Raw genomic sequence first — 576,716 nt, 5'->3', positions numbered from 1 at the left:
GCACTATTTATAATATCCCATTTTGGAAACAACCTGAATGTTCAACAATAGGCACAATGGAAATTTGCACATCTGTAAGGAATGGCAAAAGTCTCTTTTTACACCAAGTAGATGGAACTGGAGAGATTCCTACTAAGTGAAATAAGTTAGAAGGAGAACAAACACCAGATGATCTCACTCATAAGTGAGACCTAAGAAACAAAGGATGGGAAAACACAGGGTAAAGCTTAGAATAGCTACGGTCTGCCATAGATCCAAGAACAGTAATGGGAAGATAAGGAGTGGGAGGGATCACAATGGGATAGAGGCCTGGTGCACTATATTAAAGGAAGATATCAACTGACGATAGGTATCACTAGGAGATAAGGAACTACACACATGTGGCAATAACTGTCTTATAAATCAGTGTTTCCACACAATAAAATGGAGGGAAAAGAGAATCTTTTTTAAATAGTCATTTCATTGTGGTAGCCATCAATGAAAATAAAATCAGGAGGGAAAATACAGGTTTTCACATTAAATAAATAACTCAAATGGCAACTGAAATCAAAACAGCCAATTCTCCCTGAGGAAATATCATTTGCTTATTTGTTTTCATTACTCGGTGTCAATACTATGCTTCACTCATTAGTCAGCCTTCAATACACATTCAACAAATGCTGTGTGTATGGACAAGATAGAATTCTTTGGTCATATTTCTTGTGAAATTATAATATATTTCTCCTGAGGAATCTATTCTAAGTTAGTTGTTCACTCTGTGATTTCTATATAAAAGTAACTAGAGCCGAAAGATTAGATTCCACTGAATTTGTTTCAAGAATGATATAACATTTTAAAAAAAAAGTCTCAGGGAATATTTGTTACGCTTCAGTCTTTAGAGATATTTAATTCCAGTTTCAAACACACATCTGCAAAGTTTGCACCTTGGACAGAAATTGCTGCTTCAGCACTTCTATTCTTCCTTATTCTAGAGTCAACTACTAGGGAAAGAGGCTGGGAGTAAGGATTGACCTGCCAACACCCATTGCTCAGAGGGCAAGCAATTACAGAAGCCAGACCTTCCACCATCTGCACCTCACAATGATCCTGGGCCCATACTCCCAGAGGGATAAAGAATAGGAAAGCTATCAGGGGAGGGGAGGGGATACGAAGTTCTGGTGGTAGGAATTGTTTGGAGTTGTATCCCTCTTATCCTATGGTTCTTGTCAGTGTTTCCTTTTTATAAATAAAAATTATATGTATAAAAAAGAGGTGCCACAGTGAGACAGCTCCAGTGTTATGGCGTCCCTCTCCTTTCTGCCTTTCTCTCTGTATCTATCTAAATGACAAATTAATCTGGAGCAGTAAAATTCCACGTGCACAAGTCTCATCACCACAGTAAGAAAACCTCACACACTGAAAGGGAAAAAGAATATTCTGTTCTGGAAAGTTTAGACCTGGAAAGAGGTATAAAACTATTATTTTCTTTGTTTACATGTTTAGGAAGCAATAATTTCAAAGAATATCTATACAGAAACATATTACTCTTCACCATCAATCAGGAACTTTCATTTCTAGCCAAGATGGTGTAATAGGAACAGAATCATAACTCCACTTGAAGCAACTAGAAGATCAAAAGAAATATATTAAATGGTGCAGACGTAGAAGGAATAGTTTTCAAACATTAACAGCAGGAAGTATGAGACCTGATTTCCAGGAAAAAAAATGAATAAATGCTACTTGCTACTCAAGTCTAGCATCCCATCAAAAAATACAAGTAAGTGGTCCAGGAGGTGGCGCAGTGGCTAAGGCACTAGAGTCTCAAGAATGAGGTCCTGAGCTCAATCCCCGGCAGCACATGTACCAGAATGATGTCTGCTTCTTTCTCTCTCTCTCTCTCTCTCTCTCTCTCTCTCTCTCCTATCTTTCTCATTAATAAATAAATAGATAATCTTTTTTAAAAAATACAAGTAATATATGATACACACACTGAAGAAAAATTCAACAATAGAAACAAATTAAAGGCATATAGAATTTTTTAAAAACATCATAAAATGACATTTTAATTATTATGATATGGTCCTTATGTTTAAGGAAATGAAAATATGAACATGAAGAGGAGAAATCTGTGCTTTTCAAGGCAAAAATGAATCTTTTGAAGATGAAAATGCCACACTTGCAGGAAAACCTGCATGTTAAAGAAATTTGCTGAGGGGCCAGGCAGTAAGTAGCACACCTGATTAAGTGCACACACTGCAATGTTCAATGACACAGGTTCAAGCCCCTGGTCTCACCTGTAGGGGGAAAGACTCACTAATGGTGAAGCAGGGCTGCAGGTGTCTCTCTGTCTCTCTCGCTCACTCTCTCTCTCCCTCCTCTCTCAATTTCTCTGTCTCTACCCAATAATATATAATAAAAATATTAATTAAAAAAGAAAGAAATTTGCTGTGGGGTAATATTCACAAAAGAAGCAACCCATGGAAATATCTCAGCTGGTAAAGTGCAGGGTACCTGGTTCAATCCTCAGCCCCATATGTACAGGAGTGGTACTGAACAGTGCTATCATATGCTAACAAGTGGAACTGTTTAATACAAATAATTGCTAAGAGCATTCTCTAATCAAACACTACAAGGATCATCTTTGTACCAGTTATTTCCCAAAATTTCTGAGGATATATTTTCAGAATTCGTGAAGCTTCTTTCTTCCTAAGGCATCTTATCATTTTTGGCAGCAAACAGCACCACCACCACCATTCCCCATTCCTGTAAGTTTTAGAAGTCATTCTAGAGGACCAAGAGAAGAAAAGCAAATAAACTATTGGCCCATGCACAGTGGATTCAGCAGTGACTGTGTATCTACCATAATGCTTCCCAGTCCTTAACACACTTAAGTTTTCTATAGAATGTGGAAAGGACAGCTTTCTCTTGCTGCTGATGAGAAGAGGATGTCCCTTGCACCAGGAGATCATAAACATGATCCCCACAGAGCTGATTAGAAGCTGGCCCCAGCCTGCCTGTGAGCAACTCCTTCACTGCCTGTTCAAGTCTAGTGGCAAGGTGAATAAGGATAACTACGTGAAAGTAAATACAACCTGCTGGTAATTACTTCTAGGTTCTGCCCTTTCATAAAAATCTAATAAAATTGGACTTTAAATGTCTATTCTCATAAAAAAGAAAGAATATACCCCTGATAGCACTTTCTTTTTTTTTTTTTCTCCCTCCAGGGTTATTGCTGGGCTCGGTGCCTGCACCATGAATCCACCGCTCCTGGAGGCCATTTCTCCCCCTTTTTGTTGCCCTAGTTGTTGCAGCCTCCTTGCGGTTATTATTGCCATTGTTGACGTTGCTTTGTTGTTGGATAGGACAGAGAGAAATGGAGAGAGGAGGGGAAGACAGAGAGAGAGGGGGAGAGAGAGATAGACACCTGCAGACCTGCTTCACCGCCCGTGAAGCGACTCCACTGCAGGTGGGGAGCCGGGGGCTCGAACCGGGATCCTTACACCTGTCCCTGCGCTTCGCGCCACGTGCGCTTAACCCACTGCGCCACCGCACGACCCCCTTGATAGCACTTTCTTTCTTTGATACACTTTTCATCCATCTTTAGCAATTCAGCACCATTGCTACTACTCAGCTGCCTTCTTTTCCAACCACTCTGTCTCACTCTCCCTTGATGAGGGCCACGGAAATTATTTAATCCAATAAAGCTTGAACTGCAAGGCCTCTACAAGGCCAGAAGTCAGACATTTTTATAACATATATAAAAATAAAATAATTTCCCTCCATTCTGGAATCCAGGGAGCACTGGGTTGACTCTCTGTTCAGTGGAGATTTAAAGAGACGTGCTTCTGTGGTTCACAGTAACTTTCATGCATCATAAATTATTGCCCATCATCACAGAGCAGGTGCACTGCTACTGCCCAGTGTGAGAGCATAGCAACACTAAAATGCAAGAGCAGAGGTCAGGTGGTTTTGTGCACATAAATTATTGTATAACTCTCTGACCCTGGAGTAAGTGAGGATAGTGAAAACATGAGGACTGAAATATACAAAATCAAAAGCTAGTTAGTAGCGAACACTTCTAATCACCAGTAAAGTTATCATTGGAGGCTTCAATTCTCAGCAACACCTTATCTAGAAGAAAATTTTCTCATTAAAAATGTCTTCAATAAAACAGCTTACATAATTGTACCCATACAACTAAAAGAAACTGCTTTAGAATTCTTTGTAATGCATAAATCTATTAGTTACAAACAGCAGATTCTAATGTTTCATGTTTGATACATCTCAAAGGTGAGACCACATCTGAGCATAATAGATGAATCTTGTCCTGATCAAGTAAAAACCAACTAAACTCAAGCTTTGCCACATGGGTTTCAACATGGTCAGTGGAACCAGGACAGGAATTCAACTGATTATGGTTAGCTTGGTAGAGGTAGTGTTGGGACATGAACATAATTAACATATGGCTGACAAGCATACCACAGACTCACACAAACTTATAAGGGATTGTGGGTAGAAGAGATTATGCATGCAAGGGCCTGGAGCAACTTGGGTCCTTTTTGGATCTTCTCCAACTGGCGTTTTCCTGCTATACATTGCTCCTGCTCTCAGTTCCTGAACCAGGCTTCTGTGCGCACGGTTTCTACTCACTCTCTTCCTCAAACCTGCCATGCTGCTCTCCTCGGGATCAAACATACAACCAAGATCTGGCAAACTTAGTTTAAAAGATTCATAGCTTTCCAGCCATCAGGACTAGCTAATCTTTGCCCTACTGCCTATTTTGCTATACCTAAATAACTGCAATGTAATAAACTCCTCATTTTTTTAAAGCCATGTAATTTTTTTTATTTTTTAATTACTGTAAGGTATGTCTATAATCAATGATCAAACCAGTATGACTTTCAATATCAAAGTAGTCTATATGACTAGAGGCTCTTTGGCCAGTGTGGTTGGCAGAATAGCTGCTAGTGAGGTCAACACAGCAGCTATTTTCAGCAGGACTGAGAGTAGGAATTCAATCAATGCCGTTAGCAAGTTCAATAGGTTAGGACCAGGACTGGTGCTTTCCACAGAACAAAAATTTGACAAGATTCAAAGGAAAGCTAACTCTGTAATCATTTCTCCTTGAAATAGTGATCATCTTTTACCTACTCAGAATTTTTGAATATTTATTTATTTTCAGGAGAGAGGAAGGAAGAGAGAAATACTAAAGCACTGCTCAACATTAGCATACAGTAGTGCCAGGTGTTGAGCATAGGCTATCTGGGGTCTCAAGTATGCAAGTCTGCTGCAATAACCCCTTCACTATCTCCTAGACTATCAACTATTCAGCACTGTACTGTGAACTAGAAATAAATTTTTACTACATTTCTAAGAAACAAGGGACAATAGCAAAGGGAGAAATATTAATGGACTATAGTCTCTTTCAGCAGATCTGAGGACTAACAAGGGATAATGGAGGAGTATTAAGAGAAGGCTGGGAACCTAAGACCTATGGTGGAACAGGATGATGACTTGGTAGAAAATGAGATATACTGACAACTCTCTTGGGAAAATGTGAAACATACCATTGTGAGCATAGTCCTATAAATCAACATTTCTTCAGTAAAGTGAATCTGAAGTTGAAAAAAAGAAAGAAAATTAACTTCTGTTGTTTGAACTATTATATATTCTCAGTCTGTTTGTTAGAACAGTTGACCTATTCTAGGCCACACACATAAATGCAACACACTCATGTCAACTCCTGTGTAATCTTCAGGGTCAGAAAACTATTGTATTCTATCTGGGCAGTCAAGGAGAGGCAATATGCCTAAAATAAAGGCAGGTTTCTGTTCAAGTAAGAAACCAAGATATGATTATATAGCAATATTCAAAACAAAACTGAGATTTGATCAAAGAGAAAACACTTCTGAAAAAAATACAGTGGAAAAAAGTTGTCACAAAGGGAAGCATGGTAGGTATGAGTTGGGAGCAGAAAGTCAAAAACAGTGTTGGCATGGATATTGAAGCTTTTCATTACTAGATGGGATTAGATTTCAGACTTAGCCCCAGACAGAGATGACAGCATAGCCATATTAGCTTCAAGATTCTGGTTTGAACTTGTCCAAGTCCAGTGGAGAAGCAATTACAGAAGCAAAAACTACTACCTTCTGCACCCTAAAGCCATCTTGATCCATACTCCCAGTGGGGAGAAGTGATAGGAGGAAGAGGGTAAGAGGGCTCTGAACTCCAGTTCCATCAGCACCTGAAGAGAGAGAGGAGGAAAAAAGGAGAGGTACATTTGAATGTAGTAATGGTGTCATGAGTAACTTGGAGGGGAAGAGAGGACTGGACCTGGAAGAAAAGGGGGAGGCAAGTATGTACAAATGTAGACAGATAGTGGTAGAGATGATGATTGGCCCATGTCTACAATCTTAGGGGAACTGTGGTGGCTTGCAGTGTTGAGACTGGGGATACAGAACTCTGGTGGTGGGAACAGTGTGGAATTATACCCGTTAACATGTAATTCTGAAAAATTGCACCGGGCTAAGAGCACGTTACAATGCACAAGGACCCCAGTTTGAGCCTCCAGTATCTACCTGCAGGAGGAAAACTTAGTGAGTGGTAAAGCAGTGCTGCAGGTGTCTCTCTGTCTCTCTTCCTCTCTATCCTCCCCAGACCCCCTCAATTTTTTACTGTCTCTATCTAATAAATAAATAAAGATAATAAAAATATTTTAAAAGAACAAAATAAAACTACCAACAATAACAACAACAAAAAAGAATATAGCAGATGAGATTTGGGGTCTCCATTTTGGAAAAAACTAGAAAGTCTACTTTAAGTATATTCCAATGGGTATATTCCAAGGGGCCCATGACTTTACTAATTTTTGCCTGAGTCTGACAGATAACATGCAGATGGGCTAAAGGTATTGTCTAGGGAGATAGTATCAGAGATGGGAATAGGACTAGAAAGCTGGATGAGGGCAAAGAGTAGCTTCCAAATATGGGGAAAGTAGATAAATACTGTTAAATGTAGACCCCATCAATCTGATCTAGGGCCCATGTCTATTCATATTCAGTACAGGAGCCTGTGTAATCTCTACATCCCTATCAGTCTGAGCTTACATTCCATGGTCATGACTAAGAACATTCTAGGTTGCACTCATTTCTGGACCCGTCTTCCTTGAGTGGCAGAGTATAGAGTATGTTGACCAGCCTCCTTGTGGAGAGTGGGGCAGTCACTACCACTGTTGTTCTTCATCGAGGACAAGGTCCTATAGAGATCCACAAGAGGGTTTAAAATGTTGTTCCTGATGAAAATGACCAGTGACAATAGATAAGATAGATCTGTTAGAGGTCTAGGCCCATCATATCTATGTGAGAATCCCAGGATTCTCTAACTAGGACCCCAGATGATGGGGTAGCCTGATAATGATCAAAAAGGCCATCATTAAAATGTCCTGGTCTCTTGCCCTTATCCATCTTGTGTAGTCCTGACAAGTTAGACATATTCTGACATTGTTATACTTAGAGTGATTGCCGGAAATGAAATAAGATGTAGATGAGGATATTATCTACATCTAAGTAGAAAATATTTGATTAAGGACCTTATGGTGTCTTTTTTGGGTCTTTCTACTTGCTTGCTGCACTTACTGAGTCACTGTAAACTGTTGTGCACTTTTACTTTAAAGTATATATTTTTCCCTGTCTTATGGATACATGTATATATGTGCCCTACCTCATGGGGCCCTGTTCTATGTCTAGGTTCTGTAGCTTTGTTAGGAAGTGCACCTTCCTAAATGGATTTAAGGAATCTTATGAGCTAGGAAAGGTCTCACCAGAATATTGGAGCTGGAGGGTTGACATCCTAGGCCTGGTGACTCTAGACACAGTCCGAAGTGAAACATGTCAAGGTGGCACTGGTTTCATTGATTCGGTTGAGATCAACAGATGCAGTTAACAAATAGTATGGGTCAAAAGAAGCATGAAAGAAAATGAGCCAATGCCAGGGAGAACCCAAATTTATATGAATGGTATATAAATCTGAAATGATGAAAACTGTCATACAAGACATTGCCAGGTGTTGTTGTTGTTGTTGTTGTTGTTGTTGTTTGCCTCTAGGGTTATTGCTGGGGCTTGGTGCCTACACTATGAATCCACTGCTCCTGGAGGCCATTCTTTCCCATTTTGTTGCCCTTGTGTTGCCCTGGTTGTTTTTATTATTGCCATTGATATTGTTGTTGTTATTGGACAGGACAAAGAGAAATTGAGAGAGGAGGAGAAAAGATAGGCACCTGTAGACCTGCTTCATGGCTTTTGAAGAGACCCCCCCCCCAAAGGTGAGGAGCCAGGGACTCAAACCGGGTCCTTATGCCAGGATTTGCGCTTCATGCCATGTGCGCTTAACCTGTTGCACTACTACTGCCTGACCCCCCATTGCCAGGTTTTTATGAATAACTGTTACCCTTTTTGACTCAGTAACCCATCTGAAGATAAAGAAAGTTACTGAATCTCAACCCTAGGGAGGAAATATATATATGTATATATATCCAAAATTATATATAGTTTTAAGGGATTCCAGGTACACCTAAAGTTTAAAATCCTGTGAGGCAAATGACCAATTCCCTTCTCAAATGAGAAAACTAGAGTTAACTTACTTTCTTAAGATAACTGATTAGAAGAAAGGTCCTATTAACTTGTAGTCATATAAATCACTATTTAATTAATGTGAGAGGGGAAAGTGATTGAGTGTCTCAAACTGTTTAATGCACAAACCATAGGCTGAGTTTTTGAAATGTTGACTCTTTTAAAAGCTTAGACCATGGAGAACAGAAGCAACCGGAGGCATTACTCTATAAGACACAGCTATATACAAATAATGTCAAAAGACATAAACTATGGTGAAGCTGTGTATGATACAGCAAATCCTAACAAAGGGATTTTCAAAGTTAACCCAATTTCCAAGTAATTTGATTACAGCAATAACTATCTATTGCCTTCTTAAACCCTAAGACAGCAGGAAACTCCGGCTTCCTCTATAGAGCCTATATTTCCCCCAGTCCTGAGCCTCTAGGGTCGGGCTCACTTTCCAGCATGCTTCTCTCAATTCATACCAAATGATATTGCATCTGCTGATTCCAACCTAATCAACACAACAAGTACCACCTCAGCATGCTTCACTTCAGACTGTGTCCAGAGACGTAAGGCATGGAATATCAACACTTCAGCCTCAGTGCTGAGGCTGAGACCTTTCCTTTCAGAGGATTCTATAATTCCATTTCAGGTGGTTCATTTCCTAACAAAGTTCCAAAACCTAGATATAGACCAGATCCCATGAGATAGGGCATATGTTCATACGTATCCATAAATTAGGGCAAAATACATACCGGAAAGCAAAAGGGCACAATAGTCTGCAGAGAGTCAACAATGACTAAAGAGTCACCATCAGGCCACCCCATGAGCTGCAGCCCTAGTCAGGGAGTCTTGAGATTCCCAAACAGACATGATGGGCCTAGACCTCCAATAAATCCCTCTCTCCACTGTTACTGGTCATCTCTATCAGGAACAATACAATAGACCCTGTGGTGGGCCCCCATAGGGCCTAGCCCTCAACGTGGATCAACAACAGTATAGAATGTTCCACCCTCGGAAGGGAGGCTGGACAACATACTCTATCTTCCACCTGAGTAAGATGGGTCCTGAAATTGGGACAACTTGGAATGTTCCTACTGACGGCCACAGAAGGTGAGCTCAGACCTACAGGGATGCAGAGGTCACATAGGTTCCTAAGCTGAATATGGGCCCCAGATCAGATCAAATCGATGGAGTTTAGAGTCAACAATATTTATACCCCTTTCCCATATTTGGGAGCTAGCTACTCTCTTCCCTGATGCAGCTTCTGATTCTTTTTGCAGCCATGACTTTATCTCCTCAGACAATAACTTGGATCCACCTGCATATCAGATGTCAAGCTCAGAAATTAAAAAAAACTAGTATAGTCATGGGCCCTCCGGAATATAAGTAAAATAAGCCTAGCAACTATCTACAAAACAGAGAACCCCAACTCTTTATCTGAACTATTCCAGCCTTTGGGTTCATGATTAGTCAACTATTTGTTTGGCTTTATATGTTAACTCTTCTTTCAGAGAATGGGAAAGCTATCAGGGGAGGGGATGGGATATGGAGACTAGGTAAGCAGGAATTGTATGGAGTTGTAGCTCTCCTATTCTACAGTTTTGTTACTGTCTCCTTTCTTAAATAAATAAATTTTAAAAAAATAAAATAAAAATAAATAATGTTGTAAAAAAATTATGGTCCATACTCCCAGAGAGGGAGAAATGTCATGGGGAGATGACCAGAGGGCTCTGAACTCCAATTCCATCAGTACCCAGAGAGAGAAGAGGAATAAAGGAAGGACATTCAGAAGTAGTAATAGATGTAATTATGACTTAGAAAGGAATAGAAGTCAAGACCATAGGAAAACAATGCACAAGTATATGTAATTATATATAGTTATAGAAATAATGATCAACCCATATCTGTGACCTTGGGAGAATTAAAGCAGTTTCCAATAGAGGGAATGGGGACACAGAACTCTGGTAGTGGGAACAGTGTGGAATTATACCTCTGTTATCTCATAGTTTTGTAAATCAACATTGAGTCACCAATTTAAAAAAAAAAAACCAACAAACCTATTAATTGAGAAAAAAGAAAGAAAGAGGGAAAACAGATTTTGACAACCAATGGTGAGATGTGATTGGCAGATTAGACTATTTTTTTCTTAACACTCAGAAAGTAAATGGCTTGGCACCTTATTGAAAAATTATTTTAATATTTTTTATTTTATTTGATAGGATAGAGAGAAATTGAGAGGGGAGGAGAGATAGATATGGATGGGAGAAAAGAAAGGAAGAAAGGAAGAAAGAAAGAAAGAAAGAAAGAAAGGAAGGAAGAAAGAAAGAAAGAAGGAAAGAAAGCTGCAGTGCTGTTTCACCACTCAAAGCTTCCCCCCAGCAGGTAGGAACTGGGGACTTGAATTCTAGTCCTTGGTCTCAACAGGGTATGCCACCACCTGACCTCTGAAAAAGTAATTTAAAAGACATTTTTTTAATTTTTTATTGATTATTGGATAGACACAGAGAGAAACGGAGAGGGGAGAGAAAGATAGAGAAGGGAAGAGATAGACACCTGCAGCAGTTTCACTCAGGAACACTTCCCCCTGTACGTGGGAACCAGAGACCTTGAGCCAGAGTCCTTGCACAGTGCAATGTGAGTGCTTAACCAGGTGCACCACCGCCTGGTCCCTTAAAAGACATTTTGAACCACTTATCCTTTTTAACACTCTACAAATTTATTATTCAGTAACTCTAACACTTGATCACACATATTATGCACAAATATTGACTTTGAGAGAGGAAAAACAGTTTGTCTAGAGTAATACTACCCCATGGCCCAATAGGAACCTCTTGGACATTTATTTTAAACCTGTCAGATCAACATATTCAGCTTTTAAATTGATGAGGAGAGTCAATACTTCAGTACTTAAAACAACAAAAGTTTGTTTCTTGTTGAGACAAAACCTACTGCTAGTCCAGGGTGCTCTGCACACAGCTGTCCTCCATATGCTGGCTGGGCATGTCTGGCTACTTCATCCTAATGGCATCCCTGTGTCGTCATGAGCCTCCAAGATTTCCAAAGTAAAAGGAAGGGAACACGGAGACACACATCCACTCAAATGTTTCCACCCAGCTCTCCCCTCTCCTTGTGCTTCATTGGAACAATGGGTCATATGACTGCACCCAGTTTCACAGGGACAGAGAACTACCCTTCTGAGCTGACCGGAGAGAAAACTTAAGAATCAGATGTCAATTGTACCCCTTTTATCCTATGGTCTTGTCAATATTTTCATTTTATAAATAAATTTTTTAAAAAAGAAACATTTCCTAGTTTTCCACATAGCAATTCAACTCCCACTAGGTCCTCCTCTGCGATCATGTTCCAGGACTTGAACCCTCCTCCCTACCTTAGAGCAATACCTCTTACTTTGGTGCAATACACCAACTCCGATGACATTCTGTCTCTTAAGGATGATATGATAGGCAAATTAAATAACAAAGATGAAAGTTCTATTACATCTCTGAGTCAGAATGAAATATATTTAAAAAATGAACAAACGGAGGCCAGGCGGTAGCACAGTGGGTTAATCACACATGGTGGGAGGCGCAAGGCCCTGCTTAAGGAACCCAGTTCAAGCCCCGGCTCCCCACCTGCAGGAGGTGAAGAAGGTCTGCAGGTGTATTTCTCTCCCCCTCTCTGTCTCCCTTTCTCTCTCTATTTCTTTCTGTCCTCTCCAACAACAATAACAACAATAACAACTACAACAAGGGCAACAAAATGGAAAAGAATGGCCACCAGGAGCAGTGGATTCGTAGTGCAGGCACTGAGCCCCAGCAATAAGCCTGGAGGCAAAAAAACAAACAAAAAAAAAAAAAAACACAGATCTTGAAAGGTCAGCGTTGAGCCCCCAAAATAATTTATTACATAAATTTAAATTCTAGAAAACACACTAATCAAAATAATGAATTCAACTAATATATAGTACATACAAGTATAGGGAACAGGTTTGTAGGAATGCTTAATTATTGTTTATTTTCTAATTTTATTACCAACTGGAGACATCCACTCAAGTTCTTAACCCTAATGAGTATCATTTGTACGGCTCCTTTTATGAGCTCACTCTCATTTTTGGCTCCCCAGGAATAGCGCGAGGTGGTCCAAAGTGAAAAATTACTGAAATTGAATCCATCTGCTGATACTAACGTAACAGAGCTAAACTGGATGTAGAAAGGAAAAACAAACAGAATTTTATGTAATACATCTTGTTCTAGAAATAAGAAGAATGTGTTCATGTTAACTGAGAAAGCTGGCTATGCATTTAGAATTTACAAAATGTGGATTACCTGGCTATATAAAGTTTCTCTTGAAAACTAAATATTGAGTCTGGGTAGTGGCACACCTGATTGAGTGCACACACACACATTCAAGTTCCCGGTCCCCACGTGCAGGGGGAAAGCTTCGCAAGTGGTGAAGCAGTGCTGCAGATGTCTCTCTGCCTTTCTCCCTCTATATCTCCCTCTTCCTTCTTGGTTTTAGCTGTCTCTATCCAATAAATAAAGACAATAAAAAATAACAATAAAATAAAATTACTTAAAAAACTAAATATTTGTCTCATCTTTTTACTTTTAATAGAATCAAACAAAAAGAACAAGGTAAAAGAAGAGAGGAAAAGAGAAGGTAATAAGTGGATGGGGAGTTGCATGATAGTGGAGGAGGACCTGGGTTGGGGGTAAAAATGTTTTGCAGAAAATTGAGAAAGTTTACCCATATATTAACAACTGACTTTAAACCATTAATCCCCCTAGTAAAATAAAAATAAAAAACATTAAATCATTAAGAAACATATAAAATATTTTTTAAAAGAGAAGAGAAGGAAGTAAAAACAATTTGAGATGTGATAAGGTAGAGAGTGATAAATTCCTGCTTCAAGTATATATATATATATATATATATATATATATATATAATTTTTCCAGGCAGTGGTACACCTGATTAAGCACACACATTACAGTGGTCAAGAAATCAGGGCTGCAGGTGTTTCTCTGTCTCTCTCCCTCTCTGTCTTCCCATTACTGACAATTTCTGACTGTCTTTATCCAAAAAATAAATAAAGATCATTTTTAATTACAAATACATATATACATTTATAATCAAATAAAAATATACACATATATGTATATATACATTTATAATCAAATAAACATATACATATATATATATATATATATATATATATATATATATATATATATCACTCCCAGGCAATGAAACTGAAAGAATTTTTCTCATAGTCATAAACTAAGACAAGAAATAAAATTTTAAAAGCCCAGACCAACAAATCACCTTATAACTCTTTGGAATACTTTACTGATTTTATTTAAGCTAAGAAGCAGTTTTTCCATAAACTATCTTCACCATCTTTCTCCATGATCCCTCAGGTAGGAAAGGTTAATGTTTCAAAGTAAATTTCCCTTTCTGATTCAACTTCTAATCTCTATGTTTCTTACCAAATGTGGGTTTTTGAATGTGTTTTTACTCAAGCCTATGATAAGAAAATTCATTATGTATTAAACCAAAAAGACCAAAGTTCTACAATGAAATTACATTACTGTTTAAAGTTTCATGAAGAAACATCATCTTAATAGTTGATGATGACTCAAGAAGTATAAACACTAAAATTTTTTTAAATAGTAGCACATACTATACACTGAACTTGAAATCCTAAGAAAGTAATAAGATATTTCCTAAACATGTTTTTAATTTTGGATACCAGGAATCAACAGTATCTTAACAGGTGAGGTTTATTTTATCTTAACATATATGTGGAAACTTAGTTTTGTGAAATAGTTTGACTCATCAGCTCTTTTAACCTTTAATATATTTTGTAAAAGAAATACTACATATACACACACATCAAGTAACCAAAATTTTATTCTTACCTTATCAGATATCAGTGCATTTCAAATTAAGAGGTGTCATAAGAGTCTAAACATACAAAACATACTGACTTGGCTCTAATCTAACTCTTAAATACAAATTCTCCTATAGTTACAAAGGTGTGAGGGCAGTCTACAGGTCTACAGACAAAAAAAATCATCCATCTAGATACACAATGGAATACTCAGCTATTAAAAATGGTGATTTCACCTTCTTCACCCCATCTTGGATGGAACCTTAAAAAATCATGTTAAGTGAGATAAGTCAGAAACAAAAGGATGAATATGGAATGATCTCACTCATAGACAGAAGGTGAAAAACAAGATCAGAAAGGAAAACATGAAGCAGAACGTGGACTGGAGTTGGTGTATTGCACCAAAGTAAAAGACTGGGGTGAGGGGAAGGGTTCAGGTCCTGGAACATGATGGCAGAAGAGGACCTTGTTGGGGCTGAACTGTTATGTGGAAAAATGGGAAATGTCACGCATGTACAGACTACTGTGTTTTGCCATTAATCCCCCAATAAAGAAATTTAAAAAAAAACATCAAAAAAATCACCCATGTTATCAAACATGTTTACCAAAGACAACTTTTGCAGGCATAGTAAATCATAAAAGAATAAATAAATAAACCATAAGATAGTGTGGGCCTTGAACCTAAGACACAGTTGCCCACTACCAGATTGTTTACCCAGACTGAGATTTAAAGGTATACTTCCTAGGGCCTAACTAACAATCCTGACACGGTAAATCCTTTAACTACCAGAAGGCGTAGAGGCTCATCTGTAAATTAATTAAAAGCTGACCATGAAAGAAAGGTTACCTTTCCACATCATTTTGTCCTAGTGGAAATTAGAGTGCCTTAGTTACTGTTCCAGTCATTTTGTGTTTTCAATCCCTCTAGATGGATTATTCTCTTATTGAAGAACAGAGTAAGCCTTAGTCAGGCATAATAAATCATTTGAAGTTGACTGGGAAAGTTCCCTATCCCCTGCCCCCACCAAATGATCTTCCCACTGACATTTTGCTGATTCCTCGAGTTCCACTAATAGTATCTGGTTTTTGCTAAATGAAATCTTCTCTGGATCCCCTAAAATGTCAATTACTATAAAGAAAAAAAAGGTAGTACACTGTTTTCTAATAAATTTAGGATTAATTTGTGAAAGAGCTTTTATTATTTCCAGCAGCAGTTAACAATCTATGGGCCAAAATCTTACTAGAACACAATCATGCTAATCCCTTACCTATTGCTTATGTGCTGCAGAAATCCGGTTGAGTAATTGAGAGACAGACTGGTTCACAAAACCAAAAATATTTACCATCTGGCTTCTTACATAAAAAGTTCACCAGCATTTATATACTTTTCCCATATTTGGGAGCTATTCTCTGCTCTGATCTAGCTTTCTAGTCCTACTCCCAATTCTGACACCATTTTCCCAGACAATACTTTCAGCCTGCATGTTATCTGTCAGGCTCAGACAAAAAATAATAAAGTCTTGGATCCATCGGAATATACCTATAATAGACTTCTTAGCTTCTTCCGGCACAGAGACCTCAAATGCCATCTGCTATATTCTTATCTTTATGTTCCTGATTCTTTTTTGTTTTCATTTTCTTTATTTATTTATTGAATAGAGACAGCCAGAAATCAAGAGGGAATGGAGAGAGAGAGAGACTTGCAACACTGCTTCACCATTCGCAAAGCTTTCCCCTGCAGGTGGGGACCAGGGACTCAAACCCAAGCCCTTGTGCACTGTAATGTGTATGTTCAATCAGGTGTGCCACTACTAATGTATTCACAGTGTAAATTACTACGGAAGCAACCCCATGGCAACAACAGGAACAAAATCTTCCACAAATTAGACTCTTTCTCTTTTAGGAGCCTGCCTAACACATGTGTTTGGTAAAAATAAGTCCGCCCATCATGTGAAAGTGAGATAAGCCAAAAAGAGAAGTACAGGCAGTGTATGATCTTACTTACAGGAAGAACTTAAGAAACAAGGACAGAGAGACCAGGTGAGTACATTCTGGAGAGTGCTCATGTTGTCATTTGCAAAGACCTGGGTTCAAACCCTTGGTGCCCACCGATAGCAGAAAAGCTTCACAAGCAGTGAAATAGGGCAGTTGGTATCTCTCTATCTCTCTCTCTCCCTCTCTCTCCCTTTATCTCCCTGTCGGTGTTTCTTCCCCTTCCTTCTCAATTTCTCTTTCTCTATCCAAAAGGAAAAAAGGAAGGAAGGAAGGAAGGAAAGAGGGAATGAGTGAAGAAAAAGACAGAAAGAAAGAAAGAGCAGAGGGTAGATAGCATAATGGTTATGCAAAGAGACTCTCCTGCCTGAGGCTCCAAAGTCCCAGGTTCAATCCCCCACACCACCATAAGCCAGAGCTGAGCAGTGCTCTGGTTAAAAAATAATAATAACCAACAACAAAAGCCCTGGACCAGATGGCTTCACAAACGAATTCTACAAAACTTTCAGGAAACAGTTAGTACCCATACTTCTTAAGCTTTTCTATAAGATTGAAGAAACAGGAATACTCCCTTCCACCTTCTATGAACCCAACATCACCCTGATACCAAAAGCTGATAGGGACAGAACAAAAAAAGGAAAACTACAGACCAATATCTCTGATGAACATAGATGCCAAAATATTAAACAAGATCTTGGCCAACCAGATACAGCAACATAACAAAAAGATTGTTCATCACGACCAAGTGGGATTCATCCCAGGAATGCAAGGCTGGTTCAACATCTGTAAGTCAATCAATGTCATTCACCACATCAATAAAAGCAAAGCCAAAAACCACATGATTATCTCAATAGATGCAGAGAAAGCCTTTGACAAAATCCAACACCCATTCATGCTCAAAACTTTACAAAAAATGGGAATAGATGGGAAATTCCTCAAGATAGTGGAGTCTATATATAGCAAACCTACAGTCAACATCATACTCAATGGACAGAAGCTGAAAGCATTCCCCCTCAGATCAGGGACTAGACAGGGCTGTCCACTGTCACCATTACTTTTCAACATAGCATTGGACGTTCTTGCCATAGCAATCAGGCAAGAGAAAGAAATCAAAGGAATACAGATTGGAAGGGAAGAAGTCAAGCTCTCACTATTTGCAGATGATATGATAGTATACATAGAAAAACCTAAAGAATCCAGTAGAAAATTACTGGAAGTTATTAGGCAATACAGCAAGGTATCAGGCTACAAAATCAATGTACAAAAATCAGTGGCATTTCTTTATGCAAACACTAAATCTGAAGAAGAAGACATCCAGAAATCACTCCCATTTACTGTTTCAGCAAAATCAATCAAATACCTAGGAATAAAGTTGACCAAAGAAGTGAAAGACTTGTATGCTGAAAACTATGAGTCACTACTCAAGGAAATAGAAACTGATACCAAGAAATGGAAAGATATCCCATGCTCATGGATTGGAAGAATAAATATCATCAAAATGAATATTCTCCCCAGAGCCATATACAAATTTAATGCAATACCCATCAAAGTTCCACCAAGCTTCTTTAAGAGAATAGAACAAACACAACAATCATTTATCTGGAACCTGAAAACACCTAGAATTGCCAAAACCATCTTGAGGGAAAGAAACAGAAATGGAGGCATCACACTCCCAGACCTTAAACTATATTATAAAGCCATCATCATCAAAACAGCATGGTACTGGAACAAAAATAGGCACACAGACCAGTAGAACATAATTGAAAGCCCAGAAATAAATCCCCACACCTATGGACATCTAATCTTTGATAAGGGGGCCCAAAGGATTAAATGGAAAAAGGAGGCTCTCTTCAATAAATGGTGCTGGGAAAACTGGGTTGTAACATGCAGAAGAATGAAATTGAACCACTTTATCTCACCAGAAACAAAAATCAACTCCAAATGGATCAAAGACCTAGATGTCAGACCAGAAACAATCAAATACTTAGAGGAAAACATTGGTAAAACAGTTTCCCACCTACACCTCAAGGACATCTTTGATGAATCAAACCCAATTGCAAGGAAGACTAAAGCAGAAACAAACCAATGGGACTACATCAAATTGAAATGCTTCTGCACATCCAAAGAAACTATTAAACAAACAAAGAGACCCCTCACAGAATGGGAGAAGATCTTCATATGCCATACATCAGACAAGAAACTTATCACCAAAATATATAAAGATCTCAGCAAACTTAGCACCAAAAAAGCAAATGACCCCATCCAAAAATGGGCAGAGGAAATGAACAAAACATTCACTACAGAGGAGATCCAAAAGACTAACAAACATATGAAAAACTGCTCTAGGTCACTGATTGTCAGAGAAATGCAAATTAAGACAACACTAAGATACCACCTCACTCCTGTAAGAATGGCATACATCAAAAAGGACAGCAGCAACAAATGCTGGAGAGGTTGTGGGGACAGAGGAACCCTTTTACATTTCTGATGGGAATGTAAATTGGTACAGCCTCTGTGGAGAGCAGTCTGGAAAACTCTCAGAACGCTAGACATGGATCTTCCATATGATCCAGTAATTCCTCTCCTGGGGTTATACCCCAAGGACTCCATAACACCCAACCAAAAAGAGGTGTGTACTCCTATGTTCATAGCAGCACAATTCATAATAGCTAAAACCTGGAAGCAACCCAGGTGCCCAACAACAGATGAGTGGCTGAGAAAGCTGTGGTATATATACACAATAGAATACTATGCAGCTATCAAGAACAATGAACCCACCTTCTCTGACACATCTTGGACATAGATAGAAGGAATTATGTTAAGTGAGCTAAGTCAGAAAGATAAAGATGAGTATAGGATGATCCCACTCATCAACAGAAGTTGACTAAGAAGATCTGAAAGGGAAAATAAAGCAGGACCTGACCAAATTCTAATTAGGGCACCAAAGTAAAAACCCTGTGGTGAAGGGTAGACATGCAGCTTCCTGGGACAGTGGCGGGTGGGAGTGGGTGGGAGGGATGGGTCACAGTCTTTTGGTGGTGGGAATGGTGTTTATGTACACTCCTAGTAAAATGTAGTCATATAAATCACTAGTTAATTAATATGAGGGGGGGAAATTAATTGTATGTCTTGAAGTTTTTCAAAACACAAACTGAATCTTTTCAATATATAGGCTGTGTAATCGATATGCAGACTCTCTCAAAAGCCTAGACCAAGTAGATCAGAAGCATCCAATAGCATAGCTATATACAAGATACTGGGTACTGTACAGCAAACCCTAAGAAAAGGACTTTTCAAAGTTAACCCAATCACCAAATAATGTGATGATAACATTAACTATCGATTGTCTCTTTGAACCCTAAGACAGCAGGAACCTCACATTTCCACTATAGAGCCTCTACTTCCCCCAGTCCTGGAAACATTGGATAGGGCCCACTTTCCCGTATGCCTCTCCCAGTCCGTATCAAATAATACTGCATCCGCCGATCACAACCTAACCAACACAACGATTGCCACCTCAACATGCTTCACCTCAGACTGTGTCCAGAGACTTCACATGTGGAATGACAACCCTTCAACTTCATTACTCGGGTGAGACCTTTCCTTTCATAGTATACTCTAATTCCATCTCAGGTGGTTCACTTTCTAACAAAGTCCCAAAACCTAGATATACACCAGGTTCTGTGAGAGAGAGCATATGTTCACACGTATCCATAAACTACTGCAAAATATATACCTGAAAGCAGAAGTACACTAGAGTTTGCAGTGAGTACCCCCCCAACACTTCCTCTCCACTATTCCAAGCTTTGGGTCCATGATTGCTCAACAATTTGTCTGGCTTTGTATGTTGACTCTCTTTTCAGTCACCAGGTTCCAGATGTCATCAGGATGCCGGCCAGGCTTACCTGGACTGAAGACACCACCAATGTGTCCTGGAGCTCAGCTTCCCCAAAGACCCACCCTACTAGAGAAAGAGAGAGGCAGACTGGGAGTTTGGACCGACCAGTCAACATCCATGTTCAGCGGGGAAGCAATTACAGAAGCCAGACCTTCTACCTTCTACATCCCACAAGGACCCTGGGTCCATACCCCCAGAGGGATAGAGAATGGGAAAGCTATCAGGAGAGGGGATGGGATATGGAGATTGGGTGGTGGGAATTGTGTGGAGTTGTACCCCTCCTACCCTATGGTTTTGTTAATTAATCCTTTCTTAAATAAAATAAAAATAAAAAATAATAATAAAATAAATTTTAAAAATATCATAAAAGAAAGAAGGAAGGAAAAAAGAGAGGAAGGTGTCTAGGCCTAAGTGATAAGTATTTGATTAGATAATTTATGGTGACTTCTTTTTTTAAAATTTTAAAAATTTATTTATTTTCCCTTCTGTTGCCATTTTTTATTGTTGTAGTTATTGTTGTTATTGATGTCATAGTTGTTGAATAGGACAGAGAGAAATGGAGAGAGGAGGGGAAGACAAAGAGGGGAAGAGAAAGATAGACATCTGCAGACCTGCTTCACCACCTGTGAAGCGACTCTCCTGCAGGTGGGGAGCCAGGGGCTCTAACAGGGATCCTTATGCCAGTCCTTGCGCTTTGTGCCACATGCGCTTAACCCGCTGTGCCACTGCCCGACTCCCTTTATGATGACTTCTTGAGGCGTTTCCACTTGCTTGCCAAGATTATTAGGTTTGGAATCATACCCCTGTTATCTTGCAATTTTGTAAATCAATGTTAAATCACTAATAAAAAAAAAATTTTAAGAGAGGGAAAATAGAAAGTAGAACTCCAGTTGGGTGGGGTTTATTCCAAGGAAGCAAAGGATTTTAGGGAAGAAGGGGGACAGGGGGATAAAAAAAAAAAAAAGGTGTTGAGTCTTGGTGCAGGATGGTGGGAAATTGCCCAAGCGGGGAATGAGAGTATTCTGCAGACACTTGTCATGGGGAGATGAGGAACTGTACTCATACGTCAACACAGTACTGAAGACCATTAAGTTCCCTATCTTTTTTTTTTATGAGCCCACCACCTTCACCTGGGATAAAATCTATAGGAGCTAAAGTTAAACATAAAGGAGTTAAGCTGACCTTTATAAACTAAAGGAAATTTTCTATTATTTCTCTACAAAATGGGTTAGACACAGATTTGGACTCCTCTGGTGTGGAATGAGAGAGGAGAGACTGGGTGACCAGTGTAGAATTCCTGGTAGCACTCTAACAGGCCAGTGAGTGGAGGCAGGTAGAAAATCTGCACAGAATGATGACTAGTCCTCTTTTCAATTGCTTATTTCTTTATGTATGATGTAATATTCCCACACAATTCCTCCATGACCCCAAACATTCCTAAAAAAATTTATCTGCTGTCTGCTACACACCCCTATTTGATGTGGTTTACAGAACTGTTTTAAAGAGGAGTAGGAAAGTAGCGGACTTCACTGGAACCTGCATCAGAAAAACTAAGCTCTCTACTTCTCTCCCCTAAAAAGTAGAATTACAAACTAGCAATAGCACACTCATATTATATGTATCAGGAATAAAGATAGTTTAAGAAGATATTTTTGTTTTACCAAAGTACTTCTCAGTTCTGGTTTATGGTGGTATTGGGGGATTGAAGCTAGGACCTTGGAACCTCAGGCATAACAGTCTTTTTGCATAACCATTATGCTGTCTCTCCCATCTGAAGATGTTTTTTAAGAGTGCTAGTGAATTTCATCTTATAAGAAGCTGAATCTTGGATTACATACAATTCATATTAAGGAAATTAAGCCACCAAGTAGCTTACTTGGATAGTGTGATGCTTTGACATGTATATGACCCAGGTTTGATCCTAGCCCTCACTACAATGGAAGAACTTTCAGTACTGTGGTGTCTCTCTCTCTCTTCTCCCCACCTCTCTCTCTCTCTCACTATCTCTTACTCTCCCTCTCCCTCCCCCTCTCCCTTTCTCTGCTTCTAGCTGAAAATACTAGTAACAAAATTAAGGAAATCAAGGAATTTATAAGCTATGTGAATTTACCAGTTATATGGTTGGTTCCCCAATCAAGCTGGGACCTGGCCCCTGTCTTCTAACTCCAGCCAAGAGCACTACACCACAGTTGCCTTGCCAACACTATTCTAAGCCCAGCTGTGCAGATGGTGTATTGAGCCAGATGTTCCCAAAGAATCATCACTTCCTGAAAGAAATTACTCACATAGGAAATCAGGCTAAAAGTTACTGCAAGAAAATCTAAGACAGTCATTTAAAGAACCAAAACATGTCCAAATAGATGTTATCTAAGGATAATAAAGCTTTTGAGGGGTGATAAAACAGCTCACCAGGGAGGGCCTCTACATTGCCATGAACACAACCTAGTTTCAAACCTCTTGTCCCCATAATACTGGAGACATAATATTTCTCTCTCTCTCTCTCTCTCTCTCTCTCTGTCTCTCTCTCTCTTCTCTCTCTCTCTCTCTCTCTCTCTCTCTCTCTCTCTATATATATATATATATATATATATATATATATATATATATTCACTCTCTCTCGCTCTCTCCCTCTTTCTCCCTCTATTCCCCATTCCCTCTATTGGAACCTGCTGTAGTTCTCCCAAGGTCACAGATATGGGTTGACTATAACTATCTTTTTTTTAATTTATTTTCCTTTTTGTTGCGCTTGTTTAACATTGTTGTGGTTATTGATGTCATTGTTGTTGGATAGGACAGTGAGAAATGGAGAGAGGAGGGGAAGACTGAGAGGGGGAGAGAAAGACACCTGCAGACCTGCTTCACCGCTTGTGAAGTGACTCTCCTGCAGGTGGGGAGCCGAGGGCTCGAACCGGGTTCCTTACACCAGTCCTTGCACTTTGTGCCACATACACTTAACCCGCTGCATCACTGCCCGACTCCCTTTTCTATAACTATCTATCTATATTCATCTCTCTTTTAGAAAATCGATCTATATTCATCTCTCTTTTAGAAAGTTGAACCAAAGCAATGATAAAAGGGAGGGAAGAAGGAAGGAAGGAAGGAAGGAAGGAAGGAAGGAAGGAAGGAAGGAAGGAAATATTCTTTGAGTCAGAATCACCTTGTAGTAGAAATATGAGCTCTTTCAATTCACTTATCCAGAATGAAAGATGAAAAGTTCAAGCAATGTGAGACAAAACAAATGTGTCTCTCATTCTCCTTGTGAGTCTCTGTCCCTCTTTGTCAATCTATCATATCTGAAATAACAAGAAGAAAAGGTTAGTCTAGGAGTGGTGGAGTTGCACATGCATGACACCCCAGCTGCAAAGAAAAAAAAGAGTGGTGCACTCAAAGGTACCGTTAGAGTGATTAAAAACTGTCCTTCTTGTCCCCACTGAAGACCTGGCCCCAGGTAGTAGTAGTGGCAAACACATGCCTGCTTCTGTGCAGCAGGAGGCCTGAACACTGGCTTTACACGATCTGGTACCTGCTCTAGGAAAAGTCTCCAATTTATCAACCACATTATGTAAGAAGCTTCTTTTGAAAACCTTATTGAGAATCATTCATTATTTACAATTCAGATACAAGGCCAAATTTGAACTGACTTAATTTTAACCTCTATGTGCTATTTCACCTCTCTAATTCTACAACCAATGAGATGCAGGTGGCAATGCATGTGTGTGTGTGTGTGTGTGTGTGTGTGTGTGTGTGTACACATATATGAGGGCATTCAGAATTACAGATAAAATATTTTTGATTCCTAGCATAATAACTGGTACAGAGATGTGCACAAAAGTGGAATCTATTATTAAAAGAGCATAAAATTGATGCAAGCAGAGATTGTTTTATTAATGATTTAATATTGAGTTACAAAGTTATGAGATAGTAGGAGCATTCCACACCATTCCCAACACCAGAGTTCTGTGTCCCCATCCTCTCTATTGGAAACTGCTGTAGTTCTCCCAAGGTCACAGATATGGGTTGACTATTATTTCTATAACTATCTATCTGTATTCATATATACTTGCCCTTTTTTCTTTCTATGGTCCTGCCTTCTCTTCCTTTCTAAGTCACACCTACACCTATTACTACTTCTGCATGTCCTTCTTTTTTTTCCTCCTCCCTCTCTAAGTCCTGATGGAATTGGAGTTCAGAGTCCTCGGGTTATCTTCCCTAACATTTGTCCCCCTATGGGAATATGGACCAAAATTCTTTATGGGATACAGAAGATGGGAGTTCTGGATTCTATAATAGATTCTCTGCTGGATATGGATGTTGGCAGGTTGATCTATACCCCCAGCCTGCTTCTCTTTTCCCCAAGTGGGGTTAAGAAGCAGAGATAATCTTATATTGAGGCAGTACTGAGGACCACCCAGATGATTTGTGGGGTGCTCTAGAGTGCCTGCCGGCAGCTGTCACATTTTAGTCTAAAGATACAATATTCTTCCTGATTCAGTGACTACACAGTGATGTAACCGGTAGAACACACACATTGCCATGTACTGGGATCTGGTTTCAAATCCCAGGTCCCCATCTGCAGGAGGGAAGCTTCACAAGAGGTGAAGCAATGTTGCAAATGTCTCTCTTTCTCTCCTCCCTCTATTTCCCCCTTCCCTCTCAATGTCTCTAAACTATCAACCACACCAAACCACTGTAAATAACCTTACCTACAGTCAGAAAAATCTTAGGAAACTACCAGAGCTGAAGGAATCATGTTAAGTGAGATAAGCCAGAAAGATAAACATACTTCCCAACTCTTTTAAAATAGGTATGTCTATATGAATTGCTTTATCTAATGAAATATGAATGTTAGGGACACTTGTCACTCCAAGCTGAGACTTTAAAAGTCATGGCCTGTGTTCCCACATTACCTTTTCTGTGGAAAAGCCATCATGGAGCCTCTTCAATGACCATGGTAAGCAGCTCCCCTAGTCAGTTCATAAAGGCAAAATAACCTTTCTGTATTAAGCCAAAAATATTTGAGATGATTTGTTGCCATGTAATATCCTGCCCTGTCCCAGCCTGCATAGGTGTTTCATCAAATACCCAAATACCAGTACAATGTCCATCCACTGAAAAATAAACTTAGGAAACTGACTTCATGTGAACGGTGTGAAGGAAGAATACAAGTAACTTAAGTGGAGTTAGGTAAGAGGTGGAATGTGGGGTAGGTAGGTTGGATGGGGGCACAAGGACAAAAAGCAAGAAAGTCCTGAGGAGAGAGGGTGCGCCAGGCATCATTTCAAGAACCGAGTAGAAACAAACAAACGTGACTGGAAGGGCGATGAACGGAAGAGGGTCAAGATCATGTAGCAGAAAAAAGAAACGCTGGGCTTCAAAGACCTTGTGAATGTGTTTAGTTGCTACCCTAAGAGCAACTGGCAGTCACAAAGAGTTGCTAACAGACTAACGACATAATTAGATTTGTGGTTTTGAATATAACTGTAGATGTAGCACAGAAAATGGGCAGGATATTAAAAAAAATAAGAATTAAGGGCAGGGAGACAGCAGGCGAGGACTGCAATAGCCGTGCAAACATGAGAGCTAGATGACATAGACTTGATGAGAGCAGGAAAGATGGAGAGCTCTGTAGGAAATGTTTAGGGAGTGGTCCTGGAGGTGGTGCAGTGGATAAGGCATTGGATTCTCAAGCATGAGGTCCCAAGTTCAGTCCCTGGCAGTACACGTACCAGAGTGATGCCTGGCTCTTTCTCTCTCTCCTTCTATCTTTCTAATTAATGAACAAATAAGTAAAATATTAAAAAAGAAAGAAAGAAAGAAAAAAAGAAATGTTTTGGGAGACAGGCAATTAATCACTGATTGCAACCAGAGGTGAGAATGTTCCCATATCCTGGTGGATAGTGATGCCAGTCTCTGAAAAATAAACACTAAAAAGGAAATACTTTGGGGGTAGGGAGATCATAAATTTTTATTTGGACTGCTAGTGTTCCAGTGGCATGACAAACTTCAACAAATTTCTAAACTACTGAGATTAAAATGAACTTTAATTCATTTGCATTTCAGATAAATGAGTCAGTTGTGGGGGAGGGGTTTGTTTTGTATCAGACCTAAAGAACTTTCACATTTAAAGGTCAAGAGGATGGAACTGACAAGATAATTCACCTGGGAAGGCACCTGCTTAAAAATGTGAACTGCTTGAGAATCCAGATAAGAGCCCATGAATTGATCTAGCCTTTAATTTTAATCATACTTCTTGGTAAGAATAGCTATTCAATAAGTTACCATTTGTAATTGCTTCACCACTGAACATAGGCATTGGCAGGTCGATCCCTACTCCCAGACTGTTTCTGTCTTTCCCTAGTAGAGCAGGGCTCTGGAGAGGTGGGGTTCCAGGACTCACTGGTGAGGTTGACTGATCAGGGAAGTCAGGTTGGCGTCATGGTAGCATCTGCAACTTAATGGCTGAAAAAGCATTAATATATAAAAGAGAGCAAATTGTTTAGTAGTCAGGAAAACTAAAGGTAAGAATATAGCAGATGAGATTTGGAGTCTCCATCTTGGAAAAAGCTGGTAGGTCTATTTTAGGTATATTCCAAGGGATCCATGACTTACTAATTCTTTTTATATCTTCTTTTAAATATTTTATTTATTTTCTCTTTTGTTGTCCTTGTTGTTTTTCATTGTTGTTATAATTATTGCTATTGATGTTGTCGTTGTTAGATAGGACAGAGAGAAATGGAGAGAGGAGGGGAAGACAGAGAGGGGGAGAGAAAGACACCTGCAGACCTGCTTCACTGCCTGTGAAGCAACCCCCCTGCAGGTGGGGAGCCGGGGGCTTGAACCGGGATCCTTGCCAGTCCTTTCACTTTGCGCCACGTGTGCTTAACCCGCTGCGCTACCACCCAACTCCTGACTTTACTAATTCTTGCCTGAGCCCAATATGCAGTTGGACCAAAGGTATTATCTGGGAGGATGGTGATGTCAGAGTTGGGAATAGGACTAGAAAGTTGGATCAGGAAAGACAGTAGCTCCCAAATATGGGGAAAGCATATAAAATATTGTTAATTATACACCCCATCAATTTGATCTGGGGCCCATATTCATCGAAAGAGCCTGTGTGATCTCTGCATCCCTGTAGGTCTGAGCTTGCATTCTGTGGTCATAGCTAAAACATTCTGGGCTGCACTAACGCTATCTTCCAGGAATGGTAGAGTATGTTGGCCCAACCTCCCTTCAGAGAATGGGGTTGTCCCTACCACTGTTGCTCCACATTGAGGGCAAGGTATTATAAGGTTCCACAAAAGGGTCCATTATATTGTTCCTTATGGGGATGACCAGTGACAGTGGAGACAGGGATCTTTTAGATATCTAGGCCCATCATGTCTGTGTGGAAACCGCAGGACTCCCTGACTCTGGCCCCAGATGGTAGGGTGGCCTGGTAGGAGACAAAATGACCATCAATAAAGTGTGCCAGTCTCGTGCCCTTATCCAGCTTTTGTAGTCCTTATTTTGTCTAACAAGGAGTGATTGAAGGAAGTAAAATAGGAGGTAGGTGAGGAGGGTATCTAGGTCTAAGTAGAAACTCTTTGATTAAGTACTTTATTAATGTCTTTTTCAGATCTTTCTACTTGCTTGCTGCACTTACTGAGTCCCTGCAAACTATTGTGCACTTTTACTTTAAGGGGTCTATTTTCCCGTAACTTATGGATCCATGTGCACATGTGCCCTATGTCATGGTCCCTGGTCCATATGTAGGTGCTGTGGCTTTGTTAGGAAGTGCAACACCCAAAGTAGAATTAAGGAGTCCTATGATCTAGGAATGGTCTCACCAGAGTAATGAAGCTGAAGGGTTGCCATCCTACGACAAACATCTCTGGACACAATCTGAAGTGAAAAACATGGCATGTTGGCACCAGTTGCACTGATTAGGTTGAGATCAGTGGATGCGGTATCAATTGGCATTAATCAAGAAAAGTATGTAGGAAAGCTACCCCTACCCCCAGAGGTTCCAGGACTAGGAGAAATATGGTTTTATAGAGAATGGGGAAGGTTCCTGCTGTCCTAGGGTTTAACAAGGCATAGATACTATTTTTCCTTCTCTTGGAGTACCATAGTTGTCTTTTTGTTTAAGTTTTTATTTATAAAATGGAAAAATTACACAACTACACAACACACAACAACACAACTACACAAAACAACAAAACAACTACACAACACACAACTATACAACTACACAACTACATAACAACACAACACACAACAACACAACTACATAACACAACTACAAAACACACAACACAACTATACAATAAAACAACAAAACAACACAACTACACAACACAACTACACAACTAAACAACTACACAACACACAACTAGAAACTAGACAACTACATTACACAACTACACAACTAAACAGCAACACAAATACACAACTACACAAAAACACAAAACAACTACACAACACACTACACAAATATACAACACACAACTACACAAATATACAACACACAACTACACAACAGACAACAACACAACTACACAACTAGACAACTACATAACACAACACTATACAACACACATCAACACAACTATACAACACACAACTACACAGCAACACAACTAGACAACTAGACAACTTCACAACTATACAACACAACTAGACAACTACACAACACACAACTACACAGAAACACAACTACACAACAAAAACACACCTACACAACAAAACAACTACACAACACTACACAACTACAACACACAGCAGCACAACTACACAACTATACAACTACACAACACAACTACACATATAGCTACACCATAACACAACACACACTACACAACAAAAAACACAACTATACAACACACAACTACACACTACAACTACACAGCAACACAACTACACAACACACAACTACACAATACAACTACACAACTACACAGCAACACAACTACACAACTACATAACTACACAACAAAACAACATGCAACCACACAACTACATAACTACACAAAACAACACACAACTATACACAACACAACTACACAACAAAACAACACACAACTACACAACACAAATACACAATACAACTACACAGCAACACAACTACATAACTACACAACAAAAACACACACAACTGCACAACACACAACAACACAACTATAAAACACAATTACACATACAACACAACTAGACAACTTCACAACTACACAACTATACAACACACAACAGTACAACACACAACTACACAACTATACAACTATACAACACACAAAAATACAACACAACTACACAACAGACAACAGCACAGCTACACAACACACAGCTACACAACACAACACAACTACACAACACACAACTATACAGCTACACAACACAACACAACTACACAACACACAACTATACAACTACACAACACAACACAACTACACAACACACAACTACACAACACACCAAGTACACAACACAAAACTACACAACAACACAACACACAACTACACAACAACACAACATTCTTAAAAGAACCTTGAGGTCATATTGGATCCACCTATATAATCCAAGATGATTCCAAAGAACTTGGTGGAATTACTACAAATCTAGAGTCAGAAAGAAGTGCCTCTTCTATATATAAATGGTAATGTTTACTATACAATAAAATATAATAAAAGAACCTCAAAGTGAGAATATATTCCTTTATTCCAACCATATTGCCTACCCTATGCAGCCAGTGTATGTGGTGCTTCAAAAGGATTATCAAATGTTACAACACTAAAGTGCAAAGTACAAAAGTGAAAACAAGAAGTGCTTGTTTGGCTGGGGAAAAAATATAGTGGCTATGCAAAAAAAAAAAAAAACATTCATGCACCACCTTACACCAGAGCTGAGCAGTGCTCTGGGAGGGAAGGGGAGGAGAGGGAAGGGGAAGGGAGGGGAGGGGAGGGGAAGAGAGGAGAGGAGGGGAAAGGAGGGGAGGGGAGGAAGAGAGGGGGAGGGGAGGGGAGGGGAGGAGAGAGAGGGGAGAGGGGAGTGGAGGGGGGAGGGGAGAGGAGAGGAAGAAGGAGGAGGAGGAAGAGGAGGACAAAAAGGTGAAGAAATTATTCTCAAAATAGATATTGAAGACGGATTATAGAAAAGAAATTCAATAACATGAAAATTTTCACTTTATTTTATAGCTTTTTGAAGTGCATTCTGCAAACTTGAATATTTGCAGAAGTTTCTCTCATAATCCACAAAAAAAAAAGGATCTCTCCTCAGATAGAAAGGTTCTTGAATACTTTGACTAGAACATGTGTCACATTATTACGGAAAAATTCACACTTGAGAAAGAAGAAAAATAAGGTATTTGTTCTCCATGAAACTGTGAGCCAACTACACATTCTCAATACCCCCACGACATAAGTAAGAATCTCAAGCTATTACTGTTGGGAAATGATACCAGCAAGTTGAATAGAGTTGCTTCCCAAACTCTCTGGGTGTTGTATGAAACACAAAGGTCAGAACTTGGCAACAGTGCTCATCTCTGTAAGGAAATGATAGAGGGATGTGCTCTGCCTTTGGATCATCTCAGTAATTTAGGAAACTCCAAAGTATAGAAATAAACTATTGAATATGCAAATTGTATTCACTCTGATATTTATTAGTTTTGCTTCAACATTTTCTATTCAAAAGCAGCCAGATTTTCCCCCATGGGAATATGACTTACACTGAATTCAAGAGAAAGCATGCCAATCTGAGAAGAAAACAATGGATCCTTCAGAACTAAGGAGTATAACTAACATCTTAATGGTGAAAATAAACATGAACATCCCAAAATTCTTTCCTCTAGAAACATATTGTACCTGGCAGCTAAATTCCCGTATCAACCCACAAGTGTTTGTTTAATCCAGTGTCTCTAACTTCCCTATAAACTGTACTCTGGAATGTACCAACATGGAAACTTTGTTCCAGTTCATTTGATTATTCTTTTTCTTTTGCTTTTTTAATTTATTTTTCTATTTTGCTAGTGACTTAATATTGATTTACAAAATTATAAGGTGACAGGGATATGATTCTGCGCTATTCTCACCACTAGAGTTCTGTGTCCCCATTCCCTCCATTGGAAGCTATAGTAGTTTTACCAAAGTCACAGATATGGACTGACTATTATTTCTATTATTATTATTATTATTTCTAAAAAGGAAACACTGGACATCTACACCTCGGCGAGCAAATGGAGGAGAAAAAGAAGACCTTGCCTTTTCCGGTTTCAGGAAGATACCTGAAGTTAATAACATCCTATCTCCATTTCAGCTGTTTTGCAAGGAACTTGGTAACATGGCCACGCAGCTAGAAACAGGGTTCGAGACTGTGCCCTTTGAGACAGCAGGAACCTCACATTTCCACTACAGAGCCTATATTTCCCCCAGTCCTGGAACCATTGGGTGGGGCACACTTTCCTGCATGCTTCTCTCTTCTTCTTCTAGCGTTTGCCCTTCTTCCGTAACCAGTCAACAGCATCAGGTTGAGCCTGATGTAAAGTTTCGAGACCTCCTTTGAATCTGGAGAGGTGGCAGTCGTTGACTATGTGGGTCATAGTCTGTCTGTAGCTGCAGGGGCAGTTCGGGTCGTCTCTGGCTCCCCAGCGATGGAACATAGCAGCGCACCGGCCATGGGCTGTTCGATAGCGATTGAGGAGGGCCCAATCATAACGTGCTAGGTCAAAGCCGGGTTGACGCTCGCAGGGGTCTGTGATGAGGTGTTTGTTCTTTACCTCAGCTGACTGCCAGCTCTGTTTCCAAGAGACTGGAACAGAGAAGTTCAGTGTAGGCGTAGGGGACCAGATTGGGTGACGAGACGTCAAGCGTTGGACAGGGTGGGCGAAGATATCCGCGTATATTGGCAGGTCCGGTCGAGCGTAGACGTGGGAAATAAACTTAGATGATGCCGCATCCCGACAAATATCTGGCGGGGCGATGTTGCTAAGAACTGGCAGCCATGGAACCGGGGTGGAACGGATGGTTCCAGAAATTATCCTCATGGAGGAATATAATTTGGAATCGACCAAGTGGACATGGGCCTACGGAACCATACTGGGGCACAGTATTCTGCAGTGGAATAGCATAATGCTTCTCTCAATTCATACCAACTAATATTGCATCTGCTGATCCCAACCTAATCAACGCAACAAGTACCACCCCAGCATGCTTCACTTCAGACTGTGTCCACAGACATCAGGTGTGGAATGACAACCCTTCAGCTTCATTACTCAGCCACCAGGTTCCAGATGTTAGCAGGATGCCAACCAGACTTCCCTGAACAGACAACCCCACCAATGTGTCCTGGAGCCCCACTTCCTCAGAGCCCTGCTCCACTAGGGAAAGAGAGAGACAGGCTGGGAGTATGGATCCACCTGTCAATGCCCATGTTCAGCAGGGAAGCAATTACAGAAGCCAGACCTTCCACCTTCTGCATCCCACAATGACCCTGGGTACATGCTCCTAGAGGGATAGAGAATGGGAAGGCTATCATGGGATATGGAGTTCTGATGGTGGAAATTGTGTGGAGTTGTACTCCTCTTATCCTATGGTTTTGTTAATGTCTCCTTTTTTAAAATAAATAAATAATAATAATTGTTAGAAAACTGAAGATGATAAAAAAAAAAAAGGTAACACTGACAAAACCATAGGATAAGAGGGATACAACTCCAAACAATTCCCACCACCAGAACTTCGTATCCCATCCCCTCCCCTGATAGCTTTTCTATCCTTTATCCCTCTGGGAGTATGGACCCAGGGTCATTATGGGGTGCAGAAGGAGGAAAGTCTGGCTTCTAGGATGCACTCATTTCGGGACCAACCTGCTTTGAGTAGCAGAGTATGTTGACCCAGCTTACCTACCTTTGGAGAGTGGGGCAGTTTCTACCATTGTTGTTCTACATTAAGAGCAAGGTCCCATAGAAGACCACAAGAAGGTTTATGATGTTGTTCCTGATAGAAATGACCAGTGATGATGGAGAGAGGGATCTGTTAGAAGTCTAGGCCCATCATATCTATGTGGGAATTCCATGATTCCCTAACTAGGGCCCCTGATGAATTTATTAGGACATAAAAATCATTTCCCCTCATTTCCTCCTCTCTACATCTGGCTCATCTGGAGTTTAAGACAATAAAGGAATCTCTGGGTAAAGTGATGTATCAGCCAAGTCAGAATGTTCTTTTAATACTTTTGAAGTGAAAGGAAGTGATATTAGTAATTAACTCAGGATGTTCAATATATATATATTTTAAAAACCTATCAAAAGCTAGCTGGAAAAGAAAGGTTCTCTTATATGGAGATGAATACTACTGTTTCCAGAATGAACTGGTAAAATAATAAAGTTCTCCAGAATTTACCCGCTTTAGTCTCTTCTGACTTTGGACTGACATCTGAACTAGTCTAATGAGGCGAATATTGAAGAAGTAAAAATTTGGAAGAGTGAGACAACCATACTTCAAGACTTAGCATGAAGGTACAGTAATCAGCAGATTTTTTTATAAAGAATAGACTAATAGGAAGTCAGGCGGTAGCGCAGCGGGTTAAGCGCAGGTGGTGCAAAGTGCAAGGACCTGCATAAGGATACCGGTTTGAACCCCTGGCTCCCCACCTGCAGGGGAGTCGCTTCACAGGCGGTGAAGCGGGTCTGCAGGTGTCTATCTTTCTCTCCCCTTCTCTGTCTTCCCCTCCTCTCTCCATTTCTCTCTGTCTTATCCAACAACGACGACATCAATAACAACAACAATAATGACTACAACCACAATAAAAACCAACAAGGGCAACAAAAGAAAAATAAATAAATATGAAAAAAATTTTAAAAAGAATAGACTAATAATTGAGCAGGAGAACATAACAGAACGCTCAGAAACAGACTCACCCAAATGTAAGTAACTGAACTTTCACAAAGGAGTAATGGTAATACAATGAAGAAAAGATAATCTCTTCAACAAATGACACTGAACAACTGGGTGTCTGCACATAAACAAATCTCAAGTAAATCTGAATTCAAGCTTTATACCCTTCACAAATATTAACTCAGAATAAACCATGGGCCTAATGAAAATGCAAAACTGTTAAAGACTCCTAGATGATAGGAGTAAAACTCAGTGACCTTGTATATGGTGATGAATTTATAGATAAAACAACAAAAGCTATAAATAATAATGTGAACTTCAATAAATCCAAAACATAAACTGTGCAAAAAAATCCAGAAAATTAAAAAAAAAACATAAGGTAAAAGAAAACACAGGCAAATAATGTATTTACTGAAGAAAATCTTTTTAAAATATACAAAGAACTAGTTAAAACTAAATAATAAGAAAACAAAAAAATCCAGTCACAAACTAGAAGCAAAGAAGACAGCAGCATGGTAAATAAGAACATTAAAACAGGCTCCAGTAGACCTAGTCCTAGACCTGGCACATCTGGGAGAGCACTGAACTTGTGTGTGCAAGGGTCCAAGGTTAATGCTTGTCATTGTCTATGTTATAGTGATGGTCTGGTTCTCTCTCACATTAATAAATAAACAAACAAATCTCTTTAAAAAAAATAAAAAAGATTCAACATCAAATGCCATCAGGAACATGCAAATTACAAGATACCACCACACATCCATTAGATTGTCCAAAATCCAAAACACTGACACCAAATGTCAAAGATGTAGAACAACAAGAACTCTCATTAATTAAGTGCTGGATGGAATACAAAATGTTAAAGCCACTTTGGAAAGTGATGCTGCAATCTCTTACAAAACTAAGCACACCCTTACATTTGACCCAACAATTATTCTCATTAGTATTTACCCAAAGTAGATACAAACTTAAGTCTAAGCAAAAGCCTACATACAGATATTTATAGCACTTCTATTCATAATTTCTGAAATTTGGTAGTAATTAAGATACCCTTCAGTTAATGGATAAGTAAACTGCGCTACATCTGGATAGTAGTATATTAATCAGCAATATAAATAGAGGAGCTGTCAAGAACTACAAGACATAGAAGGGCCTTAAGTACATAGTACTATGTGAACGAATGCACTTTAAATAGAGTATCTCTCAAGGTCACACAGGCTCCTGTGCTAAGTATGAACAGACATGGACCCTAGGTCAGATGGATAGTGTTTACAATGAATGGCATTGTATATACTTTTTCCATATTTGGGAGATACTCTCTGCCCTGATCCAGTTTTCTAGTCCTAGTCCCAACTCTGGCACCAGCTTCCCAGACAATACTTTCAGCCCACCTGCATGTTACTGTCAGGCTCAGGCAAAAATTAGTAAAGTCATAGGCCCCTTGGAATGTACCTAAAATAGACATCCTAGCTTCTTCCAACATGAAGACCCCAAATCTCATCTGCTATATTCTTACCTTTAGGTTCCTGAAATTTGGTAGTAATTAAGATACCCTTCAGTTAGTTAATGGATAAGTAAATATACAACAATTTGTTCTGCTTTGTATCTTAATGCTTTTCAGTCAGCAAGTTGCAGATGCTACCATGATGCCAACCTGACTTTCCTGGGCAGACGACCTCACCAGTGTGTCCTGGAACCTCACATCCCCAGAGTCCTACCCCACTAGGGAAAGATAGAAACAGGCTGGGGGTTATGGATCGACCTGTCAACACCCATGTCCAGTGGAGAAGCAATTACAGAAGCCAGACTTCCAACCTTCTGCATCCCATAAAGATCTTTGGTCCATACTCCCAAAGGGATAAAGAATATCTTCCAATAGAGAGAATGGGATACAGAACTCTGGTGGTGGGAATTATATGAAACCTCTTTTATCACAATCTTGTTGATCATTATTAGATCACTAATAAAAAACTGTGATTGATTCACTAATTTGAAGAATTACACACATATCTGTATTATTCATAATAACCTAAATGTCCACCTACAGGTGACTTGATAAAGAAATTACAGATATAGGCATGATCTTAAAAAGTAAAATAGATAAACTATCTCTAAGAGTTTATAAGAAATATGATAGTTATTTTGGGGGACAGTAGGGGCATAGAACTTTGCTGGTGGGGCAGTATAGTAGAGGGGAGCAGATACCCTGTAATCTTATAATCTTATAAATAATTATGAATCATGAATTTTTTAAGTGACTTGAAAAGAAATTGTTGTTGATTATATGCAGTCAATATATATGACTGTCTGGTACTGAAAACTATATTCATTTGTCAAAAGTCTCCTGTGAAATAATATACTATTATTTTAATTTTAGTATGCTTTTTACCATGACAAGTTATCTGTGTCAGTTGTGTTACTTACTTTATTTATTCATTCTGTATTCTACCTTTTAACTCATAAGAGTTTACTAGTTTCCCTTTGAAGAGATTCAAACATTAAAACAGAATTACTTTATTTCAACCCTGTAGAAATTTTGATTTTTTTTTTTTTAATTTAAAGAATTTTCCCAAGGACTAGCAAATAGCTCACTTGGATTGTGTGCAACTTTACCATGTACATAGCCAGGTTCAAGCCCGGATGCCACTGCACTGAAGGGAGCGCTAGTGCTGTGGTCTCTTTTTCTCTCTCTCTTCTCAATCTTAATTTTTTTCCAAAAAATGTCAGAGACCAGCAGCTTCTCTGTTTCATAATACAATGCTCATGAAAAAATAAAAACTTTGGTAAAAGTCCAAAAAGAATTTAGAGTGTCTTTCTGAAGTAAACATCTATGTTCATAGGAAGTTAAGACATACAAACACATCTGCATTCTGAATTCAAATACAATTCCCAAATGAAGCATTAGAATTCCATTGGATTTTAATGGAAAAGAGAGAGAGAGGGGAAGGAAGATCTCCTAAGCTTTGTAAAACTTTGTATAAAAACAATGAAATTCATCTAAACAAAATGATTTATCTTTTATTTGTGTGTTCTGGAAAGTAGTAAGGAAAATGGAAGGCAAATTTTTGCTTTTTTTTTTTTTTTAATAATCTGGATACCTTCAATAGCCCCTACATCAAGTCTAAGACCTCTCTGAGCCACTGGTACCAGCCATGATATTCATCCACAATGACGATTTCTTTCCTAATCTAGTCATTGTTTTTTTTCCATTCTATAAAACATTTAGTCATGAATGCTGTGTTTACATGCTGAGTTGCCGAAATACTTCTGTACAAATTAAGCAGTGGGGGCTATTGTTCATATGCCATGAACTTGAAAAAAAAAATTACATACACTTCATTACCATCCCACTCCTCCTCCCAAGGAGAACTCACTGTGGAAAGATTTCTTCACTGGTCTTATGAAAATGCACTAAAAGAATTCCACATCCTAACCTAGCCACACCCTTGTTGTGGAGAGAGAAAGGGAATACAACACAAAAATTTAAAAATGCTATGTGTAAACCCATTCCATCTCCTTTTGAATGTCATCCTTTTGAAGGCAAGAAAACATTTCCTCTTGGTGTTCCTTATATAGTACCCTAGATAGGCAAACAAATTTATAAAAGAAACTAATGATGAAACCCTAAAGGCTCCTCTTACTGTTTTATTCCTTTTGTTTCTTTTCAGGGCCTTTCTTTAAAAAACATATTTTAAAAAATAGAGACATACCCCGGCTCCCCACCTACAGGGGAGTCGCTTCACGGGCGGTGAAGCAGGTCTGCAGGTGTCTATCTTTCTCTCCCCTCTCTCTCTCTCTGTCTTCCCCTCCTCTCTCCATTTCTCTCTGTCCTATCCAACAACAAAGCAACGTCAAGAATGGCAATAATAACCGCAACGAGGCTGCAACAACTAGGGCAACAAAAAGGGGGAAAAATGGCCTCCAGGAGTGGTGGATTCATGGTGCAGGCACCGAGCCCAGCAATAACCCTGGAGGAAAAAAAAAAAAATAGAGACATAAAGGACATAGATAAATGAAGGAGAGAGATACAAATAGAATAGCACTTTATGTATCCACCTCCAAACCCCAGCAATAATTTAAAAAGTAGGCGGGGGGGGATTGTTGATATCATAATGGTTATGCAAAGAGACTCTCATGCCTGAGTGAGGCTTCAAAGTCTTAGGCTCAATCTCTGGCACACCTAAAATTCTAGTTTTGAGCAGTATAACTTCCAGATGAATCCTCAGTAATAAACTAATTATAAAATGTCTACATAGTGAGACAACTTGTTCTATAGGAATACTGCCTGCAAATTAAGGAGGGTTGGAAATATATTGCCTTTCTATCACTAACAGATTACCACACATTCAACAGCTTTTTAAAATGTTGCCTGTTAGTACACAGTTTTGTGTCATAAGTCTAACATGGCATGACTGAGCTCTCTGTTGCCAGTGACTAAAATCAAGATGTCAGTTATCTTTACCAGGTCTCTGTGGAAAAACCCACTCCCACACTCATTTCTGTTAGTGGTAAAAATTAAGTTCTTTGAAGGTTCTCATTTTTCTAAGTGACTAATGCATATATGTAATACAGCACCAATGCTAACATATATATGCATACATACATATAATAAACTAATCATACATACTCTACATCTTGAGGGTTACATAGAATAAATATATCAGAAGACTAGTAGGAAATCCTGGGACCATCCTAGAATTCTGGTGGAAATGACATTAGTTCAAAATAGCATATATGATACATTGAAGAAAGAAAGCCAAACATCAGTGTGTATTGATTCCAATTATGTGAAACTCATAATAAGTAAATCACCATAAATTAAAACCTTAGGGTTAGAGTTACATAGCCATCAAAATTAAACACATACAGAAAAAATGACATTTTTTCATTCAACAAGTACGCATTGGGGGCTGGGCACTAGTGTACCTTGTTGAGTGCACATGTAACAACTCACAAGGACCTAGGTTCAAAGCCCCAGTCCCCACCTGCAAGGAAAAAGCTTCACAAGTGGTAAAGCAGTTCTGTAGGTATCTCTCTATCCCTCTACTCCTTCTCTTTCAATTTCTGCCTTAATCTGTCAAATAGATAAATAATTTTTTAAAAGTACACATTGAACACCTAGCATATGGAAAGCACAGGGCAATCAAGTTAAGCCCTATGAAGTCATAGAACTTAAAAACCTCTAGACACTATTAAATAACAAATACCATAAATTGTGGTAAGTACTAACCTTGGGTCTATAGTTACATCTATATATTTTCATGTGTACAGAATTACAGCTCAGTATCCATGTAGACTCCATTATGATCTCCATCAAAAGTCTACATTCTATCTGCCACCACACAACTGAATTGCTTTACCAAATTATGAAATTTTAACAAGATACATGGAACTTTTTTTTTGTCACCAGGGTTATCACTGGGGCTTTGTGCTAGCACCACAAGTTTATTGCTCCCAATAGCCTTTTTTCCCATTTTTTCTCATTATTTTATAGGACAGATAGAAATTGGAAAGAGAGGGGGAGATAGAGACATAGAGAGACAGAGACACCTGCAGTACTTGCTTCACTACTTGTAAAGCCTCCTTCCTACAGGTGAAGAGTAGGGGCTTGAACCCAGGTACTTGCACATGATACCTACCATGTGCACTCAACCAGACCCACTACCACATGCCCCCCACCAAAGCATTTTTAGTTGGTTTTGATTGTGTGAAGTTTCCTGAAATAAAAAGAGCAGTAACTTTAGGTTCTTGGCTAGATCCCAATAAGCTGTGCGACAAGGCCTCTTTTGACTGAGATTTGCTTCTTTTCTCCATGGTTTCATTAGAAGCTTATCAGTAGGGAGTCGTGCGGTAGCGCAGCGGGTTAAGCACAGATGGCGCAAAGCGCAAGGACCTGAGTTAAGGATCCCAGTTCAATCCCCCAGCTCCCCACCTGCAGGGAAGTCGATTCACAAGTGGTAAAGCAGGTCTGCAGGTGTTTATCTTTCTCTCCCCCTCTCTGTCTTCCCATCCTCTCTCCATTTGTCTCTAATGACATCAATAACAACAACAATAATAACTATAACAATAAAAACAAGGGCAATAAAAGAGAATGAATAAATAAATTTTTTTTAAATCTTAGCAGTACTAAAAGAATCATTTACAGCATAGTGTACTTGAGAACATGGACAGCCTATGATGATGTCTCTCAATAAACCCCTTATCAGATTTTCATAAAGCAAGCACAGAAGGAACAACTGAGAAAGAGAAAGACAAATAACAAAAACTTAGAAGTGCTTCTCATCCTTGTTACATTACTACATCTCATCCACAACTTAATCAATAAAATCTAATAACTTTGAAGATTAAAAATGTTGTAAAGCATTAATACAATGAATGAATGAGTGAGTATGTATATGTCCTGAAGCATCCTCTTTCCATGATTAGAAGTCACATTCAAGTTCATTCATCCAACAAATGAAGCACTTCACTATTATGTCTACTACTAAGAACAGCAAGGACATAGGTCAATAAATTCTTGAGCTGTTTCTAGAGTTAGGACTGTGATAGAGACAGAATCTCCTCCGTGGAAAAGCATATCAGTTGAAAGTTAAAGTGACAACAACCCACTTGAAAACCACATGATTCCCTAAAACAGTCAACAATACTATGTGGATTCAACAATTCATTCTGCTGACAAATTCAACACACAATTATTTTTCTTGCAACAATTTTGTTTTTGTTTTCTGACATCTGTCAGAAAACCACTTTAGACAGAGAAAACACTTTCTTTAATTCCCATGATACTTGTGCCCAGATCTGTTTCCCATACTAAGAAGTACATGAATTACTCACGTCATTGTTCTGATGCAATCTAAATCTCTATTATTTCACTGCATTATTTCCTCAAAAAGACACACTACCGCTGACTTCCCAGCGGATCTCATTGTAAAAATGGAAATTACAGACCAGGAAGGCTAACAGATGACACTGTCCTTCGCATGTATGACTAAGAGGACTAGCAGAAGCACGTGAATTTGTACTTCTCTGAAGTCATTTGGGCAGTTGCTCCTTCTCTTATCTTCTCAAGGGTGTTTTTTTGACTTCTGGCTTCACTTACAGAAAGCACTTCACTTTCCAAGCCTTGTGCATAAGTTTCTGATACTTTCATTTTGTCACAAGGGTTATCTCTGGATGGAGCTCAGTGCTGGCTCTATGAATCCACCTCTCTTGGCAGCAAACACCTCTCTCTCTCTCTCTCTCTCTCTCTCTCTTATAGAATGAAGAGAAATTGAGAGGAAAAAGTAATAAAGGGGGAGAGAGAGAGAGACACCAGCAGCACTGCTTCACTGCCTATGAAGCTTTCCTCTTGCAAGTGGGGACTGGGGACTTGAACCCGAGTCCTGGCTCATAGTAATATATGCAGTTAATCAAATGAACCATCACTCCCTCCGCTCCCCCACCCCTACCTTTTCTTTTTTCCACTTGGGTTATCACCAAATTCTCAGTGCTAGTACTACAATCCACTGTACCCTGCAACTATTTTTCCCTTTTTTTTTTTCTCTCTCTCTCTATTTGATAGGACAGAGATAAATTGAAAGGAGGTGGGAAAGAAAGAGAGAAAGAGAAAGAGAGACACCTGAAGACTTGCTTTACTGCTCAACTGGATGTGCCACTACCTGGTCCCCAGCTTCTACTTTTGTCTTTTACAAAACAGAAAAGAATCGATACTAGAAATAACTCTGAAAATTGGTGAACAAGTAAAAAGCCTTACTTTTTATTTTTCCCCAATAGGATATGTGTTCTTCAATGATGGAAATCAGAACTGCAGGTGGGTCACTGTTAACTCACAATGTACTAAAAAGCTAGTCAGAAGAACACTAGGCTGCTTTCCAAGCGATACCTTGGCTGAACTAAAAAGTAGAGGATGAAGGTATGAACTTGTTTGATTCCTCAGCAAAATATTTTTTGTTTGTTTGTTTACTTGTTTTCCAAGAGACAGTTTCTTGGTTGAGAGCACATGTTATAATGCACAAGGACCAAGGTTTGAGCCCCCAGTCCCCACCTGCAAGGGGAAAGCTTTGCAAGTGATAAAACAGGGATGCATGTGTCTCTGTCTCTCTCCCTCTTTATCTCCCCCAACCTCTTGATGTCTAGCTGTCTTTATGCAATAAATAAAGATAATTTTTTTAAAAAAATTAAACTATTTGCCAACCCACATTAAGCAGTTCAGTTTATTTCACAAGCAGTCCTGGCTTTTGTCATTAGGATGAGTCATTCGAGTGTACAACAGTCAAAGACAATGTCTTCAAATCATAACAAGCAAATTTTTTTTCATTCTTCATTAAGTTAACTATGTCTTGAATAATTTCACAGGTCTAGTATGGGCAGTGAAATTCTCTTACAGTCATTTTCCAAATAAAGTCTGTAGAAATCCCTTCCTTTTACCCAACCAATTAATAACATGTGCTTAAGAAACAGCTAGCCAAGGTCTCCCCAACATGCATGGTCTGCACATCTGGAGCAGAAAAATCAATTGGCTTTAAGGTAGTGAAAGAAACTATATATAGCACACTGACTTCAAAGTCAGCCTAGCTTCACCCTACCTCTGCCATTCACTAGGTCAACTAGGATAAATAATTTAACCTCAGAGGAAAAAATACAAAAGACTTAGATAAGTACTGTGCTATTATATTAGGACCCTCAATAGTAATGAAGACTCTTAGAACAGGTCTCTAATCCACCACCAAGAGGAACAACTCAGGTCTATGATGTAGTCAACTCATTCCCTGCTTTACTCACTAATCCCTACTGATGCTGCCTGGCTTGCCGGCAATGCCACCACAATAACAGGAATGCCTTCCCCCTCTGCTCTCTCTGCCCTCTTAATCCTGCCTCATCCTCGTTGGTCTCCTAGGTTGATCTTTTTGCTATTACAAACATAAGGAAGGATTTGCAGGTCATTGTTATTGTGCCTCTTTGTCAGACTGCCAAGACAGACCTTGCTCTCTCCATTTCTGAATAAATCTCCCAAGACAAGTTACTTGACCTTTTCAAGTTCCTACAGGGCTATCTTCTTCTTCTTCTAGCGTTTGCCAGGGCTATCTTCTAAATAATTTGACAAAAGCTACCTCACAGGCTAAGTCAGAAAACACTTGTGTGGTAGTTCAAATAATCTGCTCAAATAATCCCCTCTGCTGATTATAAATTAGCAATCAAGGAAATAGTTAAGGCAGCCTGCTTACTCCCTATTTATAATTATGCTTTACACATGCCCTCCCACACCACCCCATAAACACAGCACCTTACTGGAGAATTCTAGTCCCCTTATCATGAGAACTGATCAGCAATTCTAAATTCTCTTTGCCAGTTCCCAGACACCTAACCAGTTCTCATACAAGTAGAGTTCTAAAGACTGTTTGGAATGCAAAGACTCCTTGAGTATTTCTTTTTTTTTTTTTTCATAGCAGCAAATTTTTATTTTATTTTATTTTTACTGATTTAATGAGCAACAAGACTGTAGGATAAGAGGATTACAATTCCACACAAATTCCCACCAACAGAAGTCCGTATCCCATCCCCACCAATGGAAGCTTTCCTGTTCTTAATCCCTCCGGGAACATGGACCCAGGATCATTATGGGGTACAAAAGGTGAAAGGTCTAGCTTCTCTAATTGCTTCTCCACTGGACATGGACGTTGGCAGTTTGATCCATTCTCCTAGCCTGTTTCTTTTTTTTTTTTAATTTTTATTTATAAAATGAAAACACTGACAAGACCATAGGATAAGAAGGGTATAATTCCACACAATTCCCACCACCAGATCTCTGTATCCCATCCCCTCCCTTGATAGCCTTCCTATTCTTTAACCCTCTGGGAGTATGGACTCAAGGTCATTATGGGATGCAGAAGGTAGAAAGTCTGGTTTCTGTACTTGCTTCCCAGCTAAACATGGGCGTTGACTGGTTGACACATACTCCCAGCCTGTCTCTCTCTTTCCCTAGTGGGGCAGAGCTCCAGGACACATTATTGGAGTCGTCACCCAGGGAAGTCCGGTTGGCATCATAGTAGCATCTAGAACCTGGTGGCTGAAAAAAGAGTTAACATATAAAGCCAAACTAATTGTTGAATATTCATGAACCTAAAGGCAAGAATATTGCAGATGAAGACTTGGGGTCTCCATTTCGGAAACAGCTAGCAGGTCTATTTTAGGTATATGCCAAGGGGCCCATGACTTTACTAGTTTTTTGCCTGAGACTGTCACCTGATATGCAAGTAGACCCAAGTTATTGTCTGGAGAGATGGTATCATGGCTGGAAAAAGGGCTAGAAAGCTGGACCAGGGAAGAGAGTAGCTCCCAAAGATGGGGAAAGTGTATAAATATTATTGACTATTTATGTATTAATGAGAAAGATTGGAGGGAAGAGAGGAAAAACAGGGGCACCTGGTTAAGCACTCACATTATAGTGCACAAGGACCCAGGTTCAAACCCCTGGCCCCTACCTGCAGGGGGAAAGTTTCACAAGTGGTGAAACAGGGCTGTAAGTCTCTCTCTCTCTCTCTCTCTCTCTCTCTCTCTCTCTCTCTCTCCTATCTCCCCTGCTCTTCTCAATTTCTTTCTGTCTCTATCCAATAAATAAATAAATAAATAATTCATTTTAAAAAAAGATGAAAAGAACCAGATATCACTCTGTTACATGTGCTGCCAGGGATTGAACTCCAGATCTCCTGCCTAGGAGTCCAATGTTTTATCCACTGTGCCATCTCCCAGACCATGACTTCTTAAGTATTTCCTGAAAGAATGATTTGCCTCTAACAGAAATGAAAATCTCAGGAAAAAACTGGATAAAATTAGTATCTGGCACATTTTAACATTCAAAAAAGTGAGTGTTAAAAATCAATAGCTCTTGGTGTATTGCACTGTAGTTAATGACTCTGGGGTAGGGCTGTGGGGGAAGGATTCAGGTCCTGGAACATAACAGAGAACCCAGTGAAGGTTATATTGTTATGTGGAAAACTGGGAAATGTTATGCATGTACAAGCTATTGTATTTACTATCAAGTGTAAAACATTAGTCCCCCAATTTAAAAAAAAATGGAATGGAAAAAAATCAATGGCTCAGTATAGAAGTGAAAAGATTACAGCCTTGGTGAAGAAAAGCATGGCTGCGCCCACTGAGTCACACATCTTCTGTATTGACTGCAACCTCTCTAACAATAAGAGTACTAACACCTCAGGTCTGATTGCTGCAACTTACTGGTATTCTTTAGACTACGTCATCTGGATGACTAACATGAATTGTTTAGTGAAGCATCTCTAGATGTCTTCTCTGTTAAGTAGCCTGCTTTCTTCTTGAAAAGTCTCTTCTTACCAGTCAACAAGTTTGGCCTGAGCAGATTTCAGAACAGGGAGACTAATCACCAGTTAAGTGCTGTTCGAACTATCAAACTCAGCAGCCCAGGAGGTGGCACAGTAGATAAAGCAATGGACTCTCAAGCATGAGGTCCTGGGTTTGTATCCTGTCATCACATGCACCAGAATAATATCCTAATTCTCTCTCCTCACACTCATAAATAAATCTTTTATAAAAATCGTCAAACACAGATGTCCATGTATTTCCATACAACTGTTAAGCTCTTCTCAGCAAAACACTATTTCTGATAGTCCTCCAATCCAGATGTAAGCAGTTCTCAGAAAACGAGCAAACCTTAGACGCTCTGTCTATTTCTCCCACGATCTCTCCTTCTCCCTTTTGGCCCTTGTCTTATCTGATGCTGATGGCGAAGAATGTTCTCATGCATTGTGTTTTGCTTAGCTAGGAGCCAGTCATGGATGGATGGGGACGAACAAAACACTAAGCTCCACTGGAGAGATTTTTGGAGGCTTTCCTACAGAAAGTGCTTAGCAACATATTTTTAAAAAATGCAAAGAATAGACTGCCCTGGCCTAATGATTCTGCAGATTGCTGAAGCCAGATGGACAACATGTGACCCAACCCACCCCCTTTCTTTCACTCATGGATCCACTATTCATTTTTCCCTATAGAAATACCAAATCCTAAAGGGCCAGCTGGTGGCCCACGCAGTTAAGTGCTCACATTATAGTGTGCAAGGACCCAGCTTCAAGTCCCTGGTCCCCACCTGCAGGGGGGAAGCTTTACGAGTGGCAAAGCAGGGCTGCAGGTGTCTCTCTGTGTCTCTCCTTCTCTATCTCCTTCCCTTTCAATTTCTCTCTGTCTCTGTTCAATAATAAATAAGTTTAAAAAATAGAAATACCAAATATTGGGCTGACAGATGATTTTTTTTAATTTATAACCTTCTTAGGCTTGAAAATGAATTCATTTTCCTTGTACCAACTCTTACCTCTTGAATTAATTGGCCTCTCAAGTGAGCACTGAACCTTGCCATTCGCTAATAAAGACTCAGAAAACGTTATTATCTTCTATCTTTCCAGCATTCTGCAAGTGTTATCCAGTACTCTCTGTGTCCTCGTCTCTAGATATACAAAGAGTCCCAAATGTACAAAGAGATCCTGTTCCCCAGGAGTTTACAATCAGACCCAGAAAGAAGGTTAAACCCTATAGAGGTTTATAGAACAAACCAAGCAAAGATTTGTACTTGCCATGAAATGCAAGCAACAGGTGAATAAAGGGGTTGGTTAACTTTTGGAGTCTGACTCTGCATTCTAGTGCAGAGAACCACTAGAAGAGATAAAAATAGATACCTATAAGATCAGAATGGGCATGGATGAAAAAAAAGAACTGGGTGGAACTGTTTTCTGAATGCACAAAAGAAGGCCCCTGCCCTTCCCCTAGCCAAAAGTAAAAAGAAAAAAAAAGAGGGGGGGAGAAGCCTACAGCATGAATTAAAACTATAACCGCTTGCCAAAGGAAACCAGACATAGGCAAGACCTGAAGAGCACATGCCTGCCCTGCTGGATCCCATTTTGAGTATTTAAAAGCTGAAAATCAGTGCTGTTTTACCAAAATCCAGAAGCACAAAAAAGAAAAAAATGAGAAAAAAACCAACCCATAATTAACAGAAGATTAGATTTACCAGGAAAAACAAATTGCTTACAAAGGAAGTACTATGATCCAGTCCAGGAACAAACAGTGCCCATTTCATTCTTTTTTTTTCCAGTATTTTAAAAGGAAAAAAGCAGAGAAGAATTTGAACAACAAATCAGATTCACACAGAAAGGGGCCTTCATAGTTCTGTGCCAGACGTGGCTCAAGCTGATGCCTGTCTGACTCCTCCAACCCCCCACAGGAGACCATTCTTATTATGGAAAGATGGAAAGAAAAGAGAAATCACATATATTAAATAATTGTTCTACAGACACTAGATTCTGGGCATGGTCTCACAGAAACTCTTAGAGTGATATTAAATTACTTCTTTTTTTCTTGTTGTTTAGCAATTATTTACTAAAAATTGCTATAGGCAACAGTCTCTAAAGCAGCAGTAAGGAAACCAGGTCTCAATCAGATGAAGCATTCCTATGTAAACAGTCTGTCATCTGATTCATTTTTTTAACTGTTTAATTTCTTTTTTTTTCTTTTCTTTTAATTTTTATTTAAGAAAGGATTAATTAACAAAAGGGTAGGAGGGGTACAACTCCACACAATTCCCACCACCCAATCTCCATATCCCACCCCCTCCCCCTGATAGCTTTCCCATTCTCCATCCCTCTGAGAGCATGGACCCAGGGTCATTGTGGGTTGCAGAAGGTAGGTCTGGCATCTGTAATTGCTTCCCCGCTGAACATGGGCGTTGACTGGTCGGTCCATACTCCCAGTCTGCCCCTCTCTTTCCCTAGTAGGGTGGGTCTCTGGGGAAGCTGAGCTCCAGGACACATTGGTGGGGTCTTCAACCCAGGGAAGCCTGGCCAGCATCCTGATGGCATCTGGAACCTGGTGACTGAAAAGAGAGTTAACATACGAAGCCAAACAAATTGTTGAGCACTCATGGACCCAAAGCTTGGAATAGTGGAGAGGAAGTGTTAGGGAGGTACTCACTGCAAACTCTAGTGTACTTCTGCTTTCAGGTATATATTTTGCAGTAGTTTATAGATACGTGTGAAGATATGCTCTTTCTCACAGAAACTGGTGTATATCTAGGTTTTGGGACTTTGTTAGAAAGGTGGTGGGAATGGTGTTTATGTACACTCCTAGCAAAATGTAGATATATAAATCACTAGTTAATTAATATGAGAGGGGGGAAAATCAATTGTATGTCTCAAAGTTTTTCAAAACACAAACTGAATCTTTTTAATCTATAGGCTGTGTATTTGATATGCAGACTCTCTCAAAAGCCTAGACCAAGTAGATCAGAAGTATCCAATAGCACAGCTATATACAAGATACTGGGTACTGTACAGCAAACCATAACAAAAGGACTTTTCAAAGTTAACCCAATTACCAAATAATGTGATGATAACATTAACTATCGATTGTCTTTTTGAACCCTAAAACAGCAGGAACCTCACATCTCCACTATAGAGCCTCTACTTCCCCCAGTCCTGGAACCCTTGGATAGGGCCCACTTTCCTGTATGCCTCTCCCAATCCATATCAAATAATATTGCATCCGCCGATCACAACCTAACCAACGCAACGATTGCCACCTCAACATGCTTCACTTCAGACTGTGTCCAGAGACTTCACATGTGGAATGACAACCCTTCAGCTTCATTACTCGGGTGAGACCTTTCCTTTCATAGTACACTGTCATCTAATTCTATCATTTCAAATACACCACTCTCAACAACCACAGGAGCAGCTTGCTTCTCTGCTTAAAAGCTATGATGACCTTCTATTATCTTTTAAATATAATTCACACTCCTTCGCCTGGCCCACAGAGACTTGAAAAATCTGGTTCTCTGCTTGACTTGATCTCACCATCACCTCTTTGCTTCATCCAAGCTGAACAGCTCTCAGATGCTCAGAGCTGTTCTGATTCCTATACCCTGTGGGTCATTCATTGATGGAACGCACTTTCCTGCCCCATCTTCATCTGATTAGCACCTGCCTCACTCTTCGGATGATAGCTTCAATACTATCTGCCCAGTGGACCCTTTCCCCACTCTAGCCTAAGTTATGTACCCTTGCTCTGTACTTTCAACTCTTTTTTTTTTCCTGTCTCTCAAAGTACTCATCAACTTTGTATTTAAAATTGATGTGCCTATCAGGGTTTCCCACTGAGTGGTAAATGTCATGAGGGGAAAAAAAAAACAATTCAACAGGTACTGATGAAACATGTTAAATTAATTGGCTAGGCAGCTGGGACAGTGGCACACCTGCTTGAGAGCACATGCTTCCATGCTCAAGGGTCAGGGTTCAAGCCCTAAGTACCCACTTGCAGGGGGCAAGCTTCACAAGCAATGATGCAGGGCTGCAGGTGTCTCTTTTTCTCTCTTCCTCTCTATCTCCTCTCTCAATTTCTATCTATCCTATCTCATAAAGAAAAATTTTAAATAATAAAAATATAGATTAATCAATTAAATGGGAACAAAAAGTTACTTTGTGACTATCTTTCTCATTAAATCTAATTAGGTAACACCTCAAGGAAGAAGAGAAAGAGCCACTCTTGCCTGTGGTGTTCCAGCAGTGTGGGCTGTATGATAATCCCATAACACCCCTAATTAATATTTATCACCTCAAAATAACTCTATATAGTGACTCTACTCCCTTCCTCCCCTGAACATCCAGGAAACATTGGTAGTATCTTTCTTCCTTTTAATTTAGTATCACTTTTTTCCTTCAACATTTATAGAGCAACTTCTATGTGTTAGATACTGACTCTTTTAAATCGCTGCTTTCAACATTTTGAAATTCATGGTTTAGAAGCTAGTGGTAAATAAAAGTGCAGAAATAATCAAGTTTTTATTTTCAGGGACTGGAAGGATGGGGAGTCAACACTGTATTTAATGAAGCCTCAAAAACTAAGCTGGAAGGGTCAAGGAGACAGCGCAATTACTTAGCAAAAGATTTTCATGCCTTGGGAAATGAAAACAAGAGTAAATAAATAGGATTACAAGGAACTAAAAAGCTTCTACACACTGGGGGCCGGGCAGTGATGCACTGGGTTAAGCACACATAGGGACCATCACAAGGATCCCAATTTGAGCCTCCAGCTCCCCACCTGCAGGAGAGTCACTTCGCAAGCAGTGGAGCAGGTCTGCAGGTGTCTATCTTTCTCCCCATCTCTCTATCTTCCCCTCCTCTCTATTTCTTTCTGTTCTATCCAACAACAACAAAAAATGGAAAAAATGGCCACCAGGGGCAGTGGATTCACAGTGCAAGCACTGAGCCTCAGCAATGAAACTGTAGGCAAAAAAAAAACTTCTATACACCAAAGCAAACTATACAAGGATAAAAGGATAAACAGGCAACCCAGTAAATGGGAAAAGACATTGGCATATCAGACATCTAACAAGCAACTGATATCAAACATCTATACAGAATTGGTGCAGATGTACAAAAGAAGAAAAAAATAACCTAATAAAAAATGGGCCAGGGCCAGATGGTGGCGCATCTGGTTAAGCGCACACATTAAAAAATGGGCCAATTGTAATTAAAACTGCCCGGTACTGGAACAAAAATAGACACACTGAACAGATGAATAGAGCTGAGATCCCATAAATGAGCCCCCACACCTATGGACACCAAATCTTTGACAAAGGTGCCCAGACTATTAAATGAGAAATGGGGAGTTTCTTCAACAAATAGTGTTGGAGAAATTGGATTGAAACATGCAGAAGAATGAAATTGAAAAACTATCAAATACTTAGAGGGAAATATTGACAGAACTCTTTTCCATCTAAATTTCATAGGCATCTTCAATAATACAAATTCAGTAGCATGGAAGACTAAAACAAAAATAAATCAATGGGGTTATATCAAATTAAAAATCTCTGCACAGCAAAAGAAACCACCACCCAAACAAGTAGACCTCTTATAGAATGGGAGAAGATCTTTACATGCTATACATGAGACAAGAGGCTAATAACCAAAATAGAGAGAGAATTCACCAATATCAGCAACAACGACAAAAAGACCCCATCCAAAAATGGAAAGAGGATATGAACAGAATATTCACCAAAGAAGAAATACAGAAGGCCAACAAACATGAAAAAATGCTCCAACTCATTGTCAGGGAAATGCAAATAAGGACAACAATGAGATACCATTTCACTCCTGTGAGAATGTCATACATCAGAAAAGGTAGCAGCAAATGCTGGAGAGGTGATGGGGGACAAAGGAACCCTCCTGTACTGCTGGTGGGAATGTGAATTGGTCCAACCCCTGTAGAGAGCAGTCTGGAGAACTCTCAGAAGTCCAGAAGTGGACCTACCCCATGACCCTGCAATTTCTCTTCTAAGGATATATCCTAAGGAGCCACGCATACCCATTCAAAGATTTGTGTATATGTATTTTCATAACAGCAAAATTTGTAATAAACAAAACCTGGAAGCAACCCACATGTCCAACAACAGATGAATGTCTGAGAAAGCTGTGGTATATATACACAAAGGAATACTACTCAACTATTAAAAATGGAAATTTACCTTATTCACTTCATCTTGATTGGAGCTTGAAGGAAATATGTTAAATGAGATAAGCCAGAAAGAGAAAGATGAATATAGCATGATCCCTCTCATAGACAGAAGTTGAAAAATAAGAACAGGGAGTCGGGCTGTAGCGCAGCAGATTAAGCGCAGGTGGCGCAAAGCACAATGACCGGCATAAGGATCCCGGTTCAAACCCCGGCTCCCCACCTGCAGGGGAGTCGCTTCACAGGCGGTGAAGCAGGTCTGCAGGTGTCTATCTTTCTCTCCTCCTCTCTGTCTTCCCCTCCTCTCTCCATTTCTCTCTGTCTTATCCAACAATGACAACAACAATAATAACTACAACAATAAAACAACAAGGGCAACAAAAGGGAATAAATAAATAAAATAAATATTTTTAAAAAAAATAAGAACAGAAGGGAAAGCATAAAGCAGAACTTGGACTGGATTTGATGTATTACACCAAGAAATGACCCTGGAGAGTGTTCAGGTCCTGTAACATGATGGCGGAGGAAGACCTAGGTGTGGGATTAGAATGTTATATGGAAAACTGAGAAATGTTATACATGTACCAACTACTATATTATACTGTTGACTGTAAACCATTTAATCCCCCCAGTAAAGAAAAAAAAATGAACCAAAGAACCAAGCAGAGAATTTTCTTTTTCTTTTTAAAGATTTCATTTATTTATGAGAAAGGTAGGAGGAGAGAGAAGGAACCAGACATCATTCTGGCACATGTGCTGCCGGGCATCAAACTTGGGACCTCATGCTTGAGAGTCCAAAGCTTTATCACTGCGCCGCCACCTCCCGGACCACCAAGCAGAAAGTTTTCTAAAGAAGAGATACACATGACCCACAGACATAAAAAGAAAAGCTCTACTTAACTTATCATTAGATAAATACAAATTAAAACTACACTGAGATACCATCTCACACCTGAGCGAATGGCTTATATCAATAAATCGGGAAATGACTAACAAGAGGGTATCTTCTCAGACCTCCATCCAAGGATGGGGGGAGTTCTCCCCAAGCTCTATCAAGCTTACACAGAGCCCCAACAATAGCCCTAAAGGGAAAACATAAAGCAGTACTCAAGTTTTTCCATCTCACATTAAAGAAAAAAAATTTTTTTCATTACACCTGCATAGCTTATAGAATCCCCAGTTATTAGAGTTTATAGTTAGAGCCGAGTCCACTTGTCTTATGTTACAGCACCTAAGGCTAGGAAAAGTGAAGTCATTTGCCTCAAGCTATACTATCTAGCTAAATACCATCGAAAAGAGCATAACTCAGGTCTCTTCCTTTTTGGTGTAACATTCTTTCTTCCTTTTTTTTTTTAATTGTTTTATTTATTGGATAGAGACAGAGAGAAATCCAGAGGGAAAAGGTGATAGAGACGAAGAGAGAGACCCCTGAAGCCCTGCTTCACCACTTGTGAAGATTTCCCCTGCAGGTGGAGGCCAGGGGTTTGAACCTGAATCCTTATGCACTGTAACATGTGCGCCCAGCCAGGTGTGTCACCAACTGGCCCCTCTAACATTCTTTCTAATGTGTCATTATGGCACAACCAAGGAAAAACCAAACTATGTGACTCATCATTTCTGTTACTGTACAGACATAAAATGTATTGGAAGAGAGAATGTTTGCTGGATTTGTGAGGAAAGAGATAGAAAAGAATAGTAAGAGACCACTTTAAATACCTTTTTGATTTTAGGTCAATTCACATAACTTTTTTAAATTTCTTTATTGGGGAATTAATGTTTTACATTTGACAGTAAATACAATAGTTTGTACATGCATAACAGTTCCCAGTTTTCCATATAACAATACAACCCCCACAAAGTCCTCTGTCATCCTTTTTGGACCTGTATTCTCCCACCACCACCCCCTACCACCCCCCACTCACCCCAGAGTCTTTTACTTTGGTGCAATATGCCAGTTCCAGTTCAGGTTCTACTTGTGTTTTCTCTTCTGATCTTGTTTTTCAACTTCTCCCTGAGAGTAAGATCACCTCATATTCATCCTTCTGTTTCTGACTTATTTCACTCAACATGAATTTTTCAAGGTCTATCCATGATTGGCTGAAAATGGTGAAGTCACCATTTTCAATAGCTAAGTAGTATTCCATTGTGTATATATACCACAACTTGCTCAGTCACTCATCTATTGTTGGACACCTGGGTTGCTTCCAGGTTTTTTCCTGAGCCTGAAATCTGATATACAGGTGGGTCCACGTTATTGTCTGGGGAGATGATGTCATGGCTGGAAAAGGAACAGAAAGTTGGATCAGGGAAGAGAGTAGCTCCCTAATATGGGAAAGGGGTATGAATATTGTTGATGGTAAACCCCATCTATTTGATTTGGTCTGGGACCCATATTCAGCTTAGGAGCCTATGTGACTTCTGCATCCCTGTATATCTGAGCTCACATTCTGTGGTCATGAGTAGGAACATTCCAAGCTGCCCCAACATCAGGACCCATCTTCCTCAGGTGTAGCATAGAGTATGTTGTCCAGCCTCCCTTAGGAGGATGGAATACTACCGCTATTGATTCAAGTTGAGGGCAAGGTCCTATGAGGAGCCCACAAAGGGGTCTATTTTGTTGTTCCTGATTACTATCTTATCTCCCCCAAGAAAATTGTGAATGATATTTCTCAGTGAATGGGAATTAAATAATACCTCAGGCCCTAACTTTAGGAGGTACAAAACAAGAAACTTATAATAAAGGTAAAAGCAGGAGGAACTGGCATTTCTAGAAAGATGGTGCTTAGAAGAAATATTAAATATTAAATATTAAAGTTCCAGGGAGTTGGGGGATTAGAGGGGAGATATCAATCATAATGGCGAATTCTCATTTGTTGAGAACCTCCTATGTGCCAGGAATTATGCTAGCTATATTATCTGCCTTTCCACAAACCCTCACCACCAGACATTGGAGAAACTATGACTCAGGGAAGTACTATAAGCATTCCCAAGTTGGCATAGGTAGAAAGTGAAAGAGTTAACAATTTAGGTAGACTCCAAAGCCCATGGTCTTTCTATTACAACACAAACAGGAAAAAAATGAGTTTTTTCTGGAATAAGCAGGGAAGGGCATGTGGTTGAGTGTACAGAGCAATAAAGGAAAATGTCCTACCCAGCAGCAGTGTTCATTCCTCTGTTCAACTTAATGGTACTAAAATGAAAGCAAATGAACTCTGGGCATGCTAAGGTTTTCACTTGGGAGATTCTTACTTTTATTTAAAAGAACAGGAAAACATACCACTAAGCAGACTGCTGCATGGTGGCTCATCCTAATAAGGCTTTAAGACTACAGCTTCTGCAGTTACTGTGTCAGCCTGAAAGCCTCCCTGGCCCCTTTCCTAATTGGAGGGACTGCTCCCTGCATGAGCACAAATTACCAGCCCTGGTTAAAGAATGCTGAGGATCATGTGGCCAGAGCACACATAAAGCTTCCAACCAGTGGCAGAAAATGCCAAGAATTAATTAATTGATGCCAAAAGAAGTTGTAACACTTGGGGTAAGGGCACTGCAGGGCTGGAAGCCAGCACGGTAGTCACAGATCTCACACTCTCTGGTGTTCCAGCTGCTACTGCATTGAGTAGTGATGAGGCCACTGGGCTGGAGGTCACAAAGCCTAGGTCTGCATCTATAAAAACTTGTAGCTTGCTAATCTCTCTGACTCTAACTTCTCATCTGGAAATGAGAAGAAGAAGCTCTGCACGGCCCATGACAGCGGGCTTTGTGAAGTATGTGTGTGTGAAAGTTCCACAAAGACTGTAGCTAGGCTAAGCATCCCTGTTTAGCATGGTCATGGCTACCTGCCCTTCTCTATAAAGTAGTCATCTGGCCAAGTGATGGCACACCTAGTTAAGTGCACAAGTTATAGTGCACAAGGTCCTGGGTTCAAACCCCTGGTCCCCACTTGCAGGTGAGGAGTTTCACGAGTGGTGAAACAGGACTGCAGGTGTCTCTCTTGTTCTCTATATCCCCTTCCCTCTCAATTTCTAGCTGTCTCTATCCAATAAACAAATATAATTTTTAATATTTAATAAATAAAATAAATAAATATTTGTTTGTTTATTCCCTTTTGTTGCCCTTGTTGTTTTATTGTTGTAGTTATTATTGTTGTTGTTGGACAGGACAGAGAAAAATGGAGAAAGGAGGGGAAGACAGAGAGGGGGAGAGAAAGATAGACACCACCTGTGAAGCGACTCCCCTACAGGTGGGGAGCCAGGGCTCAAACCGGGATCCTCACCCAGGTCCTTGCGCTTTGCACCACATGCACTTAACCCGCTGTGCTACTGCCAGACTCTCAATAAATATAATTTTTAAAAAATTTTAAAAGGAAAGTAGTCATCATAGTTTAAAGTTATTATTTCTTTGCTTTCTTTTCTAGATTGTAGGTTCCACAAGGATAATGTCAATAATGGTTACCACTGTTTCCCAGCACTTGGCCACTTGGATGATACTCAATAAATTTCAGTAAGATGAATGGAAGGGTGATAAATGCAACCTATATAATGGCCACTTATGAAAATTGTGTGCCATGAAAAAAATTAATTCACAGAATCATCCTTGTCTTAATTTATATCAGCTATTGTCAACTTTTCAGAGGATGTTTATGAATATGTTTCAGATATAGTCATGTATTCAAAGAGGGTAGTTGTCAAAAAAAATAAATAAGAACTCAAAAGTGCTAGTTCAAGATGACTTGGAGCCTATATCTCAACTAGATTTCAAAAATTATAAAAATGATCCAAGATATCAACCATAGCATTCTAATGCAAATTAAGGAATCCAGAAATTTCTTTACCAAAGAGCTAAGGAATTCACAAAGAGATCTTCAAAAATAAATTCTGGAATTAAGAGGCCAGATGATAGCATACCTGCTTGACTGCACATGTTATAATGTGCTAGCTAGGACTGGGGTTTGAGCCCCAAATTCACATCTGTAGGGGGAAGCTTCATGAGCAATGGATCAGGGCTACAGCTGTCTCTCTTTCTCCTTTTCTATCTCCCCTTCCCTCTCAATTTCTGGCTGTCTCTATCAAATAAATAAATAAATAAATAAATATAGTCTAAGAAATAAAAAAGAAATCCTGGAATTAAAGGAGACAATGGCTAGCACTAAGGGCTTTATAAGAGGCCTAGTATCCAGAACAATCCAGCTTGAGGATGGAATAGCAGGTCTAGAAAATAAAACCACCACACTCTCAAATCCCAAAGCTGCTGAGGAAAACTTGACCAAAAATATGAAGCACTTCTTTGTGAAACAAACTCCATCAGAAGAAAAAACATGACTTATTGGGGTGTCTGAGCATGAAGAGAAAGAGGAGCAGAGAGCATATTCAAAGAAAACTTTCACATCCGGGCAATTATCAAAATCTAGACATAAAGAACTCTGAAAGGAAATTAAACCTTCCAAACCACAAACAGCCAACCCCAATAAACATATTGGTAACACTTTCCAAAAGTAAAAACATGGAAAAAGTATTGTAAGCTGAAGGGAAAAGAAAAAATTGACATACAAAGGCAAAAATCATCAGGCTCTCACTAGATCTTTCAACACTAATCCAAGAAGCAGGAAGAGAATGGAATGGCATTTTTACAGTATTATCTTGTCAAACTAGCCTTCAAATATGAAGAAGAAATCAAAAGTTTCTCAAATATGGATAAACTAAAGGAATTCAACAAAAAACAACCCTAACTTGCAAGAATTACTGAAAGGATTCCTACAGGAGAAGAAGAAAATGAACTCTAACTCCAAGTGAAGTAATTTGTGGTAGGATAGAAATGGGAACTCAAATTGTGTAGAGTTGTACTCCTCTTATCGTATGGTTTCTGTCAGTGTTTCCTTTATATAAACAAAAATTTTTTAAAAAGAAAAGAAATGGGAACTCAAATAACAGCAACAAAAGGAGTAAACGTATAGGAAATGGGAGGGCAGAAAGGACTGAGCAATATGACCAATGTTGGAGAACCAAGGCCAAGTCACCAGACATCAGAACAGAAATGCTAAAATCTCTAGTTTAGACTCACCTTTGCTGGAAGCAGAAGGAAAAGTGTTGAGTGGGATAGGTCAGGAAGAGAGCAATGAATACAAGATGACTCCACTTATGGGCAGAACTTGAGAGGCAGAGTTTTAGAAAGAGAGAACATGGGATGAAACTTGCACTGAGGATGGTATACTGCATGAAAGCGCAGTTCCTGGGAAGGAACTGGATTAGGGAGTCGAGGGGGACTAGAGGATAAGAGTATATAGCAGACACCTGTTATGCAAAACTGAAAATCTTACAAGTATATAGACAAATGTACTATAATTCTTTAATCCCCAGATAAAATAAAACAAAAATATTTTTTTAAAACTTTACAAGTATAGACTGTAGCATTTTTAATCATTTCTAGTACTCCCTTTAAAGACAATAAATAGATTATGATAATGGAAATTTCCTTCATTATCATTATTCATTATCCAACAAATCATTCTGAGTACTACCTGCTAAAAAATTATTTTAGGTCTTCACCTGGAATTGCAGACTATATGTTGTTCCCTCATATCTACTGTCCTGAGCACAATCAAAAATTAAAGTCTAGGAGCCAGGTGGTGGTGTACTTGGTTAAGCGCACACATTACAGTGCACAAGGATGCAGGTTCAAGCCCTGCTGGGAAATTGTGCAGATGCAGTCACATCTGCCATGTTGTCCCCTCAGGCTACTGCTAGTTCCCTGGAGAGTTGGGACATTCTCGGAGTGCCTGTTCAGCCATGTTGTGCCCTCAGGACATTGTCTATATCCCCGTGATATCTGGAGTGCTCTGGTTACTCCTCCCCCCTCCCATTCTCACGAGAGTTATCATCCTATCCTGGAGTGCTATGGTTACTCCTCCCCCTTCCCATTCTCGCGAAAGCTACTCCTATAAAAACCCTTCGTTTTCCGCACCTCGCTCTCTTGCCGGCGCTCCACTCTGGTGTTCAGATGCAGGAAAGGTTACTGCGTGAGGCTGCCATTTTCTCTACCTCCACGTGGCCCAACCTGCTTCTCTAACACCTAACTCTGAGGTGCCAGCGCGAATAAAGATTTGTGTTTCCTCTTCGCTCCGGACCCTCTCTCTCTCTTCTCTGCGGCCCGCGCACTACAACATCTGGCTCTACAACAAAGCCCCTGGTCCCCACCTGCAGGGGGAAAACTTCATGAGTGGTGAAGCAGGGATGCTGGTGTCTCTGTCTCTCTCCCTCTCTATCACCCTCGCCCCTCTCAATTTCTGTTTCTATCCAATAATAAATAAAATTTTTTAAAAATAAATAAAGTCTATTATATGTCATCTTCCATTGCACCCAGGTTAAATCACAGGCTATAAAATACAAGAGTCATGTTAGTATCTCCTAGAACCCTACCTTAAAAGATGCCTGGGGCATGATTCCATACCCACACAAGTTGTGTGCAAGTCACCATAGTGCATCACTATGGCACATATGATACTGGGGATTGAACTCAAGACATCATGCTCCAGTGTCCAGTGCCGTATCCATTGCAGCACTTCCCCCTCTGTCAAATCACTAATAAAGACAGGGTGTTTTTTTTTTTAATAAAATGTTCTTTAAAAGTGGGGGGAAAAAAACGGTATTTCTGGTGTATGTTGTCTTCTCCTTCTATCTTTCTCTTGAGACAAAGGTTCCATCATCTGAATTTCAAGGACTAATCTCTCAGGATGAACACGCAGAGGTAACTTACTACCCGGAGGACAGTCCCTTTTGTAAGCCTATTCTGTCTACCATCTGTGTTGAGTGAGAAATGGCACACTTCTGTCCTGATGAAAACACTTGGAGATGCTCTGTCACTGCCAAACCTCAGATTCATTGATACAAAGAAGGTTTGTTTTCAAGGCAAATTGAATAAAAAAGGGTTCCCAGGGGAGGTAATATGGCGACGGCCTGAGAAGTCGCTAACAGCGAGTGCTCTGATAGCATCGTCGGCAAAGGTAGGATTTTCTGCCTTTAGCAGGCCAGTCAATAAGGGGGGGGGGCACCAAAGAAGTTATTACAGTTTAATTTGGGTTAACAATTAGAGCAAAGGTGACACAGACTAGCGGGGCGCCAGAATTCCCAGGCGGCGCCAGGCAAGGCGAGTGCGCCGGGCATTGTCCTCCGCCCGCCCGGGAAGGCGGCTCCTCCGCCGGTTGCAGAGCGCGGCGGGCAGAGGACCCGGAGAGAGCACTTTAGCTCGGGGGCTGCCTCTTGGGAGTTGCCAGGGTCCACCGCGACCCTGAGGGTGGATCCAAAGACTTCTTGAGTATAGCTCTCATTGGATCAAAGGACTTGGAGCTAGTTTTCATTTTTGAGAAATCCTTTAAAAAAGTCTGGAGGGCGGGGTTTCCCGGAAAATGGCGCCCGGAGAAGCAGAAGCGGCCAGCCTTTGAGCTCCGGACACATCTCGTGTAAACAATAGGATTTTCTGCCTTTAGCAGGCCATCCAATAAGGGGCCATAACGGTCATACCAAGGATGTTTCTATAACTTAATTTGGGTTAAGAATTAGAGTTGGGGGAAAAAATTCTTTTTTCTTCCTTTTAATTTTCAAGCATACATCCTTCCCGCCGCCCCCCCTCCCCCCATAAGCAGTGCCTGGGACCAGCTACTAGCAGGATACCCCATACCACCAAACAGGGTTTTTTTTTTTTTTTTTTTTTTTTTTTTTGTTAATTCACTGATACACATTTGGGAAGTTCCTCGCACTGCTCTTTAATTACAACTCTTCTTCCTATCTTCTCCCTTTTCTCTCTCTTATCTCTCTCAATCTCTCTCTCTTTTTTTTTTTTAATCTTGTCATACACTTCTTTCTTCTTTGCCTTTCTGAATTTGTGAACTACTTTGGGGAAGAAATCTGACCCAGAGTGGACTCTCTATGTGTGTATCTCTGCTCTAGTTCCCTTTACACTCTTGTTACCCTTAGAATATACACTGGATAGTAAATTTGCATAACTGTCTATTCTTGCTATCCTCTCTTCCTTTTCTCTTTCTTCACTGGGATTTGGTTACTATTTTTTCACGGACTGGAGAAATTGTTTGGCTAACTGGTAACGATTAAACTCCTTCAATACTTACTTCAGTTGCTACGGTTATTCCGGAGGTTGGTGAGTGCAATTGTCATAAAGGTATTTAGTACAGTGTTACTTGTGCTCAAAACACAACAACTGAGGAACAACAGAACATTAAAAAAAAAAAAAGAGAGAAACACATAAATTAAAAAAAAAATGGGTAGATTAAAAACAAATAAAACTGCTACCCCAATGAATGAAGACAAGAGCCCAGAAGAAACCACAAATCAGTCAGAAGTAACCATAGATAAGAAAAGTATGCAAGCAATAATAAACTTATTAATCACAGAAATGAAAACAACATTGGAGGAAAGAAATGGCAGTATTAGGGAAACAACAGTTGAGACCCCCAAGGAAAATACTGATTATCTTGAGACAATTAGAGAACTGAAAGCTGAAATAGCTGTAATGAAGAAAGAAGCTGAGGCAAGGGAAAGCAGACTAACAGAAGCAGAAAACAGAATTAGTCAGACAGAGGATGAGTTAGAGAAAACTAAGAAAGAGGTGAAAGAGCTTAAAAAGAGATTGAGAGACACTGAAAACAACAACAGAGACATATGGGATGATCTCAAAAGAAGTAACATTCGTATAATTGGCCTGCCAGAGGAAGAAAGAGAGGAAGGGGAAGCAAACATCCTAGAGGAAATAATACAAGAAAATTTCCCAGACCTGAATAACAGAAAGGATATCAAGGTGCAAGAGGCCCAGAGAGTACCAAACAGAATCAACCCAGACCTGAAAACACCAAGACACATCATAGTCACAATGAGAAGAAGTAAGGATAAAGAAAGGATCCTAAAGGCTGCAAGAGAGAAACAAAAAGTCACATACAGGGGAAAACCCATAAGACTTTCTGCAGATTTTTCAACTCAAACTCTAAAAGCCAGAAGGGAGTGGCAAGATATCTATCGAGCCCTGAATGAAAAAGGGTTTCAACCAAGGATTATATATCCTGCTAGACTTTCATTCAAGCTAGATGGAGGGATCAAAACCTTCTTAGACAAACAACAGTTAAAGGAGGCAACTATCACCAAGCCGGCCCTGAAAGAGGTATTAAAAGACCTCTTATAAACAATAACATCACTATAATACTTGTAATATATCAGAGCAAACAAATTGTTTTTTACTACAATGGCACTACAATACATTAAATCCATAATATCAATAAATGTCAATGGCTTAAACTCACCCATCAAAAGGCACAGGGTGGGGGGATGGATCAGAAAACATAACCCAACCATATGCTGCTTGCAAGAATCCCATCTGTCACAACAAGATAAACACAGACTTAAAGTGAAAGGATGGAAAACTATCATACAGGCTAACGGTCCACAAAAAAGGGCAGGAACAGCCATTCTCATCTCAGACACGATAGATTTTAAATTAAATAAAGTAATAAAAGATAGGCAAGGACATTACATAATGATAAGAGGATCAATCAGCCAAGAAGACTTAACAATTATTAACATCTATGCACCCAACGAGGGACCATCTAAATACATTAAACACCTATTGAAAGAATTTCAAAAATACATCAATAGTAATACAATAATAGTGGGAGACTTCAATACCCCACTCTCACACTTAGACAGATCAACAAAGAAGAGAACCAATAAAGATATAAGAGAATTGAATGAAGAGATTGACAGACTAGACCTCTTGGACATTTTCAGACTCCTCCACCCCAAAAAACTGGAATACACCTTCTTTTCAAATCCACACAACACATACTCAAGGATAGACCACATGTTAGGTCACAAAGACAGCATCAATAAATTCAAGAGCATTGAAATCATCCCAAGTATCTTCTCAGACCACAGTGGAGTAAAACTAACTTTTAACAACAAACAGAAAATTATTAAAAGACATAGAATTTGGAAACTAAACAACATGCTCCTTAAGAACCACTGGGTCAGACACTCACTCAAACAGGAAATTCAAATGTTCCTGGAAACTAATGAAAATGAAGACACAACCTATCAAAATATTTGGGACACGGCTAAAGCAGTACTGAGAGGGAAACTTATAGCTATACAATCACATATTAAACACCAAGAAGAAGCCCAAATGAACGAACTTACTACACACCTCAAGGACTTAGAGGAAGAGGAACAAAGGAACCCTAAAGCAACCAGAAGGACAGAAATCACTAAAGTTAGAGCAGAAATAAACAACATCGAAAATAAAAGAACCATACAAAAGATCAATGAAGCCAAATGTTGGTTCTTTGAAAGATTAAACAAAATTGACAAACCCCTAGCCAGACTCACCAAACAAAAAAGAGAGAAGACTCAAATTAATAGAATTGTCAACGATACAGGAGATATCACAACTGACACCACAGAAATCCAGAGAATTCTGCGAAACTTCTATAAAGAACTATATGCCACCAAGCTAGAGAATCTGGAAGAAATGGAACAATTCCTAGAAACCTATGCACTTCCAAAACTGAACCAAGAAGAACTACAAAATCTAAATGCACCAATCACAGACAAAGAAATTGAAACCGTTATTAAGAATCTCCCCAACAACAAAAGTCCTGGACCAGATGGCTTCACAAACGAATTCTACAAAACTTTCAGGAAACAGTTAATACCCATACTTCTTAAGCTATTCCATAAGATTGAAGAAACAGGAATACTCCCTTCCACCTTTTATGAAGCCAACATCACCCTGATACCAAAAGCTGATAGGGACAGAACAAAAAAGGAAAACTACAGACCAATATCTCTGATGAACATAGATGCCAAAATATTAAACAAGATCTTGGCCAACCGGATACAGCAACACATCAAAAAGATTGTTCATCATGACCAAGTGGGATTCATCCCAGGAATGCAAGGCTGGTTCAACATCCGTAAATCAATCAATGTCATTCATCACATCAATAAAAGCAAAGCCAAAAACCACATGATTATCTCAATAGATGCAGAGAAAGCCTTTGACAAAATCCAACACCCATTCATGCTCAAAACTCTACAAAAAATGGGAATAGATGGGAAATTCCTCAAGATAGTGGAGTCTATATATAGCAAACCTACAGCCAACATCATACTCAATGGAGAGAAGCTGAAAGCATTCCCCCTCAGATCAGGGACTAGACAGGGCTGCCCACTGTCACCGTTACTCTTCAACATAGTATTGGAAGTTCTTGCCATAGCAATCAGGCAAGAGAAAGAAATCAAAGGGATACAGATTGGAAGGGAAGAAGTCAAGCTCTCACTATTTGCAGATGATATGATAGTATACATAGAAAGACCTAAAGAATCCAGTAGAAAATTACTGGAAGTTGTTAGGCAATATAGCAAGGTATCAGGCTACAAAATCAATGTACAAAAATCAGTGGCATTTCTTTATGCAAACACTAAATCTGAAGAAGAAGACATCCAGAAATCACTCCCATTCACTGTTTCAGCAAAATCAATCAAATACCTAGGAATAAAGTTGACCAAAGAAGTGAAAGACTTGTATGCTGAAAACTATGAGTCGCTACTCAAGGAGATAGAAACTGATACCAAGAAATGGAAAGATATCCCATGCTCATGGATTGGAAGAATAAATATCATCAAAATGAACATTCTCCCCAGATCCATATACAAATTTAATGCAATACCCATCAAAGTTCCACCAAGCTTCTTTAAGAGAATAGAACAAACACTACAATCATTTATCTGGAACCTGAAAACACCTAGAATTGCCAAAACCATCTTGAGGAAAAGAAACAGAAATGGAGGCATCACACTCCCAGACCTTAAACTATATTATAAAGCCATCATCATCAAAACAGCATGGTACTGGAACAAAAATAGGCACACAGACCAGTGGAACAGAATTGAAAGCCCAGAAGTAAATCCCAACACCTATGGGCATCTAATCTTTGATAAGGGGGCCCAAAGGATTAAATGGAAGAAGGAGGCTCTCTTCAATAAATGGTGCTGGGAAAACTGGGTTGAAACATGCAGAAGAATGAAATTGAACCACTTTATCTCACCAGAAACAAAAATCAACTCCAAATGGATCAAAGACCTAGATGTCAGACCAGAAACAATCAAATACTTAGAGGAAAACATTGGTAAAACACTTTCCCATCTACACCTCAAGGATATCTTTGATGAATCAAACCCAATTGCAAGGAAGACCAAAGTAGAAACAAACCAATGGGACTACATCAAATTGAAAAGCTTCTGCACACCCAAAGAAACAATTAAACAAACAGAGAGACCCCTCACAGAATGGGAGAAGATCTTCACATGCCAGACATCAGACAAGAAACTAATCACCAAAATATATAAAGAGCTCAGCAAACTTAGCCGCAAAAAAGCAAATGACCCCATCCAAAAATGGGCAGAGGAAATGAACAAAACACTCACCACAGAGGAGATCCAAAAGGCTAACAAACATATGAAAAACTGCTCTAGGTCACTGATTGTCAGAGAAATGCAAATTAAGACAACACTAAGATACCACCTCACTCCTGTAAGAATGGCATACATCAAAAAGGACAGCAGCAACAAATGCTGGAGAGGATGTGGGGACAGAGGAACCCTTTTACATTGCTGGTGGGAATGTAAATTGGTACAGCCTCTGTGGAGAGCAGTCTGGAAAACCCTCAGAAGGCTAGACATGGACCTTCCATATGACCCAATAATTCCTCTCCTGGGGTTATACCCCAAGGACTCCATAACACCCAACCAAAAAGAGGTGTGTACTCCTATGTTCATAGCAGCACAATTCATAATAGCTAAAACCTGGAAGCAACCCAGGTGCCCAACAACAGATGAATGGCTGAGAAAGCTGTGGTATATATACACAATGGAATACTATGCAGCTATCAAGAACAATGAACCCACCTTCTCTGACCCATCTTGGACAGAGCTAGAAGGAATTATGTTAAGTGAACTGAGTCAGAAAGTTAAAGATGAGTATGGGATGATCCCACTCATCAACAGAAGCTGACTTAGAAGATCTGAAAGGGAAACTAAAAGCAGGACCTGATCAAATTGTAAGTAGGGCACCAAAGAAAAAACCCAGTGGTGAGGGGTAGACATGTAGCTTTCTGGGCCAGTGGGGGGTGGGAATGGGCGGGAGGGATGGGTCACGGTCCTTTGGTGATGGGAATGGTGTTTATGTACACTCCTAGCAAAATGTAGACATATAAATCAGTAGTTAATTAATATGAGAGGGGGAAATCAATTGTATGTCTCAAAGGTTCTCAGGAGACAAACTGAATCTTTTTAATAGATAGGCTACGTATTTGATATGCGGACTCTCTCAAAAGCCTAGACCAAGTAGATTGGAGGCTTCCAATAGCACAGCTATATACAAGATACTGGGTACTGTACAGCAAACCATAACAAAGGGACTTTTCAAAGTTAACCCAATTAACAAATAATGTGATGATAATATTAACTATTGATTGTCTTTTTGAACCCTAAGACAGCAGGAACCTCACATCTTCACTATAGAGCCCCTACTTCCCCCAGTCCTGGCACCCATGGATAGGGCTCACTTTCCCGTATGCTTCTCCCAATCCATACCAAATAATATTGCATCCGCCGATCACAACCTAACCAAAGCAACGATTGCCATCACAACATGCTTCACCTCAGAGTGTATCCAGAGACTTCACGTGTGGAATGACAACCCTTCAGCTTCATTACTCGGGTGAGACCTTTCCTTTTTATAGTACACTCTAATTTCATCTCAGGTAGTTCACTTTCTAACAAAGTCCCATAACCTAGACATACACCAGTTTCTGTGAGAGAGAGCGTATGCGCACACGTATCCATAAACTACTGCAAAATATATACCTGAAAGCAGGATTACACTAGAGTTTGCAGTGAGTACCTCCCCAACACTTCCTCTCCACTATTCCAATCTTGGGATCCATGTTTGCTCAACAAATTGTTTGGCTTTGTATGTTAACTCTCTTTTCAATCACCAGGTTCCAGATGCCACCAGGATGCTGGCTAGGCTTCCCTGGATTGAAGACCCCACCAATGTGTCCTGGAGCTCAGCTTCCCCAGAGACACACCTTACTAGGGAAAGAGAGAGGCAGACTGGGAGTATGGACCGACCAGTCAACGCCCATGTTCAGCGGGGAAGCAATTACAGAAGCCAGACCCTCTACCTTCTGCAACCCTCAACGACCCTGGGTCCATGCTCCCAGAGGGCTAGAGAATGGGAAGGCTATCATGGGAGAGGGTGGGTTATGGGGATTGGGTGGTGGGAATTGTGTGGAGTTGTACCCCTCCTACCTTATGCTTTTGTTCACTAATCCTTTCTTAAATTAAAAATTTAAATAAAAAAAAAAAAAAGGAAAAAAAAAAAAAAAAGGGTTCCCAACTTTAAATGGTTTTATAAATTTGAGAATATGAGTAATATTTCATCACTGTAATTCATACAAACTAGAAAAGTTCAGTGTCATATAAGCAAAATAGTATTGTTGGAGATAGAGGCAACCATTGAAAAATAAATTCTATCCATTAAAAGAGAATAAGGGGGTTCAAGCCTCTGTACAGTTTACAAGTGGTAAAGCAGGGCTGCAAGTGTCATTATTAAATCACTAATAAAGTTTTTAAAAATAAAAAAATGCTTCTTGTATGGTATACATATCAGCTCCACCATTCAGGGGTTCACTAAAGTCAAGGGCATCTCTGTTTTCCCTACTGTAGGGCATTTTTTACAACTGACAACCTTTACTCTTATTTTTATTATTTATTTCTTGTGGCCATCAGAGTTGTCACTGGGGTTCATTGACTACACGATGAATCTACTGCTCCAAGTGGCTTTTTTTTCCTTTTTCTTTCTTTTACTTGTCCCACATTTTCAATCAGTAAATACTAAGAAACAGACCCCAATTCTAATGGGACTCAAAACATTTGTTACCAGGACTCTGTTTTTACCACCAGTGAAAGGTAAAAACACCAGAAGTCAGGCACTGTTGCCCTTATCTAAGAGAGATGAAGAAAAAAGAAACACTCCAAAGTAGTAACAGATATAGGTGTGACTTTGAAAGGAAGTGAAGGCAGGACCATAGAAGTGAATAAAAATGGAAAAAAAATAGATAGATGATAGGTAAGTAGATAGATAGATAGATAGACAGACAGACAGACAGACAGACAGATAGACAGACAGATAGATAGTCAGTCATCCAATGCCTGTGACCTTAGAAGAACTAGTACAGTTTCCACTGGAAGGGGTTGGGGACACAGAACCAGTGCATCACTATGGCACATATGATACTGGGGATTGAACTCAAGACATCATACTCCAAAGTCCAGTGCCCTATGCATTGCAGCACTTCCTGGCTCACTATCAATTTGAAATTATGGCTTGCCAAGAAGAAAAATAAAGCACATGTGGATTCAAACTAATAGTCAATCTAAAAGTATTAGAGAACAGTGGGCACTATAAGGTTACTGAGGCAGAGAAAACAACTATCCAGAAACTGTAAATGCATAAAGATTGGCAAGGGTGCCAGAGAGTAAAGCACTTGAAAAGGTTTGAGGAAAATGGGGGAGGGGGACAAAAAAAAAACCTTCACACTGTCTATTTTTCAAACATGTGCACACCGCTCAGAAAGAAATAGATTCTGTTCTTCATCAGCTCCTTGTTCACTTTTGGCTGAAGTAAATTAAGGTCACACTCTAGGGGAATAAATGAGATGTGCTCTGAGCTAGTTACCAGATCAGCAGTGGCACAAGCAATACTGCTTATGAAAATTATTCCAGCTGTCTGACTCAGACAGAGCTCAGATTTCAATTCCCCATGGCCATTTGGATGATGATTTGATTTCATAACGATTTTGAAGAAGGCAATTAAAGTTTGTGCTTCATCTCAAAGAAAGAGAGGGGGGCATTTGTTCCTTGCATTAAATCAGAAATATGTGTGGCTTTGTGAAGACAGCACAGAGAATCTTCACCGACAATCTCTTAAAAGTGATTCTTCAAAGGGGATGTGCCTGCTGATTTTCAATTATGCACAGCTGAAGTCTATATAACGCTATAATGTAATATTTCAATTAACAGTTGGCATTCACAAGAAACCAGCATTAAAGAAAAAAATGTATTCTCCACCGCACCTGCTTCTGACTAACTTCCCAGTAATTATTTGCAGACCTATTTGGCAATTTCTCTTGCCTACTCCTTTGGTAATATACTCTGAAATTAAAACTCAGAGCCTAGTCTTTTGAAGGACGAGGAGATACATTAGCAAACCCCTAATTATTATTCATTTCCTTAGTAAACTTTGCTTGAGAAGCTACTACATGCTAGGCAGTGTGTTGGGCACAAGAGACTAAGTGAATAAAACATGGTCTTGCCTCCTTAGTGGCCATTGTCTAGTGGGGAGATAGTCAGTTAAAAAGATAAATAGTTCACTGATGGATTCATATAATTAAGAAACAATTGAGCAGCTACTATGTTTCCTGAGTTCATATAAGATACCAGGAATATAAAGACGAAAATCTATTCCTCACTGAAAAGATAATATTCTTCCCGTAGGGGGCCAGGCAGTAGCTCAGCAGGTTAAGGGCACATGGCATGAAGTACAAGGACTGGCATAAGGATCCTGTTTAGAGCCCCCAGCTCCCCATCTGCAGGGCAGTGAAGCAGGTCTGCAGGTATCTATCTTTCTACCCCCCTTTGTGTCTCCCCCTCCTCTCTCTATTTCTCTCTGTCCTATGTAACAACGACGACAGCAATGACACTAACAGCAACAAGGGAAGCAACAAGGGCAACAAAATGAGGAAAAAAAATGTCCTCCAAAAGCAGTGGGTTTGTAGTGCAGGCACCGAGCCCCAGCAATAACACTGGAGGCAAATAAATAAATACATAAATAAAATAATAAATAAATAATACTCTTTGGATAAAGCAAAGATAAGTTTAAATATATATATATAGTTAAAAAACTTAAGAGAAGGAGCCTGGGTGGTGGTGACACACCAGTAGAACAGATTCAAACCCCCATCTGCACTAGGGAAGCTTCACAAGGGGCAGAACAAGGCTATAGCTGTTGGGTTTTTTCCTCTTTCTATCTACCTCTTTATCTATCTACCTACCTACCTACCTATCATCTCTGTCTCTCACTCTCTATCAAAAAAAAAAAAAAAAAGCCCTTACCTGCATGGCAGAACTTCACAAATAAGAAAATAGTGCTCTGTATGTTTCTTTTTATCTCTCCCTCCTCCCCCTCCTCCTCCCCCTCCCCTCCTCTTCCTCCTCCTCTTCCTCCTTCTCCTCCTCCTCCTTCTTCTCTCTCTCTCTCTTTCTCTCTCTCTCTCTCTGCCTCTCACTCAAAAAAATAAAAAAGGAAAGAAAAAAGAAAGAAAAGCCACTGGGAGTGGTGAAGTTGTAGAGCAGGCACTGAGTCCCAATAGTAGATCTGGTGGCAAAATAATAATAACCTGGAAAGTGAGCATTCTGAGATGCACTATGCAGAGAAGGGACAGACTTGACCTGAGATAAACCCCATACCTTTAGAAATGGGATGAAAGGGCATTGGGTGGTAGCACACTGGCGCACATAGTGCAAAGTCCAAGGACCCACTCAAGGATCCCGGTTTGAGCCGTCGGCTCCCCACCTACAGGTGAGTGGTTTAGCAAATGGTGAAGTAGGTCTGCAGTTCTCTTTCTCTCCTACCTATCCCCCCTCCTCTCTCAATTTCTCTCTGTCCTATCCAACAACAGCAGCAACAACAACAGAAAAAGATGGCCTCTGGGAGCAGTGGATTTGTGGTGCAGACACGGAGCGCAGCGATAACCCTGGAGGCAAAAAAAAAAAAAAAAAGGGAAGAAAGAAGGAAGGAAAGAAAAGAAAGAGGAGAAAGAACATGAATAAGGCAGCAAGAAGACAGAAAAATGGAAAGAGAAGAAGAGCAACACCTGAAAAACTGGGAAATTAGCAGACTGACAATCCCCATCAGGCTCTGAAAGCACTCCAATCAGTCCCTGTGTTCTCTTTCGAGATTTTCCACGATTTGCAATAATGCCACAACATTAACAAGTTGTTTACATTACAATAGAGTCTGATTATTGAGGGTTGAGTATGGGGAGAAATAGTGATTAGTGGATAACTATAAAATTATTCTAACATAACAATTCTGGTGAGAAATACTAACTGCTTTTTGGAGACTTCATTTTGCCCACTTACTTTTAGTCCAACCAAAGACCACTTTCTCTATTTACTAAGCTTTGGGGGTTTGTATTGATTTCCAATTATTTCATTTGAGTAACACTCTTAATTAGTACAAGCACAAGTCCTTGACTGTCACTGAAACACTTGGCAGTGCTCCGCTTTCTCCTCAGCAAGAGGAAATTTAATTAACATTTTGTTAATTTCTAGAACTATTTCAATTTGTCCTTCTTTGGGATTTCCACCTGCCTAGAGGAGTAAAAATGATCCAAGATAAAGAATACAGTAGATGAGGCATAAAAATGAACATAGAAATAATTCAATTCTCAGGATGATTCAGAAACCCTAGACTGTTTTGTAAACTATTGTGAGAGGTTGTAGGTTGCATATGAAGTGTTTACTCCACATAAGGGTTGAGGGGGGTCATAAAATAGGTTTGCAATCTCTTCACTTGCCCTGCAACTCCCACCCCTGGCTTTAAACTAATCCTGGTCTCTGCTACCCCTAGGAAAATAAATAGATGGTAGTTGGAATGCAAAGAAGAGAACAAGTTAATTTTTAGCTCTTAAGCTTATAGGACTCAGGTTCTACTATAGCCAATAATTTGGAAAGCTGTTCAACTAGCTTCTCTTCCCCATCTCCCCCCTCACCCTCCACACCCAATTCCTAATGAAGAGAGCAAATAAACATTTTATCAATTGGAGCAGATGGCAAGAATTTGAAGGAAAAGCAAAAGAATTATAAATTATTAGAGTCCTGACCTTTGTCCACCTAACTGGAACAATATATATATTGCCTCCAGGGTTATTGCTGGGACTCAGTGACTGCACCATGAATCCACTGCTTCTGGAGGCCATTTTTCCCCCCTTTGTTGCCCTTGTTGTTGTAGCCTTGGATAGGACAGAGAGAAACCAAGAGAAGAGGGGAAGCCAGAGACGGGGAGATAATAAAGATAGACACCTGCAGACCCGCTTCACTACCTGTGAAGCAACTCCCCTACAGGTGGGGAACCCCGGGGGGGCTCAAACTGGGATCCTTACCCAGGTCCTTGCGCTTTGCGCCATGTGTGCTTAACCTGCTGCGCTACTGCCCGACCCCCGGAACAATAAATTTTTAAACATAAACATGAGGTAGTTCCGTCAGATCTCTAAGCCAGAGAGGAACACTGGGCTGCCTGAAAGGCCTGTACAGAACCTTGAGTTTCCTTCTTCTTCTTCTTCTAGCATTTGCCCTTCTTCTGTAGCCAGTCAACAGCGTCAGGTTGAAAGCTGTCAGGAGCTGCTTGTTGCTGGCTTTGAAAGTGACTGGGATCCATGTGGATTCAGTCGGCTAGGAAGGATCGTCAGTTTCCCCAATGAATGGGTACTCATGGGATGCACCACGAGAAGGTCGATCCAATGCATCCCAGTTTCCTCCTAATCTCTCAGAAAAATAGCAAGTGCATTCTCATGTCCCTAATTCCAAGAGAAGCACAGAATTTAGCAGATAAAAAGAACTCCAACATGTCCTCAAATAATAAATTTCATTCAAGATTGTTTCATTTTAATGTCATTGAGAGAAAAAAAAAAAACTACCAGGTGGGGTAGATAACATTACACAAAGAGGCTCTCATGCCAGAGGCTCCAAAGTCCTAAATTCAATCCCCTGAATCATTATATGCTCTGGCGAAAAATAAATAAATAATAAAAAGGACCTAAAGGACCTGCTTTTCTTTGAGTTTTTTGTTTGTTTGTTAATTTCTTTTTTTAATTTTTATTTATTATGGTTATGATTTTGTTTGATGAGATATGCAAAAGAAAGAGACCAGAGCTGTGCTCAGTTCTGGCTTATGGTGGTGGTGTAGATTAAACATGGGACTTCAGAGCCTCGTAACTATCATGTGTCTCCCCAGACACTAGACCTAGACCTGCATTTGCTATACCTTGCTTCACATAAAGTCCCAATTCCCAAGAACCTACTCATGATATTAAATGAGGATTTACTACATAGCCCTGGGGAACCCACAGTGCACTAAGGGAAATTCTGACATATTCCCAAGATTCCCAACCCCTGTGTCTGTCCTGAAGACTCCCTTCTCCTTGACTGTGATGCCACAAAATATGAGGTTTTACCACAATTTATTGGTTGTCTTATATGGCAGAGGTGAAGGGAATCTAAATCTAAATCACCTAGTCAGCTGAAGCTGAATTAAGAGATTTTCCTGGGGAAGCTGCCTGAATCTGATCAGTCCTGAAATGATCCTTTAAGACTGAGTCCCAACATTTACAGTTAATGGTATTTATATACTTTTCCCATATTTGGGAGCTACTCTCTGCCCTGATCCAGCTTTCTAGTCCACCACTCCCCAACTCTGACACCACCTCCCCAGACAATACTTTCAGTCCATCTGCATGTTATTGTTGAGCTCAGAGAAAAATTAGTGAAGTCATAGGCCCCTTAGAATATACCTAAAATAGACTTTCTAGCTTTTCCCAACATGAAGACCGCAAATCTTGTCTGCTATGTATGTAGTGGAAATATTGACAAGACCATAGGATAAGAGGGGTACAATTCCACACAATTCCCATTACCAGAGTTCTATATCCCATCCCCTCCCTTGAAGCTTTCCTATTCTTTGTCCCTCTGGGAGCATGGACCCAGGATCATTATGGGGTGCAGAAGGTGGAAGGTCTGGCTTCTGTAATCACTTCTCCTCTGATCATGGGTAGTGGCAGGTCAATCCATGCCCCCATTCTGTTTCTATCATTCCCTAGTGGGGTAGGGATCTGGGGAGGTGGGGTTCCAGGACACATTGGTGAGGTCATCTGCCCAGGGAATTCAGGTTGACAACCTGCTGGCTGAAAAAAGCAATCAAGATATAAAATAATACATATCGTTTAATAATCAGGAACCTAAAGGTTAGAATACAGCAGATGAGATTTGAGGTCTCCATTTTGGTAAAAGCTAATAGGTCTATTTTAGGTATATTCCAAGGGTACCCATGGCTTTACTAATTTTTGCCTGAGTCCAACAGCTAACATGCAGTTGGACCAAAAGTATTATCTGGGGAGATGGTGTCAGAGTTGGGTACAGAACTAGAAAGCTGAATCAGGGCAAACACCCAAATATGGGAAAAGTATGTAAATGTTGCTAACTATAATCCTCACTGATTTGATCTGAGGCCCTTACTCATCACAGGAGCCTATATACCCTCTACGTCCCTGTAGGTTCGAGTTCGCATTTTGTAGTCACGGCTAGGAACATTCTAGGCTGCACTGATTTCAGGGCCTATCTTCTTAGAGTGGTAGAGTGTGTTGGCCCAACCTCCCTTTGGAGAATGGAGCTGTCCTTACTATTGTCAACCCTCATAGAGGGCAAGGTCCTATAGGAACCCACAAAGGGGTACACTGTGTTCTTCCTAATGGGGGTGACTTGGATAAAGAGATCTGTTAGAGGTCTGGACCCATCATGTCTGTGTGGGGATCCCAGGATTCCCCAACTAGGGCCTCTTCTGCCATATTCTTACCTTTAGTTTCCTGATTATTAAACAATTTGTTCTGCTTTATATCTTAATGCATTTCAGCCACCAAATTGCAGATGCTACCATGACACCAACCTGACTTCCCTCGGCAGATGACCTCACCAATGAGTCCTGGAACCCTACCTCCCCAGAGCCCTGCCCCACTAGGGAAAGATATAAACTGGCTAGAAGTATGGAATGACCTGTCAACATCCATGTCCAGCAGAAAAGCAATTACAGAAAACAGGCATTGCACCTTCTGCTCCCCATAAAGATCTTTGGTACATACTCCCTTAAGGAGAAAAAACAGGAAATCTTCCAATGAAGGGGATGGGATACAGAATTTTGGGGGGTGGGATTGTATGGAATTGTACTCCTCATATCCCACAATCTTATCAATCATTATTAAACCACTAACTAAAAAGAAACAAAAAAAAATACTGAACCCTAACAATAATCTGATGACAAAAAAAACACTAAATTTAGAAAAAGAAACTAAGTTTCTTTAAAAGCTAACTACAAATTTATCATATATCATAACAACTCCATCCCTATTAATTTATGCCAGAGAAATGACAACATATTTCTACACAAGAACTTGAACACTCACATTTATAGAAGCTATTTTCATAACTATAAGATAGAAACATATAGAGTTCTAAGAGAAAAATGGGTAAATATATTCATTCGATGAAATCCTACTCAATGGAAAAAAATGCATGGATTTTACAAAAATAATGTGCTGACTAATGGATCTATATATATTGAACCATGCAGGATACTCATTTATATGAAGTTCTCAAATGAACATATCTCATCTAAACAAAAAAGCAAATCAGTTGTTACCTGCACTCAGGAGTGGTAGTATTTATTTATGTATTTTAATTAATTTATTTTTGTTCTTTATTGGGGGAATTAATGGTTTACAGTCAACAGTAAAAATATAGTAGTTTATACATATGTAACTTGTCTCAGTTTTCCACATAACAATTCAACCCCCTCTAGGTCCTCATCTGCCATCATGTTCCAAGACCTGAACCCTTCCCTCCACCCAAGTCCATTACTTTGATGTAACACACCAAAGCCAGTTCAAGTTCTCCTTTGTTTTTTCTTATTTTTCAACTTATTTTTATTTTTATTTTTACTAATTTAATGGTGATCAACAAGACTGTGGGATAAGAGGGTTATAATTCATACAGTTCCTTCCACCAGAGTGCCATATCCCATCCTCTCCACTGGAAGCTTCCCTCTTCTTTATCCCTGTGGCAGAATACACCAAAGATCTCTGTGGGCTGCAAAGGTGGGAGGTAGGAGTGGTGGTATTTATTTAAAGAAACATTAGACAATAATTTTAGAAACAGAAACTACTCCAAATCTAAAGATACAGATTTATCTAAACCCAGTGCATTTCAATATTGACTATTCAAGTTGTGGTAGGTAAATTGCACTTGAAAAAGACAGTACTGTGTCCTTCAGGACAAAAATGGATGGAACTGGAGATGATTATGCCTAAAAAAAAAGTAAATTAAGTTTGTGAAAGGTAACTATTAGATGGTTTCACTATGGGGAGGGGGGACAAACTCCTAGGACTTTCTGATAAGTCTGGTCATTATTGTGAAGGAGACTGGGGCAGGACCACAGAACTTTTTTTTTCCCCAGGAATTTTAAAGTTTATTCATGAAAATTGAGAACACCCACAAGTTGGGCTAAGAGAGAGAGAGAAAGGTAGAAAGAAAGAAAGAAAGAGAGAGAGAGAGAGAGAGAGAGAGAGAGAGAGAGAGAAAGAAAGAAAGAAAGAAAGAAAGAAAGAAAGAAAGAAAGAAAGAAAGAAAGGAAGAGAGAAAGAAAGAGAGAAAGGAGGGAAGGAAGGGAGAGAGGGTCTGAGAGCCCTTACTCACATGAACATTGATGGTGGGTACATAGAACTATTATCCTGTAACTTTATAATCTTGTGAATCATTACTAAATCACTAACAAATAAATAATTAAGCAAGACCTTTTAAACAACCTTCCCTGTCAGGAGAAATTGGAAGGAAGATTTTCCTATTGGTCTCAAGAAGCAAACAGCCGTGTGGTGAGGAGCGCCCATGAAAAACACGTACCAAAGACCTGGGGGCAGAACTAGCAACTCAGAGTGGCTGCTTGTGGACAGCTAAGCAAGAAAACAAGGGTTTCAATCATATAAACAAGGAAATGAATTCCGTCAACAGTCTGTATGCATGGTCTTAGAGGCAGATGGTTTCCCAGCACCTCCAGATGAGAAAACAGTGTGACCAACCCCTGAATTCAGCCAGTGGCTAGTGAGTGATCCCTAACATCTGTCTATGTAAGACACTTCTGTCCCATAAAAATTGTGAGATAACATATAGGTGTTACTTTACACCGCTGGATCTGTGCTCATCTGTTGTGCAACAATACAAAAATCATTTTACACAGCAAGGAGTGAGAGGCTGCTCCATGAGACCATGAGGCTAAGGACTAGGTAATATCCCTGAGGGTAATCAGGAAGACAAGCATCTTCTCAGGGGACACATTTATATGAGATGCCAAAATCTCCTGCCTAGTCAGCATGATATTTCTACTTCTCCCCACACCAAGCTTACCAGCAAATCCAAGGTCAAGAAAATTTTGGAGGGGGTGCATTGCAAATCCTAGATTTGGTAATATTAATAAGTATGGCAATAGCAAGTGTGGGTAAGGATGTGACAAGATGGGTATTCTCATAAATTTCAGTGGAGGGCATAAATTATAGACTTAGATTCAGCATTGTTTGAGGGTAGAGGAACAGATATTATACTGGGACGTGCAACTATAAGCCTTTTACCAAATAATCCTGAGGTTCGATAGTGTAAGTGGAGCCCAAAACTAAGAGTATTCCAATTTTGCTTGTATATGGATGAAAAATGATTAGGCTGATGGATTTGTTAAAATAAAAAATGGCAATCAGTGGGGGGGGGTGGTTAGATAGCATAGCAGTTATGCAAAGATATTGTCCTGCCTGAGGCTCTAAAGTCCCAGGTTCAATCCCCTGCACCACCATAATTCAAAACTGAGCAGCACTCTGATTTAAAAAAAAAAAAAAAAAAGTAAAATAAAATAAAATCAGGAAAATTGTAATCAAACTGTCTCTCAGATTCTGTGAAAATTATAGTGACTGAGGGTTAGGAAGACACAGGACCTTGCTGTAGGGCAGACTTGCGCACATCATTATAGGTATATAACTATACTCCTATAGTCTTTTAATACTGTGAAACTGTATCAAGTAGCTAATAAAGAACATTTAAAATAAAATTTAAAAGATCTGGGGGCCAGGCAGTGGTGCACCTGCCTAAGCACTCACATTACAGTGCAAGGACCCAGGTTCAAGCCACGGGCCCCCGCATTCAGGGGGGAATCTTCATGAGCAGTGGAGCAGGTCTACAGGTATCCCTCTCTCTTTCTCTCTCTCCCTCTCTATCTCCTCCTCCCCTCTCAATTGCTCTCTCTCTATTCAAAGTAAATAAATAAAAATGTTTTTTTTTTTTTTCAAAAGCGGCCATGTGGTAGTTCACCTACTTGAGCGCACACGTTACAATGTGCAAGGACCCAAGTTCAAGCCCCTGGTCCCCAGCCACAGGGGGAAAGCTTCACAAGTAGTGAAGCAGGACTGCAGGTGTCTTTCTCTCTCTCTCCTTCTCTATCTCTCCCTCTTTTTCTATTTCTGGCTGTCTCTACTCAATAAAAAAAAAAAAATTAAGATCTTACCAGGTAGTCAAAAAAGTGCTGCTGTAGCAGTCACTGTAGAAAAATTACCTCAAAAAGTATCCACACTGCCATATTTATTGAGATATTATTTACAACAACTAAAATATGGGAATCAGTCTAAGCATCCATTAATAGATAAATAGACAAAAATGATTGTGGTATGTGTGTGTTTATCCCATTGTGAAATATTCTTCAGAATAAAACCCTTCTATTTGGGACAATATGGGTAGACACTGATGGTATTTATGTTACAGGTAGTAAACTAGTCATAGAAAGACAGATAACTTATGATCTCAGTTATGTGTGTAATAACGCTCATAGATATGGAGAACAGATTAGTGATAGCCAGGGGCTTGAGGGTGGGGAAAACCAACAAAGGAAGTCAAAACTGCAAATTTCCAGTTCTAAGATAAATTAGTTCTGGAAATGTAATTGTACGGTGTGGGTAAGAATGTAGAGGAATGAGGGTTCCCATAAATTTCAGGGAGCGGGCCTGTAGTTAAATGTTTTAAGAGTAGTCTCTGCAGGAGGCTCAAGCTTGGATGCATTCCAACCTCCCACTCACTAACCAGTAAATCCAGGAAAACTGCAAATATCTACGGTAGGTAAAGACCTGGCATGAAATCTCTGACAAGTCATAATAAAAGTATCACAACAAACTCCACTCTAATTCAACTCTACTAACAACGATCCAGGCGTTTTGGTTTGTTTTTTTTTTTTTAGTTTTTTTAAATGGTTTTTATTTATTTATTATTGGATAGAAACAGAGAGGAATTGAGAGGGAAGTGGGAGGTAGTGAGGGAGAGAGACAGAGAGACAACAGCAGCCCTGCTCCACCACTTGGGAAACTTTCCCCCTAAATGTGGGGCAGGGGTTTGAGCCTGCAACCCTGAACACTGCACTGTGTGCAGTTAACCAGTTGTGGCACTGCCTGACCCCTGTACTACTCAGTTTTTAAGAAGCAACTTGCTACTGAGCCTTATTGATGCTAAAAATTTGAACAAGAGCTCAGTTTCCCATCATCAGCTAGGTGCTATTGATCCAGTATCTATTACTACCTAGAAAATCACTCCCAAAACACAGGAGGTTAAAACAAAAATCTAGAAAGTGAGGTTCTTCATCTAGAAATAAGAACTATACTCAAAATGGTTATTTTTCAAGTCTCCTGATGACTTTTAAATTACATTTGCAGATCTTAATAATTCAACTCCTGAGCACCTTCCTCATGCTGTTAAGCATTTCAAGAGTTAACTGATTTCTTTTTATTTTTATTCATTTATTATTGGATAGAGGAAGAGAGAGAAATTGAAAGGAGAGGGGGAAATGTAGAGGCAAAGATTCAGAGACTCCTGCTTCACTGTTTTTGAAGCTTTCCCCCTGCAGGTGGGGACCAGGGCATTGAACCTGGATCATTATGCACTGTAATGTGTGCACTTAACCAAGTGTGCCACTGCCTGGTCCCTGATTTTACTGACTTAAACAGTTGTGTCTATGTGTTGTAGGAAGGAGGAGCTGGAGAAGCTATAGGAGGCAGAAGTATAAACTGTGGTAACAAGTAGAAAACATATCTCATCTATACAGAAACGCTCACTTTTTTAGAATTATAATAGTTGAGACATTTTTTAAAATCAGATATTCTGAAATCAACACAGGTCGGTGGTGCTTCTTTCCTCAAGTGAAGCCTTACAAGAAAATCAAACGAAAAAACCTTTCACAGGAAATGGTGTTTAGCAGCACTCTCTTTGCTGCACACCCCCTACCATACACACACACACACACACACACACACACACACACATGCACGCACACACATGCACACGCGCGCGCGCGCACACACACACACATCTCAGACAGTCACAGAGATATGTTTCCCTAGGGTAATTTCTTGTTCAAGGAGATAACTAAAATAACAATAACCTGGACTGAGTTAGTGACTGGCCTCCAGGTCCCACAGATATGCTTTTGTATAATATCTGGAAACACATTGATGCTATATCTGTGCAGCCAAACACTGCCAGGCAGGGTGAAGAGTATTAACCAATTTCTACCCCCTTCCACCTGCCTATCTCTACCACAAAAATACTCTTTGGTGAGGAGATTTCCCATTATGATTTTTTAGAATACTCGACTTAAGTTTCAAAAAGTTCTCAAATATAGCAGTTAACTTGGATTTCCAGGGTAAGAAGTGAGTAATTGACTATGATTTCTTCCAGTCCATAAAAATCAGAATTTTTTTCTCACTCTCACTCTATAGATAAATCATCCTGCTCTAAGCTATATGAGCAGAAATTACATATGAATTATTTCAAGTCACTAGAACTATATGCATCATTTCAGATTCAAAACAATGCAAGAAAGATCAGGGTTTCAGTGCCCCAGTAGATCGGGCAGTTTCTCCAGCAGTCAGTGTTTCTGTCTTCGCTGATGTCTGAAAATAATGAGACTTATTAATAAATGATATAACTTCTTTACTTGTGACCTTAGCTCCCAATCAAGTTTCTCCCCCAAGGCTGCAACAGCCAATCCAAACCCTGGTCTGGGCTTCTCTTAACAGACAACCCAGGTTTCACAGCCATCTGGTTGAAGTACTATGACATTACTCTGCTCCCTCCCGGCTAGAGTTACCTCAAGATAGCCAAAAATCCTTCCCTCCACTTCAAATTAGAAAGGTGTCATTGAATACAAAAGGACTAGGTTGAAGAACCAGTGCAAATCTACCACTATGGTTTGAACGGTAATTCTAAATATTATCTGATCTGCCATAGACCATGCACACCGCTGAGCACCTATGATTTGATGTGTACTGTGCTTATTCACAACTTCCCCTTTAATCCTATCAGATATTATCTCCATTCTACAGATGAGAAAAGTAAGACTCAAAAATGTGTATACAGATGGTATAGTGCTTGGGATTCATACCCAGATCTGCCCAAGTTTAATACCAACTCCAAGACCATTCAAACCCAGTAGTCTCTTTAAAATGGGACTCTACCACTATGATTTACATGAACTTGCCAAAAAATAATACAAACAAAACAGAAGCAAGCAAACTGTTTGTACAACTTGTGAGAAGTATGATGTTATCTTTGGCAAGTTGGTGGTGGGTATGGTGTGTAACTATACATTGTAATCTTATAATCTTGTAACAAACTATTAATAACAAATAAAATTAATTACTTTAATAAATAGGACTCTACCAAGTATTCTTAATTAAACACTCTTGAAAGAATAAAATGATGTCTTTCAAATTAAAGATATCAAAATAGAAAAGGGGGGATGGGTAAGACTTGGTAAGTAAGAAAAAGGAAAGCTTCAGTCAAGGAATTTTATAATAGTTAAGATAGACATAGTAATGAAATATGTTATAATTCTAGATGAATTGGATTAATGGTATAATGCATAAATGAATACTATAGCAAGACTCAAAAATTAAGAAGATCAAATTGGTCATCACAAATTTAAAAAGTTCTGATAAAAAAAAGAGAAACCATAATCTGAACAAAGAGAATACTGCACAAGAACCAAAAGTTAATTATAACATTGTAATAGCTTCTCCTACTCTGCTTTTTCAAGCACACAAATTGTCTCATTAGCTTTGAATATTAAATAACTCTAGCCAGAAGTGACTAGCGTGCAAATAACTGCAACACAAAATGTTCTCCTACAATGAGATGACTGAGCAAGATTAATTTTGAGAAAGTATTTTCAATTCCAAATAACTTCAAATACTTACGTAGAGAAAGTACTTAACTATTTCCTGGATCAAGTGACAGATCGTGTACATACCAAGTCTGCATAAAGGAAGGAATGATGTTTAAGAGAGAAGTTTAAATCTGGATGCCTTAACTTGTTTCAAGTATGAGTCTCTTCATAAATTGAAGTTACCTCTGATCCACTTCCTCACAGTAATTACCCTCCCCAATGAGCTGACTGCCTTATTTCAATAATTTTTTTAAATCCATTCATTCAAACATTGACCTTCTTTTGGTCCCTCAAATAAGGTGGCTTTTACTGTCAAAGGTTTCACTCAGTTTGCTTCTGTCTTTCCACTTGGGTATTTCTTCATACTCTGCATCCAAATTAAGAATGTTACCTTTTCAGCCAGGTCTTCCATGATCACTACATCTAAAATTATAGTTCATGCCATTCTCTCATTTCACAGCCCACCCTTTAGCACCTTTCTCATTTCCATCAAAGCTTCTAACTCTTCTACTGACTCCCCCCTAGGTCCCTCAATTCACTCTATGCAGTCAGAAAACTCATCCCAGGCTCTGTCCCATCTGGCCCCATTCAGTTATGTCCACTTTTCACACATGCTCTCCCTATTATATAATCACTTAGACCACAGAGCCACCCAGACACGGAACACTTCCTTTCCACATTCTTTTTTTTTTTGCAATTTTATTTATATATTTTAATGAGAGAGAAAGATACAAAGAATGATCAGAGCACTGCTCAGCTCTGGCTTACAGTGTTGCTGGGGCTTGAACTAGGACCTCAAAGCCTTAGGCATGAAAGTTTTTTGTATGACATTTATGCTGTATCCCTCTCCCCCTTAACATAGTCTCTTTCCTAGATTGCCATAGTCTCCCCTATGTCATAGCTTAGCTCTTTTTATTAAATATCTTTTTGTTGGATAGTATGCCAGCTCCCCCCCCCCCCCGGCTTAAACACCAGTATGTCTGTATGAGATTAGTTTGATCCCACTCAAAGCTGCGGTCTATTTACACAAATCACTTTTACATTTACATAAAGCACCACCTTCCCTCCAGGGCATTGGTGGTTCAGTGGTAGAATTCTCACCTGCTCAGCCCCCTCTCCTTGTCACACCCTGTCCACCAGTCACTTTTCGCTCCACCCTCTCTATGTCACATCTGTTTCCACCCTACTTGGAGAGTATAAATACAGCTGCTCTTCTGCTTAAAGACACTTGGAAATTGCTTTCCAGCTCCAAGAGTTCCAGAGTGTATCTCCTGCGAAGTTAGTGCAGCATGAGTTCCTGATCCCTCTCCCATGCAGCAGCCTAGATCAGCTCTAGATGAGTTCTCTCAAACTCAGAGAGCACTAGCTCGGGAAGAAGCACCCTCAAGCTATCCCGGCATCTGGCGCCCGAACAGGGACACGTAAGCAGCAGATTTACAAGAAGACATCCTAGATAAGTACACACCTTTTGGGTATCTGCAATATTGTGTTAAGGCACTGTGATTTTTTTTCTTTCTTATTGTTTTCCTGAGATCTCTCCACCATGGAAAATCTTTTCCAAATTCTGCATTCTTTTTTCTGTATACAATTTTTATATATCTGGGACATTTTTCTCGGGGCTGCACCTTATATCCTGTTGATCATCATAGCAGGTTTTAAGGGATATATAGGGCAACCTCTCAAAAGGCTTAGGGACCTAGAGGCTGAGGTCCAAGAGATAAAGGAAGTGATCATAGAACTTAACCAGCACCTTAAAAACAAGAAGAAGCAAAGGCCTGTCGTGATCCTGACCCACCCTAATTCCTCTGCATCTTGCCCTGAGGCCCCTATTTTGGCAGACACATGTCCGAATTATCCTTTGGACTCCACAGCCACTTCTTTGGCCACCCCTATTTTGACAGACACGTGTCCAGAACCTCCTGCTGCCTCTACAGCTGCTTCTTTGCCCACCCCCGTTTTGACAGACACATGTCCGAATTCTCCTGTAGCCTCCAAAACCATTTCTTCGGCCACTTGTCCAGAAGCTTCCACTTTGGTGACTCCTCCTACCGCTACACACTTATCAGAGCAAGTCCACACATTTCCAGTCAATGTCGCCCCCAATAGACAAAAACCTCAGGCCTGATATCTGTATTCTGCCACAGACCTGAAGGAACTATGCCAGGCTATCAAGGATGACGGTATTCATGCCCCATGAACCAGGTCCATTATACAAGGCCTGCTTCAGAACCTTAATAACCCCCAAGATTGGAGTGATATAACTCACGCTACGCTCCCAGGCCCCCTCTTCCTGCAATGGGAGGCATTTTTTCGCGACGAATGTTTACAGCAATCGTGGAAAAATATTCAAAATCAGCCAGAGGGGAATTTTGATGCATTGTTTGGAACAGACCAATTAGAAACAGGGACTCAACAGGCGGAAGCCAAGTTTCCACTTGGGTATTTTGATCAGGTACACCTGTGCGCATTAAGAGCATGGGAGCGATTAACACCACCCATGGGAGCAGCCTCAGCCGCCATTCTCTACCTTCAACAAGAACCTGATGAATCCCTTGCTAAATTCATTGCCAGGGTCCAGTCGAGTTTGGAAAGGAAGATTTATAATCCTGACACTCGTTTTCTCCTCCTGCGATCCATAGTCTGGGATGGAATGCTTCCGCATTTTCGACAGGCCTGTATCACTCTTAAAAACGAACACCCAGATACTTGGATTATAGCTACACAGGATCTCAGATCAAGCTCTTTTCAAGGACCTATGTTACAGGCCTATGCAGCTACCTTACATAAGCAAAAAGGGGCTTGCTTTCAGTGCGGTCGCCAAGGGCATTGGCGTAACCAATGTCCAGAAAATAGACCGCGACCCCACCTCCAGTCAGGGCAACCCCGCCTCCAGACAGGGAACCAGAGACCATGAATGCCTTGTCCCAGATGCCAGGAAGGATTTCACTGGAGGAGAGATTATTGGTCAAGGTTCCATAGGAACGGCACGCCTCTGCCAAATGTAAACAAGGATTTAAACTAGGTGTGGGGCTTCCCTTAGCCCCGCCCCCAAGAGGGAAGGAAGCAGGTCGCTGGCTTGGTGCTGTGCCCTACTTCCACAAACAGAAGCCCAGCTTGGGACCCAACCCGTCGCTACACCCACCACGCCAAGTAACAATAACAGAGGGTGAGCAGAAGGAGGAACCCACAGTATGTGGGAACTTCCAGCATAGAAATAACTGGCTGGAGCAAGAGAACAGCTCGGATTCGGAGCCTGAGATTTTATGGACCACCCCTGTTTTAGAAAGGGGTCACCCAACTATGACAGTAAAGATTGGTAATATTCCTTTTAAGTGTTTGATTGACACGGGAGCAGATAAGACAATCTTAAGACAAGCAGAGGTTCCCCAGAGTTGGGAACTCCTCCCAGGACCATGCTTACATGGTGTTGGAGGATTGACTCAGGCATTCCTCACACGAGATTCCCTTGTGTGGGAAGATCCAGAAGGAACTACCAGATGCTTTCAGCCTTTAATAGCTGATATAAGTACCAATTTATTGGGAAGAGACTTGCTGGAATCTTTAGATGTAGTGATATCCTCAGACACCTCTGCAGGACACCACACTCACTCCTGTGAGACTGCTAGACCCAACCAGCACCCCCAGTACTAACTGCCACTGTTCGTAACAGAACTCCCCACTTAGATTGGCTTTCTAATGAGCCTGTCTGGGTGGAACAGTGGCCTTTGCCTAGGGAGAAGCTAGAAATTTTAAAAGAACTCGTCCAAGAGCAGTTATCTTTGGGACACATAGGTCATTCTCGGAGCCCATGGAATACTCCAGTCTTTGTAATTAAAAAGCGCTCAGGAAAATGGCGCCTCCTCCAAGATCTTCGTGCAGTTAATAAAACCATGCAGGTTTGGGGCTCCCCCCAAAGGGGTTTGCCTCTTGCTTCCACGATTCCCACGGGAATTCCAATCATAGCTACTGATATACAGGATTGTTTTTTCTCTATTACCTTACACCCACAAGATTGTAAACGTTTTGCTTTCTCTGTTCCTTCTATTAATAATGCCAGCCCTGCCGATAGATTTGAATGGGTGGTGCTGCCCCAGGGCATGGCTAATAGTCCTACTATTTGTCAAGAGGCTGTTAAATCTGCCCTTTTCCCATATATTCATAAGGGCCTTAAGGTTTTTCATTATATGTATGACGTGTTAATACAGGGAGAATTAGATACAGATCTCTCCGCCCTACGTGATTTTCTAATCCCTGCCTTGAAGAGAAGTGGACTTAATGTAGCTCCTGAGAAGATACAGCTAATTCCTCCAATATCTTTCTTAGGCTCAGAGATTTCCCTAATGCAGATTCGTCCTTTAAAACCTTGTGTTACTTTTCCCTCTAATCTCACTCTTGCTTCTTTACAAAGTTTTCTTGGAAATTTGAATTGGCTTAGGCAGTATCTTTATCTGCCTACAAGCTGCCTGCAACCACTGTTCGATCTGTTAAAAGGAAACAAACAGCCCTCCTCAAAGCGTATGTTAACCTCCGAAGCCTCCTTGGCACTGGAAAAAGTTAACCAGGCTCTCCAGGACATGCACCTTGTTCGGTTCTCCCCCTTCTCTCTGGTAAATCTTCTAATCTTTAACTCCACCCCCACGGTAGTGGGGGCATTGTGGCAGAAACATGGCATCCTCGAATGGCTTCATATGCCAGTAGGCGGAGCTCCAAGACTCCTTACCGAGATTGATGCCTTAGCATTTATGGTTCGCCAAGGAAGAAACAGATGGTTCAGGTCTTAGGAAGGGAACCAGATTCAATCATACTTCCCTTTTCTCTCACAGATACAGAATGGCTCATATGCCACCATTCTCGTTTTGCCATAAGTTTAATGGGTTTTCCAGGACAATTAGATAATCATTTTCCCTCTAATAATTTGATAACTTCTTTACCTCTGTTGCCTCTACTAGTACCTAAACTTTTCTCTCGAGATCCCATCCCCTCTGCTCCTACAGTATTCACTGATGGTGGAAAAAAGAGAGCTGCTGCCCTTATATATTATCCAGACCAGCAATACCCCAAACCTCTCTTTACTGAGCTTCCTGATAATTCCCCTCAGTACAAAGAACTTTATGCTGTTTTCCTTGCATTAAAAGCTGTACCAGAATCCTTCAACCTTTTTTCTGACAGTGTGTATACTGTTAACTTACTTCCATGGCTTGCTCAATCTTATGTAAGAATTGGTGACAACCCACTTTCTCCTCTTTTAATTCAAAATGCCTCTATGCTCTGTTCTCGAACCCAACCACTGTATGTTCAGCACCTATGTTCCCACAGCCCTCTTCCTGGCCCCCTGTCTGAAGGGAATGCTGCAGCCGACCACCTCACCTCCACAGCAATTCTCCTAGCCTCTGTCTCTAATCCTGCTGACTTTCATTCCCTAACCCATGTTAATCTTAAAGGTCTTCGAGCTCAATTTCCTGATATTCCTCTGCCACAGTTAAAACATATTCTTGCTACATGTTCCTCCTGTGCAGGTCTTATCAAAACACCTGCTGTTCAAACTCTGGGGGTTAATCCTCAAGGTTTAAAAGCCAACGCTCTTTGGCAAATTGATGTTACCCACATACCCAACTTTGGCAAACAAAAATATGTGTTTGTCTCAATTGATACCTTCTCTAAGTTTATGTGGGCTACAACTCAGACAGGAGAAAACTCAAAAAAGCTTATAAGCCATATGCTCTCCTGTTTTGTTGTAATGGGCTTATCTCTTCAACTTAAAACTGATAATGGGGATGCTTTTACCAGCAAACAATTTAAAGATTTTTGTTCCCTCTGGAACATTACTCATACTACAGGCATTCCGTATAATCCACAGGGACAAGGCATTGTTGAGAGGGCCCATCAAACGCTTAAGGCTCAATTAAATAAAGAAAAAGGGGAAATGTACCCTCCCAATATCCAGCTGGCAAAAGCCTTAACTACATTAAATCTCTTTAGTATTTACAAAAACTCAGACCAACCTCCTATTATTCTTCATTGGCAAACACCACCCACCCTCCCAGCTATTAAAGTCAAATGGAAAGACCCACTTGATGAAATTTGGAAAGGACCTGACCCCCTGTTGACTATGGGGAGGGGTTTCGCATGCATTTTTCCACAAAATTACTCCAAGCCTGTTTGGGTTCCTGCCCGCCATGTCCGGCAATACCCAAATGATGGCACTGATATCCCTGAAGAACAAGAAACACTGCAAGAAGACTGGCTGCAAGAGGACTGGCTGCAGGATGCACCCCAGGATCCATAATACAACATGGCAGAATCTAAAAAAATCTGATTCACAGAACTCTCCCTCCCCCACCCACCCCCAATGTCTTATGCTATGACTGGCCAGTTGTGTTTTGTGAGTGAGTGAGTGAGTTTAAAAAAAAAAAATGAGTGAGTTGAGTGACCAAAATTTTTTGTACAACCCATTGTGCTCAGAGTACTCTGAAAGTTAACTGACTTTATATAAAACGGCTGGACGCAGCCATGATTTCTGGAAATGTCCAGAAACAGTCCAAAAATTGTTTATTCCTCTTTTTGATTTCTTTTTTAAGTCTTGATATAAATGTGAAATGTTTAGTCTTAAACTGTGTGAGTAAAGATGGTTCAACTATGACAGTAGATCTAAATTCGCATGTGAAATGATATATCTTAGTTACAAGTTTTTCTCCTCCTGTGTGTTATAAACTATATGTTTAATATGCATGTTTCAAGTTTGGTAAACATTAACTTAACGGTTAAAGTGTAACTTTGAAGCTACATTCTTACCAGGAGAGGTAAAATCAATTCATTAAAGTAACTGAGTGTTTAAAGTAAAACTCTAAATATTCAATGTGACAATTCATCATCTCCTAAGTTAAAATACAAATCCTCTATACAGGACATTTTTGGAGGGCCCCAAAAATGTCCTGTAAGCTATATTGTGGAAATTAATCCACAACAAATTTGGCATCAATCTGACATTGTAAATGTACAAAAAAAAATTGTCACTAAAATGTGTTAACTCTCTAGTAACCTGAGTTTGCTTAAAAACCCAATGTAAAAATACTTAAGAATCAATATATGTAACTTAAATTCGGTATGAAAATTTTGCTATATAGAGACTGCTACATGAGGTCACATAAGATAACCTTTACACAAAATTATAAAGATACCTAAACCAATTATAATCATTGAGTTATCAACTGTAGTAAACTTCTAATTTGTTACAAAGTTTTTTCATAAATAATTGACTACAGCTATGACAAGCCTTCGCATAAAGAAGCATCTGCTCATATAGAATCCCCAGAAATCCATCTTGGACCCCTGACCTCTGACATCACCCACAATTACAGCCATCCCCCGAAACCCATGATGTGACCTGACATGATCTGGAGAACCTGATTCACAGACTCCAAAGGACAAGACTTTCCTACTGCCTTTCTCTCACCCATCGGTGTCTGCTCTTCCTGCTTCTGTTTCGCCCATCATGTTTTGGCGGTTCCAGGTCACTCTCTACAGAGAAGAAAAGTTCCAGTGGCTGTCCTCCTCCATCAAGATAGACGTGTGACATTTATTTCCTGGCCGTCGACATTGGACTGATGCTTCTATAGAACTTGCTGGACACCCCCTTTATACTGCTGGACTTCTTGAAGAATGACTGTAGCAGTTCATAGAACTTTCCGCCAGCTGACTCGGGATTTTGCAATGCCATATCACCCCTCTAGCCCCTCGGCTTATCAGGCCCCCACTCCTCCACCCATCAGGCTCACTCTGTCCCTTGCTACTCTTATCCCTCCCTGTCTTGTGCTAGTTCTTTTTGAAGACACTTACACACTATCATTCTGCTTTCTTCCCAGCAGGTTTCTGTTCACCCCTACACTGCTATTCCCCTGACAGAGATGAAGCCTTTTACAGACATTGACCCAGTTATATATGGCCATTAAGTAAGAGGGAGATGTTGGGGAATTGTGAGTATATGGTTGATCTTGAAAGGGCTTGAGCCTGAGGGGTGTGTCAATCCTGTTAGTCTCTCTCTCTACGGAGAGGTTGAGCAAGGAGGGACAGTAGAACCCCAAAAGGTGTGCCTCTTATCAGTCTCCCTGCCTCACAAAGTGCCCCACATTCCTGATACTATGGCATATAGTTAAAAAGAAAGGGGGAGATGTTGGATAGTATGCCAGCTCCCCCTGGCTTAAACACCAGTATGTCTGTATGAGATTAGTTTGATCCCACTCAAAGCTGCGGTCTATTTACACAAATCACTTTTACATTTACATAAAGCACCACCTTCCCTCCAGGGCATTGGTGGTTCAGTGGTAGAATTCTCACCTGCTCAGCCACCGCTCCTTGTCACACCGTGATCTTCCACCAGTCACTTTTCGCTCCACCCTCTCTATGTCACATCTGTTTCCACCCTACTTGGAGAGTATAAATACAACTGTACTTCTGCTTAAAGACACTTGGAAATTGCTTTCTGGCTCCAAGAGTTCCAGAGTGTATCTCCTGCGAAGTTAGTGCAGCACGAGTTGCTGATCCCTCTCCCACGCAGCAGCCTAGATCGGCTCCAGTTGAGTTCTCTACAACCCAGAGAGCACTAGCTCAGGACGAAGCACCCTCAGGCTATCCCAGCTTCTTTTATTTGTTTTATTTTAATGAGAGAGAAAGAGAAAAGAAGGATCAGAAATATTACATAATTTGTCCAGAGCCATGCTGCTCTTAACTAATAAAACTGGACAGCTGAGCCCAGGTCATATCATAAAAACGTAAAGTGATAGAAACTATACTATTACATCTTTATTGGGAATTATGAAAACTTATTTTTATAATTTTGCACCACTTCTTTCCAGAATAAAACTGGCATAAACTTTCTTTTTTTTAAGTTCCTTTATTCAATATTTTATTTATTTATTATTGGACAGAGACAGGAAAAAATCAAGAGGGAAGGGGAAGATAAATAGAAAGGAAGAGAAAGAGAGACACCTACAGCGCTGCTTCACCCCTTCTAAAGCTCCCGCATGGGCTTGAAACTGTCCTTGGACGTTGTAATATGTGCACTCAACCAAGTGAGCTGCCACTTAGCCCCAAACTGACATGAACTCTCTGGAGTTAAGAAATTTTTAAAAATGGCATGAGGCTTATAATTAGGAGGGTATGACAGTCCTTTCCTGGAGTAGTGAACCAAGTCAGAATACCTCTTTTTAATTTTTACTTTATTTTATTTATAAAAAGGAAACACTGACAAAACCATAGAATAAGAGGGGTACAACTCCACACAATCCCCACCACCAGAACTCCATATCCCATCCCCTCCCTTGATAGCTTTCCTATTCTTTAACCCTCTGGGAGTATGGACCCAAGGTCACTGTGGGAAGCAGAAGGTGGATGGTCTGACTTCTGTAATTGCTTCCCTGCTGAACATGGGCATTGACAGGTCGATCTATACTCCCAGCCTGCCTCTCTCTTTCCCTAGTGGGGCGGGGTTCTGGGGAATTGGAGCTCCTTGGGGCAGCTTGGAATTCTACTCATGACCACAGAATGTGAGCTCAGATCTACAGGGATGCAGAGGTCACACAGGACCCTAAGCTAATTATGGGCCCCAGATCACATCAAACTGATGAGGTTTACAGTCAACAATATTTATATCCCTTTCCCATATTTGGGAGCTACTCTCTTCCCTGATCCAGCTTTCTGGTCCTTTTCTAGCCATAATACCATCTCCCCAGACAATAACTTAGATCCACCTGCATATCAGATTTCAGGCTCAGGGGGAAAAAAAAAAACTAGTATAGCCACAGGCCCTTTGGAATATAACTAAAATATACCTACTAGCTATCTACAAAATGGAGACCCCCCCCCCCAACTCTTCATCTGCACTACTCCAACCTTTAGGTCCATGATTAGTCAACACTTGTTTGGCTTTATATGTTAACTCTCTTTTCAGCCACCAGGTTCCAGATGCTAGCATGATGCCAATCAGACTTCCCAGGACAGACAACCCCACCAATAATGAAATAGTGACTACTTAGATTTAGATACCCTCCTCACCTATTCATATTATACTTCCCTCACTCACTTCCAAGCTATCCTTATCAAAGCAAGGACTGCAAAAGCAGAATAAAGGCAAGAGACTGGCATACTTTTACCATGACTCTTCAGTCACTATGAGGCCACCCCATCAGCTGGGGCCCTATTCGGGTTGTCCTGAGACTAAACAGACATGATGGGCCTAAACCTCTAATAAATCCCTCTCTCCATTGTTACCAGTCATCTATATCAGGAACAACAAAACAGACCCCTTTGTGGGTCCCCATAGGACCTCAGCTTGGATCAACAACAATAGAAAATGTTCCATTCTCTGAAGGGAGGCTGGACAACATACTCTATGCTACACCTGTGGAAGATGGGTTCTGAACACTTCCTTTTTTATTTTTTTTAAAGTTTATTAGTGATTTAATTGATGTACATAATTACAAGATAGCAGGGGTATAATTCCACACCTCTCCCACACCAGAGTTCTTTATCCACATTCCCATTGGAAACTGCATTAGTTCTCTGAAAATAATAGATATAGGTTGACTACTATTTCTACAACTATTTATACTTTTATATGTTTGCCATTTTTTCATTTTTTTTATTTTTTAATTTATTTTATTTTAAAAAATTACATGTCAACAGGAGTTTAAATCCACACCATTCCCACCACCAGAGTTCTGAATCCTCACTCTCCCCACTGCAATCCACCACAGTTCCCCTAAGGTTGTAGGCATTAAGGTTGTAGACATGGGCTAACCATCATCTCTACAACTATGTGTTCACATTTATACATAAATGTTCCCCTTTTTCTCCTGATTCAATCCTCTCTTCTCCCCCAAGCCATTCATGATAACATAGCTACCTCCATATGTCCCTCTCTTTTTCCTTCTCTTCTCTCTTTTGTTGCTGATGGAGCTGGAATTCAGGGCCCTCTTATTTTCATCCTATCAATTCTCCCCTGCTGGGAGTATGGATCAAGGTTGTTTTAGGGGAGTAGAAGGTAGGAGTTCTGGCTTCTGTAATTGCTCCGCTGAACATGGGCAATGGCAGGCTGATCCATACCCCCAACCTGTTTCTATCTTTCCCTAATGGACCAGAGCTCTGGAGGTGTGAGGATTCAAGACAAATTGGTGAGGTTATCTGCCCAGAGAAGTAAGGATTGAGTCATGGTAGCCTGTGTAACTTGGTGTCTGGAAAGTGGCATGACCCAAATTGAGACAAAATGGTTAATAAACAGGAACCAAAAAGTAGGATTAGAGCAGATGAGATTAGTGATTTTAGGGTAGAATAAAGCTAGGAAATCCATTTTAAGTATCTTCCTGGGGACACACAACTGTAGTAGTTTTTGCTTGCGTTTGATAGTTAGCCTGAAGTTGGATAAGAATATTGTCTGACCTGAACTGGAGTTGGCGTATTGCACCAAAGTAAAAGACGCTGGGGGGTGGGGGGGGGGGTGGGAGGGAGAATACACATCCTTCAGAGGATCTAGAGGATCTAGTATATATATATTATTTCTTTATTGGGGAATTAATGTTTTACATTTGACAGTAAATACAATAGTTTGTACATGCATAACATTTCTCAGTTTCAGTTTTCCAGAAAACTGAAACTTGAAAGCCAGAAGCTTGTCTTGATAGCATAGGCTACAAAGCAAACTTCAAAGAGCAAGAAGCAATTTGGTTTTATACTAAATGCAACTAGGGGGACTGGGCATTGGTACAACGTGCTGAGCACACACATTACTGTGTGCAAAGACCCAGGCTCAAGCCCTTGGTCTCCCTCTGCAGGGGGAAAACTTCACAAGGGATGAAGCATTGCTATAGGTGCCTCTCTTTCTCTCCTCTCCTTCCTCCTTCTCTCTCAACTTATGTCTCTATTTAAAGTAAATACATAAATAAAAAATTTAAAATTTTATAGGGTGATATAATAGTCTATACATATTGAGGACTTTTCCAGGAACAATCATGCATATTTGTAAGGGAGGAGATGCTACATGATGCAAGCCTGACTTTCCCGGACAGAGGACCTCACCAGTGTACCCTGGACCCCCACTTCTCCAGAGCCCTGCCCCACTAGGGAAAGATAGCAACAGGTTGGGAGTATGGATCGACCCATCAACGCCCATATTCAGTGTAGAAGCAATTACGGAAGCCAGACCTCCTACTTTCTGCACCCCATAATGATCCTGGGTCCATGCTCTCAGAGGGATAAAGAACAGGAAAGCTTTCAAGGGAAGGGATGGTATACAGAACTCTGGTAGTGGAAATTGTGTGGAATTGTACCCCTCTTATCCTATGGCCTTGTTGATATATTTTTTATTTTATAAATAAATTACTAACAATTTAAAATAAAGACTAAATAGTGACATCTGGGGAGGTATGGCCATGAAATAGCTGGGACCAAATCACCTCCCCTCCCAAAACAAGAAATAAATACAGGAGACCCAACTGAAGTCATAATCTACAGCTGAAAGTTCTGCCGCCTCAGGTGGGTGTTCGCATGTGGTTGGAGCGGAAAGGAGTGCAGGCACGGGCTGAAGAACAGCAAAGTCAAATCAGAGCTCTGGGCTGCATGGGCGCTGAGCTGCACCATTTTGGCGATTTCACTTTAAGCACAGCAAGCAAGTAACATTGTTCCTAGTGCCGGAAGAAAAGAGACAGGGCCTTAAAACTTCTCAGTCTTTTACTCAGAGGAGCTTTAGTCTTCTGAATTCAAGGCTAGGACACAACATGAAACTGGGCATTTTTTAACCTCAAGACAGCTCAAAACAACCAGCCCCTCCCACCCTCGTCCCACACACCACAGTTCATACAAGCAAGGAAAACCTAAAGATCACAATAGCACCACCTGCTGGCCATCAATAACCAGCACAAAAAAAATGCAGAAGCAGAGAAACAGAACAGCCCACTATGCCATATCAGCCAGACAGAAATGAAACAGAGGAAATCCAAGGAATTACAGATTTAGAGAGACTCTCAGAGACAGACTATACAGAGCTCATTATGAGGACCCTCCAAGAAATTAAGCAAGAATTAAAAGAGCATGTTACTATAAAATTAAAACACATGAGAGAGGAACTTATAACAGACATCACTGTGTTCTTAAAAGAAGAAATTCAGTCAGAACTCCAGGGAGCAAAAGACACCCTAACTGCAACCCATGCCCAGGTAGAAGGTTTAGCAAATAGATCCACACATTCAGAGGAAATCATCTCCAGTCCAGAAGACACAGCCAGGCCACTCTTTCAATTCAAAGATGAAGGAGCAGAATGATTTTAAAAGACTGAAGCAACTCTCTGTGAAATTGCAGACTCCATCAAAAGATCAAATATAAGAGTGATAGGTATATCTGAAGAGGACAAGGTCAAAGACCCAGAGTCCATTTTCAGAGAAATTTTAGCTGAGAACTTCCCTCACTTAGGAAACCCTCAGAACCTTCTCATCCAAGAGGCAGAACGATCACTCAGGTTTATAAATACAAAAAGACCAACACCAAGGCACATTACTGTAAAACTATCAAAAGTCAACAACAAGGAAAAAAAATTGCTGGCTGCTAGGGAAAGGAAAGAAGTTATATATGAAGGTAGAGCTATAAGACTTTGATCAGATTTCTCTTTACAAACCCTAGAGGCCAGGAGAGAGTGGAATGACTTATTCAGAGTTCTAAAGGAGAGGGAATTCCAGCCACGAATATTGTATCCTGCAAAATTATCCTTCAAATATGTGGGAGAAATAAGGATTTTCTCAAATATTAAAGAACTAAAGGAATTTTCCACAGTCAACGCCACCTTACAAGAACTTCTGAATCAAGTCCCACAAGAAAGGAGAAAGCAAAGGAATACATGTTCCAAACACCAAGTTGCAGATGCCACCATGATGTCAACCTGACTCGCCTGGACAAACAACTTCACCAATGTATCTGGAACCCCACCTCTCCAGAGCCCTGCCCCAGTAAGGAATGATAAAGACAGGCTGGGAGTATGGATCAATCTGTCAATGCCCGTGTCCATAAGAAAAGCAATTACAGAAGCCAGACCTCCCACCTTCTGCGCTCCATAATGACCTTGGGTCCATGCTCCCAGAGAGATAAAGAATAGGAAAGCTTCCCATGGAAGGAGTGGGATATGGAATTCTGGTGGTGGGAAATGTGTGGTGGAGAAATTTCGCCCCTCTTATTCTATGGTTTTGTCTATACTTTCTATTTTACAAATAAAAGAAAAATAAAGGAAAAAAAGAAGAAAATAGTGACATCTCACAAAGGGAGTCAGCCTCTGGATATAACTTCCTTTATTGTTTCTCTTTTGCTCAAGCATAAACACCAATAAACTCTGGGAAAATATTGACCTATTATTGTCAACTTTCATTGCATAAGAGACCAAAAACCTGGAATCAGTAACATTTATTGAACACTCCATCTAGGTCAGATTGTACACTAAGTGCTTTAAAATAAATAACATGCATTAGCCAAAAATAAATTTAAGAGAACACTTAAATAGCTAACATTCCTCAATTCTCATATATCTTATTTGTCAAAATATTATTTTTAACTCTCTTTTAGGCAATGCCTTAAGAGTATAAAATCAAAAGCTACTCAGGTTTACAAAGAAAAAATCTTATTCTAGGGTTTAGCCTACAGGTTGTTTCCCCAATTTAATCAAGATTGGAATCCATAAGCCTAACAGTGTTACTTAAAAACTACAAATCAGCATATAACAACTCTATTTGTCATAACTATTTGACAAGTTCCATAAAGACAAAGTCTAACACACTTTTGTTAAGTGCATTAGGGCTAATAGCTTCTCAAAAATCTCCCTCTAAATGCCCTGTCCCTTAACTTCTTGTAGGTGGTGGAGCAGTCCCAAAATAAGCAACTCCTAAAGTAAAATTTACAGTATCAACAGTCATGGAAAAACCTAGAATGGTATATAATTAGAAAACTAAAAGCAGTCTGTGAGGTGGCATAGTGGTGAAAGCACTGGACTCTCAAGCATAAAGTCCTGAGTTTGAATATGAACCCTGACATTACATGTTCTAGAGTAATTCTCTCTCTCTCTCTCTCTCTCTCTCTCTCACTCTCTCTCTCTCTCTCATCCCTCGTTATCCTCAAGTCTCTGTCAGGAAAAGAGAAGGATCTAGACAGAGCTTTATTCCCACCTTTGTTTAATGTCCTCAATAAAATGATAAAAGCACAAAGTAATCTTTTTTAATTATCTTTATTTTTTGATAAAACAGCTTGAAATCAAGAGGGAGAGAGAGATGGAGAGAGATAGGGAGACACCTACAGTGCTACTTCACCACTCTTAAAGCTGTCCTCCTGCAGATGGAGACTGGGGGCTTGAACCCAGGTCCCTACGCATTGCAATTTGTGCGCTCAACCATGTGCAACAGCACCCGACCCCCACAAAACAATATTTAAAAAAATAACTGATCTATGTAATTGTGAAGTTTTAGTAATCCAGAATCTACAATATTTGCTTTTAGGTTGGATATACTTTAGGAAAGAGAAAAATTACAGCTGGTTCTAAAGTCTTTAGCAAGATCAACTAGAAGAATGAAGAAGTCATCAACTGCAAAGGTTGAGGGTAAAACAAATGCATGAAGTAATGCCAAGTCTTCATTCATACTCTGGGTGAGAGATATCAATGTGGTATGTAAATGGAGTGTCATCATGCATATGTCTGATACAGATGTGACCTCCAAAGTTAATGATGGAAACAAGATCAAGGGCCAGGAGAGTGTGGCCACATAAAAATGTCAGTGAAAAGATAAGTTACAGGGCCAGAAGGTGGCGTACCTAGTTGAGTGCTCATGTTACAAAGCACAAAGATCCAGGTTGAAGAACCTGCAGGAGGAAAGCTTTGTGAGTGGTGAAGCAGGGCTACAGGTGTCCCTCTGTTTCTCTCCCTCTCTATCTCCCCCTTCCTCTCAATTCCTGCTTATCTTTACCCAATAAACAAATACAGATAATTTTTTTAAAAATTTAAGATGTGACCACCAAGGGAGACTGAAAAGAAAGTAGTAGAGTGAAAGCCTGACTAGATCTTTCTCTCTTCCTGACAGAGATTTGAGGAGAATGAGGGATCTTGGGGTTAACACAAGTCCCTCTCTAAAAAAAAAAAATCTTCCAAAAGAGATATTTAATTTTTACTTGAGTGAAATTGAAAACTCATCAAGATTTGTGTGGTCCAGTTAAAAACAGTACTTAGAAGGACATTTTAAACATTCAATGTTCCTGCTAGAAAATAAAATTCGCAAATGATAATTTAAACCTCTATCTTAAGAAATGAGGTGGGGGGACGAGCAAAATGAAGCCAAAGCAAACAGATAGAAAGTGAGAATCAGAATAACAAAGAGGCCGAAAGGCATGGCTATGGAGTAACAGTGGACAGCACAGACTCCCCCAAAACAACAAAAATTGATAACTATCCAACTTAGCAAACCTCATTAAACTACAGCTGAGACATCCACAGAAGCACTGCAGCCTCAGGCAGATGCTCACATGAGGGTGGGGTGACAAGAGGTGTGGGACTGAAGTCAGACATGTAGAAGTTGACAGCACCAGCAAGGGATGACACCATTTTATCTCAGTGCAGCAGAAGGCACAACACACATGCTGGCTATGAGAGAGGGGAAACTCTGAGCTTTTTTATTATTATTATTATTACTGATTTCATATTGATTTTAAAAGATAATAATTTGATTTAAAAGATAACAATCTGATTTTAAAAAGATAACAAGGGTATAATTCCACACCACAACCACCACAGAGTTCTGTGTCCTCATTCCCTCCACTGCAAACTGCAGCAGTTTTCCAAGGTCACAGATATAGTTTGAATGTTATTTCTATAACTATCCATGTAAATTTTTTTTTTTTTGCCATTTTTTCCATGGTCCTCTGTTGGGCAGTACGCCAGCTCCCCCCTGCTTAATGCTGTGGTCTATTTACATAATCACTGTTTTACCTGAGACCCACCCTGCCTGCAGGGCACTGGTTTAACCCCACTGGTTCTCTCTTTTCAGCCCCCTCTCCTAGTCACACCCTGTTTTCCACCATTTAATCCCCACTGGTTTGCACTCTCTTATTGCTCCACCTTCTTTTCGTCACATCCTGTTTTCCACCTACTATTTTCTTCTTGGCGAGTATAAATACAGATTCTTTTCTGATTAAACACACATTGGATTGCCTTCTGGCTCCACGAGTCCCAGAGTCTTTCTCCTTTGACGCTAGCCCGACATGAGTTCCTGATCCCTCTCCCACACAGCAGCCTAGGTTGGCTCCAGTCGAGTATTCTCCAACCCAGAGAGCACATGCTCGGGAAGAAGCACCCTCAGGCTATCCCAAAAGTCCTCTTTCTCTTCCTTTCTAAGTCACACCTACACCTATTACTACTTCCAAGTGTCCTTCCTTTTCTTCCTCTTCTCTTTCCAGGTTCAGAGTCCTCTGGCCATCTCCCCCTAGTACCCCCCCCCAAGCATGAATCAAAAATTTTTTTAGGGGTGCTGAAGATAGTAGTTCTGGCTTCTTTAACTGCTTCTCTACTGGACATGGACATCAGCAGATCGATTTATAACCCCAGCCTGTTTCTATCTTTCCCTAGTGAGATAGAGCCCTGGAGGGGTAAGGTTCCAGGACACGTTGATAAGGTTGTCTGCCTAAGGAGTTTGGGATTGAACCATACTTGGTGACTGAAAGGTGGTAAGATATAAAGCAAAATGTTTAGTAAACACAAACCAAAAATGAAGAATGTAACAAATAAGAGTAGGTATTTTAGGGTGAAAGTTAGAAGTCTACTTTAGGTATGTTCCTAAGGGCCTATGACTTTGGTAATTTTTACTGAAGCTTAATAGCTCACATGAGATGGACTAAAAATATTGTTTGGGAAGATGGTATCAGAGTTTAGGAAAGAACGAGAGAGCTGAATTAGAGCAAAAAGAAGCTCCCAAACTTGAAGAAAATATATAAATGCAATTAACTGCTTACTACATCAGTCTGATCACGGTCCATATATATTCACATTTATCACAGAAGCCTATATAACCTCTGAGTGCCTGTCAGTCTGAGCTTGCAGTTTATGATCACAGCTGGAAATATTCTAGGTTGTAATCATTTCAGGACCAGTTTTTCTTGAGTGACAGAGTAGAGTGACCCAGCCTTTCTTCAGGAACCATTGCCACTTTATAGTGAGGACAAGGTTCTGTAGAGACCCATCAAATGGGCTTATACTGATGTGCCTGATGCAAGTGACCCATTATGGTGGAGATAGGGATCTATAAGAGGTCTAGACCCATCATATTTATGGGGAAATCCAAAAAGTCCCTGTTAGAATATCCTTCATCAACAAAACAGGAGAGGATAAGTGTTGGAAAGGATGTGGAGAGAGAGAGAGAAAGGCTCTATAGTACTGCTGGTGGGAATGCAACCATTATAGAGACTCTTTAAACAAATACAAATGGAAGTATCTTATGAACCAGCAATTCCACTCCTAGGCATCTATCCAAAAGATATAATAACCCTAAATTGAAGGAGTATATGCACATCCATGTTCATAGCCACGTTATTCGAAATGCCTAAAATATTAAAGTAACCAAAATGCCCTTTAACAGATGACTGGATAAAAAAAGTTATGGGACATATACTCGATAGAGTACTACTCATCAATAAAAAAGATGATGTTGTATCCTTTGGGATAAAATGACTGGAATTAGAGAAAATTATGCTTATCAAAGTATAAGGAAAAAAGAACAACTACAGAATGGTTTTACTCATATATGGAATATAGGGAATTGAGCACATGAATGTGGAAAAAAAAATCAACCCATATCTAAGACTGTGGGAGAATGATGGTGGCTATCATGGGGGGGTGGGATGTAGAGACAAAGACATTTGGTGACAGGTGTGGACATATAGTCCTATTAACTTAAAATCTTATAAATCACTATTCACTTAATATTTCAAGAGAAAATAGATTTAGTATTTCAAGTTCTTTAACTGCCTATATTTTAGTTCTTTATATATATATATGTATATATATATATATATATATATATATGTATATATATTACTCTAAATATTCAGTGTTTCAAATTTGTAAGTTGATTGAATGCTGATACTGGGCTTAAATTGTTTAAGCTGTTCTAAAAATAATTAAAAATACCAGTTACCTACACCTTAGGCCAGATAGATAGATCGCAATGTTTTGATCTTGTCAATGTCTAAAATATTAGTAGTAGTAAATATTGTTAAATGGCATAAAGCATGATAAGTTTAGGCATATTACAATAAATTCTTTTTTTTCATGTCTTTCTTTTCTTTTTTTTATTTAAGAAAGGTACAATAAATTCTAACGCTTGTGTTTTCAAAGAAAAATAAGCTCCCAATTAATTGGTTACAATAATAATTAACTGCTGCTTTGTTTTAAACTCTAAGATTATAAGGGACCTTTCTCATTCTCTTTAAAATCCATTTTTCTCCTAGCCCTGAAACCTCTGGGACTTTGCTTGTATTTTTTAATGTCTCTTCTCCTAACCCTTTACCCTGTTATATATACCACCTCTGTTGATCTGAACTGAGTCAATGCTACCAGTGCCACCCTGCCAAGTTCTACTGCTACTGTTTTTCCATGGAAGACCAAGCCTGAGATGCCAGCTTCCCAACTCCTTTAATCTTATGAGTTGCCAAGCCTGAGATGCCAGCTTCCCAACTCCTTTAATCTGATGAGTTCTTTCCTAATACATGGCACTACCTAGTATAATTTCAGATGGAGTGTTTTCTAACAAAGTTACAGATCCTAAATATAAGCTAGAGACTAATGAACTGGGTACATGTGTGTACATGTATCCATAAGTTAAGGGCAATTATATACCTCAAAGGAAAAGTGCTTAATAGACTTCTATGATTAGACTTCGACCTAATAAACTTGAAAATCTCATAGAATGGCCTTAAAAAGTCACCATAAATTCTCTAATCTAATATTTATTACTTAAACACCCTCCTCTCCTATCACTTACTTCACTTCCCTCAACCACTTCACCTACTAAACTAACTATCCAAAAGTAAGTAAGATTTACTATTTTATCTTTTAAGCTCTTCTGACAGAGTGTCAGCGTCATCATCATCCCCTGACAATCTTTAGGAGAAACGCTGTATATAATTGGCCAAGAGATATACTGGCAAAATATATATATCAAGTAAAGGATAATTTATGTCCCTAAGATATTTATTACAATCATCAAACAAGTAAATACAAAAAAAAAAGCTTGAGGTGAAGCGTCGTACAATTGACTAGCAAAAGTAATATTGCAGTCTTAAACCCTAAAGCATCCTCTGCAAAAAGCCCAGAGTTCGGGGTGTTAATATGCATGAGACCCCTTCTGTTTCATTTGGTTTAAATTCCCCCTGTTTAACACTATTCTATTTACATAACCACTTCATTCTATTTACATAACTGCTGTTAACAAGCACCACCCTCCCTTCAGGGCATTAGTGGTTCAGTGAATTCTCGCCTGCTCCACCCCCTCTCCTTGTCACACCCTGATCCTCTCCTTGTCACACTCTGATTTTCACCAGTCACTTTTCTCTCCACCCTCTCTATGTCACATCCTGTTTCCACCCTACTTGGCAAGTATATATAAAGACAGCATTGTGAGTTTTAGGGTACCTTGAGTTTAGCTTAGCTCAGTTTAGATTGTGCTGCATCCTGCATGAATAAAGAGATACTGCCTACAGCTCAACCATTAATCCCTGGTCGTCTGTTACCCGCCCGTGAAGCCAGCCCGGCGAAAACAACATCTGGGATTACATAAGAAATGTGGTCTTGCAGGTAATTCAGTAGAGCTGGACTTTTAGCCCAAAGCCATACTAATTCCAGCCTCCTCTTAACAATTAGTAACAAGGAGCCTTTTGAGTTACAATGTGAATGTCTCATACAGTTATTTTAACTTCCAATGGATGTTTTTCCCAAGAGGGAAAAAATAAGCCTAATTCAGAAGAGGTTTTCTTTTTAAACCATGCAAAAAAATCCACACATAGTTTAGTTGGTTTCTGCACTCAAAATAAGTTTGCCTAGCAGAGTTATTAGAGACAGTCAAAATGTATACAGTATAGTAAAAATAATAATAATAATAACTTGTGTGGGGGTTAACAAACAACAGGTTGAGGGCAGGCAGTGACAAAACAGGTTAAGCACACAGAGTACAAAGCTCAGGGACCAGTCAAGGATCCTGGTTTAAAGCCCAGGTTCCCCACTTGCAGAGGGGTCACTTCACAAGCAGTGAAATAGGTCTGTGGGTGTCTATCTCTCTCTCCCCCTCTCTACTTCCCCCTCCCCTCTCAATTTCTCTCTGTCCTATCCAATCAAAAAAAGGGGGGGCGGAAATTGGCCTCCAAAAGCAGTGGATTCATAGTGCCAGCACCAAGCCCCAGTGATAACCCTGGAAGCAAAAAAATAAAATAAAGAAATAAATAATTAAATTAAATTAAAAGAACAGCAGGTTTATTTAGGTACATAAAAATCATAGCAGCAAATTAAACAAAGAGGAAAAGATGAGATAACTATATGGCATGCATGGGCTACAGTCCTTAAGATTCCTTTACCTACATTCAGCTTCAGCATGTGCAGGTCCCAAGGGAAATGATATCAGCAAGTCTGGGGAGAGGAAATGACCAGGCAAACTTCCACCAGACACTTGTTTAAGTAACTCCCTATACCCATAATCCCTTGTAAGTTTATATATGTGTGTCATATGCTCTTGACATCAGCTATATGCTAATTATGTTTATGTCCCATAATCCATAAGAGTTCACCATAAGTATAAACAATGTTCCCAACAATGAAAAATTCTGGACAACTCTTCTTTATGTAGGACTGTACATAAAATGAAATTTCCCTATCATCCCACAATTTTTCCACAGAATGCCTACTATATCCCTTTAGGCTACAAAACACATGTCCCTTCCCCGCAGTTTTGCAAAATGTCGTCTAGGGTAAGTGTCATTCCTATTAATGATAGAGTATGCTTTAATCTGTGTGCTTATAAAGAAATCGCAATTTAGGGGGTCGGGCGGTGGCGCAGTGGGTTAAGCGCACGTGGTGCAAAGCGCAAGGACCAGCATAAGGATCCTGGTTGGAGCCCCTGGCTCCCCACCTGCAGGAGAGTCTCTTCACAGGCGGTGAAGCAGGTCTGCAGGTGTCTATCTTTCTCTCCACCTCTTTGTCTTCCCCTCCTCTCTCCATTTCTCTCTGTCCTATCCAACAACAATGGCAACAATATTAACCACAACGAGGCTACAACAACAAGGGCAACAAAAGGGGGGAAAAACGGCCTCCAGGAGCGGTGGATTCATGGTGCAGGCACCAAGCCCAGCAATAACCCTGGAGGAAAAAAAAAAAAAAAGAAAGAAAGAAATCGCAATTTAAAAGAAATCTTACTTTAAAAATCAATTTTTCAGACTTAGTTTAGACTTTAGTATCACTTGCATCTGAAGAACAGAAGTGAGCCTGAGTTTTAAAGCAGGAACCAAGTTTAAACCCCAAATCCACAACTAGCTAGGTGACCTTGAACAATCCCTTAACCTCTCTAATCACCAATTCTTGTCCTTATTAAGGGCAGAAAACAATGTCTGGTACAGCAGGACCACAAATTTAACTCGCTGTCTTCATTGCCCTTAAATTAATCTGGCATTTCTCCCAGATCCATCCACTGGTACTTAATGAAGAAAGAATTAACTAGAAAAGTAATTCTGTTTAAGTTAATCCATGTTATAATGTAAAAAAAAAAAATCCATTGGAAAAAAATTTGAGACTCTCTAAGGAGAAAAAAGTTATAGTTTTCAGCAGGGTTAATTTCACAGAACCAAGAGCCAGACAGATTCCACAAACAGAAAGGCCTGCTTCTGGTTTGATACTAAGCTACCTTAGTTTTAATTTTTGAATAAGAGACTTGGCTTTTCACTTTATACTGGACTCAGCAAATCATGTAGCCAAAATTGGCCTTCAGACAACTAACTAGGTCCTTCCTTTGTTTCTCTCCCAAATATATTTATCTTAATATCTGAGGATAGACGTGCTGGTGGATTCTTATGACACAAGGAAAGGCCCTCGGGTCTCACAGAGAGGTCACTGGTGCTTTGAGAGGTTGGTACTGGTCCCATAACAGTACCCATTATTCATTGAGGTTTCTTGTCTGGTCAAGGCCTCATAACACCTCTACCTGATTCCATCTCACCTCCAATATGTAGACTGTAAACTATGCTGTGACTACACCACTCCTCACCCAATGCTCCACCTTGGAAGTCAGCCTTGGAGCAAAGTGAGGAGAAGGTATCTTGGGGGTAGGAGGGGCATTCTGGTTTTTGTCACTATGTCCCTAAAGTATGGGACTTAGAACAGCGCAGAAAGATGCAACCACAACATCCTCTTCTATTCACGCATATGGGGCCAAGTTGCAGTGGTCACACACCTTAGTCGGTATAGGTAAACAGGATATGAGGGAGGCTGTGGGGTGGCACACCTGGTTGAGTGCACACATTACAGTGCACTGGACCCAGTTCAAGCCCCTAGTCCCCACCTGCAGAAGGAAAGCTTCACAAATAGTGAAGCAGGTCTGCAGGTGTCTCTCTTACTCCCTATCTCCCCTCCCCCTCTCTATTTCTCTCTGCCTCTATCCAATAACAAATAAATAAATAAACATGTATTTTTAAGCCTCTGATACTGTCACATTTATTAATTTCCCATCAGTCAATAAAAGTCACATAACTCGAGCACTTTGGTGAACTCACAGGAAGTCATATGAAATATTTTAAAATCTCAAGGGAAAGATATTTTTGCTAGCAGAGCAAACTAGCCCACCTCCTTCGTCCTTCATCTGATACAGACTTGATTTTACGCCTCACATTAGTTAGAAACAAAACCAAAACAAAACAAAAAAACTGTTGCAAACAAACCTGGGGCTTGGTTCTGTGACCAGGTGTTTACAAGGTAATTACACTGTTGCCTGTGAAGAAGTTAACCCTCATTTTCTTACAAGGTCCCTGCTGAGGTCAGTAAGAAACGTTTTTTTCTCCAGCAGGTGTTGCAAAGCACTCTCCACTCAAGTCTCACCTCCCTTTTCTTTTTTTTTCCTTTTTTTTTTTTTTGCCTCCAGGGTTATTGCTGGGGTTCCGTGCCTGCTCTATGAATCCACCGCTCCTGGAGGCCATCTTTCCCATTTTATTGCCCTTGTTGTTATTGTTACTGCTATTGTTGGTATTGTTGTTGTTGTTGGATAGGACAGAGCAAAATCAAGAGAGGAGGGGGAAGACAGAGAGGGGAAGAGAAAGACACCTACAGACCTGTTTCACCGCTTATAAAGCGACGCCACTCCCTGCAAGTGGGGTGCGGGGGCTCCAACCGGGATCCTTATGCTGGTCCCTGTGCTTCGCGCTATGTGCGCTTGACCCGCTGCGCTAACACCCAGCCCCCTCCCCTCCCTTTCATGGCTATTTCTTGATTGACAAACTACAAAGCTAGTTGAGGGGCCAGGGGCTAATGACTAACTGAGAGGGAGGCAGCCAATGAGAAACAAGAGAAGCAGCTGGGGGATAAGGGTGGAGCTAAGCATCTGCAGTCTATATAAAAGCTCTGCTCTGAGGCCCAAAAGTTGTGCTGATCTGTCTGGGAAGTTGGATGTAGTTACTGTGGAGCAGAGTGGGGGAGAGGGTAGGAGCTTTGGGATGGGTGCATTACCTTTAGGATGGGCTGGCATGAAAAAGGGGGTGGAAACTGAATAGACAAGGTATAAAATTCTGCTTTCCCAAGAGTTCTAGGATTGGGATGTGAAGACTACCTTAAAGTCTGTCTCTTTTCTCTATTTTTTTTTTCTTCACCTTCTTCTGATTTCATAGCTCATTGAGGCTGTAAAAATAAGGTGTTTCACCATCTTCTAGGCTGCTCCATATTCACCTCTCTACCCGGAAGATTCTCCTTACTTGCATTCTCAAGTCAAATTAAAAAAATTTTTTTTTTCCCTCCAGGGTTATTGCTGGGCTCGGTGCCTGCACCATGAATCCACCACTCCTGGAGGCCATTTTTCCCCCCTTTTGTTTCCCTTGTTGTTGTAGCCTCGTTGAGGTTATTATTATTGCCACTGTTGATGTTGTTCGTTGTTGGATAGGACAGAGAGAAATGGGGAGAGGAGGGGAAGACGCAGAGAGAAAGGTAGACACCTGCAGACCTGCTTCACCGCCTGTGAAGCGACTCCCCTGCAGGTGGGGAGCCCGGGACTCGAACTGGGATCCTTACGCCGGTCCCTGCGCTTTGCGCCACATGCGCTTAACCCACTGCGCCACCGCCGACCCCCTAAAAAATAAAATTTAAAAAAACCTTTTATCGGCTTGACTTCTTTCAACTGGAGAAATTCTTGAAAAGCTGTAATGGCAGTGAAAACAAAGCCTCGAGTCTCTTCCTTGGCTAGGAAAGTGTTTCTTTTTCCTAGAAACAAACTTCCTACCCTCAGCCATCAGGGCTCCACTTCCAGAGAAAGTCGTATGTGCTAATCTCCACAGTTGTAAAGTCTTAATCTGACATAAAGAGTTCATATAATTGAGATCCTAAATTTGAAGTATATAGACTTGCTGTTTACATTTCCCCAGGTCAGAAAATTCAAATGTTTCTGCAGCGCAAACCAGGTCACCTCATTAGTTCTTCATCTGCTACAGGCTTAATTTTATTGCTCACATTAATTGAAAAAAATTTCCAAACAGACCTGTGGCTTAGATTCTGTTGGAGTAAGCAGTTCAACTTGCATGCTTTATCTTTTCTGGTCCTCAAACTGTCTAAAAGGGTCTTCAATGCAAGCTTCTACAAACAGTGCTATTAAGTCTGGACAGAAACACAAACATAGGTCTTGCAAAACCTAAAATGATCTATTTATAGACCTAATTCTCTCCAGCTGAAAGTAAGTATCAATTGTGGGTCACAATCAGCTCTTGATCGTGAGTTTCTATGGTCCATGTGGTATTGTCTCCTTATGACATATTCTAGGGCAGTGTCCAAATAGGAATTGAACTGACCACATTCTCTGATGGAATGGTAGTCAGACAGCTTCTGGGAGTTCTCAGACAATACAACACTCTGCCTCACCACAAAGGAGAATTGTCTGTAGGTGCCACATCACAGTTGAGATGACCACACCTGAAGTCATGAGCCTGATTTGCTGTTCTGTATCATTTCCACTTGAATGAACCACCTTCAGTTGAGAGGAGAGTTAACCCTCCTGGTGGTTCATAGGCGTTTCCATTGTCCTGTTAGAGAGAAACTCAGGTCCAGTGGAAGTGAAAGATCTGGAAGAGCTCAGTACTCTACAACTCAAACTCTAGGGAATAAAGTCACTTCCAGAGAACCAGTGGGGAATCTTTTTTTTTTAAGGGTGTTGAATTATCTTAATGTTTTTAATTTTGTAATTGTAATTGTTTTTATTTAAGAAAGGAGACATTAACAAAACTGTAGGATAGGAGGGGTACAACTCCACACAATTCCCACCACCCAGTCTCCATATCCCATCCCCTCCCCTGATAGCTTTCCCATTCTCTATCACTCTGGGAGCATGGACCCCCAGGGTCTTTGTGGGTTGCAGAAGGTGGAAGGTCTGGCTTCTGTTAACTGCTTCCCCGTGAACATGGGTTGACTGGTCGATCCGTACTCCCAGTCTGCCTCTCTCTTTTTCTAGTAGGATGGGTCTCTGGGGAAGCTGAGCTCCAGGATGCATTGGTGGGGTCATCTGTCCAAGGAAGCCTGGCCAGCATCCTGATGGCATCTGGAACCTGGTGGCTAAAAAGAGAATTACAAAGCCAAACAAATTGTTGAAGAATCATGGACCCAAAGGTTGGAATAGTGGAGATGAAGTGTTGGGGGATACTCACTGCAAACTCTAGTGTACTACTGCTTTCAGGTATATATTTGCCCTAGTTCATGGATATGTGTGAACATATATGCTCTATCTCCTGGAACCTGGTCTATATCTAGGTTTTGGGACTTTGCTAGCAAGTGAACCACCTGGGATGGAATTAGCGAATACTGTGAAAGGAAAGGTCTCACCCAAGTGATGAAGCTGAAGGGTTGTCGTTCCACACCTGAAGTCTCTGGACACAGTCTGAAGTGAAGCATGCTGGGGTGGCAATCGTTGCATTGATTAGGTTGCGATCAGCGAATGCAATATTATTTGATAAGAATTGGGAGAAGCATGTGGGAAAGTGGGCCCTACCCTAGGGTCCCAGAACTGGGGGAAGTTTAGGCTCTATAGTGGAAATGTGAGGTTCCTGCTGTCTTAGGGTTCAAGAAGACAATGGATAGTTATTGTTATCATCACATTATTTGGTAATTGGGTTAACTTTGAAAAGTCCCTTTGTTAGACATACAATCAATTTTTCCCCTCTCATATTAATTAGTGATTTATATGACTACAATTTAATAGGTGTGCCCTTCACTAATCTTAATCAAAGGCTCAGAGAAAGTTGGGTTGAACTCCCTATCAGGACAATGGAATTGGAATTCCTTAATCATAACACATTACTAAATACATTGCAAAACTTGATTCTGCATGCGATGTATTTTTATGCCTTGCACAATACACAAGTACTTTTGGAAGAAATTTCCCCTTTAAGCTCACTGTATTTGAATTTTACAAGGAAGTTATCTTTCAAACCATTCTTATCCCAATTACTATAGAAAACGTTTGAAAAGTTTCAACACTGAGGGTGCAGGGTAGATAGCATAATGGTTATGCAAACAGACTCTCATTCCTGAGGCTTTGAAATTCCAGGTTCAACCTCCCCCCAACCCCCCACCCCCGCCACCATAAGCCAGAGCTAAGCAGTGCTCTGGTAAAAAAGAAAAAAAAAAAAAATTCAACACTGATATGAAAAGGCTTACAGTGGATTTGATTTCAAATATACATAGTGTGGTTATTGTTGTATAAATTGAGATAGTGAACTTTTACAAACACATCTGCTAAAAACACTAATATTATTAAAAAACTACCTTCCTTTGCATGGATTCAATCCTCAGTCTTGCCAATTAAGATCACTATCACTGATTGACACCACTGAGCTATCACTCAGGCTCTGCTAACAAGTGCTTCTCTTCCCCTAATGTTTTTTAACAAATGAGAGGATGCTGTGTAGGTACTGATTCCCTCCACTGACCTTAAAGAGAGAATCTTAAGCCTAAGAAGAGCTTTTTCACATGCATCTCTCAAGAACAGATTTTGCAGGGTCAAGTAGTTAGAAATGGGAACTGGAGGTCCATAGTAAAAACTGCTTAGTCAGAATTGTCACCTGCATGTTCAACAATGTAGTTTAGACTAAACTGTCAAGATGATCCCTTTGTTGTCACAATGCAACCATTCATGCAGAATTTAGAAGCTCATCCACCATAAAATAATTGACAATGAAGGTTTAGAATTTGCACACTCTTCAATATAATTTGGTTTCAAAAATATGCGCTGTAATTTATATATCTGATGAAAGAATCGACAACAATTAAGTTTCTCTCCACTCCATGGATTCTGTCTTGGAACCTCGGTCTTGCCAACCAAGATCTCTACCCCTGAGCTAACACCCTGGCTCCACTAGCAAGTGCTCTTTTCTTCTCCTAGTGCTTCCTGACAGATGAGAAAAACCTGTGTAGGTGGTACTTGCCTTCACGGACCTTAATCAGAGATTGAGAATGCTAGGCCCAAGAGAACCGTTCTTATATCACTTTTCAAAAGCATGTTCTGGATACCAAGAAATGGAAAGATATCCTATGCTCATGGATTGGAAGAATAAATATCATCAAAATGAACATTCTCCCCAGAGCCATATACAAATTTAATGCAATACCCATCAAAGTTCCACCAAGCTTCTTTAAGAGAATAGAACAAACACTACAATCATTTATCTGGAACCTGAAAACACCTAGAATTGCCAAAACCATCCTAAGGAAAAGAAACAGAAATGGCGGCATCACACTCCCAGACCTTAAACTATATTATAAAGCCATCATCATCAAAACAGCATGGTACTGGAACAAAAATAGGCACACAGACCAGTGGAACAGAATTGAAAGCCCAGAAGTAAATCCCAACACCTATGGGCATCTAATCTTTGATAAGGAGGCCCAAAGGATTAAATGGAAGAAGGAGGCTCTCTTCAATAAATGGTGCTGGGAAAACTGGGTTGAAACATGCAGAAGAATGAAATTGAACCACTTTATCTCACCAGAAACAAAAATCAACTCCAAATGGATCAAAGACCTAGATGTCAGACCAGAAACAATCAAATACTTAGAGGAAAACATTGGTAAAACACTTTCCCATCTACACCTCAAGGACATCTTTGATGAATCAAACCCAATTGCAAGGAAGACCAAAGCAGAAATAAACCAATGGGACTACATCAAATTGAAAAGCTTCTGCACATCCAAAGAAACTATTAAACAAACAGAGAGACCCCTCACAGAATGGGAGAAGATCTTCACATGCCAGACATCAGACAAGAAACTAATCACCAAAATATATAAAGATCTCAGCAAACTTAGCCGCAAAAAAGCAAATGACCCCATCCAAAAATGGGCAGAGGAAATGAACAAAACATTCACCACAGAGGAGATCCAAAAGGCTAACAAACATATGAAAAACTGCTCTAGGTCACTGATTGTCAGAGAAATGCAAATTAAGACAACACTAAGATACCACCTCACTCCTGTAAGAATGGCATACATCAAAAAGGACAGCAGCAACAAATGCTGGAGAGGATGTGGGGACAGAGGAACCCTTTTACATTGCTGGTGGGAATGTAAATTGGTACAGCCTCTGTGGAGAGCAGTCTGGAAAACTCTCAGAAGGCTAGACATGGACCTTCCATATGACCCAATAATTCCTCTCCTGGGGTTATACCCCAAGGACTCCATAACACCCAACCAAAAAGAGGTGTGTACTCCTATGTTCATAGCAGCACAATTCATAATAGCTAAAACCTGGAAGCAACCCAGGTGCCCAACAACAGATGAATGGCTGAGAAAGCTGTGGTATATATACACAATGGAATACTATGCAGCTATCAAGAACAATGAACCCACCTTCTCTGACCCATCTTGGACAGAGCTAGAAGGAATTATGTTAAGTGAACTAAGTCAGAAAGTTAAAGATGAGTATGGGATGATCCCACTCATCAACAGAAGCTGACTTAGAAGATCTGAAAGGGAAACTAAAAGCAGGACCTGATCAAATTGTAAGTAGGGCACCAAAGTAAAAACCCAGTGGTGAGGGGTAGGCATGTAGCTTCCTGGGCCAGTGGGGGGTGGGAGTGGGCGGGAGGGATGGGTCACGGTCCTTTGGTGGTGGGAATGGTGTTTATGTACACTCCTAGCAAAATGTAGACATATAAATCAGTAGTTAATTAATATGAGAGGGGGAAATCAATTGTATGTCTCAAAGGTTCTCAAAAGACAAACTGAATCTTTTTAATAGATAGGCTACGTATTTGATATGCGGACTCTCTCAAAAGCCTAGACCAAGTAGATTAGAAGCTTCCAATAGCACAGCTATATACAAGATACTGGGTACTGTACAGCAAACCATAACAAAGGGACTTTTCAAAGTTAACCCAATTAACAAATAATGTGATGATAATATTAACTATTGATTGTCTTTTTGAACCCTAAGACAGCAGGAACCTCACATCTTCACTATAGAGCCCCTACTTCCCCCAGTCCTGGCACCCTTGGATAGGGCTCACTTTCCCGTATGCATCTCCCAATCCATACCAAATAATATTGCATCCGCCGATCACAACCTAACCAAAGCAACGATTGCCATCTCAACATGCTTCACCTCAGAGTGTATCCAGAGTCTTCACGTGTGGAATGACAACCCTTCAGCTTCATTACTCGGGTGAGACCTTTCCTTTTATAGTACACTCTAATTTCATCTCAGGTATTTCACTTTCTAACAAAGTCCCATAACCTAGACATACACCAGTTTCTGTGAGAGAGAGCGTATGTGCACACGTATCCATAAACTACTGCAAAATATATACCTGAAAGCAGGATTACACTAGAGTTTGCAGTGAGTACCTCCCTAACACTTCCTCTCCACTATTCCAAACTTGGGATCCATGATTGCTCAACAAATTGTTTGGCTTTGTATGTTAACTCTCTTTTCAATCACCAGGTTCCAGATGCCACCAGGATGCTGGCTAGGCTTCCCTGGATTGAAGACCCCACCAATGTGTCCTGGAGCTCAGCTTCCCCAGAGACACACCCTACTAGGGAAAGAGAGAGGCAGACTGGGAGTATGGACCGACCAGTCAACGCCCATGTTCAGCGGGGAAGCAACTACAGAAGCCAGACCCTCTACCTTCTGCAACCCTCAACGACCCTGGGTCCATGCTCCCAGAGGGCTAGAGAATGGGAAGGCTATCATGGGAGAGGGTGGGTTATGGGGATTGGGTGGTGGGAATTGTGTGGAGTTGTACCCCTCCTACCTTATGCTTTTGTTCACTAATCCTTTCTTAAATAAAAAATTAAAAAAAAAAAAAAAAAAGCATGTTCTGTAAACAAAACTGGCAGACTAGGGAGAAGAGCACATATAGAAGGGGGAGAAAGAAAGAAAGAAAGAAAGAAGGAAAGAAAGAAAGAAAGAAAGAAAGAAAGAAAGAAAGAAAGGAGGAAAGGAGGAAAGAAAGGAGGAAAGGAGGAAAGAAAGGAGGAAAGGAGGAAAGAAAGGAGGAAAGGAGGGAAGAAAGAAAGGAGGAAAGAAAGAAAGAAAGAAAGGAGGAAAGAAAGAAAGGAGGAAAGGAAGAAAGAAAGGAGGAAAGAAGGAAAGAAGGAAAGAAGGAAAGGAGGAAAGAAGGAAAGGAGGAAAGAAGGAAAGGAGGAAAGAAAGGAGGAAAGGAGGAAAGAAGGGAAGGAGGAAAGGAGGAAAGAAAGGAGGAAAGAAAGGAGGAAAGGAGGAAAGAAAGGAGGAAAGGAGGAAAGAAAGGAGGAAAGGAAGAAAGAAAGGAGGAAAGGAAGAGCATTCCAGGAGGTGGTAAGGTGGACAAGGCAATGGACTCTCAAGAGTAAGGTACCGAGTTCAGTCCCCAACAGCACATGTACTAGAGTGATGTCAGATTCTTTCTCTCTCCACCTATCTTCTTGACAAATGAATTAATAAAATCTTAATAAAAATTTTAAAAATCACCTAATTAAAGTGGCCTAAGTGAAGCTTTAAAATTTAAATTCATGGTACCAGCAATTCCTCAGAAAAACTTTAAAACTATTACCTAAATGAGTCAGTGATTCCACTTCTGAGTATATACAAAAGAGTAAAATAAAACCGGAATCTTGAGATAGTTGTACAGCCATGCTAAACAATATTATTCACACTAGATAACGTGTGGAAGCAAAGCAAAAGTTCATATACAAATGAATGGATATTAAGCATGTAATATACATATACACATATATGTCAATGAACTATTACACAGATTTAGAAATGGAAGAAAATCTTACATGTGCTGTAACTTCAGTGAGTCTTTAGCACATCATAGTAAGAGAAATAAGCCCTCATAAAAAGAAAAGTATATGATCTCACTTTCTGCAGTACTGAGCACAGTCACAATAATGGAAACAAACATTGTTGATACTAAGAACTGAGAATGTGGGGCAGAGGAGGAAATAACGTTATTGCCTGTTTGGATATAAATTTCAGCTATTCAAGGTTTAAAATTCTGGAACAGGAAGATGCTTAAGGTGTGTAACAACCTGAACATACTTCAGAATATGTAATGGTTCACTAGATAATAGTTAACATGGCAAATTTTATGCATGTGAGAATAGTTTACACAGTAGAATACACATTTTATGGTGGATAAAGACCTGGGTTCAAGTCCCTGGTCACCACATGGGAAGCGCCACACAAGAGTGTCATAAGTGGTGGAGCAGTGTTGTGGTGTCTCTCCTTCTAGGTCTCCCACCCTCTGGGGGGGGAAAGGAGATTCCATCAAGATTGATGGAATATACAGATACAAAGTCCTAGCAAAGGCCTGGTACAAAAAAAATTAAAAAGGTTTTTTATTTCTTTAATTTAAAACTGCTGTACTTATTAGTAGTGGTCTGCCTTTTCTGAGGAAATTGAGAATGCAAATTTTTCACTTACTGTTGTCCCCTCAAAATTCAAGAATATCAAATGTAATCACCAGCTTTCACAGTGTTAATGTTTCAACTAATTTCTAAATGCATCCTACCAAATTCAGTAATAAAATTGAAAGTCAATAACTCTCTGAGGAAAAAAATAATAAACTTCTAAAATCTGTGTTTCTGGCTAGGGAGAAAGTGAAACATTATTGCACAGAGCCAGCACTTGGGAGGACTCAGGTTTGATCTCCGCCACCACCACAGATGGCCAAAGATGAGCAGTGCTCAGTGCAAAAAATTAAACAGAATAAAATAAAATCTGCATCTATGAAACATGGTGTGTGTGTGTGTGTGTGTGTGTGTGTGTGTGTGTGTGTTGGGTGAAAGGGGGAGAGAGAGGGAGAGGTATTTTCAGGTAATGAATGATATTCATGAAAAAACCAGCTTGAGATGGGCTTCAGTTAGTATCACATTTACCAGGCTCTTTCCATAGGACAGATGTCCTGCTAAATACCTGTGATAAGGAGATAAGTGGCTTAGCTTTACAAGCTTTTACTATTGGTGGATATGTAAGCAGGTTAATCAGGATACATGTTAATACATGTATCAGTAGAATTACAGGAGTTGAGGAGAGTCCAGAGTAACTGAATTTCCTTAGCCTGATGTTGAAGATCCTTACTGATCCGTCCCAACCTACGTTTGCTTTTCTTCACACAATTATTTTATCTCTAACCTATATTTCACTTTTTTTTTTATTTATTATTTTTTATTTAAGAAAGGAATAATTAACAAAACCATAGGGTAGGAGGGGTACAACTCCACACAATTCCCACCACCCAATCTCCATATCCCACCCCCTCCCCCGATAGCTTTCCCATTCTCTATCCCTCTGGGAGCATGGACCCAGGGTCATTGTGGGTTGCAGAAGGTAGAAGGTCTGGCTTCTGTAATTGCTTCCCTGCTGAACATGGGCGTTGACTGGTCGGTCCATACTCCCAGTCTGCCTCTCTCTTTCCCTAGTAGGGTGGGGCTCTGGGGAAGCTGAGCTCTAGGACACATTGGTGGGGTCTTCAATCCAGGGAAGTCTGGCTGGCATCCTGATGACACCTGGAACCTGGTGACTGAAAAGAGAGTTAACATACAAAGCCAAACAAATTGTTGAGCAATCATGGACCCAAAGCTTGGAAAAATGGAGAGGAAGTATTAGGGAGGTACTCACTGCAAACTCTAGTGTACTTCTGCTTTCTTACTTTGGTGCCATACTCCAAACTCAGTCAATTTCTGCTTTGCGTTTCTACTTCTTCTTTTTTTTTTTTTACATTCCCCAGATTCCCATTTAACAATACAACCCCCACTATTTCATTCATCATTTTTCATGGACCTGTATTCTCCCCACCCACCCACCCACCCCAGAGTCTTTTACTTTGGTGTAATACTCCAATTCCATTTGAGGTTTGACTTGTCTTTTCTTTTCTAATCTTGTTTTTCAACTTCGACCTGAGAGTGAGATCATCCTGTATTCATCCTTCTGTTTCTGACTTATTTCACTCAACATGATTTTTTCAAGGTCCATCCAAGATCGGCTGAAAACGGTGAAGTCACCATTTTTTACAGCTGAGTAGTATTCCATTGTGTATATATACCACAACTTGCTCAGCCACTCATCTGTTGTTGGACACCTGGGTTGCTTCCAGGTTTTGGCTATTACAAATTGTGCTGCCAAGAACATATGTGTACACAGATCTTTTTGGATGGATGTGTTGGGTTCCTTAGGATATATCCCCAGGAGGGGAATTGCAGGGTCATAGGGTAGGTCCATTTCTAGCCTTCTGAGAGTTCTCCAGACTGTTCTCCACAGAGGTTGGACCAATTGACATTCCCACCAGCAGTGCAGGAGGGTTCCTTTGACCTCACACCCTCTCCAGCATTTGCTGCTGTTACCTTTTCTGATGTGTGACATTCTCACAGGAGTGAAGTGATATCTCATTGTTGTCTTGATTTGCATTTCTCTGACAATCAGAGACTTGGAGCATTTTTTCATGTGTTTCTCGGCCTTTTGGATCTCTTCTGTGGTGAATATTCTGTCCAAGTCCTCCCCCCATTTTTGGATGGCGTTATTTGTTGTCTTGTTGTTGAGTCTGGCAAGCTCTTTATATATGTTGGTTATTAAACTCTTATCTGATGTATGGCATATAAAGATCTTCTCCCATTCTGTGAGGGGTCTCTTGATTTGGATAGTGGTTTCTTTTGCTGTGAAGAAGCTTTTTAATTTGATGTAGTCCCATAGGTTTATACTTGCCTTAGTCTTCCTTGTAATTGGATTCGTTTCATTGAAAATGTCTTTAAAATTTATGCGGAAAAAAGTTCTGCCAATATTTTCCTCTAAGTATCTGATAGTTTCTGGTCTAACATCCAAGTCCTTGATCCACTTGGAATTTACTTTTGTATTTGGTGAAATACAATGATTCAGTTTCATTCTTCTGCATGTTTCAACCCATTGTTTCCAACACCATTTGTTGAAGAGACTCTGCTTCCCCCATATAATAGTCTGGGCCCCTTTGTCAAAGATTAGATGTCCATACGTGTGGGGCCTCATTTCTGGGCTCTCAGTTCTATTCCACTGGTCAGTGTGTCTGTTCATGTTCCAGTACCAAGCAGTTTTGATGACAATGGCCCTATAATACAGTTTGAGATCTGGCAGTGTGATGCCTCCGTTTCTGTTCTTTTTTCTCAAGATTGTTTTGGCAATTCTAGGTCTTTTCTGGTTCCAGATAAACATTTGTAGCATTTGATCTATTCTCCTAAAAAATGTGCTTGGGATCTTGATGGGGATAGCATTAAATTTGTATATGGCTCTGGGTAATATATTCATTTTGATGATGTTAATTCTTCCAACCCATGAACATGGAATATCGTTCCACTTCTTTGTATCTTTTTCAATTTCTTTGAGTAGTGACTCATAATTTTCAGTATACAAGTCTTTCACTTCTTTGGTTAGGTTTATTCCTAGATATTTTATTGTTTTTGTTGCTATAGAAAAAGGAACTGATTTCTGGATTTCAATTTCTTGTAACTTAGTGTTTGCATAGAGGAATGCCACTGACTTTTGAATGTTAATTTTATAGCCTGACACCTTACTGTATTGCCTGATGATTTCCAAAAGCTTCTTGCTGGATTCCTTAGGTTTTTCCATGTATACTATCATGTCATCTGCAAATAAGGAGAGTTTGACTTCTTCTCTTCCAATCTGTATGCCTTTAATTCCTTGCTCCTGCCTGATTGCTATGGCAAGAACTTCCAACACTATGTTGAATAGTAATGGTGATAGTGGGCAGCCCTGTCTAGTACCTGATCTGAGGGGAAATGCTTCCAGTTTTTCACCATTGAGTATGATGTTGGCTGTAGGTTTGCTATATATAGACTCCACTATCTTCAGGAATTTTCCATCTATTCCTATTTTTTGTAGTGTTTTGATCATAAAGGGATGTTGTATTTTGTCAAAGGCTTTCTCTGCATTTATTGATATGACCATGTGGTTTTTGGTTTTGCTTTTGCTGATGTGGTGGATCACATTGATTGATTTACGTATATTAAACCAACCTTGCATGCCTGGGATAAACCCCACTTGGTCATGATGAACAATTTTTTTGATATACTGCTGTATCCGGTTGGCTAGAATTTTGTTCAATATTTTCGCATCTATGTTCATCAGAGATATTGGTCTGTAGTTTTCTTTTTTGGTTGTGTCCCTGTCTGCTTTTGGTATCAGGGTGATGTTGGCTTCATAGAAGCTGGCAGGGAGTATTCCAGTGTCTTCAATCTTCGGGAAGACTTTTAAAAGTAGAGGTATTAGTTCTTCTTTGAAAGTTTTGTAGAATTCATTTGTAAAACCATCTGGTCCAGGACTTTTATTTTTGGGAAGATTTTTGATAACTGTTTCAATTTCATTAGCTGTGATGGGCCTGTTCATGTTATCCACTTCCTCTTTACTTAGTTTTGGAAGTTGGTAGGTATCTAGGAAATCATTCATTTCTTCCAGGTTCTCTAGCTTGGTGGCATATAGTTGTTCATAGAAGCCTCGCATGATATGTTGAATTTCTGCAGTGTCTGTTGTGATTTCTCCTCTTTCATTTACTATCCGATTTATTTGGGTCTTCTCCCTTTTTTGTTTTGTGAGTCTGGCTAAAGGTTTGTCGATTTTGTTTACTCTTTCGAAGAACCAACATTTACTTTCATTGATCTTTTGTATGGTTTTCCTATTCTCAATGTTATTTATTTCTGCCCTAACTTTAGTAATTTCTGTCCTTCTGGTTGCTTTAGGATTCCTTTGTTGTTCTTCTTCTAGGTCTTTAAGATGTGCAATCAGGCTGTTTATTTGTGCCTTTTCTTGTTTCCTAATGTGTGCTTGTATAGCTATGAACTTCCCTCTTAGGACTGCTTTAGCTGTGTCCCAAATATTTTGATAGCTTGTGTCTTCATTTTCATTGAACTCTCGAAACATTTTGATTTCTTCCTTGATTTCCTCTTTGACCCAGAAGTTGTTAAGAAGTGTACTGTTGAGCTTCCACATTTTGGCACTGTTACTAATCTTTTGTTGATTGTTAAGTGTTAGTTTAATTCCACTGTGGTCTGAGAAGATGCTTGGGATGATTTCAGTGCTCTTGAATAGGCTGATGCTGTCTTTGTGGCCTAACATATGGTCTATCCTTGAGAATGATCCATGTGGATTTGAGTAAAATGTGTATTCCAGTTTCTTGGGATGAATGACTCTGAAAATGTCCAATAGTTCTAGTTTATCTATCTCTTCATTTAGCTCCCTTATGTCTTTACTGATTTTCTTCCTGGATGATCTGTCAAGTTGAGAGAGTGGGGTGTTGAAGTCCCCTACTATGATTGTGTTACTGTTAATATATTGCTGTAGCTCTTTCAGTAGAAGTTTGATGTATTTAGATGGTTTCTCATTGGGTGCATAGATATTAATAATTGTTAAGTCCTCTTGATTGACTGATCCTCTGAGCATTAAGTAGTCTCCATTCCTATCTTTTTTAATCTTATCTATTTTAAAGTCTATCATGTCAGATATGAGAATAGCTGTTCCTGCCCTTTTTTGTGGGCCATTGGCTTGAATGATAGTTTTCCATCCTTTCACTTTAAGTCTGTGTTTGTCTTGTTGCGTTAGGTGAGTTTCCTGTAAACAACATATTGTTGGGTTGTGTTTTCTGATCCATCTTCCTACTCTGTGTCTTTTAATAGGTGAATTCAGGCCATTGACATTTATTGATATCAAAGATTGAAGATATTTTAACGCCATTCTTGTAGAGTTTTAGAGTGTTTTGAGATATGTCCTATTTGTGGTGGTCTGGTTGTTCATAGGAGACCTTTCAGAACTTCTTTCAGGGCAGGTTTGGTGATGGTTGCTTCCTTCAACTGTTGCTTGTCTGAGAAGGTTTTGATGCTTCCATCTAGTCTGAATGACAATCTAGCAGGATATAGTATTCTTGGCTGAAAGCCTTTCTCATTGAGCACTCGATAGATATCTTGCCATTCTCTTCTGGCCTGTAGTGTTTGTATGGAGAAGTCTGCTGCTAATCTTATGGGTTTTCCTTTGTAGGTGACTCTTTGTTTTTCTCTTGCAGCCTTGAGGATCCTTTCTTTATCCTTATTCCTTTCCAATCTAAGTATGACAAGTCTTGGTGTCTTTAGGTCTGGGTTAATTCTGTTTGGGACCCTCTGAGCTTCTTGAATCTTTATGTCTTTGGTGTTGTCTAGACTAGAGAAATTTTCAGCTATTATGGCCTGGAGAACGCTTTCTTCCTCCCCTTCTCTTTCTTCCTCTGGTAAGCCAATAATGCGTATATTGTTTCTTTTGAAGTCATCCCATAGGACTCTGTTGTTGTTTTCAGCATCTCTTAATCTCTTTTTGAGATCTCTTACTTCTTTTTTAGTTGTCTCTAATTCATCCTCAATCTTGCTAATTCTGTCTTCAGCCTCATAGATTCTATTCTCTCTGCCCTCTACTGCTTTCTGGAGTTCATCTATTTTGTTGCCCTGCTCTGATACTGTTTTAGCTTGTTCAGCTAGTTGCCTTCTTAGCTCAGCGATTTCAGCTTTCAGCTCTCTGATAACCATGAGATAATTAGAATTTTCTTCCATATTCTCATTTGTTGTTCCTGCATTTCTGATTACAATTTTTTCAAATTCTTTACTCACTCCTGTTATTATTTCCTTAGCTAATGTTTGGATGTTGAACTCGTTGTTTTGTGCTTCACCCTCTGGAGGACTTTTAGCTGGACTCTTGTCCTGGTTCGAGTCTCCAATATTTTTTCTTGTTGTTTTAACCATTTTATGTAATTTAACAGTTTTTTCAATCCCTGAGTTGGAGTTCAGTGGTGTAAAAGCCTTTTTTTTTCCCCTGTAGGCTATGGGAGCCTGAGGGCTTTTAAACTATCAATAGGCTTCTTAGCTTAATCAGTGACTCCTGACCAAGAGATAAAGCAGGGTGTGGCAGAGATAATCCAGTGGTTATGCAAAGAGACTTTCACAGCCCTTCAGCTATGCCACCGAGGTATAGGTCTTCTGAGTTCCCAGTTAGATCTCTGTACCCTGGTGTCCCTCCCTGTTGCTGCTCCAGATTCTGAGGGTAGTAGCAATGGAGACTCAGAGTTGCACTTGGTGAGTCTCTGGGGAGTCCTTTCCTCCCTTCAGCTGTCCCCTTGTTGGTGGAGCAGACTGGAGGTGGTGTCTCCACTGACAAACTGTCGAACTGTTAGCAGTCACTTAATCTCTCCTTAGGCCCCTCTCTCCTCTCTGTCACCAGCCACGTGTGTTTGTACTCACGGGTGATTTACTGGGTTTCTGTGGTCATTCTAGTCCTGTCTTGTTTCGGTCCGGGTGGTCTCCTTTGGTATTCCTAGTTGATCCAGAGAGGCGAGGAGAGGAGAGAACGTGATCTGCTGCTCGTAGCTCCGCCTCCGGAAGTCGAATCCAAATCTATTTCACTTTTTTTTTTAATTTTTTATTTAAGAAAGGATTAACGAACAAAACCATAAGGTAGGAGAGGTACAACTCCACACAATTCCCACCGCCCAATCTCCTTAACCCACCCCCTCCCATGATAGCTTTCCCATTCTCTAGCCCTCTGGGAGCATGGACCCAGGGTCATTGAGGGTTGCAGAAGGTAGAAGGTCTGGCTTCTGTAATTGCTTCCCTGCTGAACATGGGCGTTGACTGGTCGGTCCATACTCCCAGTCTGCCTCTCTCCTTCCCTAGTAAGGTGTGTCTCTGGGGAAGCTAAGCTCCAGGACATATTGGTGGGGTCTTCAATCCAGGGAAGCCTAGCCAGCATCCTGGTGGCATCTGGAACCTGGTGATTGAAAAGAGAGTTAACATACGAAGCCAAACAAATTGTTGAGCAATCATGGATCCCAAGCTTGGAATAGTGAAGAGGAAGTGTTAGGGAGATACTCACTGCAAACTCTAGTGTACTTCTGCTTTCAGGTATATATTTTGCAGTAGTTTATGGATACGTGTGAACATAAGCTCTCTCTCACAGAAACTGGTGTATATCTTGGTTATGGGACTTTGTTAGAATATATTTCACCCAGGATTGCTCAACAATTTGTTTGGCTTTGTATGTTAACTCTCTTTTCAGTCACCAGGTTCCAGATGCCATCAGGATGCCGGCCAGACTTCCCTGGATTGAAGACCCCACCAATGTGTCCTGGAGCTCAGCTTCCCCAGAGCCCCACCCTACTAGGGAAAGAGAGAGGCAGACTGGGAGTATGGACCGACCAGTCAATGCCCATGTTCAGCGGGGAAGCAATTACAGAAGCCAGACCTTCTACCTTCTGCAACCCTCAATGACCCTGGGTCCATGCTCCCAGAGGGATAGAGAATAGGAAAGCTATCAGGGGAGGGGGTGGGATATGGAGATTGGGCAGTGGGAATTGTGTGGAGTTGTACCCCTCCTACCCTATGATTTTGTTAATTAATCCTTTCTTAAATAAATTTTTAAAAAGTGCTCTTAAAAAAAAAAAAAAAAAGAATATATTTCACTTCTTCCCATTCCTTATTCTCTTCCTCAAAATCTCTCCCTAATGCATTGCTGGTCACTGTTTAAGATGGCTGCTGTAATTCCGCCATGGAATTTCACCTGGCTCCAATAGGATGGATGAATCCCCTCCTTGGAAATCCCAGTGATACTCCATCTACAGGGAAGATCCTACTTCCTGTTTTACATCAGAGCTATTATCTAACTTGCTGATCTTAAATGCCCCCAACCATAAACCAGAAGCCCCTTAATTGCCAGGATCGTTTCTATTCCTTTTCTACATTCTATGACAAGGGAAAACACCATGTTTATGCACAATGGATAATCAGTAAGTGATGTCTGCATGTCACTATTTTAACACAAAGCCACTCTCTGGAGATAACAGCCCTCCACACTTCTGTCATCTGTATGGGAACATAACCCCTATTGATATGTGATGATGTCTTGTGGGAGGAAGACAACTTACAGAAGAATTCAGTGATAATGAACTAGGAAAATAAAAATTCTGCTACATTCTGTTTCCAGATAGCAGTGTCAGCAAATTTAAAAATTACTGATTAAAGAGAATGAACTCTCCAAGTTTTCTATACTAGTAAACAGTGCTTTATGGGGGTGGGGGGGGGGGGAATCTCATGTTTAGTCAGTATTTTCTCTTAAACAGCCCAGCAAGAGGGAAATGATTTGTTGCCTCTCTTTTAATGCCAATATCATTAGCATGTATTGCATGTGAGCAAGTGAGAGAAGCAGAAGTATTGACAACCTTTGATGTTCCTACAATCAAGCCATAATAGAACAGTAAGCTAAGACATGGGGAAAGAGAGCAGCATTATTCACTGTGGACCAATCAAAATCTAAAGCAGAAAAAGATCAATGTCCATAAAATGTTGAAGAATACTGAATTTGAGTAATATCTGGCTGAAATGTAATTAAGGGAATATGTGCTTCAACTTTAAATAGGGACTAATTTAGGAGAAATGGAAATGTGGAAAATTTTTATAAAACATAGCTGGAGAGAGACTAGAGCTTATGTGGTGCCACGATCAAACCTGGGACTTGGGACCTTATATATGCATGGCCTGTGTTCAAGTATGATCTATTGCCTGGTAGCAATTACAAAAGAAAGAAAAGAAAAAAAAATGTGACCTGCAATTCCTCTCCTATGGTTAGATCCTAAGGAACCAAACACACTCATCCAAAAAGATTTGTGATACCTATGTTCATAGCAGCACAATTTATAATAGCCAAAACCTGGAAGCAACTCAGGTGTCCAACAACAGATGAGTGGCTGAGTAAGCTGTAATATTGTAATATATATATATACACAATGGAATACTACTCAGCTATTAAGAATGGTGACTTCACCGTTTTCAGCCCATCTTGAAGGAATCATGTTAAGTCAGAAACAGAAGGATAAATATGGGATGATCTCACTGATAGACTTTGAAAACAAGACCAGGAGGGAAAACACTAAGCAGAACTTGGACTGGAGTTGATGTATTGCACAAAGTAAGGTTCTGGGTTGGTGGGAGGAGGAGGCAGAGGAGGACCTAGTGGGGGTTGAATTGTTATGTGGAAAAGCAGAAATTTATATGCATGTACAAACTATTATAGTTTACTGTCGACTATAAACCACTAATCCCCCCAAAAAGAATTTTTTAATGAAAAAATAAAAGAGTAGGGATATAATTATGCCTACAAACTCATTGGGATTCTGAATTAGCATAGACATGGTTAATAAAAAAAAACACTAATCATTCAGAAAATAATGTAAAGGAAGTAAAGGCAAATTTTGTTGAGAAGAAATAAATTACTCTGGGGCCAGGAGGTAGTGCAGCGTGTTAAGTGCACATGGCACGAAGTGAATGTACCCTTGTAAGGATCCTGGTTCGAGCTCCTGGCTTCCCACCTGCAGGGGGGTTAGGGGGGTCACTTCACAAGTGGTGAAACAGATCTGTAGGTGTCTATCTTTCTCTCCCCCTCTGTCTTCCCCTTTATTTCTTTCTGTCCTATACACAAAGGCAACAACAAGGGCAACAAAAAAAAAAAGGGAAAGATGGCCTCCAGGAGCAGTGGATTTGTAGTGCAGGCACCGAGCCCCAGTGATAACCCTGAAGGCAATAAATAAATAAATAAATAAACAAACAAACAAACAACTCTTAGGTTCAACTGCAAATTTTGTGAAGGCACTGCATTCTAGCTTACCTAAGCCCAAATATGATACAACACTTGCACCACAGACTCCATAAAACACCCCAACACAAATCAAACATACAGATACTGTTGATTCCACTTCTGCTCATTTAGCTCTGAAACTTTACCACTTTGTGAGACAAAGCAGAGCTGAAACAAAGCACATGTAGTATCTACATAATCTTGATTTTTTTGGGAAAAAGCCCATATATTACACATCTAAATACAATCTTAAGGGTCTAATAAGAGTTTGGTTAAATAAACTGAAACAAAGTTGCTGCATCAAAAGATGTGCAGAATAGAAAATATATGAAATAAAACACCATTAGAGTATAATCTGATTTTTTAGAGACAGAAATTAAATTTAAAAATTACACCAAATGTTGGGAGTCGGGCTGTAGCGCAGTGGGTTAAGTGCAGGTGGCGCAAAGCACAAGGACCGGCATAAAGATCCTGGTTCGAACCCCGGCTCCCCACCTGCAGGGGAGTCGCTTCACAGGCGGTGAAGCAGGTCTGCAGGTGTCTATATTTCTCTCCTCCCCTCTGTCTTCCCCTCCTCTCTCCATTTCTCTCTGTCCTATCCAACAACGACAACAACAATAATAACTAAGACAATAAACAAGGGCAACAAAAGGGAATAAATAAATAAAATAAATATTAAAAAAAATTACACCAAATGACAATTATAATTTGGAGGGGAAAGTTATGTATGACTTCTATTTTTCTCTCTGAACATTTCCATAATTTATTTCTTTTAAAATGTGTTATCTTAAGTACATTAAAATGACAAAAGAAAAAAAGATGCATCTATTCAGATGTGTCTTTTTTAGAAGTGGAAGTTGCAATATTTCCTTTAACCTTCAATATAACTCTTCTTCTTGGTTTCGTTCTTTCTATCAGAAGACCTCAACCCATTGTGAAATCCTGAGAACAACAAAAATAAGTAAATAAAACCATGTGGGAGAGCATACCTACAGCACCAGAAAAATATTCTATACTATGAAATTTTAAATATCAAGTTCTAAAGCAATATATTCACTGTAACACACAACTAAACAAATGGTGAGGGTGAGAGCATAATGATTATACAAAGAGACTCCCATGCCTAAGGCTCCAAAGTCCTAAGTTCAATATCCTGCACCAGCAAAAGCCAGAGCTAAACAGTGCTCGGGTTTAAAAAAAAAAAAATGGAACTACTAGAAATATAAATACCAAAGTATTATCAGTATTGATCATTAACTATTAAAATTTCAGTGATTATTTTCTCCTTCACAACACAATATTTTCATAATGCTTTATTAACAAAGTAGCAAATCAGATTTCTTAAATATCATGTTTATAATTTATATTTTCTTTATTATTTACAGCAAAGTAATACTTAAAATTAGAATATATATTAGCAAATTTTTAATACAAGTGATGGAATTAGTCACTCAAGTCTGTATGACCCTAACCTATTCCCTTAACCATTATGTAATACTTTTGATACAGTTTGAGATCTGGGAGTGTGATGCCTCCGGTTCTGTTCTTTTTTCTCAAGATTGTTTTGGCAATTCTAGGTCTTTTCTGGTTCCAGAAAAACATTTGTAACATTTTTTCTATTCTCCTAAAAAATGTACTTGGGATCCTGATGGGGATAGCATTAAATTTGTAGATGGCTCTGGGTAATATATTCATTTTGATGATGTTAATTCTTCCAACCCATGAACATGGAATATCGTTCCAGTTCTTTGTGTCTTTTTCAATTTCTTTGAGTAGTGACTCATAATTTTCAGTATACAAGTCTTTCACTTCTTTGGTTAGGTTTATTCCTAGATATTTTATTGTTTTTGTTGCTATAGAAAAAGGAACTGATTTCTGGATTTCAATTTCTTCTAACTTAGTGTTTGCATAGAGGAATGCCACTGACTTTTGAATGTTAATTTTATAGCCTGACACATTACTGTATTGCCTGATGATTTCCAAAAGCTTCTTGCTGGATTCCTTAGGTTTTTCCATGTATACTATCATGTCATCTGCAAATAAGGAGAGTTTGACTTCTTCTCTTCCAATCTGTATGCCTTTAATTCCTTGCTCCTGCCTGATTGCTATGGCAAGAACTTCCAACACTATGTTGAATAGTAATGGTGATAGTGGGCAGCCCTGTCTAGTACCTGATCTGAGGGGAAATGCTTCCAGTTTTTCACCATTGAGTATGATGTTGGCTGTAGGTTTGCTATATATAGACTCCACTATCTTCAGGAATTTTCCATCTATTCCTATTTTTTGTAGTGTTTTGATCATAAAGGGATGTTGTATTTTGTCAAAGGCTTTCTCTGCATTTATTGATATGACCATGTGGTTTTTGGTCTTGCTATTGTTGATGTGGTGGATCACATTGATTGATTTACGTATATTAAACCAACCTTGCATGCCTGGGATAAACCCCACTTGGTCATGATGAACAATCTTTTTGATACACTGCTGTATCCGGTTGGCTAGAATTTTGTTCAATATTTTCGCATCTATGTTCATCAGAGATATTGGTCTGTAGTTTCCTTTTTTGGTTGTGTCCCTGTCTGCTTTTGGTATCAGGGTGATGTTGGCTTCATAGAAGCTGGCAGGGAGTATTCCAGTGTCTTCAATCTTCGGGAAGACTTTTAAAAGTAGAGGTATTAGTTCTTCTTTGAAAGTTTTGTAGAATTCATTTGTAAAACCATCTGGTCCAGGACTTTTATTTTTGGGAAGATTTTTGATAACTGTTTCAATTTCATTAGCTGTGATGGGCCTGTTCATGTTATCCACTTCCTCTTTACTTAGTTTTGGAAGTTGGTAGGTATCTAGGAAATCATTCATTTCTTCCAGGTTCTCTAGCTTGGTGGCATATAGTTGTTCATAGAAGCCTCGCATGATATGTTGAATTTCTGCAGTGTCTGTTGTGATTTCTCCTCTTTCATTTACTATCCGATTTATTTGGGTCTTCTCCCTTTTTTGTTTTGTGAGTCTGGCTAAAGGTTTGTCGATTTTGTTTACTCTTTCGAAGAACCAACATTTACTTTCATTGATCTTTTGTATGGTTTTCCTATTCTCAATGTTATTTATTTCTGCCCTAACTTTAGTAATTTCTGTCCTTCTGGTTGCTTTAGGATTCCTTTGTTGTTCTTCTTCTAGGTCTTTAAGATGTGCAATCAGGCTGTTTATTTGTGCCTTTTCTTGTTTCCTAATGTGTGCTTGTATAGCTATGAACTTCCCTCTTAGGACTGCTTTAGCTGTGTCCCAAATATTTTGATAGCTTGTGTCTTCATTTTCATTGAACTCTCGAAACATTTTGATTTCTTCCTTGATTTCCTCTTTGACCCAGAAGTTGTTAAGAAGTGTACTGTTGAGCTTCCACATTTTGGCACTGTTACTAATCTTTTGTTGATTGTTAAGTGTTAGTTTAATTCCACTGTGGTCTGAGAAGATGCTTGGGATGATTTCAGTGCTCTTGAATAGGCTGATGCTGTCTTTGTGGCCTAACATATGGTCTATCCTTGAGAATGATCCATGTGGATTTGAGTAAAATGTGTATTCCAGTTTCTTGGGATGAATGACTCTGAAAATGTCCAATAGTTCTAGTTTATCTATCTCTTCATTTAGCTCCCTTATGTCTTTACTGATTTTCTTCCTGGATGATCTGTCAAGTTGAGAGAGTGGGGTGTTGAAGTCCCCTACTATGACTGTGTTACTGTTAATATATTGCTGTAGCTCTTTCAGTAGAAGTTTGATGTATTTAGATGGCTTCTCATTGGGTGCATAGATATTAATAATTGTTAAGTCCTCTTGATTGACTGATCCTCTGAGCATTAAGTAGTCTCCATTCCTATCTTTTTTAATCTTATCTATTTTAAAGTCTGTCATGTCAGATATGAGAATAGCTGTTCCTGCCCTTTTTTGTGGGCCATTGGCTTGAATGATAGTTTTCCATCCTTTCACTTTAAGTCTGTGTTTGTCTTGTTGCGTTAGGTGAGTTTCCTGTAGACAACATATTGTTGGGTTGTGTTTTCTGATCCATCTTCCTACTCTGTGTCTTTTAATAGGTGAATTCAGGCCATTCACATTTATTGATATCAAAGATTGAAGATATTTTAACGCCATTCTTGTAGAGTTTTAGAGTGTTTTGAGATATGTCCTATTTGTGGTGGTCTGGTTGTTTATAGGAGACCTTTCAGAACTTTTTTCAGGGCAGGCTTGGTGATGGTTGCTTCCTTCAACTGTTGCTTGTCTGAGAAGGTTTTGATGCTTCCATCTAGTCTGAATGACAATCTAGCAGGATATAGTATTCTTGGCTGAAAGCCTTTCTCATTGAGCACTCGATAGATATCTTGCCATTCTCTTCTGGCCTGTAGTGTTTGTATGGAGAAGTCTGCTGCTAATCTTATGGGTTTTCCTTTGTAGGTGACTCTTTGTTTTTCTCTTGCAGCCTTGAGGATCCTTTCTTTATCCTTATTCCTTTCCAATCTAAGTATGACAAGTCTTGGTGTCTTTAGGTCTGGGTTAATTCTGTTTGGGACCCTCTGAGCTTCTTGAATCTTTATGTCTTTGGTGTTGTCTAGACTAGAGAAATTTTCAGCTATTATGGCCTGGAGAACGCTTTCTTCCTCCCCTTCTCTTTCTTCCTCTGGTAAGCCAATAATGCGTATATTGTTTCTTTTGAAGTCATCCCATAGGACTCTGTTGTTGTTTTCAGCATCTCTTAATCTCTTTTTGAGATCTCTTACTTCTTTTTTAGTTGTCTCTAATTCATCCTCAATCTTGCTAATTCTGTCTTCAGCCTCATAGATTCTATTCTCTCTGCCCTCTACTGCTTTCTGGAGTTCATCTATTTTGTTGCCCTGCTCTGATACTGTTTTAGCTTGTTCAGCTAGTTGCCTTCTTAGCTCAGCGATTTCAGCTTTCAGCTCTCTAATAACCATGAGATAATTAGAATTTTCTTCCATATTCTCATTTGTTGTTCCTGCATTTCTGATTACAATTTTTTCAAATTCTTTACTCACTCCTGTTATTATTTCCTTAGCTAATGTTTGGATGTTGAACTCGTTGTTTTGTGCTTCACCCTCTGGAGGACTTTTAGCTGGACTCTTGTCCTGGTTCGAGTCTCCAATATTTTTTCTTGTTGTTTTAACCATTTTATATAAGGTAATAGTTTTTTTCAATCCCTGAGTTGGAGTTCAGTGGTGTAAAAGCCTTTTTTTTTTCCCCTGTAGACTATGGGAGCCTGAGGGCTTTTAAACTATCAATAGGCTTCTTAGCTTAATCAGTGACTCCTGACCAAGAGATAAAGCAGGGTGTGGCAGAGATAATCCAGTGGTTATGCAAAGAGACTTTCACAGCCCCTCAGCTATGCCACCGAGGTATAGGTCTTCTCCTGAGTTTCCCGGTTAGATCTCTGTACCCTGGTGTCCCTCCCTGTTGCTGCTCCAGATTCTGAGGGTAGTAGCAATGGAGACTCAGAGTTGCACTTGGTGAGTCTCTGGGGAGTCCTTTCCTCCCTTCAGCTGTCCCCTTGTTGGTGGAGCAGACTGGAGGTGGTGTCTCCACTGACAAACTGTTGAACTGTTAGCAGTCACTTAATCTCTCCTTAGGCCCCTCTCTCCTCTCTGTCACCAGCCACATGTGTTTGTACTCACGGGTGATTTACTGGGTTTCTGTGGTCATTCTAGTCCTGTCTTGTTTCGGTCCGGGTGGTCTCCTTTGGTATTCCTAGTTGATCCGGGAGAGGAGAGGAGAGGAGAGAAAGCGATCTGCTGCTCGTAGCTCCGCCTCCCGGCTTTTTTTTTTTTGGTCATTTTTTGTATGTGATTAACAGTGGGTGTGGGTTACAAGATCATAAGACTACAGGTGTAGCTCCACATCACACCAAACAAAGTTCTGTGTCTCTACCCTCCCAAAGATAACCACCATAGTTCTCACAACATCTTAGAAGCAGTCTGGTTTGCTTTTGGGTTTTTTAGTTTTGCTTTTGTTTGTTTGCTTGTTTTTGCATGTTCGTGTGTATAAGTCTCTAGATTCTTCATATAAGGGAAACCATCAGTAGTTGTCTTTCACCTCTTTATAAATTTTGATCAACATAATCACCCACAGTAGCATCTATTTTGTACCAAAACACACAATATCATATTTTTTTAATTGCAGAGTAGTATTCTATGGAATATGTACCCCATAACTTCTTTAGCCAATCATTTGTTGATGGACATTTAGGCTGCTTCCACACTTGGCTACTGGGAATAATGCAACTATGAACATAAGGGTGCTTATATCCCTTCAAGAGTCTTTAAATCCTTTGGATAAATGTCAAAGAGTAGTATTGCTGGATCATACAATAATTTCATTTTCCTATTTCATTATTGGGGAAATAATGGTTTATAGTAGACAGTAAAATACAATAGTTTATACATGCATAACATTACCTAGTTTTCCACATAACAGTTGAAATCCCACTAGGTCCTCCTCTGCCATCATGTTCCAGGACGTGAACCCTAGAGTTTTTACTTTGGTGTAATATACCAAGATAATTCCATTTTTGTTTAGGAACTCTCCATACAGTTTTCCAAAAGGGGTGAACCAGTTTACCTTCCCACCAGAACTCTTAACAGAGCCCCTTTTTCTCAACAACTTGTCATTTCCTGTTTTGTTGGTATAGACCATTCTCACAGGTGTGAGGCAGAATCTCAGTACAGTTTGAATTTACATTTCTCTAGTGGTAAGTGGAATGAAGCATTTCTTCATATTTCTTCAGTTCTTTGGACTATGGCAATTTTTATCTACTTTTTTGTAATATGTTAGTTAATTTGATATGTTTACACACATTAACCATCTCACTTGTCGCATATAATGAAAAGATTATGAGTTAAGTAAACTAATCTGAACCTAATAGACACAAAATAGTATATGACCATTCAACAAGAGGAGCAAGCCTTCACTTTTTGCCAAAATGAAATTCTGAGCACAATTATCACTGTAACATTAAGTGATAATTGCAATGGTATTTTTCTCCCACATCATTGCCTTTATATCTTAAAGTCAAGAGATTTCTTGAAGCATGAATTTTTTCAGTGTATGAAACTTTTAAGACATTAATTATCTATAATTTTAAAATCAAACATGAAAACTTCCATTATGAAAATGACTGAACTAGTGGCACAAATAGTCAGGGATGGTATAATGCTAATTAACAGTCAGTGACTCACAAAATTAAAGAATAAACATTCATTTAGAGCAATTCTTACCACAATGAAGGAAAATATCACTATCAATTACCATTGCTTATAAAATCCAATTTGGAAAGCAAATATACAGCATTCTAAATAAAGGGACAAGAGGGCAGTAAAAGCAACCATTAGGGGTGGGAGTAGATATCATAATGGTTATGCAGAGAGACTCTCATGCCTGAGGCTTTGAAGTCCCAGGTTCAATGCCCCATACCACCACCATAAGCCAGAGCTGAGCAGTGCTCTGGTTAAAAAAAAAAAAAAGACACCTTAAAGTACCTAATGAAATAGTTTCTACTTAGACCTAGATACCCTCCTCACCTACTTCCTATTACACTTCCCTCAGTCACTCCAAAGCTAACCTTATCAAAGTAAGTAATACAAAAGCTGAATAAGGGCAAGAGACAGCTATACTTTAAAGATGACTTTTTACTCACTATCAGGCCATCCCATCAGCTGGAGCCCTAGTTGGGGAGTCCTGGGATTCCCACACAGACATGATGAGCCTAGAACTCAAATAGATCCCTTTCTCCATTATCACAGGTCATCTCCATCAAGAACAATATAATGGACCCCTTTGGGGGCCCCCAAAGGACTTTACTCTCAATGTAGATCAAAAATGGTAGAGAATGTTCCATCCTCCAAGGGGGGTTGGATAACATACTCTGTCTACCACCTGAAGAAGACGGGTTCTGAAGTTGGTACAACTCAGACTGTTCCCACCCATGAGCACTCAGGAAAGACATATCTCTGATATCTGATTACTGTAAAAAATGGCGACTAATCCCTAGCACTGCAAAAACAGTATCATCTATTTTCCATCTACACCATGCCTTGGCCTCGCGTGAGCTTAATGTGCAACTTGGCGATACGAGAATCTGGCATGAAGCCCAGCCAGTCTACCTTGGCGTTACTCTCGATCACACCCTGTCATTTCACGAACATCTCATAAAAACTGCAGCAAAGGTGGGCGCGAGGAATAACATCATTGCAAGACTGGCCAGCTCCTCATGGGGCATGAGCGCTTCCACACTACGATCATCATCTCTGGCATTATGCTATTCCACTGCAGAATACTGTGCCCCAGTATGGTTCCGCAGCCCCCATGTCCACTTGGTCGATTCCAAATTATATTCCTCCATGAGGATAATTTCTGGAACCATCGGTTCCACCCCGGTTCCATGGCTGCCAGTTCTTAGCAACATCGCCCCGCCAGATATTCGTCGGGATGCGGCATCATCTAAGTTCATTTCCCACGTCTACGCTCGACCGGACCTGCCAATATACGCGGTTATCTTCACCCACCCTGTCCAACGCTTGATGTCTCGTCATCCAATCTGGTCCCCTACGCCTACACTGAACTTCTCTGTTCCAGACTCTTGGAAACAGAGTTGGCAGTCACCTGAGGTAAAGAACAAACACCTCATCACAGACCCCTGCAAGCGTCAACCTGGCTTTGACCTAGCACGTTATGATTGGGTCCTCCTCAATCGCTATCGAACAGGCCATGGCCGGTGCGCCGCTATGTTCCATCGCTGGGGAGCCAGAGACGACCCGAACTGCCCCTGAGGCTACAGACAGACTATGACCCACATAGTCAACGACTGCCACCTCTCCAGATTCAAAGGAGGGCTCAACCTGACGATGTTGACTGGTTACGGAAGAAGGGCAAACGCTAGAAGAAGAAGAAGAAAGCACAGAATGAGAGTTCGGACCTATAGGGATATAGAGGTTATATAGGCTCCTATGCTGAATGTGGGCCCCAGATCAAATTGATGGGGTTTACAGTCAACAATATTTATATACTTTTCCCATATTTGGGAGTTATTCTCTTTTCTGATCCAGCTTTCAAGCCCTTTTTCCAGCCATGACATCATCTCCCAGACAATAACTGGAGTCCACCTGCATATCAGATGTCAGGCTCAGGTAAAAACTAATAAAGTCATGGGCCATTTGGAATATACCTGAAATAGACCTACTAGCTATTTCCAAAACAGAGACCCCAAATCTTCATCTGCAATATTCCAGCCTTTAGGTTCATGATTAGTCAACAACTTGTTTGGCTTTATATGTTAAATCTTTTATCAGCCACCAAGTTCCAGATGCTACCATGATACCAACAGGACTTCCCTGGGAAGATGACCCCACCAATGTGTCCTGGAGCCCCACTTCCCCAGATCCCTGCTCCACTAGGGAAAGAGAGAGGCTGGGAGTATGGATTGACCTGCCAATGGCCATGTTCAGTGGGGAAGCAATTACAGAAGCCAGACCTTCCACCTTCTGCACCCCATAGTGACCCTGGGTGCATACTCCTAAAGGGTTAAAGAATAGGAAAGCTATCAGGGGAGAGGATGAGTTATGGAGTTCTGGTGGTGGGAACTGTATGTACCCCTTTTTTCGTATGGTCTTGTCAGTGTTTCCATTTTATAAATGGAATTGTATGGAGTTGTACCCCTCTTATCCTATAGTTTTGTCAATGTTTCCTTTTTATAGATAAAATTTTTTTAATTGTTCACTTAGATCAATTAATAATCTACTAGTTTCTTAATTTGATTTGTCCATCTTTTGCACTGAGATAAATATGTAACAAAAAGTGGATGGTTGTATACTAACTCATCCCCAAAATAAATGTAGCCCTAATGTGTGCTATCTCACTAAAGAGACGTAAAGAAAGGAATGTACCAACAAAATGCTCAGACCACACAACCTGATAATCTATAAAGTTAATTTTTACTTTATCTTCCAGAATCACCACTATTGTCAATTATTTCATTTTGATGCAATGGATGTGTTAGTAGTGTTATTTTAGTCAATAGCCACTAGCCATTATATCACATACTGGCACATAAATCTCAACACAATGTTATTTCTTCTTGATTAAAGTACAATTTTTTAAAGATAGAATCATGGAGGACAGGAGATAATGCATCAAATAGAACTCACGATTTACCATGCAGGAGACTTTTTAGATTTGAACCCTAGCACTATAAAAACATAAATGATGGAGCACTGCTAAGATATCTCTCCCTCTGTCCTTTTCCTCTTTTTCCTTCCTAACCTTCCTCCTTCTCTCTAAAACAGAATAAAAACATTAACAAGAACTGATGAAGAATAGCATTGTGCGGGACCGGACGGTAGCACACCAGGTTAAGTGCAGACTCAGGTTCAAGCCTTCCAGTCCCCACCTACAAAGGGGAAGCTTTACAAGTGGAGAAGCAGGGCTTCAGGTGTCTCCCTCACCTCTCTTCCTTTCTATCTCCCCCTTCCCTGATGTGAAGCAGATAGCTAGAATGTATTTGTATAAATTTGTAAACTATTTTTTCCTTTTTACTTTACTGCCCATGCTCTTCTCTTCCCTACACATGCACAATGCCATTGTTTTCATTTTTATTATTTTTATTTAGTGATTTTTGGATAGAGATAAAAAATTGAGAGGGATAGTGTACTGCACCAAAGTCAGAGACTAGGTGTTGTGACCCGAACAGGGGTTTGGGACTATTAGCATATGAATGATGTCAGCCTGAGGCAGGACACACAGAGAAGGGAAGGTATAAAGTATGGGACTTAAAGCAGGTCACTCTTGGCTGCTGCTGCTTCTCCTGGTCAGAAGCATCTTGATGAAGGTATCCGCCCCAGGTATCCGCCATGGTTACTTTTCCTGGGAACTGAACATGTGTGACTCTGCTAGCCAGTAAACTTTTAGACCCCTCTACAGCCATGAACAACCTTTACCAGAGCTGATAATTGTTTATCTTATGGGACTAAACTTTTGATAACTCTACTCAGACTTTATGGACCTAGTTACTCTTAACCCTTGATGATAACTGCTTATTTTGCCTATTATCTGTTTCATCCTAATAAACCTTGTATTATTTAAACCAGTTCCCAGCTCCCCATTGTGAATCCTTTTACGGGGTGCAGCAGCCACCACAAACCCCTTTTTAACTTAAGTTTCAAAAACTAGGGTGGATGGAGGAGGGTTCAGGTCCTGGAACAGGGTGGCAGAAGAGGACCTAGTGGGAGTTGAATTGTTATGTAGAAAACTGGGAAATGTTACACATATACAAACTATTGAATTTTTTTGTCCACTGTAAATTATTAATCCCCCTCCATAGTAACAGAAAGTGATGATCTAAGTGGAGCTTGTTCGCACCCTCAATGAAATGAGTTATAATTCTCCATATCTGCGGAAAATAAGACATAAAGACTCCTGTGACTAACAGTCAAGAGAGATGGTCCCTCATAAGCTACTGAAATCCAAGTTTGGTTAGGGTGTTTGGTCCAATTAGAAGAAACATGCCATAGGTAGTAAGACACCATGGAAAGAGAAAACAAATAGCAGGCAAAGATGAGCTACAAATCAGCTTTGTTAAGGAACCTAATAATAGAGTACATTTGACATTCACCACCTAATTGTTCATGCTATTCCTGGAACCAGTTACTAAACCCCAGAGATTATGAAATAAGTATTATCAAAGCAACATGAAGAATTTGGACATTTAACATAAAATCAATGTTTACAACAAAACTTTTTTAGTAAGTCAAGTAAAAGAAAATTCTTTCAAATTCCCTTTGCTTTTATATGTCTGCTAATCCCTGTGAGCCTCTATTGTATCATGAAAAAAAGTCCAGAGACAGAGATGACATAGGCTCCTAAGCTGAATATGGGCCCCAGATCACATCAAATCAATGGGGTTTACAGTCAACAATATTTATACATCTTTCCCATATTTAGGAGCTATTCTCTTCCCTGATCCAGCTTTCTGGTCCTTTTTCCAGCCATGACATCATTTCCCCAGATAATAACTTGGGTCCACCTGCATATCAGATTCCAGGATCAGGGGAAAAAAAAAAAAACTAGTATAGTCATGGGCCCTTTGAGATATAATTAAAATAGGCCTACTAACTATCTACAAAATGGAGACTCCCCAACTCTTCATCTGCACTACTCCAGCCTTTTAGGTTCATGATTAGTCAACAACTTGTTTGGCTTTATATGTTAACTCTCTTTTTAGCCACCAGGTTCCAGATGCTACCATGATGCCAGCCAGACTTCCCTGGACAGATGAACCCACCAATGTATCCTGGAGCCCCGCTTCCCCAGAACCCCGCCCCACTAGGAAAAGAGAGAGACAGGCTGGGGGTATAGATTGACCTGTTGACATCCAAGTTCAGCTGGGAAGCAATTACAGAAGCCAGACCTTCCACTTTCTGCATCCCACAATGCCCTTGGGTCCATACTCCAAGGGGATTAAAGAATAGGAAAGCTATCAAGGGAGGGGATGGGATATGGAGATCTGGTGGTGGGAATTGTGTGGAGTTGTACCCCTCTTATCCTATGGTTTTGTCAGTGTTTCCTTTTCATAAATTAAAGAGAGAGAGAGAGAAAAACAGTCCAGAGAAAATAGGGGACTGACGGGGTAGTGGAGTACCTGGTTGAGCACACATGTTAACAATGTACAAGGACCCAGGTTCGAGACTGTCCCTACCTGTAGGGGAAATCTTTGCGAGTGGTGAAACAGTACTGCACGTATCTCACTCCCTCTCTCCCTCTTTATCTTCCCCTTCCCTCTAGATTTTTGACTGTCTCTATCAAGTAAAAAAAAAAAAAAAAAAAAAGTTAAAAATTTAAAGGCCAGAGAAAACATCTTGAATACAAAGTGTTAATTTGTGATTCAACTCATTCTCTTTACAGGCAAAAAAACACTCTCACAGACTCTGGAACTGGACTGACAAAAATGGTATATTTGGAAGCAGTTCTGTATTGTAATTACTAAAATTCCAACTTTGCAAACTTTTATTTCTAACAGATGTCATTTAACTACAGCTATGGTGTCTCTCAAGTAACATCAAATAATAATAAAACTGATATACAAAAAAATTAAAATTAATGAGGGGGAAATATCTATGATAAGTACAAAGTATTATGCCTTAAAAGTAATGGCAAATTACTTAAACACGAATGACATTATGAAGAAGAAAAAGTTGAAACAGTAATGTTTAAATCAATGTCTAGGTCAAATTGTATCTCAATAGAGAAACTTTTTGTGCTGAGTCATCCACATTTTGTTACATTTTTATTAAATGTAAAAAAAAAACACAACTTGTTTCATTTACCCATGCAAAGAACAAATTCACAATTAACTGTTAACTTGAAATGTATTTTAAAGCTTTGGAGTCATGAATAAGGTTTTAAACTTTTCAATGTACCTGTTTAATTTTATGCTTGGTATGAAGTCATCCATTATAACTTTCACAGGATATTAACCATAATCACTTCTGAAGCACTTCAGTGCTCAGTCATTTCTTCGCCTCTTAGGTCTACAGGGACGTTGGGTGGTTTTATAGAATTAGCTATTTCCTTTGAATACTATCAAGACCCCATGACATTATTCCCAAATGTTTTGGGAAGTCACCAGGTATCAGACATTTCAGATGTCAAGAGAATATCTTTAGTGGAATCACAGAATTGACTCAAAAATCAGATTTCACAAATCAGAATCCATACAAGATAGCAAGTACCTCCTGACTTGCTGAAATTCAAATTCACAAATATGGAAGATAGACTTAAGGTAGGGCAGACAATGCCACCTACTGGCCACTCAAGGTGGGTCTTTAAAACTGCCGAATGAAAGCACTCGTGGGGTTTCACTCAGAAACTTGTAATGGCGAGCTGACAATCTGGGGTTTCACTCAGAAACTTGTAATGGCGAGCTGACAATCTCCATCTGATATGCAAAGTACGTATTAGATAGACTCCGAGAATCTTTCTGGAAGCTAATTAACTCGTTTTTAAATATACTTTTTTAATGTACATATTTTATTTATTAGATACAGACAAAGAAAAAGCAAGAGGAGGAGGGGAAGACAGGGGAGATACACAAAGCACTGTTTCATTTCTCATGAAGCTTCCCCCCCGCGCGCGTGAAGACAGAGGGCTAAAACCCAGGTCCTAGTGCAATGTAATGTGTGCACTCAACTAGGTGTGCCAGCGCCTGTTCCCTAATGAATTCATTTTAAAAGATGAAGCCAGGCTAGCAAAATAGCTCACTTCGTTAGGGTGCTGCTTTACCATGTGCAAAACTCAGGTTCGAATTTAGTCATCAATGCATTAAAGGAAGCTTTTAGTGTTGTGGTTTCTTTCACACTGCTTGTATCTAGCTAGCTAAAAAAGAAAAAAATTAAACCATTTATGCAGAAAACTGAGTAATGTTACACATATACCAACTATTCACAGTCAAGTATAAACCATTAATACCCCAATAAGAAAAATACATATATTAAGTTAAATTAAACCAAGGTGATTGGCAATATTTTTATTTTTTATTAATGGTTTAATAGTGATTAACAAAACCGTAAGATAACAGGGGTATAATTCCATACAGTTCCCACCACCAGAGTTTCATGTCCCATCCCTCCCATTGAAAACTTCCCTATTCTTAATCCCTCTGGGATTTATGGACCAAAATTCTTTATGGAGTGCAGGAGGTAGAAGGTCTGGCTTCTGTAATTCTTTCTCCAGTGGCTATGGGCTTTGGCAGGTCAATCCTTACCTCCAGCCTGTGTCTATCTTTCCCTAGTAGGGTAGAGTTCTGGGGAGGTGAGACTTTAGAAAACATTGGCAAGGTTGTCTGCCCAGTGAAGTCAGGATGGAATCATAACAACAACTGACGATCCTTTGTCTAGAAAAGAGAACTAGGGGCCCAGGTGGTGATGCACCTGGTTGAGTGCACATGTTACAATGCATAACGACCTGACTTCGAGAGCCCCTGTCCCCACCTGAAAGGAGAAAGTTTTAAAAGTGGTAAAGCAGGGCTGGCGGTGTCTCTTGTCTCTCTCTCTCTGTCTCTCTCTCCCTCTTCCCTCTTGATTTCTGGCTGTCTCTGTCCAATTAATACAGATAATAAAAAACTTAAAAAAAAAAAAAAGGGGAGGAGAACTACATGGTCCACAGAATTTTAGAACAGTCACTACTGTAAATGCTATCTGTTTTGATTTTCAATCATTATAACTTCCTGTTTGAACATTATTTAAATGAGAATTTAATAAACATGTCCTGATTAAAATTAATATTTTATTCTCTGAGAGGGATTGATTGATTTCAGTTTTCAAATCACCATAGTTACAAATAGTTTTATTTCACACTTAATATTGAGGGAGGCTTCACAGATACTCCCTACACATCAGTTCGTAAGTTAATGCATCTAAAATGGCCACACTTAAGATGCTTAAAAAATGGTTGAGTATTTAAGATCTCCAGAACTTTATAATTATCTCAATGAGCTTACCCCTTTAACATACAAAGTAGAACTTTGGTCCAGAAATGGGCGATCTTATGCAACGTACTGTCAATTCATTTCTCAGAACTCAGGCATCATAGTTTTCCTTTTCAATTATTTGTAACTAAACTTATAGTTGTGAGGTTAGAGTATAGTTCTTCAGAGCCTTAAAACATTCCTAGGCCCATGAAACTTGAAATGTTAATGACACTTACAAACAGTAAATGGTATACAAGGTACTTGGTAACAGAATACTATTTTCTTAAATTTGGTTCATACATACTTTTTTCTTCAAAGTCTAAATAATACAATGACCCTTTGTTTCCTGAAGCATAAAATGACTCTACAGCCCAGGTCTAAACAATTAAACCATGAAATCACTTTAAACAGAAACATCCTAGAATTTTTTTTAAATTTTTTTTCATAGAGATAGAAAGACAGAAACAAAATGAAATAAATCATAGTACTGAAGCTTCCTTCAATGCTGTTGGAGGCCAGGATCAAACCAGTTATTCAAGAAAGTTATTTCCTGGGTCCTGAGGTATTTCCAAGACCTGCCCTTATTTTCCAATGAATGATCAGGACCATTCTTTCCTTACCTTTTTCCTTTTTTTTTTTTTTTTTTTTTTGGCTAATCAGATAAGAACTATTGGGTGGGGTAGATAGCATAATAGTTATGCAAAGAGACTCTCATGCCTGAGGCTCCAATGTCCCAGCTTCAATCCCCCTGCGCCATCATAAACCAGAGCTAAGCAGTAGTCTAGTGTATAAAAAAAAAAGTCCAGATAAGACCTTTTTCAAGTAGAACCTGAAATGGAATTGGCATATTGCACCCAAGTAAAAGACTCTGGGGTGGGAGTGGGTGGGTGGGGAGAATACAGGTCCATGAAGGATGATAAATGACATAGTGGGGGGTGTATTGTTAAATGGGAAACTGGGGAATGTTATGCATGTACAAACTATTGTATTTACTGTTGAATATAAAACATTAATTCCCCAATAAAGAAATAAATTTTTTTTAAAAAGGACCTTTTTATGCCAGGGGCTAGGTGGTGGTGCACCTGGTTAAGCACACACATTACAATGAGCAAAGACCCTGGTCCCCAGCCTAAAGGCTGAAGCTTTATAAGTGGTGAAGCAAAGCTGTAGGTGTCTATCTCTTTCCCTCTCTACTTCCCCCTCCTTTCTCAATTCTCTCCATCCAATAATAAATATATATTTTTTATTTTGGGGGTCAGGCAGTAGCACAGAGGGTTAAGCAGTAGGATTGGCGGAAGGATCCCGTTTCAAGCCCCCGGGGGGCGTCGCTTCACAGATGGTGAAGCAGGTCTGCAGGTGTCTTTCTCTCCCCCTTTCTTCTGTCTTCCCATCCTCTCTCCATTTCTCTCTGTCCTATCTAACAATGACAACATCAATAACAACAACAATAATAACTACAACAACAATAAAAAAGGGCAACAAAAGGTAAAATAAATAAATAAATATTTTTTAAAAGACTTTAAAAATTTTTTACTTGGGGGGTCGGCAGTACCGCAGTGGGTTAAGCGCTCATGGCACGAAGTGCAAGGACCCACTTAAGGATCGGTGAAGCAGGTCTGCAGGTGTCTCTCTTTCTCTCCCCCTCTCTCTCCATTTCTCTCATCGTATCCAACAACAACGACAGCAGTGACTGTTGTTTTCGCCAGGCTATGTTGTTTTCAATGGGCTGGCTTCACGGGTGGGTAACAGATGACCAGGGACTCATGGTTGAGCTGTAGGCAGTATCTCTTTATTCATGCAGGACACAGCACAATCTAAGCCGAGCTAAGCTAAAGGTACTGTAAAACTCACAATGCTGTCTTTATATATACTTGCGAAGTAGGGTGGAAACAGGATGTGACATAGAGAGGGTGGAGAGAAAAGTGACTGGTGAAAATCAGAGTGTGACAAAGAGGGGGCAGAGCAGGCGAGAATCCTATCACTGAACCACAAATGCCCTGGAGGGAGGGTGGAACTTGTTAACAGTGGTTATGTAAATAGAATGAAGTGGTTATGTAAATAGAATAGTGTTAAGCAGGGGGGATTTAAACCAAATGAAACAGAAGGGGTCTCATGCATACCAACAAGTGACAACAATAATAATAACAACGATGAACAACAAGGCAACAAAAGGGGGGAAAATAGCCTCCAGGAGCAGTGTATTCGTATATATTTTTTTAAAAACTTTCTATACCAATAATTACAATTTATTGATTCAAAACTTACACACCCTTCTGTCACATGAAGATTGGCCTACCAGCCTCTAGAAGAACAAAATATAAATTTTTGAGTTTTTTTTTAATCCAGACATAGCTATCACATATTATAATCTTTTACCTAAAGAACCACTAAAATCGTTCAGAATCTGATTTCTAGCCTAAAATCTATAACTTAGTCTATTATTATTTTTACCTACCAGCTTGATCACTGGAGCTTGGTATTTGTATGGCAGCTCCACCTTTCCCAGAGGCCTTTTCTTTTTTCCCTCATCTTTGTTTTTAATAAGAGAAATTGGGAGAAGAGTGATTGACTGCACTGCAGCACTGTTTCACCACTTGAAGTTTCCCCCGGTACGTGGGGAAGCGGGGATTGAGCCTGGGTCCTTGTGCATGGTAACATGTGCACTTTATTGTATGTGCCACTGCCCAACTTCCATCACTTAGTGATTTCAGTCTACTCCTGGACGTATTCTGTGTGGCCAAGAACAGTGAACTAGCTCTATAATCTTGTTCTCTGAGCTTTAATCCCCTTTTAAACTTTCCTTGGTTGGGTGACTCAGAACATTGCCCTAGTAAAGTATTAGCTGAATTAGTTTTGAAGAGAACTCAGTATTTAAACTCAAAATGGGGTCTAAATCTTTTCTGAAACACCAACCAAACATGTGCCCTAAAGCAAGAAATTTATTTTCTGAAACTGTCTGTTCATCTTTAAAATGCAAGTAATCATTACCTACTTCAAGAAGTTAAGTTTTAGGTGCAGGGATCCCTCCTCTGTGACTTGACACACACAGTACAGACACACAACAGACATTGAAGTTCTTCATCGGTAATGTTTTTAGTACTAAATACATTATATCTGAGGCTTCTTGCTAAGTGTTTGGAATGCAATGGTGGGAGAAGCATAAAATATCTTAATCCCAGGTAGTGCAGCGGGTTAAGCGCACATGGCACAAATCAAAAGGACCCAAGCAAGGATCCTGGTTCCAGCCCCTGGCTCCCACCTGCAAGGGTCACTTCACAAGTGGTGAAGCAGGTCTACAGGTGTCTTTCTCTCCCCTTCTCTGTCTTCCCCTCCTCTCTCAATTTCTGTCCTATCCAACAACAGCAATAAATACAACAAGGCCAACAAAAATGGAAAAAAAAACAGCACATGAGTGGCTGAGCAATTTGTGGTATATATATATATATACACAATGGAATACTACTCAGGTATTATAAATGATGATTTCACCTTTTTCAGTCCATCTTGGATGGAGCTTAAAGAAATCATGTTAAGTGAAACAAGTCAGAAACAGAAAGATGAAAATGGCATGACCTTACTCACAGGCAGAAGTTGAAAAACAAGATCAGAAGAGAAAACACTAAACAGAACTTAGACTGGAGTTGATGTATTGCACCAAAGTGAAAGACTAGGGTGGATGGAGGGGGAGAGTTCAGGTCCTGGAACATGATGGCAGAGGACCTAGTAGGGGTTGTACTGTTGTGTGGAAAACTGAGAAATTTTATGCATATACAAACTTTATTTACTATCAACTGTAAAACATTAATCCCCAATAAAGAAACATTTTAAAAAATGGCCTCCAGAAGCAGTGGATTCATAGTGCAGCACCGAACTCCAGTGATAACCCTGGAGGCCATATATATATATATCTTATCCCCAGGAAGTTGATTAAATGTTTTTTTCTTGCCACCTTCTTCCTCTTAATTCTTCTACAGTAGATTCATTGGGCACAGTAGACTTGATGGTCTCAATCATCCAAAATCTAATGTCCAGCTCCTTCAAGGCAGAATTTAATGTCAAACCCTTCCAGTGAAGAAAAGAGGCATTTACATATTTATTTGCCAGAGCACTATTCAGCTCCAGTTTAAGCTGGTGCTGAGGACTGAACCTGAAACTTTCATGTCCAAAACCAATGTAACGCATACAACAGGTAGATAGCATAATGGTTATGCAAAGAGACTCTCATGCCTGAGGCTCCAAAGTCCCAGGTTCTATCCCCTCACCCCACCCCACCCCCAAGAGTCAGAGCTGATCAGTGCTCTATTAAAAAAAAAAATGAATGAATGAAAAGGACTTACTAAAAGAACTATCTATGCAAAAATTTAAGTAGCATTTTTGTTTTAATTTTTTATCTTATTATAGGATAGAGACAGGGAGAAATTGAGAGGGGAGGGATAGAAGAGGCAGGGACACCTGCAGCTCTACTTCACCACTAGTGAAGCTTTCCATCCTGCAGGTGAGGACCAGGGGTTTGAACCTGCATCCTTGCACACTGTAGTATGTGTACTTAACCAGGTGCACCACCACCACCACCTGGCCCCTTCAGTTAGCATTTTTATAGGGTTAACTTTTCCTTAACCAAAACCACAGTAGCCAGCACAAGTTACTTCCACACTAGTTACTCCTAATTGAGAGGTTTATCTTATTACATATGTCAATTCATTTCTGTTAAAAGCAATAAAAATAACACCCAGTTCTCAGAAACCACTGTTTCAGAAGATCTTCATTTAGAAGCAGATAAAATATCTAGAGTAAACTAAATAGGACTCAGAAGATAGCACACTGGTGATGTAAAAAGACTTTCATACCTGAGGCTCTGAGGTCCCAATCTCAGTCAACATCACCACTATTAACCAGAGCTGAGCAATGCTCTGGTCTTTCTCTCCCCCTGTCCCCACCACCATCCTCAGAATAAATAAATAAATAAATAAATAAATAAATAAATAAATAAATCGCAGCATTTTAAGAAAGAATAAATGAACCAACATTGATTTGTATTCTTCTTCTAGCGTTTGCCCTTTTTCCGTAGCCAGTCAACAGCGTCAGGTTGAGCCTAATGTCTGCTTGTTGCTGGCTTTGAAAGTGACTGGGATCCATGTGGAGGAAGGATCGTCAGTTTCCCCAATAAATGGGTACTCATGGGATGCACCACGAGAAGGTCGATCCAATGCATCCCCTTGATTTGTATTAATAGTAAACAACAAACATAGGATATAAACTGAGACAAAATTATAATATGGGTTATAATTCATAATGTGCCAATTGAAATGGTTGTTTTCTTTTTTTTTAATTTTTTACTTATAAAAAAGAAACATTGGCAAATCCATAGGATAAGAGAGAAGGTACAGCTTCACACAATTCCAACCACCAGAACTCTGTATCCCATCCCTGATAGCTTTCTTATTCTTTATCCCTCTGGGAGTATGGACCCAAGGGCATTGTGGGATGCAGAAGGTAGAAGGTCTGGCTTCTGTAATTGCTTCCTGGCTGAACATGGACATTGACAGGTCAATCCATACTCTTAGCCTGTCTATTTCTTTCCCTAGTGGGGAAGGGATCTGTGGAAGCAGAGCTCCAGGACATATTGGTGGGGTTGTCTGTCCAGGAAAGTCTGGTTGGCATCATGCTAGCATCTGGAACCTGGTGGCTGGAAAGAGTTAACATACAAAGCCAAGCAAATTGTTGACCAATCATGGACCTAAAGGCTGGAATAGTGCAGATGAAGAGTTGGGGGCCCCTCCACAGTAGGCATATTTTAGTTACATTCCAAAGGGCCTATGGGTATACTAGCTTTTTTTTTTTTCCCTGAGCCTGAAATTTGATATGCAGGTGGATCCAAGTTATTGTCTGGGGAGATGATGTCATGGCTGGAAAAAGGACCAGAAAGCTGGATCAGGGAAGAGAGTAGCTCCCAAATATGGGAAGGACCCTAGTTCTAATCTCTGCTCTCTACCTGCAGGGAGGAAGCTTCACAAGTGGTGAAGCAGGTCTGCAGGTATCTCTTTCTCTTTCTCACTCTACATCTCCTCTCAATTTCTCTCTATCTAATTAAATAAAAATAGAAAAAATAGACAAGTTGAAAAACAAGATCAGAAGGAAAAGCACTAAGAACCTGGACTGGAGTTGGGGTATTGCACGAATGTAAAAGACTCTGGGGTGTGTGGGGGGAGGGTTCAGGTCCTGGAATATGAAGGCAGAGGAGGATCTAGTAGAGATTGTTGTATTGTTATGTAGAAAACTTGGAAATGTTATTCATGTACAAACTACTGTATTTTACTGCTGACTGTAAACCATTAATCCCCCAATAAAGAAATTTTTAAAAAATAGGAAAAGGAAAAAAAAACTAAAAAATGGCCACCAGGAGCAGTAGATTTGTAGTGCAGGCACTGAGCCCCACCTACAATCCTGGTAGCAATAAAAAAAAATTAAAGTTAAAATTTAAAGCCTAACTATTTAAAAAACCAAATCATTTTTAATAATAAAAACATAACATTAGTTTTTTAATAAAAATATTTTTACTGTGGGGGGTTATATTTTAACTATAACAAACATTATAAAAGTACTATAATTTTATAAATCACTTTTGATCAATATAAAACAATGTGTACTTCTACAGGTACAGATACAGTAAGCAGGTGTCCAACAATACCAAAACAAACTTTATAATTTTATATCTTAACCATCTCTGTCAGAAATATGAAACACCTTCTGCAACCCTCAATGACCCTGGGTCCATGCTCCCAGAGGGATAGAGAATGGGAAAGCTATCAGGGGAGGGGGTGGGTTATGGAGACTGGGTGGTGGGAATTGTGTGGAGTTGTACCCCTCCTACCTTATGGTTTTGTTCATTAATCCTTTCTTAAATAAAAAATTTTTTTTAAAAATATGAAACACACACACAAAAAGAAAAGAAATATAAACCACAAGTGAGGCAAGCAGAGTCAGGTGTGTAGACACTGGAAAGTTTCAGTGCAGTCGCTGGGAGGAGAGCTGGGGAGCCCAGCTAGAGTAGCTGGGGGAGTTTTAGGAGCCCTGGCCAGGGAAAGGGAGAGAGGCCAGCCAGGAGGACCTGAGGTACCTGCCCTGGGATAGCCTGGTGGGCTGTATAGAGGGTCTTGGCTCAGGGGATACTTCTGGTGTGAGAAGAGTTGGTGGTCTTGATTTATGATTTATTCAGGGATATTTCTGGTCGGATGGGCCCAGTGCAAGCAGGAATAAGATGAGTTCTTCCTGTATGGGTGTGGGGTTTGCATGATGCCAGCATAACCCTTTCAGTCTGTTTCTGCATGGGTAACAGGTCAGGCCTCAGCATAGTTCCTTCAATCTGTTAATAGGTATCTTCTAAAATTCGATTTAAAAGAAAATTTCAAATATATGCTATGATTTTTATTTTTCCCCAAAACAGCTGAATTTCTTCTCTGTATATCATCAGTACTACTGAATAGTACAAACTGTTCAAACTGTAAAATATTTATGTAAAACTATCAAATTTTTTAATTTCTCCCTCCTCGTTATTGTTTGGAAAAGATCTGTGGCTATATTTTTGTCATAGAGACTGAATGTCCCCATTTGAAATAAAGATCTCATGCTCATCTCTCATAGTAGATAACAACCACGAGTCATTTCTTAGAACTCAAGTTTTCCAGGTAATGAGTAGAAACAAACTGTGCCATTTGTACACTTCACAAGCTTAGATGCATTTCATAACCATGATATGTGACTTGTAATTAGTATCTTTCAGTCTGCCTCAAGAAGATAATAAACGTGCATTTTATACAGAGCTTTTGGGACTAAGGTAGTTTTTGATTTTTGTTTTGGTTTTGTTTGCTTATTTGTTTTTGTTTCTTTGTATCTCCCATCTCTTTATTCACTTAGAAAACCAGTTAACTATCCTTCAAATCCAGTACTTATATTTTATAAAAACAGCAATGCTGTTGATATCTATATGTTTTGTATGTATCAAAGTGAAAGAATCATTGTATCTTATTCATCTTTGGTGAATAACCATGATCTTTTTAAAAGAACAGTTTTTTTCAAACATCTTTATTTATTTATTTTCCCTTTTGTTGCCCTTGTTTTTATTGTTGTTGTAGTTATTATTGTTGTTATTGATGTTGTCATTGTTAGGACAGAAAGAAATGAGAGAGGAGGGGAAGACAGAAGAAGGGGGAGAGAAAGACAGACACCTGCAGACCTGCTTCACCACTTATGAAGCAACTCCTCTTCAGGTGGGGAGCCAGGGGCTCGAACTGGGATCCTTGCACCAATCCTTGTGCTTGGCTAGAAGAACAATTATTTTGAGCATTTTCTTTGCAGGTGAAGTTCATCTTACCATTATAGTAGGAAAGCAGTAACAATGGGAAGATACTAGGAAGGCTTTCTAGACCTGGTGAAGATCTAACAATAACATGGAAATAGATTAAGTGTGTGTTACTTGGAAATTGTCTATTTTTAAAGTTATGGAGTGAAGGGTAATTTCAAATTAAATGTCATTTGGAAAAATTCTTCCTATGTAGCTAAGTACCTGTCACATTATAACACTGGATGGAGCAGCCCCAAACAGAGGTTAACTGATTACTGTTTTTGTAATTGAATTATTGTTTCATATAATTGTATTTTTAAAACCACAGAAACCCAAAATGTACCTATTTGTAATAATCAGAATATGTCCGTGTAATCAGAACTGAGCTGTGTCCAAGGATCCATTAAACCCAATGTTTAATCATCTACATTCTCTACAATCTCACACACACACACACACACACACACACACACACACATCTTGTGTGTTCTTGTTGTCACTGAAAAAATACTACTTTTGTACAGAAGAAAATCAAGAATAAAATCATCTCCTTCCACTGGGGGAAAAAAGCTCAGAACAAGAGAAAACAACACTAAAATGTTTTGTGGTGCTGCATAAAACACAGTATTTAAAAAACAATGGGATTTGTCTCATTGAAGCAGCAGGACAGTTGTAGACAGAGACGACTAGAAACAGACTACTCCCTTGGGGACACTGAGAGCTGCAAGAAAATACAAAATTCACAAGCAGATTATATGTCATATGGGAAAACAAAATGGCATAAAGAAACTGATGTTGAGCTGGGGCCCTATTCGGGGAGTCCTGAGATTCCCAAACAGACATGATGGGCCTAGACCTCGAATAGATCCCTCTCTCCATTGTTACCGGTCATTTCTATCAGGAACAACACAATAGACCCCTTTGTTTGCCCTTCATAGGACCTTGCCTTCAACTTGGATCAACAACGGTAGAGAATGTTCCATCCTCTGAAGGGAGGCTGGACAACATACTCTATGCTCCACCTGAGGAAGATGGGTCCTGATATTGGGGTAGCTTGGAACGTTCCTACTCATGACCACAGAATGTGAGCTCAGATCTACAGGGATGCAGAGGTCACATAGGCTCCGAAGCTGAATATGGGCCCCAGATTGCATCAAATCAATGGGGTTTACAGTCAACAATATTTATATACCTAGCTCATATTTGGGAGCTACTCTCTTCCCTGATCCAGCTTTCTGGTCCTTTTTCCAGCCATGACATCATCTCCCCAGACAGTAACTTGGATCCACTGGCATATCAAATTTCAGGCTCAGGAGAAAAAAAAATAGTATAGCCACAGGTCCTTTGGAATATAACTAAAATATGACTACTAGCTATCTGCAAAACAGAGCCCCCCCCCAACTCTTCATCTGCACTATTCCAGCCTTTAAGTTCATGATTAATCAACAATCTGTTTGACTTTATATGTTAACTCTCTTTTCAGCCACCAGGTTCCAGATGCTACCATGATGCCGACCAGAGTTCCCTGGACAGACAACCCCACCAATATGTCCTGGAGCTCCGCTTCCACAGAGCCCCACCCAACTAGGGAAAGAGACAGGCTGGGAGTATGGATCGACCTGTCAATGTCCATGTTCAGCCAGGAAGCAATTACAGAAGCCAGACCTTCCACCTTCTGCATCCCACAATGACCTTGGTTGGATCCATACTCCCAGAGGGTTAAAGAATAGGAAAACTATCAAGGGAGGGGATGAGATACAGTGTTCAGGTGGTAGGAATTGTGTGGAGTTGTACCCCTCTTATCCTATGGTTTTGTCAGTTTTTCCTTTTTATAAATAAAAGAAAAAAAAAACTGATGTTGCTGTTATCAGGTTAGCAAGAGAGGTGAGAGGGAAAGATATTTCAAGGAACAGCATATTGGGATTATTGCACCCAGGCCCAGCTAAAGCCCTTAGTAAGAATAACTAAGCTGATGGGGTAAACTGTTAATGGTGTTTATATATTTTCCTCAAGTTTGGGAGCTACTCTCTGTCCTAATCCATCTTTTTAGCCCTATTCTAATCTCTGACACCACCTTCCCAGACAATATTTTTAATCCACTTACATGTTAGCTGTCAAGCTCAGGCAAAAACTATTAAAGTCATGGGCCCCTTGGAACATACCTAAAATAGACTTCCTAGCGTCTTCCCATATGTAGACCCTAATTTCAACTGCCCTCTCCCTACCTTTGGGTTCCTGTTTATTAAGCCACTTGTCCAGCTTTATATCTTACTGCCTTTCAGCTACCAAGTCGCAGACACTACTAGGATTCCATCCTGACTTCCTGGGCAGATGACCTCACCAATGTTTCCTGACGTTTCACCTCTCTAGAGCCCTACCCCACTATGGAAAAACAAAAACAGACTGTCAGTGCCCATGTCTAGTGCAGCAGCAATAACAGAAGCCAGATCTTCTACCTTCTGCACACCATGAAGAATTTTGGTCCCTACTTCCAGAGGGATAAAGTATAGGAAGTTTCCAATGGAGGGGATGGGACATGGAACTGCTGTGGTGGGAACTATATGGGATTTGTACTCCTGTCATCTTACAATCTTGCTAATTATTAAATCACTAATTTTAAAAAAATAACTAACCCATACAATGCTAATAAACAAGTATAGTTACAGATGTGTATTGGTATCAGAACCTTACAATCAAAAACTCCAGAAAGACCACAGTGAACTCACTAATGTGAATGAGATTCAATAAGCCAGAGGGAAGCCACACCAAAGATCAGTTTCCATGGTTGTCCAAGGAAGGATAAATATAACCTCCACCAATAATCAACAACAATTCACCAGTTCAGATCTAATATCCAGTGCCAACAATTTTTTTTTTGTGCTTGCACTAAAATGTCTCTAGGGCCTCTAAATCATTGAATAACCTTCCCATCTCCATAAATAACAGGGTGTGTGTGTATAAGAAAAGTAGTTTGAAAAATTAGTAGGTATTTGGAGACGCCAAAAGAAATTCACTAAGCAAAGACCAACAAATCAGACTGAAATGAACTCCATCTTCAGATGATGGGTAAGAGCAATAAGATAGCTCACATTCTATAAATTATATCCAAAATACATCTATAACAAAAAAAAACCCTCCTGTGCAGACTTCAGATTAATGAGGCAAAGAATATCAATTTCATAGTGTTAAAGTTATGCAAAAGGGCAGTGGATGGAAGTGAAACTAAAGTTGCACCAGAAAACAAGAGTTATCAAGCATTAACGCAGCGTGAAAAGAGACTACTTCTGATTTCCTAGAATACATCCCTCACAGGTTATTATTTCAGATTACCATGGAGGCACACAGCATTTTTCACCTAACACTTTAGAAGGATACTTGGTCACACCATGCTCTGCCTTATTAAATGATCTATGTTGAAACCATTTATTTCCATTTCTCTTATATCTGTAAAATGTCAAATAAGAGTGATAAGACTGTCATTTGCCCTCAATTTTCTCAATAATGTATGGTTTTGGAGAAAGTGTGTTAGAACTCTAAAATAATAGGATAATATATTTTCTCAAGTCTCCATCTCTCCTTTATTTCCACCAGGGAGTAGGGGGAAGGGAATCTATTTCTGCTCATATCTCTGCTAAAAGTTTAAGGAGCTTAAAAGCATTGCTCTTTAACCCAAAAATGTTCTCAAACACCATTATTTTCTTGGTAAATATCTTTCAAGAGAAAAGATCTACAAAGACTATAAAAATCCTCCCTGGAGTGCTTATAAAGGAAAAAAAAAATAAAAGTTTGAACGGAAAAATAATGTCTTAAAAACTGCTTTAAGAAATCAAACCGAAGTGATTTTTACCCTATTTCCGCTTTTTCTTTCTTTGTCTTTTTTCTTTTTCTCCTTGTCAATGCCAGTGCTTCACTGGAGTAGCGACTCCAGGTCAGCTTCTTTAGAGAAAGAGAGAAGGGAGGGAGCACAACACCAAGCTCAGTGGAAGGCAAATGAGGGTCACATGCAGAAGGCAGGCACCCTCCCCTCCGTAAGCTTTCCTGTCGCACCATCTCACATGCAAACTCAGACAACACAAGAAAGATGAACAGGTTTGAAGTAGTCGAGAAGCAATTACATTAATCAAAACAAACAATCTTTTATCAGGCCATAAACATTAACAAGCCATTATAATCGTCTTCCCCTTACTGGTGGGTAAACAGTGCTTTTAGACCTACTACACTAGACATACTCTTTTTTTTGCCCCCAGGGTTATTGGTGCCAGCACTACGAATCCACTGCTCCTAGCGGCCATTTTTTTTCCCATTGTATTGGATAGGACAGAGAGGAATTAAGAAGATGGGATAAAGAGGGAGAGAAAAAGATACCTACAGACCTGCTTCACCACTTGTGAAGTGTCCGCCCTGCAGGCGGGGAGCTTGGGACTCTTGAACCCAGGTCCTTGTGCTTAGTACTATGTGTACTTAACCCAGTGCATGCCACTTACGGGCCCCCGTAGTAGACATAATTTATATCTCATTTCCTGAACATAACTTTTTCAAAATGAAGACTGAGCCATATCACATTCCAATCCTAACTTTTACTGCAGTGAAATGATGCAAAAAAAAAAAAAAAAAAAGCACCACAAAGCTATTGCAATCAACCGCTTGTGGAAAAATAGCACATGACTGTGAATGAGGAGCAAAACTGTCTATCTAGAAATCCTCCCGGAAACTTATTCTAAAGAGACTTTTGAATGAATACTTAAAAGTGATTATATTTTTGGTAGCTATCTTCAGCATATTACACATATGCCACTGCATTAAAATAATCCATAAATTATATCTCAGAGAATGTCAAATAAAACCAGAGTCCACAATAGTGTCTAAAAACAGATTTTATGGAGTTGTTTTTTTTTTTTTAATGGAACAAAGATTCATGTCTCCAGAGATGGATCATCGACATCATAGTCGTCCTCGCTTGGCATCACCGATGGCTCCCCAAACATCGAAGACAAATTCATCTGGAAATGCAAAGTCTCCGAGTGTTTCATCAAGTGCCACAGCAAATTCATCTGGATTACTTTTGTCCTTTCCAGCTTCAAACATTGTGGTAGCTATCAAAGATAAATATTTTAAAACGAAGGACACATGAGACAGAATCAGAGAAATGAGGGGAGAAAAATTCTACCAGGACATTTTCTACAAATTGCATGTTACATATATAGCATATATTGCTATTATAAATTAAAAACAATAAGATACCCTTTAATATATACTGAGAGTAAATTTTTTTTAAACAATCTGTTTATTAAATCCTGCCTTGAAATTGGTCCCCATCCCTTCTCCAACTTGGAACCCTTCAGTCAGAAACCTCTAGTATTCCCAGTGGTAGAATAAATAAAAAAAAAAATAGAGCCCTGTCGCTAACCCTAGTAGAAAACTCAGAGTTCCGTCATCCCTCAGTCACTAGCTGTCACTCCATCAGGGTCCCCACTCCCCACTACAATGAAGCTAATCCTCCCTTACTATAGGGGAAAATAAGACAAAACATAAGTTTGCAGTGGGCGACAAAGCTAGGGAGAAGGATAGAGAGATCTGTTGACACAGAATCAAAGCATTTTTTTTTTTTAGTCCTTGACATAGAAAAGTGAAAACTGTCCTTGTTTGTTTTTCTAGTAAATTGCCCAGGCTCGAAGCCCATGTTAGGAAAAACAGGCATCTTCAGGAGTTCACATGCTCCTGGTTCCTGCCCCCAACTGGCTGGAAGGTCCCAAAGACTATCTGATTTTCTCTCTGTACTCTATAAGCACTAGCAAACAGAAAAAGACATGCATTGGAACAGTATTACTTGAAATTTTAGCAAAGAACCTCCAGATAGGGACAGGGAGATGATTCAGATAGTTATATTTGAATCCCTGTGTTCAGTCCTTGGCACCACATGGGAGTACCAAGGACAGGACCAGAAGAATTCCATAGATGAAGACATCTATATAAAGATGTTACTAAATATATAGAATCTCACTTTTTTTTTTTAATTGGGCAGGGGAGGCTACTCAAAAGTGCTATGTATATACATGAGACTGTTGGTATATTTCCTGGTGCCAGACAAAGTGATCAGAATCAGTATTAGAATAAATTGAAATCCTATGCCTCCTGATAGGCTATAAAGAAAGAATACAGCATGGGGCTGGACGGTGGCACAACCAGTTAAGTGCACATATTTCTAAGGGCAAGGACCCGCTAAAGGAACAGGTTCGAGCCCCCACTCTCCATCTGCAGGGGGGATGTTTCACAAGCAGTGAAGCAGGTCTATAAGTGTCTATCTCTCTCCCTCTATATCTCCTCCTTCCCCTCCTCTTAATTTTTTCTCTGTCCTATCTAATAAAATTTAAAAAAAAAAAAAGGAAAATTAAAAAAAAAAGGAAAAATATTCTTCTTTTATTCAAAAGAAGAATAAATAGGATATGAATATTGTAAGATAGTATCAGTAGCAATTTCATGATACTGTGATTAAATAAAAGTATGTATTTGAATTGGGGATGGGGTATTTTTTTTATTCCATTTTGTTCCCCTTGTTGGGTTTTTTTTTATTGTTGTAGTTATTATTGTCATTGTTGCTGGGTAGGACAGAGAGAAATGGAGAGAGGAGGGGAAGACAGAGAGGGGAAGAGAAAGACAGACACCTGCAGACCTGCTTCACCACTTGTGAAGTGACTCCCCTGCAGGTGGGGAGCCGGGAGCTCGAACCGGGATCCTTATGTCGGTCCCTGCGCTTTGCGCCAGGTGGGCTTAACCGGCTGCACTAACGCCCGACTCCCCGGGGGGTATTTGTTTTTAGCAGAGCACTGCTCAGCTCTGGTTTATGGTAGTGCTGGGGATTGAACCTGGGATCTTGGAACCTCAAGCAAGAAAGTCATTTGCATAAACCGTTATGCTATATGCCTGACCCAAAATGATATATTTAATAGGAAATAGATACAAAAGTATTTCTGTGAAATGGAATATCACTAATTTTCTCTCAAACAGTTCACAAGAAAAAAGCCTTTGCATTGGATTTGTAACTTTTCTATAAATTTGAGATTGCATCCAAAAATCTTTAAAGCAGTAAAGGTTAAGGGAAATTTTAATCTCTCTGCTCCCTCTCTCCCACCCTGCGCAAGGCTTCAGCCCTGACCTGAAAGTTTCTCCATTTACCATCAACCTGGCAGCAAACACTTCAGAAAGGAAGGAGGTCAATCTTTAGCTGCAGCTACAACTAGCACTCCAGCACCAGGGCTCTCCAAGCTGACCAGGCTCTTCTGAAGTCCACAAGTTGATTAAACTTTTGTTTTTAGAAACATACAGCAAGGCTGGCTGGCTGGGGTACGTGGAGCTACCTGCTTTATACACTGGTTTGAATTTGTGAAGCTGGGTTTCTGAAAAACTAATTTTGTTTTGTTTTGTTTTTTGTTTGTTGGTTGGTGTTTGGTTTTAACCAGAGCACTGCTCAGCTCTGGCTTATAGTGGTGTGGCAGATTGAACCTGGGATTTTGGAGCCTTAGGCATGAGAGCCCCTTTGCATAACCATTACACTAGCTACGCACCCCCCAAAAAAAACAATTAAACAACAAGTATCAGAATCCTATTTTCTCACCTGCTAGAGATTAAACTCCCAACAGATGCTGAACAGTTTAGTCTTTTCTGCCTAAACTAGTTTCATGTCTTATATATAGTAAAAGATGGTAGCTGAGTAGGCACTAAAAGTGGCCTGAAAATTGCCCTGGCAATTACAAATTACAAATAGTTTTTGCACTGGTACAGCTAGCATGCATTAACAATAATAATAATAATAGTAAAAGAAACGTTGATCATGTTGCTAGGTTATAAAAGAGTCCAGGAGGTGGCTTAGTGGACTAAGCACTGGACTCTCAAGCATGAGGTCCTGAGTTCGATCTCCAGCAGCACATGTACCAGAGTGATATCTAGTTCCTTCTCTCTCTCCTCATAACTTTCCCATTAATAAATTTTTTAAAAGTTCCCAAAGTTAAAGATAAGTATTGCAAAAATTAAGATCCAACTTCAGATTTGTTTGTCTTTTGCTTAGTCTACTTTTTCCCACAGAGTTGAGTCTTGCTTGCATGCATGATTTCATCACTCTGAGTGCTTTTTTCATTCAGATAAGAATCAGAGAGAGGAAGTCAGGCGGTAGTGCAGCGGGTTAAGTGCAGGTGGAGCAAAGTGCAAGGACCACCGTAAGGATCCCAGTTCAAGCCCCCGGCTCCCTACCTGCAGGGGAGTCGCTTCACAGGTGGTGAAGCAGGTCTGCAGGTGTCTATCTTTCTCTCCCCCTCTCTATCTTTCCTTCCTCTCTCCATTTCTCTCTGTCCTATCTAAAAACAACAACAATATCAATAATAGCTACAACAATAAAACAACAAGGGCAACAGAAGGAAGAAAGGAAGAAAGAAAGATCCAAAAAAAAGAAAAGATTAGAGAGAGACATCGCAGCACCAGAGCTGCCTCCAGGACCATAGCACCTTCCAATATGGCTCTGACCTGATAGAGGGAGAAAGGCAGAAAGAAATAGGGGGGAGGGGCAGAGAGGAGAAAGGTTAGCATCGCCTCTGCACAAAGTTTATATACAAACTTATGAAGGGTTCCATTCTTTAAGAAAAAAATTAAATTAAAATAAAATGTTAAAAAGCGACGTCACATTAACATAATGGATACTAATATTTTTCATGCTAAGAGATACTCAGTATACTGAGTAACATTTAACACTTGGTTACAATCTGGCAAAAAAAAAAAAAATACTCCACTAGAATTGTTATACTCCATAAAGTAGATAAGTGCTGACCTCTTGTGGCCATTTCAAGAATCTTTTGTATTACCACTATTAAACTGTATTATTAATTTATTTTTTGTGGGTGTAGGTCAATTTACATTTTCCACTAATCTTTAAGTACTTAAATAAAACTTTTAGACATAAAATATTTCTGCAGAGAACTTGGACTGGAGTTGGTATATTGCACCAAAGTAAGAGACTCTGGGGTGGTGGGGAGGACTCAGGTCCTGGATCATGATAGCAGAGGAGGACCTAGTGGGAGTTAAATTGTTATGTGAAAAACTGAAAAATGTTACACATGTACAAACTACTGTATTTTACTGTCAACTACAAACCATTAATCCCCCAATAGAGAAATTTAAAAATATACTTCTGCAGGTGAAAAATAATACTATTAAAATCCCAGAATTGGGGACCAGGTGGTGGTGCACCTAGTTGAGCGCACATGTGACAATGCTCAAGAACCTGGGTTCAAGCCCCCAGTCCTCACCTTTAGGGGGAAAGCTTTGCGAGTGGTGAAGCAGTGCTACAAATGTCTCTGTCTCTCTACCTCTCTGTCTCCCCCTTCATCTCCATTTCTGGCTGCCTCTATCCGATAAATAAAGATTTTTTTTTAAAAATCCCAGAATTGAACCTCAGCTCTTGTTAACTGATTTTGGACAAGTTCCCAAATTATCTGAACCTATTTCTAAGTGGTACATTTGAAAGCAGAAAATAATTTAGATAAAGATCAATTATTACCATTTCTAATTTATCCATTAAAACTGTGCTATATTTCTTTCAAAATCTCAGCAATTCCTTTCATTAAACTTTTCACAAATATCAGTCTTCAGGTACCTGCCAAAGGGATCAAACATTAAACTCAGGAAAAAAGGGGGATCTAGGTTGGAGATTTGGAAGAGGATATGACTAGGTAGAGGTGAGGTATGGCAATATCTATTTTGGGTCCACATAGACTTATATCCCTGTGACAACAACCATGTAAGCCAACATTTCCTCAATGAAGTGGTTAAAAACAAATTAACATGGGCCAGGTTAAGTGCACACATTATAGTGCACAAGGACTCAGGTTCAAGCCCCTGGTCCCCACCTGCAAGATGAAAGCTTCGAGTGGTGAGGCAGGTCTGCAGATGTCTTTCTGACTCTTTCCCTCTCTATCTCCCCCTCTCCTCTTAGTTTCTCTCTCTCTATCCAGTAATAAATAAAAAAAATATTTTTAAAGTAACAGTAATAAAATTAAAAGGCCATAAGTGGCTTGGAGAAATATCTCACAAGGTAAGGTGTCTGCAATGTGCTATACACAAGCCAGGTTCAAGTCCCTGAACTACATGGGAAGTGCTACGGAAACAAGAAACTCCAATACCCCAGACCCAAACCCTCTATCTGAATGAAAAAAGTGCAGCCAAGCAATGAAGTCAAACATGTGCAAGGCACCACTTTAAAAAAAAAATGGCGGATCAGGCAGTGGTGCACCTGGTTAAGTATACACTGCAGTGTGCAAGGACTCAGGTTCAAGTCTCTGGTCCCCACCTGCAAGGAGAAAGTTTCAGAGTGGTGATACAGGACTGCAGGTGTCTCTCTGTCTGTCTCTCTCTCTCCAGCTCCCCCATTCCTCTCAATTTCTCTTTGTCTCTGTCCAGTAATAAATAATTTTTTAAAAATAATAATAATAAATGCTAGCAAGCATGTGGAGAAAAGGGGATCTTGTCTAGCCTCTACGGAAAACAGTATGGAAATTTTCTTCCCCCTAAATTTAAAAGTTCTGACGCTGAATCCAACAAATCCCCTAAGAAATGCAAAAACACTCCTCCAAAAAGATACGTACATCCATGTTCACTGGTGGGAACGGAGTTGGAATCCTGTGCATTCTACCAAGAGTGCTATCTCCCAGATCCCTAGAATGTTTTTCTTGTCCTTAATGAGTGGTTCATGGATTACAGAACCTCTGCTGACACATGAATAAAATCTCTCATCTCCCTGTGACACCTGTCTGCAAAACACTCTCACCCCGGATTTAGGCTCTTTGCCACCACCGTGCACCAGGATACCATGTTCTTTGTTGGCGATGGTTTTCTAAACATCTGTTTAGGAGAGAGAGAATGAGAATCAGAGCATCACTCTGGCACATGTGGCCTGAGGGATTGAACTCAGGATTTATGCTTGAGCATTCAACGCTCCGTAGGGATGCCACCTCCCAGACCACAAGGATGCCATGTTTTTAATGCAAATCTATTTCATAAAGTCTTATCAGAGAATAAATTTCTATAGCGCTCCAAATGCACTAGGAAAATGAAAACAGTTAGAGAAAGAAATGTTATTCTCCTATGGACCTCACAAAAGGGGGTCAAATGGGGTTTTGTTTGTTTGTTTGTTTGTTTGTCTTTTCAAATACTTCCAGAGCAGGTCTTTTTCCAATAGTTGTCTCTTTGATGTGTAGAACCAGTGTCAAAGTCCTGGAGGTAAGAAATTCTGACCTCTGCCTTAACCCCTTCTCCTGGCCTAGAACAGTTTGGGGAGTATGTTTTAGCTAATAGGTTTCAGTGAGTCCTCTTTAGCGAGAAAATCAACTTCTTAAAGTAAGAATAAAGTCATCTCTTTGTCATCAATGCATAAACACCCTCTTTTTCCCAACATCCTGGTCTCTCAGTACAAGATGTAACTCTGGTTCACTCCATATCAAGTTCAGAGGTTACAACCATGTAAATTCTCTATAAATACACGATTAAATTTTGGCTTTTTCAGGGGCTGGGCAGTAATGCACCTGGTGAAGCACACAAGTACAAGGATTCAGTTTGAGATTCTGCTCCCCACCTGCAGGGGGGGGAGTTTCACAAGTGGTGAAACAAGTACTTCAGTTATCTCTCCCCACCCCCAACTCAATTTCTCTCTGTCCTATCAAATAAAGAAGAAAAAAGGGGGGGAAATGTCTACCAGTAACAGTGGATTCATCATGCAGGCACTGAGCCCCAGCAATAACCCTGGTGGCAATAAACAATAGTGGAAAATCTTTTGGCTTTTTCTCCTACTAATCTATCTGATATTGATGTTTTCATTTATATTGCTTCAAAAGAACATGGGGACTGGGGGAATTTCATCCTCTGCCTCAACATGAGTATCTCAGTTAAAATTCCACTACTGCATATTCTTTTAAAGAATTATAAAAGATTTTGTGAGGGGAGTCTAGCAGTAGCCCAGTGGGTTAAGCACTGGTGGCACGAAGTGCAAGGACCGGCATAAGGATCCCGGTTCGAGCCCCCAGCTCCCCACCTGTAGGGAGGTCGCTTCACAAGCGGTGAAGCAGGTCTGCAGGTATCTATCTTTCTCTCCCCTCTCTATCTTCTCCTCCTCTCTCCATCCTATCCAACAATGATAACCACAACAATAAAACAATAAAGGGAATAAATAAATAAATATTTTTAAAAAGATTTTGTGAGAAGAAATAACTTTAAAATTTTTAATCTAATTTCCTTTCCACAATTTTTTGCATCTCTTAATGAATTCAAATTCCTTAAATTCTTTAATTGAGGTTTTATTTGTATTTATTTGTTATTAGAGAGAGAGAGAAATTGAGAAGGGAGGGGAAGATAGAGAGGGGGTAAGAGAAACATCTGCAGCACTACTTTATCACTCATGGAGCTTTCCCCTTGCAGGTGGAGACCAGGGGCTTGAACCTGGGTCCTTGTGCACTGTAATGTGTGTGCTTAACCAGGTAGGGCATGCCTGGCCCCTCCTTAAACTCTTAAGTTGCTAGAATGATCTCCAAATTCCTAATGAGCATCTATAGAAAGTATTAACAATAAAAAATGCATAGTATTGGGGGTTTTTGTTTTGCTTGTTTTGGTTTGGGGGTTTTGTTTGTTTTTTTGTTTGTTTACCAAGGGTATGCTCAGCTCTGGCTTACTGTGGTGCAGGGAGATTGAACCTGGGACTTTGAAGCCTCAGGCAGGAGAGTCTGCTTGCATAACCATTATGCTATCCATCTCCCCCAAACTGCATGGTATTTGTAACTATATTTTCTGTACACAGATGAAGTAGTGTAGTTCTAAAATACAACTGCCCAAAATATCCCAGAAGAAACGTGTACAATACAGCCTCCCATTAAGTTAGGCTAGCATCATAAAATTTTACAGGACCTTTTGTTCCCTGCAGATAACATTCCAACACAATCTGTATTCATAGCGGAGGGCTGAAAAATATCAAAAGTGTTGTCATCTTCAGGTCTACTTCTTACTTAAGAACATTTGAATTATTTTCTGTTTGCAAATGGTATGCGCACCTTAGTGCATTTTTGAAAGTGTTTTACTTTTAATCATCTTACTGCTATACTTTCACATTTTCAACAAGTTTAAAATAACAACTACAGAATAAGATAATATCAGTGTAATTTGCATTAGTAATTAAAACTGTGAAAGCTAAGAAACACTGGGAATATAAACAAGGAAATATGTTCACTTGTCTGTTGAATCAATGTCACATTTGTGACTTGTTTTTCATGCTAGTCAGATCTGAATAATGAGAGAAGTTCCTAATTTAACAATGGTTGGCATTTCTCAAATAATCATTTTCCTTAAACTTTACCTCCCTAAGTAGTTGATCACATTGCTTATCATGTATAATGATAATGACTTTTCTTGTCATGGGGGGGACTTTCTAAAGATGATTAATTAATTTTACAAAGGGATGGCTTGTTAATTTACAAGGACTCTGTAAGGAACATTTAGTGTTTTGAATTTATCAGAGTGAAAGAAAATTGATTCTTAAAGAACTGTTTCTTAATTTATTCATAACTGACTTGTATTACTAATGCTCTTCCTTTGTATTTGGGTATTTTAATAACAAAAGAGTAAAACTAGTGTACTTAACTATTTCCAATCTCTACTTGAGTAACTACAAGACCAATACCACAAATTAAACCCTAAGACTAATGTCTTAAACTTTCACCTTTTTTAATTTTTTTATTTTTATGTATTTATTGAATACAGACAACCAGAAACAGAGAGGGAGGTGGGGTGTGGTGACAGAAAGAGAAAAAGATAGACACTTGCAACACGGCTTTACCACTCACAAAGCTTTCCTCTACAGGTGGGGACCTGGGGCTCAAACCCGGGCCCTTAAGCTTTGTAACATGTGCACTCAACCAGGTGCACCACTACCTAGCCCTTAAACTTCCACCTTTTAAAAGTGGTTCTCCGAAATGGGAGTTCATCTAGAAAGTAATTGATCACTTGCAAAATCTTACTGTCACATAGTTGCACTATCTGAAAACTTCTCAACTCAATAAAAACACATCACAATTTTCCCAACAACTATACACTAACATTTCCAAACCCTTTGATATTCTTTGCATATGTATTTGCATAACACCAGCAGCATAAAGCATTTATGCAAATCTCTAGTCTTCCAAAGTGTGTGTGCGTGGGCATGTGCGACAGTGTGTGCATACGCGTGTGCGTGCCTGAGCGCGCGTGCGCGTGCGCGTGCGCGTGCGCGTGCGCGTGCGCGTGTGTGTGTGTGTGTAGCCCAGGAAATGGTACAGAGCATTATACTCTCAAGCAATAGGTCCTGAGCTCAATGTGGCATTAGGTCCTGGCATTACGTGTGCTACCTACAGTGATGCTCTGGTTAATTTTCCTGCTTTCTCTTTCTCTTTCTCTCTCTTTCTCTTTCTCTCTTTCTCTCCCTCCCTCCCTCCTTTCCTCCCTTTTTCCCTCCTTTTCTCCCTCTTTCCCTCCCTCCCTTAGCTATCACTAATAAATAAATAAATAAAAACTACTGATTTTTCTATAGGATCATCTCAGAACAGATCAAGATTTATTATATACATTTTTTTCTATTTCTCTTTAATGAGCAAGAAACAAGTACACCATTTTTTTTCCAATTACAGGCAACTAAAAAAATGAGTGAATTCAATAAGAAAAAGTGAAGATGAGTAAAAGTAAAAAAAAAAAAAAGAGCTTTAAATAGTCAACCTGAGGTAGAGTAAAACACTAATAGCAGGTAAACACAATAGTTTTGACTTAAAAAAAAATTACAATGAGGGAGCTGACAAAATAGCGTAATGGTTATTCCAAGGACTTTCAAGCCACGCCTGCCTCTAACCCTGTTTTTTGTTTTTTGTTTTTTAAAGATTGTATTTATTGAGAAAGATAGTAGGAGAAAGAACTAGACATCACTCTGGTACATGTGCTTCTGGGGATTGAATTCAGGACCTCATGCTTAAAAGTCCAGTGCTTTATCTGCTGCACCACCTCCTAGACCACCTGTTTTTTGTTTGTTTTGTTTTTCCTTTACAAATTTTTTTCTTCTTACTTTCACTTTATTCTGCTGTTTTGTTTTTCTCTCTTTCAGAGCCATGGTCCACCACATGTGTGATTTCACTGTTTCTGAATCAAATCTTTTCCATTCAGAGAAAGACAGACAGACTCTGTAGTACCAGAACTTCCCATAGTGCCCTGGCCTTCTCTTGTGGTGCCATGACTCAAATTTATAACTAATAAAGTCTTAAATAATAAGCCACACCCCTGATCCCCTAGTCATGATATCAGAGAAACAGAAATTCAACTGTTTAATTATTCTGATTGCTCGTGTACTTTTCCCTTCACATTTCTGATTCACTATTTCTGGGGCCTCAATAATTTTATTAAATACTGTATAGCTTTAATAAGTATACCATGTAAATTTGATATCTCAAATAATACCCTTCATATGTGCCATCCACAAAATCCTTTTTATGTATTTTAATCCACAAAACAAGTATGTAAAGGAAATACTAGTGGAAATTTCTAGATGAAATACTGAAGTCTAGAAAAGTTGACATGATTTTAAGACCTCATGCTAATAAAGGTCAGGTTTTCTTACTTATTTATGTATTTTTTTTTTTATAGAGACAGAGAGAAATTGAGAGTGAAGGGGGAGAGAGAAAGAGATCTGTATGAAGCTTCCCTCTCCCCACCCCCGCCACCGCATTGGGGACCAGGGGCTTGAACCTGGATCCTTGTGCACTGTAATGTGTACACTTAACCAAGTGTGCCACCACTTGGGCCTCAGTCAGGTTTTCTTTTCACTATGTTTTGTCATCATTATCTTCATTCTGTTTTTTCATCACTCCACAAACATTTTTATCTGGAAAAGCACATTTTGGCTATAAGTGCAAAGAAAGCATAAATAAGCATTAAGTTCCATCAAATTAAAAATGTAGGGCTTTTAAAAGTAGAATAATCTTACCTAAGTCAATATCTCGAATTCCCATGTACAATTCAAGAAGATCATCAACCCTTTCAATCGCTTTCGCTGTGACTTCAGAGGGCTTTATCAAGAAAAAGAAATAAAGATTAAGAGTTAAAAAGTCCTTACATGAAATCTCTTGAATATGAAAGCAAGCATTGAGGGTGGAGGCAAGAAAAGTCTGATGTGGAGTGTACTTCAGCGTAGTATGCACTTCAGCAGATCTGAATGGAAATGTGCCTAGAATGTGCTCTGTAATTAAATACAAATCAACACAGTAAATATTTGGTTTTAGTGCTGGTGCTAAGTGTCATAAATTCAAAGAAGTCAGAAACAGTCTCCTAGGGCAATTTTGAAAGGAATTAAAAAGGTAGAGAGCCATGGAAGTGAGGGAAAAGGTAGGCAGAAGGTGACTAGAAAAAAATTTAAATGTCTGAGTCAAAGAAGACTTTAAAAAAGTGACTTAATAAAGTTTGTCTGTTTTGTTTCTTTAAATCTTATATTCATTTACTATTGGATAGACAGAGATTAAGAGGTGAGAGGGAGATAGACTGATGGATAGAGAAAGACACCTTCAGCCCTGCTACACCACTCACGAAGTTTTCACCCTGCAGGTGGGGACCAGGGGCTTGAACCTGCATCTTTGCACACTGTAATGAGCATGCTTAATCAGGTGTGCCACCACCTGGCCCCTATGTTTGTTTGTTTTCAAAGACAAGTTTGTGTGAGATTAGCAAGAGAAAAACAGACCCTTAAGTAGAGGGTGATAATCAAAGTCTATGTGAGGTTCAGAGTCTGACAAAAGATCAAAAAGCGTGGTATAGAGACTGCAAGAAGACAGGACCAGGTATAACAAGTCTTAAGGAGTCTGTGTGCCATGAAAAAGGTTTCCATCTTTACTGAGCTGATCAGCCTATCCTAACCTTTTTTTTTTTTTCTTTCTTTTACAATAATGAGCCAAGGCATTGCTCAGTGATATCAGGGATTAAACCCAGACCTCTGAGCCTGAGACATGAAAATCTGATGCATAAGCCACTGTGCTATCTCCTCAGTTTCTCCATGCCATTTCATGGCTCACTCAAACAGTAAAATGTTCACAAAACATTCCCTTATTATATTTTAATGTGTTTTTAATAATTGGTGTTATATTAATATATCATCTACATAGCAAAGGTAGAAATTTTCTAAGAGTGATATTCTGATAAATATATATATGTATTTTTAAGTGATTCAGTAATGGTTAACAAGACTGTAAGGTAACAAGGGTACAATTCCACACAGTTCCCACCTCCAGAGTTCTGTGTCCCATCCCCTCCACTGGAAGCTTCTTTATCCCTCTGTAAGTATGGACAAAAATTCTGATGAAAATTTTTTTAAATAATTTCTGTGGTGTGTTTTACTGGTAGCAAGACATAGTTGTCCTTACCAAGACTATATATAAAACTTTCACCAGAAAGCATGATTGGATAATTATAGCAATCTTTTAAAAGTCTTGGTTTAATATTTGGTAAACTCTGGTTCTACATTCAGTTTATTTCAATACCTATTTTTAAATGGTTTCATAGCTGAAAAATAAACTTTCTAAAGATGTTACTCAACCATGAATACAAATGTACAATTCAAAATTAAATTGAAGAAAAGTACAGTAACTTCAAGACTTTTATAAATGCATCTTGCTTTGCTTCCTCTAAATTTATTTGAATTAGCATTTCATTGCAAATAAAATTTTATTTTTATTCCTCGAGGATATGATTTTTCTCATATTTTTATTTATATGAACTAAGCTTTAAAAATGGTAACAGACATGATATATCATTCTTATTTTCTTTACAGTATATTACTTTAAATAACCTGGATAAAGTCATGGGCTGTGCAAGGTCATTGGTGTTCACTTCTATTTTTCCCAGATACACTACAGTGTAGTCCACACATTTCAGTACACAATTCAACATCAAGTTTTATCTTTCTGCCTCCTAACTGGCTTTTGTTTTACCACCTCCCTTCCACCCACCTATTAATTGCCTCCGTCCAGCCCTCCTCTCTGCTCATCTGAAAGGCTTCCCAATTTGTCTTTCTGCCTGCCTACGGTATTCACACTCCCAAACCTAACCTACTCAACAACCTTCCCACAGAAGCAACAGATTTTTCTAAAGTCCAAAACTGATTATGTTGCTCCCCCCACAATTCTTCCACAGTTTCCCATGATCCTTTGGTCCTTGATATTCTGAACCTGGCCTGTACCTCTGGCACTCCACACTTAAATCTCAAGGATGCTTACAAAATCTCTCAACCCATAAGTGGGTCGTGCTTAGAACACTCTTCTCCTCTTCGTTAAGCCAGCTCAGTCATTCCTCCTGGTGAAACAATCTCCCTTCTTTCCCCATTCCTGACAGAGCTAATGAGCCCTCCTTTCTGCCTCCTGCTTCCTAATAGTTTCCTTTCATGCCTCTCTCTCACCCTTTGAAGGGAAAACAAAATACATGTTCATCTTTGAATCACCAGCACCTACCTAGACAGTTCAGTGTCACAACAAATGCACATTTAACAAAACTTGAGTTCAGAGAGGTAGTTATTTGCACAATTTTTTAAAAAACTGTGCTAGCTTATACTGGAGTGTTTTGTCTCAAAACTAAATCCCTTACTGTTTGAAACCACATTGCCAGTCATTGGTGTCAAATGTAATATTCTCCCCAAACCAGCTTTCCCTCTTATGAACTTTTTTTTTATTATGAGCTATTTTTAACTGCCCTATTTAATGAAGCAGGTTATGTTAATAGGAACAAAATTTCAGATGTTTATCTTTGAATCTTTCTCACCTCCCCAAACACATCTTCAGCTACTCTTTTTCAGCCCAGCACCATATACACAACAAATATTTACAAACCATGTTCATTATTAGAAAACAACCTGTCTCCTGAAGTGACAGGCTTTCCTGCTAACCCTGCTTTTTCTGCACAGTTTTTTTTAATATTTAGTTATTTATTCCCTTTTGTTGTCCTAGTTGTTTTATTACTGTAGTTATTATTGTTGTCATTGTTGGATAGGACAGAGAGAAATGGAGGTAGGAGGGGAAGACAGAGGGGGAGAGAAAGATAGACACCTGCAGACCTGCTTCACTGCCTGTGAAGCGACTCCCTGGCATAAGGAGATTCCTAAGACAACGTGCACTGTGTGCACTAGGTGGCCTCATGTCAGTGCTCCACACTGAAGGTGCCTGCCTGACCTCATTCTGTCAATACCACCTGCCCTCCAGCTTACCGCCTCGCTGCATTTTTGATGTTGTGAGGGAAACCTGCTTCTTTTAATATTTCTATTTATTATTGGATAGAGGCAGAGAAATTGAGAGGGGAAGGGGGAAGAGAGAGAGAGAGAGAAAAAGAGAGACCTACAACCCAGCTCACCACTCCTGAAGCTTTCCCCCTGCAGGTGGGGATCAAGGGCTTGAACTTATGTCCTTGTGCACTGTAATGTGAGCATTTAACCAGGCGCACCGTTGCCTGGCCTGAAACCTGCTTCTTTTATAACTTTAAATCTATACCACATTGCCCCTAATCCCTACTGTCTTCTCCCTTCACACTTTGATCCCCCATTGAACTGTGTTTCTCACTCCAGTTACAATCCAATCAGCAAAATCCTTACTTTAGTCAAGCATAAATTAGTCATTTAATAACTCACTAACTTAGCAAAGATTTGGACTCTGGATGTGCCCTGCTCTACTGCAGTTGCTGGGGATTCAGCAGCAGACAAGCCAGGTAAGTGAAGGGCCCAGATAACAGATAAAAAGAAAACAAAGGCGTGAGTTCCACTGTGTGTTGTGCTTGGAGGAAAATTAAAAAGAAAGAAGACTAAGCAGTGAGAGAGATAAGAGGAATTACTGTTCAAATGAGATATTCAGAAAAGGTGTTTTTATTAAGAATTATTATTTCGTGACAGAGAGAACACTGTCACATATAGTGATAGGAATTGAAACTGGGCTCTACCCACTAAACCACCTTCCCAGCCATGAAATGAACTCCAAAAGAACAAAAAGATGTTTTGTGGATGGAAAACTAAAGAAAATAAGAGACTATGACAAGGGATCATGGCATTGTGACAAATGGACAAAGCTTTCAGGTAGAGGTGACAGCAGTACAAAGACACAGAAGGGGTCTGGAGTGTTTGGGGACCAAACTCATATAGCTGAAGAAGTAAAGGGATCCAAGGGAAAGTAGCTGGAGGTGAGATCAGGGGGGGAAAAAAACAGTCACTGACCTTGAAGGTTGTACTGCAGATAAAGCAATGAACTCACAAGCATGAAGAAGTCCTGAGTTCAATCCCTGACATCACACATGCCAGAATGATTCTCTCTCTGTCTCTCTCTCTCTCTCTCACACACACACACACACACACACACACAAACTAATAAATGCACATGCTATCATATGCAAAGACCTGGGTTCAAGACCCCCCTCCCTACCTGTAGGGGGCGATATTTCACAGGTTGTGAAACAGGTCTGCAGGTGTCTTATCTTTCGCTCTCCCTCTCTTCCCTACACTCCCTTCTCAATTTCTCTGTCCTAGCCAATTAAAAAGAAAAGAAACTGTTGGTCTGGCTTCTAAATTCTGCTTCTAAGACCCCTTCTGTTTCATTGGTTTAATCCCCCCCTGCTTAACATTGTATTCTATTTACATAACCACTGTTAACTAAGCACCGCCCTGCCTCCAGGGCATTGGTTTAATCCTCACTGTTCTGCATGCTTTTTCCTTCTCTCCACCCCCTATCCTACGTACATCCTCTTCAGACCTGACTCTTCCGCCTCAGGATATATAAGGACAAGATTGTGATTAGAGATAGCTTAGATTGCGCTGCGTTCCACATGAATAAAGACTGAACTCCATACCACTCAGCCATGAGTCGATGGTCATCTCTCTCTCCTGCCCATGAAGCTAACCTGGCAAGAAACTTTTTAAAAAAGAAAAAAAATGCCATTAGGAGTGGTGGATTTATAGTGCTGGCACCAAGCCTTAGCAACAACACTGGTGGCAGGGGGAAAAAAAAAAAAAAAAGAAAAAAAGCAGGAGGAGGAGGAAGAAGGATAGGGGAAGAGGGGGAAGGGAGGAGGAGGAGCGAAAGAAGAAAACTGCAGGGTCATGTTATATTGCTGTCTGAGGACTTGAACGGTTATTCTGAGTGACACAGGGAGTCTCCAGAAGAATGCATTATTACTAAAACAGCAATCTCCTTTGTGTTTTTAAAGGCAATCTGGCTGTTCTACTAAGCAAAGATGGGAAGAAGGCAAGGATGAGCACAAGAACACGAAACAGAAGATGACTGCAAGGTTCAGGATAAAATACTGGTGTCCGTTAAAGTGGCTGGGATAGAGATGATGGAGAAGATGTGTGAAATTCTGATAATGTTTTTATCTATTTTATTATTATTATTATTATTATTATTATGCACAGAAGAGTGAAGGACAGCTGATGTTGGGGGTTGAAGGTGACTTTCTGGAGAAAATACTAAGAGATAAAGAATTTACTCTAATAGTAACTATCTTTCATGCCTTTAGCACAAGGGTTGTTCTTTATTTCAAAACCTCCAGAAAGATTCAGAAATTGGGGGCTAGTCATCTGCTTCCTAAGACACAGGTAACCTTATTTGAAATTCTGGTAATGTTGTGATTGTGGGGCAAGGGGGCATAAAAGGGGAGAAACAATAGGGATTACAGAAACTTTTACCTAAGAAAACTGGCAATGAATGTAACGTGGGGGGGGGGATGTTAAACACATACGTTACCTTTTGTGGGTCAGTTAAGCATACACATTGCCATGTGTGAAGGTCCGGGTTCAAGCCCTGGCTCCCAACATGCAGGGGAGGAGGCTTCACTAGTGGTGAAGCAGGTCTGCAGGTGTTTCTCTGTCTCTCTTCCTCTCTATCTAGCCCCTCCCCCTCAATTTCTCCTTGTCCTATCCAAAAGAAAAAAATGGTCACCAGTAACAATTAAAATAAATAAGCAAGAGGCTCTGAGTCATTTCCTTGGATCTCAGAGAGGTTTCATTTGGTTTCTTCTACATTTCTAAGCCACTTCAGATATCTATAGACACTAGAAAAGGTTTTCTCAAAGGCGACAAGAATGTCTGTAGATAGCAGTCACTTCTCACATATTAAGCATCTCTAAGTCCTACAGTAACTAGCATATTGTGTAAATAGACAACGAATAAAGGGGCCAGGCAGTGGGACATCTGGTTAAGCACACTCATTATAATGCACAACAACCCGGGTTTAAGCCCCTAGTCCCCACCTGCAGGGGGAAAGCTTCATGAGCAGTGAAGCAGGTCTGTAGGTGCGTCTCTCTGTCTCTCTCCCTCTCTGTGTCCCCCTTCCCTCTCAATTTCTCTCTGCCTCTATCCAATAATAAACAAACTTTTAAAAATTTAAAGTAAATAAATTCAGCTGCTTGACAATGAATAAAGTCCATTTTTCGAAGCAAAACGTATAGCGTTTCCTTTAATTTCCTGATCCTCTTTCGATTTCTAGCTCACGCATCAGTGGTAATGCGCACATATTTCCTAGTAGAATGGGAAATGAATACACTTACCACTTCTTCCACGGTGGCTGGGCCTTTTGATCTCAGGCGAAGAGTTCCCCTTCCAGTGCCAACTTTTCCTCCTGACAATGTCTTTGCTACTGACCTTGGCCCTATTTCTATAAAAATATAGTGAAAAGGGATATGTGCTTATGTTCAGAAAGAATTCCAAGACATTGCTGCAAAAAAGAAAAACACCTAATCTAGTTTTCAACACAAAAGTACATACAGTTAAGATTTGATAGAAGATGTGCTTTCTTACAGAATTTTCCAGTATGGAATAAATTCACCTGCCACCCATTATTCTTACTTCGGATTATCATTGAGAGTTCTGACCTCAAAATATAAAGGGAATATATGAAATTTACAGATAAGAAACATCTGAAGTTGTAAGGCATCCAAAATAAAACAGTGGCTGTTTCGCTTATCTGAGAGAAGAGGGAAGAGAAAAACTTGGAAGTAGGAAGTGTAGGGGTGACTTAGAAAGGAAGTGAAGGCAAGGCTGGGTAGTGGTGAAGTTAGTTGAGTGCACATGTTACAGTGCACAAGGACCTAGGTTCGAGCCCCTGGTCCCCACCTGCAGAGGGGAAAGCTTTGCAAGTGAGTGGTGAAGTAGTGTTACAGGTATCTCTGTCTCTCTCCCTCTCTATCACCCCTTTCCCTCTCAATTTCTGGCTGTCTCTACCCAATAAATAAAGATAATTTTTAAGAGGAAGTAATTTAAATAATTTTAAAAAGGAAGTAAAGGCAAGACTCTTGAATAAGTTATAGCAACAAAGAAGGCAAATTATAGCCCTCATTTTAGAAAAAAGGAAAGTGAACTTCAGAAGTAGGGTTATGCGCACATAGTATGAAATGCAAGGACCTGTGAAAGGATACTGGTTCGAGCCCCTCAGCCCCCCACCTGCAGGGGGGTCACTTTGCAAGCAGTGAAGCAGGTCTGCAGGTGTCTATCTTTATCTCTCCCCCCTTCCTCTCTCAATTTCTCTCTTCCCTATACAATAAAATGGAAAAAAAAATGGCCTCCAGGAGCAGTGGATTCATACATGGTGCTGGCATGAAGCCCCAGTGATAACCCTGGAGGCAAAAAAAAAAAAAAAAGTTTTTTTAAAAGTTCTTGAGACACAGACATCAAATGGCCTAAAAATCCTATTTTGAATGACAGAATTTAGGATAATTTCTATCTGCAGCAAGTACTGCCTTGCTATTAAGAATTTGTTCCAAAGTGATCTAGAAATTATACATATTAATTTAAATCTGTGCTGGGGGTGGGGGTGGGGGTGGGGTGGGAGAGAGCTCACCCAGTAGTGCTCACACGTTAGCATTCAGGAAGACCTGGGATCCAGCCCCTAGGCTCACCATAAGCTTCGTGAACAGTGGAACAGTGCTACAGTGTCTAGCCTTCTCTTTGTGCCTCTCTCTCCCTCTCTGCCTCTCACCCTCTGCTTTAAAGAGAGCAAGAGGGGGAGTCGGGGGGTAGCATAGCGGGTTAAGCGCACGTGGCACAAAGCGCAAGGACCAGTGTAAGGATCCCGGTTTGAGCCCCTGGCTCCCCACCTGCAGGGGAGTCGCTTCACAAACAGTGAAGTAGGTCTGCAGGTGTCTATCTTTCTCTCCCCCTCTCTGCGTTCCCCTCCTCTCTCCATTTCTCTCTGTCCTATCCAATAACGACGACAGCAACAACAACAAAAAGGCAACAAAAGGGAAAATAAATAAATATAAAAAAATTTTAAAGAGAGAGAGACAGCAAGAGGCAGTCAGGAAATAGCATACCAGGTTAAGTGCACACATTACAGTGTGCAAGGACACAGGGTCAAGCCCCTAGTCCCCACCTGCAGGGGGGAAAGCTTCATGAGTGGTGAAGCAGTGCTGCAGATGTCTCTCTGTCTCTCTCCCCACCTACCTCCCTCCCCTCTCAAGTTCTTTCTGTCTCTATCCAATAATAAATAAATAAAGTTTTTTTAAAAATAGGAGAGTAGGAAAGCTTACAGGAATAGTGGAATCATGCCCCAATGAAAACACTGGAAGAGGAAGAAAGGGAACAAACTTGGGACATAGATTTCCCAAAATGTAAAACATCTTTTCTTCTGGCAGTGAAATTATGAAACAAGATCGTGTAACAAGGAAACTAGACCCCCTGCAAGCAAAAAAAAAAAAAAAAAAAAACCTATAAATGGTGCCTATTATGTTGATGCTTAGAAAGGAAACCAGCTATTAAAGAAATGAGAGCTACATCAGCAAATCTGCAGTGTTGCCTTGCCAAGTACAGTGAACCCTGTCTGAGGGAACAATGGAATCACAGAAGCAAATACTCAACACAGTTTCCAAGAGTGCCCAAGGGAGAGATGAGGTCATCCTGTTACCAGCACTGTTCAGAATCCTGTACTGCCTAAGCAATGCAACTGAAATCATGTAGTCATGGTCTTTCATCTCTTTCTTTTGCTAAGCATAATCACCTCCAGTTCTATCCATTTTGTCCCAAAGGACACAGTATCATCTTTTTGGATTGTAGAGTAGTATTCCATGGAATACATATCCCATAGCTTCTTCAGCCAGGCTCCTGTTGATGGGCATTTAGGATGCTTTCACTGTTTGGCTATTGTGAATAATGCACTGGGGGCTGGGTGGTGGCGCACCTGCGTGAGCACACATGTCACAATGCGCAAGGACTCAGGTTTGAGCCCCTAGTCCCCACCTACAGGGGGAAAGCTTCACAAGTGGTTAAGCAGTACTGCAGGTGTCTCTCTGTCTCTCACCCTCTCTATCCCTCCCTTCCCTCTCAATTTCTGACTGTCTCTATCCAATAAATAAAGATAATAAAAAACAATTTTTAAAGAAAAAATCTGATTCCTTTTAAAAACTAATAATAATACAGTTGTTAATAACCTCTTCTAATTAGTGTTTGAGCATCCCACTGGATAAATGCCTGAGTGGTATTGCTGGATTATAATAAGGTAAGTCCATTTTTTTATTTGTTCAAGGATGCTCAATACAGTCTTCCAAAGGGGCTGTACCAGTTTGCATTCCCACCAGCAGTGTAGAAGAATTCCTTTTTCTCCACAACCTCTCCAACATTGTCATTTCCTGGTGTGCTGATGTAAGCCATTCTCTCAGGAGTGAGATAGTATCTCAACCTAGTTTTAATTTGAATTTCTCTAATGATAAGTGAAATGGAGCATTTCTTCATGTATCTGTGTCCCGTGTGTATTTTTTTTTTCTCATTCTTAGATAGAAATAGAGAGAAACTGAGAGAAGGGGAGATAGAGAGGGAAGAACTTGAACTTAGGGCCTTGTGCACTGTAACGTGTATTCTTAAGCAGGTGTACCACTGCCTGGCCCATGTGTATCTCTTCTTTAGAAAACTGCTTAGTTCTTTGGCTCTTTTTTATTGGGTTGTTTTTGCTTCTTTTTTTTTTTTTTCTTTTTGTAGATCTGTACCAATTCTGGGTAGATGTTTGGTATTAGTCACTTGTCTGGTGTGTGATGTGCAAATATCTTTTCCCATTTACTTGGTTGGTTATCCTTGTGTAGTTTGCTTTTAATGTATGGAAGTTTTTTAGTTTCATGTGGTCCCATTGATTTATTCTTGATTTCATCTCCCATAACCAGCATCCCCAAATACATCTTTGATGTGAAGGTCCTACAAAAATTCACCAACATTTTCTTCCATAAATTTTAGATTTCTGATTAAAGATCTACCTAGGTCTTTAATCCATTTTGATTTGACCTTGGTATATGGTGTTAAGTGGGGCTCTATTTTCACTTTTCTGCATGTGGCTGTCCAATTTTCCCAGTGCCACCTGTTGAAGAGACCTTCTTTACCCCCATTGAGTGGTTTTGGCACCTTTGTCATAGATTAGATGGTTGTATATGCTTGGGCTCACTTCTGTACTTTTGATTCTGCTCTATTGAGCCAAGTGTTCATTTGAATTCCAGTACCATGCAGTTTTGATTACTATCGCTTTGTAGTATAAACTGAAGTTGGGGGGAGTGACACCTCCATATTTTTCCTTTTTTCTCAGAAGTGCTTTGGCAATTCATGGCCTTTTGTGGTTTCACATAAATTTTTGGACAAGTTATTCAATTTGCTTGAAAAAAAATGCCATCATAATTTTAATAGATATTGCATTGAAATCGTAGATTGCTTTTGGTAGAATGGCCATTTTAATAATATTTATTCTTCCAATCCAGGAACAGAGAATGTTCTTCCACTTCTGTGTGTCCTTCTCTACTTCTTTTTTTATTTATTTAAGAAAGGAGACATTAACAAAACTGTAGGATAGGAGGGATACAACTCCACATAATTCCCACCACCCGGTCTCCATATCCCATCCCCTCCCCAATAGCTCTCCCATTCTCTATCCCTCTGGGAGCATGGACCCAGGGTCATTGTGGGTTGCAGAAGGTGGAAGGTCTGGCTTCTGTAATTGCTTCCCTGCTGATGCCCTATAGTTTTCATTATAAATGTCCTTCACCTCCTTTGTGAGATTCACCTCTTTGGGGTTCCACTGTAAATGGGGTTGAGTCTTTTATTTCCCTTTCCTCTGACTCCATAGTACAGAGATGCCACAGACTTATGTGTATTGATTTTGAATCCTGCTACTATACTGAATTTATTATTTCCAGTAGTTTTGGGGGGAAGCCTTTGGGGTCCTCTATGTATATCATTATGTCATCAGGAAATAGTGATTGTTTTATTTCTTTTCCAATCTGTATGCTTTTGATACCTTTCTTGTCTGAATGTGGTGGCAAGGACCTTGAGAACTATGCTGAATAGTCTGGTTCCTGATTTTAGGGAGAAAGCTTTCAGTTTCTCCCCATCGAGAAGACATTAGCTGTGGGTTTGTCTTACTTGGAATACTACTCAGCTATTAAAAATGGTGATTTCACTGGTTTTTTTGCCCATCTTGGATGGAGCATATTAAGTGAGATAAGTCAGAAACAGAAGGATAAATATGGGATGATCTCACTCATAGGCAGAAGTCAAAAAACAAGAACAGAAGTGAAAGCACTAAGCAGAACTTGGACTGGAGTTGGTACTACACCAAAGTAAAAGACTGGGGTAGGTGGGGTTGAGGATTCAGATCCTGGAACATGATGACAGAGGGCCTAGTGGGGGTTGTATTGTTCTGTGGAAAACTGAGAAATGTTATGCATGTACAAACTATTATATTTACTGTCAACTATAAAACTTTAATCCCCCTGACAGAGGACCTAATATAACCTAGTGGGGCTTATATTATGTGGAAAACTGGAAAATATTATGCATGTAAAAACTATTGCATTTACTGTCGAATGTAAAACATTAATTTCCCAATAAAGAAAAAAATTAATTCCCCAATAAATTTTTTAAATTATTTTTTTAAATAAATTAAATAAATAAATGGGTTTTGGGTCTTGTCAAATGCCTTTCTGACATCAATTAATATAACTATGTGACCATTTCCTTTGCTAAGCTGTGCTTTTCTCCTTCAGTGTCAGACAATAAACTCGGGGCCTCACACATACTTGATACCACTGCCAACAGCCTCCCCAGGGCAACCTGTTATTACTTGATTTGACAGAGAGGAGAGAGAGAGAGAGAGAGCCCACAGTACTGCTCCATGACCCACAAAGCTCCTCTAGTGCTCTGCGTGGTGCTCCTATTCGATGCCACAGCTTAAACCCAAGGTCTCATTCAGTATAAGGCCTGTGCTATGGGAGGGAACTATGTCCCAGCCCAAAGCTATAACTTTCAAAGCAGTTTTAATATCCTAGCAAAATTTAGTACGAATACTGATATTTTCCAGACACTTCCTGCCACTGCACACGCCCACCCTAACTACTACCAACTCATCACTTATTAACAATGAACCTACATTGACACATCATTACTCAGTGTCCATAGTCTACGGTTGGGCTCGTTCTTGGCTTTGTACAGTCTGGGTTTAGAAAACTGCATGTCTCTGCAAGTATAGCACCATACAGAGTAGTTTCAGTGCCTCAATAATCCTCTGTGCTCTGCCTATACACCGTAATTTTATTCCTAATTTCAAGTCATCTCCTCAAAAATGGTTATTTCAAAACTAACCACTTGGTGGCACCAAAGCAAAAGTTAACATTTCAGTTTGGAGACATCCGCATCTACAGGAAGGTAGAGGAAAACAGAAGCCATGTTTCTTCTTGATCCTATCACTGGTGGAGAGAAAACAACCATTTTATACATAAAAATAGGCAGAGAGGTGGTGTTCACTCACGGGGGGGGGGGGGGAATAAATAAAATGCAAGTTCCAGGAGTCGGGCGGTAGCGCAGCGGGTTAAGCGCATGTGGCGCAAAGCACAAGGACCAGAGTAAGCATCCCGTTCGCCCCCAGGCTCTCCACCTGCAGGGCAGTCGCTTCACAGGCGGTGAAACAGGTCTGCAGGTGTCTATTTTTCTCTCCCCCTCTCTGTCTTCCCCTCCTTTCTCCATTTTTCTCTGTCCTATCCAACAGCAATAACTATAACAATGAAACAAGGGCAACAAAAGGGAATAAATAAATATTTTTTTTAAATGCAAGTTCCATGATTTTTCTTAAATACTTTTAGTCTGGCCTATGCATGCCTCATCAGGCATAAACCTAAATCAGTTACTTCATTTTCCATCATGAAGTGGATCTTCATGAAGCCTTTATTGAGACTAAAAGAGAAGAGAACACCAGAAATCAGCCTGCAAAATACAGTATTCACTAAATTCAGGCCTCCCCACTGCTGAAAGCAAAGAACCTGCCGGTTGCAAGGTCACTTAGGTCACAAAACACACAACTTGTGGGGGTACAGTGCTCCCATGGTTGAGTTTGACATGCCAAGAAGCAATCAAGTTTGTTCCCAACCTCTTCTGTAGCAATTTCCTGTTACTCTCGATCATGGAATTTAATTTAAAAGCTGATTGACAGAAGGATCTAGGACATGAGCATCTGTACAGAGCCATTTTACAATGATCTTCTTAAGTATTTGTTCAACAGGAAAAGTGCATAAGATACATGTATCTGAAAAATAAAATATTCTTGTCTTGTTCATACTAGTCAAATAAATGATTAAAATGTCAGAGAATGAGATGAGTTGATGATGTAAGTGTGGAATAAGAAGTTATTATTGCTATGAAAATTAGGTTAGCTGCTTTGGGAGGATGCCATTAAAGTTTTTTTTTTTTTTTTTTTTTTTAAAGTATAAGTGTATGTGTGTGTGCATGCAGGCAAAACAAAGATGCTAGAATATTAGGAAAAAATAACTTGTTCATTGAGATTGAGTACTGCACATCTCTAATTTTTTAATGAAACAAAACCAGTAGGTCTACACTAAAGTTTGATGTTACAGAAAGCTTCAGAGAATACCAGTCTGTGTCCACGGCTCAAAGAAAAGAACCTCCATATTAAAAGAATGTCAAAACAATGCATATTTGCATTTGCTACACTGAAATGACACATTTAGGAGTCAGGAAAGTGACTCAGGAGTAATGTGACTACCTTGCGCACGTGACTTTCCAGGTTAGTTAGACTCCTGTACTGTATGGGAGCGACTAAGATGGATGGGTGGAACTCCAAGGATGGTGGAACAGTGTTTTGTTTGTTTTTTATTCGTGATTTAATAATGATTGACAAGACTGTGGGATAAGAGGGGTACAATTCTATGCAATTCCCACCACCAGAATCCCATATACTCTCCCCTCCACTGGAAGGGTCCCTAGTCATTATCCCTCTGGGAGTATGGACCAAAGGTTTTTATGGGGTGCAGAAGATGAGAGGTCTGGTTTCTGTAATTGTTTCTCTGCTGGACATGGGCGTTGATGGGTCAATCCATACCCATCAATCTTTCCCAGGAATCAGTCATCTATCTTTCCCAGTTGGGGTTGGGCTCTGGTGTGTGTGTGGGGGGGGTTACCACCTTCTCATCTGTATGTCTGTCTCTCTCTTGCTTTCCTCTCACTCATAAATCATATATATACGTACACATATATGCATGCCAAAGAGGTAGCTCAGTGACAGAGGACATGCATAAGAACCTGGGGTCCAATCACCAGCACAGTACAAAAAAAAAACAAAAAAAAGTTGTATAATTCTTCATGACATCCCATAATTAACTTGTATTTTTTTTTAATATTTACTCCCTTTTGCTGCCTTTGTTGTTTTATTGTTGTAGTTATTATTGTTGTTGTTACTGATGTCGTCGTTGCTGGATAGGACAGAGAGAAATGGAGAGAGGAGGGGGAGACAGAGGGGGAGAGAAAGACAGACACCTGCAGACCTGCTTCACCACTTGTGAAGCGACTCCCCTGCAGTTGGAGAGCCGGGGACTTGAACCTTACATTGGTCCTTGCGCTTTACGCCACCTGCGCTTAACTTGTATTTGTTAAGGAATGACCAACGCCCTAGTCTTCAGTGGATCATGAAGATCAGGTAAGAGGAGAAATGGAGAAGAGAGAAGACATGTCTCTAATCCCATTCTGAACCCCAAAGAAACAAGAGTGGCTGGCAGGAGATGGAGCCCTGATTTCAGGAGAAGCACATGTAACACGACTTAGATCCCCAGCTGACACAGAGTAACACAGTGGGAAGGCTGGGCTTCTTCTCCCTCTATGCACAGAATTGACTTATTCTGATCCCAACAGACTCCTAGTTGGCCTGGGGTATGGACCATCACATTACTAACAGGGGCAGGTTCATGATATTAATGAATTAGGTTCAGATAAACATGACTAAGTCCTATGGTTGCTCAGATGATCTAGAAATGCCCAGAGAAAATATTATGATGGCTAAGAAATGGGGGCCAGGTGCGGTGCGTCTGTTTAACTGCACATATTACCATGCACAAGGACCATGGTTCTGTCTCTGGCTCTCCCAATGCAAGGAGGAAGCTTCAAGAGTGATGAAGCAGGTCTGCAGGTATCTTTAGCTCTCCTTCTGTGTCTCCCCTCCTCTCTCAATTTCTCTCTGTCCTGCCTAGTATAATAAAAAGGGGAAAAAAATGTCCATTGGGAGTGGTGGATTCATAATACTAGCACTGAGCCTTAGCAATAACCCTGGTGGCAATTAAAAAACAAAAGATGAAAGAAATGTCATTCATAAACCCACCATTAATATTTCAATATTTAATGTGTTTTTTCTCACAAAAATAGAATATCACTGTATACTATAGTCTTTTTTATTTTATACCATTTTTTCATAGGTAAACAAATTACTTAATCTTCTTTTGAAAAATACAATGACTATAATTTTGAATATAGCCTGTTAGATCTGTTTTTCTCCTATTATTATATGACAACACCTAGTCTACAAATACTGTCTGGTAAAATATGTTATCTATAATTGCTATTTTTCTAATAAACTATATTGATTGTATCCTCATTTGAACATATTAAAGAAACCAATTATATTTTAGCACCATTTTTAGTTACTAAGCTTACAAAAGCTTAAAAATGGATATCTAGCTCCTACTCATTGTTCTTACTAACCAAAAACACTTCGTTTAAAAAAACATGAAGTAGATCACTCGGGTAAATATCTTGAGTAATACAGATTACAAGATTTTTGGATTAGAAGTTATGATAATTCACTTTGTTTAAGAAAAGTTGAACATTTACTTTTGTTTACTTTTCTTATGAGAATTTACAAGTGGGATGGGGGAATAGTACCTATTAAACCTAGGTCTTCATCCAGCTAAGTGTTTACATTGAAAATATAAATCCGTGATACTCCATATTCATCTACCCCTAACCCACAGAAGAGGACTTGACTCTTTGTTTAACGTGTTCGATAGCAATTTTTGTAGTAAATGCCAAACTAACATCTAGCTAGATAGAAGAGAGGCAAAACTAACCCTAGAGCATGAAAAAAATTATTAATGTCCATGTCTTACCACCCAAAATATTATTGTAAGTGATTTCAACCTTTACCAAAGAAAAAGTACATGAAAGAGAGCCACATTCTGATAAAATACAGGACATCAAAAACTGAACTTCTGGGAGTTGGGCAGTAGTACAGCGGGTTAAGCGCAGGTAGCGCCAAGCGCAAGGACCTGAGTAAGGATCCCAGTTCGACCCCCCAGCTCCCCACCTGCAGGGGAGTCGCTTCACAGGCAGTGAAGCAGGTCTGCAGGTGTCTATCTTTCTCTCCCCCTCTCTATCTTCCCTTCCTCTCTCCATTTCTCTCTGTCCTATCCAACGATGACGACAACAATAATAACAATAAAACAAGGACAACAAAAGGGAATAAATATTTTTAAAAAAGAAAACTGAACTTCTCTCCCTGACTTTTTATCCAAACTATGTCTCCATTCCAAAATAACTTTGATCATAGGTCCCAAGGGCAAAAATCTTAGAAGTGACATTTACGGGAGTCAGGTGGTAGGGCAGCGGGTTAAGCGCACGTGGCACGAAGCACAAGCATGGGGGTAAGGATCCCTGTTCGATCCCCCAGCTCCCCACCTGCAGGGGAGTCGCTTCACAGATGATGAAGCAGGTCTGCAGGTGTCTGTCTTTCTCTCCCCCTCTCTGTCTTCCCCTCCCTCTCTATTTCTCTCTGTCCTATCTAACAATGATGACATCAATAACAACAATAATAACTACAACAACAATTTTAAAAAGGGCAACAAAAGGGAAAATAAATAAGTAAAAATTAACAAAAAGAAAAAAACTTTTTAAAAAAAGTGACATTTACTTCTGAGTCTTCTCTCTAGTGGTTTAACGTCTTAAATTCAACTCTTGCCCCAATTTCTGTGTTTGCAATATTGTCTTTTTCTACCCTTTGAATTCCACCCCACCGCCATTATCCTAGGCTTTATATATTCCAAAGAGTCTTTAAACTTTTTTTCTTTACTGGGGAATTAATAGTTTATAGTCTACAGTAAAATACAGTAGTTTATACATGCATAACATTTCTCAGCTTTCCACATAACAATTCAACCCCCACTAGGCCCTCCTCTGCCATCATGTTCCAGGACCTGAGCCCCAAGAATCTTGAAACAACCTACCTCCTGGTTTCTACACTTATTATTCATCAAAAAGAGCTACGCTGTGCTTTCAGGCTTAATTCCCAAAAATCTACATCATGCTGGTATTCAGTTCTAATAGCTAAATGAGTCTCTAGTATCCTTTAAAACAAGTTCAGACTTTCCCACGGGGTTTTCAGAGTTCTTCCTGATATGGTTCTATGCTGCTTTTGCAGCCTGATTTGCCCCACACGATTAAACTATACATTGTCCTGAACTCCCACAGAAAATTCTCCTTTCCTCACCTAATACTTTCCCACCCTCCAAAGCCAAGTCCGTGTGATCTTCTCTAGGAACCTTGCTCATCTAGTCCAGTCTACTCTTACCTTTCCAGTCTCTCAATAATCATTTCAGTTTCTGCAGTGAGTTTACATTTGAACTCTTTAATTCTGAAAAAAATAAGAAATGTTAAACCGAGTCAGATTTTAGACCCACCCCGACCCCACTCCCTGGGATTGGTGAGAAATTTAGCCTTGATTTTGCTTTGGATATCTGTCTCCCCTTCTCAGGACCCAGAGGTCTGATGCTGGGCTCAGTCCATCACAGATCCTTCTGTAAAGCTCCGCATTCATGTCAGGATGTGCACACTTAGAGACCAAGCCTGGGCACAGATGATATTTTGTCTTAGCTTACGAAGCCACAGTTCTTAAAGCTCTAGTATCCCTAAAGCATGTTAACATGTATCAGCTGTCCTGCTGAAAATGGGATGCTGGTTCCTGAAACAAGTTGGACCTGAGGGGGCGGTGGCGGTGGCGGTGTGTCCTAACAAAAAAAAAAAAAAAAAGGAAGGGGGAACCAGGAGGTAGCACAACAGGTCATGCATAGTTGATGTGGAGTGCAAGGAACCATGCCAGAATCTGGGTTTGAGCCTCCAGCTCCCCACCTGCAAGGGAGTTGTTTCACAAGCAGTGAAGCAGGTCTGCAGGTGCCTATCTTTCTCTCTCCCTATCTGTCTTCCCCTCCTCTCTCAATTTCTCTCTCTATCCTATCCAGCAACAACAGCAGCAACAACAACAACAATGAATATACATACATACATACGTGTGTGTGTATGTGTGTGTGTGTGTAGTGTGTAGTGTGTATAGCTGCCAGGAGTAGTGGATTCAGAGTGCAGGCACTGAGCCCCAGCTATAACCCTGGAGGCAAGAGAGAGAGAGAGAAATAGAGAAGCAAGAGTGAGGGAGAGAGAACGAGGGTGCTTCACCACTCATGAAGCTTCCCCCCTGTACTTGGAGAGCAGGGGCTTGAACTCAGGGCCTTGTGCATAGTAATGTATAAGCTCTTCCAGCTGCACTTCTACCTGGCCCCTCCTTCCCAGTCTTACCACTTCTCCTGACATCCATCACTTTCTCTAAGCCTCCAAAACATGCATATGTCAGGTCTCAGCCTGACTGCATTTTTGCTTACTTAGGTATTACAGTGGCCCGGGCAGTGGCACAATGGTTATAGAATTCGAATTGGAAGCATGAGGTATTAAGCTCAACCTTGACATTGCATGTACCAGTGTGAATCTCTGGTGTTCTCTCTCTCTCTCTCTCTCTCCCCCTCTCCCTCTCTCTCTCCCTCTTTCCCTCTCTTCCTCTCTCCTTTCTCTTGTGTCACTTTACAAAGAAAATATTTTCTGGAGCAGCAGATCGCTTTCTCTCCTCTCCTCTCCTCTCCTCTCCTCTCCCGGATCAACTAGGAATACCAGAGGAGACCACCCGGACCAAAACAGGACAGGACTAGAATGACCACAGGAACCCAGTAAATCACCCGTGAGTACAAACACGCGTGGCTGGTGACAGAGAGGAGAGAGGGGCCTAAGGAGAGATTAAGTGGCTGCTTAGTTCGACAGTTTGTCAGTGGAGACACCACCTCCAGTCTGCTCCACAACAAGGGGACAGCTGAAGGGAGGAGGAGGCTCCCCAGAGACTCACCAAGTACAACTCTGAGTCTCCATTGCTACTGCCCTCAGAGTCTGGAGCAGAAACAGGGAGGGACACCAGGGTACAGAGATCTGACCGGGAAACTCAGGAGAAGACCTATGCCTCTCGGTGGCATAGCTGAGGGGCTGTGAAAGTCTCTTTGCATAACCACTGGAGTATCTCTGCCACACCCTGCTTTATCTCTTGGTCAGGAGTCAGTGATTAAGCCAAGAAGCCTATTGATAGTTTAAAAGCCCTCAGGCTCCCATAGCCTACAGGGGGAAAAAAAAAAAGGCTTTTACACCACTGAACTCCAACTCAGGGATTGAAAAAACTGTTAACTTATATAAAATGGTTAAAACAACAAGAAAAAATATTGGAGACTCGAACCAGGACAAGAGTCCAGCTAAAAGTCCTCCAGAGGGTGAAGCACAAAACAACGAGTTCAACATCCAAACATTAGCTAAGGAAATAATAACAGGAGTGAGTAAAGAATTTGAAAAAATTGTAATCAGAAATGCAGGAACAACAAATGAGAATATGGAAGAAAATTCTAATAATCTCATGGTTATTAGAGAGCTGAAAGCTGAAATCGCTGAGCTAAGAAGGCAGCTAACTGAACAAGCTAAAACAGTATCAGAGCAGGGCAACAAAATAGATGAACTCCAGAAAGCAGTAGAGGGCAGAGAGAATAGAATCAATGAGGCTGAAGACAGAATTAGCAAGATTGAGGATGAATTAGAGACAACTAAAAAAGAAGTAAGAGATCTCAAAAAGAGATTAAGAGATGCTGAAAACAACAACAGAGTCCTATGGGATGACTTCAAAAGAAACAATATACGCATTATTGGCTTACCAGAGGAAGAAAGAGAAGGGGAGGAAGAAAGCATTCTCCAGGCCATAATAGCTGAAAATTTCTCTAGTCTAGACAACACCAAAGACATAAAGATTCAAGAAGCCCAGAGGGTCCCAAACAGAATTAACCCAGACCTAAAGACACCAAGACATGTCATACTTAGATTGGAAAGGAATAAGGATAAAGAAAGGATCCTCAAGGCTGCAAGAGAAAAACAAAGAGTCACCTACAAAGGAAAACCCATAAGATTAGCAGCAGACTTCTCCATACAAACACTACAGGCCAGAAGAGAATGGCAAGATATCTATCGAGTGCTCAATGAGAAAGGCTTTCAGCCAAGAATACTATATCCTGCTAGATTGTCATTCAGACTAGATGGAAGCATCAAAACCTTCTCAGACAAGCAACAGTTGAAGGAAGCAACCATCACCAAGCCTGCCTTGAAAGAATTTCTGAAAGGTCTCCTATAAACAACCAGACCACCACAAATAGAACATATATCAAAACACTCTAAAACTCTACAAGAATGGCGTTAAAATATCTTCAATCTTTGATATCAATAAATGTCAATGGACTGAATTCACCTATTAAAAGACACAGAGTAGGAAGATGGATCAGAAAACACAACCCAACAATATGTTGTCTACAGGAAACTCACCTAACGCAACAAGACAAACACAGACTTAAAGTGAAAGGATGGAAAACTATCATTCAAGCCAATGGCCCACAAAAAAGGGCAGGAACAGCTATTCTCATATCTGACATTATAGACTTTAAAATAGATAAGATTAAAAAAGATAGGAATGGACACTACTTACTGCTCAGAGGATCAGTCAATCAAGAGGACTTAACAATTATTAATATCTATGCACCCAATGAGAAGCCATCTAAATACATCAAACTTCTACTGAAAGAGCTACAGCAATATATCAACAGTAACACAATCATAGTAGGGGACTTCAACACCCCTCTATCTCAACTTGACAGATCATCCAGGCAGAAAATCAATAAAGACATAAGGGAGCTAAATGAAGAGATAGATAAACTAGAACTATTGGACATTTTCAGAGTCATTCATCCCAAGAAACTGGAATACACATTTTACTCAAATCCACATGGATCATTCTCAAGGATAGACCATATGTTAGGCCACAAAGACAGCATCAGCCTATTCAAGAGCACTGAAATCATCCCAAGCATCTTCTCAGACCACAGTGGAATTAAACTAACACTTAACAATCAACAAAAGATTAGAAACAGTGCGAAAATGTGGAAGCTCAACAGTACACTTCTTAACAACTTCTGGGTCAAAGAGGAAATCAAGGAAGAAATCAAAATGTTTCGAGAGTTCAATGAAAATGAAGACACAAGCTATCAAAATATTTGGGACACAGCTAAAGCAGTCCTAAGAGGGAAGTTCATAGCTATACAAGCACACATTAGGAAACAAGAAAAGGCACAAATAAACAGCCTGATTGCACATCTTAAAGACCTAGAAGAAGAACAACAAAGGAATCCTAAAGCAACCAGAAGGACAGAAATTACTAAAGTTAGGGCAGAAATAAATAACATTGAGAATAGGAAAACCATACAAAAGATCAATGAAAGTAAATGTTGGTTCTTCGAAAGAGTAAACAAAATCGACAAACCTTTAGCCAGACTCACAAAACAAAAAAAGGAGAAGACCCAAATAAATCGGATAGTAAATAAAAGAGGAGAAATCACAACAGACACTGCAGAAATTCAACATATCATGCGAGGCTTCTATGAACAACTATATGCCACCAAGCTAGAGAACCTGCAAGAAATGAATGATTTCCTAGATACCTACCAACTTCCAAAACTAAGTAAAGAGGAAGTGGATAACATGAACAGGCCCATCACAGCTAATGAAATTGAAACAGTTATCAAAAATCTTCCCAAAAATAAAAGTCCTGGACCAGATGGTTTTACAAATGAATTCTACAAAACCTTCAAAGAAGAACTAATACCTCTACTTTTAAAAGTCTTCCAGAAGATTGAAGACACTGGAATACTCCCTGCCAGCTTCTATGAAGCCAACATCACCCTGATACCAAAAGCAGACAGGGACACAACCAAAAAAGAAAACTACAGACCAATATCTCTAATGAACATAGATGCGAAAATATTGAACAAAATTCTAGCCAACCGGATACAGCAGTATATCAAAAAGATTGTTCATCATGACCAAGTGGGGTTTATCCCAGGCATGCAAGGTTGGTTTAATATACGTAAATCAATCAATGTGATCCACCACATCAACAAAAGCAAGACCAAAAACCACATGGTCATATCAATAGATGCAGAGAAAGCCTTTGACAAAATACAACATCCCTTTATGATCAAAACACTACAAAAAATAGGAATAGATGGAAAATTCCTGAAGATAGTGGAGTCTATATATAGCAAACCTACAGCCAACATCATACTCAATGGTGAAAAACTGGAAGCATTTCCACTCAGATCAGGTACTAGACAGGGATGCCCACTATCACCATTACTATTCAACATAGTGTTGGAAGTTCTTGCCATAGCAATCAGGCAGGAGCAAGGAATTAAAGGCATACAGATTGGAAGAGAAGAAGTCAAACTCTCCTTATTTGCTGATGACATGTTAGTATACATGGAAAAACCTAAGGAATCCAGCAAGAAGCTTTTGGAAATCATCAGGCAATACAGTAATGTGTCAGGCTATAAAATTAACATTCAAAAGTCAGTGGCATTCCTGTATGCAAACACTAAGTTAGAAGAAATTGAAATCCAGAAATCAGTTCCTTTTTCTATAGCAACAAAAACAATAAAATATCTAGGAATAAACCTAACCAAAGAAGTGAAAGACTTGTATACTGAAAATTATGAGTCACTACTCAAAGAAATTGAAAAAGACACAAAGAAGTGGAAAGATATTCCATGCTCATGGGTTGGAAGAATTAACATCATCAAAATGAATATATTACCCAGAGCCATCTACAAATTTAATGCTATCCCCATCAAGATCCCAAGCACATTTTTTAGGAGAATAGAACAAATGCTACAAATGTTTATCTGGAACCAGAAAAGACCTAGAATTGCCAAAACAATCTTGAGAAAAAAGAACAGAACCGGAGGCATCACACTGCCAGATCTCAAACTATACTATAGGGCCATTGTCATCAAAACTGTTTGGTACTGGAACATGAACAGACACACTGACCAGTGGAATAGAATTGAGAGCCCAGAAATGAGGCCCCACACCTATGGACATCTAATCTTTGACAAAGGGGCCCAGACTATTACATGGGGAAAGCAGAGTCTCTTCAACAAATGGTGTTGGAAACAATGGGTTGAAACATGCAGAAGAATGAAGCTGAATCACTGTATTTCACCAAATACAAAAGTAAATTCCAAGTGGATCAAGGACTTGGATGTTAGACCAGAAACTATCAGATACTTAGAGGAAAATATTGGAAGAACTTTTTTCCGCATAAATTTTAAAGACATTTTCAATGAAACGAATCCAATTACAAGGAAGACTAAGGCAAGTATAAACCTATGGGACTACATCAAATTAAAAAGCTTCTTCACAGCAAAAGAAACCACTACCCAAATCAAGAGACCCCTCACAGAATGGGAGAAGATCTTTACATGCCATACATCAGATAAGAGTTTAATAACCAACATATATAAAGAGCTTACCAGACTCAACAACAAGACAACAAATAACCCCATCCAAAAATGGGGGGAGGAATTGGACAGAATATTCACCACAGAAGAGATCCAAAAGGCCAAGAAACACATGAAAAAATGCTCCAAGTCTCTGATTGTCAGAGAAATGCAAATCAAGACAACAATGAGATATCACTTCACTCCTGTGAGAATGTCACACATCAGAAAAGGTAACAGCAGCAAATGCTGGAGAGGGTGTGGGGTCAAAGGAACCCTCCTGCACTGCTGGTGGGAATGTCAATTGGTCCAACCTCTGTGGAGAACAGTCTGGAGAACTCTCAGAAGGCTAGAAATGGACCTACCCTATGACCCTGCAATTCCCCTCCTGGGGATATATCCTAAGGAACCCAACACATCCATCCAAAAAGATCTGTGTACACATATGTTCTTGGCAGCACAATTTGTAATAGCCAAAACCTGGAAGCAACCCAGGTGTCCAACAACAGATGAGTGGCTGAGCAAGTTGTGGTATATATACACAATGGAATACTACTCAGCTGTAAAAAATGGTGACTTCACCGTTTTCAGCCGATCTTGGATGGACCTTGAAAAAATCATGTTGAGTGAAATAAGTCAAAAACAGAAGGATGAATATGGGATGATCTCACTCTCAGGCCGAAGTTGAAAAACAAGATTAGAAAAGAAAACACAAGTCGAACCTAAAATGGAATTGGAGTATTACACCAAAGTAAAAGACTCTGGGGTGGGTGGGTGGGTGGGGAGAATACAGGTCCATGAAAAATGACGAATGAAATAGTGGGGGTTGTATTGCTAAATGGGAATCTGGGGAATGTTATGCATGTAAAAAAAACAAAAAAAGGAAGAAGAAGTAGAAACGCAAAGCAGAAATTGACTGAGTTTGGAGTATGGCACCAAAGTAAGAAAGCAGAAGTATACTAGAGTTTGCAGTGAGTACCTCCCTAATACTTCCTCTCCACTTTTCCAAGCTTTGGGTCCATGATTGCTCAACAATTTGTTTGGCTTTGTATGTTAACTCTCTTTTCAGTCACCAGGTTCCAGGTGTCATCAAGATGCCAGCCAGACTTCCCTGGATTGAAGACACCACCAATGTGTCCTGGAGCTCAGCTTCCCCAGAGACCCATCCTACTAGGGAAAGAGAGAGGCAGACTGGGAGTGTGGACCGACCAGTCAACGCCCATGTTCAGCGAGGAAGCAATTACAGAAGCCAGACCTTCTACCTTCTGCAACCCTCAATGACCCTGGGTCCATGCTCCCAGAGGGATAGAGAATGGGAAAGCTATCGGGGGAGGGGGTGGGATATGGAGATTGGGCGGTGGGAATTGTGTGGAGTTGTACCCCTCCTACCCTATGGTTTTGTTAATTAATAAAAAAAAAAAAAAAAAAAAAAAAAAAAAAAAAAAAGAAAATATTTTCTTTTAAATATGCATTACAACATATGTCATAGTCTTAATTATATTCTGAAGAAGCAGTAACACACAATTTTAAAAGCATAAGACTTTAGGGATAATAGGACTAAGATACTATACTTAACACTTGCTGCCCACCACTGAGTGACCTCAGTGAGTTGCTTAATTGACCAAAGCCTCAGTCAACTTATCTGGAAAGTCCTCATAGGAATGGTATGAGGATTAAACTAAGCCACAAGAGTAGGTAGCCTGGTAGCAATGACTGTATGTAGTACTCTTCTAAGTGCTTTACATTTACTTATTTAACACTCACAGAAATACAGGGCTAAGAAAAAAATAGATATGTCTAATATATAACTAGTCCTAAATTACAGTGTTATAAGCAGCAGGAATAGGAATTAAATCCAAGCAGTTTGGCTCAGTGTCTATGCTCCTTTCTTTTTTTAATTTATAAAATAAAAATAACAATACCGTAGGAAAAGAGGGTTACAATTCCACACAGTTTCCACCACCAGAGTTTCATATCCCATCCCTTCCACTGGAAACTTTCCTGTTCTTTATCCATCTGGGAGTATGTTCTTTATCCCAGAATCATCATGGGGTATAAAAGGTGGAAAGTCTGGCTTCTGTAATTGCCTCTCCACTGGACATGGGCGTTGGCAGGTCGATCCATACTCCCAGCCTGTCTTTCTTTCCCTAGTGTTTATGCTCATAACCACTATAGTATACTTCTAATAAGCATTCAATAAATGGTGCCATTATTGCTACTAGTAGAATCACTGGGTTCTGACTGTATCTACAGTTTTATATAAATTATAAGCTCCCTGAAGACAGTGAGTACACTTACTCATTCATACAGTTGTTGGTGAGTTAGCTCTAAGGGCCCTTAGGTTTGAAGCCTGCATGTGCTACTCACTAGAACTAGCTCTAAAACCTTGGTCAGGCAGCTTGACCTTTTAGGGTAATTGTAAGGATTAATTAGATTTTCCTTTTTTCCACCTTTTTTTTTTTTTTTTTAGATAGGCAAGAGAGAAATTGAGGAGGGCGATAGAAAGGTAGAGAAAAAGATAGACATCTGCAGACCTGTTTCACCACTCCTGAAGCTTCCCCTCTCAGATGGGAAGTAGTGGTTCAAACCCAGGTCCTTGCACGTGAAGAACTGGGTGCATCACAGCTTAACCTGTTTCCTATTTAGAAGTACATAAAGGGAACAGTAGATGGTTCAGTGGATAGAATGTGTCACTTGCTATGTGTGGGGCCCTGGGTTCAATCCCCAGCACTACAGAGGAGCGGCAGCACCAGGGAACTCCATGGCTAGTAGAGCAGTGCTTGCGTTTCTTCATCTCTCCCTCTCCCTCTCTCTTTTCCTCTCTCTCCCCACTCTAAGTAGACCTGGAAGACCACTCAGCGGTATCATTAGATACTCATTTCATTTCCTGACATCACATTTTTAAAAAAAAAGAACAGGAGAGTCGGGCAGTAGCGCAGTGGGTTAAGCGCACATGGCGCAAAGCACACCGACAGGAGTAAGGATCTCGGTTCGAGCCCTGGCTCCCCACCTGCAGGGGAGTCACTTCACAAGCAGTGAAGCAGGTCTACAGGTGTTTATCTTTCTCTCCCTCTCTCTGTCTTCCCCCCTCTCCATTTTCTCTGTCCTATCCAACAGTGACAACATCAATAACAATAACTACAACAATAAAACAACAAGGGCAACAAAAGGGAATAAATAAAATATTTTTTAAAATAAAATTTACAAAAAGAAAGAACAGTATTTATAAAAGTAAGTAGTACCAGATAGTGACACACCTGGTTGTGTGCACATGTTATAATGCACTAGGACCCGAGTTCAAGTCCCCAGTCCCCAACTGCAGGAGAAAAGCTTCACAAGTGGTGAAGCAGTGCTGCAGGTGTCTCTCTGTCTCTCTCCCCCTCTCTAATCCCCCTTCCTCTTAATTTCTGGTTTTCTATCAAATAAAGACAATTTTTAAAATATGTCAATAATCATTTCCCTTTTTAAAAAGAGAAAAGCAAACGACAGTTACTATAATATATAATGATGTGTTGCATTTTTTAATATGAGATGTGTTATTATCATATTCTGATGTCATCTCTCAATGCCTGGAAGAGTGCCTGCTTCATCAAATACTTTGTAACCACCAGCTTACCCTCATTCATCAAATACTTTGTAACCACCAACTCATCCTCCCAGCTCTTTCGGATTCACTTGGGCTCATCTTGTTCCTAAAATGAATCCTTAATGAAAAAGCTGCACCTTCATTATCATAGTGGCTAATTTTCAGTAAGGACTTAGTGTATAGCAGGAACAGTTCTAAGGTTTCTCTCATGTGTCTAGTCATGTAACTCTCAGAATGGTCTCACCTACACTTTATGAGGAAACCAAGGCACAGTAAGGTTAAGTAATTCACCTTATACCACATCATCACACGAGCCCTACATAACTTGGTTGACTGAGACTTCACTTAGTTGTCTCTTTTAACTCTTCTTCACATGTCCCATTATACTTTGTAGGAAATCAGTACACATGAAAAGGTATGAAAAGGATCTGTTGGTCGAACGGTTTTCACTAGCAATACTGCAAATAGAAAGAATTGTTTTAGTGTTTGGGATGTTTACCTCAAAAGTCAAAGTCTCTCTTAACATCAAATAGACTTGGTCTTTGAAAATGAGTGCAGAAGTTAGGATGAATCACAGAGACGAAGTCTGAGTTTTCCAGCTGTGAATGACTCAAAGGGCTTGGACGTACTTCACATACTGAACATCCTATTCTCATGGACACATGACACAGAAATGAAGTCTCTAAAAGAAGACACGGCTCAAAGACCTATTATGAAATCTATCCCCAGACCAAAGACTGTCAGTCCTCTATAGAAGCAAACTCTTTCAATTTCTTTTCTGACATCAAACACACTTAAAAAAATTTTTTTCAGAGACCTACCACAAACTTTCATCCATGAAGAATAGCAATCACAAATTAAATTCTCCATAGTAAATGAAGCAGAGACAGTTAAATAAAAGTAAACTGAAGTCTCATAAATTTAGTAGTTATGTTTGTATAATTAAAAGGTTAGAAAACAAACCAACTGAACTTGGCTATCCCTTGAGCCATTTAAATTAAAGCATAGATTTTTCATAGCCTCGGGAAACTCTAGGTTTACTGGGCAAACTTTGCAGGGCTGAGCTCATTGTGGAGACATGTTCTTTCTCATTGCCAAAGACAAGAGGAAGTGAGCCATGCCCTGAAAAAAATACCACTAGAAACATTCCAGTGGATACTTGATAAGGAGTGGGAAGGCTGCCATCAGCTCATGGCTAGAAGAAGGAAAATCTGTATCAGAGAGCAACTAACCAAGAGAAACCATGTTAGGTACAAGAAATAATTCCCATTAAGGGGTCTGGGTGGTAGCACACTGGGTTGAGCGCATGTGGTGCGAAGTGCAAAGACTGGTGCAAGGTTCCAGGTTCAATCTCCCGGCTCCTCACCTGCCAAGGGGTGGGGCGGTTCATTTTGCAAGCAGTGAAACAGGTCTGCAAGTATCTATCCTTCTCTGTCTTCCTCTCCTCTTTCAATTTTTTCACTCTGTCTTATCCAACAACAATGACATGATGGCCACCAGGAGCAGTGGATTCATAGTGCATGCAGGGAGTCCCAGAGATAATCATGGAGGCAAAAAAAAAAAAAAAAAAGCATTCCCATTAAATGACAAATTTTCAACAAGAGACTCAAACTAGTGATGTTCAGAGTTTTGTTTTGTTTTTTTTTCTGTGATTGATCCCAGGACACCATCCATACAAGGCATGTGCTATATCACTGAGTCACCTCCTCACCCCTTAAAACTTTCTTTGCCACTTTTATATACATATAAAAAAAAAAGCACTGCTCCATTTCCTCATTTAAGCCATACACCTGTAAATTGGATTATCCTGTCCCTTCTCCTTTACCTTTCTACATCCAACTGGTTACCAATTCTGCCTTCTCTTCATTTCTTTGTTTTGTTTATTTATTTGCTGCAGAGTTGGGGGCCTCCTCTACATGCAACTTCACCACTCCAAGTCACTTCATTTCATCCAGGGACAGAGGGAGGAAGAACTACCACAGCAAGAGACTTTCCTCTGGTACCATAGCAACACTGCATATAGTACTTGGGTTCAAACCTTGCCCATGTGCGCAGCAAGGCGTATGCCCTACCTAGTGAGCTATTTCTCTGGAATTAACTTTTTAATTAATTATTTAATAGTCTCTCACAAGACTGTAAACTTATAGGTATAACCTTTTTTTTTTTAAATGCAGAACCAGGAACACACATAGGACCTCAAACATGAATTCTCTTTCTGAGTAGTCTCCCTATCCCAGATTTCACTTTACATTTTTATGACAAAGGAGAGACAGACAGACACCAAATAACCACTCTACCACTCTGGAGTTCTACCTGTCTCTGTCCTTGGTTCTCTTATGTCACAGCAGGGATAGGACTCAGGACCTCAAGCATGGAAGACACGAAGTCCTACACACTGAACCATCTCCCTCACCCCACCTCTACCTTAATGCTCGGCAGCAAACAGCTAAATATATAACAGTAAACTGTCGTGAGTTGTTGTTTTTTTAAGTGCACATGGCACAAGGATTCTAGTTCAAGCCCCCAGCTCCCCACCTGTAGGAGGGTTGCTTCACAAGGGGTGAGGCACGTGTGCAGGTGTCTGTCTTTCTCTCCCCATCTCTGTCTTCCCCTCCTATCTTGATTTCTCTCTGTCCTATCCAATGACAGCAACCAATATGATGTCAATAAGCAAGGAGTTGGGGAGAGATATGGGCTAGTGACTTCAGCAAACCACTGTTTATTTCTCCAAACCATTTCTTAGCTCCACGCATACTGGCATTGTCTTAAGATGCATTGCATCTTCCTTCTCAATTAGCACGATAGAATCTGTGTGGGTATTCTGCTTTCTGTTTCTTTCTCTCTTTGTTTTTATTTTGTCCCTCTAGGACTTCATGCCTAGGATACCACAGCTTCAAGTGGATTTTTATTTTTTCCTTTAATCTCATGAAAAAACTGAGAGAAAGAGAAATTACACAATATTACTCTATCACTCATAAAGCTTTTCCTTTGAATGTTGCCCCCATGTGGTGGTCAGAAGACTTTAAGTTAGTTAGTGTGGGTCTAATGTGTGTTTGAGCATGGATGGTTGACCCCAGGAAGCTCGTCTGTCAGTCTCCCCTTGGCATGCCAGCCTTGTGGTTGAGTGAGATGGGCTGGAGTACTCGGGGAATTCCAACCAGCCTATCAGCCTCGCCGCATCACCCCACCACCCCTCCTCCCTCTGGAGGGCTTCCTCTTCTTTAAATTTCTGTCTCCCTGTTCCTGCATCACCATCCATACCTTCTCATCGCCTTGCTCTCTTTTTCCTTATAAGGAGATACTGGTCTCACTGGCCTGCTTGGCTACTTCCCCTGCACAGCTACCCCTTTATAAACTTGTAGCTGAAACAATAAAGTGTTCTGTCCATTGCCACGGTGCCCTGAGGTGGTTTGTTGTACCGTCTGCTGTCACAGTACGCTGGAAGACCACTCAGCCAGCTCACCCCTGCCGCTGCTAGCCCAAGGTCCCCTGTCTCTGGTGGCCAACAGACCGGGCAGTGATGTGAGAGCCAGGCTGGCCCATTCCCCTGAGGAACCTGACAAGTTAGGTCCTAACACACAGTAAAATGTGTGCTATGCCAGCTATGTGACCTCTATCTCTTACCCCACAACTCCAACTGAGAGTTTCTATAGGTATCTTTAAAAAACCCTAGTCTAGGGGGTTGGGCGATAGTGCAGCAGGTTAAACACACATTGTGCAAAGTGCAAGGATGGGAACAAGGATCCTGGTTCGAGCCCCTGGCTCCCCACCTGCAGGGGAGTCACTTCATGAGTGATGAAGCAGGTCTGCAGGCATCTATCTTTCTCTCCACCTCTGTCTTCTCTCCTCTCTCGATTTCTCTCTGTCTTATTCAACAACAATGACTGCAATAACAGCAATAATAACCACAAAAGCAGGGAAAAAATAGCCTCTAGGACCACCAAGCCCCAGTAATAACCCTGGAGGAAAAAAAGAAACAAAAAACCTAGTCTCTTGTTATTGTCCTTTATAAGCACATTACTAGCTCTTCACAACCCATTCCTATACAAGGCCCTTGATAATCAGTCTGGTCCCTCCAGAACCTAAAGATTCATCACCTGCTACATCACTACCTGCAACCTCTACTCCAATCATGTGGACAAACATCATATTCCCAGACATATGACAATGCTTCATACCTCTGTTTGCTTCTACTCCTTAAGACAATGCTCCCCAAGTTATCCTCTCTCTCTCCCCCCATTTCATTTTGCAGATTTTTGTTGTTGTGGTGGTGGTGATGGTTGTTTGTCTTGGGCAGCACTGGAGCCTGAGTGACATGAAATGAAGGAAACAACTGGAGGGAGTCAAACCAGGGCCTTAAAGGGCTCACACCCACAGAAACAGCTTTTGTTCTTGACCTTTCCAAGGCTTGATCAACACTGTCTTTGTTTCTGAGATTTATCTGACAGGCAAGGGAGGAAGGGATGGAGGGAGAGACTTAGGAAGGGAGGAAGAGAGGTAGGGAGGAAGACAGTCTTCCTTAAATTAAGGCAGCGATTATGTACTTATCCTATCACTTTTTTTTTCAAGATTGGACAAAGAAATTGAGAGAGGACAGAGAGAAAGATAGACACTTACTGACCTGCTTTACCACTTGCCCATGAAGTGGACTCCCTGTAGGTGGGGAACAGGGTCTCAAATCAAGGTCCCTGAGCCTAGTAATATGTGAACTTTACCAGGTGCACCACCACCCAGCCCCTTATCCTATCACTCCCATATATTATCACTTTTACATATAATGCCCCCGCACTGTGATGTGGTTGGTGGTGAAGGAGCTATAGAAATGGGAGCAAACAGAGCAGCTGTGTTTCTCTCCTCTCCTCTCCTGGGTCAACTAGGAATACCAAAGGAGACATCTGGGAACAAAACAAGACAGGACTAGAACGACTTCAGGAACCCACCAAATCACTGGTGAGTGCAAACACATATGGCTCATCAACAGAGAGGAGCCTAGGGAGAGATTAAGTGGCTGATAATTAAGTCCAGCAGTTTACCAGTTGAGACACCACCTCCAGTCTGTTTCACCAACAAAAAGACAGCTGAAGGGAGGAGAGGACTCCCCTAAGACTCACCAAATGCAACAGTGAGTCTCCATTGTTACTGCCCTCAGAATCTGGAGCAATGGGGGAAGGCCCTGTGCTGACACCAGGAGAAAGAGAACTAAAGAGGAAACTCAGAAGATCTACACCTCTGTGGCCTAGCAGTGGGGCTGTGAGAGTATCTTCGCATAACCACTGAATTATCTCTGCCCCACCCTGCTTTATCTCTTGGCCAGGAGTCAGTGATTAAGCTAAGAAGCCTACTTATAGTTTAAAAGCCCTCAGGCTCCCATAGCCTACAGGGAAGACAAAGAACAGAAGAGGCTTTTAAGCCACTGAGCTCCAACTCAGGGATTAAAATAATATTGAAACAACTGTCAATTTTCACAATGGTTAAACCTTTAAGTACCTTACTTAGACACAAGTCAATCCAGGCAATAGTGATCAGTAATTTGAAAAGTACTGAGAGAGGGAACTCATAACATAATACATAAAATGGTTAAAACAACAAGAAGAAATATTGGAGAAATGAACTAGGATAAGACTCCAGCTAAAAGCCCCCCAAAGGTTGAAGCACAAAATAATGAGGTCAACATCCAAATGCTAGTTAAGGAAATAATCACAGGAGTGAGTAAAGAGTTTGAAAGAATTGTCATCAGAAATGCAGAAACAACCAATGAGACTCTGGAAGAAAACACTAATTATCTCAAGGTTATTAGAGAGCTGAAAGCTAAAATAGCTGAGCTAAGAACACAACTAGCTGAACAAGCTAAAACAGTATCAGAACAGGGCAACAAAATAGATGAACTCCAGAAAACAGTAGAGGGGAGAGAGAATAGAATCAGTGAGACTGAAGACAGAATTAGCAAGATCAAGGACGAATTAGAGACAACTAAAAAAAAGTAAGAGATCTCAAAAAGAGATTAAGAGATACTGAAAACAACAGAGGTCTATGGGATGACTTCAAAAGAAATAATATACACATTATTGGCTTACCAGAGGAAGACAGAAAGGGAGGGGGGGGAAGCATTCTTCAGGACATAATAGCTGAGAACTTCTCTAGTCTGGACAACATCAAAGACATAAAGGTTTAAGAAGACAGAATTAACCAGACTTAAAGACACCAAGACAAATCCTATTTAGAGTGGAAAGGAATAAATATAAAGAAAGGATTCTGAAGGCTGAAAGAAAGAGAAAAACAAAGAGTCATCTACAGTGGAAAACCCATAAGATTAGCAGCAGACTTCTCCACATAAACACTACAGGCCAGAAGAAAATGGCAAGATATCTATCAAGTGCTCAGTGAGAAAGGTTTTCAACCAAGACTACTGTATCCTGCTAGACTATCATTCAGACTAGATGGAGGCATAAAAACCTTCTCAGACAAGCAACAGTTGAAGGAATCAACTATTGCCAAGCATGCCCTGAAAGAAGTTCTTAAAGGTCTTCTATAAACAGTCAGACCACCATAAATATGCCATATATCAGAACACTCTAAGAATCTACAATAATGGCATTAATATATCTTCAATTGATGATATCAATAAATGTAATGGCCTGAATTCACCTACTAAAAGACACAGAGTAGGAAGATGGATCAGAAAACACAACCCAATAATATGCTGTCCACAAGAAACACACCTAACTCAACAAGACAAACACAGACTCAAAGTGAAAGGATGGAAAACTATCATACAAGACAATGGCCCACAAAAAGGGGCAAGAACAGCTATTCTCATATCTGACATGATAGACTTTAAAATCAATAAAATGAAAAAAGATAGGGATGGACACTACCTAATGCTCAAAGGATCAGCAAATCGAGAGGACTTAACAATTATTAACATCTATGCACCCAATGAGAATCCATCTAAATACATCAAACATCTACTAAATGAGCTACAGCAATATATGAACAGCAACACAGTCATAGTAGGGGAATTCAACACCCCACTCTCTCAAGTTGACAGATCATCCAGGCAGAAAATCAATAACGACATGAGGAAGCTAAATAAGAAGACAGATAAACTAGAACTACTGGACATTTTCAGAGTCACTCATCCCAAGAAACTGGAATTCACATTCTACTCAAGTCCACTTGGGCAGACAGCATCAGCAAATTCAAGAGCATTGAAATCAACCCTAAGACCACAGTGGCATGAAACTAACACTTAACAATCAACAAAAGATTAGTAATAGTCCCAAAACATGGAAGCTCAACAGTACACAACTTAACAACTACTGGATCAAAGAGGAAATGAAGGAAGAAACAGAAATGTTTCAAGAGTTCAATGAAAATGAAGACACAAACTATCAAAATATTTGGGACACGGCTAAGACAGTTCTGAGAGGAAAGTTCATAGCCACACAAGCACACATTAGAAAACAAGAAAAAGCACAAATAAACAGCCTGATTGCACACCTTAAAGACCTAGAAGAAGAACAACAAAGGAACCCTAAAGCAACCAGAAGGACAGAAATCACTCAAGTTAGGGCAGAAATCAATAACACTGAAAATAAGAAAACCATACAAAAGATCAACGAAAGTAGATGTTGGTTCTTCAAAAGAGTGAACAAAATCGACAAACCTTTAGCCAGACCCACAAAACAAAAAAGGGAGAAGACCCAAATAAATAGGATACTAAGTTAAAGAGGAAATATCACAACAGACACTTCAGAAATTCAACATATCATGCGAGCCTTCTATGAACAACTCTATCCCACCAATCCAGAGAACCTGGAAAAGGACGATTACCTAGATACCTATGAACTTCCAAAATTAAGTAAAGAGGAACTAGATAACATGAACAGGTCCATCACAGCTAATAAAATTGAAACAGTTATCAAAAATCTTCCCAAAAATAAAAGTCCTGGACCAGATGGTTTTACAAATGAATTCTACAAAATCTTCAAAGAAGAACTAATACCTCGGCTTTTAAAAGTCTCCCAGAAGATTGAAGACACTGAAATACTCCCTTCCAGCTTCTATAAAACCAACATCACTTTGATACCAAAAGCAGACAGGAACACAATCAAAAAAGAAAACTACAGACCAATATCTCTGATGAACATAGATGCTAAAATACTGAACAAAATTCTAGCCGACCAGATACAGCAGTGTATTAAAAAGATTGTTCATCATGACCAAGTGGGGTTTATCCCAGGGATGCAAGGCTGGTTTAATATATGTAAATCAATCAACATGATCCACCACATCAATAAAAGCAAAACCAAAAACCATATGGTCATATCAATAGATGCAGAGAAAGCCTTTGACAAAATACAACATCCCTTTATGATCAAAACACTACAAAAAATGGAACAGATGAAAATTCCTGAAGATAGTGGAGTCTATATATAGCAAACCTACAGCCAACATCATACTCAATGGTGAAAAACTGAAAGGATTTCTACTCAGATCAGGTACTACATAGGGCTGCCCACTATCACCATTACTATTCAACATAGTGTTGAAAGTTCTTGCCATAGCAATCAGGCAGGAGCAAGGAATTAAAGGGATACAGACAGGAAGAGAAGAAGTCTCCCTATTTGCAGATGACATGATAGAAAAACCTAAGGAATCCAGCAAGAAGCTTTTGGATATCATCAGGCAATACAGTAAGGTATCAGGCTACAAAATTAGCATTCAAAAATCAGTGGCATTCCTCTATGCAAACACTAAGTTAGAAGAAGTTGAAATCCAGAAATCAATTCCTTTTACTATAGCAACAAAAACAATAAAATATCTAGGAGTAAACCTAACCAAAGAAGTGAAAGACTTGTATGCTGAAAATTATGAGTCACTACTCAAGGAAATTGAAAAAGACACAAAGAAGTAGAAAGATATTCCATGTTCATGGGTTGGAAGAATTAACATCATCAAAATGCATATACTACCCAGAGCCATCTACAAATTTAATGCTATCCCCATCAAGATCCCAATCACATTTCTTAGGAGAATAGAACAAAAACTGCAAATGTTTATCTGAAAACAGAAAAGACCTAGAATTGCCAAAACAATCTTGAGGTAAAAGAACAGAACTGGAGGCATCACACTCCCAGGTCTCAAATTGTATTATAGGGCCATTGTCATCAAAACTGCTTGGTACTGGAACATGAATAGACACACTGACCAGTGGAATAGAATTGAGAGCCTAGAAGTAAGCCCCCATACCTATGGACATCTAATCTTTGACAAAGGCACCCAGACTATTAAATGGGGAAAGCAGAGTCTCTTCAACAAATAGTGTTGGAAACAATGGGTTGAAACATGCAGAAGAGTGAAACTGAACCACTATATTTCACCAAATACAAAATTAAATTCCAAGTGGATCAAGGACTTGGATGTTAGACCAGAAACTATCAGATACTTAGAGGAAAATATTGGCAGAACTCTTTTCCGCATAAATTTTAAAGAAATCTGCAATGAAATGAATTCAATTACAAAGAAGACTAAGACAAGCATAAACATATGGGAATACATCAAATTAAATAGCTTCTGCACAGCAAAAGAAAACACTACCCAAACCAAGAGACCCCTCACAGAATGGGAGAAGATCTTTACATGCCATACATCAGACAAAAGGCTAATAACCAAAATATATAAACAGCTTGCCAAACTCAACAACAAGAAAACAAATAACCCCATCCAAAAAAGGGGGAAGGACTTGGACAGAATATTCACCACAGAAGAGATCCACAAGACTGAGAAACACATGAAAAACTGCTCCAAGTCTCTGATTATCAGAGAAATGCAAATAAAGACAACAATGAGATACCACTTCACTCCTGTGAGAATGTCATACATCAGAAAAAGTAACAGCAGCAAATGCTAGAGAGGTTGTGGGGTCAAAGGAACCCTCCTACACTGCTGGTGGAAATGTCAATTGGTCCAACCTCTGTGGAAAACAGTCTGGAGAACTCTCTGAAGGCTAGAAATGGACCTACCCAATGATCCTGCAATTCCTCTCCTGGGGATATATCCCAAGGAACCCAACACTCATCCAAAAAGATCTGTGTACACATATGTTCTTGGCAGCACAATTTGTAATAGCCAAAACCTGGAAGCAACCCAGGTGTCTAACAACAGATGAGTGGCTGAGCAAGTTGTGGTATATATACACAGTGGAATACTCTCAACTGTAAAAAATGGTAACTTTACCGTTTTCAGCTGATCTTGGATGGACCTTGAAAAAATCAGGTTAAGTGAAATAAGTCAGAAACAGAAGGATGAATATGGGATGATCTCACTCTCAGGCAGAAGTTGAAAAACAAGAGCTGAAGAGAAAACACAAGTAGAACCTGAACTGGAATTGGTGTATTGCACCAAAGTAAAAGACTCTGAGGTAGGTGGCGGGGTGAATACAGGCCCAAAAAGGATGACAGAGGACCTGGTGGGGGTTGTATTGTTATATGGAAAACTGGGAAATCTTATGCATGGGAAAACTATTGTATTTACTGTCAAATATAAAACACTGATTCCCCAATAATTAAAAAAAAAGAGAGGAAAAAAAAAAAAAGAATGAAATGGGAGCAAACTGAGGATTCCCCTTCCCACTGATGAGAAGTTGTGCTCATAAACTTCAGCATTCCATTGCAAAGTAGTAACTACACTCCTCCCTCTTTTATTTTAGGACACAGTCCAGATGCCTCCTGAGGCTAAACCTTTAGGTAAGTTGGTATGGCCATTCTTAACAGCTTTTGATAAAAGCATAGCTTCAGGGGAAAAAATGGGTTAAGTGAATACAAAGAAGAGAAAAATTCTGCCTCACCTTCTCTGGCCTTTTTTCTTGATTGAAATGCAAGATGATAGAGTCAGATAGCCAGAAGGACTATGAAGTTTGAATCAATTCATCAGTGATAATGCAAGAAAACATAGAAAGGAAGACAACACAGCAATAGATAAGACTGGGGTATGAGAAATGAAGGAAACCTGGTTCCCTACTGTCCCTTCCCCAGAAAAAAAAAAAAAAAAAAAAAACTAAGAATTGGGATGAAGCCAGAGGATGAGAAACAGTCTAGCACCGTAACAGACATAAATGCAGCAGGTTAAGACTTTCATGCCTGAAATTCCAAGGTCCCAGGTTTAGTCCCTGGCACCACCATAAGCCAGAGTTGAACAGTTCCCTGGTAGAAAGATATTAATTAATTAATTAATTAATTAATTAATTAATTAATTAGTTAACTCAATGTGGAAAATTAAAAATCAATCAAATTCAGCAGATTTTTTATTATTTTTTTTATTTAAGAAAGGGTAAATTAACAAAACCATAGGGTAGGAGGGGTACAACTCCACACAATTCAGCAGATTTAGTTCAGCTTAGCTACACTACCAAAGAGACTTCCAGAAATCAAAACTTAATCATCAGCCAACATCAATTTCCATATATCCCATATATCCCTACCTTTAGCAGAACCAGATCCTAGAATTTCTAACAGAAATAATATGACACCATGAGGAAAATCCAAACAATGTCTTTCTCAAATGTGTTCATAGTACTCATATGAGACAAAAAAGCAGGTTCAAATAGAGTCAGGCACAGAAGGCAGTGAAGAATACCAACCATCTAAACATAGGTCTCGGATATTATGGGCCCAGCACACTTCCCCTTCACAACTGTACTATACAAGTCTCAGATAGTAAAGGAAAATAATCTAATCAAGGAGTAATAATAATTAAAACAGTAACCACCAGCCATAGTTCCAAGACTACTGCCAAAGTAGTATACAAGTGAAAATAAACCAACAATTATCTACACAGAGCCTGTGATATGTAGAAGCCAACGGAGTGGGGCAGGGGGGATTAGCTCTGGGACCTTCTATCTCTGTGGTAGAGATAAATGTAGAGAGAAATTATATTCCTTTAGTCTTACTAATAGAATGACTTGAATTTACAAAGAATATCAATCAAATGAAGATATTTGTTTCAGAGGCCGGAAGACAGCTCAGTGAGTAGGGCACATCTGCCATGAGCTTTGCCAGGCACTTGGCCCAGGCTCAATTTCATGCACCATGAGGGCAGGTATGGTGTTGTGATCTCTCTCCTGCTCTCCCTGTCTTTCTAGAAACATTAAATAGAAGCCTGGGAGTAGAGAAACAGTGCACCATATGGCCCCAGAAATGCACATACACATACACAAGCATAGAATATTTATTTCCAACCTATACCCTATCAGTTCATATGTTAAGATGCCTAAGAAGTTAGAGGGGACCAGAAGGTAGGGCAGTGGGTTAAGCGCACATGGTGTGAAGCACAAGGACTGGAGTAAGGATCTCGGTTCAAGCCCCCAGCTCCCCACCTGCAGGAGGGTCGCTTCATAAGTGGTGAAGCAGATCTGAAGGTGTCTATCTTTCTCTGCCCCTCTCTGTCTTCCCTTCCTCTCACCATTTCTCTCTGTCCTATACAACAACAGCAATAACAATAACTATAACCAACAAGGGCAACAAAAAGGGAAAAATAGCCTCCAGGAGCAGTAGATTCGTAGTGCAGGCACGGAGCCCCAGCAATAACCCTGGAGGCAGAAAAAAAAAAAAAGCAAATTCATTTCAAAAGGATCGTTTTTAAAAAATATATTTATTTATTTATTCTCTTTTGTTGCCCTTGTTGTTTTATTGTTGTAATTATTATTGTTGTTGTTATTGATGTCATTGTTATTGGATAGGACAGAGAGGAGGGGAAGACAGAAAGGGGGAGAGAAAGATAGACACCTGCAGACCTGCTTCACTGCTTGTGAAGTGACTTCCCTGCAGGTGGGGAGCCAAGGGTTTGAACTGGGATCCTTACTCCAGTCCTTGCACTTTGCACCATAATCCGCTATGCTACCGACCAACTCCCTCAAAAGGATCTTCAGGGGGAAAAAAATCTTAGCGCTCACTGCCCACCTTCTTGTGTAAAGTGTGGGCTCAGATGCCACAATGTACCGTGCGACAGGATCTGTGATTCTGGCTCCTAGAATAGTACCTCCAGAGCAGCACTGGCATGAGGCACCTTTTTTACATCTTCTTGGAGCTCTTTCTCCCACGAGTCATACAATCTACATTGTATTTCACGTATATGATAGAGAATCACTTGCGAGCTAAGAACAATATCTAATTCCATACGGCTAAAGTTTGCTCCTTGCTTGCTAATGGAAGAGAATAAAATGTAATTCCCCACTCTGTTTTCCCATTATTTTCATTACCCTGAGAAAATAACCACTGGAGACACTCTAAGGATTTATAATTTGTGAGCAAATTAAAGAACTTAGGTGGATGGAGTCCTGGATGAGAAAGAGCAGGCCTAGAATGATTCTTCTGAAGATATTTTAACGCTAATGAACACTGGGCCATCATCTGACTTATTAAAATAGTGCTTGGTAGTAAGACAGATGCTGGTGCATTTTCCAGTAGATGAGATGGCCCTGGAGGTTTGAACAACAGTTGGGATACAGCTGCCAGGCCTAAAACCAAGCAAGTACAGATGTCACACCAAAGTGCAAGTAACTTCATGCCATCCCATGCTGCCAGATTCAAAATGCCAGACGAGGAAAAGCATTGAAAGAAGTCTTTATAATAGACTAGATAACTCTACTAAATACCAATTCTGTGTGTAACTTGGGTTTTTCTGTTGCAGTCCATGAATGACAGTTACTGCCATTTTAAAGAGTTCAATAAAAAATCATCAGGCTCTGCAAAAGGAATGTGATACAATGTGCCATTACTAAAATGTAAAACAGACACATCAAAATCACTAGACGCGAAATGCTATTGTTCCAAAGTCTTTCATAGAAAATGCACTGCTAGGTTGTGTTTTTCTCTTCAGCAGCTTTTTTCCTTATAAGCAGTGCTGACTATCATTTTCTGTGGGTTTTTAAATATTTATTTATTTATTCCCTTTTGTTGCCCTTGTTGTTTTATTGTTATAGTTACCATTGTTGTTGTTGTTGTTGTTGATGTCATCATTGTTGGATAGGACAGAGAGAGGTGGAGAGAGGAGGGGAAGACAGAGAGGGGGAGAGAAAGATAGACACCTGCAGACCTGCTTCACCGCTTGTGAAGCAACTCCCCTGCAGGTGGGAAGCCGGGGGCTCGAACTGGGATCCTTGAGCCGGTCCTTGCACTTTGCACCACCTGCGCTTAACCCGTGGCACTACCGCCCGACTCCCCATTTTCTGTGTTCTTAAATGATGTGCTTGAAACATATGGCATCACAACACAGTCCTTGTTTCCCTGAGAAAGATAAGGCGGTGGGGCGGGGGGAGGGGTCAACATTTCACACATACACAAACCAACTTACCAAATGCCTTCTTTGGTTCTACTAACTTCAAGGTGAAGAGTTCCTCTCTTTTTAATTCCTTTAGCTTCTGAGCAACTTCATAGTGCCGCAACCCCACAATATTTTCTCCATTGATGGATTCAATGTGATCCCCCACACAGATTGTCTTAACTGAGTCAATGATGCTCCCTTCCTTGATTCTCTGAAAAATAAAGGATAACACATAATGTAAAACAGAGCTCTGAAACACTACCTTTTAGATCTTGAGACACATGCCTATGGACATGTCAACCATGCAGTTTAATGCTTAGAGATGAAAACTGAACAACCAAAGACAGCCCTCTTTCCTCATCCAGAATTCAGTCAGTTACCACCTCCTCAGAGAAACACCCCCCAACCTAATCTCCCAAAATTGAATCAAATGTTATTCTCATGCTTCTATAGCACTTGATATCCATCGTCATCTCCTTTAATTATTTTTTTAAGTTTTTATTTATAAATGGGAATACTGACAAGACCATAGAATAAGAGGAGTACAGTTCCACTGAATTCCCACCACTGGAACCCCATATCCCATCCCCTCCCCTGATAGCTTTCCTATTCTTTAACCCTCTGGGAGTATGGACCCAGGGTCATTATGGGGTGCAGAAGGTGGAAGGTCTGGCTTCTATAATTGCCTCTCCACTGAGCACGGGCGTTGATAGGTCAATCCATACTCTTAGCCTGCCTCTCTCTTTCCCTAGTGGGGCAGGGATTTGGGGAGGTGGAGCTCCAGGACACATTGCCAGGCTAGTGTGGGAGTGCCTCTTCCCAGGCGCTTACTCTCTGGAGAGAACTCCAGAGTTGGAGAGAACTCGACGGGAGCCAGCCTGGGCTGCTACTCACTCAGCGAAACAGGAGATAGATGACATTTTCTGAATCAGCAAGGTGATTAGTCACTGTGACCACTTTCACTCCCGTATTTCAAGAACATTGCAACATTCATTATGGTAATAACTGTTAATGCTTTATGCAGATGAAACAATAATACCAACTCAGACAGAGCTCTTTATCATTATATTGAATTTTAATGCAAAGAAATAAGAATTTTCATAATCAGAATGTTTTACTATAAGCTTATAATGGCATTATAAACTAGCAGAAACAGTGGCCAGAAAAATAGCTCAACTGATAAAGCATAGGACTTGCACGCCAAAGGTTCCCAGTTCAATACCTAGCACCACATGGAGCAGAGTGACTTGTTCCTCCCTCTCTCACGAAGGTCTCTCATATGTAAAAATTAAAAATGAATCTTAAAAAAATTAAAAAGGGGCTGAGAGGTGGCACACCTGGTTGAGCACACATGTTAAAGTATACAAGAGCCCAGGTTTGAGCCCCCAGCCCCCCCCACCCCCCGCAAGGGGAAAGCTTTACGAGTGGTGAAGCAGTACTGCAGGTGTCTCTCTGTCTCTCTTCCTCTCTATCTTCCCCTTCCTTCTCAAGTTCTGGCTATCTCTATTCGATAAATAAATATAATAAAAAATAAATAGTTTAAAATTTTTTTAATTAAAAACTAATTTCAAAAAATCATGGGTAATATAACATAGCAATACAACGGTAATTTCTTTTTTTAATATTTACTTATTTTTTTATTCCCTTTTGTTGCCCTTGTTGTTTTTTATTGTTATAGTTATTATTGTTGTTGTTGTTAATGTCATTGTTGTTGGATAGAACAGAGGAAAATGGAGAGAGGAGGGAAAGACAGAGAAGGGGAGAGAAAGACAGACACCTGCAGACCTGCTTCACCGTTTGTGAAGCAACCCCCCTGCAGGTAGAGAGCCAAGGGCTCAAACTGGGATCCTTACCCTGGTCCTTGTACTTTGCACCACCTGGACTTAACCCGCTGCGCTACCGCCCGACTCCCTACAATAGGAATTTCTAAACTATCAGAAGAAAAGGCCAGATTAAACAAAAGACTAGGTCTAAAGAAAAATCCAAAAATCTACTAAGTATTCTTTCACCTAATGATTTTGTTGTTGTTGTTCTTTATTTCTGTTTTTTATCTTTATTTATTGGGTGAAGACAGCCAGAAATCAAGAGGGAAGGGGGTGAGAAAGAGAGACAGAGAGAGAGAGACCTGTAACACTGAAGCTTCCCTCCCCACCATAGGTAGGGACGAAGGGCTCAAACCTGGGTCCTTGCACATTGTAAATTGTGCACCCAGCCAGGCACACCACTACCCAGCCCCTTTGTTTTTTTTTTTTTATTTCCAAAGCAGTTCTCAGTTCTGGCTTACGGCAGTGCTAAGAATTGAACCTAGGGTTTCAGAGTCTCAGGTTATGAAAGTTATTTGCATAACCACTGTACTGTCTCCCCCGTCCTCATGGAAAGATACAAGTCATTAGACAATGTGAAAATTCATTTTTTATTTCATCTTTTAATATCTTCTTTATTTTAATATCTTTTAATATTTAATATCTTTTAATATCTTCTTTATTTTAATTCATTTTTTAATTCATCTTTTAATATCTTCATAATCATTATTTTCTTTTAAAAACTATACTACACAAACTGTAGTGACCCACCATATATTTTCAGTCACAAGACTTAGGACTAGGGCTAAGAATATATAACTCAGCTTACCTGCCTGAAACAGCTGAGCCCCACGGGGCCCCAGGTTCAATCTCCAAGCACCACCGCATGCCAGAGCTGGAACAGAGCTCTGTTGGGACTATGTGTAAGCTTGATAGAGCTTAGGAAGAACTCCTCCATCCTTGGATGGAGGTCTGAGAAGATACCCTCTTGGTTAGTCTCTCTCAACCAAGGTGAGCAAAAGCGGGGAAACTCAGACTTAGTTCTTTCCTTCTTGACTCTCAGGCCCACAGAAACCCCAATACTTCTCCCCATTAACTGCAGGCCACATGGCCGCCTACTTTAAGATTCACTTACTCAAAGTTCACAGAGGAGAACACAGCTTATCACACTCTCCTAGCAGTGCCCTTTGATGTCCTCAATTTGCATCAAACCTTGCTTATCATCTCTCTATCTTGCCTTAACTGGTTCAACCCCTCTCCTCCCCTCAAATGCCTTTGGGTAATTAAATGCCTGCATCAGGAGACTAATTATCTTGACCTTCATGTATCTGCATCAACTCTTGTCATACCAGCCCCCTACCATAGGGGCAAGCCGACCATTAAGAAACCTATAATTTCTGACAAGTTTCAATAACGTTCTTTGTTTGGTTTTCTACTTAAACCTTGCCCACCTGCTAATAAACGAGACCTGAGACTTGAGATCTGACGTCTGAGCACACTGCAGGTCTCCCTGGTGTCTTTAATTCGTGTCATCCCTTGTGCGAACGAGAAAAGAACCGATCCGTTACCTTTCCCCTGGAGATAACCCCGCCAGAGACCCTGACAGAGCTCTGTTCTCCCATTGTTCTTTACTATGTGTGTTTAACTTGGTGTGCTGCCGCCAGGCCCCCTTCTCCCATTGTTCTTTTTTTATTTATCAGTCTTTCTCTCCTTTTCTCCCACATAAAAATAAATGAATCTTCTTTTTTTCTTCTTTTTTCCTACTTATTATTAATGATTTACAAAGTTACAAAATAACAGGAATACAATTTCACACTGTTCCCAACACCAGAATTCTGTGTCCCCATTCCCTCCATTAGAAACTGCAGTGTTTTTCTCAAGGTCACAGATGTGAACTGACTATTATTTCTACAACTGCATATATATAGTCATTTTCTTCCTATGGTTCTGTCTTCTCTTTATTTCTAAGTCATACCTACACTTATCACTACATCTGAATGTCTTTCCTTTTTCCTCTTCTCTTTGAGTCCTTATAGTTCAGAGCCCTCTAGTCACCTTCCCCTAATATTTCTCCTCCTCTGGGAGTATAGACCAAAATTCTTTATGGTGTGAATAAGGTGGGAGTTCTGAAAGCTTCTATAATTGCTTCTCTGCTGGACATGGGTATTGGAAAGTCAACCCATATCCCCAGCCTGTTTCTGTCTTTTCCTAGTTGGGTAGGGCTCCATAAAGGTGAGGTTCCAGACACATTGGTGAAGTCATCTGTCCAGAGAGTTCAGGATGGAATCAAAGTAGCATCTACAACCTGGTGTGTGAAAGGCTGTAATTTATGAGGGAGGACAAAATGTTTAATAAATAGAAACCAGAAAGTAGGACTAGAGCAGGTGATAATAGGGACTTTAGGGTGGTAAGAAGCTAGGAAGTCTGTTTTAGGTATGTTCCTAGGGAACCATGGATTTACTGATTTTTCTGCCTGAGCAACATAGAGGTGGGCCAGATGGTTATGGAAAGAGATTCTCATGCCTGAGCCTCCAAAGTCCCAGGTTTCAATCTGCCATAGCACCATAAACCAGAGCTGATTAGTGCTCTAGTAAAAAAATAAAAGGAAAAATGTCTGAGAAAGGGGCTGGGCGGTAGCGCTGCGGGTTAAGCACACATGGTGCAATGTGCAAGGACCAGGGTAAGGATCCCGGTTTGAGACCCCAGCTCCCCACCTGTGGTGGGGGGAGGCTTGCTTCACCGGTGGTGAAGCAGGTCTGCAGGTGTGTATCTTTCTCTCCTCCTTTTCCCCTCTCTATCTTCCCCTCCTCTCTCCACTTCTCTCTTTCCTATCCAACAACAGCAATATCAACAACAATAACAACAACAACAACAATAAGCAACAAGGGCAACAAAAGGGAAAAAAATGGCCTCCAGAAGCAGTGGATTCATAGTGCAGGCACCAAGCCCCAGCAATAACCCTGGAGACAAAAAAAAAAATGTCTGAGAAGATGGTGTCCGAGTTAAGAATAGGGCCAGAAATTTGGATTAGGGCAGAGAGTAGCTCTCAAACTTGGGGAAAAAAACTATATATATATATATATATATATATATATATATATATATATATATATATATATATATATATATATGAAATTAGCTGTTTACCCCATCAATCTGACCCAGGGCCATGTATAAGTGAATCTCTTCTTAAAAGATTTATTGTTGGGAGTCGGGCAGTGGCACAACGGGTTAAGCGCACGTGGCCCAAAGTGCAAGGACTAGCTTAAGGATCCCAGTTCAAGCCCCCAGCTCCCCACCTGTAGGGGAGTCGCTTCACAAGTGGTGAAGCAGGTCTGCAGGTGTCTGTCTTTCTCTGCCCCTCTCTGTCTTCCCCTGCTCTCTCCATTTCTCTCTGTCCTATCCAACAACAACATCAATAACCACAACAATGTTAAACAACAAGGGCAAAAAAAGGGAAAATAAAAATTAAAAACTACTATAAGTAATTTTTATAGTAATAAAAATTTAAAAAAGATTTATTGTTGGAATACTACTCAGCTATCAAAAATGGTGAGTTTGAACAGCTGCATTTCTCTCCTCTCCACAGTCAACTAGGAAAAGCAAAGAAAATCACCTGAGAATGTAGCAAGTCAAGACTAGGACTACTCTGGGAACCCACCAAGTCACAGGGGAGTGCAAACACATGTGGCTTGTGGACAGAGAGGGGCCTAAGCAGAGATTCCTCAGGAGCAACTGGTAACAGTCCGGCAGTTTACCAGTTGAGGCGTCACCTCCAATTTGAGTTTTATCAACCAAAAGACTGCTAAAGGGCGGAGAGGATCCTCTAAATATCACCAAGGAACTGTGAATCTCCATTGCTACTGTCCCCTGGAGGCTAGAGCAGCAGTGGGGAGGCCCTGTGCTGACATGGGAAGAGAACTGATCAGGCCACTCAGGAGAAGACATACACTCCCGGTGGTCTGGAAGTGGGCCTGTATAGTAGGAGCCTTTCCACATTGTTCTCCTGATAAATTGAGAGATGCCTTGAATAGGTGCCTTAGAACCCGAACCCACAGTTAGAAACTCACAGGGCCAAGGAGTGCTGCCTGGCTCAGTTCTGGCTGTTGTCAGGGCAGCCAAACTGGGCCCGGGGCTTTGGACCCTCGGGGCATGGGAGTCTCTTTGCATAGCCACTGTACTATCTCTCCCCCACCCTGTTTTATCTCTTGGTCAGGGGTGAGTGATTAAGCTAAAAAAAAAGCCTACTTAATTGTTAAAAATGGTGAATTTACCTTCTTCACCCCATCTTGGATGGAGCTTGAAGGAATCATGTGCAGTCAGATAAGCCAGAAAGAGAAAGATGAATATGGGATGATCCCACTCGTAGACAGAAGTTGAAATAAGAGCAGAAGGGAAAACATAAAGCAGAACTTGGACTGGGTTTGGTGTATTGCACCAAAGTAAAGGACTCTGTGGTAAGGGATAGTTTTCAGGTCCTGGAACATGACAGTGAAGGAGGACCTGGGCGGGGGGGGGGGGGGGACGGGACAAGGTGGGCTAAAGTGTTATGTGGAAAACTGATAAATGTTATGCGTACCAACTACTGTATTTTACTGTTGACTATAAGCCATTAATCCCCCAATAAAGAAATGATTCATTGTTATAATGTTATATATGCTCTATAGAAAATTAGTTAAATAAAATATTCTAAAAAGACATATGAATCTTACCAGTGAGCTTCAGTCAGAGTAAAAGTAAGCTTGCCTGGCCAGTGAGTAATCACAGATGTCTCCAGAAGACTGCTCAGCCAGAAGGAAAGGCAGAAGAAGCAGCAAGTGAGAATCCAGAAGGTGGGGAAAGGACAACAGAAAAGTCAAAGCATATGTAATTATCAAGGGCAGCAGCAGACAAGTATCTAGAATGGAAAAAAAAAAAAAAGGCGGGGGGAGGACATCAATACAAGAAATTTATAGTGCTATTGGTGAACCAGATAAAAAGCTGAGTGGATGATATTTATTATGTATCTTGTGGGTTACCTGAGCCCTAGCCTCCTAAGTGGGTAGGATAGAGAGTGAGATGGCAATTCAGACTAATTTCTGAAATCTAACACACTTTGATCATAATACCATAACTTGATAAAGACTAGTAATATTTCTAAGAAATATAACTCAGACACAAGAAACTGTACATAAAAAAACAAGAGGCAAGAATTCTACATATATAGTCATTGAGTCAGTAGCAGACTTAGAACTTTTTTTTTCTTTTTTTATTATTTTTACTTATTTATTGGATACAGTCAGAAATTAAGAGGGGAGGGGTGATAGAGAGGGAGAAAGGGGCCAGGTGATGGAGCCTGGAATATTTATCATCTGGATTTTTGTAAAGTGTTTGCAAAATCCAATCTCAAACTGTTCTAGGGACTTACAGGTTTTATTATGAGTATACTCTGGATTTTTTTTTGGGGGGGTTAAGTTATTTATGTAATCTTATTCTGGGAAATGTTGAAACTTGGGCGGTAAAATGATGAATGCTTAAGTCTGTTGTTGATTTTTTTTTTTCCTCTGAAAAGTTTCATCTGTAAGAACTATGCACTATTATTCAATATATTTTTTGCCATTGTTCTCACCTTTTTATCGTGTGATGATTTGCTTATTATTGCTGTTAATATTAAATTGTGAATACTGTCAAACATCTTTCTCTGTTATTACTTCATACTGAAATAGCCTTTAAAGTGGGTGCAAGCATCCCCATTTGAGAGAACCCTCAGAGAAGTTTAGAGAATTGTCCATTAAAGTAAATAACCTTTGGGGCCCAGAGTGAAAGTCTATCTGGTTTGAAAACACATGCATCTAAATAAGCATCAGCTTGCACTGCCTCCCTGATCATGGAATCTCTTCTCTTCACCCCTGTTTGAATCCCTATCACACTGCCCTACTCTTACTTCAGTCTACTATTGACTTCCAACCTCTGCTTAAAGCCTATCAGTCCTCTCACATCAATTACACATCCATTAAAATAGGAGCCTTACAGAGAAGATTAGCTATCATACAATGAAGATTCTGCACAAGTATAGCCAACAAATTACAAAAACACCTTTTCCCCCCCTACTTAGTGAAAAGAACTAGTTGAAGGGTAAGCTAGAAGTTGGTGAAATGTTAATTTTGTAGCCTGACACATTACTGTATTGCCTGATGATTTCCAAAAGCTTCTTGCTGGATTCCTTAGGTTTTTCCATGTATACTATCATGTCATCTGCAAATAAGGAGAGTTTGACTTCTTCTCTTCCAATCTGTATGCCTTTAATTCCTTGCTCCTGTGTCAGGCTATAAAATTAACATTCAAAAGTCAGTGGCATTCCTCTATGCAAACACTAAGTTAGAAGAAATTGAAATCCAGAAATCAGTTCCTTTTTCGATAGCAACAAAAACTATAAAATATCTAGGAGTAAACCTAACCAAAGAAGTAAAAGACTTGTATACTGAAAATTATGAGTCACTACTCAAAGAAATTGAAAAAGACACAAAGAAGTGGAAAGATATTCCATGTTCATGGGTTGGAAGAATTAACATCATCAAAATGAATATATCACCCAGAGCCATCTACAAATTTAATGCTATCCCCATCAAGATCCCAACCACATTTTTTAGGAGAATAGAACAAATGCTACAAATGTTTATCTGGATCCAGAAAAGACCTAGAATTGCCAAAACAATCTTGAGAAAAAAGAACAGAACCGGAGGCATCACAATGCCAGATCTCAAACTGTATTATAGAGCCATTGTCATCAAAACTGCTTGGTACTGGAACATGAACAGACACACTGACCAGTGGAATAGAATTGAGAGCCCAGAAATGAGGCCCCACACCTATGGACATCAAATCTTTGACAAAGGGGCCCAGACTATTATATGGGGAAAGCAGAGTCTCTTCAACAAATGGTGTTGGAAAAAATGGGTTGAAACATGCAGAAGAATGAAACTGAATCACTGTATTTCACCAAATACAAAAGTAAATTCCAAGTGGATCAAGGACTTGGATGTTAGACCAGAAACTATCAGATACTTAGAGGAAAATATTGGAAGAACTTTTTTCCACATAAATTTTAGACATTTTCAATGAAACGAATCCAATTACAAGGAAGACTAAGGCAAGTATAAACCTATGGGACTACATCAAATTAAAAAGCTTCTTCACAGAAAAAGAAACCACTACCCAAACCAAGAGACCCCTCACAGAATAGGAGAAGATCTTTACATGCCATACATCAGATAAGAGTTTAATAACCAACATATATAAAGAGCTTGCCAGACTCAACAACAAGACAACAAATAACCCCATCCAAAAATGGGGGGAGGACTTGGACAGAATATTCACCACAGAAGAGATCCAAAAGGCCGAGAAACACATGAAAAAATGCTCCAAGTCTCTAATTGTCAGAGAAATGCAAATCAAGACAACAATGAGATATCACTTCACTCCTGTGAGAATGTCACACATCAGAAAAGGTAACAGCAGCAAATGCTGGAGAGGGTGTGGGGTCAAAGGAACCCTCCTGCACTGCTGGTGGGAATGTCAATTGGTCCAACCTCTGTGGAGAACAGTCTGGAGAACTCTCAGAAGGCTAGAAATGGACCTACCCTATGACCCTGCAATTCCCCTCCTGGGGATATATCCTAAGGAACCCAACACATCCATCCAAAAAGATCTGTGGACACATATGTTCTTGGCAGCACAATTTGTAATAGCCAAAACCTGGAAGCAACCCAGGTGTCCAACAACAGATGAGTGGCTGAGCAAGTTGTGGCATATATATACAATGGAATACTACTCAGCTGTAAAAAATGGTGACTTCACCATTTTCAGCCGATCTTGGATGGACCTTGAAAAAATCACGTTGAGTGAAATAAGTCAGAAACAGAAGGATGAATATGGGATGATCTCACTCTCAGGCCAAAGTTGAAAAACAAGATTAGAAAAGAAAACACAAGTCGAACCTGAAATGGAATTGTAGTATTACACCAAAGTAAAAGACTCTGGGGTGGGTGGGTGGGTGGGGAGAATACAGGTCCATGAAAAATGATGAATGAAATAGTGGGGATTGTATTGTTAAATGGGAATCTGGGGAATGTTATGCATGTAAAAAAAAAAAAAAAAAAGAAGTAGAAACGCAAAGCAGAAATTGACTGAGTTTGGAGTATGGCACCAAAGTAAGAAAGCAGAAGTATACTAGAGTTTGCAGTGAGTACCCTCCCTAACACTTCCTCTCCACTATTCCAAGCTTTGGGTCCATGATTGCTCAACAATTTGTTTGGCTTTGTATGTTAACTCTCTTTTCAGTCACCAGGTTCTAGATGCCATCAGGATGCTAGCCAGGCTTCCCTGGACTGATGACCCCACCAATGTGTCCTGGAGCTCAGCTTCCCCAGAGACACACCCTACTAGGGAAAGAGAGAGGCAGACTGGGAGTATGGACCGACCAGTCAACGCCCATGTTCAGCGAGGAAGCAATTACAGAAGCCAGACCTTCTACCTTCTGCAACCCTCAATGACCCTGGGTCCATGCTCCCAGAGGGCTAGAGAATGGGAAAGCTACTGGGGAGGGGGTGGGATATGGAGATTGGGCGGTGGGAATTGTGTGGAGTTGTACCCCTCCTACCCTATGGTTTTGTTAATTAATCCTTTCAATAAAAAAAAAAGAAGTTGGTGAAATGGATTACTTCAGAGAAACAGAAGCAATGGCAAACGCTAGAAGAAGAAGAATGGGTAACAGAATAAAGGGGTAAGTCCACAGGACCATTCTGAACATATCTTTTAAACTAGCTTTAACTATTGACTCATGGTAATATTTTACACATTCAGAAAATAAACTAATTCAATGAAAATGAGGTTGTAAAGTCAAACACAATCCAAAGAAAAGCAACAGTATTTCAAAGTAATAGTATAATCACCCAGAAAGGGAAAGACAGGACAAAACTTGTCCCAAGTAACTTGAAATATTTTATTACATTCATAAATTTAGTTCAAAGACAAAAAATTACATGTCGATTTTGAATTTCTATTTTTTTAATATTTATTTATTACCTTTTGTTGCCCTTGTTTTATTGCTGAAGTTTTTACTGATGTCATCGTCGTTGTTGGATAGGACAGAGAGAAATGGGGAGGGGAGGTGAAGACAGGGGGAGAGAAAGACAGACACCTGTAGACCTGTTTCACCGCTTGTGAAGCAACCCCCGGGCAGGTGGGGAGCCGGGGGCTCAAACTGGGATCCTTACGCCGGTCGTTGGGCTTTGTGACACGTGCGATTAACCTGCTGCACTACCGCCTAACTCCCTAGATTTTGAATTCTTAACAGACTCATTTTTCACAGTAGTATAGATGTAGCAGTTCTGCAACTTTGCATATATTATGGGTTTTATATAATAAATTTGTAGGATAACAAATATTATATATTTATATTATAGGAATAAGCAGGATAGTAAATATTTAAATAATTTTGAAAGTAGATATTTTAATGAGGATACCAATTTAAAGGAATCCCTTTAAGAACAAATTTAGGGAAAAAAATAGACTTCAGAATAAATTAGATTATAACTCATTAGATAAAATAAGAACATGTATGTCCATGAACATAAACAATAGAGAAATAGAATATTTTACAATAGAATATTTTAAATGAATGAGGAATTATGCAAATAGAAGACTGTGGGAAGCAGAGAGAGATAGTGTAATTGTTATGCAAGAAGACTTGTCATGCCTGAGATAGAAAAGGAGAGAAAACAGAAGAAAAGGAAAGAACTAAAGCCACCAGAAGGACAGAAATCACTCAAGTTAGGGCAGAAATCAATAACATTGAAAATAAGAAAACCATACAAAAGATCAACGAAAGTAGATGTTGGTTCTTCAAAAGAGTGAACAAAATCGACAAACCTTTAGCCAGACTCACAAAACAAAAAAGGGAGAAGACCCAAATAAATCGGATAGTAAATGTAAATGAAAGAAGAGAGATACTTCAGAAATTCAAAATATCATGCGAGATTTCTATGAACAACTCTATGCCACCAATCTAGAGAACCTGGAAAAGGACAATTACCTAGATACCTATGAACTTCCAAAATTAAGTAAAGAGGAACTAGATAACATGAACAGGCCCATCACAGCTAATGAAATTGAAACAGTTTTCAAAAATCTTCCCAAAAATAAAAGTCCTGGACCAGACGGTTTTACAAATGAATTCTACAAAATCTTCAAAGAAGAACTAATACCTCTAGTTTTAAAAGTCTCCCAGAAGATTGAAGACACTGGAGTACTCCCTGCCAGCTTCTATGAAGGCAACATCACTCTGATACCAAGAGCAGACAGGGACACAACCAAAAAAGAAAACTACAGACCATTATCTCTGATGAACATAGATGCGAAAATACTGAACAAAATTCTAGCCGGTTACAGCAGTATATTACAAAGGTTGTTCATCATGACCAAGTGGGGTTTATCCCAGGCATGCAAGGTTGGTTTAATATATGTAAATCAATCAACATGATCCACCACATCAATAAAAGCAAACCCAAAAACCACATGGTCATATCAATAGATGCAGAGAAAGCCTTTGACAAAATACAACATCCCTTTATGATCAAAACACTACAAAAATGGGAACAGATGGAAAATTCCTGAAGATAGTGGAGTCTATATATAGTAAACCTACAGCCAACATCATATTCAATGGTGAAAAACTGGAAGCATTTCTACTCAGATCAGGTACTGCCCTGACAGGGCTGCCCACTATCACCATTACTATTCAACATAGTGTTGGAAGTTCTTGCCATAGCAATCAGTCAGGAGCAAGGAATTAAAGGGATACAGACAGGAAGAGAAGAAGTCTCCCTATTTGCAGATGACATGATAGAAAAACCTAAGGAATCCAGCAAGAAGCTTTTGGATATCATCAGGCAATACAGTAAGGTGTCAGGCTACAAAATTAGCATTCAAAAGTCAGTGGCATTCCTCTATGCAAATACTAAGTTAGAAGAAATTGAAATCCAGAAATCAATTCCTTTTACTATAGCAACAAAAACAATAAAATATCTAGGAGTAAACCTAACCAAAGAAGTAAAAGACTTGTATACTGAAAATTATGAATCACTACTCAAGAAAATTGAAAAAGACACAAAGAAGTGGAAAGATATTCCATGTTCATGGGTTGGAAGAATTAACATCATCAAAATGAATATACTACCTAGAGCCATCTACAAATTTAATGCTATCCCCATCAAGATCCCAACCACATTTTTTATGAGAATAGAACAAATGCTACAAATGTTTACCTGGATCTAGAAAAGACCTAGAATTGCCAAAACAATCTTGAGAAATAGGAACAGAACCAGAGGCATCACACTCCCAGATCTCAAATTGTATTATAGGGCCACTGTCATCAAAACTGCTTGGTACTGGAACATGAATAGACACACTGACCAATGGAATAGAATTGAGAGCCATAAGTAAGCCCCCACACCTATGGACATCTAATCTTTGACAAAGGCACCCAGACTATTAAATGGGGAAAGCAGAGTCTCTTCAACAAATGGTGTTGGAAACAATGGGTTGAAACATGAAGAAGAAAGAAAGTGAACCACTATATTTCACCAAATACAAAATCAAATTCCAAGTGGATCAAGGACTTGGATGTTAGACCAGAAACTATCAGATACTTAGAGGAAAATATTGGCAGAACTCTTTTCCGCATAAAGTTTAAAGAAATCTGCAATGAGCTGGTGGGAATGTAAATTGGTACAGCCTCTGTGGAGAGTAGTCTGGAAAACTCTCAGAAGGCTAGACATGGACCTTCCATATGATCCAGTAATTCCTCTCCTGGGGTTATACCCCAAGCACCCCATAACACCCAACCAAAAAGAGGTGTGTACTCCTATGTTCATAGCAGCACAATTCATAATAGCTAAAACCTGGAAGAAACCCAGGTGCCCAACAACAGATGAGTGGCTGAGAAAGCTGTGGTATATATACACAATGGAATACTATGCAGCTATCAAGAACAATGAACCCACCTTCTCTGACCCATCTTAGACAGAGCTAGAAGGAATTATGTTAAGTGAGCTAAGTCAGAAAGATAAAGATGAGTATGGGATGATCTCACTCATCAACAGAAGTTGACTAGGAAGATCTGAAAGGGAAACTAAAAGCAGGACCTGACCAAATTATAAGTAGGGCACCAAAGTAAATACCCAGTGGTGAGGGGTAGACATGCAGCTTCCTGGGCCAGTGGGGGGGTGGGAGTGGGTGGGAGGGATAGGTCACAGTCTTTTGGTGGTGGGAATGGTGTTTATGTACACTCCTAGCAAAATGTAGACATATAAATCACTAGTTAATTAATATGAGAGGGGGAAAATCAATTGTATGTCTCAAAGTTTTTCAAAACACAAACTGAATCTTTTTAATATATAGGCTGTGTATTTGATATGCAGACTCTCTCAAAAGCCTAGACCAAGTAGATCAGAAGCATCCAATAGCACAGCTATATACGAGATACTGTGTACTGTACAGCAAACCATAACAAAAGGACTTTTCAAAGTTAACCCAATTACCAAATAATGTGATGATAACAATAACTATCCATTGTTTTTTTGAACCCTAAGACAGCAGGAACCTCACATCTCTACTATAGAGCCCCTACTTCCCCCAGTCCTGGAAGCCTTGGATAGGGCCCACTTTCCCGTATGCCTCTCCCAATCCATATCAAATAATATTGCATCCGCCAATCACAACCTAACCAACGCAACGATTGCCACCTCAACATGCTTAACTTCAGACTGTGTCCAGAGACTTCACATGTGGAATGACAACCCTTCAGCTTCATTACTCGGGTGAGACCTTTCCTTTCATAGTATACTCTAATTTCATCTCAGGTGGTTCACTTTCTAACAAAGTCCCAAAACCTAGATATACACCAGTTTCTGTGAGAGAGAGCATATCTTCACACGTATTCATAAACTACTGCAAAATATATACCTGAAAGCAGAAGTACACTAGAGTTTGCAGTGAGTACCTCCCTAACACTTCCTCTCCACTATTCCAAGCTTTGGGTCCATGAGTGCTCAACAATTTATTTGGCTTCGTATGTTAACTCTCTTTTCAGTCACCAGGTTCCAGATGCCATCAGGATGCTGGCCAGGCTTCCCTGGATTGAAGACCCCACCAATGTGTCCTGGAGCTCAGCTTCCCCAGAGACCCTCCCTACTAGGGAAAGAGAGAGGCAGACTGGGAGTATGGACCGACCAGTCAACGCCCATGTTCAGCGGGGAAGCAATTACAGAAGCCAGACCTTCTACCTTCTGCAACCCTCAATGACCCTGGGTCCATGCTCCCAGAGGGATAGAGAATGGGAAAGCTATCAGGGGAGGGGGTGGGATATGGAGATTGGGCGGTGGGAATTGTGTGGAGTTGTACCCCTCCTACCCTATGGTTTTGTTAATTAATCCTTTCTTAAATAAAAATTAAAAAAAAGAAATTTAAAACTAAAAAAAAAAAAGAAATCTGCAATGAAACGAATTCAATTACAAAGAAGACTAAGACAAGCATAAACATATGGGAATACATCAAATTAAAAAGCTTCTTCACAGCAAAAGAAACCACTACCCAAACCAAGAGACTCCTCACAGAATGGGAGAAGATCTTTACATGCCATACATCAGACAAGAGGCTAATAACCAGAATATATAAAGAACTTGCAAATCTCAACAAGACAACAAATAACCCCATCCAAAAATGGGGAGGGAGGACATGGACAGAATATTCACCACAGAAGAGATTCAAAAGGCCGAGAAACACATGAAAAAATGCTCCAAGTCTCTGATTGTCAGAGAAATGCAAATAAAAACAACAATGAGATATATCTTTTATATCAGAAAATGTAACAGCAGCAAATACTGGAGAGGTTGTGGGGTCAAAGGAACCCTCCTACACTGCTGGTGGAATGTAAATTGGCCCAACCTCTGTGGAGAACAGTCTGGAGAACTCTCAGAAGGCTAGAAATAGACCTACCCAATGATCCTGCAATTCCTCTCCTGGGGATATATCCTAAGGAACCCAACATATCCATCCAAAAAGATCTGTGTACACATATGTTCTTGGCAGCACAATTTGTAATAGCCAAAACCTGGAAGCAACCCAGGTGTCCAACGACAGATGAGTGGCTGACCAAGTTTTGATATATATATATATATATATATATATATATATATATATATATATATATATATATATGTATATTACTCAGCTATAAAAAATGGTGACTTCACTGTTTTCAGCCCATCTTGGATGGACCTTGAAAAATTCGTGTTAAGTGAAATAAGTCAGAAACAGAAGGATGAATATGGGATGATCTCACTCTCAGGCAGAAGTTGAAAAACAAGATCAGAAAAGAAAACACAAGTAGAACCTGAACTGGAATAGGCATATTGCACCAAAGTAAAAGACTCTGGGGTGGGTGGGGAGAATACAGATCCAAGAAGGATGACAGAGGACCTGGTGGGGGTTGTATTGTGATATGGGAAACTGGGAAATGTTATGCATGTACAAACTAGTGTATTTACTGCCAAATTTAAAACATCAATTCCCCAATAAAGAAATTTAAAAAAAAAGGAAAAGAAAAAAAGGAGAGAGAGGAAGAAAGAAAGGGAGAAAAAGAGAAAGGAAGGAAGAAAGAAAAGAAAGGGGGGGAAAATCACCATTTTAAGCCACTATAGTAAAAATAGCATTCGTCAACAGATGCTAAACCCGAGGAATGCAAAAGAACAGAACATTTTCTTGATCTCAAATTATCTACCCACATACTACTACAAAGAAAATAAAATCTGCAGTTATAATGTAATGACTGTCAGATACTACCTTGGGAAAACAATAAAAATTAACAACATAACTAATGAGACAAATTAATGTAATGCACCTACTGATGTGTTACACTGGGAAAAACACACTGCTTTTTTTTCTTTTTTTTTTTTAATTTATTTATTTATTGGATAGAGACAGCCAGAAATCAAGAAGAAGGGGGGATGATAGAGAGGGAGAGAGACACCTGCAGCCCTGCTCCACAACTTGTAAAGCTTTCCCCCTGCAAGTGGGACTGGCACTTGAGCCTAGGTCCTTGCGCATTGTAACACGTGTGCTCAGCCAGGTGCGCCACCACCCGGTCCCTCTTTTTTTTTTTTAATTTCTTTATAGACAGATAGCTTTTTAAATGTTCCTCAACAAAAAAGTACATAACCTATTTCTCAATGTGAGGAAATAGAAAAACCTATCCTAGGATATCCTAAAGACTGAGAAGTTATTCTAGAATAAAGATAATCAACTGAGCCCCAGCAATAATGCTGGTGGTAATAAAGAAAATAAATAAATAGATAAGAGCCATGCCAGAAAATATAAATACTGTAGGACATTATTAGGACAGCTACTAAAACTACACCATGGAGGGCCAGAAAGCTCGCTCAAGGTGTTGGAACACAGAATTTGTGTGGCAGAGGCCCTAGAAGTTGCAGATTCAATCCCTGCCACCTCATAACCCAGAGGTAAGCAGTGTTTTTATCTGCCTACCTCCTTTCTCTCACTACCTCTGTGTCTGTTTCTTTCATAAAATAAATGAATCTTTAAAAAAAAAAAAAAAAAAAACAGCAGCATGGTGGGGCCATGTGGTGGCGCACCCATTTAAACACACATATTACCAAGCACAAGGACCCAGGTTTGAACCCCCACTCCCCACCTCAGGGCATCTGGTTCATGAGTGGCGAAGCAGGACTGCAGGTCTCTTTCTCTCTCTCTTTCTCTCTTTCTCCCTCTCTCTCTCTCTCTCTCTCTCTCTCTCCCTGTTTTTAAAGTTGCAGTATGAACCTTAGAAGTATTGTATCAATGTTAAAACATTCTGAATCGCATAGCTGTAATGTAGTTACTCATAAATGGCTATTCATGCCCTTTGCAAGTAACTATATTCTGAAGCATTAAGTGACTAGAGAGACATACTATAAGCACCTTTTCAAATGGTTCAGGAAAAACTACATATATGCATGTATAAAAGAATAAAAAAATGAAATGTGAAAACCAGAAATTTGGTTTTAAAAAAAGGTATTTGGGATTTCTTTCTATTATTGTTACTATTTTTCAGTAAGATTTGAATTATCTTTATCTCTAGTCATTAATAGTTATATTAAAGGTGCACACAATCTGACGTTTATTTCTCTTTAACTTGAGCTATGTGCCAGCAGCTTGACTTACGTTCCACTTTCTCTCTTTGTCCCAATGCTCTCTGCCTCAGAGAGCTAATGACTAGTACTCTGAGGCAGGCATGAGTTCAGTGAGGTATTAAAAAAAAAAAAATAGGACGACACGCTCTGAATATCAGTGGCTAAGATTTTAAAAATCCATGCATGTTTGCAACACTTCCAAGTCCTTCCTTGCTGACATTAGAAAAGCACTGCTACATGTGTCTCATGTCCTGAGCTTCCCCCAGATAATCCCACATGACTTTCCCAACTCACGGATTTTCCACTTGGTCACTCACTCAACCTTCAGTACAGTCCTATCTTTTGCAAAGCTAAAAATAACCATTCTATCAAGTGGGAAGTTAAATTAAAATTTACAGTGAAGAAGATAACTTCCCTAAAACTATTTTTCTAAGCATGACAATGCATTGGCAAGTCAAGGACAAAATAAAGGCATGAAATGTGCTCTGTTGCATGAAATTTATCCCTGACTTTTAGCTCAGTGGGTAGGAATGCTAATCCTGAAGTCAGACCTCTTGGATTCAGATTCTAAACTTGTCTGGCCACCAAATTTTGAGCAAGTTACTGACTTCCGGGTGTTGTTTCTACATCTGTAAAACGTCGATAACAGTACCTACCCACAGATTAATCTCACACACATTATGTTGAACAAAAGAAGTCAGAAATTGTATAGTAAATAGCATATGATTCCATTTCTTTGAGTGTCAAGAACAAGCAACATTTGGGCCAGGGATAAATTCGGTGTTAGAGCACAAAATCAGCGTAACTGAGATCCCAGAGATTCAGTCCCACCTTGTGCCAGAACTGAGGGATGTTCTGGGGACTCTCTCTCTCTCTTTCTCATAAAATTAATTTTTAATTTTAAATACACACACACACACACACACACACACACACACACATATATATTAAGAACAAGCAAAAACATATGATAAAAGTCAGGTCACAACAGTGGTTACCTTTGATCCTTTGATGGAGAACAGACCATGAAGGGGCACTGGTAAGCAGTTTCCCTTGATCTCAGTGAAGGCTACACAGAGCTAAGCCTGTAGACATTCATTAAGTTGCACATTAAAACTTGTTACACTTCAGTTAAAAGAAAAATTGTGTCAACCAAATGAAATTGTTGCGAGGAACAAATGAGAAATGTAAGCAAAGTGCCTAGTACATGAGAAGTATTCAATATAAACCAGCTGTGTTACAATTACTTTCACAAAAAAAAGGAATTAATAAATTAATTAGGACTGGAGAGATAGTATACACAAAGCCTTCTATGTTTGAGGAATCAAAGGTCCCAGATTCAGTCTCCAGCACCACTGTAAATGAAAGCTGAACAGTGTTCTGGTTTAAAAAAGCAAAAAAAAATCAACTGTTTTATGATCCCACTCTCAGGCAGAAGTTGAAAAGCAAGATCAGAAGAGGAAACACAAGTAGAACCTGAACGGGAGTTGAGTATTGCACCAAAGTGAAAGACTCTGGGGTGAGTGGGGGGGAGATTACAGGTTCAAAAAGGATGACAGAGGACCTAGTGAGTGTTGTATTGTTATGTGGAAAACTGAGAAATGTTATGCATGTACAAACTACTGTATTTACTGTCAAATGTAAAACATTAATCCCCCAATAAAGAATTTTTTTTTTAAATCAACTGTTTTACCTACCATCCTCAGTTCTGAATTTTTTTCTTTTTCTTTAAAGATTTTATTTATTTATTCATGAGAAATAATAGGACAGAGAGAAAGAACCAGACATCACTCTGGTATATGTGCTGCCGGGGAATGAACTCAGGACCTCATGCCTGAGAGTCCAAAACTTCATCCACTGCGCCACCTCCCGGACCACCTTTTTTTTTTTTTTTTTTACCAGCGCACTGCTCAGCTCTGGCTTATGGTGGACAGGAGACTGTGTTCTGAAATTTTTCACACCATTTCAAATGTCCTTGTCTGCATCTTACGGTTGCTCTCTCTGTACTTAATTAATGGAATTATATAGTTTATAAATGTTTTAAAGATAGACTTATTGATTTATTGACACAAAAGAAAGAGAAGATGAGAAATTAAGAACCAGAGTATCATTTTGGTACATGAGTGCCAGGGATCAGACTTGGTATCTCATGCTTTGAAATCCAGCATTCAAGCCACTACACTCCTGGACCACAGTTTGGAAAAAATCTCAAAAAAAAAATTTTTTTTTTTAAATAAGGTGAGTGGTTCATGAGATGCAGTGGATAAAGCATTAGACTCTCAAGCATGACGCCCCGAGTTCAATCCCCAGCAGCACATGTACCAAAGTGATGTCTTTCTTTCTCCTCTTTCTCATTAATAAATAAATAAAATCTTAAAAAACAAAAAAAGTAGATATCAGGGCCAGTGGCACACCCAGTTCAGTGCATGTGTTACAATACACAAGGACTCAGGCTAAGGCCCTGCTCCCCACCTGCAGGGGGATGCTTCGCCAGCAATGAAGCAAGTCTGTAGGTGTCTCGCTTTCTCTCTCCCTCTCTGTCTCCTTCTCCCTTCTCAATTTCTCTCTATCCAATCTAATTAAAAGGAAAGGGAGGGGAGAAAGAAAAAAAAATGGTTGCTACCAGTGGTAGTTCATTGTGTAGCACCAAGCCCCAGTGGTAACCCTGGTGGCAATTAAAAAATAATAATAAGAGGAGGAGAAAGAGTAGGTGAAAGAAGAGAAAGAGAAGAGGAGGAGTCTACTAGGGAACAATAAACAGACTGGGGATATAGATCAATGGCCCAACACCCATTTCCACCAGAAAAGCATTTATAAAAGCCAGAATTCCTTTCTTCTATATCCAAAAAGAATTTTGGTCCTTACTCCTAGAAAGGGAAATGCTAAGGGAAGATGACCAGATCTCTGAACCCTAATTCTACTAGGGTCCAGAAATTCTGTGACATGAAACCTTTGATTTTGCACCATCACTGAAAGGGAAGAGATTCTGGAGAACACCTGAGGAAGTCAGGGGCTGTTTCTCTTATCTGAAATGGAAGAGACAAAAAGGAAGGACAACTATGAGATGATTTCATTCACAAGTGGAATATAGAAAATTAAAACATGATCTTGGGGTGGGGGGTAGATAGCTTAATGGTTATGAAAATAGACTTTCATGCCTGAGGCTCCAAAGTCCCAGGTTCAGTCCCCCATACCACTATAAGCCAGAGCTGTGCAGTGCTCTGGTGAGAAAGAAAGAAAGAGAGAGAAAGAGAGGGAGGGAGGGAGGAAGGAAGGAAGGAAGGAAGGAAGGAAGGAAGGAAGGAAGGAAGGAAGGAAGGAAGGGGGAAGTTGGGCAGTAGAGCAGCTGATTAAGCGCATGTGGCATAGAGCGCAAGGACTGGCATAAGGATCCAGTTCCACCCCCCAGATCCCCACCTGCAGGGGAGTCGCTTCACAGGTGGTGAAGCAGGTCTGAAGGTGTCTATCTTTCTCTCCCCCTCTTTGTCTTCCCTTCCTCTCTCCATTTCTCTCTGCCCTATCTAACAACAACGACATCAATAACAACGATAATAAATAACTACAACAACAATGAAAAACAACAAGGGCAACAAAAGGTAAAATAAATAAATAAATAAATATAAAAAAAGAAATAAAGAGACAGGAAATAAAGAGAGATGAGGAAGGAAGGAAGGAAGGAAGGAAGGAAGGAAGGAAGGAAGGAAGGGATCTTGAAGAAAGGAAAAATATCTGACACACACACACAATACAACCTACAACCTAGTAGAGGTTGTACTGTTATGTGGAAAACTGAGAATGTGTGTGTGTGTGTGTGTGTGTGTGTAGATATAGAAATATAAAGAGATATATTCAATCCATAACTATGATCTTAGAAGAGCTCTGATGGTTACCACTATGAGGGACACAAAATTTTAGTGGTGAGAGTGGTATGGAATTATGCCCCTAATGTTTTATAATCTTGTACATTACTATTAAACACACACACACACACACAAAACAAGGTGACCAAGACTATGCAGCTAGAAATAACATTAAATCACTAGAAATCAGGATGAAGTCATCAGATGTTAATGAGTTACAGACCTGCATGAGCATGTGTAGATAATGACAGGCTAGGCTCTCCTTTTCAGTAAATTCTAAATTCTACAGGAAGCTTATACTTAAGAAAAGAAATTCAAGGAAAATATAAACAAAAAAATCACTTCAAAACATGTTTCTATGAAAAATTACCAAGCCATCAATCCCTATGGGGCCTGCTGCTATTCTGAAGATAATCTCCAACTTTGTTTGACCTAGCAGAGCCTTTTAAATGTCACCCTCAGCTAGGTCACACAGTTATTATTTAACACTTACCTTTATAAAAGCACAGCCAACACCATTATCTGTAATGGTGAGACCAAGTGAATCCTCTGATTTATACACATTCACTTCTTTTTTAAGCCCTTTCACATGGGCAAATATGAAATCTTCAAGACCTATTTGTGCTCCTAAAAGATTTTCCATGTCGACTTTAGGTGTGTTTAAAGTACAATATAAGATCTGCAAAGAGAAAGAAATATTCTGCATCAGTTTCTATCAGGAAAATATCCCAGTCATTCTTGAATAAATATTTATCCAGTGAAATAGTCCTCAATTTATGATGTAAAAGGGCATATGTGTTTGTAGGTTAGTTGGTTAGAATCAGAAACCTATTTACATACAATAACATTAAGTAACATGTTTGAGTGTTTCCCATACCCCAAGCACTGTGCTAATTTATATCCACTATCACAGTTAGTCCAATACTAACTATATAACTGTTTGTTACGGCTTTTGGTCCATACTCCCAGAGGGATAAAGAATAGGGAAGCTTCTGGGGGGTAGGGGGCAGGGAGAATTTGAAACTCTGGTGGTGGGAACTGTATGGAATTGTACCCCTCTTATTCCAAAATCTTGTCAATCATTAAATCACTAATAATAATAATAAATAAAAGAATGCAGAGTTGAAAAAAAGTGCAAGTCCAGCACTCTAACCAGTTAAACTATTTCCCTGGTAGCAAAACTGGTATATATTTTTGAATAAGGATATTTTTATCTTACATGATACAGTTTGAGAAAAGCAACTAGGAACAGCATACCAAAACAAAAATGCATTAAAAAAATGGACCTTAATGACTAATTCAATTCCTTCGTTTGTAAAAAGGGAGAACAGAGGATTGGCTAGAGTAAAGCAACTTGGTCAGATTCACACGACAATAGAAACAGAACAAAAAAGAAATTGGAACAGTGGTAAATTGTGAAGATTTTACAAGGTAAGTCTTGTAAGAGTGAGCGACATCCCCACCACCACCTATGTTTACCGAGTGTTTATTTGACCTCAATTTCCTTCAAGAAGTATAATTTTACAAAATCTGAAGAGCTACTTCTAACCTTGGCAACCATAATCTGGACCATTTGTATTGCTCAAATACAAAATTAAGCAAGAGAAGAAGAGCTGAGTATGTACTGTTGGTTTAGAAATTTGAGATCAACAATTATTGAGTATCTTCTATGTACCAGGTCAAAGGCGAACGTTATAAAATAGATGTCTTACAATGAGATATCACTTCACTCCTGTGAGAATGTCATACATCAAAAAAGGTAACAGCAGCAAATGCTGGAAAGGGTGTGGGGTCAAAGGAACCCTCCTGCACTGCTGGTGGGAATGTCAATTGGTCCAACCTCTGTGGAGAACAGTCTGGAGAACTCTCAGAAGGCTAGAAATGGACCTACCCTATGACCCTGCAATTCCCCTCCTGGGGATATATCCTAAGGAACCCAACACATCCATCCAAAAAGATCTGTGTACACATATGTTCTTGGCAGCACAATTTGTAATAGCCAAAACCTGGAAGCAACCCAGGTGTCCAACAACAGATGAGTGGCTGAGCAAGTTGTGGTATATATACACAATGGAATACTACTCAGCTGTAAAAAATGGTGACTTCACCGTTTTCAGCCGATCTTGGATGGACCTTGAAAAAAATCATGTTGAGTGAAATAAGTCAGAAACTGAAGGATGAATATGGGATGATCTCACTCTCAGGCCGAAGTTGAAAAACAAGATTAGAAAAGAAAACACAAGTTGAACCTGAAATGGAATTGGAGTATTACACCAAAGTAAAAGACTCTGGGGTGGGTGGGGAGAATACAGGTCCATGAAAGATGATGAATGACATAGTGGGGGTTGTATTGTTAAATGGGAATCTGAGGAATGTTATGCATGTACAAACTATTGTATTTACTGTTGAATGTAAAACATTAATTCCCCAATAAATAAATAAATTATTTAAAATAAATAAATAAAATAGATGTCTTATAGCAAAAAGGCAAATTAAAAAATTTAGCTCATTTTAATTATCAAGTAACATTGGCCACCATTATCTCCAAGCTTTGCTTCAGCCCACTTTTCCTCTTCCTATATATATATTTTTTTTTGCCTCCAGGGTTGTTGTTGGAGCTCACTCACTCTGTGCCTGCACTACAAATTCACTGCTTCTGGAGGCTATTTCTTTCCCTTTTGTTGCCCTTGTTGCTTATCATTGTTGTAGTTATTATTATTGTTGTTATTGCTCATTGTTGTTGGATAGGACAGAGAGAAATGGAGAGAGGAGAGGATGACAGAGAGGGGGAGAGAAAGACAGACAGCTGCAGACCTGCTTCCCCACCTGTGAAGTGACCCCCCCTTCAGGTAGGAACCAGGGGCTCGAACTGGATTCCTTACCCCTGTCCCTGTGCTTCGTGCCATGTGTGCTTAACCCACTGAGCTACCACCCAGCCCCCTCTTTCTGTATTTTAAGTTGTTTTTTTTCCTCCAGGGTTATCGCTGGGGCTTGGTGCCTGAACTATGAATCCACTGCTCCTGGAAGCCATTTTTTCCCATTTTATCCCATTTTTGTTGTCCTTGTTGTTACTAATGTTGTTGTTGGATAGGACAGAGAGAAATCGAGAGGGGGGAAGACAGAGAGGGGGAGAGAAAGACACCTGCAGACCAGTTTCACCGCTTGTGAAGCGATCCCCTGCAGGTGGGGAGCCGGGGTTCAAACCAGGATCCTTACTCTGGTCCGTGTGCTTTGCTTCTTGTGTGCTTAACCCACTGTGCTACCTCCTGGCCCCCTTTTAAGGTTTATTTTTTTAATAAATATATTTTTTTAAGATTTCTTACATTTTTACTTATTTAATCTGATAGGACAGAGAGAAATTGACAGGGAAGGAGGAGGGGGAGAGAGACAGACACATCTGCAGCACTGCTTCAACATTTGTGAAGCTTTCCCCCTTTAGAAAGAGACCAGAGGCTTGAACATAGGTCCTTGCAGATAGTACCGTGTGCACTTAACCAGGTGCACCACCACCTGGCCCCATATATTCCAAGTTTTACATCATTCCTGATTCCCACTGGAACTTTAAACCTTCAGATATTCACATGCCATAGCTTTTGATGGCATGTCAGTTTGTGTCTGAATTCTAGAGCCATTATCCAAAGGTCTAATATGGTTAGCAAAGCTCAGGCTAGTAATGAAAGCAAGAGTCCACAGAATGAAAGAAAGAAATGCTTAAAAAAAATTTAAAAAAAAAAACACTGTACCTGCTCTTTCCACTTTGTATATAGGTCTGTGGTGAGTGATGGATACATGAAGGCATAGTACATATTTGTTATAAAGTTTTTACAAATATTTTCTAGTGTAAAAATTATATTATTCACAGGGGGAAAAATCATTTATGCCCAAGATGGTTCCTATTTCTTATTTTAGTTGTGAAATTGATAGTATATTTCATCTACTATCTAAAATAAATAGAGACTAGAGAAAGAAGGGAATATACGTAGAAAATTGCTTTGCACAGGACCTGACCAAATTCTAAGTAGGGCACCAAAGTAAAAAATCTGGGGTGAGGGGTAGACATGCAGCTTCCTGGGCCAGTGAAGGGTGGGAGTGGGTGGGAGGGATGGGTCACAGTCTTTTGGTGGTGGGAATGGTGTTTATGTACACTCCTAGTAAAATGTAGTCCTATAAATCACTAGTTAATTAATACGGGAGGGGGAAAATCAATTGTATGTCTCGAAGTTTTTCAAAACACAAACTGAACCTTTTCAATATATAGTCTGTGTAATTGATATGCAGACTCTCTCAAAAGCCTAGACCAAGTAGATCAGAAGCAACCAATAGCACAGCTATATACAAGATACTGGGTACTGTACAGCAAACCCTAACAAAAGGACTTTTCAAAGTTAACCCAATTACCAAATAATGTGATGATAACATTAGCTATCGATTGTCTCTTTGAACCCTAAGACAGCAGGAACCTCACATCTCCACTATAGAGCCTCTACTTCCCCCAGTCCTGGAACCATTGGATAGGGCCCACTTTCCCGTATGCCTCTCCCAATCCATATCAAATAATATTGCATCCGCCGATCACAACCTAACCAACACAATGATTGCCACCTCAACATGCTTCACTTCAGACTGTGTCCAGAGACTTCACGTGTGGAATGACAACCCTTCAGCTTCATTACTCGGGTGAGACCTTTCCTTTCATAGTATACTCTAATTTCATCTCAGGTGGTTCACTTTCTAACAAAGTCCCAAAACCTAGATATACACCAGTTTCTGTGAGAGAGAGCATATCTTCACACGTATCTGTAAACTACTACAAAATATATACCTGAAAGCAGAAGTACACTAGAGTTTACAGTGAGCACCCCCCCCCCCAACACTTCCTCTCCACTATTCCAAGCTTTGGGTCCATGAGTGCTCAACAATTTGTTTGGCTTCGTATGTTAACTCTCTTTTCAGTCACCAGGTTCCAGATGCCATCAGGATGCTGGCCAGGCTTCCCTGGATTGAAGACCCCACCAATATGTCCTGGAACTCCGCTTCCCCAGAGACCCACCCTACTAGGGAAAGAGAGAGGCAGACTGGGAGTATGGACCGACCAGTCAACGCCCATGTTCAGCAGGGAAGCAATTACAGAAGCCAGACCTTCTACCTTCTGCAACCCACAATGACCCTGGGTCCATGCTCCCAGAGGGATAGAGAATGGGAAAGCTATCAGGGGAGGGGGTGGGATATGGAGATTGGGTGGTGGGAATTGTGTGGAGTTGTACCCCTCCTACCCTATGGTTTTGTTAATTAATCCTTTCTTAAATAAAAAAGTAAAAAAAAAGAAAATTGCTTTGCTTTTCTTTTTTGTTTCTATTTCAAAATTGTGGGAAGTGAAAGAAATAAATCAATAGTGTCTGCTTTTCCCTGAGTGAATCTGTTGACAGTATCAGAGCAGATCCCAAAGACTACTAATGTAGTATGGGGTCAGGTGGTGGTGGCATACTCAGTTGGGCGTGTATGTCACAATACACAAGGACCCAGGTTCAAGCACCTGGTCCCCACCCGCAAGTGGTGAAGCAGGACTGCAGGTGTCTCTTGTCTCTCTCCTCTATCTTCCCCTTCCTTCTCAATTTCTGGCTGTCTCTATCCAATAGTAAATAAAGATAATAAAATTTTAAAAAAACAACAACAACAAAGGCTACTAATGTAAGGCAACTTAGCAGTTACATAGAAAAAATATTAAAATACAATGATACAGAAGCAGAGTTGGTGAGACAGTATGATGAATATAAAAAAAAAGACTCTTTCATGCCTGAGGAACCAGGGGGCCAAGATTCAATCTCCAAGACCACTGTAAGCCAGAGATAAGCAGTGTTCAGATTAAAAAAAAAAAAAAAAAAAAAGGAGAGGAAGAGTTCCACAAAAGGAAATTACACACAAAGTAAACTAGTTATTAAGCCACTTCCTTTCTTTCAATTTTTCACACACTGTACTACAGAGCAAATATTAAGTTTCCTGTAGATATGCCTTTTTGCATCTTGTTCCCTCCTCTGAAAAATACTGTTCAATCCCAGACAACCAAAAATTGGCAGTCTATGTATTTTTTTCTTCTAGGAGGAGTGGAACCAGCTACAGCTTGATCTGAATGGAGCTCCATGGGAAGTGGTGTTGAAACCTGAAGCAATGTAATGGTGGCTGAGTGATAGAGTGAAAGCCCTCTGTGACAACAGATTGCTAAAGTTCCAGGATTTCGGGCAACTTCAAGGAAAAATGAAAAAAAACTTGACACAAAATAACAAGACACAGCTACCAGCAAATACATCTGTAATTAAAGGTCTAAAAATTCAAGCACCTATTTCATCAGTATTGTATTCTGTTCTGCAAAGTAAAAAATATACCACTTTCTGAAAGCTAAAAAGTTATTGGTCAATCACTAATTCACCAACTGCATTTTAGATATCTTCTACTACTACAGTGAAATGTTATTTAATGGATATTAATTAACTGAAATATTCAGAATCCATTTTGGCTAGCAGCTACTACAGTAGGCTGCTCTAGAATCTCACAATTCGGGGGAGTCAGGTGGTGGTGGCCCCAGTTAAGCACATAGTATGAAGTGCAAAGACCTACGCAAGGATCTGGGTTCAAGCTCCCCGCTCCCCACCTGCAGAGGGGTCGCTTCACAAGAGGTGAAGCAGATCTGCAGGTGTCTACCTCTCCTTACTCTTTCTATTTGTCTCTGACTCACCAATAAAATGGGGAAAAAATGGCCACCAGGAGAAGTGGATTCATATTGCTGACACCGAGCTCCAGCAATAACCCTGAAGGCAGAAAAAAAAAAAACTCATATCTTCATCAGTTTTACACTTGGCATTTTTCCTCCACCTTCATATATCTGTACATGTCATTCTCTTGGCCAAAAATGCCATAGCTAAAAACCCAACTACTAAACTTAGTCTATGTCAAAATGTTCCACATTCAATAAATTCTAATTAAATTACTATATTTCTATTATACAATTACTCTAGGCTAACAGTTCTTATCTTATATATGTCTACTATACTTGATGCATCTTTTGTAGAATTCCTAGATGCTGTTTCATAAACTGTTAGTAACTAGGCGCTTATTTTTATTGTCTTACTTGCCTTGTCTGCCTCTCCCTGTGACTTTATCTGCAAGACAAGACAAATTAATTAAAGAAAAAAAAAAAAGCTACTTCTCTTTGGGGCCATGTAATGTTGACTTGGATTGTGCTGTATCCCAGTTTCTATAGTATACACAGCCAGGAGGTAGCAGAGAATTAGATCCTGGGGGTACGGCAGTAGCAGAGGGTCTTGCACATGGTGCAAAGCGTAAGGACCGGCCTAAGGATCCCGGTTCGAGCCCCCAGCTCCAGGTCTGCAAGTATCTATCTTTCTCTCCCCCTCTGTCTTCCCCTCCTTTCTCCATTTCTCTGTCCTATCCAGCAACGACAACATCAGTAATGATAAAACAACCAGGGCAACAAAAGGGAAAAAATGGCCTCCAGTAGCCGTGGATTCATGGTGCAGGCACCAAGCCCCAGCAATAACCCTAGAGGCAAAAAAAAAAAAATTAGATCCTGAGTCCAATCCCCAGAATCATATGTGCCAGAGTGATGATCTGGCGGTGGTGGTGATGGTGATGGTAGTGGTGGTGGTCATGGTGGTGGTAGTGATGGTGGTGGTACTGATTGTTGTTCTTCTCCCACTCCCTCTCCCTCTCCTTCTTCCTCTTCTCTCTCTCATTAATAAAGAAGTATTTTTTTAAAAAATATCTACAGTATTCATTTCCCTTCCCCCTGATTTTCCTTTAGAGACTTTCTTAAATAAAAAATAAATTAAAAAAAAAAAAAGAAATTCTCAATCCCCATTTATAGCAATGTGGCAACTTAAGTCGAAGTGGTCCCTCTCCTCAGTTCCCTGGGAATGAGTCATGATTAGGCTTGAGTCAGTTAATGACTAATTCATAGTTCAATTTAGGTCAACAAGACCCAGGAAATAAATTTGTTGGAATTTCTGGGGGAAATATTGTCTTTTCCATATAAAACTACAAAAGAACATGTCTCCCTTCCTCCCTGTCCTAGCATAAAACTGCTGTATATATCACTATCACTGTTGGAGCTATGAGCCAGAGAGGAAAGCTGACACGTGGCGAAAAATAGAACCTTGAGGCCCATTTTTACCAAAAACATTAGTGTGTGCTGGAAGCTGTCCACTCTTCTCTCTTAAGATAATCTTCAGCTATCGGGTATCCACACTTTAAATACGATTTGGCTTTGTGTTGTTGCTGTTACCAGAGAACTTCTTAGCTCTGGCTTATGGTGGTTTGGGGGACTGAACCTGGAACTTGAGAGCCTATTGCATAACCAGTAAGCTATCTACTCCCGTTCAATATGTTTGGAAGAAAATGATTCACATCCTTTGTTCTGTCATAAGACTTAAACAAATCAAGTGGTGATTTATGAGAAGGCATGTAGCCCAATTCTAGCCAATGAGATAGGGAAGCTGTCAGAGAAATTTTGGGGAAATACTTTTTACAACTAAAAAAAAAAAACACAGCAAAAGATAACTTCATTCTCTTCTGGAATATTGCCTTATCTGAATGTATTCTAGAAAAAAATCCATTGATCATCTTTTTTTTTTTATCTTTAACCACTTTTTTGAGGAAATGTTTATTTGCAGGATTGTTGTCACAAGGGTCCATCACCAACTGAGAGACTAATGTCCACAAAGGCATGGAAGTCCTTGGCATTGTTAAGTTGCTCTGCTAAGAAACTATACCACTCTACCTCTTTTATTTTTTTAATGATCAATATAAGATTTATTTAAGCAATAATACATACAGTGATCATTGTTAGACTTAATACGAGATGCTAAAGTTTCAATCCAATTTTCCTTCCTGGATAAGCTTGTCTCTCCTATCTCTTTCAGTTTTAAAAACATAATACCAGAAGAAGAGGGGTCCAATTCCAATCAGAGCGCCTAACAGTGAGCGCTATGGAGTGGGTTGACAGTTGGGATAGATATCTGCTGAATTGGCATAGGTCCAATGTAACAATGAAGGATCTCCAATGAGCCCTCAGCGGCTGCAGTCGTTGTACTGCAGCAGATACTTCAGCCTGGACCTTATTGCTAACGGCTGGGCTTGCACTTGTTGGGCTTCCAGAGTTACATAGTATACCGCCAGGGTCAAAAGTCGTGAGGAGAGTGGCCAGCTTCGACGGCTTATACTTGGGGATCGACATCTTGACAGCCCGACAAGAAACTGCCCCACTCTACCTCTTTTATGTAAAATACTAAATTATGGTATTTCATCCAGTGTGCAGCTGAGTACACCCTGTCTGATGCAGTCCTGCCCCCAGAATATTTAGCAACATGATACAATAAATAAATAAATAAAATAAAAACCCTAGGTTGGGTTTTCTGTTGTTTTCAACTAAAATTTCCTAGTGATATAATCATTGTACTTGGTAGCTTCATAATTCTCCACAGCTTAAAAATTATTTAAATCTAGCATATCATACTAAGAAAACGATCTCATGCAGGTACACTGTAAGTTGTTTCTTTCTTTTTTCTTTTTTTTTTTTTTTTGCCTCCAGGGTTATTTTGCTGGGGCTCAGTGCCTGCACCACAAATCCACTGCTCCTTGAGGCCATTTTGTTCCCCTTTTGTTGCCCTTATTGTTTTATCATTGTTGTGGTTATTATTGTTGTTGTTATTGATGTTGTTGCTGGTTAGGACAGAGAGAAATGGAGAGGAGGGGAAGACAGAGAGGGGGAGAGAAAGACAGACACCTGTAGCCCTGCTTCACCTGTCATGAGGCGACACCCTGCAAATGGGGAGCCAGGGTCTCGAACCAGGATCCTTCTGCTGGTCTTTGTGCTTTGCTCCATGTGAACTTAACCCACTGCGCTACCACTACCGCCCGCCGGCCTCTGTAAGTTGTTTCTTAAAACATACTGAGGTGTTATGTATCCTTTTCCCAATTTCAGGAAAAAGTACCTCTCCTACAATTCTGTAAAATTAACAATTATAAATATTAATGGCTCTCCAAGAGACACTATCTCATCCTTATAATAATTCTTAAGAAAGAAAACAATGTATAAAGAGGCTTTAAAAAAACTTGGATCTAGTTCCCAATTTTGTGCATTTTCTGTGCGTTTAGTCAAATCATTTAATCTCCTTAGTCCTAATGCACATTATGGCATTATTAAAATTTGTTCTGGAAAAAAAATTGTGCTGTATCTGTTACAAAAAGATCTGAAAGAGGCTCTAAATTTATGTGTGTACTTTTAAACTAAAAAGCTCAGTGTAATGGTTATTATTATCTCTGGAACACAGGTGATTCTTAAACAATAATATTTACACCTAAACTTGACAGCTTAAGTCACATAATTTGCCCTAAAGAGACTAGGTTGTGTTTCTTTTTAATGTGGTAACCAGAATCATTTCATTTTTCTCCCACAAATTATATTACCATTCATTTTTTATGGTTAGAAGATAACCTATGAAGCGTTCTCTACTGTGTATTTGTATTTCAATTACTACCTTCTTTTTTATCACATGATTATCATTATTCACATGTGAAACTCAATATTGCTAGATAATAAAGCTCTGCAATAGAAATTAATTTTGTTGTTTTTTTGTTCATTTTTTGGTAGCACCATTTATTTGTATACTACAAATGTGATTTGTGAGTAGGATTAATATTGGGCATTAGTATTTGAAAAGATACTGGGTCCACCTGCATATTAGGCTCAGACAAAAACTAGTAAAGTCATGGATGGGCCCCTTAGAATATTCCTAAAGGGAGTCGGGTGGTAGCATAGCAGGTTAAGCACATGTGGCACAAAGCACAAGGACCAGCGTAAAGATCCCAGTTCGAGCCCCTGGCTCCCCACCTGCAGGGGAGTCGCTTCACAGGCGGTGAAGCAGGTCTGCAGGTGTCTTATCTTTCTCCCCCCCCCCCCCCGTCTCCCCCTCTTCTCTCCATTTCTATCTGTCCTATCCAACAACAATGACAATAATAACTACAACAATAAAACAACAAGGGCAACAAAAGGGAATAAATTAATTAATTAATAAAATATATATATATACCTAAAATAGACCCACTAGCTTTTTCCAAAACGGAGACTCCAAATCTTCATCTGTAATATTCTTGCCTTTAGGATCATGATTAGTCAACAACTTTTGCTGCTTTATATGTTAACTCTTTTTCAGCCACCAGGTTCCAGATGATGCCATGAGGCCAACCACCAATGTGTCCTGAAGCTCCACTTCCACAGAGCCCTGCCCCACTAGGGAAAGAGAGAGACAGGCTGGGAGTATGGATCGACCTGTCAACAGCCATGTTCAGCAAAGATGCAATTACAGAAGCCAGACCTTCCACCTTCTGCACCCCATGATGATCCTGGGCCCATATTCACAGAGGTTTAAAGAACAGGAAAGCTGGATGACAGAGGACCGAGTGGGGGTTGTATTGTTCTATGGGAAACTGGGGAATGTTATGTATGTACAAACTATTGTATTTACTGTTGAATGTAAAACATTAATTCCCCAATAAAGAAATAAAAAATAAAATAAAAAGAATAGGAAAACTATCAAGGGAGGGGATATGGAGTTCTGATGTTGGGCATTGTGTGGAATTGTACCCTCTTCTACTATCGTCTTGTCAATATTTCCATTTTATAAATTAAAAAAATTTTTAAACAGAAAATAAAGACTTGCCATTTATAACACGAATGAACCTGGAGGACATTATGCTAAGTAGAATTAAATCTTAACAGAGAAAGACACATACCATAACACCTCACATGTGAAATTTTAAAGAAGAAAAATGAAGAGGAAAGAAGGAAGGAGAGAGAAGGAAGGGAGAAAAAAATGAAAAAGAAAGAAAATGAGAAAAACAACAGTAATAACATCAAAAATAATAAAAAATGAGTCACAAGCAGTGAAGCAGGTCTGCAGGTGTCTATTTTTCTCTCCTCCTCTCTACCTTCCCCTCCTCTCTCAATTTCTCTCTGTCATAGCCAACAACAACAGCTATAACAACAATAACAACCTAACAACCACAACAAGGGCAACAAAATGGGAAAAATGGCCTCCAGGAGCAGTAGATTCGGAGTTCTGGCACCGAGTCCCAGTGACAACCCTGGAGGCAAAAAAAAAAAACCAGGGAGTCGGGCTGTAGCGCAGCGGGTTAAGCGCAGGTGGCACAAAGCACAAAGACCAGCATAAGGATCCCGGTTCGAACCCCGGCTCCCCACCTGCAGGGGAGTCGCTTCACAGGCGGTGAAGCAGGTCTGCAGGTGTCTATCTTTCTCTCCTCCTCTCTGTCTTCCTCTCCTCTCTCCATTTCTCTCTGTCCTATCCAACAACAACGACAACAACAATAATAACTACAACAATAAAACAAGGGCAACAAAAGGGAATAAATAAATAAAACAAAAATTTAAAAAATCATTTTTAAATATATATATATAAAGAGAGGGGCCCCAGAGCACCACCACTCCAGCACATGTAGTTCCAAGAGTTTAACCTAGGACATCATTTGCTCAAGTCCTGCTGTACCACATTAAAAAACATTTTTGATTCATTAATGTGAGAGAAAGCCGGGGGGGGGGGGGATGAGAACCAGAGCACCACTCTGGCACATGTGATGCCAGGGATCAAACTCAAGACCTCATGCTTGTGAGTCCCTGGTATAAAGAACAAACAAACATACCTACAAAGATTCTTCTCCTAGCAACTTAACTGTGTAAAATTTAGTATTAGTAACTGTAGTCATCATGATGTACATTAGAGCCCAGACTTTGTTTTAATTTTATTTTAATATATATTTAATTTTTATTCCTTTCCATTTATTTTTTAATTTTATTTATTTTTAATGAGTTAGGGATACACAGAATAAGATACAGAGAGAGGGGGCCAGGTGGCGATGCACCTGGTTAAGCACACACATTACAGGGTGCAAGCACCCAGGTTCAAGCTCCTGGTCCCCACCTCCAGGGGGGAAGTTTCATGAGTGGTGGAGCAGAGCACCTGTAGGTGTCTTTCTGTCTCCCTCCCTATCTCCCCTTCCCCTCTCAGTTTCTCTCTTTTTTCTACCCAGTGATAAATAAATAAATAAATATTAGATAGATAGATAGATATAGACAGATAGATAGACAGACAGACAGACAGACAGACAGACAGACAGAGAAAGGGAGCCCAGAGTACTGCTTTGCTTTGCTCTGGCTTGTGATGGAGTTTGGAGCCTAAGAGATGAAAATCTTTCTCTGTGCCCATTACGCTGTCTCCTCTGTCCCCAGATTTCTTTTAATAACTGAGAGTTTTTGACCGTTTTGGCTGCTCTCTCATCTATGGTCTCAGGTGATCACCGGTCTATTCTCTATGACTTCAGTTTTTTTAAAATGCATAATTAAAAATATCTTGTTCGGGCGGTATTGCAGTGAGTTCAGCACATGTGGCACGAAGCACACGGACCAATGTAAGGATCACAGTTCGAGTCCCCAGCTCTGTTGGTATGCTTCTAATTCTGCTTCTAAAAACCCCTTCTGGGCGGAGGAGACAGCGTAATGGTTATGCAAACAGACTCTCATGCCTGAGGCTCCTAAGTCCCAGGTTCAATCCCCCCCCACCACCATAAGCCTGAGCTGAGCAGTGCTCTGGTGTTTCTCTCACTCTCTTTCTCTCTCTCTCTCTCTCTCTCTCTGCATCTCTCTCAAAAATAAAATTAAAAAAAAAAAAAAAAAACCCTTCTGTTTCATTTGGTTTAATCCCCCCTGCTTAACACTGTATTCTATTTACATAACCACTGTTAACTAAGCACCACCCTCCCTCCAGGGCATTGGTGGTTCGGTGGTAGAATTCTCACCTGCTCTGCCCCCTCTCCTTGTCATACCCTGATTTTCACCAGTCAATTTTCTCTCCACCCTCTCTACATCACATCCTGTTTTACACCCTACTTGGCAAGTATATTAGTTTTAGTTTAGCTTACCTTGGCTTAGATTGTGCTGCGTTCCGCATGAATAAAGAGATACTGCGTACAACCCAGCCATGAGTCCCTGGTCGTCTGTCTCTGCACACGAAGCTAGTCCGACACAGCTCCCCACCTGCAGGGGAGTCGCTTCACAGGCGATGAAGCATATCTACAGGTGTCTGTCTTTCCCCTTCTCTGTCTTCCCCTCCTCTCTCCATTTCTCTCTGTCCTGACAACGATGACATCAAAACAACAACAATAATAACTACAACAACAATGAAAATAAAAGGGCAATAAAAGGGAAAATAAATGAAAATGATAAATATTAAAAATTAAAATATATATCTTGTTTATTTATTTTATTTTTGATAGGGACCGAGAGAAGCTGAGAGGGAAGGGGGAAACAGGGAGAGACACATGCAACACTGCTTCAGTGCTCATGAATCTTCTCTGTCTCCCCCTCCCCACTTGATTTCTATTTGTCTCTAGCAAATAAATAAAATATTTTTAAATAAAGTCTTTTAAAAATAATAATAAAATGGGGCAGTGGGTAGATGGCATAATGGTTATGCAAAGAGACTCTCATGCCTGATGCTCCAAAGTCTCAGGCTCTATCCCCCACATCACCATCAGCTAGAGCTGAGCAGTGCTCTGGTATAAATAAATAAATAAATAAATAAATAAATAAGGGGCTGAGTGGTGGTACATCTGGTCAAGCGCACATGTTACAATGAGCAAAGACCCAGGTTCAAGCCCCGGTCCCCACCTGCAAGTAGTGCAGCAGTGCTAAAGGTGTCTCTCTCCCTCCCTCTCTATTTTCTATACCCTCTCAATTTCTGGCTGTCTCTATCCAATAAATAAAGACGATAAAAATTATAAAGGGGGCCGGATGGTGGCACACCTGGCTGAGCGCATGTGTTACCGTGCACAAAGACGCAGGTTCGAGCCCGCAGTCCCCACCTGCAGGGGGAATGCCTTGCAAGTGGTGAAGCAATGTTGCAGGTGTCTCTCTGTCTCTCTTTCTCTATCACCCCCTTCCCTCTTGATTTATGGCTGTCTCTATCCAGTAAATAAAATAAAGATAATTTTTAAAAATTAAAAAAAATAAAATTAATCAACAGTGGTCTAGGAAGTGGTTCAGTGGATCATTAGACTCTCAAGCATGAGGTCCTGAGTTCAATCCCTGGCAGTACATATACCAGAGTGGTGTCCGGTTCTTTCTCTCGCTCCTCCTGTCTTTCTCATTAGTAAATTAATTAATTAATTAATTAAGTTTTAAAAGAATATTATTTTTAAAAAAATTAAAGTAAATGGTTTGTTTGATTCTATGTAAACAGAACTCCAGTGTTGGCTGTCCAACTCCAAGTTTTGCTTCCTGTCTTGTTACCTCTCTGATAACTAATATCTGCATAAAGATTTGTAAATTACTGATTACTTCCTGTAGGATTAGCTAAACTAATTCCTGAAAGTCGAATCATGAGGGAAGGCACCACTATGCCCTGTGCAGAAAAGGAAACCAGCTCAGTTCCATTAAGTAACTTGTTTAAGGTCACATAGCTAGTAAATGACAGTTGAAACTAGAATTCACACTCCTTAGACTTTTTCTAGCCCATAATACTGTAGCCAGAATGCAAATACAAACTCCAGCTTTAAATAAAAGACTACAAGACAGAGATTTTTGCTCCATATAAGACTACAAGGAGATTTTTTGCTACATATGGACCTAAGTATACTTTATTTAATAAGTCACCCACTACCTAAAAGGAATCAAGACAGTTAGTAGAAAGGGGTTATTTGTAATTGAACTTTAAAAGTCAAAAGTATTAGGTGGTTCATAAATATCAGAAGAAATTAGCACATTTATTATTATGATTTACCGTAATTTTAAAAATATTTCTTTCAGTTAATTTTAAAAGAGATTGAATTTAAAACGCAAATTTATTTTATTATAAACAAACAATCATTTAAAATCTTAAGGCTATTATTTTTCCAACATAACACCTGTATTAAATTCTAAGACTTTTAATATAGATTATTAAAACAATAATACAAGTGTAAAATAAATGCTACCTTTGTTTCTTCCTTCTCTATGACTACAATCATCTAGAAACAACTTTCACAGTTCAGAAAAAGCTAGAAAATTGGCAGCAAGACAGATACAGAAACCCGATACTGTATGCTTTATTTAGACCTCCACGAAGATATTGTACAAAGCACTGCCTCGAACTGAGTAGAACTTTCTATAAATGATTCACTGCTAAATTAGCTGCCCTGGGTAAGTCCTAGCAAGTCTTAACTAAAAGGTGAATCATCTGTTGTGCTCTTCCTTCTCTGGCACAACTTATGTTTCAGTGTTTAAAGAACAAAGTAAATTGACAAAAATGATTTTATCCATAACAGGGAAGGAAATCAAATTCATATTTTTAATGTACAAAATGACTTCCCACAGCAACTGAAAGAACTTTCTTTTGTTAATGAAAGTTAAAGTAACTACATATCAAGGAAAGTCAAAATCTCCAAGTAATTCCTAAAACACAACAGAAAGTTAAAAAGGATAAGGGAAGATTTTTATCTTGTCTTTGTGAACATTACACAGACACTAAACCGACAAGTAAGATATTTCAACTGTAGAGATCTATATATAGCAGCCTCTTCCCCAATACGTAGTCAGCCAGGAGAGATCTGAGCTTCCTCCCAGTCCAGTAATGCTGCAAGGTGACATGCCAATTTTGAGGTCATCATAAATCACTGCTGTTCCCCTTGTGAGGTGCTGTCTCAAATTTTTCCAGCTTTCTAAACCACTTATCTTCTTTAAAGTCTCTTGTTGATACTTAAGATAGAAAACTTAACAGTGCATGGAGAGATAATAATAAGGAGACATTTTATAACCGAGAATAATGCAGTAGAGTGATTTGTGAAACATTATAAATTATAATTATTAGTAAAGAACTTTGTGATTAAACTCTCCAGTTTACCAAATAAAAAGTATGAATATAACTTATTAGGATGAACATTATACCCATCCCAAAAATGTCCGCAGTCAATTTTTTTTTTTAATTTGTGATTGGGCAGCTAGCTCAGCAGGTAGAGTACAGGGCTTGCACACCTGAGGGTTCCAGTTCAAGTCAGATTGGCTACAGTGGTAGTCTGGCTTCTCTCTCATATGACACTTATCATATAATTTAGATTTAAAAATATTTTAAAATATCTAATATTCAGGGAGCGTGGGGTCACAAAACTTTGGTGGTGGTGTGTGTGGTGTGGAACTATACACTTACCCTTCCAATCTTATAACCCATTATTAATCACAAATAAAAGAAATGGAAAGAAAAAAATACCTATTTCCCTCCAATTATATAGCCTCAGAAACTGAGATAATAAATACTTTCTGCTAAAAATTTGCTAATTGGGGCAGATTGTAGCACAACAGGTTAAGAGCACATGGTGCCAAGTGCAAGGATTAGGGTAAATGACGCCACCTGCGGGGCGGGGGGGGGGGGGGGGGGGAGGGAGGCGCTTCACAACAGGTGAAGCAGGTCTTCAGGTGTCCTTCTTTCTCTCCCTCTCTCTGTCTTCCCCTCCTCAACTCGATTTCTCTCTGTCCTGTCCAACAACAACATTGGGGAAAAGATGTCCTCCAGGAGCAGTGGATTCATAGTGCAGGCACCGAGCCCCAGAGATAACCCTGGAGGTAAAAAAAAAAAAGTTAATTGTGTTTGGCAGGGTCAGAGGAATGGCTCACTGCCTTACCATTCATGCAGCACAGATTTAAGTCTGATAGCACCACACAGTGTTCTATCACCACAAGTAGCTTTGGTGCTTAATATGCATCCCTTCCCCCATAGATAGATAGGTAGATAGATAACTAGACAGATAAAAGATGGAGATATATATATAAAATGAGACAGAAAATTTGGGATGCATTGGATCGACCTTCTCGTGGTGCATCCCGTGAGTACCCATTCATTGGGGAAACTGACGATCCTTCCTAGCCGACTGAATCCACATGGATCCCAGTCACTTTCAAAGCCAGCAACAAGCAGCTCCTGACAGCTTTCAACCTGATGCTGTTGACTGGCTACGGAAGAAGGGCAAACGAAGAAGACAGAAGATAAAATATATAGAGATGTATAGACATGTTGATACATGAAAAAAGCAGCTAGGGACTAATGAAATGGTGCATGCTCAAAATCCCAGTATATATATCAAAAAGTTCATATAACACCATGTTCATATTAACCCAGGAAGTAAGATCTACAAGCCTCATTATGAAATGCCTAGGAAACACATAACCAGTGTCACCATACCATGTTATACTGCCACTGATTTTTTGCTTTGGGTAGTATTCCAGAGATGCCAAGTCTGAGAGATCAACTTTCCAACTCCAATAATCTGGCAAAACCTCTCCTAACACGTGGGACTACCCAGAATCATTTCAGATGGTGCATTCTCCAACAAAGTTACAGACCTAGATATGTAGGGCCTAGGGGTCTTGGGTACAAGTATAAACATATCCAAAAGTTATGGGCAACTATATACCTCAAAGTAAAAGTGCTTTGCGGGGCTAGCGTCGCAGGCGAGAGACCAGGAACTTGTGGCGCGTGGTAATACAATTCTTTATTCAGGCGGACACCCCAGAGTGGGTGTGAGCACAGCGTGTTAAGCCACGTGGTGCCAAACCACAATGGCCTCCTCCTGTTCTGCATGCCAGCCCTTCTCCAGGTCGGAATTCGGGAGAGAAAGAGAGCAAAACCAGGAACAGAAGTGGGTTTTGTGGGATAAAACCGGAAGTGGCAAGTTGGGAATGGAGATGGCTAGAAAAAGGGGTGGAGAAAAGAAAAAGGCATGCTGGGAACTTCCTTAGCTACCATTGCTATGGTTTCAGCTGGCTGAAATAATGTGCCCTGCAGGCAGGGCAGGTCTTGAGGAAAGAAGATAGATCAGGCTAAACAATGATTATGTAAATAGGCCATAGTGTCAGCAATGAAGGATGGAGCAGGCAGGCTGCCCAACAATGCTTAATAGTCCTCTATGATTAGATTTAGACCTAACAAATTCAGCAGTCCAGTAGAATGGCCTAGAGGAGGTGCCATAAATTGTCTAAGCAAATGCTTATTACTTAGGCCTAGACAACCTCCTCTCCAAACCCCTGCTTCACTTCCCTCAATCACTCTATCTACTCAACTAACTACACAAAAGAAAGTCAGATATATTTCCAAATATCTTCTTACAGCATCAACATTATTGTCACTCCTTGATAATCCTTAGAATAAACACTGTATATAATAGGCCAAGAGATATACTGGCAAGTAGGTATATAAACTAAAGGACAATTATTGTCCCTATGACAACCTTTATTAGAATCACCAAACACTTACGTGCGATAAAACTCGAGGTCAATTTAGACTCCACTCAAATCCTAGATGTATTTCTTCTCCCAACTTGAGGCCAGACCCCAAAGACCTAATACCAGTTTGGATACAATAAATGGCACTCAACACTTCAACAGCTGGGAGAAAGTCCAAGCTCAGTAGATAAAAAAGGGTCTACAAAAGCTGGATAAGGACAAGATAGTGGCTCACTTAATGATAGTCTTGTTGGTCACTACCAGGCCACCCCCATCACCTGAGGCCCTATTCAAGAAATATTTGGATTCAACCATAGATATGATGGGCCTAGACCTCTAAGAGACCCCTCTCTCCACCATCACTAGTCACTTCAATCAGGAACATTATCATAAGCACTTTGGAGGGCTTCTCCAAGACCTCGCCATCACTATAAAGTAACAATGGTAGGGATTGCCCCACTTTCCAATGGGATACTGGGTCAGCCTACTCTGCCACTTGAAGAAGACTGATCCTAAAAAGACTGCAGTTTAGAATGTTCCCAGCTGTGACCACAGAATGTGAGCTCAGACTGACAGGGACTCGGAAGTTATACACACTTCTGTGCTACATACGAATATACATGGGCCCTGGGTCAGGCTGATGTGATAAACAGTTAACTGTTTGTATTTTCTCTTCAAGTTCCAAAGTTACTCTCTGCCCTAATCCAGTTTTCTAACCCTATATCCACTCTGATCCCATCTTCTCGGACAATATTTTTAGCCCATCTGCAGGTTAGTTACCAAGCTCTAACAAAACTTACTAAAGTCATGGACCCCTAGGAAAATACCTAAAATAGACTTCTAGTTTCTTCTCACCCTAAGATCTCATCTACTCTATTCCTGCTTTTTGGTTCCTGTTAATTAATCATTTTGTCCTGCTTTCTATCTTCTATCTTTCAGTCACTAAGTTGCAGAAGCTACTATAATTCCATCCTGACTTCCTTGGACAGGAGACCTCACCAATGTGTCCTGTGATCTCACCTCTCCGGAGACTTACCCCCACCAGGGAAAGATAAAAATAGGATGGAAGTATATATAGATCAAACTGCCAATACCCATGTCCAGCAGAGAAGCAATTACAAAAACCAGAACTCTCACCTTCTGCACCCCATAAGGAATTTTGGTCCATACTGCCAGAGGGGACACAAATGTTAGGGGAAGATGACCAGAGGTCTCTGAACTCCAATTCCATCAGGACCCAGAGAGAAAAGAAGAAAAAGGGAAGGACATTTGGAAGTAGCAAAAGGTGGAAGTGTGACTTAGAAAGGAAGAGAAGGCAGGACCATAGGGGAAAAAAAATGGGCAAATATATAAAAATATAATCATAGAAATAATAGTCAGAGAGTCGGGCTGTAGCGCAGCGGGTTAAGCGCAGGTGGTGCAAAGCACAAGGACCGGCATAAGGATCCCGGTTCAAACCCCGGCTCCCCACCTGTAGGGGAGTCGCTTCACAGGCGGTGAAGCAGGTCTGCAGATGTCTATCTTTCTCTCCTCCTCTCTGTCTTCCCCTCCTCTCTCCATTTCTCTCTGTCCTATCCAACAATGACAACAACAATAATAACTACAACAATAAAACAACAAGGGCAACAAAAAGGGAATAAATAAATTAAATAAATATTTTTTTAAAAAAAGAAATAATAGTCAATCCACGTCTGTGACCTGGGGAGAACTACTGCAGTTTCCAATGGGAATGGGGACACAGAGCTCTAGTAGTGGGACTGGTATGGAACTATACCCCTGTTATCTCATAATATTGTAAATCAGTATTAAATCACTAATAAAATATTTTAAACCCCAAAACAAACAAACAAAAGGAAATAAAATTCAGCCCATATCTGTGACCTTGGGAAAGCTACTGCACTTTCCAGTGGAAGGAATGGGGACACAGAACTGTGGTGATGGGAACAGTGTGGAATTGTTACCCTGTTACCTTGTAATTTTTAAACCAATATGAAATCACTAACAAAAGAAAGGAAAAATGTCTAGAAAGCATGTCATGTTTATAACCCACTCAAATTGCGGTGCATGCATAGTGAGCCATTCAGATGTCAAGGTAGAAAAAAAGGAGAGTCATCTAGTCTTTTCCCCAGAACAAAAAATTCTGACAGAAATTAGCAACTTTATGAAAGTTGCTTAATTTTTTTTTTATTTCTTTACGAAAGAAACTAACAACTTCATGAAAATGAAAAGTGGGCCACTTGAGAAACTATGAACATCTGAAGAGGGAAAGACTGAAACTGATTTTTATTCTAAACTAGGACACACACAAAACATTTGGAAAATGTGCTGCAGAGTGGCAGGATGAGAGATGACAAAGAAAAGTGTCCTACAGAGCTCCCTAGATAAACAATGGAAGGAATAGAGAGCTAGAGAAAGAGAGGAAGCAAGCCTGCTAACCACCTTAAACACTTAAAAGAGAACTTGGGATGTATTTAAAACCTTCCCCTTGAGGGCAGAGTCACAGAACTTTGGAAGTGAGTGCGGTCTGGAACAATGCACTGTAATCTTACAATCTTGTAACCCACTACTAATCACAGATGAAAGAATGGAGCGGAGGGACCCTCCCCTGTAGATATGGTCAGCATGACAAGATACCTAAGTGAAATTAGCTCTAAATCTGGAGAGCAAGCGTGATGATTATTCTAGAAGTTGCTCAAAAATAAAAAAGCAGTAAGAACAAAGACCAGCGTTCATGCCTGAGATTCTCAGGTCCCAGGTTCATTCCCCGGGACCACCATATGCCAGAGCTGAACAATGTAGTGCTCTGGTAAAAATTAAACACACACACACCACAGGTGGATCAGACACACACAAGCATAGCCCAAGCTAACTCTCGCCTTTGCTTGGTGTCTAAAGTTACCTCCAGCATGGAGCAGCCTCTTCTCACCCCGTTTGCCAACACTCCTGTCATTCCTGCCTGCAGAGTCTGGGTCTGGGGCAGACAGAGCAGTTAGAGAAGAGGGGAAGAAAGCTCAGTACAGTCAGGAGATTTCCTAAAGCAGCTGGCAGGGCACCAAAGGCTACATCCTCAACTCCCAAGAATGGATCACGCCAAGCCATACACAGGACCAGAATTTCCTGGCTCTAGACTGTATGCTGACATTGCATCCTCACTACCTGCTTCTATTTTTATTGCCACAACTCCTCCCTCTACCTCCTCCCCAAATGCCTATAAAGCAAAACCTTCCCAACTGTCAAGGAAACCGGCTTATGTAGTACATATATTCATTTATTTATTTATTTGCCTCCAGGGTTATCTCTGGGACTCAGTGCCAGCACTATGCTTCCACGGGTCCTGGCAGCCATTTTTTTCCCCGTTTTTATTGGGTTGGACAAAAAGAAATTGAGGAGGGGAGAGAGAAAGGCAGACACCTGCAGACCTGCTTCACCACTTGTGAAGCGACCCCCTGCAGGTGGAGAGCCGTGGGTTCGAACCAGGATCCTTGCGCCGGTCCTTGCGCCGGTCCTTGCGCTTTATACTCTGTGCGCTGAATCCAGTGCGCTACCACCCGGCCCCCTATAGTACACAGAATTAAATAGGGCCTCAGTTTTCCGGATCTCAGTTTACCCCTACTGTCCCAAAGTAATTATCAACATCATCCCCTTCACTCAGAAACCAACACCTGGTTTAATAGTCACATATTAATCATTCAGTCAGTAAAAAAAAAAAAAAAAAAAAAAAATTCTCAATATTGTGTCACCAGAAGAAAAATCAAATTTAATATAAGCATGCTTTCGGATGCAATTATCAGTTTTTAAGAACTACAATGACAGGCCCCACATCTACAAGCAACCAATTTTTGACAAAGGAGACCCAGAACATTAAATGAAGAAAGGAATATCTTTTCATCAGTGCTGAGAAAACTGAGTTGAAACATATAGACAAAAGTAACTGAGCCACCACATATAACCATGCAGAAAAGTCAGTTTGATCCATTCCAAATGGATCAAATACATGGACATTAGACCAGCAACCACCAAATACATAGAAGAAAACACTGGCAGAACACTTCATGGCCTACGTTTCAGAAATGTCTCCAAAGGGGTTGGGTGATGGCACACCCAGTTGAATGTACATGTTAACATGCCCAAGGGCTCAGGTTCAAGCACCCAGGCCCCACCTGCAAGGGGGAACTTCACAAGTGGTGAAGCAGTGCTGCAGTTGTCTCTCTCTCTCTCTCTCTCTCTCCCTGTCTAGTTCCCCTCCCCCTCTTAATTCCTCTCTATTTCATCAAAATAAATAAATAAATGTTTTTTAAAAAGAAATGTCTTCAAAGACTTGAGTCCATCAGCAAGGAAAACAAAAATAAAAATAAACCAATAGGACAACGTCAAATTGAAAAGCTTCTGGACAGCAAAGGGTCTCATCACCAAACAGAAAGACACCCTACAGAATAGAAGTTCTTCATGAGCTATATATTGGACAGAGGGCTAATAACCAAAATACATAAAGAGATTATAAAACTTATCAACAACAGCAACCAAAAAAAAAAAAAACTAAAAAATGGGGAGAGGGCATGAACTGGATCTTCACCACAGAAGAGATTCAGAGGATCAACATACATACATATACATATACATATACATATACATATACATATACATATACATATACATATACATATACATATACATATACATATAGATGTTCAAAGTCACTGATTATCAAAGAATTTCAGATAAAGGTACCAATGAGCAGGGCTGCATGGTAGCACACCTGGTTGAGTGCACATGTTACAATGCACAAGGACACAGGTTCAATCCCCCAATCCCCACCTGCAGAGGGAAAGCTTCACAAGTGGTGAAGCAGTGCTGCAGGTGTCTCTCTTTCTCTCACCCTCTCTATCTCCTCCTGCCCTCATGATTTCTGGCTGTCTCTATCCAATAAATAGTTTTTTAGTACCAATGAGATACCCCTTTACACCCATGAGAATGTCATACCTTAGAAAGGATAGATACGGGAGCAGGGTGGTAGCACAGCGGGTTAAGCACATGTGGCACAAAGCGCAAGGACTGGCATGAGGATCCCGTTCGAGCCCCTGGCTCCCCACCTGCAGGGGAGTGGCTTCACAGCCGGTGAAGCAGGTCTGCAGGTCTCTATCTTTCTCTCCCCCTTTCTGTCTTTCCCTCTTCTCTCCATTTCTCTCTTTCCTATCCAACAACAATGACATCAATAGCAATAATAACTACAAAAATAATTTTTAAAAGGGCAACAAAAAGGAAATAAATAATTTTTTTTAAAAGGATAGATACAAATGGCAAGGAATGTGGGAGAAAAGGAACCTTTCTACACTGCTGGTAGGGATGTAAACTGGTCCACTGACACTTGTGAAAAACAATATGGAGTTTCTTCAGAACACTACAAATGGACATATACCTTATGGCCCAGGAATTTTTCTCCTGAGGAATTATCCAAAGGAAAGAAATACCTATCCAAAGAGATCTATGTACACTTTGTTCATAGAAACACAACTGGTAATAGTCCAAATATGGAAGCAACCTAAATGCCAGACAGATGAGTGGCTAAGAAAGTTGTAGTATATATACATGATGGAATTATTACTCAGCAGTTAAAAATGATGATGCCATCTTCTATCTCATCTAGGATGGAACTTGAGTCATGTTAAGTTAGACAAACCAAAAAGAAAGGGACAAATACCATATGATTTTACTCATATGCAGGACTTAAAAAACAAGGACAGAAATAAATGGAAAACACAACGTGAAATTTGGATTAGGTGTGGTGTACTGTACCAAAGTAAAGGACTCTGGGGAAGAAAGGGTAGGAGGTTAAGATGGCATTGATTCCTGGCACATGTTGGTGTAAAAATACCCTAAGTTAGGGGGGCAGGCAGTAGTACATCAGGTTAAGAACACATAGTACAAAGTGCAAGCACCTTGCAAGGATTCTGGTTCCCCACCAGCAGGGGACCATTTCACAAGAGGTGAAGCAGGTCTGCAGGTGTCTATATTTCTCCGCCCCCCCATCTTCCCTGCCCCTCTCAATTTCTCTCTGTCCTATCCAAAATAATAATAATAATAATAATAATAATAATAATAATAATAATAATAATAATAAATGGAAAAAACAGCCACCAGGAGCAGTGGGTTTGTAGTGCAGACACTGAGCCCCAGCAATAACCCTGGGGGCAAAAAAAAGGAAGGAAAAGGAAAGGAAAATACCTAAATTAGGCATGAGAGAGTTTTGCAGACACATATCACAGGGAGATATGTGGCGACTAATCCCTAGCACTGCAAAAACGGTATCATCTGTTTTCCATCTACACCATGCCTCGGCCTCGCGTGAGCTTAATGTGCAGCTTGGCGATACGAGAATCCGGCATGAAGCCCAGCCAGTCTATCTTGGCGTTACTCTCGATCGCACTCTGTCATTTCACGAACATCTCATAAAAACTGCAGCAAAGGTGGGCGCGAGGAATCACATCATTGCAAGACTGGCCAGCTCCTCATGGGGCGCGAGCGCTTCCACACTGCGATCATCATCTCTGGCATTATGCTATTCCACTGCAGAATACTGTGCCCCAGTATGGTTCCGTAGCCCCCATGTCCACTTGGTCAATTCCAAATTATATTCCTCCATGAGGATAATTTCTGGAACCATCCGTTCCACCCCGGTTCCATGGCTGCCAGTTCTTAGCAACATCGCCCCGCCAGATATTCGTCGGGACGCGGCATCATCTAAGTTCATTTCCCACGTCTTCGCTCAACCGGACCTGCCAATATACGCGGATATCTTCGCCCACCCTGTCCAACGCTTGACGTCTCGTCACCCAATCTGGTCCCCTACGCCTACACTGAACTTCTCTGTTCCAGTCTCTTGGAAACAGAGCTGGCAGTCAGCTGAGGTAAAGAACAAACACCTCATCAAAGACCCCTGCAAGCGTCAACCCGGCTTTGACCTAGCACGTTATGACTGGGCCCTCCTCAATCGCTATCAAACAGGCCATGGCCGGTGCGCCGCTATGTTCCATCGCTGGGGAGCCAGAGACGACCCGAACTGCCCCTGTGGCTACAGACAGACTATGACCCACATAGTCAACGACTGCCACCTCTCCAGATTCAAAGGAGGTCTCGAAACTTGACATCAGGCTCAACCTGACGCTGTTGACTGGCTACGGAAGAAGGGCAAACGCTAGAAGAACAGGGAGATGAGAAATTACACCCATGTGTCAACAACTACTATAAATTATTAACCATTCCCCCAACAATGTGATTTGGAGAAAAAAATCAGAAAATAATTTTAAATTGTTATGTAACTTTTCTAAGTTTTACTAGTTAATAGCAGCACTGTGGTTTAATTTCCTTGACAAGACCATGTTTAAAAAAAATTTTTTTTTAAGTGATGAAGTCATCTCCTTTGCCTCATCTTAGATGGAGCTGGAAGGAATCTTGTTAAGTGAGATAAATCAAATACAGGAGGACAAATACCAAGTGATCTCACACACAGGTGGAATTTAAGAACCAGGAATGAAAAGTGAACATACAGAGTGAAATTTGTAGTGGGTGGAGTGTAACACAAAAGCAAAGGATTCTGGGTAGAAAAGCTGGGTGGAGAGGGTGTTGGGTCCTGGTGTATAATGGTAGAAAAGGACTTCAATTGGGCATGAGAGTATGTTTTTGTTCTGTTTGTCTGTTCCTTTTTTCTTTTTTTTTTAGTTGCCACCAGGATTATTGCTGGGACTTGGTGACTGCATGATGAATCCATAGCACCCGGTCACTATTTGACCAGTTTTTCCTTTTTTTATTTTTATTTTTTCTTTATTTGATAGAACAGAGAGAATTGAGAGGGAAGGGGGAGGGAGAGTGGGAGAGGAACAGAGACATCTCCACTACTTGCTTCACTACTCATGAAGCTTCTCCCCTGCTAGTGGTAAACAGAGAACCAAGTGCACCGCCACCACTACCTCCAGAGGTGTTTAACAGACACATATGACAGGAGATAAGAAATTGCACCCATATGTTAGCAACTGCTGTAATCCATCAGCCCCCCCCCCAATAAAGTGATTAAAGACCTACCATGGCAGAGGATGCTAGACTACATTACAGGAAGGCAACCAGCAAAACATAAAATTGAAAAGTTTCAGGATAAATATTTGCCTTCTTCAACAAATATACTGGAAAGGGGGGGGATGAAATAGGGGCATAAAGATGACCGGAGATTCAAAGGATATATTTAATAGGAGTGAAAAATTAAACTGTGGTGTTGAGGAAAGCACAATTAAGTGATAAAATGATAAAGTAAAGCACGAATTACCATAAAAGTCAAGCTAGTAATTATTCTTAGTAAGTAAGTGGAAGAGGGAATGTGGAAGATCCCAGGAGGACTGACAAGAACTATCTTCTGATGTAGGTGTGGTTAAAGGTGTCTACTTACTGACTAAATCCTACCATTTCTAAAAGTTCTCTACCTGAGTTATTTTTAATCAAGCTTTTTCATAGAGTATGAAAAAGAAAATCTGGGAAATGTTGATATGTTTATAATTGTGAAATTGGGACACATGGGAGTTAATTACAGTGTTTCTTTGTGTGTGTGTGTGTGTTTTTGCCTTGCATGCATTCAAAATTTCCCTAATTTAAAAAAGATAGCATAAAATAAAATTTCCCTAATAAAAAGTGTAGAACGAAAATATCTGTCATACTAATACTAGCCCCTGCCTGTCAGAGCAATTCTCCGTTTTATGGAGAATTTTATGGAAGAGACAAGGCACTAAGTCAACTACTTCATTCTAATTAAGAATCATGGAAGCTCAGAGAATAGGCAAAGAATTCAGTCTTGAGACAGGAAGAAGACCTTAGATAGTAACTCCTCAATCCTATAGTATAAGAACTATTAAAAGATGGGCAGGGGGAGTCAGGTGGCAGCGCAGCGGGTTAAGACTACTTGGCACGAAGCACAGGACCGGCATTAAGATCAGGGTTCAAGCCCCCGGCTCCCCATCTACAGGGGCATGGCTTCACAGGCGGTAAAGCAGGTCTGCAGGTGTCTGTCTTTCTCTCCCCCTCTCTGTCTTTCCCTCCTCTCTCCATTTCTCTCTGTCCTAACAACGACAACATCAATAACAACGATAGTAACTACAACAATAAAAAGGGCAACAAAAAGGAAAATAAATATTTTTTTTAAAAAAAGATGGGCAGGGTGGGGGTAGATGACGTAATGGTTATGCAAAGAGACTCATGCATGAGGCCCCAAAACCCAGATTCAATGCCCCATACACCACCATAAACCAAAGCTGAGCAGTGCTCTGGTAAAAAAAAAAAAAAAAAAAAAAAGGCATAAGGAACCAAAGACATCCATTCAAAAAGATCTGTGTATGTATACCTATGTTCATAGCAGCACAGGTTGTAATAGCCAAAACCTGTAAACAACCCAGGTTGATGAGTGGCTGAGAAAGTTGTAGTATATATACACACACAATGGAATACTACTCAGCTATTAAGAATAATGAGTTCAGGGTCAGCGGTGTCGCAGCGGGTTAAGCGCAAGTGGCGGCAAAGCGCAAGAATCCTCAAAAGGATCCCGGTTTGAGCCCCCGGCTCCCCACCTGCAGGGGAGTCGCTTCACAGGCGGTGAAGCAGGTCTGCAGGTGTCTCTCTTTCTCTCCCCCTCTCTGTCTTCCCCTCCTCTCTCCATTTCTCTCTGTCCTATCCAACAATGACAACATCAACAGTAACAATAATAACCACAACAAGGCTACAATAACAAGGGCAAAGAAAAGGGGAAAAAATGACCTCCAGGAGCAGTCAATTCATGGTGTAGGAACTAAGCCCCAGCAATAACTCTGGAGGCAAAAAAAAAAAAAAAAAAAAGAATGAGTTCACCTTCTTCACCTCATAATGAATGGACCTTGAATGAATCATGTTCAGTGAGATAAGCCAGAAAGATGACTATGGGATGATCCCACTCACAGACAGAAGTTGAGAAATAAGAACAGAAGGGAAAACACAAAGCTGAACTTGGACTGGAGTTGATGTACTGCACCAAAGTAAAAGACTCCGGGGTGGGGTGGGGGAGTTGTTTCAAGTCCTGGGACATGATGGCAGAGGAGGACCTAGAGGGAGATGAATTGCTATGTGGAAAGCTGAGAAATTTTACACATGTACAAACTATTGTACTTTACTGTACACTGTAAATCATTAATCCTCCCAATAAAGAAATAAATAAAAAGATGGGCAGACAGCATAATAGTTAAGCAAAATATTTTCATGTGTGAGACTCAGAGGTCCCAGATTAGGGCTAGGTTAGGGTTAGGGTTAGGTTAGGGTTAGGGTTAAGCCAAAACTGAGCTATGCTCTGGTCTCTCTCTTGTATCTTTCATATTAAAGATAAATAAACAAATTATTAAAAAAAATAACAACTATTAAATTAGTGGCTCGGGTGACTGCTCAGAGGGTACAGCTCATGTTTTGCAAACTTGAGGTTCTGGGTTTGATCCCTAATACCACATGTGCCAGAAGTATGCAATGATCTCTTCACTTTCTTTTAAATAAATATTTTTAGAGGGTTATTAAATTTAACAAAAGAGGAATCCATCAAACTAAGATGGTTCTAATGTCTTGGCAGCCAATCTAAGCAAACCAAAATTTATAGGCCTCTAAATGCCTCAAGGTTAAGAAAATCAAACCCAAAGACAACTAACACAAACAGCCTATAAGGTGTTCCTAAATATAGTCAGCCCCTTAAGCTATAGCCAATAAAATAACCTCCTTTCTTTGCTTCCATGGCTTCTCTGTAAAAACTCGGGCACTAGCTCCTGTCAGCACTAACAATTTTTGGTTTGGCACAGCCTAATATGAATCAATTTTTTGCTCAAATAAGCTTTATTTTTATTACTCCTCAGTTTATCTTTTCAACAGTTAATAAGGAAAGAGTAGGGGAAAGATGTGAGCAATGCATAAGGTCATAGAGTTAGAATGAATTTCAAATTCTGAAATAGTTTATCTGTCATTTCCCTGGTACAAGAAGTCTCAGAATACTTGTCATGTTCCCTGTCCCCTCCAATAGGCCTCCTTTTGCAATGTTCATCTGCCACTTAATATTACAGATGGACAGATTTGAATCTCCTAACACACAGGTCCAGGGGGTCCTGTCCTACTAGTTCTATGCCTGCACTCAACACAATAGTGACTCTCTTATAGAAATTGAATTGATGGGGGTCTGGCGGTAGCACAGCGGGTTAAGCACACATGGCACAAAGCACAAGGACCGGCTTAAGGAAGCCAGTTCAAGCCCCTGGTCCCCCCCACCTGCAGGGGGAAAGCTTTACAAGTAATGGAACAGTGCTGCAGGTATCTCTTTTTCTCGATTTCTCTTCCCCTCTCCCCGACTTCTCTGTCAGAAAAGAAAATCAACAAAGTCAAAGGGATAGAAGAAAATAATCTCTCAAAAGCAGAATAAGAAGTAGACGGAGGGGAGTCAGGCGGTAGCGCAGCAGGTTAAGCGCACTTGGCGCAAAGCGCAAGGACCCGCTTGAGGATCCTAGTTGGAGCCCCCGGCTCCCCACCTGCAGGGTAGTCGCTTCACAAGCGGTGAAGCAGGTCTGCAGGTGTCTATCTTTCTCTCCCCCTCTCTGTCTTCCCCTCCTCTCTCCATTTCTCTCTGTCCTATCCAACTACAACGACATCAATAACAACAATAATAACTACAACAATAAAACAACAAGGGCAACAAAAGGGAAAATAAATAAATATTTTTTAAAAATTAAAAAATAAAAAGCAGAGGGAGGACCTGAGCAGTACTCTAGTTCTCTCTATCTCTCCCTCTCATTAGAATATAATGAATAAGACTTTTAAAAGGAGAGGGTTTGAGATGGAAGGTGGAAAACTAGACTATCCAGAGCTCTTGCTTTCACGTACACAGCCTGAATAATATTCCATGGAATCTGCCTGCTACAGCAAAAGCTCTCCTGAACTTCCCTGCCTCCCTATAAAGCCAAATAAAACAAATAGCCCAAAGCAACCTGAAGTGTCTCTGCCTCTCACAACCTGCAAGAGCTTTCTATGTCCATCTGGAATGATTGAGATGATGGAAAACAGGAAGAAATCGAAGGGATGAGTGAATGGATCTATGAAGTAGCAGAAGCCTCAGCCAACGGGTTTGGACAGGACATAAACTAGAATTGTTCACAGTGCAATGGCAAGGTATTTCTGGCACTGAAAAAAAATGCAAAGTCATCCATTTCTTATCTGATAGCAGTTAAGTCTATAAGACAGCTGCTTGAATTATCCTCCCACATTTCAAAATGAGTCATGGGTTGTTTCTATATTTTTTTTCTTCTGCTTGAGTTTTTCATATAAAAATGAGGTTGATGGTCATGAGGACTAGTGATATGATTGCAGTATATTTAGATCTTCTCAGCAATGCTGTGCAATTGCAGAGAGTGCCATTACATTCCCCTGAAACCGAATACTATCTGCAAAGGAAATGGATGTTTGACCACGTTTCTACTTGATAACACAAAGTAGCAAACTTGGATAGTGCACTGCTTGGTCACTCACACAACCCTGATCCCCCACCTCACTGAAGGAAGCATCAGTAGGGAAGTTTCTGTCTTCTCCCCTCTCCTCCCTCGTTTTCTTTTTTTTTTTTTTTTTTTTTTTTTGCCTCCAGGGTTATCACTGGGGCTCGGTGCCTGCAGTACGAATCCACTGCTCCTGGAAGCCATTTTTTTCCCTCTTGTTGCCCTTGTTGTTTATCGTTGTTGTTGTTGTTATTGCTGCTGCTGTTGGATAGGACAGAGAGAAATGGAGAGAGGAGGGGAAGACAGAGGAGGGGGGGGAGAAAGACAGACACTTGCAGACCTGCTTCACTACTTGTGAAGCGACCCCCTGCAAGTGGGAAGCCAGGGTCTCGAACTGGGATCTTTGCCCCGTCCTTGCACTTTACACCATGTCAACCCGGATCCTCCTCCTCCTGTTCCTCCTCTTCTCTTCCTCCTCCCCCTCCTCTTCTTTTTCCTCCTCTTCCTCTTCTTCTCTCTTCTCTCTCTCCCTCCCTCCCTGCTTCTGCCTCTGCCTTTTTTTGTCTGAAAAAATTAAATTAAGTTCTCTGTGTTAAAGATATCTTAGAGCCCGGCCACAGTGTCTAGGATATATTAAATCATGGATAGATTAACCCTAATTAACAGACTGGTAGATTCACAAGGAAGGTTTCTGGGAGGAAGTGACAGTTGAGACAAGAAAGGTGAAAGAGCTAACAAGGAAGTAAACTGAGAAGAGGAGGCATTGTTTGGCTTCTTGGATTATTTGTAAATGCTATGGACTGAGTGTCCCCCCCATCACTATCCTCTAATATTTAAACGATGAAATTCTAATATCCAAAGATGGGATATTAGATCCAAAAAGTCTTTAGGAGTTCTTAAATCACAAGGGTGGAGCCTTCACAAGGGGCATTGGAACTTTGCCAAGAGAGACCACTAAGCCCTTCCACCATCTGAGAAAACAACGAGACAAAACCAACTATGAACCAGGAAGTGGACCTTCATCAGATGATAACCATACTTGTGCCTTGGTCTTGGACTTCTTCTCAGCCTCCAGAACTGGGAGCAATAAAATTGTGTTTATAAGCTGCACAGCAGATGGTATTTTGTTACAGCAAACGAATAAAACAGTAAGTATCTAGGAGTCCTTCATGTTTTTTTTTTTAAGATTTTATTTATTTATTCATGAGAAGACAGGAGGAGAGAGAAAGAACCAGACATCACTCTGGCACATGTGCTGTGGGATCAAACTCAGGACATCATGCTTGAGAGTCCAATGCCTTATCACTGCGCCACCTCCCGGACCACCCTTCGTGTTTTTAATACTGTTAGCCAGTAGATCACGTGTCAGCATGCACAAGGACCCAGGTTCAAGCCTCCAGCTGGTCTCCACCTACAGAGGGGGAGCTTCAGGATCAGAAAGGCAGTGTTGTAGCTGTCTCTCTTTCTCTCTCCCTCTCAGCATCCCCCTTCCTCTCAAATTCTGTCTCTATCAAAATTAAAAAAATAATAATAAGGCAGTCGCGCAGTAGTGTAGCGGGTTAAGCGCACATGGCACAAAGCTCAAGGGCCGGCAAGGATCCCAGTTCGATCCCCTGGCTCCCCACCTGCAGGGGAGCCACTTCACAAGCAGTGAAGCAGGCCTGCAGGTGTCTTTCTCTCCCCCCTCTGTCTTCCCCTCCTCTCCCCATTTCTCCCTGTCCTATCCAACAACAATGACATCAATAACAACAATAATAATAACTACAACAATAAAAACAGCAAGGGCAACAAAGGGGAATAAATAAACAAACAAATAAAATACAGGGACAGGAGGTGGCACACCTAGTTAAGCACACACATTACAATGTACAAGGAGCTGGGTTCAAGCTCCTGGTCCCCATCTGTAGGGGGAAAGCTTCATAAGTGATGAAGTAGAGGTGCAGGTATCTCTCTGTCTCTTTTCCTCTCTATCTCCCCCTCCCTTCTTGATTTCTGGCTGTCTGTATCCAATAAGCAAATAAATAAGAAATTGTTTTAAAAATAAGTAAAGTGCAAAGGGGGATGAGGAATGGTCACCAGGGCCTGTGGATTTGTCATGCAGGCACCAAACCTCAGAGATAACCTGGGTGGCAATGAAAAAATTAAATAAGACTCGTGTGACCAAAACATCAAAATATTGATACAGATGGCCAGAGTCAGGAAAACCGCATCACAGTCAAAGAAGCCTCTTTGGAAACTACATTGAAATATTCCGCAGTGACAATTCCAGTGGCTTCCAACCAAAGACAACCAGGAATTCTCCTTACAACAAGTGGAGTCTGTGGACAGCTCAGTAAGAGGGTATTAGAAAACATTAGGCTAGAGTAGGACACCAAAGTAAAAACCTAACCAATGCAACGATTGCCACCTTGGCATTCTTCACTTCAGACTGTGTCCAGAGACTTCACGTGTGGAATGACAACCCTTCAGCTTCATTGCTCGGGTAAGACCTTTCCTTTCATAGTATACTCTAATTTCATCTCAGGTGGTTCACTTTCTAACCAGGTCCCAGGACCTAGATATACAACAGTTTCTGTGAGAGAGAGCATATGTTCACACGTATCCATAAACTACTGCAAAATATATACCTGAAAGCAGAAGTACACTAGAGTGTAGTGAGTACCTCCCTAATACTTCCTCTCCACTATTCCAAGCCTTGGGTCCATGATTGCTCAACAATTTGTTTGGCTTCGTATGTTAACTCTCTTTTCAGTCACCAGGTTCCAGATGCCATCAGGATGCTGGCCAGGCTTCCCTGGATTGAAGACCCCACCAATATGTCCTGGAGCTCAGCTTCCCCAGAGACACACCCTACTAGGGAAAGAGAGAGGCAGACTGGGAGTATGGACCGACCAGTCAACGCCCATGTTCAGCGGGGAAGCAATTACAGAAGCCAGACCTTCCACCTTCTGCAACCCTCAATGACCCTGGGTCCATGCTCCCAGAGGGATAGAGAATGGGAAAGCTATGAGGGGAGGGGGTGGGATATGGAGATTGGGTGGTGGGAATTGTGTGGAGTTGTACCCCTCCTACCCTATGGTTTTGTTAATTAATCCTTTCTTAAATAAAAAAATTTTTTTTTTTTTTATAAAGAAAAGATTAGGCTAGAGTAGGACACCAAAGTAAAAACCCTGTGGGGAGGGAGAGGGTGGACATTCAGCTTCCAGGCGGGGGGGGGGGGGGGGGGGGGCGCAGGCGGGATGGAATGGGACACAGTCTTTTGGTGATAGGAATGTTGTTTATGTACACTCCTATTAAAGTGTAGCCATATAAATCACTATTTAATTAATATGAGAGGGGAAAAATTGATTGTATGTCTCGAAAACACAGACTGAGTCTCTTTAATACATAGGCTGAGTCTATGATATGTGGACTCTCTCAAAAGCCTAGACCAGTACAAATCCAAGAAGGATGACAGAGGACCTAGTGGGGGTTGTATTCTTATATGGAAAACTGGGAAATGTTATGCATGTTCAAACTATTGTATTTACTGTTGAATGTAAAATATGAATTCCCCAATAAAGAAATTAAAAAAATAAAAGCCTAGACCAGGTAGAACAGAAGCAACCAATGGCACAGCTATATACAAGATGCTGCGTATTATACAACAAACCCTAACAAAGGGACTTTGCAAAGTTAACCCAATTACCAAATAATGTGATGATAACAATAACTATCCATTGTCTTCTTGAACCCTAAGACAGCAGGAACCTCACATTTCCACTATAAAGCCTATATTTCCCCCAGTCCTGGAACCTTAGGGTGGGGCCCACTTTCCCGCATGCTTCTCTCAATTCATATCAAATAATATTGCATCCGCCGATCCCAACCTAATCAACACGAGTACCACCCCAACATGCTTCACTTCAGACTGTGTCCAGAGACTTCAGGTGTGGAATGACAACCCTTCAGCTTCATTACTCAGGTGAGACCTTTCCTTTCATAGTATTCTCTAATTCCATTCGAGGTGGTTCACTTCCTAACAAAGTCCCAAAACCTAGATATAGAACAGGTACCCTGAGAGAGAGCATATGTTCACACATATCCATAAACTAGTACAAAATATATACCTGAAAGCAGAAGTACACAAGATTCTGCAGTGAGTAGCCCCCAACACTTCATCTACACTATTCCAGCCTTTAGGTCCATAATTGTTCAACAATTTGTTTGGCTTTGTATGTTAACTCTCTTTTCAGCCACCAGGTTCCAGATGCCAGCATGATGCCAACCAGACTTCCCTCTTCAGATGACCTCACCAATGTGTCCTGGAGATCCACTTCCCCAGAAATTCACCCTACTAGGGAAAGAGAGAGGCAGACTGAGAGAATGGATCGACCAGTCAATGCCCATGTTCAGCAAGGAAGCAATTACAGAAGCCAGACCTCCCACCTTCTGCAACCCACAATGACCCTGGGTCCATACTCCCAGAGGGGCAGAGAATGGGAAAGCTATGAGGGGAGAGGGTGGGATATGGAGATTGGGTGGTGGCACTTGTGTAGAGTTGTACCCCTCCTATCCTACAGTTTTGTTAATGTCTCCTTTCTTAAATAAAAAAGAAGAAAAGATTAGGGTCTGCTTTGGGAGATTGGAGGTAGGTGCAAGGAGGCATGCATTCACTCTGGATATGGTACTGGCAGGAAATAAAGGTAGGATAGGAGAGATAGCATAATGGCTATGCAAAAAGGCTCTCATACCAGAGTCTCTGAAGTCCCAGGTTCAATCCCCTACACCACTATAAACCAGAGTTAAACAGTACTCTAGTAAAAAAATAAAAATAATTTATAAAAATTTAAGGATATAAAGGGCTGGGGAGATAGCATAGTGGTTATGCAAAAAAAAAAAAAAAGGAAGTAGAGGCAATTCTATGGCTATCTTAGTAATTCTATCTAAAGTGAAAGAAATGTTCAAAACGAATGCTGTGATTGCTTAAGGAGCTGTCCGTTCTTTGTTTTTGTTTTCTCGTATTATATAGATAGAGAGGCAGAGAGACAGGGAACAAGACCACAGCACCAAAAACTATCCAGCTGTGCTATTTTGCCAGCCCTGAATGGTCATTTCTTATTTCTTTAGTTATTTTTAAATATTTATTTATGTATTGTTGGATAGAGACAGAGAGAAATTGGGAGGAGAGGGGTCTAGCTCTAGCTCTGCCTGTTAGTGCCAGGTCAACTCCCAGACTTGAGGCTGCTTTTCTCTCTCACATTGCTACAACTTGACGTTGTTGGACCTGACTCACAGAAGTCCGAGTTCTGTATCTGACAGTATATCCCAATTTCTTCATATTTGGTGGGATGTTGGCATTGGTCCTGGGAATCATGGTGTTAAATGAAGTCACTGAATCTCATTTTGCTCTCTTCTTCCAATATTTCAACTTTGTGAACACATAGTTCAAAATGCTAACTGCACTGCCAGAAAGTAATAAAGTCTTGGCTAGGGAGACAGCACAGTCATTTGTGCACCAGACTTTCATGCTTGTGAGTTTCCAGGTTTAACCCCAATACCACCATAAACCAGAACTGGGCTGTCTCTGTGTGCTCTATCTCTCTTTCTCTCTCCTTAAAATACTTTTAAAAAATAAGGAAGAAACAATAAATGCCACATCACACTTCATGTCCTCCGGAAGTGCCACACAAAAAATAGAGAGTCTGAAAGGGGCTCAGTACAAAGTAATAAATCAAAGGAAATCATTACCAGGCTGGCCAAATAGCTCCCTTGGATGGTATGCTGCTTTGCCAAGTGTGTGAGCCAGGTTTGAGCCCAGCCACTTCTATATTGAAGGAAACTGTGTTGTTTTGGTCTCTTTCACTCTCTTGACCTCTCTGCCTTCTCTGTCTCTATGTATGTGTATGGGGGGGGAAATAATTTATTACATCTATAAATAAACTAAATTTTGGGGTCAGGCAGTGGCACAACTGGCTAAGCGCTCACATTATAATGTGCAAGGACCCAAGTTCAAGCCCCCAGTCCCTACCTGCAGGGGGAAAGCTTCACAAGTGGTGAAGCAGGGCTACAGATCTCTCTCTCTGTGTGTCTCTCTCTCTCTATTTTCCCACCCCTATCAATTTCTCTCTGTCTCTATCCAATAATAAATAAATAAATAATACTTGAAAAAAAGAAACTGGATTTCCAGTTGTTGTTTTTGTTTGTTTGTTTCTAATAAACTACAAAATTAATTTCTTTTTTTAATATTTATTTTATTTATTTATTCCCTTTTGTTGCCCTCAAAATTAATTTCTTAAAAGCTCTTTCAACTTTATTGTATTTTCTTATAATCCTTCTATATAATAGAGAATTAAGAAAGCATGAATGGCAGAAAATACTAGTGAAAAAAATTACAATGGTCTAATATTCAAAATGCCCATCCAACAAATGCAAGGACTGCAGTTCAAGAATTGAATCATCAGTTCATTCCAGCCTGAATATTCTAAAAGGCACTTTTTTTTTTTTGTAAAAGTGTCCCTACATTTATTATGATTCAACTGTTCTTTTAGACAGAATTAATTTACTTTCTTTTCACTAAGTTGCTCGTTTAGTTGCTTAGAAAAAAAAGCATATCAGCTATAAGGAGTTTCTGCATAATTGGCCATCTGTCTCAAGGTAATGATCACAGACTGCACCAGGAATTGATAACGAATCTTAAGTGATTCATACATTTCATTAGTGTCCTCTCCTCCTTTAGGAATCATAAAGTTAAAAGCACAACTACCAGCTTCATAACAGTACATTTTTCGAAGCAATATTTTTGTGTTTGGGTCAGGCTTTAAATTAAAAGGTTACCAAAATTAAAAAAAAATTATTTAGAAGGCTAGGAAGATAGCATAATGGTTATGCAAAAAGACTTTCATGCCTAAGACACAAAAAGTGCCAGGTTCAATCAGCAGCACCAAAATAAATAAATAAATATGAATTTGAAGGCAGTTAGTAAGATTAACATAGTTGCTTAGTTTTTGCTTCATTGATTGATTTTTCTTTTCAAGAACACTTCTCAGCTCTGGCTTATGGTGGTGCTGGTGGCTGAATCTGAGATTTAGAAGAGCCACAGACATTTTACACAACCAGAATGCTGTCTCCCCAACCACAACATCAGTACAATTGTTTCGTTATGAATTTGGAATCAGGAAGCCTAGTTCAAATCCTGACCCTACCACATAGTAGCCCAGTGACTCTAGGCAAGCTGTTTAATTTCCCAGAGGCTCATTTAGTTCAACTGAAAAGTGGAAAGAATTTTTGCTTTGTGCTTCCCTAAAGAAGGAATCATCACACTGTAGACTTCATGCCTAGCACAGTCCTGAGCAATTTATGAGCTCCCAATAAAACACTACTAATCCTCTTAGATGAGGGAACAGAATGGGAAATGGGATCTCATAGGCGTGAATTATATTTTAATAAATTGTTTTTGATTCATAATTAACTATGGAGATACTTATGGCCTACTATACTATGATTTTCATTACCTTATCCTGGATACATTTAAGCTTGTGTAATCCAAATGAGAAGTTCACATAAATGTTAATTGTATTCATAATTTGCACATATAGTACATAATTTCATAAGTATATATATGTTGTAGACTTGTAGGACCTCAGACACCTAGAATTAGTTATCTAGAAATTTATCTTGCAATTCAGAACATTGGAAAATTTAAATGTTGGATCTGGGTGGTGACATACACAGTTAAGCACACACATTACAGTGGGCAAGGACCTGGGTTCAAGCCCCTGGTCCCCACTTGAAGGGGGAGTCACTTCATAAGTGGTGAAGCAGGTCTGCAGGTGTCTCTCTTTCTCTCTCCCTCCCCCTCCCCTCTCAATTTCTGTCTCCCTCCAATAAAATAAATTTTAAAAAATATTAATTTAAAAAAAGAACATTAAAATGTAGCCTGGGAGGTGGTACAACAGCCTTTCAAGTATGTGCCACAATGCTGCTCTAGTTCTTTCTCCCCTCCTTTCCCCACCTTTTCTTTATCAAATAAATATTTAAAAAGAAAAAAAGAGAGAGAAACTTTAAATATTGAATATGGCTATCAAGTCACTGTTCAAACACCCTGGAAATTTTGGGAAACAATGTAACTTCACAGAATATGTAGTCAAGAAAGAAAAGAGGGGGTGCTGACAAAATACTTGCGGAGTTCATTGCTTTTCATGTTCGTGACCTAAGTTTGAGCCCAGCCCCCCATCTTATTAAAGGAAGCTTTGGTGCTGTACATTCTGCCTGGACCTTAAAACATGTAAAATAAAAACTTAGATTTAAACCTAGAAGCCAGAATTTTAGAAAGGTTCTGAACCTCAAAGTCTGTTTCCTATCTGAAGCCAGGATATTAAATCTACTAATTCTCAGGAATTAAGTGGATGGAATAAAATTATGCATCTTGAGCTCAGGAAAAATGTTGTATGAGGAGTAAGACTATTAATACAAAGTAACTAAAAGAAAAAGAACTAGATATTCACTCTGCACATATGCTGCTAGGGATTGAACCCAGGACCTCTTGCCACTCAAATGTAGCTCTCAGGAATCCAGGGCAGCAGAAGCATGTGCTTTTCTTACATACGGAGACGAAATTCTTCCATAAGCTGATTTCTCACACCAACATTTGCAGTTTGCTTGGGCAAGCTTTATAAAGATGTCATGTATATTAGTGTCCTTTTTATTTATTTTTTTTAAGAGAGAGACAGCTGAGCAAGCACAGCACTGAAGCTTTCTTCAATGCATTGAGGGCCAGACTCAAACCATAGTGCACATGGCAAAGCAGCACACCACCTCAGTGAGCTATTTCACCATCCATACAACAATCATTTTGAGATCACATCAGCCCTAGGCAACCGCGCTGACAAGCGGCTACACATACACACATATAAAGTCAATCTAATTAAGACAAATTTCATCCCTTCTCAGGGATACGGTATAAATTTTAGGTCCGACTTTTTCCCCTCTGAATTTTTTTAAAACATTTTTTTATTTGCTAGGACAGAGAGAAATTGAGAGGGAAAAGGAAGAGAGAGGGGGAGAGAGACACCTGCAGCGCTGCTTCACCATTTGAGAGGCTTCTCCCGCCTCCTGCAAGTGGGGACTGGTGGCTTATACCCACGTTTTTGTGCATGATTACATGCGCACTCAGCCAAATGTGCCACCGCCCAGCACTGCATCACCACCAAAATTTTTAGTTCCATGTGATATTATTATTCCTTGGAATAAGAAGCTTCTTGATAATACTACCGAAGAGCTTCTGTTGTTAAAGCTGGGCATAACGAATGAAAAGCTAGGTGGATCTTGGTTTACGACCAGTTCCTCCCTCTCCTACTTTCCATTCCCACTCCTCCCTTAGCCTGCTCCCCGCCACCCCTCCCCCAACCCCCCCACCACCACCACCAATCTGGGCACTACTCTGGCGTCTGTCCTTCTCACTTATGCGGAAGAAGCTGGGGATTAAAGTCCAAATAAGGTGTGAGTGTACACTTGCCCTGTCAGGTCTCTGGGATGCCGCACGAACCCCCAGTACAGGTGTGAGCTCACTAGAACAAAATCATTTGCATTAAGAAGAAAGATCGGTCCTAGCTTCCCAGAAGCCAGATCTCAAATTGGTGGGAGATGGGTGGGGGGAGGTACTGTGACTTCCTCAGGTCCTAGAATTTCTTCTCCCTTCCCAGTGGGGCCTGATCAGCTTCCTGGGAGCTCCTGGAGAGAACCCCCTCTCCTAGGCTGGCCTCTGATTGACACCTATAATGCGCATAGGAGAGGCTAAGCACCAGGCTCCTTTCTTTTTTCTTTCTTTTTTTTTTTTTTTCTGCCCTCTAGGATTATCACTGGGACTCAGTGCCAAGACTACAAATCCCCTGCTTCTGTGGCTTTTTTTTTTCCAATCTTTTTTTAATAGGACAGAAAGAAATTGAGAGGGGGAGAAGGAGAAAGACACCTACAGACCCGCTTCATCGCTTGTGAAATGAGCCCCGCCCCACCTCCCACCCCCACCCCTACCCTCGCGCGCGAAGGTGGGGAGACTGGGGCTCGAACCAGGATCCTTTCGCGGGTCCTTATCTTGAGCTTCGTACTATGTGCGCTTAACCCGGTGCACCACCGCCCGACCCCTCTTTTCTTTTCCTTAACGACAAAGACAGAGAAGGCACAGAAAGAGACCACAGCCCTGAAGCTTCCTTCAGTGCGGTGAGGGTCAAGCTCGAACCTGGGTCGTGCACGGAGCGAAGCAGCACACCATGCAAATGAACTCTTTCTCCGCCGGGGCTCTTACCTCCGACGGCGAGATCTCGAACACGCCCGCGATCCGGGCGTAGAGCTCGCGGTTGCTGGAGAAGCCCTCCACCCTGCCGGTGGCGCTGCCGTGCGCCAGCTGCGTGTGAAAAACCAGGCGGCGGGCGGGAACCGCGGGGCCGGGGGCGCCATCGCCACCCGCGCCCTCCTGTTCGCCCTCCACCAGCGGCGCGGTCTCCTTGAAGGCGCATTTCTTCTTGCTCCGCAGCCCCAGCGGCATCTTGCTTGACCCTGGGCCGGGCCCCTCTGCTCTGCGGTGAGCGCTGCGGACTTTGCGCCCGGCGCAGGTAAAGCCTCCCCCCGCCCCCGGGCCAATGACCGAGGCGCTTCCGCCTGGTGGCGCCGGGAGAAGCAGTCACCTTTCTTTGCTAGGGACCAACTAGGGAGGGGAAAAAAAGTTATGCCCATCCGGACTTCGCATCTCCAGGCTTCTTTCAGTACCTTATAAAGCATGGCTCGATTGAATATGCCCTGATCCAGCTTTCTCGCCCTATTCCCAATTCTGACACCATTTCCCCAGATAATATTGCATGTTAGCTATCAAGCTTATGCAAAAATTACTAAAGTCGCGGGCCCCTTGGAACATACCTAAAATAGACTTCCTAGCTTATCCTCACATGAAGACCCCTGACTGAGTTCATCTGCTCCATTCCTACCTTTGGGCTCCTGTTTATTAAACATTTTGTCCAGCTTTATACCTCATAATCTTTCTGCCACCAAGTTGCCGATGCTACTATGATGTCATCCTGATATCCCTAAGCAGGAAACCTCACCAATGTGTCCTGGAACCCCACCTCTCCAGAGCCCTACCCCACTAGGGAAAGATAGAAACAGACTGCGGGTGTGGATCAACCTGACAACTTCCATGTCCAGCCGAGAAGCAATTACAGAAGCCAGACCTTCTACCTGTTGTATCCCATAAAGAATTTTGGTCCATACTCCCAGAGGGGTAAAGAATAGGAAAGTTCCAGGGGGTAGGTAGTGGTGTACCTGGTTATGGGCATATATTACAGGGGTTCAAGCCCCCGGTCTGCACCTGTAAAGGAAAAGCTTTTCAAGTGGTGAAGTTGTACTGCAGGTGTCTTTTTGTCTCCAGCTCCCCCCTTCCTCTGGATTTCTGGCTGTCTCTATTCAATAAACAGATAATAAACAAGCATACAGAGGGTGGTGGCATAAGGAAGTTTCCAATGGAGAGGATGGGACACAGAACTCTGGTAGTGGGAACTGTGTGGAATTATAACCCTTTTATCTTACATTATTATTAGATCACTAATATTTTTTTAAATTTTGTAAAATATTTATTTTCCCTTTTGTTGCCCTTGTTTTTTATTGTTGTTGTAATTATTGTTGTTGTTATTGGTGTCGTCATTGTTAGATAGGACAGAGACAAATGGAGAGAGGAGGGGAAGACAGAGGGGGAGAGAAAAAGAGACACCTGCACACCTGCTTCACCACTTGTGAAGCAACTCCCCAGTAGGTAGGGAGCCCGGGCTCCAGCAGGGATCCTTACGCCGGTCCTTGCGTTTTGAGCCACATGCGCTTAACCCAATGTGCTACTACCCGACTCCCTAATAATTTTTTTAATGGCTCAGTGTCTGATGCCACCTTAGGATGCTGAACTTCCGCATCGCACTTCTTGGGAAACCAAGGCACTGACCCTTATGTTGCTTTTCATAAAGGTGCCATAATTGGGTGGCTGGTCTTGGCCTCCACAAGCCTAAGCCATTATCCAGATGAGATTGAAGTAAAAGCCTACCTTCATCTGCCTTCTCTACTACTTATGCATCACAAGGAAGGCTTAAAGGGATTTTTTTCCTATTTTATTAGGTTTAAAAGTAAAGCACAAACAAAATCAGTAGGAACTAGGAGGAAAGATGGGAAAGAAAAGTAGAGATATTATGATCAAAACACTACAAAAAATGGGAATAGATGGAAAATTCCTGAAGATAGTGGAGTCTATATATAGTAAACCTATAGCCAACATCATACTCAATGGTGAAAAACTGGAAGCATTTCCCCTCAGATCAGGTACGAGACAGGGCTGCCCACTATCACCATTACTATTCAACATAGTGTTGGAAGTTCTTGCCATAGCAATCAGGCAGGAGCAAGGAATTAAAGGCATACAGATTGGAAGAGAAGAAGTCAAACTCTCCTTATTTGCAGATGACATGATAGTATACATGGAAAAACCTAAGGAATCCAGCAAGAAGCTTTTGGAAATCATCAGGCAATACAGTAAGGTGTCAGGCTATAAAATTAACATTCAAAAGTCAGTGGCATTCCTCTATGCAAACACTAAGTTAGAAGAAATTGAAATCCAGAAATCAGTTCCTTTTTCTATAGCAACAAAAACAATAAAATATCTAGGAGTAAACATAACCAAAGAAGTGAAAGACTTGTATACTGAAAATTATGAGTCACTACTCAAAGAAATTGAAAAAGACACAAAGAAGTGGAAAGATATTCCATGTTCATGGGTTGGAAGAATTAACATCATCAAAATGAATATATTACCCAGAGCCATCTACAAATTTAATGCTATCCCCATCAAGATCCCAACCACATTTTTAGGAGAATAGAACAAATGCTACAAATGTTTATCTGGAACCAGAAAAGACCTAGAATTGCCGAAACAATCTTGAGAAAAAAGAACAGAACCGGAGGCATCACATTGCCAGATCTCAAACTGTATTATAGGGCCATTGTCATCAAAACTGCTTGGTAGTGGAACATGAATAGACACACTGACCAGTGGAATAGAATTGAGAGCCCAGAAATGAGGCCCCACACCTATGGACATCTAATCTTTGACAAAGGGGCCCAGACTATTATATGGGGAAAGCAGAGTCTCTTCAACAAATGGTGTTGGAAACAATGGGTTGAAACATGCAGAAGAATGAAACTGAATCACTGTATTTCACTGAATACAAAAGTAAATTCCAAGTGGATCAAGGACTTGGATGTTAGACCAGAAACTATCAGATACTTAGAGGAAAATATTGGAAGAACTCTTTTCCGCATAAATTTTAAAGACATTTTCAATGAAACGAATCCAATTACAAGGAAGACTAAGGCAAGTATAAACCTATGGGACTACATCAAATTAAAAAGCTTCTTCACAGCAAAAGAAACCACTACCCAAATCAAGAGACCCCTCACAGAATGGGAGAAGATCTTTACATGCCATACATCAGATAAGAGTTTAATAACCAACATACATAAAGAGCTTGCCAGACTCAACAACAAGACAACAAATAACCCCATCCAAAAATGGGGGGAGGACTTGGACAGAATATTCACCACAGAAGAGATCCAAAAGGCCGAGAAACACATGAAAAAATGCTCCAAGTCTGATTGTCAGAGAAATGCAAATCAAGACAACAATGAGATATCACTTCACTCCTGTGAGAATGTCACACATCAGAAAAGGTAACAGCAGCAAATGCTGGAGAGGGTGTGGGGTCAAAGGAACCCTCCTGCACTGCTGGTGGGAATGTCAATCGGTTCAACCTCTGTGGAGAACAGTCTGGAGAACTCTCAGAAGGCTAGAAATGGACCTACCCTATGACCCTGCAATTCCCCTCCTGGGGATATATCCTAAGGAACCCAACACATCCATCCAAAAAGATCTGTGGACACATATGTTCTTGGCAGCACAATTTGTAATAGCCAAAACCTGGAAGCAACCCAGGTGTCCAACAACAGATGAGTGGCTGAGCAAGTTGTGGTATATATACACAGTGGAATACTACTCAGCTGTAAAAAATGGTGACTTCACCGTTTTCAGCCGATCTTGGATGGACCTTGAAAAAATCATGTTGAGTGAAATAAATCAGAAACAGAAGGATGAATATGGGATGATCTCACTCTCAGGCCCAAGTTGAAAAACAAGATTAGAAAAGAAAACACAAGTCGAACCTGAAATGGAATTGGAGTATTACACCAAAGTAAAAGACTCTGGGGTGGGTGGGTGGTTGGGGAGAATACAGGTCCATGAAAAATGATGAATGAAATAGTGGGGGTTGTATTGTTAAAAGGGAATCTGGGGAATGTTATGCATGTAAAAAAAAAAAAAAAAAAAGAAGTAGAAACGCAAAGCAGAAATTGACTGAGTTTGGAGTATGGCACCAAAGTAAGAAAGCAGAAGTATACTAGAGTTTGCAGTGAGTACCCTCCCTAACACTTCCTCTCCACTATTCCAAGCTTTGGGTCCATGAGTGCTCAACAATTTGTTTGGCTTTGTATGTTAACTCTCTTTTCAGTCACCAGGTTCCAGATGCCATCAGGATACTAGCCAGGCTTCCCTGGATTGAAGACCCCACCAATGTGTCCTGGAGCTCAGCCTCCCCAGAGACCCACCCTACTAGGGAAAGAGAGAGGCAGACTGGGAGTATGGACCGACCAGTCAACGCCCATGTTCAGTGAGGAAGCAATTACAGAAGCCAGACCTTCTACCTTCTGCAACCCTCAATGACCCTGGGTCCATGCTCCCAGAGGGATAGAGAATGGGAAAGCTACTGGGGAGGGGGTGGGATATGGAGATTGGGTGGTGGGAATTGTGTGGAATTGTACCCCTCCTACCCTATGGTTTTGTTAATTAATCCTTTCTTAAATAAAAATAAATAAATAAAACAACAAGGGCAACAAAAAAAAGTGGAGATAAACAGAAATGGGCTGGGCAGCGATCAAAGGTAACAATAGATAGGGCTGAAAAAGAAATTTTTGACATTATTGTCACATTTTAAAGTCAAATGTTCCCCTTCAGTATCTCTCAGTCAGCCTTTTTAAAAAACTTTTTCTTTGGCACTTTTCCCAACCAAACGTTCTATTCCTTGCTCCCATTCTCACCTTTGGTCTTTACAAAGTATTCTGCCTGTTTCTTCCTTCCTTTATCTCATTCTTTCTTTCTATCTTTATTTATTTATTAGGTAGAAACCATCAGAAATTGAGAGGAAGTGGGAGATAGAGAGGAAAAGAGACAGAAAGACACCTACAGCACTGACTCACCACTCAACAAAGCTTTCTTCCTGAAGGGAGGGGCCAGGGGCTCAAACCTACGTCCTTGGTGCATTGTAACATGTATACTCAATCAGGTGCATCACCACCCAGCCCTCTGCCTGTTTCTGTAAAGGAAATTGGGTCCATTCGGCATGACCCTGACCTTCAATTTCCCTCTCCAGACACTAAGAAACCTTGCATTTGTCTTGGTGTAATCACTTTTCCTCTCCTCAAAAAATTTTCACACTTTTTTCCCCACCAATTACTATTCACTGATCACTTACATTATTTTCACCCATTTACTTCTAGCTATGTTTTCATAAAGCAAAACCCCCTTGGATTATTAGCTGCATTTCTTCACTTCCTCCTTTGTTCTTAGACTAAGAGTGATCCGACTTGTATGATCAGACTTTGACCTCCACACTCCACTGCAACTGTTCTTAGTATAGTCAGCAGTTCTTAGTCAGTGGGTGTGATTAACCCTTCTCAATCTTTATCCTGCTTCACCTTTAAGTATATTTGACTGCACTGGCTTTTTTTTTTTTTTTTGCCTCCAGGGTTATTGTTGGAAAATTGTGAGGATGTGGTAGAGCCTGGCAGAGCTTGACCTGAGGAGTGTGTCTATCCTATCAGTCTCTCTCTACGGAGAGGTTGAACAAGGAGGGACAGGAGTAACCCCAAAGGTTTACCCCATCTTATCAGACTCTCTGCCTCACAAAGCATCCCACATTCCTGATACTTTGGCCATTAGATAAAAAGAAAGGGAGAGATGTCGGGAAATTGTGAGGAGCCTCACAAAGCACCCTGCATTTTTTTGTCTCCAGGAGCCTGGAATTCCTTAAAACATTAAGCCAGCTCCCCCTGCTCCACCCTGCATTCCTGATACTATGGCCTATCTACATAATCATTGTTTTGCCTGAAAGATCCCCACCCATTCCATTCCTTTGATCTACCTTCTTTCTACCCTCAAGACCCTCCCTGCCACCAGGTTATTATTAATCCTACCAGTTAATACTCTCACAACAGTTGCTAAGGAAGTTCCTACCTTCCCAGCCCCTTTTGCCTTTTGCCGCCCCTTTCCTAGCCATTTCCATTTCTGGCTTGCCACTTCCTGGTCTGCCCTTTAAAAGCTTTGGCTCTCTGATCAATAAAGGAATTGCATTGCCTCGCCGCCATGTGTTTGGTTCCTGAGTCATTTCCCTACCATCTCTGACTCAGGCTGGCTCTGGTCGTGTTCTCTCCAACCCAGAGAGTATGCAGCAAGTATGCACCTGGGAAGAGGCACCCCCACTTTAGCCCAGCAGGTTATTGCTGGGGCTCAGTGCCTGTACTACAAATCCACTGCTCCTGGAGGCTATTTTTACCATTTTGTTGCCCTTGTTGGCTTTTTCATTTTTTAAATCACAACCTCTTGCTTTACTTCCTTAGATATTCACTTCTTTGCTAGCTACCACTTGTCTGGGAACTGTGTTCTCCAAGGCTTGCACTACGAACCCACAATTCCTGGAACTTTTTTTTTTTCAGATAGGACAGATAGTAATTGAGATGGGCTTAGAAGACAGAAAGGTAACTGCTGCAGACTTGCTTCACCACTTGTGGAGGTGGCCCCCTTGCTGGTGGGGAGCTGGGGCTAGAACCTATGATCCTTGTGTGGGTCCTTGTGCTTTGTGCTGTGTGTGTTTAGCCTGGGGCACTTTCTCCTTAGCCATCTTACACTGCACGCTCTCCCTGTTTACTATCTCCCTGTTGATTTGTTTTCTTTTCTTGACTTCAGTAAATGTTGCTTGCCTGCAAAATTATGTCTGAACTCAATCTGATAGAGAGGGAATATACTGCAGGAAATTCATAGGAATTATAAAAAATGAACTCATTTATCTTTAAAAAGCACCTTTTAAAAATGATGCAATCCCATTACATGAAAGCCTAAGGACTTCAAGATGTAGCATATAAATCAAAAACTCACTAAACTTAGAAGTAGGAAGTGAGTTATTATAGGTTATATGGCATATATGTTATCAACATCTCAATGGTATGAGGAAACTCAAAAGTACATGAAATTAAAATTAAGAACTTTAAAGTAAATAATGCTTTTGAACTCTGTAGAAACAACTGTGGTTACTTCAAAGAGAAAGGAGGCAGATAGGAAGAATAGGTAGTGGGATTTATTATTATTATTACTATCATTATTATTATTATATTTGTTCATTGGATAAAGATAGCCAGAAAGCAAGATGTTACGGGAAGATAGAGAAACACTTGCAGCACTGTTTCACCACTTGCAAAGCTTTCCTCCTGCAGGTGGAGACTGGGGGCTCGAACCCAGGTCCTTGCACATTGTAAGGAACACACTGCCAGCTTCATGGAATAGTTTTCTGTGTGTGTTTACTTATTTTTTTAATTTAATCATTATTGACGGGAGGTGAAGATACGAGCAGCAGCAGATCTCTTTCTCTCATCTCCTCTCTTCTCCCGGATCAACTAGGAATACCAAAGGAGACCACCCGGGCTCAAAACAAGGCAGGACTAGAATGACCACAGGAACCCACTAAATCACCGGTGAGTACAAACACGTGTGACTGGTGACAGAGGAGCCTAGGGAGAGTTTAAGTGACTGCTAACAGTCCAGCAGTTTATCAGTTGAGACACCACCTCCAGTCTGCTCCACCAACAAGGGGACGGCTTAAGGGAGGAGAGGACTCCCCAGAGACTCACCAAGTGCAACTGTGAATCTTCATTGCTACTACACTCAGAATCTGGAGCAGCGACAGGGAGGGACACGAGGGGACAGAGATCTAACCAGGAAACTCAGGAGAAGACCTATATACCTCGGTGGAATAGCTGAGGGGCTGTGAAAGTCTCTTTGCATAACCACTGGATTAACTTTGCCACACCCTGTTTTATCTCTTGGTCAGGAGTCACTGATTCAGCTAAGAAGGCTATTTATAGTTTAAAAGCCCTCAGGCTCCCATAGACTACAGGGAAGAAAAAAAAAAGAGGCTTTTAAACCACTGAGCTCCAACTCAGGGATTAAAATACTATTGAAACAACTGTTAACTTCCACCACTGTGAACCCTTTAATTAACTTACTTAGACACAAGTCAATCCAGGCAATAGTTATCAGTAATTTGAAAAGTACTGAGAGAGGGAACTCATAACATAATATATAAAATGGTTAAAACAACAAGAAGAAATATTGGAGAAATGAACCAGGACAAGAGTCCAGCTAAAAGTCCCCCAGAGGGTGAAGGACAAAATAACGAGTTCAACATCCAAACATTAGCTAAGGAAATAATCACAGGAGTGAGTAAAGAATTTGAAAAAATTATAATCAGAAATGCAGGAACAACAAATGAGAATATGGAAGAAAATACTAATTATCTCATGGTTATTAGAGAGCTGAAAACTGAAATTGCTGAGCTAAGAAGGCAACTAGCTGAACAAGCTAAAACAGTATCAGAGCAAGGCAACAAAATAGATGAACTCCAGAAAACAGTAGAGGGCAGAGAGAATAGAATCAACGAGGCTGAAGACAGAATTAGCAAGATCGAGGACGAATTAGAGACAACTAAAAAAGAAGTAAGAGATCTCAAAAAGAGATTAAGAGATTCTGAAAACAACAACAGAGTCCTATGGGATGACTTCAAAAGAAACAGTATACGCATTATTGGCATACTAGAGGAAGAAAGAGAAGGAGAGGAAGAAAGCATTTTCCAGGCCGTAGCTGAAAACTTCTCTAGTCTAAACAGCGTCAAACACATAAAGATTCAAGAAGGCCAAGGGTCCCAAGCAGAATTAACCCAGACCTAAAGACACCAAGACATATTATACTTAGAATGGAAAGGAATAAGGTTAAAGAAAGGATCCTCAAGGCTGCAAGAGAAAAACAAAGAGTCACCTACAAAGGAAAACCCATAAGATTAGCAGCAGACTTCTCCATACAAACACTATAGGCCAGAAGAGAATGGCAAGATATCTATCAAGTGCTCAATGAGAAAGGCTTTCGACCAAGAACACTATATCCTGCTAAACTGTCACTCAGACTACATGGAGGCATCAAAACCTTCTGAGACAAGCAACAGTTGAAGGAATCAACTATCACCAAGACTGCCCTGAAAGAAGTTCTGAAAGGTCTCCTATAAACAATCAGACCACCATAAATAGGACATATATCAGAACATTCTAAAACTCTACAAGAATGGTGTTAAAATATCTTCAATCTTTGATATCAATAAATGTCAGTGGCCTGAATTCACCTATTAAAAGACACAGAGTAGGAAGATGGATCAGAAATTACAACCCAACAATATGCTGTCTACAGGAAACCCACCTAACTCAACAAGACAAACACAGACTTAAAGTGAAAGGATGGAAAACTATCATACAAGCCAATGGCCCACAAAAAAGGGCAGGAACAGCTATTCTCATATATGATACGATAGACTTTGAAATAAATAAGATTTAAAAAGATAGGGATGGACACTACCTAATGCTCAAAGGATCTGCAAATTGAGAGGACTTAACAATTATTAACATCTGTGCACCCAATGAGAAGCCATCTAAATACATCAAACATCTACTGAATGAGCTAGAGCAATATATAAACAGAAGCACAGTCATAGTAGGGGACTTCAACACACCACTCTCTCAACTTGACAGATCATCCAGGCAGAAAATCAATAAAGACATAAGGGAGCTAAATGAAGAGATAGATAAACTAGAACTATTGGACATTTTCAGTCATTCATCCCAAGAAAATGGAATACACATTTTACTCAAATCCACATGGGTCATTCTCAAGGATAGACCATATGTTAGGCCACAAAGACAGCATCAGAAAATTCAAGAGCATTGAAATCATCCCAAGCATCTTCTCAGACCACAGTGGAATGAAACTAACACTTAACAATCAACAAAAGATTAGTAACAGTGCCAAAATGTGGAAGCTCAAGAGTACACTTCTTAACAACTTCTGGGTCAAAGAGGAAATCAAGGAAGAAATCAAATGTTTCGAGAGTTCAATGAAAATGAAGACACAAGCTATCAAAATATTTGGGACACAGCTAAAGCAGTCCTAAGAGGGAAGTTCATAGCTATACAAGCACACATTAGGAAACAAGAAAAAACACAAATAAACAGCCTGATTGCACATCTTAGAGACCTAGAAGAAGAACAACAAAGGAATCCTAAAGCAACCAGAAGGACAGAAATCACTAAAGTTAGGGCAAAAATAAATAACACTGAGTATAGGAAAACCATACAAAAGATCAACAAAAGTAAATGTTGGTTCTTTGAAAGAGTAAACAAAATCGACAAACCTTTAGCCAGACTCACAAAACAAAAAAGGGAGAAGACCCAAATAAATCGGATAGTAAATGAAAGAGGAGATATCACAGCAGACACCGTAGAAATTCAACATATCATGCGAGGCTTCTATATGCCACCAAGCTTGAGAACCAGAAGAAGTGGACAATTTCCTAGATACCTACCAACTTCCAAAACTAAGTAAAGAGGAAGTGGATAACATGAACAGGCCCATCACAGCTAATGAAATTGAAACAGTTATCAAAAATCTCCCCCAAAAATAAAAGTCCTGGACCAGATGGTTTTACAAATGAATTCTACAAAACCTTCAAAGAAGAACTAATACCTCTACTTTTAAAAGTCATCCAGAAGATTGAAGACACTGAAATACTCCCTGCCAGCTTCTATGAAGCCAACATCATCCTGATACCAAAAGCAGACAGGGACACAACCAAAAAAGAAAACTACAGACCAATATCTCTGATGAACATAGATGCAAAAATACTGAACAAAATTCTAGCCAACCGGAAACAGCAATGTATCAAAAAGATTGTTCATCATGACCAAGTGGGGTTTATCCCAGGCATGCAAGGTTGATTTAATGTACATAAATCAATCAATGTGATCCACCACATCAACAAAAGCAAGACCAAAAACCACATGGTCATATCAATAGATGCAGAGAAAGCCTTTGACAAAATACAACATCCCTTTATGATCAAAACACTACAAAAAATGGGAACAGATGGAAAATTCCTGAAGATAGTGGAATCTATATATAGCAAACCTACAGCCAAAATCATACTCAATGGTGAAAAACTGGAAGCATTTCCATTCAGATCAGGTACTAGACAGGGCTGCCCACTATCACCATTACTATTCAACATAGTGTTGGAAGTTCTTGTCATAGCATTCAGGCAGGAGCAAGGAATTAAAGGGATACAGATTGGAAGAGAAGAAGTCAAACTCTCCTTATTTGCAGATGACATGATAGTATACATGGAAAAACCTCAGGAATCCAGCAAGAAGCTTTTGGAAATCATCAGGCAATACAGTAAGGTGTCAGGCTACAAAATTAACATTCAAAAGTCAGTGGCATTCCTCTATGCAAACACTAAGTTAGAAGAAGTTGAAATCCAGAAATCAATTCCTTTTACTACAGCAACAAAAACAGTAAAATATCTAGGAATAAATCTAACCGAAGAAGTGAAAGACTCGTATACTGAAAATTATGAGTCACTACTCAAAGAAATTGAAAAAGACACAAAGAAGTGGAAAGATATTCCATGTTCATGGGTTGGAAGAATTAGCATCATCAAAATGAATATATTACCCAGAGCCATCTACAAATTTAATGCTATCCCCATCAAGATCCCAACCACATTTTTAGGAGAATAGAACAAATGCTACAAATGTTTATCTGGAACCAGAAAAGACCTAGAATTGCCAAAACAATCTTGAGAAAAAAGAACAGAACTGGAGGCATCACACTCCCAGATATCAAACTATCTTATAGGGCCATTGTCATCAAAACTGCTTGGTACTGGAACATGAATAGACAGACACACTGACAAGTGGAATAGAATTGAGAGCCCAGAGGGTTCCGGAGGCGGAGCTACGAGCAGCAGATCGCTTTCTCTCCTCTCCTCTCCTCTCCCGGATCAACTAGGAATACCAAAGGAGACCACCCGGACCGAAACAAGACAGGACTAGAATGACCACAGAAACCCAGTAAATCACCCGTGAGTACAAACATGCGTGGCTGGTGACAGAGAGGAGAGAGGGGCCTAAGAAGAGATTAAGTGACTGCTAACAGTTCGACAGTTTGTCAGTGGAGACACCACCTCCAGTCTGCTCCACCAACAAGGGGACAGCTGAAGGGAGGAAAGGACTCCCCAGAGACTCACCAAGTACAACTCTGAGTCTCCATTGCTACTACCCTCAGAATCTGGAGCAGCAACAGGGAGGGACACCAGGGCACAGAGACCTAACCGGGAAACTCAGGAGAAGACCTATACCTCGGTGGCATAGCTGAAGGGCTGTGAAAGTCTCTTTGCATAACCACTGGATTATCTCTGCCACACCCTGCTTTATCTCTTGGTCAGGAGTCATTGATTAAGCCAAGAAGCCTATTGATAGTTTAAAAGCCCTCAGGCTACCATAGCCTACAGGGGGAAAAAAAAAAAGGCTTTTACACCACTGAACTCCAACTCAGGGATTGAAAAAACTGTTAACTTATATAAAATGGTTAAAACAACAAGAAAAAATAATGGAGACTCGAACCAGAACAAGAGTCCAACTAAAAGTCCTCCAGAGGGCGAAGCACAAAACAACGAGTTCAACATCCAAACATTAGCTAAGGAAATAATCACAGGAGTGAGTAAAGAATTTGAAAAAATTGTAATCAGAACTGCAGGAACAACAAATGAGAATATGGAAGAAAATTCTAATAATCTCATGGTTATTAGAGAGCTGAAAACTGAAATTGCTGAGCTAAGAAGGCAACTAGCTGAACAAGCTAAAACAGTATCAGAGCAGGGCAACAAAATAGATGAACTCCAGAAAGCAGTAGAGGGCAGAGAGAATAGAATCAATGAGGCTGAAGACAGAATTAGCAAGATTGAGGATGAATTAGAGACAACTAAAAAAGAAGTAAGAGATCTCAAAAAGAGATTAAGAGATGCTGAAAACAACAACAGAGTCCTATGGGATGACTTCAAAAGAAACAATATACGCATTATTGGCTTACCAGAGGAAGAAAGAGAAGGGGAGGAAGAAAGCGTTCTCCAGGCCATAATAGCTCAAAATTTCTCTAGTCTAGACAACACCAAAGACATAAAGATTCAAGAAGCCCAGAGAGTCCCAAACAGAATTAACCCAGACCTAAAGACACCAAGACATGTCATACTTAGATTGGAAAGGAATAAGGATAAAGAAAGGATCCTCAAGGCTGCAAGAGAAAAACAAAGAGTCACCTACAAAGGAAAACCCATAAGATTAGCAGCAGACTTCTCCATACAAACACTACAGGCCAGAAGAGAATGGCAAGATATCTATCGAGTGCTCAATGAGAAAGGCTTTCAGCCAAGAATACTATATCCCGCTAGATTGTCATTCAGACTAGATGGAAGCATCAAAACCTTCTCAGACAAGCAACAGTTGAAGGAAGCAACCATCACCAAGCCTGCCTTGAAAGAAGTTCTGAAAGGTTTCCTATAAACAACCAGACCACCACAAATAGAACATATATCAAAACACTCTAAAACTCTACTAGAATGGCGTTAAAATATCTTCAATCTTTGATATCAATAAATGTGAATGGCCTGAATTCACCTATTAAAAGACACAGAGTAGGAAGATGGATCAGAAAACACAACCCAACAATATGTTGTCTACAGGAAACTCACCTAACGCAACAAGACAAACACAGACTTAAAGTGAAAGGATGGAAAACTATCATTCAAGCCAATGGCCCACAAAAAAGGGCAGGAACAGCTATTCTCATATCTGACATGATAGACTTTAAAATAGATAAGATTAAAAAAGATAGGAATGGACACTACTTAATGCTCAGAGGATCAGTCAATCAAGAGGACTTAACAATTATTAATATCTATGCACCCAATGAGAAACCATCTAAATACATCAAACTTCTACTGAAAGAGCTACAGCAATATATTAACAGTAACACAATCATAGTAGGAGACTTCAACACCCCACTCTCTCAACTTGACAGATCATCCAGGCAGAAAATCAGTAAAGACATAAGGGAGCTAAATGAAGAGATAGATAAACTAGAACTATTGGACATTTTCAGAGTCATTCATCCCAAGAAACTGGAATACACATTTTACTCAAATACACATGGATCATTCTCAAGGATAGACCATATGTTAGGCCACAAAGACAGCATCAGCCTATTTAAGAGCACTGAAATCATCCCAAGCATCTTCTCAGACCACAGTGGAATTAAACTAACACTTAACAATCAACAAAAGATTAGTAACAATGCCAAAATGTGGAAGCTCAACAGTACACTTCTTAACAACTTCTGGGTCAAAGAGGAAATCAAGGAAGAAATCAAAATGTTTCGAGAGTTCAATGAAAATGAAGACACAAGCTATCAAAATATTTGGGACACAGCTAAAGCAGTCCTAAGAGGGAAGTTCATAGCTATACAAGCACACATTAGGAAACAAGAAAAGGCACAAATAAACAGCCTGATTGCACATCTTAAAGACCTAGAAGAAGAACAACAAAGGAACCCTAAAGCAACCAGAAGGACAGAAATTACTAAAGTTAGGGCAGAAATAAATAACATTGAGAATAGGAAAACCATACAAAAGATCAATGAAAGTAAATGTTGGTTCTTCGAAAGAGTAAACAAAATCGACAAACCTTTAGCCAGACTCACAAAACAAAAAAGGGAGAAGACCCAAATAAATCAGATAGTAAACGAAAGAGGAGATATCACAACAGACACTGCAGAAATTCAACATATCATGCGAGGCTTCTATGAACAACTATATGCCACCAAGTTAGAGAACCTGGAAGAAATGAATGATTTCCTAGATACCTACCAACTTCCAAAACTAAGTAAAGAGGAAGTGGATAACATGAACAGGCCCATCACAGCTAATGAAATTGAAACAGTTATCAAAAATCTTCCCAAAAATAAAAGTCCTGGACCAGATGGTTTTACAAATGAATTCTACAAAACTTTCAAAGAAGAACTAATACCTCTACTTTTAAAAGTCTTCCCGAAGATTGAAGACACTGGAATACTCCCTTCCAGCTTCTATGAAGCCAACATCACCCTGATACCAAAAGCAGACAGGGACACAACCAAAAAAGAAAACTACAGACCAATATCTCTGATGAACATAGATGCGAAAATATTGAACAAAATTCTAGCCAACCGGATACAGCAGTATATCAAAAAAATTGTTCATCATGACCAAGTGGGGTTTATCCCAGGCATGCAAGGTTGGTTTAATATACGTAAATCAATCAATGTGATCCACCACATCAACAAAAGCAAGACCAAAAACCACATGGTCATATCAATAGATGCAGAGAAAGCCTTTGACAAAATACAACATCCCTTTATGATCAAAACACTACAAAAAATAGGAATAGATGGAAAATTCCTGAAGATAGTGGAGTCTATATATAGCAAACCTACAGCCAACATCATACTCAATGGTGAAAAACTGGAAGCATTTCCCCTCAGATCAGGTACTAGACAGGGATGCCCACTATCACCATTACTATTCAACATAGTGTTGGAAGTTCTTGCCATAGCAATCAGGTAGGTGCAAGGAATTAAAGGCATACAGATTGGAAGAGAAGAAGTCAAACTCTCCTTATTTGCAGATGACATGATAGTATACATGGAAAAACCTAAGGAATCTAGCAAGAAGCTTTTGGAAATCATCAGGCAATACAGTAAGGTGTCAGGCTATAAAATTAACATTCAAAAGTCAGTGGCATTCCTCTATGCAAACACTAAGTTAGAAGAAATTGAAATCCAGAAATCAGTTCCTTTTTCTATAGCAACAAAAACAATAAAATATCTAGGAGTAAACATAACCAAAGAAGTGAAAGACTTGTATACTGAAAATTATGAGTCACTACTCAAAGAAATTGAAAAAGACACAAAGAAGTGGAAAGATATTCCATGCTCATGGGTTGGAAGAATTAACATCATCAAAATGAATATATTACCCAGAGCCATCTACAAATTTAATGCTATCCCCATCAAGATCCCAACCACATTTTTTAGGAGAATAGAACAAATGCTACAAATGTTTATCTGGAACCAGAAAAGACCTAGAATTGCCAAAACAATCTTGAGAAAAAAGAACAGAACCGGAGGCATCACACTGCCAGATCTCAAATATAGGGCCATTGTCATCAAAACTGCTTGGTACTGGAACATGAACAGACACACTGACCAGTGGAATAGAATTGAGAGCCCAGAAATGAGGCCCCACACCTATGGACATCTAATCTTTGACAAAGGGGCCCTGACTATTATATGGGGGAAGCAGAGTCTCTTCAACAAATGGTGTTGGAAACAATGGGTTGAAACATGCAGAAGAATGAAGCTGAATCACTGTATTTCACCAAATACAAAAGTAAATTCCAAGTGGATCAAGGACTTGGATGTTAGACCAGAAACTATCAGATACTTAGAGGAAAATATTGGAAGAACTCTTTTCCGCATAAATTTTAAAGACATTTTCAATGAAACGAATCCAATTACAAGGAAGACTAAGGCAAGTATAAACCTATGAGACTACATCAAATTAAAAAGCTTATTCACAGCAAAAGAAACCACTACCCAAATCAAGAGACCCCTCACAGAATGGGAGAAGATCTTTACATGCCATACATCAGATAAGAGTTTAGTAACCAACATATATAAAGAGCTTACCAGACTCAAAAACAAGACAACAAATAACCCCATCCAAAAATGGGGGGAGGACTTGGACAGAATATTCACCACAGAAGAGATCCAAAAGGCCGAGAAACACATGAAAAAATGCTCCAAGTCTCTGATTTTCAGAGAAATGCAAATCAAGACAACAATGAGATATCACTTCACTCCTGTGAGAATGTCACACATCAGAAAAGGTAACAGCAGCAAATGCTGGAGAGGGTGTGGGGTCAAAGGAACCCTCCTGCACTGCTGGTGGGAATGTCAATTGGTCCAACCTCTGTGGAGAACAGTCTGGAGAACTCTCAGAAGGCTAGAAATGGACCTACCCTATGACCCTGCAATTCCCCTCCTGGGGATATATCCTAAGGAACCCAACACATCCATCCAAAAAGATCTGTGGACACATATGTTCTTGGCAGCACAATTTGTAATAGCCAAAACCTGGAAGCAACCCAGGTGTCCCACAACAGATGAGTGGCTGAGCAAGTTGTGGTATATATACACAATGGAATACTACTCAGCTGTAAAAAATGGTGACTTCACCGTTTTCAGCCGATCTTGGATGGACCTTGAAAAAATCATGTTGAGTGAAATAAGTCAGAAACAGAAGGATGAATATGGGATGATCTCACTCTCAGGCAGAAGTTGAAAAACAAGATCAGAAAAGAAAACACAAGTAGAACCTTAAATGGAATTGGCGTATTGCACCAAAGTAAAAGACTCTGGGGTGGGAGTGGGTGGGTGGGGAGAATACAGGTCCATGAAGGGTAAATAATAAGTAAATGTTTTTAATTTCTTTATTTTGGGGGGGCTTGGTGTCCCTTTTTCCCATTTGATAGGACAAAGAGAAATTGAGAGGGGTGGGGGAATACAGAGAGGGAGAGACACCTGAAACACTGCTTTACCACTCATGAAGCTCACCATTCAAGCCCACCCCCGCAGATGGGAAGAAAGAGCATGAATCCAGGTCCTTGCTTACGGTAATGTGTGTACTCAGCTGGGTGCACCACTCCCAAGGTGACCTCCTCTCCCTATTCTTTTTTTCTTTTTAATTTCCTTATTGGAGAATTAATTTTTTACATTTGACAGTAAATACAATAGTTTGTACATGCATAACATTTCCCAGTTTTCCATATAATAATACAACCCCCACTAAGTTCTCTGCCATCCTTCTTGGATCTATATTCTCCCCACCCACTCACCCCAGAGTCTTTTACTTTGGTGCAATATACCAGTTCCAGCTCAGGTTTTACTTGTATTTTCTTTTCTGATCTTGTTTTTCAACTTCTGCCTGAGAGTGAGATCATCCCATATTCATCTTTCTGTTTCTGACTTATATCACTTAACATGAATGTTTCAAGGTCCATCCAAGATTGGCTGAAAACGGTGAAGTCACCATTTCTTATAGCTGAGTAGTTGTCCCTTGTGTATATATACCACAACTTGCTCAGCCACTCATCTGTTGTTGGACACCTGGGTTACTTCCGGGTTTTGACTCTTACAAATTGTGCTGCCAAGAACATATGTGGACACAGATCTTTTTGGATGGGTGTGTTGGGTTTCTTAGGATATATCCCCAGGAGAGGAATTGCAGTGTAATAGGGTAGGTCCATTTCTAGCCTTCTGAGAGTTCTCCAGACTGTTCTCCACAGAGGTTGGACCAATTGAGATTCCCACCAGCAGTGTAGGAGGGTTCCTTTGACCCCACAACCTCTCCAGCATTTGTTTCTGCTACCTTTTCTGATGTATGACTTTCTCACAGGAGTGAAGTGGTATCTCATTGTTGTCTTGATTTGCATTTCTCTGACAATCAGAGACTTGGAGCATTTTTTCATGTGTTTCTCGACCTTTTGGATCTCTTCTGTGGTGAATATCCTGTCCATGACCTCCCCCCATTTTTGGATTGAGTTATTTATTGTCTTGTTGTTGAGTTTGGCAAGTTCATTATATATTTTGGTTATTAACCTTTTGTCTGATGTATGGCATGTAAAGATCTTCTCCCATTTTGGAGGGGTCCCTTGGTTTGGGTAGTGGTTTCTTTAGCTGTGCAGAAGCTTTTTAATTTGATGTAGTCCCATAGGTTTATGCTTGTATTAGTCTTCTTTGTAATTGGACTCATTTCATTGAAGATGTCTTTAAAATTTTTGCAGAGCGCAAGTAGTGCAAAGAACAATGACCGGCATAAGGATTCCAGTTTGAGTCCCAGCTCCCCACCTGCAGAGGAGTCGCTTCACAGGTGTTGAAGCAGGTCTGCAGGTGTCTATCTTCTCTCCCCCTCTCTGTCTTCCCCTCCTCCATTTCTCTCTGTCCTATCCAACAACAATAACTACAACAATAAAGCAGCAAGGGCAACAAAAGGGAATAAATAAATATTTTTAAAAATAAATAAAATTTATGCAGAAAAGAGTTCTGCCAATATTTTTCTCTAAGTATCTGATAGTTTGTGGTCTAACATCCAAGTCTTTGATCCACTTGGAATTTACTTTTGTATTTGGTGAAATATAGTGGTTCACTTTCATTCTTCTGCATGTTTCAACCTATTGTTTCCAACACCATTAATTGAAGAGACTCTGCTTTCCCCATTTAATAATCTGGGCACCTTTGTCAAAGATTAGATGTCCATACTTCTGGGCTCTCAATTCTATTCCATTGGTCAGTGTGTCTATTCATGTTCCAGTACCATGCAGTTTTGATGACAATGGCCCTGTAATACAATTTGAGATCTGGGAGTGTGATGTCCCTGTTTCTGTTCCTTTTTCTCAAGATTGTTTTGGCAATTCTAGGTCTTTTCTGGATCCAGATAAACATTTGTAGCATTTGTTCTATTCTCATAAAAAATGTGGTTGGGATCTTGATGGGGATAGCATTTAATTTGTAGATGGCTCTGGGTAGTATATTCATTTTGATGATGTTAATTCTTCCAACTCATGAACATGGAATATCTTTCCACTTCTTTGTATCTTTTTCAATTTCCTTGAGTAGTAAATCATAATTTTCAGTATATAAGTCTTTCACTTCTTTGATTAGCTTTATCCCTAGAAATTTTATTGTTTTTGTTGCTATAGTAAAGGAATTGATTTTTGGATTTAAACTTGTTTTTAGTTATATTTATTTATTGGATAGAAGCAGGCAAAAATTGAGAGGGAAGGGGGAGATAGAGGAGAGAGACAGCTGCAGTCCTTCTTCACCATTCGTGAAGATTTCCCCCTGCAGGTGGGGACCAGGGGCTCACACCTTGGTCCTATGCACTGTAACATGTGCGCCCAACCAGGTGTGCCACCAGCTGGACCCCGGATTTCAACTTCTTCTAACTTAGTGTTTGCATAGAGGAATGCCACTGACTTTTAAATGTTATTTTGTAGCCTGACACCTTACTGTATTACCTGATGATTTCCAACCCTTCTTGCTGTATTCCATAGGTTTTTCTCTTTTTTCTTTTTTTTTTTTTTTTTTTTGCTCAGGTTTTTCTATGTATACTATCATGTCATCTGCAAATAGGGGAGTTTCACTTCTTCTCTTCCAATCTATATCCCTTTAATTTCTTGCTCCTGCCTGATTGCTATGGCAAGAACTTCCAACACCATGTTAAATAATAATGGTGATAGTGGGCAGCCCTGTCTAGTACCTGATCTGAGTGGAAATGCTTCCAGTTTTTCACCATTGAGTATGATGTTGGCTGTAGGTTTGCTATATATAGACTCCACTGTCTTCAGGAATTTTCCATCTATTTCAATTTTTTGTAGTGTTTTGATCATAAAAGGATGTTATGTTTTGTCAAAGGTTTCTCTGCATCTATTGATATGACCATGTGGTTTTTTGTCTTGCTTTTATTGATGTGGAAAATCACGTTGCAATCAACATTTACGTATATTAAACCAACCTTCCATCCCTGGGATAAACCCCACTTGGTCATGATGAACAATCTTTTTAATATACTGCTGTTTCCGGTTGGCTAGAATTTTGTTCAGTATTTTCGCATCTATGTTCATCAGAGATATTGGTCTGTAGTTTTCTTTTTTGGTTGTGTCCCTGTCTGCTTTTGGTATCAGGGTGATGTTTGCTTCATAGAAGCTGGCAGGGAGTATTCCAGTGTCTTCAATCTTCTGGAAGACTTTTAAAAGTAGAGGTATTAGTTCTTCTTTGAAGGTTTTGTAGAATTCATTTGTAAAACCATCCGGTCCAGGACTTTTATTTTTGGGAAGATTTTTGATAGCTGTTTCAATTTCACTAGCTGTGATGGGCCTGTTCCTGTTATCTAGTTCCTCTTTACTTAATTTTGGAGGTTTATATGTATCTAGGAAATTGTCCATTTCTTCCAGGTTCTCTAGCTTGGTGGCATATAGTTGTTCATAGAAGTCTCGCATGATATGTTGAATTTATGTGGTGTCTGTTGTGATATCTCCTCTTTCATTTACTATCCGATTTATTTGGGTCTTCTCCATTTTTTGTTTTGTGAGTCTGGCTAAAGGTTTGTCGATTTTCTTCACTCTTTCAAAGAACCAACATTTACTTTCGTTGATCTATTGTATGGTTTTCTTATTCTCAATGTTATTGATTTCTGCCCTAACTTTAGAGATTTCTGTCCTTCTGGTTGCTTTAGCGTTCCTTTGTTCTTCTTCTTGGTCTTTAAGGTGTGCATTCAGGCTGTTTGTGCTTTTTTTTTCTTGTTCCCTAGTCTGTGCTTGTATGGCTATGAACTTTCATCTCAGAACTGCCTTAGCCGTGTCCCAAATATTTTGATAGTTTGTTTCTTCATTTTGATAGATAGTTTCTTCATTTTCTTTTTGTGTGTGTGTGTGTGTTCATTTTCATTGAATTCTCGACACATTTTGATTTCTTCCTTTATTTCCTCTTTGACCCAGAAGTTGTTAAGTAGTGCACTACTGAGCTTCCACATTTTGGGACTATTACTAATCTTTTCTTGATTGTTAAGTGCCAGTTTCATGCCACTGTGATCTGAGAAGATGCTTGGGTTGATTTCAATGCTCTTGAATTTGCTGATACTGTCTTTGTGGCCTAACATATGGTCTGTCCTTGAGAATGACCCAAGTAGACTTGAGTAGAATTTGTATTCCAGTTTCTTGGGATGAATGATTCTGAAAATGTCCAATAGTTCTAGTTTATCTATCTCCTTGTTTAGCTCCCTCATTTCTTTATTGATTTTCTGCCTGGATGATCTGTTAAGTTGAGAGAGTGGGGTGTTTAAATCCCCTATTATGACTGTGTTGCTGTTCATATATTGCTTTAGCTCATTCAGTAGATGTTTGATGTATTTAGATGGCTTCTCATTGGGTGCATAGATGTTAATAATTGTTAAGTCCTCTTGATTGACTGATCCTCTGAGCATTAAGTAGTGTCCATTCCTATCTTATTAAATTTTATTTATTTTAAAGTCTATCATATATGAGAATAGCTGTTCCTGCCCTTTTTTTGTGGTACACTGGCTTGTATGATAGTTTTCCATCCTTTCACTTTGAGTCTGTATTTGTCTTGTTGAGTTAGGTGGGTTTCCTGTAGACAGCATATTGTTGGGTTGTGTTTTCTGATCCATCTCCCTACTCTGTGCCTTTTAATAGGTGAATTCAGGCCATTGACATTTATTCATATCAAAGATTGAAGATATTTTAATGTCATTATTGTAGATTTTTAGAGTGTTCTGATATATGACCTATTTATGGTTCTTTCAGAACTTCTTTCAGGGTAGGCTTTGTGATAGTTGATTCTTTCAACTGTTGCTTGTCTGAGATGGTTTTTATACTTCCAGCTAGTCTGAATGACAGTCTAGCAGGATATAGTAGTCTTGGTTGAAAGCCTTTCTCATTGAGCACACAATAAATATCTTGCCATTCTCTTCTGGCCTGTAGTGTTTATGTGGAGAAGTCTGCTGCTAATCTTATGGGTTTTCACTGTAGGTGACTCTTTGTTTTTCTCTTGCAGCCTTCAGGATCCTTTCTTTATCCTTATTCCTTTTCATTCTAAATATGATGTGTCTTGGTGTCTTTAAGTCTGGGTTAATTCTGTTTGGCACTCTTTGGGATTCTTGGACCTTTATGTCTCTTATGTTATCTAGACTCGAGAAGATCTCAGCTATTATGTCCTGAAGAATGCTTTCTTCCATACCTCTCTTTCTTCCCCTGGTAAGCCAATAATGCATATATTATTTCTTTTGAAGTCATCCCATAGGTCTCTGTTGTTTTCAGTATCTCTCAATCTCTTTTTGAGATCTTTTACTTCTTTTTTAGTTGTCTCTAATTTATCCTCAGTCTTGCTAATTTTGTCTTCAGCCTCATTGATTCTATTCTCTCTCTCCTCTACTGATTTCTGGAATTCATCTATTTTGTTTCCCTGTTCTGATACTGTTTTAGCTTGTTCAGCTAGTTGTGTTCTTAGCTCGGCTATTTCAGCTTTCAGCTCTCTAATAACCTTGAGATAATTAGTGTTTTCTTCCAGGGCCTCATTCATTGTTTCTGATGACAATTCTTTCAAACTCTTTACTCACCCCTGTGATTATTTCCTTAACTAGTGTTTGGATGTTGATATCATTATTTTGTGCTTCAACCTTTAGGGGGCTTTTAGCTGGACTCTTGTCCCTGTTCATTTCTCCAATATTTCTTCTTGTTGGTTTAACCATTTTATATAGTATGTTATGAGGTCCCTCTCTCAGTACTTTTCAAATTACTGATCTCTCCTGTCTGGATTGACTTGTGTCTAAGTAAGGTAATTAAAGGTTTAACCATTGTGAAAATTGACGGTTGTTTCAATATTATTTTAATCCCTGAGTTGGAGCTCAGTGGCTTAAAAGCCTCTTTTGTTCTTTTTCTCCCCTGTAGGCTATGGGAGCCTGAGGACTTTTAAACTATAAGTAGGCTTCTTAGCTTAATCACTGACTCCTGACCAAGAGATAAAGCAGGATGGAGCAGAGATAATCCAGTGGTTATGCAAAGAGACTTTCACAGCCCCACTGCTAGGCCACTGAGGTATAGCTCTTCTGAGTTTCCTTGTTAGTTCTCTTTCTCCTGGTGTCAGCACAGGGCCTCCCCCACTTGCTCCAGATTCTGAGGGCAGTAGCAATGAAGATTCACAGTTGCATTTGCTGAGTCTTAGGGGAGTCCTCTCCTCCCTCCAGCTGTCTTTTCATTGGTGAAACAAACTGGAGGTGGTGTCTCAACTGGTAAACTGCCAGACTGTTACCTGCCACTTAATCTCTCCTTAGGCCCCTCTCTGTCCACGAGCCACATGTGTTTGCTCTCACCGGTGATTTGAAGTCATTCTAGTTCTGTCTTGTTTCAGTCCCAGGTGGTCTCCTTTGGTATTCCTAGTTGACCTGGGAGAGGAGAGGAGAGAGACACAACTGCTGCTGCTCCGTAAACCCGCCTCTGGAAGTCCTCTAAATAATTTTTTTTTTTTAAAAAGTGCTAGTTTTATTTGCTTGAAAGTGTATTTTCCTTCAAAGCCCACATCAAGTTCACCTTTTCTATAAAAATCTCATTTAGGGAGTTGTGCTGTATGCAACAGGTTAAGCTGTATGCAACAGGTTAAGTTCACATGGTGCAAAACGCAAGATCCAGAGTAAGGATCCCAGTTCAAGGCCCTGGCTCCCCACCTGCAGAGGAGTTGCTTCACAGGTGGTGAAGCAGGTCTGCAGGTGTCCGTCTTTCTCTCCCCTTCTCTGTCTTCCCCATCTCTTTCCATTTCTCTCTGTCCTATCCAACAAGAATGACATCAATAATAACAATAATAATAACTACAACAACAATAAAAAACAAGAGCAACAAAAGGGAATAAATATTTTTTAAAATCTCATTTAAAGGAACCAGCTGTACCAGCCATAGTCACATTAAGAAACAGATGGTACACTCAAAAAAAATATTTCATTATGGGCTTCAGACAGTAGCACAGCGGGTTTAGCAAACATCTTGTGAAGTGCAAGGACCTGTGCAAGGATCCTGGTTGGAGCACCTGGCTCCCTACATTCAGTGGGGTCGCTTCAGGTGTCTCCCCCTGTCAGTCTTCCCCTTCCTTCGTGATTTCTCTCTGTCCTTTCTAATGATGACAATAACAGTAACAACAACAAGGGCAACAAAAATGGTGGGAGGGGAAAATGGCCTCCAGGAGCAGTGAATTCATAGTGCAGGCACTGAGCCCCAGAGATCAACCTGGAGGGAAAAAAATAGATTCATTGGGGCCAGGCGGTGGTGCACTTGGTTAAGTGCTCACATTACAGTGCACAAGGATCCAGGCTCAAGCCCATGGTCCCCACCTGCAGGGGGAAAGCTTCACGAGTGATGAAGCAGGGCTGCAGGTGTCTCTCTGTCTCTCTCCCTATCTTCCTCTCTCAATTTTTCTCTGTCTCTATACAGTAATAAATAAATAAAATAGTAAAAAAAATTATAAAAAATAAATTCATTATGATTTAATAAAGATATGGGCAGGTGATAATCAAAGTATACTAACATCATATTGTACCCCAGGTCTTTTTCTTCCCAAGACCAAAGAGAGTTCTATAGAAGAAATCACCTTAACAAGAACTGTGACATTTGCCTGAAGGAACTATGTAGACAGAGGCAATCAAGAAGGAAAGTAGCTGGGAAAATGAATAGTCTGACTCAATATTACCCTCAGAGCTTGGCAAAAAGAACCTTTTCTGGCCCTCCTTTAGCTGTAAGGGAAGGAGTGCACAGGGACAAAGAGATATTGCCACACAGAACTCATGCCTTCCCTTCTCGAACATGCTCCACATATCCAGAATCACGGACCTTTCTGCCTCTTCTAAGTCTGCTTTCAGAAGCTACATGGGTCATCTATGAATCCAGCACCATTGTGTACACGTATCCCTGCACCTGATGAGTCAACAGGGAGTAGCTCTTTGCATGCTAAGTGAGTCAGAGGGAGGGTGCAGAACAGAACTAGGTAGGAAAAGAAGGGGGTAGACTGCAGGCAGAGACCTGTTTCTCCCCATGTCCTAACATTCCCATGGGGAACTCTAATGACTGGAAACTTTAAAATTTAAACTTGGCCTTTCAGATATTAAGAAGAAATGGATAGAGTTTTGGTTCTAAACCTATGGTAGTTGGGCCTCCATTTATACTATAGTCCTAACCACCACCACCCCCCAAAAGTGACTTCCTGAACTCATTCTCCCTCCCTGCCTCATATTACCTAACCAGACTCAATTTTGAGTTAAACTAGATGCCAGTCTTTTATTTTTATTATTGGATAGAGACAGAGAGAAATTGAGAGGTGAGGGGAGATGGAAAGGGAAATAGACAGAGAGATACCTACACCCCTTGCTTCACCACTTGTGAAGCTTTCCCCCTGCAGGTGGGGACCAGGGTCTTGAACCTGGGTCCTTGTGCACTGTAATGTGTTTAACCAGGTGCACCACCACCTGGCCCCACCAGAGTCTTTTAATATGAGTCGGGTTTCCAATGGAGGGGATGTGATATGGAACTCTGGTGGTGGGAATTGTGTGGAATTGTACACTTCTTATCCTATGGTCTTGTCAATCATTATTAAATCAACAATAAACTTTTTTTTAATGAGTCAGGCTTGCAGATGCCTCCAGGAAAAGCTCAAATAGGTAGAATTTGGGTCTAAAGAGGTAAACAGTAACTAGCCACCTAACCTTTCATCTTTCTAAACTCTTAATATGGGTGGGGGTAGACAGCATAATGGTTATGCAAAGAGACTCTCATGCCCGAGGCTCCAAAGTCCCAGGTTCGATCCCCCACACCACCATCAGCCAGAGATTAAAAAAATAAAAGAAAAACCACTAATTTTTTTTTTTTTTTTTTTTTTTTTTGGTCTCCAGGGTTATCGCTGGGGCTCAGTGCCTGCACCACGAATCCACTGTCCTGGATGCCATTTTTTTTCTTTTTTATTTTTTTTGTTACCCTTCTTATTGTTGTTGTTGTTATAGCTGTTGTTGTTGTTGGATAGGACAGAGAAAAATCGAGAGAGGACGGGAAGACAGAGAGGAGGAAAGAAAAACAGACACCTGCAGACCTGCTTCACCGCTTGTGAAGTGACCCCCCCCCAACAGGTGGGGAGCCGGGGGTTCAAACCGGGATCCTTACTCGGGTCCCTGCACATTGCACCATGTGCTCTTAATCCACTGTGCTACTGCCCAGTCCCCCCACTAAAATCTTAATATATGTCTGTTGTATAGAAGAGTATTCTTTTTTTTAAAATATTTATTTTATTTATGAGAGTGAGAACTAGAACATCATTCTGGCATATGCAATACCAGGGATCAAACTCACAACTTCGTGCTTGCAAGTCGGGCGTTCTCCATACACCATCTCTCAAGCCACAATATAAGGAGGGGTGTCTTTACAGCAAACTTGTGTTTTTTCCTGCTTGTTGGTATTTGTCATTTTGTTAAAGTGTCTATCTTGATTCTAGAAATCATGTATATCCGTTCCAGAATCTCACATGGCATCATGTGTGTGATAAATCAGTAAATGTGATTGATTGCTAAGATAAATTACATACAATTAAACAAAAGTATTGCGTTTCCAGTTTGCATCTAAGCTCACAGTTCAACTAGGATACTAATCGACAGATATACAATTGATATTTCTTGTATATATATATTTATTTATTTATTTATTTATTTATTTATTTATTTATTATTGGAGAGAGACAGAGAGAAATTGAGAGGTTGGGGGGATAGAGATAGGGAAGGAAACAAAGAGACACCTGTAGACCTGCTTTACCACTCACAAAACTTCCCCCACCCTCTACAGGTAGGGACCAGAGGCTCGAACCTAGGTCCTTGTGCACTTAACCAGGTGTAGCCTACAGTTGATAATTCTAACGGCTTAGAAGTATCAACTATAAAATCAAGTAATGGGAGATACTTTAAAAAGATCTAGGATTATATTAATATAACTTCCTATGTCTACCAAAACAACACTATTACCTTGTTAATTATTCTATTTTAATTTTTAGTGATTTAATGATGACTGACAAGACTGTGGCATAAGAGGGTAACAGTTCCATACAGTTCCCACCACCAGAGTTCCATTACCCTCCATTCTTCCCCTCCAGAAGTCTCCCTATTCTTTATCTCTCTGGGAGTATGGACCAAAAATACTTTATGAGGAGCAGAAGGTGGAAGGTCTGGCTTCTGTAATGGCTTCTCTGCTGGACAAAGTTTATTTTCTAACATCCCTAGTTTATAGAATGATATCGTACACAAGATGTGCTTATAAATGCCTGATTTCTGTAACTTGAAAACCCAATTACTTGAGGTCAGATAACTCTTATATTTTTCTGATCACATAATCAACTGACATTCTCAATAACTTATATAGTACTCTATCTTCTTACTTCATTAACCTTATTTTTTAAAAAATAGTTACTGAATGAATCATAAATTTATTTTATTTTATTTTATTTTTTACCTGAGTACTGCTCAGCTCCAGCTTATGATGTGCAAGGGGATTGAACCTGGGAATTTGGAGCCTCAGGCATGAGAGTCTCTTTGCATAACCATTGTGTTATATACCCCCTCATAAAATTATTATTTTTATTTTTTTTTTAACATTTATTTGTTTCCTTTTGTTGCCCTTGTTTCTTTTTATTGTTGTAGTTACTATTGTTGGATAGGTCAGAGAGAAATGGAGAGAGGAGGGGAAGACAGAGAGAGGGAGAGAAAGATAGACACCTGCAGACCTGCTTCACCTCCTATGAAGGGTCTCCCCTGCAGGTGGGGAGCCAGGGGTTCGAACTGGGATCCTTACTCCAGTCCTTGCGCTTTGCACCGCATGCGCTTAACTCGCTGCGCTACTGCCCGACTCCCCATAAAATAAAATTTACTGACTTGTATTTCCCAGAAAATATAGCCTGTAATCACAACATGTAACATTAGGAGTGCTGAAGAGACACACAGAGGCCTTCTTCAGCAACATACCCCACCCCCAGTTATGTCTCCAGTACACAAATGAAATAAACACAGGATTTGTTAAACCATACACAGTTCTTCCTGGAACTGAAAATAGCATGTTTTATAGTTGCATGGCAACAATGAACAACTAACGATGACAAGTCAAAGAATTTTCAGCTTATTTAGATGAAGTTCAAATAAATTGTGTGGGAATAATTGGAAAGAGAACAAGAAAGTAGAAAGAGGAAACGGAGATAAGGTGATGAGAATAAATCTGGCTTAGTATTTCATATACATTATCTTACCCATGAATACTTGTAGGTAATCCTCTGGCACTGAGTCTAAATTGTTCTCTATGTACAATGTTATGTTGAATGAAACAAGTGAAGAAGAAAGAATATAAACAGTAAGCTAATTTAAGTTATTTTGATATAACGATACATAGAAGACCGCTTGGAAGTTAGAAAGTAGCTAAAAGAAGGCGCCAGGCTGTGCGGCACCTGGTGAAGCTCACACATTACAGTGAACATGGTCCCAGGTTCAAGCTCCTGGCCTCCACTTGCAGGGGGGAAGCTTCACGAGTGGTGAAGCAGGGCTGCCAGAGTCTCTCTCCCTCTCTATCTCCCCCCCTCTCAATTTCTCTGTCTCTATCCAATAATGAATAAGTAAAAATATTTTTAAAAAGAAAGTAGCTACAAGCAGAAGTCATGTATATTAATCACTTAAGAATAGTATACAGAGATCTCACTCTCAGGTCAAAGTTGAAAAACAAGATTAGAAAAGAAAACACAAGTCGAACCTGAAATGGAATTGGAGTATTGCACCAAAGTAAAAGACTCTGGGGTGGGTGGGTGGGTGGGGAGAATACAGGTCCATGAAAGATGATGACATAGTGGGGGTTGTATTGTTATATGGGAATCTGGGGAATGTTATGTATGTACAAACTATTGTATTTACTGTTGAATGTAAAACATTAATTCCCCAATAAAGAAATAAATTTAAAAAAAAAAAAGAATAGTATACAGGACCAGGGAACTAGCACAAGGTGTTAAAATACAGGATTTGTATGAGCGATGTTCCCAGATCATCAGTCCCTGATATCACAAAAACCAGAGTTGAGTAGTGCTCTGATGTCTTTATATTTCATCATCTTAATGGTTTAGAGTACAGTTGTTGAAACATGGGTACAATTTCACACCTCTCTCTCTAATAAAAAATGTACAAACTGAAAATAGTAGCCTGGAAAGTGGCTCAGTCTTAGAGCCCAGGACTTTACTTGCATGTGTGAAACCCAGGTGCAATCCCTGGCATCACATATGCCAGAGCTGTACTCTAGTCATTCATTCTCCCGTCCTCCCTACCCACACCACACACACACACACACACACACACAGAGTAATTTTTTTTTTGCCTCCAGGGTTATTGCTGGGGCTTGGTACCTGCACCACGAATCCACTGCTCCTGGAGGCTTTCCACCCCCCTTTTTTGTTTTACCATTGTTGAGGTTATTATTGTTGTTATTGATGTCATTGTTGTTGGATAGGGCTGAGAGAAATGGAGAGAGGAGGGGAAGACAGAGAGAGGGAGAGAAAGATAGACACCGGCAGACCTGCTTCACCACTTGTGAAGCAACTCCCCTGCAGGTGGGGAACCAGGGGCTCAAGCCAGGATCCTTACGCCGGTCCTTGTGCTTTATGCCATGTATGCTTAACCTGCTGTGCTGTGCTACCCCCAAAGTAAAATTTTTTAACTGAGAGTCTTAGCTCAAGAGATGGCACAGTGGTTAAAGCATTGAACCCTCAAGCATGAGGTCCCAAGACTGATCCCGTGCACTGCAAGTGCCGGAGCAATGTTCTGGTTCTGTCTCCTCTCTCTTTCAATAAATCTAGAAAGAAAGAAAGAAAGAAAGAAAGAAAGAAAGAAAGAAAGAAAGAAAGAAAGAAAGAAAGAAAAAAGAAAAGAAAAGAAAAGAAGCCACAGGATTGGAGAGATAACATAGACAGCAGTTGGGGACAATTTTCATACCCACAGCTCAGAAGTCATAGATTCAGTGCCTGGCACAACCAGAACCATTACTCTGGTTTAGAAAGGGTGGGGGGCAGGAGTAGATACCATAATGCAAAGAGACTGTCATGCCTGAGGCTCCGAAGTCCCAGGTTCAATCTGCTGCACTACCATCAATCATAAATAAAAAATAAGGGGGCTGGGCAGTGGAGCACCCGGTTGAGTGCACAGGTTACCATGCTCAAGAACCCAGGTTCATGGTCCCCATTCTCCTGTGTAGGGTGGGGAGGGGGGCAAGGATGGGGTGGCAATTCATAAACAATAGAAAGAATGGCAAAGGGGGGGAAAATGGCCACCAGGAGCAATGGACTCATCACGCAGGTACTGAGCCCCAGTGATAACCATTGAGGAAATCTTAAAAAAAAAAAAAAAAAAAAAAAAAAGGAGGAGGAGGAGGAGAAGGAGAAGGAGAAGGAGAAGAAGGAGGAGGAGAAGAAGGAGGAGAAGAAGAAGAAGGAGAAGAAAGAAGAAGAAGAAGAAGAAGAAGAAGAAGAAGAAGAAGAAGAAGAAGAAGAAGAAGGAGAAGGAGAAGAAGAAGAAGAAGAAGAAGAAGAAGAAGAAGAAGAAGAAGAAGAAGAAGAAGAAGAAGAAGAAGAAGAAGAAGAAGAAGAAGAAGAAGAAGAAGAAAGAAGAAGAAGAAGAAGAAGAAGAAGAAAGAAGAAGAGGAAGATGAGGAGGAGGAGGGGGAGGGGTGGGGAGGGGGAGGAGGAGAAAGGAGTCAGGCGGTAGCACAGCAGGTTAAGCACACGTGGTGCAAAGCGCAAGGACCAGCATTCCGGTTCGTCCCAGCTCCCCACCTGCAGGGGAGTCGCTTCACAGGGAAGCAGGTCTGCAAGCGTCTTTCGCTCCCCCTCTCTGTCTTCCCCCTCCTCTCTCCATTTCTCTCTGTCCTGTCCAACAACGATGACAATAATAACTACAATAATAAAAAAAGGGCAACAAAAGGGAATAAATAAATATTAAAGAAACTTAAAAAAAGAAGAAGAATCGGGCATATAGCATAATGATTATGAAAAGAGACTCTCATGACTGAGGCTCCAAAGTCCCAGGTTTAATCCTCCGCATCACTATAAGCCAGAGTTGATCAGTTCTCTGGTAAAAAATAAAATAAAATAAAATAAAATGGAAAGCCTGATGACAACAATAACAATCCTGAAAACAGGCATTAAGGAGACATCACAGAAGTGGTATGCCATACTTCTATGACTAGATCCCAAAGGTCATAGGTTCCCAGCACAACCATATGCCAAAGGTGAGCAGTGCTCTCTAGCATATCTCCCTCTCTCTCTCCCTCATAAGCATAAGTACTTGGAAAAAACCTGAAAATAGCAGTAATTAGTATGTCTTTGATGACTCAGAAATGGACACATATAATTATTTAAACACAAAATTGTAGGTAGAGTAGAACAAATGTTATCAATGGAAAGAGTTATCTAAATAAATGTGTGTGGTTTGGGAAGTGGCGCTGGACTCTCAAGTATGAGGTCCCAAGTTCAGTCCCTGGCAGCACATGTACCAGAGTAATGTCTGGTTCTTTCTCTCTCGTATCTTTCTCACCAATAAATAAAATCTTAAAAATAAATGTGTTAATATAGAATACCGGACCATATTCTTTTTAAATTTTTTTAATATTTATTTTCCCTTTTTTGTTGCCCTGGTTATTATTTTTTTTATTGTTGTTGTAGTTATTGTTGATGACGTCGTTGTTAGATAGGACAGAGAGAAATGGAGAGAGGATGGGAAGACAGAGAGGGGGAGAAAAAGATAGACACTTGCAGACTTGCTTCACCACCTGTGAAGCGACTCCCCTGCAGGTGGGGAGCCAGAGGGCTGGGGATCCTTATTATGGTCCTTGAGCTTTGCGCCACCTGCGCTTAACCCGCTGCACTACCGCCTGACTCCCAACAGACCATTTTCTTAAATTTGAACCTATTATATATCGTGAGTGATTTTTAAATTATTTATTTATTTTCCCTTTTGTTGCCCTTGTTTTTTATTGTTGTAGTTATTATTGTTGTTATTATTGTTGTCGTTGTTGGATAGGACAGAGAGAAATGGAGAGAGGAGGGGGAGACAGAGAGAAGGAGAGAAAGATAGAAACCTGCAGACCTGCTTCACCGCCTGTGAAGCGACTCCCCTACAGGTGGGAAGCCGGGGGCTGGAACCAGAATCCTTATGCCGGTCCTTGTGCTTTGCGCCACGTGCGCTTAACCTGCTGCGCTACCGCCCAACTCCCGCATTAGTGATTAAAAAAAAAAAAAAAAATTGTCACTGACAAATGGAAATAGCTTCTCTAAGAAAAATAAATCCTATATATAAGAAAATCTAGAGTAATTGTTATTGCAAATTAAAAATACTATGTGGAGGGGTGGGTGGTGACACCCCTAGTTGAACGCATATGTTATAATGAGCAAGGACCAAGGTTCAAGCCCCAAGTCTCCACCTGCAGGGGGAAAGCTTAGCAAATGGTAAAGCAGGGCTGCAGGTGTCTTTCTCCCTCCCTCTCTCTCTCTCTTTCCCTACCCTCTCAGTTTCTGGCTGTCTCTATCCAATAAATAGATAAAAAATAAAAATAAACAGTAAAAGAGAAAGAGCCAGGTGGTGTGGTGCACCTGGTTGAGCACACATGTAATTAATGCCCAAGGACCTGGGTTCGAGCCTCTGGTCCCTGCATGCAGGAAGAAAGTTTTGCAAGTAATGAAGCAGGGCTGCAGGTCTCAGTCTGTCTCTCTCTCTCTATCACTCCCTTCTCTCTCAATTTCTGTGTCTCTATTCAGTAAATAATTTTTTAAAAAAAGGTTAAAAAAAAAGTACTACCAAACATGTTCAAAGTATTAACATGCAATTTAAATGCTTATTATGTGTAGTGACTAATTTAACTGGGCTAAAGGATGCTAGGTAGCAGGTAAAACATGAACTCTGGGTGTGTCTGAGCATGGCTCAACTTTGATTAATTTATAGTTGTGGCAGGAATTGACCTGGCACCTCAGAGCCTCAGGCATTCCTTTCTTTTCTTTATTTCTTTCTTTCTTTCTTTCTTTTTTTTTTTTTAGATAGAGACAGAAAAGGAGAAAAAGAAATCACTGCATACAAAACCTGGCTTGGTGGTCTGGGAGGTGGTGCAATGGATAAGGTGTTGGGACTCTCAAGCATGATGTCCTGAGATATATATATAATTGTTTCCCCTTTTGATGCCCTTGTTTTTTATTGTTGTTGTAGTTATTATTGCTGTTGATGCTGTCGTTGTTAGATAAGACAGAGAGAAATGGAGAGAGGAGGGGAAGACAAGAGAGGGGGAGAGACAGACACCTGCAGACCTGCTTCACCACCTGAGAAGCGACTCCCCTGCAGTTGGGGAGCCGGGGGCTTGAACCGGGATCCTCACGCCTGTCCTTGTGCTTTGCGCCACCTGAGCTTAACCTGCTGCGCCACCGCCCAGCTGCCAGAGGTCCTGAGTTCTATCCCCAGCAGCACATGTGCCAGAGTAATGCTTGGTTTTTTCTCTTCTACTCCTATTTTTCTCATTAATAAATAAATAAATAAATAAAGTTAAGAAAAAAAAGCTGATAAATAAATTATTTAAAAAAATAAAATAAAAAGGGAGAGAGAAAGAGACACCTGCAGCACAAAAAAAAAAAAAGAAAGAAAAAAAAGCTGACTTGGTCCTAGGTGAGCAACAAGCTATCCAAAGAAGCTATTTTACCAACCTCACATTCTAATTTTATTTTAAAGATTTGTGAATTTATAATGAGATAGTCAATAGTCAGAGGAGGCCAGAGCTTATTATGCTCAGCTTTGGCACAGATGTCAAAGATTGAACTTTTGTCCTCTGAGGACTCAGGCATGCAAGTTAATGCTCTAACAGGCTGAGCTATCTCCCCAGTCCTCCAATTTTACTTTAAAGATTTATTTACTATTTCAGAGCACCCCTCCAGTACATGCAGTACTGAACCCAGGGCCTCACTATGCAAGGCCTGCACTCTACCTACTAAGCTATTTCCCCAACTGCTCAATTATTAAAATTGGGAATGGGGGGTCGGTAGTGCACCAAGTTAAATGCACACACTGCAAAACGCAAGAACCGACTCACCAGGTCACCCATACTATTTTTTAATTCTCTTTTATCTTTATTTATTGGATAGAGACTGCTAGAAATCGAGAGGGGAGGAGCAGGAGGAGAGGAGAGAGGCAGAGACACACCTGAAGCCCTGCTTCACCACTCACAAAGCTTTCCCCCTACAGGTGGGGACCTGGGGCTCGAACCAGGCACTCAACCAGGTGCACCCCCACCTACCCATACTATTTTTATTTTCTTATATCTATCTTACTACTTTATTTAATGGGATAGACATTGAGAGAGGAAGATACAGAAAGGAAGAAAGCAAGAAATCACAACATAGCTCTGCTCTGGTTTATGATGGTGCTGGAGATTGAACCTGGCACCTCAGAACCTCAAGCACAAGAGTTATTTGCATGACCATTATGTTGTCTCTCCAGGTCCTTTTATACTGTTTCTATGTCGTTTATATACCAATGCAACTTAATTCCACTATTAGAATAATTCTATAGTTAAAGAAATACAAAATCATATCTATTGAATCTACATAAAAATCCTTTTATTTAATGTGGAAGAAAATGCTTAAGCAAGAAAATTGCAATAAATGACAGTGGGTTTAAAATAGAAACCACACCCACCACTGTGATGTTTTTCAGCTTTAATCCTGTGGGGAAATTTCCACACTGTTCATGCTTCCCTAAGAAGTTTTAGCTGTCAGTCAGAGAAAAGAAAAGTTATCAAAGAATCATATACTAGTTAGATGGAAGAAGTATGATCAACTTAATTCTCTGGTATTTCCAAGCATTTCCCATCTGCATCTGAAGTATACTGTTACTCTCAGCAATTCCATTCTTAGGTATAGCCAAGAGAATTGAAGTGATATCCACAGAAGACTCACACAGAGGTCAAGAAGGTAGCTCAGTGAGAAAGCACAGGCTTTAATTGCATGAGGCCCTACAAGCACCAGAAGAAATGGAGTGATTCTCTGGGCTGTCTCTGTCTGTTTCTCCCTCCCTCCCTCTCTCACTCTCATACAAACTCTTTAAAAAAATTTTTTTTAACATGTACAAGAATGTTCACAGCAATATTATTTACAATAACCCAAAGGTGAAAATGACCTAAATCAACTAATGAGTAAGTGGACAAAGGTGGTCTGTCCATACAAATATATATTATTCAAAATAATGAAATACTGGCTCATTATATGTGAGTGAACCTTGAAGACTTTATGCTAAGTGAGAGAAGATACATTGTTTGATGCCATTTATATGAAATATACAAAGCCAGATAATAGGTAAGTGTTTGCAGGAGCCAGCACAATGAAGATGACTTTTTTTTTTTGCCTCCAGGGTTATTGCTGGGGCTCGGTGGTGCAATCCACTGCTCCTGGAGGCTATCTTTTCCCTTTTTTGTTGCCCTTGTTGTTTACCATTGTTGTGGTTATTGTTGTTGTTATTGTTGCTGGATAGGGCAGAGAGAAATTAAGAGAAGAGGGAAAGACAGAGAGGGGAGAGAGAAAGATAGGACACTTGCAGATCTGCTTCACCGCCTGCACGTGGGGAGCTGGGGCTGGAACCAGGATCCTTACACCTACCTGTCTTTGCGCTTCGCATCATGTGTGCCTAACTCTGTTGCGCTACCACTTGACCCCCGAAGATGACTTCTTATAACTATTGGGGATGATGAAATTGTTCTTGGATGAGAAAAGTGGTGATGGCTGCACAATTCTGTAACTGTAGTAAAACCACTTAATGTACTTTTAAGGGTAAACTTCATAGTATGTGCGGTATAGCTCAATAAAATTTTAAAGTATATGGTGATTACAACCTAAAGGTGGTAAGATCCAATAGATGATAGATAGATAGACAGATAGGTAGATAGACAGATAGATAGATAGGGATAGGGAGATAGACTAGATAGTCCTGAAAAATTTTTTTTCCACCAGGGTTTTTGCTGGGGCTTCACATCTGCACAATTCCACTACTACAGCTAAACCTTTTTTCTTTCTTTCCATCTTTTTAAGATACAGAGAGGCAGGAGGCGGGCAGTAGCACAGCGGGTTAAGCACACATGGCGCAAAGTACAAGGACTGGCCGAAGGACCCAGGTTCGAGCGCCCAGTTCCCCACCTGCAGGAGAGTCGCTTCACAGGCGGTGAAGCAGGTCTGCAGGTATCTGTCTTTCTCTCTCCCTCTATCTTCCCCTCATCTCTCCATTTCTCTCTGTCCTACCCAGAAAAAAAAAAAAAAGAGAGAGAGAGAGACAGAGAGGCATGAGCTAAGGGGCACCACAACATTGTTCCGTGGCTCATAAGACTTTCCTCTTTGAGTGGTGTTTCCATGTGCTGACTGGGGGTTCAAACCCAGGTCTTTTTGCTTGGTGAAGTCTTCACTCTACTGAGTGAGTTATCTCCCAGCCATGAAAATTATTTTTGTCCCAACAACTTTGTTTCAAAACATAGTCTCTCCACATTTGTAAGACAGAAAACAAAATTATTTTAAGTGTAAATATATTTTTAAAATAAAAATACCTAAGAAATGCAATCTATACATATAAGTAAAATATTTATATGCATAACAGTAGTAGCAACATCATTTATAAGCAGCAGTGTTTATTTTCCCATATTTTGGTTTAATGCCATAGTAGTAGTATATTATTTTTAGGGAAACTGTATAAGGTACATAGAGCATATGATGAGTATTTAGAGGAGACAGTAAGTCATTGGAAAATTAGTTCCAAGTAACAATATTTTCTTTAAAAACACATTTATCATTAAACAAATTATGTTAAACTATTAGATAATAAAATGTGCCTATAATTTACTAAGTCCAAGATATATAGTCAACTCACATAAAATTACATATGGTATTTAAAAATAGCCTATATCTAAAATAGCAGTAATTCAGGCAATTGGGATTTCCACAGGAGATAAATTGCCATTAATTTCCTTTTTATGAAGAAAAGTTCTCCCTTAAGAACATTACAACTATGCTATTAAGAAATGTAATGGCCTACTTAACAGATCAAAATGGCAAAACATATACGTTAAGGTATTCTTTTATGGGTACCTGCTCTATCGATGGTGATTTAAAGCTAGTTAACATTTTCAAATGACTTGTGTTTTTCTCTTCTAGAAATCCTTATCACTTTTATCATTAAGAATTTAAATTCCTATTATAAATGAGAACCAATTATATGGACAAATATATTAGAAGTACTTGGGTGGTCTAGTACTTTATTAGAAATGTATCTATGAATTCCACAAAAGTTTACATGTAAGCAAAATATCTTAAACATCTGGTTTGTTAAAAGTGAAATAAAATACAGTAAATGGTTTCCTCTTCACCTCTTAACTGTAAAAATCCCTTAACCTAGTTAGTTGACCCATCTCTAGTCATGCAATTTAATGAACCCTCAAAATAATTTACATGTCTTTATACAGAATTCACATCTACATCAGTAACTGCCAGTCCTTTTATATTTTCAGTGCCTTATTAAAATACAGATAACAAAAGTTTTTCATTCTATGAGGCAGGAAGATGTTTCCTAAGTACTTCTTTGGATGATGAAGATATAGTATCTGGGAAGGACACCTCAAATTCTATTAGAAGGTCACCACGTTGGTCAGGGTTTTTGGGAAACGGTAGCCCATATCCAATAATTCTCCTCCTCATTCCAGGTTTCACAATATCATTCACTGACATAGGTATGGTTCTTCCATCCATCGTTGGTACATTAACTGAGCAGCCACATAATGCCTAAATAAAGGACCAAATGAAATTAGCAAACTTAAAACTTAAAAGTCTAAATAAAAAAGTTATTAGGGTGGCCCAGGAGGTGGCACATTGAATAAAGCATTGGACTCAAGTCTGAGGTTCGGAGTTCTATCCCCAGCAGCATATGTACTAGAGTGATAGAGTGATGTCTGGTTCTCTCTCTCTCTCTCTCTCCTATCCCTCTAAGAAATTTTTTTTTAATTAAAGATATGAAGTATAAAGGATGTTACCACTAAAGCACAATTTTAACCTCCAAAAGAATATCAATTAGACTTCTCTCTGATACATATATGGATAGAAATCCAAGAACATGGGCCCAGGCAGTAGCACACTTGATTGAGCACACACTTTACAATGTGCAAAGGATGTAAGTTCAAGACCTCGCTCCCCACCTGCAGTGAGGGAAGTTTTACGACTGGTGAAGCAAGGCTGCAGATGTCTCTCTTTCTCTCTTCCTATCTCCTTTTCCCTCTCAATTTCTCTCTGTCCAAAGAAAGAAAGAAAGAAAATGGAAGGAAGGATAGAAGGAAGTGAAAGAAAGAAAGAAAGAGAGAAAGAGGAAAAGAAAAAGGAAGAAACAAATAAAATACCCTTTATCTTAAGTAAAAGAGTTTAGACTTTATAGTAGTTGTTACATTGAACCATTTAAGAATTTTAAACAGGGAACTGGCATGGCCCTATTTGCAGGATTTCAATGTAATTTGAGAAAAAGAAGCTAAAAATAGAACAAGGAAGAACTCATATATTTAAGGAATGCCCTTATAGTTTGTCCTTTAATATCTTTTCTGTTATTTATCCATATTGACAATCTTGAAGACAAAAAAATAAACTAGGACTAAGGAAATAAGATATAGCACCTATTTCATAAAGCATACTTATGGAAAAAGAGAAGTGCTAACCCAGTATTGAAACTCACAGTACACAATCCAACTAGCATTTAAAATTGGTATTAAGGGTTAGGGAGACAGTACAATGGTTATGTAAAGAGCCTTTCTTTTTATTTATTTATTTATTTATTTATTTTAATATTTATTTTATTTATTTATTCCCTTTTGTTGCCCTTGTTGTTTTATTGTTGTAGTTATTATTGTTGTTGTCGTTGTTGGATAGGACAGAGAGAAATGGAGAGAGGAGGGGAAGACAGAGAGGAGGAGAGAAAGATAGACACCTGCAGACCTGCTTCACCGCCTGTGAAGCGACTCCCCTGCAGGTGGGGAGCCGGGGTTCGAACCAGGATCCTTATGCCGGTCCTTGTGCTTTGCGCCACCTGCGCTTAACCCGTTGTGCTACAGCCCGACTCCCGTAAAGAGCCTTTCATGCCTGAGGCACTAAAGGTCCCAAATTCAGTCTCCCATCACCACCATAAGCCAAAGCTGAACAATCTTCTGGTAAAATAAATAAACAAAAATAAAATAAAATTGGCATTAAAACCGTTAGTACAAGTAACTAAACTTAGAAAGTATAATCTTACCATGAAAAAGGTGTAATAATGGTAGTACTACCTCAGTGGGTTCTTACTAAATTTTTTTTAAATGTGTGGTAAAAACTCAATAAAAAAAATACTAGTGGCTATATAGATAATTAGTCTTAAGATTAGCTGTATAATTGTTTGGTTTCAGAATCCTAAATCCTATTAACTTACCTCTCGTAAACTAATTTTTGCATTATAAATGATATTTGATCCATCTCTCTTAAATTTGGGGTGATCTTTATCTTTGATAATAAAAACAATGTCTGCTGGAATACTATTTGGTGTTTCATCTCCTTCCCTTGGAAAAGTAATTTTGGTGCCTTCTTTCCAGCCTTTTTTAATCTCAATGGTGAGAATTTTGTCCTCAGTTCTATAACTCCTTCCATCAGGATTTAACTTTTTTCGAGAAATCTTCATGCGTTTGGTACAGCCACTATATATTTCTTCAAGTGATACTCTAAGTTCATGAATCACTGGAGGATCTTGTTTGAGGCGAGATGGTCCCACAGAATTCCTGTCTCTTGGATATCCATTCATGCTGAATCCAAAGGCACTAAAAGGATCTCCATCTACTTCCATTTCTTCACCATCTCTACCACCACCCATCCGTCTTCCAAAGAAGATTTCAAATGGGTTGGAACCTCCAAAAAATGCAGCAAATGTGGCATGAGGATCACCATGAAAGGTGTACCGGAAGGTACCTCCTTGCCCATCAGTACCTCCTGCTCCTCCTTTCAGTCCTAAAATGAAAAGATAAGCATGATTAGGAAACAAAACTTTAACTTGCAAAACTTAAGATTACTAATAAATCTTGACCAACCCACCATCAAATTTACTAATATTGGCCCCCCAAATTCTATCACAGCTAAACATAGAACAGCTACATATTTTCTGGTGCTTCCGTTCTAAATTAAATGCTTTTTCTGGGGGCTGGGCAGTGGCGCACCCAGCAGAGTACACACATCACCTTTTTCATTCTTTTTATTGCGAACAGAAGGGGAGTGGGGACGAGAGGAGAGGGAAAGAGCAGAGGCGCTTTGGCGCTAGCCCCACCTCCTGCGGAGTTTCCTTTGTCATAGCTTCCCTGTGGTATCTGCTAAGGTGTGCACTCTACCAGGTCAGCTCCCAGTCGCAAGTTAATGTTTTTTACTTTCAAATTCTCCTCCCTAATTCCATCAATAATAATATCCTCATGAATCTTGTTCCACAAGTAAATGAGGTAATAAAAAGTCTCAAAGACTACTTGTCTCACTTGCTGAAGTACAATTAAGTTTTTTTTTATTTAATTTATTCCCTTTTGTTGCCCTTGTTGTTTTACTGTTGTAGTTATTATTGTTGTTGTCGTTGTTGTTGGATAGGACAGAGAGAAATGCAGAGAGGAGGGGAAGACAGAGAGGAGGAGAGAAAGATAGACACCTGCAGACCTGCTTCACCGCCTGTGAAGCGACTCCCCTGCAGGTGGGGAGCTGGGGTTCGAACCGGGATCCTTATGCCGATCCTTGTGCTTTGCGCCACCTGCGCTTAACCCGCTGCGCTACAGCCCGACTCCCACAATTAAGTTTTGAAAAGATGTCACCTGAAAGAGCTTTAGTGATCACTGAAAAGTATATAAACTAAAGATGTATTATAGTGAACGAGCACAATCAGTAATATAAAATATCATAGTCACACTGAATTTATTTTATATAATTGCTTATGTTTAAGAATTTAAAAGAGGGTTAAAGAATAGGAAAGCTATCAGTGGAGGGATTGGTATACGGAGGTCTGGTGGTGGGAATTGTGCGAAGTTGTACCCCTCTTCTCCTATGGTTTTGTCAATGTTTCATTTTTATAAATAAAAATTTTTTTAAAAAAGAATTAAAAATAGGGAGTTGGACGGTAGCGCAGCAGGTTAAGCTCACGTGGCACAAAGTGCGAGGACCGGCATAAGGATCCCGGTTCGAGCCCCCGGCTCTCCAGCTGCAGGGGAGTCGCTTCACAGGCGGTGAAGCAGGTCTGCAGGTGTCTCTCTTTCTCTCCCTCTCTGTCTTCCCCTTCTCTCTCCATTTCTCTCTGTCCTATCCAACAATGACGACAATTAAAAACGAGGGCTACAAAAGGGAATAAATAAATTAAAATTTTTTAAAAAGAATTAAAATGAAGGGGCCTGGTAGTGACAGAGTAGAGCATAGTTGTTACAATGCCTGAAGACCCAGGTTCCAGCCCCTGGTCCCCACCTGCAGGGGCTAAGTCTTACAAGTGGTGAAGCAGCACTGCAGGTGTCTCTCTTTCTATCTCACACTCTTCTTTCTCTCTCTCACTCTAATACAAAAATAATTTAAAAAATAATAATAATTAAATTAAAATCGAACTTTTAGCAGAAAGAGAAAAATTAATGACACCCTATGAAAAATGATTTTTTAAGACACTAGAACTTCCATCTTATCCTTGATGTAAAGTTGTGTAGCTAGGCATTCCATATGAAAGCATTAATTTCCATAACTTTTCAAAGGCAGAACTCAAACTCTTGACATGCAAGGCCTTTAAACTGGCTATTTCTGTTTAGAAACCAAGATAGTGACCCACTGACCTTTTGCTCTAAGACTCAACTAAGAAATATGCAGCTCACAAAAGATTACATATTTGACATTGAATTTTCCACTTGATACCAGAGAAAGAAGCTATTAAAACTCATAAAACAATAATGTAGCAATTTTTCAAGCAATCATTACTGTAACAGCAAAGTTTCTACATGAGCCGTATAGGCATTCTGACAAAGGAAACAAACAGGAACATAATCTAAAATTTATACAACCGAAGAATTCAAGTGATTCCAGTATGTTCAAAAAAGTTGAGTCAGTTGAAGGCAGGAAATATAGTTTATGCATTACTCATGTATACAAAACTGAAAATTCAGTGTTTTGAGTAAAAGGAATGAACTAATTTTTAGTCTCCTAAATTGAATTTTTAAAAGGTGTTTTGAGCGTCAGGGTGGAGAAAAGGCAGAAGCAAAATCATTATTAAACGTGATCTTACATGTAATTATATAAGACAATATAATAATAATAAACTCTATTGGTGCTGGGAGATAGTTCACCCAGTAGAGCGCACACCTTACTATATGTGAGATGCCAGGTTCAAGCCTCTGGTCCCAAATAAGAGCACCATGTACAAGAAGAAGTTTCACAAGGGGTAAAGCAAGTGTAGTATCTCTCCTTCTCTCTCTGCCTCTCTCTCTCTCTGCCTCTCTTCCTCTCTCGGTTTCTGTGACTGAAAGGGGTAAAGATGTGATAGCTGGAAGCAGTGGAAGCACTGCAAAGTCCTAGGAGAGAAAGGAAGAAAAGAAGGAAGAAAAGAAGGAAGAAAGGGAGGGAGGGAGGTCGGAAGGAAGGGAGGGAGGGAGGGAGAAAGGGAGGGAGGAAGGCGAAGAAAGGGAAGGCGAAAAAGAAGTCTACTGAGTGGGTCGGGCGGTGGCGCAGTGGGTTAAGCGCATGTGGCGCAAGGACCGGCGCAAGGATCCCGGTTCGAGCCCTTGGCTCCCCACCTGCAGGGGAGTCGCTTCACAGGCGGTGAAGCAGGTCTGCAGGTGTCTATCTTTCTCTCCCCCTCTCTGTCTTCCCCTCCTCTCTCCGTTTCTCTCTGTCCTATCCAACAACGACGACATCAACTACAACAACAATAAAAAAGACAACAAGGGCAACAAAAGGGGGGAAAAATGGCCTCCAGGAGCGGTGGATTCATGGTGCAGGCACCGAGCCCAGCAATGACCCTGGAGGAGGAAAAACAAAAAAAGTCTACCGGAAACACTCAGCATGTTTTCAAAAAGACTAAAGATTTAGTTTTGCATATTCTATTCTATTTCACTTCTTTTAAAAAGCACAGTCTGGGGGCGAAGGTAGATAGCATAATGGTTATGTAAAACAGACTCGCATACCTGAGGCTCTAAAGTCCCAGGTTCAATCCCCTGCACCACCATAAACCAGAGCTGAGCAGTGCTCTGGCTGAAAAAAAAAAAAAAGCAGCACAGTTTTCTACATTTACTAAGTCTCACCTAAGTTTAAATTTTTACCCCAGAATAAAAATCCAAATAGCGATATAGCCTTGCAGAATCAGAATGGCAAGCATGAAAAGAGCTTTTAACAGACAATATACCCACTTTTTAAAAAGAGAAATTAATTTTAATTAATTTTTAAAAATATTTTATTAATTTATTAATGAGAAAGATAGGAGGGAGAGAAAGAACCAGACATCACTCTGGTACATGTGCTGCCAGGGACTGAACTCAGGACCTCATAACTGAGAGTCTAGTGCCTTAGCCACTGCCCCACCTCCCAGACCACCAAACTTTTTTAAAAAATAAACATCATATATATATAACTGAGGCCTCACAAATACAGTTTCACCACTGAATCACTTTTTCATTCAGAGAGAGGGAAAGACACCACAGCACTCAAGATTTCTCCAGTGCCATGTCGTGGCTACAGCTCAAACCTAAGTCCCACACATGGCAATACAGGCACCCTACCCAGTGAACTATCTCTGTAGCCCTAGTAGCACAATCATAACCTCAAATGGTAAAAAAAAAAAAAAAAAAAAAGCTAGTGATATATTTTTCAAAGTGATAGGGCATGAGCAATGTGGCTAAACCAATGTTTAGATTATTATAATAATTTCATCTTTCATATCCTAGAAACATAATGTCAAAATTTAACAGTTCATAAATTAAACTGAGTAAATTAGTTTAGCCAACATAATCCTCTATAAAACAAAATTTGAATGTTTTGGGTATGTAACGGATTCATGAAAAATATTAATATTTTAAATTATTATTACATAGTGAGATTGCCTTTTCCCAAAACCTCTTACCTCCTCTGTCAAAAATAGTAACTCAATCAGGATTACAGAGTCCCAGAGAAGATTCATGTTATAACTGAAATGATATATATTTTAGCTGCCAAAGGCTTCCAATAGAGCTTTGAAGTTTTCCTAGGCTCTAAATAGCCAACTACAAAGCTCAGTAAAGACAAGATTGCTATAATGACTAATAAATGACATAAATCAGATGGCATAAGGTTTATGTCACTGCAATATAATATGATTATGCGATTATGTCTTACACTGCCAAGCACTTGAATGAGGCATGTCCTAACCTCTGCACTCAAAAGTATTACATGTTTGATTGCTTATAGACACTTTTAGTATTTACCTTGATTTTCTTTCCTACTCAGAACTTTTTCTAGATACTATCACTTCATATGATCAAGGAATATGCTATTTGCTTATGTTTTAGCAAGATAACCAACCCATTTGCAGTACCAAAGCAAGTAATGAATTAGGGCTGCTAACCATGATAATTACTTTGTTAAAAGTTTATAAAAAGCACTGGAGAGGAGATAGAATATCAGGAATTATATGACTTCCAAGCAGCTCTTCTATGCCACACAACTAAGTTTATACCAAGAATTAGTTACCAGCACAGTAAAACCCTTTAATCAATGTTAACTCACAAAAATCTAATTTAATTATTTTTATAAATACACAGTAAATAAAATTAGATCCAGTTGATTAGATATACAAATTAGAGAAAAGAAACAAACTTGTATAAAGATTAACATACTGAATATATCATATAAGTCTAAGTAGGTAAACTAAAAAAGGAAACTAATATCAAGATTAATATACTAAATACAAGTTTGGTTATATAAATACTTCCCAGCATTTAAATGAATTTTTTTTATTTATTCCCTTTTGTTGCCCTTGTTTTATTGTTGTAATTATTATTTTTGTTGTTATTGATGTCGTCGTTGTTGGACGGGACAGAGAGAAGTGGAGAGAGGAGGGGAAAACAAGAGAGGGAGAGAGAAAGACAGACACCTGCAGACCTGCTTCACCGCCTGTGAAGCGACTCCCCTACAGGTGGGGAGCCGGGGGCTGGAACTGGGATTCTTACATCGGTCCTTGCTTTTCGCACCACGGGTGCTTAACCCGCTGCGCTACTGCCGGTCTCCCTTAAATGAAATTTTTATAAAGCTGTAAATTAAACTGAAAAAAAAAAAAAAGTCAAGAAAAAGATATAGTTGGGAACTATAATACTGCAGGAATTTTTTTTTCACCTTTCAATACAAATTTGTTTATATCCACTGAAGATTTCAGAACTGAAACTGGTTCAAAATCCAATTTAAATTTTCTATTATTCTGTGGGTTTTCCGTTCTCTCTTTTTTTTTTTTAAATTTATTATCTTTATTTATTGGATAGAGACAGCCAGAAATCAAGAGGGAGGGGGGTTACAGAGAGGGAGAGAGACAGAGTGACACCTGCAGCCCTGCTTCACCACTCGTAAAGCTTTCCCCCTGCAGGTGGGGACCAGGAGCTCAAACCCGGGTCCTTGCGCACCGTAATACATGCACTTAACCAGGTGCACCACCACCTGGCCTCTTGGGTTTTTTGTTTTCAAATGATTCACCTATAGAGAAAGAAATTTTCAGAAATAGCTGTATTTGTTACCTATCACAAAGGAAAACCATGGTAAATACATTGGTCAATGATTTTAGTAGTTATAAAGCTATACAACCATCGTCACATCTAGTTGTAGAAGTTCCATAAACCCAAAGAGTTCTCTAGTTTCTATCTGTAGCTAATCCCTGTACCCACCTCTAGCCCAAGGTAATGGCTTGCTTTCTCTAGAAATTTGCATTTTCCATGCATTTCATACAAATGGAATTATGAAAATATACTCTTTAACATCTGATTTCATTTCCTCTTTTTTAACATTCCTTTCCCTTTGAAATATTTATTCTTGGGGGAGTCGGGCTGTAGCGCAGCGGGTTAAGCGCAGGTGGCGCAAAGCACAAGGACCGGCATAAGGATCCCGGTTCGAACCCCAGCTCCCCACCTGCAGGGGAGTCGCTTCACAGGCGGTGAAGCAGGTCTGCAGGTGTCTATCTTTCTCTCCTCCTTTCTGTCTTCCCCTCCTCTCTCCATTTCTCTCTGTCCTATCCAACAACGACAACAACAATAATAACTACAACAATAAGAAACAACAAGGGCAACAAAAGGGAATAAATAAATAAAATAAAATAAAAATATATAAAAAAAAGAAATATTTATTTTTGATAGAGACAGATAAAATGAGAAGGAAGAAGATAGAAGATAGAAAGGGAGACACCTGCAGCATTGTTTCAGGATAGTGAAGCTTTCCTCCTGCAGGTGGGGGCTGGGGCGGGTGGGCTCAAACTGATTTCTTTTTTTTTTTCCTTTTTTAAATATTGATGCATTTCTGTAGCACTGTTTTTGAGGTTCACTCATGCTGTCAGTATTTCATTCACTTGATCATCTTAATTGCTTAACTGTATTCTTGTGTGTGTACACACAGAACACATCTGTTTTTGTTTATTAACCAAACGATAGTACATTTGGATTGTTTCTAGTTTGACATCATTACAAATACTGCTCCAATGAACATTCATAGGCAATGGACATTTATACTTTTATTTCTTACTTAGACTTTTTTTGTTTTAAGCCAACTTAAAAAAAAAAAAAAAGTATTGGGCCCAGCCCATGGCACACCTGGTTGTTAAGTGCACACACTACAGTGCACAAGGACCAGGGTTCAAGCTCCTGGTCCTCATCTGCAGGGAAAAAGCTTCAAGAGGAGGAAAATAGAGCTGAAGGTGTCACTTTGCCTCTCTCCCTGTCTCACAGTCCCCTCTCTCTCCTCCTGTCTTTCTCATTAATAAATAAATTTAAATTTTTTAAAAATATTACATTAAAAAAAGATACTTTAAAAAGAGAAAGAAAAGTAATCTTAGCACACAACTCAATTCAGTGTAAAAAATATATAGTTATGCTATATACAACTATTCCATAATAGTTGTAAATAATTTCCCTGTCTCTACCCACTAAAAAAATTAAAATAAATAAAAAACAGTATGTAAGTGGCCCAGGAAATTATAAAGTGCTGGACTTGCATGCATAAGGTCCCAAGACCAGTCTCTAGCACTGCACATGCCAGAGTGATGTGCTGGGTCTTTCTCTGTCTCATCGACACATACACTTTCAAACATCATTTAAATTTATGGATATTAGATATTTTCAAACTGAATAGACTGAACCATCAGAACTTAGTCCCAAAATATACCTAAAGAAGATTTTTAAAAATAATCCAAGTGATTATTTTAAACATAAGACAAGTAACTCTACTTTAGTGTTAAAAATTAACTCCTAAAATATAATCGAGTAAAAATATTTCTAATTAACTAGAGAATATTTTGTAATAATATTTTAAGTGCTTTAAAAGACTTATTCTTCTTTAACAATTATATCTATTGCTTATATCATTTGAGTACAAAGAACAAAACAAGTTTCTAGGTATAAAAATAATCTTGTATTTAGTTTTTTTTAAAAAAATAAAACTAAAGAAATATCATTCAAGAAAAGTACTATTGAGTAGGGGTAGATAGCAAACGGCTATGCAAAGAGACTCTCATGCCTGAGGCTCCAATGTCCCAGGTTCAGTCCCCAACATCACCATAAACTAAAGCTGAATAAAGCTCTGGTTTAAAAAGAAAAAAAAGTACTATTAAGGGATAATAATACTACACCAAAAAATATTATCTTTTTGTGACTTAAAAATTCTGAAAACAAATATCATTAGTAAACACTAAATTCTAAGGCTTAGTCATAGACAAACTTGAGCTATAAATTAAAGCAGTATATAATATGTTTTTTCATGGGAATCAAAATAACTTCTTCAGAAAGGATATTATTGTAGTATCTCAGCTGTCTCTCAATATCTTCTCAAAATATTGTTAGTATTTTAAAATCCTAATTGGTTTTTGAAATGAAGCAAATCAAAGTGTGGTAATAAGGAGCATGCAAGAATAAACTGTCTACTATTGCCTCACCACCATCAGTAACTTGACACTGTAGGTTCTCACCATACCAAAATCAGCAGGGAAAACTGCAGTTTTTGACAACTCAGATCAAAAAGCAAAGCAAAACAAAAACAATAAAATAATAACCCTTTCTAAATAATCAGTCTGCTTGCCTAGATTTAATGTTTTAACCTAAAATCAACATAGTCAATACCTCATTGTTTTAGGATACTTTTATAGTTAGAAAAATTTAATGTTAAATACAATTTAAAAAATCAAAGAATAGCAAAAAAAAAAAATTCACAATGCCTTTAAAAAAATCTGGGGAGAAAAGTAAATGGCTACGTAATTTAGTGCTGATTTCAAAAGTTAATGGGGAAAGCAATATAGCCAAGGTGGATAAATGAGGTCGACTTTTGGTGATAGCTGGAAACTTGACTCTTGGTGATTAGCATTTGTATTATTTGCAGATATTGATATTTAAGTCTGTATACATAAATAATGTCATAAACAAATGTTACTTCAATAAGAAAAACAAAGTCGAAAGTTCCAGCATATAGGAATTAAAATATTTTTGTAGTTGTAGCTAACAATTTAAAAGTCACATTAAATGGAAATTATAGACAAACATAATTTAAGATACAGAATGATAAAATCTTAAAGTATGCCCATTCACTGTATTCAACTAGTTTCTGATTTCACAGTACAAGAAACAAAAGTAAGGCAGGGAGGTGAAAGGGAAGTTGTCACGAGTTGCCTCTATACCTAGATGGTAAAATTTAAAAAAAACAATGTTATCTAAAAGTAAACCAGTAATTGTTCTATCTAAGTGGCCATTTTAGGTCAAAAATTACTTTTCTGAGATCTGTTTCTTGGCACACAATTACTGTTTACAATTAAGCTAAAAACTTGTTCTGGTATTTTATGACATCAGGAAAATTCTTTCCTCTCCAGGCAGAATGCCAAAAACAACTAGAGCTAAATGCCTAGGCCTTCTACTTCTCAGACGTATGACTCTCTTGTTCAGTCTAAACTAGCTTTGCTATAAGAAAGGAAAAAAAAAAAATCTTTAGTTTTCATGAACATCCCACAATTTGAACTGCCAGTCTTAAATTTTTAAATGAAGGCTCTTTATTGGTCTTGGAAAAATTTCATTAAGAAACAAAACATATTGTTATATGGGAAACTGGGGAATGTTATGCATGTACAAACTATTGTATTTACTGTTGAATGTAAAACATTAATTCCCCAATAAAGAAATAAAAAAATATAAAAAAAAGAAACAAAACAGGTTACATACAATTTTTGACACAATCTCTTAATGAGTATAGGAATTTAGAATTTCTTTCAAAACAAAACATGCATTAAACATTATAACTCATGGCAGAAAAATATGTGTATGTACTCATTATTAAACGTCAAAAATCTAAAATAAGGCAAGTACATTTCATTTACAGCTATGTTAAAGTCATTCATAGGATATTATTTGTCTTTCTACTTTCTATATGTCTAAGAATTTAGCAAGAACTAGAAAGCAAACAGTGAGAAAAAGAGCTGGGGAGACAGAAAGATATACACAGAATACTTACCTTCCTCCCCAAACTGATCATATATTTCTCTCTTTTTAGGATCGCTCAATACTTCATAAGCTTCTGCGACCTCTTTAAATTTTTCCTCTGCCTGAGGAGATTTGTTCTTGTCCGGATGAAATTTGAGGGCTTGTTTTCGGTAAGCCTTTTTAATATCTTCATCTGTAGCTCCTTTTTCAATTCCCAAAATGAAATAATAGTCTTTCCCCATTTCGAATGCCTTGAAATGAACTTAGATTTCCCTTTGTGAAAGAAAACAGCGTCCCCAGTCTTAGCAATACAAAAATTCTAAGAAAAACCAGGTGGGTACGTTAAAAGTTAAAGCAAATCAGCAATTCAGCTCTGCTGTCTCAGGCAGCACGCAGTCAGCGTCGCTGTATTTAATTTCCTTTCCCAACAGCTCACTTACAGATAAATATACACTACACAAGAGACGGCCTCCTCCTAGATCCACCCATTTTCACTACGTGTCTCTGTACTTTCTAGAACAGCAAACGCTGGAGGACGTCACTTCCCCAGCTGCCTCTAGTCAAAGTAGTGAGCTAGGTTTCTCCGCCTCCACTATTAACTATTCATTTCCCTTCTCGTTCTACCAGTTCTGTCACCTTTTTAAGAGGCCAAGTGGATTAAGAAACCACTATTTCAACACAGAACGCCATTAACTATGTACTTATGTAACCTACTAGAAGTGAAAAAGTAACAAATACAATTATAATTAAGTATTCTATGTTAAAAATTTAAACTTATCATGCAAATCAAAGCACCTTAGAATTTAAACATTTCAGTTTCAAATTACTCAGATGTACATTATAAAAGACTAAAATTAAGTTTGTTTAGATTTAAATTTTAAATAAGTTGTGTCATTTTCAAAATTCTTGGGGTCTAACAACCAGGAATTCCAGGAAGACAATACAATGACTTTGCACTGTAAACAGACTAGTTATCATAAACTTCTAAGTATTATTTTTAAAATAAGTAAAAGACCCAAAAATGGTTTTAGCTAAGTTTGTAGTATAAAGATAATTCTGGCAATCAAAATTTCTGTAGACCTCATTTCTGATTTTAGTTACTTCACGTAAAATATGACACACCTCCACCCCCACCCACCTCACATTCCTGCAGTCACTAAACAGTTTTTGTGCTGCAGAAAATATAAATGTATCAGGTTACAGACAGTAAAAACTCATGTTCCTTATAAAACCTTAAGTAGATCAGTTCAAAATCTGAATGTGCTATTGAAGAGGCAGCAATATGTATTGTTTCTTGCAAAATAAGTTTGCTCTAATTCTAAGTACTCATTGTCCGAGATCTTGGAGAAAACAGGGAAAAAAAGAGAATTAAATCTCTCTACATCATACAGCCTCAAGTAATCTCTCCTAATGTTAGTGTATTTCCTTCTAATCCTTTTTGCCTATGAATATTTATAATATTTGCTGCAGTCTATATTTTTGTAAGTTTATATATTAGTTATTTATTAGACATATTTTCAATATACATAAAACAAATTTATTTTTTGTGGTTGTTGCCCTTGTTGTAGTTTTTATTGTTGTTGATGTCGTTGTTAGGACAGAGAGAAATGGATAGAGGGGAAGACAGAGGGGGAGAGAGAAAGAGACACCTGCAGACCAGCTTCACTGCCTGTGAAGTGAGTCCCCTGCAGGTGGGGAGCCTGGGGCTCAAACCAGGATCCTTACGCTGGTCCTTGCACTTTGTGCCACCATGTGTGCTTAACCCGCTGCGCCAGACTCACATAACACAGATTTCTTATTTCCCATTTCCTCATCTTTTCTAAAATATTTTCAGTGGCTAGGAAATGGTTTATAAGTAGAGCACAGGGCTTAATCTGCCTGTAGTCCCAGGTTCCAAACTGAGCACTGAATATGCTATAGTTGTACTCTGCCTACCCTGGCCCCTACCTCTTATGAAATAACCCTTTTATAATTTTTCCACTTCTGGACTAGGGAAATAGCATAATGGTTATGCAAAGGACTCTCATGTCTGAGGCACTGAGGTCCCAGGTTCAATCCCTAGCACTACCATAAGCCAGAGCTGAACAGTGCTCTGCTCTCTTTCTCTCTCATTAAATTAAAATAAATAAAAATATTTTTAGTTTATATTTCTATCTTATTTATTTATTTGTGATAAAGAGAGAAACTGAGAGGGAAGGGGGAGATAGAGAGGAAGAGAGAAGCACTGCTTCACAGCTCAAGAAGCTTGTCCCCCTGCAGGTGGGGACCAGCAGTTTGAACCTGGGTCCATGTAACACATATGTACACTCTACCAGATGTGCCATTATCTATCTGGTCCCCAAAATATCCATTTCTTGTGAGAACTATGGTAATTATCTGGGCAGGGTGGCACAGGACTTTGGTGGAGGATATGGTGATTTACACATACCATGCATAGGTGTGAAACTATGCCCCTGAAATCTAGGAAATCACTAAATAATAATAACAATAATATTTTTTAAGTTTCTATTTCTGACCTCAGGAGAGAGTTCCCCGTGTAAAGCACATACTTTACAATGTCTCAAGCTACATGGGAGCACCTACCTGCACTGGGGAAGCTTCAGGAGTGGTGGAGCTGTGCTATGTTGTCTCCCTTTCTCTATATCTTTCACAATCTCTGTCTTTTGCCTTATCTGAACAAAAAGAGAGAGAGAATATACCAAGAGTAGAGGAAGTGTACAATCACAGAGCCCCAGTGATAACCTTGAGGGAAAAAAGTTTCTTTTCCTAATACAATATTAGAAAGACTGGAGTGGAGGTGGATAGCATAATGGTTATACAAAGAGACTCTCATGCCTGAGGCTCCAAAGTCCCGGTTCAATCCCCACCACTACCACCACCATAAACCAGAGTTGAGCAGTGCTCTGGGGAAAAAAAAAAAAAAGTATTAAAAAGGCAAGGAAATCTCAAAAGAATTCTATAGAACCCTATATTCAAGTCTTTAGACTAAGAAAGAACAAAAGAACATTCATGAAGAAAAGTATACTATACATATGTTGGAACATAATAAGAGAGCTGAGGCAGGGGTAGAGAGTAGAATGGTTATGGAAAGAGACTTTCATGCCTGAGGCTCCAATGTCACAGATTCAGTCCCCTGCACCAATGTAAACCAGAGCTGAACAGTGCTCTGATTTAAAAGAAAAAAAAAAAAAAATTGGTGTATTCTACCAAAGTAAAAGACTCTGGGGGGGAGTATACATCCTCAAAAAGGATGACAGAGGACTTAGTGGGGGTTGTATTGCTCTGTGGAAAACTGAGAAATGTTATGCATGTACAAACTATTGTATTTACTGTCAACTGTAAAACATTAATCCCCCAATAAAGAAATTAAAAAAAAAAACACGATGAGAGAGCCAGACAGTAGTAGACACAGTGCACACACACTTTATCAGGTACAAGGACCCAGGTTTAAACCCAGGTTTACAAGGACCCCTGACCCCCCCACCTGCAGGAGGAAAAGATTCACAAACAGTGAAGCAATGCTGCAGGTCTCTCTCTCTCTCTCTCTCATTCTATCTCTCCTTTCATGTCTCTACTAAGAAAAAAAAAATACCATGAAAAGTGATCACCTCAAAAAGAGAGATAATCTTCAAAGATATGAAATTACCTACTCTATATGCCAAGCAGCTCTCTCTTTTATTTTTTTTATTATTGGATAGAGTCAGAGAGAAATTGAGAGGGGAGGAGGAGGTAGAGAGGGAGAGAGACAGACAGACAGAGAGGCAGACACCTGCAGCCCTGCTTCACCACTAGTGAAGCTTTCCCCCTGCAGGTGGGGACCAGGAGCTTGAACCTGGGTCCTTGTGCACTTAAGGTGCATGCTTAAACAGTTGCACCACCACCCGGCAAGCAAATCTCTACTAATGATACATCATCAGTTTTTTAAAACTTTATTGATGTGATTTGGTAGAACAGAGAGAAGGAGAGAGAGACACCTACAAACCTGCTTTTTTTTTTTTTTAACTCCAGGGCTCAGTGCCTGCACTAAGAATCCACTGCTCCTGGAGCTTATTTTTTCCCTTTTGTTGTCCTTGTTGTTACTGTTATTACTGTTGTCTTTGTTTGTCTGCAGGTGTCTGTCTTTCTCTCCCCCTGTTTTCCCCTCTTCTCCATTTCTCTCTGTCCTATCAACAACAAACATCAATAACAATAATAACTACAACAACAATAAAACAAGGGCAACAAAAAGGGGGAAGAAGCAAATTAAAAATGGAGAGAGGAGGGTAAGACAGAGAGGGAGAAAGAAAGATAAACACCTGCAGACCTGCTTCATCGCTTATGAAACGACACCCCTGCAGGTGGGGAGCTGGGTGCTCAAACCGGGATCCTTACTCTGGTCCTTGCGCTTTGCGCCCTGTGCCATTAATCCGTTGCACTACCGCCCACCCCCCAAAACAAAAACAAAACACCTGCTTTACTACCCATGAACCCTGAACCCCCCCCATCCACCCTCCCACCTTGCCCCAGCAGATGGGGACCAGGGTCCTTGTACCTGGTAATACATGCACTTAACCAGGTGTGCCACTATCCAGCCCCTGATTCAGCAATTTTTTGAGAATGTTCATCTTTGTGAGATATGTGTGTGCATACTTTTGAAAGCTGGGCTTCCGATTTCAACATTTATAACATCGAGCAGGCTGACAAATTGCTGACATATGCCAGATTCCTGCAAAATTTTAGTCCTTATTTATTTTTAGTATTAAAGAATAGTCAGTATCAGGGTGGGAATGCAAGAGTCTTATGCCTGAGGCTCTGAGGTCTCAGGTTCAAATCCTAGCATCACCATAAACCAGAGATGAGTAGTACTCTGTTCTGTTAGTGTCTCTCAGTGTGTGTGTGTGTGTGTGTGTGTGTGTGTGTGTCTTTCTGTATCTCTCATAAAAATAAAGGAAATAAAATATTTTTAAAAAATACCCACTATCAAAAGATAAAATTTCAAATCTAAAAAAAAAAAAAACGTAGGGAAGAATGTTTCTGGACTAGAGAGACAGCATAATGGATAAGCAAAAAGACTTTGATGCCTAATGCTCTAGTGCCAGATTCAATCCCCAGAACCATCCAGTGCTCTGGTCACTTCTCTGTAGCTCTCATTAAAATAAAATAAGTATGCATAATAAGAATAAATAAATAAGTAAAATATATTCTAAAATATTCTTATCTGATTCAATAATTTTCAGAAAGGTAGTCACATGATCAAGAGTTGAAACAGAAAATTATTTTAAGGGGGCCAGGTGGTGGTGCACCTAGTTAAGCACACACACTACAGTGCACAAGAACCCAGGTTCAAGCCCCTGGTCCCTACCTGCAGAGGGAAAGCTTCATGAGTGGTAAAGTAGGGCTGCAGGATTCTCTCTGTCTCTTTCCCTCTCTATCTACCCCGCCCTTATCAATTTCTCTGTCTCTATCTAATAAATAAAAATTATTTAAAAAATTATTTTAATGGTCTTGCAGACATTTGGGAAGTTACTAAAAATGTTTTTAGGATGTGGGGAGGTTGCATAATGGTTATGCAAAGAGACACTCATGCCTGAGGCTCCAAAGTCCCAGGTTCAATCCCTCACACCACCAATGATTTAAATGATTTAAAACTTCATTTTGTGGTCCAGGAGGTGGCACAGTGGCTAACGCACTAGACTCTCAGGCATGAGGTCCTGAGTTCAATCCCCAGCAGCACATGTACCAGAGTGATGTCTGGTTCTTTCTCTCTCTCCTCCTATATTTCTCATTAATAAATAAATAAAATATTTTTTAAAAAAACTTCATTTTCAACTATATCAGAACATAAATGTGCTAATTATTTTATCAAAATTAATGACAAAGTTTTTGTACTTAGAAGTGTGTTTAGGGACTCTTGGATCAGAATTTAACAGAAATTTTAATAATGTCACAATATGGTGTCAATATTTTTATGAATAATTCAATATTTTTAATAAAGCTTCCTTATTTGAGAGCTTTTGTCTTTTTTTTTTTTTTTTTTGCCTCCAGGGTTATTGCTGGGGCTGGGTGCCTGCACTATAAATCCACTGCTCCTGGAGGCCATTTTTGTTGCTCTTATTACTACTGTTGCCAGATAGGACAGAGAGAAATTGAGGAAGGGAAGGGAGGGGGTTGGCGTAGAAGATAAGAGCCTGCAGACCTGCTTTACCATTTGAGAAGTGACCTTCTACAAGTGGGGAACCGGGTGCTCCAACCAGCATCCTTACTCGGGTCCTTGGGCTTCATGCCATGTGCGCTTAACCCGCTGCACTACTGCCCAGCCCCCTATTTGGGAGCTTATGCTTTAATAATACCTATGCACAAGATTTGAACCCCTGGTGCCCAAAAGCAAGACGGAGGAGCTTCACAGGTGATGAAGCAGTACTGCAAGTGTATCTCCTCTCTCTCCCTCTCCCACTACCTCTATCCAATGAATAAATTTATTAAAATTTCATATAAGTAGCATTTGATGTGATTTCAAACGCATTTATTTCAAATACAGTGATCAAGAGTTTACTACTGGGGGTTGGGCAGTGGCACAGCGGGTTAAGCGCACGTGGTGCTAGGCGGAAGGACCAGCTAAGGATCCCGGTTTGAGCCCCCAGATCCCCATCTGCAGAGGAGTCGTTTCACAGGCGGTGAAGTAGGTCTGCAGGTGTCTGCCTTTCTCTGCTCTTCTCTGTCTTCCCCTCCTCTCTCCATTTCTCTCTGTCCTACCCACCTCGAATGACATCAACAATAACAATAATAACCACAATAAAGCTACAACAACAAGGGCAACAAAAGGGGGAAAAATGGCCTCCAGGAGCAGTAGATTCATGGTGCAGGCACTGAGCCCCAGCAATAACCCTGGAGGCAAAGAAAAAAAAAAGTTTACTACTAGTGAAAGAGCAAAAAGATCAATAGAACACAATATGAAGCCTAGAAATGGATGCACATAGAAATAGTCAATCTTTGACAAAAGAACAAAAAAACTAATCTTTTCAACAAGGTTGCTGGAACAACTGGACATTTACATGCAACAGAATGAGTCCAGACACAGACCTTACACTCGTCACAAAAATCAACTTAAATAGATCACAGACCTATAAGAAAATAGCAAAACCATAAAACTCCTAGACACAAGAAAAAAGCTAGATGACCTTGGGATTGGCAATGACATGTGTGTATGCATGTATGAATGTATGTATGTTTGTATGTATTTCTGGTGCCAACACCCAGAGTGATGACTTCTAAAATATAGTACTAAGGGCAAAATTTATGAAAGAATTGGTAGACTAAGTTTTTAAAAATTTTTTCTTCTGAGAAACACACTGTCACAGGAATGAAATAAGTCACAGACCAATAAAAATTCTCATATATATCTGGTGTTATCCAAAATATATATTTTTAAAAAGTAACATCAGAATCATGGCAGTATGAGTTTTACTTTTTTTCTTTCTTCTTTAACAACTATTCAGACATGCATAAAAATAACTAATTTAATCTCTGTACCACACCCCAAAGCAGGAGAGATCCATCTGTGTACTCCAAAGTGGGTGGACTGAACCATAGGAACTCAGAGTAGGGAGGGAAGTAGCAGTCAAGTGAGCCGTTGCAGAGGTAGTGACCAAAGAGAACAAGGTGTCTGATTTGGCATCGAGAAAGTGACAATGATGGGGTGGGATGGAAAGGGGGAACAGTAGGCAGATAAAGAGAACTGTTTTATACAATAGAACCAAAAGGGCCACTCACTCATGGGCAGGTGAGACTGTCCTCAGCTGGACACAGAAAGCTCTGGCTGGTAAGAGAAACCAAAACCTTGTGCTATAGTGCCACCTGATGGAAAACAAAAGAAAGCTTGCTAATAGATACATCAACCTGTTGAGCTATTAGAAATAAATTGAGGGAGTCGGAAGGTAGCGCAGCGGGTTAAGCACACGTGGCACGAGGTCCGGTGTAAGGATCCCGGTTCAAGCCCCCAGCTGCCCACTTGCAGGGGACTCGCTTCACAGGCGGTGAAGCAGATCTGCAGGTGTTTGTCTTTCTCTCCCCCTCTCTGTCTTCCCCTCCTCTCCCCATTTTCTCTCTGTCCTATCCCACAAGAATGATGACAATAATAAAACAAGGGCAACAAAAAGGGAATAAATAAATATTTAAAAAAGAAATAAATTAAAACCTCGCCCAAAACAAACAGAAAGTGATTCACTATTTCAAATGCCACAGCAGAGCATGTTTCATCACACACACACACACACAAAAAAAAAAAACAAAACATGGGAACATCACAAAAAAAAAAGAAATCAAAATCAAACCCAGACACTGAATGAATACTATGATTTAATGGATAATTTTATTTACTTATTTTCATTTAGTTGGCAGTCAGCGGAGGTAAAGAACAAACACCTCCTCACAGACCCCTGCAAGCGTCAACCCGGCTTTGACCTAGCACGTTATGATTGGGCCCTCCTCAATCGCTATCGCACAGGCCATGGCCGGTGCGCCTCTATGTTCCATCGCTGGGGAGCCAGAGATGACCCGAACTGCCCCTGCGGCTACAGACAGACTATGACCCACATAGTCAACGACTGCCACTGCTCCAGATTCAAAGGAGGTCTCGAAACTTTACATCAGGCTCAACCTGACGCTGTTGACTGGCTGCGGAAGAAGGGCAAACGCTAGAAGAATTTAGTCAGCAGGGCTATTTACTGGGACTCTGATCATGCATGTTTCCACCTTAGTGAAATCTTTAAAATATTTTATTTATTTATTTATTTTATTTTGGAAAAAAATTGGGAGGGGAGGAAAAAAGGATAAAAAAGGGAGAAGGGAGGAAAAGAGGGAAGGAGAGAGGAAGGGAGGGAGGGAGGGAGAGGGGGAGAGAGAGAGAGAGAGAGCTGTAGTACTGTTCCACTGCTTGTAAAGCTTCCCCACACCTCCCTGCAGGTGGAGACTAGGAGCTTGAACCCAGGATCCTGCTCATGGTTACAATAAGCTGTACCAGCACCCAGCTCCCAAAGTGGACTCTGTATTAAGACAGAAGATGAGAGACAGAGTGGGGGGGAGGGGATACCACATTGTTGCTTCACCACTTACCATGTGGTGGTGGTGAGAGCACTCAAACCCAGGTCTTCACAAATGCTAAGGTGTGTGCTCTCCTGAATAAGTCATAATCCCCCAGTCACATGGATAAAGAAGTTTGTTTTTCCATCGCACTGCTCAGCTCTGGGTTATGGTGGCGCAGAAGACCTCAGAGCCTCAGACATGAAAGTCTCTTTGAATAATCATTATGCTCTCTCCCCTGCCCAGGATATAGAATTTTAAATAACTGTTATGAAGATGTTTAATGTCTTACCAAAAACAATGTCTCAGCAAACACAAAGGTAATGCTCAGGATTCAACAATAAATTTGAATCCCTGGCATTACCTAGCCAGAATTGAGCTGTGCTCTGATATATAAATAAATCAGCAGCAAAGCCTCCTTCAAATCTGGGTTGCATGCATGACAAAGCAGCATGCCAGCCAAGTAAACTGCAAGATTAAAATTCTAAAGAGAAACCAAAGGGGGAGCCAGGCGGTATGATGCACCTGGTTAAGCACACACATTACAATGTGCAAGGACCCAGGTTCAAGTCCCTGGTCCCCCCCTGCTAAGGGAAGCTTCACAAGTAGTGAAGCAGGACTTAAGGTGTCTCTTTGTCTCTCTCCCTCTCGACTCCATACCCCTCCTCTCAACTTCTCTCTGTTCTATCAAATAAGATAGGAAGAAAAAGAAAGAAAGAAAGAAAGAAAGAGAGAGAAAGAGAGAAAGAAAGAAAGAAAGAAAGAGAAAGAAAGAAAGAAAGAGGAAGGAAGGAAAGAAGGAAGGGAAGGAGGGAGGGAGGGAGGGAAAAGAAGAGAAGAGAGTAGCACACCTGGTTGAGGTACACTTTACTATGCACAAGAATTTGAGTACAAGTCCAGTTCCCACCCGCAGGGGGAACACTTCAGTGAAGCAGTGCTGTTAAGTGTGTCTTGTCACTCTCCCTCTCTTGCTTGCTCTTCCCTTTCAATCTGTGTCTATCCAATAAATAAATAAATTGTTCTTTAAAATATGTATTGCACCCCACATGCAGGGGGGAGCTTCATGAGCAGTGAAGCAGAGCTGCAGGTGTCTCTCTCTGCCTCTTTCTCTATCTCCCCCTCCTTTCTAAGTTTCTCTCTGCCTCTAATAAGTATTTTATTTTATTTATTCCCTTTTGTTGCCCTTGTTGTTTTTTTTATTGTTGTAGTTATTGTTGTTGTTGTCGTTGTTGGATAGGACAGAGAGAAATGGAGAGAGAAGGGGAAGAGAGAGAGGAGAGAAAGATAGACACCTGCAGACCTGCTTCACCGCCTGTGAAGCGACTCCCCTGCAGGTGGGGAGCCGGGGTTCGAACTGGGATCCTTATGCCGGTCCTTGTGCTTTGCGCCACCTGCGCTTAACCCGCTGCGCTACAGCCCGACTCCCACTAAGTATTTTTTAAAAAATGTATTGCAGAAGGTGCTCAAAGTCACTGATCATGAGAGAAACGCAAATGAAGACAACAATGAGATACCACTTTACACCTGTGAGAATGCCATACATGAGAAATGACAGAAATGCAGATGTTGGAGAGGATATGGAGAAAAAGGGACACTTCTGCACTGCTAGTGGGAGTGCAAAATGGTCCAACCACTGCAGAAAGCAATTTGGAGACTTATCGGGACACTAGAAATGGTCCTTCCCTAAAACCCAGCAATTCCTCTCCTGGGCATTTTCCCAAAGGAAATAGAAACACCTATGAAAAGAGATCTGTGTATACCTATGTTCATAGCACAGCTTGTAATCACAAGAACCTGAAAGCAATCCAGATATCCAAAATCAGATGAGTGGCTTAAAAATTGTGGTATATGTACAGGATAGAATACCTACTCAGCTGTTTAAAATGATGATGTTGTCTCCTTTGCATCCTCTTGGATGAAACTAGAGGACATCATGTTGAGTGAGATAAGCGAAAAAGAGAAGGACGAACACTAAATGATCTCCCTTATTAGCAGGACTTAATATCATAGGAACGGGAGGGAGAGTAAAAAAGTAAAATATGGACTAGACATGATGTATTACACCAAAGCTAAGGACTCTGGGGAGGGAGGGGCAGAGAGAAGAGGAAGAAAACTTTGCAGGCCTGGTACATAATGAAATTGTATGCATATGTCAGTGGCTGCACTGTAAAGCATTGACCCACCTAATAAAAATTAAATAAAATAAAAATTGGAGGAATAGAGTGTTCTGTGAAATCTTACATATATACCAACTACTGTAATTTACTCTTGACTGTAAAACATTAATCCCCGTAATAAATAAAAAATGTAAAAAAATCAGATAATAAATCTTTTTTTAAATAAAATAATTCAGGTGGTTTGGATCATGACATAACACTAAAGTTGTTATTGTAAGGGTAAGTTCAACAAATTTCGTGAAGAAATAGATGTGGCATTAGAGAGAAATCACCAATGATTCTAATGTTTATCAGCTTCAGCTGAGAGAATTATTTACTAAAATAGGAAGAGAAGGCTGACAAGCTAGCTCACTTGAATAGTATGCTTGCTTTGTCATGGGCATGACCTAAGTTTGAGGCTGATTCCCACCACACAGAAGAAAGCTTCAATGTTATGGGGTCCTTCTGTCTATCACTTTTTTTTTTTTTAAATCAGAGTACTGCTCAGCTCTGGTTTATGGTGGTGGTGAAGTGGATTGAACATGGGACTTCAGAACCTCAGGCATGAGGATCTCTTTGCATAGCCATTATGCTATCTACCCCAGCCCTCACTGTCTCAATCAGAAAATGTAGGCCTGGAGTGGTGAAGCACCAGTGAAAACCACATATGTAAAAAGAGAGCTGGAAATTGAAAATGCAAATTGGAGTTCAATTTCGAACTCATTCAATTTAAGGTACCTATTAAACTTGCAGATGGTAATGTAACTGGGCAGTCTGATGTGACTTTGATAGCCATGGAAGCAGAGGGAAGGTTTATAAATATATAGAGAGAATATATTATTGCAGCATTACTCACAGTTGTCAAGACCTGGAAATTACCTACGTCCTCATCAACTGATGAATGAATGAATAAAGATGCCGTATATGTACACAATGGGGAAAAATAGCTGTAATAAAAGATGAGATCCAGCCATTTGTAAATTGCAAGGACCTAGAGGGTATTGTGTTTAGTGAAGTAAGTCTGAAAGAGAAACAAACATCATATGATTTTACTCATGTCACATAGAGAATACAAAGAGATGAACTCTGTCTCAATCTAAAATTAAAAAAAAAAAAAAAAAAAAACAGTAGTCCAGGTGGTAGCACACCTGGTTGAGTGCACATGTTGCAATGCTCACAGGCCCGGGATTTGAGCTCCTGGTCCCCACCTGCAAGGGGAAAGCCTTGAGAGTGGTGAAGCAGGCCTGCAGATGTCTCTCTCCCTCTCTAGCTCCCCCTTCCCTCTCGATTCCTGGCTTTCTCTATCCAATAAATAATAATTTTTAAAAAAATTGAGGGAGTTGGGCAGTAGCGCAATAGGTTAAGCACAAGTGGCGCAAAGCACAAGGACCGGCTTAAGGATCCCGGTTTGAGCCCCCGGCTCCCCACCTGCAGGGGAGTCGTTTCACAGGCGGTGAAGCAGGTCTGCAGGTGTCTATCTTTCTCTCCTCCTGTCTTCCCCTCCTCTCTGCATTTCTCTCTGTCCTATCCAACAACAAGGACATCAATAATAACTACAACAATAAAACAAGGGCAACAACAAAAAAGGAATAAATGAATAAAAAATTTTAATTAAAAAAATTAAAAAGATGTCTGTCTCTATCAATACATAAATAAATCTTTAAAAATTTAAAAAAAGAAAAAGAAAGAAATATTGATACGAGGGGCCATGGAAATAGTTCAGTTTGTTACAGCGCCAATTTGTATGCTCAAGGTCCCCAGATGACCAGGTTCAATCCCAGGCACCAATTTAAGCCAGAGTTAAGCAATGCTCTGCTATCCCTCTCTCCTTCCCTCTTCCCCCCACACACCCAATCATTTCGCACACGAGATTCACTTGTGTGGAAAGACCCAGAAGGTTCTACTGGGCACTTCCACCCTTTGATAGCTAATATTAACACCAACCTATTGGGCAGAGATCTTCTAGAATGTCTTGATGTTAAGATATCCACAGATGCCTCTGCAGAGTGTAACACGCGCTCCCGCGAGACCAGGTCTAATCAGCACCCCCCAATACTAAATGCCACTGTTCGCAGCCAAACACCCCGCTTAAGCTGGCTTTCTAATGAGCCTGTCTGGGTGGAACAGTGGCCTTTACAATATAATTACAACAATAAAACAACTAGGGCAACAAAAGGCAAGATACAAAAAAAAAGAGATAAGATAGTTCCCGCTTCCCTACACCTTAGAGTCTTTGTTAAAAGATAAGTTCTTTTTCCCCATGAATATATAATAATAAATAGGAAAAATACATTCCCCCAATACTCAGTTGGCTAAGGCACCAAACCTCTTTTTCTATAAAGCATTCAAATCAGATGCCCTGCTAACCACGAGAAGCAGATTGTGTTTCTTCCACAGGAATCCTGGAAAAAAACATCTGGACCCCTGTACACCCTGACATCACCCACTAGATGGCACGACTACAGTGGCACACCCCCCCAAAACCCTAGATGTCACCTGATGCGATCTGAAGAACCTGATTCACAGACTCCAAGGACAGAACTTTTTTTACTGCCTGTCTGCCTTTCCTGCTTCTGCTTTGCCTGTCACGTTTTGGCAGTTCCAGCTCACAATCTACAGAAAAGCGGAATTCCAGAGGCTGACCTTCCTCATGCAGCATTTCATCCCCTGCCATTTCTCCCCCTAGTCACCTACTTTGGACTGAGACTTTTATCGGACTTGCTGGTATACCCTTTGGACACTTTAGACAATTTTACAGCAGCTTTCTTCCCTTCACGTTGCTGGTTTTTCATAGACTGACCCTGAGTAGTTAATAGACTTTACAGACTGTTGCCCTGGCCATTAGATAAAAGGAAAGGGGGAGATGCTGGGAAATTGTGCAGATGTGTCACATCTGCCATGTTGTCCCCTCAGGCTACTAGTTCTCCTGAGAGTTGGGACATTCTGGGAGTGCCTGTTCCGCCATATTATGCCCTCAGGACATTGTCTATATCCCCACGATATTTGGAGTGCTTTGGTTACTCCTCCCCCCTCCCATTCTCATGAGAGTTATCATCCTATCCTGGAGTGCTATGGTTACTCCTCCCCCTTTCCATTCTCGTGAAAGCTACTCCTATAAAAACCCTTCATTTTCCGCACCTCGCTCTCTTGCCAGCGCTTCACTCCGGTGTTCAGACGCAGGAAAGGTTACTGTGTGAGGCGGCCATTTTCGCTACCTCCACGTGGCCCAACCTGCTTTTCTAGCACCCAACTCTGAGGTGCCAGTGCAAATAAAGATTTGTGTTTCCTCTTCGCTCCGGACTCCTCCTCTCTTCTCTGCAGCCCGCGCTCAACAACACCTCCCCACAATAAATAAATAAATAAAAGTGATACAAGGTTTCATTCAACACACACTAGAGTAAGTTCCAGGGAGACAATAAGAGTTTTTTGTACGTTTGTTTCAGGCACTCTCAGTTATGCATGATTTCCCAACCTCCTAGGTCAGCTATTCATTCTTTTTATGTGACAGAAAGAGAGGTAACACAGCACAACACGTGACCTATCTTCTAGCTCCTTGTCTTTTTAGTTTGTTTTCTACTATATCTCCAATAGCTGTAACAGTATCAAACTTTTTTGTGTGTGGTAGAGTTTTTTTTTTTTTAATTAGGGAATTAATGTTTTACATTCAACAGTAAGTACAATAGTTTGTACATGCATAACATTCTCCAGGTCCCCATATAACAATACAACCCCCCACTAGGTCCTCTGAATCTTTCTTGGACCTGTATTCTCCTCACCCACCCCAGACTCTTTTACTTTGGTGCAATACGCCAATTCCATTTCATTTCAGGTTCTACTTGTGTTTTCTTTTCTGATCTTGTTTTTCAACTTCTGCCTGAGAGTGAGATCATCCCATATTCATCCTTATGTTTCTGACTTATTTCACTCAACATGATTTTTTCTTGGTCCATCCAAGATCAGCTGAAAACGGTGAAGTAACCATTTCTTATAGCTGAGTAGTATTCCATTGTGTATGTATACCACAACTTTCTCAGCCACTCATCTGTTGTTGGACAACTGGGTTGCTTCCAGGTTTTGGCTATTACAAATTGTGCTGCCAAGAACATATGTGGACACAGATCTTTTTGGATGAATGTACTGGGTTCCTTAGGATATATCCCCAGGAGAGGAATTGCAGGATGATAGGGTAGGTCCATTTCTAGCCTTCTGAGAGTTCTCCAGACTGTTCTCCACAGAGGATGGACCAATTGACATTCCCACCAGTAGTGTAGGAGGTTTCCTTTGACCCCACACCCTGTCCAGCATTTGCTGCTGTTACCTTTTCTGATGTATGACATTCTGACAAGAGTGAAGTGGTATCTCGTTGTTGTCTTTATTTGTATTTCTCTGACAGAGACTTGGAACATTTTTTCATGTGTTTCTCACCCTTTTGGATCTCTTCTGTGGTGAATATTCTGTCCAAGTCCTCCCCCCATTTTTGGATGGGGTTATTTGTTGTATTGTTGAGTTTGGCAAGCTCTTTATATATGTTGGTTATTAAACTCTTATCTGATGTATGGCATGTAAAGATCTTCTCCCATTCTGTGAGGGGTCTCTTGGTTTGGGTAGTGGTTTCTTTTTCTGTGAAGAAGCTTTTTAATTTGATGTAGTCCCATAGGTTTATGCTTATATTAGTCTTCTTTGTAAGTGGATTCGTTTCATTGAAGATGTCTTTAAAATTTATGCGGAAAAGAGTTCTGCCAATATTTTCTTCTAAGTATCTGATGGTTTGTGGTCTAACATCCAAGTCCTTTGATCCACTTGGAATTTACTTTTGTATTTGGTGAAATACAGTGGTTCAGTTTCATTCTTCTGCATGTTTCAACCCATTGTTTCCAACACCATTTGTTGAAGAGACTCTGCTTTCCCCATTTAATAGTCTGAGCCCCTTTGTCAAAGATTAGATGTCCATAGGTAGTACCAAACATTTTTACTGAGTTGAATAAGTGAATATGGGATGGCTGGTGAAAGAATAAGTGAAATACAGGATGTCTGTATTGTTAAGTCTCAAAGAAAAATATGACACTTCATGCCTTAAAGTGCTTACTATTATCGAAAGGCTTCAATTGAAATTTCTTTTTCTTTTCAACCAGAGCACTGCTCAGCTGTGGCACATGGTGGTGCGGGGGGACTGAACCTAATACTTTGGAGCCTCAGTCATGAGAGTCTCTTTGCATAACCATTATGCTATCTACCCTCACCCCCATTGTATCTTTATATAACTTTTGCATTAAAATAAATCTAAAGGTAGGTATGGCCTAAAGGTGGTGCAGTGGATAAAGTATTGTACTCTCAAGCTTAAGCATGAGGCCCCAAATTTGAGCTGCAGCATAGTATGTGCCAGAGTGATGCTTCAGTTCTTTCTCCAGTAAATAAATCTCTAAATAAAAACTATATATTGCACACCAAAGTAAAAGACTCTACGGGGGGAGGAGAGTTAAGGTCCTGGAACATGATGGCAGAATAGGCCCTAGCAGGGGTTAAATTATTATTGGGAAAACTGAGAAATGTTACACATGTACAAACTACTGTATTTTACTGGTGACTGTAAATCATTAAGCCCCCAATAAGGAAAAGAAAAATAAATAAATAAATCTAAAAGTAAGGCTAGGGAGATAGCACCAGTGGCAGTCCAATAGACATTCATGCCTGGGGCACCAGTGATCCCAACTTCAATTGCCAGCACCACCAAAATCCTGAGTTGAGCAATGCTCTGGTTTAAAAAAAAAAATAGTAATAAGAATAATAATGGTTATGCAAAGAGACTCTCATGCCTGAGGCTCTGAGGTCCCAGGTTCTATCCCCTCAGAGCTTAGTAGTGCTCTGGTTAAAAATAAATAAACAAATAAAAATCTAAAAGGGAGCCCCGGTTGGTGGTGAGAGCACATTATCATGCACCATAAACAGGGTTCAAGTCCCCAGCTGGTCCCCACCTACAGAATATAATGCAATACTGGAGTCTCTTTCTCCCTATCGCCCTTTCCTTTTCAATTTTCCTTGTCTCTATCCAATAAATAAATAAGCTTTTTTTTTTTTTAATCTAAAAGTTGGACAGGGAAAGCAGCCTAATGATGTAAAAGACTTTAATGCCTGAGGCTCCAAGCGCCCAGGTTCAGACCCCAGCACCACCATAACCACAGCTGAGCGGTGCTCTAGGGTTTCTCTCATAAAATTTAATAAACAAGATATTAAAAACAATCATACAGTTAACTTTTATTTTAAGAATAAATAATATGTGGTCCGGGAGGTGGGACAGTGGTAAAGCTTTGGACACTCAAGCATAAGGTCCCAAGTTCGATCCCCGGCAGCACATGTGCCAGAGTGATGTCTGGTTCTTTCTCTCTCCTCCTATATTTCTCATAAATAAAATCTTTAAAAAAGAAAAAGGAATAAATAATATTTTTAAATCTCTAGAGTTGGTGAGAGCTCACCTGAAAAAGCTCGAGTTCCCCACAGCATTAGGGGAAGTTTCAGTGCTGTGTTTTTTTTTTTCTTTTTTTTTTTTTAATGTTTATTCCTTTTGTTGCCCTTGTTTTATTGTTGTAGTTATTATTGTTGTTTTTGATGTCATCGTTGTTGGATAGGAGAGAGAGAAATGGAGAGAGGAGGGGAAGACAGAGAGGAGGAGAGAAAGATAGATACCTGCAGACCTGCTTCACCACCTGTGAAGTGACGCCCCTGCAGGTGGGGAGCTTGGGGCTCGAACCAGGATCTTCACACTTTGCGTCACCTATGCTTAACCCGCTGCACTCTTGCCCAACTCCCATCAGTGCTGTGGTTTCTTTCTTTTTTTTTTTTTTAAGATTTTATTTATTCATGAGAAATGATAGGAGAGAAAGAATCAGACATCATTCTGGTACATGTGCTGCCGGGGACTGAACTCAGGACCTCATGCTTGAGAGTCCAATGCCTCATTCATTGTGCCACTAGTGCTGTGGTTTCTATCTGAAAATGTCAGCCCAGAGTGCTATATCCCCTGGGACACAAAACTAACAAACAAACATCTAAAAGTAATATTTATCTTAAACAAATTTACTGAAAGCTTCATATGCTTTCAAACTTAAAGTTACTGCCTGTTTTTCTTCTTCTTCCCTTAACAGAGCACTGCTCATGCTCAGCTCTGGTTTATGGCTTGAGTTTGAGACATTTAGTGCCTCAGGCATGAAAGCATTTTTGCATAACAATTATGCTATCTTCTTAGCCCCAACTACCATCCTAACATGAAAAATTAGCTAACCTGCTAGAAACAATTACTGTAATTCATAGGAAAATAGTAAATTTTGCTTGTTTCTAAAATTTCTTATTATTTTCTTCTCAAATCCTTTCAAATGTCCTTTTAGAAAATGAAGTGAGAAAAATCAGCTAATAAGAAGCAACATAAAAAAACAAACAGATTCAGAAGGCAAATTCCAAAGAGATCACAGCTATAAATAGGCACAGAAATGTCAAGACAGAGAAACAAAGTTCTACTGGAAAACAACAACAAACTATATGCCAAGTAAGTTTTAGAATTCATACCCACAAATCCTTCGGATATCACTGACAATAGCCTTGTCTTCCAATTATGTATTTTACAAACTAAATGTAAAGTAGATACCATGATTAGAAAAATAGATGCTTTTGATTTGGTAGATAATTTCCCTGTTACCCCCCCCCAAAAAAAAAACATGAAACTTACTCCAGGGGGTGGGGGTAGATAGCATAATGGTTATGCAAAGAGACCCTCGTGCCTGAGGTTCCAAAGTCCCAGTTCAATCCTCTGCACCACCATAAGCAGTGCTCTGGTAAAAGGAAGGAAGGAAGAAAGGAAGGAGGGAAGGAAGGAAGGAAGGAAGGAAGGAAGGAAGGAAGGAAGGAAGGAAGGAAGGAAGGAAGGAAGAAAGGGGAGAAACTTAACTCCAATCACTGCTGCTTTATGTAGAAGTTATTCTGTTTTTTCATTTTTTTAGAAGGTATTCTAGGGGGGCTGGACTGTGGCACACTCAATTAAGTGCATATATCACCATGCACCAAGGACCCAGGTTTGAGCCCCTGCTCCCCACCTGAAGAGGGTTCTCATCACAAGCAGTGAAGCAGGTCTGCAGCTGCCTGTCTCCTCTCTATCTCCCTATCTTCTCTCCTCTCTCAATTCTCTCTGTCCTGCCAAATAAAATAGAAAAAAGAAAAAGAAAAAAAAAGGCCACCGGGAGCAAAAGAAATTCTATAATATACAGGAGATAGCATTTTTTTTTTTAAACCAGAGCATTGCTCAACTCAGGATTTTGGTGGTGCTGGCAATTGAAGTTGGGATCACTGGTGCCCCAGGCATGAATGTCTATTGGACTGCCACTGGTGCTATCTCCCTAGCCTTACTTTTAGATTTATTTATTTATTTTTCTTTTCCTTATTGGGGGCTTAATGATTTACAGTCACCAGTAAAATACAGTAGTTTGTACATGTGTAACATTTCTCAGTTTTCCCAATAACAATTTAACCCCTGCTAGGGCCTCTTCTAGCTAGAGGACGGACGGGTGAAATAGAAATGGTTCTGCAAAAAGACTCTCTCATGCCTGAGGCTCCCAAGTCCCATATTCAGTTTCTTCCACAACCATAAACCAATGCTCTGGTAAAAACAAGCTAATGGAAAAAAATGCAGTAGAAGTGACAGGAACTGGGGGTCGGGCTGTAGCGCAGCGGGTTAAGCGCACGTGGTGCAAAGCACAAGGACCGGCATAAGGATCCTGGTTCGAGCCCTGGCTCCCCACCTGCAGGGGAGTCGCTTCACAGGCGGTGAAGCAGGTCTGCAGGTGTCTATCTTTCTCTCCTCCTCTCTGTCTTCCCCTCCTCTCTCCATTTCTCTCTGTCCTATCCAACAATGACAACAACAATAATAACTACAACAATAAAACAACAAGGGCAACAAAGGGAATAAATAAATAAAATAAATATAAAAAATTAAAAAAAAAAAAGAAGTGACAGGAACTTATAAATATATGACCCAGGTGGGAGAGGAAAAAATAGACACATTATCACAAAGGGAAAATGAGAAAAGTAAATATGTTAATTTATTTTACATTTTGGTTTTGAGACTATGTACAAAATGAGTTTTGATGGTAGATGCAGACCAAGGTCTAAAAACACATTTGGGATGACATACAGGACCATTTTAAAGTAAGATATGAAACATACACATAGCTCCCATTACATGCTACAGAAGCTTATTACAGAAAGTGGCCCAGGAGGTGGTACAGTAGGTAAGTCATTAGGCTCTCAAACATGAGGGTCTGAGTTCAATTCCCAGCATTGCATGTGCCAGAGAAATGCTCTATTTTTCTTGCTCCTTTTCCCACTTTCATAGCTAAATAAATCTTTTCTCTTAATAAATTGTTATAACAACAATAACTACAACAATAAAAAACAAGGGCAACAAAAGGGAAAATAAATTTTTTAAAAATATAAGTCAGTTGTAGAATTATTAAAAATCACTTAAGAGGGAGTCGGGCGGTAGTGCAGTGCGTTAAGTGTAGGTGGCGCAAAGAGCAAGGATCAGCATAAGGATCCCGGTTTGAGCCCCCGGCCCCCCACCACAAGCGGTGAAGCAGGTCTGCAGGTGTCTTTCTATTCCCTTCTCTGTCTTCTCCTCTCTCCATTTTTCTCTGTCCTATCCAATAACAATGACATCCATAACAATAACGACTACAAAACAACAAAGGCAACAAAAGGGAATAAATAAATAAAATCACTCAAGAATTGGGTAGTAGAACAATGTTAGGGGAAGATAGCATAGTAGTCTTTCTTTTTTTTCCCAACCCCCAACCCCTTATTAGTCTTTCACAGGGCCAGGTAGTGCACCTGGTTGAGTGCACGTTAACAATGTGCAACAATTGAGCCCCCAGCCCCTACATGTGTGGGAGGAGATTTGCAAGTGATGAAGCAGTGTTTCATGTGTCTTTCACCCTCTTTATCTCCCCCTTCGCTCTTGATTTCTGGCTGTCACTATCCAATAAATAAATATTTAAAAAAATTTAAAGAGGCTGAGTGGTGGTGCACCTGATCATATATGCATTAGTTCAAAAAGATCCGGGTTCTAGTCCCTGGTCCCCATTTGCAAGAGGAAAGCTTCACAAGTGGTGAAGTAGGGCTGCAGGTATCTATCTGTCTCTCTCCCTCTCTCCTCTCAATTTCCCTCTGTCTCTATCCAATAATAAATAAATAATAATTAAAAAAATTTTTTTTTAAAAAAGTCTTTCCTATCTTGGGCTCCAAAATCCCAGGTTCGACCCTCACACCATCATAAGCCAAAACTGAGCAGTGCTCTAGTAGAAAAAATAAATAACAATTAACAATAATAACAGATGGCGTCACAAATGGTAGAACAGTATTTCAGGTGTCTATCTCCCATTCTTTCCCAATTTCTATCCAAAACTAACTAAATAAATAAACAAGAAAAAATAAGACAATTTTATTAGACTGAGGCTATCAGAAATTTCAATTTTTCAGCATTATTCCTAAAGCAATAGAAAGCTGGGAGTAACATGGAGTCTTTTTGGTTTGGCTGGTTATACAGACAAAAAGAAATTGAGAGGGAAGAAGGGAGAGAGACAACTGCAGCAATACTTCACTGCTCATGAAGCCTCTCCCCTGCAGGTGAAGACCAGGGGCTTGAACTTGGGTCCTTGTGCATTCTTTGAAAGTGGTAGCAAGTGCAGTCTACTAGGTGTACCCCCACTGCCACCTGCTCCATCTTTTTAATACTTATGCATTTAAAGTATTTTTAAAAGTTTTACTGTATTTTCTCTTTTGTTGCCCTTTTTTTATTGTTTTTGTAGTTATTATTATTATTACTGATGTCCATTGTTAGATAGGACAGAAAGAAATGGAGCGAGGAAGGCAAACGGGGAGAGAGAAAGATATAGACACCTGCAGACCTGCTTCACCGCCTGTGAAGAGACTCCCCTGCAGGTGGGGAGCCAGGGGCTCGAACCAGCATCCTTACTCTGGTCCTACTGTGTTACCTCCCGGCTCCCTTATGCCTTTATTTAATGAGAGAGAGACACACAAGACCATTGCTCAGCTCTGGTCTATGGTGGTGCTGGGATTGAAGTTGGGACAACAAAGCCTCAGGCATGAAAGTCTCTTACATAACCTTTATGCTATCTCCCCAACACTGTTGTCTGTTTGGGTTTTATATGTTATTTATTGAGCCAGTGAAATAGCTCACTTAGACCAGTGCGCTGCTTTGCCATGTCTGTGACCCAGGTTTGAACCCAGCTCACCATGGCATTGCAGGAAGCTTTGGAGCTGTGTTTTCTTTCACTGTCTGTTTCTCTGCGTTCTCTGTCTCTATTAAAAACAAAACAAAACAACAACAAAAAACTATATATATACTTGACAGCAAGCCAGAGAGAGAATGAGAGCTCCACTCTGGTACATGCGATACCAGGGACTGAACTTGGCATCTTACACATACGAGTCAGTTACTTACTGCTGCTAGTCACTTGCCTGGGTCCCGGGGACAGGTACAGTTTGCCAGCAAAGGTAGGCAACTCTAATCTTTTCTCAGTAAATACTGCTATTCGGAGGTCAGGAGGTGGTGCACCTGGTAGAGCATGTTATTACAAACAAGTGTGCTAACACTTGTGAAGGTAGGTTCAAGCACCCAGAACCTACCCCCTTCTCCCCTCTCAATTTCTATCAACCAAAAAAAAAAAAAAAGAAAAAGAAAAGAAAAGAAGATTACCAGGAGCAGTGGATTTGTTATGTAGGCAATGAACCTCAGTGATAACTTTGCTTAAAAAAATAAAACAAAAATAGACACTCAGATTCCTATGTTCTGATGCTGCTTCAAAGGACAGGTCCTGCATACAGACAGATTGCCAACCAGCCAAATGCACAGTATATATGTTCAGAAGGGACCTCTGTAGTAAAGATTTCCCCTCTCATTAGAGAACCCTGGAAAACTGAGGAATGGTAATTTAGTAAACTTCTCCCTCCTCCATAATCCAACTACCTTCACTGCCCTGGTCTTAAAAAGCAGAGAAAGGGAGCCAGACAGTGGTGCACCTGGCTAATCACGCACATCACAGTGCGAAGGGACGTGGGCTCAAGTCCCTGGTTCCCACCTAAAGGGCTAAGGCTTCACAACTGGTGAAACAGGGCTGCAGGTGTCTCTCTGTCTCTCTCCCTATCTTCCCCTCCCCTCTCAATTTTTGTCTCTATCCAATAATAAATGAATATTTTTTTTAAAAGAAAGAAAAGCAAATAAAGGGCTGGGGAAACAGTATAATGATATGCAAAGACTTTCAAGCCTGAGGCACCAAAGGTCCCAGGTTCAATCTGCAGCACCATTATAAGCCAGAGCTGAGCAGTGCTCTTGATAAAAAAAATAAATAAATAAATAAATAAAGAGAAATCTCTATTTGCAAAAAGAACTTCTGTCTCAAGTATCAATTGTTCCAGAAAAGTAACCTATAGAGACCTGTACTCAGAATAACAGAAAAGTATGATCTAATAACATTTGATACATTTTGTTTGTTGGGCCATTTTGGAGAGGAGTCCAATGTATAGACAAGCGGTATAAGCACTATCATACATGGCAATCCAGACGAAATATTGAAATTATTCATTCCTTGCCTTGAAAGGGCTTACAGTCTAGTTTGTGATGTGTTCTACAAACACATAAACCCCCAAATAATGTATTTGAAGAAATAGCACTAACTAATTAACATCAAAGCACTGCATACTTTATTTGACATACTAATCAAACCAATGGAATTAACAATACAGAAAACAATTGCTATGTTATAAAACATATGGGCTCATGTTCAGTGGGGAAGCAATTACAGAAGCCAGACCTTCCACCTTTTGCATCCCACAATGATCTTAGGTCCATACTCCCAGAGGGTTAAAGAATAGGAAAGCTATCAGGGGAGGGGATGGGATACGGAGGTCTGGTGGTGGGAATTGTGTGAAGTTGTACCCCTCTTATCCTATGGTTTTGTTAGTGTTGCCTTTTTATAAATAAAAAATTAAAAAAAAAAAACATATGGGTTCTGAGAGTCAGGTGGTAGCGCAGTAAGGATCCCGGTTGGAGCCCCCGGCTCCCCACCTGCAGGGGAGTCGCTTCACAAGCAGTGAAGCAGGTCTGCAGGTGTCTGTCTCCCCCTCTTCTGTCTTCCCTCCTTTCTCCATTTCTCTCTGTGCTATCCAACAACAATGACATCAGTAACAACAACAATAATAACTACAACAACAATGAAAAACAAGGGCAGCAAAAGGGAAAATAAATATAAAAAAAAAGAAAAGAACATATGGGTTCTTAATTTTTTCCTGCAACACATTCAGAGAAGCAGAGAGAGTGAGAAAGGCCATAGCACCAAAAGTTGCTCTCAGTGTGGTGGTGACCAGGTCTAAACCTGGGATGTGCTTATGGTGGAGTGGCACGCTATCCGAGTGAACTACTGCAGCAGTCTAGGTTCTTAAATTTTTGTAATTTATGTGGTTGGGAGGTGGTGAAGTTAGTAGAACAGCTTGAGCTCCCAGGTTCAACCATGGCACTGTATATGCCAGAATGATGGGTCTCTCCTCACTCCCTCTCCTTTCCAGTAAATATATGAAAGTGGAGAAGACAGTATAATGGTTATGCAAAAGATTTCATTTCTGAAATTCCAAAGACCCAGATTGAACTCCCTCCCCACCACTATCAGTCAGACCTGAGCAGAGCTCTGACAAAATAATTAAATATATATTCATCTATTATAAATAAATCTTTTTAATTGTAATTATTATTATCTCATATTAAGAGCTAGCTTCTCATAAAGAATTCTGGCCAGGCTGGGGAGACAGTATAATAGTAATGCAAAAAGCTTTCATGCCTGAGGCTCTAAATTCCCAGGTTCAATCCCCAACACTACCAGACTGATCAGTGTTCTAGCCTTTCTCTCTCATTAAAAATATATTTTTTTAAAGAACAAATGTTTTTAAAATTCACAGAATACTAAATTGTAGATCATATCCTAGAAATTACAGGGATACATACTTTTAAAGATAGATATTCCCATCCATTAAGGTCAGGCTGTCTGGATTCAAGTCATAGATTTAATACAAATTTGTGACCGTGAGCAAATCAGTCAGCCTATCTGTATGGTACCCCAGCAAATGAAGATTTTAATATTGCCTAGCTCAGAAAATGAATAAATTAAACACTGCTCATTAAATAGCAACGCATAAGGTTGCCTCCAGTTTTACCACTGATCTAGTTATTCTCTACAATGTTCCATACATTTGGTAACAACGTTATCACTTAAAATGTAAGTATCTCCTGCTTCCACTCAGACCTCACTAAATAGAATCTTGGAAACTTGGAACCAGAGAATATCATAGGGGCCAGGTGGCCGGTGCACCTGGCTGAGAGCACATGCTACGATGTACAAGGCCCCCAGTTTGAGCCCCAGGTCCCCACCTGTGGGCGGGGGAGCTTTGCAAGTGGTGAAGCAGTACTACAAGTGTCTCTTTCTCTTTCCCTATCTCCCCTTACCTTCTTGATTTCTGGCAGACTATCCAGTAAAGATAATAACAACATCAACAACAATAGAAATAGCATACAGGTTTATACAACAAAACTTCATGTCTGTGGCACCAAAAATGTATGTGTATGTGTGTGTGTATGTCAGAAGAGATATATATCATTAAGAACAGTAACTACATAACAATCTGATTAACATCTCAGACAACTTTAATGTGAAGTAGCTACTTTCCTTATTCTTAACCTGAATTTTTTAACACACTGAAAAAGGGGGGAGGGGCAATTTAAACAGCACAGTAAAGAGTGAAGTTATCAGATCTTGTTAGTATCATATACTTTTATCAGTTGAGAATTAGGAGGTAACTGATGGGCATAAGAGTAAAGTAAGGCAAGAAATCAGTACAAATTTTCCACTCTTGTGGTCCGGGAGATGGTGCAATGAATAAAGCATTGGAGGTCCGGAGTTCAATCCTCAGCAGCAAATGTACCAAAGTGATATTTGGTTCTTCCTCTCTCCTAGCTTTCTCATTAATAAATAAATACAATCTTTAAAAAAAAATTTCCCAGTGTAAATTGCTTGTTCAAAAAAAAAAAAGTGTGGGGATAGATAGTATAATGGTTATGCAAAGAGACTCTCATGCCTGAAGCTCCAAAGTCCCAGGTTCAAACCCCCACACCATAAGCCAGAGCTGAGCAGTGCTCTGGTAAAAAAAAAAAAAAAAAAAAAGTTAAAAAATAAATACATAAAACATTTTTAAAAAACGTTCCCTAACACTCATAAATAAAAATCTTAATATTCCAGGGAGTCGGGAGGTAGCTCAGCCGGTTAAGCGCACATGGTGCAAAGCACAAGGACTGGCAGAAAGATCCCATTTCGAGCCCGCCCCCGGCTTCCCACCTGTAGGGGAGTCGCTTCATAGGTTGTGAAGCAGGTCTGCAGGTGTCTATCTTTCTCTCCCCCTCTCACTGTCTTCCCCTCCTCTCTCCATTTCTCTCTGTCCTATCCAACAATGATGGCATTAATAACTACAACAATAAAACAAGGGCAACAAAAGGGAAAATAAATACTAAAAAAAACCCCTTAATATTCCACAGATTCAACTAATCTCAAAGTAAAAGGATGGAAAACTAGCACACAAGCTAATAGATCACAAAAAAGGAAAGGTACAGCAATTCTCATATCTGACACAACAGACTTTAAAATTAATAAAACAGTAAGATAGGGGTAGGCATTACTTAATGCTCAAAGGCTCCATCAACCAAGAGGACTTAACACTTACTAACATCTATGTACCCAGTGAGGGGCCATCTAAATAAACTTAACAAATCTAACACTGAGTGGACGGGGAGATGGTGCAGTGGATAAAGAACTAGACTCTCAAGCATGAGGTCCCAAGTTCAATCCTCAGCAGCATGTATACCAGAATGATGTCTGGTTCCTTTCTCTCTCTCTTCGTATCTTTCTCACTAATAAGTAAATAAAATGTTTTTAAAAATCTAAGTGAAAAGTTGATTAAGAAATAATGGCAGCGTTAAATACACACTACCATGTAGAAGCACGCACGTTTAAGTCCCGCCCCTTCCCCACCTACAAGGGCAAGGTTCATGAGCAAAGCATTGCTAGTAGCAACTCTCTCCCTCTCTCCCCATCCCCTCCTTTTCTCTGTGTTCTATCAAATAAAAAAAGGAAAGAAAAGAAATGGCCTCCGGGAGTGATGGATTCCTGGTGCTAGCACTCAACCCCAGCAATAACCCTGGTGGCAATAACAAATAGTAATCAGGGCTGGGGAGACAGTATAATGGTTATGCAAAAGGCTTTGATGCCTGAGGCTCCAAAGTCCCAGCACCACCATAAACCAGAGCTGAGCAGTGCTCTGGCACCCCGCTGTCTGTATCTTTCTCATTAAAAAAAATTTTTTTTTTAATAGTAATAGAAGAAAAAAAATAGGGGAATGGGAGAAGGCTGGAGAGATAGTTTAGTAGTTATGCAAAGACTTTCTTGCCTGAGGCACCATAAATTCCAGATCCAATCCCCAGCACCACCCTAAACCAGAACTGAGCAGAGGAAAAGGGAAAGGGGAAAGGAAAGGAAAAATAAAAATGACTGAGGTGCTAGTGAAATTGTTCACTTGCATAGTGTAATGAATGCCATGTGTGTCACCCAGGTTCTAGGATTGGAGGAAACTTCATTGCTGTGGTCTGTTTTACTCTCTCTCTCTATCTCTGCCAGAAGCAGTGAAGCTCCAGTGATGATGAAAAATAAAAAAAAAAAGTGTGTGGGGGGAGATAGCATAATAGTTATGCAGACTCTCATGCCTGAGGCTCCAAAGTCCCAGGTTCAGTCCCCCACACCACCATAAACCAGAGCTGAGCAGTGCTCTGGTTTAAAAAAAAAAAAGAAAGAATGAAAAAAAAAGTCAATTGGTAGCCAATAAATCTGAAAGTAATAGAGAATGTTGCCAGTACTATGCAGATGAAGATTTAAGAGCAATGGAAGAAAAAAAGCTATGGGGGCTGGGCAGTAGCGAATGGGGTTAAGCGCACGTGGTGCCACAACCCGCAGAAGGATCCCAGTTGAAGCCTGCGGCTCCCCACCTGCAGGGGAGTCGCTTCACAGGCGGTGAAGCAGGTCTGCAGGTGTCTATCTTTCTCTCCCCCTCTCTGTCTTCCCCTCCTCTCTCCATTTCTCTCTGTCCTATCCAACAATAATAATGGCAACAACAAGGGCAGGAGAAAGTAGCCTCCAGGAGCAGTGGATTCCCAGTGCAGGCAGAGCCCCAGCGATAAACTTTGAGAGAGAGAGAGAGAGAGAGAAAAAAAAAAAGTAATGAAATTTGGAATATGCTCCAGGTCTTTCTGATGTGTGGAAGGGCAGAAACCAAGGCTGACAAATGGTTTTTAATGTGGGGTAATTTTGTCTCAAACAGGATAACTGCAATATTGGGAACATTTCTGGATGTCTCAATTGTGGGAGGGTATTCTACTGACATCTGCGCCATGAGACAAGTTTGCTTTCTTTCTTGAACCAAGTGACTGAGCATAGCTGCATGTTCACTCAACCAGGTGCGCAAAAGCATCCAGCCCCTTGGCCTGCCAAGGTTATGTTAAATCTGAGTACTACTGGCAATACTTTAAATCTATAGTCCAACACATTCACTGCTTTTCCAAATATAAATCCCTCCCAAATTTAAAAGCAACAAAAAAGTTCATCAGAATTATAGTTACATGGTTGTTCAGAGGAAAATGGTATCTGTACAATTATAAGACTTATTTGGTGCCTTGAGCAAGCAGACACCTTACATTTAGGTATCAGGAAGTCAACACATCTCAAGTACTCTAAAGGGAGCAACGGGCAAAGTACTCTTTTCCACCTGACTCACAACACACAAAATGCTAAAGCTGCAAAAGTTCATTCTTTTAACATACAATTTTTTTTTTAATTTATTTGCTATTGGATTGAGAGAGAGAAATTGAGAAGGGGGAGAGATAGAGAGACAGAGACAGCTGCGGCCCTGCTTCGCCAGTCCTGAAGCTTTCCCCTTGCAGGTGGGGGCCAGGGGCTGAAAGCCAGGTCCATGCAAACTGTAATGTGAGCGCCTAACCCGGTGCCTCACCGCCTGGCCGCTGCCCCCCCCCCAAAAAAAAAAAAAAATTCCTTCTCTAAAAGCCATAATAAGGTTTTGGAAGAAAATGCCGACAGATTCCTAAAGCAGCTTTACAATTCTGGGAATTCTCAGTATCTATCTCATGCAGTAAATTACATGCCACTAGATGCTTTGGGAGGGTGTCCCGAGAGAAATCTGAAATGAATTCCTAATCATCTTTAAAAAAAAGAAAAAAAGAAAAAGGGGGGAATAAAAATCCGGACAGGCGAAGGCGCACCTGGTTACGTGCAAACATTACAGTGCGCAAGGACCGGGTTCGAGCCCCTGGTCCCCACGTGCAGGGGGAAAGCCTCACAAGAAGTGAAGCAGGGCTGCAGGTGTCTCCTTCTCTGTCTCCCTCACCCCTCTCAATTTCTGTCTGTATCCGATAATAAATAATATATATATATATATATATATTTTTAAACCAGAGCACTGGTTCGGCTCTGGCTTACGGTGGTGCGGAGGATTGAACCTGGAAACTTTGGAGCCTCAGGCCAGAGAGTCCCTTTGCATAACCATTATGCTATCCACCCTCCGCCCAATAAATAAAAAAATTTAAGAAGAAAAGAAAATAAAAAATCTACCGCTGGGGAAACGATTTTATAACATTACCTGACAGTGGGGGAAGATGGTATAGTGATCATGCAAAAAACCAAAAAACAAAAACATCCTGGGCTAAGGACCTCGTAAGTCCCAGGTTCCATACCTCTACACCAAGCACACGGGAGGGCTGTACAGAGAGCTGGTGAGAAATAAGTGACATTACCTGAGAATTCGCACTGGTTGGAGCTGGGGAAAAAAACAAAAACAAAACTACAAGTCTGAGTCCAATTTGATTAAATTTGAGGCTTACATGAGGCTCAGTCTCGACTATGGACACAGCCCAAACCGCTGCGAAGTGCGGTCAGCGCTGCGTGTCGGTTTGCAACAACCACAATGTCTTCTTTCTCTTTCTGAAGATAAAGGGCAGTCACGTGGTCACAGTCAATTCATTACACCGACATTTCAAAATCCTCTTGATAACTTAGCCTGAACTCAGCCCCCACTTGTAACCACGTAGACAGAAAATGCGGGGACACCCTACTACCCTGAAAAGCAAGCCGGGTTCTCGCTAGGCCGGGCGGGCGTCGTCGGCAGCATCACCCACGGTCTGCGGGCCGCGACTGTCCCCGCCGCCCTCCCCGCCGCGGCGCCGCGACGCTCTCGGGACACTGTGGCGTCGCCGTTATGCCGTCGACGTCACCCCCTTCCCCGAGGATACGCAGCCTCTGTGCAAAAGTCACACTCAACTCTACCGATAAGCTAAGACTCTCTCTCTTTTTTTTCCCTCCTTCCTTTTCGGCTTTCAGAAACTCGAGCTAACCACGATCGCCGCAAAGCGTCACCCTCCGGCCCAGAACTACAACCAGCCTCAACACCAAGAACGCGCGCGCAGAGGAAGCGCCAAAAAAAAAAAAAAAAAAATACGGTTCCTTCTCGCGAGCTCTGAAACAATTCTCGTGACCCGGCTCAGCCTCTCGTTTTTTGTTTTTTTTTTTCCTCCCTTCGCTCCACGCCCCCTACACACACCCTCACGGCATTGCGCTGCTTGAAAACATCGCGAGATTTCCCTATTGGAGACCCCGCCCCTTTACGGCACGATGGTCGCACAAGAATGTGATACGGCTTCGGCCGCCGCCATTTTCTTTCTTTCTTAGCAGTTGGCTGAGAGGTCTGTGCGAAGAAGCAGTAGTGGCTTCTATACTATAGAAATGGCAGACTATTCAACAGTTCCCCCGCCCTCCTCTGGCTCAGGTGGTGGTGGAGGCGGCGGCGGCGGCGGCGGCGGAGTTAACGATGCTTTCAAAGATGCCCTGCAGAGGGCCCGGCAGGTAAGGCTGGACCGCGCGGCGGGATCCCCGACAGCTCACGGTAATGGGCCGCTGGCGGAGTAGGCCGCTACTTCCCGGCCCTGAAGGAGGGGGGAAGAGTTAAAATGAAAAAATTAAAGAGTGGCCATCCATCGAGGCGTGCCACGTGCGGACACATCCACGTCTCTCCGCTGGGATAAGACGGATTGGCGGCTGGGCCGGGGTTCTGTGTTCCTCGCCGTGTGAGCCGCCAACGCGTGCGCCTCTCCTCCAAGATGGCTTGAGGTCTTTTTCCGCACGTCTCGGCGCTGAGGGGGGTGGCGAGGGGGGAGCCGGCGAGTAACTTCTCGGCGTTTCCCTTGCCTCCGGGTGGACACATTCCTCCACGGGACAAAGCGCACGTAGTTTTTACACACACGACACAATGGAAGCTTCTGGTAACGAGCCGGGGGTGGGGGTGGGGGGACCACAGGAAAGGGACCAGGGGCTGGGGGACGGAGCTTCGATGACGCCTCGCTCGTCACCCCTGGGTTTCATTCACGTTCACGCCGATCAAGGGAAAAGAGAACTAGCGACCCGGGTCGGGGAGTCAGTCGGTCCTCGGCTCTGGGCGGGATCGGCGCGGCGGCCGCTTCCGTGCTTCCCTCCACATCCACCCCTCTTTCTCTTTTATTTCCCTCAAAGTGGCTTCAGACCCACGAAACCCGGTTTCCATTCGAATGTGCCCCTCGGGGCCGAGCGGTAAAATGACCGGAGCTCCTCTTTTGTCTGGAACGTGGGTGCGCGCTCTGGCCCCGGAGGGCACTTTTTTCTCGTCCCGAACGAAAGCCATTTCCGAGTGAGTGTCCTCCGGGAAAGGTGCAGGGCGGCGGCGGCGCCTGCTCCTATGGAGTTGTGAGGGGCTCATGTGAAAGCCGGAATGTTAAACAAGTCCCGGGACACTTTTAGGTGCTCGGCGTAATTCTTTTACTGTGCTGCAGACTCCTTAGATACTGGCGGGGTGTTTTTGAACGCGAACTGGCTTTCTGCCTTTTAGGAAGCTGATCAAAGGATCAGGGCAAATGAACAGTTCGGGGCTGACACTTTGAGCGGGGAGTACACGCGACCGAGCGCTTTTGTTCTGTGAGCTGTATGGAGGGCACCACCGGCGTGGCGCGCCCAGCTTCCAAAGTGAGCTCGATTAGTAGAGAAAAGAAATGGTATGTGTGAAGGCATGTATAAGAAGAAAAAGGAGAAGCAGCAGCAGCAGGCAGCTGCTAAGAAGGTCCAGGGATAGCTGATCTGAGAGTCCCAAACTTGGCTTTTGAATTACTCTTACTGATTGCATTGCTGGTTGCCTCTGTCAATGATAGCTGTTTACTTCATTAAGGAACTGGAATATAAGAAGTTCTTGAGCTGAAGGGAAAAGTCGGTTAATATCTGAGCCACTTTTTCCGTAACTGCATTAAAGGATTGTATTTCCAAGTCCCCAGCTAGCCTTGTGTCTTTGCTCAGTAGGGTCTTTGAAAGGAAGGAGTGTAAGAACAGCTTCTTGCCCTGAAACAACAGTGTGTTGGGGGGAGTCACCGTTGGCATGCATGCAGGAAAATGGACAGATGATTGGGATTCCAGGCCCCTACTTGTGGTGCTTACACTAGCTGACGGTTGCCATTTGGTAAATTAGGCTGTTGCCCAATCTACACCCCCCCTCCGATTTCTGATGATTTGTTTTTCAACATGAAACTTTCAGATTTTAATGATTACCTGTGAGTTCATTTCAGCAGTATAAGGGCATAAGGCTGTTACTCTAGGGTTTTCAATTCATATATATTTTTTTAATTGGATAGGACAGAGAAATTGAGGAGGGGAAATAAAGATATCTGCAGATCTGCTTCACCACTTATGACGTGAGCACCCCCCCCACACACACACACACACACACACTTGCAGGTGGGATCTGAGGCTGGAACCCTGACCTTGTGCTTCCTTGGTAATAAGTGGGCTTTACTGGGTGCCAGGCCCCCTCAATTCATAGTCTTTATTTTATTTGTATATTTCAAGTTGTAATCCCAAAGAGTGAAGTTGGGGTCCTTAGATTATTAGGCCTTTGTTGATCACACTAAACAAGTCCTCTCTGAAACATTGGAGATTAAAATGTATCCAATTTCTCCTTGAAGGCATGGCAGTGACACACCTGGTTAAGAGCAGGTTATCATGGCTACAGTGTACAAGGCCCCTGGTTCAAATGGGGTCCACTGGTGGACTCCACAGAAGGGAAGTCTCACAGGTGGAGAAGCAGTACCACTGGTACTGTCTACCCTTCCTTCTCAATTTCTGCCTCTCCAAAAATACATGTTTAATTGTTCTTTTAAAATATTTACTTCCTTCAGTGAAATTCCTTTTTTTATCAAAGCACTACTAGTCTCTGGTTTATGTTGCTAAGGAGATTGAACCTGGCACTTTGGAGCCTCAGGCATGAGTCCCTTTGCATAACCATTATGCTATCTACACCACCTTTATTCTTGAAATCTCTTAATTGTAAGTGAATCTGACTGAACCAAGTTCTTTCAATGTTGTAAAAGTTTTGTAGAAGAGGATTGTTGAGGGCCGGAGTAGATATACCAGGGTCCTATATCTACTATCTATCTATCTATCTGTCTGTCTGTCTTTTTGAGAGAAACACCAGAGCACTGCTTAGCTCTGGCTGATGGTGCAGGGGATTGAATCTGGGACTTGGGAGCCTCAGGCATGAGAGTCTGTTGCATAACCATTATGCTATCTCTCCCACCCTATTGACTTATTTTAAAAGTGAATACAGAAGCTTCATTCAGTGCAGTGGGGGCCAGGCTTGTACCTGAGGTCACAAACATGATAAGGCAGCACACTTTTGGAGTGTGCTACTTCATTTACCCATACTGTTGACTTTTCAAATACCATTAATCTTGTCAGTGATAAATGGCACCTGTGTATGATTTTTTTTGTGACAGTATAGTACGATTTGATCTCTTGAAAGTAAGCAAAGATGTCTGTATTGTAGAAAGGGGGCCAGTTACTATCTGGTAATATTTCTTCATCACATTCTAGTTGGTGAGAACTGAATTTGTCATAACCCTGCTCATAGTAGTTATGCAGTTAATAAAAACTTTATTGAGTCAAAATAGTAATGAAATCCATTTCCTTAATACCTGGTTATGTGGCTCAAGAAAATCCTAGGGAAACAAAGAGAAGTAACATACCTTATTCATCCATGGACACAATTCTAACAAGTAGAATGTTAACTGTCTTAGACAGAAGCAAATAAAAAATAGCTTAATTGTTACAAAGACATCTAGTTGGGGGCAGGAAAGTGGCACACCTGGCTGAGCACACAAATTACTGTGTGCAAGGACTCAGAGCAGGCCTGCAGGTGTCTTTCTCACTCCCTCTTGAACTTACCCCTTCCATCTCAACATCTCTATACCATTTAATAAAGAAGAATTTTAAGAAATCTAGTTAAAATTATAATTTGAACTCCTGTAGACTGCTTTACAATTTAATTGTGCCATACCTGTTCATAATTATTTATATAAATATTATAGATTCTGTGCTAGGCCTATCTTGTATTCATTTTATTCTTGCAGCCCTCTTTCACTTGACTAGGATAGTTTAAGAACTACTCAGTGAATAGGATGTGTACGTATCCTTGTAGCAGATCCTTGGAAGTTGAGGAGTACTACTCTGCAAACTTGTAGACCTGCGTTTAGGTACCCATAGCCTAAGCCGCTTTTTAAAATTGGTAATACTGTTTTTAAAGATTTTTTAATATTTATTTCGTTTTTATTGTAGTTATTTTTATTGGATAGGACAGAGAGAGATGGGGAAGACAGAAGAGAGGGGGAGAGAAAGATAGATACCCGCAGATCTGCTTCACCATCTGTGAAGCGACTCCCCTGCAGGTGGGGAGCCAGGGGCTTGAACCAGGATCCTCACGCTGGTCCTTGTGCCTCGTGTCACGTGTGCTAAACCCGCTGCGCTACCGCCCAACTCCCAGTAATACTATTTTCTTTGGCCTCAAGTACTTTTAACAGCAGTACTTTTTTTAAATCTTTATTTAAATTTATGGGATAGAGACAGCCAGAAGTTGAGAGGGAAGGGGGAGATGGGGTGAGAGACAGAACATTGAAGCACTGTTTCACCACTTGTGAAGCTTCCCCACTGCAGGTGGGGACCAGAGGCTTGGACACAGACACTTGTGTGTTGTAACATATACACTCAAACAGGTGTGCCACCCCCCCAGCTGCATAATTTTTTTACGCTACTTTGCCCTGAAGGTGGGGATCAGGGACTTGTTCTTTTTTCTTTCATTTTTGAGATTGAGGAGAGGATGGGGGAGGGAAAGAAAAAAGGATATCTACAGCACTGCTTTCACCACTTCTGAAATATCTCCCCCCTGCAGGAGGGGACTTGAACCTTTGCAGTGCTTTAAATTCTTAGTATTTCAGGGTTTTGATGTTACATATTTTATATTCCATACACTTTCCAGTTTGGTCAAGCCATATTCTCAAGTATAGATGTCATTTCATTGTTTACTTTCTTGGACAGTCCAGCCTTAGGGTCCCACAAAGTGTTCACATTCTTTGCATCTACATACATCCCTTAAAGAGAAAAGAAAACTGTGGAGATGACGAAATTAAGATCCATATTTTTCTGAAAGATACTTGGTTAGTCTTGAAAAGGTTATGAATTGACTACTTCCACATAGAAAAGTGCTGCTCCCGGACCAACCTTTTTCTTTTTGCTTCAGACATAGACAGCCTTGGCACCACATGGCATGCGCATGCCTGTGGTATGGCACTGGAAGAAGCTGGTGCTATGGTGGATATCACATATAATACATAAGGCCCTAGCTCTGCAGAGAGGAGAGATACCACAGCACCAGAGCTTCCCACCTGAGCTATGGAACTCCCATGAAGGATTGGGCCCTGAATCTGGACTGCATATGCGTATTATCTTTATTGGATAGAGACAGCCAGAAATCTAGAGGGAAGACGCACAGCTTACCACTTGCAAAGTCGTGTGTGTCGTCTCCTTCCCACCACCTGACCTCAGGTGTGTGTGATATTTTTAAGTGGAGGACATTAAGGAATAAAAACGTTGTAATACTGATTAGTGTGGAGCTGTTACAGTGATGGTATCAAGTGATGGCATGTTTTTGTTTTCCAAGATTGCAGCTAAAATTGGAGGTGATGCTGGTACATCACTGAATTCAAATGACTACGGTTATGGAGGACAAAAAAGACCTTTGGAAGATGGAGGTAAGTTATAGTCATAAATATTGTAATTGTTAACATAGTCAAACTACTACTAGTATTTTTGAAAATTTTCATTCAAGCCTTACTTTCATTGTAAGCTCCTGAAGTTGATAGGTTTATATATGTCTCAAGGACAGGGGAGAAAAGCCTAGAGAAGGTAGGTAAAATCTGAGTCAAATAGCAGAATTTGTGTTATTTAGGAATGTATCGTTTTCTCTCCTTTTGGAGTATGTCAGATTGACATTTGCACAGACAATGTATTAGTACACTGAAAAGGAAAACAAGACTATAAAATGCTTAGGAGACATTTCACTAGTTTTTCTCATCCAGCATGAACTGCTTTTTGTATGCTCTGTTTGCATTATTTCATATCTCACTTTAAAGGTTGAAGATACTGTAGTTTACTGGTCTTGTGTGTTGTGAGTTATACTTTTTTCCCCCAATGTTTCTTGTTTTGTTATCTGTATCAGGTTTAACATGAAATGTGGCTTAAAACAGATTTACAGTGCCTTTATTTTTAAAAAAAACATAATTATTGAAACTTCGGAATTTAGAAGTCTACACTTTTTTGTTTGCTTACAACTGATGTTATGATTTTTTGCCTTTTTAGTTTTTTTTTTTTTTTTTTTAAGGATTCTGAATGAGCCTATAGAATGTACTTGTAGTTTTGACCAAGATTGCGTGGTTTCTTCTTATTTAAGTGTCTTCCATTTATAGTGAGGTCTTAAATATACAAAGAAAAAAAAAGAAAAAATGAGCTAATGATGCTTCAGATGTTGTATGTAATGTATTCTTTTTATTTTATGTGTAGATGGCTCTTGGACAAGTCCGAGCAGTACAGCACACTGGGAGGGAATGCCCTCTCCTTTTAAAGGCAGGAATTTTTATTTATTACCTGTGTTTAGTATGTAAACGTGAAGTAAACCAGTGGATTCTTAAATGGATGGACACAACTATTTCTTGAATTCTGTGTCTGAAGTTTGCTGTTCAACATTCTGATGTTTAATCATCATTTAAACTTGAAGGGGGGAAGAAAATGTAGTACTTTCAGCTGTAGGTTGCCTATTAACTAAGGTATGCAATGTATTCATCTGTGTAAAGGATGTAGACGAAAGGTGTTGTGTAGTTGCTTTGATATTTTCTGCTGAAGTTTATACTGTGAAATGTTTGGTTAGGAAAAATAAAACATAGCTTTTGAGGGTGCTTTGCAATGTGATTTTTGTTTTTTAAGTTTAATTTGCATAGCTCTGTGGTCACTGTCAGGTAACTCAACTTAATGTGTCAGATTTTTTACACTTTGGTGAGTTTTTTTCTTCCGATCTTTAGTTCCTACAATGGGAAGGAAGCATCATTAGCAGTTAGCATGTGATATTTTGCTAGTAATGATCAGATATACTTTGTTTTATATCATGCAGAAGTGTTTAGTAGTAAATTCACCATTTGATACAATACAAATGAACTTTTTAATGTCTGTGCATCTTTGAGTTACGGAAAAAATGAAAAGGCAATACAATTTTCATTTTCCTTTATGTTTGACATTTAACACTTTGGGTTCAAATAATAAACCATCCTGCAGCCATTTTAGTACGTTATCTGGTATTCTTGCTTGGGCACAGGGGAGCTAAATCAGACATTTGTATTTAGTGGCAAAAAAATTGAAAGACTCTTAATTTTGCAGATCAGCCTGATGCTAAGAAAGTTGCTCCTCAGAATGACTGTAAGTATTTTTTTTTAAGTTGGATTAAAAACTAAAGTGACTGCATAGTCTTGTATTTTAGAGTGCTTTTAAAGTTAAAGGTTTGAATGTTTAGGATGCCTAACTTGAATCTCTTTGCTAATATGTTGTATCTCATCTTTATAGTGTCCCACTTAGTTTAGGTGTACAGATTTTATTTCTGCGGTATTTTACATGCTTTGTTTTATTACTCTATTTCTTAATCTGTGCTTGCACCTAAAAACAAAATGCAGTTTATTCCTCTACCACTAAATTTCCTTGCCCACTATCAATGGTTTTAAATATTTTCCATAAAATTTTAATATCTTTAAAATTATATGACAGGGAAAGATTTTTAGAGTAGCTTGATATGACTGTATTATTATGTGAACTTAAATCTTCTAATTTTCATTTAATTTGGTAGCTTTTGGAGCACAATTACCACCGATGCACCAGCAGCAAAGGTAATAGCATGCTTTTCAAAAACTACTTCATATGATTTACTGAATTGTATGCATAAACACAACCAACTAGTATGTAGCAAATATGGTCCACTTTTTTGTGTACTCATAGTTCATCTCCTTTGATTTAAGATAAACTATGGTCATTTTTTTCTCTTAGTAGTGTCATACACTTGTTTTTTTTAAAATACAGCTGGAATTAGCCACATTTTAGGGAGAACTATAGTGAACAGAAATAACCTCAAACAAGCATCACTCAGTTCCCTTGTGCTCACACCTTCTTGTTGATTGCCACCTAACTTTAGAGTCTGACTTTAACAGGAGGCAGGTGGTTCAGTGGTGGAGAGGATACTTTGCACATAAGACCGTGGGTTCATTATTTGGCATGGCATGAAAACAACACACATTAAAACATCTATTAAGGTCATGTTTTGTTTGTGAATAATATGTTCTTAGAAACCTGTTAGTATAGGCCATTGAAAGTCATACATTAATGAGAAAGATAGGAGGAAAGATCCAGACATCCCTTTGGTACATGTGCTGTTGTGGACTGAACTCAAGATCTCAAGCTTAAATGCTTTTTTTTCAACAGTAAATACAAAAGTTTGTACATGCATAACATTCCCCAGTTTCCCATATAACAGTACAACCCCCACTAGGTCCTCTATCATTCTTCATGGACCTGTATTCTCACCACCTACCCACCCCAGAGTCTTACTTTGGTGCGAAGCTTAAATGCTTTATCTACTGTGCCACCCCCCAGACTATTAGACTTTCATTATTAGTATTTTGTTAAAGATTTTATTAATGAGAAAGGAGAGAGAAGAGCCAGACATCACTCTGGTATGTGTACTGCTGGAGATTGAACTCAGGACCTCATGTTTGAGAGCCCAATGTTTTTATCCACTGCACCATCTCCCAGACCACACATTGTTAATTAGCCTTTTTGGGGGTGGGGGGGCATCATAGGTGCATTTCCACTATAGCATGACTCTTACATGTGCACGTGTGCGCGCACACAAGACTGAAGCTTCCTATACAATGTGGTCGGGTCTGGGCTCAGTTTAAAAAACATTTTTTTCCTTTGAGGAAAATTGTTAGTTTCTGTTATTTCTTAGCAGGTCTGTAATGACAGAAGAATACAAAGTTCCAGATGGAATGGTTGGATTTAGTAAGTAATGATTTCTTTGTTTTTAATGATGGGGTTAATGTTTTGCAATGCAGTCATTGACATATGCATACAATTTCATCAAATAATAGGCCCCCAGAGTTTCTTCCTATCCACCCACCTTTTTGCTTTGGTGCGATACAATAATCACATTTTTTAATGCTTGAAGATAGCCAAACATTTTGTCAGCAAATAATTTTCTCTTTTTTTCTTACCAGTAATTGGTAGAGGAGGTGAACAGATATCCCGCATACAACAGGAATCTGGATGCAAAATACAGATAGCTCCAGGTAACTGCTTTTATTTTCTTTCAGAAATGACTAGAAATTTATCCTGATGCTCTTAAATTACCATTGAAAATTATGTTGCCTGTTAATCTTGACCTAGGTCTTTTTGTTTGTTTTTTTTAATTGTAGATAGTGGAGGTCTTCCAGAAAGGTCTTGTATGTTAACTGGAACGCCTGAATCTGTGCAGTAAGTATGAGAGAAATCTTTTGCCTTGTGCCAGCCTTCCCTTCTCATTACAATTTGAAAAAGCCTCAGACGTGAAAAGTTGCAGGTGCATGCAACTCCTGTACTCTCCTCTGCCCTCTACCTGCCACCTTTGTCATTTTATTTACCATGGTTTCCAACACTGTTTTACTGTCTCATTTCTGTTCTTTCAGCACTAGATAAATTTCTCATTTCTCATTTGAGTTGCTTCAGTCAGTTTTGTTAGTTTGTTTTTTACCAGAACACTGTTCAGTTCTGGCTTGTGGTTCGGGGGATTGAACCTGGGATGTTGAAGCCTCAGGCATGAGAGTCTATTTGCATAACCATTGTTATCTACCCTCCGCCCCCCCCCTTTTGAAAAAAATTCCCATTCTTTCTGAAATATTTTCGTGTGTGTGTGTGTGTGTGTGTGTGTGTGTGTGTGTGTGTGTGTGTGTGTGTGGAGTCACTCTCAACTACTTTCAGGTCTTGACTCAAATCTCATCAATAAGGTCTCCATTTACTCATCTTGTGTAAAATGGCATTTCTTGATGCTCTGTCATTATTCTTTTGATTTTCTTTACAGCACTTGGAAATTGTTATTTGGCATGCTACTTTAATAATGAAATAAAACCAGTACTACTGGAACTCACTTTTTATTCAATGTTAATTATCTCAATGCCTAGAATGGTACTTTCCTGTATCATGTAGTTGACCTTGAGTGTTTGCTGAATGTGTAAAATTTTAATTGAAGGAACAAACTGATCTTTTAAATGTAAGCACATCATTTAATTCTTGAAGGACTCTGCATACTCTGATATAAAGTGCTACTCAGAGTTTCCAGAATATTCTAAAAACTGAACATTAGCCTTACAAGTTTGCTATATAACTTCTGTTTGGGGCCTGATGACTTTTTTTTTAAGTGTTAGGATTTAGCTTTAGACCACCTGAACCTGTATTGGGATAGAAGGAGTATTTGAATGTTACTTTATACTTACTTCAGGTTATACTGCAACTTAATATTTGACTTCTAATGTATTAACAGATCAGCAAAACGATTATTGGACCAGATTGTTGAAAAAGGAAGACCTGCCCCAGGTTTCCATCATGGTGATGGACCAGGAAACGCAGTTCAAGAAATAATGATTCCAGCTAGCAAAGCAGGACTAGTGATTGGAAAAGGGGGAGAGACTATTAAACAACTTCAGGTAGTATGTTTATATAATAATTAGATATTTTGAAGCCAGTTTCATTCCATTCTCCTTTGTTTAACACATTTGATTTTTGTGATTAACAGGAACGTGCTGGAGTGAAAATGGTTATGATTCAAGATGGCCCTCAGAACACTGGTGCTGACAAACCTCTTAGGATCACAGGAGACCCATACAAAGTTCAGGTAAACTTAGTTATAGGTTTTACAAAGACCATGGGTTGTAAAACATGAAGGGTTGTTCTATTCCTTATGGCCTTTCTAAATTGGGTGATTTTTTTTCTTTTATATATATACTTTCAGCAAGCCAAGGAAATGGTGTTAGAGTTAATTCGCGATCAAGGTGGTTTCAGAGAAGTTCGAAATGAGTATGGGTCAAGAATAGGAGGAAATGAAGGAATAGATGTAAGTAGAAATGCCTGTTCAGTCACTAAGCTGGAAAGGTATTTTTCCCCTTATTCCACTTAGACTTCTCAAACCTTGTTCCCTTTCCCCCTTTCAACCTTAAAAAAAATACATTGTACTTTGCATATAAGCACATTGTATATATTTTCCTACTTGTTATAAACCTAATGCTATTTATATCACTTCATTTTGGGCAGGCTATTTTTTCAGGAAACGGCTTTCTCAATATTTAGCTTTTATCTTCTTCAGGTCCCTATTCCAAGATTTGCTGTTGGCATTGTAATAGGAAGAAATGGAGAGATGATTAAAAAAATACAAAATGATGCTGGTGTTCGAATTCAGTTTAAACCAGGTAAGTACATAAATGTAATTATCTGAGTCTTAGTACTAATTACTTTTGAATCAATATTCAGTTAATCCAATTTGTTTTTCTCTTTTTGAAGACGATGGGACGACACCTGATAGAATAGCACAAATAACCGGACCTCCAGACCGATGTCAACATGCTGCAGAGATCATCACAGACCTTCTTCGGAGTGTTCAGGTTTAACAGAATGCTAATTTCATTTCAAGTATACTGTGCTTTCTTAAATGTGAAAGTGATAATCCCTTCGTGATTTTTTAAGATTCTATTTCACAATACTTTATTAGCAGCTAGGAAGCTTAAAAATTAATTTGTGCAAGCCAAAAGTATATACACTACTTTATCCACCCTCGTATAAAAGTGGTTATTTTGTTACTGCTTTTTGGACTGATTACCCAGATTTCAATCTGAATTAGGAAAATGAAAGTAGAAGAAAAATAGGCACATAATATATTTACCATGGAAAGAAGTTGTGCTGATTTTGATTTTATTTTCCCACTCTCCAGGCTGGTAATCCTGGTGGACCAGGACCTGGTGGTCGAGGAAGAGGCAGAGGCCAAGGCAACTGGAACATGGGACCACCTGGTGGATTACAGGAGTTTAATTTCATTGTACCAACTGGGAAGACTGGATTAATAATAGGAAAAGGCAATGTATTTTAAAACACTTACAAATGTGTGGTTAAAATTTTCACAGGATGGTGGTGCTCACCCAGTGAGCGTACACCTTACCATCCACAAGGACTTGGGTTTAAGCCCACAGCCCCCACCTGCGAGAGGAAGCTTCATAAGTGGCAACGCATTGCATATGTCTTTGTATCGGCTCCACACCCCTCTCAACTTCACTTCTGTTGTTATTTTTGTTTTATTGTTACTATTTTTACAAGAGCACTGCGCCGCTCTGGCTTATGGTGGTACAGGGGATTGAACGTAGGGATTTGTCGTGTCTGGTATGAGTCTGTTTGCATAACCATTATGCTATCTACCTCCACATTTTTTAAATTACCATTTTTTATTGGATAGGCAACCAGAAATCAAGAGGGAAAGAGGTAACAGACAAGGAGAGAGACACCTATAGCACTTCTTGACTACTTGCAAAGCTTTCCCCCTACAGGTGGGGAGCAGGGTCTTGAACCGGGTCCTTAAGAGCATTAGTTTATATTACTATTACCTGTGAAACCAATTTAAATAAAATTTTTTAAATTTATTTCTTTATTGAGGAATTAAATGTTTTACATTCAACAGTAAATACAATAGTTTGTACATGCATGACATTCCCCAGTTTCCCATTTAATAATACAACCCCCACTATGTCATTTATCATCCTTCATGGACCTGTATTCTCCCCACCCACCCACCCCAGAGTCTTTTACTTAGGTACAATAAGCCAATTCCAATTCAGGTTCTACTTGTGTTTTCTTTTCTGATCTTGTTTTTCAACTTTTGCCTGAGAGGTCATCTCATATTCATACTTCTGTTTCTGACTTATTTCATTCACTCAACATGATTTTTTCAAGGTCCATCCAAGATCGGCTGAAAACGGTGAAGTCACCATTTTTTACAGCTGAGTAGTATTCCATTGTGTATATATACCACAACTTGCTCAGCCACTCATCTGTTGTTGGACACCTGGGTTGCTTCCAGGTTTTGGCTATTACAAATTGTACTGCCAAGAACATATGTGGACACAGATTTTTTTGGATGGATGTGTTGAGTTCCTTAGGATATATCCCCAGGAGAGGAATTGCAGGGTCATAGGGTAGGTCCATTTAAATAAAATATTTCTGGTAAATTAATTTTCACTTTAGGTATTAATACTGCAGAAATTATGTCTTTAAAATTTTTAGATATATTTTAATTTTTATTTTAATACTTACTCCCTTTTGTTCTTGTTTCTTTTTATTGTTGTAGTTACTTTTGTTGTCATCATTGTTAGATAGGACAGAAAGAAATGGAGAGAGGAGGGCAAGACGGGGAGAGAAAGGTAGACACCTGTAGACCCACTTCACCTGTGAAACGACTCCCCTGCAGGAGGGGAGCTTGGGGCTCCAGCTGGGATCCTTATGCCGGTCCTTGCGCTTTGCGCCACATGCGCTTAACCCACTGCACTACCGCCTGACTCCCTAGATGTATTTTGAAAGCTGGGAAGACAGCATAATGGTTGTACAGAAGGCTTCATACCTGAGGCTCCAAGTTCAATCCTCAGCTCCACCATAAGCCAGAGCTGTGCAGTTCTCTGGTCTCACACACTCATTGAGAAAATAAATATACATTTAAGAAAAGCATGAAGTGCTTTATGTAATTTGATTCAAAGTACAGGATAGATGGAAATTTATCAGAATATTGTCACATGGAAGGCTGCCAGTACTTTTTTTTTTGCCTCAAAGGTTATTACTGGGGCTCAGTACCTACACTACAGATCCATTGCTCCTGGAGGCCATTTTTTTCCAATTATATTGCCATTATTATTGCTGCTGTTGTTGGATCTGACAAATTGAGAGAGGAAGGTAAGAGGGTTGGATAGGACAGAGAAATTGAGAGATGAGGGAAGACGGAGAGAAAGACACCTGCAGACCTGCTTTGCCACTTGTGAAGAGACACATATACAGGGTTGGATAGGACAGAAATTGAGAGATGAGGGGAAGATGGGGAAAGAGAAAGACCTGCAGACCTGCTTTGCCACTTGTGAAGAGATAGACACACACACAAACACACCCAGACTCGAACCTGCACTTCACTACATGTGCACTTAACCTGCTGCCCAGCCCCTGACCAATACTTTTTGTCCCACCCACTTAATTGAGGCTTGAGTAATTTATGTCCTCTGAATCTTAATACTTTTTTATTTTTAGGAGGCGAAACCATAAAGAGCATAAGTCAGCAGTCTGGTGCAAGAATAGAACTTCAACGAAATCCTCCACCTAATGCAGATCCTAATATGAAATTATTTACAATTCGTGGCACTCCACAGCAAATAGATTATGCTCGTCAACTCATAGAAGAAAAGATTGGTGTGAGTATATCTCAGATTTCCAGTTACGAGCTGGGAAGGTGGTGGAACATGGGATTTTCATTTGTGATAGTATTTGGTCCCATCCCTAGCGCTGCACATTCCAGAGCAGAGCAGTATTCTGGTATCTGTTATGTCTGTGTCCTACCCATGCCCCGGTCTTAATAAATACCTTTTTTTTTTTCCCTTTTTTCAACAAAGCTTCCAATTTATTGGGTAGAACTTTTAAGACATCAGTTCAGTGGACTGAGAGATGGTAGATGGTAAAGCATTGGACTCTCAGGCATGAGGTCCAGAGTTCAATCCCCAGCAGCATATGTACGAGAGTAATTTTCTGCTTTCCTTTCCCTTTCCTGTCTAATAAATAAACAAAAGACATTAGTTTAGATATTTATGTAAGTACATGCAGAATTTTCTTTAGGATCGTATCCCTCAGTATATACACAAAACAGTAAGAGAATATATCATGATTTCATGGTGTGGAACTATACATTTTAGGCTTACAGTTTTATAACCTACTGTCAATCACAAATTTTAAAAACTAAATGAAAAATAAGTTTTAGGTGTTAAGAAATTTATATTTGATATTTGTAGAAGAGAATGACATTATTTCCAGATAGGACATTTGAAGTTGTTGGATGATTGTGGTACATTCTTGAAAGAAATAGTTAACATGAATCCATTGTTTATTAAAGGCTTAACTATACCCAGCCTTGGTGAGGCAATGAAGAATCTGATGCAGCCCCCACTTTTACAGATTCCAGCACTTGGATTGATTGACTCACAATGATCCAACGAGTTTAAAGTGTAGACTACTGGGGTGATTCCTACCTCTATACACGATACTGGTTCAGAATGTCTGGAATGGGACCCAGCATCTAATTTTAGGAAGGTGTTCCAGGTGATTCTGATATATGACCAGACTAAACTTTTTCTCTTCTAGAAAATTTTCTTGGTGCTATTATTTTCAAAATAAGAAATCTTTAACTGTCATTTTTGTAAATGAGACAAATAATGCTGTACTGTATTCTTTCACCATAGAAAATGACATGGTGTATGGAGGCATTTAAATGTTTTTATAACACAATTCCCCTATGGTGTTTGTCATGCTTGGAAGTGTAAAAAAAAAAAAGTGGTTTTTTTTGTTTTGTTTTGTTTTCAGTAGAGACAGAAATCAAGAGGCAGGCATAAGGGAGATAGAAGAACACCTGCAGCCGCTGCTTCATTGCTCATGAACTTTCACTGCAGGTGGTGACCAGGGGCTTGAACCTGGGTCATTGTAAATTGTAATGTGCACTCTACTGAGTGCACCAGCACTCCAACTCCACCTATACACAAAAAATACATAAAAGAAACAAAGATGAGCCCTATGAAAATATTGATGCTTTTCCTCCATCCCTTTTTCCTTTACCATGAATGGAAAAGGTAGATTATAGGTTCTACACTAGAAGTAAGGGATAATCAGAACAATTAAGTTTTATTTTTCAGAGTGCTTATTATTATTATTATTTAAAACATTAAAAAGATAGGTTTCGGGCTGGGGGTAGATACCATAGTGGTTAAGCAAAGAGACTCTGAAGTCACAGGTTCAGTTGCCCACACCACATTAAACCAGAGTTGAGCAGTGCTCTGGTTAAAAAAAAAAAGACAGGTTTATAAAAGTTAGTTTGAAAGTCAAAACTAGCTTTCTTATTTTGTACTGAGAACTGATAAAATCGATGTAGCATAGGTGTTTTAAGTATTTCTGTCCAGACTGCCTCATGGATATTTTTAATTGCAAGTGTTGTATTAGGATAGTTAAATTTAATGAGGGTTACAATTTAGGTTGTCACAGAGACATCAGCTAAGCACTAATTGTGACATTGTTTTTTAAATGACTTTGGTTTGAAAAGAATTGGATATTTAGGAGATTAGGACATAATTTAAATGGGGCTTAAGTGATGGGTTGCAGGAATTTTAGTTCTTATGTAAGGAGTTTTACAGATTCTGAGGACATATTATCAAGAAGATTAAGATTGAGAAGTGGCTGCAAAAACAAAGCTGCATGTAGGGATCTAATTTCAGTAAGTTTACCTGATTTAAGGTGAGAGTGATAAAAGTAAGGATTGTAAAAGAAAGCTGCAAAAGCAAATTGATTGGTGAGCAAATGGCAGCTTGTCAGACCCCAGGATTCAGTTCCTATCTGTACATACGATACACATTCTTCCCCCACATCTATCCTCATAGAAACAAATAATCCTTCTTAAAATAGCAAAGATTAGGACTAGCAGAACAGTGTGGACAAAATAGATAAAGAAGTAAAGGAAATATTTTTGGTACTGCTATTGAGTTTAATTTTGCATATCTCAAAAATATACCAGAGTCACAGGTAGTTTTGAAACATGAAGAAAATGGAAGTGGTCATTACTGTTCTAATTATTTTTGGTGTGTTTATGCTTATGTCTTTCTTTTTTTTTTCTTTATAGGGCCCAGTAAATCCTTTAGGACCTCCTGTACCCCATGGGCCTCATGGTGTTCCAGGACCCCATGGGCCTCCAGGACCTCCAGGGCCTGGAACTCCAATGGGACCATATAACCCTGCACCGTATAATCCAGGACCGCCAGGTCCTGCTCCTCAGTAAGTTTGAATTTAGTTCTTGGTGTTGTGCAGTCTCATTTTTGCTGAATTGTATTTTTATGTTAATTTTCATCTTTTCAGTGGTCCTCCAGCCCCTTATGCTCCCCAGGGGTGGGGAAATGCATATCCACACTGGCAGCAGCAGGCCCCTCCTGATCCAGGTGAAAAATGTTTATGATTAATGTGTAATCTATATATATTTTTTGTGTGTGTGTAATCTATAGTATTTGTATGTCACCCTACTACATTTTTTTGTTTTACATCGTATACATTTTCTGTACTCAGTTTATTCTTTCAGCAGAGTAGTAGGTGCTGTCTTTTCTCCTACTCATAGCTTTCTTTTTATCTGGATTAAAGAGGCATTAATCAAAACCAGTTTTGATGATTGCTATATCCACTATTCTGGTGTCATTTCAAGGGAAGTATAGAATCATGAATTTCCACACAGTATGCACATATTCATGTGTGTGTGTTCGGTAGAATCTGAAGTAGCAGTGGAAGGTAGAAGAAAGGTGGCATCTGTAGCACTGCTTTACGGCTTAGGAAGCTTCCCTTCCATGGGTGGGAATCCAGGGACCTGAACCTGGGGCTTTGTGCAGTGTGTGGCACACCTGGCCCTGTTATTTATTTATTCTATAGTCAACTTTTTATAAAAGACAGACAGATTGCAAGAACAAAGAGGCCTGAGGAAGGTAGGAAGAAAGAGACACCTGCAACACTGCTTCACCATTCATGAAGCTTTTATTTCTGCAGGTAATGGCAACAGCAACTTAAAATTGGGTCTTAGTGTTAGAACATACTCCACAGCCAGCCCACCCAACATATGCATGTATTTATATTTATGTTTATATTGCAAGTAATTGAGGGCCAGAAGTTAACTCGTTGGATTAAGCACATAATGCCTTTTGTATGTGGGGCCATGAGTGGCAGGGTGGTGCACTTGTATTTCACTGTGTTTCCTCCATCATGTAGTCTCCCTCTCTTTCTCTAATTTTTATTATCTTTTATTTATTGGATAGAGACAGCCAGAAATAGGAAGACAGACAAAAACCTGTAGCCCTGCTTTACCACTTGCAAAGCTTTTCCCCTGCAGGTGGGGACCAGGGGCTCAAACCCTCACATTCTAACATGTGTACTCAACCAGGTGTGCCACCATACGGTCCCCATCATGCAATCTCTATGGAATAAATAGTTTATAGAGTGTATTAGACACTTTGGACACAGAAGCTGGGGCCCAGAGTTTGATTCCTAGCGTCACATGTGCCAGAGTAATGCTTCCGTTCTCTCACTCTCTTTCATAAGTAAATAAAATTATTTAAAGAGGAAAAGTTAATGGGAACCTGGAGTACTTGGCATTGACCTGTTAAAATTGTGCACTTTACAATGCATGAGAGCCAGGCATACAAGCTCTGGCACAGGGGGATGTGCTGTGGGCTTTTTCTTTTCTTGAGAGCTTTTTTCAAGTTTCTAGCAAGGGGTGTGCAGCTACTCGTTTACCCTCCACCGAAGACCGGTCCATCTCTGTTCGGGGAAGACCGTTCTCTTTGACCGAGCGCGCAGCTTCGGGAGGGACACCTGCCTAGACAGTCAGATTGCCCTCACATCCTTTCTTTCTCTTTTCTATTTAACATTAAAATAATGGAGCTGGGTGGTGGCTCACCAGCTGTTATATAGTGCCGCTGATGTCTCTTTCTCCACCTATCTCTCCCATCTATCTCAATTTCCCTGTCTAACCAAGAAAGAAAAAGAGGGAGAGGAAAATAAAAATGATTACCAGGAGCAATAGATTCAGAGCACAGACACTATGTCATGTCACATCAGTAATTCTGGTGGCATAAAAATAAAACATACGGACCAGTGAACTCTTTTTTTTTTAACTTTTTTTTTTTGCCCTTGTTTTTTATTGTTGTAGTTGTTGTTATTGATGTTGTTGTTGGATAGGACAGAGAAATGGAGAGAGGAGGGGAAGAGAAAGACAAGACACCTGCAGACCTGCCTGTGAAGCGACTCCCCTGAAGATGGGGAGCCAGGGCCTCAAACCGGGATCCTCACACTGGTCCTTGACTTTGTGCCACGTGCGCTTAACCCACTGCGCTACCGCCCGATTCCCAATGAACTCTTAAGAATTTATGTAGTAGCAGAGTTCACTCAGTGGAGTATACATTGTACCATTCATGGGATCCAGGTTTGAGCTGTAGAACAGTGCTAAGGTGAATTTCTCTCTCCTTCACTGTCTCACTAGTTGGGGGTATGTGGGGGGGATTCACTGGATACAGTGGATTCAAGCAATCTGCGAAGCCTGGCTGAGGGACAGCAACCGTCTCTTGTGTAATAGTCAAGAACTTGGTCTTCAAACTGAACAGTTAACTTAATAACTAGAAGATATCAGTCATTCTTGAGCCTTTCTAAACCAAAGAAATCTTACTATAAAATAACAAATGAATAACATTGTTGAATATTAGTGTGTTCGCAATATGTAATGCTAAAGTTTGTTTTAGCTCAGATTAGCTTAACATGCTGTTTGTTCAGTAAGATACTCACCAGTATGCAAGTTATGACACCATAGAAACATAAATATTCAAACACTGAAAGCTTACTATTTTGAGAATATTTTGGAGGGTGGCATAATAACTTATAATTGTATCACCTTTTTTCCCTTATCTAGAAGTCTTTGCTACTTTTTTTCTTCAAACTTCACTGTTAAAATAGCTAAGTGTTTTTATTTACTTGGGATAAGGGCTAACCTATGTAATACAAGCTAATATGTAGCACAGAATAAGGAATTATAGTCTTGAGAATATGAACTGGTATATCTATATCTTCATATGTTCTTATGAAGTATAAAGGACATAAATTTTGTATAGATTAGAAATCCTTTAATTTTTTTGCTTATAGCAAAAACTATTTTAAAATAAGATGTTTTGGATATAATTTTAATTATTTTTTTTTACTGATAGAAAAGACAGGGGAGGAGAGCACTTTAGCACCACTTCACCACTCTTGAACTTCCCCTAGGACTTGAACTTGAGTCCTTGTGCATGGTAAACTGTTTTTAAGATTTCATTTATTCATGAAGATAGAAGGAGAGAGAGAGAAAGAACCAGACATCACTCTGGTATATGTGCTGCCGGGGATTGAACTCAGGACCTCATGCTTGAGAATCCAACACTTTACTGCACCACCTCCTGGACCATAAGAGTTTGATTTCTATAAATAAAAAGCTAATAATGTTGTAAATATATTTAACCAGACAGGTTATTTGTAAAAGGTAGTAATTGTGGGATTTATATACAAACTTATAACCTGTGTTTCTTAATTGTAGCTAAGGCAGGAACAGATCCAAACTCAGCGGCTTGGGCTGCTTATTATGCGCATTATTATCAACAGCAAGCACAGCCGCCACCTGCAGCTCCTGCTGGTGCACCAACCACAACCCAAACTAACGGACAAGGTAACTACGGTAACTAGAGACTTTTTTTTTTCCATACATCCAAGTAAGACCTGGTTTTGACATATGAAGTATATTAGTGTAAAATAATTGAATTTGATATTTTCAGTTGTGACTTCAGTAAGTATGCTTTCCTTAAAAAACTGTGGAATAATTGTAAACTTTTACATAGTGTGTCTATATCAGTTATCAGTAGGTTGTGTGTGTGTTTTCCAGACTATTTTAAGACTTTCCTCCATTTCCCACATTTTTCTGTTAATCCCCCAAGTACAGAAAGTACTTGAAGTGCAGCCTTCAAAATTAACAGTGATTAATCGTTACTTTTCCAATGCATCGCCCTTTTTCAGATTTCACCAATCACCTCATGAATTTATTTTGATCCAATATCCCATTTAATGCCAGGTTTCATTCAGGAACAATTCCCCAGCCCTTTTCATGTTGTAAAGTTATAGACATCTTGTTTTGTGGAGTAACTTATTAACCAGGGGACCTTCAGCTCATGAAGTTGACCTTTTAATCATAAAGCCCTTGGCAAAAACCTATCAGAATAGGTGTTGCTAAAGCATATGTCAGGGTCATATATGTTGAACTGTTTCATCCCCAGAGGTGATAACCATAATTTCCTGGTCATATTGATAATCTATCAACATTTAAAATTTTCATTTTCCTCTTTGAAACTAGTGTTTTCTGAAAAAGTTAAACTGAGGTTCAACCATGTCTTATTCTTTAAGCTTTAATTTATCAGTCTTCATTAATAACATCTGCCTGATTTCAGCTACATCTTTAGTGTTTCTATTGCCATCATCAAGTTTATGTTTACTGATATTTTACTGTTAAAAAAGAACCTCTTTTAACTATATTATTTTTGAATACCTAATTGTCATAGATTATATCAGTTAGGAATAACTTCAAGGTGTCTCCTGTATCCTTGTGACCTACCTGTCATTAAATACTTTTTACTTTTCTTATATAGTAAATGGCCTGTCTTTGTGTTTTCTGGGCTCCAGAATTACTGGTTTTCCCAAGGCTCCTTGGGCATGAATTTTTTTTATCTTTATTTTTATTGGATAGAGACAGCCAGAAATTGAAAGGAATGGGGAGGTAAGGAGAGAGACAAGAGACACCTGGAGCCCTCCTTCACCATTCGTGAAGCCTTTTCCGTCTGCAGGTGGAGATTGGGGGTCTTGAACCCAGGTCCTTGCACACTATAACATGTACACTCAACCAGGTGTGCCACCACCCAGCCCCTGAAATTTTTTTTCATAACCATCATGCTATCTCCCCAGCCCCATCCTTATTCTTTTAGTTTTCAACTTTTAGTTGAAATATCAAAGTATCTAATTGTGTTCATTGCTGTTGACTTGCTGATTATAGCTCCTTTCAACTTACAGAGCTAGGTAGTAACTTTATACACATGCATACCTATATAAACATAGAAATCATATTTTTTTAAATTGTGTATATTCATATTACCTGTAACTTTCCTCAGACTTCAAACAGCTTTTTTTTTTTCTCTTTCTGAACTTCTTGTGTGATTCTTTGTGTAGCCTATGAAATTTATTTATATGGTAAATATGATAATTCTTCCAAAAGCGTAGACCATTGTTCTGTATGTTTGGTACTACCAAAGATACAACTACCCCAAAGCACCTCACTCCAAACCCCCCCCCTCCACTTAAGAAACTGAAGGAAAGAGCCAAAATTGTCTTTTTAAAATATTGGGGGGAGAGGGGCCACACAATGGTGTTTGGTTAAGCACAGTACTACTGTGTGCAAGGACCCTGGCTTGAGCCCTGCTCCACCTGCAGGGAATACACTTCATGAGCAGTGGAGCAGGTCTGCAGTTTTCTTTCTTTCTCCCTATCTCCCTTTCCCTCCCAGTTTCTCTCTGTCTTTTTAAATAAATAAATGAATAAATAAATACTAAAAGAAATCTTTCAGAAAATACATTAATTTTTTGTTATTTTTCTTCAACAAGGAGATCAGCAGAATCCAGCTCCAGCTGGACAGGTTGATTATACTAAAGCTTGGGAAGAGTACTATAAGAAAATGGGTATGTTCTACATTTCTTTATGTTACTGATTAAGGTCTGTTAAGCCTTTATTGTGAATTGAAACATAAAGCACTAGGAGGTTGGAGAATTTGATGACATGTTATATCTTGTTTTTGTTGACTTGTACTTTGATCCTTTGGTTTTAGCATTCTTAAGGGGGTGGGCCAGGGAGATGATAGCTCACTGAGTAGGGCATTTGCCTTGCCACGTGCTTTGCCCTGGTTCACACAGCAATGATGAGAGAGGTGCTGTGGTGCTGGAGGAAGCTCTCATGCTGAAAGTAACCTAGAATGGCAAGTACAAAATTTCTTTGTGTCCCGTCCCCCCACCCCCCAATTTTCTAGATTCCACATATGAATGAAGCCATCTGGGTTTGTCTTCATCGCCTTACTGTTTTTTTACCGGAGCACTTGGCAAACACTAGAAGAAGAACCAGAGCACTACTCAGCTCTGGCTTATGGGTGGTGCAGGGGATTGAACCTGGGGCTTTGAAACTTCAGGAAAGAGATTCTCTTTGCATAACTATTACGCTATCTGCCCATGCCCCATCTCTTTACTTATTGTGGCAGGTATGATCACCTCCAGTTCCATTCATTATACTCCAAAGGACACGGTTTCTTTCTTTTTTTTTTATTGCAAAGTAGTATTTCATGCAATATATATCCCATAAATTCTTGAGACAGTCATCAAGAAAGTATACTAATTTGTGGTTGCATAAGCACCTAGACAGGGTTATGGCTGGGCTTTGATGCTGGCACTATGAATCCATCACTCCCAGTGGACTTTTTTTGATAGGACAGAAAAATTAGGATGGGACACCTGCAGGCATACTTCATTTGTGAAGCACTCTGCCTGCAGATGGGGAGTAGAAGATTGAACCCAGGTTTTTTTTTTATTTTTTAGTTTTTTTTATTTTTTTAATTTATTTCTTTATTGGGGAATTAATGTTTTACATTCAACAGTAAATACAATAGTTTGTACATGCATAACATTCCCCAGTTTCCCATTTAACAATACAACCCCCACTATGTCATTTTATCATCCTTCATGGACCTGTATTCTCCCCACCCACACACCCACCCCAGAGTCTTTTACTTTGGTGTAATATGCCAATTCCATTGCAGTGAACCCAGGTTCTTAAATGTGATTTGTGCGCTGAACTAGGTGCACCACTGCCTGTCCTCCAGGAGGAAATAGTTTTATCTCTAAATACAGGTGTCACGCATTGCAAATCTAAACTGAAAACTTGCCACTTGCACATATGATATTGAACATTGCATACAGTTTTGTCAAACAGTTCTGTATTTTAATAGCCTTGGTGAAATAGATTAGGTTCTAGAGTACCAAGTAAAAATGGGTTGTGTGTGGTATTATTAACAGGTTAGATGTAACCTACAATGACAAAGGAAGTTAAGAAAACTAACTAGGTTTACATATGTGAAGAAAACAACTAGAAACTCCCCACACACACACTAACTGAAGCTACATGGCATATACAATATGCCATCCATCCTGTTAAACACTAAGACTGATTGTGAACATGACTGCTAAAAACTGCCCTTGTGGCTATTGCAGTCTGATGGAGAGTTAAGCTGTTAGCTGAGTGCTTTGAAAATTACTTGTGCTACTGTGAATGAAGAAAGCTAAGTTTATTGACATTTCTTCGCTAAAGAATGTTTCCTGTTGGCCACAGAAACATTTAAAAACCTTATTAAGCCTTTCTAAGAAACAGTATGTTGTTGTGGTCCAGGTTATTTCAGACAAGTCAGCAGCTTGTCCAAAAGAACAAATTCTCCAAAAGAAAACTTTAAAACTGAATTTTGTGTGTGTGTCAGTCCCTATCACCACTTCATAGAGTTGAGGGTTTTTTTAGTGGGTGAAAGGGGTCCAAAGACTTGGAATGTTCTAATTCTCAATCTAGTGCCTTCATAATCACACTTGTCATATGATAGAACAACTTTTTGCCCCTTTTGTTGCCCTTGTTTTTATCGTTTATTATTATTGTTATTGATGAACAGAACAGAGAGACACCAGCAGACCTGCAGGTGGGGAACTGGAACCAGGCTAGCATCAGTCCATTCGCTTTGAGTCACATATACTTAACCTGCTGTGCTGCCACCCAACCCCCAGGACAACTTTTTTTTTTTAATGCAATTTCACTTTCTAATGAAAACCAGACACTCCCTTCCCATTGGCATTGCAGTATAATCATTGTTCTGCTTCTTTGTAAACAAGCCTATTCAAACAGATAGGAGTCCAGTAACTTTATAAGTTTATGAAACAATTCTGAGTTTCCTACAGTTGACACTACAAAAATTTAAAAGGGAGCAGATTTCAGAAAGGCTGTTATATGTTGAGCATTGATGTGGTGAGCCCTGGACCCTTAGCATATAAGTGTTCTTTATGTTTTTTCTTAATTAATTAGAGGAAAATCAGCATCTTTCTGGCACACTGATACCAAGGATCTAACGTCCTTTTTTTTTTTTTTTTTTTTTTAAAGAAATGGAGGTATATTAAGAGTGATTTTTTCCCCTCCATAAAGCAAGTCTGGTTTGAGCCTGTAGTTGTTACAAGTGAACTATTGTGAAGTCTTTTCTCTTGAAAGACTGAGATTAACAAGTAAACGTAAAGCTGTGTATGAGTATTATGCACTGTACTAATATATACTTGTGTGGCGTCAAAATAGTTCTTGGACTGAGAAGGAAAGGAATATAAAAGAGAGCAAAGGCCCTTAGATTACATAAGTTCCCCCCCGTTTCAGCTAGGCAAAATATACTGTATTGTTTTTTAGTGGGGTGGGATGAGTTTTTCAAGTTTTGAATGTCAGATGGTGGTTTACTTACCACGTATTTGGGTTTTGTTCATTTGTTTTACAGAATAATTTTTTTACTTGTAGCTTTTTCAAAGATAGTTCAAGTTTGGAATATTGCAGCTTAATGGATTTCTTTCATCTTGTCATTTTACCTCTAAAATGAGAACCTTTTATTTAACAAATGAAGTTTAGTTCCTTTTGAAATCTCAAGTGGAATTTGCTGTTGCCTTATCCAGGCTTGATTTGAAGTCAGCAGGTTACCAAATGTGTGGTTTTATTGATAAGGGAATGGTAAGATGGTATCTGTTGAGTCCTGTCTCATGTTTGCTTGATTGGTATCTTCTCATTAGAACAGAACATTGAACTCCTTGCCTCTTTTTTTTAAAATTTATTTCTTTATTGAGGAATTGATGTTTTACATTCAACAGTAAATACAATAGTTTGTACATGCATAGCATTCCCCAGTTTCCCATTTAACAATACAACCCCCACTATGTCATTTATCATCCTTCGTGGACCTGTATTCTGTATTCTATCCACCCACCCACCCCAGAGTCTTTTACTTTGGTGCAATATGCCAATTCCATTTCAGGTTCTACTTGTGTTTTCTTTTCTGATCTTGTTTTTCAACTTCGGCCTGAGAGTGAGATCATCCCATATTCATCCTTCTGTTTCTGACTTATTTCACTCAACGAACTCCTTGCCTCTTAACAAAAAGTTGTATAAAGTCAAAACCAGGATTCTGTTTACATAGGATTTCTCTTATAGTTGCCTAGAGAAGCTGGGGTGGGTAGGGAGACTCTTGGATCTTTAATTCTTCTATCTAACTATAGTCATAATCCATTGAACTCCAAATTAAGTGAAATTCAGATAACAATGATAAAAAGAAAAACATCTCCCTCCCTCTCTCCAGAACACTGCTCTGCTAGATTTGTCAGGATTGTACCTGGGAACATGGGAAGCTTTTTTGCATGACCATTATGCTATGACCCCTGGTCACGTTTTTATTTTTGTCACTAGAAGTCCAATGCACTATCCATTGCGCCACAGAGTCACCTGTTTTTATTTCAAAGCATTTTATATCTTCAGAAAATTTTGAACTAGCATGGATAACACGTTTAATATTTAAGTTTTCCTGGATTGTCAGGAATAACAAACGTCTTTTAAAAGTCTTTGGGTAGGTTTGCTTTATTCTAAGGTTTTGAGTTGTAATTCGTTGATCTCTTTGAATAGTATTTACTTTGCTGTTTTTTGTGTCCTTTGTCAGGTTATGGTTCAAATTGTAAAGTTCCTTTTTAAGAAGACAATGAAGAGTAGTTTAAAGGTTGCATAGCCAGAAAACAAATCTTCCTGAACTCTTAAAATAATATCTTTACTCCCTTTTGAGGTTTTTTTTTTTTAATCAGGAAAAAAATTTCTTTTATTTAAAACATGTATGATGGATGAGACAGTGCCCCCTCCCCCATCACTATAGATGACTTACTTGAAGCACTTCTCAAATTCAGTTTAGAATATTTATAAGATCTCATTTGAGTCGAGATTATGCCTAAGTAAATAGGAGTGATTCCAACACTCTACTTATATCTTTATATAGCCTGTACTTAACAGTGGATATAATTTTGTATTAAAATTTAGGGGGTTTTTTTTAGGTCAACAAGGGCAGACACCAGATTATTCAAAGGCTTGGGAGGAATATTACAAGAAGCAAGGTATTGTTTTTATTAGAATGAGATTCTTTTGAACTTCAAATTGTGGTGACTGCAACAAAGTTGTTTTGTTTTCTCAAAGGTCAAGCAGTTCCTGCTCCTGCTGGGGCTCCACCAGGTGGTCAGCCCGATTATAGCGCAGCCTGGGCTGAGTACTACAGACAACAAGCAGCCTATTATGCCCAGACAAGTCCCCAGGGAATGCCACAGCACCCTCCGGCACCTCAGGTATAATAAGTTTGCTAGAATGTTGTTGGTTTCCACTCCAGTCATGTTTTGTGCATGTTTACTGTTTTGTCTATTTGGGAATATGTTGCCTTCTTAATTTTATCTGGCAAAATTTAAATGAAGTACTGCGGTGTATTGTTTGGGTTTTTTTTGTTGTTGTTGTTGGTTTTTTTTTATATTATTTTTTTTTAAAAATAATATAATGCTTTCTGGCATCTGAGTTCTGAATTTTCCTACAATGCCTTTGATTTTAAAAATAAATTTTCTTCCCCCAGGGATTTGCAAATCATGCAAGAAGCCACCAACATTTATATTAACCAGTTTTTCTTTCTTAAAGGATTCACTCCTGAATTAGCTCCATTTAAAGGATTTTCTTTAACTTTTTGTGTATTTCTTATGTATCTCTTCTGCACAGGGCCAATAATAAGAAGTGGACAATACAGTATTTGCTTCATTGTGTGGGGGAAAAAAACCTTTGTTAAATATATGGATGCAGACGACTTGATGAAGATCTTATTAATTTTGTTTTTGGTTTAAAATAGTGTTTTTTTTTTCTTTTCTGAAAATGTACAAAATATCTATCACTACTGATAGGAGGTTAATATTTCTGTGTAGAAATGAAAATTGGTTTGTTTTTAGTACTTAGTGTAGATGTACACATTCCAGCAAATGTATTTGCAACTATTATGTGGTCAATGCTTTGTGATATAAATGTACTTTTTCAATGTATACTTTCACTTTTAAAATGCCTGTTTTGTGCTTTACAATAAATGATATGAAACCTCCTGTGTCGGTAAGTTGGATATGTGGGTATTTAAAGGATTCATACTTTCTTAGCAATGATAAATTAAGATACATATACACAAATATATGAGCTTTCCCCATGAGTATTAATTGAGTTTTTAAACACTGGCATGTTTTTTCCCCCTTGCAGTATAGTAGTAGACTGGAAGATCTTTTCCATTTATTGTATTTGGCTGTTTCAGTACAAGTAATCCTGATATCTTCATTTTACCCCCCTTCTGTTTGATTAAAAACTGCATGTGTATACAGTGATTTTTGGCATCCTTTCATTGCATTAACAGTGAAATTTCCTTTTATACATGACCACTGGTTCAGACCCGTACTGCTGCTATAACAGTTAACCTTTCTGTTCTTAATTTGATAATTACTTGATTTCTGAGGCTATTTCAGCATAATTAATTTTAGATAATTTTTGATAGTGAATATGAGTAGTCTAATAAGGGCAGTTTTTTCATGTAAAGAAACGTTCAATGTATACAATATCAGTGTGTTTCTTTTTAAATTTAGGACAGAGAAGTTTTATAGTATGCAAAGTAGCTGTAGTACATCTGCCATTGAAACATGGGGGTGCGGAAATGTCTGAGCTTTTTCCTTTTTGCAGTATAGATAAGCTTTGCTTTGTAAATGCAAAAGTCCAATCATTGAATCGACTTCCTTTATGTACTTGAATTCATTTTATTACTCTTTAACACTCATGCTGAAGTTCTGATATTTTGTTGAAATCCATTGTTTTTACTCTTTGCATATTTGTTGGCTTTTTGCATATTAATATATTAGACTACATGCAAATACAGTCTGTCTTGCCATTGTCTGTTGAAGTGCAGGTTTGATCCAGCCAGTATAGAACTAGCTCTGTAGGGGTGAGGAGGACTGTGCTGTGTATCACCCTTGATTGTGTTCCTTCAAGGAGCATTGCACTGTAAGTACATCAGAATGACAAATTGATGAACTGCAACAGTATCTTTTTGTCAATGTTCCACATAATGTAAATGCCATACTTTGTGTGAATATTATGTTGGAATACAGTGCTGATACCTTGGAAAACCATAACTGCTTTTTGATTTAACATAGAATACTACATAGGTCTGTATTTTTTAAGTGGGCTTAATGGGTAAGTATTTTTTATATGCTTAGATATAGCTAAAGAAAACTGATCATTAACAAAGTTGAATAGTATTACTCATTGGTGCTCCAGATTACATTGTTTTTTCATTATAAATTTGCATTTCTTATATCAATATGAAAGACTTGAAGTGTATCAGAGAGACTTGGTTTTTCAGCTTGCTAATATTAAGAAGCAATGTAGAAGTCTTAACATCTCGTAACTATGTACATATTCTTCCACTTGTGGAGCACCATTTTGTTATTCTAAATATACCATAAAAGAACATGTGCAGGGACACAAATGTTGAGAGAAGATCTACAGGGTAGAAGGTAGCAGTACAGTTCACTGTAGATATTTTGAAATGTTTTGCAGAACCTAGAGTGACGTCCCTTACTTTCAGAAATGGATTTGTAGTTACAGTTGAAGTTTAATCATTAAGGAGTTAGTGACCTGTTATCTCTAATAGTTAAAGAGTAGGGTATTGACATGAATAATCTCAGTGCTGTGCATGATACTGTTTTATAGATGACCTTTTAGGAAAGTGGTTCATTTTACTGATTAAACTGAAGAAGTAGTTCAGTTGGATTCAGTAACATAACTCACAAATTGGAGGCTGTTGATTTTGATTCATTTAAGGTTTAAAATCTTTATTAATTGCAAACAGTGCAATTATTTATACTTCACAGTGCCTTCCCAGACCTTCCACCTTAGGTTCTGCTGCAAAAAGCAACAGGTAAGCACAACCTAAGGAATATATAAATAAATATTTCAGTACTTAATGTTGTCCCTGTGAGGTTTTGTGGTTGTGTATTCAAAAGCAATCTGCCACTGCTTCCCCAAAGTGTACTTTGTTATTTATGCTTCCATTTCAGTGGAAAGTCTGTAAGTTGTTCAAACAACTGTTTACATTTCTGGGTAATGTTTTCTTTTTATTTTTCTTAAAACAAAAGAAATAATCAGTAGATTGCTGTTATAATTGAACTATATCCAAACTTTTTGTGACCTCCCAAATGTAAAGTTGGAGTTAAGAAAGATGTTCAATAAGATAGTTTTCAAGATTTAGAAAGTCTCTTGGTTAGAAATTTCAACAGCCTTCACAATCTGTTTATGAGTAAGATTATTTTCTTTTCTCCTCCAAAGCTGTGGTATCTTTTTTCTTGGGGGTGGGGGGTTGCTTTGTTTTCCTTATTCTCTTGACCTAAAGTAATTCAGTAAGTGCACTTATGGGCTAGTGTATAAATAAAGTCAGCTTAGTCTTTCATATGCACTGAATAAAGGAAAAGAATACTGGCAGTGAGTTTTGATTAAAAGGCATGTGTATCAGCTGAGGTGTTAACTGTGTAGCAAATAACCTTTCATGACTGGTATAGAAACCACTATCTTTCAGATTTATAATACTTTGATAACTGAAGCTACGTTAGTTTTATTTTTTGCCAGTTTAAAATGTTTGTGTGTTCTTATAGTTGATTTAACTGGTACATATCTTGAGTTAAGTTGAATGTATTAAAGCAGCATCATATCAGTTTTGTTTATTCAATTTCTAAAATGTGCTGATCCTTTTAAAAACTCCTGCTTATTTCTGCAACAAAGAAAAATATTCAAAAATACTGCCTTCATTTTCACACACAGTGCTGAAGATGCTGCAAGCACCAAATCATAGCTCATAAAATCAGGTCCTGAGATAGTTACCCATAAAGAGGAATCCTTTGAGTGTATGCCATTGGTGAGCCGATGAGCATGGACCATAGAAGGGCTCAATGTAGAAGGTAAAATTGGCAAATCATAATTGAGAACTATGGAATGTATTCCCATACATAATATGATATATAGGGTGTAATGTTGCCTGCTTTTGATCACTTTTCATTTTAAAGTGCTATTCACCTGATCTTAATTTAAGTTCATGAACTGTTCAGTTTTGTAACTTAGTCACTGCACCACATTTATGTGTGTTTGAATAGTCAGTGATAGGTAAATGTTACAACTAATTTACAACTAATATAAAGTGGCTCTTTGACCCTCAAGAATCTGTTGGGATTTTAGTTAGTTGTAGTTTGCATTTTTATAAAAGAGAATATTGAATGCTGGAGAATTGTTTCTGTCTCTTGAGAATTTTTATATTACCATAAGCTTTTGCTGGTACTGCAAGCATTTTTTTTTTTTTTTAAGACATTAATCTTAATGGTGAAATGAATGGAAAGCATAAAGGTGAGCCAGTTGGTTTGAATGCAGTTGATGGGAGGATTGGTAGAAATGATGTTTAGCTTAGACTGAAATTGAATTATAGCACTTAAAAAGCTTGACAATGATTTTTTAAAGATATCTTTAGTGTGTTGATAGTTTTTGTGGTTGTTTTAGGAATGAGAAAGTATACTTTTTAATTAATGATAATTGTTTTAATGCTAATACTAGTTGTGGAGCTATATCCTTACACAAATAACTTGGTAGTTGATGCATATGGGTAGGTTTGTATAGGAGCAACAGTATGCTAAGGAAAATAAGAATGTTCAGGAGTGACAGCATTCGAGTACTCTGCCAGAAGAGCCAGTTCACTTACAGAATTAACTATTGTCTAGACTGAGGATATAGACATTACAAGTCATTGAGGCTGTGTCAATTTTATTTTCTGAAAGTTCTGCCTCATTTAAAAGTGTATTTTAACAATACTTAAAGATTATTTGAAAGTAAACTGTGTGTTGTTGTGTAGTCAACATGAGTTTTCTTGTCACAGTTATAAGAATCTGAGAGATTTTTTTTTTTAATTAGTGCTTGTAAGAAGCAGAATCCCACCCAAGGTTTTATTTTCTTCAGTGATCCCCTTATAGAAACTCTTAAATGTGTTTGCACATATTTTCTTATGCATGCTCGATGCATTTTTGTCCTGAGAAAAGTGTTCTCTACAGAAACTACCCGTGTGTTTAAAGAAGATTGGCTTAAAATGGCTACTGTGATGGGAACAGTGTCTTAGGGAGATGCAGCTTGGACTTGAGGTAAATTGAATACTTTACAAACTGTGGTTAAGAGTTTGCTTGATATTGTATGTAAAAGGGCACGTGATTATTGTAATTTTGTATTGATTATGGTTTTCTCAATAAAAAATAAATGTACATTGATGAATATTAGAAGCCAAAGTCTTGTCTCTTATTAAATGTTTGCTTTTATTTAATACAGAAGTTGCTTTATTGTGTGTTAAATTGTAAAATAAAATCTTCCAGAACATTAAAATATAAAACAATTCAATCACAACATGGTCAATCATTATTTACAAATTCATTTTAAAGATGCAAATTTAAAATCAAAGATTGCGCTGTTTTTCCATATAGTTCAAAGTCTTAGTGTTGTTGGTTTTTTGTTTGTTTTTGTCTTTGTTCTCATCCTTCTTCCATTACATCTTTTTTAGAAAGACTTTTAAAGCAGAATCATACATTACTAAGGGAAAACTGATAGGTTCCAAACCCCTTGTTTCTGCTAGTTCAGATTAATTTTATTATGTGACTAGCTAATGGTATTTCATGCAAAATAAAGTAATTCTACTTTTTAAAAATATAATTGGTGTAAACTTGTGTGGGGAAATACACAATTTTTGTTACAAAATTTGGTAAAGTATTTGAGTAAATTTCCTCCTCGCCCTGTGAAATACACATTAGTCTGTACTGCATAAGAAGGAAGTGAATATGTCTGGAAAGCAAGAAGATATTCTTTAGATAACTGAGATTCTGAAGACAATTACAGGAAGGAACAAGAAGTCAACATAGTGGCACTTCTTCTGGCTTCCTTTTTTTTTTTTAATTTTTATTTATTTATTTTAAATTTTGGCCCCGACATTGCAAAAGATGGATGCAGTAAGAAAGTTCCTGGATTAGGGGAAGGGAGCCTAGTAGTCTTCAGCTAAAAGAGAGAAGAAGAAAAGTAAATTTTTTAAAAGAAAAATTTAAATAGAATCAAAGATCTAGATGAAACGAGTGGTTAATTCTTACTTTCAATGGTAAGAATACAGGTACTAGCTGCAGAACCTTTGCTGTTGACTGCTTTACACATATACTCTCCTTCATCTTCTGGGAAAGTTTCTGGTAAGTACAGGCAGTAAGTTTCCCCTCTCTCAATGTACTGGTAGTCTTCTCCATCCTGCAGTATTTCTCCTTCAAACCACCAGGTTACTTCGGGTTTAGGTTCTCCCGTCACTTGAACAGTAAATCTGACTGGTTCACCGTCTACGACAGATGTATTTTTGAGAGGCTTCTTGAACCATGGAGCTCCTGGTCTGCTTTGCTCTTCATCTTCAATAGTGGAACCATTCATAATACTGCCCTCTTCATCTTCCTCCTCTTCTCTTTTCTATATTAAAACACATGCATTCAAGTTGATAATGGTTTAGTAAGGGAATTTAAATGTTACTTTTCCTTAAAGAACATGTAAATATAAAAAGGATTCCAATGACATTACTTTTAGAATATTTATTAATGAGAGATAGAGAGAGAGAACCAGACATTAGTCTGGTGCATGTGCTGCTGGGGATTAGACTCGGGACCTCATGCTTGAGAGCCAGTGCTTTATCCACTGTGCCAACTCCTGGGCTTTTTTTTTACACACACACACCAGAGCAGTGCTCAAGCTTATGGTTGTGCTGGGGATTGAACCTGGCACCTCTGGTGTCTAACCATTATACTGTCTCTCTGGCCCCATTCAAATGTTGGTCCTAAAGATAACATCTTTCAAAAAGTAAAGGATGTGTAAGACTAATACCACCTTCTGTAGTGCTGCATCAATTTCTTTTTGTTCAAACTGCATGCGTAGTAGCTTTTGTTCTTCAATTCTCCTTTGTTCTTCTTCTTCTCTTGCCTTAGCCATTCGTTCAAATCTGGCTTTCATGTTCACTTTATGAGTAAATGGAGCCTCACTTTTTATTGCAGGCTTGATGTCAACATCATCTTCCTGTCAGAAAGTGGGTCAAAAATAAGAATTACTTTTTTAAAAAAAACATTGATTCCTTTTGTTGCCCTTGTTGCTTCCTTGTTATTGATGTTGCTGTTGGGTAGGACAGAGAAATGGAGAGAGAAGGGGAAGACAGAAGGGTAGAGAAAGATAAGACACCTGCAAACCTGCTTCACCACTTGTGAAGTAACTCCCCTGCAGGTGGGGAGCCAGGGACTCAAACCGGGATCCTTACGTCAGTCCTTGCACGTTGTGCCTCCTGTGCTTGACCTACTGCACTACTGCCCGACTCAAGAATTACTTTTTTTTTTAAGTATCAGCATGAACTAGGCATAAAATATTTTAACTACACAGCAATTTTTTTTTTTAACCAGAACAATGCTAAGCTCTGACTTAATGCTGGTGGTTAGAGGTGGGACCTAGGATCTTTGTCACTCAGGCATGAAAGTCTTACTGCATAACCCATACACTGTCACCCTAGCCTAGTGCGCATCATTTTGATGCTGTGGTGCTGATGGCAAAAATTCATCTAAAATAGGGAGGGTGAAAGTAATTTTTTTAAGTCAGAGGGTGGAAGGAAGAGAATACCAGAATGACTGTGATAACATGCAGTGTTAGGGACCAAATCCTTGTGCTTTCAGAGTGCAGGGTTTTGTTTTTTTCATTTTTAAAAATTACTTTTAATCTATATATTGAATAGAAATTGTGAGAGGAGGATATAGACAGGGAAATACACCTGCAGCCCTGTCTCACCACTTGTGAAGTTTTCCCCTTGCAGGTGGGGATTGGGGCCACACTGTAATATGTACTGAGCCAGGTGTGCCACAGCCTGGCCCTTGTTCTGGGGTATCTTTTACATAAATGTGTATGAATTACATATGAAGTGGGTACTTTTTTTGACAAATGAACTAAAGTTGTTTTATCAGAGCATGGATCAGCCCTGGCTTATGGTAGTGGTGTGGAGATTGAACCGGGCTTTGAGGCTGCATAATCATGCTCTACCCCCACCCCAAGAGTGCAGTTTTTTGTTTTTTACTAACTACACCACCTCCTGGACACCATGAATTTTGCCTTAACAACTGCAATTCTCATGGTAGGGCATAGTGGATAAAGTTGGATCTCAAGTGTCAGGTTCTGAAATCAATCCATCCAGTGGTCCAGGAGGTGGCGCAGTGGATAAAGCACTGGACTTCAAGCATGAGGTCTCAAATTGGATCCCCAGCAGCACATGTACTGGAGTGATATCTGGTTCTTCTATCTTTTCTCACTAATAAAATCCTTTTTTAAAAGAAATCATCCTGACCATCACAATGATGTACCAGAGTAAAGCTCTGTTCTCATTAATCTTTGTTTTAAAAAACAGGCAGTAGGCAGTGGGGGCCCAGGCGGTAGTGCAGATTAAGAGAAGCCCAAGGATCCCAATTGGAGCCCCGACTCCCCACCTTGAGGCAGTGAAGCAGATCTGCAGGCTTCTTATCTGTCCTACCCAGCAACAAGGGCAACAAAGTGGGGGAAATGGTCTCCAGGAGCAGTGGATTCCCCAGCAGTAACCCTGGAGTCAAAAAAAAAAAAAAAAAGCCCGGGAGTCGTGCTGTAGCGCAGCGGGTTAAGCACAGGTGGCGCAAAGCACAAGGACCGGCATAAGGATCCCGGTTTGAGCCCCGGCTCCCCACCTGCAGGGGAGTCACTTCACAGGCGGTGAAGCAGGTCTGCAGGTGTCTTTCTCTTCTATCTTCCCCATCTCTCTCCATTTCTCTCTGTCCTATCCAACAACGATGACAATAACAATAATAACTACAACAATAAAACAAGGGCAACAAAAGGGAATAAATTAAAAATAATTTTAAAAAAGCCTGTGGCTGGAACTGGGGAAAATTCACTAAACGAAGTCATCTAGGGCACAAAGCTTACAGTTACAGAAACAAGTTTATACAGTGTGAATCTAAAAGCCAACTGTGATGAAGCCACCAATAACTTAAAACCAGCTTTAGTGGTGGAGTCATGTGGGTGCACTGAATTTGTTTTCTAAAGGACTAAGTTGTGTGACACTGCATTGTTCAAACTATTAGCTACTTTCTCAAGTGCCAACCTCCCCCACACACACACACCACACCCTACCCCCGTCATTCAATACTAGAGATTAAACTCAGGACCTGATCTTTTGAGTTAACTGCTTCACCCACTACTTCCTGGTCTGGGGTAGAACAATGAGCAGGTAAGTATGATTTCAGAGTACAATACCAGGAAATCTGAACAAACTGACAAATATATTAAGTGCTGAAAGATAATTAGATTATAAATATCACAACACAAGCAAAGTATTGCAGGCCAGTTCAAACCTGGATCTCACATGACAAAGCTCACTATTAATATTCTTTTTAAACTATTTGATAGAACTTGGGATAGAGGATTAGAGAGGGAGAGCTGTAGCACTGCTTTATGGTTCACGAAGTTTCCCCTCTGCAGGTGGGACCTGGGGCTTGCACATGGCAGGTGTGCTACTGGGGCTCGATCTGAGGGCCTCCTGCTTAAGAGTCCTACGCCTTATCCACTGCACCACCTCCCAGGCCCTGAGGCTTGCATATAATACATGCCACTAGCCAGATGTGCCACCACCGGGCTCCCTAAAGGAAGAAAGTGGATTAGATGGGAGGGAGGGGTACTTGAAAGTTGATGAATGTATGGGTGGGGGAGATAACAATGGTTATGCAAACAGACTCATGCCTATGTGTGAAGCTCCAAAGTCCCAGGTTCAGCTGAGTAGTGCTCTGGTGTTTCTCTGTGTTTCTGCATCTCTTTGAAAAATATTTTTTAAAAAAAGTTGATGAATGTAATACAAAGATATGCAAATAGGTATGGCATCACCTCACCTCTGCCTCCAAGGACTTCATCCTTTTACATTTAACTGCTTGTAGCAGACGTCTTACTTATCTAAAGAGTAAATGAGAAATAGACAAAAGGAGAGACACCGCAGCACTACTACACTGACTGAAGCTTCTGCATGCTACTCCCACCTGGTGGCAAGTAGTTTGAGCCCAAGTCCTCATACGTGGCAAAGTGCACTCAGTGAGCTTTACTCTAGTGGGCAGTAGTAAGGATATTGATTTCACGCCACAGAAAGCTGTCCAGCACAGCATAACTTGACATCCTCAAGTTATGGAAATCATCGATGTCCGAGTGTCAAATCCATGTACACAAAAGAACCAATAATATCAAGAAGACAGCTGCCTACTTCATATCATTTATTCTTGTCTTACCTATTTTGCAGTGATAGGTATGATGGCTCTTTTTTTTTTTTCCTCCAACCCCCTTTTGCTATGTTTTTAACGAAAGAAAGCAAGTGTACATTAAAGAATCATCATCTTGTGACCATCTATTTTGTTAATGGTTTTCTCTAGTGTTTTACACTACTCTTGGGAAGCTTTCCCCCGGCAGGTGGTGACCAAGGGCTTGAACCCAGGTTCTTGCACATGGTAAGGGGTTTATCTTCAATCATTCATTCTATAAATACAATCTTGGAGCCTGTTTTTCATTCCCCAGATAACTAACTGCAAACTTTGACACTGTCCTCTCTCAGTTTTAACTTCTATTCAATCTTCACGGGCAGCTTAAATTACATTTTTCTCAGTCCTGATAAACCAATCCTAAGAGTACTGACTCCATTCTACTTGATCCTATAGTACTACATATTTTGTGTTTTATCATAATAGTTACATATATTCACTTTTTTCTCTTGTAGATAAAAGAGAGTGAAAGTGATCATAGCTCTGAAGCTTTGTTCAGTGTAGTAGGGGCTGGCTTGGACCTGGGTTGTGCACCCAGCAAAGCAGAGTGCTATCCAAGTGAGCTATTCTGCCAACCCAAAACCACAGTATATTCACTTTTATGCTCCCCAAACTAAATATAGGCTAATTTAGGAGAAACTAAAAGCAGCATGGTATTTACTTTTAATTGTGGAAAACTGGTTTATTCACAAGTAGCCTAGACCCCATGTCTTGTTTGTTTAATTGAATAGGGACAAATCAAGAGGGAAGTGGGGCAGGTGGTGGCACAACTGGTTGAGTACACATCTTGCCATGTACAAGAACCCACCAGCTTCAAGCCTCTGCAGTGAAAGAGGTCAACAGGTATCTTTTCTCGCCCTCTCTATCCCCCTCCCCATTTTTCTCTGTCCTGTCAAATAAAATTAAGAAAAAGATAAGAAGCAATTACAGAAGCCAGACCTACCTTCTGCACCCCATAAAGAATTTTGGCCCATACTTCTAGAGAGGGATAAAGAATAGGGGTGGGGCACAGAATTCTGACATTGGCAACTCTGTGGAATTGTACCCCTGTTATCTTTCAGTCTTGTTAATCATTAAATCGCTAATAAAAAAAAATTAAAGAAAATGGCCACCAGGAGATGTGGATTCCTAGTGCTGGCAATGAATCCCCAGCAATAAACCTAGTGGCAATAGAAACAAAACATAAAGCAGGGAAGGGGAGAGATAGAGAAAGTGGGGAAAGAGAGAGAGACCTACAGCATTGCTTTGCTGCTCGTGAAGCTTTCTCTGTAGGAAAGGGGTGGGAACTTGAACTCAGGTCCTTGCACACGGTGACATGTGTTCAACCAGGTGGAACACCACCCAGCCCAACCCTTATGTGTTACATCTTTTTTAAAAAATATTTTTATTATTAGATAGAGATATTGAGAGGAGGAGGAGATAGAAAGAAATAGACACTTGCAGCCTTGCTTCACCACTCGTGAAGATTTTTCCCCTGCAAGTGGAGACCAGGGGCTTGAACCTACATCCTTGTGTACTGTAATGTGAACACTTAACCGGGTGCACCACAGCCTGGCCCCTATGTGTTACATGTTAATATGTCATGTTACACAAAGTTCAGATGCCTATCAATGAGATTGGTGAATATCGGGATATTTGACAGCATCTGGGTCTAAAGTAGCTTGTAACCTCTTTATTCATCCAAATCCCCATCATTTTACCCAGCCATTTTAATTCACTCCCCTCTCGCTCAACATCTCCAAGTCTTGACAATTTCATATCCTACATAGCTGTCCTTTCTATTCCAGCCCAAGTTCAAATCCCCATCAGGCCTTTGATGAAATAATACCACATACTTTATTAAACTTGCCCTGCTTACTCTTCCTAGTTTTTATCACGCAGTGGTCGTTTTCCATCTTTACTTGTTAGATTCTAAAAACTACAATATCACAGACTGCAAGTTTATTTTATTTTTTTAATTGTTTTTAATATTTATTTTCCCTGTTGTTGCCCTTGTTTTTTTTATAGTTGTTGTACTTGTTGTTATTAATGTCGTCGTTGTTGGATAGGACAGAGAGAAATGGAGAGAGGAGGGGAAGACAGAGAGGGGGAGAGAAAGATAGACACCTGCAGACCTGCTTCACCACCTATGAAGCAACTCCCCTGCAGGTGGGGAGCCAGGGGCTTGATCCAGAATACTTAAGCCGGTCCTTGCGCTTTGCGCCACGTGCGCTTAACCTGCTGTGCTACCGCCTGACTCCCCAGACTGCAAGTTTATTCACCAATGGATCCCAGTGTTCAGAATAGTCCTGAAATGAAACATTCACATGTTGTAGTGCATGAATCTAAAACCACCTTTTGCTTCAGCATGATCTACCTATGAAGATGCCTATTTGGTAATATCACCTCTTTTAGGACCAAGCAGTGGCACACCTGCTTGAGAGCACACATTACAAAGCGCAAGGATCTGGGTACACCCCGCAGTCCCTACCTGCAGGGAGGAAGCTTCACTAGCCTTAAGAAAGTGCTGTAAATGTCTCTTCCTCTCTTTTCTCCTCTCAATATCGCTGTCCTATCAAATAAATGTTTAAAAGTTTCACTTTTTTTTTTTTTAAGGTTTTTGAAAGGTCTATTCCCAGGCTAGGCGATACCAAAAAAGGCTTCCATACCAGAGGCACCAAAGGTCCCAGGTTCAATCCCTAGCACCACCATAAGCCAGAGTTGAGCAGCGACAAAAAAATAAAAAAGTTCCAAAAGATAAACAGTTCAGAGTACAAGAATAATTTATTGACATCTAATATGACATGGGTAATACTTTCACATGCTTGGGCTGCTAGAAACCAACAACACCAGCATTATAATTATCTCTTTTTTTTTTAATTCTTTATTGAGGAATTAATGTTTTACATTCAACAGTAAATACAATAGTTTGTACATGCATAACATTCCCCAGTTTCCCATTTAACCATACAACCCCCACTATGTCATTTATCATCCTTTATGGACCTGTATTCTCCCCACCCACCCACCCACCCCAGAGTCTTTCACTTTGGTGCAATACGCCAATTCCATTTCAGGTTCTACTTGTGTTTTCTTTTCTGATCTTGTTTTTCAACTTCTGCCTGAGAGTGAGATCATCCCATATTCATCCTGTTTCTGACTTATTTCACTCAACATGATTTTTTCAAGGTCCATCCAAGATCGGCTGAAAACGGTGAAGTCACCATTTTTTACAGCTGAATAGTATTCCATTGTGTATATATACCACAACTTGCTTAGCCACTCATCTGTTGTTGGACACCTGGGTTGCTTCCAGGTCTTGGCTATTACAAATTGTGCTGCCAAGAACATATGTGTACAGATCTTTTTGGATGGATGTGTTGGGTTCCTTAGGATATATCCCCAGGAGAGGAATTGCAGGGTCATAGGGTAGGTCCATTTCTAGCCTTCTGAGAGTTCTCCAGACTGTTCTCCACAGAGGTTGGACCAAGTGACATTCCCACCAGCAGTGTAGGAGGTTTCCTTTGACCCCACACCCTCTCCAGCATTTGCTGCTGTTACCTTTTCTGATGTATGACATTCTCACAGGAGTGAAGTGATATCTCATTGTTGTCTTGATTTGCATTTCCCTGACAACCAGAGACTTGGAGCATTTTTTCATGTGTTTCTCGGCCTTTTGGATCTCTTCTGTGGTGAATATTCTGTCCAAGTCCTCCCCCCATTTTTGGATGGGGTTATTTGTGGTCTTGTTGTTGAGTCTGGCAAGCTCTTTATATATATTGGTTATTAAACTCTTGTCTGATGTATGGCATGTAAAGATCTTCTCCCATTCTGTGAGGGGTCTCTTGGTTTGGGTAGTGGTTTCTTTTGCTGTAAAGAAGCTTTTTAATTTGATGTAGTCCCATAGGTTTATACTTTCTTTAGTCTTCCTTGTAACTGGATTCGTTACATTGAAAATGTCTTTAAAATTTAAGCAGAAAAGAGTTATGCCAATATTTTCCTCTAAGTATTTGATAGTTTGCAGTCTAACATCCAAGTCCTTGATCCACTTAGAATTTACTTTTGTATTTGGTGAAATACAGTGGTTCAGTTTCATCCTTCTGCATGTTTCAACCCATTGTTTCCAACACCATTTGTTGAAGAGACTCTGCTTTCCCCATGTAATAGTCTGGGCCCCTTTGTCAAAGATTAGATGTCCATAGGTGTGGGGGCTCATTTCTGGACTCTCAATTCTATTCCACTGGTCAGTGTGTCTATTCATGGTCCAGTACCAAGCAGTTTTGATGACAATGGCCCTATAATATAGTTTGAGATCTGGGAGTGTGATGCCTCCGGTTCTGTTCTTTTTTCTCAAGATTGTTTTGGCAATTCTAGGTCTTTTCTGGTTCCAGATAAACATTTGTAGCATTTTTTCTATTCTCCTAAAAAATGTGCTTGGGATCTTGATGGGGATAGCATTAAATTTGGAGATGGCTCTGGGTAATATATGCATTTTGATGATGTTAATTCTTCCAACCCATGAACATGGAATATCTTTCCACTTCTTTGTGTCTTTTTTAATTTCTTTGAGTAGTGACTCATAATTTTCAGTATACAAGTCTTTCACTTCCTTGGTTAGATTTACTCCTAGATATTTTATTGTTTTTGTTGCTATAGTAAAAGGAATTGATTTCTGGATTTCAATTTCTTCTAACTTAGTGTTTGCATAGAGAAATGCCACTGACTTTTGAATGTTAATTTTGTAGCCTGACACCTTACTGTATTGCCTGATGATTTCCAAAAGCTTCTTGCTGGATTCCTTAGGTTTTTCCATGTATACTATCATTTCATCTGCAAATAAGGAGAGTTTGACTTCTTCTCTTCCAATCTGTATCCCTTTAATTCCTTGCTCCTGCCTGATTGCTATGGCAAGAACTTCCAACACTATGTTGAACAGTAATGGTGATAGTGGGCAGCCCTGTCTAGTACCTGATCTGAATGGAAATGCTTCCAGTTTTTCACCATTGAGTATGATGTTGGCTGTAGGTTTGCTATATATAGACTCCACTATCTTGAGGAATTTTCCATCTATTCCCATTTTTTGTAGTGTTTTGATCATAAAGGGATGTTGTATTTTGTCAAAGGCTTTCTCTGCATCTATTGATATGACCATGTGGTTTTTGGTCTTGCTTTTGTTGATGTGGTGGATCACATTGATTGATTTACGTATATTAAACCAACCTTCCATCCCTGGGATAAACCCCACTTGGTCATGATGGACAATCTTTTTGATATACTGCTATATCCAGTTAGCTTGAATTTTGTTCAATATTTTTGCATCTATGTTCATCAGAGATATTGGTCTGTAGTTTTCTTTTTTGGTTGTGTCCCTGTCTGCTTTTGGTATCAGGGTGATGTTGGCTTCATAGAAGCTGGCAGGGAGTATTCCAGTGTCTTCAATCTTCTGGAAGACTTTTAAAAGTAGAGGTATTAGTTCTTCTTTGAAGGTTTTGTAGAATTCATTTGTAAAACCATCTGGTCCAGGACTTTTATTTTGGGGGAGATTTTTGATAAATGTTTCAATTTCATTAGCTGTGATGGGCCTGTTCATGTTATCCACTTCTTCTTGACTTAGTTTTGGAAGTTGGTAGGTATCTAGGAAATTGTCCATTTCTTCCAGGTTCTCTAGCTTGGTGGCATGTTGTTCATAGAAGCCTCGCATGATATGTTGAATTTCTGCAGTGTCTGTTGTGATATCTCCTCTTTCATTTACTATCCGATTTATTTGGGTCTTCTCCCTTTTTTGTTTTGCGAGTCTGGCTAAAGGTTTGTTGATTTTGTTTACTCTTTCGAAGAACCAACATTTACTTTCGTTGATCTTTTGTATGGTTTTCCTATTCTCAATGTTATTTATTTCTGCCCAAATTTAGTAATTTCTGACCTTCTCGTTGCTTTAGGGTTCCTTTGTTGTTGTTCTTCTAGGTCTTTAAGGTGTGCAATCAGGCTGTTTATTTGTGCCTTTTCTTGTTTCCTAATGTGTGCTTGTATAGCTATGAACTTCCCTCTTAGGACTGCTTTAGCTGTGTCCCAAATATTTTGATAGCTTGTGTCTTCATTTTCATTGAACTCTCGAAACATTTTGATGTCTTCCTTGATTTCCTCTTTGACCCAGAAGTAGTTAAGAAGTGTACTGTTGAGCTTCCACATTTTGGGACTGTTACTAATCTTTTGTTGATTGTTAAGTGTTAGTTTAATTCCACTGTGGTCTGAGAAGATGCTTGGGGTGATTTCAATACTCTTGAATTGGCTGATGCTGTCTTTGTGGCCTAACATATGGTCTATCCTTGAGAATGACCCATGTGGATTTGAGTAAACTATGTATTCCAGTTTCTTGGGATGAATGACTCTGAAAATGTCCAATAGTTCTAGTTTATCTATCTCTTCATTTAGCTCCCTTATGTCTTTATTGATTTTCTCCCTGGATGATCTGTCAAGTTGAGAGAGTGAGGTGTTGAAGTCCCCTACTATGATTATGTTACTGTTAATATATTGCTGTAGCTCTTTCAGTAGAAGTTTGATGTATTTAGATGGCTTCTCATTGGGTGCATAGATATTAATAATTGTTAAGTCCTCTTGATTAACTGATCCTCTGAGCATTAAGTAGTGTCCATTCCTATCTTTTTTAATCTTATCTATTTTAAAGTCTATCATGTCAGATATGAGAATAGCTGTTCCTGCCCTTTTTTGTGGGCCATTGGCTTGAATGATAGTTTTCCATCCTTTCACTTTAAGTCTGTGTTTGTCTTGTTGAGTTAGGTGAGTTTCCTGTAGACAGCATATTGTTGGGTTGTGTTTTCTGACCCATCTTCCTACTCTGTGTCTTTTAATAGGTGAATTCAGGCCATTGACATTTATTGATATCAAAGAATGAAGATATTTTAACGCCATTTTTGTAGTGTTTTAGAGTGTTTTGATATATGTCCTATTTGTGGTTGTCTGGTTGTTTATAGAAGACCTTTCAGAACTTCTTTCAGGGCAGGCTTGGTGATGGTTGCTTCCTTCAACTGTTGCTTGTCTGAGAAGGTTTTGATGCCTCCCTCTAGTCTGAATGACAGTCTAGCAGGATATAGTATTCTTGGCTGAAAGCCTTTCTCATTGAGCACTCGACAGATATCTTGCCATTCTCTTCTGGCCTGTAGTGTTTGTATGGAGAAGTCTGCTGCTAATCTTATGGGTTTTCCTTTGTAGGTGACTCTTTGTTTTTCTCTTGCAGCCTTCAGGATCCTTTCTTTATCTTTATTCCTTTCAATTCTAAGTATGATATGTCTTGGTGTCTTTAAGTCTGGGTTAATTCTGTTTGGGACCCTCTGGGCTTCTTGAATCTTTATGTTTTGATGTTGTCTAGACTAGAGAAATTTTCAGCTATTATGGCCTGAAAAATGCTTTCTTCCTCTCCCTCTCTTTCTTCCTCTGGTATGCCAATAATGCATATATTGTTTCTTTTGAAGTCATCCCATAGGACTCTGTTGTTGTTTTCAGCATCTCTTAATCTCTTTTTGAGATCTCTTCTTTTTTAGTTGTCTCTAATTCATCCTCAATCTTGCTAATTCTGTCTTCAGCCTCATAGATTCTATTCTCTCTTCCCTCTACTGTTTTCTGGAGTTCATCTATTTTGTTGCCTTGCTCTGATACTGTTTTAGCTTGTTCAGCTAGTTGCATTCTTAGCTCAGCGATTTCAGCTTTCAGTTCTCTAATAACCATGAGATAATTAGTATTTTCTTCCATATTCTCATTTGTTGTTCCTGCATTTCTGATTACAATTTTTTCAAATTCTTTACTCACTCCTGTTATTATTTCCTTAGCTAATGTTTGGATGTTGAACTCGTTATTTTGTGCTTCAGCCTCTGGAGGACTTTTAGCTGGACTCTTGTCCTGGTTTGATTTTCCAATATTTTTTCTTTTTGTTTTAACCATTTTATATATTATGTTATGAGTTCCCTTTATCAGTACTTTTCAAATTATTGATCACTATTGCCTGGATTGACTTGTGTCTAAGTAAGTTAATTAAAGGGTTCACAGTGGTGGAAGTTAACAGTTGTTTCAATCCCTGAGTTGGAGCTCAGTGGTTTAAAAGCCTCTTTTTTTTCCTTCCCTGTAGGCTATGGGAGCCTGAGGGCTTTTAAACTATCAATAGGCTTCTTAGCTTAATCACTGACTCCCCCACATAGTCAACGACTGCCACCTCTCCAGATTCAAAGGAGGTCTCGAAACTTTACATCAGGCTCAACCTGATGCTGTTGACGGAAGAAGGGCAAACGCTAGAAGAAGAACTGACTCCTGACCAAGAGATAAAGCAGGGTGTGGCAGAGATAATCCAGTGGTTATGCAAAGAGACTTTTACAGCCCCTCAGCTATGCCACTGAGGTATAGGTCTTCTGAGTTTCCCGGTTAGATCTCTGTCCCCTGGTGTCCCTCCCTGTTGCTGTTCCAGATTCTGAGGGTAGTAGCAATGGAGACTCAGAGTTGCACTTAGTGAGTCTCTGGGGAGTTCTCTCCTCCCTTAAGCTGTCCCCTTGTTGGTGGAGCAGACTGGAGGTGGTGTGTCCACTGATAAACTGCTGAACTGTTACTTAATCTCTCCTTAGGCTCCTCTCTCCTCTCTGTCACCAGCCACATGTATTTGTACTCACGGGTGATTTACTGGGTTCCTGTGGTCATCCTAGTCCTGTCTTGTTTCGGTCCGGGTGGTCTCCTTTGGTATTCCTAGTTGATCCGGGAGAGGAGAGGAGAGAAAGCGATCTGCTGCTCGTAGCTCCACCTCTGGAAGTTGAATCCTTAATTATCTGTTTTCATATAACTAGTTTCCACAGTCTGGGAGGTGGTGTAGTAAATAAAGAATCGGACTTTCAGGAGTCGGGCGGTAGCGCAGGGAGTAAAGTGCAGATGACACAAAGCACAAGGACCAGAGTAAGGATTCCGGTTCGAGCCCCTGGCTCCCAACCTGTAGGGGAGTCGCTTCACAAATGGTGAAGCCGGTCTACAGATGTCTCTGTTTTTCTCTGTCTTCTCTCTTCATTTCTCTCTGCCTTAACAATGATGACATCAATAACAACAACAGTAATAACTACAACAATACAAAACAACAAGGGTGAGATTTGGGCGGTAGTGCACCGGGTTAAGCACACATGCTGCAAAGCACCGCATAAGGATATCGGTTCAAGCCCCTGGCTCCCCACCTGCTGGGGAGTCGCTTCACAAGTGGTGAAGCAGATCTACAGGTGTCTACTTTTTTTTTTTTTTTTTTTTGCCTCCAGGCCTATTGCTGGAACTCAGTGCCTTCACCAGGAATCCACTGCTCCTGGAGGCTATTTTTTTCCCTTTTGTTGGCCTCATTGCTTTATAGTTGTGACTATTGTTATTGCTGTCATTGTTGTGGGATAAGACAGAGAGAAATCCAGAGAGGAGAGGAAGACAGAGCGGGGAGAGAAAGACACCTACAGACTTGCTTCACCGCTTGTAAAGCAACTCCCCTGGAGGTGGGGAGCCGGGGACTGGAACTGGGATCCTTAAGCCGGTCCTTGCGCTTTGCGCCATGTGCGCTCAACCAGCTACGCTACCGCCCGACCCCCAGAGGTGTCTTTCTTTCTCTCCCCCTCTCTGTCTTCCCCTCCTCTTTCCATTTCTCTCTGTCCTACCCAACAATGATGACATCAATAGCAACAATAATATCTACAACTATAAAACAAGGGCAACAGGGGAAAAAATAAATATTTTTTTAAAAGGGCAACAAAAGGGAATAAATAAATAAATAAATAAATAAATAAATAAATATTATTAAAAATGGACTTTCCTGTCTGGGAGGTGGAGCAATGGAGAAAGCACTGGACTCTCAAGCATGAAGTCTTGAGTTCAATCCCTGGCAGCACATGTACCAGAGTGATGTCTGGTTCTTTCTCTCTCTCTCTCTCCCCTCCTATCTTTCTCATCTATCAATAAATAGTCTTTTAGAAAGAAAAAAGAGGGGAGTCGAGCGGTGGTGCAGCAGGTTAAGCGCAGGTGGCGCAAAGTGCAAGGACCAGCGTAAGGATCCTGGTTCCAGCCCCCGGCTCCCCACCTGCAGGGGAGTCTCTTCACAGGCGGTGAAGCAGGTCTGCAGGTATCCTTCTCCCCCCTTCTCTGTCTTCCCCTCCTCTCTCCATTTCTCTCTGTCCTCTCTAACAACAACATCAATAACAACAACAATAACTACAACAACAATAAAAAAGGGCAACAAAAAGAAGAATAAATAAATATATAAAAAAAGATTATGTACTACTTTTTTTCTATACCAGAGTACTGCTTGATTCTAGCTTGTGATGGTGCTGAGGATGGAACTTGGAACTTAAAGCCTCAGGCATGAAAGCCTTTTGTATGACCATTATGCTATCCCTCTTCATGGTTTCTTTTTTCTTTCTTTGTTTGTTTGTTTTAACCAGAAAAGTGAACCTCTGGCTTTTGGTGAGACTGGGGTTCGAACCTGAAATTCTTTTTTTTTTTTTTTAATATTTTTTTAAATTATTTATTTATTTATTTATTTATGTATTTATTTATTTATTCCCCAGATTCCCATTTAACAATACAACCCCCACTATGTCATTCATCATCTTTCATGGACCTGTATTCTCCCCACCCACACACCCACCCCAGAGTCTTTTACTTTGGTGCAATACTCCAGTTCGAACCTGAAATTCTATTGCTTCAGGCATGAAGGCCTATGTGTAGAGCCACACTAAGTAAGCAATCTGTCCTCTTCACATTTACATTGTTTTTACTAAACTCTTTAGTAACAAGACAGTAAGATGTGATGTTAGGCAGTACTGTTTTTTATTTCTTTGTCTGGTTTTTAACATTTTCTTCACTCCATGTTTTAAAATTCTCCTTTAAAAAGTTCTAAACAGGGGCCAGGTGGTGGCACACCTGGTTTAGCACACGTGTTACAATGCACAAGGACCCAGGTTCATGCCCCTAGTCCCCACCTGCGGGGGAAAGCTTTGTGAATGGTGAAGCAGTGCTGTAGGTGTCTCTCTGTCTCTCTCCCTTTCTGTCTCCCCTTCCCTTCTTGACTTCTGATTGTCTTTATCCAATAAATAAAGAAAAAAAATTTTTTTAAGTTCTAAACATCAGTGCCGGGCGGTAACACAGTGGATTAAGCGCACATGGCGCAAAGCACAAGGACAGGAACAAGGATCTTGGTTCGAGCCCCTGACTCCTCACCTGCAGGGGCTTCGCTTCATAGGCAGTGAAGCAGGTCTGCAGGTGTCTTTCTCTCCTCTCTCCATTTCTCTCTGTTCTAACAACAATGACAATAATAATAACAATGCGATTAACAAAAACAATGAACAACAAGGAAAACTAAAGGGGGAAAAATGGCCTCTAGGAGCAGTGGATTTAGTGCAGGCACTAAGCCCCAGCAATAACCCTGGAGGCAAAAAAAAAAAAGTTCTAAACATCATATCTATGTCTGGGGAGATAGCATACTGGTTATGCAAGAAGACTAATATGATATCTAAGATCCTCAGTGTCATCTTACCTGTGCTTAAATGAAAGCTTTCTTTTCTTAGTTGGGGTGTTAATGTTTTACAGTAAATACTAAACACAGTTATTGATACATGTGCAAAATGTCTGTTTTCTGCAAAACAACCTCAGCCAAGATATCTTTTTAATTCTTGTTTTTTTAATATTTTATTTTATTTTATTTTTTATTTTTTTAACTTTATTTGTTTGTTGGATAGTATGCCAGCTCCCCCTGGCTTCTGCTTAACCATATGCCTATATGGGGATAGATTTAATCCCATTCAAAGCTTTGGTCTATTTACATAAATCACTTTTACATTTACATAAAGCACTCCCTCCAGGGCATTGGTGGTTCAGTGATAATATTCTCACCTGCTCCACCCCCTCCTTGTCACACTCTGATTTTCGCCAGTCACTTTTCTCTCCACCCTCTTTATGTCACATCCTGTTTCCACCCTACTTGGCAAGTATATATAAAGACAGCATTGTGAGTTTTAGGGTACCTTGAGTTTAGCTTAGCTCGTCTTAGATTGTGCTGCGTCCTGCATGAATAAAGAGATACTGCCTACAGCTCAACCATGAGTCCCTGGTCGTCTGTTACCCGCCTGTGAAGCCAGCCCGGCGAAAACAACCTAGCCCGCGCAAAACAACATTTGTTACTGGGTAGAGACAGAGAGAAATTGAGAGAGAAAGGGGAGATAGAGAGGAAGAGAGACAGAGAGACGCCTGCAGACCTGCTTCACCACCTGTGAAGTGACTTCCCTTGCAGGTGGGGAGCCAGGGGCTTGAACCTGACCAGTCCTAGCGCTTTGCGCCATGAGTGCTTAACCCGCTGCGCTACCGCCCAATTCCCAATATTTTATTTTTATTGTTTGTTTTGGATAGAGACAAATAGAAATTAAGATGGAAGGGAGAGACAGAGAGAAAGACATCTGCAGCCCTGCTTCACCACTCATGAATCTGTTCCCCTACAGGTGTGGACCAGGATCTTGAACCAGAGTCCTTGTGCACTGTAATGTGTACGCTTCGCCAGGTATGCCACTGCGTGGCCCCCTAGATGAATATATTTTTTAAATATTTATTTATTGGGAGTTGGGCAGTAGCACAGCAGGTGAAGCGCAGGTGATGCAAAGCACAAGGACCCGCGTTAAGGATCCCGGTTTGAGCCCCGGGCTCCCCACCTGCAGAGGAGTCGCTTCATAAGCAGTGAAGCAAGTCTGCAGGTGTCTTTCTCTCCTCCTCTGGCTTCCCCTCCTCTTTCCATTTCTCTCAGTCCTATCCAACAACAATGATATCAATAACAACAACAATAATAACTACAACAACAATGAAAAACAAGGGCAACAAAAAAGGGGGGAATAAATAAATAAATAAATATTTTTTTAAAATCTGTTGTTACAACATAATTCTGGCAAAAATAAATTATATAGGAGATTTATTTATTTATTTATTTATTTTACCAGAGCACTGCTCAGCTCTGGCTTATGGTGTGGCAGGAAACTGAACCTGGGACTTCAGAGCCTAAGGCATGAGTCTCTGCATAACCATTATGCTATCTACCCCCCACCCACTTTTGTTTTTCACCGGGCTTATCACTGGGGCTTTGTGCCTGCACAACTCCATTATTTCTGGGGGCCATTTTTTTCTTCTAGCGGATCAGAGACAGAGAGGAAGAGAGAGCAGAGACTGGCTCCGCCATTCGTGAAGCTTTCCCTATGCAGGCCCTTCCATATGGTGGCCAGGGACACAAAAGGCTCTGCCACTGAATTATTGGCATGACTTTAAACAGAACATTCTTTATAATGAGCCTTCACTGAAATAAGAGCAAGTATGAATAATCTCTGGAATTTATATTAATTTGAATATTCATTAGTTCTGCTAATTCAGGTTAAGCCTTGTACTCAAATCAAGCACGTTCCCAGGTGAGCTCTCTCACTAACCCCTATTTTATTTGTTCAACATCTCCATCACTTTACTGAGGGAATGTGAGTTTACAGAATTGTTCTTTTTTTTTTTTTTTCCAAGCAGCACCAGAAAATGTACCTAAGATCTCACACAGATATCACAACTGAGCAGTCTATCAGGAATAGATTTTATTTGTTTAATATATATATATTAAATGTCATATTAATATGTTATATATATATATATATTTTTTTGCCTCAGGGTTATTGCTGGGGCTCAGTGCCTGCACTATGAATCCACTGCTCCTGGAGGCTATTTTTTCCATTTTGTTGCCCTTGTTGTTATTGCTATTGTTCTTGTTACTGCTGTTATTGTTGTTGGATAGGACAGAGAGAAGTCAAGAGAGGAGGGGAAGACAGAGAGGGGAAGAGAAAGACAGACAACTGCAGGCCTGCTTCACCGCCTGTGCAGCCACTCCCCTGCAGGTGGGGAGCCCGGGGGCTTGAAGGGGATCCTCCTGCTGTTCCTTGTGCTTTGCTCCATATGCGCTTAACCCACTGCGTCACCGCCCAGCTCCCGCCCCTGCCTTTTTCCTTAATATTTTATTTATTTATTGCATAAAGACAGAGAAATAGAGTTGCTCCTAGTGGCCATTCTCCCCCTTCCTTTTTTTTTTTTCTTTCTATATTTTATTTGATAGGACAGAGAGAAATTGAGAAAGGAAGGGGACATAGGGAGAGAAAGACACTTGCAGACCTGCTTCTCTGCTTGTGAAACATCCCTCCTGCAGGTGGGGACCAGAAACTTGAACCTAGGTCCTTGAGTATGGTAATGTGTATGCTCAGCCAGGTGCGCTACTGCCTGCCTCCCTGCTCTTTAATTTAGAGAGAGAAGAGAAACCACAGTCCCATTCCCTGATTCAGGAGGCTCTCACCCAACCCTGGGGACTCCATGAGGTCCATGGTCCTCTCATGTGGTTCCAGGGCATAAGCTCTGAGCCTTACATAGGACAACGTGTACTATAGTGAGCCCATACATACTTTGAAACTCTTTTTGCTAGAGTGAACCATTTGATGCTCACTGTAGGTTTTTGCTCTGAGCAAAGACTTTGGGAAACAAAACTATAACGGGAAAACATTTCAGACTATCTCAAGAGCTTAGTGTGCTTTTGTTATTGATAGGAGAGATCTCCATATACACATCCAGTTGTTAATACCAGAATTCATGTCAAAGCCGGTGCTGTTTCCTGTAAATCGCCATCACCACGCCTTGACTGTGCTAAACACGAGACAGTGTACCTCATGAAAGTGTTCTGCTTCCCGCTCTTTAATTTCAAGATCAATTGCTCTCCTCCTCGCCCGTTCTTCTTCTATCTTCTTCTGTATTTCTTTTTCAGACAACTGTCCGATTTTTTCAAACTTGCTTTTTAGATTTTTAGCTTGAATAGATCCACTCCTCTTCAACTTAATTAATTCTTCATATTCTCTGCTCAGTTCAAAGGTGTCACCCTCTTCTTCTTCCTTCATAAAAATGGAAATTTTTTAAAATATATTTTTTAAATTTATTTTATTTTATTTATTCCCTTTTGTTGCCCTTGTTGTTTCATTGTTGTAGTTATTATTGATGTCGTTGTTGTTGGATAGGACAGAGAGAAAATGGAGAGAGGAGGGGAAGACAGAGAAGGGGGAAAGAAAGACAGACACCTGCAGACCTGCTTCACTGCCTGTGAAGGGACCTGCCTGCAGGTGGGGAGCCGGGGGCTCAAACCGGTATCCTGACGCCGGTCCTTGAGCTTAGCGCCACCTGCACTTAACCCGCTATGCTACAGCCCGACTCCCAAAAATGGAAATTTTTTAATGCTAACTAACAGAAAATGTGTACTTATACAATAAACCATCGCCAAACGGTCCGGTTATTTTTAAAAATCTTATTATTGTTCATGTTTGTAACTGAGATAGTAACTATAAAATCATTCCACCGTTTAAAAAAAAATATTGCCACCAGGGTTGCTGCTGGACCTCATCTTCATAGCAAATCCACTGCTCCTGGAGGCTTTTTATTTTTTAATTCTCCCTTCCTTCCTTCTCTCCTTCCCTTCCAGCCTTTTTTCCTTCCTTCCACCCTTCCTCCTTTTTTTTTTTAGATAGGACATAGAAATTGAGAGGAAAGGGAAGATCGAGAGGGAGAAAGAGAAGCACCTGCAGACCTATTTCACCTCTCATGAAGTTCCCTCTCTGCAGATGAAGAGTGAGGGCTCTCAAACCCCGGTCCTTGCACATGGTTTTGTGTGTACTCAACCTGGTACATTACAGCCTGGCCCCCTAATCTACCACTTTTTAAATATTGATTTATTTGTTCCCTAGAGCAAAACAGACAAGGAGCCAAAGCATCACTGACATAGGCTACTGGGGCTCAAACTTGAAACCTGACGTCTGCAAGTCTGGCACTCTCCTCACTGCACTGCCTGAACTGCCATCCCACCACGTTATTGAGTGCCTGAAACTGAATCCAAGGTCTCTCTCTCTCACCCATGCCAGGCATGCTCTACTGCTGAGCCAACTCCTGGGCTCTCACCATATCTTATTTGAAGCTAAAAATCAAGCTAAGAACTTCCCTAAATACACCACTAGTTAGACTAGTGTTACTGGGTTTCAGAGAAGATAGCGGGATGCATTGGATCGACCTTTTCTTGTGGTGCATCCCGTGAGTACACATTCATTGGGGAAACTGAGGCTCCTTCCTAGCCGACTGAATCCACATGGATCCCAGTCACTTTCAAAGCCAGCAACAACAAGCAGCTCCTGACAGCTTTCAACCTGACGCTGTTGACTGGCTACGGAAGAAGGGCAAACGCAAGAAGAAGAAGAAGAAGAAGAAGAAGGAGAAGGAGAAGGAGAAGGAGAAGGAGAAGGAGAAGGAGAAGGAGAAGGAGAAGGAGAAGGAGAAGGAGAAGGAGAAGGAGAAGGAGAAGGAGAAGGAGAAGGAGAAGAAGAAGAAGAAGAAGAAGAAGAAGAAGATAGCACAGTGATTATGAAAAAAATATTCATGCTCTGGTATAAAAACAGAAATAACAGAGTGTTACAGTGGCTGGGAGGTGGCTGACTCACCAAGTAGAGAATGCACATTAAGCATAAGCCCCAAGCTTCAAGCAGAAGGTGGAGGGTGGATTCTGTTTGTTTGTTTGTTTGTTTGTTTTTTATCAGCTCTGGCTTATGGTGGTGCAGGGAACTGAACCTGGGACTTTGGAGCCTCACATGTGAGAATCTCTTTGCATAATTTTACGTTATCTACCCCCATCCTGAGGGTGGATTCTTCATCACACTAGATGATGTGACACAAGGCTTACTTCTTGGCTCATCCAGGAGGAAAAGAAAAACCCCACAGCCAGGGAAATGGTGCAAGTGGTAGAGCGCTGGACTTCCAGGCCTGAGGTTCCCTGTTTGATGCCTTGGGACCACATGTGTCAGACTGATGCTCTGGTACCCTCTCTCTGTCCTCTCTGCCTCGTGTGTAACTCTTACATATAATAAATAAAGTCAATCAAAAAGAAAAAAAAAACATCCTTTTATACTAGCTCCACTTTTGCTCTGAGGGTGAAGGTAAAAATACCAGAAACAGGTTTATGAGATAACCATATTCCAAAGCATTCTGATAAAAATTAATGATGGGTGGGGGCAGGCAGTGGCACACCCAGTTAAGAACACACATTACCACAAAAACCAGGAAGGGCCTCACGCTTCAAGAGCAGTAAAGCAGGTCAGCAGGTGTCTCTTTCTCTCTCCCTCTCTCTCTCCCCCTCTCCTCTCAATTTCCCTCTGTCCTATCAAAACGAAGTAGGAAGAAGAAGGAGGAGGAGGAATAGGAGGAGGAGAAAGAGAGATAGAGAGTGGCCCCTGGGAGTGGTCGATTTGTAGTGTCAGCACCAAGTCCCAAGGATAATCCTGGTGGCAATAATACAGAAATAATAACAATCATCATGGTAAGGGGTGAGTGTATGCCTTATCAGGGTGGAGTGTATGCCTTATCATGTTCAAGGACTTTGGTTCAAGCCCTAGCATGCATAGGAGCAGTATGACTGGCATGAGGGAAAGCTCTATGAACAGTGGAGCAATAGATGCTATCATGTTTCTCCTCTATTTCACTCTCTCTTTCTGTCTCTATTTGAAATTGTTTAAGATTCACTTTAAAAAATTTTTATTTATTTATTTATTTTTTAGAATTTATTTATTCATGAGAAAGATAGGAGGAGAGAAAGAACCAGACATGACTCTGGTACATGTGCTGCTGGGGATCGATCTCAGGACCTCATGGTTGAGAATCTAATACTTTATCCACTGTGCTGCCTCCCGGGCCACTAAAAAATTTTTTTTTTAAATATTTATTTATTTTCCTTTTTGTTACCCTTGTTGTTTTTTATTGTTGTTGTAGTAGTTATTATTGTTGTTGTTATTGATGTCGTCGTTGTTAGGGCAGAGAGAAATGGAGAGAGGAGGGGAAGGCAGAGAGGGGGAGAGAAAGACAGACACCTGCAGACCTGCTTCACCTCCTGTGAAGTGACCCCCCCCTGCAGGTGGGAACCCAGGGGCTCAAACTGGGATCCTTACGCCGGCCCTTGTGCTTTGTGCCACATGTGCTTAACCCTCTGCACTGCCGCCTGACTCCCTAAAATTCACTTTTTAAAAATATATAAATTATTGCACCAAAGTGAATGACTCTGGGGCGGGTGGTGGGGAGAGAGTACAGGTCCTGGAGAAGGATGACAGAAGACCTAGTGGGGGTTGTATTGTTATTGTTACTGAGAAATGTTATGCATGTACAGACTATTGTATTCACTGGTGACTGTAAAACATTAATCCCCCAGCAGAGGAAAAAAGAAAGAAAAAGAAAAATATATAAATATTTTGCTTCGCATATGGGGATATGGCATAATGGTTATGCAATGAGAAGGAGGCTGTAGAGCCCCAGGTCCAACCCCCCTGTACCACCATAAGCCCCAACTGAGCAGTGCTCTAGGAGTAATAATAATATTTAAAAATATTGAGTGATACAAAGAGAAACGTGTGTGTGTGTGTACAGAGAGAGAGAGGGTTACCAGACCACTACTCATCTCTGTTTTATGGTGGTGCTGAGGACTGAATCTGTGACCTCAGAGCCTTAGGCATGGAAAGTCTTTTGCACATTATGCTGTTAATGTTTATTATCATCCTACAGACTTATAAATATGTATCTATAGAGATCATGCAGAGTTTAGTAAATTTATTGAAATGAATTATTTATATGTCCTAAATATCATTTCCATGCTAGAGAAAGCATACCAAAATTGCTAAAGACTATTTTTGAATGGTTTAGTAAAATAGAATCAGACTTGCCAAATCAATATCCCTATTAGTATCTGTGATATTTCTGTGTGTCGCCTTATTTTAATTAAACGTATCAGGATTTTTTTGGTGTTTTTTGTTTGTTTTTGCCTCCAGGGTTATCGCTGGTACTCAGTGCCTGCACTACCAATCCACTGCTCTTGGTGGCCATCTTTTCCGTTTGTTGTTGTTTAATAGGGCAAAGAGAAATTGAGAGAGGAGAGGAGAAGAGACAGAGAGGGGGAGAGAAAGACAGACACCTACAAATTTGCTTCACAGCTTGAGAGGAGACCCCCTTGCAGGGCGGGAGCCCACTGCTCTAGAGGGGATCCTGGTGCCGGTCCTTGTGCTTCCTACTATGTGCGCTTAGCCAGTGCGCTACAACCTGGCCCCGAAAGGTACTGGGCTTTTAATTGCACCAAAGCAAAGGACTCTGGGGAGGGGCAGGGGAGAGAGGAGAGGACTAAAAGTTTGGGGCTTGGTATCTAATTCTGTTTCAAGGAACATATCAAGTATATTTTAAATGCTTCAGAATGATAGTTCTCAACTATAACAATCATACAATTGTGAGCTATATAGGAATATTTACTTTAGGGACTATAATAAAGTCTCAGTCATTTGCAATCATATGTATTTTGTTTACTTGCCACAAGGCTTTCGCTGGAGCTCCATGCCTATATGATTCCGCTACTTCTGGAATTTTTCCTCTTTTTTTTTTTTTTTTCTTTTTTCCAGATAGAGGGTGAGAGACAGGAGAAAAGAGGAAGATAAAATGCCACAGCACCTCTCCACTGCTCCTTGGAGCTTTCCCTTTGTGTGGTATTCCCATGATAGCAGGGACCTCAAATCTAAGTCCTTTTGCATGGTGACCTGTGCATGCTAACAAGGTGAACTATCTCTTGAGTCCTGTGTATTTTTTAAAATATTTATTTATGTATTTACTTATTTATTTCCTTTTTGTTGTCCTTGTTTTTTATTGTTGTAGTAGTTATTATTGTTGTTGTTGATGATGACATCATTGTTAGATAGGACAGAGAGAAATGGAGAGAGAAGGGGAAGGCAGAGAGGGGGAGAGAAAGACACCTGCAGACCTGCTTCACCGCCTGTGAAGCGATTCCCCTGTAGGTGGGGAGCCGGGGGCTGGAAATGGGATTCTTATGCCTGTCCTTGCGCTTTTCGCCACATGCGCTTAACCCACTGTGCTATCGCCCGAATCCCCTGCGTATGTTTTTAAATTAGCAAGAAAGGAATACAGTTATATAGTAGGCGAGAAAGTGCACATAACTATGCTGAAACTTTTACCCACTGCCTTATAGGAACAACTTTATGAGAATAGCAAGAGTTAGAAAGTTAATATGCAGCCTAGGAGGTAACATATGGTTAAAACTATGGATTCACAAATGCAAAGCCCTGAATTTGATCACCAGCATCACGTATGCCAGAATGTTGCTCTAGTTCTGTCCCTCTATCATTAATAACTAAATCCAGAGACCAGCGTGTAGCACAAGCAGTAGAGCACATGCTTTTTACCATGTAAAAGGGCCCAGGCTGAAGGTCCCCGACACCCACTCGCAGAGCTGCGGGTGTTACTCTCTCTCCCTCTCCATCTCCCCCCACCCTTCCCTCTCGATTTCTATCCTATCACATAAAAGAAAGAGAGAAAGGAAGGAAGGAGAGAAGGGAGGAAGAAATGTTGTAAATAAAATTTTTTAAAATATTTATTTTATTTATTTATTCCCTTTTGTTGCCCTTGTTTTATTGTTGTAGTTATTATTGTTGTCGTCGTTGTTGGATAGGACAGAGAGAAATGGAGAGAGGAGGGGAAGACAGAGAGGGGGAGAGAAAGACAGACACCTGCAGACCTGCTTCACCGCCTGTGAAGCGACTCCCCTGCAGGTGGGGAGCCGGGGTTCGAACCGGGATCCTTCTGCCGGTCCTTGTGCTTTGAGCCACCTGCGCTTAACCCGCTGCGCTACAGCCCGACTCCCCAAATAAAATATTTTTAAAAAGAAAGTTGTTGGGGGGAGATCAGCAAAATAGATCCCTTGGATAATGAGCTCCTTTGCCATGCAATCAACTTGGGTTTGAGCCCAGCCCCCACTGCATTAAAAGAAGCTTGGTGTGTGGTCTCTTTCAGTCTCTCTCTAAAAGAGAAGTTACTGGTAGTTAATGTGTGTAAAATATTTAGATTCGGGAGTCTGGTGGTATCGCAGCCGGTCAAGCGCACGTGGTGCAAAGTGCAAGGATGGACATAAGGATCCCGGTTCGAGCTCCCGGCTGCCCACCTGCAAGGGAGTCACTTCACAAGTGGTGAAGTAGGTCAGCAGGTGTCTATCTTTCTCTTCCCCTCTGTCTTCCCCTCCTTTCTCCATATCTCTCTGTCCTATCCAACAATGACGACATCAATAACAATATTAACTACGACAATAAAACAACAAGGGCAACAAAAGGGAATAAATATTTAAAAAAATATTTAGATTCATAAATATTTGTAGGATACAAATGAATTTCTTACAATCTTACCTCGCCCATTTCTTGTCTCAGTTGTTCAAATTCCTGCTTTTCCATCTCCAGCTTATGCTTTCGTTCCTCTTCTGTTCGTCGTCTTTCTTCTTCCATTTTTTGTTTTAGTAATTCTTCAAAATTAATTTCCAGTTTTCCAGGTGTGAGAGATTCTTGAGACATTGTTTTATACATTTCAGGGGAGTCGTCATCTATCACCTATTTAAAACAATTACTTTATTTCTCTGGCTGTAATTATACTAAAAGGGAAATATTTCTCGCAGAGACTGATTGCTTGAGTTGAAAAGTTTCACACTGAACTGAAAGTAAGGTAACTTAAATTCTCTTCAGAACTGGAAAGACACACATACAACTGGCAGCACACCACACTTCCCTGCCTGAGGCTCTAAAGGTCCAAAGCCCAGTACCTGCCACCACCACATGCCACAGTTGAGTCGTGCTCTGGGTCTCTCTTTTTCTCTCACTAAAATAAGTAAGTAAACCTTTAAAGAAAAAAAAAAAAACCCTCTATAAAAGTGTAAAGCAGGGAGTCAGGCGGCAGTGCACGTGGCGCAAAGTGCAAGGACCACTGTAAGGATCCCAGTTCGAGCTCCCGGCTCCCCACCTCCAGGGAAGTTGCTTCACAGGCAATGAAGCAGGTCTGCAGGTGTCTATCTTTCTCTCCCCCCTCTCTCTTCCCCTCCTCTCTCAATTTCTCTCTGTCCTACCCAATAACAACGACATTAATAACAACAACAATAATAACTACAATAATAAAACAACAGGGGCAACAAAAAGGAATAAATAAAAAAAAAGTGTAAAGCAATTGTGGCTCAGGAAGTAGCACAGTGGAACATGGCCCCGGATAAAACAAAAATATAAATGAAGGAAAGAACTTGAGGGAAGTGCTGGGTGGTGGTGCACTTGGTAGAGCACACATGTTATAATGCACAAGGACCTGGGTTTGAGCCCCTGGTCCCCGCCTGTAGGGGGAAAGCTTTGCAAGTGGTGCAGCAGTGCTGCTGGTGCCTCTCTGCCTCTCTTTCCCTCTGTCTCCCCTTTCCTCTTGATTTCTGTCTGTCTAGCCACTAAATAAAGATAATAAACATTAAAAAAAGAAAGAAAGAAAAGAAAGGAAGAAACTTGAGGGAAATAACACTGTGATTTTAAACAGATTTTCATACCTTAGGCACCAGAGGTCCCAGGTTCAATCCCTGGTACCACCATAAGCCAGATATAAGCAGTGCTCTGATAGAAAATAAAACAGGGGCTCAATCTCCTGGTCCCCACCTTCAGGGGGAAAGTTTCATAAGTGGTGGAGCAGAGCTGCAGGTGTCTCACTGTCTCTCTCCCTCTCTCTTTCTCTCTCTCCGTCCCTCTCAATTTCTGTCTCTATCCAATAATAAAACCAAAGATAAAGAAAGGAAGAAAGAAAGAAAGAAAGAAAAAGAAAGAAACGAAGGAAGGAAGGAAGGAAGGAAGGAAGGAAGGAAGGAAGACAGACAGGAAGAAAATGAAGGAAGGAAGGAAAGAAGGAATGGAGAAAGAAAGGAAAAGAAAGAGGAAGTTGGGTGGTAGCACAGCGGGTTAAGCACACATGGTGCGAAGTGCAAGCACCAGCATAAGGATCCCAGTTCGAGCCCCCAGCTCGCCACCTGCAGGGGAGTCATTTCACAAGAGGTGAAACAGGTTTGTAGGTGTCTTTCTCTCCCCCTCTCTGCCTTCCCCTCCTCTCTCCATTTCTCTCTGTCCTATTCAACAACAATGACATCAATAATGACAATAAAACAAGGGCAACAAAATGACATCAATAATTACAATAAAACAACAAGGGCAACAATATTAAAAAGGAAGGAAGGAAGAAAGAAAGGTGAGAGGGAGAGGAAGAGAGAAATAAAGAAGGAAAGGAAGGAAGAAAGAGAGAGAGAGAAAAGAAAAGAAAGAGGGAGTTGGGCGGTAGCGCAGCGGGTTAAGTGCACGTGGTGCAAAGTGCAAGGACAGTTGTAAGGATCCTGGTTCGAGCCCCCGGCTCCCCACCTGCAGGGGAGTCGCTTCTCAGGTGGTGAAGCAGGTCTGCAGGTGTCTGTCTTTCTCTCCCCCCTTCCCCTCCTCTCTCCATTTCTCTCTGTCCTATCTAACAACGATGACATCAACAATAACAACGATAATAACCACAACAACAATAATCTTTCTCTCCCCCCTTCCCCTCCTCTCTCCATTTCTCTCTGTCCTATCTAACAATGACGACATCAATAATAACAACGATAATAACCACAACAACAATAAATAAAACAAGGGCAACCAAAGGGAAAATAAATAAATAAATATTAAAAAAGACTTAAAAGAAAAAAGAAAACATAGGGGCTGTCGGTGATGCACCTGACTGAGTGCATATGTTATAGCGCATAAGGGCCCGGGTTCAAGTCCCTGGTCCCCACCTGTAGGGGGAAAGCTTTGCAAGTGGTGAAGCAGTGCTGCTGGTGCCTCTCTGTCTCTCTTTCCCTCTGTCTCCCCTTTTCCCTTTCAATTTATGACTCTCTCCAATAAATAAAGATAATAAAAAGATCAAAAAAGAAAACATATAGGGGCCGGGCAGTGGCACACCTGGTTAAGTGCACACATTACCATGGGCAAGAACCCAGGTTCAAGCCCCCCCCCCCCCCACCTTCAGGGAGAAAGTGTCACAAGCTGCGTAAAGCAGGGCTGCAGGTGTCTATCTTTCTCTCTCCCACTCCTTCCCCCTCACCCTCTTCCCTCCCATCCACTTTCAGTTTCTCTCTGTCCTATCCAATAGGACAGAAAAATAAATAATAGGCTGTCAGATTTGTAGTGCTGGCACCAAGCCCCAGGAATAACCCTGGTGGCAATACAATTTAAAAAAAGAAAATATTTATGTATAAAGGAAGGAAAGAAGGAAAAAGTTTCTCTTTCCATTCTCAATACAGAAATGTATCTACAAAACTAGAATTTGAATGCAATTCAATTTTATTTACAATTTGACTTAATTTTTTCCACTAGTATTACACGACAAAAATACAATTTTTGATCTAACCCCCCCCCACTAAATCTCCTGCTGACTAAATCCCATTTGTCTAGCTATCTTGCCTCAGTCACAACTACTAGTTGTATCAAAGACTGTTTCCACAATATAGGATTCCTGTATAGAAATTGTTAATCCTGAGCCTCTGAGGTCCCAGCTTCAATCCCTTGCCCCACAATAAGCCAGAGCTGATCAGTGCTCTGGCCAAAAATAAAAATAAAATATGTAGGGAGATGGGCAGTAGCACCGCGGGTTAAGCACACATGGCGCAAAGTGCAAGGACCTGTGTGAGGATCCCGGTTCGAGCCCCCAGCTCCCCACCTGCAGGGGAGTCGCTTCACAGGTGGTGAAGCAGGTCTGCAGGTGTCTGTCTTTCTCTCCCCCTCTCTGTCTTCCCCTCCTCTCTCCATTTCTCTCTGTCCTATCCAACAATGACGATATCAACAACAATAATAATAACTACAACAATAAAACAAGGGCAACAAAAGGGAGTAAATAAATATTTGGAAAAAAAATACGTAATGATGGCCAGAAGTTACTTGTAGTATATTTATTCCACATACATTTATAGAGAGCTTCTTATGCTGAAATGTATTGCCACATGCTTCCTAGAGATCAGCTTTACTCAAGTACGAAGACAACAATGCAGCATGAATGCTCTGCCAAGCAAGTACTAAATGTTATAAGAATACACAGAAGGAACACCTGCCTAGTACTTGAGTTATCAGCAAAGACTTCCCAGGAGTGGCGCAGGCACTGCCATGTGAGCTGCTTGACACGGTACCAGCTTCGCAGGAAGTTCAGCATGGCTGGACTCTCCAGGCCAAACTGAAACCATCTTGCCTTCTGCCATATATAGGGCTTGGACTTAAGCTCTGTGTGGTCTTAATAATATTTACCTATGGCCAGGCTCAGAGCCTGACCAATAACAAAAGTAATGACAAAACCTGCATTGTACTCTGTAACATTGGTCACAATGAAACAAGCAATACCAGCAATGCAGATTTTTTTAGGAGACTCCAAGAAGAAGAAATGTTTCCCCTTTATCTACACCTCTTCCTCTAGTCTTCCCCCTAAAATACAGAGAAAGATTGGTGCTTCCCACAGTGGAGGAGCCACCTTACATAGCATAATTAATAAATGGAAAGTTATGGCACCTGCCTAGATACAATGGGCCTTTTAATCTACCACCCACCACTATGCTCCCACTTCCTTATGCAGGAATAGTACACAAGAACTTAGGTCGCATAGTGAGCATACAAGAAAGATGGATTCCAGCTAGAGAGCTTAACTTTATGGAGAGCCTGGCCAGGTCAGCACCACCTTGGTGCCTTCTCAGTAAGGAACAAAACAAAACTCCTTGATCAAACAATGGAACAGATTTTCTTTCATTATTTATTTTCCCTTTTGTTGCCCTTGTTGTTTTATGGTTGTTGTAGTTATTATTGTTGTTGTTGATGTCATTGTTGTTGGATAGGACAGAGAGAAATAGAGAGAGGAGAGGAGACAGAGAGGGGGAGAGAAAGACACCTGTAGACCAGCTTCACCACCTGTGAAGTGACTCCCCTGCAGGTGGGGAGCCGGAGGCTTGGTATCTTTAACATCGGTCCTAATGGAACAGATTTTATGAAAAATGGGCTGTTCAATTTGTTTAAGGCCCCTAGAAACATAACAAGCTTGAACTTTCTATGAACCGCGGTTTCTGATGCATAGGGGCAAGAGAATGGCATAAACAAACAGGTAGAATATTAATCTTAACCAATAGGACATCTTCCTAGTGTTGGTATGCTTCTAATTCTGCTTCTAAGACCCCTTCTGTTTCATTGGTTTAATCCCCCCTGCTTAACACTGTATTCTATGTACATAACCACTGTTAACTAAGCACCGCCCTGCTTGCAGGGCATTGGTTTAATCCCCATTGGTTCACGATGTCTTTTTGCTCCGCCCCCTCTCATAGTCACCCTGATTTCCACCACTGTCTTTTTGTGCCACCCTCTCTACGTCACATCCTGTTTCCACCCTACTTGGAGAGTATATATAAGGACAGGACTGTGATTAGAGATAGCTTAGATTGCACTGTGATCCACATGAATAAAGACTGAACTGCGTACCACTCAGCCATGAGTCTCTGGTTGTCTGTCTCCCGCCCGCGAAGCTAGCCTGGCACCTAGCACACAGGTACAGGAATAACAAAAAACACAGACCCTGTGATGTGATCTCTAGGGAGAAAAGTGCCCCTGGAATGGGAATGTTGCACAAAGCAGGAGGTGTTCCCTACCTGTGCTGTTCTTAATTGGTGATTTTTGTTTTAATAATCAAAGCCTTGGTGATTTATGTATTAGTGACCAAAGTCTTTGTGTTTTTTGTATTCATAATCAAAGTCTTGGTGATTTTTGTTTTAATGAGCTAAGTCTTATGAGACTATAAAAATAAAGTTATGCTTAAGTAAGACAGAGATGTCTGCTTGAGCTTGATTCAGCATCAACTCACTCGTCTCTCATTCTTCCCCGACAGCCCTCCTCTTTCAGGTTACCCTAATAACCTGCTGGGGCTGGCCGCTGGAACAGGAGAAATAGAATATATAAATAGAAAACAGTGGGGGCCTGGGTGGTGGCACAGCCAGTTAAGTGCACACAGAACTAAGTACAAGGAACAGCGCAAGGATCCCGGGTCCGAGCCCCTGCTCCCTGTCTTCAGCGAGGACACTTCACAAGCAGGAGGAAGGTCTGCAGGTGTCTTTCTCCCTTTCTGTCTCCTCCTTCCCTCTCAATTTCTCTCTATCCTATCAAAAAAAAAAAAAAAGTGGAAAGAACACATAACAAACCAAAAGAAAACCAAAAAAGGAAAAAATCACCACCAGGAGCAGTGGATCCATAGTGCTAGCGCCGAACCCCAGAGACGAGAAGCAAAAAAAAAAAAAAAAAAGAAAAAGAAAATAGAGCATAAGGAATTGAGGGAAGTGTTTCAGATAGTTCAGAGATAAGAACACAGAATTTTGAAGAACTGTAAAGAAACTTCATACATCTGGAAGAAAATTAGTAGATGATGTGTGAAGAGACACTAGGTTAATATTATAAAGAAATCAGGGTGGGGTTAGATAGCATAATGGTTATGCAAAGACACTCTCATGCCTGAGACTCCAAAGTCCCAGGTTCAATCCCCCACACCACCATAAGCCAGAGATGGGCAGTGCTTTGGTGTTTCTCTCCCTCTCTCTCTCTCTCAAAATTAAATAAATAAAATATTTTTTAAAAGATTATAAATAAATCAATATTTAAAGTTTTGGGATATTTATTTTACCTGTTATTTTTACTATTATGTGCATTATTGTTTTATAAAAGTAATTATCTTTTTTAAGTATTTATTTATTCATGAGAAAGATAGGAGAGAGAAAGAACCAGACATCACTCTGGTAATATATGCTGCCGGGGACTGAACTCAGGACCTCATGCTTGAGAGTCCAATGCCTTATCCACTTTGCCACCTCCCGGGCCACAAGTAATTATCTTTTTATTGCTATTATTAGTGAGAGGAATAGGAGGAGAAAGAAAGAACCAGATATCGCTGTGGTACACATCCTGCTAGGGATCGAACTTAGGACCTCACTCTTGAGAGTCCAATATTTTATCCACTGCGCCACCTCCCAGACCATGCATTATTATTCTTTTTAGGTCATTTTAATTTATTTATTTGATAGGACTAAGAGAAACTGAGAGGGGAAGGGGAGACAGAAAGGGAGAGAGAAAGAGAGATACTTGCAGACTTGCCTCCCACTTGTGAAGTGTACTCGCTGAAGGTGGGGAGCAGGGGCTTGAACCTAGGTCCTTACACACCATAATGTATGAGTTTAACTAGGTACATGACTACCCAGCCCCAGTTTTGCGGTATTTAAAGGAAATAGTAACAATGAATTTTTTAAAGGATTTTCTTTATATATATATATATATATATATATATATATATATATATATTATTATCTTTTTTTATTTATTGGATAGAGACAGCCAGAAGTCAAGTGGGAAGAAGGAGATAGAAAGGGAGACAGAGAGACACCTGCAGCCCTGCTTCACCACTTGAAAAGCTTTCCCCCTGCAGGTGGGGACCCGGGGCTTGAACCTGGGTCTTTGCACTTTATAACAAGTGTGCTCAAACAGGTATGCCACCGCCCTGCCCCTGCAATCAATTTTTTAAAAGGAAGATCACTCCTGACTTTACAAGGAAGAGGGGGGAGGAGTGAGGAAGAGAAGGAGAATGAATATTAGGAGTCAGCCTGAAGTCTTTGTGACCTATATTACAGTAGTGGTAGTGTAAGTGGGAAATAACAATAGGTTTTTAGAGTGACTTAAAAGTATGCTACAGTGACTAGTGGAAAGTGAGGCTTGAATGACCAGGTGAATATGGTTAAGGCTCCCCAGTTTTTGATGTGATTTGGATACCTGATAAAATCAAAACACTTGTCTGAAGCTCACCCAAACAGAGAAATAAAACTAGATTATGGTATCACTGGAATGAATTACATGATTTCAGGAAGGAAATACAAGGTTTCCATATTAATTTGGTGGACCGGAGAGACAGCCCAATGGTTCTGCAGAAGACTTTCATGCCTGAGGCTCTTCGGGCTCATATTTAATCCCCAGCACCACCATAAGCCAGAGTTGAGCAGTACTCTGGAGTTGCTCTCTGTGTTTCTCTGTATCTCTCTTTCTCTTTCAAGTAAAATAAATAAAATATTTTTAAAAGTAAAATAAATGTTAAAATGGTATTGAAAAGTATAGCTCTGTGATAGAGTTTAGTATCAATGTCCAACAGTGATAGGTGAGCATTTTCTTAGAGTTAAGCAATCATTATAAAATTACTTTGGTGAGGGTAGATAGCATAATGATTATGCAGATAGACTCTCAGGCCTGAGGTTCCAAGGTCCCAGATTCAATCTCCCACATACCACCATAAGGCAGAGCTGAACAGAGCTCTGGTAGATAGGAAACAAAAATGACTTCGGTCACTAAATATGACTTCTCAAAGGAGGAAAGCAGTATTCAACCTTCTACGCCTGGCATAGCATTTTTTTTCATTTTTTAAAAATTCATAATTACTAGTGGATCACAAGATTCTAAGATTACAGGGTTCCACACAGCACCCACCACGATAGTTCTGTGTCCCCACCTTCTCACCTCCCAATGATAATAACCAACATAGTTCTCACAAAGTTGTAGAAACAGTTTGACTCTTCCCACCTCTTTCTCCAAGTTTATGCATATCAGTTCTCTAGATGTCTGATACAATAATTTAAGCTGAAACTTCTCACTACTACACTAAAGCAGGAACTTGTAATTAACTAGTGTTGGTATGCATGAGACCCCTTCTGTTTCATTTGGTTTAAATCCCCCCTGCTTAACACTATTCTATTTACATAACCACTTCATTCTATTTACATAACCACTGTTAACAAGTTCCACCCTCCCTCCAGGGCATTTGTGGTTCAGTGATAGGATTCTCGCCTAATCTGCCCCCTCTTTGTCACACTCTGATTTTCACCAGTCACTTTTCTCTCCACCCTCTCTATGTCACATCCTGTTTCCACCTTACTTGGCAAGTATATATAAAGACAGCATTGTGAGTTTTACAGTACTGTACTTTGAGTTTAACTTAGCTCGTCTTAGATTGTGCTGCGTCCTGCATGAATAAAGAGATACTGCCTACAGCTCAACCATGAGTCCCTGGTCGTCTGTTACCCGCCTGTGAAGACAGCCCGGCGAAAACAACAAACTAGTATCATGCCATACCATAATTGACAATTTATCTGCCTTCCCTACTCTCAGTCTAAATCCCCTAAATGGTAAGGTTTCCTTAAAGTTTAACAATTCTTGTTAAAAACACTCAGTAAAGCTGCATCCTAATGGTATCCTCCCATTACCTTCTGTCTTACTTACCATGCTTCTTCTGGCTTCAGCAAATGCTCTTTTTTCTTCTTCTATTCTCCTTCTGGCCTCTTCTTCTGCTTTCTTTTTTTCATCTTCTCTCCTTTGTCTTTCCATCTCTTCAAAACTAAGCTTGAGTTTACCAGGACGGTATCCTATAAAGATTCTGTCTGTGTCTTGTTTTTCTTCCTCTTCACTTTCCTGGCCAAGGAACAGCTCATTACTAAGAACTGAGACTCATGCATGACAGCAATGAATCCTCAATTAAAAGATACAGAATCACTCAAATCATGTAGGGAAGTTTTCAGGCCCTTGACATACTGGACTATAATCTCCTATTTTGGAATATCTTATCTGACAAAATATTCAAATTCAAAAAAGTTCCAAGTAAAGATATATTCAAACTTTTTCAACCAAGTCAAATTTAAAAAATATATATCTTGTTTATTTACTTATTTGCTGAATAGAGACAGAGAGAGATTGAGAAGGAAGGGGGAGATAGAGAGAGAAAGAGGGAGACTGACAGCATTGCTTCACCACTCAAGAAGCTTTTCCCCTGTACATGGGGACTTGGGACTTGAACCTGGTCCATGCACATTATAGCATGTATGCTCAACTGGTTGTGTCACTGCCTTGTCCCATCAGCTTCTTAAAAAGATGAGGATAGGGTGTCAGGCGGTAGTGCAGCGGGTTAAGCGCACATGGTGCAAAGCACAAGGACCGGCATAAGGACCGGGGTTCGAGCCCGGGGCTCTTCACCTGCAGGGGAGTCGCTTCACAGGCAGTGAAGCAGGTCTGTAGGTGTCTTTCTCTCCCCCTCTCTGTCTTCCCCTCCTCTCTCCGCTTCTCTCTGTCCTATCCAACAACGATCCAATAACAACAACAATAATAACTACTACAACAATAAAACAAGGGCAACAAAAGGGGGGGAAAAAGAAAGAGAGGGAGGAAGGAAGGGAAGGAAAGAAGAAAAGAAAAAGAAGGGCAGGGGAGACAGCATAAAGACTATGCAAACAGACTGTCATGCCTGAGGCTCCTAAATCCCAGGTTCAATCCCCCGCGCCACCATGAGCCAGAGCTGAGCAGTGCTCTGGTGTTACTGTGTGTCTCTCTCTGCATTTCTCTCAAAATTAACATAAATAAAATATAAAAAAAAGAAAGAGAAAAGGAAAGAAGAGAAAAGAAAAGACAGAGAGGAAGAGGGAAAGATACCACATCAAAACTTCTCCCAGTGTTAGAGGAGGTCCTGGCTCAAACATGGGTTGTGGGCATAGCAAAACTAGCCCAATACTAAATGTTTTAGATGTAACATTTATGTTATGTAATGATATGAACATTGCATCATTATACATTATTACATATATAGTGATAGAATGGAGGCTTCATGGGGTGGCACATCTGGTTGAGAGCACATGTTACCACCATGCACAGGTTTCTGGTTCAAGCCCCTGGTTCCTACCTGCAAGGAGGAGGCTTTGGCAGTGGCAAAGCAGTGTCGCAGGTGTTTCTCTTGTCCCCCCCTTTTTTTTTAAAAAAAAAAAAAAAAGATTGTATTTATTTATTAATGAGAAAAATAGGAGGAAAGAGAAAAGAATAGCCATCACTCTGGTCCATGTGCTGCTGGGGATTGAACGCCGGGCCTTCTACTTAAGAGTCTAATGCTTTATCCACTGAGTCATTTCTCGAACCACTCTCTCTCCCTGTCACCCATTCCATCTTGATTTCTGGCTGTCTTTATCCAATAAGTAAACAAAGATAATAAAGCACAGATGCAATTGCCATATACACATATATTTGCTTTACCATTTGCCGCCTTTCCTCTTCAAAAGCGCGTTTCTCTTCCTCTAAGCGTTGTCTTGCTTCCTCTTCAGCTTGCTTCTTCCGGGTTTCCTGTCTTTGCCTTTCTAATTCCTCAAAGGTCAGTTTCAATTTTCCAGGAGAAAGTGATTCTTTCCTTGTCTCACTTTCAACTTCGTCATCCTGAGAAAACATAAAAACCCACCTATTATATTTTAAAGGGAAATGCTACGAGCCACGTTAATTACTGTGATTTGTTCTTTAGTTTTCTTTTCTTTTTTTTTTTTTTTTACCATGACCAAAGAAAGACACTTTGCTTCCTTGAGGGATCGTCGTTGTTCTTCATATCTTAGTCTCTTATCTTCTTCTTGCTGAACCTTTTCTTTTTCTTCTCGTTCTCTTTCTAGATCCTCAAAATTCTTTGTTTTTCCAGATCCTCTGTGTGATTTGATAGGTACCACAGTCACAAGTAGTGAATCATCTCCTTCCTGATTTAGAAAATGGATAATTAACATTGATATATTTCTTCCTAATACACATCTAGGCTTAGAGTACTTTACCTTCACCGCTGGTAAATTTCATTCCACTGCCATCAATGTTATAAAGAATGAAAATGCACAGGTTCTCATGTTATTATTTACTGTCTCTTTGGGTCACTGTGCAACTTAATTTTTTTTTTTTTTTAATGCATTGCTGACAAGGTCCACAGAGCAACTTATTTTCTAGAACTTGGATATTAATTTAATTTGGGCAAAACTGTATCACATGGTCTGAATTGAGCTATAGGTGCACTAACTCCACAAAAGGCAGTGTGCAAATCAGTGTACTCTTAATCAATTTGATGGTGGACGGATGTGATTTCAACACACAAAAAGTTTCTCCATATGATTTTTCTTTCCAGGGAGTTTTTTAAAACACTTACTAAAGCTAATATATAATGAAGAAAACACATACAGTATTTCCAAGGAATTTATAGAACACTTGAGTACAAAACTCTATGGAATTTAACCTTACTAAAACATTTTAGAATTTTTCTCTTTAAGTTTCATTTAAACTCATTCTGTGACATAAGCTAATGTGAACTGTGAACTTTTCTCGAAAATCAAATGAAGAATTATAACAATATATAACATAACATACAACTGCCTCCAATTTACATGGCTGTAGGTTTAGGTTTAGGTACACCATCAAATTGACTGGTTGTTAACTTTCACTGTTAGATAAAAAGGGATTAATAAGATTTTTGTGACATGTTTCCTGTCCTGGTAACAGGTACTGGATTCTACTGATATGTGATAACCGAAACAAACTATTTGGAACTCTGCAGAAAGGCAACATGATGAAAACTGCCTTCTTCCTGTATTAGTTTTCAAAAATTCCAGCTGTGAGCAACAGTTCAAGAAATATATAGTCTTGCAGCTGGGTAGTGGCGCTCACTATGTCTGAGGACTTGGATTTAAGCTCCCAGTCCCCACCTGCGGCGTGGAGGGGCTTCATGAGCAGGGAAGCAGTGCTGCAGGCGTCTCTTTCTCTCCCCATTCTGCATCTCTTGATTTCTCTCTATTTCTATTGGAAAATATAGAAAAAAAAAAGGGTAACAAAAATGCCTGCTAGAGTCCCACGCAGGCACTGAGTCCCAGTGATAACTCCAATGACCAAAATAAATAAATAAATAAATAAACAACTCTACATCATCTTGGCAGATTCTCTCAAACTGAGACATATGTCTCTAACTATGAGTCTTTAACTCATGAAAGTGTAAAAAAAAAAAAATAAACACTTTCCTTAAAAAACTAAGAGTCAGTGCCTGAATGTGCAAAAGTATGATCATGGTTTGCAAAGTATCTTGCTTCTTTTTTTCCTGTTTTGCTATACTTCTGATATAAGGAATTAAAATTTTTAATTTTAAAATTTGTGAATCAAGTACTTTTAGGTGAATGTTTCATTAAAGGAAATGTCCATTTACCTCTGATGCTGAGTCAGTCCCCGTATTGTTTATGTCCTCAATCTATTGAATGAGAATTTCATAACATTACATTACATTGTGTTTCTGCTTTTAGACATAAAGTGAAAAGTAATTTAGTAAAGGTTAATGGCAAATTTTCAGATTTATAATTTTTTAAATACTTTTTTTAAATTTTTTATTTACCAGAGCACTGCTCAGCTCTGGTTTATGACGGTGCTCGAGACTGAACCTGGGACCTCAGAGCCTTAGAGATGAAAGTCTTTTTAATAACCATTATGCTATCTCCCCAGTTCCAAAAATATTTTCATGTTGTCCTATATCACTCAAATACCCTCTTTTAGATGGAGATTAAACATATAATTTTTACATTTTGATATCAATAAAATGGGAAAAATATATTAATATAAAATTAAAGCCTACCTTCATTGATTCTGGAATTGGAATAAAGAACCATACTCTTTTGAACTGGCTGCAAGCTTACCAATGGCAGTTTTAAATTAAATTTACAATTTAAACTGAGATACAGAAATGTCTCCATTTTTAATGCTCCAGAAAAAGGAGAACCTACCATTAATAATCAAATAATCACTATAACTTTATTTTAGAATATAAACATATACAAGAAAAAAAAACCTGACACAATAACAAACTGACTTTTTGCATGCCTAGTTTAGAAAGTCTGCAAACAGACTTTTGCATGGCTAGTTTAGAAAGAAAAGTAATTCAAGGGGCTCTGTGGTGGTGCTCCACAGTTTATGTTCGAGGCCCCGGGTTCAAGCTGTGGGAAGAGAACTTCATGAGAGGTAGGCCAGTGCTGTAGATTGCTCACTCATTCTCACTTCATCTTCGTCTCTCTCTGCCTCTTCCCTTTCTATTTCTCTTTGTCTTCATCAAAAAAGAAAGAAAAAAAAAAGGTGGCCCAGAGTGGCGGAGTTGTGTAGGCATTGAGCCCCAGCAATAACCTTGGTTGCAAGAAAAGGGAAAAAGAACAATAATTCTGGTATTCAAAATTATTTACATTTTGACGAAATTAGGTAAGAAAGGATCTCATTCAAAAGAAGGGAACTCAGTTTGACCATTACTCATAAATAACAGCATGCTACATTACTCTTCTTTTTCTTTTTTTTTTTTATAAAGATTTTTATTTATTTATGAGAAAGATAGGAGGAGAGAGAAAGAACCAGACATCACTCTGGTACATGTGCTGCCAGGGATCGAACTCGGGACCTCATTGTTCAGAATCCAATGCTATATCTGCTACGCAACCTCCCGGACCACTACATTACTCTTCTGTCTGGCTTTTTTTGGTGAAGAATGATATTTTTCTCTTCATTTGTGTTGTCTTTCAGCATCTAGCTCTTGTTCATTGCTAAGTAATAGCCCATAATATAGATGTACTGACATTTTATTCACTTGGCTGTTGTTACACACAGGGGTTAATCTCTGACCAGTCTGAATATAACTACTATGAAAGCAGAAAGAAACAAAACAGAACAAAACATAGGCTCTCTTCTTTTGAATGAAAGCCTTTCCTTTCTTTTTTCTAAAGTAGACATGTGATGGCTAGAGGAACTGTCAACATGTTTAAAGGTAAACTATTTTATAAAAATCTGTTACAAATTCCTAGTAAAACATATCATTCAACTAAAACTTTCACCATCTAAACAGCAAGTCAATGAAATAAATAGTTTTGTGTCTATGCAAATTATTTGGAACAAATTCATTTACAATCAATTATTGATATAAAATGTCTAATAGATGATTTGTTCAGAATAGCTTATTTTTCAAAATATTTGGTTCTTAAAGTGTACCTTTTCTTAATAAAGACTATTAGGGAGTCGGGCGGAAGCACAGCGAGTTAAGCGCACGTGGCGCAAAGCGCAAGGACGGACTTAAGGATCCTAGTTCAAGCCGCCAGCTCCCCACCGGCAGCGGAAACCCTTCACAGGCGGTGAAGCAGGTCTGCAGGTGTCTTATCTTTCTCTCCCCCTCTCTGTCTTCCCCTCTCTCTCTCTCTCCTATCTGTCCTATCCAACAACGACGACATCAATAACAACAACAGTAGTAACTATAACAATAAAACAAGGGCAACAAAAGGGAATAAATAAGTAAATATTAAAACATTTAAAAAAAATAAATGGTGGGATATTAAGAGAAAAAGAGCTTAGCCAACCCAACTCCTAGTATGAACCAGGGTACAACAAAATTCCTTTTAGACATGTGTATGAACAAGCTACTTCCAGACTCTTTCATTGGTGTTAAAATTTAATGAAAATATTAATGATTACTTTCTTTTTTATATTTATTTATGTTCCCTTTTGTTGCCCTTGTTTGTTTTCTATTGTAGTAGTAGCAGTAGTTGTCGTTGTTGGATAGGACAGAGAGAAATGGAGAGAGGAGGCGAAGACAGAGAGAGGGAGAGAAAGACAGACACCTGCAGACCTGCTTCACCGGCTGTGAAGAGACCCCCCCCCCCCCCCCCGCAGGTGGGGAGCCGGGGGCTCGAACCAAGACCCTTACCGCGGTCCTTCCGCTTTGCGCCACGTGCGCTTAACTTGCTGCGCTACCGCCCGACTCCCTAATGATTACTTTCTAATTTCCCCTACTGTTATTTATCTATATACATTATATTTCAAACAATGCATTTATGTGAATCACCTATTTTCTCTCATTTCTCAGTTTTTTCTGTTATCACTAGCCTTCCAGGTTCCATCGCTCTGATATTATGTTAGTATTCTCTTATGAAATTTCATTGCAGGGGCTAGGTGGTGGCACACCTGGTTGGGCGCACATGTTACAATGTGCAGGGACCCAGGTTCAAGTCCCCATTCCCCACCTGCAAGGGGAAAGCTTTTCGAGTGGGGAAGCAGTGTTGCAAGTGTCTCTCTGTCTCTCTCCCTTCTCTATCACCCCCTTCCTTCTCAATTTCTGGCTGTTCCTATTCAATAAAGAAATAGAGATTAAAAAATTTAAAAAAAATTGGGAGTCAAGACAGTAGTGCAGTGGGTTAAGCGCACATGGTGCAAAGCGCAAGGACTGGCGAAAGGATCCTGGTTTGAACCCTCGGCTCCCCAACTGCAGGGGAGTCGTCGCTTCACAAGCGGTGAAGCAGGTCTGCAGGTGTCTCTCTTTCTCTCCCCCTCTCTGCCTTCCCCTCCTCTCTCCATTTCTCTCTGTCCTGTCCAACAGTGACGACATCAGTAACAACAACAATAACTACAACAGTAAAACAACAAGGGCAACAAAAGGGAATAAATAAATATCAATAAAAATTTTTTTAAAAAGAAATTTCACTGCAAAATTTCATTGCTGGCAAACACTGATGACTGGAGCTGGCAGAGGCACCGTCCTGACATATATCTACGCCATCCTTTCTTTTTTTTTTTTTTTTTTAAAGTTCTTACATCCCTTCTTCCTTTTTTTTTTTAATATTTATTTTATTTATTTATTCCCTTTTGTTGCCCTTGTTGTTTTATTGTTGTAGTTATTATTGTTGTCATTGTTGGATAGGACAGAGAGAAATTGAGAGAGGAGGGGAAGACAGACAGGAGGAGAGAAAGACACCTGCAGACCTGCAGACCTGCTTCACCTGCAGGTGGGGAGCCGGGGTTCGAACCAGGATCCTTATGCCGGTCCTTGTGCTTTGCGCCACCTGCGCTTAACCCGCTGCGCTACAGCCCGACTCCCTACGCCATCCTTTCTTTAGGTAAGGCAAAACAAAGCATAACACACTCCCAATTCCTTATTATAATTGTCATATGTCATTATTTGCCACTATACAAGTGACAGTTTGTGCAATAAAAGCTTCTATTTGCAATGTCTGGATAAATATATTTCTCTGGCATGCAAGTATGGCATATGTTTTGTCTGTCAGTTTTCTTTTGAGAAACTGAAAGGAACATGGCAAATAGATTTAAGACATTTTTAATAGTGATTGAAAAAAACACAATTTCACACACACAAAAAAGTGGCTTTTAGGGAGTCGGGAGGCAGTGCAGTGTGTTAAGCGCACGTGGCGCAAAGCGCAAGGACAGGTGTGATGGTCCCGGTTCGAGCCCGGCTCTCCACTTGCAGGGTAGTGAAGCAGGTCTGCAGGTGCCTATCTTCCTCTCCTCCTCTCTGTCTTCCCCTCCTCTCTCCATTTCTCTCTGTCCTATCCAACAACGATGGCATCAATAATAACTACAACAATAAAAACAACAAGGGCAACAAAAAGGGAAAATAAATATTAAAAAAAATTTTTTAAATAGCTTTTAAAAGGGCAATATAATGTGAAGACGGTTAGGATATTTGCTAAAATCCTGATGAGAGAAGCAGGAAATAATGGTTTCATGACTTTTTATCGATACCTTCTGTTATTTAGGTGGAACATTAAGTATGTATAACCCGCTTTGTGCTCTGTACTTGTTAGCGCGTATAATCTGATTAACAACTCTAGGAGACAAGTGCCATTATTATCTCTTGGTGCTTTGAGAATCTATTTTTACAATTGTAGGCCTGGTTAAAATATATAAAGAATATAGCATTCTTCTGTTGTCTTTCTATGTCTTTTTTTTTTAGAAATTATTTATTTATTTATTCATGAGAGAGACAGAAGGAGAGAAGGAACCAGCCATCACTCTGGTACATGTGCTGCCGGGGACCGAAATCGGGACCTCATGGTTGAGGATCCAATGCTTTATCCACTGCGCCACCTCCGGGACCACTGTCTTTCCATCTCTAGGATTGTAAATAACTTATAAAATAAAATAAATATCAACAAATTAGAAAAATTTTTGCAAGCTGACTAGTTATTTTGTTTAATATAATTCTGAGTACTAGAATTTCAGGTTTCTATGTTATAATCATTAGTTATTTTTTAGAGATTAGACTTTTCTGGAAATTAGATCAGATTCTTGAGCATTTTTGTTATTTTCAGTTCTTAAAAATGTATTTACTGTGAGAGAGAAGGAAAGAAGGGGGAGAAAAAGAAAGGCTCAGACCAACCTCTGATGAATTCGAGTACAGTACAATTGAACTTGCAGCTTCTGAATTCTCAGGCATGCAAGCAGGTGTTCTAGCAGACTGGGCAATCTCCCTTACCCCTTACTTATTTGTTGCTTGCTGGAAATTAAAAATTCTACAGTTTCCAGCAGGCTTTTTTTTTTTTTTTTTTTAATTACACAGAGAGAAGGAGAGACAGAGGATTTAGAAAGAGACCAAGACCACTCCACCATTCATGGAGCCTCCCCCGGTGCTAAGCATGGTGATCTCATGTGGTGCCAAGGACTCAGATACAAGTCCTTCCCTATAGTAAGGTATGTACTCTACCTCCCAGCAACCTCCTTCACTTTTTTTTTTTTCACAGAATCATTCATGTCATATAAGACAAAGTTTCATATGAGAGACAGAAAAAGAAGGATCAGAGGATTGCTCTAGGACGTTAAAGATACTTACCAATCTCCTCTCAAGTTCTAAGTTAAAATGTACGGAAATTCTAAGTTCATTAGAAGACTGCATAAAGATATAATAACAATACTTTTCTCTAAGTTGTTCTCTGTGGCTATGGTTATCAGTGAGGACTACATGATGGAAATGATTGCTATATATTTCTCCCCGTTCATCATAGTCACAAGCTTTAAAAAGTTTTACTAAATTAGCTAGTAATCACTAATAAACTGAGATTTAACTTGTTTCACAATCTTGACTAGGAAAATAATCCAAATTATGTCTTAATGTTGGCAATTATCAACAAGTATCTGTTGATTGCGATTAAAAGATCAATATATTTTCTCCCCCCTTTCCCCACCCTTTCCACAGCACTGTTAAACTCTAGCTTCTGGTGGTGCTAGGGGATTGAACATGGGATCTTTGGTGCCTCAAGTATGATTTTTGCAAAATCAGTATGCTATCACCCAAGCACAAGTCCAGTATTTAAGTGTTTGTAGACAGTTATATGTGAAACTGCCTTATATCTTTGTGAAAAAAAAAAATCTGCAGCTGGGTGGTGGCGTGCCTGGTTGAGTACACAAGCTATAATGCACGAGGACCGATGTTCAAGCTCTCAATTCCCACCTGCAGGGGGAAAGCTTTTTGAGTGGTGGAGCAGGGCTGCAGGTGTCTCTCTGTCTCTTTTCCTTTCTCCTCCTCCCCTCTCAATTTCTGTCTGTCTTTATGCAATAATAAATAGAGTATTAAAAAAAAAGAATCTTTAAGAAAAAAAGAACGAGAAGATGATAATATGATAAAAAGTCATCTCAGGCACACTCTGTCATCTTCGAGGTATTGAATATTAATAATGTGTGTTTAAGAAGTCATTTACAACGTGAAAGACAGCTATCAGATGATTCTGTTCATATGTGGAATCTAGAAAACTGAAACGTATGAACTTGAAAGAAAAAAAGAAATAAGAAAAAAGCCAGAAGTAAATAAACTGTCTCTAAAACGTTGTGAGAACTATGGTGGTTATCATTGGGAAGGCGAGGACACTGAACTTTGGTGGTAAGTGTGGTGTGGAACTATGCCCTATAATCTTATAATCTTATAAAGCACTATCAATCCCAAATTTAAAAAAACAGCTTGTTAAAAAATGGCATATATGGGAGTCGGGCTGTAGCGCAGCCGGTTAAGCGCAGGTGGCGCAAAGCACAAGGATCAGCATAAGGATCCCGGTTCGAACCCCAGCTCCCCACCTGCAGGGGAGTCGCTTCACAGGTGGTGAAACAGGTCTGCAGGTGTCTATCTTTCTCTCCTCCTCTCTGCCTTCCCCTCCTCTCTCCATTTCTCTCTGTCCTATACAACAACAATAATAACTACAACAATAAATCAACAAGGGCAACAAAAGGGAATAAATAAATAAAATAAATATTAAAAAAAGGCATATATAAGCTAGATGCTATTGAACACTTTGTTGTATTAAAATGTTTTCATTAGGGGGTGTCGGGCGGTAGCGCAGCAGGTTAAGCACATGTGGCCCAAAGCGCAAGGACCGGTTTAAAGATCCTGGTTCAAACCCCCTGCTCCCCACCTGCAGGGTAGTCGCTTCACAGGCGGTGAAGCGGGTCTGCAGATTTCTGTCTTTCTCTCCCCCCTCTCTGTCATCCCCTCCTCTCTCCACTTCTCTTTGTCCTATCCAACAACAACGACATCAATAATAACAACAATAACTACAACAACAATAACAATGGCAACAAAAGGGAAAATAAATAAATATAAAAAATGTTTTCATTCAGTAAAATACTAGTTAGTTTTGATTTGCACACTTAGTTTCTGAAATAAATGCCAACTTGAAATTTAGTGTCTACCTGCTCAGCCTTTTTTGCTAATTCACGTTGTATCTTCCTCTTTTCTAACAAATCTTGCTCAATTCTGCGTTTTCGCTCTTCCTCCGTCCTCTTCCTTTCTTCCTCTTGTCTTTGTTTCTCCATTTCAGCAAATCTGCCTTTAACAGTACCTAAGAACACGTGAATCATGCTTGGGATTTTGTTATATACCTTTTTGTTTTTTAATTTCATTTACTTAAAATTTATCCTCTGAGTTTCTTACCTTTCAGCTTTGGGACGTAAGCCTTTTCTATTTTAGATGATACTTCTTCATCATCAGAAGCAAGCATTTCTTTAATCTAGACAGTTAAATAAATTATTATGAACATGCTTGCAAATTAAACTAACTACTACTACATGCAGTTTGAAATTAACATAAAATACAGAAAATTATTTCAGTTAAAATGAAATGCAGTTAATATAAATAATAAAATGACAATTAAAAGATGAAAATGAACATTTACACAAAAATAAAATAAAATAAACAACCTCCTGCTTTCTCCTGTTCCATTCTCTCTCTCTATTATATTGTTCTTTTCTTCTTTGCTTTTCATCTCTAGATCTCCTTTGGTTTCTTTCTTCCCTGGCTCTCTGCATGGCTTCAAATTTATCCTTTACATCACCCTTGCCAAGTTTTGGCACATAGGTTTTTGGGACAGGTTTAGATGAAGAAAGCAGAATCTTCATTAGAAGGAAATAAAGAAAAGAAAGTTAAAAAATCTGGAAAGAAACCAGGTAAAGATCAATCAGAACAAACAATGTAAGAAAGCACATAATAAAACAGAACATAGGAATTAACTTGAAATCTTATTTGTAACATTAGAATCTGATTTGAGATTATAGTAAGAATGAAAATAAAATTACAGAAAATACAAGAATTTCATAGTAGAGAACTCCCAACTTGTAAGTACATTTCACAGTGAAACTGAAGATAGATAGAAAAATACAGATAGCGAATTCTTTATCCTAATTTAAAATCACCTGCTTTTAAATGTCCTACTCCATTACTCAAGAGTCAAACGTTATACCTCTAGTTTAAAAGATACCCACGTTAGTTTCAATAAGTTAGACTAAATTCAAAACAAAATAAAGGTTTAAGCTTAAATGTTTAAACCTATGTCACATATTCTTGCTTGCTTCCATATCTGATATGAGGAATATCAAGGGTCAGTCCTCTACTTCCTTCTTGTGGGTTTGTGAATAATCAGTAGCTTATATTGTAGACGCTACCCATCCAAAGCTTCACTACACCAGCATTTAAAATGTGTGAGAAGGCTGTATCACTCCAACTAGGATAAACTTTATTTAAGAAGAAAGTTCTCAAATAGCAAAAACAAAACAAAACAAAACAAAAACCACTTCCCAAAGAAATGGGAGTCTACTAAAAGACAAGGGAAAAAATTTCCACTCTGAAGCTAGGAAAGTAAATTATTTTCTTTTTGAAAATTAAACTCATCTTTAAAATAAATTTCTGTAAATACAATTTCAGTGCCTTAAAATACTAAGCACTGCCATGACATCATCTCCCCAGTCAATAACTTGGATCCACCTGCATATCAGATGTCAAGCCTAGTATAGTCATGGGCCCTAGGGAATATAACTAAAATAGGCTTACTAGCTAGCTCCAAGACAGAGACTCCAAATCTTCATCAGCAATATTCCAGTCTTTAGGTTTATAATTAGTCAACAATTGGTTTGGCTTTATATGTTAAACTCTCTTTTCAGCCACCAGGTTTCAGATGCTAGCATGATGCCGACCAGACTTCCCTAGACAGACAACCCCACCAATGTGTCCTGGAGCTCCACTTTCTGAGAACCCCGCCCCACTAGAGAAACAGAGAGAGGGTGGGAGTATGGATCGACCTGTCAATACCCATGTTCAGTGTGGAAGCAATTACAGAAGCCAGATCTTCCACCTTCTGCACCCCATAATGACCTTGGGTCCCTACTCCCAGAGGGATAAAGAATAGGAAAGCTATCAGGGGAGGGGATGGGATGCGGAGTTCTGGTGGTAGGAATTGTGTGGAGTTGTACACCCTCTAATCCTATGGTTTTTGTCAGTGATTCCTTTTTGTAAATGAAAATTAAAAAAAAAAAAAAAGAATAGGAAAGCTATCAGGGGAGGGGATGGGATATGGAGTTCTGGTGATGGGAATTGTGTGGAGTTGTACCTCTCTTATCCTATGGCTTTTGTCAGTGTTTCTTTTTTATAAATAAGAATTTAAAAAAAAAACTAAGCAATGTTCTACAAATAATGGCAAACTACAGATTAGACTTTCATGCTTGGGGCACCAAAGGTTCCAAGTTCAATGCCTAGGCACCATGATAAGCAATGGTTGGGTAGTGAGGCCAAGTAGTGGTGCACCAGGTTGAGTGCACATGTTACAAGAACCCTGGTTCAAATCCCCAGTCCCTATCTGCAGGAGGAAAGCTTCATAAGTGGTGAAGCAGTGCTACAAGCGTCTCTCTTGCCTCTCTCCTTACCTCCCTCTCCCCTCTCAATTTCTCTGCCTCCATCCAAAAAAAATTTTTTTGTTTTGTTTTTAGAAAAAGAGTTTTTTTGGGGGGTGGGGACCTAGGCAGTCTCTTGTAAATAAATTAATAAAATTAATAAAATAAATTTTAAGTGGCTATGGGGCAGTGGCACAGTGGGTAAAGCTTTGGACTCTCAAGCATGAGGTCCTGGTTTGATCCTGGTCTTACATGAGATAGTGTGATACTCTGGTTCTCTCTATTGCTTGATCATTAATATATTTTATTTGTTTTGCATAGAGACAGAAGAAATTGAGATGAAAGAGGGAGATGGGGGAGAAAGAGAGAGAAAGAGAGGGAGAGAGAGAAAGAGAGAGAGAGAGCTGCAACACTGCTTCACCACTTATGAAGTTCCCTAATGCAGCTGGGGACTGGAGGCTTGAACCCGGGTCCTTACACACTATAATTTGTGCACTCAACCAGGTGTGCCACCACTTGGCTCCTAGTGCTCAGTCATTAATAAATAAGACTTAAAAAAAAAAAGATGGGAGTCGGTCAGTAGCACAGCAGGTTAAGTACACGTGGCACAAAGTGCAAGGATCAGAATAAGTATCCCGGTTCGAGCCCCCGGCTCCCCACCTGCAGGGGAACCACTTCCCAGGCGGTGAAGCAGGTCTGCAGGTGTCTATCTTTCTTTCTCTCTCTCTCTCCATTCCTCTCTGTCCTATCTAACAACGACATCATCAACAACAACAATAACTATAACAATAATAAAAGAAAAACAAGGGCAACAAAAGGGAAAAATAAATAAATACATAAAAAGAAAGAAAAGAAAAAATCATCTATAGAGTTATGTCACTGACCACTGAAGGTTTTCTTAAGTTTATAATTTTCAAGTGCCATCTCTTGTTACTTTAACCCTTGGTAACCACAGCCAAGAACCAAAAAAAAAAAAAGCTCTGAAATTTCATTGTAGAGGCTATAAGAAATAGGTCAGACTGTGACACACATGTTATAAATGTGCAAGGACCCAGGTTCAAGCCTCCAGTCCTCACCTGCAAAAGAAAAGCTTTGCCAGCAGTGAAGCTGTGCTGCAGGTCTCTGGTTATCTGTCTCTGTGTATCCTTTCCCTCTCTATTCCTGTCTCTATTCAATAAATAAATGAATAAATGATTTTTTAAAAAAGAAGTAGCTAGTTATCACTATCTTCTAAGGATATATGCTAAATCTGTTTCTTTAATACTGGAAAAAATAGCTTTTGAGACTCAAATATTAAATTCTACTTAATATGGTACCCACTGTATCTACCTCAGTCAATTGAAAAATCTGACAACTGGTTTTCCTAGTGAAAATACTGGGCCTCGGAAGTCGGGCAGTAGCGCAGCGGATTAAGCGCATGTGGCACAAAGTGCAAGGACCCCAGTTAAGGATCCCAGTTCGAGCCCCCAGATCCCCACCTGTAGTGGGGGTCACTTCACAGGCGGTAAAGCAGGTCTGCAGGTGTCTATCTTTCCCACTCTCTGTCTTCCCCTCCTCTCTCCATCTCTCTCTGTCCTATCCAACAACAATGACATCAGTAATAACTACAACAATAAAACAACAAGGGCAACAAAAGGGAATAAATAAATATTAAAAAGAAGAAAAGAAAAGAAAATACTGGGCCTAAGGCCAGCCTGTGAACTTTATTTCAGGTTTTACATCCTGACACAATATTATTATTACTATTATTATTTTTAAATAACATGATTTTTAAAAATTTCTTTATTGGGGAATTAATGTTTTACATTCAACAGTAAATACAATAGTTTGTACATGCATGACATTCCTCAGTTTCCCATATAACAATACAACCCCCACTAGGTCTTCTATCATCCTTCATGGACCTGTATTCTCCCCACCCACCCACCCTAGAGTCTTTTACTTTGGTGCGATATGCCAATTCCATTTCAGGTTCTACTTGTGTTTTCTGACACAATATTATTATGAACTTCAAACTATAATCTTTCCACCAAACAATGATCCTTTCTACAACTTTACAACTGCTGCCCCTCAATAAAAAAACTTTTTTTTTTTGAGACTTACCTCAGCCTTTTGGGAAATATCATTCATGTTTGCTCTCTGTAGTCTTCAGGTAATTTGGAAGCTTTTTGTATCTTTATACCTGAAAACATATTTTGGATGATTTTTTCCCCTTTAATTCTCTTACTTTTGTTTCAGGTAATTTTAAGCTATATAAGTACAAATATATAATGATTATATAATAGCTTCTTTTTGTATTATAATTAGTATGAAATTTCCCTCTTACCTCATTGCCTTGAATTTATCTGATAATCAAATACTTACACCAATTGTCCGTTTCTTGAGGGCCACAGTCTCACACATTTACTGTTTCTCTGCTTCAGAGTCACTTTTCAAACAGAGTGTGGGAGAGAACCATGATACCGAAGTGCCTTCTGATGCTATAATACCACCCTAGAGCTTCTGGAGCTCAGATCTACGTGTAGGCACCATACCTAGTCATCTATTCAATCCCCACACAAACTTTCTTTCCTTTTTTTTTTTTGAGGTGTGTGTGTGTGTGACTTTTATTATCACTGATTTAACAATGGTTTATGAAATGATGATATTTCAGGGACAGGGGGTGCATGCAGTCAAATGCACATAGTACTAAACACAAAGACCCATGCAAGGATCCAGGTTCGAGCCCCAACTCCCCAGCTGCAGGGGGAGGAACACTTCACAAGTGGTAAAGCAGGTCTGCAGGTGTCCACTGCTTGCTTCTCCCCTCCTCATTACAAGACAGATATTCTGTTTATATGTATATCTATCTATCTGAGTGAAAAAAAAGCAGCCAGGAGCAAAGTCCCAGTTCTGGAAAAAAGGGGGTCAGAAAGGGGTGCACCTGATTAAGTGTACACAATATAGTGTGCAAAGACCCGGGTTCAAGAATGAAAAGCTAGCTCTCTCTTCATCCCACTTTTAAAAATCATTAATATGTATATTGTAATTTGAGACTAAAATAAGATTGGTTACTTAAAATATAGTATGAATAAACCACTTAAAATAGCTTTTTTAAAATGTCATGTCAATATTCTTAGCTCTCATTTTGAAAATTAGTAAAAAAAATATGAACAGTAAAAAATTTAATTTTGGGGGTTAAAAAAGAAGCAAGTGATCCTTTACTGACAGTTTTCTCTGTTCTGCATTTTGAAGATAGAAGTCATAGAAAAATGAATTCAGGAGTCGGGTGGTAGCACAGTGGGTTAAGCTCAGGTGGCGCAAAGTGCAAGGACTGGAGGATGGATCCTGGTTTGAGCCCCGGCTCCCCACCTGCAGGGGAGTCGCTTCACAGGCAGTGAAGCAGATCTGCAGGTGTCTATCTTTCTCTCCCCCTCTCTGTCTTCCCCTCCTGTCTCCATTTCTCTCTGTCCTATTCAACAACAATGACATCAATAATAACTACAACAATAAAACAAGGGCAACAAAAGGGAATAAATAAATAAAAATAAAATAGTAATAATAGAAGAAAAATGAATCTGTTAGCTTTTTTGTATTGTGACATTATTTTTTCAGATGCAGGGCCGCCTAAACCAGTAGGATTCATACCTCTTTAAGTAGTTTTATGCTGGAGGAAAACAATCCAAAATCAAGCGGCTACATACATAGAGTATTTCCTTATGACAACTAAAACGAGGAGCTACTCTGTCTAGGACAGGGGGAAAAAAGTCTATCTCAACTGCTAACTCAGTTGTCTTTCAGTTTGTTTGTTTGTTTTTACCAGAAAACTGCTCAGCTCTGGCTTATGATAGTGCATGAGGCTAGACCTGGGACTTCAGAGCCTCAGGCACAACAGTCTCTTTGAATAACCATTATGCTATTTCTCCTCCCCTCCCCTCAGCTGTCTTTTTGTATTAAGCCAAAGGTAAAGGTATGAATTTAATTTAATTTATTTATTTATTTAGCCTCTAGGGTAATCTTGGTGCTTGCACTATGAATCCACTGCTCCTGGAGGCCATTTTCCCCATTTTGTTGCCCTTGCTGTTGTTGGATAGGGCAGAAAGAAACCAAGAGGGGAGAGAAGATAGAGGGAGAGAGAAAGACAGACACCTGCAGACTTACTTCCCCTCTAGAGGTGGGGATCCTGGGGCTCAAACCAGGATCCTTAGGCCGGTCCTTGCGCTTTTCACTACCTGCGCTTAATCCAGTACACTACCGCCTGACTCCTTATTTTTTTTTAATAAGATTTCTTTCTTAACTTATTTGAGCTCTATAATGAGAGAACATGTAGCAAGAAGACCAGAGTATACAGCTCAACTCTGGCATAAGGTGCTAGGGATTGAACTTGTGGCCTTTGGTGCATCAGGCATGTAAGTTAGTATTCTAGTAGGCTCAACTATCTCCCTAGCCCTTGCTTTTCTTTCTCTAGTCTGTTTTTTTGGTTCTTTTGGTTTTGTTTTTTTTTTTACCTTTCCTTCCACTTACTAAAAAGGTTTATTTACCTATAGGAGAGAGAGACAGATGGAAACAGAACGTTACTCTGGCATATGTAGTGCCAGGGACGGACCTCAGGAAATCACACTTGCAAGCCCAACTTATTTATTTTTTTTCAAATTTTTATTAATAAAAAGGAAACACTGACAAGACCATAGGTTAAGAGGGGTACAACTCCACACAATTCCCACGACCAGAATTCCGTATCCCATCCCCTCCCCTGATAGCTTTCCTATTCTTTATCCCTCTGGGAGCATGGACCCAGGGTCCTTGTGGGATGCAGAAGGTGGAAGGTCTGGCTTTTGTAACTGCTTCCCTGTTGAACATGGGTGTTGGCAGGTGGATCCATGCTCCCACTCTGCCTCTCTCTTTCCCTAGTGGGGCAGGGCTCTGGGGAAGCGGGGCTCCAGGACACATTGGTGGGGTCATCTGTCCAGGGAAGTCCAAGCCCAGCTTATTAATAACTAGGCACTGGCACTCCTGAGCACCTTTCCCCCTCTCCTTCCCTCCCTTTCTCTTTCCTCTTGGTCTAATTTTTTTTTATAATCCCCAAATCAGTGACATGCAGGTAGCACAGTAATTGTAATGTGCCATTCTTTTGATTTAGGAACACACCAATTGCATAGCTTTTAGAACTTCTCTTTTAATTTCTTTTGCTTTGTCTCCAGGGTTATCATTAGGGCTCTGTGCCTGCACTACTAATCCACTACTCCTGGAGGCCTTTTTTCCCATTTTGTTGTCGCTATTTTGCTGTTTTTGGATAGGACAGAGAGAAATCGAGACAGGTGGGGAGCTGGGAGCTCGAACTGGGATCTTTAAGCCTGTCCTTGTGCTTTGAGCCATGTGCGCTTAATCCGCTGTGCTACCCCTCCACCCCCACCCCCCAATTTATCTAACATTATATTCATAGAATCACCTATTTCACATTTACTTGTATAATGAGAGTGAGAATTTAGTTTGGGTTTTATGGAGATTCTTTAAACTATTAATTGATTCCAATAAAGTTATGAATTAAACTCTAAAATGTTAATAAAATTAATTGCTGGGTGGAGGAAATAGTATAATGGTTATTATGCAAAAGACTTTCATACCTGAGGCTCTGAAGTCGCAGGGTTCAATCCCCTGCACCACTATAAAGCAGAGCTAAGCACTGTTCTGGTTTAAAACAAACAAACAAAAAATTATTTGCAGTTTTAATTGTTCTCAAGACTAAGTCATAATGCATCATGGACGTTCCTGTGGAAGAAAGTCACAGACAATGACCTTTAGTCATAGAAGGGAAGGAATCATAATGTTCTCTAAATTGCTTTTGAATATTTGTTTTCCTCAGACGATTTCCTTCCCATTTCCATTCGCATTCCACAAAGTCCTAAATGTTCAGGAGAACACAGTTATTTTCAATTCTGCCAAAACCCATTCCCTCTTTTATATCTATTAGGGGGCTGGAGCGACAGCATAATGGTTATGAAAAAACAAACAAACAAACAAAAAAACCTCATGCCTAAAGCCCCATAGTCTCAAATTCAATCCCCAAACACCATAAACCAGACCTGAGCAGTGCTCTGGTCTCTCTATCTCTCTCTCATAAAAAATAAAACAAATAGGGCCTGGGCGGTGGCTCACTAGGTTAAGCGCATATAGTACAAATCTCAGAGACCCGCGCAAGGATCCCAGTTCAAGCCCCTGGCTCCCCACCTGCAGGAGGTCGTTTCACAAGCGGTGAAGCAGGTCTGCAGGTGTCTATCTTTCTCTTTCCCTTTCTATCTCCCCTCTTCTCTTAATTTCTCTCTGTCCTATCCAATTTTTAAAAAATGGAAAAAATGGGGGCGGGGGTAGACAGCATAATGATTATGCAAAGAGTCCCATGCTTGAGGCTGCAAAGTCCCTGGTTCAGTCCCCTGCACCACCATAAGCCAGAGCTGAGCAGTGTTCTGGCAAAAAAGAAAGAAAAAGAAAGAAAGAGAAAGACAGGAAGGAAGGAAGGAAGGAAGGAAGGAAGGAAGGAAGGAAGGAAGGAAGGAGGGAAGAAAGGAGGAAGAGAAAGGAAGAAAAAATGGCCGCCAGGAGCAGTGGATTCATAGTGCAAGCACCTAGCCCCAGCGATAACCCTGGTGCCAAAATAAATAAATAAAACAAATAGAAATGAGGGCCAGGTGGTAGCGCATCTGGTTAAGCACACACATTACAGTGTGCAAGGACCCGGGTTCAAGCCCCTGGTGCCCACCTGCAGAGGGAAAGCTTCACGAGTGGTGAAGCAGAGCTGCAAATGTCCTACTCTCCCCTCTGTACCTCCCCTTTCCCTCTTGATTTCTGGTTGTATCTATCAAGTAAATAAAGATGATAAATTTAAAAATATATTAAAAAAACAAAAAATATGTAAATATATTTTAAATAGTATTTATTTATTCCATTTTGTTGCCCTTGTTGCTTTTTTATTGTTGTTGCTGTTGTTATGGATGTCATTGTTGTTGGATAGGACAGAGAGAAATGGAGAGAGGAGGGGAAGACAGAGAGGGAGATGGATGGACCTTGAAAAAATCATGTTGAGTGAAATAAGTCAGAAACAGAAGGATGAATATGGGATGATCTCACTCTCAGGCAGAAGTTGAAAAACAAGATCAGAAAAGAAAACACAAGTAGAACCTGAAATGGAATTGGCATATTGCACGCAAGTAAAAGACTCTGGGGTGGGTGGGTGGGGAGAATACAGGTCCATGACATAGTGGGGGTTGTATTGTTAAATGGGAAACTGGGGAATGTTATGCATGTACAAACTATTGTATTTACTGTTGAATGTAAAACATTAATTCCCCAATAAAGAAATAAATTTAAAAAAAAAAAAGAGAGGGAGAAAGATAAACATCTGAAGACATGCTTCACCGCCTGTGAAGGGACTAGCCCCTGCCTTGGGGAGCCTGGGGCTTGAATCGGGATCCTTATGCCAAAATAATTTTTAAAAAAAAAACTATTCTGCATCAGGACCCAGAGAGAAGAGGAAAAAAGGAAAGACATTCCGAAGTAGTGGGTGTTACTTTGAAAGGAAGAGAAAGTAGGACCATAGAAAAAATGGGCAAAAAGATAGGTAGATAGATAGATAGTCATAGTAATAACAGTCAACCTGTATCTGTGACTTTGGGAGAACCACTGCAGTTCCCAGCGGAGGGAATGAGGGACACAGAACTCTGGTGATGGGAATCGTGTGGAATTGTACCCCTGTTATCCTGTAATTTTGTGAACCAATATTAAATCACTAATTAAGTAATGAATTAAAAATAACTATTAGGAATCATGTCTTAGACTAAGTAATATTGATTTAATATGTAAATTATCATAATTATATATGGTAAATACTTATTTCTTATAAAATAAAATGATTTATAAAGGTTTGATCTTGCTATAAAAACTTTTTGAAAATGTATTACTGGTGTAGAAATGAGAGAAGGACAAAGATGAAGAGAGACAGCAAGAACCAGAGCATCACTCTGGCATATTCAATACTAAGAGTAGAACTTGGTGCCTCAGAGCCGGTGCAGTGGTGCACCTGGTTGAGCGCACATGTTGTAGTGTGCAAGGACCCAGGTTCAAGCCCCCAGTCCCCTCCTGTAGGGGGAAAGCTTTATAAGTGGTGAAGCAGTGCTGCAGGTGTCTCTGTCTCCCTCCCTATCTCCTTTACCCTCTCAATTTCTTTCCTTTATTAAAAAAAATTCCTTTATTGGGGGATTAATGTTTTATATTTGACAGTCAATACAATAGTTTGTATATGCATAACATTTCTCAGTTATTTTCCACATAATCAATTTCTGACTATCTCTATACAATAAAGATAACAAAAAATTTTTTTAAAAAAGAACTTGGTGCCTCAAACATGCAAGTCAGTCACTCTGTCATATGTACCATCTCCCAGACTGAGGAAAAAAAAATAGAGATTTCCTTTTTTATTTATTTTATATTTTATTTTATTTTACTTTATTTTATTTTATTTTATTTTATTTTATTTTATTTTATTTTATTTTATTTTATTTTTTCCTCCAGGGTTATTGCCGGGGCTCAGTGCCTGCACTACGAATCCATTGCTCCTGGAGTCCATTTTTTTCTCTCTTGTTGCCCTTGTTGTTTAACATCGTTGTTATTACTATTATTGTTGCCATTGCTGTCATTGTTGTTGGATAGGGCAGAGAGAAATGGAGAGAGGAGGGGAAGACAGAGAGGGGGAGAGAAAGATAGACACCTGCAGACCTGCTTCACCGCTTGTGAAGTGACTCCCCTGCAGGTGGGGAGCCAGGGGCTCAAACCGGGATCCTTATGCCAGTCCTTGCTCTTTGAGTTTAACCCGCTGCGCTACCACCCGGCCCCCGGGATTTCCTTTTTTTTAAAAAATATTATTTGTTATTGGATAGAGACAGAAATTGAGAGGGGAGGGGAAGATAGATAGGGAGAGACACAAAGAGATACCTGCAGTCCTATTTCACCACTAGTGAACCTTTCCCCCTGCAGGTGGGGACCAGGGGCTTGAACCTGGGTCCTTGCTCAGTGTAATGTGAGCACTTAACCAGGTGTGCCATTGCCTGGCCCTAGAGGTTTTCTATAGGTCATTCATTCTTTCTTTTTTTTTTTTTTTAAAGATTTTATTTATTGATTGATGAGAAAGACAGGAGGAGAGAGAGAAAAAGAACCAGACATCACTCTGGTACATGTGCTGCTGGGACTTGAACTCAGGACCTCACGCTTGAGAGTCAAGCGCTTTATCCACTGCACCACCTCCCGGACCACTAGGTCATTCTTTAGATACATAGTCAGGGACAAGCCAGTAACTCCTATGAACTTGAACTATATTGTAAGTTAGGCATAATGATGTTTTCCTCAGTGACAAATAAAATGGTGAGTTCTCGCCTTCAGAACTTCAGAACTGCCACAGCCGCTATGGACTTAGCGGCTTCCTTCATTTTTAGAATTCTCCTCCATTGGTTTCAGGACAGCATTCTTTCCCTGTCTTTCCCTGTTTGTCTCTGTTCTTTCTTTCCCTGCTGCCTTTCAGGGCTTCTTTGACTCTCAGTACTATTTAAGTGTTCTTTGCTCCCAGGTTTCAACTTTGCCCTTTTCTTCTTGCTATACATTTTTCTTCAGTGATTTATTCCATATCAGTAGTTTAATTTTCCTCTTTGGCTTCATCTCTCCCCACACTGCCCTCCCACTCTAACACCCATACTGAAATAGTGACACAAGTCAAGCTTTTATACGGCTAGTTCTCTCACTTGCTGTTCGGCTTATTCCCTTGGCAAACTCCTACTTATTCTTTAGTTCTTAGATTAATTGTCACTTTTCTCTATAAGTTCTTTGGTTCCACAAGAGTATCACTCTGGCACAGTCAGTCCTGTGGATTTAACTAAGGACCTGATGTTTATAAAGTACTTGCTGTGCTAAAATAAAGATTTTATATTGTTTAAAATGTTAAAAACAAAAAAACTTTCTTTCAAGTATTAAAGCTTCATGTTGAGTGTAAGAGGGGTTGAATAGTCTAAATCTGTATGTCTGGACTTTTCCATGATAAAAATATTAAGAAAAGAAGATAGATGAGGGGAGTCAGGCAATAGCATAGCAGGTTAAGCACACATGGCGCAAAGCACAAGGACCGGCATAAGGATCACAGTTCGAGCCCCCAGCTTCCCACTGCAGGGGTCGCCTTGCAAGCAGTGAAGCAGGTCTGCAGGTGTCTATCTTTCTCTCCCCCTCTCTGTCTTCCCCTCCTCTCTCCATTTCTCTCTGTCCTATCTAACAACAATAATAACCACAACAAGGATAAAACATCAAGGGCAACAAAAGAGGAAAAATGGCCTCCAGGAGCAGTGGATTTGCGGTGCAGGCACCAAGCCGCAGTAATAACCCTGGAGGCAAAAAAAAAAAAAAAAAGGTGAGGACGGTACACTGGATAAAGCACTGGACTGTCACGCGTGAGGTCCTGAGTTTGATCCCTGGCAGCACTGATGTCTGGTTCTTTCTGTCCTCCTATCTTTCTCACTAATAAATAAATAAAATCTTTAAGAGAAAGAAAGAAGGAAGGAAAGAAAAAAGGAAGGAAGGAAAGAAAGAAAAGAAAGGAAGGAAAGAAAGAAAGAGGGACCAAGTGGTGGTGCACCTGGTTGAGTGCACATGTTACAATGCGCAAGGACCTGGGTTCAAGCCCCCGTCCTCACTTGCAGGGGGAAAGCTTCACAAGTGGTGAAGCAGGGCTGCAGGTGTCTCTCTGTCTCTCACCCTCTATCCCTCCCTTTCCTCTCGATTTCTGGCTGTCTCTATCCAGTCAATAAATAAAGATAATAAAAATGTATTAAAAGACAAAAAAGGAAAGAAAGAGAGGGAGGAAGGGAGGGAGGGAAGAAAGAAAGGAAGGTAGGATGGATGGATGGATGGATGAATGGATGGATGGATGGATGGATAGAGGATGGATGGATAGAGGATGGATGGAAAGAAGTAAGACAGATGAGGTGGTTGGGGAGATGGTAGTAGATAAGGCACTGAACTCTCAAACATGAGGTATCAAGTTCAACCCCTGGCAGCACATGTACCAGAGTGATGTCAAGTTCTTCCTCTCTCTTCTATCATTTTCATAAAAGAAAACTAAGAAGAAAGAAAAACACCTATTGTGTATCAAGATAAAATTTTTATGAAAAAAATTACTGTATTTCCCAAAATTGAGAAAACATAATAACAACATTGCTGCGCATGTTTGCAAATACCTTTAATATCTGCCTGCCTTAATAATGCCAGGTACGAGGGTGGAGGGGCAGAGCAGGGCATACCTGGTTGAGCACACTAGTGATAGTGCGCAGGGACTTGTTTCACAAGAGGTGAAACAGTGATGCAGTCTCTCACTCCCTCTCTACATCCATGTCCTTCTCAATTTCTCTCTGTCTCTATCCAGTAAGTACTACGTACATTTTCTTTTTCTTTTTTTATTTATTGGATAGAGACAGTCATAAATTGAGAGGGGAAGGGGATGATAGAGAAGGAGAGAGACACAGAGACACCTGTAGCACTGCTTCACCACCTGCAAAGCTTTTGTTTTTAAGGATTTATTTACTTATTTATTTATCAGTGTTTATCAGAGCATTGTTCATCTCTGGTATATAGTGGTATAGGGATTACACCTAGGACTTTGAAGCCTTGGGCAGGAACGTCCTTTTTTTTTTAAAGGAATTCCCAGGTTTCCTATTTATTTTTTTATTTACTTATTTACTTATTACTGGATAGAGACAGAGAGAAATTGAAAGTGGAGGGGGGAGACAGAGACAGGGAAAGAGCCCATTCACCATTTGTGAAGCTTTCTCCCTGCAGGTGGAGAGCAGGAGCTTGAACCCTGGTCTTTGCACACTGTAGTATGTATACTTAACCATGTGCATCACTGCCTGGTCCCCAGGAAAGTCTTTTTTGCATAACTATTATACTATTTCCCTAATGAGAGATGGACTGAAAGGAAAACCAGGGCATCACTCTGGCAGATGCAATGCCAGGGACTGAGCTCAGAACCTCATGCCTTTAAGCCCAACATTCTACCTACTGCTCCTCTCCTGCATCACAGCACATTTTCCTACCAGTTTTTTTCTTTCAGGCTATCATGGTATGCTGTCTTGATGAAGTATATAAAGAAAATATGGCCAGGTGGTGGCACACCTGGTTGAGCACACTGGTTACAAAGCACAAGGACCCAGGTTCAAGCCCCTGATCCCCACCTGCAGGGGGAAAGCTTTGCAAGTGGTAAAGCAGTGCTACAGGTGTCTCTCTGTCTCTCTCCTTCTCTATCACCCCCTTCCCCTCTCAATTTCTGGCTGTGTCTATCCAATAAATAACTAAAAAGATAAGTTTTTTTTTTTAAAAAAGTGGTCCAGGAGGTGGCACAGTGGATGAAGCACTGGATTGTCAAGCATGAGGTCCCAAGTTCAGTCCCCAGAAGCACATGTACCAGAGTGATGTTTGGTTCTTTCTCCCTCTCCTCCTTTCTCATGAATAAATACATAAATTCTTAAAAAAAAAAAAAAAAGAAAGTATGTTAAAAAAATGGGAAAAAGGGGCAGGGGTAGATAGCATAATGGTTATGCAAAGAGACTCTCATGCCTAAGCCTCCAAAGTCCCAGGTTCTCTCTCCCACACCCCATAAGCCAGAGTTGAGCTGTGTTCTGGTAAAAAATAAATAAATAATAAAAGAAAATATGGCTTTGTACAGGTATGTCACTGGCAAAGGGAGGACTTCATGAACCCCTAAGTGTCTTTGAGGACTCCCAGGGAGTCTAAGACAACATTCTGAGACTTGCTGAAATATGGAACAAAAAATTTATCAAATCAAGTCAGTTTTCAATCTAGGAAGGGAGTAGTTAGAGAGAGAATTCAGTATTTTAGAAAGCTTAAAAGAAATTGGCTTAACAACTTAATTCCAATTTCAATAGCCCAAGTGTCCAAGGATTTTATATTTGGAATCTAAAGTCTAGTAGTAAGTCACTTCTGAGAAGGCAGATGCAATATCCATGTCCACCATACAGGGGCAGCAGTAATACAAAGTCATACTTTCCCTCAGTGTCTAAGATCTCAGGCAAATCAACCAGATGGACTGTTAGTAAGAATGAGTAGAAAGGGGGAGTTGGGCTGTAGCGCAAAGTGCAAGGACCTGCGTAAGGATCCCTGTTCGAGCCCTCAGCTCCCCACCTGCAGGGAAATCCCTTCACAGGCGATGAAGCGGGTCTGCAGGTCTCTATCTTTCTTTCCCCCTTTGTCTTCCCCTCCTCTCCATTTCTCTCTATCCTATCCAACAACGATGACAACAATAATAACTACAACAATAAAACAACAAGGGCAACAAAAGGGAATGAATAAATATATATCTTTTTTTAAAAAAATGAGTAGAAAGAAGACACTAAGCACAGGATAAAGTTAGGTATCTAGTTAACAAGAGTTTTTTAGTCATAATAGAAAAGGCTGGGGTGATGAAGGAATTTAATATTATAATTCTAGAATATCATGCATTCATGTTCGACAAAGACAAATACCCATCACAGGCCTCAAAGGGAAAATTACAATATTATTGTTGCCTTTAAATGAATTATCAAAATGGTTGTGTTTCTTTGTCCAAACATGACAGATTGGGGTAGTATTTGCAATACAGTGTTCTGATGAGAAGGAGAATCTAGTATTGAACACCTTATGTTTGGTGAACAGGTATGAGATAGTTTTTGAGTCAGATTGTTTTCTGTGGGAAAAACAAATGGGATTACAACTAATTACAATAAAAAAAAAACTGTTAAATGCTACTGTGTACAGAAACAGGGAAACGTTGTGGAAAAGACTATGGTGGAACTAAGCAGGGAGTTGGAGTTAAGATAAGTTGCACAGAAATGGTGACATTTAACTACGACATTGAAAGGTAAGTAGGATTTCACTGTGGATTTTTTTTTTTTTTCCTCCTCCAGGGTTATTGCTGGGCTCGGTGCCTGCACCATGAATCCACCACTCCTGGAGGCCATTTTTTTCCCCCTTTTGTTGCCCTTGTTGTAGCTTCGTTGTGGCTATTATTATTGCCCTTGTTGACGCAATTCGTTGTTGGATAGGACAGAGAGAAATGGAGAGAGGAGGGGAAGACTCTGGAGGAGAGAAAGATAGACACCTGCAGACCTGCTTCACCGCCTGTGAAGCGACTCCCCTGCAGGTGGGGAGCCGAGGGCTCGAACCGGGATCCTTACGCTGGTCCTTGCGCTTTGCGCCACATGCGCTTAACCCACTGCGCCACCGCCCGACCCCCACTGTGGGTTTTTTAAAACCAGAGTACTGCTTAATGCTGGCTTATGGTGATGCTGGGGATTGAACCTAGGACTTCCAGGCCTCTGGCATGAGAGTCTTTTGCAGAACCATTATACTGTCTCTCAAGCCCTTGAAAGAGCAGTGCTCTGTCTTTCCCACTTTCTCTCTAACAGATGTTAAAAAGTAAATAAATCTTTCTTTTAAGAGTATGGTTTAATATCATATATATATTAGAAATAAAAAAGGAGAGATCCAGGTAGCAGCACAGAAGTAAGGAGTAAGGAGCCAGGTGGTGGCTCATCTGGTTGAGTACACATGTCACAATGCACAAGGACCTGGGTTCAAGCCCCAAAAATAAATTTTAAAAAGTAAATAAAGAATAAAAATAAATAAATAAATAAAGTATTTTGAAAAAATAAATAAAATCTCTTCCAAATTGTCCTGAATACCACTGTCTTTAAACCCTGTCAAGACTATTGTGCTGGTTTTCTCTAGTTTTTCTCTTACTCCATTTTCTTTTTTTCTCTTCTTTTTCTCCTTTTTAATTATCTTTATTCATTGGATAGAGACAGCCAGAAATTGAGAGGGCAGGGGGTGACAGAGAGGGAGAGAGACAGACAGACACCTGCAGCCCTGCTTCACCACTCACAAAGCTTTCCCCCTGCAGGTGGAGACCAGCGGCTTGAACCTGGTTCCTTGCGCACTGTAGTGTGTGCCCGCTTAACCAGGTGTGCCACCACCTGACCCTCAGAAGAGACATTTTAGAAGTAGAACTGACTGGGCATGGTGAACCAGTCATTTGTTTAACACATATTTGATAAGCTTCTACTATATGCCTGGCACTATCCTTGGCAGTGGGGAGACGAACAAAAGTTTTAAGAACTAGCGCAAAGTTCAGAGTTTGAGAAAACAAGAGGAAGGTTGCCACTCAGTGATTAAATGTAATGCAGCTAGGGGGCGCTGCCCACAGGATTTGCATGCCTCAGACCCTCAGTTCACCCTGGAGCACTGAATGTGCCAGGCGGTGCACTAATTTGTCTCCTTCCTCTACTTTCATATGAAACTTTCTCATATGAAACCATTTTTTTCTAAAATTTTTACATCTTGATTTATTTATTGGATAGAGACAGAAATTGAGAGGAAGGGGAAGATGGGGAGATAGAGAGCGAAAGAGATAGAGAGATACTTGCAGCACTGCTTTACTACTCATGAAACTTCCCTCCTGCAAGTGGGAACTGAAATAATTTTTTTATACCAGAGCACTTGTCAGCTCTGGCTTATGGTGGTGCGGGGGGATTGAACCTGGGACTTTAGAGCCTCAGGCAAGGCATGAGAGTCTCTTTGCGTAACTATTATGCTATCTACCCCTGCCCTGAAATATATTTTTTAATTTTGTTTCCTAAAATTCTGTGAGAAATCCAAGAAACAATTCATCTGATCGAGCACACACTTTATCATGTGTAAGGATCTGGATTTGAGGGTGGGAGATTGGGTAGATAGCACAATGGTTATGTAAAGAAATTCTCATTCATGAGGCTCCAAAGTCTTTTTTTTTTTTTAAATAAATTATTTGGCATAGAATAGATTTTTTTCTCAAATACATTTATATTTTAAATCTTTTTAATTGTTTATTATTGGATAGAAACAGAGAGAGGGGAGAGGAGATAGACAGGGAAGGAGACATAGAGACACCTGCAGCCCTGCTTCCCCTCTTGTGAAGCTTTTCCCCTCCAGGTGGGAACTGGGGGCTTAAACTCGGTTCGTTGCTCACTCTACTGTGTGTGCTTAACCAGGTGCATCACCGCCTGACTCCAGAAGCTCCAAAGTATTAGGTTCAATTTCCTGTACCACCACCATAAGCCAGAGCTGAGCAGTGATTTGGTAAAACAAACAAACAAACAAAAACAAAACAAAAAACACCGGTTTGCGTTCCAAGTCACCACATAAGAGCACCGTACACAGGAAAGCTTCGTGAGCAATAGAGCAGTGCTGTGCTGACTCTTCTTTTCCCCTAACCCATGCCTCTCTTTCTGTCTGTGATTGAAAGGAAACAAACAAACAAACAAAAAAATCACTGGGAGCAGTAGAATCATGCAGGCTCAAAACTCCAGTGAAGCCTACACCAAAATAGTTAAAATAATTAAAATTCTGATGGAAAATAAAGACTAAAGTTAAAAGCATGTTTGAAGGGCCAGTCCCCAGTCCCCACTTGCAGAGAGAGAGAGAGAGAGAGAGAGAGACCGAGACTGGGTGGTGGCCTGGTTGAGCACGCATGTTACAATGTGCAAGGACCCAGGTTCGAGCCCCCGATCCCCACCTGCAGGGGAAAGCTTTGCAGTGGTGAAGCAGGGCTGCAGGTGTCTCTCTCTCTCTCTCTCTCCTTCTCTATCTCCCCCTACCCACTCGATTTCTGGCTGTTTCTAGCCAATAAATAAAAATAATTTTAAAAAGAGAGAGAGAATTGGAACACATATACTTGAAAAAAAAAAGAAAAATATATATAGTCAAGACATAACTTTGATCTGGGAGAACTATGCTGGTTACTATTTGGGGATGGGGAGGCACAGAACTTTGGTGGTGTGGAATTATACCCCTATTATTTCATTTCATTTTATTTTTAACATTTCATTATTTTTTATCTTTATTTATTTATTTATTGGCTAGAGACAGCTAGAAATTGAAAGATAAGGAGGAGATAGAGAGGGAGAGAGACAGAGAGACACCTGCAGCCCTGCTTCACCACCTGCAAAGCTTTCCCTCTGCAGGTGGGGACTGGGGGCTCGAACCTGGGTCCATATGCATTGTAACATGTGTGCTCAACCAGGTGTGCCACCACCCGCCCCCTATTATTTTATAATCTTATAAATCACTATGAAATCACTAGTAAAAATTTAAAAAATTAAAACGAAAAGAACCTTTATCAGAAAAATGGAGAAGACTTTTAAAAAGGACAAAATAGAAGCTTTTACTTTAAAAGTCAAATTATAAAACTTATCAAATTTCATCACAGTTTCAAAGTGTGAATTAGATCTGATTTTCCCCATTTGAAATACCATAACTTTTCTCCTACCAACATATCATTCTTCACTCACAACTAAGAATCTGATTTTCACACTGCACTGAAATCCTTCTACATTAATAATACATAAAACTTACAACAGTTTGTGGCATTTTTCAAAGAGTATTCACCACCACCACTGAGTCCTGAAAGGGAAGAGCTGTGCTCTATTCCACTTTTTTTTAAGTTTTTTTTTTAATTGCTTTTATTTATTTACTGGATAGAAACAGCCAGAAATTGAGAGGGAAGGGGTGATAGAGAGGGAGAGAGACAGAGAGACACCTGCAGCCCTGCTTCACCACTCATAAAGCTTTTCCCCTACAGGTGGGGGCAGGGGGTTTGAACCCAGGTCCTTTTACATTGTGACATGAGTGTTCAGCCAGGTTGCCACCACCCATTCCAACCCCCCCGTTTTTGTGACCATGCTTATCATGGTGCTCTTTATTGGCATGTTTCTACCACTCCAGGAGGATTCTGGTTTTGTTTTTAGACAGAGGGTGGGGGACAGCGAGGGCAAAAGAGACTGAGAGAGGAGACATGACAGAACTACCTCATCATGCTTGAGACTTTCCTTTTGCATGGTGTTGCCATGTGGTGATTTGGGGCTCAAACCTGGATCCTCGAGCATGGCAAAAGCACGCACTCGATTTGGTGAGCTATCTCCCAGCCCCATCTATTTCACCTTTTGTCCTCAGTGTCTCACACACAAAAACTAGGACACAGTTTATTCTCCATTTATATTTGAGTAAGTGGATGAATGGCAAAAAGGTGACAGGAAAACTGTCTGATGCAAAATCTGCCTAAGGAAAATTTATGCTGACATCACAGAGATTCCTTCAGCACGGCTTCACTGCTTGTGAATTGTGAAGCCTCCCCACTGCAGGTGAGGATTGGCAACTTGAGCCCCGATCCCTGAGTGCTTTCAACTGAGTGCGCCAACGCCTGGCTCTGATCTCTGGTCTCTCTGAAAAGAGATCTGATGATGAGGATGCACAAATGACTGGATGAAATAATAGAATATAAGCTAAACCAGGGGGGTTGAGCACACAAGTGCAAGGACCAGTGTAAGGATCCTGGTTCAAGCCCCCAGCTTCCCACCTGCAGGAGGTCACTTCACGGGCGGTGAAGCAGGTCTGCAGGTGTCTGTCTTTCTCTCCTCCTCTCTCTTTCCCTCCTCTCTCCATTTTTCTCTGTCCTATCCAATAACAATAACAACAATGACAATAACAATAACAAGGGCAATGAAATGGGTAGAATGGCCTTTCAGGAGCAGTGGGTTCTTAGTGTAGGCATCAAGCCCCAGCAATAACCCTGGAGGCAAAAAAAAAAAAAAAGAAAAGAAAAGAAAAAGAAAAAAAACCTAGAAACTAAAAAAAAATATCCTAGGTATCATAAATAAAATAAAAAACAGAATCTTGGGGCATTTAGTCATTTGGCTTCCAAACAGTTAGATGTAGTGACCTCAAAAGAGACTGACCTTCTTACCTTCTCTGCAAGTAGAAAACGATCTCTTTCTCTCTCTTTTTTAATCTTTATTTATTTGACAGAGACAGCCAGATATCGAGAGGGAAGGGGGAGACAGACACCTGCAGACTTGCTTTATCACTGTGAAGCTTTCCCCTTATAGGTGAGGACTGGGGGCTTGACTTAGGGTTGTTGTGTATTTCAACATGTTTGATTTTAGACAGGGGGTGTGCTCAACTAGGTACATTACCACCTGGCCCTGGAAGATGGTCTTTTCAGTGAAGAACACAGCCGACACCACAGAGACCCAAGCCTTTCAGGCTCCAAGAATAAAGAAGAGAGGAAGAAATGGGACAATGGTTAACTTCTCTTTTTTTCTTTTTTTAAATACATATTTATTTTTCCCCTTTTGTTGCCCTTGTTTTTTATCGTTGTTATAGTTATTAGTGTTGTTGATGTCATCCTTGTTAGATAGGACAGAGAGAAATGGAGAGAGGAGGGGAAGACAGAGACAGGAAGAGAAAGACACCTGCAGACCTGCTTCACGGCCTGAAAAGCAACTCCCCCACAGATGGGGAGCCTTATGCTGGACCTTGCGCTCTGCGCCACGTGGGCTTAACCTGCTGCGCTACCGCCCAACTCCCTACTTCTCTCTCTCTCTCTCTTTTTTTTAATTGTATTTAGTCATAATGCTCTGAAGCATTTTAAAATTATTTTTTATCTTTATTTGTTTATTGTATAAAGACAGTCAGAAATCAAGAGGGGAGGGGTGATAGAAGGAGAGAGACAGAGAGACACCTGCAATACTGCTTCACCCTCTCAAAACTCTGCAGGTGGGGTCCAGGGGCTCGAACTCAGGTCCTTGCTCATGGTAGCATGTGCACTCGACCAGGTGCCCTGGCCAAGTTCTAAATGTTTCCAAAAACCCTCCTAAACATTTCCAGGATTGGGAGGGTATGTTTATTCAATAGAACCTAGGAAAGATTGAGAAATTCCAGTATCACTTCATTGAGGAGATGCTGATTTACAGGATTTTTGTTGTCACAATGATACATTTTTCTCATTTTTCCCAAGATAAGTACATTTCACCTTCAACCAATCCCAAAAAACATTTTCTCTATTACTTTCTATAACAGTTTTAGTTAGCAAATACATGGTCCCTTCCAGCTCAAACTGACACTCACTGCTAGTTGGAGTTATATAATGTAATTGACAGGTACTGTCAGTTACAGGTAATGAGCAGTGACTCACAAAACAATACGAGTAGCAGAGACACCAAAAGAGAGTACACACTGAGGGGACAGCTATTACCTAATGCCAGATAATGGTGTTAGGCAAACACATAGACCCAGGTGTGCCCTCATCTCCTACTTTTTCAAGAGAGGTTTAAAAATCCAAATTCACTATAAAATGTACAAACATTTAAACAAGTCTGTGGCTAGAAGTGTACTTTTGACCGCCAATTTGTGGCTTCCAGTCTAGAAGAGACTTTCTTAGGCAGCACTAAAAAAGTAAAGAGAGAAAAGGGAGATCTATTTTTGTCTGAAAGAGGAAGGCAGAGTCAAGAGGAGGAAGAAGACAGGAGAGGCAAAGAAAGAAAGGAAATGTTCACTAACTTCTAGACCCAAGGAGTCCCAATCTATCTGTGTTCTAATCTGAAAGCACATGACAGGGAGTCGGGCAGTAGCGCAGCGGGTTAAGCGCGCATGGCGCAAAGCGCAAGGACCGGCGTAAGGAACCCGGTTTGAGCCCCTGGCTCCCCACCTGCAGGGGAGTCGCTTCACAGGCGGTGAAGCAGGTCTGCAGCTGTCTATCTTTCTCTCCCCCTCTGTCTTCCCCTCCTCTCTGCATTTCTCTCTGTCCTATCCAACAATGACGACATCAATAACAACAATAACTATAACAATGAAAAGAAAAAAGAAAGAAAGCAGATGACAAAGGGATAAGAGGAATGGGAGTGAAGAAAAAGAACCAGCTATTCAGTACTTGCCGACTGGATTTTTTTTTTACATATGTAGATTCATTGAAATAAGACAATGCAGGGCGGGGTGGTGGTGCACCTGGTTGAGCACACATTACAATGTACGAGGGCTCAAATTCAAGCCCCTAGTCCCCACCTGCAGAGGGAAAGCTTTACAAGTGGTGAAGCAGGGCTACAGGTGTCTCTCTGTCTCTCTTCCTCTCTGTCTCCCTCTCCCTTTCCAATTTCTGACTGTCTCTATCCAACAAATAACGATAATTTTAAAATATAAAAATAAAAGGAAACAAATGAAGAGATAAGGCAATGCAAAAAATAGTATATGCATGAAGAGGAAATATGTCAAAATACTAACTATAGGTGTATCAATTTTTAAGAGCCCTCTTTCTTTTTTTAATTTATGTTTCTTTTTTAAAGTTTCTTTTAATTATTTTTATTTTTTGAATAGAGACAGCCAGAAATTGAGAGGGTAGAGGGAGATAGTGAGGGAAAGAGACATAGATACCTGCAGCCCTGCTTCACCACTCGCAAGGCTTTCCCCCTGCAAGTGGGGACCAGGGGCTCAAACCGGAGTTCTTGTGCGTTGTAACGTTTGATCAAGCAGGCACACCACAGCCAGCCCCAAGAGCCCTCTTTCTATGCTTTATAGCTTTTCAAACATGTACTGTTGTTATTAATTTTTGTTTGTTTTGTTTTAAACCAGAGCACTGCTCAGTTCTGGTTTACGGTGATGCCAGGGAATGAACCCACCATCTCTGGTGGCTCAGGCATGAAAGTCTGCACCCCACTGGTGATACCAGCTACCAGGCCCTCTTCATATGATTGTAATAGTTTGATAATAAAAAAAACAATCGAGGCCAGGTGGTGGTGCACCTGTTTGAGTACACATGCTACAATGTGCAAGGGCCTGGGCTCAAGCCCCTGACCCCCACCTGCAGGGGCAAGCTTTGCAAGTGTCTATCTCTCTCCCTATTACCCCCTTCTTTCTAGATTTCTAGTTGTCTCTATCCAGTAAGTAAATAAAGATAATGAAAAATGAAAAATTAAAATAAAAAAGCAATACAACAGGGCCTGGGAGGTGTCACACTGAATAGAACACTGAGCTTGGAAGCATGAGGTACCAAGTTGCATCCCCAGCAGCACCCCTTGTACTAGAGTGATGCTCAGATTCTCTCTCCCTATCTTGCTCCCTTCCTTCCTCTCCTCTTCCCTTCTCTATTTTGTGCTAATAAAGAAATAATTATTGATTTATTAAGTTTTAAACAATTTAAAAGCTAAGTAAGTTGAATTACTGACTAAAAATCCAACCACTCTAGATTTTAGAAAATTTACAGGCGGGGAGGGGCCAGGCGGTAGCGCAGGGGGTTAAGCACACACGGTATGAAGCACAAGGACTGGAGTAAGGATCCTGGTTCGAGCTCCTGGCTCCCCACCTGCAGGGGGAGGAGGGGGTCGCTTCACAGGCGGTGAAGCAGGTCTGCGGGTGTCTATCTTTCTCTTCCCCTCTATGTCTTCCCTTCCTCTCTGAAATTCTCTCTGTCCTATTCAACAACAATGACAGCAATAACAATAACAACAACAATAAACAACAAGGGCAACAAAAGGGAAAAAATGGCATCCAGGATCAGTGGATTCATAGTGCAGACACCAGCAGTAACCCTAGAGGCAAAAAAGAAAAAGAAAAAAAGAAAGAAAGTAAGTAAGTAAGTAAAAGAAAGAGAGAAAATTTACAGGCAGAGGTAAATAACACAATGGTTATGGAAAGAGACTGTCATACCTGAGGCTCCAAAGTCCTAGGTTCAATCCCCACACCACCATAAACCAGAGCTGAACAGTGCTCTGGTAATAAAAAAATAAATAAATAAGAGTAGTGTACTTCTGTCAGCCAGCATAATTACTGGAATAGAATATATATTCAATAAATATTTAAAGAGAAAAAAGAAAATTACTACCATAAGTCAAGTCAACCTATGTGCTGAATATTTAAACAGAAAAGGAAAAATATAACAAGACATGCAAAAAACATATAACATACATATAACTGCAAAACCAGCAGAAAGAATTAAAAAAAAAAAAACTGCAGGGAGTCGGGCTGTAGCTCAGCAGGTTAAGTGCACTTGGTGCAAAGCGCAAGGACTGGTGTAAGGATCCCAGTTCGAGCCCCTGGCTCCCCACCTGCAGGGGAGTGAGTCCCTTCACAGGTGGTGAAGCAGGTCTGCAAGTGTCTGTCTTTCTCTCTCCCTCTCTCTATCTTCCCCTCCTCTCTCCATTTCTCTCTGTCCTATCTAACAACAACATCAGTAACAACAACAATAAAACAACAAGGGCAACAAAAGGAAATAAATATTAAAAAAAAAAAAAAAGCTGCAAAGGTGATATAGACCACAAAATAGGTAGGAACAGAAGCATGTGAAATTAAGAAATTGTAGGTCATTTCCCCTGTAAATTACAGACTGTCAATTTTTTTTTAATTTGACCTATATACTGTCAATTATACTGATGTCTTTCTTTTGTAAGTTTCAGATATTTGCCCATCTGTAACACAGTTCTAGACATTTGCTGCATTGATTGCTTCCTTTTAGGCACGTGTCTTTCTTTAAACAATAATTTCACTTACCTTTAGCGTGTTTCAACTATAAGTTTCTAACTGAAGTATGTCACCTCAGATAAACCTAAACCTCCAATTAATCATTCCTAAATACATGGCCCTAGTGATCATTCTGTTCACAAGTGAAACCCTAACCTGAATACATCAGGCATAACTTCAGGGGAAAAATACTGTTGAAAACCTAGATAACGCATTCCTTTCCTGACGCTAAATATAGTCATCTCAAGATGACATACATTTTGACAATGATCAGTATTACATACCAAAATTTCAAAAATAACACAGACTCCATTTTAAGGTGAGCAGGAAAAAAAAAAAACCAAACCTCGCTATTCACTATTTAATTTTTTTTTTCCTCCTCCAGGGTTATTGCTGGGCTCGGTGCCTGCACCATGAATCCACCGCTCCTGGAGGCCATTTTTTCCCCCTTTTGTTGCCCTTGTTGTAGCTTCCTTGTGGTTATTATTATTGCCCTTGTTGACGCAATTCGTTGTTGGATAGGACAGAGAGAAACGGAGAGAGGAGGGGAAGACAGAGAGGGGGAGAGAAAGATAAGACACCTGCAGACCTGCTTCACCACCCGTGAAGCGACTCCCCTGCAGGTGGGGAGCCAGGGGCTCGAACCGGGATCCTTACGCCGGTCCCTGCGCTTTGCGCCACATGCGCTTAACCCACTGCGCCACCGCCCGACCCCCTCACTATTTAATTTTAAATCAGACTGATGTGTGAATCATCTGTTGAAATTCAATGACATCACTAAGTGTATTGAGGAAAACTGGATTTAAAGGAATTCTGTGGTGATGTCTGCTTAGGTTTGTTAAGGACTTTGCTGCAAATACAGAATTGTGTACATTTCTCTTTAAATACAAAATATCTTCACCAATATAATGTCAATAGCTGTAGAAAAGATCTAATTTACATGAATTAAAGTTAATTTATAATAAATATACCTTCCCCCCACCAAGAAGTCATTCAATTAGTCTCTTTATATGCTTTCACACCTTACCATGCCTCAAAAATGTAAAGAATTTCAGAGACATAAGTCTTCCAAGTTTTTTGTTTTTTTTAATTTTTTTATTATTTTTTTGAAAAATATTTATTTTATTTATTTATTCCCTTTTGTTGCCCTTGTCGTTTTATTATTGTAGTTATTGTTGTTGTCATTGTTGGATAGGACAGAGAGAAATGGAGAGAGGAGGGGAAGACAGAGAGGAGAGAAAGATAGACACCTGCAAGACCTGCTTCACCTCCTGTGAAGCGACTCCCCTGCAGGTGGGGAGCCGGGGTTTGAACCGGGATCCTTATGCCGGTCCTTGTGCTTTGCGCCACCTGCGCTTAACCCGCTGCGCTACAGCCCGACTCCCCTTGTTTTTTTTTTTTTTTAATTTTATTTTTCCCTTTTGTTGCCCTTGTTGTTTAACATTGTTGTGGTTATTGATGTCGTTGTTGTTGGATAGGACAGAGAGAAATGGAGAGAGGAGGGGAAGACGGGGGGGGGGGGGGGGGGAGGTTTGGGAGGTGGGGGGGGAAGAAAGACAGGCATCTGCAGACCTGTTTCACCACTTGTGGAGCGACTCCCCTGCAGGTGGGGAGCCGGGGGCTCAAATCGGGATCCTTATGCCAGTCCTTTCACTTTGCACCACGTGCACTTACCCCGCTGTGTCAAGCCCTACTCCCCCCCCCCTTTTTTTTTTAATGGCAGTAATTTAACTTGTAAAAGGGTTGGGTAAGAGTGGGGGAATAAGGTGTGCAGAAGCATGTGATCAAGATGGTAGAAATTTTTGGTTTATTTAGTCTACTACCAAACACATAGTTATGTTGTGACTCGCACATAGGCCAATGGTTCCAGTGCATGAATTCACTAACAACATTTCAGCTGATGAATGATGTTCACATTGCTTTGTTCCTAATTTTTTATTATGACTTCTTTCCTCTACCTGCTCCTCTTTCCCAAGGACATTTTGTTAGGACATATGCTATTTTTGTCTCTCTCTCTCTCTCTCCCCCTTTCCAATTCCCTTAGTTCTCATTATGTACCTTTCATAAATACAGAATGATTTTGAAGCCACTGCAATCATCAACTAACTTCTCAATGTGATTTTGTTATTTCTTTCTACAAATGTCTATTTAGCTTCTATTTTACCTTTGCATTTGTAAAGCGTCTTGCAGTTTGCAAACACAGTTGGAATGGCTTGGCAGTTTAAAAAAAGGGGGGGAGTAGGTCTCAAGAGGTACCTACATAATTTACTCCAACTTCCAGTTTGTTACACAACCCTCAACATCCTATCTCTGGGAAAATGGGGAGGGGGTAGAGATGGAGGGGGGGGAAAGTTTGGAAAGAGGGGCTAGATGATAGGCTGTTAAACCACAGTTCGGTCCCCAGCCTCCTCAGGGAGCGGTCAGGAATGATTTCTCATAAAAATAACAGGTACAAAAAATATATAAAAATAAAAAAATAATAATAATAACAGGTACAGCTGGCGCAGACGGCTCTGGGGATACGTGGTGGTGGTGGTGGTGGTGGGACCCTGAACTTTACACGCCTGAGCCCCAGGAGTAGAGCATAAAGGTCTGCCACTCTCTGTGCTCCACAGAGGGCTCTTTCCATGCCGGGGCCCTGAGAGCACCCCAAATTCAACCGACCCCTAGGGCGCACGCGGGGCTCAGGCAAGGGAGCCAGGACGAGGAAATCGCGAGCAGAGGCAGGAGGCCGGTCAAGCCGCAGTCAGCGGGTCGGACGCGGGTTCGCACTGCGCGGAGCCTGCGGGACCGGCCCGGTCTCCCTCCCCGGGACGCGCGCGGCCGCAGCTGGGTGGATGCGCTCCCCGGCGCCGCAGCGGAGACGGTCCCAGAGCCCGGGTGCCAGCGGCTTCTTCGCGCAGCCCCCGCCCTCCCCACCCGGGGACCCGACACCTCGGTCTCCGCCGCCCCTGCCCACGCCCCACGCCCCAGCGCCCGGTCTCATCTCACCCGCCGGGAGGCTGCCACAAGCTGATGTCCTCGGTGCGCTTGCAGAGGCTGTGCGCGTCCTGCAGGCAGGGGTCTGAGCGCTCGGGCCGCCGCCGCCGCCGCTCCTGCCGCTGAGAACCCTCTGGCTGCTGCTGCCACCGCCGCCGCCGCCGCCGCCGTCTCCAGCAGCAAGTTTCCATAAAAGTCCTGGTGCACAGCCTGTTCCCGCATTCCAGGCGGGCCCAGCGCCGGCTGCAGCTGTTCCAAAACACAAGGCCAGTTCCCCCAACCCCCCACCTCCGCCTGAGCGCCGTGAGAGGGGTGGGGAGTGCAGGAGGGGGGCAGGCGTCTAGGGAGAGGTGGCAGCCAACATTCCGCCCAAACCTGCCTGTCACTGGGTCCCCGAGCCCTGAGCCGAACCTCTCACCTTGGTTGGGCCTGCCTCCCTGCGGGTGTGAGGAATGGAGGCCGCTTCCCCAGTGGGAAAGAAGTGATGCTGGAATGGAGCTGTTGAGCAGGCTAGAGCTGGCTACTCTCAAGTCTCTCTCCATACCCCCACTAACCCCCACACCTTACTCCCCTACACACACACACACACACACACACACACACACACACACACACACACACACACACACACACACACACACACACACACACACACACCTACAATTGGGGCAGCTGAAGTCCTCACGGTTTTTGTTGCTCTAGCAGTTCTGCTTTCTAATCTAGAAGCCAAGTCACTATCCAAAGCATTGACCTGCAGCCAACTTTTATTGGTGAGACCATAGGGCACCAATCCAGGAACCACTTCATCTGTGAGCTGCTTTTCTTTTCTTTTCTTTTCTTTTCTTTCTTTCTTTCTTTCTTTTTCTTTCTTCCTTCCTTCCTACCTTTTTTCTTTTTTTAAATTTTTATTTATTTTCCCTTTTGTTGCCCTTGTTTTTTATTGTTGTTATAGTTATTGTTGTTGTTACTATTGATGTCATCATTGTTAGGACAGAGAGAAAAGGAGAGCGGAGGGGAAGACAGAGGGGAGAGAAAGACACCTGCAGGCCTGCTTCACCACCTGTGAAGCAACTCCCCTGTAAGTGGGGTCTTATTTATTTATTTATTTATTTTCCCTTTTATTGCCCTTGTTGTTTTATTGATGTCGTCGTTGTTGGATAGGACAGAGAGATATGGAGGGGGAGGAGAGAGAGAGGGGGAGAAAAAGACAGACACTTGCAGACCTGCTTCACCACTTGTGAAGCGACTCTCCTACAGGTGGAGAGCCGGGGGCTCAAACTGGTATCCTTACACTGGTCCTTGCACTTTGCGCCACATGCGCTTAACCCTCTGTGCTATCGCCCGGCCCCTCTTTTTTTTTCTCTATTCTGGTCTATAATTCCAAAAAGTGGTTGATAGACAAAAGTAGGGATAGGGATCAAGGGAGGAGAAGAAAGGAGAGAAATAAAAGTAAATAATACTTATGTAATCTTCCACTACTTAGTGAAAAGCAAATCATCTCTATTTCTTCCGCGTTATCCACAAATAGTAACACTTACTAATGTTGTTAAATTGGATCACCTGTCTGCCACTAAATCCATCAAGCCAGCCATGTTAAAACTTGAAGTGCCCCACCTGTAGGGGAAAGCTTCACAAGTGGTGGAGTAGTGCCGCAGGTGTCTCTTTGTCTTTCTCTCTGTCTCCCCTACCCCTTCTCAATTTCTCTCTGTTTCTGTCCAGTAATAAATAAAAGATTCAAAACTTGAAGTGCTTGGGGAGTCGGCTGTAGTGCAGCAGGTTAAGCGCATGTGGTGCAAAGCGCAAGGACGGGCTAAGGATCTCAGTTCAGGGCCCGGGTTCCCCACTTGCAGGGGAGTCACTTCACAAGCAGTGAAGCAGGTCTGCAAGTGTCTGTCTTTCTCTCCCCCTCTCTGTCTTCCCCTCCTCTCTCCAATTCTCTCTGTCCTATCCAACACGACAATATCAATAATAACTACATCAATAAAAAACAAGGGCAACAAAAGGAAATAAATAAAATAAAACTTGAAGTGCTTATGGGGAGGGGGTATACACTTTAGTGGTATAGCAGCTCTTCTATTATCCATTGTATGGGGGGAAAAGGAGGAGGAAGAGGAGGAGGAGAAAGAGAAGCTATTATTATTAGGGACAGAGCAAAAGTGAAAGAGACCACAGTATAAGCACTTCCTCTAATTTGGTGGGGTCTGCACTCAAACCTGGGTCCTGCAAAGAAAATTTTTAAAAATTCAACTGGCATCCACACAGATAAACTAGGAGGCAACCACTTCCAACATTCAGCTCTGGGCAGACAGTGGTGATCAGATTTTCTTTTCAAGGATGTTGATAGGATCTTAGGCTCTTAACTACACTTCCTTCTCTACCTTACTCCCATATACTAATTACTCAGGACTGAAATTCTTTTTAGAGATGCAAACTATTGGGGGCCGGGCAGTAGCACACATAGTAAAAAACACAAGGCCAGTGCAAGGATCCAGGTTCGAGCCCCCGCTTCCCTACCTGCAGGGAGTCGCTTCACAAGCTGTGAAGCAGGACTACATGTGTCTATCTTTTTCTCCCCCTCTCTATCTTCTCCTCCTCTCTCAATTTCTCTCTGTCCTATTCAATAAAAAATGGCCTCCAGGAGCAGTGTATTTATAGTGCAGACACTGAGGCCCAGCGATAACCTTGGAGGCAAAATAAAATAATAAACAAACTATTCACCTTTGGGTTAGGTTGGTAATTTAAACAATTACTTAGCGGCCCAGAAGATGGCATAGTGGATAAAGTATTGTACCTTCAAGCATGAAGTCCTGAGTTTCAACCCTGGCAACACATATGCCAGAATAATATTCTGATTCTTTCTCTCTCTTATTCCAATAAATAAATAAACAAGTAACCCATCTACTTAAACTTACTGTAATACAAATAGTGATAGTTGAACTAACTCATCCCTTTCCCCCTCAGCACCACTGCCTTGGCCGGCTTCAGTTCATCGCAAGTACTTTACAAAAATTGTCATCAAGCTACGTGTAGAGAAGAAAAATGTAAAGGATTGGGAGCAACTTATAAATATCTAGGGAAATATAACACATTACTTTCATGTAAGTTTTGTTTTCTTTGAAGTAAGGGCAATGGGGAATCCCAGGTGCTTTTGAACTGTCCTTTAATAAAGTAGAGTAGGCCCAAACTTCAAGTAAAGGCCTTGACTATGAAAAAAGATTGGTCAGAGAATGTACACATACTCATTTAAGATGAAAATGTGTTCATTCTCTATGTTTAACTATGATTTCCTTAGTATAGTATCTAATCAATGAGATGACCCAAAATGATGATCCTTCAAGTATTCATGATTTTGTGCAAGCATCCATTTTATGTTGGATCCATTTTATGTAGGAGGGAGGTCTGGATTCGTGGTGCAGGCACAGAGTCCCAGCAATAACCCTGGAGGTAAAATAAATAAATAAATAAATAAATAATAAATTGTCATAGTGGGACTTGGATAGCATGTCTGTTTTGCTATGAAGGTAACATAGGTTTGAGCCCAGCCTCCACTATAGGAAGCTTTGGTGCTGTGGTATTTCCTTCCATTCATCTAGCCTTCCTCCCTTCCTGCCTGCCTTCCTTCCTCCCTTCTTTTCTTTCTTTCTTCCTTCCTTCCTTCCTTCCTTTTATCACTGAGGCTCACCATTCCACAATGATTTTTTTTTTTTTTTTTTTAAATCAGAGCACCACTCAGTTCTGGTTTATGGTGTTATGGGGGATTGAACCTGGGAGCTCAGAGTCTCAGGCATGGAAACCATTTTGTTCAGAACTTTAAAAAAAATATTTATTTATTCCCTTTTGTCGCCCTTGTTGTTTTATTTTTGTAGTTGTTGTTGTTATTGATGTCACCATTGTTGGAAAGGATAGAGAGAAATGGAGAGAGGAGGGGAAGACAGAGATGGGGAGAGAAAGATAGATACCTGTGCTTAACTTGCTGCGCTACAGCCCAACTCCCTGTTCAGAACTTCTTATGAGTCTGAGATTTTTGTTGTTTCCAGAGCACTCCTCAGCTCTGTTTTATGGTGGAGCTGGGGATTGAACCTGGGACACTTGGTGCCTCAGGCATCAAAGACTGGAAGTTATTTTGCATAACCATTATGCTGTCTCCTCAGTCTTTCCCTTTGCTTTTCTCCTCCCTTTTTCTGTATGCTTTTTGGATTTAATTTTTTTTAATTTTATTTATTTACTGGATAGAGTGAAATCAAGAGGAAAGGGAGAGATAGACAGAGATACCTGCAGCACTGCTTCACTGCTTGCAAATCTCCCCCCCTTGCAAGTGGGAATTAGAGGCTTGAGTCCTTATGCATTGTAACATGTGCACTCAACTAGAAGCACCACCACCTGGCACCCTCATTTCTCGATTTCCATCTGAAAAAGTCAACCCAAAGTGGTGAATCCCTGGCGATGACAAAAGCAAGTTAAGTTATGATCTTGTACCACATTGAGCACTTCGTTCTCTTTAATATTTCTAGGCCTATTCTCTCATAATATTATTAAAGTTAAAAAATAACAAAGTGGGAGTTGGGCAGTAGCGTAGCAGGTTAAGCACAGGACCGGAATAAGGATCCCAGTTTGAGCCCCCAGCTCCCCACCTGCAGGGGAGTCACTCACAGGCGGTGAATCTTTCTCTCCCCCCTCTCTCCATTTCTCTCTGTCCTATCCAACAACAGCTATGACAACAATAACAACTACAACAAGCACAACAAGGGCAACAAAATGGGAAAAATAGTCTCCAGGAGCAGTGAATTCATAGTGCAGGCACCGAGCCCCAGCAATAACCCTGGAGGCAAAAAAAAAATTTAGCAAAGCTCTGGAAGTAATACAATACAATAGCCAGAGTGCTTCTCCATATTCAAGTATTATTTCAAACACAAAAATTTTTCAAAATTCTGAAATTTCCTATATATAAATGTATTTCATGAAAGGCTCTTGTGACACACATAACAGGCAGCTAAGAGCAAAATATTGAGGTACATTGATATTTGATGTACCCGTTGCTTTGCTGAGGCTTTTAAGTAAAAGATAAAAAGTACTATAGAAGAAAGGTGGTTTTTTTTTTCTTTTCCCTGTACTAGATAGACTTCAGTTCTTCTCTGTCAAAATGATAGTTACTTAACAGCTTTCACAGTTCAGATGTCAGGGGGGGAAAAAGACCTCAGCAGACAAAAGGGCTGTGTAGCCTGATCAAAGATGTCAACAGCATAAGGAGAGAAAGAGATTAAAGGCGAAGTGGCAGGTAAAATATTACAGAATACAGGGTATAGGAAGGAACACAAAATAAAAAGTATAAGTCAGAAACAGCATTAGGGCAGTAAAAAGGACAGTAGATAAACCAGAGAGTTTATAAAGATTCCCTGCAATGGCCTACAAATAGAATCATAATAGGATACTGAGATGCTTGCAAAGAAGTATTTTAAACATTTATAAAACTTCAGGGAGTCAGGCGGTAGTGCAGCAGGTTAAGTGCACATGGCGCAAAGAGTAAGGACCGGCTTAAGGGTCCCGGTTCGAGTCCCCGGCTCTCTACCTGCAGGGGAGTCGCTTCACAGGCGGTGAAGCAGGTCTGCAGGTGTCTATCTTTCTCTCCCCCTCTGTCTTCCCCTCCTCTCTCCATTTTTCTCTGTCCTATCCAACAATGATGACATTAATAACAATAATAACTACAACCATAAAATAACAAGGGCAACAAAAGGGAATAAATATTTTTTAAAATTTTTAAAAACTTCAAAGATCTGTTTAAAGTACAAACATTAAGTTCAGGAAGCAGGTCAATGAGGATGGCATAAGATAGCAAAATATGGCAGATGACAAAACAGTAGATGAGATTTTTAAATGCTGATTTAGCTTTTTTTTTAATTTCTTTACTGGGGGACTAATGGTTTACAGTTGACAGTAAAATACTATAGTTTATACATGTATAACATTTCCCAGTTTTCCACATAACAATACAAACCCCACTAGGTCCTCCTCTGCCATCATGTTTCAGGACCTAAACCCTCCCCCCCACCCCAGTCTGTACTTTGGTGTAATACACCAACTTCGTTTCCCTTCTGATCTTGTTTCTCAACTCTGTCTATGAGTGAGATCATCCCATATTCATCCTTCTGTTTCTGACTTATCTCACTTAATATGACTCCTTCCAGATCCATCCAAGATGGGGTGAAGAAGGTGAATTCACCGTTTTTAATAGCTGAGTAGTATTCCATTGTGTATATAGACCACAACTTCCTCAGCCATTCATCTGTTGTTGGACACCTGGGTGGCTTCAAGATTTTGGCTATTACAAATTGTGCTGCTATAAATATAGGTATACATAAATCTTTTTGCATGGGCATATTTGGTTCCTTAGGATAGATCCCCAGGAGGGCGACAGGCATCTTGGCTTCTGCTCTTCTGAGCTCCACTCTAATCTAGCATCTCATTCCATTTCCAATTCTCTATCTGAAAAGATCTGACTCCTGTATGTTTACTTGTATGTATGTATGACTTACTTATTACATAATATTCTTCAGTTTATTTAATAGTTTAAAATAGATTATTATGAAATTATATGGGATGCATTGGATCGACCTTCTCGTGGTGCATCCCGTGAGTACCCATTCATTGGGGAAACTGACGATCCTTCCTAGCCGACTGAATCCACAAGGATCCCAGTCACTTTCAAAGCCAGCAACAAGCAGCTCCTGACAACTTTCAACCTGACCTGTTGACTGGCTATGGAAGAAGGGCAAACGCTAGAAGAAGAAGAAGAAATTATAGGGGATGAAGATGTGGGAAATAGCATAATGGTTATGCAAAGAGACTTTCATGCCTGAGGCTCCAAAGTCCCTGGCTCAATCCCCCACACCACCAAAAGCCAGAACTGTGCAGTGCTCTGATTAAAAAATAAATATACTTATACATACCAGGAGAAAGTTCACCTGATGGAGTTAGTGCATTAGCATACATGAAGCCCTTGGGTTTGCGCCTCAGCACTGTTTGGAAGCACAATGGATTACACCAGGGAAGCTCCTTCGATGGTGAAGTGGTGCATTTGATGGTAGTGCTAATCACATAATCTTTTTTTAGATAGACAGGTAGAGTGAGCAAAAGAGATCCCAGCACTCTGTACAACATAATATGCCAGAGTCTCTTAATTTCTAACACTGCACACATTCTTTTCTTTTCTTTTTACACTGCACACTTTAAAAAAAAATTTATTCCCTTTTGTTGCCCTTGTTGTTTTATTGTTATAGTTATTATTATCATCTGTTTTCCATCTACACCATGCCTCGGCCTCGCGTGAGCTTAATGTGCAGCTTGGCGATACGAGAATCCGGCATGAAGCCCAGCCAGTCTATCTTGGCGTTACTCTCGATCGCACCCTGTCATTTCACGAACATCTCATAAAAACTGCAGCAAAGGTGGGCGCAAGGAATCACATCATTGCAAGACTGGCCAGCTCCTCATGGGGCGTGAGCACTTCCACACTACGATCATCATCTCTGGCATTATGCTATTCCACTGCAGAATACTGTGCCCCAGTATGGTTCCGTAGCCCCCATGTCCGCTTGGTCGATTCCAAATTATATTCCTCCATGAGGATAATTTCTGGAACCATCCGTTCCACCCCGGTTCCATGGCTGCCAGTTCTTAGCAACATCGCCCCGCCAGATATTCGTTGGGATGCGGCATCATCTAAGTTCATTTCCCACGTCTACGCTCAACCAGACCTGTCAATATACACAGATATCTTCGCCCACCCTGTCCAACGCTTGACGTCTCCGTCACCCAATCTGGTCTCCTAACGCCTACACTGAACTTCTCTGTTCCAGACTCAAGGAAAACAGAGTTGGCAGTCAGCTGAGGTAAAGAACAAACACCTGATCACAGACCCCTGCAAGCGTCAACCCGGCTTTGACCTAGCACGTTATGATTGGGCCCTCCTCAATCGCTATCGAACAGGCCATGGCCGGTGCGCCGCTATGTTCCATCGCTGGGGAGCCAGAGACGACCCGAACTGCCCCTGCGGCTACAGACAGACTATGACCCACATAGTCAACGACTGCCACCTCTCCAGATTCAAAGGAGGTCTCGAAACTTGACATCAGGCTCAACCTGACGCTGTTGACTGGCTACGGAAGAAGGGCAAACGCTAGAAGAAGTTATTATTATTGTTGTCATCATTGTTGGATAGGACAGGGAGAAATGGAGAGAGGAGGGGAAGACAGAGAGGGGCAAAGAAAGATAGACACCTGCAGTCCTGCTTCACCGCCTGTGAAGCGACTCCCCTGCAAGTGGGGAGCTGGGGGCTCAAACCGGGATCCTAATGCCGGTCCTTGCGCTTTGCCCCATGTGCACTTAGCCCATTGCGATACCATCTGACTCCCTACACTGCACAGTTTTAATATGACAAGACTACACTGGTATTTCAAAATAGCATTATGTTTGCAAAAAGAAAAATCGTTTCTGTATTTTCTGAGAAAATCTAATCTAGATTCACTCAGTAAGGATTAAGCTTTGGACTCTGAAGCCTGAGGTCCTGAATTGATTTCCAGCATCCCATGTGCCAGAGTGATGTCCCAGTTTCCTCTCCCTCTCTCATTAACAACAACAACAAAAGAGTACTTTGACTTTATTCATCACAAAAACTGTTTTTCTTCTTTTGGCCTCCAGGGTTATCGCTGGGGCTGGGTGCTATGAATCCACCACTCCTAGTGGCCATTTTTCTTTCTTTCTTTTTTCATTCAATAGGACAAAGAGAAATTGGGGAGGGGGTGGAGAAGGAGAAAGAGAAAGATACATAGATAGATACCTGCAGTCCTGCTTCACCTCTCCGAAGTGTTCCCGCTACCTGTGGGGATCGGGGCTCCACCCAGGTCCTAGTGTGGATTCTTGCACATAATGCTATGTGCACTTAACTGGGTGCACTACTGTCCAGCCCCCTGTTTCTCTTTCTTATGCATATATATGGAAAAGCCATACCTTTATACTTGATTTCAATGCTTCTGCAGTTGAATGTATTCTCTATAACTGAATATATGGTCTTATTGAGACTGTACGGAACGGTTCCCATGGGTAGGGTCTAATGAGACATGTGCAGCCTTGCAAGCATATAGACATTACTATATAAAATATTCAATACATCACTGAAATGTATCATCACCTTTTTTATTTGGCAGGACTAGAAATACATCCATGTTACAGTGTTTATTTTGGCTAGCCAGTCAGCACAATTTTTTCTTTCTGCTACTGTAGTGTTTTACATTAGTTAAGTGCAGTTATTACATTCAGGAAATAGACACATTTACTGAAGTAAATCTAATACATGATTGTTCTCAAACTAAGCAAAAGCGGTAACATAATAATTAGAAACAGAGTGTCCTTGTTTCCATTAATCACAGATTATACATGTAAATTCTTAAGTAACACAGAGATATTTATAAACTTGATTAATCCAAACAAACCCCAGCCCCCAATTTTGTTCAGTCTAATTCATATAACTACTTTGAAAAATATATTACAAGTAATTTCCTAATAGATGTTCACATTAAGATAAAAGCTAATTATTTATGAACAAAATATAAAATTTCTGATTATGAAAGGTCACAGAGAAGTTAAATGTTACTTTGACGTTCCTACTTCAAAAGTGTCAAGGAATGATAAATAAAAACTTCTATAATGCAAACAATCACTAGGTGATCACTTAAGTAGAAAATATTATATCTTAAGGCAAGAAAAAAATCTTAAATATTTTCATAAGTTCAGTTAATTCAACAAATGAATAGAATCATAGCAAATAGATGCAAATAAAGAACACTACTTTATAGAGAATCCTCCTTGGACCAGACTATAACAGTATGAAAAAATGTGGCTTTGTAGGTTGGGGAGCTAGTGCAACAATTTGTCAAACAGACTTTTATGCCCGAGGCTCAAGGTCCCAGGTTCAGTACCTGGTACCACCATACCACCAGAAACTAGAGCTGAGCACTGCTCTTTTCAACTGAGAAGAAAGGAAGAAAGGAGGGAAAGAAAAAGAGAGAAAAAAAAGAAGAGAAAAAAGAGAGAAGTGTATGTGACTTATTTCCAAAAAGTTAATTTCATTTTGACATATAAACAGTCAGTTTTAAAGAAGCAATAAATTTTTTAGTTGAGCAAAAAGATAGAGAGACCAGAATAGGAAAAAAAAAAATCAGTAAGAGCTGGGAAACAGTATAATAGTTATGCAAAAGACTTTCTGATTATTCCTGAGGCTCCAAGGTCCCAAGTTCAATCCTGGTACTACCATAAACTAGAGCTGAGCAGTGCTCTGTTCAACTGAGGGGAAAAAAAAGACTTCTTTCTAAAAAGATAATCTTGTTTTGACATATAAACAAACTGTCAATTTTAAAGGATAATTATTTTTTTTAGTTGAACAGAGCTGGGAGATAGCAAAGTAATTACACAAAAGACTTTCATTCCTGAGGCTCCAAGGTCCCAGGTTCAATCCTGGTACCACCATAAATTAGAAATGAGCAGTGCTCTGGCTAAAGTAAAAATTTTTAAAAATCATATCCATGTCAACATTGTAGTGTAGGCCATTAATCCCCCAGTAAAATGATTAGAAAATTTTAATCAATAAATATAAAATCACCTGAACATATTATCCTTCCCTCTACTACTTCTACTTCTACTCCTCGTCCTTTTCCTTCTCCTTTTTCCAGAAAACAGGAGAAAAAGTCATTTTCTTAGGACTAATTCAAGGCCATCTTATAGTTTACTTAGGGACAGAATGATAGGACTTACACGGCAACTTTCTGATAGTACTACCATGAGTGTTAATCAAGGTCGTATCCTAAAAGGCTTACATATAATTTTATCTTGAACTGAGTATGCATGTGTATCCACATATATATGACTATATCCTTACATATATGTAAATATGCATATATATATATATATATATATATATATATATGGTTTTATCCTACAACACTCTACACGACTTAGACATACAGTCTAGGTTTAAAAGGTTAAAACCCTGATTAACACACACACAAACACACACAGGTGTGCATGCATCTATATATTTTTTATAGCATCGCCTTCATTGCTGAATAAAATTTCTAAGTGAATTTTAAATTGGTACATATGTCTTAAGTACTCTTAAAGGAGAAGTGGAAGGTTAAAGAATTATGGAATGTAGAGTATAAGAAAAAATATTAGAGGACAGGGGTAAATATAATGATTCTGCAAAGAGACTCATGCCTGAGGCTCCAGAATCCCAGCTTCCATCCCCTGTACCACCATAAATTAGAGCTGAGAAGTTCTCTGGTAGAAAAGAAAGAAAGAAAGAATGAGAGAAAGAAAGAAATAATGAATGAAAGAAAGAGAAAATAGAAGGCAACTTTCTCTAGCCAGAAACATTTTTTTAATTAAAAAAAATTTATTTATAAAAAGGAAACATTGACTAAAACACAGGATAAGAGGGGTACAGCTTCGTACAATTCCCACCACCAGAACTCTGTATTCCATCCCCTCCCCTGATAGCTTTCCTATTCTTTAACCCTTTGGGAGTAGGGACTCAAGGTCATTATGGGGTGCAGAAGGTGGAAGGTCTGGCTTCTGTAATTGCTTCCCTGCTGAACATGGGCATTGACAGGTCAATCCATACTCCTAGCCTGTCTCTCTCTTTCCCTAGTGGGGAAGGGCTCTGGGGAAGCAGAGCTCCAGGACACATTGGTGGGGTTGTCTGTCCAGGGAAGTCTGGTTGGCATCATGCTAGTGTCTGGAACTTGGTGGTTGACAAGAGAGTTAACATACAAAGCCAAACAAATTGTTGACCAATCATGGACCTAAGGGCTGGAATGGTACAGATGAAGAGTTGGAGCATCCTCCATTTTGTAGATAGCTAGTAGGCATATTTTAGTTAAATTCCAAAGGGCCTGTGGCTATACTAGTTCCCCCCCCTTTTCTTTTTGCCCCTAAGCCTGAAATCTGATATGCCAGTGGATCCAAGTTATTGTCTGGGGAAATGATGTCATGGCTCAGAAAAGGAGCCAGAAACATTTTAAAGAAATGTTTCCTTTAAGAAAAAAAAGAAAATGATGTTTCCTTTAAAAAGGTCAAGTTTCTTTCTTTAAAACAGAGTTTTTTCTTATACTTACTGCCCTGAAATTCTATTTCTATTCTATTTGGTCATTCATCTCTCTAGAGGCCACAAATGAAGTATCATGCTAAAGTTAGTTACTGAATTGGCTAGAGAATGAATCAAATGCACGTACTGAATTTGACAAGCAAACTTCCTGCATATGGGCAACTGTTTTTGTTTGTTTGTTTGTTTGTTTGTTTTGTTTTCCTTTCCTTAAGGTGATGTATGAAAGAGAGAAAAGAAAAAAACCAAAAACCTTCTGGAAAACCATTCTTATTAACTGATGAAATACATCCCCAGAATTATTTTACATAGTAGCAGCTTTATCAAATAGTGCAATTCTTCAAAAATATAGCTCAAACGCTATTTTCCTCAAATAAAAAGTAATTAAGTTTACTTATAAATTTATTTATAAAATCACAACATAGACATTGAGTCCCAAACAAATAATTAATATAAGCAATGACTATCTTGGCTACACATTAAAGGAAATGTGTGTGTCATATGTGTATATGTATGTGAATCACTCAGGGCCAATGGTAGCTCAACAAGATGCTGCTAAAACAAGATATTAAATGATGAAAAATTATAAAGTGAACTTTTTTAAGCAATGATGTTTTTAATACTATTCCTTCATCAATAATAAAAATCATGAATAACAAACAAATTAAGATAATATGTAGGATACATGCAGTAAGAGGTATGAAATTGTACCCCTAAAACACAATCTTGTAAACCAACATTAATAAAAAAGATGTCTAAAGAATATATGCAAAAATTCAAGGAAATATATATTCAGAAACTGTTAGAGCAAAATTTCGTATTCTTTAATTCTATGACCTACACATTGTAGGACACAGTACATACAAACAGCATAGAGATTCTGAATCTCACTCTTTGTAATTATTTCATAAATGTGGCACATGCATAAGTTAAAAACCTCAAAAGATTATGCTCCCCTCAATTTTTCATGTTCTAGTCATTAATCAGAAACTAGGCACTTTACTCTAAAAGTATATTTTTAAAAAATATATTTTATATCCTTCTGCATAATTCACTCCTAAAGTGAATACAATCCACTTTAGGAGCAAAACCAGTAAACCCAATCTTCAGTATACTGAGTCAGCCATTCCAAAAAAAGGACATTCAATTTAGACATCAACTTAATACAACTCTGAAGCTACCTACTATACTCTGTAGGACCTTAATCACATGAGCTCATACAGTTATCACAAAGGGGAGGAGATGTACTTTGATAACTTTAAAAATATTTTGTTCCACATCCAGGAGAAAAAGAAAAAACTTTAAAACCTTGCTAGGCTGGCAAAATAGCTCACCTAGATGGTGTGCTTGCTTTGCCATGCATACCTATGTCCAGCTGAGTCCAGCCCCCATTACACTGGAGGAAGCTTTGGTGTTATGATGTCTTTTGCTCTCTGTCTCTCTTTCTATTTGAAAGTCAGCCTGGAGCAGTAAATCTCCAGTGGCAACAAAAAGATAAGTGAAACCTTGCAGTAATTCAAACTATGAATATTTAAAAAATGTTTTCATCATATACCAAACTTTCGACGTTCTGAGTTCTCTGTAGGATAACTAAAAGTTTAGCTTTGCAGAAGAAAAAAGGGAAAATGGTTTTACTATACCAAAATTAATAACTTTAGATGTTGGGAGAGTCTCAAAACTACTTAAGAGAAAAATTAATTGTCTACTATAGTCAATAATATTATTTTAAAAGAAATATTTATTCAAAGGGAAATATTCTATTCTATAAAAAAAGATAAAAGAAATGTTGTTAATGTCTCTGTTATAACTTATAGGGGCCAACAGTACTATATTTTGGAAACTGGTAAGTCTCATGTAAACTTGTAACTTGTAAACTTCTCAGTGTCAATTCACTTATATGTTTCATAACACTATCAACATACAATTTTTTACTTCAAATACATAAACAAGTTCACAAGCAACAAAGTAAGCAGTATATATAAAACACCACTACTGCCTAGACTTGATTAAGCAAATCACTTTATAATTAATTTTCAGGCAAAGTTAAGTTTGGTGACACCAGTAGCAATCTATTCTTGTGCATGTGGGTCATCAAGGTTTTGGCTGAAGTAAATATTTTCTAGGTGCACAAGCTGTTTTTATGTCAGAGCTCTTGCAAATGGTATTGGATATTTCTGACAGCTTTTAGACAACTTGGTGAACTCTATAAAATGCCCATTTCACGACTCCAGTTATTCCCTATGTAGAAAGTCACTTTGTATACTCTACATGACTCCGTGACAGAACTTCTGTGTAAGCACCGCACATCACTCATTGTTCACTATATTTTCCCCCCTTCCTGAGTCTCTTATACACGAAGCCTGTTGATTTTGTAATATACGTACAAAATCAATAGCTACCCTAAAATATTTCATAGCACACTTATCGTACATGATTCTCACAGTACTTACAGTACTTTGGCTTCCAACAGGCTGCTGGGCACAACATGACCATGACTACTTATGCAACTGCTCGTATGCCTCAGAGAATCAGCTCCAAGATAGGCCATTAAGAGTTCAGTGCGGCGGATGAGTAACTGCATGAGGTCTTCAGCTAACGTCTCTATGCTGGAATAGCGCACCTTCTCAAAGTCAAAAATGTCTTTAAGGAAGAAAAGAACTTGGTTCTGGAAAATGAACAAAGGAAAATTGACAGTCACTAGACCAAAATTGTGTAAGTCTAAATAGTTACTACTATAACTAGTACTGAGAGAAAAGTCAGAAGGCTAGAGTTCCAATGCTAACTGCATCTCTTATTAAAGAAGGACCTTCGCAAAGTGCAAGGACCGGCATAAGGATCCGGGTTCGAGCCCCCGGCTCCCCAACTGCAGGGGAGTCGATTCACAGGCAGTGAAGCAGGTCTGCAGGTGTCTGTCTTTCTCTCCCCTTCTCTGTCTTCCCCTCCTCTCTCCATTTCTCTCTGTCCTATCCAACAATGACGACAACAATAATAATAACTACAACAATAAAACAACTAGGGCAACAAAAGGGAATAAGTAAATAAATAAATATTAAAAAAAAAAAAAGAAGGACCCTGAGGGTGGAGGTAGGGACAAAGACCTTTGGTGGTGGGAACAATGTTAAACTATACTTCTATTAACTTATAATCATATAAATCACTCCTCAATATGTCATGGGGAAAAATAATTGAATGTCTCAAAGTTCTTTAATTGTCTAGATTTCAGTTCTGAGTATATATTAATTTAGTCTAAGTACTTAATGTTTCAAATTTGTAAACTGATTGAATTTTAACACTGAGGTTAAATTGTTAAAACATTTCTAAAACCAACTTTTTTTTTTTTCAAATACTAAGTTACCGACCACATTAGGTAATACAGAATCAATTGCTCCTGTCAGTATCTAAGATATAGTTACTTGTAAAAAGCGACCCCTGCAGGTGGGGAGCTGGGGGCTAGAACCGGAATCCTTAACGCTGATCCTTGCACTTCGCGCCACCTGCACTTAACCCGCTGCGCTACCGCTGGACTCCCATGTGGAGTCATTTTTAAAGGATTTATTTATTTAAGAGAGAGGGGAGAGGAAAGAGAACCAGACTATCACTCTGGCATATGCGATGCCAGGAACTGAATTCAGGGCCTCATGCTTAAGAGTCCAACGCTTCGGGAGTCAGGCGGTAGCGTAGCGGGTTAAGCGCAGGTGATGCAAAGCGCAAGGACTGGCGTGAGGATCAGGGTTCAAGCCCCCGGCTCCCGCTTCACAGGCAGTGAAGGAGGTCTGCAGGTGTCTATCTCTCCCCCTCTCTTGTCTTCCCCTCCTCTCTCCATTTCTCTCTGTCCTAAAAACGACATCAATAACAACAGCAATAATAAGGACAACAATAAAAACAAGGGCAACAAAAAGGAAATAAATATTTTTTTAAAAAGATTCCAACGCTCCATCCACTGTACCACCCCCTCCATGCTTCCCAAGTCACCATGCTGACTTATTTTAAGCAAGTTGTAGGAGGCCAGGCAGTGGCACATCCAATAAAGCACGTGCATTACTATGCACAAGGACCTGGGTTCAAGCTCCCTGCCCCCAACTGCAGAGGGGGAAGCTTCAATGAATGGTGAAGCAGTGCTCAGGTGTCTGTCTTTTTCTCTTCTTCCCTCTCTCCCCCACTATTTTTCTGTCTTCTCTATGAGAAAAGAAAGAAAAAGAAATGGCTATGAAAAGCTGTGGATTATGGGCAGGGGTAGACAGCATAATGGTATGCAAATAGCTGTCATGCCTGAGGCTCCAAAGTCCCAGTTTCAATCCCCTGAACCACCATAAACCAGAGCTAAGCAGTGCTTTGGTAAAAAACAAACAAACAAATAAAAAAAGCCAAACAGTGGGTTATTGTGCAGGTACTGAGCCAGTGATAACCTTATTTGAGGGGGAAAAAAAAGCAAACAGCATACTGTTAAGTCTCAAAATGGTTATCATACCATGATGAGAGAAAAAGTACTCCCAAAGAATAAAAACCAGTAATATCTAACTTTATGCCACTGAAATAAACATTAAGAAACACTACGAAGATACATTCCACACATTTCTGGGATTTACAATTGGAAGGGTCATTAACAGTCAACCTATCATGTTATCTCATTTTATAAATGAAGAAAAGAAGTACAAAGCCTGATTTGCCCCAGAATCCAAATGCTTATCCATTACTTATATTCTGAATTTCTAGTTCAATCTTTTCCTAGGAGGCACATACCTTACATGTGGGAGGTCAAGTAAACCAGTCAAGAAGTAATGAATTTTTGAATGAGAGTAAAATAAACATTTCCTAAATCTTATATACACACTGCTTTAACAGCCCATAAATAAAACAATTTAAGTTATTTTAATGAGGATTTAGTGAAGTAGCCAACCATTCAAATAGCAAAAACTTTAAAAATCATACTTGATTATGTTTACTTTAATTTGCTCCCTGAAACTCAGCCTAAATTCAAAACTATTAAATAGCAAGACATTTCTTGGCACTATGCTAGGCAAAATCATTTTGCAATGAGCTATAACTTTATTTTGGCAAATTTAGATGCCGACATTGGGATACCACTTTTTCTTTTTTATTTATTTATTTATTTATTTATTTATTTATTTATTGCATGAGGAGGTTATTGCGAAGGCACTGGTACCTGCACTACAACTCCACTATTCTGGGCAGCCATTTTTTTTTCCTTTTCTTTTTTTCCTTTTCTTTTTTTCATAGAGACAGAAATAGGGAAGGAGAGAGGAAAAGTGAAAGAGACACCTCCAGCACTGCTCTACAGTTATGAAGCTTCCTCCCCATGGGTGGGGAGGAAGGGGCTTGAATCTGTGTTCTTGTGTATGGTAAATGTGCGTCCAAACTGGTGGGATACAGCTTGATGCTCCCTTCTTCTTCTTCTAGCGTTTGCCCTTCTTCCATAGCCAGTCAACAGCGTCAGGTTGAGCCTGATGTAAAGTTTCGAGACCTCCTTTGAATCTGGAGAGGTGGCAGTCGTGATGCTCCCTAAGTATGTCTCACAGCTGGGGTTTTATAATGAATGTTACCTTGAATGAGGACTTATTTCTAAACTGTTACAAGTGCATGAAACACAGATATTGTTTGATTTATAAATTGTAAAAGTGCCAGGCATGAGCAACATACTGTCTATAAATGATTTGATTCTAACATTATCAAACCATGTAAGAACACAGTACTCCTACATACATGAATAGCTAATTTTTGACAAGGGGGCCCAAATTCTTAAATGGAGAAAGGAAAGTCTCTTCAACAAATGCTGTTGGGAAAATTGCATTGAAACACAGAGAAAAATGAAACTGAACCACTACATTTCATCATACACACAAGTCAACACCAAATGGATCAATGAATTGGATGTTAGACCAGAAACTATCAAATTCTTAGAGGAAAATATTGGCAGAACTCTTTTCTATTTACATTTTATAGGCATCTTTAAGGATACAAACCCAATTACAAGGAACACAAAAACAAAAATAAACCAACAGGACTACATCAAATTGAAAAGCTTCTGCACAACAGGAGAAACCACCACCCAAACAAAGAGACCCCTTACAGAATGGGAGATCTTTACATGTCAGACATCAAACAAAAAGCTAATAGCCAAAATATATAAAGAATTCACCAAACTCAGTAACAACAACAACAACAACAACAAAATGACCCTATCCAATAGTGGGGAGAGGATATGAACAGAATATTCTCATTAAAGAAGAGATCCAAGGGGCCATGTGGTGGCACACTGGGTTGAGTGCACATGTTACAGTGTACAAGAACCCAGATTCAAGCCCCTGGACCCCACCTACAGGGGGAAAGCTTTACAAGTGGTTTAGCAGTGTGGCAGGTGTTTCTCTGTCTCACTCCCTCTCTTTCTCCCCCTTCCTCTCAATTTCTGGCTGTCTCTAGTCAGTGAATAAATAAAAGATAATAAAAAAGAAGAAATCCCAAAGGCAACAGACATGAGTCATTGATTGTCAGATAAATGCAAATAAATACAACAATGCGATGCCACTTCACCCCTGTGAGAATGTCATACATCGGGGGTCGGGCGGTGGTGCAGTGGGTTAAGCGCATGTGGCGCAAAGCGCAAGGACCAAGGACCGGTGTAAGGATCCGGGTTCAAGCTCCTGGCTCCCCACCTGCAGCGGAGTCACCTCATAGGCGGTGAAGCATGTCTGCAGGTGTGTATCTTTCTTTCCCCCTCTCTGTCTTCCCCTCCTCTCTCCATTTCTCTCTGTCCTATCAAACAACGAACAACATCAACAATGGCAACAATAATAACCACAACGAGGCTACACCAAGGGCAACAAAAAGGGGAAAAAATGGCCTCCAGGAGCAGTGTATTCATGGTGCAGGCACCGAGCCCAGCAATAACCGGAGGAAAAAGAAAAAGAAAAAAGAAAAAAAAGAGAATGTCATACATCAGGAAGAATACTAACAATGAATGCTAGAGAGGTTGTAGGGGACAGAGGACCATTCCTGCACTGATAGTGGGAATATAATTGGTCCAACCCCTGGGGAGACTAGTCTGGAGAACTCTCAGAAGGTTAGAAATGGACCTACCCTATGGCCCTGCAATTCCTCTTCTGGGGATATATTCTAAGGAGTTAGATACATCCATCCAAAAAAATAATTTGTGTATATCTGTGTTCATAGCAGCACAATTTGTAAAAATAAAATCTGGAAGCAGCCTAGGTGTCTAGCAACAGATAAATGGCTAAGAAAGTTGTGGTATAGTGGTCCGGGAGGTGGCGCAGTGGAAAAAAGCATTGAACTCTCAAGCATGAGGTCCTGAGTTCAATCCCTGGCAGCACATGTACCAGAGGGATGTCTGGCTCTTTTTCTCTTCTCCTATGTTCCTCATTAATAAATAAGTAAAATTTCAAAACAAAAGTTGTGGTATATACACACAATGACATACTACTCCACTTTTAAGAATAATTAATTCACCTTCTTCACTTCATCTTGGATGGAGCTTGAAGGAATCATGTTAAGTGAGATAAACTAAAAGAAAAGGATGAATATAGGATGATCTCATTCATAAAAGTGGAGAAATAAGAACAGAAGGGGAAACACAGAGCAGGTTTGGTGTACTGCACCAAAGTGAAAGACTCTGGGGGTGGGTTGGGTGGGAGGTGGTTTCAGGTCCTGGTGCATGATGGTAGAGGAGGACCTAGCCTGTAGGTGATTGTATGTTACAGAAAGCTGAGAAATTTTACACATGTACCAACAATTGTATTTCCTGTAAACCATTACCTCTCCCCCAATAAAAAATAATTAAAGTAGGAAAAAAAAAAAAAAAAAGAACATAGTACCTAATACAGAAGGAACTGGTGAGTGAAGTTGATTCTACTCCAGGATGAAACACCAAATCTAAAAAATCATGTTCTAGTAACATTTCAGCATTGAATTTGGCTCATTTTACTTTTAAGTATCATTCTTACACAAAACCAGAAAGACAATAGAAAATTTATCTGCATTTCAGTTCAGAGAAAAGATATAATTCAATGATTGAACATACCTTAAAGAAGCAACACAAGTCATACAGAGAATTTCTAGGGCCCAGAAATCCCCAAGCTAGAACAGGGCTAATATGTTCACAAATGGCATAAAAGTGGGCAAAAAATCCATCTGGAATCTGTTGGAAAGCAAAGGAAAACCAAATTATTTTTACCTTCTCTAACAGTGACAGTGAAATAGCTACCCATCATATGACCAGCTCTGTTTGAGCAAACACTGAAAGTCAATGATGAGCTGCTTATAGTAAGTCAACAAAGGGGCAAGGGAGATAGTATGTTGATTATGCAAAAAGACTTTCATGCCTGATTCTACAAAGTCCCAGGTTCAATCACCATAAGCCAGAACTGAGCAGGGCTCTGATAAAAAATAAGAGGAAGTCTGGCAGTAGTGCAACGGATTAAGCGCATGTGGCACAAAGTGCAAGGACAGGGTTAAGGATCCCGGTTGCAGCCCTCAGCTCCCCACCTGCAGGGAAGTTGTTTTACAAGGATGAAGCAGGTCTGCAGGTGTCTGTCTTTCTCTCCTCCTCTCTGTCTTCCCCTCCTCCCTCCATTTCTCTCTGTCCTATCTAACAACGACAACATCAATAACAACCAACAATAATAATTAGAACAATAAAACAAGGGCAACAAGAGGGAATAAATAAATAAATAAATAAGAAAGCTAACAAACTAAGTTGGAACTTCTGAAGTCATAGAAGGTGTTACGTGGATTTCATATCCTAGCCAATAAGCTTGAAACATGGAGAAATAATATTTCTGGGGCCGGGTGGTAGCGCAGCGGGTTGAGTGCACATGGCACAAGGCACAAGGACCGGCATAAGGATTCCGGTTGGAGCCCCTGGCTACCCACTTGCAGGGGGGTCGCTTCACAAGCGGTGAAGCAGGTCTGCAGGTGTCTTATCTTTCTCCCTCTCTGCCTTCCCCTCCTATCTCGATTTCTCTCTGTCCTATCCAACAATGACAGCAATAACAACAATGATAAACACAAGGGCAACAACAGGGAAAAATGGCAAAGAAAAAGAGAAAAAAACATTTTAAAAAATAAAAGGGAGTCGGGCAGTAGCACAGTGGTTAAGTGCAAGGATCTGCGTAAGGATCCCGGCTCCAGCCCCCAGCTCCCCACCTGTGGGGAAGTAGCTTCACAGGAGGTGAAGCAGGACTGCAAGTGTCTGTCTTTCTCTCCCCCTCTCTGTCTTCCCCTCCTTTCTCCATTTCTCTCTGTCCTACCCAACAACGACAACATCAATAACAACAACAACAATAAAAACAAGGGCGGGAGTTGGGCGGTAGCGCAGCGGGTTCAGCACAGGTGGTGCAAAGCACAAGGACACAAGGACCAGCGTTTGAGCCCCTGACTCCCCACCTGCAGGGGAGTCGCTTCACAGGCGGTGAAGCAGGTCTGCCAGGTGTCTTTGTCTCCCCCTCTGTCTTTCCCTCCTCTCTCCATTTCTCTCTGTCCTATCCAACAATGACGACAACAACAACAATAATAACTACAACAACAATAAAAAGGGCAACAAAAGAGAAAATAAATAAATATAAAAAAAAATTTTTTAAGGGCAACAAAAGGGAAAATAAATAAATATACTAAAAAAAGAAAAGAAATATTATTTCTTAAAGATACTTCACCTCATAAAAATAGAAGCATATCAGTGCTATAACCAAACAACAACAAGAAAGCTATGTTATTCCTTAGGATCATTTTAAAAAAATTTATTCCCTTTTGTTGCCCTTTTTTTATTGTTGTAATTATTGTTGTTGTTATTGATGTCGTCGTTGTTAGGACAGAGAGAAATGGAGAGAGGAGAGGAAGACAGAGAGGGGGAAAGAAAGATAGACACCTGCAGACCTGCTTCACCGCTTGTGAAGCGACTTTCCTGCTGGTGGGGAGCCGGGGGCTCGAACCGGAATCCTTAGCACAGGTCCTTGCGCATCACAACACGTGCGCTTAAGCCGCTGTACTACCGCAGGACTCCCTCCTTAGGATAATTTTTAGGATCCCACCTTCTGTACCTCATAAAGAATTTTGGTTCAGACCCCCAGAAGGAGAAGAAATGTTAGAGGCAGATGACCAGAGGACTCTGAACTCCAATTCCATCAGGACCCAAAGAAAGAAGAGGGTAAAAAAAATTAAAGCTATCAGGGGGTTGGGCAGTGGCACAGTGGGTTAAGCGCATGTGGTGCAACCCCCCAACTGCAAGGGAGTCGCTTCACAGGCGGTGAAGCAGGTCTGCAGGTGTCTATCTTTCTTTCCCCCTCTCTGTCTTTCCCTCCTCTCTCCATTTCTCTCTGTCCTATCCAACAACAAACAACATCAACATGGCAATCATAATAACCACAACGAGGCTACAACAACAAGGGCAACAAAAAGGGGGGAAAATGGCCTCCAGGAGCGGTGGATTCATGGTACCGGCACCGAGCCCAGCAATAACCCTGGAGGAAAAAAAAAAATTAAAGATATCTTGGAAGTAGCAATAGGTGGAGGTGTGACTGAGAAAGAGAAAGCAGAACCACAGAAAAAAATTGTGCAAATATCTATTATATTTACTGTTGAATGAAAAACATTAATTCCCCAATAAAGAAATATATTTTTAAAAAAATGTGCAAATATATATAAGAATAGATAGTTACAGAAATAAGAGTCAACCCGTATCTGTGACCTTGGAAGAACTACTGCAGTTCCCAATGGAGGAAATAGGGACACAGAACTCTGGTGGTGGGAAAGGCGTGGAATTATACCCCTGTTACCTCATAATTTTGTAAATCAATATCTAATCACTAATAAAATTTTTTAAAAAGCACTTCAGAGCTGTTTCCAGTATAAAACTCTCTTCTACTTAATAGGAATCTCATGTATGCCTCAATACTTACAATATTGCACTACACAGAAAGTTGAGCAGAAGGGAAAGAATTTAAAAAGAAGTCACTGTCGTGTCACTAAGTCATTCTTCTAGCTTGAGAGGGCATCCTTATCAACTGTCACCTTTCACTGAGAACTGAGTCAGATGAGTCTTTGACAGGAAACTCAGATTACTAAGAAGTTCAAAACATAATGAATTTTACCTTCACCTGTTGCCTTTTTTGTTTCAGAACTGACCAGCAACTTGAAGCCACAGCCTAAATATGGGCAGAGGAGAAAAGGCAAAATTAAAATGTATAATATAGGAATGTTTCCATTTAAAGAGTGCTATTTATTATCAAAGATTCATGTGTCTACCACGTTCAAACATTAACTACAAATAACTCGTCTAGGCCCTATTATTGTTTATAAATACTGATAAACAGGTGGCTTTAGTTTTACATATAGATACATATTTCTTTCTTTTTTAAAAAAAGATTTTATTTATTTATGAGAAAGACAGAAGGAGAGAGAAAGAACCAGACATCACTCTGGCATATGTGCTACCAGGCATCGAATTCAGGACCTCATGCTTGAGAGTCCAAAGCTTTATCACTGCGCCATCTCCCGGACCACATAGACACATATTTCTTATTTTATTTTATTTTTTGGCTGCCAGGGCTTTTGTTAGAGGTTTCTGCATGATTCTTCCCACTGTTTCCAGCAGACTTTTTTTTTTTCCAGATAAAAGGGGAGAAACAGAGAGGAGAGAGACGCCAAACAATTGCTCTGGCTCTGTTGAAGCTTCCCTTTGGATAGTGCGCCCATGTGGTAGCAGGAACTTGGACCCAGATCCTTGCACATAGTAAAGTATGTGCTCTACTGGGTGAACAATCTCACAGTCTTTGGTTTTATATATAAATTTTAAAAAATTAAATACAAAATTTCTTTGGGGGCCGGGTGGTAGTGCACCTGGTTAATTAAGTGCACATAGTACAGAGTGCAAGGACCCATACAAGGATTATACATATATATAGGACCAAAAAAAAAAAGAGGACATTCAAAGTATAGAATGTAGTTTAAATCCTCTTTCTTTCTTTCTTTCTTTCTTTCTTTCTTTCTTTCTTTCTTTCTTTCCTTCCTTCCTTCCATCCTTCCTTCCTTCCTTCCTTCTTTCTCAGCACTATGAATCTACTTACTGTTCCTTATGGCCATTTTTTCCATTTTACTGGATAGGACAGAGAGAAATTGGGAGAGGAAGGGGAGATAGAGAAGGAAATAAAGATAGACACTTGCAGACATGCTTCACACTCGTGAATTGTCCTCCCTGCAGATGGGGAGTTTGAACCAGGATCCTTATGCTGGTCCTTGGGCTTCATATCATGTGTGCTTAGCCAGGTGCACCACCGCATGGCTCCCACTTGTTTTATTGTTTAACACATACTATTTTCCCCTTAAATTTCTGCACATATAGGGGAACATAAGTCTCCAAATATTTCTCTTTAGAAAATGCATTATCAGATTCAGGAACAGAGCTTAGCACATGGGGAGTCAGGCGGTAGAGCAGCGGGTTAAACGCACATGGTGGGAAGCAGAGCTTAGCAACTCAGAGCACAGGATTTGCACGCATGTGGACCCAGGTTTAGTCCTCAGTATTGCCATGTGCCATAGCTGAACAGTACTCTGGATATCTCTCTCTCTTTAATATTACTTATTTATTATTGGGTAAAAACAGAGAGAAACTGAGAGGGGAGGAGAAGATAGGGAGAAAGACAGAGAGACACCTGTGAAGCCACCATTTGTGAAGCTTTCTCCCTGCAAGTGGGGACCAAGGGCTCGAACCTGGGTCTTTGTGCATGGTAATGTGTGCGCTTAAGCCTGGCCCCTTGCTCTAGATCTCTTTCTCTTAAAAAATAAATTAAAATTGGGAGTCAGGTGGTAGCGCAGCACGTTAAGCACATGTGGTACAAAATATAAGGACTGGTATAAGGATCCCAGTTCGATCCCCCGACTCCCCACCTGCAGGGGAGTCACTTGACAAGCGGTAAAGGAGGTCTGCAGGTGTCTGTCTTTCTCTCCCCCTCTCTGTCTTGCCCTCCTTTCTCCATTTCTCTCTGTCCTGTCCAATGACAGCAACAACAACAATAATAACTACAATAATGATAAAACAACAAGGGCAACAAAAGGGGAAAGAGTGGTCTCCAGGAGCAGTGGATTCGTTGTGCAGGCACCGAGCCCCGGCAATAACCCTGGGGGCAATAAATAAATAATTAATTAAAAATTTATTGTTTTTTTTTTAATCCCAACTACTATATTTTAATTTAGTCATAGTGTAAACTCAGTAAAAGACTTTTTTTCCCCCTTGGCCTGAACTAGTCTGAAACCTGAATTGTTTTTGAAAGCTAAAGAAATATTCAGGTCCGGGAATCGAGTCGGGCAGTAGCACAGAGGGTTAAGTGCATGTGGCGCAAAGCGCAAAGACCAGTGTAAGGATCCAGGTTCGAGCCCCAGCTCCCCACCTGCTAGGAGTCGCTTCACAGGCGGTGACAGTCCTATCTTTCTTTCCCCTTCTCCGTCTTCCCCTCCTCTCTCCATTTCTCTCTGTCCTATCCAACAACAATAATAACTACAACAATAAAGGGAATCAATAAATATTTGTAAATATTTGTAAATCAATAAATATTTGTTGTAACCCTCCTACCTTATGCTTTTGTTCACTAATCCTTTCTTAAATAAAAAATTAAAAAAAAAAATAAGCAAGTCAGAAACAGAAAGATAAATATGGAATGATCTCACTTACAGGCAGAAGTTGAAAAACAAGATCAGAAGAGAAAACACTAAGCAAAACCTGAACTGGAGTTGGTGTATTGCACCAAAGTAAAAGACACTGGGGTGGGTGGGGAGGAGAGTACAGGCCTTGGAAAAGGTTGACAGAGGACCTAGTGGGGGTTGTGTTGTTATGTGGAAAACTGAGAAATGTTATGCATGTGCAAACTATTGTATTTACTGTCGAATATAAAACATTAATCCTCCAATAAAGGAAAAATTAAATAAAAAAAAATTTTAAAAACAAAAAATAAAAGAAATATTCAGGTCCAGGGCAACACAGTGGCATACCTGGTTGATCAAACCCATTACCATGTGCAAGGACCCAGGTTTGAGTCCCCACACCCCACCTGCAGGAAGGATGCTTAATGAAGCAGGTATATAGGTGTCTCTCTGTCTCTCTCATTTCACTCTGTCCTATCAAATAAAATAGAAATAAAGAGAGAGAGAGAAAAAAAAAAAAGGAAAAAATGGTTACTGGAAGCAGTGGATTCATTGTGTAGGCACTGAGCCCCAGCAATAACCTTGGTGACAATTAAAAGGAAGAGAGAATGATACAAGAAAAGAAGAGAAATATTCAGGTCAAGGAAGAAACTGAAAGAGAAGCCACAAAGGGAATTTCATTTGATGATACTGTATCACACAGTCTACTGCTAATGTCAGTGTATAAGCTTTGATTCCACATTAATCATTCTAAAGGTGGATATACATATAAATCTTACTAATAGGGGGTCAGGAGGTAGCACTGTGGGTTAAAAGCACATGGTGTGGGGCGCAAGGACTGGCTTAAGATTCCCAGCTCGAGACCCTGGCTCCCTACCTGTAGGGGAGTCGCTTCGCAGGCAGTGAAGCGGGTCTACAGGTATCTATCTTTCTCTCCTCCTCTCTGTCCATTTTTCTCTGTCCTATCCAAAACAGCAGCAACAGTAATGACAACAATAACAATAAATACAACAGGGGCAACAAAAATGGGAAAAAATGGCTTCCAGGAGCAGTGGATTTGTAGTTCAGGCACCCACCCCAGTGATAACCGTGGAGGAAAAAGGAAAAGGAAAAAAAGTAAATAAATAAATCTTATTAACATTTTCAGTTCTGGCCATTCTTCATTAGATTTAAATGGTTGACAGTTAAACCACCACTTACTGTTTCTTTGAACGAGGAGTTTAGCCAGCGATTATTTACTACATTCTGTATGGACGTGGGTGGGTTTTCTAAATCTTCAAAGGAATCCATTAGTATAAAGTCCAGAACAACATCATAAAAATTTAGATTTTTCACCTGCATTAAATTATAAGAGTTAATAGAAAATATTATTGAAAAGAGCCCAGATACAGTGAGAGTCAGGACGTCATATTTCACAACAGCAAGGTTCTTTTTAAAAAGAGGAAGAGGAGAGACAAACAGAAGAGTCATCCACAGAAATTACAGTTGACATGACAGCCCTTTCCTAGATCCCACCAGGTGAAATTAATCTCTCCTGTCACTTTATTCTGGAAGTACTCCGTTCATGCTTTGATGATGGTATTCACAGCACTGCTTAGCTCTGGCTTATGGTGTTGATGGCGATTGACCCTGGGGCCTCTGATGCCGCAGGCTATTGCACCACTGATAACAGCGCTATCTCTCTGGCAGATTGGGGTATTTATAATGCTCATTCTGCTTTGCCACTTAATTTTTTTCTCAGTCTGTATTCCCCACAATGTCATGACTCACATCAAACTCTTATTCACCCACAGATATATATCTATATTCTGTATCAGTTGTGCAGACTTTTTACAGTGAAAGACCTAGATGCTGAAGAATTTAGCAGGGAAAACAGAGAAAACGAACTATCATACAAATAAATGTACAATTGTAAACTGAGAAGCACACTAAAACAAGAAGTACATGGGAATATGGCAGATTATGAAACAAATGCTAACCTCGACTGAATGTTAGAGTTTTCTTTTCTTTCTTTTTTTTTTTTTTTAACCAGAGCACTGCTCAGTTCTGGTTTTTGGTAGTGTGGGGGATTGAAGCTGGGACTTTGGAATCTCAGGCATGAGAGTCACTTTTTTCTTTTAGAAAGAGAGAGAAATGGAGAGAGGAGGGGGAAGACAGAGAGGGGAAGAGAAAGACACCTGCAGACTTGCCTCACCACCTGTGAAGCGACCCCCCTGCAGGTGGGGAGCTGGGGGCGGTCAAACCGAGATCCTTATGCCGGTCCTCGCGCTTTGAGCCACATGCGCTTAACCTGCTGCGCTACAGCCCGACTTCCGAGAGTCACTTTGTATAACCATTATGCTGTATACCCCCACCCTAGAGAGGGTTTTCTCTGGAAAGTCAGAAACCTCAGGTTTTATAGTTCCCTTCTTAGATTCCCTGGTTCCACTGAGTTGTCCCATCTGAAGCACAGGTCATCATTACTACTCTGCGGAGATATCTTCACTGAATTTTGGAAGGAAGGAAAGGAAAGAAGGGAAGCTGAATGGAAGGCAAAAGAGAAATGACAAAAAAAGAAACAAAGTTTTTATAAAAATATATTTTTAAATATTTATTTATTCCCTTTTGTAGCCCTTGTTGTTTTATTGTTGTTGTTATTGATGTCATTGTTGTTGGATAGGACAGAGAGAAGTGGAGAGAGGAGGGGAAGACAGAGATGGGGAGAGAAAGAGAGACACCTGCAGACCTGCATCACCGCTTTTGAAGCGACTCCATGGCAAGTGGGGAGCCGGGGGGCTCAACCAGGCTCCTTACGCTGGTCCTTGCGCTTTGCACCACCTGCGCTTTGCACCACCTGCGCTTAACCCGTTGCACTACCCCCAGACTCCCCAAAAATAATTTTTAACTGCTGTCCCAATGTGTAAAACTAGTTTTTTTATGACTGTCATAATCACTACCACATAACTGGTTTTATTTTCAAGAAAACAATGGCCTCTAATTATGTAAAGATTACATGTAAATAACTACAGGGAATAAATATTATAATAAATCTGAACTTACCCCTCTAGCAGCAAGTTCCATTTCAATACTATCCCAGTGATCAGTTTGCTCCAAAAAATAAATCATTTCATCAAAAACATCTTCAAATTTCTTTGGATTCTGCAATAGAAAACACACTTTAATCTGAAAGGTAGCGGTTAAAGCCTATAAATTTACTCTTCAAGTAAGTTTGTTAGATTTCATTCCAACAGGTAAATAAAATACATTTTCAAGGTATACTATACCCTTTTGGTCTAAACAATACTTTCCCATTCCAACATACAGAAATCAAGACAAGAAATGTTAGTAAAGCAAATTTCTTACTATTCAAATCTGTTTGTGTGTTTAGATCAGCCCTGAAGATGAAACTTGGTTATACAGATACTAAATGAGTTTTTATAAAGATTTATCTACTCATTCATGACAGAGGAGGAAGAAGACAACAGAACTTAAGGATCACTATGATATACATGATGCCAGGGATTAAACTTGTGATTTCATGCTTGCAGGTCCAATGCTTAATCCACAGTGCCACCCCACCAGCTTGCTACATGATGATTTTAATGGCATTCTGCCTCTTTTGAAAGAGTTCTAGTTCAAAGCTTATCTTCCATGAAAAGGCCAGGAAAGCAATACAAGATTCACACAGAGAATTACAATAGTCATTATCACTTTATTTATTTATTTTGCCATCAGGTTTATCGCTGAGGTTTGGTGCCTTTTTCCCCCTTCTTCTTTTGTTGATAGAGACAGAGTAAAGCTGAGAGGGAAGTGGGAGCTGAGAGGGAAGTGGGAGAGAGACACCTGCAGCACTATTTCACTGCTCATGAAGCTTCTCCCCTACAGGTAGAGACCAGGGACTTGAATCCATGTCCTTGCTAGCATGGTAATGTGTTCACTCAACCAGGTGCACTTATTATTATTTTTTTTTTTAACTTTAAACATTGCTTTTCCATCTAATGATAATTCACTTATAAGAACCTTTTGAAACAGGGTGTTATGGATGTCATTCTTTCCTACAAATGATAGAAATGAAGTTCAAAGAGACAGGGTCTGAAAATTAAGTGTAGGGGCAGAGGTAGATAGCATAACAGGTATGCAAAGAGACTCTCATGCCTTAGGCTCCTAAGTCCCAGGTTCAATTCCCAAACCACCATAAGCCAGAGCTGAACAGTGCTCTGATTCAAAAAGAGAAAGAAAGGAAGAAAGAAAGAAAGAAAGAAAGAAAGAAAGAAAGAAAGAAAGAAGTGTTGGTATGCATGAGACCCCTTCTGTTTCATTTGCTTTAAATCCCCCCTGCTTAACACTATTCTATTTACATAACCACTTCATTCTATTTACATAACCACTGTTAACAAGCAGCACCCTCCCTCCAGGGCATTAGTGGTTCAGTGATAGAATTCTCGCCTGCTCCACCCCCTCTCCTTGTCACACCCTGATCCTCTCCTTGTCACACTCTGATTTTCACCAGTCACTTTTCTCTCCACCCTCTCTATGTCACATCCTGTTTCCACCCTACTTGGCAAGTATATATAAAGACAGCATTGTGAGTTTTACGGTATCTTGAGTTTAGCTTAGCTCGGCTTAGATTGTGCTGCGTCCTGCATGAATAAAGAGATACTGCTTACAACTCAACCGTGAGTCCCTGGTCGTCTGCTACCCGCCCGTGAAGCCAGCCCGGCGAAAACAACAAAGAAAGAGATAAAGAAAGAAAGAAGGAAAGAAAGAAAAGAAAGAGAGAGAGAAAGAAAAGAAAGCTAAGTATACAAATGGCTTAAGGAAAGCCTGTTTCCTATTTCTTTTCTAATCATGGAACACACTTTGCATAAAGGAAAATGATCCCTTATAGTCTTAATTAAGTCCTTGCTATTGCTTCTGCCTCACTCAGTGAAAACAAGCAGGAAGTTGCTCATTGTATTACCAAATTACTAAAATCAACGCTATTTCCTGGAATCTTTTTTTTAAAATTTTTTAAAAGACTTATTTATTCCCTTTTGTCGCCCTTGTTTTATTTTTGTAGTTATTATTATTATTATTGGTATTGATGTCATTGTGCTGGATAGGACAGAGAGAAATAGAGAGAGGAGGGGAAGACAGAGAGGGGGAGAAAAAGACACTTGCAGACCTGCTTCACCGCTTGTGAAGTGATCCCCCTGCAGGTGGGGAGCCGAGGGCTCGAACCAGGATCCTTACGCTGGTCCTTGAGCTTTGCGCCACCTGCACTTAACCCACTGTGCTACCTCCCAACTCCCTCCTGGAATCTTTTTAAAGAACAGGATTGAGGAAAATTGACAAGTATTTGAGAGAATAATTGTGATGGTTGTAGTAGCAATCTAATAATTCACTTTCATGTTCTTTTTTAAAATTAATTTTATTTATTTATTATTGAATAGAGACAGAGAGAAATTGAGAGAAGAATGGAAGATAGTGAGGGAGAGAGACAGAAAGACACCTATAGCCCTGATTCACCACTCGTGAAGCTTTCCCCCTGCAGGTGGGGACCAGAGGCTTGAACCTGGGTACTTAACTAGGCACACCACCACCTGGCCCCACAATCTAATAATTCTCCCCCACAAATAATGACAGATTTTACAAGAAACTGAAGATGAGTTAAGAAAAAAAAAAAACATGGTTAAAAAAATAAAATTCACATGTAGAAAACAAGTCAACTAAATGGAAAATGTGTACTTGCTATTTAAAGTATGAGCCTTTGTAACTATTGGGCTGTTGGAAGAGTCATGTTTTGTTTTATTTTTTATGTTTATCAATGGAAAAATGCATCATGAGGCCAGGTGATGGCACACTTGGTTGAGCGCACATGCTAAAATGCACAAGGACCTGTGTTCAAGCCACTGGTCTCCACCTGCAGGGGGGAAAGCTTCATGGGTGGTGAAGCAGGCTTGCAGGTGGCTCTCTGTCTCTTTTCCTCTCTACCTTCCTCTTCCCTCCCGATTTCTGGCTGTCTCTATCCAATAAATAAAGATACTAAAAAAATTTTTTTAATGCATCATGACTTTTCCAACAACCCAATACCTGAAAAAAGGTTTTTTTTCCTATTAAAACCTTAATGTGGATTAATCTTCAATTTAACTGAAATAATTCAAAATGTATTGATAAGTTTACCTTTCGTGCTTTTACAATTAGTGCTGATAAAATTTTTCTCCCACTCTCTGCAAGGAATATCCTGTTGGCTGTTTCTGAAAGAATAACCTGAAAAATATCCATCCCCAAGCAAACAAAACAAAACGAGAGAGAAAGAGTTATAATCAATTTGAATACACATTTGACTTTGTAGCACATTTGTGTGCAAATAACCCAGTAGAGTTAATGCACTGGACATGGCACTATTCCAGAAAACTGGTCACAAAGTTTTAACTTATTAAAATAACAGCAAGGTACTAAAACTTATAATAAAAGATTAAAGGGTGATAAAGCGGAATGCAAATTCTTTGCAATAAGTATGAGAAATTCCAAACTAAATGTCACATAGTCCTCCCCCTCCGTGGGGCATTTTATTATTAAATGACCTAATTTCATTGTAAGAAACCAACAATTTTATAGTTGATTCAAGGGAAAAAAATAAACAATCTAAAACACATGCTGATTAACAAAAGAAGATTTTCATTTTAAGCAGACATTTGCACACGTGTGCAGTATTAAGTATCCTGTTCTAACAAAATTCAGTGAACCTGGGAAACCTTGGGAGAGGGAATGACAGATAAAGGCAAATGAAGAGACATAGCAATCAGGAAAAGTAAACTCAGCAGACTTTCTATTTGCCATTAGGAATAAGGATAACAAGGAGCAAAGAACTGTCCTTATGGGGAGTCCGGTGGTATCGCAGCGGGTTAAGCGCAGCAGCGGGTTAAGTGCACGTGGCGCAAGCACAAGGACCCGTGCAAAGACTGGAGTAAGGATCCCGGTTTGAGCCCCCGGCTCCCCACCTGCAGGCGAGTCGCTCCACAGGCAGTGAAGCAGGTCTGCAGGTGTCTTTCTCTTCCCCTCTTTGTCTTCCCCTCCTCTCTCCATTTCTCTCTGTCCTATCTAACAACGACGGCATCAATAACAACAATAATAACTACAACAACAACAAAAAAGACAACAAGGGCAACAAAAGGGAAAATTAAAAAAAAAAAAAAAAAAGAACTGTCCTTATAGGCAGCTGAACTTTCTATAGCATATGCATAGGGAAGCAGCTGGGTGAAGTCATACAATATCAAAGAAAGGAAAAATACCTGAAAAGCCTGTCGAATACAATGAAGTTTGGCAAGAAAATCACTGTCTCCGAGGCACTCCAACATTTCAGTTCTGTGTAATAAACAGGGGGAGACAATTGTTGAAATGTATCCAGCATCAGGTCTACTAAAAATCTGGAAGCAAACGAGGCTTAACTTCAGAACCTTAATATAAAACACATGTCTTCGTAATACTGACAACATACACACAATAAACTATTTAAACTTAGAAAACATATTTCCTCTAATCTTACAAACATTTAAAACAAATACCATACAAACATAGCAACAGCACATTAATATTTCTCATAAACATAAGCAACACTGAAATGGTACCTAAGCACCCGTGAGTAAATTTTTCCTTCTTCAACTAAATGCATGGCTTCTTCATAAATAGGGCAGTGGCAAAGGGATTCCAGGCTGTAGGTGTGCCGTACTTCTCTGTGTTCTGTAAGCTAAGAATATTGCGTGTTAAACAACACTGGTAAAATAAAAATGAAATGATAAAATGGGATTTTGCTAACATCAAAATATACTATTGCCTAACATCAAAATATACTAGATTAGGATCGCTGACTCACTAGGTTGGATATGTAGATACATTGCCACACACATAGATGAGGCTCAAGACCCAACACCACATGGGAGGTGTCATGGCAACAGGAGAAGGTCCAGTGTTGTGGTCTCTCTCCCTCTCTTTCTTCCTTCCTTTCTTCCATTCTTCCTTTCTTTTACTTACTTATTTAATTTTTTTATTGCCATCAGGGTTATCCCTTGGGTTCGGTGCCACTACAAATCGACAGCTCCTAGTGGCCATTTTTTCCCTTCCTTTCTTCCTTCTTTCGTTATTTTTTTTTAAATATTTGTTTATTTATTTGTTCCCTTTTGTTGGCCTTGTTTTTTTATTGTTGTAGTTTCTGTTGTTATTGATGTCATCGTTGTTAGATAGGACAGAGAGAAATGGAAAGAGGAGGGGAAGGCAGAGAGGGGGAGAGAAAGAGAGACACCTGCAGACCTGCTTCACCGCTTGTGAAGCGACTCCCCTGCAGGTGGGGAGCCGGGGCTGGAACAGGGATCCTTATGCCGGTCCTTGTGCTTTGCGCCACGTGCGCTTAACCCGCTGCGCTACCACCAGACTCCCGCTTTCCTTATTTTTATAAGATAGGACAGAGAGAACTTAAGAGAGGATGGGGAGATAAGAAGATAGACACCTGAAGAGCTACTTCACCGCTCGAACCCTGGTCCTTACGCTTAGTAATATGTGTGCTTAACAGGGTGCGCCACCACCTGGCCCCCCTTTCTCTTTCTATCTGAATGAAAAAAGTAACCTGGAGTGGTGAAACTGCACCTGTGCAAGGTCCCAACTCTGCAAAATAAATTAAATAAATAAATAAATCTAAATTTGATTTAATTGTTAAAATTAATAGCATTTCACAGCTAGTGAAATCTGAATTCACTTTAATTTTTTTGTTTTATTTACTTATTTATTATTGGATAGACAGAGAGAAATTGAGAGGGGAGAGAGAGAGAGGGAGAGAGACAGACACACCTGCAGCCCTGCTTCACCACTTGTGAAGCTTTCCTCCTGCAGGTGAGGACCAGGGACTTGAACCTGGATCTTTGCACACTGTCATATGTGTGCTTAATCAGTTGCATCACCACCTGGCCCCTGAACTCACTGTTTTTCAAAGTTCAGTTATAAAAAAAAGAATAAGATTCTGTAACAAAGTTCATTCATGTTGGACCCAATTACTTAAATCCATAGATGTACAGAAAAATATTACCTTACAGTTCTTGAGCCAGAATACAGAGAAAATACTCAGGGGAGAAGAATGTTTCAAAGTATTATATGTAAATTGAACTTTTCTGCATAAACATTGAAATAATCTTAATTTATTGGATTCTCTTTTTTTCTTTTTATTTGACTTTTTTTTTAATTGGGGAATTAATGTTTTACATTCAAAAGTAAGTACAATAGTTTGTACATGCATAACATTCCCAAGATTCCCATTTAACAATACAACCCCCACTATGTCATTAATCATCTTTCATGGACCTGTATTCTCCCCACCCACCCACCCACCCCAGAGTCTTTTACTTTGGTGCAATACACCAGTTCCATTTCAGGTTTTACTTGTGTTTTCTTTTCTGATCTTGTTTTTCAACTTCTGCCTGAGAGTGAGATCATCCCATATTCATCCTTATGTTTCTGACTTATTTCACTCAACATGATTTTTTCAAGGTCCATCCAAGATCGGCTGAAAACAAAGTCACCATTTTTAATAGCTGAGTAGTATTCCATTGTGTATATATACCACAACTTGCTCAGCCACTCATATGTTGTTGGACACCTGGGTTGCTTCCAGGTTTTGGCTATTACAAATTGTGCTGCCAAGAACATATGTGTACACAGATCTTTTTTTCTAATGTTTTTTTTTAATTTATTTCTTTATTGGTAAATTAATATTTTACATTCAAAAGTAAATACAATAGTTTGTACATGCGTAACATTCCCCAGTTTCCCATTTAACAATACAACCCCCACTATGTCATTTATTATCCTTCATGGACCTGTAGTCACCCCACCCACCCACCCTGTGTACACAGATCTTTTTGGATGGATGTGTTGGGTTCCTTAGGATATATCCCCAGGAGAGGAATTGCAGGATCATAGGGTAGGTCTATTTCTAGCCTTCTGAGAGTTCTCCAGACTGTTCTCCACAGAGGTTGGACCAACTTACAGTCCCACCAGCAGTGTAGGAGGGTTCCTTTGACCCCACAACCTCTCCAGCATTTCCTGCTGTTACCTTTTCTGATGTATGACATTCTCACAGGAGTGAAGTGGTATCTCATAGCTGTCTTGATTTGCATTTCTCTGACAATCAGAGACTTGGAGCATTTTTTCATGTGTTTCTCGGCCTTTTGGATCTCTTCTGTGGTGAATATTCTGTCCAAGTCCTCCCCCCAATTTTGGATGGGGTTATTTGTTGTTTTGTTGTTGAGTCTGGCAAGCTCTTTATATATATTGGTTATTAAACTCTTGTCTGATGTATGGCATGTAAAGACCTTCTTCCATTCTGTGAGGGGTCTCTTGGTTTGGGTAGTGGTTTCTTTTGCTGTGAAGACTTTTTAATTTGATGTAGTCCCATAGGTTTATACTTTCTTTAGTCTTCTTTGTAACTGGATTCGTTATATTGAAAATGTCTTTAAAATTTAAGCGGAAAAGAGTTCTGCCAATATTTTCCTCTAAGTATTTGATAGTTTGTGGTCCAACATCCAAGTCCTTGATCCACTTAGAATTTACTTTTGTATTTGGTGAAATACAGTGATTCAGTTTCATTCTTCTGCATGTTTCAACCCATTGTTTCAAACACCATTTGTTGAAGAGACTCTGCTTTCCCCATGTAATAGTCTGGGCCCCTTTGTCAAAGATGAGATGTCCATACATGTGGGGCCTCATTTCTGGGCTCTCAATTCTATTCCACTGGTCAGTGTGTCTATTCATGTTACAGTATCAAGCAGTTTTGATGACAATGGCCCTATAATACAATTTGAGACCTGGGAGTGTGATGCCTCCGGTTCTATTCTTTTTTCTCAAGATTGTTTTGGCAATTCTAGGTCTTTTCTGGTTCCAGATAAACATTTGTAGCATTTTTTCTATTCTCCTAAAAAATGTGCTTGGGATCTTGATGGGGATAGCATTAAATTTGTAGATGGCTCTGGGTAGTATATTCATTTTGAGGATGTTAATTCTACCAATCCATGAACATGGAATATCTTTCCACTTCTTTCTGTCTTTTTCAATTTCCTTGAGTAGTGACTCATAATTTTCAGTATACAAGTCTTTCATTTCTTTGGTTAGGTTTACTCCTAGATATTTTATTATTTTTGTTGCTATAGTAAAAAAAAAAGAATTGATTTCTGGATTTCTATTTCTTTTTTTTAATTAATTTTTTAATTTTTTTATATTTATTTTATTTATTTATTCCCTTTTGTTGCCCTTGTTGTTTTATTGTTGTAGTTATTATTGTTGTTGTCATTGTTGGATAGGACAGAGAGAAATAGAGAGAGGGAGGGGAAGACAGAGAGGAGGAGAGAAAGACACCTGCAGACCTGCTTCACCACCTGTGAAGCGACTCCCCTGCAGGTGGGGAGCCGGGGTACGAACCGGGATCCTTATGCCGGTCCTTGTGCTTTGCGCCACCGACGCTTAGCCCGCTGCACTACAGCCTGACTCCCAGGATTTCTATTTCTTTTAGCTTAGTGTTTGCATAGAGGAATGCCACTGACTTTTGAATGTTAATTTTATAGCCTGACACCTTACTGTATTGCCTGATGATTTCCAAAAGCTTCTTGCTGGATTCCTTAGGTTTTTCTGTGTATACTATCATGTCATCTGTAAATAGGGAGAGTTTGACTACTTCTCTTCCAATCTGTATTCCTTTATTCCTTGCTCCTGCCTTATGCTATGGCAAGAACTTCCAACACTATGTTGAATAGTAATGGTGATAGTAGGCCGCCCTGTCTAGTACCTGATCTGAGTGGAAATGCTTCCAGTTTTTCACCATTGAGTATGATATTGGCTATAGGTTTGCTATATATAGACTCCACTATCTTGAGGAATTTTCCATCTATTCCCATTTTTTGTAGTGTTTTGATCATAAAGGGATGTTGTATTTTGTCAAAGGCTTTCTCTGCATCTATTGATATGACCATGTGGCTTTTGGTCTTGCTTTTGTTGATGTGGTGGATCACATTGATTGATTTACGTATATTAAACCAACCTTGCATGCCTGGGATAAACCCTACTTGGTCATGATGAACAATCTTTTTAATATACTGCTGTATCCGGTTGGCTAGAATTTTGTTCAATATTTTCGCATCTATGTTCATCAGAGATATTGGTCTGTAGTTTTCTTTTTTGGTTGTGTCCCTGTCTGCTTTTGGTATCAGGGTGATGTTAGCTTCATAGAAGCTGGTAGGGATTATTCCAGTGTCTTCAATCTTCTGGAAGATTTTTAAAAGTAGAGGTATTAGTTCTTCTTTGAAGGTTTTGTAAAATTCATTTGTAAAAACCATCTGGTCCAGGACTTTTATTTTTGGGGAGATTTTTGATAACTGTTTCAATTTCATTGGCTGTAATGGGCCTGTTCATGTTATCCACTTCCTCTTTACTTAGTTTTGGAAGTTGGTAGGTATCTAGGAAATCGTCCATTTCTTCCAGGTTCTCTAGCTTGGTGGAATATAGTTGTTCATAGAAGCCTCGCATGATATGTTGAATTTGTGTGGTGTCTGTTGCGATATCTCCTCTTTCATTTACTATCCGATTTATTTGGGTCTTCTCCCTTTTTTGTTTTGTGAGTCTGGCTAAAGGTTTGTCGATTTTGTTCACTCTTTTGAAGAACCAACATTTACTTTCGTTGATCTTTTGTATGGTTTTCTTATTCTCAATGCTATTTATTTCTGCTCTAACTTTAGTGATTTCTGTCCTGGTTGCTTTAGATTTCCTTTGTTCTTCTTCTAGGTCTTTAAGTTGTGCAATCAGGCTATTTATTTATACTTTTTCTTGTTTCCTAATGTGTGCTTGTATAGCTATGAACTTCCCTCTCAGTACTGCCTTAGCTGTGTCCCAAATATTTTGATAGCTTGTGTCTTCATTTTCATTGAAGTCTCGAAACATTTTGATTTTTCCCTTGATTTCCTCTTTGACCCAGAGGTTGTTAAGAAGTACTGTTGAGCTTCCACATTTTGGGACTATTACTAATCTTTTGTTGATTGTTAAGTGTTAGTTTAATTCCACTGTGGTCTGAGAAGATGCTTGGGATGATTTCAATGTTCTTGAATTGGCTGATGCTCTCTTTGTGGCCTAACATATGGTCTGTCCTTGAGAATGACCCATGTGGATTTAAGTAAAATGTGTATTCCAGTTTCTTGGAATGAATGACTCTGAAAATGTCCAATAGTTCTAGTTTATCTATCTCTTCATTTAGCTCCCTTATGTCTTTACTGATTTTCTGCTGGATGATCTGTCAAGTTGAGAGAGTGGGATGTTGAAGTCCCCTACTATGACTGTGTTGCTATTAATATATTGCTGTAGCTCTTTCAGTAGAAGTTTGATGTATTTAGATGGCTTCTCATTGGGTGCATAGATGTTAATGATTGTTAAGTCCTCTTGATTGACTGATCCTCTGAGCATTAAGTAGTGTCCATTCCTATCTTTTTTATTCTTACCTATTTTCAAGTCTATTGTGTCAGAGATGAGAATAGCTGTTCCTGCCCTTTTTTGTGGGCCATTGGCTTGTATGATAGTTTTCTATCCTTTCACTTTAAGTCTGTGTTTGTCTTGTTGAGTTAGGTGGGTTTCCTGTAGACAGCATATTGTTGGGTTGTATTTTCTGATCCATCTTCCTACTCTGTGTCTTTTAATAGGTGAATTCAGGCCACTGACATTTATTGATATCAAAAATTGAAGGTATTTTAACGCCATTCTTGTAGAGTTTTAGAGTGTTCTGATATATGTCCTATTTATGATGGTCTGACTGTTTATAGAAGACCTTTCAGAACTTCTTTCATGGCAGGCTTGGTGATAGTTGATTCCTTCAACTGTTGCTTGTCTGAGAAGGTTTTGATGCCTCCATCTAGTCTGAATGACAGTCTAGCAGGATATAGTATTCTACGTTGAAAGCCTTTCTCATTGAGAACTCGATAGATATCTTGCCATTCTCTTCTGGCCTGTAGTGTTTGTGTTGAGAAGTCCGCTGCTAATCTTATGGGTTTTCCTCTGTAGGTGACTCGTTGTTTTTCTCTTGCAGCCTTCAGGATCCTTTCTTTATCCTTATTCCTTTCCTTTTCATTCTAAATATGATGTGTCTTGGTGTCTCTAAGTCTGGGTTAATTCTGTTTGGGACCCTCTGGGCTTCTTGAATCTTTATGTCTTTGATGTTGTCTAGACTAGAGAAGTTTTTAGCTATTATGACCTGAAGAATGCTTTCTTCCTCTCCCTCTCTTTCTTCCTCTGGTAAGCCAATAATGCATATATTGTTTCTTTTGAAGTCATCCCATAGGACTCTGTTGTTATTTTCAGCATCTCTTAATCTCTTTTTGAGATCTCTTACTTCTTTTTTAGTTGTCTCTAATTCATCCTCAATCTTGCTAATTCTGTCTTCAGCCTCATTGATTCTACTCTCTCAGCCCTCTACTGTTTTCTGGAGTTCATCTATTTTGTTGTCCTGTTCTGATACTGTTTTAGCTTGTTCAACTTGTTGTGTTCTTAGCTCAGCTATTTCAGCTTTCAGCTCTCTGATAACCTTGAGATAGTTAGCATTTTCTTCCAGAGTCTCATTTGTTGTTCCTGTATTTCTGACTACAATTCTTTCAAACTCTTTACTCACTCCTGTGATTATTTCCTTAGCTAATGTTTGGATGTTGACCTCGTTATTTTGTGCTTCACCTTTTGGGGGGCTTTTAGTTGGACTGTTGTCCTGGTTAGTTTCTCCAATATTTCTTCTTGTTGGTTTACCCATTTTATATATTATCTTATGAGTTCCCTCTCTTAGTACTTTTCAAATTACTGACCACTACTGCCTGGATTGACTTGTGTCTAAGTAAGGTAATTAAAGGGTTCACAGTGGTGGAAGTTAACAGTTGTTTCAATAGTCTTTTAATCCCTGAGTTGGAGCCTCTTTTTTTTTTTCTTCTCTGTAGGCTATGGTAGCCTGAGGGCTTCTAAACTATAAGTAGGCTTCTTAACTTAATCACTGACTCCCGAACAAGAGATAAGGCAGGGTGTGGCAGAGATAGTCCAGTGGTTATGCAAAGAGACTTTCACAGGTTCACAGCTATGCCACTGAGGTATAGGTCTTCTCCTGAGTTTCCTGGATAGATCTCTGTCCCCCAATGACCCTCCCTGCCGCTGCTCCAGATTCTGAGAGCAGTAGCAATGGAAACTCAGAGTTGCACTTGGTGAGTCTCTGGGGAGTCCTCTCCTCCCTTAAGCTGTCCCCTTGTTGGTGGAACAGACTGGAGGTGGTGTCTCAGCTGATAAACCTCCGGACTGTTACCAGCCACTTAAGTCTCTCCCTAGGCTCCTCTCTGTCACCAGCCACAATTCTCTTTTTTTCTTTATAGTTTTTTGTTTGTTTGTTTTGTTTCTGCTTTTTTTTTTTCTGGTTTGTTTTGTTACTAGAGAATTACTCAGCTCCATTTTAAGGTGGTGCCAGGTTCTGAACCTGGAATCTTGAAGCTTCAGACATGAGCTGCTTTTTTTAAAGAGGTTTATTTTGAGAGAGGGGTCAGAGCAGCACTCCTCCAAAGATGGTGCCAAGGATTTAATCTAGGGTCTCTAGTGTGCAAGTTCTTCATTCTACCTGATGACTCCTTGCTCCAGTGGCTCTAAAATCTAGTTCTAAACACACGCACATACACACTGAAAAATGTATACATTTATAATTGATAAAGTCATGTACCTTTGACTAGAATAGCACCTCTATAAATAGAATATTTTTTTGACAGTTCATTAAAAAAAAAAAAAAAACTACAAAAGCTACACAGCACAACCAAGTAAGCAAGAAGCCTTTGAAATGATTTTACTTTATCAAGTACTCCTTTTTTTTTTTTCTTCTTTCCCTCAAACCATTTTTTAATTTGTGAATAGTGGCTTCCAAGATTATAAAATTGCAAGACACAGTTCCACAACACATCTACCATTAAAGTTCTGTGCTTCCATTCTCCCTATAACACTGTATCTCATTTCTCACAAAGTCCTAGAAAGTTTATTTACTTTTTAAAATCTAAACTTTATTTTATATTTTATATTAAACTTAAACTTTATTTATTTATTTAGAACAGAGAGAAATTGTGAGGGGAGAGAGGCAAAGGGAGAGGGGTAGGGGGAGGCAGTGGGAGAGGGAGAGAGAGAGACCTCCCACACTGCTTCACTACTTGTGAAACTTTCCCCCTGCAGGTGGGGAGCTGGGGCTTGAACCTGGGTCCTTATGCATGGTAATGCATATGCACTTAACCAGGTGCACCACAACCTGGCCTCAGTTTATTCACTTCATTATCAGTTACTCCAAATGTAAGAGGTTTTTTTGTTTGTTTGTTTTGTTTTGTGTGTTTGCCTACCAGGGCTTTTAAGCACCTATTAATTCCAATGTTCCTGGTGGACTGTTTCTTTTTTTCCCTTTTCATTTTTGAGAGAGGAAAGACACCGCAGTTGCACTGCTGATGATGCTTCCCTTGGTGCCATGTATGGTGCAGAGATCTTGGTGCATGGTAAGTGTGTGCTCTTCCAGGTGAGGTATCCATCAGCGGACACTCCCTGGACCCTCCTTTATTTTATTTTATTTTATTTTATTTTATTTTATTTTATTTTATTTTATTTTATTTTATTTTATAGATTCACTCATGGGGGAGTCCGGCAGTAACGCGGCGGGTTAAGCGCACATGGCGCAAAGCGCAAGGACCGGTGTAAGGATCCTGGTTCCAGCCCTCGGCTCCCCACCTGCAGGGGAGTCGCTTCACAAGCAGCTAAGCAAGTCTGCAGGTGTCTATTTTTCTCTCCCCCCTCTCTGTCTTCCCCTCCTCTCTCCATTTCTCTCTGTCCTATCCAACAACGATGACAACAATAATAAGTACAACAATTAAACAACAAAGGCAACAAAGAGAGTAAGTAAATAAATAAATATTTAAAAAAAAAATTCACTCATGGGGCAGAGAGATCACTCAGCCACTTGAGGGCATGTTTTTCCATACCCAAGAACCCAGGTTTGGGCCCTGGTACCACACAGGGCACTAAGGACAGCGCCAGAGGTAGTGCCACAATAGGTGGTGTCGTGCTGTTGTCTTTCTTTCCTTCTCTGTCTCGATCTGAAATAAAAACAAAAAAGGTAGAAGCTGACTCAGGAGCAGTGAAATGTATGAGGCTCCAGCAGCAGTAATAATAATAATAATAATAATAATAATAATAATAATAATAAAATATTCATGAGATGCTAGAGTGGTGTTTGTGGTGCCCTGGCATATGCAGTGCCAGAATTTGAACCTGGACCTTCACATACGGAATCCTGTGCTCCACTGCTGCACTGCCTATCTCCTCAGCTACAAAAAAAAAAAAAAAATATATATATATATATATATATATATATATATATATATATATATATATAACAGTTCTATTGAGATCTAATTCTATGCTATAAAGTTCATCCCATAAGTGTAAAATTCAGTGGTTTTTAGTCTATTCCTGGGTTGTGCAACTTTCTAATTTCAGAATATTTTTAGCCACCTCAACAAGACGCCCCTGCCCATCAGCAGTCACTCCAAATTCTCCCATCTCTCTAACTTCCAGAAACCACTAATACCTACTTTCAAACTGTATGAAATTCCCTACTCTGCAAACTTAACTTGGCTCCCTAACTTGTTTTCAAGGTTCACTTCTGATGAAGCATGAATCAGCATGTCATAATTTTTCCCCCCAAGAGTAGAAAATTACATTTTATTTTTATATCTTATTAGTGACTTAAGAGTACACAAGATTATAAGTTTACACGGGGTACAGTTGCATACCATACCGACCACCTAAGAACTTCATACATTTTTTATGGTTGTTTTGTATGACTATACCACCATTAGCTGATTAATTTCTCAAATGATAATCATGTAGACTGTTTCCATTTTTCAACTATCATAAATCAGGCTGGTCTGAAGAGCTATATAGAGTTTTGTGTGTGTGTGGATATTTTTTTTATTTCTCCTGTATATACCTACAAATGTAAAGGACAGATGGCAACTTGATTTTAAACTTCATTTTATTTTAATTAATTATTTATTTATTTGACTCCAGGGTTATTATTGCTGGGGCTCGGTGCTGGCACTACAAATACACTGCTCCTGGCGGCCATTTTTCTTCCATTGTATTGGATAAGACAGAGAAATTGAGAGAGGAGGGGAAGATTGAGAGGGAGAGAAAGACCCCTGCAGACCTGCTTCACTGCTTGTGAAGCGACCCCCCACCCCCTGCAGGTGGGGAGCTGGAGGCTCAAACCGGGATCATTGGGCTTGGGCAGGCCCTTGTGCTTCATACTATGTGAGCTTAATCTGGTGCACCACCTCCTGGCCTCCCGACACCTTGAGGTTAAACTTTATGAAGAACTATCAATCTGTTTCTACAGAGTGGCCACATTAGTCTCCATTCCAACTGACAATGTATTAGAACTCATACCCTGGCCAACAATTGTAATCACCCATCATTAAAAAATGTTTATGGGGATCAAGCGGTAGAGCAGCGGGTTAAGCATACATGGTGCTAAGCGCAAGGACCGGCACAAGGATTCCAGTTCAAGCCCCTGGCTCCCCACCTGTTGTGTGCCGCAGAGAAGAGAGAGAGGAGGTCCGGAGCGAAGAGGGAACACAAATCTTTATTTGCGATGGCACCTCAGAGTTGGGTGCTAGAGAAACAGGTTGGGCCACGTGGAGGTAGCAAAAATGGCCGCCTCACACAGTAACCTTTCCTGTGTCTGAACACCGAAGTGAAGCGCTGGCAAGAGAGCGAGGTGTGGAAGAAGGGCTTTTATAGGAGCAGCTTTCACGAGAATGGGAAGGGGGAGGAGTAACCATAGCACTCCAGGATAGGATAATAACTCTCGTGAGAATGGGAGGGGGGAGGAGTGACCAAAGCACTCCAAATATTGGGGGAAATAGACAATGCCCTGAGGGCACAACACGGTGGAACAGGCACTCCAAGAATGTCCCAACTCTCGCAGGGAACTAGCAGTAGCCTGAGGGGACAACATGGCAGATGTGACTGCATCTGCACAATTTCCCAGCACACACCTACAGGGGAGTCGCTTCACAGGTGATGAAGTAGGTCTGCAGGTGTCTATCTTTTCTCCCCCTCTCTGTCTTCCCCTTCTCTCTCCATTTCTCTCTATCCTATCCAACACAACGACATCAATAACAACAATAATAATAACCACAACAATGATAAAACAAGGGCAACAAAAGGGGGGAAAAAAGCCTCTAGGAGCAGTGAATTCGTGGTGTAGTCACTGAGCCCAAGCAATAACCCAGGAGACAAAAAAAAAAAAAAAGTTTATTAGTCATCTTAAAGGCTATGAAGTAATTTGAGTAATTTGGTTTCCTTATAATGCATGATGTTGAACATCTTTCCTCTACTAATTGCTGTTTGTATATCTTCTTTGCAGAAATGGCAATTCCACTTTTTAAATTGGGTTATTTTTGAAGGTTTTACTTATTTTAATGAGAAAGATATATATATAGAGAGAGAAAGATCAGAGTACTACTCAGGGGACTGGATCTGGGAGCTCAGAGCCTCAGGAATGAAAGTCTATTGCATATTCACTGTGGTATCTCCCAATCCCAAGCTGAAGTTTTTGTTGCTGTTTTGTTTGTTTTTAATTTTTTGTTTTTAATTTTTTGTTTTTTAATTTTTTTCTTTTTTATAACCCTAACCCTAACCCTAACCCCTAACCCTAACCTGTTGTTTTGTTTGTTTGTTCATTTATTGGTGAGCTGTAACAGTTCTCTGTATTTTCTAGAAATAGTCCTTTATCAGATACAAGACTTATGATTTCTCCCATTTTCTCTGCTATCTATCTGTTTTCTTATTGGTGCCCTTTAAAGTACAAACTTTAATATATATACACTATTTATTTATTTATGACAGAGAACAGAGCATCACTCTGACTAGTGTAGTATCAAGGCTGAAACTCATGCTTCCAAATCTTGCACTCTACTGCTGTGCCACCTTCTGCACCGCCCAAATTTTTACTTTTGATAGTTCCAATTAATCTTGTTTTTCTCTTGTCTGCTCTTTTACTTTCCGCTTGTGCAGAACAGTAAGATTATCCAGAAGTTTATGAAATCTTTCCTGAAACATATGCAATTGTGGCTTTCTGGATTCCCAATAATATGTAGGAGCTTTAAAAAGTCCCATATGGGGTGGGGGTAGATAGCATAATGGTTATGCAAAGAGACTCTCATGCTTGAGGCTCCAAAATCCCAGGTTCAATCCCCTGGACCACCATAAGCCAGAGCTGAGCAGTGCTCTGGTATATAAAAGCTCTACCCCACTAGGGAAAGAGAGAGTCAGGCAGGGAGTATGGATCAACCTGCCAAAGCCCATGTTCAGAAGCAATTACAGAAGCCAGACCTTCCAAACTCCCAGAGGGTTAAAGAATAGGAAAGCTATCAGGGGACGGGATGGGATACAGAGTTCTGGTGGTGGGAATTGTGTGGAATTGTACCCCTCTTATCCTATGGTCTTGTCAGTGTTTCCTTTTTATAAATAAAAATTAAAAAAATAAATAAAAACCCCAGCTCCCCACCTACAGGGGAGTCATTTCACAAGCAGAGAAGCAGGTCTGTAGGTGTCTATCTTTCTCTCCCCCTCTCTGTCTCCCACTCCTCTCTCCTATTCTCTCTGTCCTATCCAACAACAACATCAATAACAACAACAATAATAACTACAACAACAAAACAACAAGGGCAACAAAAAGGGAAAATAAATAAATAAATATTAAAAATAAATAAATAAATGCTTGGGATAGAAATTCTTTGATAGTAAATAGTTTAAAGTTTGGTACCATTGTCAAAATAAGTAGGAACTATATATACCTGCTAGTTGAAGAAAGTCCTGAAGAAAATAGGTCAATTAAACTGTCTACATAAAATAACTCATACTAATGAGAAGAAAACAAATCCAGCAATGAGAGATTCCAGAGTCACGTCTTGATTTATTAGTCTGCTTTACTTTGTTGGCTTGGATGAAGTAACCCCTAAAATAAGCCTCTTAAAATAGTCTTGCAGCTGTGAAAATACATTATATTGAAGATATGTTACTGATTAACTGTTCTTCAGAGACCGTGACAATTCAGAAACACTCATTTAAATCATTAATCTTAAAAAAAATTAAGTAAAAAGGAAATCATTAAAATGATAAAATTTTAAATTATTTTATTTTATTTTATTTTATGTTTTGGATAGAGACACAGAGAAACTGAAAGGCATTCCCCCACAGATTCAATGAGCCCACACCTCTAATAGACCCCTCTCTCCACCATCACCGGTCACTTCCATTGGTAATGTCATTATAAGCTCTCTTGTGGGCTTCTTCAGGACCACTGCACACTCACTATGAACTAGCAATGGTAAGGAATGCTCCACTCTCTTAGGAGGAAGACTGGGTCATCTTACTCTGTCACTCAAAGAAAACTGGTCCTGAAATGAGTGCAGCCTAGAATGTTCCCAGCTGTGACCATGTACACAGACTTGACAGGGACTCAGAGGTTATACAGGCTCTTGTACTAAATATGGGGCCTGGGTCAGATCAGTGTGGTGAACAGTTAAATGTACTCATATATTTTCTTCAAGGTTGGAAGCAACTCTTTACCCTAACTCTGACACCATCTTCCCAGACAGCAATTGTAGTCCACCTTCAGGTTAGCTGCCAAGCTCCAGCAAAAATTACCAGTCATGGGCCCCTAAAATAGACTTCCTAGCTTCTTTTCAACCTAAAATCTCTATTCTCACCTGCTGTATACTTATTTTTTGGCTCCTGTTTATTAAGCATTTTGTCTTGCTTTATATCTTACCACATTTCAGCCACCAAGTTGCAGATGCTATGATTTCCTGAACTCCCTGGGCAGAGGAGACTCACCAATGTGTCCTGGAACCTCACCTCTCCAGAGTCCTGCCTCACCAGGGAAAGACAGAAACAGCCTGGGGGTAAGGATTAACCTGCCAACACCCATGTCCAGTGGAGAAGCAATTACGGAAGCTAGACCTTCTGCACCCCCAAAAAATAATTTTGATCCAAGGATCCAGTGGTGGTACAACTGGTTGAGCACACATGTCACAAGAATTTTGGTCCATACTGCTAGAAAAGCAGAAATGTTTGGGGAAGATGACCAGAGGGCTCTGAACTCCAATCCCATCAGGACCCAGAGAGGGAAGAGGAAAACAAACAAACAAACAAAAAAGACACTCAGAAGCAGTTGGTGTGACTTAGAAAGAGAAGGCAGAACCATAGGGAAAAAATGGGCAAATACATATAAATATAGACAGTTATAGAAACAATAGTCAACCCATATCTGTGATCCTGGGAGAACTACTGCATTTTCCAGTGGTGGGAATCAGAACACAGAAGTCTAGTGGTGAGAAAGGTGTGGAATTGTACCCCTGTTATCTTATTAATTTTGTAAATCACTATGAAAAAAAGAAAAGAAAAGAAACTGAGAAGGAAGCGGGGGAGAGGAGAGACAAACAGAGAAGCATTTCCTCTACAGATGGAGGCGAGAGGCTTGAACCTGGGTCACTGTGTTCATTGTATCCTGCAAGCTTTACCAAATGTGTCACCACCAGCACTTGCAAATAACTAAAGTTTAATTCGTAATGTATTTTATAGGATGTAACATTAATTTTTTTATATTATTGGATTAAAAGAGAGAGAATGAGAGGGAAGGGGGAAATAGAGAAGGAAAGAAAAAGAGACACCTACAGCACTATTTCTTACTTGTGAAGCTTGCCCTCTGCAGGTAAGGTGACGAGGGCCCTTAACTGGGTCCAGCACCACTGCCTGGCTCTAAGATAACCAAAATCTTTTTCATTTTTTTAATTCCTTAAAAAAAATTATTTATTTATTTTCCCTTTTGTTGCCCTTGTTGTTTTTGTTGTGGTTATTGTTGTTGTTGTTGTAGTTATTATTGTTGTTGTTTAGATAGCATAGAAAGAAATGGAGAGAGGAGGGGAAGACAGGAGGAGAGAAAGACAATACACCTGCAGACTTGCTTCACTGCCTGTGAAATAACTCCCCTGAAGGTGGGGTGCTGGGGCCTTGAACCAGTATCCTTAGGCCGGTCCTTGCACCAGTCCTTGCGCTTCACGCCACGTGCACTTAACCCACTGCGCTACAGCCCAACTCCCACCAAAATCTTTTTTTAAAGGTTTAACATTTTCTTAAAACATATACACGAAGTCATAAATTAAAAAAAAAAAAATACCTGCAGTTGAGAATGTACAATGCCATACATGCACCTGGTTAAGGGCGCACATTATAGTGCACAAGGACCTAGGTTCAAGCCCTGGTGCCTGCCTGCAGGGGGAACACTTCACAGGTAGTGAAGCAGAGCTGCAGGTGTGTCTTTCTGTCTCTTTCCTACTCTACCTCCTCCTCCTTTCTCAATTTCTGTCTCTATAAAATAATAAAGAAACAAAAATAGGTACCTGGTTGAACGTACATGTTATAATGCATAAAAACCACAGGTTCAAGCCCCCGGACCCTGCTTGCAGCAGCGGGAAGGCTTCACAAGTGGTGAAGCAAGTCTACAGGTGTCTCTCTCCCTATCACCCCTACCCTCTCGGTTTCTGATGGTCTCTATCCAATAAATAAATAAAGATAATAGCAATTTTTTAAAAAAGAAATAAAAACAGTTTTCAAAATTGGGGGAAGAAAAGAGAATGTAGGATAACTGTATTCCACATTTCACTAACAGAAAATGATTTTTAAAAGGAAATAAACTGGGAGTCGGGCGGTAGCGCAGCGGATTAAGTGCACATGGCGCGAAGCACAAGGACCAACTTAAGGATCCTGGTTCAAGCCCCAGGCTCCCCACCTGCAGGGGAATCACTTCACAAGTGAGGCAGGTCTGCAGGTGTCTGTCTTTCTCTCCTCCTCTCTGTCTTCCCCTCCTCTCTCCATTTCTCTCTGTCCTATCCAACAACGATGACATCAATAACAACAGCAAGTACAATAATAAAACAACAGGGGCAACAAAAGGGAATAAATAAATAAAAATATATTTTTTTAAAAAAAAGGAAGTAAACTGTGTGCTGCTGTGCAAGTGAGCCGGATTCAAGTCCAGCTCTCACTGCACTGAAGAAAGCTTTGTTGCTGTGGTCTCTTTCACTATTTCACTGTTTACCCCCCTCACTATATATATGGAAACTTGCAGAAAAACATTGTCAACCAGAGATTATTTCTTTAAACATAATTTAAACTGCCTAGGGAGAATAAGTTTGCCATGTTCGGTGTTATATAGACCTCTGAGAGTAAGATCTTCTTGTTAAAAATAGATTTTAAAAAATTTTTTAATATTTTAAAATTTTATTTATTTTCTCTTTTGTTGCCCTTTTTAAAAATTTGTTGTTGTAGTTATTATTATTGTTATCAATGCCATCGTTGTTAGATAGGACAGAGAGAAATGGAGAGAGGAGGGGAAGACAGAGAGGGGGTGAGAAAGAGAGACACCTGCAGACCTGCTTCACCGTCTGTGAAGCGACTCCCCTGCAGGTGGGGAGCTGGGGGCTTGAACCGGGATCCTTAAGCTGGCCCTTGTGCTTCACACCACGGGCGCTTAACTCACTACACTACCGCCTGACTCCCCAAAACAAAAAAAATTTATTTTATCTTTATTTATTTATTGGATAGAGACAGCCAGAAATCAATAGGGGGGGTGATAGAGAGGGAAAGAGACAAAGAAACACCTACAACACTGCTTCACCACTCGCAAAGCTTGTACGTAAATAATATGTAAATAAAATCATATGTAAAAATATGTGTAAATAAATAAAGGGGGTGACAAAAAAAAACACAATAAACAACATGCAAAATGGCCCTCTGTGGATCTGCCTAGTACTGATACCTCATTCCACACCGGGTAAGGTTAACTAACATAATCAACAGCCTATTGTAGAAATGGTAAGATTGTGTGTTTTTGACTAGACCATTACAGTCCACCTCACTCTCACAGATCACTTTTCTCTGGAAGGAGCCAGATGTCTGTTAGGAAAATTATCTGGCAGTTCTATTTAAAGGTCCATGTGGTAAGTGAGCAACTTAGGTTTTCTGCTAAAAGGCAAAACTAAAATTGAGATAATTTGGGAGCAGATTCTCTAGCTCTAGTCAAGTCTTCAGGTGACAGTACTCCCAGTCCACACCCATGACTATAGTTGCACAAAAGACTTTTTTTTAAAACCAAAGCAAGGCTCACCTGTGGTGGTATGAGGATTGAACCTGGGGTTTTGAAGCCTCAGGCACGAGAGAGTCTGCGTAACCATTATGCTATATCCACTCCCCCAAGTCCCATCCCCACCCCACACACAAAAAAATCTTAAACCAAAACTACTAAAATAAGTCACTTCCAAATACTTAACTCTCAGAAACGCTGCCTAACAAATGTTTACAGTTATATACTTAAAGACTTCCGGTCTGCATGTATGGGGGCTGGACTGAAGCTGAAATAGGAAATGAAAGTTTATGTCCAAACAACCACAGCAATACCACATTTCATTCTATTCTCTGTCCCTTCTCTCTAACTCTGAAATAGGAAGGCAACTTGCAGAAAAACATGGTCAACCAGAGAATACTTCTTTAGACATAATTTGCACTGCCTAGGGAGAATAAGTTTGTCATGCTCAGTGCTATACAGACCTCTTAGAGTAAGGTCTTCTTGTTTAAAAAAAAATTTTTTAAATCCTCATTTATTTATTGGCTAGAGACAACCAGAAATCAAGAGGGGAGGGGATGATAGAGAGGGAGAGAGAAAAAGAGACACCTGTAACACTGCTTCACCACTTGCAAAGCTTTCCCCCTGCAGGTGAGGACCAGGGCTTGAACCTGGGTCCTTAGGCATTGTAGCATGTGCGCTCAACCAGGTGCGCCACTACCTGCCCCCCCCACTTTTTTTTTGTTAAATTTTATTAGGAGCCAGAGAGGACCCGAACTGCCCCCTGCAGCTACAGACAGACTATGACCCACATAGTCAACGACTGCCACCTCTCCAGATTCAAAGGAGGTCTCGAAACTTTACATCAGGCTCAACCTGACGCTGTTGACTGGCTACGGAAGAAGGGCAAACGCTAGAAGAAGAAGAAGTGATTTAATAGTGGATTACAAGATTATAAAACAAGAGGGTCGGGCAGTAGCACACTGTGTTAAGTGCACATAGCACGAAGCGCAAGGGGATGAAGAAGGATCTGAGTTCGAACCCCCAGCTCCCCACCTTCAGGGGTGTCTCTTCACAAGCAGTGAAGCAGATCTGCAGGTATCTTTCTCTCCCCTCTGTACCTTCTTCCCCTTCTCTCTCAATTTCTCTCTGTGCTAACCGATAAAAATGGCCACCAAGTGCAGTGGATTCGAAGTGCTGGCACTTAGCCCCAGCGATAACCCTGGAGGCAAAAAAGCAAAACAAAAACCAAAAAAAAAAAAAAAAAAACTAAAACAAGATGGCTATAGTTCTACACCACCCTTTCCCTAACAATAACCACTACAGTTCTCACTAAGTTAGTGAGGTCCTTATTTTTTTTATTGTCACCAGCATTAAGGCTGGAGTTCACTGCAAGCAAAATGAATCCATCACTCCCAGTGACCACTCTCCCCTTCTCCTCCCCTCTTTTTTATTGTATTTGATATGACAGAGAAATTGAGAGGGGAGAAGAGATAGAGAGGGAGAGAGCAAGATAGACACCTGTAGACCTGCTTCACAGCTCTTGAAGCATCCCACCTGTAGGTTGGGAGCACCAAAGCCCCATAAGGTCATCTTAATTTTGTATAAAAGTACTATCTTGGGAGTCGGGCGGTAGTGCAGCAGGTTAAGCCCAAGTGGCGCAAAGCGCAAGGACTGCGTAAGGATCTGGGTTTGAGCCCCTGGCTCCCCACCTGCAGGGGAGTAGCTTCTCTGCCCCTCTCTGTCTTCCCCTCCTCTCTCTATTTCTCTCTGTCCTATCCAACAAAGACGACATCAATAACAACAACAACAATAAAACAAGGGCAACGAAAGGGAATAAATATATTTTTTAAAAGTACTTTCTGCCTATGAAGCTAAGAAAATGCTGCCAATTAACACACTTCACTGAAGTAAACGAGAGTCCACTAGCTTTCCCATCACCTATTCATAGGAGAAACAAAACAGCACCACACACACACACACACACACACACACACACACACACACACACACACACAGTCATACACACACACTCACACACACAGTCACACAGACACACACACACTATAAAAACAACAACAAAGCACAATGCAATTCATTTACCAAGCAACCATTCAAATTTGAGAAGAAAAACATCAGTATAAGAATAACAACAACCAAGCTGCAAAACATATCCCTTTGCACGTGTGAGGTTCTGGGTTTGATTCCCAGCACCACATGTAACAGAGCACACATATGATACAATGGTGCTCTGGTAACTTTTTCATAAGAAATAAAAGCTCAAGATAGAGGAAAAAAATGACTGCAGAGGAAGTAAGAGATATTTTAAATGGTAGCTATCATCCTCTTTTTCTTTTTAAATTTATTTATTTATTTATTTTGGATGGAGACAGAAAGAAATTCAGAGAGGAGAGGAAGATAGAGGAGGAGAAAGACAGACACACCTGCAGCACTGCTTCACCACTTGTGAAACTTTCCCCCTGCAGGTCGGGACTGGGGGGGCTTGAACCAGAATCCTCTCACACTGTAATGTGTGAGCTTAACCAAGTGTGCCACCACCTGGCCCCCTATCACCCTCTTGTTCTAAGTACAGTTATTGTAAATATTTGTCCTTGTCACTTTGTATATTATTATCAGTGTACTACTTTGATTCTTATAACTACGTGCTATCAGGTAAGAGAAGTGGATAGCATTCTCCAAGTTTCTATTTAAATACTTCAATAGATAGAAGTATCTGAATTGTAAGAAATAAAATTGGGGGGACCTGGAGGTGGCATAACTGGGTAAGTACACATGTTACCATGTGCAAGGATCCAGGGGAGAAGCTTCATGAGCGATGAAACAAGTACTGCAGGTTCAAGCCCCTTCCCCACCTGCAGGTAGAAGCTTCATAAGCGACGAGACAAGTCTCTCCCTCTCTCTCTCTCTCTCTGTCTCTGTCTTTCTCTCTCTCTTTTGGTCTCTTTTTCTTTTTCTCTCTCCCTTTACTTCTTTCTTTGTCTCTCACCCCTTATTAAAACAAAAGAAAAAAGGGAAACTTGGCTGTGGGGAAATAGTGGAACCATGCAGGTGTCAGGTTCTAACTGGTACTTGTTTTCCTCGTGAGAAAACAAGAAAAAAGCTTTCTTTAGATATTATTCCAAAACATTAAAATGCACTTTTTAAAAATGTACAGTTCAGTGGTTTTCACTATATCCACAGAGTTGTACAACTGGTACCACTTTCCTTTTTAAATATTTTTATTTATTTATTAGTGGGTAGAGACAGAGAGAAATTGAGAGAGGAGGCGAGTTAAGGAGGGAAAGAGACAGAGAGACACCTGCAGATCTGTGTCACCACTTGTGAAGCTTTTTCCCCCTGCAGGTGGGGACCAGGGGTTTGAACTTGGGTCATTGTGCATGATAAAGTGTGTACTTAACCAGATGAGCCACCACCTGGAGTCACCAACTGGTACCACTTATATAGGAAAATCTTGTTAATCACTTTCACAGATGATTGAGCTGGCTTAGAGAAAAGCCTATGCCAAGACTTGTTTTAATATAAATAGGCAAGAAGTCTTTCGAGTAATTCTGAATAAAGCTTTTAAATGGTCACAAACTGCAAAACTTCCCAGAGTTCTGATCATATTTTCCTACTAATTTTTTTCATTAAAATAGCTTTCCCTGATTTAACATTTGGAATTTGGCATGTAGTAAGTGCAATTAAAAATAATTTAGCATCTCTTGGAAAAGAACTTGTTTTACAACATTCACATTTTGAGATCATTCATTTGCATACTTAGAAGCACTTCTAGGATGTTTCTTAAGTCCTTTGTGCATTTTGCTTCCCATAAGCATTTTTAACAGGGCAAAACTTTGTAGTTTTGTTTTTTTTTTAACCAATCAGAGCACTGCTCAGCTCTGGTTTATGGTGGTGCAGGGGAGTGAACTTTGGAGCTTCAGGTATGAGAGTCCCCTGTATAACCATTATGGTATCTACCACGACCCCACCCCCCCACCCCCACTCAAAACTTTTGTTTGTTTGTTTGTTTGTTTATTGCCTCCAGGGCCATTGCTGGGGCTCGGTTCCTGCACCACGAATCCACTGCTCGTGGAGGCCATCTTTCCCATTTTGTTGCCCTTGTTGTTGTGCTTGTTGTAGCTGTTATTGTTGTCATAGCTGTTGTTGTTAGATAGGACAGAGAGAAATGGAGAGAGGAGGGGAAGGCAGAGGGGGAGAGAAAGATAGACACCTGTAGACCTGCTTCACCACTTGCAAAGCTGTCTGCAAGTAAGTGGTGACCTGGGACTGGAACCTGGCTCCGACCACTACATTTTTTACCATTCACAAAAGTAAACTCCAAATGGATCATAGATTTGGATGTTCAACCAGGCACCTTCATGTATTTCAATCTAAATGCCCATTAACAGATGACTGTCTAAAGAAGTTATGGAATATATATATTCCATGGAATACTTTACTCTGCAATCAAAAAAGATGACATTGCATCCTTTGGGACCAAATGCATAGAACTGATTGTGCTTGGTAAAGAGATGAAAGACAATTACCAGATGGATTCACGCATATGTGGAATCTAGAGATCTGATTCATATGAACTTGAAAGAAAAAAAAAGAGCCAACAGAAGCAAGTAAATTGTTTCTAAGACTTGTGAGAACTCGGGTGATTATCTTTGAGAGGTGGGATACAGAACTTTGGTGCTGGGTGTGGTATGGAACTGTATACCGTCATTTTACAGTCTTGGAACCTAGTACTAGCCATAAATAAATAAAAAAAACAATTAATAATAAATAGTTAAACAAGTAAATAGTTGGGAGAAAGTTCATCAAGTTCAAAGTCCCAGCTTCAAGCTTCAGCATTATACAAGAGCACCGTGACACTGGCATTGGCTGAAACTTCCTGGATGATAAAGAAGTGTTGTTGGGACTAATAAATAGGGAGTCAGGCCGTGGAGCAGCGGGTTGAGTGCACGTGGCGCAAGGCTCAAGGGCCGGTGTAAGGATCCGGGTTTGAGCCCCCGCCTCCCCAACTGCAGGAGGTCGCTTTGCAACACCTCCTCTCTGTCTCTAATTAAAAATAAAATAAAAAATAATTTCGGGGGGTCGGGCGGTTGAGCACACATGGTACGAAGCATTAGGACCAGCGTAAGGATCCCAGTTCAAGGCCCCGGCTCCCCACTTGCAGGGGGGGTGGCCTCACAAGAGGTGAAGCAGGTCTGCAGGTGTCTAGCTTTCTCTCCCCCCATTCTATCTCTCCACCTCTCTCAACTTCTCTCTGTCCTATCCAACAACAACATCGATGACAACAATAACAATATATACAACAAGGGCAACAAAAACGGGGAAAAATGGCCTCCAGGCACAGTGGATTCATGGTGTAGGCACCAAGCCCCATCGATAACCCTGGAGACAAAAAATCAATAATAATAATGATTTTTTAAAAAATATTTATTTATTCCTTTTTTGTTGCCCTTGTTGTTTTATTGTTGTAGTTATTACTGATGTCATTGTTGTTGGATAGGACAGAGAAATGGAGAGAGGAGGGGAAGACAGAGAGGGGAAGAGAAAGATAAGACACCTGCAGACCTGCTTCACCACTTGTGAAGCGACTCCCCTGCAGGTGGGGAGTCGGGGGCTGGAATCTGGAACCTTATGCGGTGCTTGCGCTTTGATCCACGTGCGCTTAACCCGCTGCACTACCGCCTGACTCCCAATAATAATAATAATAAATTTAACCAGTTCAAGAGCGGTGCAATCATGCATGCACAAGGTCCTGGTAGTGCAGAAACATAGGAATAAATTATCAAATTAGAACAAATGGGAGCTGGGAAATGAGTCACCAGGTGAAGCACACACTTTGCCACGTGTTAGGACCCAGGCTTGAGTCTCTGGTTGCCACCTGAGAGCACCATGCAAAGAAGCTTCAGCAATAGTGGGACAGTGCTGAAATGCCTCTTTTCTATCTGTTTCTCTCTCTCCCTCTTGATCAAAAAAAACAAAAAAAGTAGAGAGAGAGACGCAACTACAACACCAACGTTTCCTTCAATGCGATTGAGGCTGGGCTCCAGGCTGGCTTGTGCTCATGGCAAAGCAGTACACTACCCAGGTGAGCTATTCAGTCAGCACCACAGTGAACTTTTTAGCAAATCAATCTTTTGAATCCGATCACTTGGAAAAACTATCTAGAAGTATAAATTCTGATTTTTAAAATATGAATGTTTTCAAGTCCCTGATATAAAGTAAATTGTCTTTTGTTAAGATATCTAAATGCATTGCATACAGGGAGATGGCTTAGCAGGTGGGGTGCAGGACTTGAATGCATAATGTCCTGAGTTCAATCCCCAGCACACACATCAGAGTGAGGCTCTGGTCAGTCAGCTTCTCTCTCTCTCTCTCTCTCTTTCTTTCTTTCTCCATTCCTCTGTTTTATGAAAGAAATATAAAATTTATGAAAAAAATCAGAGGCTGGGCAGTGGCACACCCAACTGAGCACACATGTTATCATGCACAAGGACCCAGGTTCAAACCCCCTAGTCCCCATCTGGAGGGGGAGCTTCACGAGTGCTAAAGTAGTGCTACAGGAGTCTGTCTGTCTCTCTCTCTCCCCCACCTCTCCCTTCCTTCTCCATTTCTCTCTGTCCTCTTCAAAATAAATAAATAAAATGTTTTGTAAAAATCATAATAAAGGGGGCCGGGTGGTGGCATACCTGGTTGGGTACACATGTTACAATGCAGAAGTACCCATATTCAAGTCCCTGGACCCCACCTGCTGGGGGGAAAGCTTTGCAAGTGGTAAAGCAGGGTTACAGGTGTCTCACTGTCTACCTCTCTATCTCCCCCTTCCCTCTCGATTTCTGGCTGTCTCTATCCCATACGTAAATAAAGATAATTTTAAAAATAAATTTAAAAATAATAACAAAGACACCTAAATGTCTTATCCATAACTCAAAATAAGTGAAATAACAATCTAATGTATGTATGTGTGTTTATGTCCAACTCTCTAGAGAAACAACTAGCTGCTGTGAAAACTTAATTTATGTTATATTCATCTTTGTATCCTGGTATACACCCCCCATACTATATGCTAAATAAATGGCCACTAAAATGAATTACAGCACGATGGCAAAACTGCCCTCTTTAGTTAAAACAAGCAAGCAAGCAAAGAATGAGAAATCCTCATAAAGGCCAAGCATGTCCTACCTCTGCAGCTGAAGCGAAGGAATCAGTTGATGCAGTGCTCAAGGTGTCTCGTAGACCAAAGTCATCCACATTCCCCTTCATGGTCATATCTGTATCTTTATCTTAAAAGTGAAATGATAAAAAGATTAGATGTTGCTATTCCTTATTATTGCCATATTTCATATTAGATAACTATTTTTATTTCAGTATTTAGACTACTGAAATATAAAAGATGATACAAATCAAATTGATATGAAATCTGACAAAATTCTCAAGGTTTACTTGGTATTTAACTGATTCTTTAATACTGCCAGGTAGAGAAGAGAGATAAAGCAGATACTCATTTTTTTAATTAAGAAGGGATTAAGTGGGCCAGGAGGTGGTGTACTAGATATTGTTAGACTCTCAAGCATGTGGTCCCAAGTTCTATCCCCAGAACTGCATATGTTAGAGTGAGGCTCTAGTTCTCTCTCTCTCTCTCATAAGTAAAAAACAAAAACAAACAAACAAAAACCCTTAAAGACATCTGGTTGAGCACACATGGTACAGTGCTCAAGGACCCAGGTTTGAGCCCTTAGTCCCCACCTGCAGGGGGAAACCTTCGCAAGTGGTGAAGCAGGGCTGTAGGTGTATCTCTTTCACTCTCTCTTTCTATCTCCCCTACCTGATAGATTCCTGGCTGTCTCTATTCAATAAATAAAGATAATAATAAAAAAACTTAAAGAAAAATTAAAGAGAATTAAGCAGTTCAGAAAGATAGCATTGTAATTATGTAAAAGACTTTTCATGCTTGAAATCCTGAGGTCCCAGGTTCAGTCCCCACCACCACCATAAGTCAGAGCAGAGCAGTGTGCTCTGGTAAAATTAAATAAATATTAGAAATTAAAAGGAATTAAACTTAATTTTATATTTAAAAGGCTTTAGCATATATAATAAATTGGTATATAACTATAGTTTAATTTTCTGCTTTATATAGTAGAGTGAGCAAGTGCCAAAAATAGCTTAGACTAGAGATTACATTGTAAGTGGCCTTGCTCAGACTGGGATAACTAATAAGCACATTCAATTTTTTTTTACTTATTAATATAAAATAGGACTTGTAGGGAATCGGGCGGTAGCGCAGCGGGTTAAGTGCAGGTGGAGCAAAGAGCAAGGACCGGTGTAAGGATCCCGGTTCAAACCCCCGGCTTCCCACCTGCAGGGGAGTCTCTTCACAAGCGGTGAAGCAGGTCTGCAGGTGTCTATCTTTCTCTCCTCCTCTCTGTCTTCCCCTTCTCTCTCCATTTCTCTCTGTCCTATCCAACAATGACGACATCAATAATAACTACAACAATAAAACAAGAAAGGCAACAAAAGGCAATAAATAAATATTTTTTAATATGACTTGTGATAAGCTGACCAATTAAAGTCGAGAAGAAATCTCTGAGTTTCAAATCTTTAAGACCTACTTAAAAAAAAAAAAGATCAGGTCTAGACCCTTAATATCTACTCTTCTTATTTGAGGATCAAATATACTTGCTGTACAATTATAAAGAGCTTAAAAATTCAATAATTGCAAATAATTAACCTGGCCATGTTCAGATAGGTGACCTACAAACAATGCACAGATTTTGGAAAAAGGGTATATATATTCATATACTATAGCCAGGAATCTACTAGCAATACATTTCCAAATATATACTGTACTTATAGCAGTGACTGTTGCAGCAAAGCAACCGAGATGCTTCAAAATTTACCACAAGCATGGAATTTCAATGAATAAATTATTTACATATGTTTCTTATTTTGACTCTGAATTTGCTAACCTTGTTGAATCTTCTGTCTTTAAAAAGAAGCAGGAATCTTGGTTATATAATCCGGTTATACATTAAAAAGTTACAGTAAAAAAAATCTAGTAACTGGTGTAAGGATCATTACTAGCAAACATAAAAAATAATCATATGGGGAGTCGGGCTGTAGTACAGCGGGCTAAGCGCAAGTGGCGCAAAGCACAAAGACCGGCATAAGGATCCCGGTTCGAACCCGGCTCCCCACCTTCAGGGGAGTCGCTTCACAGGCGGTGAAGCAGGTCTGCAAGTGTCTATCTTTCTCTCCTCCTCTCTGTCTTCCCCTCCCTCTCTCCATTTCTCTCTGTCCTATGCAACAACAACAACAACAATAATAAGTACAACAATAAAACAACAAGGGCAACAAAAGGGAAAAAAAAAATAAATAAATAATCATATGGGAGTTGGGTGGTAGCGCAGCAGGTTAAGCGCACATGACGCGAAGCACAAGGATCGGAGGAAGGATCCCTGTTCCAGCCCCGGCTCCCCACCCACGAGCAGGGGAGTCGCTTTACAAGTGGTGAAGCAGGTCTGCAGGTGTCTATCTTTCTCTCCCCCTCTCTGTCTTCCCCTCCTCGCTCCATTTCTCTCTGTCCTATCCAAAACCGACAACAACAATAACTACAATAAGAGTAAAAAATATTTATAAAAAATAATCATACATTTAGCATTTTTCCTAATTTATATTTAGTGTGATCTTATTTGACATTCTAAGTAGTTATTTTCCAAATTTAAATAATAACTTTACATATGAAGTTAAAATCCTTCTACTACTAAATGACTATAAATGAAACAAAACCGGAACTTAAATCATTTCATTTTTAATATAAGTTATTTTACAAGTTCAAATGCTTTCAACAAACTTGATAACAAAACAATACAATTGTTTTATATTATCAACAGTCACACCACTGATATTTTGGACATTCAATTGTCCAGAGAATTTATTTTTACTTTGTTTTTAGTGCATATGACATTTTTTAAAGCGCAGATACACATTGAGAATTTAATTATTTACAAAATTGTATCGACATTTACAACCTTCAAAAATTAGATCTTCATATTTTCCAATGTTAGTATTAATTATGTAAAATGAAATCCAAGCAGTATCATTTTTTTTTATGCCGAAATACTTTTAAAGTAAGATCAAATGACAAGTCAATTAAGTTAAATCTCTATTCCATATGCCGTTTGCTATTTCCAGAATGGAACACCAGCGTTTATCTTATGTCACTTTACCTTTCAGACATTACCCACGAGCTGTTAAAAAGTCTGTTTTACTTCACTCAACAGTAACCAGCCACTCAATGTCAATCCAGATCATTACCTTGGTTGTTCACTATTTGAAAGAAAAAAAAAAAATCTAACAAAGAAAAATGGCTCAAAAGAACTGAGAAGTTTTATTCACTCAATCTGACTTTGTAGCCTGCACTTCTTATTTTAGTAATTGTTAAGATTCCTCGAATGGCAGCTTAATTATGAAGAGAAATGATACATCTGCTTTTTTTTTTTGATATGGCAATAAAAAGTATAAAAAAAGAATATTATGCAACATCTCTAACTGCTATTGTGCATCTAATGAAATTTTAAAATATTTTTTTTAAAAGATAATAGCTCTTGATTGGGGACTGAAAGTCTGAAACACAAAAAATTAAAAGCCAGAAGTTTTACCTTAGCTAACATTTCTAGAGACTTTTTACCACATGCCTTAGTAACCAAGATAAATAAATAGCTCAAGATAACAATGAGACAATATCACACACGTACCAGAACACTCAAGCTGGAAAAATGCCAGTTTTGCCTTCATAATTTTGGGGGAGATAGCATAATGCTTATGCAAACAGACTCTCATGTCCGAGGCTACAAAGTCTCAGATTCAATCCCCTGCACCACTGTAAACCAGAGCTGAGCACTGCTCTGGTAAAGTAAAATAAACAAAACAAAAACTACTGTTAAAACAATGTCAGTGAAGTCGGGCAGTAACGCAGCAAGTTAAGCGCTGGTGGCGCAAAGCCAAGGACTGGCGGGGATTGAACTCAGGACTTCATGCTTGAGAAATCAACATTTTATCCACTGCACCACCTCCCAGACCACGCAAAACTAATCTTTAAAATTATTTATTTATTTATTTATTTATTTATTTATTTATTTATTTCTGAGAGAAGAAGAGAGAAAACCAGAGCACCACTATGGCATATATACAATGCTGGGGGCCAAATCAGGACCTCATGCTTGAGAGTCCAATGCTTTCTACACAACACCACTTCCCGGGGAATCAGGCAAAATTAAACTATAGTGAGGACCACACTCCTCATAGGTAAAACTATAAGAAAAGTCTGGTTATAATCAGCATAAGCATCAGGACCTGGGGAGGGTAGGTAGATGGGGTATTGATTGGAAGGAAGGAGAAGGGACCTTCTAGAAAGTTGGTATTGTTTCATTTATTTTTATCAACATGATAGTTACACAAAGGTGTTATAAATCACTGCACATTTTTGTTTGTGATTTTCCTCAAAGGCTTTAAGTGAAAGGAAAGAAAACAACTGTGTATCTTGGCCACAAATGGTTGACAGCAGAAAAGAGAATAAAATACTTTCTGTGTTTCAGTGATACACAGAAATTAATTTGCAAAATTAGTATTAGACATAAATTTTATTTCCTGATATAGATAGCATCTATAATGGTGACAGGTTAAAAGGTCAAACATTTGAAGTGTCTCAGTATAATAGCAAAGTGAACTGAAAATAATCAGTACCCTTTAAAGAATACCAGTAGTCACACTAGAGTATAATGTTACATGTACTTTGCTCCCTGCCCACCCCACCTTGGCCATCAGTCTTTTTTTTTTTTTTCTATTTAGTAATTGGTAATAATGAAATATCTCCAGACAAGGAAGCTGAGTAGTGCTTGCTATTTAATGACAACAATAAAAGTGTATCAGTTATACAATTCTCACTAAGTATTTTTTTCTTTTTCTTGTTTAATTTTTTATTTATAAAAAGGAAACACTGACTAAACCATAGGATAAGAGGGGTACAACTTCACGCAATTCCCACCACCAGAACTCCGTATCCCCTCCCCTTCCCTGATAGCTTTCCTATACTTTAACCCTCTGGGAGTATGGACCCAAGGTCATTATGGGGTGCAGAAGGTGGAAGGTCTGGCTTCTGTAACTGCTTCCCCACTGAACATGGGTGTTGGCAGGTCAATCCATACTCCCAGTCTGCCTCTCTCTTTCCCTAGTGGGGAAGGGCTCTTGGAATTCTCACTAAGTATTAAGCACACTCTAAATACTTAAGCAGTTGTTCATATAAATAAAATCGAGCTTGGTGGTCCGGGAGGTGGCACAGTGGATGAAACATTAGACTTTCAAGCATGAGGTCCAGAGTTCAATCCCCGGCAGCACATGTACCAGAGTGATGTCTTACTCTCTCTCCTATTTTTCTCATTAATAAATAAATAAAATATGTTTTAAAAATAGAGCTTGTAATTATAAAATGGCCACCTTTGGGTGGAGGTATATAGCATAATGGTTATACAAATAGTCTCTCATGCCTAAGGCTCCGAAGTCCCAGGTTCAATCCCCCCGCACAACCATAAGCCAGAGCTGATCAGCACTCTGGTAAAAAATAAATAAACAAAAATAAAAAGGCCAGCTTTGAGACATGAAAACCCTATTTTAAAGTCTTCTTGATTTTTATTGTCACCAGTGTTGTTGCCCAGTGCCTGTTCCAAAGGACTTTTCTTTCCTTTTCTCTCTCCTCTTTCCTCTCTTCCCTCTCTTCTCTCCTCTTCTCCCCTCTCCTCTCTTTTCTCTTTTGTCATCTATTTTATTTGCTAAGACGATGAGAAATTGAGAAGGGAGGGCAAGGTGGTGGCGTATCCCATTAAGCACTCATAGTACTGTGCACAAGGAACCAGGTTTGAGCCCCACTCCCCACCTTCAGCGAGGCCACTTCACAAGAGAAGCAGGTCTGCAGGTGTCTATCTCGCTCCTTCTTTAACTTCCCCTACCTAATTTCTCTCTGTCCTGTCAAATAAAATGGAAAGGAGAGACAGCAAGAGGAGTGGGAGATACAGAGGAAGAGAGATAGACACTTACCAACCTGCTTCACCACTCATGAAGCTCCCCCTGCTGTTGTTAGGGATGGGAGCTGAAATCTGGTTCCTTGCGCTTGGTAATGTTTATGCTCAACCAGTTGTGCCAACCTGCAAGAGCCAACTTTTTAAAGAATATGACCTTTTTTATTTTATTTTATTTATTTTATTCTTAATGATAGAGAGCTCCAGAGAGAAAGACAGAAACTGTTCAACTCTGGTTTATGATGGTACTGGAATCTGAACCTAGCCCTCAGAACCTCAGGCATGAAACCTTTTGCATAACAATTATGTTCTCCAGCCTAAAAGCCAATGTTTATTTGCTTATTTCTTGCATTTGAAGTATACTTCTTTTTTTTTTGAAATATTTATTTATTTATTCCCTTTTGTTGCTCTGGTTGTTTTATTGTTATAGTTATTATTGTTTGTTGGATAGGACAGAGAGAAATGGAGAGAGGAGGGGAAGACAGAGAGAGGGAGAGAAAAACAGACACCTGTAGACCTGCTTCACAGCCTGTGAAGCAACTCCCCTGCAGGTGGGAAGCTGGGGGCTCCTGACGGGATCCTTATGCAGGTCCTTGCACTTTGCGCCACCTGCGCTACCGCCTGCCTCCCTATTTATATTTTTTTTAATTATCTTTATTTATTGAATAGAAACAGTCAGATATCAAGAGGGAAGGGGGTGATAGTGAGGGGGAGACAGACAGACACTTGTAGCCCTGCTTCACCACTTGAAAAGCTTCCCCCTGCAGGTGGGGACCAGGGCTCCATCCTAGGTTCTTATGCACTGTAACGTGTGCTCTCCATCCGCCCTGAAGTATACTTCTATGACTTTTTAGCTTGAGATTCTTTGTCACGGTCCTTAACTACCATGCAGCTGTAGCTAATGACTTTAGGAGGTCATTTAAGGGCTTCTTCTTTAAGATTTTATTTACTTATTTATTTATGAGAAAGACAGGAGGAGAGAGAGAGAAAGAACCAGATATCGCTCTGGTACATGTGCTACCAGGGACTGAACTCAGGACCTCATGCTTGAGAGTCCAGTGCTTTATCTACTGCGCCACCTCCCAAACCAAAGGGCCTCTTTTGCTTGACAAATGTAGCTCATTAAAGTTGGATGCAAGCACACACGAGCTTGGCACTTGTTGAAGGCTTTGGCAGCTTCCTGAATTCTGCGTGCTGGACCACTGTGAGTGAGGGTGGTCTTCAGCACCTCTTGTAAGGCATTACTAATTCATTAGACCACTGGCAGCAATGCTTCCCTCTGCCATGGTGATGGGTTCTGAGTGAAGTTGAATCTTGAATGCACCCCACACTTCTGCCCTCCCACATTTCAGTAGAGGCAAGGAAAGAACTGTTATATGATTTAGTAGCTTGTATTCAGCATCTTATTAAAATTCTTCTAATACCCAGTCCCGAATTAGTTCAATTCATAATACTACCTTGTACACTTGAAATGCGCAGTTTAAGCCTATTAATGACCCATCATTAACATTAGAGGTTCTTCAAAGATAGCCTTCCACATAATTGGGGCATTTTTTTTTCAAACACCATAAAATACCATGTTGGTTCTCAGTAGAGCAACTTTTTTCTAACCTTTTAAAATAGCAAATCTAAAAGCATTTTTTAACCTGTTTTTATCATTCAGGACTTTAAAATATTCATGTACACATGGTACGGGAGATGGTGCAGTGGTAAAGCTTTGGACTCTCAAGCATGAGGTTCCAAGTTCGATCCCCGGCAGCACATGTGCCAAAGTGATGTCTGGTTCTTTCTCTCTCCTCCTATGTTTCTCATAAATAAGTAAAATCTTTAAAAAAATATATTCATGTACAGACATAAAATTATGTTCTTTTTTGGAAGAACACTGAAAGTATGTTTACTTTTAATAAAATGGTCATATATTTTGGGGCCAAAAATCTGACTGGAGTCAAGCCTGTTTCCTTCTTTCACAATTCACATATTAAATTTTTTCCAACGTAGGATTTGTGTGAAGGGTGGAAAAAAAAGGAGGAAGAGAGAGAGACACGGGGGTGGGAGGGGCGCGGGGGAGAAAAGTAAAGCTAGAAGCTAATTCAGCCCTGGAACTTGAAAGTTCAGGTTGGATCTATTCCTTTAAAGCAATCTCAGTGGGTTTTCTACATATCTTGCTTTTGCTAGGTACATTCTATTTTCTGTCACTCAGAAGGCATCAGTTCTATTTTAAACTCAGCAGATTCTAGGGGAGATTCCAAAGATGCCGCTCCTTTTTTTTTTTTTTTTTTTTTTTAAGATCCAGGCTGTCCACTGTCGATTTTCTAACACCAGCAAGAAAAGGAAGCCTGCTTACTATCTCAATGTCATCGAATTTCTACTCCAGCAGCTCTCCTCTAGTTGATTTTGAGCGGTTTAAACATGATTTGGAATCTTGTCCTTTTTATGGTTTTATTGAAAATAGAAAAGTGCTGCTGCCAACATGTCAAACTATTTTCCAGCCTCTACTATAATCTGTTAAAATAATTAAGAAATCTTGAAAATCACTGCTGTCCTTTGTGTATCATACATTGACTATATGTCCCATTCAGACTGTGACTAAAGTTTTAAAATTCTGCTTTGTTTTAAAATGCTATAATGCAGTTTGAGAAAAAAAAAAGTTAAATACAAGAAAATCAAATCAAAATACAAGAAAATCAAAAACACAATTTCAGAAAGTGAAAAACTTGAGTTGATTCATTTTCTTGATTTTTTTTCCCTCAGTGTATCTAAATAATGGAAACAGTAACAATCAAATCCACTGAAGCACACATGAAAAAGAAACACTGACATGTTCTTGATGTGCTATATCAAAGTAATACATGTACAAAAATAACCCATTATGACACTAAAGAGAGAGAGAGAGAAGAAAGGGGAAAGGTTATAAACATTATCTCTGGCTCTCTCTATTTATCAAAACTCCCCCATTTTTTCTTTGTGATTAATATCGGGTTACAGTATTTTAAGATTGCTACCATCAAAGTTCTGTGTCCCCAAGCCCAACTGTGAGTCTCAACTGGGAAATATATTTGCCAATAAAAATAAGCAGTAGAAAGAAGTAACATCGATTTTTCACTTTATTTTTATTTTTATGTTTTTGCCAAGGACCGAACATGTGTTCTGCCACTAAGTGTTGATCTATCCTCCCAGCCCTTTCTGCCTTAGGTGAATGTAAAGGAAAGCTAAACGTAAGTAAGGCTGCAGTTTTACAGACTTTAATAGCGTTAGGGTCACCAAAAACAGTTGGTTACTTTACACAAGCACCGTTGGCAGATAGGAGAAGTGAGGACAGAAATCCAACCCATATGAGTCTGCTTCTTCCTGGATGACTGAGTCTGTTTCTTATCAGAAACGTGCTCTCCCTAGGAGGCTACATGGGGCTTTCACCAAATCACATAAATGGATTAGTGAAAGTTCTAAATTCTAGAATTAGAAATCTAAGCTGAGAGAATACAGCATGAATATGAAAGAGGCAAAGGCAAGCAGCAGGAATTTCTCCTTTTTTTTTTTTTTTGGCACCTAAAGAAATTTTCACTTTACTGCTTTCATCGCTGAGCCTATTTTGACTTAGATACATAACAACTGTTAGACCTCATTTTGTAATAGTGCTAAATGCTTTGACATTAACATTGTACATCTTAATACAAAGAAGAAAAGTGTTAGGCCAAGTTTCTCATCTGCTCAGCAATTGGCACTCTGTATATTTAGAGGTCTGAGTATACATGTTAAGCCTGTAACTCAAGTCACCCTCTAAAAATAAACCCTCAGGGAGTTTATCTTCCAACAACAGTGATTCTGCAGAGGAGGAAAAGGACAGGGTCTTAACGTGTCAACTTGGGACTGTCTAATATTTGACTCAAGGATAATAGGTTGTTGAGGTTGGGAGGGTGTCTGAATAGTATAGTGCCTGTCTTTTAAGATTGAGGACCTGGGTTCTATCCCCAGCACCATATAAGAACAAAAGAAGACAGAAAACAAATACAACATAACCAATGACACAGCCGTGCTCTTATCTCTCTCAAGTACACAAGCTTCACAGCCATGAAGCAGGTGGGGAGCAGGTGAAGCAGGTCTACAGATGTCTATCTTTCTCTCCTCCTCCTCTCTGTCTTCCCCTCCTCTCTCCATTTCTCTCTGTCCTATCCAACAACAACAATAATAACTACAACAATAAAACAAGGGCAACAAAAAGGGAATAAATAAATTAATAAAGATTTTTTTAAAATATGGTCTCAGTGAAATTCTACTTATCAAGGAAAAAAAGACAAAATATTTTGTTTGTGTTAGTCAACTGTTGGTATGCACGAGACCCCTTCTGTTTCATTTGGTTTAAATCCCCCCTGCTTAACACTATTCTATTTACATAACCACTTCATTCTATTTACATAACCGCTGTTAACAAGCACCTCCCTCCAGGGCATTGGTTCAATCCCCACTGTTTCATGATATGTTTTTGCTCCACCCCCCCTCCTTGTCACACCCTGATCCCTTCTTTGTCACACCCTGATTTTCACCAGTCACTTTTCTCTCCACCCTCTCTATGTCACATCCTGTTTCCACCCTACTTGGGAAGTATATATAAAGACAGCATTGTGAGTTTTAGGGTACTGTACTTTGAGTTTAACTTAGCTCGTCTTAGATTGTGCTGCGTCCTGCATGAATAAAGAGATACTGCCTACAGCTCAATCATGAGTCCCTGGTCGTCTGTTACCCGCCCGTGAAGCCAGCCCGGCGAAAACAACATAACCCATCGAAAACAACAGTCAACAAGTTTCTTGGCAAACACATAAATTCGATTAAGACTACTTGTAATTCTCACTGGTTCCCTTTTGCCTAAAGGTACAAAATAAGGACCTTCATGACTTATTCCCTTCCCAATTTCCTAGGTTCCTCTTCCAATACTCCTATATATAATGAAGTCCTAAACTATGTCAAATGGCTTGCAGTTTCCTAAACAAGTTCCACTTTACATCTTGATCCATGTTGTTGCTTTTGCTTGTAATGCCCTTTTTAAAATCAGCTTATCCATCAATTGCCTTTTTTCAAGCACCACATCTGAGACACTCTTAACCTGTGAGTAATATTAGATGTCTTGCTATGGTGTTTAGTAGCATTTTCTTTTTTTTTTAATTAATTAATTTATTTATGAGAAAGATAGAGGGAGAGAGAAAGAACCAGACATCACTCTGGCACATGTGCTGCCGGGGATCGAACTCGGGACCTCATGCTTGAGAGTCCAAAGCTTTACCACTGCGCCACCTCCCGGACCACTAGTAGCATTTTCTAAGCACATTATTATAGCTCTTATTCCACTATGCTACATAATTTTTAATTCCAGTCTCCAAGATTAGACTCTGTACTGTCTGAAAGCAAGGAAAAAACCTTTATCCCTGTCTCTTGAGTACCTTATACAAATCATAGTTGGCATATACTAGGCAATCAAATGTAAATAAATATTCCAGACCTGAAATACTCTGAGTTCATCCTGTCCAAAAAATAGATTACCAAGAGGCCAAACAACATCTGAAAGACACAAAGCAATGCTGTTAAGCTATAAAAATTCCTGTTTTTATTTAAGGGCTAAATTTGTTCCTACACATAAGTATAAAGGAATCTCAAAATCCTTCCCTTCAGCCAAAGGAAAAAAAATGTATCAAACTTAGTTTCAGAGTTGCCTGCTAATAATAATACTGCTTTTGCAAATATATCCTCTATGGAAAAATGTAAATGAACTATGAAGCCCAATTACTTTTAGAAGAATTCTAATAAAGTGTATATTAACTTTATTTGTGTAAGCCAGATCAACTAAATAATGGCCCCAAGAAACTGAGCAAGCACTGATTGTCATTTATCAGGCTTATTTTTACACTGGCATTAAATTCAACAGTTTGGTCTTGTTCTAATGGTATTGCGAAAGTGAATAAAGAAAAATCTTAACCCCCAAATGTATTAACTATTGAAATAGTTACCTAGTCATATAACGGCGAATATCATGCATGATGCAAAGAAGTTTTCTAGAGTATAAATCAGTCCTTGATGTCAGGTTTTAATTCCATTCCTACCAATCTGTCATTAGTTATTGTGACCAGCTAAAGTCTCATTTGTACCAAAATAATTCAGATAATAGTAAATTTCTGTTTAACATTACATATTATCATATAGTATTAATATATACAAAAATTGTCTATGTGTGTAGTTATGTAGTATAGATGTATATTTTGAATAGTTTTAATGAATTTACCACACATTTAAAGTACTTTCAAAATTTGCAAAATTATTCACTTAATCATGGAAAATAATACAGGGGCCGGGTGGTGGCACACCTGGTTGAGTGCACATTTACAGTGCACCTTCAAGGACCCAGGTTTGAGTACCCAGTCTCCACCTGCAGGGGGAAAGCTTTGCGAATGGTGAAGCAGTGCTGCAGGTGTCTGTCTGTTTTTCTCCCTATCTCCCCCTCCTCTCAATTTCTGGCTGTTCCTATCCAATAGATAAATAAGAGATAATAAATTTAAAAAATAATAATAATAATACAATCATGTAGAGAGCAGTACTGTCTATAACTTGTCCTCCTGATGATATTCATGAAATAAGGAACTCTAACGAATTTCACAAATACTCAGCTATGGGGGTGGGGAGTACCGCAGTGGATTAAGCAAAGCGCAAGTTCAAGCCCCCAGCTCCACACCTGTAGGGGAGTCGCTTCACAAGCAGTGAAGCAGGTCTGCAGGTGTCTATCTTTCTCTCCTTCTCTCTGTCTTCCCCTCCTCTCTCCATTTCTCTCTGTCCTATCCAACAACTAACAAAATCAACAATAACAACCACAACGAGGCTACAACAAGGGTATCAAAAGGGGAAAAAATGGTCTCCAGGAGCGGTGGATTCATGGTGCAGGCATTGAGCCCAGCAATAACCCTGGAGGCAAAAAAAAAAAAAAAAAAGTACTAACAGATAGCCACTTGTCTCACACCAGATCTGTTTACTTTCAAGTTCCTATCTTAGTTTCTTAAATAGGTGGAGTACACTTGAGCTGGGGAGATATGGGAATAGATAGAGGTGGGAAGGATAACATTTAAAAATGTATTTCTGCTTTAGCTCAGAACAAAAGTACATGCTAACAAATAAAACTTTCTAACTGCTTCATAAGAGTGAATTTTAATTGGCCAATCAGCCTACAACAGCCTAGACAGGGATTTTGGACTGCTTACTTCATCTGAGTTTCATCATATAAGAAGAATAAAGTAATGAACAGTTAAATCAATAACAAGTTTTTTGTTTGTTTGTTTTACCAGAGCACTGCTCAGCTCTGGCTTATGGTGGTGCGGGGGATTGAATAAGCTGATTTTTTAAAGTAATATTTTACTAAGCAGTTCTCATTTTGTGAAGAAGAAAAGGGAAGGACAAGGGAGACAGCATAATGCTTGTGCAAAAAAGACTCATGTCTGAGGCTCTGAGATCACAGGTTTATTATTATTATTATTATTAATAAAAAGGAAACACTGCCAAAATCATAGGATAAGAGGGGTAAAACTCCACACAATTCCCACCACCAGAACTCCATATCCCATTCCTTCCCCTGATAGCGTCCCTATTCTTTATCCCTCTGGGAGTATGGACCCAGGGTCATTGTGGGATGCAGAAGGTGGAAGGTCTGGCTTCTGTAATTGCTTCCCTGCTGAACCTGGGTGTTGACAGGTCGATCCATACTCCCAGCCTACCTCTCTCTTTCCCTAGTGGGGCGGGGTTCTGGGGAATCAGGGCTCCAGGACACATTGGTGGGACTGTCTGTCCAGAGATCACAGGTTTAGTGTCCTGCATCACCATAAACCAGAGTTGAGCAGTACTTTGGTAAAACAAGACCAAAAGATATAAAAGAAGAAGAAAAGGGAGGAAAAGGAAGAAGAGGAGGAGGAGGAAAGGGCAAGGAAACTTTAAAAAAAAAAAATCAACTATGAGCTCTGGTAGTGGGAATTGTACCCCTCTTATCCTATGGTCTTACTGATATTTTTATTTTACAAATAAGTTTTAAAAAACAACAATGAGCAAAAAAAAATTTTTTAATGATAACATATCTTAAAGCTATATAAAAATTTAAGAATCCCCTAGACAGACGATCTCACCAATGTGTTCCAAAACCCCACCTCTCTAGAGCCCTGCCTCAGTAGGGAAAGACAGAAGCAGGCTGGGAGTATGGATCAACCTGCCAACATCCATGTTCAGCAGGGAAGCAATTACAGAAGCCAGACCTTCCACCTTCAGCACCTCATAATGATCCTAGGTCCATGCTCCCAGAGGGATAAAGAATAAGAATGCTTCTCCCCCACCCACATCTCTCTCTTGAAATATAGAGTAAAAATCAGACCAGCGAGGTGAAATGTGCAAGGCCCTGGATTCACTCACCAGCAGCACATTAAAAAGAAAGAAAGAAACAAACAAACAAAATTGTCACTGTAATTTCCCAATTCCCTGAAAAGAAAAACTACATATAAATGGAATGCTTTCAGATGCTGTTAGCTAGAAGAACAAGCAGACTAATTGAAATTTACATATATTGAGCCATCCTTGCATCTCTGGGATAAATCTCACTTGGTCATGATATACAGTCTTTTTAATACACTGCTGTATCTGGCTGCCTAAAATTTTGTTCAGTATTTTAGCATTTATGTTCATCAGAGATACAGGTCTGTAGTTTTCTATTTTTGTTGTGTCTCTCTCTCTTTTTGGTATCAGAGTGATGTTGGCTTCATAGACGCTGAAAGGAAGTATTCCTGTATCTTCAATCATTTAGAAGAGTTTTAAAAAGTAGAGATTTTCTTTTTCTTTGTCTTTTTTTCTTACCAGAGCACTACTCAGCTCTGGTTTATGTTGATGTGGGGATTGAACCTGGGACTCTGGAATCTCAAGCATGAGAATCTCTTTGCATAACCATTATGCTATCTACCCCCGGCCCAAAAGTAGATATTAGCTCTTCCTTGAAGGTTTTGAAGACTTCATTTGTAATGACCATCTATCTGGTCCAGGACTTTTATTGTTAGGAAGGTTTTTTTTTTTTTTTTTTAAGAATTTATTTATTTATTCATGAGAAAGATAGGAGGAGAGAAAGAACCAGACATCACTCTGGTACATGTGCTGCCAGGGATCGAACTCAGGACCTCATGGTTGAGAATCCAATGCTTTATCCACTGCTCTATCTCCCAGACCACAGAAGGTTCTTGATAACTTTCAGTTTCTTTGGCTGTGATTGGCCTGGCCTGTTCATATTTTCTAGTTTCCTCTTTAATTTGGGAAGTTTGTATGTATATAGGAAGTTTACACTAATGTTACTTCATATCTCTGTGTATAGCCTCTATGCTCTGTCTCACCCTGAGTTACAACAGCAGGTGTATATAAAGCATGCCAGAAAGAGAATGATGACCTAAATTTAGCTCCTGGGGCTACAAACAGTACAGAATGGCATTTGTGAGTCATAAATACCCAGTAAGTAGATAAAAATGTGCCTCCCTCTGGCGATTACAGCACCTCACATTAAACACTAAATGGTCTCCTAAGTGTAGAAGGAAACCATTTTTCATTATTCGAGAACTGAGTCAAAGTTTCATTTCATTGTATAATAAGAAGAGTATAACAAGAAACTTGTTTAAGTCAAGAATATATTTTTGGTTTGCAAGAGCAAATATAGAAACCTATGTGGGGGCAGGCGGGGTCGCACCCGGCTAAGTGCTCACAGTGCTGTGCAGCAAGGATCCACGCGAAGGACGCGGGCTTGAGCCCCGGCTCCCTTACCTGTAGCGGGACGCTTCACAGGCGGTGAATCCCATCTGCAGGTGTCTCTCTTTTCCTCTCCCTATCTCCTCTCTCTTTGACCTACTGAATAAATGGCACGGGGAGGGGGGGGGGGAGAGGATGGCCACCAGGAGCCGTAGGTTAGTAAGTACAAGCGCCGAGCCCCAGCAATAATTCCGAAGGCAGAAAAAGAAAGGAGAAAGAAAGAAAGAAAGAAAGAAAGAAAGAAAGAAAGAAAGAAAGAAAGAAAGAAAGAAAGAAAGAAAGAAAGAAAGAAAAAGAGATTTTCAGTAATTATTTACTAATTTAGAACGCTTAATACCATTACAAACAGGGCACAGGAAAAAAAATAGAATGCAAAGTGGTTACATTTTTTTATGCAAGGAATTAATGCTTTAAAACATTATTCAAGTGGTCAGGGAGGTGGCGCAGTGATAAAGCTTTGGACTCTCAAGCATGAGGGTTCGATCGGTCCCCGGAAGCACATGTGCCAGAGTGATGTCTGGTTCTTTTTCTTTCCTCCTATCTTTCTCATTAATAAATAAATAAAATCTTTTAAAAAAAATTGTTCAGTGGGGGTTGGGTGGCTGCACCTAGTTGAGTGCAGAAATTGCCATATGCATGGATCCATGTTCAAGCCCTGATCCCCACCTTTAAGGGGGAGAAGCTTCATGAGCATGAACTAAATGCTACAGGTGTCTTTCTCTCGCACCCTCTCTATCTCCCCCTCCTTTCTCTTTTCTTCCTTCCTTTTCTTTTTCTTTCTTTCTTTCTTTCTTTCTTTCTTTCTTTCTTTCTTTCTTTCTTTCTTTCTTTCTGTTAACCAAAGCACTGCTCAACCCTGGCTTATGGTGGTGGTGGTGATGAGGATGTTGAAACTGGGACTTCAGAGCCTCAGGCACAGAGTCTTTTGCATAACCATTATGTTATCTACCTCCACCCCTCCCTTATTTCTTTCTGTCCTATTAGATAAAAGAAAGTGGAGGGAGTGGGGAATGGCCATCGGGAGTGGTGGATTCATGTTCAGGTACTGAGCCCCAGTGATAAACCTGGTTACAATAAAAATTAAAAAAAAAAAATGAAAGAAAAAAAAAACATAATTGAGTAGCCCAGGAAGTGGCACAGTGGTTGAGGTCATGGGGTTCTGAGTTCAATTCCTGGCACTGAATATGCTAGAGTTCTCTATATATATGTATTTAGTAAAATTAATAAACTAGTTTTTATTTTATCATTTTTAAAAATTTTACTTACTTATTTTTTTAACCAGAGCACTGTTCATCTCTGGCTTCTGGTGGAGCGGGGGATTGAACCTGGGACTCTGGAGCCTCAGGCATGAAAGTCTGTTTGCATAACCATTATGCTATCTACCCTCCACCCAATAAACTGATTTTTTTTTTTCCTCCAGGGTTATTGCTGGCCTCGGTGCCTGCACCATGAATCCACCGCTCCTGGGGGCCATTTTTCCCCCTTTTTGTTGCCCTAGTTGTTGCAGCCTCGTTGCGGTTATTATTGCCATTGTTGATGTTGCTTTGTTGTTGGACAGGACAGAGAGAGAAATGGAGAGAGGAGAAGACAGAGAGAGAGGGGGAGAGAAAGATAGACACCTGCAGACCTGCTTCACCGCCCGCGAAGCGACTCCCCTGCAGGTGGGGAGCCAGGGGCTCGAACCGGGATCCTTACTCCGGTCCCTGCGCTTTGCTCCACGTGCGCTTAACCCACTGCGCCACCGCCTGACTCCCCAATAAACTGATTTTTAAAGACCATAATTCAGTGCTGGGTGATGGTGAGCTGGTTGAGAGCACACGTGACAATACTTGCACAAGGACCTCGGTTAAGCCCCTGGTTCCCACTTGCAGTAGGAAAGCTTCACAAGCAGTGAACAGGGGCTACAGGTGTCTATCTCCCTTTCTTTTTTTATTATTATTATTTATTTATTTCATTTTTACACCAGAACGCTGCACGCAACCGAAAGTACAGTTCACAAATGAAACAGCGCCACCTAGAGTAAGCGTGGTTTATCATTTGCCAGATCCACCAGCTTCGAAACTTCGATTTTCGATGATTTTTCGTTTTAATTCAAGAGAGATTAGCATGATTTAAAAAGGAATATGGTCTCTGAATCTAGCCTGCCTGTCTCCAAATACAGGAACTTAAAGCTAAACAAATACACCAATATCTCCATGCCTCTGAAAAATGAGGATAACTTCTATAAGAGTTGCTGTGGATAGTCGGGTGGTAGCGCAGCGGGTTAAGCGCACGTGGAGCAAACGCAAGGACGTGAGGATCCTGGTTCAAGCCCTGCAGGGGAGTCACTTCACAAGCGGTGAAACAGGTCTGCAGGTGTCTCTCTTTCTCTCCTCCTTTCTGTCTTCCCCTCCTCTCTCCATTTCTCTCTGTCCTATCCAACAACAATAATAACTACAACAATTTTAAAAAAAACATCAAGGGCAACAAAAGGGAATAAATAAATATGAAAAATTAGATTTTTTTTTTAAAAAGGAATAAATAAATGCTGTGAGTCACATTTGTGAGATGGTGGCTCCACCTACTGTTAAGTACTTGAATTTACATCTTTTTTAAATTTTTTTATTTATTTTCCCTTTTGTTGCCCTTGTTTTTTTTTTATTGTTGTTGTAGTTATTATTGTTGTTGTTGTTGATGTCGTCGTTGTTATATAGGACAGAGAGAAATGGAGACAAGAGAAGAGAAAGAAGGGGAGAAAAAGATAGACACCTTCTTCTAGCGTTTGCCCTTCCGTAGCCAGTCAACAGCGTCAGGTTGAGCCTGATGTCAAGTTTCGAGACCTCCTTTGAATCTGGAGAGGTGGCAGTCGTTGACTATGTGGGTCCTAGTCTGTCTGGAGCCGCAGGGGCAGTTCGGGTCGTCTCTGGCTCCCCAGCGATGGAACATAGCGGCGCACCGGCCATGGCCTGTTCGATAGCGATTGACCTGCAGACCTGCTTCACCGCTTGTGAAGCGACTCGCCTGCAGGTGGGGAGCTCAAATGGGGATCCTAACACCAGTCCTTGCGCTTTGCTCCCTTGAATTTATATATATATATTTTATTTTTTTTTAAGATTTTATTTATTTATGAGAAAGATAGGAGGAGACAGAGAAAGAACCAGACATCACTCAGGTACAGATGCTGCCGGAGACTGAATTCAGGACCTCATGTTTGAGAGTCCAATGCTCTATCCACTATGCCACCACCCAGACCACTGAATTTATATCTTAAGGACATCAAGCTCACTTGAAAAATGAAAATCTGGGCCAGCAAAGTTGATCAGTTGGATAGTGTGCCACTCTGACATGCACATGACCCAGGTTCAAGCCTCACTTCTATTGCACTGAAGGAACTTTTGGTGCCTTCATCTCTTCCCCTCTCTCCATCTCTCTATGCCTTTCTCTTTCTATCAGAAAAGGAAAAATGAAGCTGGAAGAAAATATTCAGTACTTTGCTCAACAATTTGTTTGGCTTCGTATGTTAACTCTCTTTTCAGTCACCAGGTTCCAGATGCCACCAGGATGCTGGCCAGGCTTCCCTGGACTGAAGACCCCACCAATGTGTCCTGGAGCTCCGCTTCCCCAGAGACACACCCTACTAGGGAAAGAGAGAGGCAGGCTGGGAGTATGGACCGACCGGTCAATGCCCATGTTCAGCGGGGAAGCAATTACAGAAGCCAGACATTCCACCTTCTGCAACCCACAATGACCCTGGGTCCATGCTCCCAGAGGGATAGAGAATGGGAAAGCTATCAGGGGAGGGGGTGGGATATGGAGATTGGGTGGTGGGAATTGTGTGGAGTTGTACCCCTCTTACCCTATGGTTTTGTTAATTAATCCTTTCTTAAATAAAAATTAATTAATTAATTAAAGAAGAAAAAAAAGAAAATATTCAGTACTTCCTATTTCTCTTTCTGCCTCTCCCTATCAGAAAAAGGAAAAATGAAAGAAGAAAAAATTCAATACTATGACAGAACTTTTCTTTTTTCTTTTCTTCTTCTTTTTTATTTTTTGAAGAAAAAAAGCCTAACCTATTCACACATAATACATCTAAGCAAAAGAATCCAAGAAGAAAACCATTCCTTTCATAAAACTTATATGAAATATCCATCTTACCAATATCATTAGCAAGAGAGTTTGGATCAGATGCCCCCAGGGTAACTTCAAACTCCTCTTGGAGACGATAGGCTCTTTGCAGCAGAGCTTCAAGCTTATGGATAAATTCAGTACTAATAATATCCTACAAAGAAAGCCGAGGAATATCAGATTAGAGTGTTAAATTTCTAAACTTTTCCACCTTTAACTGAAACACAGAGGGCCGGGTGGCAATTCACCCGGATAGAATACATACTTTACAAACACCATGCTCAAATATTTGGATTTGAGGTCCCAGCCTAATATCATCATGAGAACTGAGTAGTGCTCCAGTAAAAGACAAACAAAAAAAAGACTTCTGTTATACTACTCAACAGTCTTAGTAGCCAGCTCGTAGTGATTCAATAACCCTATTGTATGTATGTATGGTGTATGTATGTATATGTGTGTGTATTTATGTATGTATTTTTACCAGAGCACTGCTGGTACAGTGGTACAGGGCATCGAACCTGAGACTTACTCTAGTCCTACTGAAACCCTGAGGGTGGGATCTTCAAATCTATGCTTTAATAAACCCTCCAGCAAACTCTCAAACATAAGGCCTCAAATTCAGTCCCTAAACTCTCTCTTCCTCTCTCGCTAGTAAATAATAAATCTTTATAAATAAATAGAAAATAAACCTTCCAGATGGTTCTAATGTACACTTAAAATTGAGAATGATTAACCTAGGTGATCATTAAGGACTAGCCCCGCTCAGATTCTGTCATTTGTACTAATATGATGGCATTTGATGAAACCTACAGTACAAAACGAACTTTTAACAAGTCCTTTAGAAATCATATCTCACAGAAATTTTGTGATGGGTAAACTGGAACTATACCCAGTAATTTTACAATCTTGTGAACTACTGTCACAGTTAAGTAAATAAATAAAATATGCATGCCAAAACCAAAAATATTTTTGCTTAATTCTATATATTCTTGGAAAACTTGACGAATTGCAGGTTTGGGACATAAGAGGACCGTTAAAATTAAATACAAAATACTTTTTTTTCCCTCCAGTGACTAAAAACAAGAACTATTTATTTAGCCCATGATGTTTTGGTTGGGTTGGGCAGTTCTTCCAGTCTTGGTGAGGCCTGACTGATTCTGACTAACCCTGCTCATCTGACTGCAAGGCAGCTGGTAGGTTGGCTGGGGAGCTGCCTAGTCTGAAATGGCCTCACCTACAATGAGCAGGCTTTTCCTCCAGAGTCCTTCATTTGCTGTCTTACAAGCCTGGGCTTGGTCTAATGGTTGTGGAAAAATACTTTTTTATACTCCCAATAGAGATTAAAAAAAAATAGTCCTATTAAATTCCACATCAAAAATTAACAGAAAAGAACAGTTTTATTGTTATAATACTATGAAGACTACTGTCAAATAAATCACTCTTACATCTATACTTTCTTCAGCAATGGCATCTCCTGCGCCCAATTTAATGGAACCACAGGCTTCATCTTCTGCCTGTCTATTTCGGAAGGTTAGAGCTTGTTCCCATCGACGCAATGCCTCTTCAAACAATTCCATACCTAAAAATTAGGAACAGAACAATTACAAATTAGCAAGATTAATGCAAAAATAAAATTATTTAGGTGTAATTTGTTTTTCATACATTAATCATCAATAGCACAAACTGAGTTTAGCACTAAGGAATGATTTTATGCTCACATCACTTCATAGTAGAATCTTAATTCTCAAAAAATGCAGAGTCAACCATTTTACAAAAAAGGGGGATGTGGGGATAGAGAGCATAATGGTTATGCAAAGAGACTCTCTAGCCTGAGGCTTTAAAGTCCCAGGTTAAGTCTCCCACACTGTTGTATGCTTTACATTGGGTTCTAGTTCTCCCCCGCCAAGAGAATTAGATCAGTACAGTTAATTTCGCTGGCCCGCTTGGCCCTGCCCCTAGGAACCCCGCCAGAGTTCAAGAGTTGCAGAGTTCCTGAGTTCGAGAGTAAGAGAGAGTGCTTGTGCCGCCGCAAAGAGACAGCAGAGTTCTGTTTGGTGATTAGTTTGTCTTAGTTTATGAATCGTTGTTCCTGAATAAAGAAATACAGCTTCCCTGCCCAGCCGTTGTCTCTGCGTCTCTGTTCACCACCGCGAAGCTAGACCCGCCCGGCAAGAGCCAAGGAATTTTAACAACACCACACGACCATAAATTAGAGCTGAGCAGTGCTCAAAGACACAAGCAGTTTTTTTTTTTTTTATGGTTTGAAAATACATGTATTTGAAATTTTCCTGGAGCAAAATAAAATCATCAGTCCAATAATAATGGCTAATTTTTATAGTCACACAACTACCTTTTAAAAATACATACCTAGTCTATGCCTATACTCATACACGAATCTCATCAAAATATCATATATCTATTTACAAATATATATGATTAAAAGGAGTCATGAGGTTTATAAGGGGTTCTCACTCTCAGAGGGAAACAGTAAACTGATAGGTAAAAAAAAAATAATTGCACATCAGGCTAGAATAGAGTATTTCCTCCTTTCTTCTCTTCTTCCTCTTCCCCTTCCCCTTCTTCTTCTGCTGCTTTTTTTTACTTAAACAAAGCACCACTCAGCTCTAGCTTATGGTGGGACTGGGGATGGACCCTGAGATCTTTGAGTTTCAGGTATGAAAGTCTGTTATTTAACTGCTGTACTATTTCCCCAACCCCTAAAAACATCTTAAAGCACTAAGTAATCAACTTGCTAATTTAGATGTGGACACATTGCTGGGTGAGAGCCTGAAATCTACAAGGCTTGGAAGAACAAACTTTTCTAGACACATAAAAGAAAAGGATCCTTTAAAAGCTGTTTGTGGAGCTCTCTCTGTCTGAAAACTTCGATGCTCTCGTTTCTTTCCCCTTCTCTCTCCTTCTTCCTTCCTTCCTTTCTTTCTTTTTAATTTTCAATCTTTTTATTTTATTTATCACTGGATAGAGTCAGAGACAAATTGAGAAGAGCCCCATCTGCAAAGGGACTGCTTCACAAGTGGTGAAGCAGGTCTGCAGGTGTCTATCTTTTTCTTCCCCTCCTCTCTCCATTTCTCTCTGTCCTATCCAACAACAATGACATCAATAACAACAATAATAATAACCACAACAATGATAAAACAACAAGAGCAACAAAAGGGGAAAAAAAAAGAAATTGAGAAGGGAGAGGGAGGTAGGGAGGGAAAGAGACAGAGAGACACCTGCAGCCCTGTTTCACCATTCATGAAGCTTTCCCTATGCAGGTGGGGACCGGGAGCTTGAACCAGGGTTCTTGCACACTGTAATGTGTGCACTTACCCAGGTGCACCACTGCCTGGCCCCCTTCCCCTTCTCTCTTTCTCTGTCTCTGTTTCTACCTGAAAAAGTTAGTCCAGTGTGGTGAAGTCCATGAGATGACAGGGAAAAAAAAAATTTTTTTAATTCACCATTGTTTAGTTTCATGTTCAATGTAAGTACAATTATCTTAAAATTGTATGCTATTCCTACCCATCAAGTATAAGTTCTCAGGAGTGGTCACAGGAATATTAACAAGTTTAATGTCATCTTCATCAGCTCTGTCCCAGGAATTAGAATTGCCGCAAGCACAACTATGACAAGAATTGACACTCTGGACCTAAAATGAAGATCAATAAGTTACTTCAAAATCTTACAAAATTAAAGTTTTGTGGCAGTATTTTTTAACTTTTCATATTTATAAATTATTCACATCAGTTCCTATTCCTGGCAAAAAAAAAAAGCCATGTACTTTCTACCTGAATAAATTCTATTTATATTTAATAATATTTAACATATTTCATGTATATTCATATTCTGATTATATTCAATTAAACCAGGAGTCATAAGACTCTAAACCTTTGTTTTTTTCAAGAATATATTTCTTGAAAAATGTTTTAATGTAATAGGTAACATATACATTCATATAAGTAAAACAATATTTTGACATAAATGAGATAACTTCCACAAAAAAAAAAATCAGGCTGCTTTTGTAAAAATACACTTATTATTATTGCTTTATTATGTATTTACATATAGTGACATGGCAGGTGGCTCTCAACAAGTACAATATGTGTTTTGCAAACCTGAAGCCCCAGGCTTGACTCTGGTTCAATTCCCAGTTCCATGTGTGGCCAAAGAAGTTCCTGGTCTTTTTTTTTCTCTTTCATTGAATAAGGTTTTTTTTTTTTTTTTAAGTATTTACTTATAAATTTCATCCTCACCCACTTACTTTGATTTGAGGTAGCTAGCATATTTTTCCTCTAGAACTTGTTGCATTGCAGAGTTGCCTCTAACTGATCACTGAAACTAATGATAACTGAAACTTAGAAGTCATCTTCCCTCCCTGCACAAAATTCAATAACTCTCATCACCTTCATGTAGGTGACTCCCAAATCTCTCTCTCCTGCTCTATTCCCTGAGAAATTTAGCGCCATGTGGCTATTCTGCTGGGATATGAAACTGACTACATTAAAAAAAAAAAAATTCCTGAGGCTTAGAGACCATATCACCTAGTCAGAGAAACTTAGAACCAACTGACAGAATATTTAACAGAAAAATTTTATTTACCTAAAGAAAACCAGCTCACCAGATGACTTAAGGTTCTTTCTACACTAAGAGTTAGCTATAATTGTGGAATCTTATTTGTTTGTTTGTTTTTAGAGATTTATTTAGGAGTGAGAGTGAAAACCCCAGAACATCATTCTGGCACATGTGGTTCCAGAGATGTTACCTGGGGCCTCATGACTGAGATTCCAACCTTTTATCCACTATGCTACCTCCTAGGTTGCTAATTGACGTTTAAAGCAACAGATAACAGACACAAAACAAATACAAAAAAAAAAAAAAAGCAAGAAGTGTTTTTTTGTTTGTTTGTTTACTTACAGAGGCCAGACTCTGAGCAGAACCTGAGTATTTACTAAAAAGTCCTCCATTGACATAGTTACAAGACTGAGATCCTTTCTCTTTGGCGGAACTTAAAGATAATGTCAAATTCTGTCTACTACTGGAACAACTTGAGCCTGTCAAATAAATATATTAATAACATAAGTTTTATTAACTCCAAAGATAAAATTGCATGTATAAGTGTGAAATATATATTATATTGATTTAGAAAACTGATTTTAAAGCATTTCACTCAATTGTATAAATTATTAGGGGCCAGGTGCACCTGGTTGAGTGCACAAGTTATAGTGCTCAAGGACCTGGGTTCGAGCCCCCAGTCCTCACCTGCAGAGGGAAAGCTTCACGAGTGGTGAAGCAGGGCTGCAGGTGTCTCTCTGTCTCTCTACCTCTCTATCTTCCCCTTCCCTCTCAATTTCTGCCTGTCTCTATCCAATAAAAAATAAAGATAATAAAAAAACTTATTAAATGTATACCATTTACAAAATCTCTTTATCTTAAGGAGTACATCATCTCAGTGAGTACAGTACTTGCATTACCATCTGTCAGGCCTTGGGTTCAATCCCTAGCATCATATGGGAGCACAATAAACAGCATCAAAGAAACTTGGTGTATGGTGGGATAGTGCTTTAGTGTCTATAACTCTTTTTCCTGTCTGTCTTTCTAAAGATATAGAATTTAAAAGCTAGACTATAGAAACTGGCCAGTAGTATTATGCCGGGCTGGCTAGTTTCACGGGCAGGAAACAGAGATGACCAGGAACTCATGGCTGGTACGCAATTCAGTCTTTATTCATGTGGAACGCAACACAATCTAAACTATCTCTAATCACAATCCTGTCCTTATATATACTCAAGTAGGGTAGAAACAGGATGTGACATAGAGAGGGTGGAGCAAAAAATGACTGGTGGAAATCAGGGTGTACTAGGAGAGGGGGCGGAGCAAAAAGACATCATGAACCAATGGGGATTAAACCAATGCCCTGCAGGCAGGGCGGTGCTTAGTTAACAGTGGTTATGTACATAGAATACAGTGTTAAGCAGAGGGGATTAAACCAATGAGACAGAAGGGGTTTTAGAAGCAGAATTAGAAGCATACCAACAGGATTACATGTAAAGGAGGTCCTCAGTCTATCCCCTGGTACGGCATTAATAAAGTAGAACTGAGTGGTCTGGGAGATGGTGCAATGGATAAAGCACTGGACTCTCAAGCATGAGGTCCCGAGTTCAATTCCCAGCAGCACATGTACCAGAGTGATGTCTGGTTCTTTCTTTCTCTCCTCCTATCTTTCTTATTAATAAATTAATAAAATATAAAAAAAAATAAAAAGTAGAATTGAGGGGTCAGGTAGTGGAACACCCAGCAGAGTGTACAAGGACCTGGGTTTGAGCCTCTTTTGACCTTCACTTGCCAAAGCAAAACCAAATCTGGAACTGCTAACAGAACTACTTGGACTTCCACCACGATGAGATAACAGTGACAGCTAAAGGAGTTGGTGTCTCCATGTGCCAGTGGTGCCAGCATGAGTACATGCCCCTGTTCCCCAAATCCTGGGTGTGAATCTTGGACAACTGGGAAGATCTGAACTTATTCTTTTGAACCTTTCCTTGGCTCCATCTTTTTCTCAGGTGGTGAGGGTGGACCTGGTATATATTCAAGGTGATACACATCCTTGAATCCTGAACTACTGCTTAATTAATAAATACTTTGTCTCAACTGTTACAAGGTTTCCAGTTCAATCACTAACACCCCCCAAAAAACAAAATCCAGTGAAATTACTGTATTCCAGCTGATCTATATGTCAAATCGCCTTTGTAGAATCAACTATTTCTACCTACCTTTGTCTGAGGCTGCTCTTTTAGTGTATTCAAGTATGAGGTGCTCTGGTTCCCATGGCAATATTTTACCCTTTTTCTTTCCACGTCTTCTTCTAAAGTGATGGGCCAGGAAAATTACAGATACAGCACTCACTGCCGTTAACACAAACAACTTTTTAGCTACTGGTGAAAATTTGATCTGGAAAAGACATAACCACAGTGAAAAAAAAAAGAGAACTTTTTTTTACTTGTGCACATCAAACATGGACATAAAAATTAAATTAAAACCACCAAAATAGCATTGCATCCCCCTTGTCAATATTGTCATTGTTTGCACTTCTATTGTCTTTGTTTTGCTTTGTTTGTTGGAATTGTTAAGTAATCACAAGATCTTAAATTCTCCTTTTCAAGATTTATTTATTTATAAGAAAGATAGGAAGGGGCCCAGGCATTGCCGCATTTGGTTAAGCACACACATTACAGTGTGCAAGGACCTGGGTTCAAGCCTCTGGTCCCCACCTGCAGGGTGAAAACTTCACAAGTGGTGAAGGAGGGCTGCAGGTGTCTCTCTGTCTCTTTCCCTCTCAGTCTTCCTCTCCCCTCTCAATTTCTCTCTGTCTCTATCCAATAATAAATAAATAAATAGAGAAAAAAAGAAAGATAGGAGAAAAGAGAGAGAGAGAGAGAGAACAAACCATACATCACTTTGGTACATGTGCTGCCAAGGATTGAACTCGGAACCTCATACTTGGGAATCTGATGCTTTATCCACTGTGCCACCTCCTGGACCACACAAAATCTTAAATTCTCAATTCTACTAAGCCTGAGAGCACTGAAACTAAAGAACTATTAGGAAATGCAAATACAATTTAAAACCACCATCAGACATAACTTATATAAACTCAAATACAATAAATCCATTTCTTTTACTCCAATCCAAGTTGTACTTATATGTGATATATTATTTTTACATCATGGGTACATTAAAACTTACAATTCTAATCTAATGATAAAAGAAAGCTTGTGGGGAGTCGGGCAGTAGCGCAACGGGTTAAGCGCAGGTGGCGCAAAGCTAAGGACCGGCATAAGGATCCCGGTTCAAGCCCCCGGCTCCCCACCTGCAGGGGAGTCACTTCACAGGCGGTGAAGCAGGTCTGCAGGTGTCTGTCTTTCTCTGCCCCTCTCTGTCTTCCCCTCCTCTCTCCATTTCTCTCTGTCCTATCCAAGAAGGACGGCATCAATAACAACAACAGTAACTACAACAAGAAAACAACAAGGGCAACAAAAGGGAATAAATAAATAAAATAAATAATTTTATAAAAAAAAAAAAAAAAAAAGAAAGCTTGTGGTCCAGGAGGTGGCTCAGTGGATAAAGTAATGAACTCTCAATCATGAGGTTCCAAATTCAGTCCCCAGCAGCACATGTGCCAGAGTGATATCTGGTTCTTTCTCTCTCTCTCCTTCTATCCCTCTCATTAATAAATAAATAAAATATTTTTTAAAAAAAGAAAGCTTTGGGTAGTCGGGCAGTAGCGCGAGGACCGGTGTACGGATCCTGGTTTGAGTCCACTGCTCCCCACCTAAATCATTGCCTGGAACATTGGAAACACAACATCTCATAATCCAAAAGTCAAACAAGAGCTTTTGAGAAGATAACATCCAGGGGGCCAGGTGGTAGTGCACCCAGTTAAGTGCACATAATACTATGCACAAGCACCCAGGTTTGAGCCCTGCTGCTTACGTACAAGGGGGTCACTTCACAAGTGGTGAAGCTGGTCTGCAAGTGTCTATCTTCCTCTACCTCTCCTTCCCTCTACTTCCCCTCTCCTCTCAATTTCTCTCTGTCCTAGCTAATGGAAGGAAAGGGGAAAAAATGGCGATCAGAAGTAATGCTGGCACTGAGCCCCAGCCAACTAGAAGCAAAAAAAAAAAAAGAAGAAGATACAAGACACATGTCTTATTCATTCAACATTAATTGAGCACCAATTTATGGATCAGACACCAAGAATACCAGGAAAGGAATAAGACACTCTTCCTCATGCTCAGATTTCACAGTCTTCCCCATTCCGTAACCTGATGCCATTGTTTAATACTCTTGTCAAGTTTCTCCCTCATCTAATTTTCTCTGAAGACAGAATAAAGATTTAGTTACACACAAGGTAAAAAAAAAAAAAAAGGAACATACATATATATATCACCACAAAAGAAAACAATAAGGACTATCTATCAAAATTCAAAAACATTTACTTTTTAAAATTTAATTAATTTATTTACTTTATAAAGACAGGCAGAAATTGAGAGGGAAGGAGGAGACAGGGAGAGAGACAGAGAGACACCTGCAGCACTGCTTCACCACTTGTGAAACTTTCCTTCTGCAGGTGGGGACTGGAGGCTTGAACCTGGGTCCTTATGCACTATAACAGGTATGCACTCAACCAGGTACACCACCACTCAGTCCTCAAAATGTTTATTCTTTTTCTTTTCAATTATTTTAATTTATTTATTTTGGACAGAGAGAAGTTGAGAAGAGAGGGCAAAGTAGAAGAAAGAGAGAAACACCTACAGCCCTGCTTCACCACCTGTGAAGCTTCCCCCCTGCAGGTGGGGACCGGGGACCTGATCCTGCCTGGGTCCTTGCACATTGTAACGCCAGCACCCAGCCCCAAAATTTACTTTTTAACCCTGAAATCCAAAGTATAAAAATTTATCCAGTACTTGCACTGTGTGAGTTGAGGTATATTAAACTTATTCACTGGTGCATTGTCTATAACAATACAAAACCAGAAACTACCCAAATCACTAATTATAGAAATAGTATGTATACTAACTGCAAAAATTAAAAATAAATAAGTAAATAAATTTCTGGGGTCAAGAAGGAGCTTAGTTTGGAGAGCCCCAGTACCACATGGGAGCAAAACAGATAGCACCAGGAAGTTCCAATGATGTTCCTTGTTTTTCCTTTTTTCCTGTCTCTCTAAAAAAAAAAAAAGCAATGGTCTTAAGACTGCTGAATGAATACTACTCAGCTATTAAAAAAAGGTGAATTCAAATTCTTCATTTCATCTTGAAGGAATCATGTTAAATGAGGTAAGTCAGAAAGAGAAGGATGAATATGGGATGTTCCCACTCATAGACAGATATTCGTCGGGATGCGGCATCATCTAAGTTCATCTCCCACATCTACGCTCGACCGGACCTGCCAATATACGCGGATATCTTCGCCCACCCTGTCCAACACTTGACGTCTCGTCACCCAATCTGGTCCCCTACGCCTACACTGAACTTCTCCGTTCCAGTCTCTTGGAAACAAGAGTTGGCAGTCAGCTGAGGTAAAGAACAAACACCTCATCACAGACCCCTGCAAGCGTCAACCCGGCTTTGACCTAGCATGTTATGATTGGGCCCTCCTCAATCGTTATCGAACAGGCCATGGCCAGTGCGCCGCTATGTTCCATCGCTGGGGAGCCAGAGACGACCTGAACTGCCCCTGCGGCTCCAGACAGACTAGGACCCACATAGTCAACGACTGCCACCTCTCCAGATTCAAAGGAGGTCTCGAAACTTTACATCAGGCTCAACCTGACACTGTTGACTGGCTATGGAAGAAGGGCAAACGCTAGAAGAAGAAGACAGAAATTGAAAAATAAGAACAGAAGGGAAAACACAAAGCAGATTAAATTGGATTTGGTGTATTACACCAAAGTAACAGACTCTGGGAGAGGGAGTGTTCAGGTCCTGGAACATGATGGTGGAGGAGGATCTAGGTGGAAGGGGTTAGCTGTTCTCTTATTTATTTATTTGTTTATGTTATTGGATAGAGACAGAGAGAAATTGAGAGAGAAGGGGGAGATAGAGAGGAAGAGAGACAGAGAGACGCCTACAGACCTGCTTCACCGCCTATGAAGTGACTTCCCTGTAGGTGGGGAGCCGGGGGCTCGAACTGCAATCCTAACCGGTCCTTAACCTGCTGCGCTACTGTCCGACTCCCCGGAAGGGATTAGATGTTATGCAGAAAACTGAAATGTACCAACTACGTCTTTTACTGTGGACTATAAACCATTAATTCCCCCCTATAAAGAAAAAAAAAAATGCTAAAAGTGTTCAGAGGTAGATAGCATAATGGTTATGCAAAGAGATTCCTATGCCTGAGGCTCCTAAATTCCAGGTTCAATTCTCCTACAACACCATAAGCCAGAGTTGAATGGTGCTCTGGTCAAAAAAAAAAAAAAAAAAGTCGGGCAGTAGTATAGCGGGCTAAGCGCATGTGGCGCCAAGCGCAAGAACCGGTGTAAAGTTTCCGGTTCGAGCCCCGTCTCCCCACCTGCAGTGGAGTCGCTTTACAGGAGGTGAAGCAGGTCTGCAGGTGTCTCTCTTTCTCTCCCCTTCTCTGTCTTCCCATCCTCTCTCCATTTCTCTCTGTCCTATCCAGCAATGACGACGTCAATAACAGCAACAATAATAGCTACAACAATAAAAAACAAGAGCAACAAAAGGGAATAAATAAATATTCTTTTTTAAAAAGGAATGTTCAATGAAATGAGAATAAAAGTTTAAAGTCAGTTAAAGTATGAGAGAAGTGATATCAGAAAGAGGAAGGAGGTCTAAAGTATATAAAAACTGGGGGCCGGGAGTAGGGCGGCAGTGCAGCGGGTTAAGTGTACATGGTGCAAAGTGCAAGGACTGGGGTAAGGATCCCGGTTGGAGCCCCCGGCTCTTCACCTGCAGGAGAGTTGCCTCACAGGAGGTGAAGCAGGTCTGCAGGTGTCTTATCTTTCTCTTCCTCTCTCTGTATTCCCCTCCTCTCTCGATTTCTCTCTGTCCTATCCAACAACGACAACAACAATAACTACAACAATAAAACAATAAGGGCAACAAAAAGGAATGAATATTAAAAATCTTTTTTTAAATTTAATTTAATTTATTTATTCCTTTTTGTTGCCCTTGTTGTTTTATTGTTGTAGTTATTATTGATGTCATTGTTGTTGGATAGGACAGAGAGAAATCGAGAGAGGAGGGGAAGACAGAGAGGGAGAGAAAGACAGACACCTGCAGACCTGCTTCACCGCCTGTGAAGGGACCTGCCTGCAGGTGGGGAGCCGGGGTTCGAACCGGGATCCTTATGCTGGTCCTTGAGCTTAGCGCCACCTGCGCTTAACCCGCTGTGCTACAGCCCGACTCCCTAAAAATCTTTTTAAAAACTGTTTTATTTTTTTAATATTTTATTTATTTACTTATTATTGGATAGAGACAAAGATAAATTGAGAGGGGAGAGGAGAGGACACTGAGAGACGCCTGCAGCCCTGACTCACCCCTCTTGAATCTTTCCCCTGCTAGTGGGGACTGGGTCGTTGGCCACTGTAATGTGTGTGCTCAACCAGGTGAACCACTGCCTGACCCCTCATTACATTTTTATATCCATAATTTCACTAAATGTAGTCCTAAAAATTATATATACATCAATGTGAACAAGTGTCTAATAATGGAGCAGAAAAAGAAGCCAGATACCTCACATACTGAACTATTACTCAGTTATAGTAAAAGAGGAAATTTTTTAATATTTATTTTCCCTTTTGTTGCCCTTGTTGTTTTTTATTGTTCCCCCGAAATCTTTGCTACAAGATGGATAGAACTGGTGAGGCTATTCTGACAGAAATAAGTCAGAGAGAGAAAGATAAATAACAAGATGCTCTCACTTATATGTGAGATATTAAGAAAGAATGCAAGAGAACAGGGGCCAGGTGGTGGTGTAATAGGTAAAGAGCACATGTTGCCATACACAAGAATCCAGGTTCCGGAGTCGGGCGGTAGCGCAGCGGGTTAAGCGCAGGTAGTGCAAAGCGCAAGGGCTGGTGTAAAGATTCCGGTTCGAGCCCCCGGCTCCCCACCCGCAGAGGAGTCGCTTCACAGGTGGTGAAGCAGGTTTACAGGTGTCTGTCTTTCTCTCCCCCTCCCTGTCTTCCCCTCCTCTCTCCATTTCTCTCTGTCCTATCCAACAACGAAGACAGACAACAATAATAACTGCAACAATAAAACAACAAGGTCAACAAAAAGGGAATAAATAAGTATTTTTTTAAAAATGACTTTCAGGAACAGTGGATTCATCGAGTAGGCACTAAGCACCAGTGTCAATAAAAAAATAAGAGTGCTCTCTTTGACAGTACATATACTAAAATTGGAACAATACAGAGATTAGCATGGTCCCTGTGCAAGGATGACACGCAAATCCGTGAAGTGTCCCATACACACACACACACACACACACACACACACACACACACACTTTTTGTCTCCAGGGTTATCGCTGGGATTGGTGTCTACACTACGAATCCACTGCTCCTGGAGGTAATTTTTTCCCCTTCATTGCCCTTGTTGTTCATCGTTGTTTTTATTATTGTTGTTGTTGCTGTTGGTGGTGAGAAAGATAGACACCCGCAAACCTGCTTCACCACCTATGAAGAGACTCCCCCTGCAAGTTTGGAGCCGGGGCTCGAACTGGTATCTTTAAGCTTGTCCTTGCCCACTTTGTGCCATGTGCACTTAACCCACTGCGCCCCCGCCCAGCCCCCATGCGTTCCATTTTTTTTTCCTTTTGTTGCCGTTGCTGTTATTGCTTTCATTGTTGTTGGATAGGACAGAGAGAAATGGAGAGAGGAGGGGAAGACAGAGAGAGGGAGAGAAAGATAAACACCTGCAGACCTGCTTCACCGCCTGTGAAGCAACGTCCCTGCAGGTGGAGAGCCAGGGGCTCAAACCGGGATCCTTACACCAGTCCTTGCCCATCGCGCCATGTGCGCTTAACCGGCTGTGCTACCGCCCAGCCCCAACGTTCCATATTTTTATCACCGCTTTTGAGGCCCCGACCCTGCCCCCGCCCAGCCCCCGCATTCCATATATTTTTTAAATTTTTATTTACTTTATCATTTATTATTGGACAGGCAGAAACTGAGAGGGGAGTGGGAGATAGAGAGGGAAAGAGACAGAGACACCTGCAGCCCTGCTTCACCACTCCTGAAGCTTTCCCCTTGCAGGTGGGGACCAGGGGCTTGAACCTTGGTCCTTGTGCAGTTATGTGTGCAGTGCACTTAACTAGACACGCCACCACCTGACCCCCGCGTTCCATATATTTTGTTTTTTGTGTTCCATATTTTTATCACTGCTTTTGAGGCCCCGCCCAGCTCCCACGTTCCATATTTTTATCACTGCTTTTGAGGACTATGTGCTGTCTATGGATGTGGCTGCTTTCAAAAAGATCTAAAATCCACCATCACTAAGAATTCTAAATAAAAGTTTGAAAGAAAATAAAAGAAAGCACAGGATAATACAAAAAGAAATAAGGACAGAATCTAACTGTAGAATTGAAGTTACTAAAAGAGGAGGCGAGGCAGGGGGTGAAAGAGTAGAGTGAACTCTATAATAAACTGTGGTAGAGGGATACTGGCAAGAGTGCTTGTTGAAGTATAGTTAAGAATCCCCCCCCCCCAGGGTTATTATCACTCGAACTCAGTTAGGAGTCCTCTGATCCTGGAGGCTATTTTTTCCCTTTTGTTGCCTTTGTTGTTTATCGTTGTTGTTGTTGTTGTTACTGCTGTCATTTTGTTGTTGTTGTTGTTGTTATTGGATAGGACAGAGAGAAATGGAGAGAGGAGGGGAAGACAGAGGGGGGAGAGAAAGACACCTGCAGACCTGCTTCACAATTGTGAAGTGACCCCCTGCAGGTGGGGAGCTGGGGACTTGAACTGGGATCCTTAAGCCTGTCCTTGTGCTTCAAGCCAAGGACTTGTGCGCTTAACCTGCTGTGCCATCGCCCAGTTCCAGTAACACATATTTTGAAGGGGTATGAAACTATATCCCAACACCACCATTAGCCAGAGCTGAGCAGGACTCTGGTCGATCTCTCTCTCTCTCTCATTAAAAATAAATAAATGGTTATGCAAAGAGAATCTCATGCCTGAGGCTCCAAAGTCACAGTTTCAGTCCCCAGTACCACCATAAGCCAGAGCTGAGTAGTGCTTCAGTAAAAGAAGAAACAAAACACAAACAAACAAAAAACCAGAGGCCGGGTGGTGGCACACCTGGTTAAGTGCACACATAACAGTGCACAAGGACCCAGGTCCCCCACTGGCAGGGGGAAAAGCTTCACAAGTGGTGAGGCAATGCTGCAGATGTATCTCTCTCTCTCTCTCCCCTTCTCTATCACCCTCTTCCCTCTCAATTTCTGACCCTCTATCCAATAAATATATAAAGATAATAAAAAAATTTTTTTGTAAAAGGAATATTGAAGAAACACAAAAATAAATGTATTTTAAAAAGAAACTATATCCAGGAGTTGGGCGGTAGGTAGCACAGCGGGTTAAGTGCAGGCTGTGCAAAGCACAAGGACGGGGCCTAAAGATTCCAGTTAGAGCCCCAGCTCCCCACCTACAGGGGGGTCCCTTCACAGGCAGTGAAGCAGGTCTGCAGGTGTCTATCTTTCTCTACCACTCTCTGTCTTCCTCTCCTCTCTCCATTTCTCTCTGTCATATCTAACAATGACGACATCAATAACTACAACAATAAAACAACAAGGGCAACAAAAGGGCAAATAGATAAATAATTTTTTTTTCTAAAAGAAGCAAGCTCTTTGCTGCCTCTTCTTTTTTTATATATTTATTTATTCCCTTTTGTTGTCCTTGTTGTTTTTCTTGTTGTAGTTATTATTGTTGTTGTTGATGTCATTGTTGTTGGATAAGACAGAGAGAAATGGAGAGAGGAGGGGAAGACAGAGAGGGGGAGAGAAAGATAGACACCTGCAAACCTGCTTCACCGCCTGTGAAGCGACTCCCTTGCAGATGGGAAGCCGGGGGCTTGAAGCCGGTCCTTGTGCTCTGCGCCACCTGCGCTTAACCCGCTGTGCTACAGCCCGACTCCCAAATAAATAAATTTTAAAAAAAGAAGAGAAAAAGAAACTATATAGCTAGAACACATACAGTCTTTGTAAACTGTCTAAAATGACTGAACCATTTTAAAAACCTCAATTGTAATTTAACCACTATAAGCAAAACCAAAATATGTTCTGAGCAATAAATTTGGGCTTGTTACTTTTTTTTTTTTCTTTACCTGGGAAAGAGAATAGTACCAAGACAGAGGAGTATCAAACAGGTGTAAGGCTGCTTTCTTCAAAGAAAATTGTGATTCCTTTACTGTTTCTTCTGACATGACTCCTCTTCTAATCTTCACTAAATGAAACATTAAAACAAATTAGCCACAAAGATATGGTTACTCTATCAAAGGCAAGAAACAAATTGAAATTATAAAGCTATCATTTGTTTTTGTAATCATTTACAATATTATAGTTAATCATTCATGGCATTTCACTTACCTGAAGAAAATACCATTCTGACTCCAATTTATTTGACCCAAAAGCTTATCTACTAATCAACAAAGAGGCAAATGAAAAAATAAATTAGATTCAAACTTTTAGTTTCAAATAGTAAATTGCCCTTGAAAAATAGCAGGTGCTAGAGTCTCTCTTTTCTAGCTAAATAACTGCCTCAGCCTTTAGATGACAATTTAAATAGTTCACCTGCTTTGCCATAAACACTGCCCAGATTAAAGTCTAGCCTTCTCCTTACTAAAGAAAGTTCTAGTGCTATGGTGTCTTTCTATTTCTGCCTCTATTCAAAAAAGCTGACCTGAAGCAGTGAAGCTCCAGTGGAGGGATGGAGGGAGGGATTGGAACGACAGTATTTGAAGTCTATTTTTTCCTAGCCATTTTCTTCAAATAACAACAGGGAGAGAGTTTGCAGTGAGTACCTCCCTAACACTTCCTCTCCACTATTCCAAGCTTGGGATCCATGATTGCTCAACAAATTGTTTGGCTTCATATGTTAACTCTCTTTTCAATCACCAGGTTCCAGATGCCACCAGGATGCTGGCTAAGCTTCCCTGGATTGAAGACCCCACCAATGTGTCCTGGAGCTCAGCTTCCCCAGAGACACACCCTACTAGGGAAAGAGAGAGGCACACTGGGGGTATGGACCGACCAGTCAACGCCCATGTTCAGCGGGGAAGCAATTACAGAAGCCAGACCTTCTACCTTCTGCAACCCTCAACGACCCTGGGTCCATGCTCCCAGAGGGATAGAGAATGGGAAAGCTACCATGGGAGGGGGTGGGTTATGGGGACTGGGTGGTGGGAATTGTGTGGAGTTGTACCCCTCCTACCTTATGCTTTTGTTCACTAATCCTTTCTTAAATAAAAAATTTAAAAAAAAATAACAACAGGGAGATGGGAGTGCTGTAATGACTCTAATTGAAATCTCTGACTTCTGGGGCTAGAAAAGACCTTCACAACTGGGGGGCTGGGCAGTGGCACACTGGGTAAATAACATATAGCATGAAGCATAAGGACACGCTCAAGGATTCCGGTTCCCTACCCGCAGGGGCTGGCTTCACAAGCAGGAGTGCAGGTTTCTTTTTATCTTCCCCTGCCCTCTCAAGGAATCCAGACACCAAGCCCCAGTGATAACCCCGAAGGCAAAAAAAAAAAAAAAAATTCACAATTTACTTGTGCATTTGTTCTCCAACTGTTCCATTTTTAGGATCGGACTAGAAATGTCGGACTAGAGAGATAGGTACCAGTTTCCATCTCTATTATCATAAACCAAAGCAGGGCAGTGCTCAATAATACCAATAATAAAATCTACAGTGGGAGTTCAGAGGTAGCGCAGCGGGTTGAGCATATGTGGCGCAAAGCGCAAGGATAGCTTTAAGAATCCGGGTTCAAGCCCCGGCTCCCCACCTGCAGGGGAGTCGCTACACAAGCAGTGAAGCAGGTCTGCAAGTGTCTTTCTCTCCCCCTCTCTGTCTTCCCCTCCTCTCTCCATTTCTCTGTCCTATCCAACAATGACGGCAATAAGAATAACTACAACAATAAAACTAGGGCAACAAAAGGGAATAAAAAAATAAGTATTAAAAATTTTTTTAAATGAATAAATAAAATAAAATCTACAATGGTCCAGGAGGTGGCACAGTAGATAAAGCATTGAACTCTCAAGCAGGAGGTCCCAAGTTCAATTTCCGGCAGCAGATGTACCAGAGTGATGTCTAGTTCTTTTTCTTTCTCCTCCTGTCTTTTTCATAAATAAATAAATAAATAAATAAATAAACTCTTTAAAAAATAATAATATCTATAAAAGCCACCAACAATTTTAAAGTGTCACCTATGCAGTGTAATCCTGGTAGTTTTTCTTTGTTTAATTTTGCTGTCTGGACTTCCCACCTGGTGGTTTTATCTTTCACAGAGGACTTTTATTTTCTTAACAGTCAGATAGAAATGAAGAGGGAGAGAGGAGGAGAGAGCCTACCACATTACTCTACACTTGCCAAGCTTCTCCTTGTGCACAGTGCTCCCATGTGGTTGCCAGGGTTTGAACCTGGGTCCTCACAGTTAATTAGTATACACTCTACTGGGTGAGTTAACTCCTGGCACCTAGACATAGAATTTTAATGTCTGTTATTTCTATTGAATTCATGAGAGAAAAGTCATGTCTAAAGAGGTAGCTGTCATTCACAAAGACCCATAAAGAAAGATATCAGAACCTTGACAGAAATATGATGGTTGAGGATGTAGGTTTACAAACTCAAGAGAAACTAAGTTTATTACCGTACCCAGTCAGATACACACTAAACAAATTTACACAATATAGATGATAATTTACAAATGTATTCATTTGTATTATTATTATTATTCATATTATTATTTTTTAAATATTTATTTATTTATGTATTCCCTTTTGTTGCCCTTCTTTTATTGTTGTAGGTATTATTGTTGTTGTTATTGATGTCGTCGTTGTTGGATAGGACAGAGAGAAATGGAGAGAGGAGGGAAAGACAGAGAGGGGGAGAGAAAGATAGACACCTGCAGACCTGCTTCACCATCTGTGAAGCAACTCCCCTGCAGGTGGGAAGTCGGGGGCTCGAACCAGGATCCTTAAGACTGTCCTTGCGTTTGGTGCCACGTGCGCTTAACCCTCTGAGCTACCACCCGACTCCCTGTATTCATTTATTATAAGGAGATATACTAATAAATGGGGCCAGGTGGCAGCCAACCAGCAGAGTGTGCATGTTACAATTCACAAGAACCCATATCCAAGCACTCAGGCCCCACTGGCAGGTAAAAAGTTTCATGAGCAGTGAAGCAGTGCTGCAGGTGTCTTTCTCTCTCGCATCTCTCTCCTTTTTTATCTCAATTTATCTCAGTGTCTATGAAATAAGTAAAACATTTTAAAATAATACTAACATATGCTATCAGAACATATCCTCTTTGAAATAAAGGATTGTATGAAGTCAAATTAATAAACAAAAAACTGTCTAGTGAGAAAAAAATTAATGGGTCCTGAGGAATATTTCATCAAGGTCAAGAAAAAGTCTGAGGTTAGTCTGAAGCACAAGAATATAAGCTTCTCTACTAACCAGAAAGTGGATGCTTACCAAATTTAACGTTGCTTTTCCTTAGATAGTGCTATCTAAAGATCATCAAAGGAAAATGAAAATTACCAACAACTCCTATAAAAAAAAAACTTTTCTGCTATAGCACTTTCTTTACAGCCCCCACTCCCATTCAGATAGGAAAGAGAGAGAAAAAGAGAGAGAGAAGGAGAGGGAAGAAGAGAAAGAGGGAGGGAGAGAGAGAGAGAGAGAAAGAGAGAGAGAGAAATAAATAAATAACACTGAAACCAGAGTTTTCCTCAGTGTCATGGGCCCTCTGATGTGCCAGGGTTCAATCCTGGACTTCATGTGTGGCAAGACACAAGCCCTATCTAGTGAGTCCCCTCATTCTACTTTCTCTTTTCATTTTATTTATTTATCTATGTGTTTATGAAAGAGAGAGAAGTAGAATATCACTCTGGCATATGTGATGCCAGAAATGGAGCTCAGAGCATCAAGCTTGAGGATCCAACACTTTTTATCTGCTGTGCCATCTTCAGAGCCACCATAATTTCTTTCTTTCTTTTTTTAATTTTATTTCTTTATTGAGGAATTAATGGTTTACACTCAACAGTGAAATAAAATATACTAGTTTGTATATGTGTAACATTTCTCAGTTTTCTACATAACAATGCAAACATCACTAGGTCCTCCTCTGTCTTCCTGGACTTGAACCATCCACTCCCCACCCCAGAGTCTTTTACTTTGGTGCAATACACCAACTCCAGTCCAAGTTCTGCTTTGTGTTTTCCCTTCTGCCATCATACTGTCTTTTTTTTTTTTAAATATTTATTCCCTTTTGTTGTTTTATTGTTGTAGTTATTATTATTGTTGTTATTGATGTTGTCATTGCTGGATAGGACAGAGAGAAATGGAGAGAGGAGGGGAAGACAGGAGGAGAGAAAGTTAGACACCTGGAGACCTGCTTCACCGCCTGTGAAGCCACTCCCTTGCAGGTGGGGAGCCGGGGGCTCCAACCGGGATCCTTTGCACCACCTGCGATTAACCCGCTGCGCTATCGCCCGACTCCCTTGTCTTCTTTTTTTTTTAACTCCCCCAGTATACTTTCTTAAAGCTCTTTATTCTCCATTTAACTCTGCTCTTTTTCTAGTCTCCATTAAACTACTGCTAATATATCACAAGCATCAACCCTACTTAATAATCAGTTTCTCTTCAAGCACATATCAATCTTAGCTGAAAGGGTGCTATTTAAGGACTTCCTTCCACACTATATATCATTTTTCTTTTCTTTCTTTCTTTCTTTCTTTCTTTTTTTTTTTTTTTTTTTTTTTTTGCTTCCAGGGTTATAGCTGGGGCTCAATGCCTGCACTACAAATCCACTGCTCGTGGAGGCAATTTTTTCCCTTTTGTTGCCCTTGTTGTTTATCTTTGTTGTTATTGCTGTCGTTGTTGCTGGATAGGACAAAGAGAAATCGAGAGAGGATAGTAACACAGAGGAGGAGAGAAAGACAACTGTAGACTTGCTTCACCCCCGTGAAGCGACGCCCTGCAGTTCGGTGCGCTTTGAGCCATGTGTGCTTAACCCGCTGCGCTACCGCCTGGCCCCTATATCATTTTTCTTAAAAGTTTCAGTTTGCTCAGGCATCAGGTGAGGACTTTACTGTATGCCTTAAGATGAATAACCGCTGCAGATACTGACCTTACTCCCTACTGGTGAAACAGATTGTAAACTTAACACCCTTCTCATCCATGTTCTGATTATAACTTTTAGATTTACTACAGTTGTTAAAACTCTAGTGAATTTATTCCAATCAGCAAGTTTTTATATAGACATATTGAGAAATACAAAGGAAATGACAAACTTATACAAGTAAAAAATAGTTCTTGAGAGAATAAGATATAGGGAGGTTTGGCTGGGAACCATTGTTTCTCATCATAAGTCCTTCTCTAATTTTTTTTTTTTGCCTCCAGGGTTATTGCTGGGCCTCTGTGCCTGCACCACAAATCCACTGCTCCTGGAAGCTATTTTTCCCCTTCTGTTGCCCTTGCTTTTTTGGTTTTTTTAATTGTTGTTGTGGTTATTATTGTTGTTGTTATTGATGTTGTTGTTCGATAGGACAGAAAGAAATGGAGAGAGGAGGGGAAGACAGAAAGGGGAAGAGAAAGACAGACACCTGCAGACCTGCTTCACTGCTTGTAAATCCACCCCCCTGCAGATGGGGAGCCAGGAGCTCAACTGGGATCCTTTCGCTGGTCCCTGCACTTTGCACCATGTGCGCTTAAGCTGCTGTACTACCGCCCGACCCCTATATTTGTTTTTTTTAAGTGTGTACATGTATTATTTAAAATTAAAAAGCAACACTACACTAAAAGAAGAAAAAACACATTTTTTTTCTCTTCCCACCTCAACATGTTTCACATCGGATTGTGTCCAGAGATGCCAGGTGTGAAATATCAAACCTTCAGCTCCTTTACTCTGGTGAGATCTTTCCTAGCACATAGGACTGCATTTCCTAACAAAGCCACAGAGCCTAGATATAGACCAGGGTTCATGAGATAGAACACATGTACACATGAATCCAGAGGTTAGGGGAAAATAGATACCTTAAAGTAAAAGTGCACAGTAGTTTGCAGGGACTCAGTAAGTGCAGCAAGCAAGTAGAAAGACCTTAAAAAAAAAAAAAAAAGACATTTTGGGAGTCAGGCAGTAGCACAGCAGGTTAAGCGCACGTGGCGTGAAGCACAAGGACCTGTGGAAGGATTCTGGTTCGAGCATGTCTGCAGGTGTCTGTCATTCTCTCCCCCTCTGTCTTTCCCTCCTCTCTCCATTTCTCTTTGTCCTATCTAACAATGATGACATCAATAAAAACAATAACTACAACAACAATAAAAAAACAAGGGCAACAAAAGGGAAAATAAATAAATATGTTTTTAAAAAGACTTTTCTTTTCTTCACAAGCGGTGAAGCCGGTCTGCAGGTGTCTTTCTCCTTCTCTGTCTTCCCCTCCTCTCTCGATTTCTCCGTCTTAACCAACAACAGCTATAACAACAACAACAATGGCAACAAAAATGGGAAAAAATGACCTCCAGGAGAGTGAATTCGTGGTGCAGGCACTGAACCCCAGCAATAACCCTGGAGACAAAAAAGATACTTTTTTTAAACTAAGTACCCTAAGTACTTAATCAAATACCTTCCTCACCTACTTCCTATTTCACTCTCCTCAATCACTCCAAGACTAACTTTGTTAGACAAAGTAAGGACTACAAAAGCTGAATAAGGGCAAGAGAACGGCATACTTCAATGATGGCTCTTTTTCTCATTACCAGGCCACCCATCATGGGGCATTAGTCAGGGAATCCTGGGATTCCCACATAGACTTGATGGACCTGCGCCTCTAGCAGATCCAACCCTCTCTCCACTGTCATTGGTCATGTCCATCAGGAACAACATAATGGAACTTCTTGTCGGCCTCTATAGGACCTTGCCCTCAATGTGGATCAACACATTGTGGATCAACACAATGTGGGTCAACCAAAGGGAAGTTGGGTTAACATACTCTGCCACTTGAGGAAGATGGGTGCTGCAATGAATGCAGCCTAGAATATTCCTAGCTATGACCACAGAATGTGAGCTCAGACCTACAGGGATGCAGAGGTTACAAAGGCTCCTGTCCTAAATACAGGCCCCAGATCAAATCGATGGGGTTTACAGTTACCAACATTTACATAATTTTCCCATATTTGGGAGTTGCTCTCTTCCCTGATCCAGCTTTCTAGTCCTACTTCCAACTCTGACACTATTTCCCTGGATGAAACTTTTTGCCCACCTGCATGTTAGCTGTTGGGCTCAGGTAAAAATTAGTAAAACCGGGAGTCGGGCTGTAGAGCAGTGGGTTAAGCGCAGGTGGCGCAAAGCACAAGGACCAGCATAAGGATCCTGGTTCGAGCCCTGGCTCCCCACCTGCAGGGGAGTCGCTTCACAAGTGGTAAAGCAGGTCTGCAGGTGTCTATCTTTCTCTCCCCCTCTCTGTCTTCCCCCTCCTCTCTCCATTTCTCTCTGTCCTATCCAACAGCAACAACAACAATAATAACTACAACAATAAAACAACAAGGGCAACAAAATGGAATAAATTAAATTTTTAAAAAATTAGTAAAACCATGGACCCCTTGAAATATACTTAAAATAGAATTTCTAGCTTTTTCCAAAATGGAGACCCCAAATCTCATCTGCTATATTCTTGCTTTTAGGTTCCTTATTATTAAACAATTTGCTGTTCTATTTTATTTCTTATTGCTCTTTCAGCCACCAGGTTGCAGATACTACCATGTCACCAACGTGAATTCCCTGGGCAGAAGACTTCACCAGTGTGTACTGGTACCTCACCTCTCCAGAGCCCAGCCTCACTAGGGAAAGATAGAAACAGGCTGGGAGTATGGATCCACCTGCCAAAGCCCATGTCCATCAGAGAAGCAATTACAGAAGCCAGACCTTCCACCTTCTGCACCCCATAATGGTTCTGGGTCCATACTCCCAGAGGGATAAAAAATAGCAAAGCAGGGAGTCCGGCGATAGTGCAACGGGTTAAGCGCCCCATGGCGCAAAGCTCAAGGACCAGCTTAAGGATCCTGATTAGAGCCCCCCGGCTTCCCACCTGTAGGGGAGTCCCTTCAGGCGGTGAAGTAGGTCTGTAGGTGTCTATCTTTCTCTCCCCCTTCTGTCTTCCCCTCCTCTCTTCATTTCTCTCGGTCCTATCTAACAACGACGACATCAATAACAACAATAATAACTACAACAACAATAAAAAACAACAAGGGCAACAAAAGGGGAAATAAATAAATATATATAAAAAAGGAATAGGAAAGCATCCAATGGAGGGGATGGGATGTGGAACTCTGGTGGTAGGAAATTTGTGGAATTGTACCCCTCTTATCCTCCTGTCTTGTCAATCATTATTAAATCAATAATAATAAGTCACTTCAGTTGCTTTTATCTGTATTAATGAAACATGATGGCAGATATATAGTTATTCAAATGTATAAGGGTGAGTGTCTAAAGCATCATTCCAAATATTATACTATTTAATATAACTAGGTTCTACCACTGGAGAGTTAGAAATGAGTGCTGTAAATAGAATTTGCTTTTTAAGCATTCTTAAAAATTCTATTGTACAATACAGCTTCATAATCTAAGTAGAATAAAACTCTAACATGTCCCCAAAATTTTGGTATGAATCATAAATCTATACAACCTAATAGTGAGATGATACTTTAAGACACAGCAAACAAACATAAAATGCTTAGCTATCATAGTGACAAAACAATATAAAGGTTCGTTCAGGAGCAAAATCTTCTGACATCCCTCTCCCCGAAAATATACGCTGGACAACTGTATTTACAGGAGGATCCTGTCGCCACAATCATCCCAATAAAAATCATTCTCTGAACGCACCTTCCGCATCTCAAAACCACTCCCAGCTCAAACCGCAGTCATTCAAGCACTAACTAGGTCGACATTGTTATCCCATCTCCGGCAAGATCTCCAGCCCTTTCACAGTGCTCTCCTCTGCCGGCCTCCTTTACTAAGGGGAGGGCTCTGGATCGCTGCCCCCCGCCAGACCCCCACTTAGTGGCGAGTCCACACTGATTCAGCGCGCAGCCCTTACGGGCCTCCCACCGTTGTGGGGAGCCCTCCGGCTTTCATTCTTCCATTCTGCACTAGGAGCCCAGATCGTCACGATCGCAGCTGCAGCCAGCAGCCCAGAAACCCGCTGCCTCGGCTCCGCCGGCTCGCGGCTCCCATTCATCCCTCCATCCTCATGCACCCGCATACCTGGCACTCCAAGCCAGGTGCAGCCGGCCCACGCCCGCTTGCCCGCAGCAGCCTGGAGCCCAGCAGCAGCCTGGACACCCGGGCGGAGTTCTTCCGGGGTCAGGAGTGGGAAGGTGGAGAGAAACTGGCGGGGGCTAGCTAGCCTTTCTGCGTGAGGGGGGAACGTGTGAAGCCACGCCCGCCATTTTTCTTTAGGGGTAGATATTCCAGCCTTGCAGGAGGTAAAAACTGCATTAGGAGAAGAACTTTCTTTTACAGTGTTGTCAAAAAAAAAAAAGTAGTTTGTGACCTTTTTCCCCATGTTACTAAGCTTGTTTTGTCTTTCCTTTTTTAAAATAACTTTATTGGGGGATTAATTGTTTACAGTCGACAGTGTAATACAATAGTTTGTACATGTATAACATTTCCACATCACAATACAACCCCCACTAGGTCCTCCTCTGCAAGTTTGTGACTTTTTAAAGGTTCTAAGAACATTCTGCGAATCTGGCGAAAATGATGGGGTCTTTCCTACAGAAAAATGCACATAGATCTCATCATATGTTATTAAAACAAATCCAGATGCCAAAACAAGCCCATGAATCCCAGATTAAGAATATTTACTGTTGAGTTCAGGAGATCGTGGTTAGGCAAAGATATTTTTATGCCTGCGGCTCCGAGGTCCCAAATCCAATTTCCAACAGTACTATAGTCCAGAGATGAGCAGTCCTCCGGTTTGGTTTTGTTTTGTTTTAATTTCTTTAGTGGGGAATTAATGTTTTACATTCAACAATAAATACAATAGTTTGTACATGTATAACATTCCCCAGTTTTCCATATAACAATACAACTCCCACTAGGTCCTCTGTCATCCTTCTTGGATCTGTATTCTCCCAACCCAGAGTCTTTTACCAAATCTTTTACTTTGGTGCAATACGCCGATTCCAGTTCAGGTTCTACTTGTGTTTTCTTTTCTGATCTTCCTGAGAGTGAGATCATCCCATATTCATCCTTCTGTTTCTGACTTATTTCACTCAACATGAATTTCTCAAGGTCCATCCAAGATTGGCTGAAAATGGTGAAGTCACCATTTTTTACAGCTGAGTAGTATTCCATTGCATATATATACCACAACTTGCTCAGTCACTCATCTGTTGTTGGACACCTGGGTTGCTTCCAGGTTTTGGCTATTACAAATTGTGCTGCCAAGAACATATGTGTACACAGATCTTTTTGGATGGGTGTGTTGGGTTCCTCAGGTTACAGACTATGACCCACATAGTCAACGACTGCCACCTCTCCAGATTCAAAGGAGGTCTCGAAACTTTACATCAGGCTCAACCTGATGCTGTTGACTGGCTACGGAAGAAGGGCAAACGCTAGAAAAAGAAGAAGAATCCCCAGGAGAGGAATTGCAGGATCATAGGGTAGGTCCATTTCTAGCCTTCTGAGAGTTCTCCAGACTGTTCTCCACAGAGGTTGGACCAATTTTCATTCCCACCAGCAGTGCAGGAGGGTCCTTTGACCCCACAACCTCTCCAGCATTTGCTACTGTTACCTTTTCTGATGTATGACATTCTCACAGGAGTGAAGTGATATCTCATTGTTGTCTTTATGGTGTTTTGTTTTGTTTTGTTTTGTTTTGTTTTGTTTTGTTTTGTTATGTTTTGTTTTACTAGAGCACCACTCAGTTCTGGCTTATGGTAGTGTGAGGAATTGAACCTGGGACTCCAAGCCTCAAGGATTAGAGCATGAGAGTCTCTTCACATAATCATTATAGTATCTACACCCGCCCTATTTTTCATTTTTTAATTAGTTTTTTTTAGTAATGGTTATAAGCTTATAAAATTAAAGGGATATGGTTCCACACCATACTTATTGTTATACCCAGAAGTTCGAGTCCTGATCTCATGCAAAGAAGACCAGAATCACATGCAATAGCAAGAGCCTTTATTAGGAAGCTTAAGCTTAGGCCACTGACACCCTTCCAAGCAAGGGGACAGTCTGCAACCTCGATCACGTCTCGTCCCACCTTTTTATAGTTATCACAGGGTGGGCACAGTTAGAAATATCCACATGGAACAAGGAACAATTGGCTTCGGGTCAACAGCTGCTCTCAATATTTGGGGCCCCTCTCCAACCCCACACCTACCACCAAAGTTCTGACATGATAACTACAATACTTTTCACAAAGTATAAGCAAACTAGAGATAATTTGCTCACTATTTTTTTTTTTTGCAAGTTCACATTGTTACAATTCCATATATGCCCCAAACATCCAGAAATAGTCTTCCAGTTCCTTATTTCACTAAGAATAATTACCTCCAGTTCTGTAGATTTTCACATCCTAAATGGAAGACAATTTTATTTATGATTTTTTGTATTGATTTCATTTTCCTTTAGTTTTTCTCTACACTTCCCACTGAACGAGGCAACCAAAGAATACGTGAATGTAAACAGTTGTAAGTGGTTGGAGCAGGTACACTCTGCTGAGTTGTGTGTAATATATAGTAACCTCATAGGTAGAGGGAAAACTACAAAGCAAGATACTGTTTCCATGTTCAGTCCTGAACTTAAACTTTTTATCAGAAGGGCAGATTTAAAATCCCAGTGGCTGAATATACTTAGCGAAAAGCCAGCAAGAGTTTGTAAGAACAAGAGCAAATATTGCTATTCCTATCTAAGAAACAAAAATGAACATTTTTAGGGTTCACAATATAGTTCACCTGGGAGGGTGCCTGCTTTGTCAAACAAACCCCTGAGTACTCCAGCAAGTAGTGGGAGAATCTTCATTGCTATAGTATCAGTCTCCCTCTTGCTCTCTCTTTTTCTCTTTCTATCTAAAGTGGGTCTGAAGTGGTATATACCTAACGAACACACATACAGGCACATGGACACGCCCCCCACACTTCTGTTAGTTTTCAAAACTGCAATTTACTCAACTCTGAAATACTGAGAATATCCTTGTGTGCTTTACTCGATGAATATTAACTAAACCATGCACTGATTTTATGTGAGATATTTTGCACTTATAAAGTAAATGGAGCCCTTGACAAATACGGGAAATAGAGTTTGTAAAACTAGGTAGTGCAGCCCCGCAGCCGGTTAAGCGCACATGGCGCGAATCGCAAGGACCGGCATAATGATCCGGGTTCAAGCCCCTGACTCCCCACCTGCGGGAGGGTCGTTTCACGGGCAGTGAAGCAGTTCTGCAGGTGTCTATCTTTCTCTCCTCCTCTTTTATCTTTTTTATCTGTCTCCCCTCCTCTCTCGATTTCTCTTTTCTATCCAACAACAGCAATGACAACAATAATAATAGCAACAACGAGGGTAAGAACAAGGGCAACTGAATGGGGAAAATGGCCTCCAGGAAAAGTGGATTCATAATGCAGGCACCGAGCCCCAGCAATAACCCTGGAGGCAGAAAAAAAAAGTAGTATTGCCTTTCAAGTTAAAGCTCCTTTTTATTTCCCACAACTTACAAATGCTTGGTCTAACGGGAAGAATAGTTATAATGAAGACTACTACTTAAAACCACTTTCCTTAAGGGCCAGGTGGTGGCGCACCTGGTTGAGCGCACATGTTCCAATAAGCAAGGACCCAGGTTCCAGCCCCCGGTCCCCACCTGCAGGGGGAAAGCTTTCCGAGTAGTAAAGCACGGTTGCAGGTGTCTTGCTGTCTCTTCCCCTCTCTGTCTTTTCCTTCTGCTCGATTTCTGTCTCTATCCAATAAATATAATAAATATAATAATAATAATAATAATAATAAATACCATTTTCCTAAGAACATTATATTCTTTAATTAGGAATAGACATTATGGAAGAGATATTACTACAGAGGGCGGGCAGTAGCGCAGAGGGTTAATTGCACATGGCGCAAAGCTCAAGGACTGGCATAAAGATCCCAGTTCAAGCCCGGAACTCCGGGGGGTGGGTGGGCAGTACCTGCGAGGGGGGGGTCTCTCTTCACAAGCGGTGAAGCAGGTCTGTAGGTGTCTCTCTCTCCCCCTCTCTGTCTTCCCATCCTCTATCAATTTCTCTCTGTCCTTCTTCTTCTAGCGTTTGCCCTTCTTCCGTAGCCAGTCAACAGCGTCAGGTAACAATAACAGCAGTAACAACAAGGGCGACAAGGGAAAAAATGGCCTCCAGCAGCAGCGGATTCATAACCCTGGAAGCAAAAGAGAGAGAAAGAGAGAGAGAGGGTATTATAATAGATATTGATATTATAATAAATGTAGATATTAGTCACGTGGTAGCGCAGCGGGTTAAGCGCACATGGCGCAAAGCACAAGGACAGTTTTAAGAATCCCAGTTCCAGCCCCCCGCTCCCCACTTGAAGGAGAGTCACTTCACAAGCAGTAGAGCAAGTCTGCAGGTGTCTATCTTTCTCTCCCCCTCTCTGTCTTGCCCTCCTCTCTCCATTTCTCTCTGCCCTATCCAACAACAACAACATCAATAACGACAATAATAACTATAACAAAAAAACAAGGGCAACAAAAAGGGGATAAATAAATGTAAAAAAACTTTAAAAAAGATATTAGTCAAGGGCAACAAAAAGGGAAAATGAATAAATAAATAAAATAAATTTAAAAAAATATTAGTCCTCTTCAATGATTACACACACACAGACACACACACACACACACTAATCCTATAAAAAGGACCTACAATAGCCAGTGTTTAGGAGTGGGCCACTTGTAGAAGTTACCAAAGTCATATTTAACGGCACAATTAGATACATCTCATATCTTATTTAGGATAACTCAAGCTGAGATACAAAATAGCTAGTATACTTTATAAATTATTAGTGAAAACAGCACTTGTGACAGCATTAACCTGAACAGAGTTTAGCACTTTGAAGAGTTAAAAATTATTACATCACCTAAGAAGATAAATACTTTAAGGTAATTCATACATCCAGTTGCCTTTTCCATTAGCTTCTAAAACGCAGTAAAATCCCTGAAAATAAGTTTTATTATTCCTTTCCAAGATAGAGACAAAGAGATAGAGAGAATGTGTGAAAGATAGCACAACACTGAAGCTTCAATGCAGTGAGGGCTGGGCTTGAACCTGGGTCACAAACATGGCAAAGTAGCACACTTCAAGCGAGCAACTTTGCCAGCCCAGGGTCACCACTAAATCCTATACAATGGGAGGCTTGGGAGGTAGTACAGTGGATAAAGCACTGGAATCTCATGCATGAGGTTCTCAGTTTGATTTTCCCAAGTGACACTTTGGTTCCCCTTCCCTTCTCATGAATAAATGAATCACAGAGAGAAAAAAATCATTTAAAAATAATAATAAATAGGGAGTCAGGTGATAGCGCAGCAGGTTAAGCACACATAGTGCAAAGCGCAAGGACCAGCATAGGGATCCCAGTTCGATCCCCTGGCTCCCCACCTGCAGGGGAGTCGCTTCACAGGCGATGAAGCAGGTCTGCAGGTGTCTATCTTTCTCTCCCCCTCTCTGTCTTCCCCCTCCTCTCTCCATTTCTCTCTGTCCTATCTAACAATGACGGCATCAATAACAGCAACAATAGTAACTACATCAATAATAAAGAAAAACAAGGGCAACAAAAGGGAAAATAAATAAATAATAATAATTAAAAAAAACAAGGCTAGTGATCCGGGAAGTAGCACAATGGATAAAGCACTGAAGTCTCAAGCATGAAGTCCCGAGTTCAACCCCCGTCAGCACATGTACTGGTGTGATGTCTGGTTCTTTCTCTCTCTTCTCCTATCATTCTCATTAATAAATGAATAAAATATTTTTTAAAAAAAACAAGGCTAAAGGAAATTGGTAAAAACAAATGATATGAAACCAAAGTATAAACAATCCCTGACCTGCCTAAGAACATCAAAATGCTGTGCTACTCCCTCAGTGCCATGCATGCTCTTGTAAGATATTTACATCCAAATGTAAAGTAGAGGGGCGGGTGGTGGCATACCTGGTTGAGTGCACATGTTACAGAGCACAAGGACCCAAGTTTAAACCCCTCTGTCCCCACTTGCAGGGGTAAAGCCTTATGAGTGGTGAAGCAGGACTACAGGTGTCTATCTGTCTCTCTCCCTCTCTATTTTCCCCTTCCCTCTCCATTTCTGGTTGTCTCTATCAAATAAATAAATAAAGATAAAGAAAAGTAAACTGGGGGGGTCGGGTGGTAGTGCAGCGGGTTAAGGCACATGGCGCAAAGAGCAAGGACCAGTGTAAGGATCCCAAATTGAGCCCCTGGCTCCCAAACTGCAGGGGGTGTTGCCTCACAAGCAGTGAAGCAGGTCTGTAGGTGTTTATCCCTCTCTCCCCCTCTCTGTCCTCTCTTCCTCTCTCAATTTCTCCCTGTCCTATCCAACAACAATGATAACAATAACAACAATGATAATAGCAACAACAACAAACAAGGGCAACAAAAGGGAAAAAATGGCCCCCAGGAGCAGTGGATTCCAGTGTAGGCACCTAGCCCCAGCAATAACCCTGGAGGCAAAAAAAAAAGGACAGTAGGGCTAGTGAGGAGGCCAGGTGGTGGTGTTACATCTGGTTGAGCGCATATATTACAGTGTGCAAGGTCTCAGGGTCAAGCCCTATACCTCACCTTCAGGGGGATATGCTTCACAAGCTGTGAAAGAGTGCTCTAAGTGTCTTACTTCCTTTCTCCGTTGCTTCCCCTTCCCTCTCAATTTCTTTTTCTTTTCTATTTTTTTTAAATTTATTTCTTTATTGGGGAATTAATGTTTTACATTCAACAGTAAATACAATAGTTTGTACATGCATAACATTCCTCAGTTTCCCATTTAACAATACAACCCCCACTATGTCATTTATCATCCTTCATGGACCTGTATTCTCCCCACCCACCCACCCACCCCAGAGTCTTTTACTTTGGTGCAATACGCCAATTCCAGTTCAGGTTCGACTTGTGTTTTCTTTTCTGATCTTGTTTTTCAACTTCTGCCTGAGAGTGAGATCATCCCATATTCATCCTTCTGTTTCTGACTTATTTCACTCAACATGATTTTTTCAAGGTCCATCCAAGATCGGCTGAAAAAGGTGAAGTCACCATTTTTTATAGCTGAGTAGTATTCCATTGTGTATATATACCACAACTTGCTCAGCCACTCATATGTTGTTGGACACCTGAGTTGCTTCCAGGTTTTGGCTATTACAAATTGTGCTGCTAAGAACATATGTGTACACAGATCTTTTTGGAGGGATGTGTTGGGTTCCCTAGGATATATCCCCAGGAGAGGAATTGCAGGATCATAGGGTAGGTCCATTTCTAGCCTTCTGAGAGTTCTCCAGACTGTTCTCCACAGAGGTTGGACCAATTGACATTCCCACCAGCAGTGCAGGAGGGTTCCTTTGACCCCACACCCTCTCCAGTATTTGCTGCTGTTACCTTTTCTGATGTATGACATTCTCACAGGAGTGAAGTGATATCTCATTGTTGTCTTGATTTGCATTTCGCTGACAATCAGAGACTTGGAGCATTTTTTCATGTGTTTCTCGGCCTTTTGGATCTCTTCTGTGGTGAATATTCTGTCCAAGTCCTCCCCGCATTTTTGGATGGGGTTATTTGTTATCTTGTTGTTGAGCCTGGCAAGCTCTTTATATATGTTGGTTATTAAACTCTTATCTGATGTATGGCATGTAAAGATCTTCTCCCATTCTGTAAAGGGTCTCTTGGTTTGGGTAGTGGTTTCTTTTGCTGTGAAGAAGCTTTTTAATTTGATGTAGTCCCATAGGTTTATACTTGCCTTAGTCTTCTTTGTAATTGGATTCGTTTCATTGAAAATGTCTTTAAAATTTATGTGGAAAAGAGTTCTGCCAATATTTTCCTCTAAGTATTTGATAGTTTGTGGTCTAACATCCAAGTCCTTGATCCACTTGGAATTTACTTTTGTATTTGGTGAAATACAGTGATTCAGTTTCACTCTTCTGCATGTTTCAACTCATTGTTTCCAACACCATTTGTTAAAGAGACTCTGTTTTCCCCATGTAATAGTCTGGGCCCCTTTGTCAAAGATTAGATATCCATAGGTGTGGGGCCTCATTTCTGGGCTCTCAATTTTATTCCACTGGTCAGTGTGTCTGTTCATGTTCCAGTACCAAGCAGTTTTGATGACAATGGCCCTATAATACAGTTTGAGATCTGGGAGTATGATGCCTCCAGTTCTGTTCTTTTTTCTCAAGATTGTTTTGGCAATTCTAGGTCTTTTCTGGATCCAGATAAACATTTGTAGCATTTTTTCTATTTTCCAAAAAAATTGTGCTTGGGATCTTGATGGGGATAGCATTAAATTTATAGATGGCTCTGGGTAATATATTCATTTTGATGATGTTAATTCTTCCAACCCATGAACATGGAATATCTTTCCACTTCTTTGTGTCTTTTTCAATTTCTTTGAGTAGTGACTCATAATTTTCAGTATACAAGTCTTTCACTTCTTTGGTTAGGTTTACTCCTAGATATTTTATTGTTTTTGTTGCTATAGTAAAAGGAATTGATTTCTGGATTTCAATTTCTTCTTAGTGTTTGCATAGAGGAATGCCACTGACTTTTGAATGTTAATTTTGTAGCCTGACACCTTACTGTATTGCCTGATGATTTCCAAAAGCTTCTTGCTGGATTCCTTAGGTTTTTCCATGTATACTATCATGTCATCTGCAAATAAGGAGAGTTTGACTTCTTCTCTTCCAATCTGTATGCCTTTAATTCCTTGCTCCTGCCTGATTGCTATGGCAAGAACTTCCAACACTATGTTGAATAGTAATGGTGATAGTGGGCAGCCCTGTCTAGTACCTGATCTGAGTGGAAATGCTTCCAGTTTTTCACCATTGAGTATGATGTTGGCTGTAGGTTTGCTATATATAGACTCTACTATCATCAGGAATTTTCCATCTATTCCCATTTTTTGTAGTGTTTTGATCATAAAGGGATGTTGTATTTTGTCAAAGGCTTTCTCTGCATCTATTGATATGACCATGTGGTTTTTGGTCTTGCTTTTGTTGATGTGGTGGATCACATTGATTGATTTACATATATTAAACCAACCTTGCATGCCTGGGATAAACCCCACTTGGTCATGATGGACAATCTTTTTGATATACTGCTGTATCCAGTTGGCTAGAATTTTGTTCAATATTTTCACATCTATGTTCATCAGAGATACTGGTCTGTAGTTTTCTTTTTTGGTTGTGTCCCTGTCTGCTTTTGGTATCAGGGTGATGTTGGCTTCATAGAAGCTAGCAGGGAGTATTCCAGTATCTTTAATCTTCTGGAAGACTTTTAAAAGTAGAGGTATTAGTTATTCTTTGAAGGTTTTGTAGAATTCATTTGTAAAATCATCTGGTCCAGGACTTTTATTTTTGGGGAGATTTTTGATAACTGTTTCAATTTCATTAGCTGTGATGGGCCTGTTCATGTTATCCACTTCCTCTTTACTTAGTTTTGGAAGTTGGTAGGTATTTAGGAAATTGTCCATTTCTTCCAGGTTCTCTAGCTTGGTGGCATATAGTTGTTCATAGAAGCCTCGCATGATATGTTGAATTTCTGTGGTGTCTGTTGTGATATCTCCTCTTTCATTTACTATCCGATTTATTTGGGTCTTCTCCCTTTTTTGTTTTGTGAGTCTGGCTAAAGGTTTGTCGATTTTATTTACTCTTTCGAAGAACCAACATTTACTTTCGTTGATCTTTTGTATGGTTTTCCTATTCTCAATGTTATTTATTTCTGCCCTAACTTTAGTGATTTCTGTCCTTCTGGTTGCTTTAGGGTTCCTTTGTTGTTATTCTTCTAGGTCTTTAAGGTGTGCAATCAGGCTGTTTATTTGTGCTTTTTCTTGTTTCCTAATGTGTGCTTGTATAGCTATGAACTTCCCTCTTAGGACTGCTTTAGCTGTGTCCCAAATATTTTGATAGCTTGTGTCTTCATTTTTATTGAACTCTCGAAACATTTTGATTTCTTCCTTGATTTCCTCTTTGACTCAGAAGTTGTTAAGAAGTGTACTGTTGAGCGTCCACATTTTGGCACTGTTAGTAATCTTTTGTTGATTGTTAAGTGTTAGTTTAATTCCACTGTGGTCTGAGAAGATGCTTGGGATGATTTCAATGCTCTTGAATTGGCTGATGCTGTCTTTGTGGCCTAATAAATGGTCTATCCTTGAGAATGACCCATGTGGATTTGAGTAAAATGTGTATTCCAGTTTCTTGGGGTGAATGACTCTGAAAATGTCCAATAGTTCTAGTTTATCTATCTCTTCATTTAGCTCCCTTATGTCTTTATTGATTTTCTGCCTGAATGATCTGTCAAGTTGAGAGAGTGGGGTGCTGAAGTCCCCTACTATGATTGTGTTACTGTTAATATATTGCTGTAGCTCTTTCAGTAGACATTTGATGTATTTAGATGGCTTCTCATTGGGTGCATAGATGTTAATAATTGTTAAGTCCTCTTGATTGACTGATCCTCTGAGCATTAATTAGTGTCCATTCCTATCTTTTTTAATCTTATCTATTTTTTTTTCCCCTCCAGGATTATTGCTGGGCTCGGTGCCTGCACATGAATCCACTGCTCCTGGAGGCCATTTTTCTCCCCTTTTTGTTGCCCTAGTTGTTGCAGCCTCATTGCGGTTATTATTACCATTGTTGACATTGCTTTGTTGTTGGATAGGACAGAGAGAAATGGAGAGAGGAGGGGAAGACAGAGAGAGAGGGGAGAGAAAGGTAGACACCTGCAGATCTGCTTCACCACCCGTGAAGCGACTCCCCTGCAGGTAGGGAGCCGGGGGCTGGAACCGGGATCCTTACGCCGAATCTTATCTATTTTAAATCTATCATGTCAGATATGAGAATAGCTGTTCCTGCCCTTTTTTGTGGGCCATTGGCTTGTATGATAGTTTTCTATCCTTTCACTTTAAGTCTGTGTTTGTCTTGTTGAGTTAGGTGGGTTTCCTGTAGACAGCATATTGTTGGATTGTGTTTTCTGATTCATCTTCCTACTCTGTGTCTTTTAATAGGTGAATTCAGGCCACTGACATTTATTGATATCAAAGATTGAAGGTATTTTAACGCCATTCTTGTAGAGTTTTAGAGTGTTTTGATATATGTCCTATTTGTGGTGGTCTGGTTGTTTATAGGAGACCTTTCAGAACTTCTTTCAGGGCAGGTGTGGTGATGGTTCATTCCTTCAACTGTTGCTTGTCTGAGAAGGTTTTGATGCCTCCCTCTAGTCTGAATGACAGTCTAGCAGGATATAGTATTCTTGGTTGAAAGCCTTTCTCATTGAGCACTCGATAGTTATCTTGTCATTCTCTGCTGGCCTGTAGTGTTTGTATGGAGAAATTTGCTGCTAATCTTATGGGTTTTCCTTTGTAGGTGACTCTTTGTTTTTCTCTTGCATCCTTCAGGATCCTTTCTTTATCCTTATTCCTTTCCATTCTAAGTATGATATGTCTTGGTGTCTTTAGGTCTGGGTTAATTCTGTTTGGGACCCTCTGGGCTTCTTGAATCTTTATGTCTTTTATGTTGTCTAGACTAGAGAAGTTTTCAGCTACTATGGCCTGGAAAATGCTTTCTTCCTGTCCTTCTCTTTCTTCCTCTGGTATTCCAATAATGCATATATTGTTTCTTTTGAAGTCATCCCATAGGACTCTGTTGTTGTTTTCAGCATCTCTTAATCTCTTTTTGAGATCTCTTACTTCTTTTTTAGTTGTCTCTAATTCATCCTCAATCTTGCTAATTCTGTCTTCAGCCTCATAGATTCTATTTCTCTGTCCTCTACTGTTTTCTGGAGTTCATCTATTTTGTTGTCCTGCTCTGATACTGTTTTAGCTTGTTCAGCTAGTTGCCTTCTTAGCTCAGCGATTTCAGCTTTCAGCTCTCTAATAACCATGAGATAATTAGTATTTTCCTCCATATTCTCATTTGTTGTTCCTGCATTTCTGATTACAATTTTTTCAAATTCTTTACTCACTCCTATTATTATTTCCTTAGCTAATGTTTTGATCTTGAACTCGTTATTTTGTGCTTCACCCTCTGGAGGACTTTTAGCTGGACTATTGTCCTGGTTTGATTCTCCAATATTTTTTCTTGTTGTTTTAACCATTTTATATATTATGTTATGAGTTCCCTTTATCAGTACTTTTCAAATTATTGATCACTATTGCCTGGATTGACTTGTGTCTAAGTAAGTTAATTAAAGGGTTCACAGTGGTGGAAATTAACAGTTGTTTCAATCCCTTAGTTGGAGCTCAGTGGTTTAAAAGCCTCTTTTTTTTTTTCTTCCCTGTAGGCTATGGGAGCCTGAAGACTTTTAAACTATCAATAGGCTTCTTAGCTTAATCACTGACTCCTGACCAAGAGATAAAGCAGGGTGTGGCAGAGATAATCCAGTGGTTATGCAAAGAGACTTTCACAGCCCCTCAGCTATGCCACCGAGGTATAGGTCTTCTCCTGAGTTTCCTGGTTAGAACTCTGTCCCCTGGTGTCCCTCCCTGTTGCTGCTCCAGATTCTGAGGGTAGTAGCAATGGAGACTCAGAGTTTCACTTGGTGAGTCTCTGGGGAGTCTTCTCCTCCCTTAAGCTGTCCCCTTGTTGGTGGAGCAGACTGGAGGTGGTGTCTCCATTGATAAACTGATAAATTGCTGAACTGTTAGCAGTCACTTAATCTCTCCTTAGGCTCCTCTCTCCTCTCTGTCACCAGCCACATGTGTTTGTACTCACCGGTGATTTACTGGGTTCTTGTGGTCATTCTAGTCCTGTCTTGTTTCGGTCCCGGGTGGTCTCCTTTGGTATTCCTAGTTGATCCGGGAGAGGAGAGGAGAGGAGAGAACGTGATCTGCTGCTCATAGCTCCGCCTCCGGAAGTCCACTCTCTCAATTTCTGTCTCTACCTCTCTCCCCTTCTCCCCAAAAAAGAGGGAGAGGAGCTCATGAAATAGCTCCCCTGGGTACTGTGCTGTTTTGCCTGTTCCCAGGCCCCACCATACTGAAGGGAGTTTTTGTGCTCTGGTCTCTTTCATTCTCTTTTTTGTTTGTTTGTTTGTTGCCTCCAAGGTTATAGCTGGGGCCTGGGTGCCTGCACCAGGAATCCACTGCTCCTGGAGGCTATTTTGTTGCCCTTTTTATTATTTATTTATTTATTCCCTTTTGTTGCCCTTGTTGCTTTATTGTAGTTATTATTCTTGTTGTTATTGATGTTGAAGTTGTTGTTAGATAGGACAGAGAGAAGTGGAAAGAGGAGGGGAAGACAGAGAGGGGGGAGAGAAAGATAAACACCTGCAGACATGCTTCACTACTTGTGAAGCAACCCTCCTTCAGGTGGGGAGCAGGGGTCTGGAACCGGGATCCTTGTAGCGGTCCTTGGCTTCATGCCATGTGCACTTAACCAGCTGCTTTACCGCTCGCCCCCCCCCCACCTCTTTCATGTTCTTTATCTTTATGTCTCTATCTTAAAACAAACAGAAGTAAAATAAATAGTAGAGAGCACAGGTGGGGCCCAGGGGCTTGAACCTGGATCTTTGTACACTCTTTAAAAATTTTTCCTTTTGTTGTCCTTGTTGTTTTACTGTTGTAGTTATTTTTTTAATTTTTTTTAATTTTTTAAAAAATTTATTCCCTTTTGTTGCCCTTGTTGTTTTATTGTTGTAGTTATCATTGCTGTCATTGTTGTTGGATAGAACAGAGAGAAATGGAGAGAGGAGGGGAAGACAGAGAGGGGGAGAGAAAGATAGA

General features: G+C 40.1%; 6 protein-coding genes, 1 non-coding gene and 1 pseudogene across 40 annotated transcripts; 2 read left to right on the top strand and 6 right to left on the bottom strand.

Moving 5' to 3' along the window:
- Positions 1-154,047: 154,047 nt before the first annotated feature.
- GIPC2 (GIPC PDZ domain containing family member 2) lies at positions 154,048-271,527 on the bottom strand. Of its 3 annotated transcripts, none has more exons than XM_060202199.1 (6): positions 271,141-271,526; positions 229,501-229,686; positions 207,150-207,330; positions 171,794-171,900; positions 165,219-165,300; positions 154,048-154,284 (listed from the first exon to the last, which is right to left on the bottom strand). In XM_060202199.1, exons 1-6 carry the CDS (start codon positions 271,378-271,380, stop codon positions 154,133-154,135), a joined length of 948 nt encoding a protein of 315 aa, XP_060058182.1. In that variant the 5' UTR covers positions 271,381-271,526; the 3' UTR covers positions 154,048-154,132. The 3 variants fall into 3 exon arrangements, with proteins under 3 accessions (XP_060058182.1, XP_060058184.1, XP_060058183.1); XM_060202201.1 differs by lacking the exon at positions 271,141-271,526 and adding an exon at positions 251,240-251,375; XM_060202200.1 differs by lacking the exon at positions 229,501-229,686 and having other exon boundaries at positions 271,141-271,527.
- Positions 237,802-238,269, bottom strand: LOC103119833 (NADH dehydrogenase [ubiquinone] 1 beta subcomplex subunit 4-like; annotated as a pseudogene).
- Positions 271,528-308,511: 36,984 nt separating the features above from the next.
- DNAJB4 (DnaJ heat shock protein family (Hsp40) member B4) lies at positions 308,512-352,291 on the bottom strand. Of its 2 annotated transcripts, none has more exons than XM_060202227.1 (3): positions 351,744-352,291; positions 311,336-311,904; positions 308,512-309,675 (listed from the first exon to the last, which is right to left on the bottom strand). In XM_060202227.1, the coding sequence occupies exons 2-3, from the start codon at positions 311,768-311,770 to the stop codon at positions 309,442-309,444; spliced, it is 669 nt and encodes a 222-aa protein (XP_060058210.1). In that variant the 5' UTR covers positions 311,771-311,904; positions 351,744-352,291; the 3' UTR covers positions 308,512-309,441. The 2 variants fall into 2 exon arrangements, with proteins under 2 accessions (XP_060058210.1, XP_007534275.1); XM_007534213.3 differs by lacking the exon at positions 351,744-352,291 and adding an exon at positions 321,607-322,077.
- Positions 352,292-352,622: 331 nt separating this feature from the next.
- On the top strand, positions 352,623-384,791 carry FUBP1 (far upstream element binding protein 1). Of its 20 annotated transcripts, none has more exons than XM_016192991.2 (22): positions 352,623-352,848; positions 358,010-358,100; positions 358,909-358,971; positions 359,776-359,814; positions 360,236-360,275; positions 361,394-361,443; positions 361,659-361,730; positions 361,857-361,914; positions 362,957-363,119; positions 363,209-363,307; positions 363,425-363,526; positions 363,776-363,878; positions 363,970-364,070; positions 364,397-364,538; positions 366,742-366,902; positions 369,365-369,516; positions 369,598-369,677; positions 372,839-372,976; positions 374,943-375,017; positions 379,479-379,538; positions 379,618-379,763; positions 380,039-380,322. In XM_016192991.2, the coding sequence occupies exons 1-22, from the start codon at positions 352,729-352,731 to the stop codon at positions 380,078-380,080; spliced, it is 2,097 nt and encodes a 698-aa protein (XP_016048477.1). In that variant the 5' UTR covers positions 352,623-352,728; the 3' UTR covers positions 380,081-380,322. The 20 variants fall into 20 exon arrangements, with proteins under 20 accessions (XP_016048477.1, XP_016048478.1, XP_016048476.1 ...); XM_016192992.2 differs by having other exon boundaries at positions 361,391-361,443; positions 372,839-372,967; XM_016192990.2 differs by having other exon boundaries at positions 361,391-361,443.
- Positions 384,792-384,801: 10 nt separating this feature from the next.
- Positions 384,802-460,158, bottom strand: NEXN (nexilin F-actin binding protein). Of its 7 annotated transcripts, XM_060202219.1 has the most exons (14): positions 460,007-460,158; positions 435,737-435,815; positions 431,672-431,863; positions 431,406-431,481; positions 431,165-431,313; positions 423,882-423,923; positions 422,209-422,403; positions 421,922-422,098; positions 420,131-420,319; positions 411,182-411,379; positions 404,600-404,821; positions 386,416-386,601; positions 385,647-386,004; positions 384,802-385,557 (listed from the first exon to the last, which is right to left on the bottom strand). In XM_060202219.1, the coding sequence occupies exons 2-14, from the start codon at positions 435,761-435,763 to the stop codon at positions 385,544-385,546; spliced, it is 2,025 nt and encodes a 674-aa protein (XP_060058202.1). In that variant the 5' UTR covers positions 435,764-435,815; positions 460,007-460,158; the 3' UTR covers positions 384,802-385,543. The 7 variants fall into 7 exon arrangements, with proteins under 7 accessions (XP_060058202.1, XP_060058203.1, XP_060058206.1 ...); XM_060202220.1 differs by having other exon boundaries at positions 384,802-386,004; XM_060202223.1 differs by lacking the exon at positions 422,209-422,403.
- LOC132541463 (alanine and glycine-rich protein-like) lies at positions 459,762-460,555 on the bottom strand. The gene is made up of 2 exons (XM_060202369.1): positions 460,413-460,555; positions 459,762-460,243 (listed from the first exon to the last, which is right to left on the bottom strand). Exons 1-2 carry the CDS (start codon positions 460,534-460,536, stop codon positions 459,762-459,764), a joined length of 606 nt encoding a protein of 201 aa, XP_060058352.1. The 5' UTR covers positions 460,537-460,555.
- A 2,523-nt stretch (positions 460,556-463,078) lies between these two features.
- On the bottom strand, positions 463,079-563,132 carry MIGA1 (mitoguardin 1). Of its 6 annotated transcripts, XM_060202195.1 has the most exons (17): positions 563,015-563,100; positions 559,789-559,852; positions 553,853-553,971; positions 544,778-544,955; positions 542,922-543,058; positions 541,530-541,656; positions 539,453-539,586; positions 538,038-538,161; positions 518,221-518,321; positions 493,397-493,515; positions 493,061-493,133; positions 491,949-492,035; positions 488,847-488,945; positions 487,008-487,142; positions 483,263-483,316; positions 480,199-480,315; positions 472,336-474,810 (listed from the first exon to the last, which is right to left on the bottom strand). In XM_060202195.1, exons 3-17 carry the CDS (start codon positions 553,949-553,951, stop codon positions 474,592-474,594), a joined length of 1,803 nt encoding a protein of 600 aa, XP_060058178.1. In that variant the 5' UTR covers positions 553,952-553,971; positions 559,789-559,852; positions 563,015-563,100; the 3' UTR covers positions 472,336-474,591. The 6 variants fall into 6 exon arrangements, with proteins under 6 accessions (XP_060058181.1, XP_060058178.1, XP_016048475.1 ...); XM_060202198.1 differs by lacking the exons at positions 472,336-474,810; positions 559,789-559,852 and adding an exon at positions 463,079-463,432 and having other exon boundaries at positions 563,015-563,132; XM_016192989.2 differs by lacking the exon at positions 559,789-559,852 and having other exon boundaries at positions 563,015-563,132.
- Positions 550,899-551,002, top strand: LOC132541566 (U6 spliceosomal RNA). The gene has a single exon (XR_009552712.1). It is a non-coding gene; the product is annotated as a U6 spliceosomal RNA (small nuclear RNA).
- Positions 563,133-576,716: the final 13,584 nt, after the last annotated feature.

Source organism: Erinaceus europaeus, chromosome 11, assembly GCF_950295315.1.
Source record: "Erinaceus europaeus chromosome 11, mEriEur2.1, whole genome shotgun sequence".
Lineage (NCBI taxonomy): Eukaryota > Metazoa > Chordata > Mammalia > Eulipotyphla > Erinaceidae > Erinaceus > Erinaceus europaeus.
The sequence above is the reverse complement of the archived record's forward strand: the minus strand, read 5'-3'. Positions and strand labels throughout refer to the sequence as shown.

What these genes read in the sequence shown, in the direction of transcription:
- GIPC2 (XM_060202199.1), bottom strand. Translation starts at nt 271,380, where the DNA reads ATGCCGCTGGGGCTGCGGAGCAAGAAGAAATGCGCCTTCAAGGAGACC. An exon ending in TTGGCTGTGCTTTTATAAAG is followed by an intron (nt 207,331 to 229,500) that starts GTAAGTGTTAAA and finishes TTTATTTTTCAG; the next exon opens with AGAATCAAGGAAGGGAGCAT. An exon ending in AGAACCAAAGAAGGCATTTG is followed by an intron (nt 171,901 to 207,149) that starts GTAAGTTGGTTT and finishes ATATTTTTATAG; the next exon opens with AAATAGGGCCAAGGTCAGTA.
- FUBP1 (XM_016192990.2), top strand. Translation starts at nt 352,729, where the DNA reads ATGGCAGACTATTCAACAGTTCCCCCGCCCTCCTCTGGCTCAGGTGGT. An exon ending in AATGCCCTCTCCTTTTAAAG is followed by an intron (nt 358,972 to 359,775) that starts GCAGGAATTTTT and finishes TTAATTTTGCAG; the next exon opens with ATCAGCCTGATGCTAAGAAA. An exon ending in AGTTGCTCCTCAGAATGACT is followed by an intron (nt 359,815 to 360,235) that starts GTAAGTATTTTT and finishes TTAATTTGGTAG; the next exon opens with CTTTTGGAGCACAATTACCA.
- NEXN (XM_060202219.1), bottom strand. Translation starts at nt 435,763, where the DNA reads ATGAATGATATTTCCCAAAAGGCTGAG. An exon ending in TTACGTCCCAAAGCTGAAAG is followed by an intron (nt 431,314 to 431,405) that starts GTAAGAAACTCA and finishes ACGTGTTCTTAG; the next exon opens with GTACTGTTAAAGGCAGATTT. An exon ending in CTGAAGCCAGAAGAAGCATG is followed by an intron (nt 411,380 to 420,130) that starts GTAAGTAAGACA and finishes TGTTTTAAATAG; the next exon opens with GTGATAGATGACGACTCCCC.
- MIGA1 (XM_016192989.2), bottom strand. Translation starts at nt 553,951, where the DNA reads ATGTCAGAAGAAACAGTAAAGGAATCACAATTTTCTTTGAAGAAAGCA. An exon ending in AAGAGCAGCCTCAGACAAAG is followed by an intron (nt 543,059 to 544,777) that starts GTAGGTAGAAAT and finishes TTTATTTGACAG; the next exon opens with GCTCAAGTTGTTCCAGTAGT. An exon ending in CTCTCTTGCTAATGATATTG is followed by an intron (nt 518,322 to 538,037) that starts GTAAGATGGATA and finishes TTCACTTTTAAG; the next exon opens with ATAAAGATACAGATATGACC.
- DNAJB4 (XM_007534213.3), bottom strand. Translation starts at nt 321,817, where the DNA reads ATGGGGAAAGACTATTATTTCATTTTGGGAATTGAAAAAGGAGCTACA. An exon ending in TGATCAGTTTGGGGAGGAAG is followed by an intron (nt 311,905 to 321,606) that starts GTAAGTATTCTG and finishes TTTTCATTTTAG; the next exon opens with GACTGAAAGGAGGAGCAGGA. An exon ending in CAAAAATTAGTTTACGAGAG is followed by an intron (nt 309,676 to 311,335) that starts GTAAGTTAATAG and finishes TCCTTTATTTAG; the next exon opens with GCATTATGTGGCTGCTCAGT.
- LOC132541463 (XM_060202369.1), bottom strand. Translation starts at nt 460,536, where the DNA reads ATGGAGAGAGACTTGAGAGTAGCCAGCTCTAGCCTGCTCAACAGCTCC. An exon ending in GGGAGGCAGGCCCAACCAAG is followed by an intron (nt 460,244 to 460,412) that starts GTGAGAGGTTCG and finishes GTTTTGGAACAG; the next exon opens with CTGCAGCCGGCGCTGGGCCC.